The sequence below is a fragment of the Pseudophryne corroboree genome, chromosome 6 (assembly GCF_028390025.1).
Source record: "Pseudophryne corroboree isolate aPseCor3 chromosome 6, aPseCor3.hap2, whole genome shotgun sequence".
Classification (NCBI taxonomy): Eukaryota; Metazoa; Chordata; class Amphibia; order Anura; family Myobatrachidae; genus Pseudophryne; species Pseudophryne corroboree.
The window spans coordinates 352,017,039-352,450,497 of NC_086449.1; the positions used below are offsets into that span (position 1 = coordinate 352,017,039).

At 45.8% G+C, this 433,459-nt stretch overlaps 2 protein-coding genes across 3 annotated transcripts; one reads left to right on the top strand and one right to left on the bottom strand.

The window, feature by feature from the left end:
• Positions 1–48,959: 48,959 nt before the first annotated feature.
• TSPAN3 (tetraspanin 3) lies at positions 48,960–99,765 on the top strand. Its single transcript, XM_063926583.1, has 7 exons — positions 48,960–49,160; positions 73,963–74,154; positions 76,915–76,989; positions 77,418–77,519; positions 77,816–77,968; positions 95,967–96,050; positions 98,428–99,765. Exons 1-7 carry the CDS (start codon positions 49,098–49,100, stop codon positions 98,518–98,520), a joined length of 762 nt encoding a protein of 253 aa, XP_063782653.1. The 5' UTR covers positions 48,960–49,097; the 3' UTR covers positions 98,521–99,765.
• Positions 99,766–177,830: 78,065 nt separating this feature from the next.
• Positions 177,831–432,615, bottom strand: PSTPIP1 (proline-serine-threonine phosphatase interacting protein 1). 2 transcript variants are annotated; one of them, XM_063926584.1, is made up of 19 exons: positions 432,219–432,615; positions 431,279–431,366; positions 430,377–430,465; positions 355,863–356,070; positions 353,826–353,958; positions 237,399–237,499; positions 230,239–230,313; positions 224,089–224,123; positions 220,428–220,534; positions 218,183–218,245; positions 216,876–216,974; positions 198,813–198,858; positions 197,818–197,897; positions 197,637–197,735; positions 195,441–195,537; positions 194,043–194,136; positions 185,996–186,069; positions 185,802–185,911; positions 177,831–180,146 (listed from the first exon to the last, which is right to left on the bottom strand). In XM_063926584.1, the coding sequence occupies exons 5-19, from the start codon at positions 353,856–353,858 to the stop codon at positions 180,015–180,017; spliced, it is 1,245 nt and encodes a 414-aa protein (XP_063782654.1). In that variant the 5' UTR covers positions 353,859–353,958; positions 355,863–356,070; positions 430,377–430,465; positions 431,279–431,366; positions 432,219–432,615; the 3' UTR covers positions 177,831–180,014. The 2 variants fall into 2 exon arrangements, with proteins under 2 accessions (XP_063782654.1, XP_063782655.1); XM_063926585.1 differs by lacking the exons at positions 355,863–356,070; positions 430,377–430,465; positions 431,279–431,366; positions 432,219–432,615 and having other exon boundaries at positions 353,826–354,307.
• Positions 432,616–433,459: the final 844 nt, after the last annotated feature.

Consider the following 433,459-nt stretch of genomic DNA (forward strand, 5'->3'; position numbering starts at 1 on the left):
GTCTGTCTCTCTCCCTGTCTGTCTTCCTCCTCTCTCTCCCTGTCTGTCTCCCACATCTCTCTCTCCCTGTCTCTATTTCCCTTTCCCTGTCTGTGTCCCTGTGTCTCTCCCTTTCCATCTTTTTCCCTGGCTTCTCTCTCTCCCCATCTCTGTGTCCCTCTCCCTGTCTCTCTCTCTCTCTTCCTTTCCATGTCTGTGTTCCCATCTCTATCTCCCTCACCCTGTCTCTCTCCTTCTCCCTGTATCTGTCCCTGTCTCTGCATCTCTCTCCCTCGCTTCTCTCTCTACATGTCTCTCCCTGTCTCTCTCTACTGTCTCTCTCATCCCCTCCGTGTACCTGTCTCCCTGTGTCACAACTGAGGGCCTGAGCTGACGGGAGGCAGCCTCAGTTGTAGGGGTTGAGATGTAACGGAACCTGGGAGGTTGTATCAGACCCCTAGACATGTAAGTAACATGTAGAAGAACTGCCCGAAGGCGTGACCACGACAACCAGGGTAAAAGTCAATGATGTTTATTTATGACAAACTCCGTTACACAGCAGCAGTAAAAGAAAACATAAAAATCAGCAGAGGATAAATACAGTTCCTGGGTACTACAGGGTGGCAAGGGCCACAGGGCTCTGGTAGTGTGAGATAGTTCTTATAATCTTCTAGATGGAAAGTCCTTACCAGGCCCGACTGTAGCAATGGAGATAGCCCAGGATCGTACCAGCTGGTGTTCCAGGGAAAGCTGGGCTGCTGTGGATAAAACGGCTGCTGTGGGTACTGGCTGGAACCAGGCTGATGTTGGCACGGAGTGGATACTGGCTGGAACCAGTTAAATAATAAATGTAGTTTGAGAGCGATGGAATATGAAGTGATGTTTGGAGTTTGAGAGCGGTGAAATTATAATGCCGGTGATAAATGATAATCTGCAGAAAAGGGTACCGGCACTTTAAGAAGAGCTGACCTCTGCTGGAAGCTGGATGCTGAAAGCAGGTGGATCTGTAGCTGGAAGCAGATGAATCCAAATGGATAGGAGAGTCAGGCTACACCGCAGGTGGAATGCTGGTGCGGGTCTCTTTAGTGGAAGTGTGGAGATAGGAGCTGGAACCTGGAAAACAACCACAGGAGAGAGACAAACTGGAACTAGGTTTGACAACCAAAGCACTGACGCCTTCCTTGCTCAGGCACAGCATATTTATACCTGCAGCAAGGAAGGGATTGGCTAGGCAATTATGCAGATTAACAATGCAAACAGCAGATTGGTGGAAATGAACAGATGACAGAATCCAAGATGGCTGCGCCCATGCAGACACTTGGAGGGAAGTTTGGTTTGTAATCCATGTGGGAATTAAAACAGTAATGGCGGCGCCGGCCACAGGAGAGGAGGCAGGAATGTGGACATCAGCATAACAGATGGGATCCGGTCCTGGAACGCTGAGCCAGCCTTAGGAGGCATCTGAAGGGTAAGTAATGGCGTCCAGATACCCGGATCGTGACAGCACCCCCCCCCCCCTTTAGGAGTGGCCCCAGGACACTTCTTTGGCTTTTGAGTAAACTTGGAATGGAATCTCCGGACCAAGGCAGGAGCATGGACATCAGAAGCATTGGTCCATGAGCGTTCCTCAGGGCCATAACCCTTCCAGTCAATAAGATACTGTAGTTGACCGTAACGGTGACGTGAGTCCAGGATCTTGGCCACTTCATACTCAACGCCTCGTTGAGTTTGGACTTTCGGAGTTGGAGGAAGTGAGGAATGAAACCGATTCAGGATCAGCGGTTTCAACAGGGAAACATGGAATGTCCTGGGTATCTTTAAGAAGGGAGGTAACTGAAGTCTGTAAGCAACAGTATTGATGACTTGCTCAATTTTGAAAGGACCAATGTAGCGAGGTGCAAACTTCATACTGGGAACTCTTAACCTCAAATTCTTCGTGGACAACCATACCCGATCACCCACCTTGAGAGCAGGAACCGCTCTACGCCTCTTGTCCGCAAACTTCTTATACCTGAACGATGCCTTGAGCGGAGCTGCTCGTACACTCTTCCAGTTGTTTGCAAACTGATGCAAGGTGATATCCACTGCTGGAACAGAAGTTGCTGGGAGCGGTTGGAATTCAGGGACTTTAGGGTGGAATCCAAAGTTGGTGAAGAATGGTGTTGAAGAAGATGAGGAATGATACTGATTGTTATGACAGAACTCGGCCCAGGGAAGTAATTGAACCCAGTCATCTTGAGAGGAAGACACATAGATGCGGAGGAAGGCCTCCAAGTCCTGATTCACCCTCTCAGTTTGACCATTGGTCTGAGGATGGTAAGCCGTGGAAAACTTTAGTTTGACTTGGAGGACTTGACATAAACTTCGCCAGAATTTGGCTGTGAATTGAACTCCTCGATCTGAGATAATTTCTTCAGGAAGACCGTGAAGTCGGAAGATCTCTTGTATGAACACTTGAGCCAACTTGGAAGCTGACGGAAGACCGGTGAGAGGAATGAAGTGTGCCATCTTGGTGAACCGGTCAACTACCACCCAGATGGTATTGAACTTGTTGCACATGGGTAAGTCTGTAATGAAATCCATCGACAAATGGGTCCATGGTCGACGGGGAACGGATAGTGGAACCAGTTGCCCCGCAGGCGACTGGCGGGATACTTTATGTTGGGCACACTTTGGGCAAGATGCAATAAACTCCATGACGTCCTTTCTCAGAGTTGGCCACCAATAGGACCTAGAGATAAACTCCAGGGTTTTTTGAATACCTGTGTGTCCGGCAAAACGGGAAGCATGGGCCCAATGCATGAGCTTCTTCCTCAGTACCAGCTTCACAAAACTTTTCCCTAGTGGGGGCGTAGAGTCCATCCCTACCGTGGAGAATGCCAACGGATTAATAATAGGATGCTTGTCTGAAGACTCCGACTCATTTTCTTGCTCCCATGAGCGGGAAAGGGCATCGGCCTTGCGATTCTGAGAGCCCGGACAGAACTGGAGTTTAAAGTCGAACCTGGAAAAGAAAAGTGCCCATCTGGCATGACGAGGATTGAGACATTGTGCGCCTTTCAGATTGATAAAGCTAAAAGTTTATCGTATATAATACCCTTTATGAGGTCTAAGAACACTGTACGCTATTTATGTATGAAGTACCGTAAGGGAACGCTAGTTGCGTAACAATCGCTTTGCCGTGATCGAGACGCTCAAGCCAAGTTCACTCACGGCCAAGAGATCACAGGCAGGCACGTTATTGGCTGTTAACTAAAGTAATGATTCGCTATAACGTAGCGAACGCTCGGGACCACGAGGAGATCACCAGCGGAGCTGACGCTCACTATATTAAACCTTTGTATCTAAACCATAAACAGTGTATTGTGCAGTAAAACCTTAGTGTAATATTAGAGAGTAAATGCAACACAGTATAACCTTATTACCTTAAAAGCAGTTTGAGCGTCACCGACGCTCTGAGAATACTTAATACTATAAGAAACACACAGATACCGTGCTCAGGGTCCAACGCCTAAAATATATATTATGAATGCTATACTTGCAAAAGAGTTAAACACAATACAAGTCATACACTACAATATAACATAGACTACCTAACCAGATAACTACACAAGAAATACAATATAATACAATTTAAGGGAAAAAATGAGTGAGAAAGAGAAGGAGAGAGAGAAATTGAGAGAGATTGGCCCACAATAACAAGAAGATCAATATAGCTGCGGAGAAACACTTACGCACAAGGGGAAACGATCGCATGCGCCTCGATATCCAGCTCCCGATTATCAGCAATGAGAACCGTTGAAGAGAGTGAACTGGATATGGTCGGCCTGCCTATTTATGCCCCACACACAATACAATTCAATGGTCCCTACAATCTCATTGTTCATTGGACACAGGAATTCGGCTTCGCATTATAACAAAAGGTCATAGGTTGATTCATACAGGTGGGCTGTGACTATTTCCAACAGCTCAGGTGGGAGGGAAACTGGGTTTCCCGCCGCATGGGTAATAAAGTGCAAATAAAGTAAATGTTCATAAACTTCTTATGTCCATAACTATTCGCACGAGCGATTGATCTGCTTCAAACCAACACCGGAATATTTCTAATTAAATGTTCTTCCGATGGATACTAAACACCACTGTATTACTCCTGTCTGACCCTTCGTATCAAACAAAGAGGGATTTCTCTGTTCATGAACATTCTATATTAACCAAACTTTCAGAATCTATCAAAGGAACCATGATCTACAAAATACATTATTAGTGAAAATATGTAATGATTGAGTCGCACGCTACGATCGCATAAACTCTACCGTAAATACGCATACCATGCGCCTGCGGGTGCCCGCGACTGTGAGTATGCGCACGGACGGGAGAGCGTACGCATGCGCAGCACGGACCAGTATGAGGTGCAAATATGGCAGTGTGTGTAGAGATATTTTTCTGACTTTGACAGTCCACCCTTTGGCAGTCAATAATAACTGCCACCTTCTAAAACATTTCAAAAGGAGAAAAATATATGTCAGGGGTTAATTCATTTCCATGGTTGGGTAAGGGAGGAGTGAGGAGTAGGTGGGAAGAGGGTATGACCTAGTGAGATAGCAGAAGCATGTGTGTATGAGTCCATGTTTGGGGGGTCATGTATCATCGTGCCGTACGTGTTGTAAATCAAGCTTCGAGGTATTGCGAAGTATACATTTGAATTCCTTCTTATCCCGTGGTACGGGTCTGTGGATGGGCTGTCAAACTTTACCGAGCTCTTTTCGGTTTTGGTTGTAACAAAATGGGGAAGCACATTTTAGTTGATGATACATGAATAGGGGAGGTATGTGGTTGCTGATATCTGTGCCTGTATTTCCTATCGACTATGTGTGTTATTACCTGAGGGTTGTAGAGATGAAGATAAAGAACACTTATGGAAAATGCAGTGGTATTCTATGTCAGGTTAATGTACATCTGTCGGTTGAAGTTTTGTTCGGTATCAGTTGAAAGTCGTCTTCTTTGCGCTGTTTTGCCCATTAGGTGCGAGCAAAAAGCTTTGTCAATGCCAATAGATTTACAAAAAATGTTGGGCTAGCGTGAGTTTAAGAATTCTAGGGAAACTGGGGATCCATGGCAAAGTTCATCAAATGTCCGTATCTAAAGTGGTCAAAACTTCTTCTTTGGTCAATCCGTTGTCTGTATAGTGTCTTGTCAACTTCCTCGTCCAAGGGGGTCTTTTTATCTTGGAGAAAAACAGAAAAACAGGTGAAAGAAACGGACCGTAGAAATCGCATTTTCATCACATCATTGTTTCTACATTTGGGTCATAAATCAAGTCCAGGTTAATTACAGTTTCCTCACTCCTTAAACTCATTACCCTAGTACGATGATTGCACTTCATTAAAGCCTGACCGCATCTAAATATCAATCCAATCGATATGACAACACCTAAGATACATAGGAGAAACTTCCCAACATCCATTATGACTCCTTGAGCCCAGTCTCCTAAGCCAGAAAACCAATTTCGCGGGTTCAACCATGACACCCAACCAGTCAGCTCATTACCTACAGCAGCAAGAGTGAGATTGTGTCTCCTGCGAAATTCCCACTTCAATTGGAGAATATCGTCCATCTTTTGGTCTATGACCTCGACCGGATCCTCGGTGCTATTCGTAATATATGTGCAACATTTCACGCCGTATTGTGTTGCCAGTGTGACACAATATCCACCTGTCACTGCTGTGAGGTAATTAAGAACCATTCTATGCTGTACCAGTTCTGTTTTGTAAGCCTGAAGTTCTCTTCCAGTATACCTAAACGTGTCATCATACATTTCAGTGATATTATCTAACAAATTGGCGAGCGCAGAAATGTATTTATAATTCAGCACTCCTCTAGCGGTGCGGGTGAAATCTAACGCGATTAAGAATTGAATCCCGGTGGATTCACTTATCAGATCAGAGGCCGGATGCTCTGTCTTCTCTATCAGGTGCCTTTTAACAACGTGCTCGTAATGGGTGTGAGTATAAGGAGCTTGGGCACCACGGTGTATGTCTTTCATTTTGTCATGTGATACAGTCATTACTTCAGGCAGTACTTTTCCAATATAACACAATCCTTCAGAGTTTGGGGCAAGCCACTTGTACGCCTTTCTCCCGCATATGAAATATGCATCATCGGGGAGAACATATGGGACGGAGTAGGACATAACCATATTACACACCTTCCATGTGAAATCTCCTAACCCTAATTCTTCCATCTGCTTAGTACACGTATCAGGTTGTACGATATGTGCACAGTATCCTGGTGATACCTCTCCAACTTTAGTAATCCTATTTCCTAAGGTATACCTATACCGGAAAGATTTTCCTCTACTGGCTATGTGGCGTACAAGCTCTGTATCTGTAGGCATTCTATCTGCTCTATGCGAAAAGGTCATGGTGTGGTTACTCCATGACACTTCCCAATTTCCCGGCTTTCGGGGATTGGAGATGTTGAAACATAATAGGGACCTATCCACATGGTATTGGTGGAGCTTCAAACTAGGAGGGCTGGAGATATTAAACCTCCGGTCCACCGGTCTCCCACCATTTAACTCAAGTACCTCCTCTATCGTTAAAGGAAATGGTACTAGCCCTGATTTGCTATGACCCTGAGGTACTTGAGAGCATACCCAACAATCTGTTTTGTTTAACACATTACCCACTAAGGAGTGATAGTCACTCAATGGATGCCGGTCCATATGGATATTAAAACTGGATTGGCATTTCTTAATGCACCCATCCTCAATGAAATTGTTACAGAGCCTACAGATACAGTTTTCTTCAGCTAACAATCCTTCACAATTCCTTCTATGGTCAATGCTATCGGATCGTTTTCTGATACTCGCCTTTGCTTGTTGATTATGTTGTTCTCGGAAAACTACGCCTCCATCTCTGTCATCAGAACCCATTCCAGAACCTCTCTCGACCTCCATGGTACTCTCGCCGGAACAGACTGCTCTGGTCAACATCATGGTTAACAGGAAAATCCGGATCACAGTCTCTTGGGGTAAGTCCATCTTATAGGAGGAAACGGAGAAGAATGAGAAGGGGGAAAAAAAGAAATTTTAGGGAGAGGGGATGGGAAGTGGAGAAAAACAATAAAAGGGAGTGGGGAGTCGACAACAGCTCTTGGTCTTGAGATTTTCACGGCTCAGGTGCCGCCTCAGTCCTCCTGGAACAGACACTCCAGTGATACAACCTCTACCGTCTGTTCCTTATCACGGGACTTCTCTGGATCAGCAACCTTCTTGCAGTGGGATGAATGAACCCAAGTCTCTCTCTCAGCAACCTTCAATGCTGTAGTGCTAGTCAATAAGACCTGGTATGGTCCTTCCCATCTGTCAATAAGGCAACCTGTAGACACGACCTCACCTATCCCTCCGCTAGGGGCCTTTGTTACTAATCTCGTGGGTGGAGCTGTGCCTACTGTGGTCTCTGCTATGGTGGCTGCCAGAGAGAGCGCTGAAATTGTTGCCGATTCGTCTTCTTGCTCACACTCCTGAGGAAAGTTCAAAACAGGGTACAACTTGCACGGGTTAATACTTGCATTGGTTAATTGGTTAACATTATCTTTAACATTTATACAGTTGCTAAGTGTTTGTGTGTTACACCTTAGTGCGTCATTCTCCGCAACCAATTTCTCTCCTGATATGTATGGTGGCGGTGGGGCCGTGGCTATCAGTTTTCTGATTGAGCCAGATCCCGCCGCCTGAGCCAATCCTCTCTGTATGTCACCTTCCTGCTGCCACAACTGCAAATAATCATAATGCTTGATTCGTCTCTTTGTTGATTTAATGAGACATATCCTTCTCCTTAAATTCGTTAACACCTCTGTGCTGAAGCTACCTACTCTTGGGAATTTCTCCCCGTCATGTACTGTCATTCTCTCCCATTCATCACATAAAGCTTCTGTGTGACTTCCGTATTTCTCACACATTACATACCTTGCCGACCCAATTGGTCGGTTCACTGAATCAACCCGAACCGAGGTTGATCGCCCCCTACCTGAACAAGTGGCCCCCATAGTTCGAAGGTGTTGCTTTATTTAACCAACCCTTACGCAAACCAAATGTCCAAAATAGGCTGACGGTGGCGGTTTACCGAGTACCCCACTCACTCGCCCACGCCGACCAATACGACCTGATCACACCGATATGGTGCTGGCGTACTCGACCTAGGGCCCCTGCGACCTGAACCTCTATTTACTGGAACCTGTGAGGGTGCTCCGAAGAACACTTACTCTTTCCAGTAACTATTGGTTGCTGGATAGTTCCTGAGTGAGCAGCGAACTTCCCTTAAAATAAAAAAAAGTTACACAAATCACGTTAGAATGTACAAATAGCGTTTATGACCTTCGTACACAAATAGTACCGGTCAGGTTTACTAATGCACACAATTACGTGCGGTACAATCGTTTAGTACACAAGCAACTAATCTTATGTACTGAGCGACCAGTGGAATCGAAAATTACGGCTGCGAATTCCTTCAGCCAGAGCTTATATGGCCTATATGGGTGTTGCACCAACCCTTTCTTGGTGTTGTGCCTGTGGACTGTATAGCGGACTTCCTTGTCTGCTGTACCTGAACCTGTTGGTCTGCTATGACCTCCTGGTCTGTTACAGTATGACCTCCTGGTCTGCTACACTCTAATGCTCAAATTGTATATTTAACCAGGGATGCCTCCCTAGCCACCATGTACGTCACTTACACGCATGTACCTCACGAGTACTCGACTTTTCTTGTGGTTCAACCTGTAAAATTGTATACAACACACTCACTCACCACATGTACACTTTTGTTTCTATTTCTATATCTGCGCAGAAATGTCTCTTTAGACCAGATGTGTTACAAATTAGGAGAAGGATCTATTAATTTAAATTTGGAATTAAAAAAAATTTTGTGCGATTTATCGCCTGGCGTTATTTACCGCGTGGCGCTACTTATCGCGTTGAGAGGAGAGAAAAAAAAACTTGTGATTTGAGTTACGTGGGCGTACCCGTACGCTCCGTTGCGTAATATACGCTGCGTGCGTCGGCCCTTGGATTGCGTACGCAAGTCTCAGTCTTTTGTTAGAGACACGTGTACGCAAAGCAAAGATCCACCGTAACACAATTTATACGTTTATCAACTATAGAACTGGCAAACAGGAGAGTGACATACGAAAATACACCAATAAAAAGGAAATGCAGATATATATGTGTGCGTGCGTGTGTACGCAAGACAGAAAAATAAACAGTTTTAAAAAGACACTATTGTTTTGTTCTTACCTCCGGTTCCCGGATTCCTTCAGCACCCTTTACTAAGAGAAGCAGACGCTTATCCAAACAGCACTACGAGGAATATGATCTCCCGCCCTTTGCTGCTGGATAATGTCTGCTGAAATTACCTAGTGCAGATATGTGAAGGACAGGGCGAGCCCCCAATTGATAAAGCTAAAAGTTTATCGTATATAATACCCTTTATGAGGTCTAAGAACACTGTACGCTATTTATGTATGAAGTACCGCAAGGGAACGCTAGTTGCGTAACAATCGCTTTGCCGTGATCGAGACGCTCAAGCGTCACGTTCACTCACGGCCAAAAGATCACAGGCAGGCACGTTATTGGCTGTTAACTAAAGTAATGATTCGCTATAACGTAGCGAACGCTCGGGACCACGAGGAGATCACCAGCGGAGCTGACGCTCACTATATTAAACCTTTGTATCTAAACCATAAACAGTGTATTGTGCAGTAAAACCTTAGTGTAATATTAGAGAGTAAATGCAACACAGTATAACCTTATTACCTTAAAAGCAGTTTGAGCGTCACCGACGCTCTGAGAATACTTAATACTATAAGAAACACACAGATACCGTGCTCAGGGTCCAACGCCTAAAATATATATTATGAATGCTATACTTGCAAAAGAGTTAAACACAATACAAGTCATACACTACAATATAACATAGACTACCTAACCAGATAACTACACAAGAAATACAATATAATACAATTTAAGGGAAAAAATGAGTGAGAAAGAGAAGGAGAGAGAGAGAGAGAGAAATTGAGAGAGATTGGCCCACAATAACAAGAAGATCAATATAGCTGCGGAGAAACACTTACGCACAAGGGGAAACGATCGCATGCGCCTCGATATCCAGCTCCCGATTATCAGCAATGAGAACCGTTGAAGAGAGTGAACTGGATATGGTCGGCCTGCCTATTTATGCCCCACACACAATACAATTCAATGGTCCCTACAATCTCATTGTTCATTGGACACAGGAATTCGGCTTCGCATTATAACAAAAGGTCATAGGTTGATTCATACAGGTGGGCTGTGACTATTTCCAACAGCTCAGGTGGGAGGGAAACTGGGTTTCCCGCCGCATGGGTAATAAAGTGCAAATAAAGTAAATGTTCATAAACTTCTTATGTCCATAACTATTCGCACGAGCGATTGATCTGCTTCAAACCAACACCGGAATATTTCTAATTAAATGTTCTTCCGATGGATACTAAACACCACTGTATTACTCCTGTCTGACCCTTCGTATCAAACAAAGAGGGATTTCTCTGTTCATGAACATTCTATATTAACCAAACTTTCAGAATCTATCAAAGGAACCATGATCTACAAAATACATTATTAGTGAAAATATGTAATGATTGAGTCGCACGCTACGATCGCATAAACTCTACCGTAAATACGCATACCATGCGCCTGCGGGTGCCCGTGACTGTGAGTATGCGCACGTACGGGAGAGCGTACGCATGCGCAGCACGGACCAGTATGAGGTGCAAATATGGCAGTGTGTGTAGAGATATTTTTCTGACTTTGACAAGATATAAAAGATTCTTGTGGTCCGTAAGTATGGTGATTGAATGAGAAGCTCCCTCCAACAGATACCTCCACTCCTCTAGCGCGAGCTTGATGGCTAGCAACTCCTGGTCGCCAATGGCATAGTTGCGCTCAGCTGGGGAGAACTTCCGGGAGAAGAAACTGCAAGGGTGTAAATTACCATCTTTAGCCCTCTGAGACAACACCGCTCCCACTCCAACGGAGGAGGCATCCACCTCTAAGATGAAAGGAGAGTCGACGTCGGGCTGCCTCAGAACTGGTGCAGAGATGAACCGTTGTTTTAAAAGATGAAAAGCTTGCGTAGCTTCTTCAGACCACTTGGACGGGTTAGCACCCTTCTTAGTTAAAGCAGTAATAGGCGCCACAATGGTGGAAAAGTCTCGTATAAACTTTCTGTAATAATTGGCGAACCCTAAGAACCTCTGGACCCCTTTGAGGGTTAAGGGTATCGGCCAATTCTGGATTGCTTGTAGTTTCTCAGGATCCATCTCTAGTCCGGAACCGGACACAATGTAACCCAGAAACGGAATGGACTTGACTTCAAAGACGCATTTCTCTAATTTGCAATAGAGATGATTGACACGGAGACGGGACAGAACCTCTTTTACCCAAAAACGATGTTCCTCTAAATTGTTGGCAAAAATGAGGATATCATCTAAATAGACCACGACATGACGATATAAAATGTCTCTGAAGATCTCATTGACAAAATGCTGGAAGACAGCTGGAGCATTGCTCAATCCGAAGGGCATGACGAGGTACTCATAATGTCCGTCACGGGTGTTAAAGGCGGTCTTCCACTCGTCACCCTCACGGATCCGGATGAGATTGTATGCACCTCTCAAGTCCAGCTTTGTGAAGATGGTAGCTCCGCTAACTCTATCAAAGAGCTCAGTAATCAGGGGTAGTGGATAGCGGTTCTTGATGGTAATGTCGTTCAGACCTCTGTAGTCGATGCACGGCCGCAGACCACCATCTTTTTTCTTTACGAAAAAGAAGCCTGCGCCGGCTGGAGAAGAGGAAGGTCGAATGAACCCCTTTGCTAGGTTCTCTTTAATGTATTCCTCCATAGAATGCGTCTCAGGCAGAGACAACGGGTAAGTTCGGCCTCGAGGTGGAACCTTCCCTGGAACGAGATCAATCGGGCAGTCCCATTCTCTATGAGGAGGAAGGATATCAGCAGAAGCTTTACTGAACACATCCGTGAAATCTTGATATGGAGGAGGTGGAACATCAGACGACCTGGGGGAGGAAGAACAGACAGGCAATATTTTAAACAAACATGTCTCAGCACAGGAGGGACCCCATGCCAGAATCTGCGTAGTCGTCCAATCAATAGATGGATTGTGAAGACGGAGCCATGGAAGGCCCAGGACCACAGGATGTGTGGCTCTTGGAATCACTAAAAAAGAAATAAATTCGGAATGAAGAACTCCCACTCTCAGACGAACTGGTAGAGTCCTTAGGGAAATTGCATCAAAAATCTTGCTGCCATCCACGGCAGTTAAGGAGATGGATGAAGGAAGTCTCTCGGTGGGTAGGGACCACCGTTTAACATAGGCTTCGGTAATAAAGTTCCCAGCTGCTCCGGAATCAAGGAGGGCAATGACGTTCCGATAACGTTGAGCAACTTGAAGCGAGACTGGGAGATTACAATCATGAGGAGATGGAGAGGAGATCATTACTCCTAGCCGGCCCTCTCCTGGGCGAGCTAGGGTTTGGAGTTTTCCCGGACGTTCGGGACAGGCATTGATGGTGTGAGACGGAGCTGCACAGTAAAGACAAAGAGACTCAGAAAGACGTCTTCGGCGCTCAGCAGGAGTTAAACGGGAACGGCCAATTTGCATGGGCTCATCTTTAGATGGTGACAGTTGGCGAGGAGGAGGAGCAGAAGATTTTGGAGCAGATGATCTTCCACGCTCAGTTGCTCTCTCTCTGAAACGTAAATCAACTTTCGTGCAGAGTGAGATTAGCTCATCTAACTTGGAAGGTAAGTCTCTGGTAGCTAACTCATCTTTAATACGCTCAGATAAGCCATGCCAGAATGCAGCATACAGGGCCTCGTCGTTCCATGCCAGTTCGGATGCCAGGATCTGGAACTGTATAAGATATTGTCCTACAGTACGTGATCCCTGGCGTAAACGGAGAATCTCAGATGAAGCTGAAGTTACCCGGCCTGGCTCGTCGAAGATACGCCTGAATGTTGACATGAATGCAGTGTAGGAGGATAGCAGGGTGTCGGACCTCTCCCATAACGGTGATGCCCAATCAAGGGCTGAGCCACTGAGAAGAGAGATAATGTAGGCAATTTTTGTACGGTCACTGGGAAAATTGCCAGGTTGTAGCTCAAACTGAATCTCACACTGGTTGAGAAATCCCCTGCAGAATCTTGGAGATCCGTCAAATTTTGCTGGCGTTGGAAGATGAAGACGTGGAGCAGAAATGGGTAAGGTGGGTGGGGTTATAGCTGGAGTCACTGTGGTTGACGCACCGGACGCGTCTGATCCACGGAGGGTTGTCTGAATCCCATCCAGCCGAGTAGAGAGATCCTGGAGACAGCGGATGATGTGGCCCTGTGCAGCCTCCTGATGTTCAAGTCGGGCTGCCAGTTCTTGCATCGGCCTGGCCGCTTGATCCTGGTCTCCGGCTGGATTCATAAGGTCAGTGCTTACTGTCACAACTGAGGGCCTGAGCTGACGGGAGGCAGCCTCAGTTGTAGGGGTTGAGATGTAACGGAACCTGGGAGGTTGTATCAGACCCCTAGACATGTAAGTAACATGTAGAAGAACTGCCCGAAGGCGTGACCACGACAACCAGGGTAAAAGTCAATGATGTTTATTTATGACAAACTCAGTTACACAGCAGCAGTAAAAGAAAACATAAAAATCAGCAGAGGATAAATACAGTTCCTGGGTACTACAGGGTGGCAAGGGCCACAGGGCTCTGGTAGTGTGAGATAGTTCTTATAATCTTCTAGATGGAAAGTCCTTACCAGGCCCGACTGTAGCAATGGAGATAGCCCAGGATCGTACCAGCTGGTGTTCCAGGGAAAGCTGGGCTGCTGTGGATAAAACGGCTGCTGTGGGTACTGGCTGGAACCAGGCTGATGTTGGCACGGAGTGGATACTGGCTGGAACCAGTTAAATAATAAATGTAGTTTGAGAGCGATGGAATATGAAGTGATGTTTGGAGTTTGAGAGCGGTGAAATTATAATGCCGGTGATAAATGATAATCTGCAGAAAAGGGTACCGGCACTTTAAGAAGAGCTGACCTCTGCTGGAAGCTGGATGCTGAAAGCAGGTGGATCTGTAGCTGGAAGCAGATGAATCCAAATGGATAGGAGAGTCAGGCTACACCACAGGTGGAATGCTGGTGCGGGTCTCTTTAGTGGAAGTGTGGAGATAGGAGCTGGAACCTGGAAAACAACCACAGGAGAGAGACAAACTGGAACTAGGTTTGACAACCAAAGCACTGACGCCTTCCTTGCTCAGGCACAGCATATTTATACCTGCAGCAAGGAAGGGATTGGCTAGGCAATTATGCAGATTAACAATGCAAACAGCAGATTGGTGGAAATGAACAGATGACAGAATCCAAGATGGCTGCGCCCATGCAGACACTTGGAGGGAAGTTTGGTTTGTAATCCATGTGGGAATTAAAACAGTAATGGCGGCGCCGGCCACAGGAGAGGAGGCAGGAATGTGGACATCAGCATAACAGATGGGATCCGGTCCTGGAAAGCTGAGCCAGCCTTAGGAGGCATCTGAAGGGTAAGTAATGGCGTCCAGATACCCGGATCGTGACACCCTGTCTCTGCATCTATCTCTCTGTCTCTCTTCCCTCCCTCGCCCCTCTCTCCCCATCTCCGTCTCTCCCTCGCCTCTGTCCCTCCCTCATCTCTCTCTCTCCGTCTGTCTCTCCATCTGTCTCTCTCTTTCTCATCCATCTCTCTCTCATCTCCCTCTCTCCCTCGTATCTCTCTCCCTTGTCTCTCTACCTCATCTCTCTCTCCCTCTCCCTCCTCTCCCTCTGTCCCCCGTCTCTCTCTCTGTCTCTGCGTCTCTCTCCCTCTCCGCCTTACTTCTCTCTCTCCTTATCTCTGTCTCTCTCTCCATGTCTCTCCCTCATCTCTTTCTTTCTTTCCCAGTCTCTCTCTCCCTCCCTATCTCTGTGTCTCACACAGTAGGAAGGGGGACATGGCTCAGAAAAGGAGGAAGAGGGTAATATCACTCACACAGGAGAAGTGTGTGTGTGTGTGTGTGTGTGTGTGTGTGTGTGTGTGTGTGTCTGTGTGTGTGTGTGTGTGGGGGGGGGGGGATGGCTTACACAGGGGAAGGGGGTTATCACTCACACAGGGCAAGGAGTCAGTAAAAGACAAATAATTTTTTGCAAGGGGGGCACGACATTTTTCTTGCCTCTGGGCAATTGAGCTGAAGTTACGCCACTGCTTACCCTGCTGCCTTTCTCTCTCCCTGCCCCTATGTCCCTGCTGTCACTTTCCCTGTCCCTCTTTCACTCTTCCTGTCCCTATGTCCCTGCTGTCACTTTCCCTGTCCCTCTGTCACTCTCCCTGTTCCTATGTCCCTGCTATCATTTTCCCTGTCACTCTCCCTGACCCTATTTCCCTGCTGTCACTCTCCTTGAATTTTGTCCCATTCCATGTGGCATAATGTGAATTTTGGCTCATTCTGTGTGCTATAATGTAAATTTTGACTCATACCGTGTGGTATAATGTGAATTTCGTCTCATACCGTGTGCTATAATTTGAATTTCGTCTCATACTGTGTGGTATAATGTGAATTGCGGCTCATAGTGTGTGCTATAATGTGATTTTCGTCTCATGCTGTCTGGTATAATGTAAGTGGCATTACTGTGTGGCATAATGTATAGGGGCATTACTTTATGGCATATAGTGTTATAAGGGGCACTATTACTGTGTGGCATAATATGTATAAGGAGTACAACTATGTGGCAGGATGTGAATTGACTCTACTGTGTGGTTTAATGTAAATGGGCTCTATTGTGGTGTAATGTGAATAAGGGGCACTACTGTGTGATGTAACGTGATTAAGGGGCACTACTGTGTGTTGTAACGTGAATAAGGGCACTACTGTGTGACGCAACATCAATAAGAGCCACTACTGTAACGTAACGTGAATAAGGAGGGGGGGGGTAGGCTTAAGTTTTGCCTAGGGTGCCGAGCAACCTTCCACCGGCCCTGACCGTGCGGATGCCAATGCCAAAAGCATCACCACTTTCCAAGTGAGAAACTTCAACTCTATCTCTCAAAGAGGCTCAGACCAATCCGATTGAAGGAACTGCAACACCACATTAAGGTCCCATGGTGCCACTGGAGGCACAAAAGGAGGCTGGATGTGCAGAACGCCTTTCATGAAGGTCTGAACCTCTGGAAGAGAGGCCAATTGTTTTTGGAAAAGGCCAAAATGACAAGGCCAAAATCTGGACTTTGATTGACCCCAATCGGAGCCCCGCCTCCACACCAGCCTGCAGAAAATGGAGAAAACGTCCCAAGTGAAACTCTTCCGTAGGAGCCTTCTTGGATTCACACCAAGACATATACTTTCTCCAAATACAGTAGTAATGTTTCGACGTTACTCCTTTCCTGGCCTGAATAAGTGTGGGAATGACTTCTTTCGGAATACCCTTACGGGCTAGGATCCGGCGCTCAACAGCCTTGCCGTCAAACTTAGCCGCGGTAAGTCCTGATACATGCACGGCCCCTGCTGCAGCAGGTCCTCGCGAAGAGGAAGAGGCCGAGGATCTCCTATGAGCAACTCCTGAAGATCTGGGTACCAAGTCCTCCTTGGCCAGTCTGGGGCAATGAAGATTGCTCGAACCCTTGTTTTTCTTAGGATCCTGAGAACTTTTGGGATCAGCGGAAGTGGAGGGAAGACATACACTGACTGGAATACCCACTGGGTCACTAGCGCATCCACTGCTATTGCTTGAGGATCTCTCGACCTGGAACAATATTTCTGAAGCTTTTTGTTGAGACAAGATGCCATCATGTCTACTTGGGGAACTCCCCAAAGACTTGTCACCTCTGCGAAGACTTCTTGGTGGCGGCCCCACTCTCCTGGATGGAGATCGTGTCTGCTGAGGAAGTCTGCTTCCCATTTGTCCACTCCCGGAATGAAAATTGCTGACAGAGCTTTTGCATGCCTTTCTGCCCCGAGGAGGATCTTTGTCACCTCTGCCATTGCTGCTCTGCTTTTCGTTCCACCCTGCCTGTTTATGTACGCGACTGCTGTTACATTGTCCGACTGGATCTGCACGGGATGATCTTGAAGAAGATGTACCACTTGTCGGAGGCCGTTGTAAATGGCTCTCAATTCCAGCACATTTATGTGAAGGCAGGCTTCCTGACTTGACCATTTTCCTTGGAAGCTTCCCCCTGAGTGACAGCTCCCCAGCCTCGCAGACTTGCATCCGTGGTTACCAGGACCCAGTCCTGAATCCCGAATCTGCGTCCCTCTAGTAGGTGCGGACTGTGTAGCCACCACAGGAGTGAAATCCTGGCTTTTGACGACAGGACTATTTTCGGTGCATGTAAAGGTGGGATCCCGACCACTTGTCCAACAGGTCCCACTGGAATACTCTGGCATGGAACCTGCCAAACTGTATGGCCTCGTAGACCGCCACCATCTTCCCCAACAACCGAATGCACTGATGGATCGACACACTGGATGGTTTCAGTAATTGTTTTACCATTTTCTGGATTTCCAGATCCTTTTCCACCGGAGGAAATACTCTCTGAACTTCCGTGTACAGAATCATCCCGAGAAAAGACAGTCTTATTGTCGGTTCCAATTGTGACTTTGGATAATTTATGATCCAACCGTGTTGTTGGAGTATCGACAGGGAGAGCGTGATGTTTTGTAACAACTGCTCCCTGGATCTCGCCTTTATCAGAAGATCGTCCAGATAAGGAATTATATTGACTCCTTTTTGATGAAGGATGACCATCATCTCCGCCATCACCTTGGTGAATACCCTTGGCGCCGTGGAGAGACCGAAAGGTAACGTCTGGAACTGGTAATGGCAATCCTGAACCGCAAATCTCAGATAGGCCTGGTGAGGAGGATAAATGGGAACATGCAGGTAAGCATCCTTGATGTCTACCGACACCATGTAATCCCCCTCCTCCAGACTGGAAATCACTGCCCTGAGTGATTCCATCTTGAACTTGAACTGTTTCAAGTATAGATTCAAATTTTTTAGGTTCAGGATCGGTCTGACCGAGCCGTCCAGCTTCGGAACTACAAAGAGGCTTGAATAAAACCCCTCCCCTTGTTGCAGCAAAGGCACCAGGACTACGACCTTGTCCTGACATAATTTTTGGATTGCCGCTGTTACTGCTTCTCTTTCTGGAAGAGAAGCTGGCAAGGTTGATTTTAAAAATCGGCATGGGGAACGTCTTGAAACTCCAGCTTGTATCCCTGGGATACTATTTGCAATACCCAGGGATCCAGGCCAAACAGAATCCAACTTTGGCTGAACAGTTTGAGACGTGCCCCCATCTGAGCGGCCTCCCGCAAGGGAGTTCCAGCGTCATGCTGAAGATTTCGCAGAAGTAGGGGTAGACTTCTGCTCCTGGGAACCTGGAGCCGCTGTGGGCTTCTTTCCCCTTCCTCTTCCCCTTCCTGCAAAGAAGGGGGAACCTCTCGCTCTTTTGTATTTATTGGGCCGAAAGGACTGCATGTGTGATAGGTCTTTTTTGCCGGTGCAGGTGCAGAGGGCAAAGACGTTGACTTACCTGCTGTAGCCGCCGAGACTAATGCATCCAGAGCATCGCCAAATAAGGTCTCACCTTTATATGGGAGAGCCTCCATGTTTTTTTTGGAATCCGCATCCGCCTTTCACTGGCGAATCCACAATGCCCGCCTAGCTGATACCGCCATGGTAGCGGCTTGTGAACTCAAGAGTCCAATATCTTTCATCGCTTCTAGCATGTAGGCGGCAGCGTCTTTGATATACCCTAACTTAAGAAGTATCTCATCTTTATCAACCGTGTCAATTTCTGATGACACGCTGCCTGACCATTTTTAAATAGCGCGACTGACCCACGCGCAGGCAATAGTGGGTCTGAGCAGTGTACCATTGGCAACATAAATGGATTTCAATGTAGTTTCCATCTTACGATCAGCCGGCTCTTTTAGTGAAGCCGTGCCAGGTGCAGGGAGAAAACCTTCTTTGTCAACCTGAATAGTGCACTGTCTAACACAGGGGGAGATTCCCATTTTTTCCTGTCCTCTGCTGGGAAAGGGTAAGCTACCTGAATCCGCTTAGGAATATGAATTTTTTTCTCAGGATTCACCCACATCCCTGCAAAGAGAGCATTTATCTCGTGGGAAGGAGGGAACGTGACTTTGGATTTCTTTTCCTTACATAAATAAGCCTTCTCCTGAGGTACAGGCGAGGCTTCTGTAACTTCCAACACGTCCCTTATAGCCACAATCATATATTGTATATTTTTTGCCAATTTATGATCTATTTCTCTAGAGTCACTATCGTCGACACAAGAATCAGAGTCTGTGTCGGTATCAGTATTCACAAATGGTCTCTTATGTGACCCAGAGGGGCCGCCTGCAGAAGGAAGAACTGAGTCCTGAAAAATCACATCTTCCACATATTATCTCCAGCATTCAGCCTGAGATTCAGACTTATCTAACCTCCTGTTAATAAGATGCATACTGTCACGTATTTCTTTCACCCATGCAGGCTGTTGGTGTGCCGGCAGTGCCACCAGAGCCGGCCCTAACCAATATGATGCCGTAGGCAAGATTTTGGCTGGTGCCCCCTAGCACCGCCGCTAGTTCTGCATGAGATGCCTGGCATGAGTCAGCTGGCAGCTCTGCTAATGTCGGGCAACTTTTGTTTATGAAAATGCATATTGTTTGCAATACTATATGGCTGTACAAGCAGCTTCTGCTGATTAAAATGATATGCAGCATGCCTATATTATGTGTGCGACTGCAGCTGTATCTGCATACGAAATGCTACATTACAGTGATTTCCAGGAATACATGCAACGTAGCATTTCGTATGCAGATACAGCCGCAGTCACACACAGAATATAGGCATGCCACATATCATTTTAATCAGCAGGAGCTGCTGGTGCCCCTAAGCATACCAAATGCCCTAGGCATTTACCTAGTTTGCCTATGCCTAAGGCCGGCTCTGAGTGCCACCACATTACAACTCTGTGTTCCTAAAATGCCTTCCTCCGGGGAGGAACTCCCTGCTTCAGACATGCCTTACACGTGTACAGCACACACTCACAGACACACTGGGACTTATAAGGGGACAGACCCACAGCAAAATCTGTCAGAGGGACACAGTATAGGAGCAGCCAGTTCACAACCCCAGCGCCAGTATGTAATGTCTGTGAACACAGAATGCCCACAGACAACAGCGCTTTTTTTTAATTAAAATACTTTATTGGACATCTGCATAAAACATATATAGCAACATGTAGTAGAGACTCATAATAACAAGGAATCAACATGGTATATTACAGAATTAAACAACACTGGTTAGGCAAGGGCAATAAATGTTTCTCAACAATTTTTAAATTTCTAAAAAGGAGGTCGACCCACGGTAAGTGTTTCAAGAGTGTACCATGTAGTATGTGATATAGCTTGTCAAAGAGGGATCCTAATGACGTCATCCAGCGTATGTACATAAGGGAGCCAAATATCGAAGAACTTTTTTATTTTACTTTCTTTGTCAATCAACATTTCAAGCCACTCCATATGAAATAAGTATGATAATCTTGGTAAAAATAAATCCAGAGACAATGAATCAGTAGCTATCCATTGTGACAGGATAGTTTTTTTGCCAGCAGCCGCTATTTTAGTTAACAGCATGCGCTGGCCAAGTGACGGTTTAGGGGTATGAGACGTGCAGTGTATGTCCCAGATAGCCCAATCTGGAGAGGCTACCATAGCAATGTGTAGTTTGTCTTTAATAAAGGATTGTATTAAGCCCCAGAACTTACTGACCTCAGGACAACTCCATAAGCAGTGGTAGATATCTGCCTCAGGTGCACCACACTTAAAGCATTTAGAATCAGAAGCTGTGCCTATTTGGAATCGTAATTTCGGTGTAATGTAGGAACGATGTAGGATTTGGTAATTCATCTCAGCGTATGACGCCGATATGAGAATTTTGTTGATTCTATTAAACGCAGCAAGCATGGCAGAGGTAGTGATAGTCGGGAAATCTGACGACCATTTAGTCATTCCTGACTGGGTGTTCTCCCAGTCTATGGTTTTCTTGAGAAATGTATAAAGGAATGCTGTGGAGTGGTGCACCCTAGGTGTTGATTGTAAAATGGTATCTATGCTATTAGACTTGTCTTCCACTGTCATTGTGGCCAGTGATTTATTGAGACAGCTACGGATTTGAAAATATCCGAATAGTGGGATTGAGAGTTGTTGAGATCCCTCACAGAGGCTTGTGTACGTGCGCACCTGATAGGTATCTCGACAGATCAGCTGGTATGACAATCTGATACCCTGGGCTGACAAGGCTGCCAGCGTGGTTCGCACTGTTGTCCCACGGAAATCTGGATTGTGAGATAGGGGGAGGAAAGTTGTGTTGTAGCTAGAGATGCCCATCCTAGAACGTGCCTGTCTCCATGCCATGCAAGTAGATGTTAGTAAGATGTTGCTTTTTATCTGAGAAGGAAAAGAGGACGGACGTGTGTATAGTAAACTAACTAGTGGGGTCTCGGGACAGAAAGCCTGCTCTAAGCCGGTGTTGGCGAAGACCTCCGTCTCATGTAAATCAACAGCGTAACGATAATTTGCGGCTAGCATGTAACTTCTAAGGCAAGGTAAATTAATACCGCCTAATGTTTGCGATTGGCACAACTTAAATAGTGAAATTCTGGGGGTTTTATGTGCCCAGATGAATTCACTAAAGGCCCTGTTAAGAGTCTTCAAGTCTGCATCAGATAGCAGTAAAGGTAACATTTGAATAGGATATAGTAATCTCGGGAAGGTGATCATTTTGATCAATTGGCATCTTCCCAGGTAGGAGAGGGGTAGGTGTTTCCATGCCTGGAAGTCAGCTAAGGTGCGCGCAATGACTTGCGGAAAGTTATATCTATATAAATCAGCCGGGTTAATGGGTATTTGGAGCCCTAAATATGTGATTGTCTGGTTTGCCCAACGAAAGGGGAACTGGTCATTCCAATTGTGAGTCGCACGAGGGTGCAGGGCCTAAAGCCTCAGTTTTTAATTTGTTGACCTAAAACCCGGATATTGATTCAAAGGTCGTCAGTAGGGATAACAAACTGGGAAACGCAGCCTGGGGGTTCGAGACGTACAGTAATAAATCGTCAGCATAAGCCGTGACCTTAAGGTCATGGTTACCGACTTTAATCCCACTCCAGACAACAGCGCTTTTACACAGTAATTCACACTAGTAATGCACCACCAAATGCTTTGTGCCCCCCTTATTTGCACCCTGTACTTGTTGCCAGAAGTGGAGGAAAGGACCAGCATTGTCTCTGCAGCTGAGGAGAGAGAGGAGATGGCGCTGAGCAGTGTGCTGGTTGCCTGAGGAAGAAGCTCCGCCCCCGCAAATGGTGCATTTTTCACTCAGCAAGGTCTGTTAATATTTATACTGGCGGGGGTAGGGCTGTGCCAGTGGCATCTTATGCCCCCTTTGCGCCCGTTTAAGGTAATATTTTGCTGCCCAGGCCCCCCCCACGCCCTGCACCCTGCAGTGCTCTGTGTGTGTGGGCAGCAATGGCGCGCTGCGCTCCCGCCAGCCGCGCCGTACCTCAGCCGTCACTTTAGTTGCTAGAAGATCTATCTTCTCATACTCACCTGTCTTCAGACTTCTGGCTCTGCGAGGCGGGTGATGGCGTGCTGTGGGAGTGAGCATCTAGGCACAGCTAGCATTCAGTTCCCTTCAGGAGCTAATGGTGTCCTGTCAGCCAGAAGCAGAGCCATGAAACTCTTTAGGAAGTTGGTTCTGCTTCTGCCCCCTCAGTCCCACGAAGCAGGGAGTCTGTTGCCAGCAGTTCTCCCTGAAAATAAAAAACCTAATATATGTTTTTTTCAGAGAAATTCAGTAGAGCTCCTCAGTGTGCATCCAGTCTCCTGGGCACATTTCTAAAACTGAAGTCTGGAGGAGGGGCATAGAGGGAGGAGCCAGTTCACACCCATTGAAAAGTCTTAAGAGTGCCCATGGCTCCTGCGGAACCGTCTATACCCCATGGTCAATATGTGGACCCCAGCATCCTCTAGGACGTATGAGAAATAGAGACTACACTAAAGTCTATCTACAGAGCAGCAGGTGTATCGCAAAGGCCGGTCATAGCGGGTTGCTGGATGACCCATGCCATTCACACGTGGGTTTCTCAAATTCAGGAGGGCCTCTTCGGGAAAATGCTTCTGGTGACCCTCCTGAAACACATTCAGGACACTGCACGCGTCCTGTGTGACTCGCTCAAGGAGATGGGCAATATTAATGCTAGGACCTCTGCCATGGCAGTGTCGGCGCGCAGGGCCTTGTGGTTGCGTCAATGGATAGCAGACGCAGAGTCCAAGCACAGTGTGGAATCTCTCCCATTTTATGGGGAATGGCTTTTGGGGTTGAGTTGGATACGTGGATTTCTAAAGTTACTGCAGGGAAATCCACATTTCTCCCCTCTGGGGCCCCGCCGGCTAGGTGTTCCTACCCGGGGCCGTCTGTTCAGTCCTTTCGGTCTAACAGATAAGATCTAGGGCCAGAGGTGCCTCCAATGCAGCTAGAGGCACCAGAGGTAATACATGACGACCTGCGAACACCGGTTCTCAGGAACAGAGCACCAGTTCTGCTTCCACTAAGTCCTCAGCATGATGGTGCCCACCCACCCCGAGGGGATCTCGAGGTGGGAGCTTGACTGCGTCACTTCAGCCACATCAGGGAAAGCTCCTGCCAGGATACCTGGGTAAGGGACCTCATTTCTCAGGGCTACAAGCTGGAGTTCGACAGTGCTTCTCCCGAACGATATTTCAAATCAAGCTTGCCAGCTTTGGAGGATACGCAAGTTACGTTGGAAAAGGCCATCCAAAAGTTGGTCCAGTCCCACGTCCTTGTTCTGGTACCAACACAACAATGGAGAACGGGTTATTACTTCATCCTGTTTGTGGTACCGAAGCCCATTTTGAATCTAAAATCCTTGAACCCTTTTCTCAGGTGGAATCCTTGCGAGCAGTGATTGCGGGCCTGGAAGAACAGGAATTCATGGTTTCCCCTGATATCAACGACGCCTACCTTCACATTCCAATTTGGCCACCTCATCAGGCTTATCTGAGGTATGCCCTACTGGACGATCACTACCAGTTCCAGGCACTACCCTTTGGCCTGTCCACAGCTCCGAGGATATTCACGAAGGTAATGGCGGAGATGATGTTCTGCGTCCAGGGGGTCAATGTCTTCCCTTACCTGGACGATCTCCTGAAAAAGGCAAGATCCAGGAAGCTTTTATTGCTCTATATTGACTGCACTATCCAACTTCTGTCACACCATGGGTGGATTCTCAATTTACAGAAGTCCCACCTGGAGCCAACTCAGCGGCTCCTGTTCCTGGGGATGTTACTGGATACTGTGGCACAGAAGGTGTTCCTCCCGGAGGACAAGGAGAGAACACTTCAGGATATGGTCCGCATGGTACTCCAACCTGCTCGAGTATCCATCCATCTTTGGATAGATACTCGAGCAAGTGGTCTGGATCTCCTGAGCAAGTGGTCTGGATCACATCTAGAGATGCACCGGATGATACGTCTGTCACCTCAGGCCAGGATTTCCCTCCTGTGGTTGGCTGCAGTCCTCCAATCTCCTGGAGTTTCGGGATTCAGGATTGGATCCTCCTCACGACAGATGCAAGTCTGAGAGGATAGAAAGCTGTCACCTAAGGGGCTCAGTTCCAGGGCAGGTGGTCAGCCCATGAAGCCCTCCTTCCGATCAACATTCTGGAACTTCGGGCGATATACAATGCCCTGCTTTAGGCCTCTCCTCTACTCAAGGATCACACAATCCAAGTACAGTCGGATAACGCCACAGAAGTGTACATCAATCGGCAAGGAGGGACAAAAAGAAGAGCCTGCATGCAAGAGGTGTCAAGGATACTCCTCTGGGCGGAAAGAAATGCAAGAGTAATGTCAGCAATCTTCATTCCAGGAGTAGACAACTGGAAAGCCGACTTCCTGAGTCATCAAGATTTCCACCTGGTGGAGTGGGGGCTCCACCATCAGGTGTTTCAGCAGATCGTCTCCCAGTGGGGCTGCCCACAAATAGACATGTTGGCTTCTCGACTCAACAAGAAGCTTCACTGGTATTGCTCACGAACTAGGGACCCTCAGACGAGGGCAGTGGATGCACTGACGTCGCCTTGGCCTTACCGGCTGGTCTACCTGTTTCCTCCGATTCCATTGCTTCCAAGGGCGCTCAAATTAATCAGAAATCAAGGAGTCCAGGCAATTCTGATTACCCCAGATTGGCCTCGGAGGGTGTGGTATGCGGATCTTCTGGACATGTCCGCGAAGATCCTTGGCCTCTACCACTAAGAAGAGATCTTCTTCAACAAGGACCGTTCATCTACCTGGACTTACGGCGACTTCGTTTGACGGCATGGAGGTTGAGCGGAACATCCTAGCTCACAAGGGCCTTTCCCAAAGAGTCATTGCTACCATGGTTCTGGCCAGGAAACCTGTGACGTCAAAACACTATCATCATATCTGGAGGAGATATGTCTTTTGGTGCAAGGAATGCTCGTATCTGCTTGTGAAGTTCCACTTGAGACGTTCCTCTGTTTCCTGCAAGCTGGTGTGGATAAGGGCTTACGCCTGGGTTCCATTAAGGTCCAGATTTTGGCATTTTTCTTCCAGAAGAAATTGGCAGTATTGAATTTTCTTCCAGAAGAAATTGGCAGTATTGCCAGATGTGTAGACCTTCTTTGAAGGAGTACTTCACATTCAACCTCCTTTTGTGCCGCCCACGGCACCTGGAACTTGAATGTAGTGTTGGAATTTCTACAGTCCTCCTGGTTTGAACCTCTGATGACGGTAGAAGACAAGTACCTCACGTGGAAGATGGTGATGTTACTGGCCCTGGCTTCTGCTAGACGTGTCTCGGAATTGGGGGCCTTATCGTGTAAAAGTCCATACTTGGTCTTTTACGAGGACAGAGCTGAGCTCAGGACTAGGCAGCAGTTCCTGCCGAAGGTTGTCTCTGCATTCCACTTGAATCAACCTATTGTGGTTCCGTCAAGTTCTGGCACTACTGTTCCTCCGGTGGCATTGGATGCTGTGCGAGCCTTGAAGATCTATGTCAAGCGAACGGCTCGGATCAGAAAGATGGATTCCTTGTTTGTGCTCTATGAAGCACAGAAAAAGGGTTTTCCTGCTTCAAAGTATTCCATTGCTCGTTGGCTTAGACTTACTATCCAACAGGCCTATGTGTCGGCAGCCTTACCTGTTCCTAAGTCTCTGAAGGCCCACTCTACAAGATCAGTGGGCTCTTCCTGGGCGGCTGCCCGTGAAGTCTCGGCCTTGCAACTATGCCGAGCTGCTACCTGGTCAGGGAAGAACACTTTTGTAAAATTCTACAAAATTGATACCCTGGCCAAAGAGGATACCCAGTTTGGGCAGACGGTGCTGAAAAAGTCTCCGCACATTCCCGTCTGTTCTATAAGCTTTGGGACGTCCCCATCGTACTAAGGGGGTTATTCCGACCTGTTCGCACGCTGAAATTTTTCGCAGCGCAGCGATCAGGTCACTACTGCGCATGCGTATGCACTGCAATGCGCAGGCGCATCGTACGTATTTTTAAGAAGAACAAATCCTTAAAAACGATATTGGCCCCTAGTCAAATAAGAAGCCAAATATCTGATGTAGATAAAAAACACGAAAAAGGATGGTTAACAACAAAACCAAAAGGCTTTTACAAATGTGGGGCCAATAGATGTACCACCTGTTTATATACACGGAATAAAACCAAAATGGTAAACTTAGTGTCGGAGGAGAAATTTATTAATATTTCCAGTTTTATTAACTGTAATACATCGTGGGTTATATACTTATTGGAATGTGGGTGCAATCTTAAATATGTCGGTAGAACGACTAGGGCTTTGAAATCTAGATTCAAGGAACATGGTAGAAACATTATCAATGGTCTGACAAAACACAGTGTATCAAGGCATTTCTTATACCACCACAATAAAGATCCAAGTTCCCTGCGGTTGGTTGGATTAGAACATATTTCACAGACGAATCGGGGGGGAGACAGATTCACTAGATTATGTCGACAGGAGATCTTCTGGACCTTCCAGCTAAATTCGCTATATCCCAGCGGTCTCAATGAGGCATTGGAATTAAATGTAGTGCTATAATATTTTTAAAATTCATGAACTATACCACATGTTATAGCATAAAAATGGAAAGATAGATCAAAGCGCTCCAATAACACCCAAGTTTTTTATGTGTACACCGATGGGTGAAAAAATATAAATAAATAGCAGTACCGTGTTAGATAATAAGGGTATACAATTTTCAAGCTTTGCAATGGATTGTAACTCCTTCACCTATAAAAAGAGCTTTTTAAGGCTCATAAAAGGAGTAGAGAGAAAAAGTGCAATAGTGCAAATTATCTTCTTTACAACAAAAAATGTATTTGATCCATCACATTTATACCTAACAGAAGTAGTCACAGGCGTATAATTATCCTCATAGGCAACAACAGCAGCAGCAGTAAAGATGACCACAGATAGACGCTCCGCAGGTGTATATTTCGATAATAAGGTGTAACCTCTTCACACCTATATGAGCATAAATCGCTCATAGGAGGTATAAATGATAGAGAAGGTGCAATAGTGCAATTAACCTTTTAAAAGCATATACATTTATTTTAAAATATCACACTTACACCAAGACAGACGGTTAAAAACATATAGAAATGTATCTCCAATGGCTTCAGCAGCAGCTGGTAATAGGGTCCTGTATGCTCCAGATGGAAAATGGAACCAAGGATAAGGGCTCCGGAACCGTGATCCAGGTCAGCAACCCGATGCCAGCTACAGATGCAAGTCCACAAGAAATGATACAGCAGGGAGACACGTACGCTTAACGCGTTTCAGACAACCTTTGTCCTTCCTCAGAAGCGTAATTGCACTCTCCCCAAGGCTCCTACTTATACCCTAACTAATACAATATCAGCTGCTCTACATTTCCGCTAATCGGTACATTATCCTGGGCGCACATGCGCCGGAATGCTTGGACGGCCGGATCCAGTATGGCCGTGCGTTCCATTTCACCGGAAGTCTCCGCACTGAAACACTATGTCCGGTATCAGCTGTAATTATGCGTTCCAAAGCACCAGATCCAGTATGGCCGAGCGTTCCATTTCACCGGAAGCCTCCACATCGAGAACTTATGTCCGGAATCAGTTATACTTATGCGTTCCAAAACGCCGAGGATCGTTCTCTCCTCGGTATATTTACATTCCAGACTTTTAGCAGCTTTCATATATTATGGAATGGCATTTAAATTACAGATGTCAATACCTCAAAAAATAAAAACATTATCAAAAAACAGTATATAATAGCAATCTTAACGGCAGACATAAAAATAGCAGCACACATAAAAGATAAAAGACAGATCTAGCAGCATATAGGAATAACAAAAGACATAAAGAAGTGCACCCCTCAAATGGACATATGGGACTCAACCTAAAAAGCACTTCAACTCAAAGTCACCATTGAGACCATTAGGTCCAAGGGTCCCCAAGTGATGTATCCATCTCATCTCTGATTGGGATAATCTTTTCTCAATATTCCTATATGCTGCGGAGCATATTTATAATATTCGTAAGGGATTATTAACACATACTGTTTCTTCTCATTTTAAAACAACTCATAATGCAAATGAATGCAATATACGTAGTTTTTTTGGGATACAGCAGATCCAAACTAATTGGCGAACCAGGAATATTGAGAAAAGATTATCCCAATCAGAGATGAGATGGATACATCACTTGGGGACCCTTGGACCTAATGGTCTCAATGGTGACTTTGAGTTGAAGTGCTTTTTAGGTTGAGTCCCATATGTCCATTTGAGGGGTGCACTTCTTTATGTCTTTTGTTATTCCTATATGCTGCTAGATCTGTCTTTTATCTTTTATGTGTGCTGCTATTTTTATGTCTGCCGTTAAGATTGCTATTATATACTGTTTTTTGATAATGTTTTTATTTTTTGAGGTATTGACATCTGTAATTTAAATGCCATTCCATAATATATGAAAGCTGCTAAAAGTCTGGAATGTAAATATACTGAGGAGAGAACGATCCTCGGCGTTTTGGAACGCATAAGTATAACTGATTCCGGACATAAGTTCTCGATGTGGAGGCTTCCGGTGAAATGGAACGCTCGGCCATACTGGATCTGGCGCTTTGGAACGCATAATTACAGCTGATACCGGACATAGTGTTTCAGTGCGGAGACTTCCGGTGAAATGGAACGCACGGCCATACTGGATCCGGCCGTCCAAGCATTCCGGCGCATGTGCGCCCAGGATAATGTACCGATTAGCGGAAATGTAGAGCAGCTGATATTGTATTAGTTAGGGTATAAGTAGGAGCCTTGGGGAGAGTGCAATTACGCTTCTGAGGAAGGACAAAGGTTGTCTGAAACGCGTTAAGCGTACGTGTCTCCCTGCTGTATCATTCCTTGTGGACTTGCATCTGTAGCTGGCATCGGGTTGCTGACCTGGATCACGGTTTCCGGAGCCCTTATCCTTGGTTCCATTTTCCATCTGGAGCATACAGGACCCTATTACCAGCTGCTGCTGAAGCCATTGGAGATACATTTCTATATGTTTTTAACCGTCTGTCTTGGTGTAAGTGTGATATTTTAAAATAAATGTATATGCTTTTAAAAGGTTAATTGCACTATTGCACCTTCTCTATCATTTATACCTCCTATGAGCGATTTATGCTCATATAGGTGTGAAGAGGTTACACCTTATTATCGAAATATACACCTGCGGAGCGTCTATCTGTGGTCATCTTTACTGCTGCTGCTGTTGTTGCCTATGAGGATAATTATACGCCTGTGACTACTTCTGTTAGGTATAAATGTGATGGATCAAATACATTTTTTGTTGTAAAGAAGATAATTTGCACTATTGCACTTTTTCTCTCTACTCCTTTTATGAGCCTTAAAAAGCTCTTTTTATAGGTGAAGGAGTTACAATCCATTGCAAAGCTTGAAAATTGTATACCCTTATTATCTAACACGGTACTGCTATTTATTTATATTTTTTCACCCATTGGTGTGCACATATAAACTTGGGTGTTATTGGAGCGCTTTGATCTATCTTTCCATTTTTATGCTATATCTATTATATTTTGTGGTGCAAGGGGATATGCACTGTGATCTTTAGATTTTAGCTGCACCGATAACGTTTGCGCAGATCCTCAATATCTTACTATTTCTGGTATACCACATGTTAGCCAACTATGGGGGTAATTCCAAGTTGATCGCAGCAGGATTTTTGATAGCAATTGGGCAAAACCATGTGCACTGCAGGGGAGGCAGATATAACATGTGCAGAAAGAGTTAGATTTTGGTGGGTTATTTTGTTTCTGTGCAGGGTAAATAGGTGCTGCTTTATTTTTACACTGCAAATTAGATTGCAGATTGAACACACCACACCCAAATCTAACTCTCTCTCCACATGTTATATCTGCCTCCCCTGCAGTGACCATGGTTTTGCCCAATTGCTAACAAAAATCCTGCTGCGATCAACTTGGAATTACCCCCTATATTACAATTAATGTGGATATGTACAGTAATTGACTAGTGGCTGTTTGAATGGGAGTTCACTATAGTATCTCACCACAAGATGGCAATAGTGAGATAAAATACTATAGATTTTGTGGTGTATATGTATATTTTATGGTCTATTGATATATTTTGATTATGTTTTATTATGTTTTATTATATTTACATATATTGCACACTTAACGATATGACCATGTATTATGGTTAATGTGGAATAAGGAAAGATCCATCTTAAATTGTTCATATATCCGTAGGTATAAGTTCTCATCTTATACATACAAGTTAGATGTCATAAAATATGTGTAGCTATTTGTTGTCTTAGAGGCGTTTATCCACATAGATAAAAGACCAGTGATAATACCATATTATATGATAGATACAAAAAACGAATCTCTCCTATCAAGTAAATTTATTGAACTAAGGGCAATGATGCCATTCACAGGAGCCGATCACGTGATGTACTTCCTGCATCAAACTAAGGGAACGATGCGTTTCCGGCTTCTTGCGCCGATCACGTGGACGGAGCTGTCACGTGACCGGGCGCACAAGGAAATGCTATCAATGGAGCAGGACGAGTTGCTGATGTCCTGCGCCGGTCGCGTGGACGCCTGTAGTAATAGACGGGCGCTCATGTGACCGGGATTGACAGGAATTGGAGCCAATGGCTAATGAATATGCGGTTCACTCACAGGAAATTTATGTATGCGGACATGTGACCCATACATATAAACAGGAAGGACCTTTGGGTTTATTACTATATATCTTTAATTAGTGTTAACCAAAGTTACTTTTAAAGTTAATATACATTTGTCTCCTTTGAATATAAACATTTTAAACTGGATATGGTTTTGTTTTGTTATTTATTAAGATGTTTGAAATGGATTTCAGCTGTCAACAATGGGCAATTAGCACAGCCTTTAAAAAGGGCATTCACACAATGGGCACATACACCTTCATAAAGCTGTAGATACAGCGAAACGCTTTGGTTTTGAGGAGCCGTGCACCACTGAATTTATCATCTACACCTGGAATAAGCCTAGAAGTCCTTCAACCATCAGCAATTGGGAAATCTGCAGAAGTCCACAAAGGCGCAAGAGATCCAGCTTTCAATAGGACTGAATCTGGTCCGGAATCAAGCAAACAAAGGTCTGCCTTTATATTTATTTGGACGTTAATCTGCCAGCATTGAAAAACTGCACCCAGGACTGTGGCACATTTCCAGGGACTTTTTATCAGTGCATGATGTCCGGCTTCCTCGTGTGGTAACATACCAAACAAATCTGCTGTGCCTGCCCTGTTTGACACATTTTTAAATGAAAATTGTTTTATATATATGAATTCAATTGTCTATTTGTTGCAACAATTCTTTTTATAATAAATTGTGATTGTTTTTCCATATCCATTTTTTTAGCGCTGTATATACCCTTTTCCATTTGTTCTTCCAGGGACTAACTATCCCTTTAAACAGCAGCTTAAAGGTTAAGCATTTCTTCTTGACAGCGCCGGACTAATTACTTAGGTAATTTTGGTTCTTGCATCGTACGGGTACAAAGCGTATCGTTGCTGACCGTTTTCTGGGAGTGTTTGGAAAAACGCACACGTGTCCAAGCGTTTGCAGGCCGGGTGTCTGACGTCAATTCCGGGAACAGACAGGCTGAAGTGATCGCAAGGGCTGAGTAAGTTCAGACCTACTCAGAAACTGTTTTTGCAGAGCTCGGCTGCACAGGCTTGCAAAGCGAAAATACACTTCCCTATCAGCGGCGACTATCTGATCGCAGCGCTGCAAAAAGTAGCTAGCGAGCGATCAACATGGAATGACCCCCTAAGTCTCCCTAATATCCCTTATGGATGCTAGAGAAAATAGGATTTTAATTACCGCAAATCCGTTTTAGTAACTCGAAAATATGAGGTACAGACTCACTAGGATTGGAGGTATAGAGCAATACATCATCCGCAAATACTGTCAGTTTTATCACCCTTGTTTCCACAAGTATACCTTTAAAGGTCTCATCAGTATCTAAAATGCGCAGCTGTGGGTCAATCGCAAAAATAAATAATAAAGGTGATAGGGGACATCCCTGACGGGTGCCCCTATGCATCTCCAACGGTTTACTATTACTACCATTGATCATTAAATGAGTAACAGGAGATGTATATAAGTACTTTATTAAATTTATAAAGGGCAGACCAAACCCACGCCTTTGCAGAATTGAGAAAAGGTGTGGCCATAAAACTGTATCGAAAGTCCTAGCTGTATCAAGGCTTAACAAGATATTGTTATGGGACCGTGATCTAGAAGATTTCGCAACTGTAGTAAGTGCAGCTGTAAAGCCCAGTACACTTGGGCAGAGATGTGTGCTGAGCGATCTATATCAGACCGCTCAGCACACATCTCTCTCCCCGGCTCAGCACACAGCGCTATGTGTGCTGAGCGAGGGGGCGGACGGGGTGCTCCTTTCACCCAGCGGGTGAAATGAGTGATGTGCTAGATTGTGTTTGCATGCAGGCCAATCTAGCACCGGCGATAGTGATGCGCAAGACCACGCATCGCTATCACTGTAGGGGATACACACGGAGAAATCCATGCTTCATTTCTAAGCAATCTAGTCAGATTGCTTAGAATTTAAGCACGGAACTCTCTGTGTGTACCCCCCTTATTTCCCCAAACTGAATGCCTACCTTGAACAAATCCTAGCTGATGTGGCGTGACTAAATCAGGTACAATACTTTGCAATCTGTGAGGGACAAGATTTGCTTCTGTTTGTCCACGTATTTTATGATTGGCAGCCACCAGCACTGGTTGTGTCATAAATAAATTGAATTGGTTCTGGACCACCAATCAAAGGCACCCCTGCAAGTGCCCTGAAGCACCCCAGGGTGCCTAGGCACACAGTTTGAGAAAGCTAGCCAGAAGATTTTTCCCCATTGAACTTTGCCCAGTTCCTGTACAGAGAAGTATTTTCATTTCTTATCAGACATGACAAAAGGCATTAGCTAAAGAAAAAAAAGGTTCTGTTGTTACATGTGTTTAATGATCATTCATAGAAAAGTAAAGTAAACTAAGAAAAAGATTAAATACCAGACTGTAGGCCTGATTCATATTTGTAAGGAATTGCACAGCTGCAAGGAAGCGTCTGTGCAATTCCGTCTACTTAAATGCAAAGGCAGCAGGAGGCATCTCTAGGAGATTATGTTGCATCTGAGGACCGGAACTCGTATCTCCATCACAACCATTGGTCATTATTTGTGATGTTTGTAGGCACCAGGATCCAGGAGGTCTGCCTGGACAAGTCACGCCTTCAAAATGGGGACGATACCCCCTGTTTTGTAGAACAGTTCTGAGTGTCGCCCCATGCTACTCGCCAAACGCTGCAGCATGTCGATCATACTGCGTCTGACGGGGCTGCGAGCGACATCACAAGACAGTGACGTGCGGTGCGGTCAATGGCTGGGGAGGCACTGGCTTCTCCAGTACATCCCCAGCAGCACAATGTAGTGCCCCCCTGTAGTGCCAGTTACACAGTGACCCCCTGCTGTAGTGCTAGTTACACGTAGTGACCCCCCTGTAGTGCCAGTCACACATAGTGACCCCCGCTGTAGTGCCAGTTACACGTAGTGACCCCCCTGTATGGACAGTTACTCATGGTGACCCCCCCTGTCGTGCCAGTTACATGTAGTGACCCCCGTAGTGCCAGTTACACATGGTGACCCCTCCTATAGTGCCAGTTACACGTGGTGACCCCTCCTAAAGTGCCAGTTACACGTAGTGACCCCCCCGTAGTACCAGTTACACAGTGACCCCCCTGTAGTGCCAGTTACACATGGTGACCCCTCCTATAGTGCCAGTTACACGTGGTGACCCCTCCTATAGTGCCAGATACACGTAGTGACTCCCCTGTAGTGCCAGCTAAACGTAGTGATCCACCCCTCTAGTGCCAGTTACACGTAGTGACCCCCCCCGTAGTACCAGTTACACAGTGACTCCCCTGTAGTGCCAGTTACACATGGTGACCCCTCCTATAGTGCCAGTTACACGTGGTGACCCCTCCTATAGTGCCAGATACACGTAGTGACTCCCCCTGTAGTGCCAGCTAAACGTAGTGATCCACCCCTCTAGTGCCAGTTACACGTAGTGACTCCCCCTATAGTGCCAGTTACATGTAGTGACCCCCCCCCGTAGTGCCAGTTACACATGGTGACCCCCCCTGTAGTGCCAGTTACACGTGATGACCCCCCCTGTAGTGCCAGTTACATGTAGTGACCCCCTGTAGTGCCAGTTACACGTGATGACCCCCCCCCCCCTGTAGTGCCAGTTACATGTAGTGACCCCTGTCTTGGATGTGGGGATGAGCTACCCTTCCTGCCCACACTACTTCAAGTCACCAGCCCCTCTCACCTGAGTCCTGGCAGAGTCGCCGGCGGGACAGTGCAGGAGAGAGGCCCGGTGCTGCCTGAGAGGAGGAGGAGAGCGCCGGCCGCCGCTGCTCTGGACTTCCCAGCGCCACCTTCGTGCCCGCTGCCACATATTAGATGATGCTGCTGCTGTGCTTTGCTCTCCCCACTCCCTGCTGCTGTCAGCTGCGCCTGCGGAGTGAAAGAGATCAACAGGCACGGGTGGCACCGGCTACTACAGGCTCCTACTACCAGCAGCAGCAGGTGAGGAGTCAGCACCCATTGATTGGCAGCTCCGAGTCCTTTGTCCCGCCACCGCTTATGGGTGATTGGACCAGCGGATCCAGCAGTGGATCCGCTGTCCAATCACATGTGCCTTGGTGACAGAGGCATGCTTCCTGTTAACGAGGCACTTCTATAGGTGCCGCTTTTTTCAATTTTTTCAATGGGCTTTTACAGCCCTCTGCTTGGCCCCGCCCCCCTCTCTATCCCGTTCTCATTGTCTACGGGAGGCACTGCTATCAGTGCCTCCCAAACTACTTTAATAAATTACAATGATTACAATAATATAAAGAGAATACTTATGACACAGAAACAGAATATGTGTCATAAGTATCTTCTTTGTATTAGCTTAATCATTAATGACAGGGGAATGACAGGGGAGGCACTGCCTCCCCTGACTGCACGTCCCTGTCACAAGACCCATTCTGCACATGCGTAGAATGGGTCTTGCGCCTTCACAGACATCAGGTTTGTATACAAATATAAAATGAGGCCCTGTGTTCGCAGCAAAGCTGGGTATTATATTTCCATGAAAAGGAATTTAGGCCCTGTGTAGTTAAGTAAGGTTAATGATGTCAAATCGCAACCTTGTGTGTTTTAACTTGTTCTGGTTGAGTCTCCCATATCCAAAATTCCGAAATATGGAATATTGTGAGCACGACAGAGGTAGTGACACCCTCTTTTTTCTGATGGTTCAGTCAGTGTACACAAACTTTATTTAATGCACAAAATGATTACAAATGATTGTATAAATTACATTCAGGCTGTGTAGAAGGTGTTTATGAAACATAAATGTATTCTTTGTTTAGATTTGGGTCCCATCCCCAAGATATCTCATTATGGTATGCAAATATTCCAAAATACGGAAAAATTCAATATCCAAAATCCCTTTGGTTCCAAGCATTTGGATATGGGAGACTCAACAGCTACTTGAAAATTATTACTGCTGGATAAAATTATATAAAGCAAACAAATGAATAATGTAGCAACAACCCACAAAACAGAGAAAAGATAATAGAAGGCTGAGGTGGTCATACAATATGGCCATTTCATAAAATAACCCATATGTGACAATAATAAACATCTGTAGCTGTATATCTTTTGAGTTTTCAACATAGGTTGACAAATTATATCTCTTTCTCATAAATTTTAAAAACAAAATTATACAGACTTTTAAATGAATGAGGTGAGTTGACTTATCAATAGGTTTCCTATACAAAATGATGGTGGACTTGTCTTGTCCTGTACGTGACAGCTACGTTTTGTTTTATAGTGTGGGGTATAACGGCTACATTTCTTTTTTTTTTCTACCTAAAAAATAAGCCTAGTTAGGCACTACAGGTTGAGTATCCCTTATCCAAAATTCAAAATCCCACATTTTTGGGTCCCCTACTGAGATAATGACATACTGTATATATTATATAGTATGTGTATATATAAATATATTATATAGATATATAATATATTATACCTATATATGTGTCATTATCTCAATAGGGGAACAAAAAATGTGGGATTTTTAATTTTGGATAAGGGATACTCAACCTGTATATATTACCTCAATCTTTTTTTCAAAAAGAACTTCCTTTTGTTACATTTTAACAGAAATTAATATGTTAAAACTTGAAAAAATGTCCGGTATGTGACAGTGGAATGGCCCAATAACGGAGTCTGACAGTGTGGGGTTATCCTGTTACAGTGTAAAAGCAGCCCTTGCTTGGCCAGTGTGATGCAGTACTGTTTTTCAAAAATAGTGGAAATTGACTTTTTAATCCCAAATTTCAAAGTTTTATTCTATTATTTGAATAATACATAGATAAGGAATTGAACAATCTGTTGCATTGTACTGTGTGGAGCCCCACTTGTTATTATCCCTGTAGCCTTTATCACTTGATAAGAGCGGCTTATCACTTTTCAGTGTCACCAATACAATGGAAAGTTGTGTGCACATCTGCATGCATTGAGATAGTCAGACTGATTGTTAATGTTAAAGCAACTTCTTTCACTGTCCTTTTTTATTAGTTTGTCCAAAGCTGCAAGGAATATTGCCAACTATGGGCCCTTCCATATATTTCCATGTGCACAAATGCCATTTGTGTGAGGCAATGACGTCATAGAGAGGGAGGAAGCAGATTAAATGCATTTGTAACACAATCTCTGGTTTACTGAAACAGTGCTAGCATAGTGATGGTATAAATAATGCAACAGTACTAGGTGGCGCAGCCGTGCTTCCATAGTCAATTAGTCAATGGAGAAAGGGGTAGGACTGGTATTATCACTGGGAAGCATTGCTGGGTGCACAGTTCTAGTAAAATGCAGTAATACTGTGGGGGGGGGGGGGGGGGGGAACAGTGCTGGTGTTTTATTGGGTGTACTTCTGAGAATGTAGTGTTGGTATAGGTTACAGGAGCCATGTTGTGGGACAGTGCTGATATAATTAAGGGAAAAATACTGAGCACAGTGCTTTAGAATCACAGAGATGAAGGGGGATCCAATAAAAGGGAGCAGTTCTGATCAAATCACTGTGGACAGTGCTAGTATACTAAATATGGGATTGTGAGGTGTATTGCTAGCCTAATCATCCCCCTACTGCCTAACCCTTACCCTGCCCTCCTGCAGCTTAACCTCTGCTGATGGGCTGCGCAGAATGTCAGCGTTTCGCATTATGACATAACAAACAAGCCGACATTTTCAATAGTGACATTGTAATTGTCCACACTACTAATTCCCATATGGGAGCCCTGTGTAGTGCACTCACTATGTCAGCATTTTAGCATAAAAAGGAACGTACGAGGGGTACATACAAGGGCACCAAAAGGTTGGCAGGTACAGATTGCTGTTGCTTCTTCGGCAGGCTTGGGGAAGGGGGGGGGGGGCAGAGTAACCCCCCCTCATGAGGCAATTTTCAAATGAAATAATCAGGTGACACTGAAAATACATGATTGCCTTTCATAAATAATAGGACACTACTTCTTACATAAAATGTCAACGTTTTAATGTATTTGTTCTCATTCCCAGATAAGGATTTGGACAATCTCATGCATTGTACTTGGTGGAGATGCACTTATCTCTGTAGCCTTTTCTTACTTGATCAGTGTGACTTATTAACACTTTTCAGTATGTTCCAATACAATGAGATCTGTGTCTGTCTTGAGATAGTCAGACTCAAGCTGAAATGAAAGCAATTCTTGGATATAGGGGGTTATTCACAGTTGGTCGGATGTTTTGCAATCTTAGCAAAATCTGCAACCACTAAAATCACATGCAATCGCATGGTTAAGGGTCGCACACGCACACTATGGCCTATGGATGCGGCTGCATCGCTAGAATGCAGCGGATATGTCCATCTCTGAATAAGGCCCAATATGTATGACATGCAAGATTGTCTGTACATCTTCGTATACATTTAAAAATGTATTTATTTATTTATTTATTCATTCATCTATCTCATACAATTGTAAATGTATCTATTCTGTGAGGATGAAGATGATTTAGAAGATCACTTAGAAAAATGTGCCACCTTTTATCTTCCAAATTAAAATATAATTTCAAATATTAGGACAAAACTTAAGTCTATGGGGGTAATTCTGAGTTGATCGCAGCAGGAACTTTGTTAGCAGTTGGGCAAAACCATGTGCACTGCAGGGGAGGCAGATATAACATGTGCAGAGAGAGTTAGATTTGGTTGTGGTGTGTTCAATCTGCAATCTAAATTGCAGTGTAAAAATAAAGCAGACAGTATTTACCCTACACAGAAACAAAATAACCCACCAAAATCTAACTCTCCCTGCACATGTTATATTTGCCTTCCCTGCAGTGCACATGGGGGGTCATTCCGAGTTGGTCGCTCGGTTTTTTTTTTCCGCAACGGAGCGATTAGTCGCTAATGCGCATGCGCAATGTCCGCAGTGCGACTTCGCCAAGTAAATTTGATATGCAGTTAGGATTTTTACTCACGGCATTACAAGGTTTTTTTCTTCGTTCTGGTGATCGGAGTGTGATTGACAGGAAGTGGGTGTTTCTGGGCGGAAACAGGCCGTTTTATGGGTGTGTGCGAAAAAACGTTACAGTTTCTGGGAAAAACGCGGGAGTGGCTGGAGAAACGGAGGAGTGTCTGGGCGAACGCTGGGTGTGTTTGTGACGTCAAACCAGGAACGACAAGCACTGAACTGATCGCAGATGCCGAGTAAAGGCCAGTACTCACTGGCCGATGGCAGAGAGATGTGTGCTGAGCGAACCGCTCAGCACACATCTCTCCCGGCGCTCAGCACAGCGCGATCTGTGCTGAGCGCGCGGGGGGAGACGGGGGGGCCGCTCACTTCACCCAGCGGGTGAAGTGAGCGACCCGCTAGATTGGCCTGCATGCAGGCCAATCTAGCAGCAGCGATAGCGATGCGCGGGGCTGCGCATCGCTATCGCTGAGGGGGCTACACACGGAGCGATCGTGCTTAAAATCTAAGCAATCTAGTCAGATTGCTTAGATTTTAAGCAGCGATCGCTCCGTGAGTACCCCCCTTAAGTCTGGAGCTACTCAGAAACTGCTGAGAGGTGTGTGGTAGCAATTTAGTGAATCTTCCGTTCGCAATTTTAAGAAGCTAAGATTCACTCCCAGTAGGCGGGGCGGCTTAGCGTGTGTAAAGCTGCTAAAAGCAGCTTGCGTGCGAACAACTCGGAATGACCCCTATGCTAAAATGACCCCCATGCTAAAGCCCAACTGCTAAAAAATTTCCTGCTGCGATCAACTTGGAAATACCCCTTATATTCTAAAAAGAATAGTCACAAAAGATGTTCAAGAAAATAATTTCTTAACTACAAACAGAAAATACTTTGCAAAAGAAAGGTTACATAGAATTAAAGTTAAAAGACTCAATTATGGTTATTATGGCATTACTAACTTTATATTGCATTTTTGCAAATCCGTTAACCTGTCATTCAAACTTCGTTTGCCCAAACAGAGAAATACATTATAACAGAAAAACAGAGAAGAGTAACTTGCGCCTCAGTTGCTGCTTTGTACTAAACTCCCAAAGAGCACCACTCCTTATCTAACAATTATACACAAAAGAAAAAGTGGAGTAGTCCACAAGCGCTACTGTATCTAAGGGAGGTCTCTGGTTGAGTCCTGCCCAAATGTTCTTTCTGTCTGATAACAGACTTGTTGTTCCTTGGTCCTTGTAAATACTTTTTCCTTTCCCTCCTAAATGCGCACCTTTGGACTGACCTCCATTCAGTGCGGGATACCCATATAAAGGTTTCTTTTTATGTTTATTCTTCACAGCTTCTCAACCTCCCGTCAAACGGACATCATCCCGTCCCTTGCAGGGGACACTCACCTCTATTCAGTTCCCTATGTTCCTTAAAAGGTTTCTTTAGTCGTGGCACCGTCCTCCTTCTCTCGGAAGTCCGGATATTATTCACCTCATTAATTCATGAGACAGGAAACCAAAAAGGAACTGGGTGGTAATTTCTTTCCAAAATAGAATGTATTTATTCCAGTAAAAACAAATAATGAATTAAAACATCCAAAAAGTAAAACAAATAATAAAACAGCAATGGAGATCCCACTAGTCCTGTGTTTGTTCCGCCTTATACCCTCAGGGACCAATTGAAAAAATTCCTTAAAACAATGGGCCTTACTATAGGGTAAAAGCTTGAATAAGAACTTACAGGCAGGGATCCCCAGAATAAGCCAACGCGTTTCGGATATGCTATCCTTCCTCAGGGCATACTGCAGAACAAACACAGTGGCCTTTTTATACCCACTGGTCTCTTCCTGTGTATCCATGGACCAATCCCGATTAAGGGATGTCTAAAATACATATTATACCTCTCCTTGCAACTTTCTCTATTCTCTATACGTTAAATATGTAAATATATAACATCCGAATCTTTTCATTCTAAAAAATTACTTTAAAACATCAAGAAAAATTAAGATTCTTTCACAATTGGTTATAATGATACCCCGTACTGGAATAATTAGATTACAAGGCTTTCATAGGAACACATTTATATCATCCGGATTTTTAGTCCATATTTTCTTTTCATTCTCTGATAGTTCAAAAGTCCGTCTTTGATTTCCCCCGGAAGTGAGGCATCATAGTGTCACCGGGTATCGTGTCCCTCCATACAAGGCGCATACTGTTCGAGGTTCCACTTTGTGAATATCGTCTTTTCGGTCCGTTTGTTCGTGACCGGAAATGACGTCCATTCCGTTTCCGGTGGTTGGAACGCAAGTTCCGAATGTGGTGGAACGCACAGTCATTTTCCCTTTACGGGACGTATCGTCCTCAGCGCACATAGAATATAGAAAGAAAGTGATACAACAAGATTATTCCATAGAAGCAAACCATTTCCATCATTCATAACTCGGACACAATAAACCCTTATAGGTTATATGTCTTTTTTTGGATTTTATCTTAAATTCACAGGAAATTGTGTATATTCATTACCATGGAAACTGGAAAGGTTCCCTAAGACATTCATATAAGGACAGGAATGATTACATAGGATGTTACCCAAGACTCTCCTTCCCTAAGGCTGAATGTTTACATGTATTATAAAAACCATTTCATTTCGAACTCAATATTAAGCCCTCTCGGATTTAGGGTCTTCAAATCATAGATTAAGCGCATCTCAGCTTTTGCTAGCTGCACTTCCCCATCATTTGTTCTCCAGTTAGGGGTAACTGCTTTTATTCCACAGAAACTTACCAGATGTTCTATATTACATTCATGGTCTTTTTTAAAGTGAAGTGACACATTGTGGGTTTCTAGACCCTTTCTAATGTTTCTAATGTGCTCTGCCATGCGGGTTTTCAGCATGCGGGTTGTTCGCCCTACATACTGAGAGCCGCATGAGCACTCTAGCAAATATACGCAATTTTTTGTATTGCACGTGATGAAGTCGCCAATAATGTAACTCTTTTTGGTTTGGGTGGATTTATAATGGGTAATTTTATTTTCTTTGCTTCTGCATGTTCGACACATGATACATGCGCCGCATCTGTAAAATCCTTTTGAAATATTTCTTGTCATCATCTTAGGTGCAACTACTACACTTTTCACAATACTCTCTTTCAGATTTTTTGCTCTTCTATATACAAATGAATGTCTTAGGGAACCTTTCCAGTTTCCATGGTAATGAATATACACAATTTCCTGTGAATTTAAGATAAAATCCAAAAAAAAAGACATATAACCTATAAGGGTTTATTGTGTCCGAGTTATGAATGATGGAAATGGTTTGCTTCTATGGAATAATCTTGTTGTATCACTTTCTTTCTATATTCTATGTGCGTAAAGGGAAAATGACTGTGCGTTCCACCACATTCGGAACTTGCGTTCCAACCACCGGAAACGGATGGACGTCATTTCCGGTCACGAACAAACGGACCGAAAAGACGATATTCACAAAGTGGAACCTCGAACAGTATGCGCCTTGTATGGAGGGACACGATACCCGGTGACACTATGATGCCTCACTTCCGGGGGAAATCAAAGACGGACTTTTGAACTATCAGAGAATGAAAAGAAAATATGGACTAAAAATCCGGATGATATAAATGTGTTCCTATGAAAGCCTTGTAATCTAATTATTCCAGTACGGGGTATCATTATAACCAATTGTGAAAGAATCTTAATTTTTCTTGATGTTTTAAAGTAATTTTTTAGAATGAAAAGATTCGGATGTTATATATTTACATATTTAACGTATAGAGAATAGAGAAAGTTGCAAGGAGAGGTATAATATGTATTTTAGACATCCCTTAATCGGGATTGGTCCATGGATACACAGGAAGAGACCAGTGGGTATAAAAAGGCCACTGTGTTTGTTCTGCAGTATGCCCTGAGGAAGGATAGCATATCCGAAACGCGTTGGCTTATTCTGGGGATCCCTGCCTGTAAGTTCTTATTCAAGCTTTTACCCTATAGTAAGGCCCATTGTTTTAAGGAATTTTTTCAATTGGTCCCTGAGGGTATAAGGCGGAACAAACACAGGACTAGTGGGATCTCCATTGCTGTTTTATTATTTGTTTTACTTTTTGGATGTTTTAATTCATTATTTGTTTTTACTGGAATAAATACATTCTATTTTGGAAAGAAATTACCACCCAGTTCCTTTTTGGTTTCCTGTCTCATGAATTAATGAGGTGAATAATATCCGGACTTCCGAGAGAAGGAGGACGGTGCCACGACTAAAGAAACCTTTTAAGGAACATAGGGAACTGAATAGAGGTGAGTGTCCCCTGCAAGGGACGGGATGATGTCCGTTTGACGGGAGGTTGAGAAGCTGTGAAGAATAAACATAAAAAGAAACCTTTATATGGGTATCCCGCACTGAATGGAGGTCAGTCCAAAGGTGCGCATTTAGGAGGGAAAGGAAAAAGTATTTACAAGGACCAAGGAACAACAAGTCTGTTATCAGACAGAAAGAACATTTGGGCAGGACTCAACCAGAGACCTCCCTTAGATACAGTAGCGCTTGTGGACTACTCCACTTTTTCTTTTGTGTAGAGAAATACATTATGTATAAAATACATAATATATATTATCGTGGCTACAGCTCTGCTAAATGATCACTCTCAGTGCCACTAGGCGTGCGCGCGCCGAGCTGTGCCAAGCTGCAGCGTTTGCCCCTCCCATTCATGCGAATGGGGCATGTGCGTGTCTAAGACGTGCGTGTGCCCAATACATATATGTGGTCACGCCTATCAAGGCGTGACCACGGTAAGGTGTAGCCACGATGAGCATGGCTACATCTGTACAGTATCTTCCTGCAAACATGGCAACACATGTTTAAGGCATCAACCTGATTTTTTTACTGCATGTGTCCTGAAATCCTTACCCCAAACTTCACAGATCTCTTGACACCTGGAAACAAGGGTTCAATTTCCCCACCCCAGTTTCAGAAATATGCGCAGATAGGAAATACAGAGTTTGGGACCCTGTGGAATAAAAGAATCTAGCATATCTACAAAAATAAGCAACAAAAGTGGCTCAAAGAAGGGGCATTTAACCACTTAACTAGCGTGGTCTCAAGGGATGTGACCGCAGCCAACTGCCATCTCGATGCGTCCTCTGGCTTTTAAATAGGAGATCCACTTTACAAATATGCTAAATGGATTTCCTGACTCCCCAGCCTCAAGGCCTTGATGTCATGGTTTGTGACCACTGACATTACTGTCTGAATTGAGCCCTAGTATGTCGTGCAAGTGCCGAGATCAGCTATAGCAAGGGGAGTCCCCACTGACACATGCTGCGCTGCACCCTAAATGTAGGGGTGGTATAATGCCTCATGGGGGGGCAGAAAGTGCAATGCCTAACTTAAAGAAATTTGGGGGATGATGGGATTTTAAATTAGTAAAAAAAATTACACAGGTCATTGGGGGGGCGTGTGCAAAAACGTAACCTATTACACTGGAAGTGTTGGGGTTACACAACTGGGGATCTATTATGACTATGGAGGTAGGTGATTAATGCTAATGGAGTGCAATTGCCACTGAAGGGGGTGGGGGTCTATTGCCTACAGAAGTGGGAGGTAATTTTACAGTGGGGTCTGTGGTCACGGGGTTGCGCAGGACACTACTGGGCTTTTTTTTAAATTAAATATTTGAATTCATTTAAAAATTGTTTTTTAACTTAAATAAATAAAAAGGTACGTTTAGTTAAAAAATTTTTTGTCAGTTAAGCTTTTAATGTGTGCCAACAGTAGAGGCATGCTTGCACCATTGAGATAAGGTACAGACAGACACAAAGGCATGCACTGCATATAGGGGGGTACACACGGAGAGATACGTTCTTAAAATCTAGGCAATCTGACTAGATTGCTTAGATTTTAAGCATGGATCTCTCGTGTGTATGCCCCACAGCGATAGCGATGAGTGGCCCCGCGCGTCGCCATCGCCGGTGCTAGATTGGCCTGCATGCAAGCACAATCTAGAACATCGCTCATTTCAAATGAGTGGTCCCCCCTCGCTCAGCACACATCGCGCTGTGTGCTGAGCGGGGGGAGAGATGTGTGCTGAGCATTCTGTGACAAATCGCTCAGCACACATCTCTCCCCGTGTGTACAGGGGGGTACACACGGAGAGATCCGTGCTTAAATTCTAAGTAATCTGACTAGATTGCTTAGACTTTAAGCATGGATCCTCCGTGTGTATGCCCCACAGCGATAGCGATGCGCGGTCCCGCGCGTCGCTATAGCCGGTGCTAGATTGCCTGCAGGCACAATCTAGCAGGTCGCTCATGTCACTGCTTGGTGAAATAAGCGCCCCCCCCCCCCCCCCTCGCTCAGCACACATTGCGCTGTGCTGAGCAGGGGGAGAGATGTGCGTTGAGCTGTCACTGATTGATCGCTCAGCACACATCTCTCCCCGTGTGTATGGGCAGTACACACAGTATGGGCAGTACACATGGGGAGAGATGTGTGCTGAGCGATGTCACAGACCGCTCAGCACACATCTCTCCCCCCACTCAGCCCAGTGCGATGCGTGCTGAGCGAGGGGGGGGTTTGCTCATTCCACCCAGTAGGTGAAATGAGCGATGTGCTAGATTGTGTCTGCAGGCCAATCTAGCACCCGCGATAGCTGTCGCTGTGGGGCATGCACACAGAGAGATCAGGGCCGTACTGACGGGGAGATTTCCTCCAGAGATGTGTGCTGAGCGATCTAGCACAGACCACTCAGCACACATCTCCCCCCTCTCAGCACATGTGCTGAGCGAAGGGGAAGATGGACACGGGGGGCCGCTCATTTCACCCAGCAGTGAAATGAGTGACCTACTAGATTGTGCCTGCATGCAGGCAAATCTAGCACCGGCGATAGCGACACACAGGACCGTGCAACGCTGTTGCGGCACCCCTACACACGGAGCGATGTCAGATTGCTTAGAAATTAGCTGAACATCGCTCTGTGTGTACCCCCCTATCCGTGCTTAAAATCTAAGCAATCTAGTCAGATTGCTTGGATTTTAAGAATGGATCTCTCCCCCCTTACGTCTGTAAAAGTTGCATCAACAGCAGATGCCCATGGGGCTGGTGAAAATACACAGTGATGATAATGACAGTAGCTTGCACTGCCTAGCCACTCCTTGCTGGTTGTGAACTGATCTCTGAAACGGAAAGGTCAGTGGTTCCCAAACTTTTTGGAATCACGGCGACCTAGAGCATCAGAATTTTTTTCATGACAACTCCAGGATAAAAGCTTCTTATGGAGAAATTTAGAAAGAAATAGTAAATGAAGTAAATTGTGTTTAAAAGTCATCCATAAGTTTAATTGTGTGGTGAGGGACAAGATTTGCTTCTGTTTGTCCACATATTTTATGATTAGCAACCACCAGCACTGGTTTTGCCTATTACATTGACCATAAATAATTTTAATTGGTCCTGGACCACCAATCCAAGGCACCCCAGCAAGTGTGCCGAGGCCCCCCCGGAGTGCCTAGGCACACAGTTTGGGAACCACTGGGATAGGTGCTTTCTTCGTTCATGGCAAAATTAAAGTTTGTGGGGACTACAGGGCAACTAACTTGTAGGAGGCCATCCCAATTAAATTATCAATAAAATATGCAGACAATGTTATTAAAAAGTGTAATATATAAATGCTCTACATCACAAACATGTTAAACACACTCACACTGTAGGGCTCCAGTTCAGAGTGTATGGGTCGTTGGGTTGACCCAACTTAGGTCGACCACTAAAGGTCAACATGCATTAGGTCAACAAGGACACTAGGTCGCCATGGTCATTAGGTCAAAAGGTCGACATGAGTTTTTGAAAAAATGTTGGTGTCGTTTTCTTGGTAAAGTGACCGGGAACCCCAATTAGTGCACTGTGTCCCCTCGCATGGCAAGCGAACGCTCCGCTACGCTGCACTCGGCACAGGTTACCGTTCCCAACTGAAGTCCACGTGGATCGTAAAGTATAAATAAGTCCAAAAATTTAAGAAAAAAAAGTGAAAACTCATGTCAACCTTTTGACCTAGTACATGTCAACCTAATGGCCATGTTGACCTAATGAATGTCGACCTTTAGTGGTCGACCTAATGACTGTCGACCTAAGTTGTGTCGCCCTAACGACTGTATCCCCACACAGAAACCCTTAATCACATATGCCACAGCACACTGTGGTAATACACCTGTATAACTATGTGTGGGGACCCTGGGCACCTTATTGTTAATACGGCTCTGTCTTCCTTGCACATTGTATATAGATGTTTTTGTATGCTTGTTTGAACTTTTTCTTTTTTTCCTGAGATGAGCTGTACGGTGTGCCCACTGCCAGTGAGCTTTTATTTCAATAGTACACGCATATTTCACATGCTAAACAAACTGTTTAAAACATGATCGCATACCCTCCAGCTGGACCTTTTTGGCAGGTACAGTACCTTTTTTTTATGGTCTGTACCGATTTTTGGCTCTCCAAACTTCCATTGAAAGTATAGGAAAGGGCCCCCCTTTTCGAATTTGTACCGATTTGTATGTGTAAAATTATGGAGGGTATGTGATCGTCATACCTCCCAACTGTCCCGATTTTCGCGGGACAGTCCCGTTTTTTTAGGACTGTCCCACCCGTGGGCCGCAGTGTCCCACGGTGGGGGGGGGGGGGGGGGCAGTTGGGAGGCTCTGTCTCTCGCTGCCCTGCTTAGCAGAGCAGCGGTGAATAGACGCTGCCCGTCTATTCAGTGCAGACAGCTGGAGAGAGGGCATGCCAGCAGCTCATAGAGCGCTGGCTATGCCCCCTCACTGATGAAAAAGGGGACGTGGTTCACAATCACGGACCCTCCCACGAAGCCACACCCCCTTTCCCGTAGGCCATACCCCCTTTTGGGGCGCTGGCGCCCCGAGCTGTCCCTCTTTCAATTTCTTCAATGTTAGGAGGTATGGATCGTGATGAGTATGACCAGCATGTATGCCACCCACGCCAAGCTATGAGTATCTAATGATGGGTATGCCTCAGCATGTGTGTGGCATTTTTATTTTCTCATTAATTAGTATTGTTTACACAATAATAGTGGTTGCATCTATCTGCATACCCTCCAACTGTACCTTTTTGGCAGGTACAGTACCTTTTTTCTGTGGTCTGTACCGATTTTTGACTCTCCATTTTTCCATTGAAAGTATAGGAAAAGGGGCGTGGCCACACCCATATCCTAATTTGTACCGATTTTTATGTGTAAAATGTTGGAGGGCATGTATCTGTATCCGTGAGAGCCAGCTCTGTGGGGTCTTTGTCTCTGCAATATTAGCTTGACATTTTTCAGTCATATAGTATTGGAGGGTGGTGGGGTGGGCATATTTTGAGCACCCCTAATAATTTTAAAAACATTCCTATGCCTGTATGCCACACATAAGAAATAATGATGCTTTAAACCTTTTTTTGTTTAAAAGACTTTGAAAATGAAAAAGTGAATAAAAGAGTAATGTGCTATTACACTGCAATCCAGCGTATGTAACGTTGGTTGTGTCTTTGTTGCCTTCGTGCAAAGGACCTGGACGTGACAAAACGAGTGGGCAGGAGAGAACTGTAACGTTATGTGTGTGGTGCTGCCCTCATTTCTCCTCCCCTATTCAAAGATGGCTTGCTCGTATCAGTAGGTGGGCGGAAGAGGTGTCACGTTGCGGAGTTGCGTACGCTGCGGGAGGAGCCAGTTGCCTGGGAAGCCAGTGATGAGCCGGGAGCTGCGTCACACAGCTGGGAACGCCATATTGCGAGCGGAGAGATGGGGCAGTGCGGGGTGATCTCGTCCAAGACTGTGCTCGTCTTCCTCAACCTCATCTTCTGGGTGAGTGAGTACGGGCGGGTGCGCTCTGCTGAGCCGGCCGCTAGTAGTGTGTGTCATGTGACGTTACCCCGGCTGCGTGCGCTGCATGGGGCAGGCATCTCGGTGGGTGCTGCGGCGCGGGGTCAGGGCTGCGCTGCTGGATAGCGCAGTGTGGTTGGCAGTGAGAATGCCCCGTCCCCCTCCTCTGCTGCTGCTGTTGTGCCCTTGCAGCGCTATTATGCCCTTACTGTGCGGCTCCTTCTCTCCTCCCGGCGCTTTTGTGCTCAGTGCATCACTGATGGGAATTCCAGACGTTCTAGCTGGATCAGTTTCCCCCGGTGATGGGCACACTGACACCCTATCTCCTCCTTTCTCTCCTGGGGCGACACATTTGTGAAGCTGCTGTAATAGTTGCTTTGGAAGGGTCAGAGCCTTAGTGGTAGTGCATTGTGTACCTGCGGCATGTGATTATATATAGAGTGCTTTCCTCTGTGTCATCTTCTGATGTAAATGTCTCAGTCTTTTGTCTTTGAGATGAATTGGAAGTTAGCGAGAACATAGCACAGTGCGAGTATGCATGGCTGGCGGTGAATGCGCTGCTTTGTGTGAGTTTGGCTTGGACGTTCTGTAGTCTCAGTGTGTGCTCAGATGGGGAAGGCTGATATGGAAGCTGAGATGCTTCCAATGAACTAACCAGGTGATGCCGGAAAGAATGTACCAAAAGGATCATTGTTTTCCAAACGTCTAAAAGTTTTAATTTATTCTATGAGAAATTCCCAGCTAAGTATTTGCACCATCTGGTGCTTTGTACTTGTTGATTCAGGAGCGTTTTTGGTTTTATCACTTGTGGTCCAATACAATGGGGAGTTGTGTGCCTGTTTGTCTGCCTTGAGAGAGTTCTCATTGTTGAAATGAAAGGCGTATTTTGTTTTCTTTCTATCATTTTACTGTTTTGCCAAAGTTGCAAAAAATATTTATTGCACATATATCTTTCCATTTACATTTTAAAGGAGGTGAGAAAGTGTTTTAGGTCTAAAATGTATGGTCTAGATAGAAACGTGACTGACTATGCCACAGAAATAAGCGTAGCTGTTTACATTAACAGGAGCTGTCAGCCCCTACAAGAGTTGTTGCTCTGGCAAGTTTACTGTAGCTTTGTGTTTTACCGTTCCCTTTTCTTTTTTTTTTTTTTTTTCTTTTTTGTAGTTTTAATGCGGGCTGCAGTCATGTGCTGTTATGTTTTGGGAAAACTATTTTCATGCAACTCTAAATAGCTTATGGAAATTCTGAAGAGAAAGATTCCCTGTACTGGGCACACGCGGACAAGTATACTTTCTTAAAGTCAAATATCTGTAGCGATAGATGACCACAGATTCTAAAATATAACCTTTATTATTGTTACTAAAACATGAGCGAAATATGGTGCATGTGAATTGTGACTAATTGTGAATAAATTTAATAAAGTGAATTAAAAAGCTTAGCCACTGTAATGATGTGTTTCTTCACTGTCTCCAATGTTTTAAACAGTTTCAATATTAGTAACAACTAAAGTTGCCAAATGTCTTGCAATGATACATTTATATCTGGGAGTGAACAACTCCTTCATGTAGTTAAATACTACCACCACTATTCTAATTTTGACTGAGTGTTTTCAGTGTGCGCATCACTGACTACAATACACTGTATTTAGATGGTGGACCATGATATAATGTTGCCTTCTCTGAATAATAAATTAATTAATTTGCTGCTTGAGGGGATAATGTCCCTGTGCTTCTATCCTGAATAATTTTAAGATGCCTTATGTGTGTTGATTATTTCCTTGTACTGCCCTTATTGCTGTCTACCAGAAAGTTCTCAGCAGATGGGGCATAAATCCTATATCAGCATTGATTACATACAATATATTGTGGAATTTTTCATGCATTTACCATACATCTCCTGCTTTCTATGAGGTTCTGTTCAACACCTGTTATATACATGTGTGGTATGTTGAACGGTTTTGTCAGATAGCTGATATTTATTCTTAATACTGAAGCAGTTATTTTCACAACCACAATGCTCATTAGGTAATTACCCATATATATTATAATATCTCATTGTGTCACATATATCAAACAACATAAATTCATAGTAGGATAGTGAATTATTCAGTATTGTATACAGCACATATATTTTCTTTATTTCTAATAGCATATACTGTAGTGCATGTAGGTTCATCCACACTGTTACTGGGACCACTATATAACCCCTCAATATTTGACCGCTATTACATTGAACGTTGCTGGGCCGGCACACTGGGATCTTGTCCTTAGAGACCCCAGTGCAATAATATCATTGGCTCCCTCCTGTAGTGTGTGTCAGTGGGAAACAAGCTACAATGTAGCTGGGACCACAATGTGTCCCCTCAATGTTTGGCCGCTATTGTGTTAAATGTTACAGGGCCGGCACACTGGGATCTTGCACTTTAAAGTCCAAGTGCAGCAGCGCCCTCGATTCCCTCCCGCAGCGTGTATCGGCAGGAAGCCGCTGACCGCGGCTCTCCTGTATGAGACCACCCGCGTGGCTGGGTATGTAGTATAGCGGCCGTCTCCCGTGCAGTGAACACATAGGAGGACCCGCGGCAGCAGCAAATACTCTTAAGGCACAGAATTAATCTAAGCAAGCTAGGCAAAATTAATTGTACAATGGCTAAGCTGATTGTTTAAAAGGACACATAGTAAGTGCGTCCGATCCCTAACGATCGTTTCGCATTTGCTTAATCATAGTCCTATGATTAAGCAAATGCGAAACATTGTAGCTTGTTTCCCACTGACACACACTACAGGAGGGAGCCAATGATATTATTGCACTGGGGTCTCTAAGGACAAGATCCCAGTGTGCCGGCCCAGCAACGTTCAATGTAATAGCGGTCAAATATTGAGGGGTTATATAGTGGTCCCAGTAACAGTGTGGATGAACCTACATGCACTACAGTATATGCTATTGGAAATAAAGAAAATATATGTGCTGTATACAATACTGAATAATTCACTATCCTACTATGAATTTATGTTGTTTGATATATGTGACACAATGAGATATTATAATATATATGGGTAATTACCTAATGAGCATTGTGGTTGTGAAAATAACTGCTTCAGTATTAAGAATAAATATCAGCTATCTGACAAAACCGTTCAACATACCACACATGTATATAACAGGTGTTGAACAGAACCTCATAGAAAGCAGGAGATGTATGGTAAATGCATGAAAAATTCCACAATATATTGTATGTAATCAATGCTGATATAGGATTTATGCCCCATCTGCCTGAGAACTTTCTGGTAGACAGCAATAAGGGCAGTACAAGGAAATAATCAACACACATAAGGCATCTTAAAATTATTCAGGATAGAAGCACAGGGACATTATCCCCTCAAGCAGCAAATTAATTAATTTATTATTCAGAGAAGGCAACATTATATCATGGTCCACCATCTAAATACAGTGTATTGTAGTCAGTGATGCGCACACTGAAAACACTCAGTCAAAATTAGAATAGTGGTGGTAGTATTTAACTACATGAAGGAGTTGTTCACTCCCAGATATAAATGTATCATTGCAAGACATTTGGCAACTTTAGTTGTTACTAATATTGAAACTGTTTAAAACATTGGAGACAGTGAAGAAACACATCATTACAGTGGCTAAGCTTTTTAATTCACTTTATTAAATTTATTCACTATTAGTCACAATTCACATGCACCATATTTCGCTCATGTTTTAGTAACAATAATAAAGGTTATATTTTAGAATCTGTGGTCATCTATCGCTACAGATATTTGACTTTAAGAAAGTATACTTGTCCGCGTGTGCCCAGTACAGGGAATCTTTCTCTTCAGAATTTCCATATTTACGCTATCCCTTGGAGCACCTCCCAATAAATAAAAGGTACGCACCTAGACTATTGAGTATAAGGGAAAGGACATATATTTCATATATATTTAAAAAATATTAAACGCAAACAAGCGTCTGTGCGACTCACTCTTCACCTAGTAGTCTAAATAGCTTATGTCAGCTGGTATACACGCTGACATTGGTAATATAGTTGCATGCAGAATTAAATATAAACTGCATTTTATATGTCTGACTGCTTTTTTTTTTTTTTTTTTTTTTTTTTCTTTTTTCTAAAGCCCATTCTATGTTACACTATTTGCTGCTAAACCTTCCCTATTTTGGTGCTTAAAAAGTAATGGGAATTCGATTGAAGCAACAATTAAATTTAATCTGATGGGCACCCAAAAAACAATTGAATTGCCTCCTTAGTGCCTATTTATTGAAAAATATATAAATATACTTTGTTGCTGAGAGAATTTTTCTTTTCTCTGACGTCCTAGTGGATGCTGGGACTCCGTCAGGACCATGGGGAATAGCGGCTCCGCAGGAGACAGGACACAAAATTTAAAAGTTTGACCACTAGGTGGTGTGTACTGGCTCCTCCCCCTATGACCCTCCTCCAAGCCTCAGTTAGGTTTTTGTGCCCGTCCGAGCAGGGTGCAATCTAGGTGGCTCTCCTAAAGAGCTGCTTAGAAAAAGTTTGTTAGGTTTTTTATTTTCAGTGAGTCCTGCTGGCAACAGGCTCACTGCAACGAGGGACTTAGGGGAGAAGAAGTGAACTCACCTGCGTGCAGGATGGATTTGCTTCTTAGGCTACTGGACACTAGCTCCAGAGGGACGATCACAGGTACAGCCTGGATGGGTCACCGGAGCCGCGCCGCCGACCCCCTTGCAGATGCCGAATAGAGAAGAGGTCCGGAAACCGGCGGCAGAAGACGTCTCAGTCTTCATGAGGTAGCGCACAGCACTGCAGCTGTGCGCCATTGCTCTCCGCACACTTCACACCAGCGGTCACTGAGGGTGCAGGGCGCTGGGGGGGGCACCCTGGGCAGCAATGTAATATACCTATTCTGGCTAAAATATATCACATATAGCCCCTGGGGCTATATGGATGTATTTAACCCCTGCCAGGTTCCAAAAAAACCGGGAGAAGAAGCCCGCCGAAAAAGGGGCGGGGCCTATTCTCCTCAGCACACAGCGCCATTTTCCTGCCCAGCTCCGCTGCGAGGAAGGCTCCCAGGACTCTCCCCTGCACTGCACTACAGAAACAGGGTAAAAACAGAGAGGGGGGGGGCACTTATTGGCGATATTTATAATATTTGAGCTGCTATAAAGGGAACACACTTATTAAGGTTGTCCCTATATATATTTATAGCGCTTGGGTGTGTGCTGGCAAACTCTCCCTCTGTCTCCCCAAAGGGCTAGTGGGGTCCTGTCTTCTATCAGAGCATTCCCTGTGTGTCGGTACGTGTGTGTCGACATGTTTGAGGACGATGTTGGCGTGGAGGCGGAGCAATTGCCTGTAATGGTGATGTCACCCCCTAGGGAGTCGACACCAGAATGGATGGCTTTGTTTATGGAATTACGGGATAGTGTCAGCACGCTACAAAAGTCGGTTGACGACATGAGACAGCCGGCAAACCAGTTAGTACCTGTCCAGGCGTCTCAGACACCGTCAGGGGCTGTAAAACGCCCTTTACCTCAGTCGGTCGACACAGACCCAGACACTGACACTGAATCCAGTGTCGACGGTGAAGAAACAAACGTATTTTCCAGTGGGGCCACACGTTATATGTTCACGGCAATGAAGGAGGCTTTGCATATCTCTGATACTGCAAGTACCACAAAAAGGGGTATTATGTGGGGTGTGAAAAAACTACCGATAGTTTTTCCTGAATCAGAGGAACTGAATGAAGTGTGTGATGAAGCGTGGGTTACCCCAGATAGAAAACTGCTAATTTCAAAGAAGTTATTGGCATTATACCCTTTCCCGCCAGAGGTTAGGGCGCGCTGGGAAACACCTCCTAGGGTGGATAAGGCGCTCACACGCTTATCAAAGCAAGTGGCGTTACCGTCTCCTGATACGGCCGCCCTCAAGGATCCAGCTGATAGGAGGCTGGAGAATACATTAAAAAGTATATACACACATACGGGTGTTATACTGAGACCAGCAATCGCCTCAGCCTGGATGTGCAGTGCTGGCGTGGCTTGGTCGGAGTCACTGTCTGAAAATATTGATACCCTGGATAGGGACAGTATTTTACTGACTATAGAGCAGTTAAAGGATGCATTTCTTTATATGCGAGATGCACAGAGAGATATTTGCACTCTGGCATCAAGAGTAAGTGCGATGTCCATATCTGCCAGAAGAAGTTTATGGACGCGCCAGTGGTCAGGTGATGCGGATTCCAAACGACATATGGAAGTATTGCCGTATAAGGGGGAGGAATTATTTGGGGTCGGTCTATCGGATCTGGTGGCCACGGCAACGGCCGGAAAATCCACCTTTTTACCCCAGGTCACCTCCCAGCAGAAAAAGCCGCAGGCTTTTCAGCCGCAGTCCTTTCGTTCCTATAAGAACAAACGAGCAAAACGACATTCCTATTTTCACCGAGGCAAAGGAAAGGGTAAGAGACTACAACAAGCAGCTCCTTCCCAGGAGCAGAAGCCCTCCCCGGTTTCTACAAAGGCGTCAGCATGACGCTGGGACCTTACAAGCAGACTCAGGGGCGGTGGGGGGTCGCCTCAAACATTTCAGCGCACAGTGGGCTCACCCGCAGGTGGACCCCTGGATCCTGCAGGTAGTATCTCAGGGTTACAGGTTGGAATTCGAGAAGTCCCTTCCTCGCCGTCTGCTTTGCCAACGTCTCCCTCCGACAGGGCGACGGTATTGGAGGCCATTCACAAGCTGTATTCTCAGCAGGTGATAGTCAAGGTACCCCTCCTACAACAGGGACAGGGGTATTACTCCACGCTATTTGTGGTACCGAAGCCGGACGGCTCGGTAAGACTGATTCTAAATCTAAAATCTCTGAACCTGTACATACAAAAATTCAAGTTCAAGATGGAGTCACTCAGAGCAGTGATAGCGAATCTGGAAGAAGGGGATTTTATGGTGTCATTGGACATCAAGGATGCTTACCTTCATGTTCCAATTTGTCCTTCACACCAAGGGTACCTCAGGTTCGTGGTCCAAAACTGTCATTATCAGTTTCAGACGCTGCCGTTTGGATTGTCCACGGCACCCCGGGTCTTTACCAAGGTAATGGCCGAAATGATGATCCTTCTTCGAAGAGAAGGCGTCTTAATTATCCCTTACTTGGACGATCTCCTGATAAGGGCAAGATCCAGAGAACAGATGGAGGTCGGAGTAGCACTAACCCAAGTAGTGCTCCAACAACACGGGTGGATTCTGAATTTTCCAAAATCCCAACTGATCCCGACGACACGTCTGTTGTTCCTAGGGATGATTCTGGACACTGTTCAGAAAAAGGTATTTCTTCCGGAGGAGAAAGCCAGGGAGTTATCCGATCTAGTCAGGAACCTCCTAAAACCAGGAAAAGTATCTGTGCATCAATGCACAAGAGTCCTGGGAAAAATGGTAGCTTCTTACGAAGCGATTCCATTCGGCAGATTCCATGCACGAACTTTTCAGTGGGATCTGCTGGACAAATGGTCCGGATCGCATCTGCAGATGCATCAGCGGATAAAATTGTCCACAAGGACAAGAGTGTCTCTGCTATGGTGGTTGCAGAGTGCTCATCTGTTAGAGGGCCGCAGATTCGGCATACAGAACTGGGTCCTAGTGACCACGGATGCCAGCCTGAGAGGCTGGGGAGCGGTCACACAGGGAAGAAACTTCCAGGGCGTGTGGTCAAGCCTGGAGACGTCTCTTCACATAAATATACTGGAGCTAAGAGCAATCTACAATGCTCTAAGCCTGGCAAAACCTCTGCTTCAGGGTCAGCCGGTGTTGATTCAGTCGGACAACATCACGGCAGTCGCCCACGTAAACAGACAGGGCGGCACAAGAAGCAGGAGGGCAATGGCAGAAGCTGCAAGGATTCTCCGCTGGGCAGAAAATCATGTGTTAGCACTGTCAGCTGTGTTCATCCCGGGAGTGGACAACTGGGAAAGCAGACTTCCTCAGCAGACACGATCTGCACCCGGGAGAGTGGGGACTTCATCCAGAAGTCTTCCACATGATTGTGGTCCATTGGGAAAGACCAATGGTGGACATGATGGCGTCCCGCCTCAACAAAAAACTGGACAGGTATTGCGCCAGGTCAAGAGACCCTCAGGCAATAGCTGTAGACGCTCTGGTAACACCATGGGTGTACCAGTCAGTGTATGTGTTTCCTCCTCTGCCTCTCATACCAAAAGTACTGAGAATTATACGGCAAAGGGGAGTAAGAACGATACTCGTGGCTCCGGATTGGCCAAGAAGAACTTGGTACCCGGAACTTCAGGAGATGCTCACGGAAGATCCGTGGCCTCTACCTCTAAGACGGGACCTGCTTCAGCAGGGACCGTGTCTATTCCAAGACTTACCGCGGCTGCGTTTGACGGCATGGCGGTTGAACGCTGAATCCTAAGGGAAAAAGGCATTCCGGAAGAGGTCATCCCTACCCTGGTAAAAGCCAGGAAGGAGGTGACTGCACAACATTATCACCGCATTTGGAGAAAATATGTTGCGTGGTGTGAGGCCAGGAAGGCCCCGACGGAGGAATTTCAACTGGGTCGATTCCTACATTTCCTGCAAACAGGATTGTCTATGGGCCTCAAATTAGGGTCCATTAAGGTTCAAATTTCGGCCCTGTCGATTTTCTTCCAGAAAGAATTGGCTTCAGTTCCTGAAGTCCAGACTTTTGTAAAAGGAGTACTACATATACAGCCCCCGGTTGTGCCCCCAGTGGCACCGTGGGATCTTAATGTAGTTTTGGATTTTCTCAAATCCCATTGGTTTGAGCCACTCAAATCGGTGGATTTGAAATATCTTACATGGAAAGTAACCATGCTACTGGCCCTGGCTTCAGCCAGGAGAGTGTCAGAATTGGCGGCTTTATCGTATAAAAGCCCGTATCTGATTTTCCATTCGGACAGGGCAGAACTGCGGACGCGTCCTCACTTTCTGCCTAAGGTGGTTTCAGCGTTTCACCTGAACCAGCCTATTGTGGTGCCTGCGGCTACTAGCGATTTGGAGGATTCCAAGTTGCTGGACGTTGTCAGAGCATTGAAAATATATATTTCAAGGACGGCTGGAGTCAGAAAATCTGACTCGCTGTTTATACTGTATGCACCCAACAAGCTGGGTGCTCCTGCTTCTAAGCAGACGATTGCTCGTTGGATTTGTAGCACAATTCAACTTGCACATTCTGTGGCAGGCCTGCCACAGCCTAAATCTGTCAAGGCCCATTCCACAAGGAAGGTGGGCTCATCTTGGGCGGCTGCCCGAGGGGTCTCGGCATTACAACTCTGCCGAGCAGCTACGTGGTCAGGGGAGAACACGTTTGTAAAATTCTACAAATTTGATACCCTGGCTGAGGAGGACCTGGAGTTCTCTCATTCGGTGCTGCAGAGTCATCCGCACTCTCCCGCCCGTTTGGGAGCTTTGGTATAATCCCCATGGTCCTGACGGAGTCCCAGCATCCACTAGGACGTCAGAGAAAATAAGATTTTACTTACCGATAAATCTATTTCTCGTAGTCCGTAGTGGATGCTGGGCGCCCATCCCAAGTGCGGATTGTCTGCAATACTTGTACATAGTTATTGTTACAAAAAAATTGGGTTGTTATTGTTGTGAGCCGTCTGTTCAGAGGCTCCTACGTTTGTCATACTGTTAACTGGGTTCAGATCACAAGTTGTACGGTGTGATTGGTGTGGCTGGTATGAGTCTTACCCGGGATTCAAAATCCTTCCTTATTGTGTACGCTCGTCCGGGCACAGTATCCTAACTGAGGCTTGGAGGAGGGTCATAGGGGGAGGAGCCAGTACACACCACCTAGTGGTCAAACTTTTAAATTTTGTGCCCTGTCTCCTGCGGAGCCGCTATTCCCCATGGTCCTGACGGAGTCCCAGCATCCACTACGGACTACGAGAAATAGATTTATCGGTAAGTAAAATCTTATTTTTTCTAATTGAAGCATGTCCTAACGAGCTTAGCAGTAAATCGATAGCTAGCTCTAATCCTTTTCTGCCTGCTCTGACACTGCCCACACATGCCCAGGGCAATTCTACTGGCACATACGTGACACTTGTACAAATTTTAACATATCAATTTGTGTGAAAACGTAACACAAGGAATTATTATTTTCTTTTTAAAGATTGCTATAATAGAAAAGTGCCTAACTAGGCTTATTCTTTATGTAGAAATAAAAAAAAAAATCTCCATTATACCCAACATAATATCACAAAGCTTAGTTGTCAAGTATGGGACAAGATAAATCCACCAACATTTTGAAAAGGAAACTTTTAGATACACAGTTACAGATTTTTTTTTTTTTACTGTGTCACGTATGTATCAGTTTTTTACTCCTTTTAATAGAATGGCACTCCAGTATAATTTCCTGATAGCTGGGAGGGGAAGAGCATAGAGACTCCAGTATGGCTATTCTAATCCTTCTCCAGCACTGCTTACCCCATAGGGACCATGGCTAATGCCATCTGAAGATAGCATTAGCTAACCAGGCCTTAGCTTTTTCAGAGCTTGGTAAATGACAATAACCACAGTCCAAATTGAGATTAACGGGGCCTGCGGTGTCCAGCAGTTTTAGTCTTCTCTGTCTCCTGCATAAGGTATGTTTTTAATTCTAGCGATAGTTAATGGTTTTAACTATAATAAATAGGCCCTTATGGGTCATGTCAGATATGTCCTTTGAATGCTTGGGATTTAGATCTTATAAAGCAGTGTTGTGACTAGTCTTAAATAGCGCAATTGATTCAAATGAAGTTAAAATGCTCCTTTGTTGCCACACGGGAGGGATTACAATCACATAATAGTGTAGAAAGTATATTCAGAACTTTATGCACTTTATAGTGAATTTAGAAGTGTTCTCCCTTGATTGCAGTTTGTCATTACGAAAGGTATAGTTTGTCCATGTTTAAAGGGAGAGCTTCAAATCCCCGTTCCCTGTCACGCCCGCTGGCAGTATTTTAATGTTGCTGCGGATGGGCGTGACAAGTTCATTTCTGCTCGCTAGCCCCGGTGGTAGCGAGCTGAAATGCGCGTAAAGTGACCCGTTTGGGCACATTACTTTAGTCTGGTTTAGGTGCTTTGCATGCCTAAACCAGAGTGTAATGGGTGCAATAAGTGGGGTCATTCGAATATCTCCCGTCACTTTAGACGGGAGATCGGGGATGCGATAACATTTGATTTTTCCCCCCCCCCCATAATGTTGACATGCTTGGTATGTTGAAATTGACCATATCAACATGATTAAAGTGGTTACAAAATAACCCTGGTGGTCTAACGGGGACTTACCGGGTGCGACTGCTTCAGTGGTTATGTCCTAACCTCTTGTATACATTTTTAACATTCTGCGGGTGCTATCATTTTGACAATGTCGGCATTATGACTAAATCCCCATGTGATGTGAAGTGATTGAACATTATGGGGGGATTCAATTGTTTTTGAAGCCCCGTTGAATCCCTTCCCTTATGAGCACCGTCCTTTGTAGTAGGAAAAGTGCTGATACCAGTCAAGCCCCAAATTAATTGTACCGATAGATATACCTTAATGATATGCTTGGTAACTTGCATAACAGATTTATAAAGATAAGTATTTTACTCTAGATCTGGAAAAATTGTAGCTAAGATATGAATGACTGTTTAAATAGCAACTAAACTATTATGTTTTATTTTTTGATAATGATACTATTCTGGGTACAGTTAGTTTATTCACAAACTACAGGCAGGCATGATTGGACATCCAGGAGCATATTCAATTTGCTGTGCTGTTTAAACTGCGACTAATTACCACATTTCACAGGGAAATGCTGTTCAATTAAATAGCAGTTTTCCCACTCTGAAAATCCAGGGGTTAATGTGTGGGAACACTAATTCACCAGAAACTGTGGAATCTATGGGGTCAAGTCAATTTGCTGACAGTTGAAAGCTCCGGGTATTAGCTCATGGCGCTATTCAATACAGCGCCATGTGACATTTAATTGTCGGGATTCCCCTGGGGGGTGCGAGCAGAAATCTGATAAAAGTGCTGGCGCGAGGCTGATTCTGTCTTGATTCAGCATCGCGCTGGACAGTTAAGTCGGAGAATGCCCGTTCTCCTGACAAATTTAACTTGTTAAATCCTGGATAACGGCATTTGTCGACTTAACTTTTGAGCAGAATTGAATAGCGGAGGGAGCTAATTCCCGGTTCTATTCAACTGTCGGCAAATTGAATTGACCCCAATGGATTTTCCCCATGCGTTAACACCAGTGGTTCCTTTTCTCATGGACTTTCCTTGTAACTCCTAAAGCTTGCAAGGAAAAGTACACCCCCTGGTATTTACGCACAGGTTAATCCCTACTAATTGAATTGGCCCAACGCAGTAATTAGCTGCGGGCTAGACCTTGCAAGCTAATTAAATATGCAGAGGTAGGATTGGAAAAACAGGTCGTTCTTCAATGTTTTTCAGTGGATGTGAGGATCCAAATTTTGGGAAATCCCAAAACAAATAATTCTACTGTGTGGTCTGTAGAACATCTGTCTGTGGACACAGTGCCCCTTTTTTAGCTGGGAATAATTACCCTTCTTGTGTTTTCACTGCTGTTTTTATGTTTATATTTGGTGCCTCTAATAACTGATAATGGCTGAGGTTTTTGTTCCGTATATTATCAATAAAGTTATGAATCTGAATCTCCAGGACCCCACATTTTGTCAGTTTGATCTGTTACACTGTTTAAGTCCTAATTGTCCATAAACTGAAATGTGTATGTAAACAAAAATGTCAGCGGTGACTGTAAACTCCATTCAGCTGATCACCGTGCCGTACTATGTATGCATTCACATTCCAGTCACAAATAGTGCTGTGAGTGCCAAATGGTTGTGTGTGTGTGTGTGTGTACTGCCAGTGTATGGGACATCTGTAACACTACTGAAATTCTATTGGTTGCTTGTAAACAGTTTATATTAAATATTAATTTTTATTATTTTGTATTTGAACAAAAATAAGTGGAAGTGGGGATACAGAATAGAAATGGGAGGGAGAGGGGGGGGGGTACACACATATTTTTACATATACATAAGTATGCAGATAACATATAAAAACCAACATATTAGTAAAATCATGTAGATCTGAATCCATCCAACAGTAACTATAAATCTGTTCATCAAGTCAAGCGTCTACGTGTCATAAATGACGTCTAGGGGACGACGACTGTGCCAGTAGATGTTCCACGAAAGCCAGCGTAGAAGAGGACAAGACGGAGTGGAGGAGTAAGCAACCCCTGCGGTTTCAAACTCGTAGTGAGACTGTATAGCCTTTTCTATTGCAGTTATATGAGGGACCGCGGAGGAGCGCCACTGACGGGCAATTAGAAGTTTGGTGGAGATAAGTATATGATGCAGAACATATCGGTCGCCCGGCGATAAGTCGCCATTATAAAGGTGGAGGAAAACCAAATGTGGGTGCGGAGTTAGATGATGGCCTAATACAGAAGCTATTAGTTGAAATACCAAGTTCCAAAGATGGGCAAGTGCAGGGCATTCCCAGAAAATATGCAATAAAGTTCCAACATTACCGCAGTTGCACCAACATAAGTTAGATGTGGAGGGTTGCATTGCATGTAAGCGGGAAGGAGTAAAATATAAACGATGAAGGAGTTTATAAAATTATTCTATATGTGATATACATTTAGATACTTTAAAACAGGTTTGAAAGACCACCTCCCATTCCTCTTCTGAGATGGAGCATCTAAGATCAGTCTCCCATTTTAATTGGATAGGGGCTTTCTGTAATGGAAGGGGATTGGTAATATAGTTATACCACTTAGTAATGCCTCCCCTACCTTCTGTACTAAGGAGGTCCTGGATAAGCTTAGGAAATGAGAATATGTCCTGAGGGGAGCGTGAAGGCCAAAGGAGCCAGTGTCTGAGCTGCAAATATTTATAAAATTCCCTATGGGGTAATGAGAATCGTGCTTGTATTTGTGCGAATGTGAGCAGGGCGTCATTCGTCAGTACATCTTGAAGGGACAGGATCCCTTTGGACATCCAGGCATCGTATCGCAGATCAGGTATCAGGGAGGCTATGCCTGTTAACGAGAGAGTGGAGGAGGGGAGGGAGACACCATCCATTCTATCCACCACCTCTAGCCAAGCTTTCCGAGTAGATTGGGCCGTGAGAGATTTAGCGGTTAACAATTTGCCTTCACCTCTCGGAAGCAACAAAATATCCGTCAGGGGGAGTGGGGAGACAAGTCCTTGTTCGATTTGATCCCACAATTTATGGTCATCCTGAGAGTGCCAAGCTCCTATTTGTGCAAGTCTGCAAGCTAATTGATAGGAATGTATATCTGGGTAGGCCAAGCCCCCTCCCGTTTGGGTCGGGTCATAATTTTCCTGGCCAGTCTCGGTTTCTTACCCTTCCATACATAGGAGCTAAATATGGAATTAAATTTAGACAAAAGATAATTAGGTAAGAGAATAGGGATGGTCCGAAAGAGATACATAAGCTTGGGGAGAATCGTCATCTTCAGTGCAGCTATTCGCCCTAACCATGAAACATGTTGCATCATCCAGTCGGAGGCCAGTTTAGTAAATTTTCGTAATAGTGGGGGATAATTCGCTGAGATTAGATCATCCACCTTCGGGGTAATCTGAACCCCCAGATACTTGAGGCTTCTATCCTCCAAGGAATACGAATAAACAGCTTTCAATGCGGACAGTAAACAGTTTATATTTAAATTTAAAGCAATTACCAGATTGGGTTCATATGCCTTTGCCGATGTTCTTTGCCATAATGACAAACCAGGCCATTGAATAGCTCTAGTCACAGATTCAAGTCCTTCATCCTATATAATAAAAGGCTAACGCTGCTCCTTACCTCTACGGTGAGAATTAAAGTGTTGTTCCGTTCAGGCGCGCACAGCCGCCGGCGCTGACATGACTTATGATGTTCCATCATTTTGACGTGCTGGTAACTAGTAGTCAAGAACAGGCTACTATTCAATTGTTTTGGAGGTTGGCTGTAGCCGCGTAAAGCGGGGGGTGCAAGCTAAAATGGTGGTGCTGGCAGCCAATTGCACCCACATGGAGCTACAGTTGAATAGCTCAGTTGAACACTGTATGCTGGTTGCTGGCAAATAAAACATTTGAATAACCCCCATAGGTTTTGCAGTGCTATAGAGCGGTGTTTGGTCTGTTTTATTTCTTTTATTTATTAATTTGATATGTTGCTTGGTCTCCTAAAACTGGTAGGTTAGTTATTTTTATTGCCATCGCTACTAAGGCTTCTTCAGCTTACTCATAAGTCCGCTTAGGCTGGTATTTAATTCTAAACTTACCTCTCTGCCTCTATGATGACCTTTTTCTAAAATGTAGCTAATAAACCACATAGTCCAGCAGCGTTTGTTGCCTTATGGGAATTAATGCCGACAGTTGATTAGCGTCGGGAATTAGCTCCCGGCGCTATTGAAATCTGCTCCATGTGACACTTTTGTCAGGATTTCGTATCCCCCCTGGCGGCTACGACCAGAAATCCGACAAAAGTGCTGGCGCGCAGCCAGCGCAAGGCTGATTCTGTTGGGCATCGCGCCGAGCAGTTAAGTCGGAGAATGCCAGTTCTCCCGACAAATTAACCTGTTAAGTCTGGGAGAACGGGCATTTGCCAACTTAACTTGAGCAGAATTGAATAGCGGCGGGAGCTAATTCCCAGCGCTATTCAACTGTCGGCAAATTGAATTGACCCCATTGTTCTGAAATATGGTACTTTTGTGGTAAAATGTAATTTTCATAGCATTGCTGAATATATTAGTACTGCTCCATAGTCACAACTTTAGTGTAAGGCAGCTAATGCAGCTGCTGTGGTTTGCCCTATCAAGTTTATTGAATTCAGAAATAAGTGATTTTATAGTCCCATTTGCTCTGCAGTGTGTGATATTGTAGGTCATTAGGGGAAGTGCTACACAAGGGTGTAAAAATGGTCTTAAAGTCTTTTTAATGTTTTATTTTTGGCTCTTCAGCTGTTATCTGGGTTAGCACACGCCTACATGTCCTTTCTTACCGGTCAAAAATTAAAGCAATATTAAGATATGCTTGTCCTGTTCTTGCTGTATAGCTGCTTTGTATGTATTCAGTTGTCAGGGTTAGCTACATATTCCTTTATTTGAGTGTGTGTATGTATATGTGTGTGTGTATATGTATGTATGTATGTATATATATATATATATATATATATATATATATATATATATATATATATATATATATACATATATATATATACATATACATACATACATACATACATACATACATTCATTCATTCATTCATTCATTCATTCATTCATTTTACAAAGTGACATCCTTCAATTTCCATCTTTTTATTTCTCTGACGTCCTAGTGGATGCTGGGAACTCCGTAAGGACCATGGGGAATAGCGGGCTCCGAAGGAGGCTGGGCACTCTAGAAAGATTTATGACTACCTGGTGTGCACTGGTTCCTCCCACTATGACCCTCCTCCAAGCCTCAGTTAGATCTTGTGCCCGGCCGAGGTGAGATGCACACTAGGGGCTCTCCTGAGCCCTTAGAAAGAAAGTATAGATTTAGGTTTTTTATTTTCAGTGAGACCTGCTGGCAACAGGCTCACTGCAGCGAGGGACTAAGGGGAGAAGAAGCGAACTCTCCTGCTTGCAGCCGGATTTGGCTTCTTAGGCTACTGGACACCATTAGCTCCAGAGGGATCGACCGCAGGCCCAGTCCTTGGTGTTCGGTCCCGGAGCCGCGCCGCCGTCCCCCTTACAGAGCCAGAAGCAAGAAGAGGTCCGGAAAAACGGCGGCAGAAGACATCCGTCTTCACCAAGGTAGCGCACAGCACTGCAGCTGTGCGCCATTGCTCCTCATACACACTTCACACTCCGGTCACTGAGGGTGCAGGGCGCTTGGGGGGGGGCGCCCTGAGCAGCAATAAAAACACCTTGGCTGGCAAAAAATACCACAATATATAGCCCCAGAGGCTATATATGTGGTAAATACCCCTGCCAGAATCCAGAAAAAAGCGGGAGAATAGCTCCGCCCCTTTTCCGCGGCCTATCTCCCTCAGACACACTGGCGCCATTTTCTCTTCACAGTGCAACTGGAAGAAAGCTCCCCAGGCTCTCCCCTGTAGTTTTCAGGCTCAAAGGGTAAAAAAGAGAGGGGGGGCACTAAATTTAGGCGCAATATTGTATATACAAGCAGCTATGGGGGAAAACTCACTCAGTTATAGTGTTAATCCCCTCATTATATAGCGCTCTGGTGTGTGCTGGCATACTCTCTCTCTGTCTCCCCAAAGGGCGTTGTGGGTCCTGTCCTCAGTCAGAGCATTCCCTGTGTGTGTGCGGTGTGTCAGTACAGCTGTGTCGACATGTTTGAGGAGGAGGCTTATATAGTGACGGAGCAGATGCCGATAAATGTGATGTCGCCCCCTGTGGGGCCGACACCAGAGTGGATGGTTAGGTAAAAGGTTTTAACCGACAGTGTCAACTCCTTACATAAAAGGGTGGATGACGTAACAGCTGTGGGACAGCCGGCTTCTCAGCCCGTGTCTGCCCAGGCGTCTCATAGGCCACCAGGGGCTCAAAAACGCCCGCTCATTCAGATGGCAGACACAGATGTCGACACGGAGTCTGACTCCAGTGTCGACAAGGTTGAGACATATACACAATCCACTAGGAACATCCGTGACTTGATCCCGGCAATAAAAATAATGTGTTACACATTTCTGACATTAACCTCTAAAAATTGGGTTTTTATGTTTGGGGAGAAAAAGCAGGCAGTGTTTTGTTCCCCCATCAGATGAATGAATGAAGCAGTGATCGCGCTGAGCCAAAAAAAAAGTGGGTCCCAGGGACCCCTCACTTTTAAAAATTGGGGTCCTACCGGTCTTTTTCGGGGTCCCATCGGAATGAAGGTTCATATTAATCTTAAGCTTGTTTGGACACTACAAAAGTGTTGCAGGGTGGGGGGATGGGGTGACAATGCTGCTGGGCTGTGTAGCATGCAGGACACCCTGCACCAGATGTGTAACTAGGCATTTTGGTGCCCTTAGGAAAGTGAATTGGTGTTCCACCTCCTAGACTGGGAAGCACAGGCAGTGCGCGCCGAAGGCGCGTTGCAAAATTTTAGAGGCGTGGCTTCATGGGGAAGGGGCGTGACCACATAATAGTGCCAATTCACATTACACCACACAGTAGTGCCGCTTATACACATTGCACCAGGTAGAACCTCCTATGCACACTGCGCCAGGTATAGCACTTTATACATATTGCGCCAGAGAGCACGTTATACACTTTGCTCCAGGTACAACACATTATACACTTTGCTCCAGGTAGAGCACTTATACAAATTGCACCAGGTAGAGCACATTTTAAACATTGCACCAGGTAGAACAATTACACACATTGCACCAGGTAGAGCACGTTATACACATTGCACCAGGTAGAGCACGTTACACACATTGCGCCAGGTAGAGCACGTTACACACATTGCGCCAGGTAGAGCACGTTACACACATTGCGCCAGGTAGAGCACGTTACATTGCGCCAGGTAGAGAGAGCACGTTATACACAATGCACCAGGTAGAGCACGTTATACACATTGCGCCAGGTAGAGCACGTTACACACATTGCGCCAGGTAGAGCACGTTACACACATTGCGCCAGGTAGAGCACGTTACATTGCGCCAGGTAGAGAGAGCACGTTATACACAATGCACCAGGTAGAGCACGTTACACACAATGCGCCAGGTAGAGCACGTTACACACAATGCGCCAGGTAGAGCACGTTACACACAATGCGCCAGGTAGAGCACGTTACACACGATGCGCCAGGTAGAGCACGTTACACACGTTGTAGCCATCATCTCGGACTCCCAGTTGTCGTCCCCAGACATAGTGATTGCGGGTGTCAGTGGAGGGGGTGTCTACAGTGATCGTGGGTGTCAGTGGGGGAGGGTGGTGTCCACAGTGATTGCGCGGGAAGGGGGTGTCCATAGTCATCACAGGTGTCAGTGGAGGGGGGTGATCGTGGGTGTCAGGGAAGGGGGTGCCCACAGTCATCTCAGGTGTCAGTGGAGGGGGTGATCTTGGGTGTCAGCGAGGGAAGGGGGTGCCCACAGTCATCTCAGGTGTCAGTGGAGGGGGTGATCTTGGGTGTCAGCGAGGGAAGGGGGTGCCCACAGTCATCTCAGGTGTCAGTGGAGGGGGTGATCTTGGGTGTCAGCGAGGGAAGGGGGTGCCCACAGTCATCTCAGGTGTCAGTGGGGGTGCCGAGGGGAGGAGTGATGACTGACATGTAGTGCAGCAGCTGTGGTCCTCTTCCTGCTCTGGTGCTGCAGCGATGGCCACTGAGCCCAGTGTGGCAGATGTAGGAGTCCGCTCTAAACCCCCAACCCGCACATATAAAGCAGCCAGCTCTCCTCTCTCCCCACACAACACACAAACAGTCACCGGCACTCACTCCCCCCCTTCCCCGCAGCACATACATGGGCACCAGCTCTGACATCCCCTGCCGGAAGAGCACATATAGTCTCCGGCGCTCCTCCCCCTCCCTCCCTCCCTCCCCCCCCCCGTACATTATCACCAGCGCTCCCCCGCAGTACATACAATCAATAGTGCCCGTTCACCCCGCAGCACAGTAAGTCACCAGCGCTCCCCCCGCCGCAGCACAGTCAATCACCAGCGCTCCCCCCGCCGCACATACAATCACTAGTGCTGTTCACCCCGCAGCACAGTCAGTCACTAGCGCTCCCCCCGCCGCACATGCACATACCTGCCAGCCTCACTGGGAGTCTTGCATAATGTTCCAGGGAGCCGCGCGATCATGGCGGGACCCTGTGAAGGAAGTCACTGCACATTAACAGGAGAGGAGCGGTAAGGCTCCACCTCCTATTTAAATCCAGGAAACAGCAATCACTCTGATTTGCTGCTGCGGAGCGCGTCCCCGGGGACCCTCCCATTTTTGAAAACTGAGTCACCGGACTATAAAAGTGGGTAAAATACGCGCTATAGCGCGTTTTTGCGATCACTGATGAAGTGTGTGAAAAGCGTGGGTTCCCCCTGATAAGAAACTGGTAATTTCTAAAAAGTTACTGATGGCGTACCTTTTCCCGCCAGAGGATAAGTTACGCTGGGAGATATCCCCTAGGGTGGATAAGGCGCTCACACGGTTGTCAAAATAGGTGGCACTGCCGTTTTAGGAACGGCCACTTTGAAGGTACCTGTTGATAAAAAGCAGGAGGCTATCCTGAAGTCTGTATTTACACACTCAGGTACTAGACTGAAACCTGCAGAGCGTGCTGCTGCAGCATGGTGACCCTGTCAAACATACTAGTTTGCTAACATGAGAACATATTAAAGACGTCGTCTTTTATATATGAGGGATGCACAGAGGGATATTTTGCCGGCTGGCATCCAAAATGAATGTAATGTCCATTCTGTCAGGAGGGTATTAGAGACCTGTCACTGGACAGGTGATGCTGACCTTAAAAGGCGCATAGAGATTCTGCCTTATAAGGGTGAGGAATTATTTGGGACCTGGGACCTCGTATCCGCAGCAACAGCTGGGAAGAAATATTTTTACCTCAGTTTTCCTCACAGACTAAGAAAGCACTGTATTATCAGGTACAGTCCTTTCGGCTTCAGAAAAGCAAGCGGGTCAAAGGCGCTTCCTTTCTGTACAAAGACAAGGGAAGAGGGAAAAAGCTGCACCAGTCAGCCTGTTCCCAGAATCATAATTCTTCTCTCGCTTCCTCTGAGTCCACAGCATGACGCGGGGGCTCCACAGGTGTAGCCAGGTACGGTGGGGGGCCGTCTCAAAAGTTTCAGCGATCAGTGGGCTCGCTCACAGGTGGATCCCTGTTTCATTCAAGTAGTATTTCAGGGGTACAAGCTGGAATTCGAGATGTCTTCCCCCCGCCGTTTCCTCAAATATGCCTTGCCGACAACTCCCTCAGGCAGGGAGGCTGTGCTAGAGGCAATTAATAAGCTGTATTCCCAGCAGGTAATACTTAAGGTGCCCCTACTTCAACAAGGACGGGGTTACTATTCCACATGGTTGGGGTACCGAAACCGCATGGTTCGGTGTGACCCTTCTTTATATTTAAAATCCTTGAACACATGCATAAAAAATTCAAGTTCAAGATGGAATCGCTCAGGGCGGTTATTGCAAGCCTGGACGAGGGGGATTACATGGTTTCCCGGGACATCAAGGATGCTTACCTGCATGTCCCTATTTACTATCCTCGTCAGGAGTACCTCAGATTTGTGGTACAGGATTACCATTACCAAGTCCAGACTCTGCCGTTTGGACTGTACATGGCACCGAGGGTGTTACCAAGGTAATGGCCGGAATGATGATACTCCTTCGAAAAAGGGGAGTTTTAATTATCCCGTACTTGGACAATCTCCTTTATAAGGGCGAGGTCCAAGGAGCAGTTGCTAGTCGGGGTAGCACTATTTTGGAAAGTGCTACAACAGCACGGTTGGATTCTAAACAGTCCAGAGTCACAGCTGGTTCCTACGACACGTCTACTGTTCCTGGGGATGGTTCTGGACACAGACCAGAAATAAGTGTTTCTCCCGGTGGAGAAAGCCAAGGAGCTGTCATCTCTAGTCAGAGACCTCCTGAAGCCAAAACAGTTATCGGTGCATCATTGCACGCGAGTCCTGGGAAAAATGTTAGCTTCCTACGAAGCAATCCCATTCGGCAGGTTCCATGCAAGAACTTTTCAGGGGGACCTGTTGGACAAGTGGTCCGGGTCGCATCTTCAGATGCATTAGGCTGATAACCCTGTCTCCAAGGACCAGGGTATCTCTACTGTAGTGGCTGCAGAGTGCCCATCTTCAAGAGGGCCGCAGGTTCGACATACAGGACTAGGTCCTAGTGACCATGGATGCCAGCCTTTGAGGCTGGGGGGCAGTCACACAGGGAAGAAACTTCCAGGGACTTTGGTCAAGTCAGGTGACTTCCCTACATAAATATTCTGGAACAGAGGGCCATTTACAATGCCCTGAGTCAGGCAAGGCCTCTGCTTCAAAACCAGCCGGTCCTGATCCAATCAGGCAACATCACGGCAGTCGCCCATGTAAACCAACAGGGCGGCACAGGAAGCAGGATGGCGATGGCAGAAGCCACAAGGATTCTCCGATGGGCGGAAAATCATGTGTTAGCACTGTCAGCAGTGTTCATTCCCGGAGTGGACAACTGGGAAGCAGATCTTCTCAGCAGACACGACTTCCACCCGAGAGTGTGGGGACTTCATCCAGAAGTCTTCCAAAGAATTGTACACCATTGGGAAAGGCCACAGGTGGACATGAAGGCGTCCCGCCTCAACAAAAAGCTATAAAAGATATTGCGCCAGGTCAAGGGACCTTCAGGCGATAGCTGTGGACGCTCTGGTAACACCGTGGGTGTACCAGTTGTTTTATGTGTTCCCCCCTCTGCCTCTCATACCAAAGGTACTGAGAATAATAAGAAGGCGAGGAGTAAGAACGATACTCGTTGTTCCGGATTGGCCAAGAAGAGCCTGGTACCCAGAACTTCAAGAAATTATATCAGAGGACCCATGGCCTCTGCCGCTCAGACAGGACCTGCTGCAGCAGGGGCCCTGTCTGTTCCAAGACTTACCGCGGCTACGTTTTGATGGCATGGCGGTTGAACGCCGGATCCTAAAGGAAAAGGGCATTCCGGAGGAAGTCATTCCTACGCTGATTCAAGCCAGGAAAGATGTAACTGCAAAACATTATCACCGCATATGGCGGAAATATGTTGCTTGGTGTGAGGCCAAAAAAGGCCCCAACAGAGGAATTTCAACTAGGTCGATTTCTGCATTTCCTACAAGCAGGAGTGTCTATGGGCCTAAAATTAGGCTCCATTAAGATACAGATCTCGGCTCTGTCGATTTTCTTCCAGAAAGCATTAGCTTCAGTACCTGAAGTTCAGACATTGTAAAAGGAGTGCTGCATATTCAGCCCCCGGTTGTGCCTCCAGTGGCACCTTGGGATCTCAACGTGGTGTTGAGTTTCTTAAAATCACATTGGTTTGAACCACTAAAAACCGTGGATCTAAAATATCTCACGTTGAAAGTGGTCATGTTATTGGCCTTGGTTTCGGCCAGGCGTGTATCAGAATTGGCGGCTTTATCATATAAAAGTCCTTATCTGATTTTCCATATGGATAGGGCAGAATTGAGGACTCGTCCCAAGTTTCTCCCTAAGGTGGTATCAGCTTTTCACTTGAACCAACCTATTGTGGTGCCTGCGGCTACTAGGGACTTGGAGGATTCCAAGTTACTGGACGTAGTCAGGGCCTTGAAAAATTATGTTTCCAGGACGGCTAGAGTCAGAAAAATTGACTCGCTATTTATCCTGTATGCACCCAACAGGCTGGGTGCTCCTGCTTCTAAGCAGACTATCGCTCGCTGGATCTGTGACACGATTCAGCAGGCGCATTCTGCGGCTGGACTGCCGCATCTTAAATCAGTGAAAGCCCATTCCACAGGGAAGGTGGGCTCATCTTGGGCGGCTGCCCGAGGGGTCTCGGCTTTACAACTTTGCCAAGCTGTTACTTGGTCAGGGGCAAACACGTTTGCAAAATTCTACAAAATTGATACCCTGGCTGAGGAGGACCTGGAGTTCTCTCATTCGGTGCTGCAAAGTCACCCGCACTCTCCCGCCCGTTTGGGAGCTTTGGTATAATCCCCATGGTCCTTACGGAGTTCCCAGCATCCACTAGGACGTCAGAGAAAATAGATTTTACTCACCGGTAAATCTATTTCTCGTAGTCCGTAGTGGATGCTGGGCGCCCATCCCAAGTGCGGATTGTCTGCAATACTTGTATATAGTTATTGCCTAACTAAAGGGTTATTGTTGAGCCATCTGTTGAGAGGCTCAGTTATATTCATACTGTTAACTGGGTATAGTATCACGAGTTATACGGTGTGATTGGTGTGGCTGGTATGAGTCTTACCCGGGATTCAAAATCCTTCCTTATTATGTCAGCTCGTCCGGGCACAGTGTCCTAACTGAGGCTTGGAGGAGGGTCATAGTGGGAGGAGCCAGTGCACACCAGGTAGTCATAAATCTTTCTAGAGTGCCCAGCCTCCTTCGGAGCCCGCTATTCCCCATGGTCCTTACGGAGTTCCCAGCATCCACTACGGACTACGAGAAATAGATTTACCGGTGAGTAAAATCTTATTTTTTTGTAAAGCAACTTTTTACTAAAGCACGGGATACATATGGCAGACAGGATGCTGGCTGTCAACTATACTGACAGCGGCGTCCTGTCTGCCGGAATCCCGGCAGCAAGTTCCCTCGCAAGCTCGCTGCGCTCACCATGCATCGGACCCTGTGGCATGCATAGTGATCTACAGGTTCTATTCCCACTCTGTTGGTGGCATGGATCCACCAACCGAGTAGAAATACCGGGCCAGTCAGGATTCCAGCTTTTCAGTTTATCGGCGGGTGTCTGGATTCCAGCGTCGGTCTCCTGAACGCCGGGATCCCGACAGCTGGTAAACTGACTGCATCCTTATAGCACTATACTGATTCCATTCACACTGGAAATGCTTAGAACATGTCTGCATGTAGCTACTACAAATTACATATAAACTTGGGACAGGGGGGTGTTTTTTTTTTTTTTATGCTTTCTGCTTTCATGTTTAATGTTCCTCAAAGTCAGTGTTTGTTTATATTCATAGTTGTGTAATGGTCTTTTTCACATTGGTATAATTTTCTCTCCTCTGCAGGCTGCCGCAGGTATTCTGTGCTACGTGGGAGCCTACGTCTTTATCACATATGATGATTATGACCACTTTTTTGAAGATGTTTACACCCTGATACCTGGTGTGATAATAATAACTGCAGGAGCTCTCCTGTTCATTATAGGCTTGATTGGTTGTTGTGCCACAATCCGGGAAAGTCGATGTGGCCTTGTAACAGTAAGTGTTCATTACCAGATATTACACACATTACATATAAAATGACCTTTGTACAGTTACAATAGTCAAATTCAGAGACTCATTTAATCATTTTCTTTCATTAGAATTAGGCTTCCCATCATCCTCTTATTCTCTCAGATGGCGGGGCACATTTATCAATGACTTTTATCGTACACAGTGCGTTTTAAAACTCATTGAGTAGGATATATGGTGCTGCAGCCAATCCGCTTCTGTCATGTGTTTGCACCATATATCATACGCAACAAGTTTTAAAACTTCTTGCGTGTGATAGAACTTGTTGATAAATGATCCTCTTATATTGGACACTCGAGAATCTATTTAATATGACAAGAGAAACAGATTAATGTTCGTATCACAAGATGTGACTTAAACTGAAATAAACTTTTGACTGCAAGTGGACAGAACCAGTGCAAACCAGTTTCATCTGATTCCTTAGGCTGATCCATTTTATTTGTCCTGTGGGAAAACAAAAAATAAAAAAAACTTCCTTTCCCCAACTGATTTATACATCACTAATGTTTGAGAGCCCTTTTTTCACACTAGGAAGCAGTGCTTTCCAAAGGATTTTTTTTTTAATTTTTAAAAAAAATTTTTTATATGCTATCGAAACATATTTGTAAGCATTTATACTCTTTTGGTTCATGTATCAAGCTGGGAAGAGTGGAGAAGTTGCCCATGGCAACCAATCATCCCCTACCTATCATTTTACAGAAATGCTACCTCAAAGCAGATTTGTTGCTATGGGCAACTTGTCCGCTTCTCCACTGCTTTATATAGCAACCCGCTATTTTTACAATAGGTGTTCAGGCAAAACACATCTGTACCGATAGAATGAGATTCTTATCGGCGTATCCTTAGTGTTTCTACCTGTGATTGCTTATTAGAATTGCCATGTCTGCTGGAGCATGGATATATTGAATCAAACTTCTGTGGCTGCAAAGCTATGGATTGTTGATCCCTGTGATACACGTGTTGTACATACACAATGAGCGTTTATAATGCTTGATGAACTAATAATAGGACACCCTGCATTTCTGGACTGTCAGGTGTTGGAAAACTATCTGCACTTACAATTGGATTATTACAGGCATCAATTAACTGATTATTACAGTTGATTAAGGTGTGGTCCGTATACGTTGGAAACACTAGAATGTATGCTAATTGTGTAGTTCTATAGACCAATGTATGAGTCGTTTAAAGTATGTTTTGACTATTGATCCAGTGTATAAGTCCTATTGGGTAAGTGTGTAATGTGTGTCCCAGGACTGCATTTAATTTGTAATCCCTAAATGTGGCACCACTATAGGTGGACATAGAAGTCCTAGAACCTTTTCCATTAAATAATGCAAATGAAAAATTGCACTGACTCGGTATGAGTCTTCCATTCTTGTTTGATTAGTGTGCACATTTTAGTATATTCTTAACGATGCGTTTAGCAGCTTCAGTAAATATTGCTATTTTTACACTTTGAGGAAATTGCTATATATTTTATAATTGTACTGTATGTAGCATCCGCTAGTCCATACGTTTTTTGGTTTTAGCTTTATGCTTGTATGAAATATCTGTAAGAAATCTCTGGAAGACACCATTTCTTCTCCAGTGTTTCTCTATGAAGCCTTCTGGCCACTGATTAGACGTGCCTCCCAGATGGGTGTGGCTTATTAGGTCTACAGTCAATAGGTTGACCGCTAATGGTCAACATGCATTAGGTCGACAGGGTCAAAAGGTCAACACACACAAAAGTTCGACTATTTGTTATTTTTTGGGGTGTTTTGTCACTTGTCTGCCGCAAACAGGTTACTATTCCCAATTATAGTTCATGTGGATTGTAAAGTATGAAAAAGTTTTGGGGGGAAATAAAAACTTGTCGACTATTGTCATGTCAACCTTTCAACCCTGTCACCCTTTTCAGCGGTCTACCTTTTACATGTCGACCTTTTGACCCTGTCCTGCTAATGCATGTCTACCATTAGTGGTCGACCGATTGACTAGCCCTTTTTAGTGTAGATCTATAGAACGTATACCCTCTGAGACATGAAAAACAGGGTTTCAAGAAAACCAACTAGTTGCCTGTTTAAATAGCTGTTAAACTTTATGGTACATTATTAATTGGGGACTGCTCTGATGACTTAAAGGTAACATATCTGCATGTAATTAAACCTGCAGTTCATTTGCTAGCAAAGCCTTAATTCTTTCCTTCTAACCTAAGTGCTGTGTCTACAGCGGTAAAAAGGCTTAGTGGCATCTAAAGCTATCTAATGTGTTGCCCAGTTTTTGATGAGGAGATACGTTCTGCAGATGTGCATAATATAATATTTAAATATATTTTTTTTTAAAAAATACTTTTTAAAGTATATTTAATACATAAAAAAAAACAACAATGTTATGAATGGTTTTAAAGGGAAAAATCGTCCGTTAAGTGGTTTAAAGGCTTCAAATTAACGTGTCTGTATATTTTGGTATAATAATACAAGCTATAGCTAAACAGCAGATTATACAATTACTGCCCTAGACCATGTCATGCCTCATACAATCCTGCTTTACAATACATACATTCCCCTTCAATCCAACATTGAGTGGCAAATTTTGAACAAGACGAGAATCTATCGTGCACTCGTAAGCAGGGAATGATTGAGAAGAGATTACCTCAGTCTTCTCCTCCTAACCCATATAACCGTTATGTCACTGATGTTTAGGAATACATTACCCTGACTTTCTGATCTTCTCTTCTTTCCCCAGTTTGTGGTTATCTTGCTGTTGGTATTTGTGACTGAAGTTGTTGTGGTGGTCCTAGGGTACATCTACAGAGCCAAGGTAATGTATGCGGGCTGTGACCTGCTTATCCGCATGTATACTTGTTGTTTATCTGTAGATTTGCTTTTGTGACTTGTTTCACAACACTAGTTACCTGCATTTATTTCCATTTCTCTACTTCAGTCATGTTTTCTGAAGCTTAAAGCTAATTTACGAAGCGGAGGCTTTTCCAAGCTGCCAATTCTCAGCAGTATTGATTCCTACATTTAGACTATCAATGTCAGGCTTTGCATGTTCTTGTCATTTAGAATTTGTGTATTCCAGTTGAATGTCTTTAAGTATATTAAAGTGTGATTTCAGGATTTCCTGTCATACAAGGATGGTGTATGCACACCGTGTGCATACAACATTTACTGCTGTATTAATGTAAAATGTCTTTTCCTGCTGCTAAATAAACAATACACGTGTGGTTTTTTTGTGTTTGTTAGGTGGAAGATGAAGTTGATAAAAGCATTTCAAATGTATTCAACCAGTATAATGACCTTTCCCCTGACTCTGCAAGCCGAGCTATCGATTATGTTCAGAAGCAGGTAAATATATAGCCCACGGCCACTTCTTTATTTATTCCAAAGTAAAGATGAGGTCATATAAAGCGGCATTATTTATGTGGAGCTAAAAATGTCTACAAATGCATGTGGGGAAAGTAAGGTAAAGTCTTGGCACAGTAAATTAGGGGCAGACAACCTCTATCACGCCAAGGTTAAATAACATTTCTTAGAATGTCAACAAAGAAATATAAAATACTGCACACACTTTTAAATACAGTTCATGCCATTCACAAATGTTTGGTTATATGCGTATTAAAGGAGTTTTCATTTTTCACCAGCTTCACTGCTGCGGCATACACAACTATTCAGACTGGGAGAACACACCATGGTTTAACAGAACAAAAAAGAATAATGTTCCGATAAGTTGCTGCAGATATGACGCGTTTAACTGTACAGGCAGCCTGAACAGGCCTGAAGATCTTTACTACGAGGTAAGAAATCTCCTGCGCCAGGCAGCAGTCCTGTATTGGGTGATGGCTGTAGGTAATGCTTCCATGTGTTCACAGGACTTCATGAACTGAAAACCTACTTCTATATTATAACAGTGCAATGGGGAATCCCATATCTTGTGTTGGTAGAGTGTGGCTTTAGTGACCTATTTGCTGAGGATGTATGAAATGTCTGCTGATTTATGTTACACCACTAGGAAGCACACATTGCCTCTCTTCCCATCATTGCTGAGCATAATGCTTTGAATATGCTTGTGGAAAGTATGTTTCTGTTCCTCACTTCATGGCAGCCACACTATGGGTTAACGACCCATTCCCCTATCATAGACAGGAGGTTTTTTCTTCTAGTACCGCCCACCTTGGATATATAAGCGTGCCCCTCCTCTTCCTGTTTTTTTTTTTTTTTTTTTTTTTTTTACATTTATTTTATATACAGAAGTAGGTTTTTTATTTTGACAGAGTGCGGCAGTGCCGCTGTTATGGGGTAGGCTCATAAAGTATTGCTGGCGGTTACAGCCTTTAGGCATATCCCCCTGTACCTGTTTAGAGGCATGATGGAAATAGCGGCTGCCGGTATTTGTGCTGGTATGGCCGAGTACAGGTGAGATCTCTTCCCATCATAGCAGCTGGTTGACCTGGAAGCAGCGGTGAGCGGCGTCAAGGCCGGGAGCTCACTGCGTCAGTGCGGCTTTCGGGAGGTCACGTGTTCAATCCTGGAAGTCTGCGCGGCGCCAGTCTGCACATGTGCTGGATGGCTGGCTGAGTACAGGGAGGCAGTGAGCGGTGTCAGAGCCGGAATATCATAGTATTAGCGCGACTTCCGGGAGGTCAGGTGCTCAATCCTGGAAGTTTACGTGGTGCTTGTGCCCAGCGGGAGTCAAAGGGCTTTTTAAGAGGCTGAAGCGGGATGCATTTCAGCACTGTGTGTGTTCATGGCAGCAGAGTCAAGCAGCATGGATGAGCCTGTATCCCAGAGGTCTGATAAAGTCCAGCCGAGGTAAGTCCTCATAGAGAGCTGGTTATGTTTGTTCTTGCGGTTAGTTAGGTTAGTGATTAGGTTGATTTTTTGGGGTGTTTTTTTTTTTTTTTTTTTGTAATGTATTTTTCAGTGTGTCTGATCCAGGTAAAAAGAAGATACGCAAGAAAAGAATGTGTCTAGGAAATGCCCTGCATGTGATCAATTGTTCACTGGGGGTCAAGAGGATACTATGTGCAATGATTGTGTTAAAGAGCCTACACCTCCAGTTAAATCATCTGAGCAGCTGGCTGAGCTTATGGAGTGGATGAAAAAGTCCTCTGTGACCCAAGTTGAATTTGTGCAGAGATCTAAGTGTTCTAGGTCACAATCCAGTTTGGACTATGATTATGGACCATTTCCAGATTTATTGTCGCAGGAAGGTTGTGATGGGGACACCAGCGCAGAGTCTGGAGAAATTCAGGAAGATGATAGATTATTTCTGCTGCGGGGTACACTGGGCTCCACAAGTCTGGACAATGGGGTGTAGAGTAGGATCTTAATCCGAGGCACCAACAGACTCAAAGCTTTGACTGTTCCCAGAATGCACAGCACCGCCTCCTATATCACCCCGCCTCCCAGCACAGGAGCTCAGTTTGTCAGTTGGTGCTGCAGTAAGCAGGCACTTAACAGAGGGGCTGCTTCAAGCAGCCCTAAGAAAAGCTTTTTATGAGGTAAAAAGTGAAGACTTCAAGGGCAGCAGCGGTGGTAAATGTCTTGTGACATTCACTGCTGCAGCTCCTGCTCTCCCCAGCGGCGCTGTACACTCCCGAGCCCTGGTTGCCGGGTACCTATAGCGGAGGCTCCGGTTTTCTTCACGTTAGACACACACGGCTGGGGCTCTCCAGGATCACGTGGCCGCGCTTCGGGAGGTGGTAAGTGGGTCCCGCTCGCGTGACCCGGTCTTTATCGCGATCCGGCGCAGTCAGTGGGAGGCGGGCCGAGCGCGCTGGTGGTGGACACTGTAGCAGTACAGGCGATCCCGCTAGATCACCAGGGCATGGGCGCAGGTCGGGTTTTCTCTCTAAACCACTTCTTATATCGCCCACAGTACCCGGTGGTTTTGCCAGCAAGGGGGATAAGGCTTAGACATGAAGCCCCTCCCCCAGCCCCAGGGCGCCATTTCCCGCAAATGTTCCCGCCCTGGAGCTGCATCTCTGTCTTTTCCTCACTCCCTGTCAGTGTCTGCGGCGCCATTATCCCTCAGCTCACTGTGCCTGGGACTGCTTGGGCAAATCCTCCTATGTAAAGCCGCCTGGTTGTCAGCGCTGTGCCTTTACATGACACTTAAGTATTCTACCTGCCTTTTTAGACAGTGATAGCTAAGCGAGTGCATTTAGTCAGGGTTTTATAGTACAATTACCCTGTGATATACATCCAGTTCTTACTGTGTACTGTTATATCTACTGTTATATAGCTGTGTAAGCTAGTCCAGTATTATTGTCTTAATAACCTCTGCATTGTACAAACTGTGACCTTCTGTGTGTGCATTTGATAGCTGAGTGTTGTCCATCTCGTGTCTTTCACTCAACTTGCTATCCCTATATTCTATAACCTGAGGGGGCTTGGTGCGTCAGGTGTTATCTAATATAGGATTTCTCTAACGTCCTAGTGGATGCTGGGGACTCCGTCAGGACCATGGGGATAGCGGCTCCGCAGGAGACAGGGCACAAAAGCAAGCTTTTAGGATCACATGGTGTGTACTGGCTCCTCCCCCTATGACCCTCCTCCAAGCCTCAGTTAGGTTTTTGTGCCCGGCCGAGAAGGGTGCAATCTAGGTGGCTCTCTTAAAGAGTTACTTAGAAAAAGTTTTTAGGTTCTTTATTTTCAGTGAGTCCTGCTGGCAACAGGCTCACTGCATCGAGGGACTTAGGGGAGAGATTTTCAACTCACCTGCGTGCAGGATGGATTGGATTCTTAGGCTACTGGACATAGCTCCAGAGGGAGTCGGAACACAGGGCTCGCCCTGGGGTTCGTCCCGGAGCCGCGCCGCCGACCCCCCTTGCAGACGCTGAAGATGAAGAGGTCCGGAACCAGGCGGCAGAAGACTCTCAGTCTTCATCAGGTAGCGCACAGCACTGCAGCTGTGCGCCATTGTTGTCAGCACACTTCACACAGCGGTCACGGAGGGTGCAGGGCGCTGGGGGGGGGCGCCCTGGGCAGCAATGTATAATACCTGTATGGCGAAAAATACATCACATATAGCCCTTGAGGCTATATGGATGTATTTAACCCCTGCCAGATATCTAAAACTCCGGAGAAGAAGCCCGCCGAAAAGGGGGCGGGGCCTATTCTCCTCAGCACACAGCGCCATTTTCCCTCACAGAAAGGCTGGTGGGAAGGCTCCCATGCTCTCCCCTGCACTGCACTACAGAAACAGGGTTAAAACAGAGAGGGGGGGCACTGATTTGGCGATATGTATATATATTAAAATGCTATAAGGGAGGAACACTTATATAAAGGTTGTCCCTGGATAATTATAGCGTTTTGGTGTGTGCTGGCAAACTCTCCCTCTGTCTCCCCAAAGGGCTAGTGGGTCCTGTCCTCTATCAGAGCATTCCCTATGTGTGTGCTGTATGTCGGTACGTGTGTGTCGACATGTATGAGGAAAATATTGGTGAGGAGGCGGAGCAAATTGCCTGTAATGGTGATGTCACTCTCTAGGGAGTCGACACCGGAATGGATGGCTTATTTATGGAAATTACGTGACAATGTCAACACGCTGCAAGCCGGTTGACGACATGAGAGGGCCGGCGAACAAATTAGTATCTGTCCAGGCGTCTCAAACACCGTCAGGGGCTGTAAAATGCCCATTTACCTCAGTCGGTCGACACAGACCCAGACACGGACACTGATTTCAGTGTCGACGGTGAAGAAACAAACGTATTTTCTTTTAGGGCCACACGTTAAGGGCAATGAAGGAGGTGTTACATATTTCTGATACTCCAAGTACCACAAAAAAGGGTATTATGTGTGAGGTGAAAAAACTACCTGTAGTTTTTCCTGAATCAGATAAATTAAATGAAGTGTGTGATGATGCGTGGGTTTCCCCCGATAGAAAATTATTGGCGGTATACCCTTTCCCGCCAGAAGTTAAGGCGCGGTGGGAAACACCCCTCAGGGTGGATAAGGCGCTCACACGCTTATCAGAACAAGTGGCGGTACCATCTACGGATAGGGCCGTACTTAAGGAGCCAGCTGATAGGAGGCTGAAAAATATCCTAAAAAGTATACACACACATGCTGGTGTTATACTGCGACCAGCGATCGCCTCAGCCTGGATGTGCAGAGCTGAGGTGGCTTGGTCGGATTCCCTGACTAAAAATATTGATACCTTTGACAGGGACAGTATTTTATTGACTATAGAGCATTTAAAGGATGCATTTCTATATATGCGAGATGCGCAGAGGGATATTTGCACTCTGGCATCAAGAGTAAATGCGATGTCCATATCTGCAAGAAGATGTTTATGGACACGACAGTGGTCAGGTGATGCAGATTCCAAACGGCACAAAGATGTATTGCCGTATAAAGGGGAGGAGTTATTTGGGGTCGGTCCATGGGACCTGGTGGCCAGGGCAACTGCTGGAAAATCCACCGTTTTTTACCCTAAGTCACATCTCTGCAGAAAAAGACACCGTCTTTTCAGCCTCAGTCCTTTCGTCCCTATAAGAGTCATATCTGCCCAGGGATAGAGGAAAGGGAAGAAGACTGCAGCAGGCAGCCCATTCCCAGGAACAGAAGCCCTCCACCGCTTCTACCAAGTTCTCAGCATGACGCTGGGACCGTACAGGACCCCTGGATCCTACAAGTAGTATCCAAGGGGTACAGATTGGAATGTCGAGAGGTTTCCCCCCTCGCAGGTTCCTGTAGTCTGCTGTACCAATGTCTCCCTCCGACAGGGAGGCAGTATTGAAAACAATTCACAAGCTGTATTCCCAGCAGGTGATAATAAATTTACCCCTCCGACAACAAGGAAAGGGGTATTACTCCACACTATATGGTGGTACTGAAGGCTAGGTGAGACCTATTCTAAATCTGAAAAATTTGAACACTTACAAGGGTTCAAATCCAGATGGAGTCACTCAGAGCAGTGATAGCAAAGAACAAGGGGACTATATGGTGTCCCGGGACATCAGGGATGCTTACCTCCATGTCCCAAAATTTGCCTTTTCTCACCAAGGGTACCTCAGGTTCGTGGTACAGAACTGTCACTATCAGTTTCAAGACGATGCCGTTGGATTGTCCAAGGCACCCCGGGTCCTTACCAAGGTAATGACCGAAAGGAGGATTCGTCTTCAAAGAAAATGGACGACCTCCTGATAAGAACAAGGTCCAGAGAACAGTTGGAGGTCGGAGTAGCACTATCTCAAGTAGTTCTACGACAGCACGGGTGGATTCTAAATATTCCAAAACCGCAGTTGTTCCGACGACACGTCTGCTGGTCCTAGGGATGATTCTGGACACAGTCCAGAAAAAGGTGTTTCTCCCAGAGGAGAAAGCCAGGGAGTTATCCGAGCTAATCGGGATCCTCCTAAAACCAGGAAAAGTGTCAGTGCATCATTGCACAAGAGTCCTGGTAAAAAATGGTGGCTTATTACGAAGCGCTTCCATTCGGCAGATTTCACACAAGAACTCTTCAGTGGGATCTGCTGGACAAATGGTCCGGATCGCATCTTCAGATGCATCAGCGGATAACCCTATATCCAAGGACAAGGGTGTCTCTCCTGTGGTGATTACAGAGTGCTCATCTTCTAGAGGGCCGCAGATTCGGCATTCAGGATTGGATACTCGTGACCACGGAGGCCAGCCTGAGAGGCTGGGGAGCAGTCACACAAGGAGTGTGATCAAGTCTGGAGAATTCTCTCCACATAAATATACTGGAGCTAAGAGCAAATTTATAATGCTCTAAGCTTAGCAAGACCTCTGCTTCAAGGTCAGCCGGTATTGATCCAGTGGGATAACATCACGGCAGTCGCCCACGTAAACAGAAAGGGCGGCACAAGAAGCAGGAGGGCAGTGGCAAAACTGCAAGGATTTTTCGCTAGGCGGAAAATCATGTGATAGCACTGTCAGCAGTGTTCATTCCGGGAGTGGACGACTGGGAAGCAGACTTCCTCAGCAGGCACGACCTCCACCCGGGAGAGTGGGAACTTCATCGGGAAGTTTTCCGCATGATTGTGAACCGTTGGGAAAGACCAAAGGTGGACATGATGGCGTCCCGCCCGAACAAAAAAATGGGACAGGTATTGCGCCAGGTCACGAGACCTTCAGGCGATAGCTGTGGACGTCCTGGTAACACCGTGGGTGTAACAGTCGGTGTATGTGTTCCCTTCTCTGCTTCTCATAACCAAGGTATTGAGAATTATAAGACATAGAGGAGTAAGAACTATACTCGTGGCTCCGGATTGGCCAAGAGGGACTTGGTAACCGGAACTTCAAGAGATGCTCACAGAGGACTAATGGCCTCGGGAGCTAAGAAGGGATTTGCTTTCAGCAAGTACCATGTCTGTTCCAAGAGGAACCGTGGCATCGGCCTTTAAGAAAGGACCTGCTCCAGCAGGGACCTTGTCTGTTCCAAGACTTACCGCGACTGCGTTTGACGGCATGGCGGTTTGAACGCCGGATCCTAAGGGAAAAGGCATTCCGGAAGAGGTCATACCTACCCTGGTCAAAGCCAGGAAGGAGGTGACCGCACAACGTTATCACCACATGTGGTAAAAATATGTTGCGTGGGTGAGGCCAGGAAGGCCCCACGAAAAAATTTCAACTAGGTCGATTTCTGCACTTCCTGCAAACAGGAGTGTCTATGAGCCTCAAATTGGGGTCCATTAAGGTTCAAGTTTCGGCCCTATAGATTTTCTTCCAGAAAGAATTGGCTTCAGTTCCTGAAGTCCAGACGTTTGTCAAGGGAGTATTGCATATACAGCCCTTGTGTGCCTCCAGTGGCACCGTGGGATCTCAACGTAGTGTTGGGATTCCTCAAATCATATTGGTTTGAACCACTCAAATCTGTGGATTTGAAATATCTCACATGGAAAGTGACCATGCTGTTGGCCCTGGCCTCGGCCAGGCGATTGTCAAAATTGGCGGCTTTGTCTTACAAAAGCCCATATTTGATTTTCCATTCGGACAGGGCAGAACTGCGGACTCGTCCCCAGTTTCTTCCTAAGGTGGTGTCAGCGTTTCACCTGAAACAACCTATTGTGGTGCCTGCGGCTACTAGGGACTTGGAGGACTCCAAGTTGCTAGACGTTGTCAGGGCCCTGAAAATATATATATATAATTCCAGGACGGCTGGAGTCAGAAAGTCTGACTTGCTGTTTTATATTGTAGGCACCCAAAAAGCTGGGTGCTCCTGCTTCTAAGCAGACTTTTGCTCGTTGGATTTGTAGTACAATTCAGCTTGCACATTCTGTGGCAGGCCTGCCACAGCCAAAATCTGTAAATGCCCATTCCACAAGGAAGGTGGGCTCATCTTGGGCGGCTGCCCGAGGGGTCTCGGCTTTACAACTTTGCCGAGCAGCTACTTGGTCAGGGGCAAACACGTTTGCTAAATTCTACAAATTTGATACCCTGGCTGAGGAGGACCTGGAGTTCTCTCATTCGGTGCTGCAGAGTCATCCGCACTCTCCCGCCCGTTTGGGAGCTTTGGTATAATCCCCATGGTCCTGACGGAGTCCCCAGCATCCACTAGGACGTTAGAGAAAATAAGATTTTACTTACCGATAAATCTATTTCTCATAGTCCGTAGTGGATGCTGGGCGCCCATCCCAAGTGCGGATTGTCTGCATTACTTGTACATAGTTATTGTTACAAAAAAATCGGGTTATTATTGTTGTGAGCCATCTTTTTTAGAGGCTACTTCATTGTTATCATACTGTTAACTGGGTTCAAATCACAAGTTGTACGGTGTGATTGGTGTGGCTGGTATGAGTCTTACCCGGGATTCAAGATCCTTCCTTATTGTGTACGCTCGTCCGGGCACAGTACCTAACTGAGGCTTGGAGGAGGGTCATAGGGGGAGGAGCCAGTACACACCATGTGATCCTAAAAGCTTGCTTTTGTGCCCTGTCTCCTGCGGAGCCGCTATCCCCATGGTCCTGACGGAGTCCCCAGCATCCACTACGGACTATGAGAAATAGATTTATCGGTAAGTAAAATTTTATTTTTCACAAAGATATACTGTATTACGTATTTTTCTCTGTGATTTGGTCACCATATCTCTCCTTTTATCTCTGCTAGTGCTGACTACACTGCGCAGGGGTTTGGGATATTGTGCTGCTGATAATTGTACTGTTACCTTATACTGCAAGTTATATCATGTCTGCTTCTGAGGGTAACTGTTCTGGGGCGGAACACACTGCTGGTGTTGCTGAAGCCACAGGCACATATGAGGAGAATATAGCAGCTGTGGGCTCTGGTTCTGAGGGCTCCTTGCCCCCCAGTGGGACTGTGGCAACGGAGGCACATACTGACCCACCGTGGGACGCTTTTTCCACGCTTCTGCATACGCTAGTTCATAAACTAACACCACCTATGGGACCCCCAATGCCGGTACAACCGTATGTGGGCCCTGCAGCTAACCCGCCGTGGGCGGACGATTTATCTGCTCCATTAAAGAAGTTGAACCAGTCCTTGACTACTAAAGTCTGACCAATGCTCGCCTAAATCCAAGAGGTCCTCTAAGCGAGCGCTCGTCTCCTCACAATCCACTGCTGTCACTGACACCTCGTCTGATGAGGACAGCACTTACACTGACCCCACAGGTTCTGACTCCGATACGGCTGATGGGGAGGGTAGTTCACATGTGGATGTTCCTGACCTTTTGGAGGCTAATAAGTTAATTCTGCAGATTACGGATGATCCCGAGCCATCCGTGCCTCCTAAGAAACCAGATAGGTTCAAGCGTCAGAAGGTGGTTAAACAGGTTTTACCTCACTCTGATCACCTAGTGCAGGCATGTCCAAACTGCAGCCCTCCAGCTGTTGAGAAACTACACATCCCAGCATGCCCTGACACAGCTTCAGTATTCTCTGACATCAAAACTGTGTCAGGGCATGCTGGGATATGTAGTTTCACAACAGCTGGAGGGCCACAGTTTGGACATGCCTGACGTGGATATATGTCAGGAACCCTGGGAAAACCCAGGTACGGAGTTTGTGCCTCAAAAAAAGATGCTGGCTCGCTATCCCCTCGCGCCAGAGCTGTCTAAGAATTGGGAAACACCTCCTCCAGTGGACTCACATGTGGCTAGGATGGTGGTTTCCTCAGCTCTACCTGTCACTACCGTCACGTCTCTGAAAGAGCCTACGGATAAACGTGTGGAGGGTTGTCTAAAAGCGATTTATACCCTCACGGGTGCTGCACAAAGGCCTACTATTGCAGCTTCATAGGCTGCTGAGGCTATTGAAGCATGGGCCTTGGAGTTAGAAGCTGAAATCTCCTCTGACCATGCTAGACAATGCTTGTCATATATTGTCACAGCTTCTCGATATATTAAAGAGGCGGCTTCTGATGCCGGTATCCTGGCTGCCAAGGCCTCTACTACGTCAGTCCTGGCTCGCCGGATATTGTGGCTGAGATCCTGGTCTGTGGATCTGGACTGTAGAAAAACCCTGGAGGTACCCCCTTTCAAGCGAGATATTCTGTTTGGGGAGGACTTAAATAAGATAGTGGCTGACTTGGGTACTGCCAAAACTGCCTGTCTACCTAATACCGCTCCTTCTGTGTCGAAGGCTAAAGGTACGTCCTTTCGCCCCTTTCGTCATTCAGGTAAAGCAAAAGGTCAGGCGTACCATAAGCGGGCCCGCACTTCCAAACCTGATAAACTGAAGCCCAAAAGAGCCTGGGCTGCCCGTCAGCCAGCTGCCAAGACGATAAACCTGCCGAATGACCAGCTGCCAAGACCGATAAACCTGCTGAATGACCAGCTGCCAAGACCGATAAACCTGCCGCACGACGGGGCGGGCCTCCCTCTGGGAGATCCCAGGGTGGGGGGCCGGCTTCTAGGGTATACCCAGGAATGGTTGAAGACCACTTCAGATGCCTGGGTACGGGAAGTGGTCACTCGAGGTTACGCCATTGCTTTCAAAAACCGACCCCCTCATCGATTTTGCCAGACAGATGTCCCTTTGGACCGGACAAAGGCAAAAACTCTACACTCGGTGGTACAGACCCTCCTGGATACAGGAGTCGTAGTACAGGTGCCTCTTGCTCAGAGGGGCCGGGGGTACTATTCTCCGCTGTTTCTAGTCCCAAAACCAAATGGGTCCTCCCGGCCCATTCTCAACCTCAAGGCACTGAACTGAAGATTTCCAAGTTCCGTATGGAAACCCTTCGCTCTATAGTTCTAGCCTTGGAACCTGGGGACTACATGGTCTCCTTGGACATACAGGATGCTTACCTGCATATTCCTATAGCAGTGTCACATCAACAATACCTGAGGTTTGCTATTGGCAACATCCATTACCAGTTTCGGGCGTTATCTTTTGGTTTAACAACTGCTCCGCGAGTCTTCACCAAAGTTATGACGGTGGTACTCCGCCATCAAGGGGTCAGGATACTGCCGTATCTGGACGACTTGTTAATCCTGGCAAATTCCCCAGATCTTTTCCTGTGTCATCTGGATATGACGGTCCGGTTTCTACAAGCCCACGGGTGGCTCATCAACTGGAAGAAATCCTCCCTGGTCCCTGCTCAGAGCATGGTGCTCCTGGGAGCGCTATTGGACACTCACAACCAGCGGTTGTTCTTGTCTCAGGAGAAAGTCCTGAAGCTTCAGGACAGGATTCGTTGCTTCCTTTCTCGTCCGCAAGTGTCGATACATTCGGCGATGCAGGTGCTGGGCCTCATGGTGTCAGCATTCGACATGGTGGAGTATGCTCAATTCCATTCTCGCCCCCTCCAGAAGCTGATTCTAGCCAAGTGGGACGGCCTGCCTCACCGGATCAGGTCTCAAATGATCTCATTGACTCCGGAGGTCCGTCTGTCGCTGCTCTGGTGGCTCCAGGACCAACAGTTGTTCAGGGGCCGTCCCTTCTGGATATCCAACTGGGTCCTGTTGACGACAGATGCCAGTCTAAGAGGTTGGGGTGCGACCCTTACAGGGTCGGTGGACCAAGGAGGAATCTCTCCTCTCGATCACCATTCTGGAGTTGCGGGCGGTCTTCAATGCGTTGAACCTGGCCCAGCATTTAATTCAGAACCGTCCTGTTCAAGTACAGTCGGACAACGCCACCACAGTGGCTTACATAAATCATCAAGGTGGCACTCGAAGCCGTTTGGCAATGAAGGAAGCCTCACGGATTCTACAGTGGGCAGAACGCCATCTACCGGCAATATCGGCAATATTCATTCCGGGAGTCCTGAATTGGGAAGCGGACTTTCTCAGTCGTCGGGACGTGCATGCCGGCGAGTGGGGCCTCCATCCAGAAGCGTTTCAACTCTTTGTGGAAAGGTGGGGTCTTCCAGATGTGGATCTGATGGCGTCTCGACACAATCGCAAGGTTCCGGTCTTCGGAGCAAGGACGAGGGATCCTCAAGCAGCGTTCGTGGATGCGCTGGCGGTGCCGTGGAGGTTTCGGCTGCCGTACGTGTTCCCTCCGGTGTCACTCCTGCCCAGGGTAATTCGGAAGTTCAAGCAAGTAAAAGGAAATCCTGCTTCTCATAGCTCCGGCGTGGCCCAGACGGCACTGGTTCTCAGACCTGCAAGGCCTGTCGTCAGAGCGTCCACTTCTACTTCCACAACGCCCAGACCACCTCGTTCAGGGCCCTTGTGTCTACCAGGACCTAGCCCGGCTATCTTTGACGGCGTGGCTCTTGAAGCTTCCGTCTTGAGGGCTAAGGGCTTTTCTGAAGAGGTCATTAAAACTATGTTGCGGGCCCGGAAACCGGCTTCTGCTCGGATTTACCATAGGGTCTGGCATTCATACTTTTGTTTGGTACGCATCTAACAATTATGACGCTTCCAAGTTTAATACAGCCAAACTTTTGCCTTTTCTGCAGCAGGGCCTAGATTTAGGCCTGCGTCTGGCCTCCCTCAAGGTTCATATTTCTGCCTTGTCGGTGTGGTTTCAGAGAAAAATTGCGACTTTACCTGATGTTCATACTTTCACTCGGTGTGTTGCGTATCCAACCTCCCTATGTCCCGCCTGTGGCTCCTTGGGACTTGTCGGTGGTTTTGGAGGCGTTGCAGGAGCCTCCATTTGAACCTCTTGGTTCAGCTGACCTTAAGTGGCTTTCCCTTGAGGTGGTGTTCTTGCTGGCTATTGCCTCTGCTAGAAAAATGTCGAATCTGGGTGCCTTGTCTTGTAGTTCCCCATATCTGATTTTTCACCGTGACCGGGCGGTTCTTAGGACTCGTCCCGGATATTTACCTAATGTGGTTTCTTCGTTCCACCTTAATCAGGAGATTGTGGTTCCAGCCTTTGTCTCTCCTGATTTGTCTCCCAAAGAGCGGTCTTTGGATGTGGTACGGGCTCTCCGTATCTGTGAAGAGAACTGCTTCTATTCGAAAGTCTGATTCTCTTTGTTTTGTTTGGATTTCACAAACGTGGCTGGCCTGCTCACAAGCAGATCCTGGCCAGATGGATTAGAATGGTGATTGCACATGCTTATATGAAGGCTGGTCTGTCAGCTCCTGCTCACATTACGGCCCATTCTACTCGCTCTGTTGGACATTCTTGGGCGGCCCACCGTGGTGCGACCCTTGATCAATTGTGCAAGGCGGCTACGTGGTCCTCAGGGAACACGTTCATAAGGTTCTATGCCTTCGATACTGCAGCTTCCCAGGATGCTTCCTTTGGACGCCGGCTTCTTGTGCCCGCTACAGTGCGTCCCCTCCCATAAGGAACTGCTTTAGGACATCCCCATTGTCCAGACTTGTGGAGCCCAGTGTACCCCGCAGCAGAAAACGAGTTTTATGGTAAGAACTTACCTTTGTTAAAACTCTTTCTGCGAGGTACACTGGGCTCCACAAGGCACCCACCCTGACGCACTTAGCTTCTTTAAGTTGATACGGCATTAGCCGCTGACACTTCTCTTGTCGTGAGAGTGTGGTGTATGTGGCTACTAACCGTTGTCTCTTTTCCTGCTACTGCATTGGGCTGGTTAACTAAAACTGAGCTCCTGTGCTGGGAGGCAGGGGGATATAGGAAGCGGTGCTGTGCATTCTGGGAACGGTCAAAGCTTTGAGTCTGTTGGTGCCTCGGATCAAGATCCTACACTACACCCCATTGTCCAGACTTGTGGAGCCCAGTGTACCTCGCAGAAAGAGTTTTAACAAAGGTAAGTTCTTACCATAAAACTCGTTTTAATACTGAATTGGTTGACGTAATGTTAAAAAATATTTACAAGACAATGAAGTATAAGGAAACTGCTCAGTAGAGTGAGCAAGATCCCTTGTTTGAGGCCAGAACAAAGAAAGCTAGGTCCTTTCCTGTGCATAAGGTGGTGAAAGACATTAATCGTAAAGAGTGGCAGCAGCTGGATAAAAGAATTGGCAGGTTTAAGAGGATTAAGCGTATGTATCCGATTTGTTGATGAGGAATTTCTTACTTGGTGTAATATTCCTTAAGTAGACGCACCAGTGGCAGAAGTAACGACCAGAACTACAATACCTCTAGAGGATGGTGCTGTATTGAAGGATTCAATGGATAATAAGATGGAGAATGCTTTAAACAAATTGTATTTTTCTACATCCATTTCCTTGAAGTCTGGTGTGGCTATAGTTTCTGTGGCCAGGGCCTTGAGATTGTTCTGTTCTATTATGCAAACAGATGTACAAGACAACATTTCTAGAGATTACATTTTAAGAAACTTGAATATCATGCAGAGGGCAGTGGATTATCTTTGTGAAGCCTCGCTTGATGTTTTGGTGTTCTCAACTAAGTCTATGACCTCAGGTGTTATGACCAGAAGGGCTTTGTGGTTATGGTCATGGGCAGCGGATAACCATTCTAAGAACAGATTAGTTACGCTTCCTTATGAGGGATCCCTGCTGTTTGGAAACAAGCTAGAGACTATGGGGGTAACTCTGAGTTGATCGCAGCAGCAAGTTTGTTAGCAATTGGGCAAAACCATGTGCACTGCAGGGGGGGGGGGGGGGCGCAGATATAACATTTGCAGAGAGAGCTAGATTTGGGTGGATTATTTTGTTTCTGTGCAGGGTAAATACTGTCTGCTTTATTTTTACACTGCAATTTAGATTTCAGTTTGAATACACCCCACCCAAATCTAACTCTCTCTACACATGTTATATCTGCCCCTCCTGCAGTGCACATGGTTTTGCCCAACTGCTAACAAAATTGCTGCTGCGATCAACTCAGAATTAGGCCCAATGATTCAGAAGAAGTCGGATGGTAAATCAGTGAGATTGCCACAGGATAAGCGTGGCAGATATGCAAGTGCATCTTCAAGACAGCAATTTAGACAAGCCAGATCATATAGACCATGCCGTCCCTATGGGGATAGAATTGGACATCAGTATGTAGACTGGTATGGTTCTGGTATGACACGCCTGTCCTTTCATAGAGGATATAGGAGAGATAATCCGAGACAATGACGGTGCATGTCCCCTTACATCAACACCTGTAGGGGGCAGGATTTCAGAATTCAGTGCTCAGTGGGAGAAGAATGTCCGGGACAGATGGGTGCTGGATATTGTGTCGGGAGTTTACCGGCTGGAATTCATGAGAGTGCCAAGGAGGGAAAGATTTGTGGAATCGAGAACACCGTTCCTAAATCAAGAGATGATTGCTTTAACAAAGTCTGGAAGCACTGTGTTCTTAGAGAGAAAGACAGGCTTCTATTCTCATCTTTTCCTAGTAAAGAAGTCCTCCGGTGGTTTCAGAACGATACTGGATTTGAGGGATCTGAATCAAAGGATAAGGAGGAGGAAGTTTCATATGGAGACCCTAAACACAATTCTGTTGGGGATAAAAAAAAGATTCCTTGGCATCGATCTCAAGGATGCGTATTTACATATTCTGATCAGAAAGGAAGGCCGAAGATTTCTAAGGTTCAGCATAGGAGGAGAACACTTCCAATTCACATGATTCCGTTTGGTCTTACGTAAGTTCTGGTGACTCTGATAGTTGCCCCTTTCTCCCTGAGACAAGCTATTTGGGCCTATCTCAATGATCTACTTCTGGCAGGAGAATCGGGAAAAAATAATACAGGAAATGTTGGATCAAGCATTGACCTTTCTACAGATGCATGGTTGGTTGGTAAATTGGGGCAAGAGTCGACTGAAGCCAACGCAGGTTCTGCAGTTTCTGGGTGTCCGCATAGATACCTCTTCAGTATGTAGTCATGTTATCAGAAGACAGGCATATAAGGATTCGGGATCTGATCCTCTTCATTCAGAAACGGGACAAAGTACCGCTTCGTGTAACGTTGCGTCTGTTGGGAATGATCTCTTCCAGGATAGAAGTGATGCCGTGGGCGAGAAGGAGAATGAGGACATTACAGTGGGACACCCTAAAGTATTCAAGAGAAAAAAACTCCTTTGCACCATCAAATAAGGTTGACAAAAAAGACCAAAGAATCGCTGTCCTGGTGGAAGCTCACGCAAAATTCTGAGCAAAGAGTATCTTTACTGGAACCCCGGTATCTGGTTTTAACTACAGACGCAAGTCTGACAGGTTGAGGTGCTCATCTGCTGCAACAAAGTTATCAAGGAAAATGGTCATCAAGAGAGGCAGGATATTCGTCAAACCAACGCGAAATGAGAACGGTGTGGATGGCGATGTTCGAGTTTCAGGATCAACTTAGAGGAAATCCTCTGAAAGTCTTTTCAGACAACGCAGCTCTGGTGGCTTATTTAAATCACCAAGGAGGAACAAGAAGTCGAGCAATAATGTTGGAAATTTCGTATATCATGCAATGGGCATAGAAACACTTAAAATCTCTGACGGCTCTACATGTTTCTGGCAGGGACAATGTGTTGGCAGATTACCTAAGCCGAAATCAGATCCAGTCTGGAGAATGGGAGTTAAACGTGCAACCCGAGATAGATCTCATGGCCACCAATTTGAATACAAAGCTGCCTCGTTTCTTCTCAAGGTATTATCTCCCAATGTCAGAGGGAGTGGATGCTCTATCCCTAAAATAGGAGTTCAAGCTGGGATATGTGTTCCCTCCTTTTCCTCTAATAGCCAGAACATTGAAGAAGATCAGAGAAGGGAGGGTGGAGGTGATCATGGTAATCCCTTATTGGCCGAGAAGGACTTTGTTCCCAACAGTGCAGAGAATGTCTGTTGGGAGGATGTGGAGGCTGCCGGTGGTGCAGAAGCTGTTACATCAGGGCCCTTTGGAGTACCCAAATCCGCAGAGTCTTTGACTGATGGCGTGGAAATTGAGCGGAATTTACTGAGAAAGAAAGGTCTGTCTGAGTCGGTGGTTCATCTACTGTTGCAAGCCAGGAAGAAGGTTTCTTCGTACATTTAATATAGAGTATGGAGAACCTTTATCGTCTGGTTAAAAGATAGGTTTAATGTATTGAAGGCTGAAACAGCTCAAGTTTTGCAGTTTCTTCATGATGGTTTTGTCAAAGGTTTGTCGGTTTCAACTCTGAAAGTGCAGATATCGGCTCTGAGTATTTTGTTAGACAGAAAGTTATTTGAGGAAGATTTAATTAAGAAATTCTGTCAAGCGCAAGAAGAATAAGGCCAAGAATTAGATCAATAGTGCCACCCTGGGATCTAAATTTTAAATGCTGTGATGGAACATCCGTTCGAGCCATTACAAGAAGTATATATGAATTTTCTGACATGGAAAGTGTGTTTTCTTGTGGCTGTTACTTCAGCAAGGAGAGTTGCAAGTGCCTTGGGCAGAAGAGCCATACTTGAAGGTGTTATCTGATAGGATTGTTCTAAGGACAAACCCATCTTTCCTACCAAAGGTTGTGTCAACATTTAATGTTAATCAAGAGATCATCCTGCCATCGTTTTTTCCTCATCCGAAAAATGAGGCGGAGGAAAGATTACATACATTGTATCTTGTGAGAGCAATGACAATTTATTTGGAGAGAATCAAGGTTTTCAGTTAGGAGAGAAGTGTATTCCTAGTACCTGTTGAATCTCTGAAAGGGTGTACACCAACTAAACAAACCATTCTAATATGGATTAGAGAAGTAATCCCATTCGTGTACCAGAAAGATGGCCTGGAGGCTCCAGAGAATATCAAGGCACACTCGACTAGGGCAGTATCCGACTCGTGGGCTGGGAAGGCACAGGTGGTGGTTGAGGATATATTTGCAGCGGCTATGTGGTCATCTATACATACCTTCTCTAAACATTCTGCTTTGGATATTGTTAAAGCTCACTTTGGTAACCAGGTTTTGCAACAAGCCTTGGCATAATTAAATGTTAAGCATCAATTTTATGTCTGTGGTTGTTCCCTCCCGTAATTCTGCTTTGGTATATCCCATAGTGTGGCAGCCATGAAGTAAGGAAAAGAAAACAGCGAATTATATTTATGATAATGCCATTTCTTTGAAGTGCTTCATTGCAGCCCATTAATTACCCACCCTGTGGGGAGTGTTTTTTTTTTTCTTCTAGATAATGGCGGAGGCACTCAAAAAGACAGGGAATAAGAGGAGTGACACACTTGCATATCCAAGGTGGGCGGGTACTAGAAGAAAAAACCTCCTGTCTATGATAGGGGAATGGGTCGTTAACCCATAGTGTGGCTGCTATGAAGTACTTCAAAGAAATGGAATTATTGAAAGTATAAATAACTGTTTTTTAAATACCGACTTAACTACTTAGGTTTGTCTGTTTTTGCTCCTTTATGGGTTCATTTTCTTTATACTCTTAGGCCAATGCAGATTAAAGGGATTTTATTAAATACATTTAGAGACTGACTGATCATTTTGTCTTCTATAGCTCTGGAAATACTTTATGCTTGAATGACGTAAACACTTATTAGAAATATTTGTTATATTCTTGTGCTTCTCTCTAGGGTTGTGAAGTGCTGGTTGTTGAAAAACTGCAGGAAATAATGATGTATGTAATATGGGCGGCACTGGCATTTGCTGCAATACAGGTGAGACGTTACATGGTTTGATTATTCAAACAATATTGGGATATTTTATCCGTAAGATTGAGAATTATATGAGTGGACCCATGTATATATTATTGAGAAGCCAATAGATTACGTCTAAAAAATGCACAGTACTCAAGGCAGGTTTACATCTAGGATTTCAAGACTGTAGAAATTACTTTTTGTCTCTTTACAGTACTTTATGTCCTCCTTTAAGAACGTTAAACTTTTTTACAGTAACGTTTGGATGGCCTCACAATAGGGCGCCCCAAAATGCACAAAATACCATAGTGCTTTAGTATCATCCGATAATAAGACGGCATCCTTTTTAGAAATAAAATGTCTTAGTTATGGGTTTACAGCTACACCGTATTGGCAAACAATGGGATCTGGTCAGCATACCGGCGTTCGGAATACAGACACTGGTCAAAATGCTGACGTTGGGATCCCAACATGGATCAACATGTCAGCATCGGAATATCGACTGTCTGCATCCTGAACGTAAGTATGCTACATATGCTGTGGTTCCTTACGGTCAGGCCGTGTGGTGGCTATGTTTAAGCTGCAAGGGGACGGTTAGGGTTAGGCTGGGGAGGGGGGGGGGGGGGTTAGGGGTGGGGGTGAAGGGTTAGTCTACTTGCCTTCTAACTGTTGGGATCCTGCTCGTTGGGATGCCGATACTATCTTCAAAAAAATGGTAGATGGCTAATCCTATATTTGCAATTTTAATAAAAATAGGATGCAGTGCGTGGATTTTTTTTTATTTTATTTTTTATATTTTTTAAGATCACTATGTGCTTGGGAATTTGGTGTTTTTATTGTTGGTTTGATGTCCACTTTAGACAGTTTGGGATTAGCAGTAAAACACGTTTATTGGAACTCCAGCATCCAGACCACTCCTGTCATTCAGTTACACAGTCACTCCTTATCCATCCTGCTTAAGTGGCTGGCAGTGGAGGCAATATCTCTGATACCTAGAAAATACTAGCTAGTTAAGCACTGCTACCAGAGCCACATTTGGATTTAAACGTCAAAGGTTAGTTTGACAGCTGAGAGGAGATTGTGGTGAAATTGTTGGCTGTATCTGCTGAGTTGATTCCATAGAGACCCCAGTATACAGGCTACTGGCATCAAGTGGCAGCAGAATTATAATAGACCAGGGAATTTTGGATTCTTCTTAGTCATAATTGTCTCTGTCAAATAAGAGTATTACTCCTATGTTCTATGTTGTTGTCTGACAATTCCAGCCACTTAAATGAAAAACATTGATTGTTAAAAGCACATGAGTCAGACCATTACCACTGCAGGACCCTTTTTTCCTCTAACCAATATTAATTGTTAGCGAACATGGTGCGATTTGTTTGAGAACCTGCACAACTGGTTTGTGGTTATTTTAGTAAGGAATGTGCCATGTCACCTAAATAGACCCACTCACCCCTGCTCACTCTTCATATGAAAGATACTTAGCCGAGACCTGCATTGCATTATACAAAGTTGTGTAATGAAATGCAGGTCTTGTCTAAATATCTTTCATATGAAGAGGGAGCAGCGGTGATTGGGTCTATTTTCTTCTAATTCTTCCCAGAAAATTGTGTCTTGGAGGTTACATTTGTGTACTAAAACACTATATACAGTGGGTGTGTGTATATATACTTCTATCTTTCTACACACAGTATTAAAGCTGTCCACACAGAGGCGATCCTGCAGATCTGCTTCTGTATATGATCACTTTCCCATTTGGGGCAGTTTTGTGGCCACATTAGACAGATCTGGGTGTTCCTCTATGTGCTTGTCTAGTGGTCAGCTTACAGCTTAGACAGTTGGACAGTGACCAAATACAGGTTCTGTAATGGACTGATCCCTTAATTTTTGGGTACAACAAACCAGAATACTGGTAGTCATCGGCTATATCCATGTATGTGGCCAAATGTAATAGCCTGTGTTATTTGGGAAGTGGCGGGACTTCTGTTATTTAGCCGCAAAATGGAAGGCAACAATGTTATACTTTTGGTGGGGGGCGGGAGGGGGTTAGTTTTCTTTTTTTGTTTTGTTTTTTTACAAAAAAAACTAGTATCTAAAAAATAAAATGCTGCTTCTACTCTTGCGGCTAAAACTCAGAAATCTCAGCACTTTCCAAATCCGACAGCTTATTACATTTATCCCTTAGGGGTAGATTTACTAAATCTTCCAAAGAAAGACAATTGGCCACTTGTAATATTTTTCTAGAATTTTTTTTTTTTTCTATAGGAATTATCTATATTTGCATCTTTTTTCCCACATATTAATTTTGCTTGTTGGCATGGAATTGTACCCCCCCTCCCCCCCCCCCCCCCTACTTTCACTAAATTTTGTCTTTATATTTAACCCATTAATATTTCAGCTCCTGGGAATGCTGTGCGCCTGTATTGTGCTCTGCAGAAAAACTCGTGATCCTGCCTATGAACTCCTCATTACTGGTGGAACCTATGCATAAAAATCTCTAAGTCTCCTTGCCCCTTGTGCTTGGATCCTGCAGCCCTTGTTCCAGAGGAAGCCGCATTGGGATAAGACTTTCCAAGTAGTTTCTACAATGCTGATTCTCAGCTATGATCTGCGTTGGTCATCTGATCCTATGGACTGTTCTTTACCCTCAGCCTGTCACTTTAATAGTTTATTTTTTTATTTTATTTTTTGTGCTGATTTGTAGGTTTTAGAGTTAGCGACTGGTGTTTTGCGATAAGAGTGCTATTGGTGTAAATGCAGCACTGTGATTTTATATCCTTGCTCTAAGTCCACTGCTAGCAGAGACCCTTGCACCTCACTGAATGATGTCTAAGAACATGTTGCCCTGTGTTGCAGTTTTTGATCTTTTGGCTGTAAGAGGGATAATCTCTTGAAGTTTTACACTCCTGTATCCATGCAACACCAGCAGCCATCATTTTCTGGACTTCTGAATAATGTTTGTGTAAATTATTACCACTTGACCTCACAGCTATGATTTAGTCCCATATTTGGCAATGGTGTGTTGATATGTGTTGTCTGCTCCCAATTAAAATCTTATTCGGCTGTTTAATAAATACCAATGAGACTGAACACTGGATTCAAAGATGTTGCTTGTAGAGGATGCAATCAAAATACTTCTTTGTATCCTTTATAACAATTAGTAAAAGCTTTTACAGATGTTCTGTAAACCTTGACTTGGCATAATATTTTGTATCTTTAAAAATTATGTAGCATAGATAGGATGCATGTTTACATCCAGGAAGAGCGATCCGCAGATAAACCTGCCGTCAGTCGTACTTTCTAAATCTTTTCCAAAGTTGTAAAGAAAAATATTAATATGCACAGGCCGTTAACTTGTAATATCTGTGAAACAAACCTTTTGTCTTTTTAACTCCAATGACGCACAGAAGGCAGTTCTGCAATGCAATTACTGTTCCATTCTCACAGGAGACTGTATTATGCCTTCAGGCGGGAGCTTGGTCTTCCTCCCAAGCCCACACTTTATGTGGGTGGGTATCTGCTTGACATAGAATTTGCATAACACACTGTTGAACAACTATTCTGACGTTAAGAGTTTGCATTAAGATATTTTACGTAGAACATTATGTTTTGTCTATCCTAGAATAAAATATTAGCACCTTAGAGTGGTCTGTGTAAGTGTCTCAATTTAGAACAGATTCTGTGACTGGAACTGACCTGTAAATAGTAACTGATCAATAAAATCTTCATAAACCAACTGTTGCAAAAAATGTTTTCTTTCTTAACAGGAGAGATCAAGTTTGTGTGTGTGTGTGTACCTATATCTCACACTATATGGACAAAAGTATTTGGCCGCACCTGTTAATTATTGAATTCAAGTATTTGAATCCGAACCATTGCCACAGGTTCTGATTATTCAGAACCATTGCCATAGCACCTAGCTATGCAGTCTCCATTTGCAAACATGTCTGATACAAAATGGGTCGTTCTGAAGAGCTCTGTCAGTGATCGCGCAGAGCGGGAAAAAAAGTGGGTCGCAGGAACCCCTTACTTTAAAAAATTGGGGTCCTACTCCACTTTTTCTGTGTCCCAACACTATTTTATATAAATTTGAGTTCCCCCTATGTCCACCCCACATGCCCTACACAGATTGAGATTGAAATGCTGGCAGTCAAAATACAGACCGCGGCATCCCGATGTAAATAATCTCGATCTCCGGAATGCAAGTATACTTACCATGCCAGAATGGCCCACTAACCCTCCCTTCCAGCAGCCTAAACCTAACCCTCCCATCCCCACCTAACCCTCTCCGGGGGTGCCTTAACCTAACCCCCCTCTCCTCGCAGCCTAAACCTAACACACCCTTCCCCACAGCCTAAACCTAACCGTCCCCACCACAGCTTAAACCTAACCTTCCCCTGCAGCTTACCTATCATACCGGCCAGGATTGCTCACTGTAACAGAGTCCTCGTCACGATAACTGCGCTCCCCAGTGGCAACTGTAAGTCTTCTAGCAGCTCCCAGTCTGAGTAGCAGTGGCATCGGCGACAGTGGTATCCCTTGGACACAATCAGCACCCAGTGTCTGCCTATCCACGGTAGGGGACAGGGCCTTCTGGGAGTGTGCGGAACAATTGGGATTGGGAGACAGTCTCAGGATTCCTATTTGTGCAGAGCAACACATTGTGTCTTATGGGACCTACTCATTTTCCAACACCAGGTCCCTCGCTTTCTGTAGCGTCTATTTTGAGAACACTGGCATAGGTAGCTGTATAAATTATATAATTAAAAGGGATGTAGTTATCATCCCAGAGGTCGGGATCCTGTCTTCCAAAATGCCGGCAGGGGGCAAAAGGATTCTCCCACTCGTGGGTGTTTCATGATACCCATAGAGCAGGAATAGAACCTGTGGCGAGCCTGCAGCCTGGCGAAGGCAGTGAGCCCACAAGGGGCTTTGTTGCGCTTGTCATCCTGCCGGCTGGGATTCTGGTGTTGGTATGATGACCTCCCGGCCGTTGGTCAAGCATACCCAGCGCGATTAAAAAAACAGGTCAATTAATTACTAAATACACCTTTTTATTAAATAATACATTTTATATATGTAATGGAGTTATGGTGCTACTATGACAGGAGCCACAGACTGGATTTAGACACTACAAAAGTGTTGCGGGGAGGATGAGAGGGTGGGTGACAATGCTGCTGGGCTGTGTAGCATACAGGACACTCAGCACAGCCACTGGGATTCGATAATGTTGCCTGTAATTTTGTGCTGAGTGATCAGCTTCAGTGACACTCACTGTGCTGTCTGCCTCTGCTGGTAACTGCACTCAGCACATGATTTACAGCCAACTCTGAGGTATGCCTCTCAATGTGTCCCTTTCTGGCCTCCCTAAAGCGATATGATCAGCCACCGCAAGTCCAGCCACCTGCAACTCAGCCGCTCTCCGCCTCTCCTCCAACAGCACATATGCAGTCACTTGGCGCTCAGATCCAGGCTGCAGCACATACGCCGTCACACCCCGCCCCGTAACACATACAGACAGTGTACCAGGGCCCGTCCTCTTCATGCCCTTCAGTACATGCCTGACTGCAGTATGCCAACTGTGAAGTTTGGAGGAGGAGGGATAATGATACGGGGCTGTTTTTCAGGGTTTGGGCTAGGGCAGTTATCTCCAGTGAAGGGCAATCCTTTATGCGTCAGCATAACAGGACATTTTGGACAATGCTATCCTTCCAACTTTGTGGCAACAGTTTGGGGAAGGCACTTTTCTATTCCAACTTGACTGTGCCCCAGTGCACAATGCAAGGACTATAAAGACATTGTTTGATTTTGGTGTGGAAGAATTTGTGGGATGAACTGGAACAGAGATTGCGACCCAGGCCGCCTCGTCCAACATCAGTGCCTGAACTCATAAATGCTCCACAGAATGAATGGTGGTAGAAGAGTGGAAGTTGTTATAGCTGCAAAAGGGGGACCAACTCCATATTAAAGTATGTTTGAAAACAATGTCTTGGCAGTCCCTGCTGGTGTAATGGTCAGGTGTCCGAATACTTTTGTGGATATGGAAATTCATCTATGGTTCATCTTCATATATGGTTTGTTTTCATATTTTTTATTCTGTCTGTTTTTGTTTTTCAGACATTACTGCATGTATGTGTACAGCAGGGGTGGGGAACCTTTTGGCCCTCCAGCTGTTGTTGAACTACACATCCCAGCATGCCCTGCTACAGTTTTTCTATTTGGCCATGCTAAAACTATTGCAAGTATGCTGGGATGTGTAGTCCCAACAACAGCTGGAAGGCCAAGGGTTCCCCATACCTGGTGTACATCATGTGATGTTGCATATAGACCTAGACAACTTGGTATTAATACACCACTGCTGTTTTATCCATTCCTCCCCGACTCATCTGCAGTTACATAATAACCATAAGAAGATTAACCTTAAACCTGCCAGTAGTACTGGAGGTCAAATGTACTACTAGCAGGTTTAAGATTTCTGTTTGTATTAACATGTGACACTATCTCCAACATTACAAGCCACACACTTGGCACTTGCAATATTGGCTTATGTATCAAAAAGTATGCACTAACCTTTGGTTGGCTTATTATTAAAATATTTCAAGTAGAGCTTCTAGCTTAGCTCTGTGGCTTGGTGCCAGAGCTTAGCTCCCCCTACTGTGAAAACCTGACTATGCCACTGTAACATTCCCACCCAAGAACTCTTAACTGACATTAATAACTGTTAGACTGGCTAACTTACGTAGAGTGATGAAGAGCCGAAAATCGTTAAGTGTTCGGTGGCTTTTTGAACTATCTGGGGAACTGCTCGTGAAACCTGCACTTGATACAGACTGGTGAAATGGTTTTGGAGGAGAGAGGAACCCCATTCACCACATGTGTGGTGATATACATGTATTTTTATTTATATTGTGAGTGCGATATGTGAATAAAATCTGTTCCATTTTAAGACTGTTGCACTGTTTTGTCTCTCTGCTTTTGAGATGACTACACTGTGAAAGTTCAGTGCAAAAGTTCTGAAATCAGCTTGAAGAAAGAATTGTATGGAAAGAGTAAGCATCACACTCCTTATGAACATCTTGTAGGAGAAACTGTTTATTTGCGCCATTTCTGGGAATATATTTGTTTAGGCTTATTGGATACTGCCCAATGAATCCTATGGTAATAAATAAAACAGAGATGTTACTGATATTGAACCACCAGTCTCATAATTAGCAGTCACCATGACCAAACGGCATAAATGTTTAGTCTACACAAGGATCACTGATTCCTCCTGTCAAAGTCAGAAAAATATCTCTATGCACACTACCATATTTGCACCTCACACAGGTCCGTGCTGCGCATGCGTACGCTCTCCCGTACGTGCGCATACTCACAGTCGCGGGCACCCGCAGGCGCATGGTATGCGTATTTACGGTAGAGTTTATGTGGTTGTAGCATGCGACTCAATCGTAACATATTTTCAGTAATAATGTATTTTGTAGATCATGGTCCCTTTGATAGATTCTGAAAGTTTGGTTAATATAGAATGTTTATGAACAGAGGAATCCCTCTTTGTTTGATACGAAGGGTCAGACAGGAGTAATACAGTGGTGTTTAGTATCCATCGGAAGAATATTTAATTAGAAATATTCCGGTGTTGGTTTGAAGCAGATCAATCGCTCGTGCGAATAGTTATGGACATAAGAAGTTTATGAACATTTACTTTATTTGCACTTTATTACCCATGCGGCGGGAAACCCAGTTTCCCTCCCACCTGAGCAGTTGGAAATAGTCACAGCCCACCTGTATGAATCAACCTATGACCTTTTGTTATAATGCGAAGCCGAATTCCTGTGTCCAATGAACAATGAGATTGTAGGGACCATTGAATTGTATTGTGTGTGGGGCATAAATAGCAGGCCGACCATATCCAACTTCACTCTCTTCAACGGTTCTCATTGCTGATAATCGGGAGCTGGATATCGAGGCGCATGCGATCGTTCCCCTTGTGCGTAAGTTCTCTCCGTAATCATATTGTCTTACTGTGAGCCATTTCTCTCTCTCCCTCTCTTCTCTTTCTCTCGTATTTTTCCTTGATTAGACTTGAATTGTATTGTATTGTATTTCCTGTGTAGTTATCTGGTTAGTTGGTTTATGTTATATTGTAGTGTATGCTTTGTACTGTGATTCCTTTTGCAAGTATAATAGTCATAATACACATAATAGGTTTCGGACCCTAAGCCCAGGTATCTGTGTATTCTTTATAGTGTTAAGTACTCCCTGAGCATCGGTGACACTCAAGCAGCTTTGTAGTTAATCAGGTTACACAAGGTTGCACTTACACTTTGTCTCTACATTAAGGTTTGCTGTGTATTTCATTGCTAAAGGTATAGATATAAAGGTTTAACGTTGTGAGCGTCTGCATCGTTGGTGATCTCCTCGTGGTCCCGAGCGCTGCTACGCTATAGCGAATCATTACGATAAGTCAACAGCCAATAGTCTGCCTGCCTGCGATCACTTGGCCGTGAGTGAACGTGACGCCTGAGCGTCTCGATCACGGCTAAGCGATCGATACGCAACTTGCGTACCCTTACGGTACTTCTTACGTAGATAGCGTACATTGTTCTTAGACCTCATAAAGGGTTATATACACGATAAATATTTAGCTTTATCAATTGGCGGCTCGTCCTGTCCTTCACATATCTGCACTAGGTAGATCAGCAGACATTATCCCTCAGCAAAGGGCGGGAGGTTGTCTCGTAGTGCTGACGGGATAAGCGTCTGCTTCGCTTAGATAAAAGAGTGCTGAAGGAATCCGGGAACCGGAGGTAAGAACAAAACGCTAGTGTCTTTTAAAACTGTTTATTTTTCTGTCTTGCGTACACACGCACGCACACATATATATCTGCATTTCCGTTTCATTTTCGTATATCATTCTCCTGTCTGCCAGTTTTATAGTTGATAAAAAAAGTGCCAAAAGAGATTTGCTGTTATTTCATAGTTTAAGAGTAAAGGTAATATAGTTAAAAGATAGACAAACACACAGTTTTGCCTGGGAGATAAGGCGAAGTCAGTGTGTTGTGTGGTAGATGACCAGGGATCATCTACATTGATAAAAAATATAAATTGTGTTACGGTGGATCTTTGCTTTGCGTACACGTGTCCCTAACAAAAGACTTGTGTACGCAATCCAAAGGCGGACGCACGCAGCGTACATTACGCAACGGAGCGTCCGGTTACGCCCATGTAGCTCAAGTCACGATAAGTTGATTTTTAACGCAACGCGGTAAGTAACGCAAAGCGGTAAAGAGCGCCACAGGCGATAAATAACGCAAGTCTATTTTTGGAAATCCAAAATTTAAATTAACAGATCCTGCTCCTAATTGGTAACACAGCTGGGCTAAAGAAAAAATTTCTGCGCAGAAATAGAAATAGAAGCAAAAGTGTACATGTGATGAGTGAGTGTTTTTGTATTACATAAGTTTATATAACTTAAAGGTTGAACCACAAGAAAAGTCGAGTACTCGTGAGGTACACGCGTGTAAGTGACGTGCACGGTGGCTAGGGAGGCATCCTTGGTTAAACATAATATTTGAGCATTAGAGTATAGCGGACCAGTATAGAACAAGACCAGGAGGTCAGACCAGGAGGTCGTACAGAACAAGACCAGGAGGTCATAGTAGACCAGCAGGTCCAGGTACAGTAAACAGGGAAGTCCGCTATACAGTTCAGAGGCACAACACCAAGAGAAGGGTTGGTGCAAGACCCATATAGGCCGTACAAGCTCTGGCTGAAGGAATTCGCAGTCGTAAGTTTCGATTCCATTGGTCTTTCCGTACACAAGCTTAGTTGTTTGTGTACTGAACGACTGGACCGCACGTAATTGTGTACAGTAGTTAGTAATCTGACCTAGTACCATTAGAGTAAAGGGGTCACAAACGCTATTTGTACATTCTGACGTGATTTGTGTAATTTTTTATTTTTCAAGAAGGGAAGTTCGCTGGTCACTCAGGAACTATCTGACAAACCTCACCTTTACTGGAAAGAGTAAGTGTTCTGCGGATAACCCTCGCATGTTCCAGTAAACAACGGTTTTTATAGGTGCCCTGGGTCGAGTGCGCCAGCACCATATCGGTGTGATCAGGTCGCATTGGTCGGCGTGGGCGAGTGAGTGGGGTACTCGGTAAACCGCCACCGTCAGCCTATTGTGAACAATCTGGTTTTCTGTAAGGGTTCGCTGAAGACCTTGATATAGAGATCAGAGGTAGAGCAAGCAACGCCTGCAGAGTTATGGGGGCCAGTTGTTCAGGTAGGGGGCGATCAACCTCGGTTCGGGTTGATTCAGTGGTCCGACCAATTAGGTCGGCCAGGTATATCATGTGTGAGAAATATGGAAGTCACACAGAGGTTTTATGTGATGAATAGGAGAGAATGACGGTACAAGACCGGGAGAAATTCCCAAGAATAGGTAGCTTCAGCCCAGAGGTGTTACAAAATTTAAGGAGGAGGATATGTCTCATAAAATCAACAAAGAGACGAGTTCAGCATTATGATTATTTACAGTTGTGGCAACAGGAAGGTGAGATACAGAGAGGTTTGGCTCAGGCGGCGGGATCTGGCTCTAACAGAAAACTGATTGCCACGGCCCCGCCGCCACCATATATATCAGGAGAGAAGTTGATTACGGAGAAAGACGCACTAAAGTGTAACACAAAATCACTTAGTAACTGTGTAAATGTTAATGATAATGTTAACCCATTAACCCATGCAAGTATTAACCCGTGCAAGTTGTACCCTGTTTTGAACTTTCCTCAGGAGTGTGATCAAGAGGACGAAGCGACAACGATTTCAGCGCTCTCTCTAGCAGCCACCATAGCAGAGACCACAGTAGGCACAGCAACACCCACGAGATTAGTAAAGGCCCCTAGCGGAGGGATAGGTGAGGTCGTATCAACTGGTAAGTACGGCACCATGCATTATGCTGAGACTATTTCACCACAAGCTGTAGAATCTACACAGAATGAGGTTGTTAGAATTACTCCTGTTAGGGTAATAGCAGTTCCCAATGGGAAAACAGATGTATCAGGAGCCACTCCCATAAGGAACATTGCCATGTACAGCCCATTTTCCCGAATGGAATTAAGGACCATAGTGTCTGAATTCCCTGACCCTAGAAAAGATTTAGTTGCCAGCCAAAAATACATCACAGACTTAGGAAACACTTTAGAGCCCAATAATAAAGATTGGCAGATATTGCTAAAAGCTTGTTTACCCTCCAATGTCGACTCAGCTCAATTTTTAGCTGATTGTGGACTAGATCTGGATGTACCTCTTACAGATGTGTACAACAAAGATAACGTAAGAAGGATAAACTTACAGTTAAAGGAGCATTTCCCAGCAGTTGTTAAATGGAACAAAATATTTTCCATTAAACAAAAAGAGTCAGAAACAGCTGCAGAATATTTTCACCGGGCACTATTAGAAATGGCAAAGTACACTGGTATAGAGGACATTAGGACAAATCCAAACCATCGAGAAGTAGCAGTATCTGTACTAATGGATGGTTTGAAGGAAACATTAAAGGCAAGGGTACAGACCACGCAACCATGTTGGCGAGGTCTGTCAGTGTCCACTTTGAGAGAGGCTGCTATTGATCACGACCGAAACATCACCAGACACAGGGAGTCGCAGAGTGATAAGCTAATGTCAGTAAGTATACAGGCTCTGACCACAAAGCAGCCTGCGTATGTACCATCCAACCCTGTGGGTAAGTCAACTATGATAACATGTTATTCTTGTCAAAGACAGGGACACTATGCACGAGACTGTAGAGCAAAAAATTCGCAAAGATCATACCAACCCCCTAGACAACGACACGACACACGACATTGGGAGCAAGGTCCGCAGAAACGGAGTTATGAGCCACATACAGGGGAAACAAAAAGATATCCCCCAAACAGAGACTGGCATGCCTTTGGTAGTTCCCAACTATCTCCCTCACAAATAGTTGCTGCCAGCGGGATTCAGGGAGGTCACCATACCCAATAGGGGTGTGGCCATACCTGTAATCTGCAGCCAGTGAAATTGATTGCCAACCTTGAAAGTGAACCCGAGGTCGCAATTAATGTAGCTGGTAAAACTTTAAACTTTCTTGTAGACACAGGGGCGGCCAAGTCAGTGATAAATTCGACAGTGGGCATGAGAACCACTGGTAGGACAATTCCAGCCATGGGAGTAACAGGAGTAGTCCAGCACTACCCTGTTAGCAAACCAGCCGAGATTACAATAGGGCCTTTGCATACCAAGCATTCCTTTTTGCTGGCTGCATCGGCACCAACCAATCTCCTGGGAAGAGACTTACTGTGTAAAATGGGGTGCGTCATTTATTGTACTCCTGAAGGTGTATTCTTGGACATACCTGAGAAACACGCTCAGGAAGTGCGAGACATGTTAGACTCCCCATCAAAATTAATGTCACATACCATTATGACAAATAGGAATCCATCCCAAGTAGAAGAGATGACATCTCAGATACCAGAGTCACTTTGGACAAAAGACGGACAGGACACTGGATTAATGGCAAACGTAGCTCCAGTAGTTGTACAAGTAAAAGATGGTAGGATAGCTCCAAAAATCCCACAGTATCCTCTGAAGCCAGAGGTGGAGTTAGGAGTTTACCCAGTAATAGAGCGCTTGCTACAACAGGGCATTCTGGTAAGAACGTCCAGCACTGCCAATAGTCCCATCTTCCCTGTTAAGAAGAGTGGGGGGAGGGGTTACAGGCTAGTGCAGGATCTAAGGGGGATTAACAAAATAGTTGAGAGTCAGTTCCCCGTAGTGCCAAATCCAGCTGTCATCCTAATGCAAATCCCTCCCACTGCCAAATTTTTCACTGTTATTGACCTCTGCTCCGCTTTCTTTTCGGTACCTCTGCACCCTGACAGCCAATATTTGTTTGCATTCACATACAGAGGAGTCCAATACACGTGGACTCGATTGCCCCAAGGTTTCATAGATAGTCCAAGTATATTTTCTCAGGCTTTGCATGATTGTTTACAGTCTTTCCAACCAGACAGTGGATCAGTATTGATACAGTATGTGGACGATTTATTACTGTGTTCAGATTCACTGGAAGCATCTCTGAAGGATACGAAACAGCTCCTGTTTCATCTTTCAGACACCGGACACAAGGTGTCCAAAGACAAGTTGCAATTATGCCAAACTAAGGTAAAATATTTGGGACACTGTCTAACACAAGGACTGAGACACCTGACCGCTGATAGAATCCAAGCAATTAGAGACATGACCCTGCCACAAACCCAGCAACAGATCAGAACGTTTTTAGGAATGTGTGGGTATTGCCGTAATTGGATCCCAGGGTTTTCCATTTTAGCGTTACCTTTGCAGGAAATGGTCTCCTCGAACAAACCTGATAGGATTTCGCATACAGACGAGTCCGAAACAGCATTTGAGAGACTCAAACAGTGCCTAACGCAGGCACCAGCACTAGGTATGCCAGACTATGGGAAACCCTTTGAACTATACGGAACAAAGTGCTGGTTGCGCGGCAGGCGTACTAACCCAAAAACACGGTGATGCCAGCAGGCCAGTTGCATACTACAGCGCTCAGCTAGATACGGTAGCGCGATCCCTCCCCACATGCTTGCGAAGCGTTGCTGCGATAGCATTGCTAGTGACAAAAAGCGAAGATGTCGTGCTAGGCCACAACCTCACAATCCATACGCCACATGCGGTATCAGCCTTATTGAATTCTGCCCAAACCAGACACGTCTCATCAGCGAGGTTTACAAGATGGGAATTAGCACTAATGGCCCCCGTAAACATCACCATAAGGAGATGCAGTGCATTAAATCCTGCAACATATCTCCCAGGTGTGCCTGGTCAGGCACAAAGGGTGGAAGGTGAGAGTGCTGGGGAAGGAGGATTTAATACAAAGGAAGATACACATGATTGTATGGAATATTTGACCCAAAATTTTACCGCAAGGCCTGACATCAGTGACAACCCACTGGAAGATGCAGAACTCACGTTCTACACGGACGGTAGTTGTCACAGACAGTCAGACTCGGGAGACTTGTGTACTGGATACGCAGTCGTAGATGACCAAGACACCATAGAAGCGGAACCGCTAGGCCCACCTCACTCAGCCCAGGTTGCTGAACTGGTCGCCCTAACCAGAGCATGTGAATTGGCTAAGGGTAAGTCAGCCAATATCTACACCGATTCTAGATACGCATTCGGGGTAGTCCATGATTTCGGAGCCCTATGGCGCCTCAGAAATTTCATGACGGCAGCTGGTACACCGGTAGCGCATGCAGCTCACATAAAAAGGCTTCTAACAGCGATACAGGAACCCGACAGAGTGGCTGTTATCAAATGTAAAGCACACACATATAGCCAAGACCCGGTATCACTTGGTAACAGCCGAGCAGACGAAGCTGCTAAGTTAGCAGCTGCTACCCCCATACAGACAGACACCACACAACTGATGGTATTCAATACCATCAACACACAGAAGTTGTGTAAAATGCAAAATTTGTGTTCCACACAGGAAAAGGCAGTCTGGAAGGCAAAGGGATGTGGCCAAGAGTCCTCAGGACTCTGGACGGATGGACATGGTAAACCAGTGGCCCCCAGAGCATATCTTCCATGTCTGGCTGAAGCAGCTCACGGGCTGACTCATCTAGGCAAGGAAGGAATGTGCAAATTGGTAAGAGCCTATTGGTGCGCCCCAGGATTCTCCTCTCATGCGAGTAAAAGAGCAATGTCATGCCTTACCTGTCTGAGAAAGAATATTGGAAAGGCAATACCTACAGAACCATCCCATATCCCACCTGCCGGCGGCCCTTTCCAGGTAATACAAATTGACTTCATTCAATTACCCCCTTGTCGGAATTTGAAATATGTACTTGTTTGTATAGATGTTTTCTCGAATTGGGTCGAAGCATTTCCTGCAGCTACAAATACTGCTATGTTTACAGCTAAGAAAATTGTGCAGGAATTTGTATGTAGATATGGTATCCCTAGAATAATCGAAAGTGATAGGGGTACCCATTTTACAGGTGATGTCTTTCAAGGAATGTGTAAGTTGATGGGAATTGATAGCAAGCTGCACACTCCGTACCGTCCACAGGCGAGTGCGAAGGTCGAAAGAGTGAACAGCACTATTAAAAATAAATTGAGTAAAGTGATGGCAGAGACAGGATTGACATGGCCAGAAGCTTTACCCATTGTATTGTACAGTATCAGAACCACTCCCAGGTCCCCTCTTAATCTGTCCCCCTTTGAAATCTTATTTGGTCGACAACCGCATGTCATGATTAACCCTCAGGATGATTTGAAATGTAACAATGAAGTAACTGTAAAGTACTTGATTAACATGAGTAAACAGTTAAGGAATCAAAATGATAATCTAAAGTTGGTGATTCCTGATCTACCTGATAGTAATTGTCATGACATTGAACCTGGGGATTATGTAATGATACGAAATTTTCTACGCTCAGGTTGCCTTATTGACAGATGGGAAGGACCATACCAGGTCTTATTGACTAGCACTACAGCATTGAAGGTTGCTGAGAGAGAGACTTGGGTCCATTCATCCCACTGCAAGAAGGTTGCTGATCCAGAGAAGTCCCGTGATAAGGAACAGACGGTAGAGGTTGTATCACTGGAGTGTCTGTTCCAGGAGGACTGAGGCGGCACCTGAGCCTTGAAGACCGAGAGCTGTTGTCGACTCCCCACTCCCTTTTATTGTTTTTTTTCCACTTCCCATCCCCTCTCCCTCAAATGTATTTTTCCTCCTTCTCATTCTTCTTCGTCTCCTCCTCAAAGATGGACTTGCCCCAAGAGACTGTGATCCGGATTTTCCTGTTGACCATGATGTTGACCAGAGCAGTCTGTTCCGGCGAGAGTACCATGGAGGTCGATAGAGGTTCTGGAATGAGTTCTGATGATAAAGATGGAGGCGTAGTTTTCCAAGATCAACCTAACCAACTAGCAAAGGCGAGTATCAGAAAACGATCCGATAGCATTGACCATAGAAGAAATTGTGACGGATTGTTAGCTGAAGAAAATTGTATCTGTAGGCTCTGTAACAATGTCATTGAAGATGGGTGCATTAAGAAATGCCAATCCAGTTTTAATATCCATATGGACCGGCATCCATTGAGTGATTATCACTCCTTAGTGGGTAATGTATTAAACAAAACAGATTGTTGGGTATGCTCTCAAGTACCTCAGGGTCATAGCAAATCAGGGCTAGTACCATTTCCTTTAACGATAGGGGAGGTACTTGAGTTAAATGGTGGGAGACCGGTGGACCGGAGGTTTAATATCTCCAGCCCTCCTAGTTTGAAGCTCCACCAATACCACGTGGATAGGTCCCTATTATGTTTTAACATCTCCAATTCCAGAAAGCCGGGAAATTGGGAAGTATCATGGAGTAACCACACCATGACCTTTTCACATAGAGCAGATAGAATGCCTACAGATACAGAGCTTGTACGCCACATAGCCAGTAGAGGAAAATCTTTCCGGTATAGATACACCTTAGGAAATAGGATTACTAGAGTTGGAGAAGTATCACCAGGATACTGTGCACATATCGTACAACCTGATACGTGCATTAAGCAGATGGAAGAATTAGGGCTAGGAGATTTCACCTGGAAGGTGTGTAATATGGTAATGTCTTTCTCCGTCCCATATGTTCTCCCCGATGATGCATATTTCATATGCGGGAGAAAGGCGTACAAGTGGCTTGCCCCAAACTCTGAAGGATTGTGTTATATTGGAAGAGTATTGCCTGAAGTAATGACTGTAACCCATGATAAAATGAAAGACATACACCGTGGTGCCCAAGCTCCTTATACTCACACTCATTACGAGCACCTCGTTAAAAGACAACTGTCAGAAAGGTTAGAGCATCCGGCCTCTGATCTGATCCATGAATCCACCGGGATTCAGGTTCTGGTGGCGTTAGATTTCACTCGCACCGCTCGAGGAGTGATGAATTATAGATACATTTCCGCACTCGCCAATTTGTTAGATAATATCACTGAAATGTATGATGACACGTTTAGATACACTGGAAGAGAACTTCAAGCTTATAAAACAGAACTGGTACAGCATAGAATGGTTCTTAATTACCTCACAGCAGTGACAGGCGGATATTGTGTTACATTGGCAACACAGTACGGCGTGAAGTGTTGCACGTATATCACAAATAGCACCGAGGATCCGGTAGAGGTCATAGACCAAAAGATGGACGATATTCTCCAATTAAAGTGGGAATTTCGCCGAAAACACAATCTCACTCTTGCTGCTGTAGGTAATGAGCTGATTGGTTGGGTGTCATGGTTGAACCCGCGAAATTGGTTCTCGGGTTTAGGAGACTGGGCTCAAGGAGTCATAATGGATGTTGGGAAGTTTCTACTATGTATCTTAGGTGTCGTTATATCGATTGGATTGATATTTAGATGCGGGCAGGCTTTAATGAGGTGCAAACAAAGTACCAGAGTGATGAGTTTGAGGAGTGAGGAAACTGTAATTAACCTGGATTTGATTTACGACCCAACGATAGAAACAATGATGTGATGAAAATGCGATTTCTACGGTCCGTTTCTTTCACCTGTTTTTCTGGTTTTTCTCCAAGATAACAAGACCCCCTTGGACGAGGAAGTCGATGAGACGCTATACAGACAACGGATAGACCAAAGAAGAAGTTTTGACCACTTGAGATATGGACACTTGATGAACTTTGCCATGGATCCCCAGTTTCCCTAGAATTCTTAAAATTACGCTAGCCCAACATTTTTTGTAAATCTAATGGCATTGACAAAGCTTATTGCTCACGCTTAATGAGCAAAACAGCGCAAAGAAGACGACTTTCAACTGATACCGAACAAAACTTCAACCGACAGATGTACATTAACCTGACATAGAATACCACCGCATTTACCGTAATTATGTCTTTTCTTCATTTCTACAACCCTCAGGTAATGACACACATAGTATAGGGAATACAGGCACAGATATCAGCAATCACATATTCCCCCATTCATGTATCATCAACTAAAATGTGCTCCCCATTTTGTTCAAAATCCGAAAAGAGCTCGGTAAAGTTTGACAGCCCATCCACAGACCTGTACCACGGGATAAGAAGGAATTCAAATGTATACTTCGCAATACCTCGAAGCTTGATTTACAACACGTACGGCACGATGATACATGACCCCCCCAAACACGGATTCATACACACATGCTTCTGCTATCTCACTAGGTCATACCCTCTTCACACCTACTCCTCTCTCCTCCCTTACCCAACCATGGAAATGAATTAACCCCTAACATATATTTTTCTCCTTTTGAAATGTTTTCAGGAAGTGGCAGTTATTATTGACTGCCAAAGGGTGGACTGTCAAAGTCAGAAAAATATCTCTATGCACACTACCATATTTGCACCTCACACAGGTCCGTGCTGCGCATGCATACGCTCTCCCGTACGTGCGCATACTCACAGTCGCGGGCACCCGCAGGCGCATGGTATGCGTATTTACGGTAGAGTTTATGTGGTTGTAGCATGCGACTCAATCGTAACATATTTTCAGTAATAATGTATTTTGTAGATCATGGTCCCTTTGATAGATTCTGAAAGTTTGGTTAATATAGAATGTTTATGAACAGAGGAATCCCTCTTTGTTTGATACGAAGGGTCAGACAGGAGTAATACAGTGGTGTTTAGTATCCATCGGAAGAATATTTAATTATAAATATTCCGGTGTTGGTTTGAAGCAGATCAATCGCTCGTGCGAATAGTTATGGACATAAGAAGTTTATGAACATTTACTTTATTTGCACTTTATTACCCATGCGGCGGGAAACCCAGTTTCCCTCCCACCTGAGCAGTTGGAAATAGTCACAGCCCACCTGTATGAATCAACCTATGACCTTTTGTTATAATGCGAAGCCGAATTCCTGTGTCCAATGAACAATGAGATTGTAGGGACCATTGAATTGTATTGTGTGTGGGGCATAAATAGCAGGCCGACCATATCCAACTTCACTCTCTTCAACGGTTCTCATTGCTGATAATCGGGAGCTGGATATCGAGGCGCATGCGATCGTTCCCCTTGTGCGTAAGTTCTCTCCGTAATCATATTGTCTTACTGTGAGCCATTTCTCTCTCTCCCTCTCTTCTCTTTCTCTCGTATTTTTCCTTGATTAGACTTGAATTGTATTGTATTGTATTTCCTGTGTAGTTATCTGGTTAGTTGGTTTATGTTATATTGTAGTGTATGCTTTGTACTGTGATTCCTTTTGCAAGTATAATAGTCATAATACACATAATAGGTTTCGGACCCTAAGCCCAGGTATCTGTGTATTCTTTATAGTGTTAAGTACTCCCTGAGCATCGGTGACACTCAAGCAGCTTTGTAGTTAATCAGGTTACACAAGGTTGCACTTACACTTTGTCTCTACATTAAGGTTTGCTGTGTATTTCATTGCTAAAGGTATAGATATAAAGGTTTAACGTTGTGAGCGTCTGCATCGCTGGTGATCTCCTCGTGGTCCCGAGCGCTGCTACGCTATAGCGAATCATTACGATAAGTCAACAGCCAATAGTCTGCCTGCCTGCGATCACTTGGCCGTGAGTGAACGTGACGCCTGAGCGTCTCGATCACGGCTAAGCGATCGATACGCAACTTGCGTACCCTTACGGTACTTCTTACGTAGATAGCGTACATTGTTCTTAGACCTCATAAAGGGTTATATACACGATAAATATTTAGCTTTATCACTCCGAACACTAAATAGAAGTTACAAACGAGCATATGGAAGTGCCAACAAGGATAATGCCACCATTGATAATAAGATATAAAGCGTGCCATCATCGGGTGTTTTTGTTTTTGGTGGGTTTCTTTTTTTTTGTCCTTTTATGTAACTATTTTAAAAGTGATGATATGTATGACTTACTGGAATTGGGCTTGGATTCAGGCCACTTTAGAATACAAATACTGCATGTTACATTCTATAATTACCTTGTTATATCTGTACACGAGGAACAAGGTAGAGCTTACAAGAACTTTGTCACAAACCTTCCCACCTGGATGACAGATTGAGGCAGAACGTCTGTATCCGGGTCACCACCAATAGTGGTCCACACTCCGATCTAAGCACAAATGATCTGGAAGGATCATTGAAAAAGCATGTTGCATGCAAGCCAGGGAATCGGACAAAGTGGTCCAGCAACTTGCAGGGAACAGATCTGGCACTTGGCATAGACTGCAAATGAAGCTTGGGGGCTAACCAGTGATCCATTTTTGTGTGCTACAATAGAAATTAGAAAAGACCCTAAAGGGGCAGAGCGAAAATTTATAGAAGAGGGGTTATGGCCTATGTGAGACCTCCAGGACTGTGAAAAGAAGTAAGATTGTGTTGCTTGTGTTCACTGCCCTCCATGCCCCAAACATGTATCTGATGTTCTATGCATCCGTTTTGTTACATACTAAATATGAAAGGTACCAATCTCCTTAACTGTGGTGGTGTGGGTGGAATATTTAATCAATTCTGTAGATTAGCACGGCTCCTCACCTCCAGAAGTGGGCACATATGGAAATATCCAGAAAACCTGTCCTTCACTGCAGATTAACAGCTCTAGTGCACAGTGCCACCATGTCGTTCTCCAGCTGTTGTGGGTCTATTCAGCACCCTATTGTGTGTTATGGAATTTATACTGTAATTAATGCCAATGATTTCATATTTTCTATGGGATGCAGTTGGGATGTCAGCAATTGGAATTCCTGCGCGGAATCCCTCTACAAAGAGCGGCATAATATGGTGACAAAGGAAAATATACCCCATGTTCCAATTTTAACTCCTTGTGTTACCTAAGTCACACTCATTCGATGTACATTTCTCTACCCCTTCTATAGCTGCACATGTTGATATACAACACTTTTCTGTGAGAGCATTTTGTTTTCTTATTTCCATTCAATCACAACTGATTACTAAATGTAGGTGATATACTCAATAACCCTAGTCTGCCTATATGCCCTAAATTTACAAGGTCTCTTATTTCTGCTCAGGTACTTCAATCTGACCCCTGAACCCGTTATGGGCTGCTCATCACTACCAATTGTGCAAATACTCTGCACTGTATGTCATATTAGCCCCCAGGTCAGAAAGCTACTAGCCATGTTTGATTTTACAATAAGATGATCTTTTCCTTAGCACATGAATATTACTTTTGCGCAGACCGAATATAACAGCCAAGTGACAGAGGGGTCTATTTACTAAGACTTGGATGGAAATAAAGTGGACGGAGATACAGTACCAACCGACCAGCTCCTGTCATTATTCAATCCCAGCCTGTTACTTGGCAGTTAGATGCTGATTGGCTGGTGCTTTACAGGGGGGTACACACGGAGAGATCGGCGCGTTGCCATTGCTGACTCAAGATTTGGCATGCATGCCAAATCTAGTTAGATCGCTCATTTCACAGCTGGGTGAAATGAGTGCCCCTCCCCTCACTCAGCACATATCGCACTGTGTGCTGAGTGGTCTGTGATAGATCACTCAGCCCACATCGCACTGTGTGCTGAGTGGTCTGTGATAGATCGCTCAGCACACATCTCCCCCGTGTGTATGGGGCTTACCTCCATCCACTTTATCTCCATCCAAGACTTAAGGCGGGTACACACGGAGCAATGTTCACTTAATTTCTAAGCAATCTGACTAGATTGCTTAGAAATTAAGAACACATCGCTCCGTGTGTAGGGGTTCCAGCAACAGGGCATGCCAAATCTAGTGGATCGCTCATTTCACTGCTGGGTTCACCGCTCATTCCACCACACACAGGCGGATCCGGGATATGGGATTCAAATGTCGTATTCAACTTGTCAAGCTGCTCCTTAACAACAAACAACGTCAGAAGCATCTTACCTGGGCTAAAGAAAAAAGAGAATTTATGGGGCATTGCCAAGAGAAAGATGAGAGACATGAGAACGAACAATGCAGAATAGCTGAAGGCTGCTATTGAAGCATCCTGGTCTTCCATAACACCTCAGCAGTGCCACAGGCCGATAGAATCCATGCCACGCCGCATTGAGGCAGTAATTCATGCAAAAGGGGCACAAACCAAGTACTGAGTACATATGCATGATTATACTTTTCAGAGGGTTGACATTTCTGTATTTAAAATCTTTATTTTATTGATTTTATGTAATATTCTAATTTTCTGAGAATGTGTGCCTTACAGTTTACGATAACCCCAAATCCAATCATCAAAATTATAACAAATAAAGGCTTGAAATATCTCACTTTGCATGTAATGAGTCTATATAATATATTAGTTTCACCTTTTAAGTTGAGTTAGTTTTCTGACTTCCACCTGTAATGTTACATTTTCCAAAGCCTATGCCTAGGTACACACTATACAATTATCTGGCAGATTTAGCTGGTTGGAATGAAAATTTGGTAATAGCAATCAACCATTTGCTCCCAAAAACTGCAAATGGACAAAAACAGTTGTTCCTCCAAGTTGGTTAAATTTGTGTTTAATCAGTTTGCATGAACGACAGGTTTTGTTAGTTTTCCAGTGTTTGGGAGCAAATGGTCGATTGTCATTTGCTCCCATCCATTACCAAATTTCCATTCCAACCAGCTAAATCTGGCAGATTATCTGCCAGATAATTGTATAGTGTGTACCTAGCTTAAGTTTATTTACAGCAATCTGCAGTCCTTTTTGTTTGTCTGCTTTTAGAAGCTTGCTAGTAATTATGTCCATATACCTCTGGAAGGGGAAACTCACAAGAATAGAAAATTATTATATTAGTTTATATTATTTCTTCCTGAGAAATACTGGGGACTTTTTCTACCCAGTCTTGTTAAATAGTATTCTGTTGCCCTGCTAGTAGAGATGAGCGCCTGAAATTTTTCGGGTTTTGTGTTTTGGTTTTGGGTTCGGTTCCGCGGCCGTGTTTTGGGTTCGACCGCGTTTTGGCAAAACCTCACCGAATTTTTTTTGTCGGATTCGGGTGTGTTTTGGATTCGGGTGTTTTTTTCAAAAAACACTAAAAAACAGCTTAAATCATAGAATTTGGGGGTCATTTTGATCCCAAAGTATTATTAACCTCAAAAACCATAATTTACACTCATTTTCAGTCTATTCTGAATACCTCACACCTCACAATATTATTTTTAGTCCTAAAATTTGCACCGAGGTCGCTGTGTGAGTAAGATAAGCGACCCTAGTGGCCGACACAAACACCGGGCCCATCTAGGAGTGGCACTGCAGTGTCACGCAGGATGTCCCTTCCAAAAAACCCTCCCCAAACAGCACATGACGCAAAGAAAAAAAGAGGCGCAATGAGGTAGCTGTGTGAGTAAGATTAGCGACCCTAGTGGCCGACACAAACACCGGGCCCATCTAGGAGTGGCACTGCAGTGTCACGCAGGATGGCCCTTCCAAAAAACCCTCCCCAAACAGCACATGACGCAAAGAAAAAAAGAGGCGCAATGAGGTAGCTGTGTGAGTAAGATTAGCGACCCTAGTGGCCGACACAAACACCGGGCCCATCTAGGAGTGGCACTGCAGTGTCACGCAGGATGGCCCTTCCAAAAAACCCTCCCCAAACAGCACATGACGCAAAGAAAAAAAGAGGCGCAATGAGGTAGCTGTGTGAGTAAGATTAGCGACCCTAGTGGCCGACACAAACACCGGGCCCATCTAGGAGTGGCACTGCAGTGTCACGCAGGATGTCCCTTCCAAAAAACCCTCCCCAAACAGCACATGACGCAAAGAAAAAAAGAGGCGCAATGAGGTAGCTGTGTGAGTAAGATTAGCGACCCTAGTGGCCGACACAAACACCGGGCCCATCTAGGAGTGGCACTGCAGTGTCACGCAGGATGTCCCTTCCAAAAAACCCTCCCCAAACAGCACATGACGCAAAGAAAAAAAGAGGCGCAATGAGGTAGCTGACTGTGTGAGTAAGATTAGCGACCCTAGTGGCCGACACAAACACCGGGCCCATCTAGGAGTGGCACTGCAGTGTCACGCAGGATGTCCCTTCCAAAAAACCCTCCCCAAACAGCACATGACGCAAAGAAAAAAAGAGGCGCAATGAGGTAGCTGACTGTGTGAGTAAGATTAGCGACCCTAGTGGCCGACACAAACACCGGGCCCATCTAGGAGTGGCACTGCAGTGTCACGCAGGATGTCCCTTCCAAAAAACCCTCCCCAATCAGCACATGATGCAAAGAAAAAGAAAAGAAAAAAGAGGTGCAAGATGGAATTGTCCTTGGGCCCTCCCACCCACCCTTATGTTGTGTAAACAAAACAGGACATGCACACTTTAACCAACCCATCATTTCAGTGACAGGGTCTGCCACACGACTGTGACTGATATGACGGGTTGGTTTGGACCCCCCCCCAAAAAAGAAGCAATTAATCTCTCCTTGCACAAACTGGCTCTACAGAGGCAAGATGTCCACCTCATCTTCACCCTCCGATATATCACCGTGTACATCCCCCTCCTCACAGATTATCAATTCGTCCCCACTGGAATCCACCATCTCAGCTCCCTGTGTACTTTGTGGAGGCAATTGCTGCTGGTCAATGTCTCCGCGGAGGAATTGATTATAATTCATTTTAATGAACATCATCTTCTCCACATTTTCTGGATGTAACCTCGTACGCCGATTGCTGACAAGGTGAGCGGCGGCACTAAACACTCTTTCGGAGTACACACTTGTGGGAGGGCAACTTAGGTAGAATAAAGCCAGTTTGTGCAAGGGCCTCCAAATTGCCTCTTTTTCCTGCCAGTATAAGTACGGACTGTGTGACGTGCCTACTTGGATGCGGTCACTCATATAATCCTCCACCATTCTATCAATGTTGAGAGAATCATATGCAGTGACAGTAGACGACATGTCCGTAATCGTTGTCAGGTCCTTCAGTCCGGACCAGATGTCAGCATCAGCAGTCGCTCCAGACTGCCCTGCATCACCGCCAGCGGGTGGGCTCGGAATTCTGAGCCTTTTCCTCGCACCCCCAGTTGCGGGAGAATGTGAAGGAGGAGATGTTGACAGGTCGCGTTCCGCTTGACTTGACAATTTTGTCACCAGCAGGTCTTTCAACCCCAGCAGACCTGTGTCTGCCGGAAAGAGAGATCCAAGGTAGGCTTTAAATCTAGGATCGAGCACGGTGGCCAAAATGTAGTGCTCTGATTTCAACAGATTGACCACCCGTGAATCCTTGTTAAGCGAATTAAGGGCTGCATCCACAAGTCCCACATGCCTAGCGGAATCGCTCCCTTTTAGCTCCTTCTTCAATGCCTCCAGCTTCTTCTGCAAAAGCCTGATGAGGGGAATGACCTGACTCAGGCTGGCAGTGTCTGAACTGACTTCACGTGTGGCAAGTTCAAAGGGCATCAGAACCTTGCACAACGTTGAAATCATTCTCCACTGCACTTGAGACAGGTGCATTCCACCTACTATATCGTGCTCAATTGTATAGGCTTGAATGGCCTTTTGCTGCTCCTCCAACCTCTGAAGCATATAGAGGGTTGAATTCCACCTCGTTACCACTTCTTGCTTCAGATGATGGCAGGGCAGGTTCAGTAGTTTTTGGTGGTGCTCCAGTCTTCTGTACGTGGTGCCTGTACGCCGAAAGTGTCCCGCAATTTTTCTGGCCACCGACAGCATCTCTTGCACGCCCCTGTCGTTTTTTAAAAAATTCTGCACCACCAAATTCAAGGTATGTGCAAAACATGGGACGTGCTGGAATTTGCCCATATTTAATGCACACACAATATTACTGGCGTTGTCCGATGCCACAAATCCACAGGAGAGTCCAATTGGGGTAAGCCATTCCGCGATGATCTTCCTCAGTTGCCGTAAGAGGTTTTCAGCTGTGTGCGTATTCTGGAAAGCGGTGATACAAAGCGTAGCCTGCCTAGGAAAGAGTTGGCGTTTGCGAGATGCTGCTACTGGTGCCGCCGCTGCTGTTCTTGCGGCGGGAGTCCATACATCTACCCAGTGGGCTGTCACAGTCATATAGTCCTGACCCTGCCCTGCTCCACTTGTCCACATGTCCGTGGTTAAGTGGACATTGGGTACAACTGCATTTTTTAGGACACTGGTGAGTCTTTTTCTGACGTCCGTGTACATTCTCGGTATCGCCTGCCTAGAGAAGTGGAACCTAGATGGTATTTGGTAACGGGGGCACACTGCCTCAATAAATTGTCTAGTTCCCTGTGAACTAACGGCGGATACCGGACGCACGTCTAACACCAACATAGTTGTCAAGGACTCAGTTATCCGCTTTGCAGTAGGATGACTGCTGTGATATTTCATCTTCCTCGCAAAGGACTGTTGAACAGTCAATTGCTTACTGGAAGTAGTACAAGTGGGCTTACGACTTCCCCTCTGGGATGACCATCGACTCCCAGCGGCAACAACAGCAGCGCCAGCAGCAGTAGGCGTTACACGCAAGGATGCATCGGAGGAATCCCAGGCAGGAGAGGACTCGTCAGAATTGCCAGTGACATGGCCTGCAGGACTATTGGCATTCCTGGGGAAGGAGGAAATTGACACTGAGGGAGTTGGTGGGGTGGTTTGCGTGAGCTTGGTTACAAGAGGAAGGGATTTACTGGTCAGTGGACTGCTTCCGCTGTCACCCAAAGTTTTTGAACTTGTCACTGACTTATTATGAATGCGCTGCAGGTGACGTATAAGGGAGGATGTTCCGAGGTGGTTAACGTCCTTACCCCTACTTATTACAGCTTGACAAAGGGAACACACGGCTTGACACCTGTTGTCCGCATTTCTGGTGAAATACCTCCACACCGAAGAGCTGATTTTTTTGGTATTTTCACCTGGCATGTCAACGGCCATATTCCTCCCACGGACAACAGGTGTCTCCCCGGGTGCCTGACTTAAACAAACCACCTCACCATCAGAATCCTCCTGGTCAATTTCCTCCCCAGCGCCAGCAACACCCATATCCTCCTCATCCTGGTGTACTTCAACACTGACATCTTCAATCTGACTATCAGGAACTTGACTGCGGGTGCTCCTTCCAGCACTTGCAGGGGGCGTGCAAATGGTGGAAGGCGCATGCTCTTCACGTCCAGTGTTGGGAAGGTCAGGCATCGCAACCGACACAATTGGACTCTCCTTGTGGATTTGGGATTTCAAAGAACGCACAGTTCTTTGCGGTGCTTTTGCCAGCTTGAGTCTTTTCAGTTTTCTAGCGAGAGGCTGAGTGCTTCCATCCTCATGTGAAGCTGAACCACTAGCCATGAACATAGGCCAGGGCCTCAGCCGTTCCTTGCCACTCCGTGTGGTAAATGGCATATTGGCAAGTTTACGCTTCTCCTCCGACAATTTTATTTTAGGTTTTGGAGTCCTTTTTTTACTGATATTTGGTGTTTTGGTTTTGACATGCTCTGTACTATGCCATTGGGCATCGGCCTTGGCAGACGACGTTGCTGGCATTTCATCGTCTCGGCCATGACTAGTGGCAGCAGCTTCAGCACGAGGTGGAAGTGGATCTTGATCTTTCCCTAATTTTGGAACCTCAACATTTTTGTTCTCCATATTTTAATAGGCACAACTAAAAGGCACCTCAGGTAAACAATGGAGATGGATGGATTGGATACTAGTATACAATTATGGACGGGCTGACGAGTGCCGACACAGAGGTAGCCACAGCCGTGAACTACCGCACTGTACTGTGTCTGCTGCTAATATATAGACTGGTTGATAAAGAGATAGTATACTCGTAACTAGTATGTATGTATAAAGAAAGAAAAAAAAACCACGGTTAGGTGGTATATACAATTATGGACGGGCTGCCGAGTGCCGACACAGAGGTAGCCACAGCCGTGAACTACCGCACTGTACTGTGTCTGCTGCTAATATATAGACTGGTTGATAAAGAGATAGTATACTCGTAACTAGTATGTATGTATAAAGAAAGGAAAAAAAACCACGGTTAGGTGGTATATACAATTATGGACGGGCTGCCGAGTGCCGACACAGAGGTAGCCACAGCCGTGAACTACCGCACTGTACTGTGTCTGCTGCTAATATATAGACTGGTTGATAAAGAGATAGTATACTCGTAACTAGTATGTATGTATGTATAAAGAAAGAAAAAAAAACCACGGTTAGGTGGTATATACAATTATGGACGGGCTGCCGAGTGCCGACACAGAGGTAGCCACAGCCGTGAACTACCGCACTGTACTGTGTCTGCTGCTAATATAGACTGGTTGATAAAGAGATAGTATACTCGTAACTAGTATGTATGTATAAAGAAAGAAAAAAAAACCACGGTTAGGTGGTATATACAATTATGGACGGGCTGCCGAGTGCCGACACAGAGGTAGCCACAGCCGTGAACTACCGCACTGTACTGTGTCTGCTGCTAATATATAGACTGGTTGATAAAGAGATAGTATACTCGTAACTAGTATGTATGTATAAAGAAAGAAAAAAAAACCACGGTTAGGTGGTATATACAATTATGGACGGGCTGCCGAGTGCCGACACAGAGGTAGCCACAGCCGTGAACTACCGCACTGTACTGTGTCTGCTGCTAATATATAGACTGGTTGATAAAGAGATAGTATACTCGTAACTAGTATGTATGTATAAAGAAAGAAAAAAAAACCACGGTTAGGTGGTATATACAATTATGGACGGGCTGCCGAGTGCCGACACAGAGGTAGCCACAGCCGTGAACTACCGCACTGTACTGTGTCTGCTGCTAATATATAGACTGGTTGATAAAGAGATAGTATACTCGTAACTAGTATGTATGTATAAAGAAAGAAAAAAAAACCACGGTTAGGTGGTATATACAATTATGGACGGGCTGCCGAGTGCCGACACAGAGGTAGCCACAGCCGTGAACTACCGCACTGTACTGTGTCTGCTGCTAATATATAGACTGGTTGATAAAGAGATAGTATACTCGTAACTAGTATGTATGTATAAAGAAAAAAAAAACCACGGTTAGGTGGTATATACAATTATGGACGGGCTGCCGAGTGCCGACACAGAGGTAGCCACAGCCGTGAACTACCGCACTGTACTGTGTCTGCTGCTAATATATAGACTGGTTGATAAAGAGATAGTATACTCGTAACTAGTATGTATGTATAAAGAAAGAAAAAAAAACCACGGTTAGGTGGTATATACAATTATGGACGGGCTGCCGAGTGCCGACACAGAGGTAGCCACAGCCGTGAACTACCGCACTGTACTGTGTCTGCTGCTAATATAGACTGGTTGATAAAGAGATAGTATACTACTAATATTATATATACTGGTGGTCAGGTCACTGGTCACTAGTCACACTGGCAGTGGCACTCCTGCAGCAAAAGTGTGCACTGTTTAATTTTAATATAATATTATGTACTCCTGGCTCCTGCTATAACCTATAACTGGCACTGCAGTAGTGCTCCCCAGTCTCCCCCACAATTATAAGCTGTGTGAGCTGAGCAGTCAGACAGATATATAATATATATAGATGATGCAGCACACTGGCCTGAGCCTGAGCAGTGCACACAGATATGGTATGTGACTGACTGAGTCACTGTGTGTATTGCTTTTTTCAGGCAGAGAACGGATATATTAAATAAACTGCACTGTGTGTCTGGTGGTCACTCACTATATAATATATTATGTACTCCTGGCTCCTGCTATAACCTATAACTGGCACTGCAGTAGTGCTCCCCAGTCTCCCCCACAATTATAAGCTGTGTGAGCTGAGCAGTCAGACAGATATATATAATATTATATATAGATAATAGATGATGCAGCACACTGGCCTGAGCCTGAGCAGTGCACACAGATATGGTATGTGACTGAGTCACTGTGTGCTGTGTATCGCTTTTTTCAGGCAGAGAACGGATTATAAATAAAACTGGTGGTCACTGGTCACTATCAGCAAAACTCTGCACTGTACACTACTGAGTACTCCTAATGCTCCCCAAAATTAGTAAATCAAGTGTCTCTCTAATCTATTCTAAACGGAGAGGACGCCAGCCACGTCCTCTCCCTATCAATCTCAATGCACGTGTGAAAATGGCGGCGACGCGCGGCTCCTTATATAGAATCCGAGTCTCGCGATAGAATCCGAGCCTCGCGAGAATCCGACAGCGTCATGATGATGTTCGGGCGCGCTCGGGTTAACCGAGCAAGGCGGGAAGATCCGAGTCGCTCGGACCCGTGAAAAAAAACATGAAGTTCTGGCGGGTTCGGATTCAGAGAAACCGAACCCGCTCATCTCTACCTGCTAGCACAAGTCTGCTTGTATTCTTCTCCTCTAGCAATGAACATATGAGTCAATATGGAAGGAAAGTCTAAGCCCTTTACTCTGGTTTTCCCCAGGAGCAAGACTTTTTTTCCTTCTCTTTGTTCATACTAAACTCTATAAATAATCTGTGATAAAAACCAAACACATCCTCCACGTGTTCCCCTACCTATCCATCTAATGATACCCTACTCTCTGCCTTTACTAAAGTTATTCCAGACTTCAAGCTAAACTCATGGGCAGAAAATGGCTCATTGCTAAAGCTGGGGGCACACTGGGCGACCTCAGCTAGTTAGTAATCGGCGCTATATTGTTGATTGCTAATTAGGGGAGATCGCCTGTGCATGCACATTGAACAATATCGACGTATGATATCGTTCAGTGATGTCATCACCGCGCACGCCCTTAACATGCAGCTCAAAGATAAATGTTCGGTAGATCATAGATGAACGAGAACGACCTGTAGGTGTGCGTAACGTTCATTGTTCATCCATACACACTGGATGATATGAACTTTAAAAAAAAGATCTTTATCGTTCATATCTTCTAGTATGTCACCCAGTGTGTACGGAATCAAGATTGATGTTTAGCATGAAATAGGGGTGTTTCTAGAGAGGAGGCCTGTGGGCAGGCTCCGACTGTGCCCCCTTCTCTCTAGCCAGCAGAGCTGTGTAGACTCTGGGCACTAGGGTGCATAGGGGACCCTAGCGCTGTCCCAGAGTCTACAGCACATGTGCTGATCTCCGGGAAAATGGTGCGGCAGCCATTTTCCCAGTGATTTCAGCAACGCTGCTGCTGCGCCGTGGGACTCTGGAGGGTAAGTATTTCTATTAATGGGTGCAGGGTGTGCAGTGTGGGTCCCCATGGACCCCCAGGGGGCCATGTGCACCGCACACACTGCACCCATTATAAATACGCCAGTGGCATGAATGCCCTACAGTCAGTCCTTTTTTCTTTTGTAACAAGTGTTCAATCAATCTAAATGGGCTTCTATAAATAACTGAAGGTCAGACACTGGCTATCAACCCTACCCACAGAATGGGGGAGAATCCCAGCACCCACCCAATCGCTGTATACATCCTTTCTGTGGGCCTCTATTGCCAAAGACAATGTCTCCATGTATGCCTACAGCCCTAGCTTTCCACACCAATCTAATGGCAGTCAGGAGGTGGGAGTTCAAAATGGGCGGAATGGTCTGACGTACTCTCCTACATGCACTTGTTTGTATGGAATTGCACAGCTGCAGGGAAGCGACTGTTCAATTCCATACATAATCCATACATATTCATGCAGTATGAGACGGATGCCTCCTGCATGTATCTGCGAGAACCGAGTGCTGTGTCTCAGATTACTGTCATTCTTGCGATGTAAGCAGACTTCAGTTAATCTGCATTAGCGGAAGCTTACAAAGACTGATTTTAGGTTCCAGACAGCTGAGACCAGGAAGTCTGCATCTGATGACACAGATCCTGGGTCTGGCATGCCTACAACATGAGGGCGATGCCCCCATTTTGAAGATTGGTGCCAGCTGCCGCCTCCAAACGCAGCAACATGTCAGTCATGTTGCAGATAAGTGGGAACTACGAGCGATATTGTACATGCTCGGAACCACAAACATCAGATTTGAACGTACAACATTGGGTTTGCGTACAAATCCGAATCAGGCCATCTCTTTGAGATGCACATAATACATGCAAGTGTTTTACAAATAAATCCGCTGGTTACACTCCGTCCCCACCATACGGCTTCCCTCTACTTTGAAGCTATGCTGGTGCCAGTGTTCAGAGGAAATCTCTTTGCGGAGAGAGCTGTTCTCCCTCATCGCCTTTGTGTTTATTTGTTAAAAATAAACTTAATTCTTGTACGGTAAGTGCCCCAAGCTCTGAGACTGACTTTTAGGGGTGTGGAATAATAGATCAACAATGTCTAGGTAGACAGTAGGTTGACACCACATGGTCGACAGGGTCAAAAGATCAACAGATGAATGGTCGACAGTGCTTAATGGACGACATGTACAAAGGGGCGACATGTACAAAATGTTAACATGGAAATGGTTGACAAATTTTAATTTCATTTTAGCCCAAATCTTACCCTAGCCCAAACCTTCCCCTAGTGTCTAACCTTAAACCGTCCCCTAGCGCATAACCCTAATTGTCCCCTCTGGCAGTCTAAACCTCCCCCCTAGTGCCTAGACCTAAGCGTAACTAACCCTAAAAATGTGGGGGGGAAATGTGTCAACCATTTTCATGTTGACTATTTCCATGTCAACATTTTGAACATGTTGACAATTTGTACCTGTCGACCTTAAGCACTGTTAACCATTCATCTGTCAACCTTTTGTCACTGTCAACCATGTGGTGTCAACCTTTTAATTGTCAACCTAGATCTTATCAATCATGGGATACTCTTTATAGTTTGGGTGTGTCTTCTGGCAATTAATACCTATTATGCCATTAGCCAGGACATCACTACCGATCCAGTTAATCCTATTAAAACTCAATAACAAGGTTGTCATGAAACTTCTTTACTAGTTCAGGCCTGGCCAACCTGTGGCTCTCCAGCTTTTGGAAAACTACAAGTCCCAACATGCCTTGCCACCGTTTTGCTATAAGGGAATGTTAAAACTCTGGCAGGATTTGCTGGGATGTGTAGTTTCACAACAGCTGGAGAGCAACAGGTTGACCAGGCCTAGTCTAGTACTAATGCCTCCCAATCATTGATGCTAAATAAATGGGAAAATTAACCAGACTAACCCCCAGCTGGATGCTTTGATGCCGCTCTCATCACCCCAGTGTAGCTCCCCATATTTCACATTAAATATGCTACCAACTATCTCCTGATCTCTATACAGTATCATACAAGCCTCAGATACATTGTGTATACTGATATACTATACTAAAGGATCTCTAAACCCCAACATATTAGCTGTGAACTATCAGGGTTACAGGGACGTGCGGTGAGCTAAATTGTAATAATGGGTGGGGGTTTTTGGAATCTGCACTGGACCAGATTGTAAAAAAGATAAATGTCATACAATTTTTATACCATATAAGGCAAGAATGGTGACCAACATAAAGCTACCGACTGTGCCTTTGAGGCTTTTAAGGTAGAACGGGGTTGGCGGTGCTCCCGGACATTAGTTCAGAACAAACTATTAAAGGGTTGTTTTGCAGAGAAGCAAAAGAAGGACTGTTTTTGTGTCTCTCTGGGGCACACTTTGTTTAAATTGACTGATAGATGAATTTGTGAAAGTTAGACAATGTATATGCAAAGATAAAACTTAACTTTTAATTTTTTAAACAGACGAAAAAATTATAAAAAATGTTGCTGTATATATCAGCAAAATTGATTAAGACAAGTATTAAATACCAATAAGGTGATATGTTACTTACTGGATGTACCGTAGGTGGCAGAAAATTTGTCTGCACACCCACTGGATATTGAGCGAGTATTGATGTTCGACGTTTGTCAAAAGCGAACATTTGGAAATTCTTGTTATCTCCATCAACTTATGAATAAATATACACCTGTATATTCATAAGAGAGATTCAAGATAAACCGGCTTTTAAGAATCCGGACTCCTAATGGACTAGTCAGCTAAGGTAAGTATGCTGCAAAGATTGCTTGTGGTGGAATTTACTGATCGGCAGAAGGTATGTTCCTTAATACTACACTACCCAGTATTCCCAGAGGGTCACTAAATAGCTCAGGAGGCACTGACTAGTACCAGAGCCAGATTAACTCGCAATATATGAGTCAAAGGGTGCATCTGGGCATTATACACAGGTGCAGCAGTATAAACTCCTGGAAATTTGGTGAGTTTTGATCAGAGATGTGCGGAGAAGATAAGCAGGGGAGACACTGCCTCACCTGCCATAGACTTTTTACTCCAGAGTTTTGGCTATAAAAATTATTAGAATAATGCAAAGAAGATATTTCAAACATATTTTTTGTATTTTTCATATACTTTACGCAGTAAAAATTCTGGCACAAACGTAAGTATGATAGGAAAGGCTCTGCCTCACCTGCCTCACCCCACCGCACATCACTGCAGGGTTAACTACATGTTTTGGTGTTAAGCTGCCTTACATTGCAGCATGTTTAAAAGTGTAAAGTACAGTATGACCTTCCCAGTCCTATGTAAACCGTGAACGCTCCTGTCACATTTGACAGTGTCCTAAGGCATACTTACCTACTCTCCCGGAAGCTGCGGAGGCTCCCGTTTTTTGGGGTACCCCCGCACCCCCGGAAGAGTTGGCAGGTCTCCCGCATCCTGCTCGCACCCTAGTGATGTGAACAGGATGAAGAGATAACCTCCCGCATTCGCGGGTCCGTCGGGTGGAGAAGGGGTTAAAATGATGCTAATCGTGTCATTTTAGCCCCGCGAATCGCGGCATTTCCCGATACGGGGGCGGGGCTTCGTGATGTCACATCCCGGCCCCGCCCCCCGAAGGCACCTGCAGCGTCTCCTCTCCGGGCTTCTCCCGGAGAGGAGAAAAACAATGTAGGTAAGTATGTCCTAAGGGGATCTGATACAAGTCAAAATGCTGAGAATGTGTTTCTCTGACACACTGGCCCTGCCTTGTGTATGAATCCACCATTTCTGCAACAATGCTGCTGAGTCCTCTCATAATGACAGTCTGTTGCAGTGCAGAGGAATAGGAAGATATTGTGGGGAACATAGCGAAGTACAAGCATTCCATTTATTTCATGCACATGATTAGGTCAGTAGTACACATTCTTCACTGTATTCATGCTAAATAATGGCTGAACTTTTAATTATTATTATTTACACATTTTCTAAATGTAATATAACATTTATGAGGATGTTATTGGTTGCTTTTGCGGTAATCTCTAGAAATGTACAAAATCTTTCTTTATAGGATTCTGTTCTGTTGTATTATTTATAACCCTTTCTCTGCCCACTGGCCAAAAATGAGGATGTCTCAGAATAGTTGTTGATATAGCAGCACAGTGGTTAGCATTCCTGCTTCTTAGAATAAGAGCTATAGGTCTGAATCTGACCAGGGCTGTACCTGTGGAATTTACATGTTCTCATAGTGTTTTGGTGGGTTCCTCCTGGGTGCTCCAGTTTCTTCTACAGCCTAAAAACAGTCTTGTAGGTTAATTGGCTTCTGACAAAAATAAACCCTAATGCATACCTGCCAACTTTGGTTTCTCTAGACTCAGGACTCTGAATAGGGGGTGGAGGTGGAGGTGGAGTCTTGTGCCACCCCTGTTCACATCACTGTGGGGGCATGCACTCTCTGAGGTGCTCCCAGGATTTCCCTGCACTGTGTATAGATGCCATGCACATGCACACAGTCTAGTCTCCTGCTGCTCTGCTATGCTGAGCAGCAGTAACAGTGCTCCCCCCTGACTTTCCCCCATGCGGAACACGACAGCCCACTGGTGGGACAGCAGGAAAGTCACAGAAAAATGGGACTGTCCTGCTGAATGTGGGACTTTAGACTATAAGCTCCACTGGGGCAGGGACTGGTGTGAATGAGTAATAGTCTCTGTAATACACTGCATACTGCGGTGGTGCTACAAAAACAACAGATAAATCATTTTGCAACCAAATTTTCTTAACGTACCCTTACTGGGATATTACATTTGAGATCCCAGAAATAGGGATGCTCATGAATTAACTGTATGATGGGTAGTACAATCGGCGTACTTTTTTTTTTAAAATTTCATAGTTATTTTTATTGAATTTTTGTGTCTTTGAATACAAACAATAAGAAAACAATAACCAGCAAGCAATAAAACTTGACTACAATCGGCGTACTCCAACATCTAATTTTAATTTCAGTCTTTACCTCTGATTGTAAAAACTTGTTTTGATTGCTTGTATGTTATTATTAGAGATGAGTGGGTTCAGTTCTCAGAGAGGTGGGGTCAGTGTGTGCTCTGTACGGGTGCTCTTCCTGTCACTGTGGTGTCCCTGTGATGTTAGGGGTGCTGTTCTGGCTGTCCCTGGTGTTTCATGTGCTGTTAGGGGTGCTGCAGCTGTACATGGGTGTTGCTGTCCCGGCTGTCACTGTGTTGTACAAGGGGCAGGGGCACTGTCCTCCTGTATGCAGTGAAAATACAGCGGTGCTGGCCCTATCTTGTATGCTGTAAAAATTCAGGGGTGCAGTGAAAATAAATGTACACTGGCCCTGTCTTGTATGCTGTAAAAATTCAGGGGTGCAGTGAAAATAAATGTACACTGGCCCTGTCTTGTATGCTGTAAAAAGTCAGGGGTGCAGTGAAAATAAATGTACACTGGCCCTGTCTTGTATGCTGTAAAAAGTCAGGGGTGCAGTGAAAATAAATGTACACTGGCCCTGTCTTGTATGCTGTAAAAATTCAGGGGTGCAGTGAAAATAAATGTACACTGGCCCTGTCTTGTATGCTGTAAAAATTCAGGGGTGCAGTGAAAATAAATGTACACTGACTCTGTCTTGTATGCTGTAAAAATTCAGGGGTGCAGTGAAAATAAATGTACACTGGCTCTGTCTTGTATGCTGTAAAAATTCAGGGGTGCAGTGAAAATAAATGTACACTGGCCCTATCTTGTATGCTGTAAAAATTCAGGGGTGCAGTGAAAATAAATGTACACTGGCCCTGTCTTGTATGCTGTAAAAATTCAGGGGTGCAGTGAAAATAAATGTACACTGGCCCTGTCTTGTATGCTGTAAAAATTCAGGGGTGCAGTGAAAATAAATGTACACTGGCCCTATCTTGTATGCTGTAAAAATTCAGGGGTGCAGTGAAAATAAATGTACACTGGCCCTGTCTTGTATGCTGTAAAAATTTAGGGGTGCAGTGAAAATAAATGTACACTGGCCCTGTCTTGTATGCTGTAAAAATTCAGGGGTGCAGTGAAAATAAATGTACACTGACCCTGTCTTGTATGCTGTAAAAATTCAGGGGTGCAGTGAAAATAAATGTACACTGGCCCTATCTTGTATGCTGTAAAAATTCAGGGGTGCAGTGAAAATAAATGTACACTGGCCCTGTCTTGTATGCTGTAAAAATTCAGGGGTGCAGGGAAAATAAATGTACACTGGCCCTGTCTTGTATGCTGTAAAAAGTCAGGGGTGCAGTGAAAATAAATGTACACTGGCCCTGTCTTGCATGCTGTAAAAAGTCAGGGGTGCAGTGAAAATAAATGTACACTGGCCCTGTCTTGTACGCTGTAAAAATTCAGGGGTGCAGTGAAAATAAATGTACACTGACTCTGTCTTGTATGCTGTAAAAATTCAGGGGTGCAGTGAAAATAAATGTACACTGGCTCTGTCTTGTATGCTGTAAAAATTCAGGGGTGCAGTGAAAATAAATGTACAGTGGCCCTGTCTTGTATGCTGTAAAAATTCAGGGGTGCAGGGAAAATAAATGTACAGTGGCCCTGTCTTGTATGCTGTAAAAAGTCAGGGGTGCAGTGAAAATAAATGTACACTGGCCCTGTCTTGTATGCTGTAAAAATTCAGGGGTGCAGTGAAAATAAATGTACACTGACCCTGTCTTGTATGCTGTAAAAATTCAGGGGTGCAGTGAAAATAAATGTACACTGGCCCTGTCTTGTATGCTGTAAAAATTCAAGGGTGTAGTGAAAATAAATGTACACTGGCCCTGTCTTGTATGCTGTAAAAATTCAGGGGTGCAGTGAAAATAAATGTACACTGGCCCTGTCTTGTATGCTGTAAACATTCAGGGGTGCTGTTGTTAAACTAAAACTACACTGGTCCTGTATGCTGTAAAAGTTCAGGGGTGCTGTTGTTAAAATAAAAGTACACTGGTTCTGTATGCTGTAAAAAACACAGGGGTGCTGTTGTTAAAATAAAATCACACTGGCCCTGTCTTCTATACTGTAAAATTACAGGGGTGCTTTTTGTTAAAATAAAAGTACACTGGTCCTGTATGCTGTAAAAATACAGGAGTGCTGTTGTTAAAATAAAAGTACACCTGCCCTGTCTTGTATACTGTAAAATTACAGGGGTGCTGTTGATAAAATAAAATTACACTGACCCTATCTTGTATACTGTAAAATTACAGGGGTGCTGTTGTTAAAATAAAAAGTACACTGGCCCTGTATGCTGCAAAAATTACAGGGGTGCTGTTGTTAAAATAAAAGTACACTGGTCCTGTATGCTGTAAAAATACAGGGGTGCTGTGAAAATAAAGGGGCACTGTTTTGTGTGCTGCAATAATAAAGGGGTGCTGTCCTGTGAAATGGAGAACAAAAATTTGGAGGAAAAAATAGTGGAAGATCAGGAACCACTTCCAGTTCCTAGTATTAGTGCTGAAGCTGCTGCTGCCACCAGTCATGACATTAACAATGCAATTCCATCAACGTAGTCTGCTAAGGCCGATGCCCATTGTCATAGAGGGCATATAAAATCCAAGAAGCAAAAAATTAATAATCAGGGGGGGGAAAAAATTATCTGATGAGAAACGTAAAATTGGCAATATGCCATTGACGACACTGGCAAGGAAAGGCTAAAGCCTTGGCCTATGTTCATGACTGGTGGTTCAGCTTCTCACGAGGATGGAAGCCCTCCTCCCTCTCGAAAAATGTAAAAAAATTAAGCTTGTTAAAGCACAGGAAAAAACATCTGTGCGTTCAGAGATATCACAAATCCTCAAGGAGAGTCCAAGTATGTCCGCAGTTGCGATGTCTAGGCCTGACCTTTCCAAGACTGTATGGAAAGAGGAGGCTCCTACAACTATTTGCACGCCCCCCTGCAAATGCTGGGAGGAGCACCACCAGTCCAGTTGCTGATATTGAGATTGAAGATGTCACTGTAGAAGTACACCAGGATGATGAGGATATCGGTGTAGCTGGCGCTGAGGAGGAAGTTGACGATGAGGATTCTGATGGTGATGTGGTTTGTTTGAATAAGGCACCAGTGGAGACAGTTGTTGTCCATGGGATGAAAAAGGCCATTGTCATGCCTGGGCAAAATACCAAAAAAAAACCACCTCTTCGGTGTGGAATTATTTCTCCACAAATCTTGACAACAGGTGTCAAGCCATGTGTTGCCTTTGTCAATCCATAATAAGTAGGGGTAAGGACATTAACCACCTAGGAACATCCTCCCTTATATGTCACCTGTAGCGCATTCATCATAACTCATTTTCATGTTCAGAAACTTTGGGTAATAGCGTAAGCAGTCCACTGACAACTAAATCCCTTCTACCTGTTGTACCCAAGATCCTGCAATCCACACCACCAACTCCCTCAATGTCAATTTCCTCCTCAGTCAGTAACGTAAGTAGTCCTGCAGGCCATGTCACTGGCATGACTGACAAGTCCTCTCCTATCCGGGATTCCTCCGGGGGATCCTTCAGTGGTACGCCTACTGCTGCTGCCGCTGCTGTTGCTGCTGGGAGTCGATCGTCATCCCAGAGAGGAAGTCGGAAGACCACTTGTACTACTTCAGCTAAGCAATTAACTGCCCAATAGTCCTTTGCGAGGAAGATTAAATATAACAGCAGTCACCCTGTTGCAAAGCAGATTACTGAGGCCATAACAACTATGCTGGTGTTAGATGTGCGCCAGGTATCTGCCATTAGTATAGTGGGATTTAGACAGTTGATGGACATACTGGGGGAGATTCAAATGTTTGAAAAGTTAGTTGGTAGTCTGTTTTTTCCTATCTAATAGGAAAAAACAGACTCCCAACTGACTTTTCAAACATTTGAATTCCCCCCACTGTGTCTCTGGTACCAGATCCTGTCTAGATTCCACTTCACTAGGCAAGCGATTCCCGGACTATACAGGGTCATTAAGAAAAGTGTCCTCAGTGTCCTGAAAAATGCGGTTGTACCCACTGTCCACTTAACCACGAACATGTGGACTAGTGGAGCAGGGCAACTAAGGACTATATGACTGTGACAGCCCACTGGGTAGATGTATTGCCTTCAGCAGCAACAACAGCAGTGGCACCAGTAGAAGCAACTCACAAACGCCAACTCGTTCCTAGGCAGGCTACGCTGTGTATCACCGGTTTCCGTAAGAGGCACACCGCTGATATCCTCTTACGGAAACTGAGGGACATCATCGCACAATGGCTTATTCCACTTAGACTCTCCTTGGGATTTGTGATATCTGACAACGCCAGATACAATATTGTATGGGCATTACATCTGGGCAAATTCCAGCACGTCTCATGTTTGTTTGTTTTTAAATGACAGGGCCGAGCAGGAGATGCTGTCAGTGGCTGTCAGTGGCCAATAATATCGCGGGCCACTTTTGACATTCAGCGACTGCGTGCCAAAGACTGGAGCACCAGCAAACACTCCTTACCTGCCCTGCCATCACCTGAAGCAAGAGGTGGTAACGAGGTGGAATTCAACACTCTATATGCTTCAGAGGATGAAGGAGCAGTAAAAGGCAATTCAAGCCTGTACATCCACCTATGATATAGGCAAAGGAGGGGGAATGTACCTGACTCAAGCACAGTGGAGAATGATTTCCGTGCTGTGCAAGGTTCTCCAACCCTTCGAACTTGCCACACATGAAGTCATTTCAGACACTGCCAGCTTGAGTCAGGTCATTCCCCTCATCAGGCTTTTGCAGAAGCAGCTGGAAAAATTGAAGGAGGAGCTAAGACGGAGTGATTCCGCTAAGTATGTGGGACTTGTGGATGGAGCCCTTCATTCGCTTTGCCAGGATTCAAGGGTGGTCAATCTGTTGAAATCAGAGCACTACATTTTGGCCACCGTGCTCGATCCTAGGTTTAAAGCCTACGTTGTATCTCTCTTTCATGTGGACACAAGTCTGCAGAGGTGCAAAGACCTGCTGGTGAGAAAATTGTCAACTCAAGTGGAACGTGATCCATCAAAAGCTCCTCCTTCATTTTCTACCGCAACTGGGGCTGTGTGGAAAATAATAAAATTTCCTAACCCACCTGCTGGTGGTGATGCAGGGCAGTCAGGAGCAAGTGTTGACATCTGGTCTGGACTGAAGGAGCTTCCAACTATGACATGTCTACTGTCACTGCATATGATGCTGTCACCATTGAAAGAGGATTATATCAGTGACAGCATCCAAGTAGGCATGTCAGACAGTCCGTATGTATACTGGCAGGAAAAAGAGGCAATATGGAGGCCCTTGTACAAACTGGCTTTATTTTACCTAAGTTGCCCCCCCCCCCCCCCCCCCCCCCCTCCAGTGTTTACTCCGAAAGAGTGTTTAGTGCAGCTGGTAACCTTGTCAGCGATCGGTGTAGGAAGTTACTTCCACAAAATGTGGAGAAGATAATGTTCATCAAAATGAATTAGAAATTCCTCCAGGAAGACCTTTACCAGCAATTGCCTCCAGAAAGTACACAGGGACCTGTGATGGTGGATTCCAGTGGGGACGAATTAATACTCTGTGAGGATGAGGATGAGGACGGCATCTTGCCTCTGTAGAGCCAGTTTGTGCAAGGAAAGATTAACTGCTTCTTTTTTGGTGGGGGATTAATTGCTTCTTTTTTTGTGGGGGCCCAAACAAACCAACCATTTCAGCCACCGTTGTGTGGCAGACCCTGTCGCTGAAATTATTGGTTTGTTACAGTGTGCATGTCCTATTTATACAATATAAGGGTGGGTGGGAGGGAGGGCCCAAGGACAATTCCATCTTGCACCTCTTTTTTTTTTCTTTGCATTATGTGCTGTTTGGAGCCTAGTTTTGAAAACTGCTATTCTGTCTGCCACTACAGTGCCACTCCTAGATGTGCCAGGTGTTTGTGCTGCCCACTTGTGTCACTTAGCTTAGTCATACAGCCACCTTGGTGCAACCTTTTGGCCTAAAAACAATACTGTGAGGTGTTCAGAATAGACTGGAAATGAATGTTATTGAGGTTAATAATACTGTAGGATCAAAATTACCCCCAGATTCTGTGATTTTAGCTGTTTTTATGGTTTTTACAAAAAAACATCCAGATCCAAAACCCAAAAGGGTAGTTTTGGCAAAACCAATCCAGTTCCAAAACACGAACGGAGATTCAAAACCAAAACCCGAAAAGTGTCCGCCGCACATAGTTATTATAGAGTTAGGTACGGGTTACTGGCAGTCAGGATTCTGGCTGTCAGAATACCAACACTGACATCCTGACTCATATAATCTTAACACCTTTCTCAAACTAAACTAACCCTATCCCTTACCCTTCCTATAATTGCCTACCCTCCCTCATTCTGCAGGAGACTCATGATTGTATGTGGCATCTCCCGCTGCCCTGGATAGTTAAACAAACCCCCAGGTTTTCCCACTGTCCTGTCGGTCAGTGACGGAGGTAGGACATAACGAGAGTATGTCATATGCTTCAGGACCCTCACACCGGCACCAGCCATAAGCCCAAGCCAACCGATTCCCCCACCCCAGTCACGCACCACTTAACCAGGGAGAAGATAAGAGGAGCCAGTCCAGCAGCTGATACCAGAGCTGCTGCAGCTCCAACCCCATCAATGTGTTGGCTCTCTGTGTCCTGTGGCACCTGAAACTGTCCCACTGTACTGCAAAGTGGTGGAAAAAAATTCCTGAAAACACATGGTTTCAGTGAAATGTGTGTTTTTGCACGAAACAAAATACCACATAAGCCATGGCTCGTGCCAGCTTTTTGAGGACAATAGGATAGGCAGTGGTGAATCCATTAGCCACAAGAAAACATTGTGGCTAATTGGCTATCACCCCATGCTGGTAATAAAGATGAAAGAAAAGAGTCACATATGATAATGTTGTGTGCCACCAGACCACATTATTATTATGCCATGCTTATATCTCTCCTTACAAATAGCTGGGTACACACTATACGATTATGGGACAGATCAGATTAAATTTGTATGATCGGCCCAATAATTGCATAGTGTCTGTGCAGGACTGTTAGCTAATAAACTGCTTCAAGCGCTTCTACAATGGTCTCATTGTTGGTCGCATTGGGAGGTCGGGATTTATGCATACTTGCCTACCTGACCCTCTCCATGAGGGAGAAAATGCTCTGTTCCTGGTAGTGATGAGCGGGTTCGGTTCCTTAGAATCCGAACCCCCCCGAACTTCACCCATTTTACACGGTTCTGAGGCAGACTCGGATCCTCCCGCCTTGCTCGGTTAACCCGAGCGCGCCCGAACGTCATCATCCCGCTGTCGGATTCTTGGGAGATTCGTATTCTATATAAGGAGCCGCGCGTCGCCGCCATTTTCACTCGTGCATTGGAGATGACAGGGAGAGGACATGTGCAGCATTCTCTCAGTTGTGTTCAGTGTGCTGCAAATATCTGTGCTCAGTGTGCTGCAAATATCTGTGGTCAGTGTACTGAAAATATCTACGTTCTCTGCCTGAAAAACGCTCCATATCTGTGCTGCATTGTAGTATATAGTAGGAGGACAGTGCAGAATTTTGCTGACCAGTGACCACCAGTATTATATCAGTACGGTACAGTAGTCCACTGCTCTACCTACCTCTGTGTCGTCAAGTATACTGTCCATCCATACCTGTGGTGCATTTAAGTTTTGCGCAGTATATATATAGTAGGAGGACAGTGCATAATTTTGCTGGCCACCAGTATATAATATATAACAGTACGGTACAGTAGTCCACTGCTCTACCTACCTCTGTGTCGTTAATATACTATCCATCCATACCTGTGGTGCATTTAAGTTTTGCGCAGTATATATATAGTAGGAGGACAGTGCATAATTTTGCTGACCACCAGTATATAATATATAGCAGTACGGTACAGTAGTCCACTGCTCTACCTATCTCTGTGTCATCAAGTATACTATCCATCCATACCTGTGGTGCATTTAAGTTTTGCGCAGTATATATATAGTAGGAGGACAGTGCAGAATTTTGCTGACCACCAGTATATAATATATAGCAGTACGGTACAGTAGTCCACTGCTCTACCTACCTCTGTGTCGTCAAGTATACTATCCATCCATACCTGTGGTGCATTTAAATTTTGCGCAGTATATATATAGTAGGAGGACAGTGCATAATTTTGCTGACCACCAGTATATAATATATAGCAGTACGGTACAGTAGTCCACTGCTCTACCTACCTCTGTGTCATCAAGTATACTATCCATCCATACCTGTGGTGCATTTAAGTTTTGCGTAGTATATATATAGTAGGAGGACAGTGCATAATTTTGCTGACCACCAGTATATAATATATAGCAGTATGGTACAGTAGTCCACTGCTCTACCTACCTCTGTGTCGTCAAGTATACTATCCATCCATACCTGTGGTGCATTTAAGTTTTGCGCAGTATATATATAGTAGGACAGTGCATAATTTTGCTGACCACCAGTATATAATATATAGCAGTACGGTACAGTAGTCCACTGCTCTACCTACCTCTGTGTCGTCAAGTATACTATCCATCCATACCTGTGGTGCATTTAAGTTTTGCGCAGTATATATATAGTAGGAGGACAGTGCATAATTTTGCTGACCACCAGTATATAATATATAGCAGTACGGTACAGTAGTCCACTGCTCTACCTACCTCTGTGTCGTTAAGTATACTATCCATCCATACCTGTGGTGCATTTAAGTTTTGTGCAGTATATATATAGTAGGAGGACAGTGCATAATTTTGCTGACCACCAGTATATAATATGTAGCAGTACGGTACAGTAGTCCACTGCTCTACCTACCTCTGTGTCGTCAAGTATACTATCCATCCATACCTGTGGTGCATTTAAGTTTTGCGCAGTATATATATAGTAGGAGGACAGTGCAGAATTTTGCTGACCACCAGTATATAATATATAGCAATACGGTACAGTAGTCCACTGCTCTACCTACCTCTGTGTCGTCAAGTATACTATCCATCCATACCTGTGGTGCATTTAAGTTGTGCGCAATATATATAGTAGGAGGACAGTGCAGAATTGTGCTGATCACCAGTATATAATATATAGCAGTATGGTACAGTAGGCCACTGCTCTACCTCTGTGTCGTCAAGTATACTACAAAAGTTCAGTAAAATGACCCAAAAATCAAAATTAAAAGCGTCTGATGAGAAGCGTAAACTTGCCAATATGCCATTTACGACACGGAGTTGCAAGGAACGGCTGAGGCCCTGGCCTATGTTCATGGCTAGTGGTTCAGATTCACATGAGAATGGAAGCACTCATCCTCTCACTAGAAAACTGCAGTGCCACTCCTAGATGGGCCAGGTGTTTGTGTCAGCCACTTGTGTCGCTTAGCTAAGTCACACAGCTACCTCATTGCACCTCTTTTTTTCTTTGCATCATGTGCTGTTTGGGGACTATTTTTTAAATCTGCTATCCTGTCTGACACTGCAGTGCCACTCCTAGATGGGCCAGGTGTTTGTGTCGGCCACTTGGGTCGCTTAGCTTAGTCATCCAGCGACCTCGGTGCACCTCTTTTTTTCTTTGCATCATGTGCTGTTTGGGGACTATTTTTTGAAGTGCCATCCTGCCTGACACTGCAGTGCCACTCCTAGATGGGCCCGGTGTTTGTGTCGGCCACTTGGGTCGCTTAGCTTAGCCATCCAGCGACCTTGGTGCGCCTCTTTTTTTCTTTGCATCATGTGCTGTTTGGGGACTATTTTTTAAATCTGCCATCCTGTCTGACACTGCAGTGCCACTCCTAGATGGGCCAGGTGTTTGTGTCGGCCACTTGGGTCGCTTAGCTTAGTCATCCAGCGACCTCGGTGCAAATTTTAGGACTAAAAATAATATTGTGAGGTGTGAGGTGTTCAGAATAGACTGGAAATGAGTGGAAATTATGGTTATTGAGGTTAGTAATACTATGAGATCAAAATGACCCCCAAATTCTATGATTTAAGCTGTTTTTGAGGGGTTTTTGTAAAAAAACACCCGAATCCAAAACACACCCGAATCCGACAAAAAAATTTCAGGGAGGTTTTGCCAAAACGCGTCCGAATCCAAAACACGGCCACGGAACCGAATCCAAAACCAAAACACAAAACCCGAAAAATTTCCGGTGCACATCACTAGTTCCTGGACTTTCCTGGTAATGTATGATTGCCCTCACCTGTGGTGAAACACCTTTCTTATCAATTAACTAGCTCACCACAGGTGAGGGCAATCATACATTACCAGGAAAGTCCAGGAACAGAGCATTTTCTCTCTCATGGAGAGGGTCAGGTAGGCAAGTATGGATTTATGTCCTTTTTAACAATCCCAATCTCCAACCTCTCGATCCATTTGAAGAAAGCACAAACCTAGCTAAAATTAGCTCCATGTATACCAGATGCAGACATCAGATATCGCTCTGTCTGCTCTGAGCATTTATCTAATGTGCAGAGTTGATATGCAAGTGTGTACCCAGCTTCCCACAGAGTGTATGCTCGAACTCGCCTCCCCCAAAGCTTTCCCAGTACATAATACATAAGAATGTACTTATAAGTAGTGTATGTTGGATTCACTTACAAACCAGAACCTTATTTTTTAGTTAGCTGGTGGAGACAGCTTACTGCTATTTTCTTATACTGCATAGAGATGAGCGCCGGAAATTTTTCGGGTTTTGTGTTTTGGTTTTGGGTTCGGTTCCGCGGCCGTGTTTTGGGTTCGACCGCGTTTTGGCAAAACCTCACCGAATTTTTTTTGTCGGATTCGGGTGTGTTTTGGATTCGGGTGTTTTTTTCCAAAAAACCTAAAAAACAGCTTAAATCATAGAATTTGGGGGTCATTTTGATCCCAAAGTATTATTAACCTCAAAAACCATAATTTCCACTCATTTTCAGTCTATTCTGAATACCTCACACCTCACAATATTATTTTTAGTCCTAAAATTTGCACAGAGGTCGCTGGATGACTAAGCTAAGCGACCCTAGTGGCCGACACAAACACCTGGCCCATCTAGGAGTGGCACTGCAGTGTCACGCAGGATGGCCCTTCCAAAAAACACTCCCCAAACAGCACATGACGCAAAGAAAAAAAGAGGCGCAATGAGGTAGCTGTGTGAGTAAGATAAGCGACCCTAGTGGCCGACACAAACACCGGGCCCATCTAGGAGTGGCACTGCAGTGTCACGCAGGATGGCCCTTCCAAAAAAACACTTCCCAAACAGCACATGACGCAAAGAAAAAAAGAGGCGCAATGAGGTAGCTGTGTGAGTAAGATAAGCGACCCTAGTGGCCGACACAAACACCGGGCCCATCTAGGAGTGGCACTGCAGTGTCACGCAGGATGGCCCTTCCAAAAAACACTCCCCAAACAGCACATAACGCAAAGAAAAAAAGAGGCGCAATGAGGTAGCTGTGTGAGTAAGATAAGCGACCCTAGTGGCCGACACAAACACCGGGCCCATCTAGGAGTGGCACTGCAGTGTCACGCAGGATGGCCCTTCCAAAAAACACTCCCCAAACAGCACATGACGCAAAGAAAAAAAGAGGCGCAATGAGGTAGCTGTGTGAGTAAGATAAGCGACCCTAGTGGCCGACACAAACACCGGGCCCATCTAGGAGTGGCACTGCAGTGTCACGCAGGATGGCCCTTCCAAAAAACACTCCACAAACAGCACATGACGCAAAGAAAAAAAGAGGCGCAATGAGGTAGCTGTGTGAGTAAGATAAGCGACCCTAGTGGCCGACACAAACACCGGGCCCATCTAGGAGTGGCACTGCAGTGTCACGCAGGATGGCCCTTCCAAAAAACACTCCCCAAACAGCACATGACGCAAAGAAAAAAAGAGGAGCAATGAGGTAGCTGTGTGAGTAAGATAAGCGACCCTAGTGGCCGACACAAACACCGGGCCCATCTAGGAGTGGCACTGCAGTGTCACGCAGGATGGCCCTTCCAAAAAACACTCCACAAACAGCACATGACGCAAAGAAAAATTAAAGAAAAAAGAGGTGCAAGATGGAATTGTCCTTGGGCCCTCCCACCCACCCTTATGTTGTATAAACAGGACATGCACACTTTAACCAACCCATCATTTCAGTGACAGGGTCTGCCACACGACTGTGACTGAAATGACGGGATGGTTTGGACCCCCACCAAAAAAGAAGCAATTAATCTCTCCTTGCACAAACTGGCTCTACAGAGGCAAGATGTCCACCTCATCATCATTCTCCGATATATCACCGTGTACATCCCCCTCCTCACAGATTATCAATTCGTCCCCACTGGAATCCACCATCTCAGCTCCCTGTGTACTTTGTGGAGGCAATTGCTGCTGGTCAATGTCTCCACGGAGGAATTGATTATAATTCATTTTAATGAACATCATCTTCTCCACATTTTCTGGATGTAACCTCGTACGCCGATTGCTGACAAGGTGAGCGGCGGCACTAAACACTCTTTCGGAGTACACACTTGTGGGAGGGCAACTTAGGTAGAATAAAGCCAGTTTGTGCAAGGGCCTCCAAATTGCCTCTTTTTCCTGCCAGTATAAGTACGGACTGTGTGACGTGCCTACTTGGATGCGGTCACTCATATAATCCTCCACCATTCTTTCAATGGGGAGAGAATCATATGCAGTGACAGTAGACGACATGTCCGTAATCGTTGTCAGGTCCTTCAGTCCGGACCAGATGTCAGCATCAGCAGTCGCTCCAGACTGCCCTGCATCACCGCCAGCGGGTGGGCTCGGAATTCTGAGCCTTTTCCTCGCACCCCCAGTTGCGGGAGAATGTGAAGGAGGAGATGTTGACAGGTCGCGTTCCGCTTAACTTGACAATTTTCTCACCAGCAGGTCTTTCAACCCCAGCAGACTTGTGTCTGCCGGAAAGAGAGATCCAAGGTAGGCTTTAAATCTAGGATCGAGCACGGTGGCCAAAATGTAGTGCTCTGATTTCAACAGATTGACCACCCGTGAATCCTTGTTAAGCGAATTAAGGGCTCCATCCACAAGTCCCACATGCCTAGCGGAATCGCTCCGTGTTAGCTCCTCCTTCAATGTCTCCAGCTTCTTCTGCAAAAGCCTGATGAGGGGAATGACCTGACTCAGGCTGGCAGTGTCTGAACTGACTTCACGTGTGGCAAGTTCAAAGGGCAGCAGAACCTTGCACAACGTTGAAATCATTCTCCACTGCGCTTGAGACAGGTGCATTCCACCTCCTATATCGTGCTCAATTGTATAGGCTTGAATGGCCTTTTGCTGCTCCTCCAACCTCTGAAGCATATAGAGGGTTGAATTCCACCTCGTTACCACTTCTTGCTTCAGATGATGGCAGGGCAGGTTCAGTAGTTTTTGGTGGTGCTCCAGTCTTCTGTACGTGGTGCCTGTACGCCGAAAGTGTCCCGCAATTCTTCTGGCCACCGACAGCATCTCTTGCACGCCCCTGTCGTTTTTTAAAAAATTCTGCACCACCAAATTCAAGGTATGTGCAAAACATGGGACGTGCTGGAATTTGCCCATATTTAATGCACACACAATATTGCTGGCGTTGTCCGATGCCACAAATCCACAGGAGAGTCCAATTGGGGTAAGCCATTCCGCGATGATCTTCCTCAGTTGCCGTAAGAGGTTTTCAGCTGTGTGCGTATTCTGGAAACCGGTGATACAAAGCGTAGCCTGCCTAGGAAAGAGTTGGCGTTTGCGAGATGCTGCTACTGGTGCCGCCGCTGCTGTTCTTGCGGCGGGAGTCCATACATCTACCCAGTGGGCTGTCACAGTCATATAGTCCTGACCCTGCCCTGCTCCACTTGTCCACATGTCCGTGGTTAAGTGGACATTGGGTACAGCTGCATTTTTTAGGACACTGGTGACTCTTTTTCTGAGGTCTGTGTACATTTTCGGTATCGCCTGCCTAGAGAAATGGAACCTAGATGGTATTTGGTACCGGGGACACAGTACCTCCAACAAGTCTCTAGTTGGCTCTGCAGTAATGATGGATACCGGAACCACGTTTCTCACCACCCAGGATGCCAAGGCCTCAGTTATCCGCTTTGCAGTAGGATGACTGCTGTGATATTTCATCTTCCTCGCAAAGGACTGTTGGACAGTCAATTGCTTGGTGGAAGTAGTAAAAGTGGTCTTACGACTTCCCCTCTGGGATGACCATCGACTCCCAGCAGCAACAACAGCAGCGCCAGCAGCAGTAGGCGTTACACGCAAGGATGCATCGGAGGAATCCCAGGCAGGAGAGGAATCGTCAGAATTGCCAGTGACATGGCCTGCAGGACTATTGGCATTCCTGGGGAAGGAGGAAATTGACACTGAGGGAGTTGGTGGGGTGGTTTGCGTGAGCTTGGTTACAAGAGGAAGGTATTTACTGGTCAGTGGACTGCTTCCGCTGTCACCCAAAGTTTTTGAACTTGTCACTGACTTATTATGAATGCGCTGCAGGTGACGTATAAGGGAGGATGTTCCGAGGTGGTTAACGTCCTTACCCCTACTTATTAGAGCTTGACAAAGGCAACACACAGCTTGACACCTGTTGTCCGCATTTCTGGTGAAATACTTCCACACCGAAGAGCTGATTTTTTTGGTATTTTCACCAGGCATGTCAGTGGCCATATTCCTCCCACGGACAACAGGTGTCTCCCCGGGTGCCTGACTTAAACAAACCACCTCACCATCAGAATCCTCCTGGTCAATTTTCTCCCCAGCGCCAGCAACACCCATATCCTCCTCATCCTGGTGTACTTCAACACTGACATCTTCAATCTGACTATCAGGAACTGGACTGCGGGTGCTCCTTCCAGCACTTGCAGGGGGCGTGCAAATGGTGGAAGGCGCATGCTCTTCACGTCCAGTGTTGGGAAGGTCAGGCATCGCAACCGACACAATTGGAGTCGGACTCTCCTTGTGGATTTGGGATTTCGAAGAACGCACAGTTCTTTGCGGTGCTACTGCTTTTGCCAGCTTGAGTCTTTTCATTTTTCTAGCGAGAGGCTGAGTGCTTCCATCCTCATGTGAAGCTGAACCACTAGCCATGAACATAGGCCAGGGCCTCAGCCGTTCCTTGCCACTCCGTGTGGTAAATGGCATATTGGCAAGTTTACGCTTCTCCTCCGACAATTTTATTTTAGGTTTTGGAGTCCTTTTTTTTACTGATATTTGGTGTTTTGGATTTGACATGCTCTGTACTATGACATTGGGCATCGGCCTTGGCAGACGACGTTGCTGGCATTTCATCGTCTCGGCCATGACTAGTGGCAGCAGCTTCAGCACGAGGTGGAAGTGGATCTTGATCTTTCCCTAATTTTGGAACCTCAACATTTTTGTTCTCCATATTTTAATAGGCACAACTAAAAGGCACCTCAGGTAAACAATGGAGATGGATGGATACTAGTATACTTATGGATGGACTGCCGAGTGCCGACACAGAGGTAGCTACAGCCGTGGACTACCGTACTGTGTCTGCTGCTAATATAGACTGGATGATAATGATATGAAATCAATATATATATGTATATATAATATCACTAGTACTGCAGCCGGACAGGTAGATATATATTTATTAGGAAATGATGACTGATGACGGACCTGCTGGACACTGTCAGCTCAGCAGCACCGCAGACTGCTACAGTAAGCTACTATAGTAGTATGTATCAAGAAGAAAGAAAAAAAAAAACCACGGGTAGGTGGTATACAATTATGGATGGACTGCCGAGTGCCGACACAGAGGTAGCTACAGCCGTGGACTACCGTACTGTGTCTGCTGCTAATATAGACTGGATGATAATGATATGAAATCAATATATATATGTATATATAATATCACTAGTACTGCAGCCGGACAGGTAGATATATATTTATTAGGTAATGATGACTGATGACGGACCTGCTGGACACTGTCAGCTCAGCAGCACCGCAGACTGCTACAGTAAGCTACTATAGTAGTATGTATCAAGAAGAAAGAAAAAAAAAAACCACGGGTAGGTGGTATACAATTATGGATGGACTGCCGAGTGCCGACACAGAGGTAGCTACAGCCGTGGACTACCGTACTGTGTCTGCTGCTAATATAGACTGGATGATAATGATATGAAATCAATATATATATGTATATATAATATCACTAGTACTGCAGCCGGACAGGTAGATATATATTTATTAGGTAATGATGACTGATGACGGACCTGCTGGACACTGTCAGCTCAGCAGCACCGCAGACTGCTACAGTAAGCTACTATAGTAGTATGTATCAAGAAGAAAGAAAAAAAAACCACGGGTAGGTGGTATACAATTATGGATGGACTGCCGAGTGCCGACACAGAGGTAGCTACAGCCGTGGACTACCGTACTGTGTCTGCTGCTAATATAGACTGGATGATAATGATATGAAATCAATATATATATATATGTATATATAATATCACTAGTACTGCAGCCGGACAGGTAGATATATATTTATTAGGTAATGATGACTGATGACGGACCTGCTGGACACTGTCAGCTCAGCAGCACCGCAGACTGCTACAGTAAGCTACTATAGTAGTATGTATCAAGAAGAAAGAAAAAAAAAACCACGGGTAGGTGGTATACAATTATGGATGGACTGCCGAGTGCCGACACAGAGGTAGCTACAGCCATGGACTACCGTACTGTGTCTGCTGCTAATATAGACTGGATGATAATGATATGAAATCAATATATATATGTATATATAATATCACTAGTACTGCAGCCGGACAGGTAGATATATATTTATTAGGTAATGATGACTGATGACGGACCTGCTGGACACTGTCAGCTCAGCAGCACCGCAGACTGCTACAGTAAGCTACTATAGTAGTATGTATCAAGAAGAAAGAAAGAAAAAAACCACGGGTAGGTGGTATACAATTATGGATGGACTGCCGAGTGCCGACACAGAGGTAGCTACAGCCGTGGACTAACGTACTGTGTCTGCTGCTAATATAGACTGGATGATAATGATATGAAATCAATATATATATGTATATATAATATCACTAGTACTGCAGCCGGACAGGTAGATATATATTTATTAGGTAATGATGACTGATGACGGACCTGCTGGACACTGTCAGCTCAGCAGCACCGCAGACTGCTACAGTAAGCTACTATAGTAGTATGTATCAAGAAGAAAGAAAAAAAAACCCACGGGTAGGTGGTATACAATTATGGATGGACTGCCGAGTGCCGACACAGAGGTAGCTACAGCCGTGGACTACCGTACTGTGTCTGCTGCTAATATAGACTGGATAATAATGATATGAAATCAATATATATATGTATATATAATATCACTAGTACTGCAGCCGGACAGGTAGATATATATTTATTAGGTAATGATGACTGATGACGGACCTGCTGGACACTGTCAGCTCAGCAGCACCGCAGACTGCTACAGTAAGCTACTATAGTAGTATGTATCAAGAAGAAAGAAAAAAAAACCACGGGTAGGTGGTATACAATTATGGATGGACTGCCGAGTGCCGACACAGAGGTAGCTACAGCCGTGGACTACCGTACTGTGTCTGCTGCTAATATAGACTGGATGATAATGATATGAAATCAATATATATATGTATATATAATATCACTAGTACTGCAGCCGGACAGGTAGATATATATTTATTAGGTAATGATGACTGATGACGGACCTGCTGGACACTGTCAGCTCAGCAGCACCGCAGACTGCTACAGTAAGCTACTATAGTAGTATGTATCAAGAAGAGAAAAAAAAAAAACCACGGGTAGGTGGTATACAATTATGGATGGACTGCCGAGTGCCGACACAGAGGTAGCTACAGCCGTGGACTAACGTACTGTGTCTGCTGCTAATATAGACTGGATGATAATGATATGAAATCAATATATATATGTATATATAATATCACTAGTACTGCAGCCGGACAGGTATATATATTTATTATGTAATGACTGATGACGGACCTGCTGGACACTGTCAGCTCAGCAGCACCGCAGACTGCTACAGTAAGCTACTATAGTAGTATGTATAAAGAAGAAAGAAAAAAAAAAAACACGGGTAGGTGGTATACAATTATAATATATATATATTAATTATATACAATTATATATATATATATATATTAATTAAACTGGTGGTGATTATTAAACTGGTGGTCAGGTCACTGGTCACACTATCAGCAACTTGCAAGTAGTACTCCTAAGCATACAATCACAATATATATTATACTGGTGTGGCACTCTGGCAGCAAAAGTGTGCACTGTACGTTATATGTAGTATGTACTCCTGAGTCCTGCTCTCAGACTCTAACTGCTCCCCACTGTCAGTGTCTCCCCCACAAGTCAGATAATACAATACAGTCACACTATCTATCACTTCACTTCAGCAAGTACTAGTAGTAGTAGTACTCCTCCTAATGCTCCCCAAAATTAGTACTATGTCTCTCTCTAGTGAGACTGTCTCACTCTCTTCTCGAATCTCTATAAACGGAGAGGACGCCAGCCACGTCCTCTCCCTATGAATCTCAATGCACGTGTGAAAAATGGCGGCGACGCGCGGCTCCTTATATAGAATCCGAGCCTCGCGAGAATCCGACAGCGTGATGATGACGTTCGGGCGCGCTCGGGTTAACCGAGCAAGGCGGGAGGATCCGAGCCTGCTCGGCCCCGTGTAAAAAACCCTGAAGTTCGGGCGGGTTCGGATTCCGAGGAACCGAACCCGCTCATCTCTAATACTGCAGTGCAGTAAAATAAAGTGTATGACACAATCCATGAATTATACGTACATTCTTTTGTTTGCAGACTGTGGGTTGCACATCAAGCTGCTCTTGTAATGTGCATATTTGTTGTTTCTCTTGGAGGTTCCTCTTAATGCACCAAATGTGGGTCATAGGTCTCTGTTTTCCCAGGACAACCTGATTCATGCAGTTTCAAGACAGAACATCAAAGGTTAACCACGTGAATAGAACTGAACAATGGGCAGTAAGTTAGCAAAACAGTTGCCTTTAATAAAAGTAGAGATAACATGGGAATTTCTGTGCTGCACAAAATGTTATTTAAATCCGTAAAATAAATATTTTACAATTTCAAATAATAATAATTTTTACCACGTTAAATATCTTTGCATGTTTCATTTAATTGTTCTTCCAGTAATCAGTATGTGTTCCTCTTACTCCTGCTCCATGGCAGTTTACACAGTGGGATGAATCCAAACATCCTTTAGAGTCAGGGCAGAAAAGAAGACTGGGGTAATCTTCTGTGATGGGACATAGGGGGTCATTCCGAGTTGTTCGCTCATTGCCGATTTTTGCAACGGAGCGATTAAGGCGAAAATGCGCATGCGCATGGTACGCAGTGCGCATGTGCTAAGTATTTTAGCTCAAAACTTAGTAGATTTACTCACGTCCGAACAAAGAATTTCCATCGTTGAAGTGATCGGAGTGTGATTGACAGGAAGTGGGTGTTTCTGGGCAGAAACTGGCCGTTTTCTGGGAGTGTGCGGAAAAACGCAGGCGTGCCAGGATAATACGTGGGAGTGTCTGGAGAAACGGGGGAGTGGCTGGCCGAACGCAGGGCGTGTTTGTGACGTCAGGAGTAAGTCTCGAGCTACTCAGAAACTACTAAGAATTTTCTATTCGCAATTCTGCTAATCTTTCGTTCGCAATTCTGCTAAGCTATGATACACTCCCAGAGGGCGGCGGCCTAGCTTGTGCAATGCTGCTAAAATCTGCTAGCGAGCGAACAACTCGGAATGACCCCCATAGGTTGGATAGTATCCTTTCCTAAAGCCCTGCACTTATATTATTTCAGCCTATACATTTAGCATTGTTTATGTATTGGTTATAGGTGATTTCTCTGACAGATGTGGTCGAAATCGAAGGATTGTATGCACATTTAAGGTACCTTTCGATGCGATGCGCGGGCACGCCGGTCGAATATCGCGTCTCAAGATATTATGTGCTGCACTTAATATTTATCGAATCGGGGCGTGATCGCATGCTATTTTTGGTCACTTTCAATTTATCTCATCGCGATGTGCGATATGTGAAGACAAGAGACGACTTCCTGGCCACTCCTCTTCCTCTCACTGCGCACATGACTGGAGAGGAGGCTGGAAGCACGCTGCAGAGCTCTGCACTTATAAACCGCACAAGGTAGGCTATACCACAGGCCACCAATGATTATTCCCCTTTGCCAACACTGGTCACCCTCTATGCTGCTCTACCCACATTTATATAGGCCCCTGCCCAAAATGCTGTGCCACTGCAAGCCCCAGCCAGCCGCACCCTAAATGCCATTATACTGTGCCACTGACCACCAATGCTTATTATTGTTATTTAACACCACTGCCCACCGTTTCTGCTGCTCTACCCAGGATTATACAGGCCCCCTGCCCAAAATTCTGCACCACTGCAACCCACATCCCACCGTTATGCTGCTGCACCCTGCACACCAATGTATACTCATTACATATTTCAGATAACTCACACCAGTAACTGGAAAAAAAACTTTATTTAACCAGTATAGTTTACTTTTTTCATGTTTATTAATTTTCCTTTTTTTGCATTCTGTAGATGTCTTATGAGAACCGTGAGTTCCTCTCTGGCTTCATCAGCCTGTACCGTGAGGAGGAGTGTCTGTGGCTGACGTCCTCACCAGACTACAGCAATAAGCAGAAGAGGGAGGCTGCTTACACACGGATGGTGGACTACTCCAAGCCCACCTTCTCTGCTGCCTCGGTGGCCTGGGTCCGTAAGAAGATCGCAAATCTACGGACAGTCTTTGTGAAGGAGAATCGAGTGGAGAAGTCCAAGAGATCAGGGGCCAGCGCAGACAACATGTATGTTCCGCAGTTGTGGTACTTTAAGGATCTCAACTTCCTCCTCGAGAAAAGGTCTGCTAAGGAGTCCATGGTGGTGATGGCCGAGTTCGAGGAGGGAAGTCTGGACGAGGCCGAAAGGGTAAGTTGCCTTTTTTTTCCCTTGCAGTGCCGCGTATAGTTGCATCAGGTGGTCCCAAGGAGGAAATTGGCGCAGAAAAAAAAAAAATAGACTATCCACTAAATATGTTTCTCTTTACCCTACAGACACCTGAAGAAGACCTCAGCCGGACCCCTGCCCTCATCAACATCTCCCCTGAGGAACCTAACTCTCCGCCGCAACCTACTTGGAAGAGGAAGCCGCGCAAAACAAAATTTGTAGAGGACCCTCTCCTAGCGGAGGCACGTTCCCAACTGCTGCGTAAACCTGATGAGTTTGACGACTTAGCTGCGTATGTCAGCAAAACAATGCGGAAGGTTTCTGCGCAGCAGCAGGTCGAGTGCCAGCGCCTGGTGTCGCAGGTGTTGTACGAAACACTATCAGGGCATCTGACACCGGAGTGGAGAGTCCTCAGCCGTGAACCTAAAGCTCCTCAATTCCCATTGTCCTTTTGTTCGCAACCACCCACCTACCCTACATCTACTACTCCCCATCCAAGCTATCATTCCGGGTATCCGCAACCACAGGCCCAATCCAACTACCCTTCCTCCACTTTCCATCCTCCTCAAACCCCTCCTCATCGAATCATCCACCCTTCCCGTTTTCGCCAACCCCCAACCCCATTCACGCACCCTTCCCCCACTTTCCAATCTCCTCCTCAAACCTGCTACCCTTCCCAAGCCAGCCACACAGGATTGGCATGAAATACCTCCAATCAAAATGCCGACGTTCAAAATCCCGACACCAATTGACCAATGGTCAAAATCCCGACAAGGTCAAAATCCCGACATGGACAAAATACCGACATTTAAAATACCGTCAAGGGCAAAATACCGACATGTAAAATGCCGACACGTCAAAATACCGACATGCATTTTTTGTTGTTTTTTTGTGTGTATGTCAACATAAGTCAACATGGACACCATATAAAGTGTACCGCGTCCCCTCGCATGGCTCGCTGCGCTCGCCATGCTGCGCTCGGCACACTATTATATTCCCCCTCCAGGCCCACTGGGATGGTAAAGTATGAACAAGTCGGTTTCAATGAAAAAAGTCATGAAAAACTCATGTCGGTATTTTTGACGTGTCGGCATTTTACATGTCGGTATTTTGACCTGGTCGGTATTTTAAATGTCTGTATTTTGTCCATGTCGGGATTTTGACCATCGGTCAATTGGTGTCGGGATTTTGATTGGAGGTAAACTGACTGCATCCCAGCCACACATCCACCGTCTCCTCCGCAATTATGACCTCCTTGATGTCACAGGGGGGACAAGTGGACGAGGAGGAGGAGAAAAGTCTCTTTCCAATGTAGGGTGATTCTCAATTACTGGTGCCCTTGTTATACATACCAACAGATGTGGTGCAGTCTGATACTACGGTGAGTGTCAACGCTTTCAGGGAGACAATGCACACATGCTGCTAGGGACAGGTTGATGGTACCGGGGACCCTAGCTGCATGTGTGCATTGAGCCCCTAGCTGCGGTGCCACTCAACACCGCAGTATCAGAATGCATCACATCTGTTGGTATATATAACATTCCTGCTGCCCTAGTATATACGGTGATAGATCTGTTGCACTATGATATACTGCGTTTTAGTGGCGCCGCTTTTAGGTGGACAGTGCACACATGCAGCTTGGGTCCGGTTGATGGTGCCGGGGAGCCTGAAGCCGGTCCTACTTGCATGTGCGCATTATGCCCCTGAAAGCGCTGCCACTCTAAAAACAATGTATATCATACTGCACAGTATATCATACAGCACTTATATATTGCAACAGATGTGCTGCATTTTGATACTACGGCGTTGGGTGGTTGATGGAACCGGGGACCCATCAACCTGTACCAAGTTGCATGTGTGCATTGTGCCCCTGCCTGCGGTGCCACTCAACGTTGCAGTATCAAAATGCACCACAGCTGCTGCAATATATATAGCATTTTTTTTTTTTCATTTTATACATGTAATGATGCACATGTGGTGCATCATGAAAACTTAATATTTGCTGACATCTAGCCATGTCGGCCACATATGTCTTGAAATAAAAAGAACATATTTATTCAAAGCAATTTCATGTGCTTCATAATGAAAAGTTTATACTGTTTACAAAAGTTCAGCCATGTTGGCTACATATTTAAAAAAAAGGTATAGGCATTTTTATACTTTTCTCAAATGGTAATGCTGACCTTGCTATATATAGCAACATATGTGGTGCATTGTGATACTGCACCACTGAGTGGCACCACAGGCAGGGGCACAATGCACACATGCAACTTGGTGCAGGTTGATGGAACCGGGGACCCATCAACCTGCACCAAGTTGCATATGTGCATTGTGCCCGTGCCTGCGGTGCCACTCAACGGTGTAGTATCACAATGCACCACATCTGTTGCTATATATAGCATTTTGTTATCATGTCCGAATGCATAATGCATAATTAAACCTTTATTTTGTTGTTAAAAATCCATGTTGGCTGCTTATACAATTATGTCTGGAAATAAAAAGCATATATTTTTCTACACACACTCAGTTTGCCAAATAAAATATTTTGTTATACGACAAGCAATGTGTGGTATAATTTTCTTGCAGTACTTTGATAATAGCCTTGCAGGTTTCAGGTATGATGTGTCCCAAAGCCTGCGCAGAGGTACGGGTCCCATACTTCAGGTCCTCATAGGTTTATATCCCCCATATAAGCCAGCCCACTATTGAAATGTTTCTAAATCTGGCAGATAAATCTGGTGTGCTTTTGGGCAGCATGCGATGCGCTCGAATTCGATCATACGATACCAGTCGATTTCCTGTCGTAAGGGGCATGAGATAGATCTCAGGATTGTATGCGCATCGAATGCAGGACAAATGCACTTTTGATGAGATTTGTCTCAAGGTGAGCTTCAAGGGAAATCAGGCCCGATCTCGCGTCGAAAGAAGTCGTACAAGTGTATGGCCAGCATAAGGAAAGGACCACAAGATAAACCCTGATTTGTGCTCAATGTGACCAAAAGATACCTGATCATTTTTCAGGAATAATTTGCTGTAGCCATAGGTGTGCGCAGGGGGGGTGCCTGGTGCGCACATGCACCCCCTAATGTCTGGCACCCCAATCTCACATGTCTGATGCAGCGATCGCCGAGCAAGCTGATTACTGTCCCCTCTGCGCTGTACCCTGTCAGGACTGTATTACTGACCAGATGCCTGGATTAATCAAGGGTGCCACTGCCACCGGCTTTCAAACTCCCGGCTCCACCTCCATGTACAAAAACAGCGTGATGTGACGTGATTACGTTATGCTGCTCGTACGCCCACCCGCCACATGCCCACCTCTCCTTTTATGCTATGCCAACGCCAGCCACTGATGAGGATCAGCATGCAGCCAGTGTTCCTCTTAGGAAGACAAATTCAATATTGGCAGGCGGTCGGCAGCAACATTGACACGTCACTCATTTTTCCAGCAGCAGCAGCAGTACTAGTCTGCGACTGTCAGTGTCAGTGAGTGGCTGACTTGTAAGTAAGCTGCTGCAGCTTGCAGGGGAAAGAGAGGGGGAGCCAGACCGGGCTGAGGAGGAGCAGTGTAATTGCAGTTAGTGTCATCAGGGGTGTTTGTTTGAAGCACACCACAAAATCTGACAATGTATCTGCTTTATTTAGGATTGGTACAAGGGTGGATATTTTATATTGCATTGACCGTCAATAGATGGTGCTAGACACACCCCTCCGACAGTGCACCCCCTAATAAAATGGTCTGCGCACGCCTATGGCTGTAGCTGCATTGTTAATGAACAGATATAGCCTCCAGCTCACATTGTGGAGCTTATTAAATGGATGAAGATAGCACTTGCTGATACCGTTGAGCTTCCCAAGATTGTGTGAGATATGAAGATTGTAATAGAATATATTTGTAAGCACTGTCGGACTGGGGCATGAAGGGCCCACCAGGGGAATGTAGTGGTAGGGGCCCAGGTTTAGAGGTATGGCCAGCTACCCATTAGAGAGTGCATGGTCTAGGCCTTTTGATAAATATATATTATATATACCCGGGAATAAATCGGGTCCTCCCCCTGTTTGAATAGGGGTAATTACAGAAAACCTTGGCTTCGACCCGTGCACAGTGTCCCGGGTCTGAGCCGGATTAAAGCCAGGGATTTAAGTCTGAAAGGGGTATTAATAAGAAATATTGTCAGAGGTAAACAGGTGATGCAGGCGCACACAGAGATTTCAATGTATCTGCAATTAAAAAACTCAATGTCTCATTTAAATGAGTAAATATATTCAAAATAAAATGGATATTCTCCTTGCCATGGATCCAATAATGGGTATAATTATACAACTGTTTAGTTGGGTTCACTACGATATGCCGGCGGTCGGGCTCCCGGCGACCAGCATACCGGCGCCGGGAGCCCGACCGCCGGCTTACCGACAGTGTGGCGAGCGCAAATGAGCCCCTTGCGGGCTCGCTGCGCTCGCCACGCTACGGGCACGGTGGCGCGCGCCACACTATTTTATTCTCCCTCCAGGGGGGTCGTGGACCCCCATAAGGGAGAATAAGTGTCGGTATGCTGGCTGTCGGGATCCCGGCGCCGGTATACTGTGCGCCGGGATCCCAGCAGTCGGCATACAGAAGACCACCCGTTTAGTTCATATGTCCAAGTGTTTAACTCCTTAAGGGGTCTATTCATGAAGCAGTGAAAAGAGTGGAGAAGCGAGCCTGTGGAGAAGTTGCCCATGGCAACCAATCAGCGGCTCCGTACTATTGTATAGTATGCAAATTATAAATTATACTTTAATGCTGATTGGTTGCCATGGGCAACTTCTCCACTGGCTGTCTTCTACACCCTTTTCACTGCTTCATGAATAGACTCACACAGTGAAGTAGAGAAGCAGCATGTAAATACGCATTGTGGATATAAGACATTTAAGAATTGCTTTACCATGCAATCTGGGTGAGATTTTAGCACCCACATTTGCATTGCGGGATGCAATTCTTATGCCAGATGTATGACCAAGCAACTTCCGGGACAGGGACTCAGAAAGAAGCTTGTTCCTGTGATGTGCTCAGTGTGGTGCCAGGGCCCCTGCACATGTGCGGCCCTGCTGACCATCATGCGTGGCAGCCATTGTTGGGCAGAGTTCTGGGGGATTCCTCTCACAGCTAGTTATGCAATCTGTATCCCATAGGGTTTGTGGTCCAGGACCAATTAAAATATTTATGTTCAATGTAATAGGCAAAACCAGTGCTGGTGGCTTCCACTCATAACTGAACCTAAGGATGACACATAAACACAACTTACTTAATTGTTTTTCTGAATTTCTCAAGAAACTTTTGGCACGGGGTGCCATGAAAAAAATTATGATACTCTAGGGTGCCGTAACTCAAAAAAGTTTGGGAACCACTACCTTAATTATAACATTTTAGTTGTGCCCATTGACTTAGTGCATTGGCAGTTGCCAGAAAAAGACGATTGCTTTTTTTGGAGCACTTTTTTAACATGTGTTTTATCAATTGTTTCGATATGATTACCATTATTAAAACATAACTTTTAATACTTTTCCTTAAAATTAGTGGGATTAGAGAGATATAAATATATATACAATCCATATGACTATTGATAATAATTAATTAGTCACACCTGTTTTGTTTTGGATTCAATAAAACAGTTCTCATGCTGTAGCGGTTATAATAAAGATGTTTCACTGTTAAGCTAATTGGCCAACTATTACATTATGTTTCAGATCTGAATGGCCTGAGAGATTAAGTTGTATGACCCAGGTAATGATGCCTTAGATTTGAAGGATACATGAAATTTTGACACACACAGAAAATTCACCACAGAGACAAAGAGTGTCTTTTTCATTATGTTTTATTGAATCCAAAACAAAACAGGTGTGACTAATATTTATTTATTATCAATAGTCATATGGAGTGTATATACTGTATATTTCTTTTACTCTAACCCCACTTATTTTAAGGAAAAGTATTAAAAGTTATGTTTTAATAATGGTAATCATATCAAAACAATTGATAAAACACATGTTAAAAGAGTGCTCCAAAAAAAATCAATCGTCTTTTTCTGGCAACTGCCAATGCACTAAGTCAATGGGTTTAGCCAGGGCCATAACTAGGTGTGGGCGAGATGGGCATTGCACACAGTGCAATGCGCTGTGAGGCGGAAAAATCTCTGCATGCACCCGCGGGGCCACACCACACTACCGCCCGCCATCACTGCTGCAGCGCTGCCGAGGAGCACGGTGTGGTCTCCATGGTGCAGTCCTCTACATCCCCCTTCCTTCTCCTCAACCCACCCCAGACTGGGTTGTAGTGTGCACCACTCTCACCAGCATTTCTCAGTGGAGTGGAGGACAAGGACTGTGTCACCCGACACCGGCAGCAGCTGATCTTGCCTTCCCTTCAGCTGCGCTCAACGCTGGGCGTGACGTCATCATGCACGCCTACACAGCCTGATAAGGGAGCTGCAGCCGCAGAAGAGCCGGGGAAGGTATGGATGAAGCAGGGACCTGTGCACCAGCACCTGTCAGCGCTGCACTTCTCACTCCAGTCAGATTCACAGGAGCGCACACCACCACCACAGGGTAGGGACTTATTACAACCCCACCTCCCTCCTCCTTCCTCCCTGGTATGCCTCTCACATGCTCTCTCCATAGCTCTCCCCTCTATATGTTGCTCACCTCTATTCCAAGCTCTCCTCCCATGTTACTCTCACCTGCTCTCTCCCTAGCCCCCCCTGCGTACCTCTCACCTGCTCTCTCCCTAGCCCCCCCTGCGTACCTCTCACCTGCTCTCTCCCTAATCCTCCCCCGCGTTCCTCTCACCTGCTCTCTCCCTAGCCCCCCCCCCCCCCACGTTCCTCTTACCTGCTCTCTCACTAGCCCTCCTCCCGCGTTCCTCTCACCTGCTCTCTCCCTAGCCCTCCTCCCATGTTCCTCTCACCTGCTCTTTTCCTAGCCCCCCCCCCCCCCGTGTACCTCTCATCTGCTCCCTTCCTAATTGTCCCCCCACGTTCCTCTCACCTGCTCTTTTCCTAGCCCCCCCCCCGTGTACCTCTCATCTACTCCCTTCCTAATTGTCCCACATGTTCCTCTCACCTGCTTTCTCCCTAGCCTTCCTCCCGCATTCCTCTCACCTGCTCTCTTCCTAGCCCCCCCGCATTCCTCTCACCTGCTCTCTTCCTAGCCCCCCCGCATTCCTCTCACCTGCTCTCTTCCTAATCCTCCCCCAGCGTTCCTCTCACCTGATCTCTCCCTAGCCCCCCCCCCTGTGTTCCTCTCACCTGCTCTCTCCATAGCCCTCCCCCAGTGTACCTCTCATCTGCTTTCTCCCTAGTTCTCCCCCAGTGTGCCACTCTGCTGCTGTAATGTGTAAAAAAGAGGGACTCAGCCTGCCTAATGTGTAAAATGGGGAACTCTGCTGCCTAATGTGTAAAAACGGGGACTCTGCCTGCCTAATGTGTAAAAAGGGGACTCTGCCGCCGTAATGGTAAAAAGGGGACTCTGACTGCTGTAATGTGTAAAAAGGGGGACTCTACCTGCCGTAATGTGTAGGGAGCTCTACTTGACGTACTGTGTAAAAGGGGACTCTACCTGCCGTAATGTGTAAAAGAGGGCTCTACCTACCGTAATGTGTAAAAGAGGGCTCTACCTGCCGTAATGTGTAAAAGGGAGCTCTGCCTGCCGTAATGTGTAAAAAAGAGCTATGTGGCCACGCCCCTACCCTGTGACGCCATGCCCCTATATTTTTTGTGCATTCCAGCGGCGCGCTCTGGCCCTGATTTGTATAGGGTAGGGGGGGCGCCGGTGCTGTTTCTTGCATACAGCGCTAAAATGTCTAGTTACGGCACTAGGTTTAGCTCATGATTACTGGAGCACCTCCAGCACCACTGAAAAAGTAAGCCTAATTTAAAGGTGTAATGACACTAGCTGGTTTTCTATATAATCACCAAGCATTAACAACACTAATGTACGTCCAGTGCGGGATACAAACAGAACACTGTACCCCTAAATGTTAGTTGTGGAAAGATTTTTTGATGCCAGTGAGTAAGTGCTGTAACAGTGAGATCATCTCCAAGGATTGATGTCGTTATCCACAAGTCTGATGATCTTTGGTAATGGAAGGAAAAGAGGACTCTCAATGCTCAGACTCCTAATTGAGCTAAGGTGCTACATGTAAGAGCCTCCGAGTTTCCGGAGGTGCGGGACTTTGTGCAAGTCTGACCGTTTTTTTAAGCAGCATCCATTTACAGGTCAAAATGAGGTTGGTTTTGCCTTGTAAATGATTGCGTCTTAAAAAAAAATGGGCACACTTGCACAAAGTCTAACGCCTCTGCAAACTTGTAGACTATTACATTTAACCCAATGAATCTGTGAATGAATCCCATTATACATTATTTAAATTCTAAGAAGATCTTTACACTATAACATTCTCCTGTGTATTTTATTTAGGCATTTCTAATTATTTAAGCAGATGGATATTTTTTTTTTGTTGATTTTTAGGATTAGGCTTTGGGTTAGGGTTAGGCTAAAATAAACAAAAAAACATATGTTGACATTCTGATGTCGACAGTCTGTGCCAACATGTTAAATGTTGACATTCTGAACATGTCAACATTTTAACCATGACGACCTAAGTGTATGTCGTCATACTAGTTGTCAGCCAAATGCCCATGTCGACATTCTGACTGTCGACATTCAGAACCTGTTGACATTCTAAATGTCGACTAGTCATACCATAGAGAATATGTACCTCCAGTTCTACAAATAACATACTGCATATTCACAGACGCTGCTGAAACAATGGCTGCCATTTAGAAATGGGTTGATTTCAATTGCTACAGTACTTACAAAAGGGAACACACACATTTTGGAATACTGTAAAATTGCAGCCCACAAAAGTAACACTCCAGACTGCTCTGTGACCCCTCAGTACTGATGTGCGGGGCATACAGTTACAGGGACGTGCGGTGAACTAAATGGTTCAGGAGGCACTGTCTAACCCCAGAGCCAGAATTCCATGCAATATATGAGCCAAAGCATACATCTGGGCATTATACACAGGTGAATTAGTATAAACTCCTGGAAATTTGGTGAGTTTTGATCAAAGATGTGCTGAAAAGATAAGCACATGAGGCACTGCCTCCCCTGCCATAGACTTTTTACTCCAGAGTTTGGGCTATAAAAATTATTAGAATAATGCAAAGAAGATATTTCAAACAAATTATTAGTATTTTTCATATACTTTATTCAGTCAAAACTCTGGTTTAGACGTAAGTATGACAGAAAAGGCTCTGCCTCACCTGCCTCACCCGACCGCACGTCCAGTAGCGGATCTTGCCACGGGCAAGCAGGACTTTTGCCCGGGGCGCCGCCTTCCGGAGGGCGCTGGCGCCATCCGGAGGGCGCCGCACCGTGGCAAGATCCACCACTGCTGCCCGCTGTGTCCCCCGTCCGCCTCCGCTGCCCGCTGCCGTCCCCGTCCGCCTCCTGTGAAGGGAACTAGATGCTATGCGTCTAGTTTCCCTTCGTGGAGAGTAACTTTGCTGACTGACTCCCTGCACTGCAGAGGGGGTGGTAACCAGTGACGTGCGCAGGGCCGGTTCAAGGGCACTCTGCGCCCCGTGCATGAAAAGGGGCGTGTCCTAATACAGGGGGCGTGGTCAGTTACGCCCCCTGTACATTGCTAGCGCCGTTTGAATGCTGAGCGGTGCGCGATGACGTCATCGCGCACCGCTCAGCATTCAAGCGGCGCTAGCAATGTACAGGGGGTGTAACTGACCACGCCCCCTGTATTAGGACACGCCCCTTTTCCTGCACGGGGCGCAGAGCGCCCTTGAACCGGCCCTGCGCACGTCACTGGTTACCACCCCCTCTGCAGTGCAGGGAGTCAGTCGGCGGGCCCTTCTGCGCATGTGCCACAGGCTGACCTCCCGGAAGGCCACAGAGGCTGATGGGAGGTCAGGGGGGCGGAGCTAGTGCCAGGTGCGGACACCACGGTTCAGGTTACATCATCCTGATATGGCGCTCCTTCATGAATCGCACTTCACCATACTAAAGTATGGTGATGCGATTCAGCTGTGGAGCAGCATGGCCGCTGGAGAAGTAACCTGCTCCATGAACAGCATAAAGCAGAGAAAAGCCCTGTTTTCCACAAAACAGGGCTTTACTCTGCTTTATGAATAGGTATTTCCTAGAACCTAGATAGTCACCAGGAAAATATAGGCACTGCTCTTCCAGTAAAAGGTGAACGCGATAGCAACAAAACATATAGAACCTATGTCCCGAATAAAAAGTATTCCAGACTACAGAAAGTTGAAAGTAGAACATTTTTGTCTAACGACCCCCGTCTCCATCCTGATTCTTCTCTTCGTATCAAAAGCTTGTATGTTATCATTGTATTGTACTTTGGGAATATGTGCGTAACTTGTAATTCTAGTAAGTTATCTGTCCTTGATTACAACACAAAGACTCCAACTGCTTTGGTGCCTAATGTGTGCTGAAATATATCTTATCTTGGGGAGTTGACTTGTAATTTAATTATAGAATCAGTGGGGCATAAACAAAAACAAATGAAGAGTCTACAAATACAGACAAGCGTTAACTGTGAAACAGACTTGTAATATAGCAAAACAATACAAATGAAAGCCCTTTAGAGAATGTAAGTCTTGTTTTTTTTATACAAAAAAAAAAAGCTTACTTGTATCATAAATATAACTCTTTTAGGCCCTACACACTGGCGGATATGCCGCCGAGGTGGTACTCCCCCGTCACCCGGCCCCATAACCCTGCATGCTAATATGGACGAGACTGTCCATATTGGCATGCATGTATAAACGAGCCGGCACCATTGATGAACAAGCGCGGGGCCGTGCATCGTTCATCGTTGGTGCCTACACACTGAAAGATATGAACGATATCTCATTCATTAATGAACAAGATCGTTCATATCTTTCAGTGTAATCGCTAAGTGTGTAGGGCCCATTAGTGTTAGTCTTTATTCTTTATTCACAAATCTTAATTAATAGCTTTATCCAAAAGATGAACATTACTGTTTTGTATCTGTCAATATTTTATGGGATAGAATCTTGTTCTGCAGATCACTGGAGGAATTAATTAATTACGTGCAGATAAATAGTGCAGGAAATTTGTGGCCTGCAAAATTTAAATGATAAGTCTTTGGATAGTACAAATTTACAGGGTCAAAACCCAACTCTTCACTATAACTTACCCATCTGATGCTACTGTCTATGGGTGTTCTGCCAGCTATAGTCGTGCGGGTGATGTAAATGGCTCAGGAGGCACATTTACATGCAATATATGAGCCAAAGGGTTAATGTGGGCATAATACACAGGTGCAGCAGTATTAAACGCCTGGAAATTTGGTGAGTTTTGACAGGAGAAGTGCATAAAAGATAAGCACCTGCCATAGACTTTTTACTCTAGAGTTTTGACTATAAAATAATGAGACTAATGCAAAGAAGATAGTTCTAATATATTCTTTGTATTTTTTATATACTTTTTATAGTCAAACCCCTGGTGTATACGTTAGTATGACAGGAACGGCTCTGCCTCACCGCACTGCACGCCACTGCTACCAAGAGACCTCAGACCTGATGCAGGGACTACCACAGTCAATGTGGATGGTAATATTGCTTGGCAGCTAGCTGAATCTAACCACAACTTCAGTGGAGCTGATTAATGCCTCTCTTTGACCCAGAATGAGGTCTAGATATTGCACTATAATCAATGACTATAGTACCTGCAGGGTCAGACTGCCAATCTGGCACTTCTGGCCAGATGGGCCAGTCCGGTCACACAAAGAGCGTGGCTTTCTGAGTAACGCAGCTTTATATCTCTCGGCTCGGCCTCCCTCCCTTCCTCTGTCCCACCCGTGGCTGGTATACAGTGCGTGCCACAATGCCAGGACCCGCTGACTCGTGGCATGCCCTCGTGAGCCATGGCTGCATCCCCGATGTCTCTTATGAACTATACTGGATTTTAGCTATCATGGCTCTGGTGGTAATGGATATGTAGTAAGTCCTTGTAGAGCATACACCGTTTCTTTAGAACTCAGTAGATACCTACTGTATGTGTGGTAAAATATCACTAGTAATTAGAAATATTGGGGTAAATTTACCCGTGTTTGTCCGAGATTTTTTTTAAATTAAATACAGAATTTAGTATGCTCTCGTGTTTTGGAGGATCGTTTTTTCCAAAGGTGTATGCAATCGTATTTTACTGACATGTTTCAGGTGACAATCACCAAACACTCCTGTAAATGGCTTATTTTGAGTCCGATCTGTGTTTTTCAATTGCGTCCGCATTCCGTTCCATTTGCAAAATGTACATACACCATTGTGTACGTCGTTATTAAAGTGATGTCATTTCTTATGAAAAGTGTAACCTTTTCATTTTTGTTTAAGTGTTACCAAAGAAAGGTTTACATGAAAATGTTTTTTGATCCATGCCTACAAAACACATTGAGCTAAGTAAATTTTTAAGCATCCACAGGCAAGGTATTATTTTAAACAATGACATGGGTAATCCAAATAAACCTTCACATTTAAAAATAAATAAATAAAAAAAGGACCTGTATATACTGTATACAGTTTATTAAGTTAAAACTAAAATGAACATGTATGGTAATAGTATCCAAAATCATTGAGAACTGTTTTTTTTTTATATTGTTGTATTTTTTTCTTAAATACTAAGTATATTGGTTATGCTTAATGTTTTTTTTGTTAAATGAGAAATTTTCTGTTGTAAGTAATGAAATTATCATGGGTGATTTTGCAAACACGCTGCTGGTTAGCTGTTGCATTTGAAACTTCTATTTTGGGGCGAGTTTGAACAATTCATGGGTGTGTTTGCAAACACAAGTCTGTTGTCTGTCTTCTGTTGTTTTCTATGAAAAGTACTTCAAAGTTTAGCTGATAGTGTATTTGATCGAATTTGTGATTACTCCCGTATTTAGTCTTTGGTAAATTTGGTAAAATGTTTGCAAATTTGGACAAACACTGAGCTTAGTAATTTACCCCATAGAACCTTTAATGGCTACTGGGATTTGTATCTATTACACCTTACATTATTATGCACCTAATACCCCTTTTAAACTGCCTGAAATATCCCGGATTTTGCACGGGAGCGCGCAAAATCCCAGGACTGCAGGCGGTGTAAAAGGGTCCTTCTCCTAAACCCCGGGTCCATTTTCCCGGGAATCCAACCCGGCTTGCAAGCAGGGTTGTACACGGGTAAGAGCCAGGGTAGGAGGCGGTGTAAATGGGTAAGCCGGGTAAGCCGACCCGGCACCCATTAACAGCATGGCAAACCTCCCGTACCGCAATGTCCGGCAGGAGGTCGGGAGGCTGGGGGTCACGGCGCACACTGTCTATGCAGACAGCAGCGCCGTGCTGGTCGCCATGCAGCTGCTGAGGCTGGGGACATGGCACATGCTGTCTATGCAGACAGCAGCGCCATGTTTGGTGCCTGGGGGCAGCACAGCAGCTTCCAGATTGCTGGGCTTGCCCCCAGCATGACGCTCTGGATCACCGGTCTGCAGGATTTCCCGGCGCTTGGAGTTGACATCATCTCTAAGCACCAGCCCACAAGACCCTGCACCCGGGTGCAGTGTAAACGGTGCCGATCCGGGAATATCCCGATCGGCACTGCGGTATAAATAGGGGAAGTCCCGGGTCTGACCCAGCTTGGAACCATGTTCAAGTCCTGGGTCAGACACGGGAATTTGGTGTAAAAGTGGTATTACATTCCTATTCACAAAACTTTGGATCTCTGGGCAAAATATTATTTTAGTTTTGGGGCTGATTCATTGGTGAACAGTAATTACCACCGCTGAGTCTTTGTATGCAGCGGATGAAAGAAATTATGAATAGCCAAAGGAGGCTTCCTAAGTAACAAGATGCCACTGATGGAATCTCTGATCCGATGTTTAATCCAAATATGCAGTACATTGGATTAACTTTGTGAACATAGGACTCAGGTTTCTCAGAAAGTCCAACAGATGCAGACACTTGCTAAGTTCTGCGCGCCACAAAAAAAGGGTCATCATAGCCACATTTTCTGGCATGCTCGACGTCACAACTCCCAAACACCAGCATCATATCAGTCATGCAGCCACTTGTCACAAGACCAGATCTGCACATGTGCAGTGCGGCTCCTGTGCATGCGCAGATCTGAGATTTAGGTAACTAACAAATTTACGTAGATCTCGTAATCAGGCCCTTTGAACAAAATAATACAGGGTATATAAACTAACCATACACATCGGTGCTGCTTATTTCTCTAATAGCAAGTTGCATTTATCTAGGGGCACTGTGTTGTGCCTGCTGCTGTGTAAAGTTCATAGCTGTAGGCATTCGCCTTTCATACAAAACTGACACTCCCACTGTATCAACATTTACTTTAATGTGTCACATTCAGTGCATTCATCCTGCTCTGCGGCCGCGTCTGGCACAGGTAGAATCAACCTAATCACCTGCAGGGTTTGTTATTTATAAACTTGGACCGTCTAGTTTCTCATATGTGGCAGTCTGTAGACGTGTCACCCAGTTTCTTAATAACATTACATCTGTGTGTATATACTATATATATGGTAAAGACAATCTAGATTTGTGAATGTGTCATACCCGATCCTAGCTCTGTTGCTTTCCCTATAATATTTAAGAAGTAACCTTATGGGAGAAACATTTATATTGAGTACGCACTGGTATCGTAGTAAGACCATTTTTATGTGATCAACCTTTCCAATCAGGAACACTGCTGCTTCAGGCCATATTTGGGGTTTTATTCTGAATGGGCGAGGCCATGTTTTTAAATAAAATCTTTAGGATTATTAGTACTACATATTCCTACCTTTAATGCATCAGATGCAAGATTATGTTGAATAAATGCTGTTTCTCAGTTCCTTAATGAAAAAGGCAGATTTGGTCTAATTTATATGAAAGCCAGAAGACAGTCTTTGATAACTGCTAACATTTAGCCTGTAGGTTGTTAGGGTTCCCCCCTGTAAGACGAGCATGTCATCACCATATAACGTTACTCTCTCACCATAATACCCAACCTGAAAGCTCTCAATACCAAGGTCACCTCTAATAATTGCTGCAAGAGGTTCAGGGGCAGATGTATTAAGCCTGGAGAAGTGATAAAGCGGTGATAAAGCAGTGATAAGTACAAGGTGATAACACACCAGGCCATCAGCTTCTTACTGCCAATTTACATATTGGCGCTGATTGGCTAGTGCAGGGGCGGATCCAGAACAAAATGACAGGGGGGGCACTATGATGAGGAAGAGGGGGGTGTTACTAGTGCACGCCAAAGGTGCATGTTCTTGGAAAAGTGAGTGTGGCCTCTCAATACGGGCATAGCCTCTCAGCAAGGGGCGTGGCCTCAAAGGTAATGCCATATTCATATAATGGGGAGCAGGTGATGCCTTGGAAAGACAGAGGGTGACAGGAAAAAGAGGGTGATAGAGAGATAGTGACACAAGGTAGAGGAAGAGGGTGAGGCAATGGGTGACTGAGAGGCAATTGGTGACAGGGACAAGCAGAGTGTGACAGTGAGAGACAGTGGGTGACTTCAGGGAATGGATGACAGCGGGAGGCAGTGGGTGATGCCAGGAAATGGGTGGCAGGGGGAGGAAGTGAGTGATGCCTGGGGAAGACTGTGGGTGACAGAGGATGACGGGGTGTTGCAGTTGGTGACAGGAGAGAGGTGACGGGGAGAGATAGTGGGAGATGGAGAGGTACTGCAGTGAGTGACAGGAAAGGGTTATGGGAAAAGGCAGTGGGTGACAGGGAGAAGGTAATGGGGAGAAGCTGACAGGGATAAGAAGCGGGTGACAGGGAGATGCAGAGGTTGACGGGGAGAGGTTGATGCTTTGGAGAGACAGATGGTTATCTGGGCCCTATAAGCCTCTGGGATCCGTAGCGATGGACATACATGGTATAATTGCTAATTACACAGGACAGGTGCAGTAAGGTGTATTAATATAATGAGAGTCCTCACCAGTGAAGAGAGTGTTCTGTTAGCGGGAACGGCCTCTCCCCGTCCCATGTTGGAGGAGGTGTTCCCGGCTTTCCCCAACCAGAGCTGGACCTTCCAGGAGCAATGGCTGTCTGGGATGGCACAGGAAACAGGCCAGGTGCCATCCACAGCACCATATACCATATAACATCCCCAGTCCCGTAGCTACTTTGCCACTAGCTAAACCACATGCAAACTAGGTCACTGTTGAACAGCTAATAGAAATAACTAAGACAAACTATTGTATAACACTCTCTACTCCTGCTATCCCTTCTCCATCACTCAAGCAAGTAATTCACAGCCACTTTTAGTGATCACCAATGCCAGCCTGAATTAAGTGAATTTAAGCTGACCCTATATACATTGTCACCCTAGTTGCTTTACAATTTAACAAAAAAACAAAAAAAACCTGTAATTACTATATTTTACTGGTATGCCTTAATAATAAGGACATTGGGGGTTATTCAGAGTTAGTCGCAGATTTTGCTATTTTAGCAAAATCTGCAACCACTAAAATCGCATGCAGTGGGGGGCCGCCCAGCACATGGCAAAGTCGCCCAGCATGTTTGGTGCCGCCCCGCGATGGGATCACAATTCTATTTTGATCGCATTGCGAAAAGCTCAAATAGAGGTCGACCTCATGGCTGCGCAGGCAGGTGCACCGCCGCCATGCGATCTCAGGAAATGCAGGTGACATCATCGGCCCCGAAAATGGCCATGACACGCCTGCATTTCATGGTGCACTCCCCCCAACACTGTGTTACCGCCCCCAGAAGCCCGCCATCTGTCAATCATGATGCAAATGCATCCTTCCACACATGTAGATATATATAATACATATATTACATAGAACACATACACACAAACGCACACATAGAACACCACAAACATACATATATACAGTACACACACTCATAGAACACATCAATACATACATAGATCGATATACATACACAGAACACGTACACATAAATATACACATGGAACGCATACATATACACACATACACAATTACACACCACATACACTACACTTACATTTGGAAACTGCCCTGTCCTGAAGGAAGAGGATGCTGCAGTTGTCATTAATGCAGGGCTGGACAGGCATTAATTGTCATTAATGGCAGGGCATGTTTAAAAAATAAGCCACCTTGGCATAATTGGTCCAGCAACTGTAGCCCCGCCCCCTCTCGGCTAAATGCCGCGATTCGCGGGTCGGCGTTGAGGGGGAGGAGCCAATATGACTCAATTACATGAGAATCTGTTCATATTGGCTCCGCCCCTTCCCGACAGACCCGCGAATCGCGGCAAATAGCCGCGAGGGGGCGGGGCTACAATTGACGGCCGCCCAGACCAATGCTGAAAAAAAATGTGCGCCGTAGCTTTAAAGTGTGCTAGCACAATCCTGCTCCCCGCCTGAGCCGCTGGCAGAACATCTTGCTTGGTGCCGTCCCAGAACAGAGCGGCGGCTATTAATGGTTCAGGTCCCTTAATAGCGGTGTGCACCGCCGCTACTGTAGTCTCTCCCTCACCTCTCTCTCCCCGCCCGACAGGAGGGCTAAGAGGCTGACTCGCTCATCCTGGACACGGCCGGGCTTGCGGTTTAAATGAATGAACGACAGGGGGGGCACGTGCCTTTGTGCCACCCCCCTAAATCCGCCACTGGGCTAGTGCATTATCACCTTGCACTTATCACTGCTTTATTACTTCTCCGGGCTTAATACATCTGCCCCATAGTCATCAATGCAATCAGCCCTCACAATAAGTGGCCACCCTGGCTCGTGCTTCTACTCCCTGTGAATAATGGGATATGAATTCATAGTCGTCTGAATTTATATTTTTAAATCCAAATATAGCATTTGCACCTACTAAATAAATTGTGGATATGGAATATTTTCATTACCTCCCAGAAGTAATTCCTGCTGACAATATGATCACAAGATGCTTGCACCTTATTAACTAACAATCTAAGATTTGTGGTTGTTGTGTGATCTGGGATAAACCTTATCTGTTTTGAAGGAATCACCTTTCCCAGAGCCAGATTAATCCCAGAAACCAGATCTTTATGAAGATTTTAACATCTGTGTTCAAAACAGAAAAATACCTGTATAATTCACAAAGCCTAGGAGCTTTATCTTTATGTGGAATTACTCCTTGCCATGCTTCCCTTTAAGATATACTGACTTTTCTGTTCACATGCTTCAAAATGTAGTACTACCAAACTCCATTTATTCTTGTATGTTTTATATGATTCTATATGCAAACCATCTAAACCTGGGGATCCGGTCTGAAGATCGACAGTGTCTAGGTCGACAATGTTTAGGTCGACCACTATAGGTCGACAGTCACTAGGTCGACATGGATGGAAGGTCGACAGGGTTTCTAGGTCGACATGTGCTAAGTCGACAGGTCTAAAGGTCGACATGAGTTTTTCACATTTTTTTAAATTTTTTTCATTTTTTCATACTTAACGATCCACGTGGACTACGATTGGAACGGTAAAGTGTGCCGAGCAAAGCGGTAGCGGAGCGAAGGCACCATGCCCGAAGCATGGCGAGCGAAGCGAGCCATGTGAGGGGACGTGGTGCACTAATTTGGGATCCCGGTCACTCTACGAAGAAAACGACACAAAAAATAAATAAAATCCTCATGTCGACCTTTAGACCTGTCGACCTAGCACATGTCGACCTAGAAACCCTGTCGGCCTTCCATCCATGTCGACCTAGTGACTGTCGACCTATAGTGGTCGACCTAAACATTGTCGACCTAGACACTGTCGATTTGATGAACCACACCCCTAAACCTGCACATTTCCTATTGTGAAAAGAAAGAGTGACACTTCTTCAGTAATATATACCCTAGTAATAGTCTGTCATAAATTGTGGTGTTAATTTGCATTGATTTCTTCATGAGTTGTGGGTTTTGATACTGTTAAAGGCTTTGAGATTACTCAGTTTGCTACCTTACATACAGTATGTACAAATAGTAGACAAGAAATGTGAGTTTGAATGTTATTTTTAAATAAAACAATCTCTTGATGTTTGATCACTTGGTACTAGGGAATATTGTCTTTTTAATCCAATCTACTAAGTATATTTTGGTTTAGTATACAATCGTTATAATCATGTGTAATATATAATAATTTTCAGTGCCTGCTCATGTAAACTCCAAATGGAGTTTGTTGTTCTGCATTTATACTGTGAAATGATATACACAAACTAAATAAGCCCCTTGTGTGCACCTTAAACACATCCTAGATCATTCCCTGCGCTGTTTCTGCATCATCTTGTGCAACAGGTATTCCGATTCACTCCTCATCTTAACAATTTCTCTGGTGTGCAACCGTATCTGATTTATAGGAGACCAGCATAGGGAACCAGAATAGAGAATGATCTGAATTGCCTCTTGGAAGGTGGTATTCTATTGTCACTAGCGATGGTAGCAATGTTTGGGGCATTAAAAAAAATATGTAAGATAGTGATATAAGCATGAAGGAATGACAAGAAAACGTTCATGTGTTGGGTGCCGATGTCTTCAGATATAAGCTAGATGTGGATAACATTCTGACCAGACGTACAGTTGATAGAAAACATTTCCATTCCTTTGCTGAAATGGCAGATTCCACCACTGTGGTGTGTCCACATCAACATGTTACATTGCTGTGCCCCTTCTAATGCTGTGCCCCTCCTAATGCTGTGTCCCTTCTAATGCTGTGCGCATTCTAATGCTGTGCCCCTTCTAATGCTGTGCGCATTCTAATGCTGTGCCCCTTCTAATGCTGCGCGCATTCTAATGCTGTGCCCCTTCTAATGCTGCGTGCATTCTAATGCTGTGCCCCTTCTAATGCTGTGCGCATTCTAATGCTGTGCCCCTTCTAATGCTGTGCGCATTCTAATGCTGTGCCCCTTCTAATGCTGTGCGCATTCTAATGCTGTGCCCCTTCTAATGCTGTGTGCATTCTAATGCTGTGCCCCTTCTAATGCTGCACGCATTCTAATGCTGTGCCCCTTCTAATGCTGTCGGCATTCTAATGCTGTGCCCCTTCTAATGCTGTGCGCATTCTAATGCTGTGCCCCTTCTAATGCTGTGCCCCTTCTAATGCTGTGCGCATTCTAATGCTGTGCCCCTTCTAATGCTGTGCGCATTCTAATGCTGTGCCCCTTCTAATGCTGCGCGCATTCTAATGCTGTGCCCCTTCTAATGCTGCGCGCATTCTAATGTGGTGCCCCTTCTAATGCTGTGTGCATTCTAATGCTGTGCCCCTTCTAATGCTGTGCGCATTCTGTCCTGAATTCTGGGTCATAAAAGTTGGAAAATATGGATATGAGAACTAGGGAGCAGGTGCACCATACACCATTAAAATTATAACCACAATATTCGAGGTTCTTGGCATATATTGGCCAGTATATGAGCCTGCCCACCTACTTCACGGTGACTTCGTCAGACATGTCCCTAACACTATAGGGGTTCGCCTCCGGGGCGCACAGCACCCCCAAACTACCCCAGCCATACCACCCCAGAGTATCGCACAGATAAGGGATAGAAGTGAGAGATCAGTGCTAAGCAAATGAAAGAGGCTGCTGAGTGTGAGAAAGTGAGGTTAGCTGATCAGTGTTACAAGTGTAAAAAATATGTGAAAAATGCTTCATAAATATAAAATAAACACAGGGTGATATAGGTGTTAAAAATAAATGTTGGTTGGTGATGCCCCAAAGTGGTCCAGCCAGAGCAATCCAGGGAGCCCCACGCCCCAGAAGTTCACCCCCAAACTGACTTTCTATATAATTGAAAGGATCTTACCTATGGCTTTTGTGCAGTCAGCATGTGCTAGTTCACTGTTTAAAAGCCTGAGAGGCAGTGGGTGGGGTGCTAATCCAGAACGAGAGCGTCCTAAGCCCTCAGGTGTGTATTCACATACATAATATAGACTATATTGTGGAGAGGGGGCTTGGACTGCACACCCTAGCTTCTTATAATGGGATGTGCTACCTTGCTGGGACTTGGGGGGTCATTCCGAGTTGATCGCTAGCTGCATTTGTTCACAGCGCAGCGATCAGGCAAAAAAATGGCAGTTCTGCGCATGCGTATGCGATGTACGGGCACGAGCAATGTAGTTTTGCACAGGGTCTAGTGATGCATTTCAGTCGCACTGTTGGCCGCAGAGTGATTGACATGAAGTGGTCGTTTCTGGGTGGCAACTGACCGTTTTCAGGGAGCGTGCGGAAAAACGCAGGCGTGCCAGGAAAAACGCAGGCATGGCTGGGCGAACGCTGGGCAGGTTTGGACGTCAAATCCGGAACTGAATAGTCTGAAGTGATCGCAAGCGCTGAGTATGTTTTGAGCTACTCTGAAACTACACAAAAAATTTTTGTAGCCGCTCTGCGATCCAACCGTTCGCACTTCTGCTAAGCTAAAATACACTCCCAGTGGGCGGTGGCATAGCGTTTGCACGGCTGCTAAAAACTGCTAGCGAGCGATCAACTCGGAATGACCCCTTAGTACTGCAATACAGGAACAAGGGAGCCGGTGCACTATACACCATTAAAATTATAATAAACATAATATTCGAGGTTCTTGGCATATATTGGCCAGTCTATATTATGCGTGTGTGAAAATTTCTGTCGCACAGGCGTTCGCAAGGTGATTGACAGGAAGAGGACATTTGTGGGTGGTAATTGGCCATTTTTTGGGAGTGTCTGGGAAAACACAGGCGTTCCCAAGCATTTTCAGGGCGGGTGTGTGACGTCAACTCCGGACCCGATCAGCCTGATTTCTTTGCACTAGAGGAGTAAGTATTGAGCTACGCATAGACTGCGCACACTGCACAGAATGGGAAAAACATTCGATAGTGAGTGTGATGCAAATGGTTTTGCAGCTGTCCGCTGACTGAGGGGAATTTTTGCACAGCGTACACATGCATTCAAACACTTGCACAGGGCGAATTATCACTCCCCTCTGGGTGGCGACTATCGGATCGCAGGACGCTGTAATTAGCAGCACAGCAATCAGGTCTGAATTAAGTCTATGCAGAAAGAATTATTGTATCCTCTCTCTCTCTTTTACCCATATGACAAGCTGCAAAATAACATCTGGTTCTGTGAAGAACGTTGTGTGTTGGCCATCGATGATTCTGAGCTTTGTTCTGGTTTTGGTAGGACAGTTCTGCTTCTTGGGCACTGTTACACTGTCCAACATGCATTTGCAGTGTCCCATGGAGGGGAATGGTTAGGGGAGCAACCTGTTACCGCTGCTCTGCATAGTGCAGAGGGAATCTGGGCGCACACAGAGATACAGACAAAGCCGGGGAGAGCCAAGACAATTTTTAATGCGTGCAGAACAGGGGCTAACGCAGGATTTCTAGAAGGGGGGTTCCAAATGCAATCCACAACCCAACCCCCCCCCCCCCCCAACCCCCTGTGTTTCCCTTTGCAGAAGATTCCAACTCCCAGACAGATGTTAAGAGATATGAACATGGTTCCTAATATGTATACAGTATGTATGTGGAGTAGGGAATTGAGCTCCTATGTATAAAGATTAACCCATATTACTAAACTAGGCAGTTTTTACCAAAATGGTGGCTATGGGGTAACTTGAGCCTGTTTTATATTGAGAGCAATGAAGTGAGAGCAAGATTTCTCAGTGGAATCTTGGGGGGCAGTGGCAAAGAGAAACCCACTCTTGCATTCAAGGTAAATTATTTGACTTTTTTTTTTCCCACAAAGGGGGAGATTTATCAAATCTTGCAGAGAGATAAAGTCTAAAGTCGTTTTTCAAACACAGCCTGTAACATGGCAGTTAGAAGCTGATTGGTTAGTACTTTACCTCCCTCCACTTTATCTATTTTTTACGTTTTGGTAAATCTTCCCCAAAGTGATTTGCTGAAGAAGCTACTGTACCTCAACCTCAAAGGTCTGGTGGAATGGCAAGGAGGGAGCAACACTGTATATTTCCCTGCAACTTTGTTGAGTGGAATGTTGAATAGTTGTTGAAATGCCGAACAGATGATGAATGAAAATTGTTTCACTGTTGAAAGATAAGCTTTATTTGGTTGGTTTTATACTGTTTAAAGTTACCTTTAACCAGATGGTATTTCCCTTACTTATAATGATCTGGCTCAATTTACCCCCCCCCCAAAAAATTGTGGAAAAATACCACAGCGAGCCCTGTGATAATTAAGCAGCTGATTAGAAGCCCTTCAGGAGCTCTGACCACCGCTCCCCTGGTGTTGGTGAGTATAATCAGGGTTGAGGGGGGGACATCGTCAGTGGTACCAGCAGCGATGTCAGCCGGCGGCGCATGCGAAGCACATAATTGGGGTATTTAGCTGCTGAGTGGCTTTGCAGGGACAGAGCTTTTTTGCAAGCTCTGTTCCTGCATGCGATTATTGATACATCCATGCGATGTAATAAATAATCGCGTTGTGAATTGGGTCGATTTTATCACAGCACATCTGCGTCTTCAGACACGGATGGTGATAGACGCTAGAGCCCAGAGGAAGCTCTACCATAGAGCGAAATGCGCATTTGTTAGCCGTGTGCCGCCGATGCATGTCTAATGTTTAGCTCATAAATAACTTGCCTGCACTGTATACCCTAATACCGTTTCGCATATGGAGGAGACTCAGTTATAGGAAGCCCGGCTGTGCGTGCACACCAAAAATCTGCTAGTTGTCCACGTATCATCTTATGACGTATGGCTATGCTGAATAGCAGATAGCTGTAATAAGCAGTCAGCACACTTTGATTTTAAGCATAACTGTTAATAATTCCATAGACATTAATTGCTAATTTTCGTACACCTTATTATAGAACGCTATGCCTAAAAGCACAAGATCAGAGGCATTTGGAAGCACATGGGAATAATTAATATAACTGATATAAACGGACCTATATACCATTTGGGACGTACTTCTTCTGTTGTGGGATAATGTCAGTAATCATAAGTGTACTTTGATTTCAAGTATCACCGCTAATAAATAACTGCTGACTCTTGCAGATCCTATTACAGCTTGTGTGCATTAGCAATAAACAGCAGTCCCTGCAAGTAATCAGTGTGTTGAGTGCATATGATCTATGAGGAATTATAGAATGCTGTGCATAAAAGCACAGGATCAGAGGTGGATGGAAACACACTGGGACATTTAACATAACTGATATAAAAGGAATGATATACTATCTGGGACGTATTTTTCCTGGTGTGGGATAATGTCAGTAACTATATGTGTGTAATTATATATACCTGTACTACGCAGTTATATATACATGGATATAGATTGAAAACATCTGGGGTATAAATATCATGCACAGCTTAGAAGCCTGGTATGTGTAATGCCTGCACAATGTCCCTAGCATATAAATAAGGGCAGAGTGCTAAGAACTTGTATTGAAATACATATGGCAACATTTGTTGCCATTCTCTGCAGATAAGATTGAATTGACACATTATAAATACCAACACATATAATATGTGGAATGCTATTCGGGTATAGGTGCAGTTGTATATTGGATATAGAAATCCATGGCAAGGACAATAATACATTATTACCTATAGCGGATATACATATAAAGTATTGGGGCTATAAACATTTGTACTCATCATAAGAGTACATTGAATATATAAGAAATAATAGGCGGCACACGAATTGGTTTTAATTATATTTTATTTATACACAAGACAGAAATCTGTCTAATAAAGATTTTCTTTTCTTCACGTTTTTCTATTTCTATATTGTTTTTAAATATTTCGCTTTAGTATGATCGAATAATTAGGCCATAATAGTATCATAGGTGGAACATAAATTAGGAATATTCCACGTGGATATTGGTCATCTCTGTTTGAGAATATGTACTCAGTAACGAATCTATGAAATTATTAAATTATTTGTAAATGGGATGGAGTGCACCCCAAGAAACTGATCCCTGCTACAATTTTTCTTTTCTACGGATGGTGATAAATCAGCCCCTATTTTTAACCCGTTCATGCATTTGTTTTCAGCAACTGAGGTCCAATTTGGGCTCCGGTGTTTTAACAGTACCTGTTATTACTCTATATGTATGTTCTTTTCTGTGGTTTGTGTCTGCCTGGTTGCGCTTGTGTGAGTACACATACCTTTTACATACCCAATAAATGTTCCGTTTTACACAGAATTTCTGTTTCACTTATCTAGTCGAGTTCCTCACATAGAGATTACTTTCCTTCTTCTCTTTTACCTATAACACTTATCTTTCATAAGAATGCCTGCTGATGTTATTACTGATTGGCATATTTCTAGTATATAAAAGGTAGATTTGAACTTTCAACTTTATAATGTTAGATAGAGGTGATATACATAGAGTACAGATGCCACCTACTGTATAATCCCAGTATTGCAACTGAAGTGAGACATTTATTGTGATCTCTTTGGTGTATGAAGAAACATTGTGCCAGTCTTCCTGGTGAGAAGTGTGTCTTGAAAGTTATGCCTGACATGCCATGTAACACTTTACAGATCAGGCCCCCTTCCTGTCAACCTTCTTGCGGCTGGTTCGCTAGAACCTGAGCACAACCACTTGTACGGCTTTGTACCCGTACGTCGCGCGTGCGCATTGTGGGGCATACGCATGTGCATAAATGCCATTTTTTTGTCAGCGAGCAAGCAACTCGGAATGACCCCCTATTGGCCTAAGTCAGGTTGGATAGCAAATCACGATCCAACTGGAATTTTTGTGTTCGATGGTGGGCGCATGCACAGGAGGCAGGGAAACGGAGGGTGGCAGAATCCGAACAGGGGGCGTGGCGTGGGCATGGTTGGGGCAGCTGCATGATGTCACACGCTGCCGCTCTGATCAAAAAGATGGCGGCGGATCTCCTGCCGTCTCAGCCTTCCCTACTTTCTGCGACCGCACATTAAATGCATCGCAATCGCAATTAGTGCGTGGTCACGGGGAGATGGGCAGTGGTTAGCATGCTGAGCGGCCTTGGCCTGCGATGGGTGGACCACATACACCTACAGAAATTTGGGAAGAAGATTGTTGACTAAATTAATTGAACAGAACCAGTATACAGAACAAAAAATAAAATTTAGGCACAACGCAAATGTTTCTAATTAAATATGTTGAAATTTGCAATTATATTTAATGTTACACAACATTAAGAAACCTAGCAATGTGGATTTATAGTTTTCCTTTACACTGTTCAAAGTTTCTCTACTGTCAATATGAATACACATCTGTATGATGAATATGTGAATACTGCGCAGTGCCGCTGTAATACGGATTAGTGACAGTGACACGCTTCTTGCCATCAGCTTCTGTGTTAAATATTGATTACAAACATAAGTGGCAGCAGTGGCACAATTAACAACCCATCTAGGGGGCTACATAATGGGGGAGGGAGATTCAGAGGTGGACATAGTTGCAGCAATGGCGGGGTCATTTGGTGCAGCTGCTACTGCATCTTTATGGTAATGCTGTGGCTGATGGGCATCCTACTGAGATGCCCACTGGCTGCGTCGTGATTCCGCTGATGTGCTTACAAAGATGCACTATCGGCCGAACCATCGGACATTGCACCTGCCTATAGCAGATACAGAATGTCCCATTGTCACTGACTATGACAATTTGCGTCAGTGCAACACCGACACAGACGCAACTCGTAGCCACAACTCCAGTTACTAACCAGAAATACCCATCAAAATTGCAGGGATCTCCATGCAATTTGTATCTGCATCTCTGTGCGGTAACCACTGCGCTGCATGCACAGTACGGCCCGGATGCACGCCCCGTGGGAAATCCTCTGAATCACCCCCAATACGTCCTCCAATAATTCTAGCTTCGGATTCCGTAACTCAAAGCTTGCCAATGTAGGTTGCTGGCACCAGCCCTGTATGTCCATTACTCTCCACGGTCCACCAGCCATCTTCTCCTTCCTCTATTACCCGAACTGTGTCTCCAGCACTAATATCCAGCTCATCACTGTTCTGCAAGAATCAATCAGAAAGTGTTAAAGGGTACATGCACTGAATGAAGTCAATACTTGCATCAGAAGAAGATTGTTGCCTTATTTTGCAGACTACATTTCTGCATACAATCAGTGGTGACTATTTTGAACTTGCATCACCTGTGTACACCATACCTCCCAACTGTCCCGATTTTGGCGGGACAGTCCCGTTTTTCACGGTCTGTCCCGCTGTCCCACCCGCGGGTCGCAGTGTCCCGCGAGTGGGGGGGCAGTTGGGAGATCCCTTCCTGTCACTCGCACAGCGTCTATTCCTGGCAGAGAGGGACAGGGGGCATGGCCAGCAGCTCTCACAGTGCTGTCCATGCCCCCATAATGACGAAAACGGGGGCGTGGCTTGCGATCGTGGCACTTGTCTTGAGGTCACGCCCCCTTTCGTTAGGCCACACCCCCTAATTTTGGCGCGCGCAGATGGCCCTCTTTCAATTCAAGCAAAGTTGGGAGGTATGGTACACTGACCTACACCCGTACCCCTACATCTTAATGCTTAGATCAGGGGCTTCCCAACCTTGGCCCTCAAGGCACACTAAGGGCTATAACACACTAGCCGGTTTCTCCCGGATGGCAAAAGAACAGACAAACTATGTGCGGCTTTTTGCCATCCGGCAGAGTCTTTCACACACAACGGCTTTGAGCCGTGTGTAATGCTGTGAGCAGCACTGGCACATGGTGGTCTCCACTTTACACACTCCTCCAGACCCGATAACCATAAAGGAGGAGGAGTTGGACTTTTACTTTCACAATCTTTTGCATATACTGTTCTACCACAGGTTCCATCACTCACATTTACATCATTTGAAGTACATTCCATTAGGGTTTACTCTCCTTTCTCTCTGCGTGTTGCAGCTATCTACCGCCCACCTGGGCATCCAAAACAATTTTTGGAAGATTTTTCTGCCTGGCTCCCTCACTTCCTATCCTCTGACATCTCCACCATTATCATGGGTGATTTCAATATTGCTATTGATTGTCCAAAATCTGCTGCGCATGCCTCCAAACTACTCTCTCTAACCTCCTCTCTTGGCCTCTCCCAATGGACTGACTCCTCTACTCATCAGGCGGGCCACTGCCTTGATCTAGTATTCACCAGACTATGCTCCATCGCTGAACTCACTAACACTCCTTTCCCCCTCTCAGATCACAACCTTATCACCTGCATGCTTTCCTCTGTTAATTCAAACCCTGTGTTGCGGTAGTTCTCCAATCTTCCTCAAACTCGCAGAAATATTAACACAATTAATCTTCAAGAACTTTCCACTTCACTCCAACAACTGCTTTCACCTATTTCTGCATTCACCTCTCCTGAGATGGCTGTATCACACCTTAATGAGACTCTAGAACTAGCCCTTGATGAAGTGGCTCCAGCTACCCATCACACTCCACGTAGGCCTAGATGTCAACCATGGCACTCCAAATTAACAAGACAACTACAAAAACTCACACGAAAACTTGAACGTCAGTGGCGTAAATCTCGTATTTCAAGTGACTTCCTCACATATAAGACAGTCTACCATTCTTATAAAAATGCCCTGGACACTGCCAAACAAACATATTTCCAAACTCTTATCTCTGCTCAAGCCTCTAACCCCAAACGACTCTTTAATACATTTAAATCACGTCTGAATCCTCCCGCACCTACCCCACCAGCCACTATCAAGGCACAGGATCTTGCTTCCTACTTCAAGGAGAAGATTGCTAAGATCCGAGATGAAATGGTATGCTCTTCGGCAGCCAGTGACCTGCTCCGTTCTTTACCTGAACCCTCTGGCACTCTTTCTTCATTTGATCCCACAAATGAAGATGAAGTATCATCACTCTTCTCATCCTGCTTCTCTACTACCTCTCCTCTTGATCCTTTACCCTCACAAATAAGTAAAGCTCTGTCTCTGGTGCTCATGCCTACCTTAACTAACATCTGTAATCTCTCTCTCTCTACTGGTATTTTTCCTTCACTCTTCAAACATGCAGTGATTACTCCCATTTTAAAAAAACAAAATTCTGACCCTAATGCTCTCTCAAACTACCGCCCTATCTCTCAGCTCCCTTGTCTCTCTAAGCTACTTGAGAGACTTGCCTACACTCGACTCACACACTTTCTTAACTCATACACTTTGTTGGACCCACTTCAGTCAGGCTTCCGTTCCCAACATTCCACAGAGACGGCACTGACTAAAGTGGTTAATGATTTGGTCACTACGAAGTCTAAAGGCCACTACTCTCTACTTATTCTTCTAGACCTATCTGCTGCATTTGACACTGTAGACCACTCTCTTCTCATACAGACACTACAATCCCTAGGTCTTAAAGACACAGCCCTTTCTTGGTTCCTATCGTACCTATCTAATCGCTCCTTCAGTGTTCGCTTCTCTGAATCTACCTCCTCTTCGCTACCTCTTTCAGTTGGAGTACCGCAAGGCTCAGTCTTGGGTCCTCTGCTTTTCTCTATCTATACCTCATCTCTTGGTAAGCTAATCAGCTCTTTTGGTTTTCAGTATCATCTGTACGCAGATGATACTCAAATCTACCTATCCTCCCCTGACTTGTCCCTATCTGTACTGGACCGTGTCACTGAATGCCTTTCTGCCATCTCATCCTGGATGACATCTCGCCACCTCAAACTTAATATTTCAAAGACAGAGTTATTTATATTTCCACCGGCCAATAGTAGGTACCAACCTGATATCTCTATCACTGTTGAAAACTCGACTATCTACCCTACCCCACAAGCTCGCTGCCTAGGTGTCATCCTTGACTCTGATCTGTCCTTTGTTCCCCACATTCAATCTGTCTCAAGATCATGTTACATGCATCTAAAAAACATATCCAAAATACGACCATACCTTACACAAGACACTGCTAAAACTCTAATCCACGCTCTCATTATCTCCCGCATTGATTATTGCAATAGTCTCCTAACTGGTCTTCCCAAAACGAGACTCTCACCACTACAATCCATTCTGAATGCAGCGGCGAGGCTTATCTTCCTCGCTAGACGTTCATCGTCTGCAGATCCACTCTGTCAGTCCCTCCATTGGTTACCTGTACTCTACCGCATTCAATATAAAATACTTTTACTCACACACAAGGCCATTAACCAAACTACACCAACGTACATCACTTCGCTTATCACAAAATATCTCCCAACCCACAAAATATCTCCCAACCCGACCTCTTCGCTCTTCACAAGACCTGCGTCTCTCATCCACACTCATTACTCGCTCCCACTCACGACTGCAGGACTTTCATCGGGCTGCACCCACTCTGTGGAATGCCCTACCACGCACAATAAGACTCTCCTCTAGTCTCCAAACCTTCAAGCGTTCCCTCAAAACTCACCTCTTTAGGCAAGCGTATCAAATTCCTGAACCGCCCACATAACTTTCATAAACCTTCCTATCAAATTACATCCACTCTGTACAGTCCACACATATCCTCACATGTCTTTTCATTCTATGCAATAGATAGCACTTTTCCTTGTGTACATATGCCTATTTCCCTATAGATTGTAAGCTTGCGAGCAGGGCCTTCCTACCTCTATGACTGTTATCACCCAGTTTGTTATTGTTATTTCAAATTGTAAAGTGCAACGGAATTTGCTGCACTATATAAGAAACTGTTAATAAATAAATAATAAATTAGACACGGGTTGGAAAAAAAACATTGCATGTGAAAGCTCCCCTTCACACTCACAGTCCACTGGCTGCAAAGACGCACGGCCCCGGCCCGGCAGCCAGACCTTCCAGTGGATGCATGCGCACAGCATCTATTCCGGGCAGAGAGGGACAGGGTGCATGATCAGCAGCTCTCACAGCGCTGTTCATGCCCCCATAATGACGAAAACAGGGGTGTGGCTTGCGATCGCGGCACTTGCCATAAGGCGACGCCCCTTTCTGTTAGGCCACATCCCCTAAAATCAGGCGCGCGATGGTGTCCCTCCTCCGCTGATATCAAAGTTGGGAGGTATGTAATAGGCAAGTATGGAATTACCGCCACAGGCGTGTCGCTGAAAGCATCTGTGTCCAAAGACTTCCAGCTGCTCAAACAGGATACAGACCGAGAAACTGCACCTACCGTAGGGCTGGTGTAAGTTTTGATGGTGCCACAGAGGAGGAAATGTCCTTCCTCAAGATGCTGCAAGTGTGCGTCTTAGTTTTGCGAAAATGAGCCACAGCATTAGCCTGAGACACGTGTGCTGCTTCCTACTCAGAGTCAGACCCTTGATCGGTACAGCAAATATATTTATTTGGATGTATAACTGCAGTTAAACTGGTCCCCAATATTTTACATTTACTCAGAGCTTTCCCCATATCAGTTCTAATGTAAATAATTGCTAAACATCAAGTTCATACTGCTACTTAGGAAGGTAAGAGGACCCTTAATAAGAGAAACATATTCACATGCTCCAGGCTGAGAGATGTTGAACTTCTTATTCTAAAGGGGTAACGGGTGTGAAATGAAAAGTCGACATTCAGAATGTCGACAGATTCTAAATGTTGACAGCCAGGTCACCTGGGAGGTAGCAAGGGGGTGGCATAGCTGGTGGTGGTGTGTCTGTGTTTTGGCTGAAAGTGTCCAAAGACCCACAGTCACTGACACAGTAGGCCCTACTGACAGGGAAACTGCACCTGCCACAGGCAGTGGTGACTTTCCCATTAGGCACGTGAGGCATGTACCATGGGGCAGAACCTGTTTGGGGGCGGCACTTGGATGCTTGTGTTGGTACTGTCAGCACAAAAACTACCAGCAACTGCTAAATATTTCCTCTGTACTGTACCATGGGGGTCATTCCAAGTTGATCGCTAGCTGCTGTTCTTCGCAGCGATCAGGCTAAAAATCTGCATTTCTGCACATGCGTATGCCCCGCAATGCGCACACGCGTCGTACGGGTACAAAGCTCTTTGTGGTTGTGCTCAGGTTCTAGCGAAGATTTCGCACTGACGGCTGCAAGAAGATTGACAGGGAGGGGGCGTTTCTGGGTGTCAACTCACCGTTTTCAGGGAGTGTTTGCAAAAATGCAGGCGTGTCTGAAAAAACGCAGGCGTGGCTGGGCGTTCGCTGGGCGGGTGTATGACATCAAATCCGGGCACGAATAGGCTGAAGTGATTGCAAGCGCTGAGTAGGTTCAGAGCTACTCAGAAACTGTACAAACTGTTTTTGCTGAGCTCGGCTGCACATGCGTTCACACTTCTGCTAAGCTAAAATACACTCCCCAGTGGGCGGCGGCATAGCGTTTGCACGGCTGCTAAAACTAGCTAGCGAGTGATCAACTCGGAATGACCCCCGATATCCCATCTTGAATGTAGTGTAAATGGGTAAGACATACTGCTCCTGTAAGCTGTCCTACTTAGTAAATATATGGAATCAATTACAACGTCATAGTTAGTGGCTTTTTAAAAATTATTATATTAAATTGACTATCATCAAATAGGGGGCGGCAGTCACTGTTGTGTCTAGGGGCGCCTCACCCCTAAATCTGCCCCTGGCCGCAGGGCTGGTGTAAGTTTTGATGGTGTTATCGATGCACATAATGTTGACAAAAAAAATTCAACATTTTAATCATGTTAACATTGGAGCACTTGTAGATGGTTGTATTGTACATGACGCTCAGCTCCATTACCTGCCCACTGTAATCATACAGCACTGTGTACTCTTGGCATTCTGTGTCCAACTCATCGGATTCCGTCCTAGGAACTATGGGGATACTGGCATATTCTGAATCACCTGTCACTGAAAATGCCAGAACATACAGTCACATTCCACGTGAAACACGTATTGTTACTGTACAAATTCATTGCTACATGACCCTCTTACCTAGGGGCTTACTAGTGTTGAGGTCTTCCAGGTTCCTGATACTCCCACTGCAGCCATGCAGCAGATTAGTAATCCTAAAATAGCAAAAAGTACAAAGACAAAAAGGTGAGTATGGTGATGTGAGTCTGTATTGCCAAAGAAGGTTGGATGATCCAGAGTTATACAGCTGCTTCAGTCATTGACTCCTGGAAACATACATGCATTGCAGAGTAACATGGACTAATCCTATTTTATATATGTTCTCTCTATTTGACTGATTTATATAATAAGGAATACATTAAATGTCTGCATGCAGTGCTCACATTTGCAGATTTCCATTATTAGCTGTTTCTTTCCCATAATCCTTCCAGATGGTTATGTCAACCAACTGAGGAGTAATAATCTTCTTACAATACAATAGTTTAAGGCAATGGTTCCCAAAGTTATGAGGTGAGGGACAGGATTCACTCCTGTTTGTCCACATATTTTATGACTGGCAGCCACCAGCACTGATTTTGTTTGTTACATCGCCCATAAATAACCTTGCAAGTACCCCGAGGCACCCCAGGGTTGAGAACAACATTTTTAGTGCTAATGCATACTGCTTCACTGTGCCAATTTATACATACTGCTTCATTCTCCCTAGGTCTGGTGGAGGGGGGAAGGGGGGGGGGGGGGAAGGGGGCAGGCACACCGCATACACTGCACCCATATAGTATACTTACCCCTCCGGAGACCTGCGGCGGCGTCCCTGCAGTGTGAGGACAAATCATTGGAAAATGTCAGCCGCGCCCATTTCCGAGTGATTTGCGCATGCGCACTGGAGATGTCCTCAGGAACAAGTGCAGTCTGGCATTATGCCAGAGTCTATTAGCTGCTGGAGAGGTGGTGGCCCGTGACGGAGACTACACGCGGGTCCTCTCCTCTCTTAAAACGCCCCTGTACAGTACATTATGTCAGATAAACATATCACAATAACATTCTGAACATGATGAAAGATTGTTTTCCTATATCCAGCAGGCTTCCTGATTTTATGTTTGCTGGGGGACACTGACCAGGGTCTATGCAAGGACAATGCCTTTCATTGACCTGCACTGCAAATACATGGTCAAGTCACATTAGCATGACCACCAGCTAATAGCTAGTGTAAGCGCTGTGTGCAGCACGGACAGCAGCTAGACGGGCTGGGAGTGACTCAATAAGGTGCTGAGAGGTTGGCACAGGTATATTTTGACGGTGCAATGACGATAAAGAAAGATACCACCACACAAAAAGCGCACAAATTTTTCTGTGGACAGATCAATAGAAGTTGGATCTTCTCATCCGGGGTTCACATAAATCAGTAGTCCTCAATACCTCAAAACAAAAACATGTGCAGATATAGTGTAATACTGCAATTTTTCAATCAGTGAGTATCTGTGTTTAAGCAATTGCTCGTACCCCTTATGATGGTCTACATATGTGTAGACAATTCAAGCTTTTAAGGAGCGGATGAAACAAGATAGGCCAATCTGGTCTCCTTCAAAAGGACTTCTTTCAAATGGTTTCTCTTCCACAAACATAAAATCAAGAAGAAAAAATCTCCATGGTGTAAAACCTTAGGATGATTTGTTTAAAACACAAAGTGGGACAGGAGGTTCCTGCACCCACACAGTAAAAGGTCAAATACAATTGGAAACACAATCCAAAATACAGAAGCTGGGACTCCTACCAGATGGTGTTGTCCACTCTGAAAAGTAGACAATGCAAGCATGGATCAAGGGAGTATACAGGCGTCCCTGGGTCTCGACCTCCAGATCCTGGGTAGGGGTCCCTCTGTCTGGTCACCTTCCTTTCCAACGCGTTTCGATACGTAGTATCTTCCTCAAGGCATAAGGAAAGTGAGCACACAGCAGGCTATTTATACCCACCGGATGTTTGAGAAACCTTTCCCTAAAACTAGACATGGATCAACTAACGCTATCCCCTATACACATATAAAAAAACAGATTCCCAATATTCAATCCGTTTCATAAATTAGAGAAAGTCCACTGTAGTATGTGGTCGTCCCTCACGCATCTTCTTATCCGACGTTCACCTCTCACATCAATGGCACATGGTGCTCCACATTTTCCACATCGGTTATTCGCAATGGTGCCATTTGTCCAGTCATGGTACACCTTCACCACAGCAGCACCCGAACAGTTCACAAAAATACTGACACCCTTGAAAGCCGATAATCATCCCTTTTGCTACTCAGATAAATCTCCCCATTTACTCATTACAGCAACAAGTGATATGTGTGTAGACGGCCTATCACACACCTTATATTCCCACCAAGCCAGCGTGTGACGTACTTCATGGGCTACGCGCTGCCAGCGTCAAATGTAGGCAGTGGTCATAATAATGTGACTTGACCGTGTATAAATATGTCAAAATAATCAATCTTTGTGAAGGGATTTGGTTTTTTACAGATATATTTCTAAAAAATCTTAGTTTTGACTCTATATATCACAGATAATAGTTTATAGTATGTTTACAGTCCTTTGATTGAGTTAGTTCTTGAAGATGGAATATTACTGTACTAAGGGGGTGATTCAGACCTGATCGCTACTGTGCGTTTTTGCACACTGGGTTATCAGGTAGTAATTGCGCATGCATATGCACCGCAATGCGCACATGCGTCAGACAACAACAACAAAGGGCATCGTCGGTCAGCGACGGGATGGTGCGAAAAATCCGACCGCACGGGCGTTCGCAAGGTGATTGTCAGGAGGAAGCCTGTGGGTGGATACTCACCGTTTAATGGGAGTGTCCGGAAAAACGCAGCTGTACCCAAGCATTTCCAGGGAGGGTGTATGACGTCAGCTCCAGCCCCGATCAGCCTCTTCTCATCGCACTGGAGGAGTAAGTCCTGGATTGCGCACAGACTGCACAAAGTGAGTTTTTGCAGCTTGGCATACACATGGGATCGCAAACTTGCACTGCAAATTTACACTCCCCCTGGAGGCGGCGACTATCCGAACGCAGGACAGCAAAGCTAGCAGCCCAGCGATCAGGTCTGAATCACCTCCTAAGTACATAAGTAAATGCAACTATCTTCAACTTGAGAATTCAGCTATTACTGTCAAAATAACCATTAGAACAAGTATTTATCAAGACTCGTATGGCCTAACCGTGGTACAACATGAATATTGCTCAGCTACAATCAAATGACTATCACTATGCTAACATAGAATGGCTATTGATTTGTTAGACTGGAAAAACCATTACCCTTACACATGGATACTGTGGGGTATATTTACTAAGCTCCCGATTTTGACCGAGATGCCGTTTTTTCTTCAAAGTGTCATCTCGGTTAATCTCGGTAATTTACTAAACACTAATCACGGCAGTGATGAGGGCATTCGTAATTTTTTGCAAGTTCAGGTAAAAAATTACGAATGAATACACCATCGGTCAAAACGCGGCTGTTTAAGTATGAATCTCGGTCATTTACTAAGAAGTGCAAAGCCAAAAAAGAACAAACACTGCCGTGAAAAATTACAACTCGTAAAAAAGTGCTAAAAAAAAACAGACCTTTTTTTTTTATTCGTGATTGGATAGGCATGCACGGATCCATGAGATCCGTGCATGTATATCAGTGGGAAGGGGTGGGAAAGTGCTTATTTTTACAAAAAAAATTGCGTGGGGTCCCCCCTCCTAAGCATAACCAGCCTCGGGCTCTTTGAGCCGATCCTGGTTGCAGAAATATGGTGAAAAAAATGACAGGGGTTCCCCCATATTTAAGCAACCAGCATCGGGCTCTGCGCCTGGTCCTGGTCCCAAAAATACGGGGGAAAAAAAGAGTAGGGGTCCCCCGTATTTTTAAAACCAGCACCGGGCTCCACTAGCTGGACAGATAATGCCACAGCCGGGGGTCACTTTTATACAGCGCCCTGCGGCCGTGGCATCAAAAATCCAACTAGTCACCCCTGGCCGGGGTACCCTGGGGGAGTGGGAACCCCTTCAATCAAGGGGTCCCCCCCCCCCAGCCACCCAAGGGCCAGGGGTGAAGCCCGAGGCTGTCCCCCCCCATCCAATGGGCTGCGGATGGGAGGGCTGATAGCCTTTGTTGTAAAATAAAAGATATTGTTTTTAGTAGCAGTACTACAAGTCCCAGCAAGCCTCCCCCGCATGCTGGTACTTGGAGAACCACAAGTACCAGCATGCGGCGGAAAAACGGGCCCGCTGGTACCTGTAGTACTACCACTAAAAAAATACCCAAAAAAACACAAGACACACACACCGTGAAAGTATAATTTTATTACATACATACACACATACATACATACTTACCTTATGTTCTCACGCAGGTCGGTCCTCTTCTCCAGTAGAATCCAAGGGGTACCTGTTGAAAAAATTATACTCACGAGATCCAGGGGTCCAGGCTCCTCGGCAAATCCAGGGATAATCCACGTACTTGAATAAAACAAAAAAACGGTTGCCCGACCACGAACTGAAAGGTGACCCATGTTTGCACATGGGTCACCTTCCCACGAATGCCAGAAACCCACTTTGCCTTCTGGCTAAGTGGGTTTCTTCAGCCAATCAGGGAGTGCCACGTTGTAGCACCCTCCTGATCGGCTGTGTGCTCTTGTCCTCACTGACAGGCAGCACACGGCAGTGTTACAATGTAGCGCCTATGCGCTACATTGTAACCAATGATGGGAACTTTCTGCCCTGCGGTTGACCTAAAGTGACGTCACCGCTGAGCAGAAAGTTCCCATCATTGGTTACAATGTAGCGCATAGGCGCTACATTGTAACACTGCCGCGTGCTGCCTGTCACTCAGTACAGGAGCACACAGCTGATCAGGAGAGTGCTACAACGTGGCACTCCCTGATTGGCTGAAGAAACCCACTTAGCCAGAAGGCAAAGTGGGTTTCTGGCATTCGTGGGAAGGTGACCCATGTGCAAACATGGGTCACCTTTCAGTTCGTGGTCGGGCAACCGTTTTTTTGTTTTATTCAAGTACGTGGATTATCCCTGGATTTGCCGAGGAGCCTGGACCCCTGGATCTCGTGAGTAGAATTTCTTCAACAGGTACCCCTTGGATTCTACTGGAGAAGAGGACCGACCTGCGTGAGAACATAAGGTAAGTATGTATGTATGTGTGTATGTATGTAATAAAATTATACTTTCACGGTGTGTGTGTCTTGTGTTTTTTTGGGTATTTTTTTAGTGGTAGTACTACAGGTACCAGCGGGCCCGTTTTTCCGCCGCATGCTGGTACTTGTGGTTCTCCAAGTACCAGCATGCGGGGGAGGCTTGCTGGGACTTGTAGTACTGCTACTAAAAACAATATCTTTTATTTTACAACAAAGGCTATCAGCCCTCCCATCCGCAGCCCATTGGATGGGGGGGGACAGCCTCGGGCTTCACCCCTGGCCCTTGGGTGGCTGGGGGGGGGGGACCCCTTGATTGAAGGGGTCCCCACTCCCCCATGGTACCCCGGCCAGGGGTGACTAGTTGGATTTTTGATGCCACGGCCGCAGGGCACTATATAAAAGTGACCCCCGGCTGTGGCATTATCTGTCCAGCTAGTGGAGCCCGGTGCTGGTTTTAAAAATACGGGGGACCCCTACTCTTTTTTCCCCCCGTATTTTTGGGACCAGGACCAGGCGCAGAGCCCGATGCTGGTTGCTTAAATATGGGGGAACCCCTGTCATTTTTTTCCCATATTTCTGCAACCAGGATCGGCTCAAAGAGCCCGAGGCTGGTTATGCTTAGGAGGGGGGACCCCACGCATTTTTTGGGGGGATTTTACATTGTTTAATTAAAAATAAAAAATAAAAAGAACCCCAGCACGGATCACACAGATCCGGCCGAGATTGATTGTAAAAAAAAACGGCAGTGTTTTGCTAATCACTGCCGTAAAATTAGGAAAAAAAAAACGAATGACATCGACATCGGAAGAAAAGAAAAACACGAATACGACAGCTTAGTAAATCCATCGTAATAAATTCAAAAAGTTGCAGTTTTACACTCTCGATGTCATTCGTGATTGAACTTTGACCTATTTTCGGAAATTACGAATGTTAGTAAATATACCCCTGTATATGTGTTCTTCCTTTCAGCAAGTCTTGTCTTTTCTGCATTTTACCAGCAGATGGCAGTAACTGCCCCAGCAACTTGTACTCTGGAACTCTCCAACAGAAAAATAAATAAAAAAACATCCTTTTCAGGGTATGGTTGATGCTAGAATCAAGTGGCCTAAGGGACCTTTTATGTCAGGGGGAGGAGGCACGACACAAGGGGGAGGAGCTAGGCCAGCGGGATAGGTCCTCTACTATCCACGCCACCAACTATTACCTTTAGTAATCAGGTGGCGAGCGAAGCGGGCAACCTAGCCCGAAGCGTGGCGAGCGTACTTTTTGGGTACCCTGTTCCAGGGACGTGCGGTGAGCTAAATGGCTCAGGAGGCACTGGCTAACCCCAGAGCCAGAATTGCATGCAATATATGAGCCAAAGGGTACATCTGGGCATTATACACAGGTGCAGCAGTATAAACTCCTGGAAATTTGGTGAGATTTGATTAGAGATGTGTGTAAAGGATACAGAGGTGAGGCACTGCCTCACCTGCCATAGACTTTTTACTCCAGAGTTTGGGCTATAAAATTTTTTAGAATAATGCAAAGAAGATATTTCAAACAAATTATTAGTATTTTTCATATACTTTATTCAGACAAAATTCTGGTTTAAACGTAAGTATGACAGGAAAGGCTCTGCCTCACCTGCCTCACCCCACCGCACGTCACTGCCCTGTTCGGCCGTAGCTCCTCCCCCTGGTGACATGTCTCCTCTCCTAGTGATGTCAGAAGGTCCCTTCTCCCACTCCGATATAGAACCAACCTTTACCCTATAGCAGCCTATGGGCTGCTATTTCACAAAAAATATAGCTCTATGTGATCATGACGTAAAGTAATTAGCTTTAAAGATTGCCATAGAAACTTTATAGAAAACATCCAGCTAAGCAGCATTAAACATAACATGTAATATAAGTTATTCATTAAGGGGCGGATGCAGAGTTTAGCACAAGTCGGCTTGGCAAATTGATCTTGTGTGTTTTCATGCTGTGTTACTCCAGAGCCAAGCATACGTAAGTATTTTGCAATCTTCTGATAAAACTGCCATGTCATAGGTGGAAGAAACACATCTGTAACGCAGGTTGGATGCTGGAAGTTACTGTGCAGAGCAAAGTCGACTATAGCGGACTATGGCTCTCATTCCGAGTTGCTCACTCGCTAGCTATTTTTTGCAGAGCAGTGATCAGATAGTCGCCGCCTCTAGGGGAGTGTATTTTCGCTTTGCAGCCGAGCGGGAAGAAAATGTTTTTTTGCAGTTTCTGAGTAGCTCTGGACTTACTCAGCCATTGCGATCACTTCAGCCTGTCCGGTTCCGGAATTGACGTCAGACACCCGCCCTGCAAACGCCTGGACACGCCTGCGTTTTCCCTACCACTCCCAGAAAACGGTCAGTTGACACCCATAAACGCCCTCTTCCTGTCAATCTCCTTGCGATTGGTTGTGTGAATGGATTCGTCGATAGAAGCATTGCACAGCAACGATGCTGTTTGTACCCGTACGACACGTGTGCGCATTGCGGTGCATACACATGCGCAGTAGTAACCTGATCGCTGCGCTACGAAAAACGGCAGCGACCGATCAACTCGGAATGAGGGCCTATAGCGGCACAAGCTAAGTCCACCAGCTATCCACCAACATTTTTGTGGCTGCATCAGTAATGGGAACATTTGAGCTTGGATTGAGTACCCAATATGGAATCTGTGTAGTGGAAAATGTAAGTATGGGCAATGTAGAGTTCCATGCATCTCAGTCCCATCTCCACCTGTACCTGAAGAGGCGGGACTGGCAGGTAATTCACACATAGGCTCAGTGAGGGCATATGGATGCTATTGCTGGCTAGCGGAGTTGTGCATATACATAATTATGTCTGATTTCACATTCCTCTTTTTCAGCTGGGATACGGCTTACGTACTTATCATAAAGAGTCATATAAACTTCCCCTACAAAAATGAGCATCTCACCTTTTTATCATCTTATTACTGCCAGCGTGAAGACTGTGTCCATTACTGCTCCCTGGTCTATAATCATTACCATAGCTCTCATACAGTACAGGAGCTGTAAGCAGACAACACAGCAGTCACATCTGTATCCCCAAATATCTTTCAGAAAATGCACTCACTATAGTGTAATTATTCTAACTGTGCAAATAAATAAAACAATACAATAATAAACAAAAATATATAAATACACAGTAAAGTTGGCTTCTGTAGTCCAATTAGGAAAAGTGTCTAGCAATAGGTTTGTCAGCATGACATTCAGTCTGCTAGATATACTGTGGATGGCCCATTCTTTCACTACAATTCTGAGTAGTCTTGCCGATAAACATCAAATCAAAAGGGCAGACCATATGTCACTATCCATCGTGCAAATATAACATTGTGTAAGCTCAGATCCTACAGGCATATTTCTGCAGGAGGTAGGTCCATGACAGCAGTGATAATTACTAAACCTCTAAAACCGTTTTAACTACTCCAAGGAACAATATGACTCTCTGAACCAGGACTTCTCCCCAAGTTATTGAAACACTGGAATAAACATAATGGCCCTAAGGGTGTGTACACACGGTGAGATATTTCTTACAATTTTGACTATATAGTAAAAATCGTAAGAAAAGTTAGTGCAGATCGCAAGGTGAAAGTCACCTTGCGATCCCGATTCGATGCCGATGCGCAGCCCCGCACGGTCGGTATCGCAAGACTAGATAGACTGTGCAGGGAAGTCAATTTTGACTATCTCCATAGAAGAAAAGTCGGTTGGGTGTCTATATTTTCCTGTCTATTAGATAAAACAGACTCCCAACTTTTCAAACATTTGAATCTCCCCCATTATGTGCTTGCGATGCCGACCTAGCCCCTGTCACATAGTGAGAATTGGGCATAGCCCGAATCTCACCGTGTATATGGGCCTTAATTTGGGTGGGGTGTGTTCAAACTGAAATCTAAATTGCAGTGTAAAAATAAAGCAGCCAGTATTTACCCTGCACAGAAACAAAACACCCCACCCAAATCTAACTCTCTCTACACATGTTATATCTGTCCCCCCCCCCCCCCCTGCAGTGCACATGGTTTTGCCCAACTGCTAACAAATTTGCTGCTGCGATCAACTCTGAATTACTCCCAATGTCCTATATTTATGCTGTTATGCATTGAACACTGTGTTTATCTTTGATATGTGAAGCCCTCTGATATAATTCAGTAACATGCATTAACATACAAACGGTGTGAAGGTCATACGTGTTTGGCAATATTACTAAATGCATTTTGCATGGAAACAATCTAAGCGGCAGTAATACGCAACCATTATAAATATGTGCAGAAAGGATGGTTATGAGATTATAAATTACAGCAAATGTGATGTACCGGGAGGAGTTATTCCTGTGGTTTTAGCCTCAATGAACAGATTCATCTCTATGTCCACATCACACTTTTCCAGGCTCTGTCTGACAACATCCAGCATCTAGACAAGAACAAGTACCAGCAATTAGGCAGTGTGCGGAAAGACCACATCAGAGACCTGTCTCCCACCTCTTTACACCCACTGCCATTCATTAATATTTCCTGTTTTTCTCCTAAAATACTGCTTGGTTTACTCTCATTTCTAGCTAAATGTAATCATGAAAGGTAACGTGGTCCTCTTCTGTGTTATGTAGCTTTGTTTTGCATTGGCAAAGTGTGCCTCAGACAATGCTTTTCCACCTTTCAGTGCATCTGGTAGTCACAAAATGCATCCTATTAAAAGTATATGCAGGGGGTAGCATGGGGGGGAGCAGGTTGAGTTTGTGCTCCTGGCGCCTGACCCGGTTTTGGGATATCCACAACAGAATATAGTAGAGATGCCTCCATTCAGAACACATTAGCTGGCTATTAGGGGCAAATGGGACCATAGCGGCAGATGCCCCATGGACAGTCCCATTGTCAGAACCTTGGGCTGGCCGTTGGCATCCATCAGGCTATAGCATTGGGCATCTGATGCCTATTGCCATAATGATGTAGTGCGTGTCCATATTCTGTTACATAGGGAACCATGTAGCAATTGATATTTTCTACTTATATACTGAAAACACCCATTTTTGGGGTGTAAAAATGTAGCATGCATGAAGGAGGGATTGCAACAGATATATCCAATAGGTTTCTATGGCGGATGCAATGCTGTTAGATTTTACAAAGCTCACTAACTAACTGAAGCCCATTGTAGTCTATGGGTGACAGATTGCCAAATTAGCCGGTAGAGGGTTCCTCTGGAAACCTCCCCAGCAATGCTCACCATGCGTGGTCAGCAGGTTTACACATGCGCAGGAGTCCTGGCACTAAAGCGAGCACGTCACATGGACGTGCACCCCCTCCAGTTTCTGCTTCATACATCCGGGTGTAATAATTACATACTGCAGCGTGATTGTGGGAGCTTATATCGTGCCCATATCATATTACAAATGTGATTATTGATAAATGAGCCCCATAGGCTGGCATAGCCAGAGGCGACTCTCAGCAGCAGCACAAATGCTGCCACTCACACATTGTACATCTCTTCTGTCAAACCATACATATGAATGAGTCCTCCTCTGTCCTCCTCTGTTGGCTGGGCTCATTTTCACCACATCACACGGTAGGCAATATGACTGACTTTCCTTCCTACATCTGGTATTATGCACCTGCTGGAACCGCGTACAGCACAGTACATCAGCATAAGTGACCAGCAAGCAAAGAGGGTAAGACTATTCTTTCACTTCATGATTATGGGGCCCATTTATCATATAATATTTGCGGGTATGTCCCCAAAAACACCAGTTTTCTGGGGCTAGCCGCAAATATTATTTATCGTCCCAATGTAAGGAGGGGTCACATGCGATTCATCCATTTCCGATTGCAGCCGTATCCTCCATAGGTTTCTATGGAGGACTGCATGGGGGATGCAATGCTGCCTGATGTATCAATGGGGGTAATTCCAAGTTGATCGCAGCAGGAACTTTGTTAGCAGTTGGGCAAAACCATGTGCACTGCAGGGAAGGCAGATATAACATGTGTAGAGAGAGTTAGACTTGGGTGGGTTATTTTGTTTCTGTGCAGGGTAAATACTGGCTGCTTTATTTTTACACTGCAATTTATATTGCAGATTGAACACACCACAACCAAATCTAACTCTCTCTGCACATGTTATATCTGCCCCCCCCTGCAGTGCACATGGTTTTGTCCAACTGCTAACAAAGTTCCTGCTGCGATCAACTCGGAATTACCCCCAATATCGGGAATGCCATTGTGGTAGCCCATTGTAGCCTACTTCCCCAGGAACCCTGCAGCGGAAATGTCCCCTGTGCTTGGCAGTCACTATAACTACACATGCGCTGCAGCACAGGATACTCACTCGATGCATCACAAGAAAGGGCACTTAATTAATTTCAACTTAAATGAACACTACGCAGTCTGAGTACAGGATAAGATATGGACTCCACAAGCTCAGAGCTACTGGTAGCAGCAGGTCCCTTCAGAGTGGAAATGGCCATTTGCCCTTGCACATGACAAGGATTGCTTCTATAAATGCTCCCTTATGTTATTCGTTACCTCATCATCCTTCACACACTGCATAGAGAACTGGTTAGAATGAACCCAGAGCGAGTTGCGCAGTATAGTGATCCGGTCTATCTCCTGTTGTTGAAATGCCTGAAAAGCAGAATATATAATATTTGCCTGATGCATTCATATTAATCCAAACACATGCAAGTACCCTAGAAAGACTGAGTACCTCACAGGTGTTAATGTGCTCCAGCTCCCACTCAATGCGAGCTTTGTCCAGTAAACAAATGTTTTGCTTGTATAACTTGTCTAGGAAATAAGAAACACATTTGGTAATAGACTTACATGGGGAAAAAAATGTAGTGATTTCACAAATCCACTATATTGACAGTAGTGTGCATAGCGAATGGGGCTTACAGCCCTTCAAAAGATGCAATCATTTCTAAGGGCTCAGAATTCAGAGTGGTTGTAGAGTCGGTATCTGTTTGGATGGTCGACCATATTATGGTCGACAGTCATTAGGTCGACCACTATTGGTCGACATTGACATGGTCAACATGGACACATGGTCGACACATGAAAATGCTCAACACATGAAAGGTCGACACATGAAAAGGTCGACATGAGTTTTTCCAAAAGAAATTCTTTTGGGGAACTTTTCCATACTTTACGATCCACGTGGATTACAATTGGGAACGGTAATCTGTGCCGAGTGCAGCGGTAGCGGAGCGAGGCACCTTGCCCGAAGCGAGCCATGCGAGGGGACGCGGTGCACTAATTGGGGTTCCCCGTCACTTTACGCAGAAAACGACACCAAAAAAGTAAAAAAAACTCATGTTGACCTTTTCACGTGTCGACAATTTGTCCATGTCGACCATGCCAATGTCGACCAATAGTGGTCGACCAAATGACTGTCGACCATAACATGGTCGACCATTCATACCGATATCGTAGAGTCACACAGGATACATGGCCTGCTGCTGCTGTATTTGCCATGACTACTAAAGTTTCACAGTCTCCAATAGGCCACCATTTGTACATCATTTGTATTCAAAACATTCCCAACCCGTTGAACGCAGTACAGTACAATATAGTGCTGGTGAATCCAAGCCTTGATATAACTATGTTCAAATGGTCTATTTATTAAAGCAGATATGTATCATTTGCTACAAAGATAGAGGAGGAGGGGGCAGCAGCAGACCGACATTGCAGCACTTTCTGTACCTGCTTCAACAGCGGCATCCTTGTACTGCTTCAGCTTGTTCTGGCACTGTAATGTGAAAAAAGATTTAAGGTTTCTTTACTGAGTCACAGCATTTTGCTATTTTTTCTTACGTCCTAGAGGATGCTGGGGTCCACATTAGTACCATGGGGTATAGATGGGTCCACCAGGAGCCATTGGCACTTTAAGAGTTTGAGAGTGTGGGCTGCCTCCTCCCTCTATGCCCCTCCTACCAGACTCAGTTTAGAATATGTGCCCGGAGGAGCCGGTCACAGCTAGGGGAGCTCTCCAGAGTTTATCTAGTAAAGTTTATTTTAGAGTTTCTAATTTTACAGGGAGGCTGCTGGCAACAGTCTCCCTGCTTCTTGGGACTAAGGGGGGGTAGTAGTGTCCGCCCTACGGGGTCTGAGCCACTATCTCCGCTGACAGGACACTGAGCTACTGAGGGGATAGATCGTTCCCCGCCACAGGGGATCGCTCACCCCAGCAGCATGCCGCCACCCCCTTACAGAGCTGAAGGTCAGTGGCGAGTGAGTTACCGACCCCCCTAGCAAGCGGGGGTCCGGTGTGAAGATGGCGGCATCAGGGTAGGAGCGCAGTATTAACTGCGCTCCGGAGGTTCAGCGGTACATGGTGCGGCGCTGTGAGGGGCGCCCTGAGCCAGCGCCTACACCCTACACTGGTCACACAGCCTGTCAGGGTCCCGGGATCTCAACCAGCATAAATCCTCAGGCCAGTATAATCCTTGGAAGAGCGGGAAGACAGCACCATTTTTGGGGCGGAGCTTTCCTCAGAGCGGACCCAGCAGCGGTCAGCGCCATTTTCCTGCCTGCACAGCGCTGTCCAGGAAGAGCAAGTCCCTCCAAAGCAGCTCCAGTTATCTCTCACGGTACCAGGGGGTTGTAAAAGGGGGGGGGGGGGGGGGGGCTGCAAAACAACTGTGTAACCTATTAAGGAGCACAGCAATAGGGGGTCTCCCTTTATATTAAAAGCGCTGTGTGTAGGTTGGCTCCAATCTCTGTGTCTCCCTTGCCATTCTTGGGGGTGAAAATCTGTACTCCCCTATGTGTGTGTGGAGTGTCTGTGGTCTCCATTAAGCAATGTCCAGGGACTCTGTCATATGCTGCAGAGGATATGTCCTCTCAGGATGATCCCATTCTATGTAATCAGGATTGCACTGGTTTAGCACAGATTCCAGCAAGGGAGCCTGAGTGGTTATCCTCTGTCAAATCTATGATTTCTCAGATTTCAAATAGGGTTGCACAAAATGAATCTGCAACTCAGGCTTTACAAAACTTTATGGCAGTCTGGCCCAGTTCTGGTACATCAGGGCACCCCGCTGTATATTCACATAAATGTGCTCTTGCTCAGATCATGCAGGATGATACTGATACCCATTCTGATACTACAGACGGTGATGGGGATGTGTTGCGGGGGGCAGCATCTCTTGCAAAAGGGGTGCAGTTGATGATAGAGGCTATTAGGGATGTGTTGAATATTGCTGATTCCACACCCGAGCAGATTGAGGATGCTTACTTCACTGAAAATAAGAAAGCCTCGCTAACCTTCCCTGCGTCAAAGGAATTAAATGCTATATTTGAAAAGGCTTGGGAAAACCCGGATAAAAAATTCCAGATACCTAAAAGGGTTCTGGTAGCGTTTCCTTTCCCGGTAGAGGATAGGAAAAAATGGGAAAACCCGCCTATTGTTGACACGTCAGTATCCAGACTCTCAAAAAAGGTGGTTTTACCTGTTCCAGGATCTACCGCCTTGAAAGAGCCGGCTGATCGTAAAATTGATAATACGCTCAAATCCATGTACACGGCTTCTGGGGCAATACTACGTTCTACTATTGCCAGTGCTTGGATTGCCAAAGTGGTCAGCAGGGCTGTTTCTAGCCAATTTGGCTCCTAGTGCGAGATTTAAAAATGCGTCCCCCCATGACATAAAAAAAGTGCCCCCCCCCACACCTAGATAAAAAAAAAAACCTGTGCGCGCTCCCGACAAGGGGCGTGGCCTCATCTAAATGGGTGTGGCCTCATTTAAATGGGCATGGCCTCGTCTGAAAAGACTACCTGACAATCCAGTTTTTGACCCTGCTCCAATAGATCATGACCACCACAGGAAAAAAAAAATCTACCATATTAAGCCCCACACAGTAATGCCCCCTGCACCATATTATGCCACACACCGCAATGCCCTTGATACCTTAAATCCCCACACTACGGCAGGCAAGAGTCCCCATTTCACACATTACGGCAGGTGCACTGGCGTAACTACTGCCCCCGCAGACCCCGCCGTGGCGGGGGGGGCGACGCCACTTTGAGTGACTAGCTGTGGCTGTCAGCTAGGCTGACAGATAGATTGGCCAGCCAATTACATAGAGGTGAGGGAGGAGCGGTTTGTAGGGTGGGCGGCTTTATATATATCTCACTGTGACTGAGGGAGGGTCACTCGACTCAGGTCAGCTGTGTACGCCCCCTGCACGTGGGAAGACCGAGTGAGGAGGAGAGACTGCACTGGCGGGCGACGCTGGGAGTTTGTGCGGGGTCCTCCGTCCGAGTCCTGCTGCTGCGCTGCCGGAGGGTCTGGATTCGGAGCAGTGGAAGGAAGCCAGGAGTTTATTGCCGCGGCTGCCGCCATCCATGCCCATTGCCGCCCGCCCGCTCTCTTAGTAAGTGCGCGGCCGCGTCTGCATGCGGCTGTGTCACTGCGGCCTAGACTAGTCCGGTCCGTCCCGCCGCCCCGCCTGGGAAGACATCGCTGACGCTCCCGGCCGCCTGCCCATTTTCATTGCCTCCCACTCTCTTGGTAAGTGCGCGGCTGCGTGCGGCTGTCACTGCGGCCTAGTCCGCTCCATCCCGCCGCACCGCGCCACCTGGGAAGACATCGCCGCCGCTCCCAGCCGCCTGCCCATTGCCATTGCCGCCCTCTCTTGGTTAATGCGCGACTGCGTGCAGCTGTTAATCAGGGCAGGGCACTGGGCAGGGTGAGCTGCGCTGCCGCTCTCCACTCAGTTGTCTTGGTATGGTTACCAATAACTACAGCAGTTCTTAGCTGGGGAGGGGAGGCAGGGGGGTTAATTACCCAAATATTTATTTTTCATGAAGTTCTGTTTAAAACTGACACTCATTTAATCAAGATAGAGGCCACGCCACATAGATATTAAAGAGCATGAACAATACACACATTTAAATCTACTGTATTAGGGGCTGTGAGTGACTGACTTAAAGTCTCACAAGACTCACATGATGTCATACAGTGCTACAGTGCACTGCAGCACTGTGTGAGTGTGTGACATCATGTGAGACTCTCAGTCAGTCACAGCCCCTAATGCAGTAGATGTAAATGTACTGATAAATATTAAAAATCATGATGTGGCCTTTATCTCGATTAAATGAGTGAGTGTCGGACCTACAGTATATCACTGGGATGTCCTCGTCCAGATGACCTAGTTTCTCTGCGTATCCTGCAGTACGAGTGCGGCTTTTGGGAGACTCTCTAAACCAGTGCCTGGGGGCATATGTGGCACAGGAGGAGGGGGGCTTATGTGGCACTGGGGGGATATGTGGCACAGGGGGAGGGGGGCTTATGTGGCACTGGGGGCTTATGTGGCACTGGGGGGGTATATGTGTACCTGGCACATGGGGGGGGGGAGGGGGCTGTATTTGGCACTGGGGGCATGTGAGTACCTGGCACTGTGGGGGAATATCTGGCACTTGGGGTATATGTGGCACTGGGGGGGTATATGTGTACCTGACACATGGGGGGGCTATATTTGGCACTGGGGGCATGTGAGTACCTGGCACTGTGGGGGAATATCTGGCACTGGGGGCATATGTGGCACTGGGAGAGCACAGCCCTAGCAACAAGCACTACCCCCTAGCAACGAGCATGACACCCAGTGCATGAAACCCCTGGCAACGAGCATGACACCAAGTGCATGAAACCCCTGGCAACGAGCATGACACCCTGAGCATGAAAACCCCTGGCACCGTGCATGGAACCAAGAGCATGAAACCCCTGGCAACGAGCAGGTAATTTAAAAGTAATTAGAAGCCCTACTGTAGGACTTAATGTGTAATGGGCATTACGGTGTGTGGCATAATGTATCATAGACATTGCGGTGTGTGTCATAATGTGTCACAGGCATTACGGTGTGTGGCATACTATATCACGGGCATTGTGGTATGTGGTATAATGTCTCAGGGGCATTGCAGTGTGGCATAATGTATAACGGGCATTGTGGTGTGTGGCATAGGGTATAACGGGCATTGCAGTATGTGTCACAAGCATTACGGTGTATGGTATACTATATCACGGGCATTGTGATATGTGGTATAATGTCTCAGGGTCATTGCGGTGTGTGTCATAATGTGTCACAGACATTGTATGTGCTATAATGTATCAGGGGCATTGCAGTGTGTAGCATAATGTATAACGGGCATTGCGATTCCTGTCATAATGTGTCACAGGCATTACGGTGTGTGCATTATTGTGTGTGGCATAATGTCTAAGGGCCATTGCAGTATGTGGCATAATGTATACTGGGCATTACTATAAGGAGGAAAAATGACAAATAATGTAAAGGGCATGAATCAGGATTATTTTTCTTTCCTGTGGTGGCTAACGTCTGGGCGTGCAGATTGCAAAACTGGGGTATAAGGCAGTCTTTTCCTGCAATACCACGCCCCTTTACATGAAGCCACGCCCATTTCAACGAAGCCACCCCCTTTTTGACGGCGCGCGACTACGGCGCGCGCATATTTGTCCCTTTACTAGTGCCAATTATGGGGGGGGGGGGGGGGCGAAGAATTTTTTGGCTTGGGGGAGAAAAATTTCTAGTTACGCCACTGGGCAGGTGTCCCCATTTTACACATTGAGAGAGAGAGAGAATACTTACAGAGGCCATTACCGCTCTTCGGCCTGCCTCACCAGTCGCTCCTCGCGCCGGCCTTCTTCCTAACTTGGATCCCCCTCTGTACTCCGCTCGGGGGGGGTTTGCGGATTGACGGGGTTGCGTCGTGACGTAACGACGCAACCGTATCATTCTGTGAAACTCCACCCCCCGAGCGGGTTACTCGGGGAGAAATAGGAGGGGGAAGCAGGGAGCCACAGCTAGTGCCGCGGCGGGCGCCCAGTGCGGTTGCACTGCTCGCCTGCCCCAAGAAACGGCCCTGGTGGTCAGGCACGTTACTTAATGACATGGATACTATCGAGAAATGTCATGTTTAATTATTTTTACGTAACATTCAGGATTCGGCAGGATTTCTGGTAGAATCCATGAAAGACCTGGGTTCCATAGCTGCGGGAATTTCTTCCATGTCTGTATCAGCTCGTCGAGGACTGTGGTTGCGCCAGTGGTCTGCCGACGTGGAATCCAGGAGAGTGTGGAGACCCAACCCTACACGGGTCAGGCTTTCTTTGGGGAAGCGTTAGATGGCTGGTAAGTCACCCTTTCTTCCCTCAGCTACACCTGCTCTGAAGAAACCCTTTTCTTTAGCTACATCACAGCCCTTTCGGTTTCCCAAGCCCAGAAAGGCCAAGCCGTCCAACACCTTCTTTCAGGGAGGTCGGCCCAAGTACAAGAAATCTACGGCTGCAGGTTCTTCAGGTACACCAAAGTCCTCTGCATGACGGTGGACTGCACGCCCCGGAGGTGGGGCAGGTGGGAGCGAGACTCAGGCATGTCAGTCACGTCTGGGTGTCATCCAGCCTGGACCCCTAGGTGCAAGATATTGTGTCTCAGGGGTACAGGCTGGAGTTGCAAAATCTCCCTCCTCACTGATTTTTAAAATCAGGCTTGCCAGCTCTGCTGGCGGACAGGACTGTCCTGCAAGAAGCCATCCAGAAGTTGGTGGAGGCACAGGTCATTGTGCCAGTACCACCTCATATGCAAAACAAAGGTTACTATTCGAACCTTTTCATGGTACAGAAACCGGATAGTTCAGTCAGGCCCATTCTGAAAAATCACCAAACCCCTTTCTGAAGGAGTTCAACTTCAAAATGGAGTCTCTGAGGGCAGTGATATCAGGTCTAGAGGAGAGGGAATTCCTGGTATCCATGGATATCAAGGATGCGTACCTCCACATTCCGATTTGGCTGCCGCATCAAGCTTATCTTCAATTCGCACTGTTGGACTGTCATTTTCAGTTCCAGGCCCTGCCATTCGGCCTATCCACAGCACCGAGAGTATTCACCAAGGTGATGTCGGAAATGATGATTATCCTCCACAGACAGGGGGTGAACATAATTCCATATCTGGACGATCTGCTGATAAAAGCATCGTCCAAGGACCAAGCTGTTACGGTCCATAGCTCTCACGACCCAGCTTCTCAGGAAACATGGCTGGATCCTGAATCTTCCAAAATCACATTTGGAACCAACCAGGAGGTTGTCCTTTCTGGGAATGATCCTCGACACGGAAGTGTAGAGGGTGTTTCTTCCAGAGTAAAAAGCGTTGGCGATACAAACAATGGTCCGGGATGTTTTGAAGCCAACCCGGGTGTCGGTTCATCAGTGCATTTGCCTTCTGGGAAAGATGGTGGCCTCTTACGAGGCCCTGCAGTACGGGAGGTTTCACGCTCCAACTGGATCTCCTGGACAAGTGGTCAGGATCCCATCTACACATGCACCAGAGAATACGTCTGTCACCAAAGGCCAGGATTTCACTCCTCTGGTGACTGCAACTTCCTCACCTTCTGGAGGGCCGCAGGTTCGGGATTCAGGACTGGAGGACTGGATCCTTCTAACCACGGAGGCAAGTCTCCAGGGCTGGGGCGCAGTCACTTAAGGGGAAACCTTCCAAGGAAGGTGGTCAAGTCTGGAAGCCGGCCTGCCGATAAACATTCTGGAACTAAGAGCCATCTACAATGGTCTTCTTCAAGCGCCCATCTTCTGAGAAATCGGGCCATTCAAGTGCAGTCGAACAATGTGACAACAGTGGCTTACATAAACCGACAGGGCGGAACGAAGAGCAGAGCTGCAATGTCAGAGGTAACAAGAATCATCCTCTGGGCAGAAAAACGTGCGTTGGCGCTGTCGGCAATCTTCATTCCGGGAGTACACAACTGGGAAGCGGACTTCCTCAGCAGACACAATCTCCATCCGGAGGTGTTCAAGGAGGCAACAGATCTTTGGGGCGTACCCCAGATCGACATGATGGCCTCTCGTCTCAACAAGAAGCTTCGGCGGTATTGTTCCAGGTCGAGGGACGCGCAAGCAGTGGCGGTGGACGCCCTAGTGACTCCGTGGGTGTTCCAGTCGGTGTACGTGTTTCCTCCACTTCCATTCATCCCAAGAGTTCTAAAGCTCATAAGGAGAATAAGAGTTCAAGCGATCCTAATTGCTCCAGACTGGCTAAGAAGGGCTTGGTACGCAGATGTTCTGGATCTACTGCAAGAAGAGCCGAGGCCTCTTCCTCTTCGGGAGGACCTGCTGCAGCAGGGGCCGTTCGCCTATCAAGACTTACCGCGGCTACGTTTGACGGCATGGAGGTTGAACGCCTGATACTAGCTCGAAAGGGCATTCTGAACAAGGTTATGCCTACCCTGATACATGCTAGGAAAGGAGTAACGTCTAAACATTACCATCGAATTTGGAAAAAATATGTGTCTTGGTGTGAGTCCAAGAAATTTCCTGCGGTGGAGTTTCAACTGAGATGGTTTCTCCTCTTCCTACAAGCTGGTGTAGATATGGGCCTGAGGTTGGGATCTGTGAATGTATCGATTTCAGCCCTATCCATTTTCTTCCAAAACAATTGGCTGCCCTCCCTGAGGTTCAGACCTTTTTAAAGGGAGTTCTGCACATCCAACCTCCATTTGTACCGCCTAGGGCGCTTTGGGACCTTAACGTGGTGTTGCAGTTCCACCAATCGGACTGGTTCGAGCCTCTACAGGAGGTTGAGGTCAAATTTCTTACATGGAAGGCTGTCACGTTGTTGGCCTTAGCTTCTGCTAGACGTGTGTCGGAGTTTGGGACTTTGTCCTGTAAAAGCCAATACTTGATCTTCCACGAAGATAGAGCTGAGCTTCGGACACGTCAGCAGTTTCTTCCGAAGGTTGTGTCAGCATTTTATATCAACCAACCTACTGTGGTGCCAGTGGCTACTAACTCCTCAATTTCATCAAAGTCCTTGGATGTTGTAAGGGCTCTGAAAATCTATGTGAAGAGGACTGCTCGTCACAGAAAATCGGACTCTCTGTTTGTCCTGTATGATCCCAAGAAAATTGGTTGTCCTGCTTCTAAGCAGACGATCTTTCGCTGGATCAGGTTCACTATCCAGCATGCGTATTCTACAGCAGGATTGCCGTGTCCTACGTCTGTCAAGGCCCACTCTACTTGTAAGGTGGGGTCTTCCTGGGCAGCTGCCCGGGGTGTCTCGGCTTTACAACTTTGACGAGCTGCAACTTGGTCTGGGTCGAACACGTTTGCAAAGTTCTACAAGTTCGATACTTTGGCCTCTGATGATCTGAAGTTCAGTCAATCAGTTCTGCAGGAGCCTCCGCGCTCTCCCTCCCGTTCTGGGAGCTTTGGTACATCCCCATGGTACTAATGTGGACCCCAGCATCCTCTAGGATGTAAGAGAAAATAGGATTTTGGTTACCTACCGGTAAATCCTTTTCTCGTAGTCCGTAGAGGATGCTGGGCGCCCGCCCAGCGCTTCGTTTTCCTACTATCGTTATTTGGTTCAGTACAACTTCCTTTTAGTTGAGCACTGCATTGTTACTTGGTAAGTAATGTTTCAGCAGTTGCTGAGTTTTCAAGCTAAGTTAGCTTGATGTGCTTTGTATGTGTGAGCTGGTATGAATCTCACCACTATCTGTGTTAAATCCTTCTCTCAAAGATGTCCGTCTCCTCGGGCACAGTTTCTAGACTGAGTCTGGTAGGAGGGGCATAGAGGGAGGAGCCAGCCCACACTCTCAAACTCTAAAAGTGCCAATGGCTCCTGGTGGACCCGTCTATACCCCATGGTACTAATGTGGACCCCAGCATCCTCTACGGACTACGAGAAAAAGATTTACCGGTAGGTAACCAAAATCCTATTATTTGCGGGTGATGACAACAATAGACAGTGGTAGGTAGGTAGTCTGTAGTGGAACACTGAGAAATGTTTGTGATGCTTAAGGTCTTTACCAACAGCCTTGAGGCTGCTCCTGGTAGCTGTACAGGAAAGCTTCTTTTATATAAATAGATGATATTGTATTAATAAATTATAATAACTTCATTTTTTTGTGTACCTGTGACTTTAAATTTCAAATATGTGAGTCCATATGGGAGCCATAGCCATCTGTAGCAGAGCTGGAGCAGTGGGGGAGGAAAAGACAGCCAATGGGGAGAGGAGAGTTGCTGGCCTGGCAGCCCCACAGCAGACAGGGATAGGGAACACTGACCAGTGAGGAAGACCTCACTATGAAGTCCTTTTTATGTGTTTAACTAAAGATTACTAATAAAACATTACACAGCTCATGCACATTAGCAGCTGAGATAAGGGGACACAGATCACAGGAGTCCGGCAAGCTGTATTCTCTGCTGCTGGAAGTCCCACAAGGTTTTGCAGAGAGTCGACAGCAAAGGCTGATGAGCACAGACAGAAGTCATACTAGTGACAGCAGCCAATCACTTTCCTTGACTCAAAATTCTTTGGTGGTACCGTGGCTGCAGTGAAGAATCCAAATAATCTAAATATTTTATTTATTATGCAGGGCTGTGGCAGATAAGAGTTTCAAATGGGACTCTCCCGCAAGATCCGGAAGGGTAGGCATGTATGAAGTACTGGGCTCTGGTGTGCTGTGACAGGTCACAGAGGTCTTCCATGGCTATGTAAAAGACAAAGCCTGGGCCAAGTGCTTTTATGCACTTATGCGCTTTTATGCAACTCTTAGATGACAGTCCTTATAATACATACTTGCCTACTCTCCCGAAATCTGCGGGAGGCTCCCGTTTTTTGGGGTAGCCCCACGCACCCCCGGAAGAGTAGGCAGGTCTCCCGCATCCTGCTCGCACCCTAGTGATGCGGGCAGGATGAAGCGATACACTGCCGTATTCGGGATGTCCGTGGGGTGGGGTTAAAATGGCACGAATTGCGTCATTTTAGCACCGCCCCTTTCGCATGGACCCGCAAATCGGGGCTTAATGATGTCTCAGCCCGGCCCCGCCCCCTGAAGTCTCCTGCTGCGTCTCCTCTCCGGGCTTCTCCCGGAGAGGAGCTATTTAAAGTAGGCAACCCTGTTATAATATAGATCAGTGATTTTCAACCTTTTTAAACTCGTGGCACACTAATCAAGATTTTAAAATTGCCGAGGCACACCATCAGTTTTTTTAATCAAATATCTGCCCCTCATATTTCCACACACCTGCCCCCCCCCTTAGTAATTCCACACACCTGCCCCCCCTTAGTAATTCCACACACCAGCTCCCCCCTTAGTAATTCCACACACCTGCCCCCCCTTAGTAATTCCACACACCAGCTCCTCCCCTTAGTAATTCCACACACCTGCCCCTCTTAGTAATTCCACACACCAGCTCCCCCCCTTAGTAATTCCACACACCAGCTCCCCCCCTTAGTAATTCCACACACCTGCCCCCCTTAGTAATTCCACACACCAGCTCCACCCCTTAGTAATTCCACACACCAGCTCCCCCTTAGTAATTCCACACACCAGCTCCCCCCCTTAGTAATTCCACACACCTGCCCCCCTTAGTAATTCCACACACCTGCCCCCCCTTAGTAATTCCACACACCAGCTCCACCCCTTAGTAATTCCACACACCAGCTCCTCCCCTTAGTAATTCCACACACCTGCCCCCCTTAGTAATTCCACACACCAGCTCCTCCCCTTAGTAATTCCACACACCAGCTCCCCCCTTAGTAATTCCACACACCTGCCCCCCCTTAGTAATTCCACACACCAGCTCCCCCCTTAGTAATTCCACACACCTGCCCCCCCTTAGTAATTCCACACACCTGCCCCCCCCCCTTAGTAATTCCACACACCAGCTCCCCCCCTTAGTAATTCCACACACCAGCTCCCCCCTTAGTAATTCCACACACCAGCTCCCCCCCTTAGTAATTCCACACACCTGCCCCCCCTTAGTAATTCCACACACCAGCTCCCCCCCTTAGTAATTCCACACACCAGCTCCCCCCCTTAGTAATTCCACACACCTGCCCCCAGCACCCATAATAATTTGTCATGCTTTAATAACTAAATATCAGTGAGGAGCGCCGGGACCTCACCTCACCAGGCAGCACGGAGCAGCAGAGACTGAGTGGGCGGGCGACATGCGGTGCGTGACCTATGACTCACCATAGGTCACGGGCCGGCTGTCGGAACGAAAATGCAGTGCAGCGCTGGATGTGAACAGCCTGCCGGGCGGATGAGGTGGGGCTGTCTGGCAGGCGGCGGTGGCATGTCCTGCTGGCTGGCGGCAGCGGGTATGTGCGGCCGGTGCGGGCAGCGGTGTCAGGTCTTGCTGGCTGGCGGCAGCGGGTCTGTGCGGCGGGCGGCGGCACACCTAGCAACAGTGTGCCGCGGCACACCAGTTGAAAAAGGCTGATATAGATAGTACAGAATACATTATAGGTAAATTATATATACTAGTTATGGAGTTGTGGGTGAACTCACGGGTGTGGTTCCTTTTATCGACAGTGCCTAGGTCGACAATGTTTAGGTCGACCACTATAGGTCGACAGTCACTAGGTCGACATGGATGGAAGGTCGACAGGGTTTCTAGGTCGACATGTGCTAGGTCGACAGGTCTAAAGGTCGACATGAGGATTTTTTATTTTTTTTTGTGTAGTTTTCTTCGCAAAGTGACCGGGACCCCAAATTAGTGCATCGCGTCCCCTCGCATGGCTCGCTTCGCTCGCCATGCTTCGGGCATGGTGCCTTCGCTCTGCTACCGCTTCGCTCGGCACACTTTACCGTTCCAATCGTAGTCCACATGGATCGTTAAGTATGAAAAAAGCCACAAAAAAAAAAATGTGAAAAACTCATGTCGACCTTTAGACCTGTCGACCTAGCACATGTCGACCTAGAAACCCTGTCGACCTTCCATCTATGTCGACCTAGTGACTGTCGACCTATAGTGGTCGACCTAAACATTGTCGACCTAGGCACTGTCGATCTTCAGACCGGATCCCGAACTCACTATATACTTCTGAGTGACTCAGAAGTAAGAGTATGTGAGGTGAGAGTAGAGGAGGAAACAGTGTGGGTAGTTTATGTAAGACATCTTTTGTACAGAGTCAGTCAGTTTGTGGTTAAGTATACTCTCTGCCCACTTGTGCACAGGATTCATAGTAAAAGTGATATTGGACGGAATTAGTTATGTATATAATTGCTAAAGATGTTTACAGTGTCAGCCTATAATACAGCCTGGTCCTTTAAGCAGAGTTCAGTGTGGATGTGCAGTGTTTACTGTGGGTTTTCTTCAGCGGTAAGAGTCACGTGAGAGGAAGCCCAAGCTTTTCCATCAGGGTTGATCTTTAGCTTTATGACTCACAGTACAATACATACTTGAGGTTACAAAGCAACTACTGCTCAAACAAAATACATGGAACTAACATTGTTCTGATAAGCCCACTACACAAAGTCTATGGTATTAAAGGACGTCCCACTTCTGCCTTCATTTTAAGTTGGTTTACAAAATGAATGTCAGTTCTGTAATACAGAACAGGCAGAAGCAGAGCCGTAAGTAATATGGCTGTGGGCAGCAGACCCTGTGGCATAGACTGGCATCGTGAGGGGATAGTCAGCATCTCCTTGTTTGATGACTCTTTAATGCCATTTTAGAAAGATTTGTTAGGTTATTTAAAAACAGGAAATGGAGCATTTATTTGTGGAAATGGAAGGAGAACTAAAAGCTGTAGATGACGAATAGCCACAGACCACAGCGGCTTTGGGTGATGACACAGGGACTGGTTTAGAGGTGGACACAAATCATCGGTACTGTATGTTCAGTCAAGCAGATTTGAGAAGATATACTCATGGTGCAGGAGACATCCCATCACCGGCTTCTCACATATGCTGCATGTATCCAAATGCAGTATTGGATGAATGTTGGAAATATCAGTCAGATCATTGGACCTCTGAAGACGCAGTTGCTAGCTGCGACATGCTTCCAAGACGTTTTAATCACATGAAATGACCGCACCCGAAATGGTTGCAGCCTGTCAATCAAACTGCGTCTAACGGTGTCTAATATCATACTACTACAGCCATCAAATGAGCAGCACATGAGCATTGAGGCTCAGACACAAATGCAGACCAGAAACCATCGGGCCATAGATTGGTGCAGAAACAAGTGCATTCCCTACATGGCAAATGATGCAAATATGATTGTCAGTGAGGCAGGGGTGTGCTGCTGACAGTGATGTGCTGACTTCCTGTCAGTAGCAGGGACGGTTAATATATCCCTCACACTGTCCTAAACCCGCCCCGCCCCCCTCCCCCACCCCCCCACACAATATGGTCACAGTGCATGCCAGACGAGCCGCCCAAGCACCCCCCCACCATCGGGTACTCATCTCCTCCCGTGCTTTTTTCCGACTGCAACTGGGACGGGCTGCCGCTGCTCACGCTGCATACAGCCCATGGCAGAGCAGCTCCCGAGTCCCTTCATCATCGGAATGGACGTGATGTGTTATGTGCCACTGATGAGGGGTCTCTGAACCGCTCTGCGCTGTATGTAGCCTAAGCAGCTGCAGCTTGTCCCAATTGCAGGGTCAGATTACAATTGTGGGGGCCCCCTGTGTGTGGTGGCCCCGGGATGACTACTTCTATCACCACTCCTACTATCCGGCCCTGGTTAGTAGTCTCTCTGCAGTATTTACAGTTGGGGTTGCTTACTGATGGCTACGTGACAGTTGGAAGTGTGTTTCATAAATGGGTGTGCTGCCTGCATCAGTTTCAAAGGAGACACACATTAATATGCTGTTGGAAGAAACTGCACCTCACATTATGGCATTGACTCTACCACAGAAAGAACATAATACAAAATATTTTAATGCAGTATGAGGCTGATTCTATTTCAGTTGGGGGAAATGTCAGAACAAAAAACAGTTGTGCCTGGAATGTGAACAGCGGCAGCTGCAGGCACCAACCACACAGTGCAGGAGGGGGCCACATATCATACCTGTTATGCTGTATGTAATATATGTGCTGGCTGGTCCCGGGTATCAGCAGCACCATGCAGCACCCAGGACTCATCATAAGGCTAGAATCTCCTTCTAAGCCCACCCCCAGACTCCCATTGGCTAGTTTCACAAGAGTCTGGGGGCGTAACATGTATATTTTGTTATATGTGCTAAGCACTAAAAGGGGACGCTGACTGCCGTAATGTGTAAAAAGGTTGACGCAGTCTGCCGTAATGTGTAAAAAGGGGGACGCTGTCTGCCGTAATGTGTAAAAAGGGGGACGCTGTCTGCCGTAATGTGTAAAAAAGGGGGCGCTGTCTGCCGTAATGTGTAAAAAGGGGACGCTGTCTGACGTAATGTATAAAAAGAAGGCGCTGTCTGCTGTAATGTGTAAAAAAGGGAACGCTGACTGCCATAATGTGTAAAAAGGTTGATGCAGTCTGCCGTAATGTGTAAAAAGGGGGACGCTGACTCTCAGGTCAGGCCTTGCCTAGTTTCTTTAATTCAGCGTTCCTTAAGGTGTTGCCGAAGTCAGGTAGAGACCTGGAACTCCCGGAATCTTATAGACCCATCTCCCTCCTTAATACGGACTATAAGTTGTTTACCAAGATATTAGCTGACAGGTTGAAACTTGTATTGCCCTCTATTGTCCACCCAGATCAGTCGGGGGTTCATTTGGGGCCGTCAGGCGGTTGTGAATATCAGAAAAGTTTTAACTGTAATGCAGAGGTTACAGGATTCCTCAGATACGGGCACCAATGTTATCCTATCACTTGACGCCGAAAAGGCATTTGATATGGTGACTTGGGACCATTTATTTGATAACCTACATAGGTTCGGGGCCCCATCTGCCTTTGTAGAGGTGTTGGCCCGCTTGTACAAAGACCCTGCCACGCAGGTATTGGGAAATGGCTATATTTCTTCCCCCTTCTACATTCAGAGAGGCACCCGTCAGGGTTGCCCATTATCCACACTGCTGTTCGCTCTGGCCCTGGAGCCACTGGCGATAGCCCTCCATGACGCGTCTTCCTTTAGAGGAATTTCTGTGGGCAGGCTGGAGGGTAAAATATCACTGTTTGCTGATGATATGTTGCTGTTTATTGCTGACCCCAGCAGGTCAATAGGACCTATAGTTTCCATGATTGACAGCTTTGGATCCTTTGCGGGTTACAAGGTTAATCTTTCCAAATCAGAACTCATGCCTCTATCGGGAGATGCGTCTTTTTTCAATAGGCACCCGGTTTTGTCCCAGTTCCCTAGGACCCAGAGGGCTCTTAAGTATTTGGGGATAATGATCCCTACGTCACTGGAACTGTTATATGCAGTTAATGTTGCACCGGTCCTGACGGCTGTTCGGGTCCTCCTAGACGGGTGGGTTAATTTGCCTTTGTCCTTGATGGGTAGGGCCACGGTCCTTAAAAGCGTGGTGTTACTGAAACTCTCATATGTTTTGCAGATGCTGCCATTTAGCCTTACAAAAAAAGACTGTAAATCGGTAAATTCCATGTTCTCTAAATTTTTATGGGGAGGGAAAAAAACCTAGGATTTCTTATGCTAAACTTCAGTTGCCAAGGGCGGAGGGGGGGCTGGGAATCCCAGACTTGGAAGCGTTTAGTAGAGCAGTGATGTTCCATTATGTCACGGACTGGTTATGGCAGCGTTCCTGCTTTACCAATTACACATTGGAGGAGGAACTGTTTGCCCCCTTCTCTCCCAGCGCCCTCCTTCACACCCCAAAGAACAAACTGCCGGCATCACTTAAAACGAATATTATCCTTTCAGATACTCATGGAGCCTGGCACTATTCCAATTCTAAATTACATAGACACCCGACCTCCTCCCGATACACAACTTTCTGGGGGAACCCTTGCTTCAGCCTGGGGCTGGAAAATGCTAACTTTAAGCAGTGGCGGGAGCGGGGAATTTCGTCTATTAGAGATGTATTTGACCCTGGGGGACGACATATGCTGTCCTTTGAGGAATTGAGGTCCAGATATGGTATAGCAAATTCAAAGTTTTATATGTACCTGCAAGCCCAACATTTTGTCACTACTATGGTGGTCCCTATGCCCTCGCCAGACATACAGGATCCGATAGCCACTCTCCCCACTCTCACGAATGCCTCTGCTTATCGTCTATCATATTATTATGATCATTTACGGGTGGTGCAGGAGGAAAAGCTATGGAATCGCACGATTTCTAATTGGGCGGGGGATATACCAGATTTCCCGGCGCAATCAATCCTGCTGAAATCCTGTCAGTATACATTAAAATATTTACATTTGGCTCAGCTTCAGGAAGTGTATTTTAAGTTATTACACAGGGCTTATATATCCCCAGCTCAAAGAACACATATGATCCCGGATGGGACAAGTGAATGCTTAAAATGTCACGTGTCAAGGGCCTCCTTCTTTCACTGCTTCTGGGCATGTAGGAAGATTGCTACGTTTTGGAACAAAGTTATTGTATTCATTAATATAACTCTCTCATTGTGGGTAGCCAGAGACCCCATAGCTTGTTTATGCAACTGTTTTGAGGGTTGGCCTCTTGGCCCAGATAGGAAGCGAGTCACTCCCATTCTCACGGTCATTCTCACGGTGGCTAACAAAGTTATTCTGAATCATTGGACGAAAAAGTCGTCTCCCTCTTTAGGGGAATTAAAAAATGTGCTTTTACGGGTTCTCTTTTTCGAGCGCCAAGCCACCTTGCCAGACATTGAGAGGGGGGTTGCTCGCTTTTATCCGAAATGGGAGCCTTACATTGACAGCCTAGACATTGCAACACAGGGCCATATTGAAAGGCTCTTTGAAAATACCTCCTGGATTCTTTATAAACATGTGGATGCTAATTGATATAAGTGTACACTTTGCTGTTTTGAGGCTGATGAGGTCATAGGTTGTTTGTACTGTATGTACTCCGCGCGACTACGGAGTGAATTGTCTTGTCTTGTATCCCCCTTCCCCTTTCCCTTCTTGTTTTTCCCCTTATTATTATTTTATCATGTTTATAAGTGGGTGGTAATAGTTTACAGTTTAAAGTGTATGAATACAGGATATGCGGAATTAGGTGGCACAAGATGCAAGGCACTGAGATACCCGCAGTTCTGCTATTGCGAGGATGTACGTCTGTATTTATGCCTTACTTATAATTTTTCATTATGAATCACCACTGTATGTAACTCTTTACATTATGAAAATAAGAAAATAAAAACAGTTTAAAAAAAAAAAGAAGGGGAACGCTGTCTGCCGTAATGTGTAAAAAAGGGGGCGCTGTCTGCCGTAATGTGTAAAAAAGGGGGCGCTGTCTGCCGTAATGTGTAAAAAGGGGACGCTGTCTGCCGTAATGTATAAAAAGAAGGCGCTGTCTGCCGTAATGTATAAAAAGAAGGCGCTGTCTGCTGTAATGTGTATAAAGGAGACGCCGTCTGCCGTAATGTGTAAAAAGGGGACGCAGTCTGCCGTAATGTGTAAAATAAGGGGACTGGCTGCCGTAATGTGTAAAAAGGGGGATGCTGTCTGGCGTAATGTGTAAAAAGGGTGACTATCTGCTGTAATGTGTAAAAGGGGAATCTGCTTGCCGTAATGTGTAAGAGGGGCCGTACCTGGTGTAGTGGCGCTACTGTGCGGCGTAATTTGAATAATGGAGACTTCTATAATATGTAATATGAATTGGTATTATTTTGTGGCCACACCCCTTCCCCATGAAGCCACGCCCCTATATTTTAATGCACGCCATCTGCCCCTCTTTTACATAGGGGGGGGGGGGGAGGCGCCGATGCCCTATCTTGCACACAGCGCTAAAATGTCTAGTTACGGCACTACGCATGATGTGTTCCAGACACAAACATGCTTTTTTGCTTTACTTATAGACATGATTCAGGCCCTATGTACATAAAAAGGAGACGTGTGATACAGGTCTGGTTTACCTTGTCTACTTGTTTAGCATTTCCTGATATTGCCACAAGTTCAAAGCTCTGCTCAGCTTCCTCTGCATCTCTGCACTTCTGCTCATAATTTTTCTTTGACTAAATAGAAATTGAAAGAGGCAGTAATTATAAAATGTCTCATAAACAAGCCATATCTGCTTTTGTGTAAAGGATAATCCCCCCATACAGTATGTTGTGCTATTTCAAGTGTAAAACTTACATTTAATGCATTCATTACAGGTTGTTTTGTAAGCGCCTTTAGCAGGATTTTCTCCTGTCTAAGGCAGTGCTGCTCTGTGACACAAGGACCCTCATTCTGAGTTGTTCGCTCGCTAGCTGCTTTTAGCAGTATTGCACACGCTAGGCCGCCGCCCTCTGGGAGTGTATTTTAGCTCAGCAGAATTACGAACGAAAAATTAGCAGAACTGCTACTAAATAATTCTTTGCAGTTTCTGAGTAGCTCCAGACCTACTCCTAGATTGCGATCAGCTCAGTCCGTTTAGTTCCTGGTTTGACATCACAAACACGCCCTGCGTTCGGCCAGCCACTCCCCCGTTTCTCCAGACACTCCCGCGTTTTTCCCTGACACGCCTGCGTTTTTTAGCACACTCCCGGAAAACGCTCAGTTACCACCCAGAAACGCCCACTTCCTGTCAATCATTCACCGATCAGCAGTGCGACTGAAAAGCGCCGCAGGATCCACAGCAAATCTACTAAGTTTTAGTTAAATAACTAAGGGCATGCGCCCTGCGTGCCTTGCGCATGCGCATTTAGCAACAAATCGCAGCATAGCGAAAATCGGCAACGAGCGAACAACTCGGAATGACCACCAAGATTACTTAACACGTACACAAATCAAGGATTTTAGGACATATTGTCATTTGCTATACTATTAGTCTCATTTATCAACAAGTGATAAAACTCGCTGTGAATGATAAAACTCTTTGCGTTTGATAAACGGTGCTCCATCCAATCAGAACACCATTTACCACAGGCAACAAGTTTTAGCATTCACAATGAGTTTTATCATTTACAAGTTTTATCACTCATTGATAAATGGGCCCCCATATATGTGCTAGCAAAGAAAGCCCCATTAAGGACAATACAATATTTTCTGACTTTACAACAGAATCTCTAGTCTTACATATATCGATCGATCGATCGATCGATCAAGAGAGAGAGAGAGAGAGAGAGAGAGAGAGAGAGAGAGAGAGAGTGGGACCCTTTTACACAGCTAACAGAAACTTAATACAGCTCTTGTAGTAATGAATTGTAATTACTTAGATTAACACTTTATTAGAACTCACATCCATGGTCTTCTTGTACAAGGATACTTTATTCTTCTGCAGACGCTCCATGGCATACTCATACTGTGTAAGGACACAATAAAATATATCAGCCAAACCGTAACATTGCTATAGTGGTGCTAAAATGTAATACTACAATAAGGTTGTAACTCTTCTTAGTTATTGCAGTTAATAAAAGTCACTAATTGATGGCAGCCAGATCATGAAAATGCATCATGCTAAATAATTAGGACACTGGGACGTCACCAAAGCACTTCAAACTCAATATTCATAAGAGGAGAAATCCTATTGGACTGCTTGGCCGCATTCCCAAGATCACTAGTTCAGACTATGGAGGGGCTAAAACCACTGACTACAGATGGCACACAGGAACATGGCCTTGCCATAATGAAGGCAGAAAAAAAAGTTGTATTATTTATTTATCTATAATATATCCGTTTCATTTCAATGAATCCTCTTTATAAAACCATCCTCTTTTTAAACCTAAGGGTAAAGGAAAAGAGTATTACCTCTGACCCCCACACTCCTGTACACATAATAATGCCTAAGAATGAAGGGGTCTATGTACTAAGCCTTGGAGAGATAAAGTACCAGTCGATCAGCGCCCATGTTACAGGCTGGGTTTGAAAAATGACAGTTAGTTGCTGGTTGATTGGTACTTTATCTTCGTCAACTTTATCTATCTTCAGGGCTTAGTACACAGACGCTGACCCCAAAATTTATCTCCGCCCACTTTATCACTCTCCATTGCTTTGTACAGTAAATCTGTCCCTAAGATTTACTGCATAGACCCCTGTGTAGTAAAACTCTACTTGTTAGATGAGGTAATACAGCAACGATAGGAATAGTCGGAAAATGTTCCTCTTCAAACCTGACTTGGGTTGTAAGTACAATGGCAAGTACCCAAAAAAGTCCATCAATGCCTTTTATTTTTGCAGCATTTCAGGGCTGCAGCTGCATTTTGAATCACATGTAGCAAATGTACACAATTTGATGCTATTAGTTTGGTTTGGTTTGGTCTGGCCGTATTGATATACCGATGGACGGGATGCCAGCAGTCAGAATACCGACAGTGGCATCCCGACCATCAGAATACAGACAGCACCCCAAAAAGAACCGTAACTCCCTGCCCACTACCCTAACCCTCCCTTGTGGGTGCCTAACCCTCACCAGTGGTGCCTAACCCTCCCCAGTGGTGCCTAACCCTAACCCTCCCCGGTGGTGCCTAACCCTAACCCTACCCGGTGGTGCCTAACCCTAGCCCTCCCCGGTGATGCCTAATCCTAACCCTCCCCGGTGATGCCTAATCCTAACCCTCCCCGGTGATGCCTAACCCTAGCCCTCCCCGGTGATGCCTAATCCTAACCCTCCTTTACCAGCGTCCTAAACCTAACCCTCCCCGCTTAGTGCCTAACCCTAACCTTCTCTTGTAAGTACCTAACCCTAACCCCCCCTCCCCAGTACCTTACCACCACCTTCCTGTTCCTGCACTCTAACCCCCCTTCTAATGCCTAAACCTAACCTCCCACACCCCGCGGCAGAACGCAAGTCTCACTAAAAGAGCGTTCAGGATTCCTGGCATATGTATTTTGTTTGGATTTTGATGCTGGCATTATGCCGACGGTCAGGATTCCGGCGTTGGTATGTCGGGATCCTTGCAGCATTGTAACTGCATCCCGTCTGGCCAATATTTAAAGACATCTATTTTTACATACCTTTTTTCTGCAACTTACATAATTTATATATAAACTAGCTGATGTGCCCGGTTTTAACCAAGCAAAGGTTTGCTAGGCGGAACATTTTACCCCTTTTCACCCACTTAGGAGTCAAATTTAGAAAAATCCCTGCTTAGTGAGTGGCTGCAAATAACTGTCACAGTTTCCAGACCACCCAGCAGGTGCACAGGGAGAGTTCACCAACTGCCACAATTTCCAGAGCACAAGGGTGATGCATTGTTAAACGGCAAGCGGACGTTTTGCACCATAACTCCGAAACTAAACAACCAATTACAACACCATTTTTTTTCTGGAAATCTATGGACCAAGACCTTTAATTTGGCATATGATGTGCTCAAACAATGGCATCATAAAAATATGTCACTCATAAAAGTTGTCTTTCTGCTAGTAATATATAGAATACTATAATGATATTCTAGATGTGTATTTTAAAATGTGTATTCATAAAAAAAGTTATAATTTGTGAGTACTTTAAACTTATACTTTATATTCAGCTTTTTAACAGGCACCTTTTTCCTCAGTTCCTTCTGCCTCTCTCTGAAATCCTCCAAACTCTGCAGTTCCTCTCTCAGTGCTGTCGCCAGTTGGATGTGCGATTGACCTATACTCTCAATTTCTAAAATAAATTGGGGCACATATTGTAATAAAGGTATAAGGAAAGGGATACACATTATATAGCCATTCTTTATTATATTAAGCTAAGTGTTATAGGGCAAAAGTGCAGATTTTTGTATGCTTTTTCATGACATAAAGTGGCGACTTTGTAAAACACAAAAGCAAGTTGCTTTATAGTTAAAACAAATCACTACTTTTAATCACATGGCGTATTCACTGAAATATCTGTACTTTTTACAAATAACTTGATTTGGCCCATTGTCTCTAAATGTATTTATTTATTTAGACATTATATAGTGTGTATATATATATATATATATATATATAAATAAATGAGGCGACACTCGGAGACTTCATAACTTGCAAACGTTTCGGTAACGTTTCGGGGACATGCTCCCCTTCTTCAGACCAACACTCAAGTGAAACAAAATACAATATATATATATATATATGTATATATATATGTAAACAATGTTTCCGTGTCAAAGCTGCAGATTAACAACTGGCACCCAGAAAGACCTCCAATTTCACATAACACTGTCAGGTGCCTAATTTCCAAATTCCGAGAAACTGGGACTGTGGCTGACAAGTCACGGAGTGGCCGCCCAAAAAGTGCTACTGGTCCTTCTGGGTGCCGGTTGTTAAAATCTGCAGCTATGTCAAAGCCATCTTCAGTTACCTGCAACAAAAAAAGTGTTGTAACTTTTGAACCACACTTGCTATTTCAAATCTGTTTGCAGCAATAAACTCTAAGCACATTCTAATGTTGTTTGAGATGTTACAAGAACCCCTTTCCATTTGAAAAAACTGACTTAGATTCAAGATGGCCAATGTCAAGATGGCACCCATGTTCGGTACATACCCTAAAAGATAGCCTACCTCACCCATACCTTACTGGAGTATTCAGTTTTCCAGGTTCCTGCACAGTTTTTTAAACAAAAGGGTGTACTGCAACTTTTGAATCACCATGTATATATAAATGTCAATATAAAAAGTTGTTTTATTATATGCTAGTTACCAGTGTGTCAAGATGATTGAATAACATAACAGTAATGTCAGCACTGGCGAATATGCAGGCCTGAACGGAACACACCCGAGTTGCTTCATTGGTGGCCACTTAGTGGCTGCAGGTGCTCCAAGCACTTGCATTCCCCCCACAGAGGTGAGAAGCAGCATTAGCCTTTTATTATATAGGATTATTTAACATCAGGAACACACCACTGTAGAAAGATAAAGACCAATTCACTATATAAAACAAAATATAAAATATCTCTATTTTTTTTCTTAATTAGGGTCGGCATTAATCATGAGTAAACACAGGACCAGAACAAGTCTTCTGGAGAGACAGGCCACCTACTCCTTCGGCCTTACTTATCTTATCAGCACCACCCCATGGACGGATCTGGGGGAAGGAGATCAGTGTGCCCCCCCCCCCCCCCCATACCCCCATACCACTTTATACATGTCCAGTACCCTTGGCGGCTGTATAGTGGCACAGCGGCAGTGTGTGCTGGGCTTCAGAGGGTCAAGGGAGGCTGCTGCAACTGAGCAGCAACAATCTCCTCTCTGCCTGCATGATATCCCGCTGCTGCTGCAGCAGGGGGGAAGGGGGAGTATATGAGAGAGGGGGGCCCAGAGCTCTTGCCCGTGTGCCCCTCCTTAATCTGGCTCTGGCTGAATAGCTTTCAGCATCAGTCGTGGTGGGGTTCTGAACCTATTAATGTGACAGAATTTCTTAGTAACAAGTAATTTAAAAAAAGGGAACATAGCAATCAATTATGTTGCATTAAAGCAAACTTAGACAAAGTTCCTGTATTTTACTTCACCTTTCCTACCCTATAAAATTTCCACAATGCTGGATAATACATAAACACATAGTACAGTTTTCAACTGAATTTTTAAAATATGCATATTAGGCCAGATTCTAATTTGGAAGTAAAGCAAAAAAGCAAGTAACTTTTGTATATGGAATAAATATCGTTGCACTGCAAGGGGAGCAAATGCATTTGCCAGGGTAACTCATACTCAGGACTGTAGAGAGATTGGGTGATCCCTGGCAAAGTTGGAATTGTGGTCTAATTGGGGGTTGGTGGTGTGGCCTAATCTCAGAGGTATGGCCACACCCCCTTGTAATAAATTAAAGAAATAGTTTTTATGCGCCGTTGACCTACACAGGGGGGTGTGATCTGTCCCAGGGGCAGATCCAGGGGGGTGACGCATGATCAGCGTGATCGCTAACCCCCCTGCAGGAAGAGGAGACTGCTGCACTCAGTGGCAACAGTCTCCCTGGACCCCCCACAGCCTAGCACACAGTAGCGTGGGCTGGGCTGGGAAGAGAGACTACAGCTGGCTAACAGGTAAAAAAAAGAGGGGGGGGGGTGGAGGCAAGTGCAGACCTGGGCCCCTGCCGGGCCCCTCCAGCTTGGCCTGGCCAAGATAACTAGTAAGCTCCCTCTCACTCAGTGTCACTGATCATCCTTACCTACTCTTCTGGAAGTCTTGGGAGACTCCAAATTTTTTGGTCAGTCTACCACACCCCTGGAAGAGTGAGTATCTCTCCAGCATCCTGCCTACTTCCTAGTTAAGAGGACGAGATAGTGAGAAAATGCTGAAAATTGCAGGTCTGTATGGAGAGGCTAAAATGATGCAAACTGATATAATTTTAGCCCCGCACTTTCCCCAAGGACCCATGATTAGCGGAATTTACCATGACGAGGCAGGACCTAATGAACTGCCCAGCTGCTTCTACTCTCTGGGCTTTACCCGAAGAGGGGTATAAAAAAGTCGGTAAATATGGAGTAAATACTGGCTGCTATTATATGCAGCCCATACATTTTTGCGCTGCAATTTATTTTTCAGTTTTGACACACCCCACCCAAATCTCTGTCCCGCCTGCAGTGCAGCATAGTTTTTCCCAGGTGCACAGTTACTTGTTTTTTGTTTTGCTTTACTTCCACACCAGAATCAGGCCCATGTGTTTCAAATAAAATATGCTGTTAAAATATTACAGTATACCATACCATACCATACTTTCCTGCTGCACAAGGGCCTGTAATAAGGCAAGCGTGAGCTGGGTAACTCAGTGGCAGATTTTACTATAGTTCCGCCATTAAAATCCGCCACTTCAGTGAGCTCAGCTGAGCCAGTTGCAGTCTGTGACTGCACTGACTTCAGTGTGACTGCCAGTGACTTCCTACTGCAAGTGCTACCTGCCATCACCAAAGGACAGGCAGTCCTCCCTCTGGGACTGCCAGACCGGGCTGCTATTAGCAGAGAGCATGCTTCCAGTTTCATCAGCCCTAGCCGGTTTCTATGGGCTGCAGCTGATGCAGTCCATAGAAGCTGGTGTTTTGTGTATGCGCAGTCAAAACGCTGCTTGTGCATGTAAAAGTTCTGGTGCCTGCCAGATCCATTGCGCAGGTGCCGGGCCCCAGCTGTCTCCCCGCCTTATCGTCCTATTCTGGCATGGGTAGCGCAGCCCCACTATCCAAAACAGGTAGGAGCTGCTGCTGGCTAGGTTCATAGAAGTTTTAAGGAACAAAGTTTGATACTTACGTTCTTTCATAGTATCAAAGGACTCCCGCAGTTTACTGAAATAAGCATACATACAGGTAATTAAATAAAAAACAACCCATTGCTTTAAAAACAAATATCCTTAACATATATGAAAAACATAATGTATCCTATACCTACTGCATTCCTGTTTTACATGTACCAGACTTTCACTCTTACAGTTTATTTTGAAAGCAGCAACTAGATTAATCTCTCTGTAGCAGGAACCAATTTAAGGACTGCTCTGCCAGTTCTTACATTGGTTGCCTGTACTTACCAAATAAAATACTTCTAACATACAGGGCTTCACACCACTGATCACAAGCAATTGTGGCTGAAATCGTGAAGGACAGCTCTCCTGATAAGAGCTTTCCTTTGCATTATAAGGACTTCTGCAAGCCATGGGAAACACTGGGAAGGACCCTATTGGATCCCTCTCAGGTAACATTATGAAGAAAAGCCCATAGGCATCTATTAAGTAACATCATCTACATATGGCGTAGTCTACAGTATTTGGTCCAGGCTCAGGACAGTTTTGGAGGTTTAACCACATTTGTGACATTGATGGATCCCATCCATAAAGTCGTTATCAAAACCGCACTTAAAACATCTTCACTAGTCTCAGAAAACTCCCAGCTCGACACTTCCTCTCAGACTGAGCTTTGTTCCTCACTTTCCCACTAGTAATTACCTGCTCTCATTCCCAATTACTGGAACCTTTGCAGGATGTACACACCTGGAATTACCTCCCCTGTGAAAGTAACCGTCTTTCATAACCCAAGAAACTCCAGAACAGATTCGAGTGCAGACACTGTGTTGAAGATTGATGATAAGGAAGGACTCCCATACAATACACATTTACATGACTTTCTGGAGTCTTGGTGTTACATAAATAATACTCAGGGCCATCTCCAGGCCTACTAGCTCTCTGTGCAAGAAATTTTGGAGCGCCCTCCCCCAATCCAACTATATCCATAATTAATATATTTATTATTATTATTATTATTATAAACACAGACATTGGCCCCCACAGTAAAAAAAAAACATACATTGGTCCCCAGAGGAGGTAACCATACACATTGGCCCTGAAAGTAAAACAAAAACCCCACACACATTGGCACCCACATGAAAAAGACATACCCTTTGGCCTGCACAGGGAAAAAAACACGTACATTGACCCTCACAGGCAGGGCCGGTGCTAGGGTATTTGACGCCCTCCTGCAAACTATAAATTTACGCCCTCCCTCCAATACTTCATAATGGAACAGTGCGCTCCAAAGGCGCACGCTGCAAAAAAGGAGTGTGGTCTCATAAGGAAGGGGCATGGACACACAATAGTACCCCAAATTCAAATTACGCCATACAGTAGTGCAATCTTATTCACCTTACACCACACGTAGTGCCCGATTCACATTATACCACATAGTAGTGTCTCTTACACATAATGCCCACAGTAGTAGTGCCTCTTACACGTAATGCCCACAGTAATAGTGTCCCTTATACTTATAATGCCCACAGTAGTAGTGTTCCTTACAAATAATGCCCAGAGTAGTAGCGCTAATGCTCACAGTAGTAGCACCGCTTATATACATAATGCCCACAGTAGTAGAGCCACTTATATACATAATGCCCACAGTAGTAAAGCCACTTATATACCTAATGCCCACAGCAGTAGTGGCGCTTATATACATTACGCCCATAGTAGTAGTGCTGCTTATATACCTAATGCCCACAGTAGTAGTGCCGCTTATATATCCTAATGTCCTGAGTAGCAGCTCTGCTTATATACATAATGCCAATAGTAATAGTGCCACTTATGTACATAATGCTGACAGTAGTGCCGCTTATATACATTACGCCCATAGTAGTAGTGCCGCTTATATACGTCATGCCCATAGTAATAGTGCAGCTTATATACATTATGCCCATAGTAGTAATACCACTTATATGTTATGCCCACAGTAGTAGTGCCGCTTATACATTATCCTCACAGTAGTAGTGCCGCTTATACATTTTGCCCACAGTAGTAGTGCCGCTTGTACATTATGCCCACAGTAGTAGTGCCGCTTATACATTATGCCAATAGTACTAGTGCCGCTTATACATTATGCCCACAGTAGTAGTGCCGCTTGTACATTATGCCCACAGTAGTAGTGCCGTTTGTACATTATGCCAATAGTAGTAGTGCTGCATATACATTATGCCCACAGTAGTAGTGCTGCTTGTACATTTTGCCACATAGACACAGCACTGCACTTACATGATGCCCCCACTTCTGCTTCCGCCACCATCCGACAGCTCCTCAGCACCTCCCTGAGTTCTCCTATTACCCCTCCACAGTAGTACAGCCATCGCCTCCTCCCAGTCATGCGATGTGATGGAGCACTATCCCTGGCATTTCCCTCCATACTCTGAGCTGAGCGGAAGCCATTGGCAGGGTGAACAGGGATGAGCAAGCCCAGCAGCTTGCTGCTCAGGAAGACTGCTGCCGGCACCGCTGCCTGTCATATAGTTTGACAGGCACAGTGGCGGCTGGCAGTAAAATGGACAGCAGCAGGCTAGCAGTATATGGGGAAGAGTGCCTCTCATGCCCAGCGCCTACCTGCATTGCATAGCTTCGCTGAGCGGGTAGCGCTGGGCCTGCACACAAGAAAAAAAACACACACCCATTGGCACCACAGAAAAAAAATACACATTGGCCCCCACAGGAACAAAAAAAAAAAATCTACGCACACATTAGCCACAACAGGGGAAAAAAATTTACACATTGGCCCCAATACGGAAAAAAAACTATACATATTGGCCCTGATAGATTAAAAAAAAAAACATTGGCCCGGTAGGAAAAAACACACACATATTGGCCACTACAGGAAAAAAACACACACATTGGACACCAGAGGGTAAAACACACACACACACACACACACACACACACACACACGCACGCACGCACGCACGCACACACACATTGGGCCCTACAGGAAAATTAACACACACACATCGGCCCCACAGGAAAAAAGATACACATATTGGCCCCCACAGAATAAAAACACACGTTGGTCACCACAGCAAAAAAACAACACAAGCATTAGGCACCATCAGGGGAAAAAAACATACACATTGGCCCCCGATAGGAAAAAAATATTGCATTGGCCGTGATAGGAAAAAAAACATTGCATTGGCCGTGATTGGAAACCCCCCCCCCCCCCCAGAAACATTTGCCCCCACAGGAAAAATAAAACACACCAGCCTCCCACATAAGACTGAAAAGAAAGAGAGAGATACAAAGAGAGAGAGAAAGAGAAAGAGAGAGAGAGATATGAACAGCCCAGTGCTTGGTGTCACTTAGGCTTACCATACCATCCCTTTTTTAAACCAGGATGCTAATGGATAAGATAGGTTCTTTGGCTTATTAAAACCGAATGAAATTCACGCTTGAAGTCAGCCAGCCACAGAACCTGTGTAATTCATTAGTGTCCAAGTTTAAAGGGATAGTATTATAAGCCTACCCATAGGGTTAAAGTACATGTCATTATACATGGATGATACCCACCGGGAGAGTAACCATTGAACTTTCACATTTTCTGGTAAGCGGGGAAATTCCAGGGACATGCAGTCAGGGGAGGCAGAGCCTCGCCTGTCATATTTAAATTAAAATAATTGATTATAACACAGATCAGTGTAAATATCTGCTGAAGTTGCTGCGCTCCGCTGCACATACAGGGAGATAGAGAGGCAGCGAGAGCTCTGCCTCCCTTCGGCAATCATAAACTGTCCAGAGTTGGGAGCGGGGCCACACTTCAGGCAGTATCACTGCACTGAAAATAGTACTAGGGGGTCTATTCATAAAACATAGAAATGCACTGTTTTGTGGAAGACAGCGCTTTTCTCTACTTTGGGCTATTCACAAAACTCAAAGCTTCACTGCTCTCTGCCCGGCACATGGTGCTAGCTCCGCCCCTTGACCTCCCAGCAGCCACTGCAGCCTATTGGGACCTCAGCTGGTGGTGCATGCGCAGAAGGGACATGTCAGCTGATTCCACGCATCACAGAGGGGGCTAAAGGTGGCATCGCTGGAGCCCAGGATACCAGGTCGCATCGCTGGAAGGGTAAGTATGCATGACTTATCAAAGCTATATATTGCATCAAACTGATGCGATCTATAGTAATAAGTAACAATTCACTATGGGGAGGCACACCCGTTCGGCCACTCTGGTAGACCGGCCCCCATGACGGCTCTGATAATACTGATAAATAGTTTTCCTTCTTGGTTCTGCATAAGCTGACAATTCTCATATGACAAAGATTCAACAACAGTGAAATGCATCATTTTAAAGCCAATATTTATGCTAAGTGCACAATTAGAGAGAGTGCGTTATGCTACTTTTCCTCCTTGTCTAATTTTCTAGTGGAATTATTACAAGCATTAAGTTATGATGGAGGACCTACAACTTTCATTTGTTACCGGGTGCAGCTCTAGTCCCATCATTTTAGTCAAAATCTGTGTCTTCAACCCCATTTCCATCAGCAAAGACAACAATGCTTGATATTGAGGAGGACATTTTTATTTTGGAACTGCTACCTTGCATGCCAGGTCTTGCATGCTTTTCCAAAAATGATGCATGATGCTATGATGCATTTTGATATGTTGGAATAATGTGGCCCATATCTAATCCTGATAAACCCACCAACCAGAACAAAAAATGCTCCATCAAAAATGTCACCTTGGATCTTAGTATTACATTTAATCTAGATCCCTCGGCTTGGTTTTACTATTTTCAACTTAAGCACTGGGTGAATGGAATGGCCACTGGTTCCACTGTCTTCCAAGTTCCCCCAGAACATGTTTTGAGTTGATTGACTAGATTCTCCTCACGTGGTGCCATATCATTTTGGTACGGTTTACTGTCACCCCCAGACTCGACAGTTAAGTCTCCAGCTCAGCTTAACTGGGAGACTGACCTCCTTCACATCTTTACCCTCAGTGGGAATCTATCCACCTCTCCTCTTTCTCCTTATCCAAATGCACCAATCATGCTGAAATGTATTTTAAATTGTTACGAGATTGTACATCACTCCTTCTAAATTACATAGGATATTGCCTGCTTCTTTAAAAAGTTTGCCAGTGCCTTTGCCATTCTGATGGTACTATTTTCCATTTCTTTGGGAATGCGCCATCTTATGCCCTTTCTGGGTTAAAGTGTTTGCCCTTATACAAGATGTTATCAGTCTCACATTACCCCAGGATCCCTTTTTAGCCCTTCTGCATCTGTACCCTAGTATTGTCCCCAAATCCGCCCACTATGTCCATGGTCACATTCTAATATCTGTCAGAGCAACTATTGCTCAGCATTGGAAATCTCCCTACTCTCAGCCATATGAGAAAGTTATTTCCAAAACACAATTCCATTTTGAAATGGAGACTAGGGAAATTCCATATTCTACAACCCTCTCTTCCCCATTGTGAAATGGCTTCCATGGCATGAATATATCAAGAAGGGAAAGGGTGTTCCCTCCTACTGTACCTCACGCTTATCTTCACGGAGCCCTTCTCTGCCTTTCAATTTAAGGCCCGTATTCATAGGCCGATTTGAGGAGAGATGTGTGCTGAGAGATGTTCGCTCAGCACACATCTCTCCTCCCGCTCAGCACAGCGCGATGTGTGCTGAGCGAGCGGGGGGAGACGGGGGGGGCGGGCGCTCATTTCACCCATCGGGTGAAGTGAGCGACCTGCTAGATTGGCCTGCATGCAATCACTGTGGGGGGTACACACGGAGTCATCACTGCTTAAAATCTAAGCAATCTAGTCAGACTGCTTAGATTTTAAGCACCGATCGCTCCGTGAGTACCCCACTTCAGATGCTTGATTTATATTCTGCATTTTGTATTTTCCTCTGATGCCTTTGGATGTTCTGTCAACCCTATCCCACCCGTGTGCCTTCCCCCCTATTGTTACCCCCATTTCTTTTCTTTAACCCTACAATCTCAATAAAGATTTAATGTTGAAAAAAATTGTCACCTTGTCACACATATCTATGGTTTACAATATAGAAGTGGATAATTATGCTGCACCTCAAATTGCTTTGCTTCAGAAATACCACCATTGGCATTGTTATCTGATTTTTCTCAAAAATCATATCATCCAATTCTTACTTGATTTCTGTTTGTCCCCCAGCTTTTCTTGCAATTTGAACTAATTCCTTTCCATATTTTTCCTCTGCGATGGCCCTGGCAAAGAAAATTCATAGGTAATTTATTAAGTGACTGTATCAGTAATGAAAATGATACACAATTACAGAAGTCTTGAACAACAGAGACAATTATCCTGTGTAACAAAATGGTAAACCATATCTGAGTCATTACATATGACTAATTGTATGACATTTTTAAAAGGATACAGGGGCTTATTCAGGTTTGTTAGCAAACCAATAAAAAGATAGCAACTGGGCAACACCCTATTGCACTGCAGGTGGGGCAGATATAGTATGTGCAGAGAGATTTAGATTTGGGTTGGTTTCGTTTAAACTGAAATGGAAATTGCAGTGTAAAAATAAAGCAGCCAGTATTTACCCTGCACAGAAACATTATAACCCACCCAAATCTAAATTGTTTGGGGGCAGCACTGAGGGCTTATAACCAATCAATAAAAATAATACAATTAGGCAGGCAGGTGTCAGCAGTTACTGTTATGCTTAGGGGCGCCCTCACCCCTAAATCCACCCCTGATTATACTCAGATTATCTAAATTTAGGAAGATGATCTTAAAAAACAACTGTATCAATTAATACAAAGTTGTACTTACGTATATACTTATTTATAGTAATATGGTGACTGTATCAGGTGACTGCAAATACTGACATACAGATGCTTCTCACTTAATGACCGAGTTCCGTTCCTATGACTAGGTTGTTAAACGAATTGGCCATTAAGCAAGGAGCTGCATACTTAATACAGGTAATCATTTTTATTTATTCTGAATAAAGAATCTAAATGAAACTCCAACTTTATAACTTTGTTTTACTTTGTATAACTCTTACATACTGTATAGAACATAAAAATGAAATCGGCAAAAATCATAAAAATTATTAAAGTCTGTTTCCAGCTGGTTAGAAAGCTGGTCGTAAGTCCAAGCGGTTGTTAAACAGGTAGGTCGTTAAGTGGGGAGCATCTGTGTATAAAAAAACTGCAATTAGCATTGGTATCAGGTTGGAAGATAGACCGTAGATAGACAAGCAAAAGGTCGACACCAGATGATCAACAGTCAAAAGGTCGACAGGGTCAAAAGGTCGACATTTAAATGGTCAACATGGACTTTTGCATGATTTTTAGGGTTAGGTATCTGGATGGAAAATAGACCGTAGATAGACAGTCATTAGGTTGACAGTTAGATGGTCGACATGGACTTAGGTTGATAGGGTCAAAATGTTACATTTATTATTATTATTGTTATTATTGTTATTATTATTAACAGTTTCATATATAGCGCATCATATTCCGTTGCACTTTACAATTAAAACAATAGTAACAGAACAAACAGACTTAGATGTACTGTAGGAGTACCCTGTCACAAACTTACAATCTATAGGTAAATAGGCATTGATACACAAGGATAGGTGCTAAGTATTGCATAATGGTTCTGTCACATTACAAAGGATCTTAATGGGCTGTATGATCACACAAAAACGTTGGCTTGGGGGTCAGGAGGATATGAAAGTGAATAAACTCAAAATATGTGAGGTTATGTGTGGACTGTATAGAGGGGATGTATTTAGGGAGGATAGTTTATGAAGATTATGTGAGCGATTCTGGAATCTGATAAGCTTGTCTGAAGAGGCATGTTTTTTAGGGAATGCTTGAAGGATACTAGAGGAGAGTTTGTGGTAGGGCATTCCACATAGATAATGCGTTTGGATGATATACACAGATCTTGCGTAGAACATAGAGGTAGGGTAAGGAGATATTTTCAGATAAGCAAAAAGATGTATGTTGGTGTAGTATGGTTAATAGCCTTATGTTTAAGTAATAGTATTTAATATTGAATACGGTAGAATACTGGTAAGCAATAAAGGGACTGACAGAGTGGATCAGCAGATGATGAATGGTTGGTGGGGAAGATCATGATTTTTTAGGGTTAGGGCTAGACTTAGGGTTAGGGATAGGCACTTGGGGGAGAGTTAGGGTTTGGCTCCTGGAGGGGACGGTTAGGGTTAGGCACTTGGAGGAGGGTTAGGATTATGTTGAAGAAGGGGATGGTTAGGGTTGGTTAGGCACTAGGGGGAGGGGTATGGTTAATAACTAAGGGAGGGTTATGATTAGGCGCTAAGGGGAGGGTTAGGTTTAGGGTAAAAATAAAACAAAAAAACATGCATCCACCTTTTTGTGTTGACAATTTGCATGTCGACCTTTTGACCCCATCAACCTAAATCCTTGTCGACTTTTTAAGCCTGTGAACCTTTTGACCTTGTCGACCTATTGACTGTCAACCTTCTGGTGTCTAACTATTGACTGTCTATCTAGACCCTTTCGATCTTTTAATCCACAACCATTACTATTAAGACATCACATGTATAGTCCTTCAATAATTGGATAAAGAAACTTAACTTATATTAATCCACACTGGATAAAACGGGTTACATTTCACACAGGACCCAGGGAATCAGTGGCAATAACACTTTAATTGTAATTGCCGTACACAAAGTAGCAAATGTAATGGGTTATATAATGTGAAAATAAATGTGCATATCAATGAACAGATTGACTGTTATTATTACTACTAGTTAAAAGTCCAACAAAATGACGGACACCAGGACCAGATTATAGGAGGGGCGATCGCTAGTTACGCAGGAGCTGCAGGGTTTCTTGAACGCCTTCTGCTGACAGCCGGAGCTGAGCAGGTGTGTGTGCGTGTGTGTGTGTGTGTGTGTGTGTGTGTGTGTGTGTGTGTATATATTTTTAGGAGGAAGTGATGTCATCCTCCAGGGGGTATAAGTAGTAGCTCCAGAGTTCTTTCACAGAAATTCACTGAACTCTGAGAGGAACAAACCCACCCGTTGTAAGTATAATTTCATTGTTCCCATATACGGATGCCCAGTTTGCTGTAGCTTGAACCCTCGATATGAGGCTCTGTATATGGTTGTGTATCCACATTAAACCTCTATTCATTTTTATTAGTGTACACAAATTTTGATGTTACATCTACTGATATATGATACACCTGTCACCTTGTTTAAAAAAAAATTCACTGCATTATTTTTATTAATATGTTCATACAAAGCGTTAAATGTACCACACCTCTGTCCATGTACCACTGACTATACATAGATGCAGATTGATTCATCTTAATTCCTTCCATTTCTACTTATTTATACACAGGTCTAATTTAGACTATTTGTCTTGACACTGCACATAGTAAATGAACTCCCTCACACTATAGAGACTTGTCGCGCTGTAATATAACACTAGATACAGTCTGGTATGTACAGTATCTTTACTTCCTCCCACCGTCTATCTATCCACCTCCACCTCTAAGCCCAAATTAATATAATGTTTTATTTGTTAGGTTCTATACCCTCCAAAATTGGTACACTTAGTGGTGTATACGTTTCCACAAGTTACCCTCATCTTGCTTTTATTGGGCATCTGGTATGAACTGTTGTAAGGAATCATATGTGTTCTTTGGAAATTGTTACTATTCAAATACTTAGTTCTTCCATTCTACCATCTAGATTCTGTACCCCTGAGGAAGTCCCTTAAGGGACGAAACGCGTTGGATCTATCAGTTGTGTCGCATCTATGTTGTATGTTGAGTCCGTGTCAACAATGAGACACACAAAAACTGAATGTAAACTGGATAAATCCTAAAGCATTTCTCTGTGAAACTGTACAGATGCTCTATACGTTTTATCGTGTATTTTTATACTATTGTGAATACATTTTACATAAACAAAAGTAAGATTTTATTATTACATGTGATTTGAAATCATCTTTCAATGATTAATTGTAGATGGTCTAAATTGGAACATAACTATTAATTAGCGCCCTCAGATCTGTTTGTTATGTGTTTGATTTGAACCTTGGCTAACAGAAGGTTCTTCTAGAAGTGCTGCTTTAAATTCTCACTAAGCGCAATTGGGTAACCCCTCTGGATCCACTATTTGGGAGTCTTTGTGTTCCTTATTCGGTCGTCTGAGTGCTACCCTATGGTCCATATATTGGTTCCGACCTCCTGAAGGAGTGCAGCAACTGGAGGGCACCGACGCACATTGCTATTGCAGAAAAGGAGTGCTGGCCTGTACAGATTCTCATATATATGCTGTATATCTGTGTATATTTGTAATGCGCAGGCTATAATGATGCTGCCTTATATACACCAGTCCCCGTACAGCTCCCACCCAGTCTGTGGGTAGAGGACACCAGTAGCTACCAGTAGCTGGCAGGAAGGGTCTGGGCATGGCCTGTGATGGGTGTGGGAGGAGCGGGCACCGGTGCGCAGTATATATAAAGCAGCCGAGCCAGTTATCTGCCTCCTCCTTACCCTTATCATCTGCAGCCCCAGCACTTTTTACTGTCCTGTATTTGGGGAGAGAGCCGAATGCACCATTTAGGTATCACCTGTGACATCCTCTATCCTTCTGTGTTCTCTCATCAGTAAACAGCTCAGTCACAACTGTTATAATTAGGTGAGCACTGAATACAGTAGAAGCACATTGTGCTCCAGAGCATATTCTTTTAACCCTCTCATTGACCGCCCGTGTCCTTGTGATAAATCGGTTAACAGCAGAAGCTGGGCATATCTGTAAGGAGCACTTTTATCATAGTTTCTCTTATATTTCTGAATAGTGTTTGTATAATACATCACTGTTTTTATACTTGCTGACAATTTTTTTTTAACGTTACACTTTAAAGGGCGTTGGTTAAGCAACTTAAGTATTCATACTATTTATTATACTATGTATAATATATCACCATGGTTTTAAATCTAGGTCTCAGTGTGGGATCAGTACGAGATCCCGCCGAACGGGATCCCGGTGGTCGGAATACAGACACCGGGATCCCGATCAGCACAATCCCGACAGGGGGGCGAGTGCAATGCAGCCCCTTGCAGGCTTGCTGCGCTCAACATGCTGCGGGCACGGTGCCTCGCTACGCTCGGCACACTAATTTATTCTCCTTCTATGGGTGTCATGGACACCCACAGAGGGAGAATATGTCAGGATTGTGCTGGTCGGGATCCCGGTGTCAGTATTCCGACCATCGGGATCCCGTCCGGCGGGATCTTAACAGCATTCCTTCAGTGTCACCGGTACCAGTCTGGTTCTCAGTGTCACTGGTACCAGCCCGGTGTTCAGCGACTCCGATTCCAGGTCAATTCTCAGTGCCACCAGTTCCAGCCCGGTGTTCAGCTGCACTGGTATCAGTTCCAGCCCGGTGTTTAACACTTCTGATTCCAGTTCTCAGTGCCTTTAGTTCCAGCCTGTAGTTCAGTGGCGCTAGAACCAGCCCAGTGTTCAGTGCCTCCAGTAACAGTCCAGTTCATAGCGCCACTGGCCTCGGTTCAGTTTCCTGTGCCACCGGTCCCAGTTATTTTCCTAGAATCACTGGTTCAAGTTCTGCTCTCAGTGCCACTGGTTCCAGTCCAGTTTCCAAGTCAAGAATCTTTCAAGATATCCGTACCACAGGCTCTTCTATTGCTAAATATTGGATATGCCCTAGTCTTACATGCTACCTGTTACAGCATCGACTGCAGCTGTGCAAAGGGAAGCCAACTCTCTGCTTATCGCAGCCTGGTCTGACAGTCCCGGAGGAAGGAAACACTTTCTAATGGGACTGCCTATTTATGGTTGTGACTCACAGGTAGGACTTCCAGTAGGAAGCCACTGCCAGTCACAGTGAAGCCAGTTCAGTCACGGACTGCATCTGGTTTCACTGACACTATTTGGGGTGGTGGATTTTACCTGGGGGGGGGATGGGGGGGCTGCAGTAAAATCCACCACTGGTTGCTGAACAGTATTAACATTACGTAAGGTTCTGTTGCCATTTTGCTTTTTCTCTTTCTGCCATGTGTCTGTTCTGCCCCATATATTAGGTGCCCCATCACAGGACTCTCATACCTAAGGGTAAATTTACTAAGATGGGATTTCTATTTAAGATGGGATGTTGCCCATAGCAACCAATCAGATTGAACTTCTCATTTATCTAGCACCTTCGAGAAGATAATACCTGAAATCTGAACTCCCATCTTAGTAAATTTACCCCCTAGAGTAGGCAAAGTTCCTGGAGTATTATGTGATTTTAATTTGATGTGTGGTTTGGCCTTCAGTAAATTGCATAGTTTACAAATCATACATCAAAGCACATGAAAATTAAAAATATATTTAAAATAAAAAGTATTCACTTGATACAAATTTACACTGTTATAGTAAATAGATATTCTCTACCAAACAATGTTGCCTGTAAGCTGTATATTATTTACTGCTATTTATGTAATATCATATAAGTAAGCATTCACAGATAGCAAAGGCCGTATATTTGCAAAATAAACCATTAGTATCTATGACAGTGTAACTCTCAAAAATCAGGTTGCGCCCATGTCAATTATGAGGAAAGAGTATTTATTATAGCTGGGTTTCCAATCAGGAGACAACTTAATTTGATGAGGTTTTCTGATGGGAACTAGTGACACAAAGACATATATAAACCATAGGGTCACACTGAGAAACCACGCTGCCTTCTGTTGATTTCTGTAGCCAGCTCTTGATTTAGGGCCTAATTCAGACCTAATCGCACCTCTGCGAATTTGCAGTGGTTTGCGATTGGATAGATGCCGCCCAGACAGAGTGAAAAACCGCCCCGTGCAAGTCTGTGTACGCCGTGCGAAAGGCTTTGCAAACGCCGGTCAACTGCAAATCCGTTTGCAAATCTCTCACCATCAAATGTTTTTACAGTCTGTTCAGTTTGTGCATAGCCCAGGGCTAACTCCTACAGTGCGATCCAAACAGGCTGATCGGGCCGGAGCTGACGTCACACACCCTCCCTGAAAACGCTTGGGAACACCTGCATTTTTTCCGGACACTCCCAGAAAATGGGCAGTTACCACCCCCAAACGTCCACTTCCTATCAATCAGTCTGCGTTCGCCTAGCGATCAAAAAAGATGCTGAATTTTTCTGCAGTTTGGCCTCACGTCTGCGCATTACGATCCATACGCAGGCGCAGTCATTCGATAATCGTCCGCTGTGCAATTTCGCACAACAGCGATCAGGTCTGAATTAGGCCCTTAGAATGGACTATAGTAAAGTGTATTGCTGATTCTCACCTCTGCTTCAGAAGGTCCTCCACATCCTTACACATTTTCCTGCCATCTAGTAATCTCTGTAGGATAATGTCATATCCCGTATTCAGAATTAAATCTGTACACTATAAAAAAAATTAAAAGAGAGAGTGGTTACTGTAAGTGAAACAAGCTAACATGTAATAGCGTTCTTCATTTCAAACTCACCATGAATAGCTGCATTAGTTTGGAAATAGCCACAATTCATATATCCTGTTTGTGACCCATGCCTACTGGTGGTTACCCTCTGGCGTTGGGAAAAGGTCAGTTCACACCATGATATTTGTGTAACCATCACTAGCACTTGTGGTGGTAGGGATCAAGGGAGATTTTTCAATAAAGGAGTAAAAAGATGATAAGATCCATTGTAAGCACTAATACCATAATTTCTGACTCTCCAGGAATCTCCAGACTTCCAAAATGTCTAGTGATAGAGCCTGACAATAACCCTGAAGTGAAATGGGGGCAGAGATCAATGTTCTTATTACACTACTTATGTCATCACTACGCCCAGCACGGAGGAAACCATGGACAGAATAAACTTTATTTACAAGAGGAGGAGTAGATTTACAAAAGCTTCTAAAGCACACAAATGGTGGTATTACCCATAGCAACCAGAGGCTATAATTTTCTAGAATGCAATATAAAAATTATAGCAAGAATTGGTCATGGTTGCTACGAGCAACGCCTCCACTTTTCATTTTTAGAAACTTTATTAAATCTACTCCGAGATGTGCTGAAAAGAAATGTACACCACACCACTCTCCAGCTCATAGATGTAGTCATTACTTATTCATCTCCACAGTGTTTCTGTAACACATTGGATTTCCAAGCCCTGTTACCTCATGTGGCATTGCCGCTTACATAGAAATATAGACTTTGATGTCAGATAAAAACCTCTTGACCCATTTAGTCTGCATTATTTTTTTATCCTGGCCTTGGAGGCTCTCACTAGGGAGGCCAATCCCGGGATCCGGATCAGCGGGATCCCGTGATTTTGGCCCAAAAATGCCAGGATTTGAATCCCGGGATTGGAGCCTCCAATCCCGGGATTCAAGGGATTACATTGCGCATGTACGGGAGGGTGGGTGTAAGTAATACTACTTACTAATATTAGGCGGGCGGCAGCTATGGACAAGCTGAACGCGGCGGCACTTCAAATGTAGCGCCGGCCGCCAGCCAATCAGAGCTGGCGGACCAGCAGCCAATCAGGGAAGCTGCCGCAGCAGCGGCAGCCAATCGGGAGCGACTGATGTGGCCACTTCCCTGATTGGCTGCCGGTCCGCCAGCTCAGGTTGGCTGGCGGCCGGCGCTTCATTTGAAATGCCGCCGCGTTCAGTGTGTCCATGGCTACCGCGGCCGGCCGCCTAATAGTAAGTGTTATTACTTACACCCACCCTCCCTCCCATGCCGCTACCTACAGCCTTCCTCCCTCCCGCGCCGCTACCAACCCTCCCGCGCCGCTACCTACACCCGCCCTCCCGCACCGCTACCTACAGCCTCCCTACCTCCCGCACCGCTACCTACACCCTCCCTCCCGCACCGCTATCTACACCCTCCCTCCAGCGCAGCTCCCTACAACCTTCAATGATCCCTACTGCAATCCCGGGATCCCGGTATTGACCGTTTTTCAATCCCGAATCCCGGGATTGATAAATGACCCGGGATTGGCCTCCCTAGCTCTCACGTGCCACCGAAAACATCCCTGAGCCTAGTGTGTTTTCAAACAGAAAGGTGGTTGGCATGTTTACTGGTTCCTTTTTCATGTCAGCATGTTGCACGGGCGTCACCATCTTGATTCCTCTCAGCTGATACTCTATTCTCCAGACCAATGCTACAACAGTCTCACTCCTATGACTGATTCTGGCTCCCGCCACTGTAATTCCTGTTTGATTAACTCAAGTCTGGTAGTATCTGTTCCAGTATATGCTGTGCCAGGGCCATAACTGGGGGGGGGGGCTAAGGGGGCATGCGCCCCGGATGCAGGATTTGAGGTGGCGCCAAGGAAGTTACACAGGAGCAAGGTTTTTGTTTGTTTTTTTACTGGTAGTGTTGTGCTGCTCCAGTAAGACAGCAGACAGCTCCCGTTGCAAAGTCTCTGACCCACCTGTCTGCTCGCAGCTGGCTCCGACGCTGTGCAGGTGAACTCCAGTACCTGCGATCTCTCCTATGTTGGCTACTGTCTTAAACTCTCTTCTTTGCCATGCAGTGCTGCGACTAGCGTGCTGTGCACTGCACAAGCTAGAGAAGCACCCTGTGCTCCCAGTTAGCAGTATCAACCTCGCTTTGCCTCCCAGATAGAGTAGCTTATAGGGGTGTGTAGTGTAGTGATGTAGTGTACCATATAGAGTATGTAGTGTAGTAATGTATTGCAGTATATAGGGGCATGTAGTGCAGCATATAAGGGGATGTAGTGTAGTGATGTAGTGTAGCATATAGGGTATGTAGTGCAGTACATAGGGGCATGTAGTGCAGTGATGTAGTTCAGCGTGTAGGGGATGTAGTATATTCATGTAGTGCAGTGGATACGGGAATGTAGTGCAGTGATGTAGTTCAGCGTGTAGGGGATGTAGTATATTCATGTAGTGCAGTGGATACGGGAATGTAGTGCAGTGATGAAGTGTTATGATATAGTGCAATGTATGGGGACACACAGTGGAGCATGTAGTTGAACATGCTGGCAGGGCATGTGACGCATAGGGCATTTGAGGAACATAGGGTAATATTGTCCAATAGTATCTCCTTTTTTTAAAATTTTTGATAATCTGATTATTTTAGTCTGACATCGAAGGGGAGGGGAGGGCGCCAAATTACTGCCTTGCCTCGGGTGATGAAAATCATAGTTTCGGCACTGGCTGTGCACTCCAGAATGCAATCACCAGCGTTTATTCTGCACAGTACACTTCAGACCGCAATCACATGCATTCATTCTACACAGTGCACGTCAGAGTCAGACTGCAATCATCCGCATCATTCTATGCTGTGCACTCCAGACTGCAAACACAAGCATTCATTCTACACAGTGCACTTCAGTCTACAATCAGCAGAAACCTTTCTACACAGTGCACTCCACTCTGCAAGCTTCAGTATCCATTGCACACAGTGTACTACAGTCTGTTAGCACCAATATCCATTCCACATGGTACACGTCAGTCTGCAACTATCAGTACCTATTCATACTGTGCATTCATTACATACTCTCTGCAACAGTGTGTGACTCTCTCCTCTTGCAAGTGTCTACTTCAACTATATACAGTGCCTCTATACCAGTTCTCGCTCCATCTGAAACTGTGACCCTCATTCAGCTTCCTACGCATTTTTACAATAAACACACATGGCCACTTTTCGTCTGTCTGCGAATGCGCAATGTCTACAGCATGTGTGCACAGACTTCTGTATTGTGATCGCATCCCCGATCGATGCAATCGCAATTTGATTGACAGCGGCTGCCGTCAGAGGGGCATTGACACATTGCTCGTGGGACTTTGCATGCTGGGCAGCCTTGCCCTGAGCGAACTGAGAAGCAGATTCTGCTTTTTTACAGAATCTGCAACTCAACCTGAATAGGGTCCTGTGTGTGAGCTTGTAGCCCTTCCTCACTGTATATGATTCTATACATCACTATCCTTGGTACTTGGTCTTCTCCACCTTAAGAGGAGCCTCATCAGCTTCCTACAGTCTTAAAATTTGGGGGATTTTTGAAGCCCAGGGTGCATGCTCCAATTCACCTAGTGCAGTGAAATAACTGTGCTGGGGGCCTTGGGTTTTGGACCTTCTTCAAAAGAAGAAATTCCCAATTTCTCCTCATCCCCTCAGGAGCCAGAATACGTGAATGAGGTGAGGGAATCTTTTCGCCGAAGCTTGAAAGGAACCAAAATGCCTCTTATGGGGTGAGGGTCTTTGGGCTTCCTCCACCACAAGGCTCAGGGTTGCCCCTTTCTCTCCTAGGTTGGCTGAAGCTTTCAGGTGAGAAATGGATTATTCCGCTCTCCTGCAGAAGGAAAGAACCTCAGGAGACTTAGGGAGAGGGCGGACCATAAGGGTCTCGCCAAACCCCAACAAACTACAAGAATATACAATATTGATAGATAGGACTTCATACCGTATTTGCCTACCTTTGATGTCTCCTCTGCCAAAATGCCACAATTCGCAGGTCCGCAGGGAGCGGGCTGGGGTTAATGGCGCAAATGGTGTTCGATAGCCGAACTCCCTCTACACAGCGCTGCAATTCCATGTATAATGTCTTCATCCTACTCGCTTCACTAGGAAGCGGGCAGGGTGTGGGAGAACCGGCTACTCTTCCGTATGTGCAGGGAACTGCCCGAAAAATCGGAAGTAGGCAAGTATGCTTTATACACACAGCAAAGTCTACTGTCCTACTCTATATATGGATTACATCAGGTTGAAAAGTAAAAAGCATAAGCAATGCTCAGTAATAGCTTAGTGGCAGTAACCAATGCATTGCACAATTCCAGATCCATTGCATGTGAGCATTTCGCCATAAACATATTTCATATTTCCGTCCTTTAAACAGTCAGTGTAATTAAATCCTGCCTGCTCTTCCTCTTTATCTCTCTAATGTTGCCAGGATTAGTCATACTGTAAAAACATAACAGCATATTTTGTCAATGTGCTGTTTTTTGCATAGTAATGATGGTCCAGGTTACATTTTCTCATACTAAAAATAGAGATGTGCCGCGGGCACTTTTTGTGTTTTGGTTCTAATTCCATGCTCGTGTTTTGGTTTTGGGTTGGTTTTGCTAAAACCACCCTTTTGGTGTTTCGTTTTTGGATCTGGATGATTTTTGAAAAAACATAAAAACAGCTAAAATCACATAATTTGGGGGTAATTTTGATCCTATGGTATTATTAACCTCAATAACATTCATTTCCACTCATTTCCAGTCTATTCTGAACACCTCACAACTCACAATATTGTTTTTAGGCCAAAAGGTTGCACCGAGGTGGCTGTATGACTAAGTGACACAAGTGTGCGGCACAAACACCTGGCCCATCTAGGAGTGGCACTGCAGTGTCAGACAGGATGGCAGATTTAAAAAATAGGCCCCAAACAGCACATGATGCAAAGAAGAAAAAGAGGTGCACCGAGGTTGCTGTATGACTAGGCTAAGGGACACAAGTTTGCGGCACAAACACCTGGCCCATCTAGGAGTGGCACTGCAATGTCAGACAGGATGGCAGATTTAAAAAATAGGCCCCAAACAGCACATGATGCAAAGAAGAAAAAGAAGTGCACTGAGGTTGCTGTATGACTAAGCTAAGCGACACAACCACCTGGCCCATCTAGTAGTGGCATGCAGTGGCTGAATGTCGAAAGTGGCCCACAATATTTCAGTCCACTGACAGCATCTCCTGCACGCCCCTGTCATTTTTCAAAAATTCTGCAATTGGTGGACTTATACGGCAGCACCGCTGGACTAATACAGCAGTACCCCTGGACTTATACGGCAGTGTCAGACAGTATAGCACTTTAAAAAAACATGCCCCAAACAGCACATGATGCAAAGATGAAAAAGAGGTGCACCAAGGTTGCTGTATAACTAAGTGAAGCGACACAAGTGTGCGGCACAAACAACTGGCCCATCTAGGAGTGGCACTGCAGTGTCAGAAAGGAGGGCAGATATAAAAAAAGGCCCCAAACAGCACATCATGCAAAGATGAAAAAGAGGTGCAATGAGGTAGCTGTATGACTAAGCTAAGCGACACAAACAATTGGCCCATCTAGAAGTGGCACTGCAGTGTCAGACAGGACGGCAGATATAAAAAAAAAATAGTACCCAAACAGCACATCACGCCAAGAAGTAAAAGAGGGCAATGAGTAGCTGTATACTCATTGCCCACTAAGCTAAGCGACATCAGTGTGCGGCACAAACACCTGGCCCATCTAGGGTTGGCACTGCAGTCCCACTGCACTAATGGTGGATACCGGACACCAGCATAGTTGTTATGGCCCCAGTAATCCGCTTTGCAACAGGGTATATATATATATGGCAGTATCACTGGACTGGATTTATACGCCAGTACCACTGTAATTATACGGCAGGATCACTGGATTTATATGGCAGGATCACTTTAATTATACGGCAGGATCACTGGAATTATACGGCAGGATCACTGGAATTATACGGCAGGATCACTGGATTTATACGGCAGGATCACTGGAATTATACGGCAGGATCACTGGAATTATAAACCAGTATCACAGGAATTATACGGCAATATCACTGGAATTATACGGCAGTATCACAGGAATTATACGTCAATATCACAGGAATTATAAGGTAATATCACTGGAATTATACGCCAGTATTACTGGAATTATACGGCAATATCACTGGAATTATACGACAGTATCACAGGAATTATACAGCAATATCACTGGAATTATACGGCAGTATCACAGGAATTATACGGCAATATCACTGGAATTATACGGCAATATCACTGGAAATATACGCCAGTATCACGGGAATTATACAGCAATATCACAGGAATTATACGGCAATATCACTGGAATTGTACGGCAGCATCACAGGAATTATACGTCAGTGTGACAGGAATTATACGTCAGTGTCACAGGAATTATACGGCAATATCACTGGAATTATACGGCAGTATCACAGGAATTATACGGCAATATCACAGGAATTATACAGCAATATCACTGTAATTATAAGGCAGTACCACAGGGTTTATACACAAGTATCACAGGAATTATATGGCAATATCACTGGAATTATACGCCAGTATCACAGGAATTATACAGCAATATCACTGGAATTATACGCCAGTATCACGGGAATTATACGGCAGTAACACTGGATATATGGCAGCAGAGGACACCACCACTGTGACTGGTCACTGGACTGATGCTGCACAAGACACTACCCCTGGTCTGATGCAAGACAACACAGCAAAACTGTAAGGGACTTATACAGCACCACTGGGGACATATAGCAGCAGAGGACACCATCACTGTGACTGGCTGGACTGATGCAGCATAAGACACTACACTGGGTTGAGCAGCACAAGACAGCACTGGAATCACCACCCCACTTTCCCACCCACACATGGAGACACGTCCTCTCACTACACTCTCCGAGACTGGAGTGAAAATCCAAATCCCGCGAGAATCCGACAGCGGGATGATGACATTTTGCCACATTCTGGTTTCCGAGTCAGGCGGGAAAACCCAAGCCTGACTCGGATCCGGACTCGGGTATGGAGGTTCGGTAGGGTTCGGATCTCAGGGATCCGAACCCGCTCATCTCTAACTAAAAACAGGCTCTTAAAAATAACATGCTGAACTATAGCCTCTAACTCGCTCAAAAGCTCTATAAGAGGTCATCACTTTCAGTAATCTATAGTAGTGATGAGCGGGTTCGGTTCGTCGGAATCCGAACCCCCCCGAACTTCACCCATTTTACACGGTTCCGAGGCAGATTCGAATCTTCCCGCCTTGCTCGGTTAACCCGAGCGCGCCCGAACGTCATCATCCCGCTGTCGGATTCTCGCGAGATTCGGATTCTATATAAGGAGCCGAGCATCGCCGCCATTTTTCACTCGTGCATTGGAAATGATAGTGAGAGGACGTGGCTGGCGTCCTCTCAGTTTTATTCAGGTGGCTGCAAATATCTGTGCTCACTGCTTTATTGTGGGGACTGGGGAACAGCAGTATTATATAGGAGGAGTATAGTGCAGAGTTTTGCTGACCAGTGACCACCAGTATTATACGTTCTCTGCCTGAAAAATGCTCCATATCTGTTCTCAGTGTGCTGCATATATCTGTGCTCACACTGCTTTATTGTGGGGACTGGGGACCACCAGTATTATATAGGAGGAGTACAGTGCAGAGTTTTGCTGACCAGTGACCACCAGTATTATACGTTCTCTGCCTGAAAAACGCTCCATATCTGTGCTGCATTGTAGTATATAGTAGGAGTACAGTGCATAATTTTGCTGACCACCAGTATATAATATATAGCAGTACGGTACAGTAGGCCACTGCTCTACCTACCTCTGTATCGTCAAGTATACTATCCATCCATACCTGTGGTGCATTTCAGTTTTGCACAGTTTGCTGACCACCAGTATATAATATATAGCAGTACGGTACAGAAGGCCATTGCTCTACCTACCTCTGTGTCGTCAAGTATACTATCCATCCATACCTGTGGTGCATTTCAGTTTTGCACAGTTTGCTGACCACCAGTATATAATATATAGCAGTACGGTACAGTAGGCCACTGCTCTACCTACCTCTGTGTCGTCAAGTATTCTATCCATCCATACCTGTGGTGCATTTCAGTTGTGCGCAGTATATATAGTAGTAGGCCATTGCTATTGATACTGGCATATAATTCCACACATTAAAAAATGGAGAACAAAAATGTGGAGGGTAAAATAGGGAAAGGTCAAGATCCACTTCCACCTCGTGCTGAAGCTGCTGCCACTAGTCATGGCCGAGACGATAAAATGCCATCAACGTCGTCTGCCAAGGCCAATGCCCAATGTCATAGTAGAGAGCATGTAAAATAAAAAAAAACAAAAGTTCAGTAAAATGACCCAAAAATCAAAATTAAAAGCGTCTGAGGAGAAGCGTAAACTTGCCAATATGCCATTTACGACATGGAGTGGCAAGGAACGGCTGAGGCCCTGGCCTATGTTCATAGCTAGTGGTTCAGCTTCACATGAGGATGGAAGCACTCATCCTCTCGCTAGAAAACTGCAGTGCCACTCCTAGATGGGCCAGGTGTTTGTGTCGACCACTTGGGTCGCTTAGCTTAGTCACACAGCTACCTCATTGGGCCTCTTTTTTTCTTTGCATCATGTGTGTTATGATTCCAGCACTCTGGTCAGAGGAGATCTTATGGCAAGGACCGGAGCACTGGAACGGAATGCTGGGGAAGGGAGCAGGACAGGAAAATAGCCCCTGGCGCCCTAACTCTGTTGTCTCACCCGTGTTGTCAGAAATCCCCTGCGTGACTATGGTTTCTTGAGCCCTTGGCAGCCGCGTTTGAAGGGCGTATTATGTCTGCCCAACTCCGATGCCCCCCGGTCTTAATGAGAGACAAAGGGAAATCCGAGACAGGGTGATAACAAGAGGCCCTCTAACTAAACAACCAGGCCAGGGGCTAAGCTAACTCAAAACTATAATATGTGCGGAGAAACCGCCAGGGAAAAGGACAATCAAAATATCCACTTGTCCAATTCTCCTACCCGGCACCGCCGAGTACCAGAGAGGACTTGTGGAAGCGGAACCCTCCGCAAATGCTCCAAAAACAAAATATAAAAGGTAAAGCGGCTGAGCCGCAACACACAGCAGAGCCGCAACTCACGAACACCACTGGATATAAAACGGTGATCAGTCAGGACTCCAGGGAACCAAACGACCTCCTGGGATGAGATGACAACTCCCGAATACCGGACTTCTGAGGACTGGAATGACCGGATACAGCAGGACTGGAAACAGACTCTCAGCAAACAAAGGCAGCATGCAGGAAGCTATTACCGGCGTCTGTGAGAAGCCCTGGGAGTGTATTTAACAAGGAGTCCTCCAATCAGCTGCTAAAAGGCTGATTAGAATAAATGCCGTGCAGCTGCCTTGCTGCACGGCCAGAGAGCAGGTGAATATATTAATTCCTAAAGCCTAGCAACGGGGAACGCGGTCCGCCAGTGGCGTCCCCGTTGCTAGGGTCCGTGCGGCTCAGCGCGCCCGGCGTCTAGCGTTGCTAGGGAGCCGGCGGCTGTACGCGCACGGCTTCTCTAGTTGCTAGGTGCCGGGCCGCGCAGACAAGCGGACCCCGGCGCCTAACAGTACCCCCCCCCTTGAGGAGGGGTCAAGGAACCCCTAAAGCCAGGTTTCTGAGGAAATTCCCGAAAAAATGCCCTCTTGAGCCTCGGGGCATGAAGATCCTTATCCAGGACCCAAGACCTTTCCTCCGGACCATAGTCTTTCCAGTGAACTAGAAAATACAGCCGACCCCGGGACAATTTGGAATCGAGAACCTTCTCTACCAAGAACTCCTGTTGTCCCTGTACATCCACTGGAGATCTACCCTGAGAGATCTTCCGAGGAAATCTACTGGAAGAAACGTATTGTTTCAACAGGGAACAATGAAACGTATTTCCAATCCTGAGAGATCTTGGTAAACGTAACCGAAAGGCAACTGGGTTGACTCTTTTAATAATAAGAAATGGCCCAATAAATTTGGGTCCCAGTCTAGCCGAGGATTGTCGAAGCCTGATGTTGCGAGTCGACAACCACACCCTATCTCCCACCTTAAAAGTGCAAGGACGTCGGAGCCTGTCAGAAAATTTCTTCTCTCGAAAGGCCGCTTTTCTGAGAGCAAGGTGCACCTTTTTCCAAATGGCTCTGAGATGGGAGGTTAAGGTTAGCGAGGAGACTGAGGAATGATGAAAAAAAGAATTAGCTCTGGGGTGAAAACCAAAAACTGAAAAGAATGGAGACTCTTTAGTGGAGGAATGACAAGAATTATTGTAAGCAAATTCAGCCAACGGAAGAAACTCGGACCAATCATTCTGGAGTTTGGCTGAATACAAGCGCAAATATTGTTTCAATGATTGGTTAACTCGTTCGGTTTGCCCGTTGGATTGTGGGTGGTAACCGGATGTTAACGACAACTTCATCTTCAATGAGGCACAAAAACATTTCCAGAATTGTGCGATGAATTGTGGACCCCGATCAGAAACAATATCAGTAGGCAACCCATGAAGCCTGAATACATGGCGGAGAAACAAAACTGCCAACCCTTGGGCAGAAGGCAATCGGGGAAGAGCAATAAAATGAGCCATTTTACTAAAACGGTCCACTACCACCCATATGACTCGGAATCCGGCTGAAAGGGGAAGGTCAACCACAAAATCCATGGAAATATGAGACCATGGCCTGAGAGGAACATTTAAGGGCATAAGTTGCCCGATAGGCAAGGAACGGGGAACCTTATGCTGTGCACAAACCTGACATGAATAAACAAATTCCTTGACGTCTTTAGAAAGACCAGGCCACCATACTGAGCGAGAGACTAACTCCAATGTCTTAGAGACTCCTGGATGCCCTGAAACTTTGTTATCATGGAATTCCGTTAAAACAGTAGCTCTCAAAAACTCAGGGATGTAAAGACGACCAGCAGGAGTAATTCTAGGAGCTTGGTGTTGAAGCTGTTTTAACTGGATAAATAAATCTTATGTGAGGCCCGCCCAGATGACCGAAGATGGAAGTATGGGGGTAACAGGATTGTTATTGTGAACCGGAAGAAAGCTACGTGACAGGGCATCAGCCTTAGTATTCTTGGAACCAGGCCTGAAAGTGATTATAAATTTGAAACAAGTAAAAAATAATGCCCAACGTGCCTGCCGGGCATTAAGCCGCTTAGCCGATTCAATATATTGCAGGTTCTTATGGTCAGTCAATACCGAAATAGTATGTTTTGCTCCCTCCAGCCAATGCCTCCACTCCTCGAAAGCCCACTTTACCGCCAGTAACTCCCGATTACCAACGTCATAGTTGGATTCAGCGGAGGAGAATTTCCTGGACATAAAGGCACAAGGATGTAACTCCAGAGACTCCGGATCCTTTTGAGAAAGGATAGCCCCCACTCCAACCTCCGAGGCATCAACCTCCACCACAAAGGGCAATTCCGGATTAGGATGTCTGAGGACTGGAGCCGAGACAAAGGCTTGTTTCAAGGCCCGGAAGGACAACTCAGCTTCACGCGACCAGTTGGTAGGATCCGCTCCTTTCTTTGTCAGAGCTACAATGGGAGCAACCAGGTCAGAAAAAGAATGAATGAACCTCCTATAATAATTCGCAAACCCTAAAAAGCGCTGAATTGCTTTTAAATTGGTGGGTTGCGCCCAACTAAGGATGGCCTGGAGTTTCTTTGGTTCCATGGAAAATCCCTGAGGGGAAATTATGTACCCTAAAAAAGATACTTCCGTGACATGAAACTCACACTTCTCCAGCTTGGCATATAAATGATTCTCATGTAACTTTTGAAGAACCAGACGCACCTGGGTAACATGTTGTTCTATTGATTCAGAAAAAATCAGGATGTCGTCTAAGTAAACGACCACGAATTTCCCTAGGAAGTCACGGAGCACATCGTTAATGAGGTCTTGAAAAACTGCTGGAGCATTGGACAGACCAAACGGCATCACCAGGTATTCGTAGTGACCCGACTGAGTACTGAAGGCCGTCTTCCACTCATCTCCAGATTTAATTCGGATGAGGTTGTACGGAGCGTCAATTTTAGAAAAAATCACAGCAGAACGTAACTGATCAAAGAGTACAGAAATCAACGGCAAAGGATAGGTGTTTTTAACTGAGATCTTATTCAGGGCTCTAAAATCAATGCAAGGTCTAAGCGAGCCATCCTTTTTCTCCACAAAGAAGAAGCCTGCACTTAAAGGAGATTTTGATGGTCTAATAAATCCTTTCTCAAGGCTCTCCTTAACATAATCATTCATAGCCGCAGTTTCTGGCCCGGATAATGCATATAATCTTCCCTTTGGCAATGCGGCACCAGGAATTAACTCAATAGCACAATCATAAGGCCGATGGGGAGGCAGAATGTCCGCATTGCCCTTGGAGAAAACATCAGCAAATTCCTGGTATTCCACCGGAATGAGTTCTGGAATGATAGCTGCTACTCTGACTGGAAACGTGATACATTCCTTATCACAAAAAGTACCCCATTGTGAAATCTCCCCCGACCGCCAATCAATGGTGGGATTATGAAAGGCCAGCCAAGGGTGACCCAGAACAACTGGAACTGCTGGGCAATGTGTAAGATAGAACTCGATTTTCTCGGAATGTAGAGCTCCTACTGTAAGTAGTACAGGGGGTGTACGGAGAGAAATAATCCCATTGGACAGCGGACTCCCATCTAAGCCATGCATGGTGACACACCTACCCAAAGGTAACTGAGGAATGCCTAAGGCCTTAGCCCAAGTTAAATCCATAAAGTTTCCTGCAGCTCCACTGTCTACAAAAGCCGACACCGAAGAACTGAGGCTGCCAAAGGAAACTTTAACTGGGACTAAAAGGGAGTTATTCGAGGAGATAAGCTGCAGACCTAGGTGAACCCCCTCACAATTCACCTGGTCAAAGCGTTTCCCGACTTGTTCGGACAATTACGAGCAAAATGTCCCTTACCCCCACAGTACAGACAAAGACCAGAATTTTGCCTTCTGGCTCTTTCCTCAGGAGACAGCCAGGAGAGACCCATCTGCATGGGCTCCTCTACGTCTTCAGGAATGGAATATACACACGGACTTGACCTTACAGGTGCTCCTCTTTCAGCCCTCCGCTCTCTGAGACGACGATCAATCTTAATAGAAAGCTCCATGAGTTTATCGAGAGTCTCAGGAGCGGGGTACTGAAGGAGACTGTCCTTTATAGACTCTGATAAGCCGAGGCGAAACTGACTGCGCAGGGCTGGGTCATTCCAGCCACAGTCGTTCGACCAACGGCGAAACTCCGTACAATAAACCTCCGCAGGATTTCTACCTTGTTTGAGAGCGCGCAGCTGACTTTCAGCGGACGCCTCTCTATCAGGGTCATCATACAAGAGCCCTAAAGACTCAAAAAAAGCGTCAACTGACAACAATGCAGGATCCTCTGCTCTTAAACCAAATGCCCAGGTCTGAGGATCCCCCTGGAGTAAAGAAATAATAATCCCGACCCGCTGAGATTCAGTACCCGAGGAAGTCGGTCTTAAACGAAAATAAAGTTTACAGGATTCTTTAAAATTAAAAAACTCTTTTCTATCACCAGAAAAACGGTCAGGCAAATGCATCTTTGGTTCAGGGACTACCCTTGGGGAAGCTCGCAAAAGATCTTCCTGCGACTTCACCCGAAGAGAAAGATCCTGAACCATCTGAGTAAGTTCTTGAATCTGGCTGACTAAGAGCTGACCAGGATTTGTCCCTAAACCTGTTGGATTCATGAGGCCGATAAACTCTCACAAAACTGAATGAGAAAAAATTAAACCCCGTTTAATTTTAAGTTTTGGTATGGCCGGTAATAATGTTATGATTCCAGCACTCTGGTCAGAGGAGATCTTATGGCAAGGACCGGAGCACTGGAACGGAATGCTGGGAAAGGGAGCAGGACAGGAAAATAGCCCCTGGCGCCCTAACTCTGTTGTCTCACCCGTGTTGTCAGAAATCCCCTGCGAGACTATGGTTTCTTGAGCCCTTGGCAGCCGCATTTGAAGGGCGGATTATGTCTGCCCAACTCCGATGCCCCCCGGTCTTAATGAGAGACAAAGGGAAATCCGAGACAGGGTGATAACAAGAGGCCCTCTAACTAAACAACCAGGCCAGGGGCTAAGCTAACTCAAAACTATAATATGTGCGGAGAAACCGCCAGGGAAAAGGACAATCAAAATATCCACTTGTCCAATTCTCCTACCCGGCACCGCCGAGTACCAGAGAGGACTTGTGGAAGCGGAACCCTCCGCAAATGCTCCAAAAACAAAATATAAAAGGTAAAGCGGCTGAGCCGCAACACACGGCAGAGCCGCAACTCACGAACACCACTGGATATAAAACTGTGATCAGTCAGGACTCCAGGGAACCAAACGACCTCCTGGGATGAGATGACAACTCCCGAATACCGGACTTCTGAGGACTGGAATGACCGGATACAGCAGGATTGGAAACAGACTCTCAGCAAACAAAGGCAGCATGCAGGAAGCTATTACCGGCGTCTGTGAGAAGCCCTGGGAGTGTATTTAACAAGGAGTCCTCCAATCAGCTGCTAAAAGGCTGATTAGAATAAGAGCAGGTGAATATATTAATTCCTAAAGCCTAGCAACGGGGAACGCGGTCCGCCAATGGCGTCCCCGTTGCTAGGGTCCGTGTGGCTCAGCGCGCCCGGCGTCTAGCGTTGCTAGGGAGCCGGCGGCTGTACGCGCACGGCTTCTCTAGTTGCTAGGCGCCGGGCTGCGCAGACAAGCGGACCCCGGCGCCTAACAATGTGCTGTTTGGGGACTATTTTTTTGAAGTGCCATCCTGTCTGACACTGCAGTGCCACTCCTAGATGGGCCAGGTGTTTGTGTCGGCCACTTGGGTCGCTTAGCTTAGTCACACGGCTACCTCATTGCGCCTCTGTTTTTCTTTGCATCATGTACTGTTTGGGGACTATTTTTTTGAAGTGCCATCCTGTCTGACACTGCAGTGCCACTCCTAGATGGGCCAGGTGTTTGTGTCGGCCACTTGGGTCGCTTAGCTTAGTCACACAGCTACCTCATTGCGCCTCTTTTTTTCTTTGCATCATGTGCTGTTTGGGGACTATTTTTTTGAAGTGCCATCCTGTCTGACACTGCAGTGCCACTCCTAGATGGGCCAGGTGTTTGTGTTGGCCACTTGGGTCACTTAGCTTAGTCACACAGCTACCTCATTGCGCCTCTTTTTTTCTTTGCATCATGTGCTGTTTGGGGACTATTTTTTTGAAGTGCCATCCTGTCTGACACTGCAGTGCCACTCCTAGATGGGCCAGGTGTTTGTGTCGGCCACTTGGGTCGCTTAGCTTAGTCACACAGCTACCTCATTGCGCCTCTTTTTTTCTTTGCATCATGTGCTGTTTGGGGACTATTTTTTTGAAGTGCCATCCTGTCTGACACTGCAGTGCCACCCCTAGATGGGCCAGGTGTTTGTGTCGGCCACTTGGGTCGCTTAGCTTAGTCATCCAGCGACCTCGGTGCAAATTTTAGGACTAAAAATAATATTGTGAGGTGTGAGGTGTTCAAAATAGACTGGAAATGAGTTGAAATTATGGTTATTGAGGTTAATAATACTATGGGATCAAAATGTCCCCCAAATTCTATGATTTAAGCTGGTTTTGAGGGGTTTTTGTGCCGCAGGAGAGAGTACTATGGCTGCATAAAAGTGAAGGACCAAGACTCGCACAAAGATAGATAAGTATAAACCAGCTTAATTATTGTATAAGTGAGATTGCTTGTCTTCTACTTTTTATTTTTGCTGCTTTTTCTTTGAGAGTAACAGGGAGTTAGACCTTACAAACAATATGGGAGGGGCTGTGATTGGGGTGATTGGGGACCTCACTCAGTGCATGTCGTGCAAGATGTATGCACACCTGGAGCTACCGGCCCAGTGTGATTACATCTGCACGAGGTGTGTGCGAACTGTTGCCCTGGAAGCCCAGGTAACTGATCTAGAGCAAACCGTTACGCGACTGAGGGAGATTCACGATCTCGAGCGTAGTTTAGACAGAACGGTGGAGGAGTTGCGGGAGGGGTCACTGGTAGAAGAGGATGATGATCAGGTAGCCAGTTGGGTCACAGTTAGAAGGAAGAAAAAGAGGGGGAGGCTCGACATCTCCGAACTATCAAACCCGAACAAATTTGCCCGATTGGACGAGGAATTGGAGGATGATAGTGAAGAAATGACGGTGCCGGAGGAGACTGCTCCCTCTAGCATCCAGAGGAGCGGTCCCTCTGGAGCGGTTGGGATAAAAGATAGAGAGGTACCTAGTCAGATAGTGGTGGTAGGGGTTTCTATCATCAGGAAGGCAGATAGGGCAATCTGCTACCGGGACCGTGATCGCCGTACAGTCTGTTGTCTCCCGGGTGCTCGGGTATGGCACATCGCGGACCGGGTAGATAGATTGTTGGGAGGGGCTGGGAAAGACCCGATGGTCTTGGTGCACGTTGGCACCAATGACAAAGTTAGCGGAAGGTGGGATGTCCTTAAGAAAGACTATAGGGACTTAGGAAAGAAACTGAAGGCAAGGAAATCTAAGGTAATATTCTCGGAATTATTACCCGTGCCACGCGCTAGTCCAGGGAGGCAGAGGGAGATTAGGGAGGTAAATGTGTGGCTTAGGGATTGGTGCAGGAAAGAGGGGTTTGTGTTCCTGGAACACTGGGCGGACTTCTCAGTCAGGCGCCATCTCTTTTGTCGTGACGGATTGCACCTGACTGAGGAGGGGGCAGCGGTGCTGGGGGGAAGGATGGTTAGAAGGTTGGAGGAGATTTTAAACTAGGAGCCTGGGGGGAGGGTTTAGCTAGAAACTACGGGTCATGCAGTGAGAATAGTGGGGATGGCGGTAGTAAACGAAATGGGGGAGAAGTTGGGGGGAGGGTAAGAGCAGGCGGTAAGGTTACTAACATGGGTACTAAAAGGGATTTTACCAAAGCACTAACCAATGACGATTACAGGTCATCATTGCTACATTAGGTGAAAGATGTCCCTAACGCAAGGGAAAATACTTATCTTAGTTGTATGTATGTAAACGCCAGAAGCATTACTGGTAAAAAGGGTGAACTAGAAATACTTGCAGCAAGCAAACAGTATGATATTATAGGCATTACTGAAACTTGGTGGGATGAATCTCATGATTGGACAGTCAATCTAGAGGGCTATACACTGTTTAGGAGAGACAGACTAAATAAAAAGGGTGGAGGGGTGTGTCTTTACGTAAAGCCGTTTTTAAAACCTGATATACGGGAAGATATTCATGAGGGGACTGTAGACACTGTCGAGACATTATGGGTAGAAATTGCATGCGGGGAAAAAGGAATAAAAAAGTTAGTGTTAGGTGTATGCTATAGGCCACCTGGTATCAACGCATCTGATGAGGAATTGTTACTAAAGCAAATTGAAAGAGCAGCAGGAGTAGGAGACATAGTAGTGATGGGAGATTTTAACTATCCAGAGATAAACTGGAAAAACGATTCATGTAATACTGCTAGGGGCAATATGTTTTTAAACACACTTAATGATTACTACTTAGTCCAACTAATTGAGGAACCAACTAGGTACAATGCAATCTTAGACCTGGTATTAACAAACAATGGGGATTTGGTATCAGGTATTATAGTAGGGGAACCCATAAGAAACAGTGACCACAATATGGTCACATTCAATATTAGTTTCCATAAACAGCCCTATACTGGCTCATCTAGGACTCTAAATTTTAGCAAAGCAAATTTTGAAAAGATGAGGGTATTTTTCAGGTATATTGAATGGGAAGGTTTGTTTTTAGGAAAAACTACTACGGAGAAATGGGAGGTACTAAAATTCCTGCTAGCTAAAAATACACTCAAATTTATTCCTATGAGTAGCAAAAAAAGGAATAAAAATCATAAACCGATGTGGCTTAACAAAAAGATTAAGGAACTTATGGGCAAGAAAAGGCGAGCATTTAAAAAATACAAATCTGACGGGGAAGCAGAGTCATTTCAGCACTATAAGGAATGTAACAACATTTGCAAAAAGGAAATAAGAGCGGCTAAAGTAGAAACTGAAAAACTAGTAGCAAAGGAAAGCAAAGCGAATCCCAAAAAATTCTTTAAATACATTAATAGCAAGAGATTAAAGAAGGAGAGTATAGGCCCCTTAAAAGACAAGTTGGGAGTCTTAAGCAAAAATGATAATGACATAGCGGACACACTAAATTAGTTTTTTTCAACAGTATTCACTAGAGAGGACCCATTTCAGGGACTGACACACAATCTCAATAACAGAAGTCATACAGCTTGGCTGTATGACCGCAAAAAAATCAGCATGCAATATCTAATAAATATGATGAATTAATTTGGGGAGTGCCTTCTTCCAGATTTTCTTGGGATACAGTACAAAATAACGAGTTTTATGGTAAGAACTTACCTTTGTTAAAACTCTTTCTGCGAGGTACACTGGGCTCCACAAGGAAAGACATTGGGGGTGTAGAGTAGGATCTTGATCCGAGGCACCAACAGGCTCAAAAGCTTTGACTGTTCCCAGAATGTACAGTGCTGCCTCCTCTATAACCCCGCCTCCCAGCACAGGAGCTCAGTATTTAGTTAACCAGCCCAATGCAGTAGCAGGAAAAGAGACGACAACGGTTAGTAGCCACATACACCACACTCTCACGACAGGAGAAGTGTCAGCGGCTAATGCCATACCAACCCAAAGAAGCTAAGTGCGTCAGGGTGGGCGCCTTGTGGAGCCCAGTGTACCTCGCAGAAAAAGTTTTAACAAAGGTAAGTTCTTACCATAAAACTCGTTTTCTGCTGCGGGGTACATTGGGCTCCCTAAGGAAAGACATAGGGGATGTCCTAAAGCAGTTCCTTATGGGAGTGGACGCACTGTAGCGGGCACAAGAACCCGGCGTCCAAATGAAGCATCCTGGGAAGTGGCAGTATCGAAGGCATAGAACCTTATGAACGTGTTCACTGAGGACCACTTAGCCGCCTTGCACAATTGTTCAAGGGTCACACCACGGCGGGCCGCCCAAGAAGGTCCAACAGACCGAGTAGAATGGGCCGTAATGTGAGCATGAGCTGATAGACCAACCCTCACATAAGCATGTGCAATCACCATTCTAATCCATCTGGCCAAAGTTTGCTTGTGAGCAGGCCAGCCCGTTTGTGAAATCTAAACAACACAAAGAGAGAATCAGATTTCCTAATAGAAGCAGTTCTCTCCACATAGATACGAAGAGCCCGTACCACATCCAAAGACCGCTCTTTGGGAGACAGATCAGGAGAGACAAGGGCCGGAACCACAATCTCCTGATTAAGGTGGAACGAAGAAACCACCTTAAGCAAATAACCGGGACGAGTCCTAAGAACCGCCCAGTCACGGTGAAATATCAGATATGGGGAACTACAAGACAAGGCACCCAAATCTGACACTCTTCTAGCTGAAGCAATAGCCAGCAGAAACCCCACCTTAAGGGAAAGCCACTTAAGATCAGCTGAACCAAGAGGTTCAAACGGAGACTCTTGTAACGCCTCCAAAACCACCGACAAGTCCCAAGGAGCCGCAGGTGGGACATAGGGAGGTTGGATACGCAACACACCCTGGGTGAAGGTATGCACATCAGGTAAGGTCGCAATCTTTCTCTGAAACCACACAGACAAGGCAGATATTTGAACCTTGAGGTAGGCCAGACCCAGGCCTAAGTCCAGGCCCTGCTGAAGAAAGGCCAACAACTTGGCTATACTAAACTTGGAAGCATCATAATCGTTAGATGCGCACCAAACAAAGTAAGAATGCCAGACCCTATAGTAAATCCGAGCAGAAGCCGGTTTCCGGGCCGCAACATAGTTTGAATGACCGCCTCAGAAAACCCTTTAGCCCTCAAAACAGAAGCTTCAAGAGCCACGCCGTCAAAGACAGCCGGGCTAGGTCCTGGTAGACACAGGGGCCCTGAACGAGGAGGTCTGGGCGTTGTGGAAGTAGAATTGGACGTTCCGACGATAGGCCCTGCAGGTCTGAGAACCAGTGCCGTCTGGGCCACGCTGGAGCTATGAAAAGCAGAATTCCTCTTTCTTGCTTGAACTTCCGAATTACCCTGGGCAGGAGTGACACCGGAGGGAACACGTACGGCAGCCGAAACCTCCACGGCACCACCAGCGCATCCACGAATGCAGCTTGAGGATCCCTTGTCCTTGCTCCGAAGACCGGAACCTTGTGATTGTGTCGAGACGCCATCTGATCTACGTCTGGAAGGCACCACTTTTCCAATAGGAGTTGAAACACTTCTGGATGGAGGCCCCACTCACCGGCATGTACATCCTGACGACTGAGAAAGTCTGCTTCCCAATTCAGGACTCCCGGAATGAATATTGCCGATATGGCCGGTAGATGGCATTCCGCCCAATGTAAAATCCGTGAGACTTCCTTCATTGCCAAACGGCTTTGAGTGCCGCCTTGATGATTTATGTAAGCCACTGTGGTGGCGTTGTCCGACTGTACTTGAACAGGACGGTTCTGAATTAAATGCTGGGCCAGGTTCAACGCATTGAAGACCGCCCGCAATTCCAGAATGTTGATCGAGAGGAGAGATTCCTCCTTGGTCCACCGACCCTGAAGGGAGTGTTGCTCCAGCAACGCTCCCCAACCTCTGAGACAATCGTTGGACCTGGAGCCACCAGTGCAGCGACAGACGGACCTCCGGAGTCAATGAGATCATGTGAGACCTGATCCGGTGAGGCCGGCCGGCCCACTTGGCTAGAATCAGCCTCTGGAGGGGGCGAGAATGAAATTGAGCATACTCCACCATGTGGAATGCTGATACCATGAGGCCCAGCACCTGCATCGCCGAATGTATCGACACTTGCGGACGAGAAAGGAAGCAACAAATCCTGTCCTGAAGCTTCAGGACTTTCTCCTGAGACAAGAACAACCGCTGGTTGTGAGTGTCCAATAGCGCTCCCAGGTGCACCATGCTCTGAGCAGGGACCAGGGAGGATTTCTTCCAGTTGATGAGCCACCTGTGGGCTTGTAGAAACCGGACAGTCATATCCAGATGACGTAGGAGAATTTCTGGGGAATTTGCCAGGATTAACAAGTCAAAATATACACAAAGGTGCTGCGCTTGAAGTATGCTTAATTAATAAAGATAAAAATAATAAATATAAAGGTGTCTGCTTAAATCAATTTGCAACTCACGCGGAACTTGCCAATGAAATAAAACAAATTTAATAACACACACAAGATATAAAAAACAATAATAAAAGAAAATAGCTCGAGCACACTGATAGATGTTCTAAATAAATCACTGGATTATGAAAGTTAGAAACAATGTCACTTCAATGTTGCCACATAGACCTAATCTTGGTCTCTTTGTATCAAGTAAAACTGAATAGCAACAGTTAATACAGCCAGTTGGAGAACAAATGAATAAGGCTCCCGTCCTCTATGCTACTGGCGTCCCAGTGCAGAGGAAATGCCGCTGGTGATATTTACCCGACCTGCGGGAAGATGCAGTCTCGCAGCACAGGAGATACCGGAGCAGCTACCGTGTGTCCGCCGCTGGCACTGGCAGTGTGCAGGTGATTCAGTCCTGACAGGCGGGTATGGACGCTGCAGTGATATGCTGACCTGGCGTTCCGGTATACGTTCTCTGAGGCTGGTTTTCAAATTCAGTTACACCGCTGCGGGTGAGAGTGGCTGGCAACAATCAGTGCGTCAGTGGGCTGAGCATAGGAGTGACGTCAACGCGTTTCGTCCCGTATCTCGGGACTTCCTCAAGACGATTAACAAGTCATCCAGATACGGCAGTATCCTGACCCCTTGACGGCGGAGTACCACCGTCATCACCGCCATGACTTTGGTGAAGACTTGCGGACCCGTAGTTAAACCAAAAGGTAACGCCTGAAACTGTAATGGAGGTTGCCAATCGCAAACCTCAGGTATTGCTGATGTGACACTGATATAGGAATATGCAGGTAAGCATCCTGTATGTCCAGGGAGACCATGTAGTCCCCAGGTTCCAAGGCCAGAACTATAGAGGGAAGGGTTTCCATACGGAACTTGGAAACTTTCACAAACCTGTTCAATGCCTTGAGGTTGAGAATGGGCCGGGATGACCCATTCGGTTTCGGGACCAGAAACAGCGGAGAATAGTACCCCCGGCCCCTCTGAGCAAGAGGCACCTGTACTACGACTCCTGTATCCAGGAGGGTCTGTACCACCGAATGTAGAGTGTTTGCCTTTGCCTGGTCCAACGGGACGTCTGTCCGGCAAAATCGATGAGGTGGTCGGTTTTTGAAGGCTATGGCGTAACCTCGAGTGACGACTTCCCATACGCAGGCATCTGAAGGGGTCTTCAACCATTCCTGGGTATACCCTAGAAGCTGGCCCCCCAGCCTGGGATCCCCCAGGGGGAGGCCCGCCCCGTCATGCGGCAGGCTTATCGGTCTTGGCTGCTGGCTGACGGGCAGCCCAGGCTCTTTTGGGCTTCGGCTTACCAGGTTTGGAAGTACGGGCCTGCTTGTTGTACGCCTGACCTTTTGCTTTACCTGAAGGACGAAAGGGGCGAAAGGAAGTACCTTTAGCCTTCGACACAGAAGGAGCGGTACTTGGCAGACAGGCAGATTTGACAGTAGCCAAGTCAGCCACTATCTTATTTAAGTCCTCCCCAAACAGAATATCTCCCTTGAAAGGGAATACCTCCAGGGTTTTTCTAGAGTCCAGATCCACAGACCAGGATCTCAGCCACAATATCCGGCGAGCCAGGACTGATGTAGTAGAGGCCTTGGCTGCCAGGATACCGGCATCAGAAGCCGCCTCTTTAATATAGTGAGAAGCTGTGACAATATATGACAAGCATTGCCTAGCATGGTCAGAAGAGATTTCAGCTTCTAACTCTAGGGCCCATGCTTCAATAGCCTCTGCAGCCCATGTCGCTGCAATAGTGGGCCTTTGTGCAGCACCCGTGAGGGTGTAAATCGCTTTCAGACAACCCTCCACACGTTTATCCGTAGGCTCTTTCAGAGACGTGACGGTAGTGACAGGTAGAGCTGAGGAAACCACCATCCTAGCCACATGTGAGTCCACTGGAGGAGGCGTTTCCCAATTTTTAGACAGCTCTGGCGCGAGGGGATAGCGAGCCAGCATCTTCTTTTGAGGCACAAACTTCTTACCCGGGTTTCCCCAGGGTTCCTGACGTATATCCACTAGGTGGTCAGAGTGAGGTAAAACATGTTTAACCACCTTCTGACGCTTGAACCTATCTGGTTTCTTAGGAGGGTCGGATGGCTCGGGATCATCCGTAATCTGTAAAAATAACTTAATAGCCCCCAAAAGATCAGGAACATCCACATGTGAACTACCCTCCCCATCAGCAGTATCTGTGTCAGAATCTGTGGGGTCAGTGTAAGCGCCATCTTCATCAGACGAGGTGTCAGTGACAGCAGTGGATTGTGAGGAGATAAGAGCTCGCTTAGAGGGCCCCTTGGTCTTAGGCGAGCGAGAGTCAGACTTTTTAGTAGTCAAGGACTGGTTCAACTTCTTCAATTGAGCAGATAAATTATCCGCCCACGGCGGGTTAGCTGCGGGGACCACATACGGTTGCACCAGCATAGGAGGTCCCATAGGGGGTGTTAGTTTAGTAACTAGTGTATGTAGAAGCGTGGAGAAAGTAGCCCATGGTGGGTCATTATGTACCCCCATTGCCACAGTCCCACTGCGGGGCAAGGAGCCCCCAGAACCAGAGCCCACAGCTGCTGTAGTCTCCTCATAGTGATCTTTGGCGTCAGCAACACCGGCAGTGTGTTCAGCCCCAGAACCGTTACCTTCAGAAGCAGACATGATATAACTTTCAGTATCAGGTAACACAGTACAATTGGCAGCAGCACAATACCTCTTACCCAAACCCCTGCGCAGTGTAGTCAGCACAAGCAGAGATACAGGAGAGATATGGTGACTAAAATCACAGAGAAAAATACGTATTAGAGTATATCTTGTGAAAATCCTATATAATTATAAAACCTGACGCACCAAGCCCCCTCAGGTTATAGAATATAGGGATAGCAAGTTGAGTGAAAGACACGAAATGGAAACCACTCAGCAAGCTAATGCGCACACATATAGTCACAGGTAAACAATGCAGAGGTTATTACTAACAATAATACTGCACTGGCCCAGCTTATATAGCTATGTAGTCAATAGATATAACACTGCACAGTAAGAACTGGATGTATATCACAGGGTACTTGTACGAGAGAACCCTGACTAAATGCACTCTTTCTTAACTAACACTGTCTAATTGACATGTAGAATACTTAAGTGTCATGTAAAGTCACAGCGCTGACAACCAGGCGGCTTTACACAGGAGGATTTGCCCAAGCAGTCCCAGGAACAGTGTAGTTGAGAGAAATGGCGCCCAAACACTGACAGGGAGTGAGGGAGAGACAGATATGCAGCTCCAGGGCGGGAACATTTGCTGGAAATGGCGCCCTGGGGCTGGGGGAGGGGCTCTAGGTCTAAGCCTTATCCCCCTGCTGGCAAAACCACCGGGTACTGTGGGCTACCAGTAAAATGGTTTTAAGGGAAAACCTGACCTGCACCCATGCCCTGGTGATCTAGTGGAATCGCCTGTACTGCCACAGTGTCCACCGCCAGCGCGCGCGGGCCGCCTCCCACTGACTGCCTCCCACTGACCGCCTCCCACTGACCGCACCGGATCGCAATAAAGTACGGGTCCCGCGAGCGGGACCCACTCACCACCTCCCAAAGCGCGGCCACGCGATCCTGGAGAGCCCCCGTTGTGTGTGCCTGACTTTAGAAGAAAACCGGAGCCTCCTGCTGTAGTTACCCGGCAACCAAGGCTCGGGAGTGTACAGCGCCGCTGGGGAGAGACAGAGCTGCAGCAGTGAATGTCGCTAGACATGTACACACTGCTGCAACCCTTGAAGTCTTCACTTTTCTTCTCACAAAGCTATTCTTAGGGCTGACCAGAGAAGCCCCTCTGTTATGTGCCTGCTATCTGCGGCACCAACTACAAAACTAAGCTCCTGTGCAGGGAGGCGGGGTTATAGAGGAGGCGGCGCTGTGCATTCTGGGAACAGTCAAAGCTTTTGAGCCTGTTGGTGCCTCGGATCAAGATCCTACTCTACACCCCCAATGTCTTTCCTTGTGGAGCCCAGTGTACCCCGCAGCAGAAATGTATGGTAATAGTGGTTTGGTATTTTACCTGAAGGATCACCCCATTATTTGACTTCTCTGATGTGAGTGCCAAACTACACCTCACTAATATATATATATATATATATATATATATAATGGTAGTCCAGGTAATGGTACATAGGGGGTAATTCAGACCGGATCGCTGCTGTGCGTTTTCGCACAGCAGGTGATCAGATCTAAACTGCGCATGCACCACACTGCGCCGACGCGTCAGACGACTGCATTGGTGCCTAGTGACGAGATGGTGTGGAAAAAAAATGATTGCACGGGCAATCGCAAGGTGATTGACAGGAAGTGGCTGTTTGTGGGTGGAAACTGACCATTTTACAGGAGTGTCCGGAGAAATGCAGGAGGGACCAGGCATTTTGAGGGAGAGTGTCTGACGTCAGCTCCGGCCCCGATCAGCAGCATTACATCGCAGCGGCAGAGTAAGTCCTGGCCAGTGCAGCGACTGCACAAACTGATGTTTCTGCAGGTCTCCTACAAAAGTGAACGCACACCTACACACAACATATACCTTCCCCCTGTAGGCGGCGACTATCTGATCGCAGGGATGCAAAAAACGCACCCTAGCAATCAGGTCTGATTTACCCCAATAGTCCAAGATGGGGGATGGTTTATTTGTTTGCAGGCAAAAAATGTCAAAGTGCATATAATACTTATGTATACTGCCTAATCTGATGATGACCAGTAAAGGAGATCTGGGGCAACTGCATCATTGAGGACTCAGATGAAGTTTAAAAAAATCCTTTAGAACAGTGGATATTAATCATTTTCCACATGGGTACCCCCTGGCAGCGAACTTGTGTTATTAGCATCCAAAAAAACGCTTGCAAAGACAAACATTTGCAATGAGTATAATTAGAATTGGACAAACTGAATAGAATGAATTGTACATATAACTGTATACGGGGCCAGCAACAGAAATCTTGGGGCTGGTACAATGATATCTGTAGGGCCCCCTCCCCCAACCACCCTCGACATACAAATATACTGTACATATACAGGTATGTATATACATATAAATATATATATATATATATATACATACACAGATCCAAAGTCGGAAATAAACAGCACTCACGGGGTATTTTCTCAAGGACATGAATAGTTTCATCAAATTATTGATGGCTATTCAAATGGTACCGGATGGTACCCTTATGTGCTGTTTAGATGTGTGTAGCCTTTACACGTCGATCCCTCATAAAGATGGGTTGACGTCTATGAGGCTTTTCCTACATCAGTTCCTTGATACGTTTGTTTTTAATCATGACTTGTTTGTGCGACTCCTTGCATTTACATTGCTGAGAAATTATTTTCTTTATGACAGTCAATGCTTCTTGCAACTACGTGTTTGTGCCATGGGGTCGGCAGTGGCCCCGGCATACATGAACATTTTCATGTTAGGTATTAAAGACCATATGTTCCTTGATAGACCCGAGATAAGTCAAAATATTCTGGCATACACCCAGTACATAGATGATATTTTCATTCTATGGACCGGGGGTGCCGACACATTTGATCAATTGATGCTGGAGGTGAATCAGATGGATACCACGATTACATTTACCCATTTAGTATGGAGGTCATGCAGTATCTGGATGTAAAGGTCTTATTCACCAATGGACGTATTGAAACTGACATCTACTTTAAAGATGTCGATCGTAATATGTTCCTGTTGGCTGGCAGTCATCACTCTCCTACTCTGAAATGGGGTCTTCCCCTGTCGTAGATGATGAGGGTGGTGAGGATTAGAAGTGACAAGACTATAATATCTGAATGCTTAGATGTGTTGATTAGAACATTTACAGCTAGAGGTTATGATCGTGAAACACTCCAGTCACAGAAACAACGTGTACCTAGAATGACTAGATCGCAAGTGTTGGAACCATCTATCCGTGAAGACAGTAATGCTATTCCATGGGTGAGTACTTACTCGGTGGCCAGTCCAATTATCAAACAAGCCACTAAGGCACTTTGGTCCATAGTAAAATCAGACAAGGAACTAATGTGTTTCAATGACAGTAGACCTATGGCTGCATTTAAGCGAGGGTGTAATCTCAGAGATAGACTTGTAATAACAGATATCTCTGGTCATGGTATTCCTAAACCCCCGAATGTATATACTAAACCACCAGGTTGCTATAGCTGTCACAATTGTGTTACATGTCAATGCATAAATCCTTGTAGAAGCTTTAAACATCTTCATTCCAGTAAGATGTTTGACATCCGCCATGTACTTACATGTAAGATCACTCATGTAGTTTATGTAATCTGCTGTTCTTGTGGCATGTACTATGTGGGACAGACCACCCGCAAGTTTAGAGATCGCAAGGCTCTTCACCGCTCTAGCATTGATTTATCACTCTCTGGGAGGACCATCGATCAGCCAGTGGTGCGCCACTTTAAGGATGAAAGTCATCAGTTATCTGTACTCAGATATTTTATTATAGATCATATACCAGAATCTCCACGTGGTGGAGATCGTGGTAAGGCATTGCTTCTAGCTGAATCCAGATGGATCTTTAGACTTAACACCATGGTGACCCAGGGGCTGAATGAGATAATAAATTGGAACAGTATTATGTGATTTCCATACATTCGAATATTATGTTTGCTTGAGTTCAGGTTCTGATTCGTCTTTTTTGCTTCATAACAGGGTATACTATACTATTGCTGTTGGTGTATCTGTGTAATTTTTTTCCTGTATGCTGCTAAGGCATACAGGAACAAAATTAGAAAGCTACAGTGTGCTTTCTATATTGTGTATTTGTCTTCTTGCACATGTTTGTATGTTTTGTGTAATTTTTTATTCATTTACACTAATGTGGGGACTGCTGGGATTCAGCTCTGCTCTGTTGTTCTCATAGGGTGTACCGGAGTCCAGTTGCTATGGTGAGCCCCGGGTTGAAGAGCAAGTCATGGCGCTGCCATGGCAACGCCCGGAAGCCTGCTCCCGAAAATGCGTAATCTGTGGCGGACCTGGAGCTCCGGTGCGTCTGAGAGCAGGGAGCGGCGTGGCATCTACGGCTGGGGTATATCAATGGGTAAGTGTTGTACATATGTTTGTTCTGGTGCTCCGAAACATCAAAATATACCAGTGTGTTTTCTTTGAAATATACCCCGTGAGTGCCGTTTATTTCAGACTTTGGATCTGTATATATTCTGGCACCGGGGGAGGATGTCCATGAGATACTGAGTACCGACTGATTTGGAGGAATATATATATATATATACACACTGCTCAAAAAAATAAAGGGAACACTAAAATAACACATCCTAGATCTGAATGAATGAAATATTCTTATTAAATACTTTGTTCTTTACATAGTTGAATGTGCTGACAACAAAATCACACAAAAATTATCAATGGAAATCAAATTTATTAACCCATGGAGGTCTGGATTTGGAGTCACACTCAAAATTAAAGTGGAAAAACACACTACAGGCTGATCCAACTTTGATGTAATGTCCTTAAAACAAGTCAAAATGAGGCTCAGTAGTGTGTGTGGCCTCCACGTGCCTGTATGACCTCCCTACAATGCCTGGGTATGCTCCTGATGAGGTGGCGGATGGTCTCCTGAGGGATCTCCTCCCATACCTGGACTAAAGCATCCGCCAACTCCTGGACAGTCTGTGGTGCAACGTGGCGTTGGTGGATGGAGCGAGACATGATGTCCCAGATGTGCTCAATTGGATTTAGGTCTGGGGAACGGGCGGGCCAGTTCATAGCATCAATGCCTTCGTCTTGCAGGAACTGCTGACACACTCCAGCCACATGAGGTCTAGCATTGTCTTGCATTAGGAGGAACCCAGGGCCAACCGCACCAGCATATGGTCTCACAAGGGGTCTGAGGATCTCATCTCGGTACCTAATGGCAGTCAGGCTACCTCTGGCGAGCACATGGAGGGCTGTGCGGCCCCCCAAAGAAATGCCACCCCACACCATTACTGAACCACTGCCAAACCGGTAATGCTGGAGGATGTTGCAGGCAGCAGAACATTCTCCTTGGCGTCTCCAGACTCTGTCACGTCTGTCACATGTGCTTAGTGAGAACCTGCTTTCATCTGTGAAGAGCACAGGTTGCCAGTGGCGAATTTGCCAATCTTGGTGTTCTCTGGCAAATGCCAAACGTCCTGCAAGGTGTTGGGCTGTAAGCACAACCCCCACCTGTGGATGTCGGGCCCTCATACCACCCTCATGGAGTCTGTTTCTGATAGTTTGAGTAGACACATGCACATTTGTGGCTTGCTGGAGGTCATTTTGCAGGGCTCTGGCAGTGCTCCTCCTGTTCCTCCTTGCACAAAGGCAGAGGTAGCGGTTCTGCTGCTGGGTTGTTGCCCTCCTACGGCCTCCTCCACGTCTCCTGATGTACTGGCCTGCCTCCTGGTAGCGCCTCCATGCTCTGGACACTACGCTGACAGACACAGCAAACCTTCTTGCCACAGCTTGCATTGATGTGCCATCCTGGATGAGCTGCACTACCTGAGCCACTTGTGTGGATTGTAGACTCCGTCTCATGCTACCACTAGAGTGAAAGCACCGCCAGCTTTCAAAAGTGACCAAAACATCAGCCAGAAAGCATAGGAGCTGAGAAGTGGTCTGTGGTCACCACCTGCAGAACAACTCCTTTATTGGGGGTGTCTTGCTAATTGCCTATAATTCCCACCTGTTGTCTATTCCATTTGCACAACAGCATGTGAAATTGATTGTCAATCAGTGTTGCTTCCTAAGTGGGCAGATTGATTTCACAGAAGTGTGATTGACTTGGAGTTACATTGTGTTGTTTAAGTGTTTCCTTTATTTTTTTGAGCAGTGTATATATATATATATATATATATGTGTGTGTGTGTCGAAGTGGGCCGGAATGGTATTGCACCGGCACTTTGCCACCAACTCAGCAGTTTGTTTGTTTTTAACAGTAGTGTGCAGACTCGCTAAGCAGCAGGAGGATGGGGGAGTGGCCAGCCCTATATCATTAGGTGCCGGGCGCCCGCATGAAAAATGTGCCCAGTTTCTTCATCTAGCGCCACTGAAGCTCTCTGGGCGCACCTGTTTAGCTGCCGCCACTGGAGCATGACACTGCGACCTCCCTCTCCTCTACCCCCACCATGTCACTGCTATAAGAGAGCGGTGAGTGCTTTTTTACGGGGGGGGGGGGGGGTTACCTGGAGTAACGTGTGTCAAGGTGCTGTTCCTGGAGTAACGTGTGTCGAGGTGCTGTACCTGGAGTAACGTTTGAAAGGGGCTGTACCTAGCGTAACGTGTGCAAGGGGCTGTACCTGGCGCAACGTGTGCAAGGGGCTGTACCTGCCGTAACATGTGCAAGGGGCTATACCTGGCATAATGTGTGTAAGTGCCCATTGGCATAATGTGAATTTTGTCTCATTCCGTGGGAATTTTGGCTCATTCCGTGTGGTATAATGTGTAAGGGGCACCAGTACTGATAGTATGAGGGGTCCTACTATTTTGGTGCATAATGTGCATAAGGGGTATATAAAAATAGAGAATGTGTGGATTCGGGCGCAATAAAGTTATCAGCCCAATCCTAACCCTCCTATGATCTGCCCAAATCCAGATCACACAAAGAACAAATAGAAAACAGTAAGTGGAGGAAAGATCAAAGGCGCTATTTTACAAAAACTTGTATGTAAAGAAAAAAGTATACATCACATAGATTCTTCGCAGTCCTTTGTTAGTTTCTTTATATTGTTCCAGTAATTGCCGGGTGTTTACATGCAAAAACAAGAAATGAACACAGAATGTGTAGTGCTGTTTGTTATATAACCAATTTCACACTACACTTAAGACTACGCACCTTTTTAGAGGCCACGCCTCTTCAGGAGCACACGCGCCTTCGGCACGTGCATAATTACAACCTACACTTTTCCATACCCCCACTTCAAAATTTTCACTTCGATCACTGTATGTATATATATATATATATATATATATATATATATATACACACACTGTGACAGTCTATCTCCTATATATGCTCCCAGATCTGTCACTTTGTGATTATGTGGCTAACGCTGGGGGGAGTCAGCAATGGGCGGAGACAGCATCTGCAGGGAGATACACCAGTGCCAGCAGCAGACACAGGCACAGAGTGACAGATCAGGGAGAATATATAGGAGATAGGGAGGTGACCATGATACATGGCTGGCCAAGGGATGCTAGCTCATGTACCCCTACACCGCTGAGGCTGGCCGCCAAGGACGGACCTGTCACCAATGCACATGTAATAACCTCTTCTGCTGCCCTCTCTGCATCTCCGATTGCCTGGCGCTTCCCTTTGCTAACAGTCGACGTAGTTTCCCCTTCTCGCGATCTGCCTCCTCCCAACCACGGCCACTTTAATCTCTATGGCGCATGTGCATATCATACAAGAGCCCGTCATGCGCACGTATGGTCTGTGAGACGCCGGAGGGAGGTTGGGTAAGATGCGCATGCGCAAGCGACACCGCACAGCTCACAGTGACCGCGGCGGAGAGGAGCCACAACAGGACAATATACTGGACCTGGGAGCAAGGACCTGCGCCGGTAAGGAGGAGAAGAACTATTTCAACAGTATAAAAAGATTAGTGCGTCCCGCCCTATGGACGCTATACTCATCAAGTCACTGTTGCCAGAGTCTCAAACAATGAGTCTGAACCTCTAAGCACACTATTTGACTGTCCACACCCTGCTGCGCCTATTACCCATCTCCTCCACCACCCTCAACACTGACCCACACATCACTCACCCACACACCCCTACCCCACGCACCTCACACCGCGGCAACACCCTCACACCTGCCCCTCCACCAAACACCACCCCTACACCCTCTTCACCCCCGTCCGCAGCACCACTCCTGCCACCCCTTCCACAACACAAACAGTCACGCTCCCTACCCAAACCCCAGCCCTCCCAAATCCCCTGCCCCATCCCCAACAAACACCCACCCATCCCCAACGCCTCCTTAACCCCTACCCCGGCCGCAACACAAACTCAAACAACCCAACAACCGCAGCTCACGCGCAACCAACCCTCCCCCACCGTTTGTACCCCCGCACCCACCCCTCTGCATCTCCCTCGTATCCGCCACTCCCCCAACCACAGCACCTACTAGGTGATTCATTGTGCCCTGCATGCGCTGTTCACGCCATCGCAAGGGCCTACGTACCCAAGGGCGTGCAAGGGTTAAGGGGGGGCGTAGCCCCTTGCGATGGTGTGAAGAGCGCCCATAGGGCACGATTATCACCTAGTTTTATATATGTATATACAGTGCATCCGGCAAGTATTCACAGCACTTCACTTTTTCCACACTTTGTTATGTTACAGCTTTATTCCAAACTGGAATAAATTCATTTTCCCCAAAAAAATTCTACACACAATACCCCATAATGACAACGTGAAAAAAGTTTTTTTGAGATTTTATTAAAAATAAAAAACTAAGAAATCACATGTACATAAGTATTCACAGCCTTTGCTCAGTACTTTGTTGATGTACCTTTGGCAGCAATTACAGCCTCAAGTCTTTTTGAATATGATGCCACAAGCTTGGCACACCTATCTTTGGGCAGTTTCGCACATTCCTCTTTGCAGCACCTCTCAAGCTGCATCAGGTTGGATGGGAAGCGTTGGTGCACAGCCATTTTTTACTTCTCTCCAGAGATGTTCAATTGTATTTAAGTCTGGGCTCTGGCTGGGCCACTCAAGGACATTCACAGAGTTGTCCTGAAGCCACTCCTTTGATATCTTGGCTGTGTGCTTAGGGTCGTTGTCTTGCTGAAAGATGAACCGTCGCCCCAGTCTGAGGTCAAGAGCGCTCTGGAGCAGGTTTTCATCCAGGATGTCTCTGTACATTGCTACATTCATCTTTCCCTCTATCCTGTCTGGTCTCCCAGTTCCTGCCATTGAAAAACATCCCCACAGCATGATGCTGCCACCACCATGATTCACTGTAGGGACGGTATTGGCCTGGTGATGAGCGGTGCCTGGTTTCCTCCAAACATGACGCCTGGCATTCACGCCAAAGAGTTCAATCTTTGTCTCATCAGACCAGAAAATGTTGTTTCTCATGGTCTGAGAGTCCTTCAGGTACATTTTGGCAAACTCCAGGTGGGCTGCCATGTGCTTTTTACTAAGGAGTGGCTTCTGTCTGGCCACTCTACCAGACAGGTCTGATTGGTGGATTGCTGCAGAGATGGTTTTCTTTCTGTAAGGTTCTCCTCTCTCCACAGAGGAATGCTGTAGTTCTGACAGAGTGACCATCGGGTTCTTGGTCAACTCCATTACTGGGGCCCTTCTCCCCCGATTGCTCAGTTTAGACGGCCGGCCAGCTCTAGGAAGAGTCCTGGTGGTTTCCGAACTTCCATTTACAGATGATGGAGGCCACTGTGCTAATTGTGACCTTCAAAGCAGCAGATATTTTTCTGTACCCTTCCCCAGTTTTGTGCCTTGAGACAATCCTGTCTCGGAGGTCTACAGACAATTCCTTTAAATTCATGCTTGATTTGTGCTCAGACATGCACTGTCAAGTGTGGGAACTTATATAGACAGGTGTGTGCCTTTTCCAAATCATGTCCAATCAACTGAATTTACCATAGGTGGACTCCAATTAAATTGCAGGAACATCTCAAGGATGATCAATGGAAACAGGATGCACCTGAGCTCAATTTTGATCTTCATGGCAAAGGTTGTGAATACTTATGTACATGTGATTTCTTCGTTTTTTATTTTTAAGAAATTTGCAAAAATCTAAAAAAAATTTTTTTTCCACGTTGTCATTATGGGGTATTGTGTGTAGAATTTTGGGGAGAAAAATGAATTTATTGCATTTTGGAATAAGGCTGTAACTTAACAATATGTGCAAAAAGTGAAGCGCTAGGAATACGTTCCAGATGCAGTGTGTATGTATGTATATATACATGTATATGTAAATATATACATACACATATATACACACACACACACATATATATCATACTTGCCTACCTGACCCTCTCCGTGAGGGAGAAAATGCTCTGTTCCTGGACTTTCCTGGTAATGTATGATTGCCATCACCTGTGGTGAAACACCTTTCTTATCATTTAACTAGCTCACCACAGGTGATGGCAATCATACATTACCAGGAAAGTCCAGGAACAGAGTATTTTCTCCCTCATGGAGAGGGTCAGGTAGGCAAGTATGATATATATATATATATATATATATATATATACATACACACACACACACACACACACACTTGTGACAGATGATGGAGGGACTCGGGAGGCTGTGGACACACTTGCTGGGCTGGCTCAGAGCTGCTGCTCCTTGGCTCGGCAGTGGCGGAGGAAGGAGACAGGGAAGGGGCTTGCGTACAGCGCAGCATCAACGTCATGACCAGACCAAGTGACAGGGTAAGGCGCGGGGCCAGCGAGCGTTTTAGTGGCCTGCGTGTTAATTAGTTTAGTTAGTTGGTGAGTGAGCAGTATAAAAGTTGATAGATGTTGCAGACCCCTTTTTTGTGTCCCTGTACCACGGGGCCCCTCTGACCTTCGGGGCACCATACAAGTGTCCCCATTTGTCCCACCCTGTCGCCAGGCCTGACTGTATATATTTCTCACATATTACCATTTAGTAACAATTTAAAATCAACACTTAAACCATAGGCCACATACAGCATGATTTTTTAAATACAGGGATAGTCTTTTTCATTTTGTCATCAGGGTCCTACTGTGAAACATGTGAGAGACCCCTAGAACAAAGCTTTCTCCAGGGGGTATATTTACTAAGATCCCGAATTAATTAGAATCCATTCGAGTTCCATTTTTTTTCTAAGTGTGATCTCGGGAATTTACTAAATACAAATCTCAGCAGTGTTGGGGCTATTCGTATTGAAATACACTTCTGATCACACAAATATGAATGAATAGACCATCGGTCAAACTCAGCTGTTGTTTAATAGAACTCGTTAATTTACTAAGAATTTGTATTCTCAATCACTGCCGACAATAGTCAAACTCTGACGGGAAAGCATAGAATAAATAAATGGAGCTTTCAAATAGAACTGCTTTTTGCTGGCATGTTCAGATAGTCATGCACGGATCAGTGAGATTTGTGCATGCTTCTCTGTGTCAAAGGGTCAGAAATAGAATGAAGGTTAGCGCAGCTACATTCTGGCCTATGATGGGAACTTTGCGGTCTGCGGCTATCCGCAAAGTTAATTGGGGTCATCCACAAGAGTGACCCCAATTAACCTTGCGGTTAGCCGCAGACCGCAAAGTTCCCATTATAGGCTAGAATGGAGCTGCACTAAGCTCCATTCTAGCCGCTGCGCTTCGTACTGATTGACAGGGCAGGAGCGCTCAGCCAATCAGGAGAGCGCCATGACATGGCGCTCTCTGATTGGCTGCTGGGATCTCCAGTGAAGGAGTCACGGTGGGTCCCAGCATTCGGGGAAAGGGGTTCCATGTGTAAACATGGAACCCCTTTAGTGGCGTGGACCGGGATTTCATTTTTTTTTTTTTTTTTCAAGGCCGTGGATTACTTCAGGACAGAAGAGGACAGATCATCACTGGATTGTTTGCAAGTATGTTTTTTTATTTTTACAGGTACATGATTGGATTCTACTGGACAAGTGGACGTGATTAGTCGGTGTGGGATGTAGGTAAGTATGTATGAGTGTGTAAGTGTGTTTAAATAAATTTTTACTGTGACGGTGTGTGTGTCTTGTTTTTATTTGGGTATTTCTTTTGTTATAGAACTACAGGTACCAGTGGGCCTGTTATTTCCCCGAATGCTGGTACTTGTGGTTCTCCAAGCACCAGCAAGTGGGGGAGGCTTGCTGGGACTTGTAGTTCTAAAACAAAAGACAATATTGTTTTTTTTACACACTTATGGCTATCAGCCTGGCACCCACCGCCCAGGGGTGCTGGGGACAGCCTTGGGCTTCACCCCTGCCCCTTGGGTGCCTGGAGGGGGCCCCTTGATTCCACTCCTCCAGGGTACCCCGGCCAGGGGAGTCTAGTTGGGGGGGGGGGGTAACAGTGGCGCACGCAGGGGGGGTTTCTGAGTACCCAGAAACCCCCCCTGATGGATCAGATTCTTTTTTACAGAGATGGAGACAGCTGTGTCTCCGTCTCAAAATAAATGGCAGAGAGCTTTGACCAGCATGGACGGGAGAGCTGGGGAGTTGCTGCACATGCTCATCCCACAGCTGCTCCTTCATCCTCACAATCTGAAATGCAGGGGCTGCCAGGTAATTATGTTTGTGTATGTGGTATGCTATGTATGAGTTTGCAATGTGTATTATGTGTGTGGTGTATTATGTATGTGTGTGCAATGTGTGTGTGGTGTTCTATGTATATGTGTGTGTGTATGTATAGTATGTGTGTGTGTGTGTGTGTGTGTGTGTGTGTGTGTGTGTGTGTGTGTGGTATGCTATGTATGTGTGTGCAATGTGTGCTATGTATATGCGTGTGTGTGGTGTCCTATATATACAGTGTGTGGTGTATGATGTATACTCATGTGTATGTGTGTGTGCAATGTGTGTGGTGTGCCATATAATGTATATGTGTGTGTGCTATTTATGTGTATGTATGCAATGTGTGTGGTGAGCTACAGTATGTATGGTGTGCTATGTACACAGTATGTGTGTGTGCAATGTGTATGTGTGTGTGCGGTGTGCTACAATATGCATGTGTACGCAATGCAAGTGTGTGTGTGTGTGTGTGTGTGTGTGGTATGTATATGTGTGCAATACGGAAACTCCCCTCAGTAAATCCTGCGTTTGCCTCTGGGTAATGCCACGGCCACAGGGACCTACATAAATGTGTCCCCCAGCTGTGGCATTATGTCCCTGGCTAGTGGAGCCCGGTGCTGGTTTTATAAATACGGGGGACTACTACATCTTTTGTCCCCCGTATTTTTGGAACCAGGACCGGACGCAGAGCCCGGTGCTAAAAAGGTGTTGGTATGTCCTAATATGCGTAGGTGATAGCAGCCAGTAAAAATTGCTAATAGGAGAATTTCTCCACAATTCCTAAAATGTGAATATATTTGTGTACAGGCGGTAAGCAATTTCTACTCAGGCGCTAACTCCATAAGGCAGAGGATGTAAACGTTCCTTAGCTCTATATATCAAGGCGATGTCAAATCATGTAGTTCTCCTCTTTCCTCCTTACAGTAGTCGTCATACACTTCTTTTCAAAGGGATGTATCCCAGATGTATCGTCAATTATGGAAGATAATAGAAAAACCGCATAGCATAATACGTTTTAATTTTCACACACTAAGATTAAAAACAACACATGTTCCCCTCTGGAATCCTGAATGATAAAACCAAAACAATTACCAGATGGCAATTGACAAACAGCAGAATAAAATCACAATCCCCCTTTAAATGATGACACTCATAGGGCAGCTCGGGTAATAGTAGAATTGAATCAATTACCAGAAATAAAGAATTAGTTGGCAAAAATAAATCTCTGGGAGTAAGAAGAACGATATATCACCAGTCGGCGTTCCGGAACCTCTGACCCCTCCTGGTAAATGAAAACACCGCTGCTGCACCTCCACCAACGCGTATTAACCTTTTACCTGGGTCTTTTTCAAGGTAATGAGTGTACTGTGTTTTGCACCAGCTATTTAAATTCCCTTTGTCCAATCAAGAGCGCCCCTAATCCCTATAAAGTCTACTCAGCTGTGAATTCTGTTTGTCCAATCATTGCTGTCGACCACACTCACGTGATTGGACTCCCCCTCTCATCCCCATGGAGACCTTCCAACGCTCCTTTCGTCTAATGCCGCTAAACACACAAGCCTTCCGTCACATCCATATCCTGTTCGTAGTCTCCATGGTAACCGTTCCTAAGGTCCTGCCAGACGCTTACGCTATCATGGTCCCGTTGAATGCACAAGTCTTTATTCTCGCCTCCATCGCGTGTATGTCCTATTAATGTTCTCTATGGTAAACGTTCCTATGGTTCCGCTAGACGCATACAGCCACCTACAGGTCTTCGTCACGTCACTTCCTTATTATTGTTCTTACTATAGTCACGGCGGACATGCCCCGTGAGTTGCTTTAGATAGTCCAATCTGACTCCACACTTTGTGGTTTTGTCCTTTATATCCATTAAAGACCGGAGTCATATACAGTCCACCTTTTCCTCAATCATTATGCTGATACATTATGGTGTTGGGCAAGCCATGATGCATGTTTTTACATGCTTGCATGCTTGGTGTATTTTGCCTCCAAAAGAAAACAAAAAGCAAGTATAAGATAGAAAACTGCTTCCAGACCCCACAATCCAGTAAATCCTAAATATATATATATCTGTAGGTTTGTGATGTGTGATCTTTAAGAACAAGAAGATAGTGCACAGTTGACCCTATAGAGTGTAATTTGATATATGAACTAACTACAGAAACCACTTAAGTTCAAAGTCCGAATTGAGACCATGTGGTTTAAGTGTATTTAGTTCATAGATCACTTTCATTTCAGTCTTCGCTAGTTGTGTGCCCATGTCCTTCTGGCGACTGTGCCCTTCAATGAGTTTAATCCCTGCAAATCTTTTGATGTGATCAGTTGAGCAATTGTGTTTGCTCTTAAAATGACTAGACAGGGAATGCGTATCTAGACCTTTCCTAATGTTGCGGAGATGTTCCCCCAGACGAGTCTTTAAGGGTCTGGAGGTCCTACCCACATAAAAAAATTGCAAGAGCACTCTATTACACAGATGATGTTCCTACTATTGCAGGTAATGAACTCCTCAATTTTCTGTTCCACCCCATTAATCTAAATTTTTTCTATTTTTCTATGGTCACTTTTTGTGTTCCTACACTCTAGACACATGTCACAACGATGGAATCCTATGGTTCGAATGCTTCTCTTTATTTGTGTTCCAGAGTGCATACTCCTGACAAGTTTATTTCCTATATTGGCCGCCTTTTTATAGATGAAAACCGGTTCCTTTGGGATTATCTGTCCAATTTTCCCCCGTAATTTAAACAACCAGGACCGGCTCAAAGAGCCCGAGGCTGGTTATACATTTTTTTACTTTTAACACTTTACATACTATACATAATGAAGCCCTGCACGGATCTCACTGATCCGGCCGGGCTTCATTGTGTTATGTCCGGCAGTGTTTTACTAATCACTCCCGTAAAACACTGCCCGACAATACGAATGACATTGACAATGACATCGACATCGAAAAATTCTGTTGTAGATCGACCATAGCAGGTCCATTGGCAGTAGTGGCTCCCAATATCGGATTTCTAGGGAAATCACAGTTGTTTTGGTTGTCCCAGGCTTGTCACCAATGCGTTTCACTGCTTCAGCAGCTTTGTCAAGGAGCCACTACTACCATTGTAGGAGACGTCCTGGAATTTCTGCCAAAGGACCTGCTATGGTCCATCTACAACAGGACAGCACAAACATCAGCTGAATCCAGCATTAAGAGGACCTCCATTGCTTTAACAGGAGTGCTAACCTATTGGAGGACTAACCCTTTGCAAGGAACTGGTAATATGTGCAACTAACTATCTCCCTAGGACTGAGGCATCTTCTATGAATTGTTTCATAGCAGTGCTGTGCTTTGCCCTGGTTTTTAAATTCTGTTGCAACAGTATATATATATATATATATATATATATATAAATTCATTTATAATTATATGTTTTATAAAATATAATATGTAATGAACATTGTGACATTTATCTTACCCAGCTTATTAGCGCTGATTTTTTGTAACATAATCAACATATGTATAATGTATAATTCAAATGCACAGTCTGGAACCTGATCCTTAGAGCAGGAGGTGGGGCCCCGGGCAGTAGGGCCCACCGGTGGTTTCCCCTGTACCCCTGTGGGCCAGTCCAAGCCTGGGTGGATTTAATGTTATGATGTTTACATAGTGATAAAGGTAGTCTCAGATGGCGACATCCTCTGTTTATTTGTCAGGACAGCAAAACAGACAGCGTGCTTGTGCAGCTCCAATATTCAAAAATTAGTATGATCCTGTTTCTTACTGGACTAGGTAGCTGTACACCGGCTACTAACTGACGTTAGTCATACCCATCCCCACAATGCAACACACTCCACTCAAGCTCTCAGTTATTAAACACACAGCGGATTCCCCCACCTGTGTCTCTATCTCTTTCTAATTCATATCTCACAGTCTGTCAGGTAACACTAGGGGGTATATTTACTAAGGTGCAGGTTTTTAGAAGTGGAGATGTTGCCCATAGCAACCAGTCAGATTCTACCTACCATTTATCAAGCACCTTTTAGAAGATCATAGCTAGAATTTTACTGGTTGATATTGTCAAAGTCGAAAAATATTGCAGTACACACATCACGTACAAACTACACACAGATGGCCTCCGCGCGTGTACTTGTTTTGCGGTGCGTGCACATATCCGCAATTTGCGTATGGTCGCTCCCGCGGTCCTGCGCATTAGCGCGTGGTATGAGTATTTACGGTAAAGTTTGTGAACGCATGGAAAGCTATCAAAACACATTACATATTTAATCCACATAGTGCACAATGTACACATAGTCTCCCTGCACCACATCAGAAAGTAACAGCAGTTTAAATGGTAACAGAACAGAGGGATTTACCTTTACAGGATAGGAGGGGACAGAACAAGGTTATAAGGTGGTGTTTGGTATCCAGCTGTAGGGTATTTTAAGGGTAACATTCCGGTGTTGGTTTGAGGAAGATTGCATGTTCCTGCGGATAGTTATGTGCAGGAGCAGAATATAGATAAAAACTGTATTTACTGTACATTATGTATGCGGCAGGAATCCAGAGGAGACCACCCACAAGAGCAGTTGGAACAGACATCGCCCACCTATTCAAACCGACCTATGACCTCTCCTGTACTGTAAATGACCATCCCTGTGTCCAATGGACAAAGAGATTACAGTATCCATTGTGTTAAGTTTTGGATGAATTGTATAAAGACAGCCTGCTGCAGGCCTGGTCAGACACAAGACTCACAAAGTTATCTATTAGATGACCGAGGACCGGACCGGGTAGCGCGGCGAATCCAATCACGTATGTACCATTGAATGTAGCCATTATTCTGTTGTATTGTATTGTTTATATTGTAACCCCCTTTCAGCAATAATATGCTGTGGTGTCGGAACCCAGTGGGTTAACTACAGACTGGTGTCGTGTCTTTCTTTCCCTGCTAAGGTTTAAAGTGTAATAGCATCGCACTGCATTGCTGCATAAGGTTTAAAGTGTATTCATTGGGTGTGTACGCGCTGTGTGTACTTTGTACCGTCAGCGCGGCGTTTGTACGCAAAATCCGTACACGGTATGGGACTCTGTAGGCTAACAGCGTAAAAGGTGCGTAGAGTGTGTATTAAGTTTAGCGGACGCAGCGGCTCCATGGTAAAGTGTATTTAAAGTGTGTATAAGGTATAGCTTTTCATTCCTGTATATAAATCAGCATTATCAATTGGGGGCTCCGTCCGGTTTTCCACATACTCACAGCCTAACAGGTCACAGCAGATTTAATCTATCAGCAAAAGGGTGGACAGAAAGTATCCTACGTATCCTTTTCCTGGTCGATGGATACACTGAAAACCCTACTTATTTGCTGATTAGATGGCGTCTGCTCTGTATGGTTTGTAGAGATGCTGGTAGAACCCGTAAGGTAAACAGAAAAAAAGATATTTAAAAATCTGTGAATTTTTTTTGGCGCCAAAAGCGTACACAGCACCCATACTCTTTTTATACCCTCACATTGTTGCCATAACACTCAGATTGCTAGATTCATTTAGACCTGTGTGAAACCGGAGATATTTGTTGCTATATAGTTAAAACTAAAATAAATATTTAAGGAAGTAAGCGTAAAGCACAAACGCAGTCTGGCCTAGTTGTAAAGGTTTATACAGAAAGAAACTGTGTTGTGTATAGTGGGCAATAGTAGTTTTATTGCTCACATTTATAGAGTTGTATTATTTGTGCTATTGCGGAAGTACGGTTTTGTACACGTGTCTCAGACAAAGTACGGAACTGCACACTCGGCGTAAGAGACACGCATGGTCGCGTGTTTACGCAAATTGCGTAAGAGTATGGGCGCTAAGTACAAATTACACAATAGTTCGTTTAGTTTAAAGGTGGGACAGTAGCCATGCTACAATAGCACAAAACTACCCGGTTTCTAAAAAAAATTAGTATAAAAACAAAATTTAGTATAAATTATTTTATTTAAATTGCCTCCGGGGATAAAGCTGCCAACCTGAATGAATCCAAATTTTCTGTACAGAAAAACAAAGTATATTTGAGTGAGCGAACGTAAGAGTGAATGTATTGAACCCCGGAAGTCGGGTCCCGTGGTACATCAAGTAAGTAGAGGCTTGGTGGCGTGAGGCAGCTGACTCACGTTAATATAGATTGAAATACGCAAGTCGTGAGGTGATTTGCAAAGGAGCGTGATAGTGCATAGTAGTGCAAAGTATTGGAATTAAAAGGTTTTTGTATTACGCTCCGGGCTGAGGGTCGCAGTTTGTATATCGACCCGTGGTTGTACGGCAGATAGGTAACAAGTACCTATACGCTGTGCGATTGGACCGCGCATTTGTGGGTGCGATATATATAGCGCAACTGGATACCCCTTTACGAGCTTTTGCGTAAAATCGCTGTACCATTAGCGCTGTATAGAGCATACGCAAGTGTGATTTGTGTATAAGGTTATAGGGAGTTTTCGTTGGTCTCTCTCAGGAAAATCTCCAGCGGTGTATATTTACTGGAATAGGTAAATAATTTCTAAAAACTTCCAGTAAATATAGGTCAGATAGGGCCCTAGGTTGGGTACATTGCCTTCGCTATCGACAGTGTATGGTAGTACTGGCCAACGTGGGCGTGAGCGAGTGAAAGCGCTAGGTGTCTTTCACTGTTTATCTGCGGTGTGCATTGGGGATTGCGTTTATTGGCAAAAAGTCCGCGATGGGATCCAATTGCACAAGCAGTGGGCGTTCAGTAGCCAGGGTTCAGGCTGAAGAAGTGGGACCGAAAAGGTCAGATTTGCGACCGAGAGGGTCAGCAAGGTTTATTATGTGTGAAAAGTATGGTTCACGGGGCGTGGCCTGGACGGGCATGGAGTAGCACTTGCACTGTGCAGCTCTCCAGCCATTTCATCCTAAATATACATCCTGCATTCCCCCCCTGGGTCTGATACTGGGGCCATCGTTGAGTGAATATCTCCTGCCCCCCCTGGAACGGGTTTGAGCCTGCTGCCACTGTCTGCGGAGGTCCTGGAGCCTTGTGTGCCGGTGGGCCCTGACATATGCTGGGACTGCCGCCTCGTGCTATAACCGGAGGTCCGGCTTCTCCTCCCCGCCACCGCCCGCTGCGACTAGCAGATTACCTGGACGAAGAGGGCGCCGGGCTCTCCTCTGCCGCTCCGTCGATCTCCTGCAGTGTCCGGGGGGAGTCCTGTGTGGGGCTCCCTGCAACGCTCTGTCGCCACGGACTCGCGCCATACGGGGAACCGGAAGTGCGGCTCCCGCTATCCGCCGCCGCCCGCTGCAGCTGGCCGAGACACCCGTGCACGGACCGCGGGACTGTACTGTCTCCTAGCCGTGGGTGAAGTCCGGAGGGGAGCACACTGCTAGCTGCCTGCCCCAGCGACCTTCCTCTGGACCCCCTGCTGCTGTGTGTCCCCGTCCACGCTGGAACCAGGTACACGGGAAGCACATTACTTAGAGTGGGGAAGAATAACTCCTGCAGCTGCGGCTGTGCTGACGGGGAGTTCACTGGGCTGCATACACCCTTCCCTCCCTCCGCCTGTTTCCCTCCTCTGGCCCGCCAACCCGGCCCGAATCAATTGCGGCACGAGCTTCCCTGCTGTGTCTGGAGCCTGTTGCCGGGGGACTGATCCTATACGTCCTACAGAGTTGTCTGGGGGTGGCGGTCTCTCCATCCCTGCTCAGGCGGACACTTTGCATTATCCCTGTTGTCTATCTATACATATATATATATATACACTCTCGCACCCACTGGTCGGAGTATAGGGTGGTGGTGTGGGCCCCCCTCTTCGCCTGTATTTGCTTTGATATACCCTGCTAACCGGAGGGACTGTCACCGTGCTGTCCAAAATGGTGAAGGGTCGCCAGAATGGCGCGACTGCGGGAGCAATGGATAAGTTTGTTCGTGACCCTGGCCCGCAGCAACGGAGGGGGGAGAATGTAAGACCTGAGGCATCACCCCCATCCCCTGCGTACAGTTCCGCCTCTTCTGATCCTCCGGATGCCGCAATACAGAGAGTACTGGATGCGGTCACTGCCAGCGAGGCGCGTCTGGCTGATAAAATCGGGCAAGTACAATCTGATCTCTCCATTATTCATCAAGACCTTCAGAGGGTGAGAGAGAGATTGGGGGAGGCTGAGACCCGTATATCCAATGTCGAAGATTCTATCGGCCCGCTGGGTCGTCGCACTGACGCTTTGGAATCTCAGATGACAGATGTGCGCAAAAAGCTGACAGACATGGAGGGACGTCTGCGGCGCAATAACGTCCGTTTCATTGGTCTGCCCGAGAAGGAAGAGGGCTCAGCTCCCGAAGAGTTTCTCGTAAAATGGCTCCGGGATGCCTTTGGATCTGCGGAGTTTTCACCTTACTTCACTGTTGAACGGGCCCATAGAGTTCCGATGCGCCCGCTGCCTCCAGGGGCTCCACCCCGCACCTTTATTGCTAAGTTCCTCCACTTCCGTGATCGGGACACAGTTCTGAGGTTGGCTCGTACCAAAGGCCCGTTAAAGTGGAATGGGTCGCCTATATCAGTATTCCCGGATTTCGCGGTGGATGTGCAGAAGGATAGGGCTCAGTTCCTGCCGGTTAAGAGGAGGCTCCGTGAACTTGACCTGCCATATGCCATGCTTTTCCCGTCCAAGCTGCGAGTGGTGGCCGATGGGGAAACAAAGTTTTTCACAACTCCTCGTGAGGCCATGGTATGGCTGGACAGACGATTCCCGGCGAGGCGTGCCCTTGCAAATCCGTGAATCTCCGGCCTAGCCCTGATGCTGACTTTCTCCTGTGTTTTTTTTTTCATTTTATTTTATTACCTTCTTGGAATTTATTATAATTGCTTAGCATATGTCAGCTATTTATTGTGAAGCGATAAGATGCGGGGATGGTCGATGGCTGTCGATGTCCACTTGTTTCCGCTGTTCTGTTCCCAAGGTTTAGACAGGGTATATGATTACTCGCCAGCCTACTCTGATATCTCTGGTATGCTTTCGAACTTCCTTACCTCCTGTTTTTATCTTTTATTTTTTTGGGGGGGCGGGGGAGGGGGGTTATACTTTTGGCTTGCTATGTTTGGCCTTTTGATATTCGTGTATATTTTATTCTGGGTACGAATAGACCTAGGGGGTGGATCTCTATGATTTCCCCCCCATTTTTTCGGGGGGTGGTGGTTGGTGGCTGGAGACTACCTCTATTTTTCCCGAGAGTCATTATATTCTTGGCCCCGACTATGGTGTGTTTGCACTGGTTAATGGTGCTACGAAGTTTTGTTATTTGACTTTTTAGGTACTTGCATTTAGTTTTGGGATCCAAGTATGCTGCATGTTGGGGGTGGTATACAGGGAGGGGGGTGGGGGAAGGTTTTGGGTTGTATTTACCTTTTGTGTGGAAGGGTATGTTGTGAATGGACATGGTTTGTTGCTGTACTATTTAAATATTGGTGTCTGGTAACTGAATTTATGCATGGCGGAACTGGCTGGCCGCGAGGTGTTGCATTTATCTTACTTTTGATGCAATATGGCTGGGATTAGAGTGTTAACGTGGAATGTGCGAGGGCTTAACGATAAAGTTAAGAGGTCCCTGGTACTCCGACAGCTCAAAAATTATGCCGCTGATGTTGTCTGCCTTATGGAAACACATTTGGTGGGGAGTAAGATTCTTTCATTGAAAAGGCCATGGGTGGGATGGGCGTACCACTCCATGCATACTTCTGCCTCCCGTGGAGTTTCAGTCCTTATAAGGCGGACCGTCCCCTTTGTGCTAGAGTCTATGCAGACAGACCCATGGGGGAGATATGTGTTTTTGAAATGTAGACTATTCTATGTCCCTGTCCTCCTTATGGCTGTTTATGTGCCCCCTCCCTACTCCCCTGATGTTCTTAAGAAGGCTGCTGGGTTCATGGCCTCCTCCCCCGGGATTTCAGTTATCTGCCTCGGGGATTTCAATAACGTACTAGATGCGGCGATGGACAGGCTCTCTATGTCTCCGTCTGCTGCATGTCCTGGGAAGTCCACTTTTGCAAATGTGGTGTCGGGATTGGGCCTGGTCGATCCTTGGAGATTGAGACACCCGTCTCTTAAACAATACTCCTGTTTCTCTCACTCCCATTCTTCGTTCTCCAGGATTGACCTGGCCCTCCTCTCGAGCGACATGGTCCCCCGGGTTGGTAGTATTAGATATGAGACTAGGGGTATATCAGATCACTCCCCTTTGACCTTTACTTTAGACTTTAACTGCTCTAGGGGCCAAGCTGTATGGAAATTTAATCCATTTTGGCTTGTTCACATGGGGGACGGCTCTGACCTGGTGGCCGCATGGCGGGAATTCTTTGAATTAAACAGTACCGACACGGCTATTTCTACTCTATGGGACACGTTTAAGGCCTTTCTGCGGGGGAGTTTGATTAAACGGGTATCTAGCTTGAAGTTCTTCTACAAGCGACGGGAGGCGGTGCTGGAGGCCCAGAGTGTTGCTGCAGAATTGCAATACCTACAAGATTCTTTAGATAGCTCTAGGGTAGCCTGGTTATTGGCTCAGAGGGAATGGAGGGAGTACCTAATGGAGAAGACTCAGCATAGACTCCTTTTTTCATCCCATACTTTTTACGCTACCGGTGATAGGCCGGGGTCGTACCTGGCATCTTTGGCCCGGGGTGATAGACCTACTAGTGTGGTGGTTGAGATTGTGAACTCTGATGGCATATCTCTGACTCAGACTCCACAAATGGCGGCTGAATTTGTATCCTATTATAGCCGCCTGTATGAATCTAAACTGGAGTGTACTCAGTCACATCTAAGCGATTATTTAGACAATGTTTGTTTCCCCACCCTGTCCAGCGAGGCTTGTGACCTGTTGGAGGCACCTATCTCATCCGATGAAATTATGGCTGCTATTAAGGCCTCCCCTAGTAGTAAAGCCTCGGGCTTGGATGGTATACCTTCTGAGATCTATAGGCATCACCTGGATTTCTTTGTCCCCCGTCTACTCGAGTTGTATGGCCAAATCTTTGCGCAGGAGTCTCTCCCCCAGTCTATGGCGGAGGCAGTGATTGTGGTTATCCCTAAACCTGACAAGGATCTCAGGAGAGTTGAGTCCTATCGCCCTATATCCCTCCTACCCACTGATATAAAAATTTTGGCTAAGGTGCTGGCTGGCAGATTAAATACAGTCATTTCCCAAATTATACACCCAGATCAGACGGGATTTATGCCCAATAAATCGACCTCCATTAACCTTAGACGACTGTTTACCCATTTACAAATCCCCCGTAGGGACCCCACCTCCTCCATAGTTGTTTCGTTGGATGCCGCTAAGGCTTTCGATTCTGTGGAGTGGGCTTACCTGTGGGAAGTTATGCGTAGATTCGGTATAGGCCCGAACTTCATTAAATATGTTCGATAGATGTATTCCTCTCCTTCAGCGAGGGTGGCGGTTAATGGATTCGTATCTCATTCTTTTCCCTTATCTAGAGGTACACGACAGGGCTGCCCATTGTCCCCTACCCTGTTTGCTATGGCCATTGAACCCCTTGCGTGCCTCCTGAGGGCGGATGCGGGGATCTCTGGCTTTAAGGTGGGTGCCCGTGAGGACAGGGTGGCCTTATACGCCGATGATGTTTTGCTGTTTGTGGATCGCTATGCTGAGTCTTTGCCTAGGATTTTAGAAATTATTGTTGGGTTCGGGCGATACTCTGGGCTCCTGATTAATTGGGAGAAATCCTTTATTATCCCACTTCAGGGCGAGGTTCCTAATTCCCCGTTGGTAGCTCTCCCGCTGCGGTGGGTGGACTCCTTCAAATATCTGGGTATTTGGGTGTCTAATGATCCTCAAAAATTCCCCTCCCTAAATATTACCCCACAAATAACGTATCTCCGTAGTCGGGTGAAGGCATGGGGAAAACTACCTTTAACGGTCTCGGGAAGGGTTAATATGGTAAAAATGGTCTTCCAGCCTAAACTTCTATATGTCCTGCAGCACTCTCCCGTTTATATTCCGCAGAAGACTTTTAAACAAATAAATGGGTTGCTTTCCTCCCTGGTGTGGGCTAGTAAGCGGGCACGGTTGAAACTGGATACGCTGACCAGGTCACGGGAAATGGGGGGTTTGGCTCTCCCCAACTTCCGTTTTTATTATTACGCGGCGCAGTTGACGCATGTCTGGGAGTGGGTTACCGACCTCGATGCCCTGGCTTTGCACTCGCTGATGCTGCACCATGATTACCCTGGGGGCTCCCCGTTACAGCTACTCCTTTGTGGTAGTGTCAAAATGTCCACATTGCCACTGATTAAACAGTCCATCCTGATATGGAAACTGGTGCACTCTGTAATGCGAGGTCACGGTGTTGATCCTGATACCCCACTGGATAACGCTTACGGGCTGCCGGAACTGTGTCAACTTCAGGTCCGGGAGGTTTGGGGTAACTGGGGAGTGTACTCTTTAGGACACTTATATAGGGATGGGACCCTTACCTCATTCCAACAACTTCAACAGGCACATAATGTCCCCTCAGGGTTTTTTTTCCGATTCCTTCAGTTGAGACACGCTTTGGCTGCCCAGTTTCCAAATGGCCCTCCGGTCCTCGTTGACTCCCCGGTCAAATTAATGTTGCAGACGCTGGACTCGAGACACCTAGTTTCTAAAATATATGGTCGTATTCTCCAGATGCATCATACAGACCCTCTAACTGCTCTTCGGGGTAGGTGGGAGTCAGATGTGGGTATGTTATCAGACGATGCATGGAATACTGCTGTGGGAGCCCATCGGATCTCCACTTCCTCTGTTAGGTACCAGCAAATACAATTATACATTCTGCATAGAGTGTATATGACCCCGGTGAGGTTAGTACATATTGGGGGGACCCATAGCTCACGGTGCCCCAAGTGTGGAGCTGCGGGTGCCGACTTCTGGCATCTACTTTGGTTATGCCCTGGCGTGTCTCGGTTCTGGACGGCTGTTATACGCACCGTGTGTGATACGGGTGTTCCCTCTTCCATATGTACGCCTGCACTGTGTACACTGCTGATTGTGGATGAGGAGGCTTTAGATCCACCTTGCAGGCGATATGTTATTAATCTATGTGCCCTGGCTAGGGTCTGTATAGCCCGGCTGTGGCTGGCGGGTGAGGCCCCGACACTTAAGGCTTGGATAACCCTGGTCAATGAAACTGTCGCACACGAAAAATTTGTGTTCCTGGCGAGGAAGGTGGAGAGGAAATTGCTTACGATATGGGGCAGGTGGATGGATTCTAAATATTTCAAGGAGAAATAAAGTCTAGAGTTGTATCTCTCACTTTGTTTTATTCTGGGATTTTTGGGGGTGGATACCCTCGCGGCCGGCCTTGCTGGGTTGTATTGAGATGTACTGTGCTTGATCTGCTATACTTATGCTTATACTGGAAGGGATATGTTTGAGGTGTGTTACTCTCAGATGCTATTACTCTGTGACTACGTGACTTACGAGACATTATCCCCGCTGGATATACTATGTGCCTTATTTATGTACAGCTGTTTCTATGCATTCTGTGTATGTATGAAGTTTTACGTTTGTTTTCTGTGTGAAGTGTTGATGTAAATTTTGAAAACTCAAATAAAAACTATTGAATTTAAAAAAAAAAAGTATGGTTCACACACGGAGGCTTTTTGCAATGAATGGGTATGTATGACTAAAAAGATAGGGAACCATTCCCTAGGGTGGGCAGCTTTGAACCAGAGGTATTACAGAACTTAAGGATAAGGATATGTCTGATAAAAACCAAGAAACAAAGGATTAGACATACAAATTGTTTAAATTTATGGCAACAGGAGGGGGATATGCAAAGAAAATTAGCTCGCGCAGCAGGTTCCAAACCTAGCGGGAAAACAATGGCGACCGCACCACCACCACCATATATTGTGGGGGAGAAAGTGGCTACAGACAATGGTACATTGGTACAGGATAGGAGAGTAATTGATAAATGTACTAACGCTAACCCTTGCCAGTTGTATCCCATTTTAAGTTATCCCCAGGACTGCGAGCAGGAAGATGAGCCCAGCACGATATCGGCACTCTCTCTAGCAGCCACCATACAAGACACTCAGGTGGGCACGGCCCAACCAACAAGAGCAGTAGTTAGGCCCCCTAGCGGTGGGATAATAAGTGAGGTCGTGTCCACAGGTAAGTACGGTACCGTACATTATACAGAAACAATAGCACCTCACATTGTAGAATCAAACCAGAATGATGTAATTGAATTAAATCCTGTCAGGGTGATTGCAGTCCCCAATGGGAAGACTGACGCTCAGGGAATCACTCCCATCAGGAACATTGCCATGCATTGTCCTTGGTCCCGGGCAGAGTTAAGGTCAATTATGTCAGAATTTCCCGATCCCAGAAAAGATCTAGTCGCATGCCAGAGGTTCATTAAAGAGTTAGGTAATGCCAACGAACCCACGAACAAAGATTGGCGAATAGTGCTACGGGTATGTTTACCCTCAAATATTTACCCCGCAAAATTTATAACCGATTGTAAGTTAGACGCAGAAGTACCTCTCACTGATGAATACAATCAGGAGAATGTACGGCAAATCAATCTGCAATTAGGAGTATATTTCCCTACTGTTGTCAAATGGAATAAAATCTTTTCCATAAGACAAAAGGAAGGTGAAACGGCATCCGAATATTTCCATCGAGCACTGCAGGAAATGTCTAGATACACTGGGATCGAGGACACAAAAGATAATGTGCATCACAGGGAGGTAGCTGTTACTGTATTAATGGACGGGTTAAAGGAGGCATTAATAACAAGGGTACAGACCTCTCTACCAAACTGGAGAGGTATCTCGGTGGCTGCATTGAGTGAGTCCGCTGTCGAGCATGATAGGAACATCATTAAGCACAGGGAGTTACAGGGGGAAAGGCTGATGACAGTAAGTATAGACGCACTTACAAAAAAAGCCATATCAGCCGAAACCCCAGACCCCTGATGGTAAGTCACGTGTAGTAACATGCTATATTTGTCACAAGGTAGGACATTTTGCAAGGGACTGTAGGAATAAAGGTACACATAATGTATACCGACCCCCTAGACCAGGATATGAACCACACTACAATGCACATAATTGGGATCAGGGACCACCTAGGAGAAATTATGAGCCACATACAGGGGAAACAAGGAGGTACCCACCAAGAAGAGACTGGCAGGCCTCCGAAAATTCTCAGCTACCCGCCTCACATATTGTAGCTGCCAATGCGCTGTGGGAGGGTCTCCCCACACAATAGGGGTTGGGCCACACCTGTAGTCTGCAGCCAGTGAAGTTGATTGCTAGCCTTGGTAGCGAACCTGAGGTCACAGTTGATGTAGCTGGTGTACCATTACCTTTTCTTGTAGATACAGGGGCGGCCAGGTCAGTGTTAAATTCGACAGTAGGCATAAAAACCACAGGTAAAACAATTTCGGCAATGGGAGTAACAGGAACTGTGCAGCAATGGCCCTCATTCCGAGTTGTTCGCTCAGTAATTTTCTTCGCATCGCAGCGATTTTCCGCTAATTGCGCATGCGCAATGTTCGCACTGCGACTGCGCCAAGTAAATTTGCTAAGAAGTTTGGTATTTTACTCACGGCATTACGAGGTTTTTTCTACGTTCTGGTGATCGGAGTGTGATTGACAGGAAGTGGGTGTTTCTGGGCGGAAACTGGCCGTTTTATGGGTGTGTGTGAAAAAACGCTGCCGTTTCTGGGAAAAACGCGGGAGTGGCTGGAGAAACGGGGGAGTGTCTGGGCGAACGCTGGGTGTGTTTGTGACGTCAAACCAGGAACGACAAGCACTGAACTGATCGCACTGGAAGAGTAAGTCTCGAGCTACTCAGAAACTGCACAGAAAAATATTTTCGCAATATTGCGAATACTTCGTTCGCAATTCTGCTAAGCTAAGATACACTCCCAGAGGGCGGCGGCTTAGCGTGTGTAATGCTGCGAAAAGTGGCTAGCGAGCGAACAACTCGGAATGAGGGCCAATACCCTTTGAGTAGTCCTGCAGAGATTACGATAGGGACCTTGCAAACCAAACATTCTTTCCTGTTGGCTGCATCGGCTCCGACTAATCTACTTGGGAGAGATTTATTGTGTAAAATGCGGTGTGTCATATACTGTACTCCTGAGGGTGTCTTCTTGGATATACCTGGGAACCACGCTCAAGAAGTACAAGATATATTAGACACCCCTCAAAGGTTAATGTCGCATTCTACTGTTATAGACAAGTGTCCATCAAAGGTAGAGGAAATGATCTCACAAATACCGGGTTCCCTTTGAACCAAAGATGGACAAGACACTGGATTGATGGCAAATGTAGCTCCAGTAGTAGTGCAAGTAAAAGATGGTAGGATAGCTCCAAAAATCCCTCAGTATCCTCTGAAGCCAGAGGTAGAATTAGGAGTGTACCCCATCATAGAGCGGTTGCTACAACAGGGCATCCTAGTCAGGACGTCCAGCACTGCCAATAGTCCCATCTTCCCTGTGAAAAAAGTGGGGGGAGGGGTTACAGGCTAGTGCAGGATCTAAAGGGGATAAACAAGATAGTTGAGAGCCAATTCCCCGTAGTGCCCAATCCAGCTGTCATCCTCATGCAAATTCCCTCTACTGCAAAATTCTTCACTGTCATCGACCTCTGTTCTGCCTTCTTTTCTGTCCTTCTGCACCCTGGCAGCCAATATCTTTTTGCTTTTACATACAGAGGAGTACAGTACATCTGGACTCGTCTTCCCCAAGGTTTCATTGACAGCCCGAGTATTTTCTCCCAGGCCTTGCATAACTGTTTACAATCCTTTCAACCTGAGAGTGGATCAGTGCTAATACAATATGTCGATGACTTATTGTTGTGTTCTGACTCACTCGAATCGTCCTTGAAAGACACGAAACAGCTTCTGTTTCATCTTTCCCAAACGGGACACAAGGTTTCAAAGGATAAGTTGCAGTTGTGCCAGACCAGGGTAAAATATTTGGGACATTGCTTGACTCAAGGACTTAGACACCTCACCGCTGATAGAATACAAGCGATTCGCGATATGACTCTGCCACAAACACAGCAACAGATCCGCACTTTCCTTGGAATGTGTGGGTACTGTCGAAACTGGATTCCAGGGTTCTCTATACTGGCTTTACCTTTGCAAGAAACGGTCTCTTCGAACAAACCAGAATGGGTCTCACACACAGATGAGTCCGAACTGGCATTTGAGAGACTCAAACAGTGCCTATCACAGGCACCTGCATTAGGTATGCCAGATTATGAGAAGCCCTTTGAATTATACGGTACAGAAAGTGCAGGGTGAACGGCAGGAGTTTTAACCCAGAGACATGGTGATGCCAGCAGGCCGGTAGCTTACTACAGTGCACAGTTGGACACCGTAGCGCGGTCTCTCCCCACATGCTTGCGAAGTGTTGCAGCGATAGCTTTGCTAGTAAGTAAAAGCGAGGACGTAGTGTTAGGACACAACCTGACCATCCATACACCTCATGCAGTGTCAGCCTTACTGAACTCCTCCCAAACCAGACATGTCTCATCTGCTCGGTTTACAAAGTGGGAATTATCACTGATGGCCCCTGTAAACATCACCATTAAGAGATGCATCTCACTAAATCCTGCAACTTACTTGCCAAGTGTGCCTGGACAGGCACAAAGGGTGGAGGATGAGAATGATGGTGAAAGAGGATTTAGTGCAGACACTGATAAGCATGATTGTATGGAATACCTGAATCAGACTTTCACTGCGAGGCCTGACATCAGTGACAACCCACTGGAAGGAGTAGACTTTACCTTCTACACTGACGGTAGTTTCCACAGACAGACGGACTCAGGAGACCTGTGTACTGGATATGCAGTTGTAGACGACAGAGGTATCATAGAAGCTGAACCCCTGGGCCCACCGCACTCAACACAAGTTGCTGAGTTGGTCGCCCTAACCAGAGCGTGTGAATTGGCCAAGGGTAAGTCAGCTAATATATACACAGATTCTAGGTATGCCTTTGGAGTGGTGCATGATTTCAGGGCCCTATGGCGCCTCAGAAATTTCATGACGGCAGCTGGCACACCTGTAGCGCATGCGTCCCACATAAAAAGGCTTCTAACAGCGATACAGGAACCAGACAGAGTGGCTGTTATCAAGTGCAATGCACATACTTACAACCAAGACCCAATTTCACTTGGTAACAGCCGGGCAGACGAAGCTGTTAAATCAGCAGCCAGCACCCCCATACAAACGAACATCACACCACTGATGACATTTAACTCGATCAACACACAACAATTAATTGAAATGCAAGATTTGTGTTCTTTACAGGAAAAGGCAGTCTGGTGGTCAAAGGGATATGGCCAGGAATCCTCAGGACTGTGGACAGGTGGACAAGGTAAGCCAGTGGCCCCCAGAGCATATCTTCCAAGCCTAGCTGAGGCGGCTCACGGTCTGACTCATCTGGGTAAAGAGGGTATGTGTAAGCTGGTGAGAGCCTACTGGTGTGTGCCAGGATTCTCTTCTCATGCAGGTAAGAGAGCAATGACATGTTTTACTTGCTTGAGGAAGAATATTGGAAAGTCAATACCAACAGAGCCATCCCATATCCCTCCGACAGACGGACCTTTTCAGGTAATACAAATCTATTTACTACAGTTACCACCCTGTAGGAATTTAAAATATGTGTAAGTTTGTATTGATGTATTTTCCAACTGGGTAGAAGCATTCCCTGCTCCCACAAATACTGCTACGTTCACTGCAAAGAAAATTGTGCAGGAATTTTTGTGTAGATATGGTATCCCTAGAATAATTGAAAGTGATAGGGGTACCCATTTTACAGGTGAAGTCTTTCAGGTCATGTGCAAGCTGATGGGAATTAATAGCAAGCTGCATACTCCGTACCATCCACAGGCGAGTGCAAAGGTGGAGAGAGTGAATAGCACTATTAAGAACAAGCTGAGCAAATTAATGACTGAAACTGGATTGTCGTGGCCAGAAGCTTTGCCACTAGTGTTGTACAGCCTCAGAACCACTCCCAGGTCTCCCCTTAACCTATCACCCTTTGAAATTATTTTTGGTCGACAACCTCATGTAATGTTACAGACCCCCAGGATGATTTGAAATGTAATAATGAAGTGACTGTGAAATATTTGGTTGGGATGAGCCAGGAGCTGAGAAATCAACAAAGAAATTTAAAGCTGGTGATTCCTGACCTACCGAACAGTAATTGTCATGACATTGAACCTGGGGATTATGTGATGATTCGAAATTTCTTACGCTCAGGTTGCCTCATAGACAGGTGGGAAGGACCATATCAAGTCTTGTTAACCAGCACAACAGAATTGAAGGTCGCCGAAAGAGAGACTTGGATCCACTCGTCCCACTGCAAGAAGGTCGCTGACCCGGAGAGAACTCATGACAAAGAGCAGAGTGTAGAGAATCTCGTGTCTGTTCCAGGAAAGTTGAGAGGCAGGACTGTTGAAAGGCATCTGAGCACAGAGAGTAACAAGAGCTAGAACGGTTTTTGTACCACTTTTTTTTTCACCTCCCCTGCATTTTTCCTTTCTTTTCTCCTTCTTATTTTCCTCCTTTCCCCAAACGAAATGGATCGATCACAAGAGACTGCATTTCGGGTTCTGTTAGTAATTCTGGTTTTGATAAGGACAGTTTGTTTTGGTGAGGGTCCCAGAGAGGTCGAGCAGGGATCTGGAATGGGTTCTGATGGCAAGTATGAATTTGTAGGATCTCAGGATCAGCGCATCACTTTAGTAAAGGCTGGCATCAGTAAGCGCTCTGGTAGTCAGGGAGCTCGGAGGCACTGTGAGGGGTTATTGTCTGATGAATATTGTATTTGTAGGAATTGTGAGAATATAGTTGAGGATGGGTGCATCCAGAGATGTCAGTCCAACCTTAATATCGACATGGACCGTCATCCGGTGAGTGATTACCACTTACTAGTGGGTAAGGTCTTAAACCAGACAGAATGCTGGGTGTGCTCACAGGTACCTCAAGGTCAGAGCAAGTCAGGATTAGTACCGTACCCTTTAGCAATAGATGAGGTACTCGAATTACGGGGTGGGAGACTGGTGGACAAGAAATTCAATATTTCTAGGCCCCCTAGTTTGAAGCTCCACCAGTATCATATAGATAGGTCCTTATTGTGTTTTAATATTTCCAATTACCGAAAACCGGGAAATTGGGAAGTGACGTGGAATAACCAGACAATGACCTTTTCACACAGAGCTGATAGGATACCCATAGACTCTGAACTTGTACGCTAAATAGCCAACAGTGGGAGGTATTTTCGGTATAGGTATACTCGTGGAAGCAAGACCATGTGGGTTGGAAAAGTATCGGCAGGGTTATTGTGCTCATATCATCCAGCCCGATACTTGTACTGAGCAGATGGGAGAACTAGGGATTGGTTTCCTCACTTGGAAAGTTTGTAATATGGTGATGTTATATTTTGTCCTCTATGTTCTCCCAGATGATGCCTATTTCATATGTGGGAGGAAGGCGTACAAGTGGCTTGCCCCGAGCTCAGAGGGATTGTGCTATATTGGGAGAGTACTGCCATAGGTCATGACCATAACCCCTGATAAGATGAAAGACGTTCACCGCAGTGCTCAGGCTCCTTATACTCATACTCACTATGAACACATCATCAAGAGACACCTCATAGATAGGACAGAGCACGCAGCCTCTGATTTGATCAACGAATCCACCGGGATTCAATTCCTTCTTGCATTAGACATCACCCGTACTGCCAGAGGAATTATAAATTATAGGTATATCCATGCGCTAGCGAACTTGATAGATAATATCACTGAGATGTATGACGACACCTTCAGGTATACGGGAAGGGAGTTACAAGCTTACACGAAGGAACTGATTCAGCACAGGATGGTCCTTAATTATATCACAGCCGTGACAGGTGGGTACTGTGTTACTCTGGCAACTCAATATGGTGTGAAGTGCTGTACGTATATTACGAACAGCACTGACGACCTCACGGAGATCATCGATCAAAAGATGGACGATATCTTGCAGTTGAAGTGGGAGTTCAGGAGGAAGCACAACCTTACCTTAGCGACTGTGAGTAATGAACTGAACGGCTGGGTCTCATGGTTGAACCCACGAAATTGGTTCTCAGGTTTAGGAGAATGGGCTCAAAATGTTATTATGAGTGTAGGGAAGCTTCTCCTTTGTATCCTGGGAGTCGTCATAATTATTGGTTCGATATTTAGGTGTGTTTCGAATTTTGACGCAGCGCAAGCACGGCACAAAGTTGATAAGTCTAAGGAGCGAGGGCGCTGTTATAGCAGCAGATTTAATTTATGACCCATCCATAGAGACAGTGTTATGATAAGGATTGCAAATGAATTTCATGGCCTGTTTCTTTCACCCGTTTTTCTCTTGTTTCCCCCTCTGCCCAGATACATCCATCCGGAAAAGACATCAGCCCTACCCAAAATGTTTATGTGAATGTATTTTAGATATGTGTCTTATCTTCATCTCTGCAACCTCCAGTTAACAGCACACATAGCCGACAGGTGATATCCACATATACTGGCACTCACATATGTTCCCCCTCCATGTATCATCAACTAAATGTGCACCCCATTTGTTGGAACAAGAAGCCAAAAAGAGCTCGGTAGTGTTTGTTGGCCCATTTACAGACCCTTAGTACGGGATAAGAAGGATTTAATGTATACTTCGCAGTACCTCAAAGCTTATTTAGAACATATACGGCACGATGATACATGCCCCTCAGACATGGATTCATACATACATGCTTTTTACTATCCCACTAGGTCATACATTTCCCACCTACAACTCTCCCCGATCATCAAAGCTTCTGTAGATATTGTATAGATATTTTTCTGTTTAGTGATTAGATAGTGGCAGTTATTGGTGACACACAGATGGCCTCCACGCGTGTACATGTTCTGCTGTGCGTGCACATATCCGCAATTTGCGTATGGTCGCTCCCGCGGTCCTGCGCATTAGCGCGTGGTATGAGTATTTACGGTAGAGTTTGTGAACGCATGGAAAGCTATCAAAACACATTACATATTTAATCCAAATAGTGCACAATGTACACATAGTCTCCCTGCACCACATCAGAAAGTAACAGCAGTTTAAATGGTAACAGAACAAAGGGATTCACCTTTACAGGATAGGAGGGGACAGAACAAGGTTATAAGGTGGTGTTTGGTATCCAGCTGTAGGGTATTTTAAGGGTAACATTCCGGTGTTGGTTTGAGGAAGATCGCATGTTCCTGCGGATAGCTATGTGCAGGAGCAGAATATAGATAAAAACTGTATTTATTGTACATTATGTATGCGGCGGGAATCCAGAGGAGACCACCCACAAGAGCAGTTGGAACAGACATCGCCCACCTATTCAAACCGACCTATGACCTCTCCTGTACTGTATATGACCATCCCTGTGTCCAATGGACAAAGAGATTACAATATCCATTGTGTTAAGTTTTGGATTAATTGTATAAAGAGAGCCTGCTACAGGCCTGGTCAGACACAAGACTCACAAAGTTATCTATTAGATGACCGAGGACCGGACCGGGTAGCGCGGCGAATCCAATCACGTATGTACCATTGAATGTAGCCATTATTCTGTTGTATTGTATTATTTATATTGTAAACCCCTTTCAGCAATAATACGCTGTGGTGTCAGAACCCAGTGGTTTAACTACAGACTGGTGTTGTGTCTTTCTTTCCCTGCTAAGGTTTAAAGTGTAATAGCATCGCACTGCATTGCTGCATAAGGTTTAAAGTGTATTCATTGGGTGTGTACGCACTGTGAGTACTTTGTACCGTCAGCACGGCGTTTCTACGCAAAGTCCGTACATGGTACGGGACTCTGTACGCTAACAGCGTAAAAGGTGCGTAGAGTGTGTATTAAGTTAAGCGGCCGCAGCGGCTCCATGGTAAAGTGTATTTAAAGTGTGTATAAGGTATAGCTTTTCATTCCTGTATATAAATCAGCATTATCACTATGGTCTATATAATTATATAGATATATAATTATACTGGAGAACATTTTATCCGTCATAGAAAATGCTCAGATAACGAAAAAATTGTGTAATTAATTTTTTTAGCATCTGCTATGATAGCGCTTTTGCACATTTTTTTACAAATATTTGAGCTTCTAATTATGTATTTTCCAAGTTTTTTGTTCCTGCTCCAGTTTGAATCATACAATACGACTAATCGCAGTACGGGTGCAGTATGTCATGCCAGCGGCCGGGATCCCGACCGCCGGGATCCCGACCGCCGGCATGCCGGCAGCTGGGCGAGCACAAATGAGCACCTTGCGGGCTCACTGCGCTCGCCACACTGCAAGCTACGCGCGCCATGCTATTTATTCTCCCTCCATGGGGGTCGTGGACCCCCAAGAGGGAGAATAGTTGTCGGTATGCCGGGTGTCGGGATTCCAGTGCCGGTATACTGAGCACCGGGATCCCCACAGCCGGCACACTGAATACCACCCCGCAGTACAGTTGTACTAATCCTCTTCCCACGGAGCACAAACCTGTGGTTATATGGCTGGCTGATTTGGTTACAAAACTCAGTTCAACTGTAACAGTCAGAGCTTGACTGGCTTTTTTGAAAGAAAACTCACACAATAAGGCAATGTTAGTATATATGCTGGGTGTTAGTGCTTTATTAAAATAGCAAGCATGTGGTTAAACCCTAGTTTCAGGGTGGATGGAGCTTGAGGAAGTTGCATGCAAAACGTAAAATATCAATAACTAAAGGGCTGCATATTACAATATAACACTGCTGCATAATGACAAATGTAACTAGCAGTTTTAAGAAAAATGTACTCAGTACTGACTGGCATATTATATTCAGCAATGCCAATGACCATTATAATATACCAAGAAGCATGAGCTTAAAATAGGATACAGAAAGAATATATCAATGCCATAACTCCCAACTGTCTAAATTTTCGCTGGACAGTCCCATTTTTTTGGGACTGTCCCGCTGTTCCACCCACGGGCCACAGTGTCCCACGGTGGGGGGGCAGTTGGGAGGCTCTGTCACTCGCTGCCCTGCTTAGTAGAGCAGCGGTGAATAGACGCTGTGCGCATGCGCATAGTATGTATTCACAGGAGACAGAGGGAGAGAGGGCATGCCAGCAGCTCACAGAGCACTGGGCATGCCCTCTCAGTGACGAAAACGGGAGGCGTGACAGGCGGTTGTGGCATTTCCGTGAAGCCACACACCCTTTTCTGGAAACCACGCCCCCTTTCAGGCAGGCACATAAAGGTCCCTCTTTCCACATGATAAATGTTGGTAGGTATGCAATACCCATTTCACACATATGGCAAAAACCCTCTTTTTCCCTGTGAATGTGCATTGACTCGAGTTATTGCTACTGTATTTGTGAACAGAAACGGCTGGGTCGGAGTCCTGGGTCCCTGACCCTGTTCGATACCAGGGTATTTTCTGGGAGTGATCCAGGTCATCTGTACTGTGAATGCATCCAGGGCGAGTTTTTAGAACCTGGTTGTAAGAAAAGTGTCTCATTGGCTGTTTGGTGCATCTGCAGATAACATCACCTGCAGGCGCTCCAGACCACATGATTGGGGGACACATGAAGTAGAGTGGCAGCTGCACCTAAAACGCCAGTGCATGATTGCAGCAGACATAGTGGGCCAGCAGCAGCACCAGTGGGCTGAGGCAGAAGCACCAGTGCGCAAGTTGCAAACTTGCCAGGACATGGCCCTTTAATATGCAATGCACTCACATTTTTGATTACACATTACAAACCCACTTACCCTTTCTTTATCAGTTGGTGTTGTGACGCAGGCTGCGTCTCCAAAAAACAGCCATCATCATCGCAGCCGCTATTTCAGGATCTGATCTTGGAACTGAGTGATGTTGATTTATCACCTAATGAAGAACCAATAAGCACCTCTACCAAGATCCCTGAGATACTGCCAGAGGCTGCACAGTCCAGCAGAAGGTACAACCGGTGAAGCCTAAATTATGTTCCAACAGTAAGTTTACCTCTACCTGCCTTAGGGGGTCATACAGACCTGATCGCTCGCTAGCTGGTTTTTGCAGTCTTGCGTTCGCATAGTCGCCGCCCACTGGGGAGTGTATTTTAGCTGTGCAAGTGTGCGATCGCATGTGCAGCCGAGCGGTACAAAAAAACTTTGTGCAGTTTCTGAGTTGCCCAGAACTTACTTAGCCGCTGCGATCACTTCAGCCTGTCGGGGCCGGAATTGACGTCAGACACCCGTCCTGCAAACGCTTGGACACGCCTGCGTTTTTCCAACCAGTCCCTGAAAACAGCCAGTTGCCACCCACAAATGCCTTCTTCCTGTCAATCCTGCGATCGGCTGTGCAATGGATTCTTCGTAAAACACATCGCACAACAACGATCTGCTTTGTACCCTTGCGACATGCCTGCGCATTGCGGTGCATACGCCAGTGGCGTGCGGTGAGGTTAGTGGCTGGTGAGGCACTGCAGTCAAAATGTCATTGTGAGTACAGACGGTGACTCCTACCACCGCCAACTTAATCCCCGTTACTGCCGCTGCCCCTACCAACACTTCAACAGAAATAATCTATAATCTATGTGATCATAGTAGCGGTAGGTACTGGTTGGGAGTAGTAGTAAGGACAAACATCATTTCAGCGGGATCTAGTTGGCATCCCAAAGTACGAATGCCGGTCATCAAGAGACCAGTGCCAGAATCCTGAACATAAGTATGATGAGGAGGGTCAGGCTGCTAGGGGGAAGGGGAGAGGAGTAGGGTTAGGCTGTGGGAGGGGAGGTTAGGGTTAGGCTGCGGGAGGGGGAGGTTAGGGTTAGGCTGCGGGAGGGGGAGGTTAGGTTTAGGCTGTGGGAGGGCGAGGGTAGGGTCAGGCTGCGGGAGGGCGAGGGTAGGGTCAGGCTGTGGGAGGGGAGGTTAGGGTCAGGCTGCGGGAGGGGAGGTTAGGGTTAGGCTACGGGAGGGGAGGTTAGGGTCAGGCTGTGGGAGGGGAGGATAGGGTCAGGCTGCGGGAGGGGAGGTTAGGGTCAGGCTGCGGGAGGGGAGGTTAGGGTCAGGCTGTGGGAGAGGATGGGGAGGTTAGGGTCAGGCTGCGGGAGGGGAGGTTAGGGTTAGGCTGTGGGAGGGGAGGATAGGGTCAGGCTGCAGGAGGGGAGGATAGGGTCAGGCTGTGGGAGAGGATGGGGAGGTTAGGGTCAGGCTGCGGGAGGGGAGGTTAGGGTCAGGCTGTGGGAGGGGAGGGTTAGGGTCTGGCTGCAGAATGGGAGGGTTAGGCTACGGGGAGGGAGGGTTAGGCTGCGGGGCGTGGTTGGGTTAGGGTTAGGCCTTCGGGGGAGTTGGGGTTAGGCTGGGGGGGGGGGTAGGATTAGAGTTACACTACATTACCTTCTGGCTGCTGCTATCTGGAGTCCACCTTCAGCCTGAAGTCCTGGTACTTGCATGCACCAGCAGAGTCCCTCCAGGCACATCCCGCTATGGAGTCTCTGCAGCCGGAGGACTGTAAGTCTCCTCACCCATCCTGGTCTTCTTTAATGCTGCCTCTGGGAACCCTGCAGCGGCAGCTTGCTAAGCACCACATGGCATGCCCCGGCGCTGAAATCCGCCGCTGTCTACATTGTCCACGCCGCTGCCTGTCAGTTTGACAAGTGCAGCGGCAGTAACGTAGGTGGACCCAGCAGCACAGGGTAGCAGAGCGGGGACCTCTGGTGCAGGACTTCTCTCCCGCCGTATGATGCGCCCACCGCGTCCGCGGCTGTAAACTCCAGCGATGTATTATCGTCCGCCGCTGTAAGCTAGCGGTGAGGAGGGGGGGGGGGGGTCCGCGGGTGGGCGGCCAGCTAATGCTCGCATCAGCCAGCCAGCCCCGGGAGTTAGGTGCCCAATCACACCAGCCATAGTGAAAGGGGCGTGCTTTCGTATGGACTTAAAGCACGCCCCTGTCACAGAGGCACTGCTATTAGGTGCCGCATATGTGTCTTTTTTCAGTGGGCTTTTACTGCCCGATGTTTGGCCCCGCCCCCCATTTCCGGCCCTCCCTTAATGGCAGCCGGAGGCACCGAGAGCAGTGCCTCCAGAGAGTGAATTCTATTTTTTTTTTCCTACTACAAATGATTTAAATAATATAAAGGCAAAAGCAGATACTTATGACACAGAATCTGTGTCATAAGTATATTCTTTTATATTATTTTAATCATAAATGACAGGGGAGGGCCGGAAATGGCCTCCCCTGCTTCCCCTGACTGCACGTCCCTGGCATACGCATGCGCAGTTCTGACCTGATCGCAGCACTGTAAAAAACGTTAGCGAGTGATCAGGTCTGAATGACAGCCTTAGTGCTCACTAGACTTCGAATGTGTTTTATTATTCTAAAAAAAAATGCCATCACGGAAACCGTATTTATGTGTTGCAGCATAAAGCCAAGTGTGCAGGAGTGAGGAGGCCTCAAGCACAGATCAGCTAACATCACTGCTGTTTTATGTATGTACAATATGTGTGTGCTAAGGTATACTCTTTATTTTTATTTTCTAGTTTACAACATCTCGGCCAAAAAGAAAAAAAGATGCCGAAATGTAAGCAGAAGAAGAAACCAGCGGTGCAAGTGGGCGGTTACGGTGTACCGTTAAGAATTTAGCCACGGGAGTCTCTGCCTCGGCGCCTCCCCTTCCCAGCCTGCTGGGAGCATGATCGTGATGTAATCACGCTCCCGCGGCTGGCGCAACGGACGCCTACAGGACCATGGGGGCTGACTGGGTGGGTTGTGGCCGCCCACATCTCTCTCTCCTTGAGCAGAGCAGCGGCAACTTGCAGGGGTCACTCGGGGGGCATTAAGAGCACGGAGTAGGCTCCTGAGGTACAGTGTACTGCAGTATGTACATACTATTTTAACATAACAGTCACAGTGTCAGCGGCCTGGGCAGTGTATGCAATCACCAATGGGCATGGTGATTTCAAGTACAGCAGCACCAAAATAACTATCCTTCCTAATATATGTGTGTATATATGTGTGTATATGTGTGTGTGTGTGTGTGTGTGTGTGTGTGTGTGTGTGTGTGTATGTGTATACATATATATATATATATATATACATTGCTCAAAAAAATAAAGGGAACACTAAAATAACACATCCTAGATCTGAATGAATGAAATATTCTTATTAAATACTTTGTTCTTTACATAGTTGAATGTGCTCCTGATTGGCTGCCGGTCTACGAGCTCTGATTGGCTAACGTACCGGCGCCTCATTTGAGATACCCTCCGGACTTCACAAGCATTGAGGGGCAGGAGAGGCACACGCTGCGCTCTCCACCCCTCACACAGCAGACGCAGCGGTGAGCAGCGGGGGAGTGGGGGGGCACTCGGGGTCAATGTGTATCTAGCACTGTGGGGTAATATGTATCTGGCACTCTGGGGCAATGTGTGTCTGGCACTCTGGGGCAATGTGTATCTGACACTCTGGGGCAATGTGTATCTGGCATTCTGGGGCAATGTGTATCTTGCACTCTGGGGCAATGTGTATCTTGCACTCTGGGGTAATGTGTATCTGGCACTCTGGGGCAATGTGTATCTTGCACTCTGGGGTAATGTGTATCTGGCACTCTGGGGCAATGTGTATCTAGCACTCTGGGGCAATGTGTATCTGGCATTCTGGGGCAATGTGTATCTTGCACTCTGGGGTAATGTGTATCTGGCACTCTGGGGCAATGTGTATCTGGCACTCTGGGGTAATGTGTATCTGGCACTCTGGGGCAATGTGTATCTGGCACTCTGGGGCAATTTGTATCTGGCACTCTGGGGCAGTGTGTATCTGGCACTGTGGGGGCATATATGGAACTACATGGGGCATTTGTGTATCTGGCACAGTGGGGTATTTGTGCATCTGGCACAGTGGGGCATTTGTGCATCTGGCACCGTGGGGCATTTGTGCATCTGGCACCATGGGACATTTGTGTATCTGGCACTGTGGGGGCATATCAGGCACTGTAGGAGCATATCTGTCACGATGGGAGAGTATCTGGCACTGTGGGGGCATATGTGTCTCTGGCACTATCGGGGTCAAATGTGTATCTGGCCCCCCATATGTATATCATGCACCCATTTTCATTGGCCATGCCCCATGTGGCATTTGACATTGCATTTACCGGGAAGATTCCCGGGAGGCCGATGCGCAAGCGAGGCCACCTGTCTGCCATGTGTGGTTTTTTTTTGTTTGTTTTTTAAACATGCAGTTCCATGACAGGCAGCCAGGGTGTGCAGTGCGTCCGGGCTGTGTTAAATGACAGGCAGCCAGCGTAGAGAGTATTCTGAGGGCTGACTCTGAGGGACCGGGATGACTACAGTACAGAGGGTGGAGGTGGGCGGAGCTAAGTGGGCAGGACAGCCGGCTGGGCTGAGGAGTGGGACACAGGTGGAGCAGAGAGGGGGAGGGAAGCTGCATTAATCTGAAGACCGGGAGAACAAGGCTGATCAGAGGGGTACAGCTAGAGCTGATGATCGTGGCTGCAGCCTGCTTCTCACACACATGCACTGCCTGAGATTGTGAGTAAAGAAGCAGCTCGGGGCTGAGATCATCAGCACCAGAGGGCCCCTCTGTCAACCACGGGCACTAATCACTAGATTTAGGTTTTAGATGGGGGTTGTGTGCCCCTCCCTCACCAATCTAGCACAGGTAAGAGTTTCTCCTCTCCTCAGACTTCAAGCCCTGCAGAAAGGAGTGTACAACATGTTGCCCCGCCCCCAGGTCTTCTACAGCTCCTCTCGTCTCCATCTGCTTCCACGGGTTGGGCAGCACAGAGGGAGAAACTCAGAGATTCCCCAGCTGTGTCTCTAACCCCCCTCCCCTCCCCTCCCCCCACGGTTGATTCTATTTCGGAGTGGGAGAAGGGACCTTCTGACGTATCTAGGGGAGGAGACACGTCACCAGGGGGAGGAGCTACGGGCGAACAGGGTACCCGAAAAGTACCCTCGCGGGCTCGCTTCGCTCGCCGCGCTTCGGGCTCGGTGGCTCGCTTCGCTCGCCACCAGATTACTAAAGGTAATAGTTGGTGGCGTGGATAGTAGAGGAACTATCCCGCTGGCCTAGCTCCTCCCCCTTGTGTCGTAACTCCTCCCCCTTGCGGAAAAGGTCCCTTAGCCCACTTGATTCTAGCATCTACCCTCCCCCCACTGCCACCATGTGTGCCTCTACCAACTATGTCAGCTGCCTGTGTCTCTTGCATCCCTAAATGTGTGCCTCTGCCCATCTCCCTTCTGTACCTCAGCCCCCTTTCTCATATGCCTGTCCAATTTCCCATCTATACTTTTGCCACATTATCTATCTATGCCTCTGATATTCCCCACTCTGTACCCCTGCTCCCTTTTCATCATACCCCTGCCACCATCTGCAGAGGGACACTCTGCTTCTCCTCCATGTGTACAATCCATACCACCCCATGGCTGGTTGTGCAGACCAACAAAATCAACACAGTGTACAGTGCCACATCATTCATCAGGATGGCAGGTTAGCACAATTTTTCATTTTTTAATAATTGTATATTCCTATTTTAAGTGTGTGTTTGTTTGTTTGTTTGTTTGTATGTATGTGTGTGTGTGTGTGTGTGTGTGTGTGTGTATATATATATATATATATATAGTATAGTATAGTGTGTGTGTGTGTGTGTGTGTGTGTGTGTGTGTGTGTGTGTGTGTTGTACACCTAATAGGCACGGCTTGTGCTCCAGCTCCCACTACGCTTCAGGTGTGATGTGCAGGTGTGTGCCCCAGCGTCAGGAATGAAGATGACCAGGAACGGGGTGGTAAGTATAATGGGATTAGAGGGAATGGGGACAGAAGGAGGAGAGTACTAAGGTGAGCTACAGATGTGCGTGTACATACAATAGAGATGTATGCAATATGTGAAGGCATGATTGCATTTGTGGATGTCTGACAGGCATGCATAGGGAATGTGGGATGTCTGTGGACATGTAGGTAGATTTGGGGATATGTGATGAAGTCTGAGGAGCATCTGGAGCAGCCGTGGCCATCCCGCGTCTCTCGAGCCGCATGCGGCTCTTTATTGAGCTGCGGCTCCTGCCGCCCGCTCCCTGACACTGTACGTGCGACAGCAGAACCATCCTGATGGAGATAGCTTTATCTCCGTCTCTACACTTACAGAGGATGGCCGCCGCGGCCATTCGTGAGCAGGGCAGCCTCCCTGCTCCCCCTTCTCCACCCTTGCCTGGGAGAGATAACGTCTTGCCCCCAGTCCACCCACAGTGCCCTGCGCTGCGAAGAGCCGCAGCGTGGGGCGGGAAGCGAAGTGGGATGGAAGACGACAGCTGGCCGGTGGATGCGGCTGCAAACGTAAGTATAATGCACTCTTTCTCTCTCTCTCTCATTTTATAGAAGGGGACTCTGTCTGCTATAATGTGTAAAATAGGGACTCTTGCCTGCCGTAATGTGTAAAATGGGGACTCTTGCTTGCCGTAATGTGTAAAATGGGGACTCTTGCTTGCCTGCCGTAATGTGTAAAATGGGGACTCTTGCCTGTCGTACTGTGTAAAATGGGGACTCTTGCCTGTCGTACTGTGTAAAATGGGGACTCTTGCCTGCCGTAATGTGTAAAATGGGGACTCTTGCCTGCCGTACTGTGTAAAATGGGGACTCTTGCCTGTCGTAATGTGTAAAATGGGGGCTCTTGCCTGCCGTTATGTTTAAAATGGGGACTCTGCCTGCCGTAATGTGCAAAATGTTTCAGTGTTTCTCACCCCCAGTGTAACTAAAAATGGGGGTGTGACACATGGTCATGCTCCTACAAACGTCATACTGAAGGCGGGTGCACAAAAATGGGGCGTGGCCTCGTGTCAGTTATGATACCGGCTCTTTGGCTTGACTACAGACATTTTTCGGCTCTTTGCCTCTGAACTGGTTGGCCACCCCTGATCTGGAGTATGCCGGGACATAGCATGCACTCGTTCTGGGTACCAGTGCCTCATGGAACACCTCTGCATCCACTGGGGCAGCAGCAGGGGGTGAGGTGGTCGTGTGGAGCCCTGTCAGTTTCATTTGTACTGGGCCCCATCAAATCTGGTGGCAACCCTGGATGCAGGGGATGCCATTGTTATGTGGCCTGGACTGCTGCCAGGGCCCGACATGCCCTGCACCCATGTAATGCTCCCGAGCGGGAATAAGGAGAGGGAACATAAAAGGCAGTGATTGCACTTAAGCATGGCAGCAACATCACTAGATACTGATTGGTTCCCACAGAAAGTGCTCCGCAATAAGAAAATGTCCCATTCGCTTACTGTAATGCTGCCGCCTTAGTTCCGGAACTATTGTGCCCCTGAAGCTAAAGTTTTACTGGTGGACAGTTGGGTGCAGCGCTGCGGCTACATGAGCTAATTTCCTCCAGGGGCAGTGATTGCAGCATTTGTCTTGTGCTTGTTTCTCGTGCCCTGGTCTTCCCACTAAAAGACTATTTAGGTACAATTACTAATGAATATGGTTCTGGTACCTGCAGCTATTCCCCTTAATCAGTCACAAAGTGTTTGAAATTACATTTTACAAATATTGGGGCATTACACATACAGTATGTATGCCTTAGTTACACATTACTGGAGTAACGTAGGGTTCACGGAGGACTGCTCCAAGGAGGTGTAATAACTGACAGGACAGGGAGACTGCTTTTAAGTAGTGAGAGCCAGTGACATATTAACAGGGGGAACCTGTACTCACCGCTTTATATAGCACCCCCAATCCTTATCTCTGTCCTCTATCTCTTTCTCTACTTATTTTCCCCTTATCTCTTTTCCCTATCTCTGTCACTTTCTCTCACTCTCTATCTCACAGACACTCTTGTCACTTTGTTTTAATAAATGTTTCTGTCACCCATGTGTCACCCCCACCCTAGTGGTGAGGATAGACTGTAGTAACCAGCTAGTATATTCTCTGTGCAGCATCTGTGAGGTGTCACTGTGCCCCGCCAAGTTTTATTCAAAACATGCAGAAGTAGGCAGACAGTGTCCGCCTACTTCTGTGACATCACAAGTTGGAGAAAGTTGGCTGGTCTGATTACAAAGTTGTACCAAAAAAGAAGAAAAAGAGACTCTCGTTTTTTGGGGGCAGTCATTGAAAGATATTACATAAAATATAACTTTTATTGATTATCATTAAAAAAATGTTGCCACAAACAAAGACTAGGACATGAACATGTACACATAAATACCAGAATTCACAAAAAAACAAAAAACAACAAAAATACCATGCCTAAATTTATGCGTGGTATGAACACACCATGGGGAGATACACGTGACCTGGTCAGGGTCAATGTTATTGACCCTGACAATAGTTCCTGCAATAATAAGCATTGACAGTCTACCCTAACAAGAGGAGACAAATTGTAGGATGATATAGGGGGTAATTCCAAGTTGATCGCAGCAGGGAATTTTTTAGCAGTTGGGCAAAACCATGTGCACTGCAGGGGAGGCAGATATAACATGTGCAGAGAGAGTTAGATTTGGGTGGGTTATTTTGTTTCTGTGCAGGGTAAATACTGGCTGCTTTATTTTTACACTGCAATTTAGATTGCAGATTGAACACACCCCACCCAAATCTAACTCTCTCTGCACATGTTATATCTGCCTCCCCTGCAGTGCACATGGTTTTGCCCAACTGCTAACCATATTCCTGCTGCGATCAACTTGGAATTACCCCCATAGTCGGCTAAAACAAGAAGCGGTAGCCCTACAGATAGATTTACCATAAATTTCAGACTGTTGTAATGGATGCTACTGGCGTAGAATATAAGTAACATAACAGTGTTGATTAGTATGTGTCCAAACTTCATAGCACATACAATCTACCCATCGATTGCATATCATATGTTCCCTTAGAGAGGTAGTAGCGAAATATTCTAATAATTATTCAAGGTCTAGGATATAAATCCTAGGATATAAATCTCCATAATATGAGTAAAAACTGATCCTGTAATTGTCTTAGTGCAAATGCTATTGATTTTCTCAGTGCAGTGTACCAATTCTACTATTATTAGTAGAATTGGTAATTTCTTGGTAAAAAATGTCCACTATATATAACACCCTGATCCGCGTCTCAGGTATTGGCAGGTTATTGCTGATTGAATTTGTTGTCTGGGCAGAAATATCTGGTTCCGGTATGAATGGTCGACCATGTTATGGTCGACAGTCATTAGGTCGACCACTATTGGTCGACATTGACATGGTCGACACATACATGAAAATGGTCGACACATGAAAGGTCAACACATGAAAAGGTCGACATGAGTTTTTTAACTTTTTCGTGTCGTTTTTTGCGTAAAGTGACTGGGAACCCCAATTAGTGCACCGCGTCGCTTCGCTCGCCATGCTTCGGGCATGGTGCCTTCGCTCGGCACAGATTACCGTTCCAATCGTAGTCCACGTGGATCGTAAAGTATGGAAAAGTTCCCCAAAAGAAAAAAAAGTAAAAAAACTCATGTCGACCTTTTCATGCGTCGACCATTTTCATGTGTCGACCATGTGTCCATGTCGACCATGTCAATGTCGACCAATAGTGGTCGACCTAATGACTGTCGACCATAACATGGTCGACCATGTGAACGGATACCGAAATATCTAGTATGCCTCAAGAACACACTGTAGCAATAAATGCAGGGCCGGTTCAAGGGCGCTCTGCGCCCCGGGCAGGAAATGGGGCGTGGCCTAATACAGGGGGCGTGGTCAATTACGCCCCCTGTACATTAAAAGCGCCGCTTGAATGCTGAGCGGTGCGCGATGACGTCATCGCGCACCGCACAGCAAAAGGTCCTCTCAACGAAGGGAAACTAGACGCTATGAGTCTAGTTCCCTTCGTAGAGAGGACCTTTGCTGTGCGGTGCGCGATGACGTCATCGCGCACCGCTCAGCAAATTTACTCTCCAGGAAGGGAAACTAGACGCATAGCGTCTAGTTCCCTTCAGGAGGCGGACGGGGACGGGGATCGGGACGGCAGCGGAGGCGGACAGGGACACAGCGGGCAGCAGTGGCGGATCTTGCCACGATGCGGCGCCCTCCGGATGGCGCCAGCGCCCTCCGGAAGGCGGCGCCCCGGGCAAAAGTCCTGCTTGCCCGTGGTAAGATCCGCCACTGAATAAATGTATCAATCTTGCTCCTCATATGTAACCATCATATTGATATTCAGAAATCAGTATAACAGGGTATACATCTAACATATCCTCTAATACGTGTATGTAAAAAGATGGCTTAAAGAGGTAAGAAGCATATGAATGAGCGGGTACAAATTGCAGAAAAGGGGAAGAAAAGGCACTCCTATCATTGATGCAGTGGGGTGGCTTCTGTTTACTGTGTGACATGCATTAATACAGTAAATGAGCGTGTCCCATCTGCACCTAAGGGTTGGAAACAGAGAGAATGCTTCTGCTTTTGAAAAGATCACCCTCGGCACCCTGATGTAACAGCGCAGGGGGTCCTCTGAGTTCTCCTTATGACAATGAGAGAGCATCGAAAAAGATTTAAGAAACATAGTATCAAGATGAAAATAAAGAGCACCAATCCCCTTTTAAATGTATGCTGCTTCCTTGCATATGTGTATACATTGATGCCAGGTGAGCGGTATCTTCCTTATGCCTATAGTGCCTGGAAGAAAGTAGTTAGGTGACAGTGCTGGGACCCTAATGGTAGTAACGGTCCTGATGCCGCAAGGTATTGCAGGACCCGTTACCCACCATGCGGTCCCGCCGGCTGTCACTCGAAGTGAAAAGTACCTGAGAGTACGCGTGGATGTCAGGGTGTACGGCTCCGGCTGCACTGCACTGAGCCTCAGACAGCTGTTTCGCTATTTTTTTTTAATGATAATCAATAAAAGTTATATTTTATGTAATATCTTTCAATGAGTGCCCCCCAAAAAACGAGAGTCTCTTTTTCTTATTTTTTGGTACACTATTGCTTACTCTCAGGGGTGCACCTCCACATGAGTTATTGTTATAGTACCCTTCAGTGAAGGACGTAATTTCAAACTATTGTGGTTTTTCCAATTCATTCAGCGGTATATTATATCTCACCACCAGTGCTCAAGTTTCCCCCATCCCTTTCCTCCCCCCATATTAAAACTGATTACAAAGTTGGTTAGGTTTATGGAGTCACTGTTTGGGACACTAAGGTCAGCTGGATGGTTGGAGGGAAGTTTCTTTGGTACATGGCCAGCATTTGCCTTGCCTATCACCGATGTATCCAGGTATAGTGATGTACTGATCCCGCCTACTTTGTTGTTGGTACCACGTATAGTTGATTTGGTGACGCCCATGTGAGGCCACTTCCAGAAATTATTCGAGGGCCACTTTTAGTTCCCAATCCGTCCCTGGCCACACCCATATTTTGGCGCACGCGCACAGTACCTGTAAGACATTTTTTCTACTTGCATCACTGGAAGAAACCCATATGGAGCGTTTCCTTCAAAATGAACATGCCTTGCAATATTCTTTTGTGAGATAAGGGGAGGGTCTCTAGCTGCTTGTAATGAGATGTGCTACCTTGCTGAGATTTATAGTACTACACATAGAAAAAAGTGGATGCAAGTGCACTATGCAATCATTGCTTCTCAAAATTGTAATAAATATTACAATTAAATATCATACAAGAGGTTGTTAGCATAAATTTGCCCAAAGATATTGGCTTGTCCACCAATGTCCAGCTCACTTCATTATTGTGCAAGTCCCTAACATTTTAGGGGTTCACATCTGGGTTGCAGGGCACCCCCAAACCATCACAACCAAACACCCCCCCCCCCCCCCCCCCCCCTTCCCACGGCACCACACAAATGAAAGATACTTCACTGCTAACTTTCATTCATGTTGTGCCCTGAGGGGGTTTTGGCTGGGCTGGTATGGGCCAGTTACCACAGCATACAAATAGCAGAGGTCAGGGTACACAGGCAGTGGTCGGTACAGGTGGCATAAAAATATTAGAGTCAAGGTAAACAGACAGCATAAAGGTTTAAGAGCACAACAGCAGAAAATGAAGACATGGGATAACTAGAATGTGATGCTATAACAATCAGTGATCACCCCTGAAGCAGCCATTAAAAGTCTTCAATTGAATTAGCCATTTAAAGCAGCTGATACCAATTAGCATGTAGCATAAACAAGCCACGAAATCCATCCTCTCTCAAAAGGCTGCAATACTCTAAAGAAGCAGCAACAACATTTTTAATATTAGTCTGATAAACCATACTCCGTATTGGCGAACAAGCGCTTGGTTTGATGAGTAAGATGAAATGCTGCAACACAGGACTTGCTGCATTTGACCTATTACAGATTGTGGAGGAGTTCAGCTCGCCAAATGTGCCCTCTGAAATGGTCCTCATCAAGCTTTGATTTAGCTATTAATCGAGATGGAGTCTTTTGGAATCAGTCCGTCTGCTCTCTCCTGTGGATCACTAGAACAAAACATCATCACACAAGTGTCGTCCCTCCGCTCTTACCCACCCCACCATTTCTCTTTCCCTTTATATATGGGATAAAGCTAATGCTAACTGTAAGTTGGTCCTGTCTCCCGGGCTCCTTATTCTTATATATAATAACAAAGACTTTCCGCTGGGATGTACTCCCGCTGCCTTCAAGACATGGCTATCTGGGGGAATTAGGGGGTATATGCAATTCCGGGCGAATTGCGGCACTTTTTCTCCCGTTTTTAAATTCGACCGTCGAATTCTGGCCGGCGGGTGCCGGAATTCGACATATTCAATAAAAAACGGATTCGACAGTCCCGCTGTCGAAAAACAGACCAATTGACGGATTTTGATTCGATTTTTAAAAATGTTAAAAAAACGGTAAAAAACACGAAAAAAAATTGCGTGGGGTCCCCCCTCCTAAGCATAACCAGCCTCGGGCTCTTTGAGCCGGTCCTGGTTGCCAAAATACGGGGGGAAAATGACAGGGGATCCCCCGTATTTTAACAACCAGCACCGGGCTCTGTGCCTGGTCCTGGTGCAAAAAATACGGGGGACAAAAAGCGTAGGGGTCCCCCGTATTTTTTGTACCAGCACCGGGCTCCACTAGCTGGACAGATAATGCCACAGCCGGGGGACACTTTTATACCGCTCCCTGCGGCCGTGGCATTAAATATCCAACTAGTCACCCCTGGCCGGGGTACCCTGGAGGAGTGGGGACCCCTTCAATCAAGGGGTCCCCCCCAGCCACCCAAGGGCCAGGGGTGAAGCCCGAGGCTGTCCCCCCCATTTATGGGCTGCGGATGAGGGGCTGATAGCCTTGTTAAAAATGTGAGAATACTGTTTTTTGCTGAAGAACTACAAGTCCCAGCAAGCCTCCCCCACAAGCCGGTACTTGGAGAACCACAAGTACCAGCATGCGGGGGGAACGGGCCCGCTGGTACCTGTAGTTCTTCTGCAAAAAAAATACCCAAATAAAAACAGGACACACACACCTTGAAAGTAAAACTTTATTACATACATGCCGACACATACATACTTACCTATGTTGACACGCCGACTCTGTCCACATCTCCGTCTGTCGGCAGAATCCAGGGTACCTGCAAATAAAAATTATACTCACCTGATCCATTGTCCGGTTCTTTTATTGTAATCCACGTACTTGGCAAAACAAAAAAAACGCATACCCGATCCACACGGACTGAAAGGGGTCCCATGTTTACACATGGGACCCCTTTCCCCGAACAGAAGGTCCCCTCAGGCAATCAGGGAGCGCCACGTCCTGGCACTCTCCTTATTCCCTATGCGCGTCTGAGCTGGCAGACAGCGCATCGCACAGCACCTCCATTAGTTTCAATGGTGGGAACTTTGTGGTCAGCGGTGAGGTCACCCGCGGTCAGCGGCTGACCGCGGGTAACCCCACCGCTGACCGCAAAGTTCCCACCATTGAAACTAATGGAGGTGCTGTGCGATGCGCTGTCTGCCAGCTCAGACGCGCATAGGGAATAAGGAGAGTGCCAGGACGTGGCGCTCCCTGATTGCCTGAAGGGACCTTCTGTGACAGGAGTCACGGGGGGTCTCTGCATTTGGGGAAAGGGGTCCCATGTGTAAACATGGGACCCCTTTCAGTCCATGTGGATCGGGTATGCGTTTTTTTGTTTTGCCAAGTACGTGGATTTTTTTTGCAGTAGAACTACAGGTACCAGCGGGCCCGTTTTCCCCCGCATGCTGGTACTTGTGGTTCTCCAAGTACCAGCTTGCGGGGGAGGCTTGCTGGGACTTGTAGTTCTTCTGCAAAAACAATATTCTTTCATTTTTACACATGGCTATCAGCCCCCCATCCGCAGCCCTTGGATGGGGGAGACAGCCTCGGGCTTCACCCCTGGCCCTTGGGTGGCTGGGGGGGACCCCTTGATTGAAGGGGTCCCCACTCCTCCAGGGTACCCCGGCCAGGGGTGACTAGTTGGGTATTTAATGCCACGGCCGCAGGGAGCGGTATAAAAGTGTCCCCCGGCTGTGGCATTATCTGTCCAGCTAGTGGAGCCCGGTGCTGGTACAAAAAATACGGGGGACCCCTACTCTTTTTGTCCCCCGTATTTTTTGCACTAGGACCAGGCGCAGAGCCCGGTGCTGGTTGTTAAAATACGGGGGATCCCCTGTCATTTTCCCCCCCGTATTTTTGCAACCAGGACCGGCTCAAAGAGCCCGAGGCTGGTTTTGCTTAGGCGGGGGGACCCCACGAAATTTTTTTTTGGGTTTTTAACCCATTCCATTTAAAAAAAAAATATTTTAAAAAATATAGAAATAATACTTGTGCCTCCTAAATAGACAAACCAAGTACCTAATCCCTTCTAATATAAATAGATATGCTATTAGCAATAAAAAAACACACAAAAAAAAACATGTTTGTAACATTTTTTATTACATTCTGCCAGCAAAGTGAGGCAGATTGAAAATTACGAATTTACTGACGAAAAGCACTGTTGTCGAATTTACATTCTTCAATTGAATATACTTTTGTCGAAAAGCCGCATTTGTACCATTGCAGAAATGTCGAATTTGTCAAATGTCGAATTTCAAAAAGTCGAATTTTAAAAGTCCGTTTTTTTGACGAAAAGTACTGAATTGCATTGTCGAATATTTTTTTTCTGGCGAAAAAGTCCAGTTTTTCGTCATTTTCGGGAATTCGACCGCAATTGCATATACCCCTAGGTATCTAAAGGACCTCACTAGGGGCCCTATTTTCCCTCATTAACCGACGTGAAGGACAAATTCTCTATCCCAAACAGGTCCTTTTTTCTATTTTTGCAGATCTGACACTTTCATTCCTCTGTTAAGTCCAGACTCTAGACCTCTTACTACTTTTAAATCCCACTGTTTTAGGCAATCCTCTACAAAGGGGCTAATCTGCATTCTGTATGAGGAACTCCATTTACCAGGGTCTGCCGATAGAGAATCACATGAAAGGGCCAGGGAGAGAAACATTGGGAAACACTTGGTAGATGAGGACTGGGTGATATTAAGCTTAACCCTGCCTCCAGTTCCCTATGAGCTTGCATAAAGGAAAATGTCTGTAAGCTTTTGTACAGATAGTACCTTGTTCCTTCTAGGCTGCCCTAAACTATTCTACATCTGGAGAAGTGATTGCAGGTTATTGTCCTCTCTCCTTCAATTGGAGTTCCCCCTCTCTCCTCCATATCTCCTCCAGGCATTGAACTCCCCCCAGGCCCCAGCAACTAAGAATCAGAACAAGTTGATTTGGCACGTTGCCTCTGCGACTACTTATCAGATTGTCTTCGTCTGGCGCAAGCCCTCTCCTTCATCTATGCAGGACATCATTAACAGAATCTGGCATGTCTACCTAATGGAACATATGGCAAGTCTCTTGCACCCACCGCTTTCACCTTCTTCTTCTTCTTCTTTCTCATTCTACCATGTCTGATTTTTAAAAAGAACACCCTTACTTATGTGTCTCTATGCTTTTGCTTTCTTATTCTTCCTGACCTTTATCTGTTTTAGAGACGTGATATATTGTTGTTGAAGACTTTGCAGCTTATTTTTACTGATGTGTATTTACTTCTATCTCAATGGGCTAGATGCGTCATCGCTTGGAGAGTGATAAAATAGAGAAAGAAAAAGTGCCAGTCAATCAGGGCCTAACTGCCATGTCAAAGGCTGTGTTTGAAAAATGACAGTTAGGAGGTGATTGGTTGGTACTTTTTCACTGTCCATTTCATTACTTTCCAAGCGATGATGCATCTGGCCCAATGTCTTTAAAAAGAAAAAGCCCAGAATGAATGGAAAGCATATAAAGAACGGGAGCAGTGCCGTTTCTATCGGCGGGCGAGCCGTGCAACCGCACGGGGCGCCCGCCGCGGCACTTTGCAGGTCTTTTTCCTCCTTTTCCCCCTTCCCGAGTAATCCTGTTCGGGGGGCGGAGTTTTGCAAAATGAAGCGGTTGCGTCGTGACGTCACGACGCAATCGCGTCATTACGTGAAACTCCGCCCCCCGAACAGGAGTACAGATGACAAGAGGAGGGGATGCCCGCTGGAAGGAGGAGGCGGCCGGCGCGGGCCAAAGAGCTGGAAGAGCGTCTTCATACTGTATGTAAGTATTCTCTCTCTCTCCCCCCCCCCTCCCTCTCCCTTCCTCTCCCCCCACTTCACACTTGCCTACAATGCTGTGTAAAATGGGGACTCTTGCCTGCAATGCTGTGTAAAATGGGGACTCTTGCCTGCAATGCTGTGTAAAATGGGGACTCTTGCCTGCAATGCTGTGTAAAATGGGGACTCTTGCCTGCAATACTGTGTAAAAGGGGGACTATTGCCTGCAATACTGTGTAAAATGGGGACTCTTGCCTGCAGTACTGTGTAAAATGGGGACTATTGCCTGCTGTACTGTGTAAAATGGGGACTATTGCCTGCTGTACTGTGTAAAATGGGTACACGTGCCTGCCGCAATGTGTAAAATGGGGACTCGTGCCTGTATACTGTGTAAAATGGGGACTCTTGCCTGCCGTACTGTGTAAAATGGGGACTCGTGCCTGCCGTACTGTGTAAAATGGGGACTCTTGCCTGCCATACTGTGTAAAATGGGGACTCGTGCCTGCCGTACTGTATAAAATGGGGACTCGTGCCTGCCGTACTGTGTAAAATGGGGACTCGTGCCTGCCGTACTGTGTAAAATGGGGACTCGTGCCTGCCGTACTGTGTAAAATGGGGACTCGTGCCTGCCGTACTGTGTAAAATTGGGACTCGTGCCTGCCGTACTGTGTAAAATTGGGGCTCGTGCCTGCCGTACTGTGTAAAATGGGGACTCGTGCCTGCCGTACTGTGTAAAATGGGGACTCTTGCCTGCCATACTGTGTAAAATTGGGACTCGTGCCTGCCGTACTGTGTAAAATGGGGACTCGTGCCTGCCGTACTGTGTAAAATGGGGACTCGTGCCTGCCGTACTGTGTAAAATGGGGACTCTTGCCTGCCATACTGTGTAAAATGGGGACTCGTGCCTGCCATACTGTATAAAATGGGGACTCGTGCCTGCCGTACTGTATAAAATGGGGACTCGTGCCTGCCATACTGTATAAAATGGGGACTCGTGCCTGCCATACTGTATAAAATGGGGACTCGTGCCTGCCGTACTGTGTAAAATGGGGACACGTGCCTGCCGTACTGTGTAAAATGGGGACTCGTGCCTGCCGTACTGTATAAAATGGGGACTCTTGCCTGCCATACTGTGTAAAATGGGGACACGTGCCTGCCGTACTGTGTAAAATGGGGACTCGTGCCTGCCGTACTGTATAAAATGGGGACTCGTGCCTGCCGTACTGTGTAAAATGGGGACTCGTGCCTGCCGTACTGTGTAAAATGGGGACTCTTGCCTGCCATACTGTGTAAAATGGGGACTCGTGCCTGCCGTACTGTGTAAAATGGGGACTCTTGCCTGCCGTACTGTGTAAAATGGGGACACGTGCCTGCCGCAGTGTGTAAAATTGAGACTTTTTTTTTTCCTGTGGTGGGCGTGATGATATCAGATGAGGCCACGCCCATTGTAATGAGGCCACACACCCTTTCCGGGAGCGCGCGCGCCATCGACGCGCGCTTGCTTTTTCTTTTTCTCTCTATGGGGGGGGGGGGGGGGAGCGCTTATATATATTTTTTTAATGTCAACGGGTGGGGGGCGCATTTTGAAATCTTGCACTGGGAGCCAAATTGGCTAGAAACAGCCCTGAACGGGAGTACGACACGCACTAGGTGGGAGTCGTACTACGATATCCCCCCCGCCAGCCGACAGGCATGCGATAGATTGTACGGTGCTGTAACACTGTATGAACTATCATACCCCCTACAATTGCCGGCGGCAGGGATCGACTGATCATATGTGCAGCACATATGATCAGTTGATGCGATGTACGACCTGCGGGGCCACACATCGCATTGTATTTGAACCCAAATCATGCACGATGTGCATACGATGGGTCGAATGATGGGTCGATATTGTGTATGGCCAGCATAAGGTTATATAGTGAAACAAATGCGACACCCTCAATACAGTAACTGCAGTCAGCCCAGCAGAAAATGCCGTCATCTGTTTTTCCTAACATGTCCATCAGACCTCTGTACATTAGTTTTCCAAGTAGGGTTGTTGTATCTAAAGATACACATGATGGGTGTCCCAATCTTTGCACATTCAGATGCACAAATGTACAAAAAGGGTTGGTATCTATCTATACATCGGCGCCCGACATCCTGGCGGTCAGAATCCCAACCGCGGGATGCATCCCGTACAAAAGGGGAAGGGCTTTTGCAAGCATTAGCATAAGATCAGAGACACAACTGGCGCAAAAGATGCTAAAGGGGTCTCAGTAGCATGTGACTTAGACCTAGAGTGTCTAAGGTATGTACTATAGTCATAATAAGAGGATTTATGTCTTACTTTGGTAAATCCTTTTCTTTGAGTCCATAGGGGGCACAGGAGAAGCTCAATGCTGGGTATAGGCTGGGCTGGGAGCAGGCTGGCACCAAAAGAGTTTCTTAACCGATGATTTTTTCCCCCAAAAACCGCTCCGAAATTGTCATGTTAGGTGAAGAACATGAATTTAACCCTATCCAAAATGATTTTAGTAAAAAAAAAAGTTTTTCTTTAATGATTTCCCCCAAACATCGATGGAGAACATCGTGATCATCGGAACATCAGAAACATTGCGACCATCGCGGCTTTCATTTTAAAAGCCAGGACAGCATCCAGGTATACAGGGGGGGTCTAGGGGTTGCTTGGGTGGGTTAATTTACACTTCACCAGCGGCTGCTATTGTCTGCAGCCGCTGGGTGGGGGGTCCTGCCCTGCTGACCGATGGGGGAGAGTGCAGGGAGGCAGAGGAACCATCCAGTCCCTCTGACAGCAGCAGTGGAGGGAAGTTTCCCTTCCCTGCCGCTGCTAACACGGTTCATCTGACTGGTCGCATCCTGTGCGACAGGGCAGATAAAGCACTTGCAGGCGGGATCCGGACTGGAAGTCGACAGTAACTAGGTCGACAATGTCTAGGTCGACCACTATTGGTCGACAGTAACTAGGTCGACAGGGTGTCTAGGTCGACAGGGTCTTTAGGTCGACATGTTCTAGGTCGACAGGTCAAAAGGTCGACATGAGTTTTTCACAATTTTCTTCTTTTTTTGAACCTTTTCATACTTAATGATCCACGTGGACTACGATTGAACGGTAATCTGTGCCGAGCGAAGCGGTAGCGGAGCGAAGGCACCATGCCCGAAGCATGGCGAGCAAAGCGAGCCATGCGAGGGGACGCGGTGCACTAATTGGGGTTCCCGGTCACTCTACGAAGAAAACGACACCAAAATAACATTAAAAACTCATGTCGACCTTTTGACCTGTCGACCTAGAACATGTCGACCTAAAGACCCTGTCGACCTAGACACCCTGTCAACCTAGTTACTGTCGACCAATAGTGGTCGACCTAGACATTGTCGACCTAGTTACTGTCGACTTTCAATACCACACCCCTTGCAGGCATGGACGCATCTGATGCAACCTTGATTGCAAACCGGAGATACCGCTGGTGGTAGGGTCGAATGTAAATATGTAAATTTGCATCCTGGATATCCAGGGATTATTATTATCATCCTTTATTTATATGGCGCTACAAGGGTTCCGCAGCGCCCAATTACAGAGTACATATGCACATAATCAAAACAGGAAAACAGTGACTTACAGTTGAAGACAATATAGGACAAGAACAGGGTAACTAAGCATAACTACAGCAGTAGACGACATAGAGATAAGTTTCAAGGTGGCCAAAAAACTGCAGGATTTGGGCAGTTGAGGATTATTAAAGTAAGAAAAGGATAAGCACATTAGGGAAGAGGGCCCTACTCGTGAGAGTTTACATTCTAAAGGGGAGGGGCAGACAGACAGGGGATGCCATATAATCCCCAGGTTCCAGAGCCAAGATTATAGTTCTGAGAGATTCCATGTAGAATTTGGGGACCCGCAGGTAAACATCTAACTTCTTGAGGTTGAGTATGGGTCAATACGAAGCATCCGGCTTCTGAACCAAAAGTAGCGAAGTGTAAAAACTAGAGATGAGCGGGTTCGGTTCCTCTGAATCCGAACCCGCCCGAACTTCAGGTTTTTTACACGGGTCCGAGCAGGCTCGGATCTTCCCGCCTTGCTCGGCTAACCCGAGCGCGCCCGAACGTCATCATCACGCTGTCGGATTCTCGCGAGGCTCGGATTCTATCGCGAGACTCGGATTCTATATAAGGAGCCGCGCGTCGCCGCCATTTTCACACGTGCATTGAGAGTCATAGGGAGAGGACGTGGCTGGCGTCCTCTCCGTTTAGAGAAGAGAGAGACACAGTATTTTCGGGGAGCATTATTAGGAGGAGTACTACTGTATACTACTATACTACTTGCTGAAGTGATATTTATAGATTAGATAGTGTGACTGTAAGTGTATTATCTGACTTGTGGGGGAGACACTGACAGTGGGGAGCAGTTAGAGTCTGAGAGCAGGACTCAGGAGTACATATAACGTACAGTGCACACTTTTGCTGCCAGAGTCAGTGCCACACTGCCATTGTTGTGACCACACTGACCACCAGTATAATAATATATTTTGTGATTGTCTGCTTAGGCCTCGGAGTACTAGTTGCAAGTTGCAACGTGACCTGTCCTGAAGTGACCACCAGTTTAATAATCAATCACCACCAGTTTAATATATATATATATATATATATATATAATTGTATATAATATATATATATATATAATATTGTATACCACCTACCCGTGGTTTTTTTTTTTTTTCATTCTTCTTTATACATACTACTATAGTAGCTTACTGTAGCAGTCTGCGGTGCTGTGCTGACCTGACAGTGTCCAGCAGGTCCGTCATCAGTCATTACATAATAAATATATATAGTACCTGTCCGGCTGCAGTACTAGTGATATTATATTGATTTCATCTCATTATCAATAATTTATCATCCAGTCTAGACTCTATATTAGCAGCAGACACAGTACGTTAGTCCACGGCTGTAGCTACCTCTGTGTCGGCACTCGGCAGTCCATCCATAATTGTATACCACCTACCCGTGGTTTTTTTTTTTTCTTTCTTCTTTGTACATACTACTATAGAGTATAGTAGCTTACTGTAGCAGTCTGCGGTGCTGCTGAGCTGACAGTGTCCAGCAGGTCCGTCATCAGTCATCATTACCTAATAAATATATTATCTACCTGTCCGGCTGCAGTACTAGTGATATTATATATACATACATATATATATTGATTTCATCTCATTATCAATCATCCAGTCTATATTAGCAGCAGACACAGTACGTTAGTCCACGGCTGTAGCTACCTCTGTGTCGGCACTCAGCAGTCCATCCATAATTGTATACCACCTACCCGTGGTTTTTTTTTTTCTTTCTTCTTTGTACATACTACTATAGTATAGTAGCTTACTGTAGCAGTCAGCGGTGCTGCTGAGCTGACAGTGTCCAGCAGGTCCGTCATCAGTCATCATTACCTAATAAATATATTATCTACCTGTCCGGCTGCAGTACTAGTGATATTATATATACATACATATATATATTGATTTCATCTCATTATCAATCATCCAGTCTATATTAGCAGCAGACACAGTACGTTAGTCCACGGCTGTAGCTACCTCTGTGTCGGCACTCGGCAGTCCATCCATAATTGTATACCACCTACCCGTGTTTTTTTTTTTCTTTCTTCTTTGTACATACTACTATAGAGTATAGTAGCTTACTGTAGCAGTCTGCGGTGCTGCTGAGCTGACAGTGTCCAGCAGGTCCGTCATCAGTCATCATTACCTAATAAATATATTATCTACCTGTCCGGCTGCAGTACTAGTGATATTATATATACATACATATATATATTGATTTCATCTCATTATCAATCATCCAGTCTATATTAGCAGCAGACACAGTACGGTAGTCCACGGCTGTAGCTACCTCTGTGTCGGCTCTCGGCAGTCCATCCATAAGTATACTAGTATCCATCCATCTCCATTGTTTACCTGAGGTGCCTTTTAGTTGTGCCTATTAAAATATGGAGAACAAAAATGTTGAGGTTCCAAAATTAGGGAAAGATCAAGATCCACTTCCACCTCGTGCTGAAGCTGCTGCCACTAGTCATGGCCGAGACGATGAAATGCCAGCAACGTCGTCTGCCAAGGCCGATGCCCAATGTCATAGTACAGAGCATGTCAAATCCAAAACACCAAATATCAGTAAAAAAAGGACTCCAAAACCTAAAATAAAATTGTCGGAGGAGAAGCGTAAACTTGCCAATATGCCATTTACCACACGGAGTGGCAAGGAACGGCTGAGGCCCTGGCCTATGTTCATGGCTAGTGGTTCAGCTTCACATGAGGATGGAAGCACTCAGCCTCTCGCTAGAAAACTGAAAAGACTCAAGCTGGCAAAAGCACCGCAAAGAACTGTGCGTTCTTCGAAATCCCAAATCCACAAGGAGAGTCCAATTGTGTCGGTTGCGATGCCTGACCTTCCCAACACTGGACGTGAAGAGCATGCGCCTTCCACCATTTGCACGCCCCCTGCAAGTGCTGGAAGGAGCACCCGCAGTCCAGTTCCTGATAGTCAGATTGAAGATGTCAGTGTTGAAGTACACCAGGATGAGGAGGATATGGGTGTTGCTGGCGCTGGGGAGGAAATTGACCAGGAGGATTCTGATGGTGAGGTGGTTTGTTTAAGTCAGGCACCCGGGGAGACACCTGTTGTCCGTGGGAGGAATATGGCCGTTGACATGCCTGGTGAAAATACCAAAAAAATCAGCTCTTCAGTGTGGAGGTATTTCAACAGAAAAGCGGACAACAGGTGTCAAGCCGTGTGTTGCCTTTGTCAAGCTGTAATAAGTAGGGGTAAGGACGTTAACCACCTCGGAACATCCTCCCTTATACGTCACCTGCAGCGCATTCATAATAAGTCAGTGACAAGTTCAAAAACTTTGGGCGACAGCGGAAGCAGTCCACTGACCAGTAAATCCCTTCCTCTTGTAACCAAGCTCACGCAAACCACCCCACCAACTCCCTCAGTGTCAATTTCCTCCTTCCCCAGGAATGCCAATAGTCCTGCAGGCCATGTCACTGGCAATTCTGACGAGTCCTCTCCTGCCTTGGATTCCTCCGATGCATCCTTGCGTGTAACGCCTACTGCTGCAGGCGCTGCTGTTGTTGCTGCTGGGAGTCGATGGTCATCCCAGAGGGGAAGTCGTAAGCCCACTTGTACTACTTCCAGTAAGCAATTGACTGTCCAACAGTCCTTTGCGAGGAAGATGAAATATCACAGCAGTCATCCTGCTGCAAAGCGGATAACTGAGGCCTTGACAACTATGTTGGTGTTAGACGTGCGTCCGGTATCCGCCGTTAGTTCACAGGGAACTAGACAATTTATTGAGGCAGTGTGCCCCCGTTACCAAATACCATCTAGGTTCCACTTCTCTAGGCAGGCGATACCGAGAATGTACACGGACGTCAGAAAAAGACTCACCAGTGTCCCAGTGTCCTAAAAAATGCAGTTGTACCCAATGTCCACTTAACCACGGACATGTGGACAAGTGGAGCAGGGCAGGGTCAGGACTATATGACTGTGACAGCCCACTGGGTAGATGTATGGACTCCCGCCGCAAGAACAGCAGCGGCGGCACCAGTAGCAGCATCTCGCAAACGCCAACTCTTTCCTAGGCAGGCTACGCTTTGTATCACCGCTTTCCAGAATACGCACACAGCTGAAAACCTCTTACGGCAACTGAGGAAGATCATCGCGGAATGGCTTACCCCAATTGGACTCTCCTGTGGATTTGTGGCATCGGACAACGCCAGCAATATTGTGTGTGCATTAAATATGGGCAAATTCCAGCACGTCCCATGTTTTGCACATACCTTGAATTTGGTGGTGCAGAATTTTTTTAAAAACGACAGGGGCGTGCAAGAGATGCTGTCGGTGGCCAGAAGAATTGCGGGACACTTTCGGCGTACAGGCACCACGTACAGAAGACTGGAGCACCACCAAAAACTACTGAACCTGCCCTGCCATCATCTGAAGCAAGAAGTGGTAACGAGGTGGAATTCAACCCTCTATATGCTTCAGAGGTTGGAGGAGCAGCAAAAGGCCATTCAAGCCTATACAATTGAGCACGATATAGGAGGTGGAATGCACCTGTCTCAAGCGCAGTGGAGAATGATTTCAACGTTGTGCAAGGTTCTGATGCCCTTTGAACTTGCCACACGTGAAGTCAGTTCAGACACTGCCAGCCTGAGTCAGGTCATTCCCCTCATCAGGCTTTTGCAGAAGAAGCTGGAGACATTGAAGGAGGAGCTAACACGGAGCGATTCCGCTAGGCATGTGGGACTTGTGGATGGAGCCCTTAATTCGCTTAACAAGGATTCACGGGTGGTCAATCTGTTGAAATCAGAGCACTACATTTTGGCCACCGTGCTCGATCCTAGATTTAAAGCCTACCTTGGATCTCTCTTTCCGGCAGACACAAGTCTGCTGGGGTTGAAAGACCTGCTGGTGAGAAAATTGTCAAGTCAAGCGGAACGCGACCTGTCAACATCTCCTCCTTCACATTCTCCCGCAACTGGGGGTGCGAGGAAAAGGCTCAGAATTCCGAGCCCACCCGCTGGCGGTGATGCAGGGCAGTCTGGAGCGACTGCTGATGCTGACATCTGGTCCGGACTGAAGGACCTGACAACGATTACGGACATGTCGTCTACTGTCACTGCATATGATTCTCTCACCATTGAAAGAATGGTGGAGGATTATATGAGTGACCGCATCCAAGTAGGCACGTCACACAGTCCGTACTTATACTGGCAGGAAAAAGAGTCAATTTGGAGGCCCTTGCACAAACTGGCTTTATTCTACCTAAGTTGCCCTCCCACAAGTGTGTACTCCGAAAGAGTGTTTAGTGCCGCCGCTCACCTTGTCAGCAATCGGCGTACGAGGTTACATCCAGAAAATGTGGAGAAGATGATGTTCATTAAAATGAATTATAATCAATTCCTCCGTGGAGACATTGACCAGCAGCAATTGCCTCCACAAAGTACACAGGGAGCTGAGATGGTGGATTCCAGTGGGGACGAATTGATAATCTGTGAGGAGGGGGATGTACACGGTGATATATCGGAGGATGATGATGAGGTGGACATCTTGCCTCTGTAGAGCCAGTTTGTGCAAGGAGAGATTAATTGCTTCTTTTTTGGTGGGGGTCAAAACCAACCTGTCATTTCAGTCACAGTCGTGTGGCAGACCCTGTCACTGAAATGATGGGTTGGTTAAAGTGTGCATGTCCTGTTTATACAACATAAGGGTGGGTGGGAGGGCCCAAGGACAATTCCATCTTGCACCTCTTTTTTCTTTAATTTTTCTTTGCGTCATGTGCTGTTTGGGGAGGGTTTTTTGGAAGGGACATCCTGCGTGACACTGCAGTGCCACTCCTAGATGGGCCCGGTGTTTGTGTCGGCCACTAGGGTCGCTTATCTTACTCACACAGCTACCTCATTGCGCCTCTTTTTTTCTTTGCGTCATGTGCTGTTTGGGGAGGGTTTTTTGGAAGGGACATCCTGCGTGACACTGCAGTGACACTCCTAGATCTGCCCGGTGTTTGTGTCAGCCACTAGGGTCGCTTATCTTACTCACACAGCTACCTCATTGCGCCTCTTTTTTTCTTTGCGTCATGTGCTGTTTGGGGAGGGTTTTTTGGAAGTGACATCCTGCGTGACACTCCTAGATGGGCCCGGTGTTTGTGTCGGCCACTAGGGTCGCTTATCTTACTCACACAGCTACCTCATTGCGCCTCTTTTTTTCTTTGCGTCATGTGCTGTTTGGGGAGGGTTTTTTGGAAGGGACATCCTGCGTGACACTGCAGTGACACTCCTAGATGGGCCCGGTGTTTGTGTCGGCCACTAGGGTCGCTTATCTTACTCACACAGCTACCTCATTGCGCCTCTTTTTTTCTTTGCGTCATGTGCTGTTTGGGGAGGGTTTTTTGGAAGGGACATCCTGCGTGACACTGCAGTGACACTCCTAGATGGGCCTGGTGTTTGTGTCGGCCACTAGGGTCGCTTATCTTACTCACACAGCTACCTCATTGCGCCTCTTTTTTTCTTTGCGTCATGTGCTGTTTGGGGAGGGTTTTTTGGAAGGGACATCCTGCGTGACACTGCAGTGACACTCCTAGATGGGCCCGGTGTTTGTGTCGGCCACTAGGGTCGCTTATCTTACTCACACAGCTACCTCATTGCGCCTCTTTTTTTCTTTGCGTCATGTGCTGTTTGGGGAGGGTTTTTTGGAAGGGACATCCTGCGTGACACTGCAGTGACACTCCTAGATGGGCCCGGTGTTTGTGTCGGCCACTAGGGTCGCTTATCTTACTCACACAGCTACCTCATTGCGCCTCTTTTTTTCTTTGCGTCATGTGCTGTTTGGGGAGGGTTTTTTGGAAGGGACATCCTGCGTGACACTGCAGTGACACTCCTAGATGGGCCCGGTGTTTGTGTCGACCACTAGGGTCGCTTATCTTACTCACACAGCTACCTCATTGCGCCTCTTTTTTTCTTTGCGTCATGTGCTGTTTGGGGAGGGTTTTTTTGGAAGGGACATCCTGCGTGACACTGCAGTGACACTCCTAGATGGGCCCGGTGTTTGTGTCGGCCACTAGGGTCGCTTATCTTACTCACACAGCTACCTCATTGCGCCTCTTTTTTTCTTTGCGTCATGTGCTGTTTGGGGAGGGTTTTTTGGAAGGGACATCCTGCGTGACACTGCAGTGACACTCCTAGATGGGCCCGGTGTTTGTGTCGGCCACTAGGGTCGCTTATCTTACTCACACAGCTACCTCATTGCGCCTCTTTTTTTCTTTGCGTCATGTGCTGTTTGGGGAGGGTTTTTTGGAAGGGATATCCTGCGTGACACTGCAGTGACACTCCTAGATGGGCCCGGTGTTTGTGTCGGCCACTAGGGTCGCTTATCTTACTCACACAGCTACCTTATTGCGCCTCTTTTTTTCTCTGCGTCATGTGCTGTTTGGGGAGGGTTTTTTGGAAGGGACATCCTGCGTGACACTGCAGTGACACTCCTAGTTGGGCCCGGTGTTTGTGTCGGCCACTAGGGTCGCTTATCTTACTCACACAGCTACCTCATTGCGCCTCTTTTTTTCTTTGCGTCATGTGCTGTTTGGGGAGGGTTTTTTGGAAGGGACATCCTGCGTGACACTGCAGTGACACTCCTAGATGGGCCCGGTGTTTGTGTCGGCCACTAGGGTCGCTTATCTTACTCACACAGCTACCTCATTGCGCCTCTTTTTTTCTTTGCGTCATGTGCTGTTTGGGGAGGGTTTTTTGGAAGGGACATCCTGCGTGACACTGCAGTGACACTCCTAGATGGGCCCGGTGTTTGTGTCGGCCACTAGGGTCGCTTAGCTTAGTCATCCAGCGACCTAGGTGCAAATTTTAGGACTAAAAATAATATTGTGAGGTGTGAGGTATTCAGAATAGACTGAAAATGAGTGTAAATTATGGTTTTTGAGGTTAATAATACTTTGGGATCAAAATGACCCCCAAATTCTATGATTTAAGCTGTTTTTTAGTGTTTTTTGAAAAAAACACCCGAATCCAAAACACACCCGAATCCGACAAAAAAAATTCGGTGAGGTTTTGCCAAAACGCGGTCGAACCCAAAACACGGCCGCGGAACCGAACCCAAAACCAAAACACAAAACCCGAAAAATTTCCGGCGCTCATCTCTAGTAAAAACCTCATCCCCGTTGTTCTGTTGGTACTGGAACGATGACCTTGGCGACGAGAAGGGAGCTGACTGATTGTTGTAGCGCTGCTGCCTCTCTTGGGATCCCCCGGGAGCCCTGTCATGAAGAAACTTCTTGGAGGGCAGCACCAAAATGTCAGGGCATATCCATGAGTGACAAGTTTCCTGACCCAGGCATCCGTCTTGATGTCCAACCATCGTGGTGCAAAGAGAAGAGCACTCAGCCCCCACCCTGGGATCCTCCAGGGGGAGGACCGCCCTGTCACGCCGCTGGCTTGTCGGCGGGTTTGGTGGTTGGGCGTCTGGTAGCCCAAGGCTGTTTTGTGCGAGACTTGGAACCTTTCGCCAGGGCCTGGTAACGAAACAGGCGAAAGGAAGGTTTTAGGTGCAGCTGCTGACGGAAGGAAGGCAGTTTCAGCGGTCGCAACTGAGATTACAATGTCATTCAATTCCATGCCAAACAAGGTATCTGCTGCAAAAGGTAAAGTTTCCATAGCTTTATTGGAGGATGTGTCCGCTCTCCAAGTACGGAGCCATAAGGAGCGTCTGGCCGCAATCATTGAAGCTGAAACCTTAGATGAAAGGATATCTGTATCCAGGGTTGAACTCGCCAAGGTAGGTATTTGCCTTCTGAATATTCCCCACCAGGACCAACAGCTGTTTTCTACTAACAGGAGCTGGAAGCCGAGTGAAAAGGAGGTGCAGTGAGCTGGAACAACTGCAACTGCTAAGTGGAGTATAAGTGCCGCAGGAGAGAGTACTACGGCTGTATAAAAGTGAAGGACCAAGAACCGCACAAAGATAGATAAGTATAAGCCAGCTTAATTATTGTATAAGTGAGATTGTTTGTCTTCTACTTTTTATTTTTGCTGCTTTTTCTTTGAGAGTAACAGGGAGTCAGACCTTACAAACAATATGGGAGGGGCTGTGATTGGGGACCTCACTCAGTGCATGTCGTGCAAGCTGTATGCACACCTGGAGCTACCGGCCCAGTGTGATTACATCTGCACGAGGTGTGTGCGAACGGTTGCCCTGGAAGCCCAGGTAACTGATCTAGAGCAAACCGTTACGCGACTGAGGGAGATTCACAATCTCGAGCGAAGTTTAGACAGAACGGTGGAGGAGTTGCGGGAGGGGTCACTGGTAGAAGAGGATGATGATCAGGTAGCCAGCTGGGTCACAGTTAGAAGGAAGAAAAAGAGGGGGAGGCTCGACATCTCCGAACTATCAAACCTGAACAAATTTGCCCGACTGGACGAGGAATCGGAGGATAATAGTGAAGAAATGACGGTGCCGGAGGGGACTGCTCCCTCTAGCATCCAGAGGAGCGGTCCCTCTGGCGCGGTTGGGATAAAAGATAGTGAGGTACCTAGTCAGATGTGGTGGCAGGGGATTCTATAATCAGGAAGGCAGATAGGGCAATCTGCTACTGGGACCGTGATCGCCGTACAGTCTGTTGTCTCCCGGGTGCTTGGGCACGGCACATCGCGGACCGGGTAGATAGATTGTTGGGGGGGGCTGGGAAAGACCCGGCGGTCTTGGTGCACGTTGGCACCAATGACAAAGTTAGCAGAAGGTGGGATGTCCTTGGAAAGACTATAGGGACTTAGGAAAGAAACTGAAGGCAAGGACATCTAAGGTAATATTCTCGGAATTATTACCCGTGCCATGCGCTAGTCCAGGGAGGCAAAGGGAGATTAGGGAGGTAAATGTGTGGCTTAGGGATTGGTGCAGGAAAGAGGGGTTTGTGTTCCTGGAACACTGGGCGGACTTCTCAGTCAGGCGCCATCTCTTTTGTTGTGACGGATTGTACCTGACTGAGGAGGGGGCAGCGGTGCTGGGAGGAAGGATGGTTAGAAGGTTGGAGGAGATTTTAAACTAGGAGCCTGGGGGGAGGGTTTAGCTAGAAACTACGGGTCATGCAGTGAGAATAGTGGGGATGGCGGTAGTAAACGAAATGGGGGAGAAGTTGGGGGGAGGGTAAGAGCAGACGGTAAGGTTACTAACATGGGTACTAAAAGAGAGTTTACCAAAGCACTAACCAATGACGATCACAGGTCATCATTGCTACGTAAGGTGAAAGATGTCCCTAACGCAAGGGAAAATACTTATCTTAGTTGTATGTATATAAACGCCAGAGGCATTACTGGTAAAAAGGGTGAACTAGAAATACTTGCAGCAAGCAAACAGTATGATATTATAGGCATTACTGAAACTTGGTGGGATGAATCTCATGATTGGACAGTCAATCTAGAGGGCTATACACTGTTTAGGAGAGACAGACTAAATAAAAAGGGGGGAGGGGTGTGTCTTTACGTAAAGCCGTTTTTAAAACCTGATATACGGGAAGATATTCAGGAGGGGACTGTAGACACTGTCGAGACATTATGGGTAGAAATTGCATGCAGGGAAAAAGGAATAAAAAAGTTAGTATTGGGTGCAGGCTATAGGCCGTCTGGTATCAACGCATCTGATGAGGAATTGTTACTAAAGCAAATTGAAAGAGCAGCAGGAGTAGGAGACATAGTAGTGATGGGAGATTTTAACTATCCAGAGATAAACTGGAAAAACGATTCATGTGATACTGCTAGGGGCATTATGTTTTTAAACACACTTAATGATAACTACTTAGTTCAACTAATTGAGGAACCAACTAGGTACAATTAAATCTAAGACCTGGTATTAACAAACAATGGGGATTTGGTATCAGGTATTATAGTAGGGGAACCCATAGGAAACAGCGACCACAATATGGTCACATTCAATATCAGTTTCCATAAACAGCCCTATACTGGCTCAACTAGGACTCTAAACTTTAGCAAAGCAAATTTTTAAAAAGATGAGGGTATTTTTCAGGGATATTGAATGGGAAGGTTTGTTTTTAGGAAAAAATACTACGGAGAAATGGGAGGTACTAAAATTCCTGCTAGCTAAAAATACACTCAAATTTATTCCTACGAGCAGCAAAAAAAGGAATAAAAACTATAAATCGATTTGGCTTAACAAAAAGATAAAGGAATTTATGGGCAAAAAAAGGCGAGCATTTAAAAAATACAAATCTGACGGGGAAGCAGAGTCATTTCAGCACTATAAGGAATGTAACAAAATATGAAAAAAGGAAATAAGAGCGGCTAAAGTAGAAACTGAAAAACTAGTAGCAAAGGAAAGCAAAGCGAATCCCAAAAAATTATTTAAATACATTAATAGCAAGAGATTAAAGAAGGAGAGTATAGGCCCTTTAAAAGACAAGTTGGGAGTCTTAAGCAAAAATTCTAATGACATAGCGGACACACTAAATGAGTTTTTTTCAACAGTATTTACTAGAGAGCACCCAATTCAGGGACTAACACATAATCTCAATAATGAGAATATCCCACTGATAGGTACTTATTTAAGCGAGGAAGTAGTCTGTGACCGATTAAAACATTTAAAGATTAATAAGTCACCAGGTTCCGATGGTATTCACCCAAGGGTTCTAATGGAGCTTCACTCTGAACTTGCAAAACCGCTATTTTTGATCTTTAAGGATTCAGTAATATCAGGTATGGTTCCCAAAGACTGGCGTATAGCGGAAGTAGTGCCTATATTTAAAAAGGGAAGTAAAGCTGAACCAGGTAATTATAGACCAGTTAGTCTTACATCTATAGTGGGGAAATTATTGGATAGATAGTATTCAGAAGTTCCTTGAAGTCAATAAGGTCATTAAAAGGAATCAACATGGGTTTATGAAGGACAGATCCTGTCAAACCAACTTACTTGGCTTTTATGAAACAGTAAGCGCAAACCTAGATCAGGGTAAAGAGGTGGATGTAATCTTTTTAGATTTTGCCAAAGCGTTCGACACTGTACCACACATGAGACTTATCTACAAGCTACAAGAATCAGGGCTAGGAAGCACAATATGCACTTGGGTCAAAAACTGGTTAGATAACAGGGAGCAGCACGTTGTGGTTAATGGATCTTTTTCAACTTGGACTGAAGTGCTAAGTGGTGTGCCGCAAGGCTCAGTATTAGGACCGCTATTGTTCAATATTTTCATTAACGACCTAACAGAAGGTCTAGAGAGCATGGTGTCAATTTTTGCAGATGATACCAAATTGTTTAAAGTTATAAATGCAGAGGGGGATGCTGAGTCGCTTTAGAATGACTTAGTTAAATTAGAAGCTTGGGCAGCGAAATGGAGAATGCGCTTCAATACAGACAAGTGTAAGGTAATGCACTGTGGTAACAAGTACAAAAATAACACCTACCTACTAAATGGGGTAAAATTAGGGGATTCTGTACTGGAAAAGGACTTAGGTGTCCTCATAGATAGCAAACTAAGCAGTAGTACCCAAAGTAGGACTGCAGCAAAGAAGGCTAATAAGATATTAGCATGCATAAAATGGGGAATTGATGCTAGGGACGAGAGTATTATACTCCCGTTATATAAATCACTTGTGAGGCCACACCTTGAATACTGTGTACAATTCTGGGCACCTTACTACAAAAAGGATATCCTGGAGCTAGAAAAGGTTCAAAGGCGGGCGACCAAACTAATTAAGGGTATGGAGATGCTGGAATACGAGGAAAGGCTTGCAAGACTAGGCATGTTTACACTGGAAAAGAGGAGATTAAGAGGGGACATGATCAACATTTACAAATATATAAGGGGACAATATACAGATCTTGCGCAGGACCTGTTTTTGGTTAGATCAACACAGAGAACTCGTGGACACTCGCTCAGGTTAGATGAGAGGAGATTCCACACAATACGGCGTAAAGGCTTTTTTACGGTAAGGACGATACGTGTTTGGAATTCCCTGCCTGAGGGAGTTGTAATGGCCAACTCAGTCAACACCTTTAAGAATGGGTTAGATAAATTCCTAATGGATAAGGATATCCAGGGTTACGGGGCATAGTCACGCACTATGGTTATTATAAAAAAGAGGGGTTAATCGGAACGGCAGTCAGCAACTTCAGTCAAAATTTTATACAAAATAATCGTGCATAGGAGAACACAAATAGGTTGAACCCGATGGACAATTGTCTTTTTTTAACCTTCGATACTATGTTACTATGTTACTATGTTAGTCGACAGACCCTGGTGCAGTTGCTCTGTCCAACAAGCTACAGCCTTAGTTATCCAGGCCGAGGCCAATGCCGGCCTTGTAATTGCTCCTACATGTGTGTAAGCTGTTTTGAGGAACGTGTCTAACTTACGATCCGTGGAATCTTTGAGAGAAAAGGTATCTGTGCCACACAATGCTTGAAATAAAACAAGAAAAAGTGTGCCAAGATACTCAACTGTCCTATGGTAAACCAGTATGCAGGAGAAATAGTCTGAACCCGGCCACTGGAGCGGGGTACAGGGGAGAATGTGGCCAGACCTTTCTCTCTCAGCAACTCCCAGTCAGCATATGAGCTAAAATGTCTGCTCAGCGTTTTCTGGGAGGGACTGAGAGAGGAGGGAGGAGAAACAGCCCTGGGGCAGACCCTGAGCAAAGCTACCAGTGAGCCCAAGGAGTGGGGGTGGGATGGCAGGCTGGGCACCCTCCCCTTCAGATGATGGACCCCAGGGACCTTGCCCACCTGCCCTGCGGCTATTGCTCTGGTGGTCTCATCTGCTCTCCGTTCAGCGGAAGGGGATCGCCGCTCGTCGCAGCTCTCTGCACACAGGGAGCCAGTCAACTCACCCTCCAGATCTGGACGCGGCTGTCTCGTGGTAGAATACCCCGGCCCATTTACCGGCGCTGCCACCCGCGGACGCTGGGTGTAGGAGTCGTCATGATGGCCGCTAAGTTCGCCAGCATCCCGCTCTCTTCGCTGCGACTGCAGCGCTAACTAATCAAAAGAATGAAAAAAAGGTAACCTAGCTGTGTAGAAACAGCTCCTAGAGGTGCCGTGCTCCTGCTTTGGCACAAAAAAAAAACCTGGCGGGCCTGGGGACAGGGGCGGGGTGTAGAGGACAAGGGAGGCAAGGCCTGCTGGGTACTTTTAAGTAAGCCTTTTGGTGCCAGCCTGCTCCCAGCCCAGCCTATACCCAGCATTGAGCTTCTCCTGTGCCCACTAGTGGACGAAAAATAAATCCCATTTACTATGTCAACATTCATAATGTTGCTATCACAATGTCGACATTGAACATGTGAGCATATGCAGGATGTTGATATGTTCACAATATGAAATTATTAACTTGTGAAATGTTGATATTCTGAATGAACCAACAGCAGGGGGCTAGGGTTAATCTACAGGAGGGGAGGCTTAGGCATTAGGGGCTTGGTTTGGGTTAGGCCAGTGGTTCTCAACCTCGGTTCTCAAGTACCCCCAATAGTTCATGTTTTCCAGGTCTCCTCACAGGATTGCAAGTGAAATAATTTGCTCCACCTGTGGGTCTTTTACAATGTGTCAGTGAGTAATGAATACACCTGTTCAACTGCTAAGTGACCGATATTACATGCATTGTACAGCGTGGACGGGGCTACGATGGCACGTCATCAGGTTCCTTCGGGCCGCCCACTTGTAATCTGTAAGTGAGCAGCCGAGAGGGGGTGCAGGGGGCTGCGGGAGACTTGCATGGAGTGGCATCCGATTTTCAGAAGCCTTGCTGCCATTCCGGGAGGGTAGCCAAGGATGCAATAAAGTATGGGCTCTTCTACTACTAATACTACAATGCATTTTATAAATACAACGATACACAAACTCAGAGATTGACAAAAGGATTCAGGAAGCATTGGTCTTAAATCTTTTACCACACACATGAATGGAAATCGGGTTGCCGGGCAACAGCTGATGTGGTCTGGCCCGCCGCCGGAGACCAACGTACCGACATTCACAGTCACGTGGTTCCTTGGTGGTGTGCTTCTGCAGTCTGCGTAAGTGCTCCAGGAATGTTAGGGAAACTTCTGAATACCTGTAATTTCTTCCAAACTTCCAGGAGAACAGTGAACCCTCCTGGATTCCATCTTTCTCCCTGGTGGAGTTACCATGGCTTAAAGATATATTACAGCAATTAACTTGATTATAGGCTTAACCCCCACTGAACAATGCCATAAATCACCAACAGATAATGACATTGCACAGTGAAACCAGCTCCATGATGACACAAATAGTCCTGCCTCACTTCCAGCACCTGAAACTTGGACATCCCTTCAAGAGGGAAGGTAAAAAAAAACCAAGTCTATAAGAATGCTATTACCTTGCTTCATTTTTCTGGTGGTTTTGCTTGCAATGGCTGATAGCAGATATGAGGTTAGTTCAAGAAAATTGTTATTCATTGTTTTACTTAATTGCAGTGTGACTCATGCTCTTGAGCTTCAATGGCTGTAGGTGGCATCTGGACCTATTACATTTGAAAAGATTATGTGATTGTAAACAATGAAGAAAGATGTTTTTTATTTTTATCTCAGTGTTAAAGTCTAATCATGCACAAGTAGTAAGCTGTATGCCCAACTAACCCTCAATTTTCACAAAATAGGCAAACATACCGTATTCATTCCCAGCACCCCTTTAAGGTTGGCAACCTATTTAGTAAAGATGAGCGGGTTCGGTTTCTCTGAATCCGAACCCGCCAGAACTTCATGTTTTTTTTCACGGGTCCGAGCGACTCGGATCTTCCCGCCTTGCTCGGTTAACCCGAGCGCGCCCGAACGTCATCATGACGCTGTCGGATTCTCGCGAGGCTCGGATTCTATCGCGAGACTCGGATTCTATATAAGGAGCCGCGCGTCGCCGCCATTTTCACACGTGCATTGAGATTGATAGGGAGAGGACGTGGCTGGCGTCCTCTCCATTTAGATTATAAGAGACTGAGAGAGATTTACTGGAGCTGACTAGGAGGAGTACTGTTACTGTAGAAGTGTAGAGACTGAGTGGAGAGAGTTTACTAGTGAGGACAGTGCAGTTTACTTTATAATAGAGATGAGCGGATTCGGTTTTACTCGGTTTTACTCGGTTCTCAAAACGACATCTTATTGGCTCACGGATGTCACGTGTTTTGGATAGCCAATAAGATTCGGTTTTGAGAACCGAGTAAAACCGAGTAAAACCGAATCCGCTCATCTCTACTTTATAATCCGTTCTCTGCCTGAAAAAAGCGATACACAGCACACAGTGACTCAGTCACATACCATATCTGTGTGCACTGCTCAGGCTCAGGCCAGTGTGCTGCATCATCTATTATCTATATATAATATTATATATATCTGTCTGACTGCTCAGCTCACACAGCTTATAATTGTGGGGGAGACTGGGGAGCACTACTGCAGTGCCAGTTATAGGTTATAGCAGGAGCCAGGAGTACATAATATATTATATAGTGAGTGACCACCAGACACACAGTGCAGTTTATTTAATATATCCGTTCTCTGCCTGAAAAAAGCGATACACACAGTGACTCAGTCAGTCACATACCATATCTGTGTGCACTGCTCAGGCTCAGGCCAGTGTGCTGCATCATCTATTATCTATATATAATATTATATATATCTGTCTGACTGCTCAGCTCACACAGCTTATAATTGTGGGGGAGACTGGGGAGCACTACTGCAGTGCCAGTTATAGGTTATAGCAGGAGCCAGGAGTACATAATATATTATATAGTGAGTGACCACCAGACACACAGTGCAGTTTATTTAATATATCCGTTCTCTGCCTGAAAAAAGCGATACACACAGTGACTCAGTCAGTCACATACCATATCTGTGTGCACTGCTCAGGCTCAGGCCAGTGTGCTGCATCATCTATTATCTATATATAATATTATATATATCTGTCTGACTGCTCAGCTCACACAGCTTATAATTGTGGGGGAGACTGGGGAGCACTACTGCAGTGCCAGTTATAGGTTATAGCAGGAGCCAGGAGTACATAATATATTATATAGTGAGTGACCACCAGACACACAGTGCAGTTTATTTAATATATCCGTTCTCTGCCTGAAAAAAGCGATACACACAGTGACTCAGTCAGTCACATACCATATCTGAGTGCACTGCTCAGGCTCAGGCCAGTGTGCTGCATCATCTATTATCTATATATAATATTATATATATCTGTCTGACTGCTCAGCTCACACAGCTTATAATTGTGGGGGAGACTGGGGAGCACTACTGCAGTGCCAGTTATAGGTTATAGCAGGAGCCAGGAGTACATAATATATTATATAGTGAGTGACCACCAGACACACAGTGCAGTTTATTTAATATATCCGTTCTCTGCCTGAAAAAAGCGATACACACAGTGACTCAGTCAGTCACATACCATATCTGTGTGCACTGCTCAGGCTCAGGCCAGTGTGCTGCATCATCTATATATATTATGTATCTGTCTGACTGCTCAGCTCACACAGCTTATAATTGTGTGGGAGACTGGGGAGCACTACTGCAGTGCCAGTTATAGGTTATAGCAGGAGCCAGGAGTACATATTATATTAAAATTAAACAGTGCACACTTTTGCTGCAGGAGTGCCACTGCCAGTGTGACTGACCAGTGACCTGACCACACTGACCACCAGTATAGTTAGTAGTATACTTATATTGTGATTGCCTGAAAAAGTTAAACACTCGTCGTGTGACTTCACTTGTGTGTTTTTTTTTTTTTTTATTCTATAAAAATAAAACTCATTCTGCTGACAGACAGTGTCCAGCAGGTCCGTCATTATATAATATATAATATATACCTGTCCGGCTGCAGTAGTGATATATATATATTTTTTATATCATTTATCATCCAGTCGCAGCAGACACAGTACGGTAGTTCACGGCTGTGGCTACCTCTGTGTCTCTGCACTCGGCAGGCAGTCCGTCCATAATTGTAATACCACCTAACCGTGGATTTTTTTCATTCTTCTTTATACATACATAGTTACATAGACATCTTCTCTTTATCAACCAGTCTATATTAGCTGCAGACACAGTACAGTACGGTAGTTCACGGCTGTGGCTACCTCTGTGTCTGCACTCGGCAGGCAGTCCGTCCATAATTGTATACCACCTAACCGTGGTTTTTTTTTCATTCTTCTTTATACATACATAGTTACATAGACATCTTCTCTTTATCAACCAGTCTATATTAGCTGCAGACACAGTACAGTACGGTAGTTCACGGCTGTGGCTACCTCTGTGTCTGCACTCGGCAGGCAGTCCGTCCATAATTGTATACCACCTAACCGTGGATTTTTTTCAGTCTTCTTTATACATACATAGTTACATAGACATCTTCTCTTTATCAACCAGTCTATATTAGCTGCAGACACAGTACAGTACGGTAGTTCACGGCTGTGGCTACCTCTGTGTCTGCACTCGGCAGGCAGTCCGTCCATAATTGTATACCACCTAACCGTGGATTTTTTTCAGTCTTCTTTATACATACATAGTTACATAGACATCTTCTCTTTATCAACCAGTCTATATTAGCTGCAGACACAGTACAGTACGGTAGTTCACGGCTGTGGCTACCTCTGTGTCTGCAGTCGGCAGGCAGTCCATAATTGTATACTAGTATCCATCTCCATTGTTTACCTGAGGTGCCTTTTAGTTGTGCCTATTAAAATATGGAGAACAAAAATGTTGAGGTTCCAAAATTAGGGAAAGATCAAGATCCACTTCCACCTCGTGCTGAAGCTGCTGCCACTAGTCATGGCCGAGACGATGAAATGCCAGCAACGTCGTCTGCCAAGGCCGATGCCCAATGTCATAGTACAGAGCATGTCAAATCCAAAACACCAAATATCAGAAAAAAAAGGACTCCAAAACCTAAAATAAAATTGTCGGAGGAGAAGCGTAAACTTGCCAATATGCCATTTACCACACGGAGTGGCAAGGAACGGCTGAGGCCCTGGCCTATGTTCATGGCTAGTGGTTCAGCTTCACATGAGGATGGAAGCACTCAGCCTCTCGCTAGAAAAATGAAAAGACTCAAGCTGGCAAAAGCAGCACAGCAAAGAACTGTGCATTCTTCGAAATCCCAAATCCACAAGGAGAGTCCAATTGTGTCGGTTGCGATGCCTGACCTTCCCAACACTGGACGTGAAGAGCATGCGCCTTCCACCATTTGCACGCCCCCTGCAAGTGCTGGAAGGAGCACCCGCAGTCCAGTTCCTGATAGTCAGATTGAAGATGTCAGTGTTGAAGTACACCAGGATGAGGAGGATATGGGTGTTGCTGGCGCTGGGGAGGAAATTGACCAGGAGGATTCTGATGGTGAGGTGGTTTGTTTAAGTCAGGCACCCGGGGAGACACCTGTTGTCCGTGGGAGGAATATGGCCGTTGACATGCCAGGTGAAAATACCAAAAAAATCAGCTCTTCGGTGTGGAGGTATTTCACCAGAAATGCGGACAACAGGTGTCAAGCCGTGTGTTCCCTTTGTCAAGCTGTAATAAGTAGGGGTAAGGACGTTAACCACCTCGGAACATCCTCCCTTATACGTCACCTGCAGCGCATTCATAATAAGTCAGTGACAAGTTCAAAAACTTTGGGTGACAGCGGAAGCAGTCCACTGACCAGTAAATCCCTTCCTCTTGTAACCAAGCTCACGCAAACCACCCCACCAACTCCCTCAGTGTCAATTTCCTCCTTCCCCAGGAATGCCAATAGTCCTGCAGGCCATGTCACTGGCAATTCTGACGAGTCCTCTCCTGCCTGGGATTCCTCCGATGCATCCTTGCGTGTAATGCCTACTGCTGCTGGCGCTGCTGTTGTTGCCGCTGGGAGTCGATGGTCATCCCAGAGGGGAAGTCGTAAGCCCACTTGTACTACTTCCAGTAAGCAATTGACTGTTCAACAGTCCTTTGCGAGGAAGATGAAATATCACAGCAGTCATCCTACTGCAAAGCGGATAACTGAGGCCTTGACAACTATGTTGGTGTTAGACGTGCGTCCGGTATCCGCCGTTAGTTCACAGGGAACTAGACAATTTATTGAGGCAGTGTGCCCCCGTTACCAAATACCATCTAGGTTCCACTTCTCTAGGCAGGCGATACCGAGAATGTACACGGACGTCAGAAAAAGACTCACCAGTGTCCTAAAAAATGCAGTTGTACCCAATGTCCACTTAACCACGGACATGTGGACAAGTGGAGCAGGGCAGGGTCAGGACTATATGACTGTGACAGCCCACTGGGTAGATGTATGGACTCCCGCCGCAAGAACAGCAGCGGCGGCACCAGTAGCAGCATCTCGCAAACGCCAACTCTTTCCTAGGCAGGCTACGCTTTGTATCACCGCTTTCCAGAATACGCACACAGCTGAAAACCTCTTACGGCAACTGAGGAAGATCATCGCGGAATGGCTTACCCCAATTGGACTCTCCTGTGGATTTGTGGCATCGGACAACGCCAGCAATATTGTGTGTGCATTAAATATGGGCAAATTCCAGCACGTCCCATGTTTTGCACATACCTTGAATTTGGTGGTGCAGAATTTTTAAAAAAACGACAGGGGCGTGCAAGAGATGCTGTCGGTGGCCAGAAGAATTGCGGGACACTTTCGGCGTACAGGCACCACGTACAGAAGACTGGAGCACCACCAAAAACTACTGAACCTGCCCTGCCATCATCTGAAGCAAGAAGTGGTAACGAGGTGGAATTCAACCCTCTATATGCTTCAGAGGTTGGAGGAGCAGCAAAAGGCCATTCAAGCCTATACAATTGAGCACGATATAGGAGGTGGAATGCACCTGTCTCAAGTGCAGTGGAGAATGATTTCAACGTTGTGCAAGGTTCTGATGCCCTTTGAACTTGCCACACGTGAAGTCAGTTCAGACACTGCCAGCCTGAGTCAGGTCATTCCCCTCATCAGGCTTTTGCAGAAGAAGCTGGAGGCATTGAAGAAGGAGCTAAAAGGGAGCGATTCCGCTAGGCATGTGGGACTTGTGGATGCAGCCCTTAATTCGCTTAACAAGGATTCACGGGTGGTCAATCTGTTGAAATCAGAGCACTACATTTTGGCCACCGTGCTCGATCCTAGATTTAAAGCCTACCTTGGATCTCTCTTTCCGGCAGACACAAGTCTGCTGGGGTTGAAAGACCTGCTGGTGACAAAATTGTCAAGTCAAGCGGAACGCGACCTGTCAACATCTCCTCCTTCACATTCTCCCGCAACTGGGGGTGCGAGGAAAAGGCTCAGAATTCCGAGCCCACCCGCTGGCGGTGATGCAGGGCAGTCTGGAGCGACTGCTGATGCTGACATCTGGTCCGGACTGAAGGACCTGACAACGATTACGGACATGTCGTCTACTGTCACTGCATATGATTCTCTCAACATTGATAGAATGGTGGAGGATTATATGAGTGACCGCATCCAAGTAGGCACGTCACACAGTCCGTACTTATACTGGCAGGTCCAAACCAACCCGTCATATCAGTCACAGTCGTGTGGCAGACCCTGTCACTGAAATGATGGGTTGGTTAAAGTGTGCATGTCCTGTTTTGTTTATACAACATAAGGGTGGGTGGGAGGGCCCAAGGACAATTCCATCTTGCACCTCTTTTTTCTTTTCTTTTTCTTTGCATCATGTGCTGATTGGGGAGGGTTTTTTGGAAGGGACATCCTGCGTGACACTGCAGTGCCACTCCTAGATGGGCCCGGTGTTTGTGTCGGCCACTAGGGTCGCTAATCTTACTCACACAGTCAGCTACCTCATTGCGCCTCTTTTTTTCTTTGCGTCATGTGCTGTTTGGGGAGGGTTTTTTGGAAGGGACATCCTGCGTGACACTGCAGTGCCACTCCTAGATGGGCCCGGTGTTTGTGTCGGCCACTAGGGTCGCTTATCTTACTCACACAGCTACCTCATTGCGCCTCTTTTTTTCTTTGCGTCATGTGCTGTTTGGGGAGGGTTTTTTGGAAGGGACATCCTGCGTGACACTGCAGTGCCACTCCTAGATGGGCCCGGTGTTTGTGTCGGCCACTAGGGTCGCTAATCTTACTCACACAGCTACCTCATTGCGCCTCTTTTTTTCTTTGCGTCATGTGCTGTTTGGGGAGGGTTTTTTGGAAGGGCCATCCTGCGTGACACTGCAGTGCCACTCCTAGATGGGCCCGGTGTTTGTGTCGGCCACTAGGGTCGCTTATCTTACTCACACAGCGACCTCGGTGCAAATTTTAGGACTAAAAATAATATTGTGAGGTGTGAGGTATTCAGAATAGACTGAAAATGAGTGTAAATTATGGTTTTTGAGGTTAATAATACTTTGGGATCAAAATGACCCCCAAATTCTATGATTTAAGCTGTTTTTTAGTGTTTTTTGAAAAAAACACCCGAATCCAAAACACACCCGAATCCGACAAAAAAAATTCGGTGAGGTTTTGCCAAAACGCGTTCGAACCCAAAACACGGCCGCGGAACCGAACCCAAAACCAAAACACAAAACCCGAAAAATTTCAGGCGCTCATCTCTACTATTTAGCTGCCTCCATTACACAGCTCTTATCACAATATTTTATATCTGAGAACCATTTATGGCAGTTCTCGGTGGTGCATCTCACTGAGCCGCAGGGCTTAAAGTGGTCCTGGAGAGGTGGGGGAACTCATCCCCACTATCACCTGCGCGCCGTAGGTGCGCGCCACAGAAGGGGGTGTGGCCTCACTAAGAAGGGGCGTGGCCACACAATAGTACCCCCAATTAAAAATCAGCTCCATTACACCTAATTACATCACTGTTACTTTAACGTTAATGAAAAAACTGAGCCAGCCTAAAACTACACCTGCAACCTGGGAAGCATGTAACCCAATGCACAGCCAAGATGGGGGTAGGGGACCCCAGCTGGATACATACAGAGCAGTATCACTATATATACACAGCGAGGGGGTCTCACCCCCGGTACTCACAGAAAGATTCCGAACAGCAGTGCAACAACTCCGAGCTCCTGTAGCAGCACCCTCATCGTCCACTGCAGGGGCAAACACAGGATTTGGTAGGATGGGGGGCGTGTGTATGTGATCTATAAATAAAATGCCCCCGCACACACACTGGGACTGCAGACTGTACATACACACGCACACTGGGACTGCAGTCTGCCCCACCACACCATGACTGCAAATTACAAACACACACTGGGACCGCAGACTGTCCCCCCCACACACTCACATAGACACTTAAACTGCAGAATACATTACACACATGCTCACCCCCCCCCCCCCCACACACACACACACACATATACACAATGGGACTGCAAATTACACACACACACACACACATATGCTGGGACTGCAGATAGTACACACACACTCCCCCTCTCCCTCCTTCCCCAGGGACAGCAGCAGCTCACACACATCTGACCTGTGTAATAATGGGAGGCACTGGCAGCTGTGGACTGGAGCCGGAGTTCCTGCCGATAAGTAGTGCAGTGAGTGTCCCCTGCACTGCTTGGAAAATGAAAGGGCTGCACGGAGCTGTACCGCGGCAGCACAGATCACAGTTCAAGCTTGAGGCTTCTCTCACAAATAAATAAACAATAATCGGTGCACTGCGATGGGTCTGCCTGGCAGTCCTCCTGCATCGCAGTGCAATGATTATTGTTTATTTATTTGCTTGTTTGTGAGAGAAGCCTCAAGCTTGAACTGTGAAATGTGCTGTCCACCGGCATCATAGGGATGGGGACAGCCGGAGGCACTGCACTGGAGGGAGGCGGCTATCCGGGGACTGCACACTGCTAGACGCGGGAGAGAGGAGGGAGCACACCTCTGTCAGTGGGACGGAGGAGTAGCAGGGTGCGTCAGTGGGTCCCAGCTGTAGTGAGGTTTGACGTCAGCAGCCGTCAGCCATTCCTGCGGACCTGCTGCTGATCAAAAGAAGAGGCCGCTCTTTGAATCTGATTATGGCGCCGATTGTGCACCAATCACGGCTGGTGGACCGCCAGCCAATGAGAAGATGCCACTAGGCAGCTTCTCATTGGCTGGCGGTGCGCGAGCCATGATTGGCTCACAGGCTCACCCAGTTGGAAAAAAAAAAGCCTTGCTTTCTTTTTATTGGCAGCCGGTCCGCCCATGAGCCAGGATTGGCTGGCGGGTGCTGCAAGCTTCCAAGTGCACTGATCAGACGCTAGTGGTCGGACGGAGGCGGAACTGGTTCCGCCTTTAATTTGAAGTGACGGAACGCAGTTCCGCCCCGTTCCGGCCCACTTTAAGCACTGCTGAGCCGACAGCACTAACTGCACAGTACTGCAGCCCAAAACTGCATTTTGAAAGCCAATGATGTTTACCCAGCCTGGCTGCCTTGAATCCGCTCATAAACTGGGACAATACTAGATATGAGGGCACAATTTTCCTTATAAGTAAAGCAAACATATGCTTTGATTTAGTTGTACCCGAAGCACGAGTCTCCTGACTCTCTCCTATCTCATCCTGTCTCCTCCCATTCTACATCCTATGAGTAAAACACATACAATATAATACGCACAGAAAACCAAAATACACTACAAACACCGACACACATTACTCACACACAAATAAGACAAGGACCAATAAATGCAAGAAAAGATAAGAAAAATAAATAGAATGCAAGTTCTTCTTTCTGAGCAATTGATTGTGGATATCTGCAGGGCACACTCATAGCCAGTGGCAAACGTAGTATTTCTAAAGGGGAGTTTCCTAATGCAATCCACAATCTCCCATTCTGCAGAACATTGGAACAAGTCCAAGAGTATGGGGGTGCGGTAGAAGGACCTAGTAATGACCCTGGGCATTTATATGAACATTGGTCTTTTTATACACTGGATACTGTGTCTCTATGGAATACAGTATTAATAGTTAACACTATAAAATGTGTATAGTATAGACCAGAGATTTTCAACCTTTTACAATTCGCGGCACACTGAACAGGATTTAAATATTGCCAAGGCACACTCAAATATAATGGTGATGCATGGTGCAGTTGCATGTCCTAGGATGTCATGTCGCAGCTTCTCCATAGGTAACGCATGAGCCACATCTGAGAAAGCCAGAAGAGCCCATCACTGCCCAGGCCCAAAATTAGAACTGGCTCTGCAACCGCTAAACCCACCAGTTTTGATCGTTCCAGAGCCTCAGTAGCGGTAAAACACTGACGGGCCTGGCTCTGCTTCTATGGCGGCACACCTGGAGACTGATCAGGGCACACTAGTGTGCCACGGCACAGTGGTTGAAAAACACTGGTATAGACTGTATCAAACATATTTAAATAATTACTCCGAGTTCTCCGGTTTCCTCCCACAACCCCAAAATATACTGGTAGGTTAATTGGTTCCCAACAAAATTTACCCTAGTGAATGTGTCTGTGTGTACATGTGATAGGGAATCTAGATTGTAAGCTCCACTGGGGCAAGGACTGATGTGAATGAGCAAATATTCTCTGTAAAGTGCTATGGAATATGTGTGCGCTATATAAATAACTGGTAAAAAATACATAAATATAAATAAGAGGTAAGTAAAAGGTCAAACATACCATAATAAATACACAATCATAATAGAACAAGTATTGCACTTTCTAAGTACACATTCTCCCACCTCATGGTAGGGCTCCTGTCTCTTCTTCATATTAGCTACTCTCTGGTACAGAGTACTCATTGAAGACTCTGATCCACACACACACAGCAAACTTGGTAGAAGAAGTTGCTACCACAGAGCATGTGCAGCATCTTCAATCTGTCCCTTACACTGCATGATGTGGCGGCAGCTCTATTGATCGTATTATACACTATTGCTATTGTTGTCATAATTTGAGCCACTTGCCAAGAGGAAGGGGGTTTCCTGGCAATCATGCTGTTTTATGATCACTAGCCCCACCAAGTAGTATATGCACTATAGAGGCAGTATGTGTATCTGGCACTATGGGCGAACTTTATGTATCTGGCACTATGGGGACAGTGGGCTTGATTCAGGTTGGGACGCGTCGGGGATGCGACTACATTCTCACTCGGCATTCGCGGGCAGGCCGTGGGAAAAGGGGGGCGGGTTTGGGGTAGCCGCACGACATCACGTGCCTGCTGCCCACTATGATGCGAACGTCTCTGCCTAACTGTCAGGCATAGTCATTTGAGGGGAGGGACGGGGGCAGAGGAGACCGGCGTTGGGAAAAACGGGGGCATGTCGTCCCCGTTTTCCGGGAGTGGCGAGGCCAAGGACTGCGATGGTGTCATAGTTTCCTTGGTGTCACTAACCTCCCTGCGACTGCAAGTCTGAGTAAGGTCATTTATAAATACTGATATTTGAATATTAAATGAGTGTTTTCATTTTTGACTCTGAGGGGTAGTGATAGCTTTCACATCCCATCAGTTAGTAATTGGCTGTATATATTGTAATTTTGAGCTATTGGTTCTAATTGAAGTTGTTATTTGAACATTAACAATTTAAACAGGTAATGCAGAAGTGGAATTGTTGTCAGACAAAACTCCAAGGTAGTTCTGCTTCCTGTTCAGGGAAGATCACACCCAAAGAAGTGCTATAAAAAGTATAAGCTCCAGACACAAACACATATTACTAGAGCAGAGGTAGGCAACACTTGGCACTTGAGGCATATTTGTCTATTCTTCCAGAAGTTGCGAGAAACTCACGATTTTCTTCCTAGTGAGGTGGACAGGATGGGGAGATAATATGGGGAATCTTGGTTCTGTATGGAGGAGGCGGTGCAAAAATGACGCATATCACATCATTTTAGCCATGGGAGGCGTAGCCTAATAATGTTGTGAGCTGGCCCTGCTCCCTAAGCTGTAAGTAGCATCTCCTCTCTGGGCTTCTCCCGGAGTAGAGATAAAGAAAGTTGGTAACAAGTATGACTTGCGCCTATTTTTATTAACACTGACAAAGTCAGTCTCTCTAATAGGAGCTCTCTGCTACTCCCTTCCTCTTGCTCCATCTCCTTCCCTCACAGAGGAGACCTTTTTTGGAAGCTAGACCCTATCTAAACAGAAGAACCCAAGGGTGGTCTGCATACGCCTGGAAGCCTGGGCCTCTGCTGAGTGAACCCTGTCAGAGTCCTGCTCAAAAAAGTCCTCCGGGACTCGGAGCCTGTCACAAGAAGTTTATCTACCATGGGAACAGGTTCTCATAATTAGGAACATCCAGCATTTCCAACATCTGGCTGAGCTTTTGACAGTGTCAATCTGGATTTCCTTACAGACTGGCATGGGCCTCTCAAAAGTGGAGGTTAACATGCGACCCTGTTCACAAAATAAACATGCTACCTTGCTCACAAAATTAATTTACCGCAAATATTTTTGCTTGAGTAAAATGTATCTTACAGAAATGTCGGAATGGTAATGTGGGAATTTTTAACATCAATGTTACTTGTTCTGCTCTTATTGCCTTCATAAATCTGTATCTGCTAGGAAACACTGTGCCCAGGTAATTAGTTAAAATGATTTGGATCAGCTCCAAATTTTAAGTCGCAAAAACATTGCTGTAGTCTGTTTGAGCCCTGGTAGGAAGCGGACATCAAACTCTTGTTGATCACTAGTGGCAATTATGTGGTGCAAGCAAAGTGGTGTGAGCTGCAGGTTTTTGCAGTAGGAACCATAACGCTCACTCTTTTTAGATCTGTTGCCCTAAAGTCTTTAGCTGCTTTGTCTTTACCTTTGTGCTGTGTGCATAGTAATTAAATCATCTTGGCATTCTTCCTCAAAGAATAAATATATTAAATATGTTTCCAGATCATAAGGATTTAGAAGACATTCCTGTGGCATTGGCAACAAAAGGGCAAAATATTTCCAAATTCTTACCAACTAAGTAGATTAAAAAATGAAAGTTGCAATTCAAGTTTAATATCTATATAATAATTGTGTAAGGTCTGTCCCATCTCTCGTATGCATACAACGTCTCTTCGGTGGTTCCTACTGCTAGGGACACACAACAGACCTAGCACCACTGAAAAGGAGGACTCGACTGGCCACCAAGAATGGGGTACGTATGCGAGCAAGGGGGTGGAATAGATCGAGGGATGTATGGGACCTATGGCGGTGGGTATGCGGGTGGAGTATGTGGGGGGGGGAAGTGTAGCGGATGGGACAGAGCAGAGCACAGAGGGTGCGGGATGGAGTTAGGGGACAGGTGACAGGGCAGCGCAGCAGAACAGAATGAGGTGACCCAGCATACGCCAGGTGCCAGGTCCCTGTACTAGTATAGTATTATTGGTTTAGTTAACTAGAACTTGTCAGTGAAACCATGCCAGGACAAGTAAGGACAAATGTAATTTACAAGTTTCAAATGAGGAGAATAGAGGTCAAATAAAATCATATTCAACCTTACTAGCCCTTCAAAGCTATTCAGCTTGATGTGTTCTGTCCCCCTCTCTTATTTCCAGGGAGACATTTATTTGAAAAAAAAAACCCATAAAAATAAAAAATTATATATATATATATATATATATATATATATATCTATATATCAATGCATACAGGGTCCCTGGCACTCCGGTCTTACGTATATCTTGCTCCGGTGCCCTCCCCTCAGATCAGCATCTGTAGATATCTCCTTTCTTATGGGCGGCACTCAGAGACTTGTATCAAACGGATAAGTGAAAAAAAGACCCCACCATTTTATTGGTAACGTTTCGGGGTATAATCCCCTTCCTCAGACAACCAAATAGTGAATAATAGTGACATTTATAACAAAAACTAACCTGTGACCCTCCTGTGCAACCTCCGTGTGTGTCCCATGCTCCCGGCCGCCGTCCCGTAGTTTTTGTTATAAATGTCACTGTTATTCACTATTTGGTTGTCTGAGGAAGGGGATTATACCCCGAAACGTTACCAATAAAACGGCCCGGTGGGGTCTTTTTTTCACTTATCTGTTTGATACAAGTCTCTGAGTGCCGCCCATAAGAAAGGAGATATATATATATATATATATGTCATATCGTAGTATTGTTCAGACTTCAGGAAAAGTTAATCCCACTCAAACAGAACTGTTTGGAAGTTTAGAGAGAGCACATTTGGGATGTTTTAAAAGGCTGTCAAGCCTTTTACGGGCTCAGGAGGAGAGCATTTAGGGTTAATCATCTGTGTATGAACTTTGCCCAAAGAGGAAGTACGGGTTTCATTGCAAAATGATCTAATCAATCTCTGCTATAAAGAATCACAATCATCAAAATAAATGTGAGCAGTTCATGTAGTGTACAAGACACCAGCTTAAGCTCACTTGGTATGATTGCTCAATTAACCACTCTCAGGTTATAGGAAAGACCATCAGTTAATTACTGAGTACATGATGAAGGTTTCTTAGAGTTTTTAGAGAAGACCCTTAAAACAATACTCATAGTAATATTTCACAGTAACATGCCCCCAAAAACATATATGCTATGGGGGACAATGAACATGACTGTTGCCATTCCCAAGACATTTCCTTACTAGGTGCGTTACTAACAATCAACATTCATGTCACTTCTTGTAGGAGAACCATTAATCACTTCTTAATCACTCCATTGGCTTTCACAGTTCGTAATTGGTTCACTTACTATTACTCTTCTGGCACAATCTCCCCTCCCCTCCCAATACCTGTTGGGGTCCCAAAGCCTCTGTATTTGGTCATTTTCTTTTCTCACTCTAAACCTTTGCTTTGGGGGGAACTAAGTAATCCCTCATTCAGCTTTCAGTTCCACTACTATGCTGAGGACCTTGAAATCTACCTCTCCTACTCTGATCTCTTCCCTTCTATATGGCTGTTACTGTTAGAATTATTTTTTGTAATACTTGGGTACCAAAGTGAATTTCCAATTTATGAGGAGGGAAGGGGGGGGGGGGGTTGTAGGAGCACATTGAAATAAATATTTGTTTATTTTAACTATGTTACACAGAATTATTAGATGAAACTGAAAACAAAATACACTCTCTGCCATGATCTTCCCATAGCAAGTATTAGGCATTCAGTTCAGCTTAAAGAATTGGGGCAATAATGATGTATCCATAGCTCACAAGAAGATTCGTTTCAACTTAGGTCTAATAAAAACTGGGTGTTTTAACTCAGATTCAAGTTACACAGGATCTGTCAATGGTGATAAAAAGGGAACATCTCTATGGCATCCTCCTATTCAGGATTATAAAATAGTTGAGAATCTGCACAAATTGATTCAAAGGTGCTGCTAAAAACCGTATCTCTAAGTGCACACACCCCTTTACACTCACATTATACAATAGGAAGAAGTTAAAGAAGATACAGGCTTAAAGCGCTCCAATAAAAAGCCCAAGTTTACACACAAAACACCCAGTGGGTAAATAAAAAAAGGATAATACCGTAATTTAGGTATCTCACATATACAGACACTTTTCAAGACAATCAAAATCCAGCGTTGGTTTTTCTGGGGGTTTATATCAAGTAAACCCTTCGCGTATATATGAACCTCATAAAGAGATAAAGCAAAAAAGTGCAATAGTGCAGTTATCCTTTTTAAAACGCTTCTGAGGAAGAACTATGTAAGTCTGAAACGCGTTAAGCGCCTAATCTCCCCGTTTTTACTATCCTGTTGTGACTGCCATCTACACCTGGTGCTGAGTGTCTGTGCTGGATCCCGGTCTCCGAAACCATTATCCTAGGGTGCCATTGTCCATCTGGTGCCTCCCGGACTCTGCTTCCAGTTGCTGTATATGCCAATGAGGAAATTTCTATACGCTATTGTCTCGTCTGTTTGGTGTAAGTGCAATGTAAAAATAAACCTGTATGTTTTAAAAAGGATAACTGCACTATTGCACTTTTTTGCTTTATCTCTTTATGAGGTTCATATATATGCGAAGGGTTTACTTGATATAAACCCCCAGAAAAACCAACGCTGGATTTTGATTGTCTTGAAAAGTGTCTGTATATGAGATATACCTAAATTATGGTATTAACCTTTTTTTATTTACCCACTGGGTGTTTTGTGTGTAAACTTGGGCATTTTATTGGAGCGCTTTAAGCCTGTATCTTCTTTATCTTCATCCTCCTATTCAGGGAAATCCTTGATGACATCACAGGGTTTTGACCAGTATGGAAGAAGCTGCTTGTGCATTGAGCTGTAAACAGCTTACACTATGAACACTGTATGAAGCAATCAGTCACCCAGCAACCAAAAGTAAATCTTCTTGGCCATATTTGGGGAACCTTGGCTTGTCACTGACAGCTTGTTTCCTGATATGCGGCTTGACACACAAACAAGTGTCTGCCACACTGAGTGGAAAGATATCGACATTAGAATAATAGAAGACACAAACGTGCAGACAGTGACTCGTAGTGTTATTCTTTTACATAGTTAACAAATCAACAAATCGGATGAATTAACTTATTTAATTTATAGCTTACATAGTGCACCCAACAACTCTTTACATCAAACATATTTCAGAGGACTGCTTCATTCCAAGTACCAGTGGCACTAGTATTTCAAATAATGAATAAAGGCAGCATGATTGTCCTTTAAATAGCTATGATCAAGGTTGTCACAAGCGAAGTATGGTGATGGAAGGACATGAAATGTAGAGACACCTCTAATTATTACTAACCAGTATAATCATAAACATTCTAAATAACAATTAATATATGTGCTGAAGGGATGCGATTATGTGACCAGCGGGGTTACAATACCGACGCCGGAATCCCGACCCCTGCATATCCCGCCGGTCGGCATGCCGACCAACAGGGCCTATTCCCACTTGTGGGTGTCCACAACACCCATAGAATGGGAATATAACCTGTGGCGAGTGCAGCAAGCTACCCAGCCTGCAAAGGGCTTCGTTGAGCTTGTTCCCCTCCCCCCCCCCCCCCCCCCCCGCCAGCCATCTCACAGCTAGGGTTGCCACCTCATCCCTTTAATTCTGGACACATATTAATTACACAGGTTCCGTGGCTGATTAAAACCAGCTGAAATTGAGTCTATAAGTCAGCCAGCCACAAAACCTGTGTAATTAATGTGTCCAGAATTAAAGGGATGAGGTGGCAACCCTACTCCCAGCTGGGATCCCGGTATCGGTATTGTGACCGGTGGTCACACATACCCGACCCGTGCTGCAACCCTTAGCATAAATATGAAAACCAGGAGATGTAGCCACAGCTGCTACGAAAAAAATAAATGAATGTAAAATACTAAACGATACTAAGGGGGAATACATTACATGCGGTCATTTACAGGAAGTGAAACAGGTTGGTAGCCTTGGGCTTTAACACAAAGACTGTCTCTGGAAAGTAGGGTCAATTGGCACACACCAGTTGGATTTGTGCAAGTAATCTGTGTTTGATACAGGCAGAGCTATTATGTCCTCTACTACCATTTAATGGGGTGCAGAGGCTGTTGCTTCAAAACCTGTTATTTAAATGTTCTGTTCTACTCAGAAAGCCATCTTATGGGGGGGGGGTATTCAATTGTCCATGAAAAATATTTTGGGTGAAAAAATTGAGGTAGCCTCAGGTTTTAACATCCATGGCTATTCAACTGCACTCTCTTTTTTACCTGTCAGCCTTGTTAACATCCATTAAATTAGCGTGTTAATGGGCATTAACATGGGTTTACAGGTGTTAACACACAGGTTTCATGAAAAGTTCACAGGGTTGTGGCACCCATTAATTTGCTAGCTACCGGGAATTTTTTTTGAGACGCTGAGGCTGGTGAAAAAAAATCCCTGTTAACGCCTAGATTCAGGGCTAATTGGATAGCCTCGGGGGATCAATTAGCCTACAGTATTTTACTGCAGTTAATTAAATTCCCCCTATAGTTAAAAGATTTGTCTGGATTTTTTTGTTCTGGAAAGATCCCTGCAGATGCTCAATCTAAGATAGTGTAATTAGCACATATATAAAATATGCTATAATTATTCTAGAGGTCTGTATAATTCATGGTTTATAACATAAAATTAGGTGCAGGACAGGAAAAAAAACTAGAAAAGAAAGCTGCTGAATTTGCACTGCATGACCACAACTGTAAGGCTATATATTGCAGTCAAAAGTACAGTACAAGTACTCAAATCCATTAATGAAGGGAATTAAAATGTACACAGTTTGTTCCTTAATGCCACTTATGACAGAGATTTAGCAAAAATCTTGAGGAAATGAAAGTGGATTATTGGGTCTGAATACTAAGAGGTATACAGTATATATGGGCTAGCGTGAACCACACAATGCACAACAACCAAATAACACAGTTGTATGTGGATGCTTTTCAAAAGAAAGATCTGGTAATCTTGTCATGGTTGCTGGAAAGATGGATGGTGCACATTACAAATAACATCTGGCTAAAATCCTTAAAAAATGGGTTAGAATGAAGTACAGTAAATAGATGTCGATGACTACCCAAATCAGTGGCCACACCTAAATTCCATGGAAAATCTGTGATACAACCGCAAACTTCCTGCTACCACAGCTCCCCAATTAACCTGATCCATCCCCAGTCATTGTTTATGAGGTGTGTGCAAATTTGCTCTATAATAGAGATATACAGAAAATGATTATTGACTGTAATAACTGCCAGATATGACAAAGGGGGATACATACATATTAAGTTATCTTTCAGTTTTTAATCTCCATTACTTTATGGTTTATTATTCTATTTCTTTTTCTTTTTGTTGAAGATTAATATGAAAGTGTAACTTGCAAATAAAAAAAACACTGTCTATAATTTAAAATGGCCAGGCTGTAGGAATATGAAAGAACAGATGGGGGCTGAATATTTTAAGGTACTCCATACCTCATGCAGAGCTGCATGCGCAGCAGCCGCATCTGCGATTCTTCACACTGCTCATGTGTCTGATGCCGTCCAAGTGGAATATTGCATCTTTGTGGATCTGTTGAACTCATATCAACCAAATCTCCACATGAGCGTATATGGGGATAACTGGGTGGAAACGGGGCATTTGTAATTAGCACAAGATTCCAGTGGGCATGGATGTTGGTGTGTAGACAAGAATTGTGGCCTTTTAAGAGGTAAGCGTTCTCATACCTGCCGAAGCTTCAGATAGATCTTTTGCACGCAAGATAGAGCGGGTGTAATTGGTGCTGACAGTGATGTCAACTCTGAAAACAGGTGGCTATTGTCAAGCACGTAATGAATCTGCAGATGCGTTCGCTTTGCCTGTGGCTCTAAATCAGGCCTCTATGCCTATTAGTGATTAAGGTTTCTTTTAATATATTCTACAGAATGAGCCCACTTTCTCAAATATATCAATAAGTAAAATACATTTTAGAATGCTGCTTTAAATTGGTCTCTTAATCCAGATGTTCTCAAACAAGGTCCTCAAGGCACCCCAAAAGTTCGGGTTTTACGTTTATCCATGCTTGGCCACAGATAACTTGATTGGCACATCAGTCAATTTTATTTAACCATCTATTCTGAGCCATTGACATACCTAAAACATGGACCGTTGGGGTTTGTTGAGGACCATGTTTGAGAACCTCTGTCTTAATCATTGTCTCCAGTAATTATAGAATATGTTTATATATTTTTTAAGTAACAAAAGTGTATTTAATCAGTTCATATACTGTCATTGCAAACACTATTAAATAATCAAACACTTACCCAGAAAACATCTTTAAACTGTAACTGTGCCATTGTCCTGTCCTGTTACAGCAGAGTAAATCCTGTGGTTAATGTAGATAGTGCATTTCAGCTTGGACAGATGTCACCAGGTTTCAGGTCTTTGCAGGAGATACTGTGGTTATAAGGATGATTTATTGTAAGCCGCCCGGCCAAGCAAGTAAGATTTACTGCTGCTGATGTGCAAAAAACGGCCTGACAATATAGTCGCTCTGGGTTTCACAGAGAGAAAGAAGTGTGAGAAAAGTGCAAAATCTGCCAGAAGAGACAGATCATATATGTCCTAGTAGCAGCTCGGAATGTATCCTGAGATGTTATCCCCAGCTGTAAAGTGAATGCTGAGATCTTGGCTACAGCAGGTAAACTATACTGCCTTTATCAGGATGTTCCAGTTCTCTATAACTGTACAAAGAGCAGCACAGGAAGTTGTACATCTGACAAATGTCTTTGCAGATGAGGAAGGTCTATGCACTTCTCGGAAATTGTGCAAAGAAAAAGCCACTGAGGTATTGGCAACTGGCAAAGTTTCTAGGTTTCAATGCTTGAACTATCATGGACAGTGTCGGACTGGGGCATGAAGGCCCACCGGGGGAATGCTGCTGTGGGGGCCCATGCTTAAAGGTGTAGCCAGGTTCCAGTGGGGGCGTGGCCAGCCACCACAGATGTTTGGCTAACCATTACATGTTCTGTGCCCCTTGGTAAATATATAATAAACCAAATTATTGTGAAGTATAATGTAACATATGTATAATGCATATAATGCAGTTCACTAGGATAGTCTGGAACTTGATCCCTAGAGGAGGAAGAGGGCCCACAGGCAGTAGGGCCCACCGGTGGTTTCCCCTGTTCCCCTGTGGGCCAGTCCGACCCTGATCATGGACAAGAAACCTAAAAATAGGCTGAGTATTTTTTTAAGATACCAAATACATTTTTTAACCAGAGCTGGATTAACAGCAGGACAGCTGGGGCAGTTGCCCAGTGGTCTCCATACATAACAAAATTACCAGCTTGGGGCAATTTGGCATATGTGAATTGTCAACTTTTTGCCCTTTGGTAAATCTGCATCTACTGTATGTTTCAAATGCTGGGTACTCACCGTCATGACTTGATGGCGTACCCTCCGTTTTGTCAACAGAGTGGCTGATCCAGGTAGGCATATACACTTACTGATCAGATGCGCCAATATATCTGAAGATATATCTATCAGCCATCAGCTGTGCTTCACATCCGACACAATATATCTGTGAACTATATTGTTCCCTTCCCAGGCATATCGTCGCCTATAGCCTCCAAGCCGCTAGCAATATATCACTTAGTGTATACCCACTGTAAGTGGGCAGCAGTATGCTAGGTATAGTGGAAGCTAAGAGGATGCAAAGGTAATGCTATGCTTTAGGTATTAAAACAGATACATGTGCTAAATGCTAGCTGTAATATGAATTGCTACAGTTTACTGATCTAAGAATTAAGAGGGATGTTGAGGGGTCGGTAGTGTAAGCGCAGCACACTGACCAGGGGAGTAATCCCTTTCTCTGGAATTCTCTACCTCTCCCCCTCAGACTCTCCATCTCTCTACAAAACTTCAGACGGGCTCTCAAGACCCACTTCTTCACCAAACCCAGCCGCCTCTCATCCTAACCCTCTGTGGCCCACACTCACTTTCTACCCCATCTGTGTCACCCCTGTCTGTGTGCCCCTCCCCTTTAGAATTTAAGCTCTCACGAGCAGGGTCTTCTTCCCTCATGTGCTTTTATGTCTCTTACTTAACCTATCTTCTTTTCAATACTCCCTTTGACGGCACCAAATCCCTCAGTTTTCTGCAGCCCTGATACTTATTTCAGTGCTGTTTACTGAGGCAGCTCTGTTTATATACCCTGTACTTGTCCTATATTGTATTGAACTGTAAGTCACAATCTTCATGTTTTGCTTATTTGTTTTCTCTGTAAATGGTTGCTACGGATCCCGTGCGGCACCATATAAATATAGGATACTAGTAATAATAGCAATAATAATAATTACCTGTAGCTGCTGACTGTGAACAATTTCCGCATGTGCCGCCCGCTTCTGGAACGCCGTGTCCTCTGGCATCGTGGGATCGTTTTGTCATAGTGACGCGTGCCTCACATGAGGTGTCCGCAGCCGGACGTACAGGAGGCTTGGTGGTAACTAGGCAACAAGCGCTTGCTATAGATAGTGTCGGTGAGCCGGGGCGAGCAGCAGGGATGATCTGAAAATACATAGTACAAAATCAATCACATGGACATAGGATACAACAAATTGTAAAAAACATATATCGTTACAGTGAACTATGTGGTTAAAAGAATACAAATTTCTATAACATAAAGAGTCCCATAAAAAGACACAGGGCTAGATGCATCATCACTTGGAGAGTGATAAAATGGTAAGTGAAAAAGTACCAGCCAATCGGGTCCTAACTGCCATGTCACAGGCTGTGTTTGAAAAATGGCAGTAAGGAGCTGATTGGCTGACATTTTTTCACTCACCACTTTATCACTTTCCAAGCGACGATGCATCTGGCCCACACAAATCTAAAGGCCCACAGTAGATATAAGTCCCACTGCATATGTGTGTGTGTGTGTGTGTGTGTGTGTGTGTGTGTGTGTGTGTGTATGTGTGTGCGCGTGTGTGTGCATGTGTGTGTGTGTGTGTGTGTGTCTGTGTGTGTGCAGATCTTTAAATCCATGCCATGTGATCTTGTACAAGGCATTTATAATCCAATTCTTTACATTAGATGAAACTGTTAGCTCTTAATATTAGGCAAACCTAATTTATGTTAATAGGTTAATGATAACATGTTTACCTTTGTAGACACAATAGAGCTGCATCAGCTTGCATAATGTAAAATAAAATATGGAGAGTTGTACCCGGGGATGTAGCGAGTGTCCCCCCCCGGTGGAGCGCAAGTTCCGAGTGCCGGAAAAGTTAAAGGGTTTGCCGCCTAACAGCCAAGGAGTCTGCTTATTAATTAAAATATGCTTTATTATACCAAGCTCTTGCTTGTTTTAATTCAACTCTTTATATATCAACGTTTTTATATGAATATATGATATTGTAAACTTCAACACTCAATTTAATTCAATGGTATATATACCAAAAGAAATAATTAAAAACAGCTAAAAAAACAAGTCCATATATATATATATATATATATATATATATATGGTGTCTTGCTACACCATTCTCTTCCACTGCTGCTGCAGGACCTCTTTTTGCCCCGACTGCTGCAGCACCTCTCTCTGCCCTGGCTGCTGCAGCACTTCTTTCTACCTCGGCTGCTGCAGCACCTCTCTCTGCCTCGGCTGTTGCAGCACCCCTCTCTACCCCGGCTGCTGCAGCACCTCTCTCTGCATTAGAAGCTGCAGAGTAACATGTATGAGTGACTCCACTGTGGCATAACGTGTATAAAAGGCTCTACTGTGGTCTAACGTATATAAGCAACTCTACTGTGACATAACGTGTATAAGCAGCTCTACTGCGGAGTAATGTAAATAAGTTACTCTACTGTGGCATAACGTGTCTATGCGGCTCTACTGTGGTGTAATGTATATAAGTGACTCTACTGTGACATAATGTGTATAAGCGGCTCTACTGTGGAGTAACGTATATAAGCGGCTTTACTGTGGAGTAACATATATAAGAGACTATACTGTGTCATAACCTGTATAAATGGCTCTACTGTGGTGTAACGTATATAAGCGACTATACTGTGGCATAATATGTATAAGCGGCTCTACTGTGAAGTAACGTATATAAGCGGCTCTACTGTGGAGTAACGTATATAAGTAGCTCTACTGTGGAGTAACGTATATAAGTGACTATACTGTGACATAACGTGTATAAGCGGCTCTACTGCGGAGTAATGTATATAAGCGACTCTACTGTGGCATAACGTGTATATGCAGCTCTACTGTGGTGTAATGTATATAAGTAACTCTACTGTGGCATAATGTTGATAATGTCGATATTATCTTAGACCGCAAAGCTATACCTCTAGATACACTATTACCGTGGAGCCGCTATGGCCGCTAGACGGAATACACGTGCTACGCACTTTGTACGCTATTTGCGTACAAAGTCCTGCACGTGGTACGCACTTGGCGTACACACGCCGCGCTGAGTGTACAGAGTACACACAGCAAGCGCACACACAATTGATAACCTTTAAACCTTGTTAATGATACAATGTAATGATATGATCACACTTTAAACCCTTAACAGCAAAGTACTGCAACGATGTTATATCTTAAACCTTAAGTAGCGCTGACGGTATAAAGTACGCGCAGTGCGTACACCTTATCAATACTTATACACCTTATACAGATAAATACACTTTAAAGCCCTTGCAGGAAAGTGAAGACACCACACCGATTTGTAGTAGAAACCACAGGGTTCGAAGGCCACAGTGGATTAATTCCAAAAGGTAAACAGTACAATTTATGCACTACAGGCTAACAAGATAAATCTAAACAGAATAATGGCTACAGAGAATGTACATATGTGAGAATGTTCGCAAGCGCAACCCGGCCGGTCCTCCGCTGGTCATACAGATAGCGTTCAGAGTCTTCTGACCGGCCAGGCAACAATAGTCTTTTTATACACAACATGCATACACAATACAATGGTCACTGTAATCTCATTGTCCATTGGACACAGGGATGTGTCTTTACATTACAGAAGAGGTCATAGGTGGATTTGAATAGATGGGCGATGTCTTTCCCCAACTGCTCTTGTGGGTGGTATCCTCTGGATTCCCGCCGCATACATAATATACAGTAAACACAGTTAATGTTCATATTCTGCTTCTGCACATAACTATACGCTGGAACATGCGATCTTTCTCTAACCAACACCGGAATGTTACCCTCAAAATACCCTACAGCTGGATACTAGACATCACCTTCCAACCTTTATCTGACCCTTCCTATCATGCAAAGGCAAATCTCTTAGTCCAGGAACTGTTTAAACTATTAATACTCACTAACATGGTGCAAGGGAACTATGGGTACAAAATGCACTATTTGGGTTAAATATGTAATGTTCTAATAACCCGCTACGCGCTCACAAACTCTGCCATAAATACCCATACCACGCGCATGATCGCAGGAGCGATCCTACGCAAATTGCGGATATGTGCACGCACGGCGGACTGAGTGCACGAGCAGCGGGCATGTGCATGGGGTTAGTACAAGGCATATGCATTACAATATTTTTCGACTTTGACAATGTGTATAAGCGGCTCTACTGCGGAGTAACGTATATAAGCAGCTCTACTGTGGACTAACATATATAAGAGACTATACTGTGGCATAACTTGTATAAGCAGCTCTACTGTGGTGTAACATATATAAGCGACTATACTGTGGCATAACATGTATAAGTGGCTCTACTGTGGAGTAACGTATATAAGCGACTCTACTGTGGGATAACTTGTATAAGCAGCTCTACTGCAGTGTAACATATATAAGCGACTCTACTGTGGTGTAACATGTATAAGCGGCTCTACTGTGGCAAAATGTGTATAAGCGGCTCTACTGTGGCAAAATGTGTATAAGCGGCTCTACTGTGGTGTGTAAAGTGTATTAGGCGCTTCTCTGTGTGATATAAGAGGTACTACCGTGTGGTGTACTTTGAATAACGGACAATACTGTGTGGTGTAATGTGAATAGTGGACAGTACTGTGTGATGTAATCTGAAATGGTACTTTTCTGTTGCCACGCCCCTTCCCCATAAAGCAACGCCCCTATATTGTTGTTGCGCTTCTTTGGCATGCACTGTTCCTATTTTAAAGATGGGGGGCACCCAAAGGAAACTTTTGCCCTGAGCTCTACAAAGTCTAGAACCAGCCCTGTCACCAATTTAGGATTTTTAAATATTTTTTCTTTTCAAACGTAACATGCACCCATTTCAGTACAGGGGAGGGGGCGCCTAAACATACCCTTCCTCTGGGCACCATGACACCTAGCTACACCCCTGATCGTACCTGCTGTATTATAAAGAGTTTCTATGTTTTAATTAAGTCTAATAGCCAACGTGTATTTGGCAAGCCAACAAACATGTTCAAAAACATCGGTGTAAGTGTATGTGACATATGATGAATGTAAACCTGGTGCATATGTTACTTTGCCCACCTACACACATCTTTCAATAGTTGCAACTTGCATATGCTTGTAATTGTGTGTGCTTTTTTCAAAAAAATTAAAGCATTTTATTCCCGCAAATTGCATAACAATTGTGTCAAACTATTATTTATTTATTACCAGTTATTTATTCTGTATATTCCGCAGCGCTTTACAGATTATATTTGACCATTCACATCAGTCCCTGCCCCAGTGGAGTTTACAATCTATATTCCCTACCACATGTACATGCACACACATTCATACTAGGGTTCATTTTGTTGTGAGCCAATTCTACCCCATCTGTGTCACCCCTGTCTGTCTGTCCCTCCCCTTTAGAATGTAAGTTCTCACTAGTAGATTGAATAATGATAAATGAACTGTGTGTGGTGGTGTAAGTCATAAGGCCTGTATGGGACCTTGACCCATGTGACCATGTGTACTGTCCACCCTGCATCCATTGAGGATATATAGCTGCCTCTCAGGGTGTTGTGTCTACTCTCAGCAACCATGGGCTTCTCTTTGAAGCTGAGCAAAAGCTAAGAGATAAATGACTGTTCAAACATGGGAAATGCAACAAAAACACATCTCAGTGTTTCCATGAGGATGATGGAGACTAGTGAAGTCAAGGCAAGATCTAGAATACACAGAAATATCAGCTACGCCTAGGATACGTTAATGACCCAGAGTCAGTAAATAACTTCAGGTTATAGTGGCTGAAAATATAAACAAGACAATGACTCATGGGTTTAAGAGTTGTTGCATCACAACTGTGGAAACCATCGATACAGTGAATTGTGTCGAAGAGTTCGTCTGCCTGGTCCACCAATCATTCAGTGGGAGGTGTGATGCACATCCATTTCACAGCTGAGGTACTGTTCCTTACATCGCACGAAATGGACATCCAGCAACTGTGATACCAGGAACATTGTACATTTATACAACTGATTGTTTAAACTGAGCTAAGTTGTAGCATTGTGCATGGGAGTCATGATCATATTCTATCTGCTTGCCTAAATAATTACTAATTAAGCTGCACCTGCATTGGAGTACCTTATACAGTAACTCATCTTTTATCTCCTTGGATTTTCCATGTTGGAGATATGACAAGAGTAAATAACTTTCTATAACTATAAAAAAAAAACAGTTTTAAGTGATCTCACGTTGGCTGATGTGCAATTAAATTGCTGCTACTAATGTAGGTCATTCTGAGTTGATCGCTCGCTAGCAACTTTTGCAGCGATCAGATTAAAACGCTGCAAAACTGTGCATGCGTATGCACCGCAATGCGCAGGTGCTTTGTACAGGTACAAACAGGATCGTTGCTGTGCGATGGATTTAACGAAGAATCCATTCGCACAGCTGAGCGCAAGGTGATTGACAGAAAGAGGGCGTTTATGGGTGTCAACTGACCGTTTTCAGGGAGTGGTTGGAACAACGCAGGCGTGTCCAAGTGTTTGCAGGGCGGGTGTCTGACGTCAATTCCGGGACCGGACAGGCTGAAGTGATCGCAGTGGCTGAGTAAGTCCAGAGTTACTCAGAAACTGCAACAAACTTTTTTGTGCCGTCGGCTGCAAAAGCGTTCGCACACTTGCAAAGCGAAAATACACTCCCCCATAGGCGGCGACCATCTGATCGCAGCACAGCAAAAAGTTGCTAGCGAGCGATCAACTCGGAATGACCCCCCAAGTTTTATCAGTGAAACAGCTGTCTTTGGCTACTAACAACATTGCTTTTGGCAGCTTATATTACTAAGTAAAGCTTAGCTTGTTCACCTGTGCAATGGCACTCCCTGGTGGAAATGTAGTGGAATTGCAAGTTGTCACTGATGCCAACCATTCACTGTGCCAAATTGCTGGTGTCCCCCTATGCTGAGAGTCTGATTCAGAAAAGTATGCAAAGTCAATGTTCCATGGAACTGAGCGATTATCATCAGACTGCACATGTGCTGCATTCATATTGCGCATGCATCAAGGTGCTGCTGCGAACCCGCATGCAATAAGGATTCCTTTGCAAAGTGATTGAAAGTAATACCCCTTTTCCACTAGCTTTAAAAACACGGGTAAATGCGCGGGGGCGCGCATTTACCTGTGTTTTTTCCGAGTGGAATCAGCCCCCCCCTGCAGATTCCCGGATCAAGTGATCCGGGAATCCTACCCGGGTATCTTGCCGAGTTGAACACGCGTTCAACCCGGTAAGCTGTGTAGTGTGAACAGAAGCCGTGTCGATGCGACACAGCTCCCGTTCACAGTCAATGGTAGGGCGGCGCTGGGAGATCATGTGATCTCCCAGCGCCGCCCCTGCCGCGTCACTAGCAGCGTCACCAACCCGGCAATATGCCGGGTTGGTGAGCGCTGTGGGAAAGGGGGCTGTAGCACGGGTCGCAGCCGTGTCAGACTTCCGGCTGTGACCCGTGCTACAGGTGTAAAAGGGGTATCAGTGACCATTTGGGGGTGTTAAAATGCTGTTAGCGGGGAGTGGTTGTTTTCTAAAGGTGCATGGCCACGCCTCCTGTGATTAGGCCACACCTCTGAAAAGTACCTGGGCCCAGCCAGACTCCCTGCTGCCCTGTGTATGTGCCCTGTAGAGGAGATTGGCAAAGGCTGACAGTGGTGTTTCTAATTTGCCTGCCAGTCATAGGTGTGCGCAGATGCCGACACGGGGGTTCCACTCCGGACTTCCCCTCTCCGCCGCATTATGGTCTACTCTCCCCCTCCACATTCAGGACATAGACTGCTCACCCGGGCTGCCCAGGTGAGCAGTCTTATGTCTTATGTCCCAGAGCAAGGGGTGGAAGAGGTAGTCCAATATTCGACGGAGGGGGGAAGTCCAGAGCGGTACCCCTGTGTCGGCGTCTGCGCACGCCTATGCTGCCAGTACTACACCAAAAGCAATTATGGCCTTTTACAAAGTCTGCCTGTTTTCATTAACTAGTACCTGATCTCACTGCACAGGGAATGCTCGTGTAGTGTTGCACTCACCCAATGCTATAGCCGTAAAATCCACGCCGATGCACCCTCGCCCGCCCTTGTACCCTCTGATGGTGGCTCTGTGTAGGAGAGCTCCTAGGTAAAGTACTTTACATACAGAAAAAGATAACACTGTCCGAACAAGCTTGTAAATAAAAATGACTGGAGGATAGAGATGTGCACTTGAAATTTTTCGGGTTTTGTGTTTTGGTTTTGGGTTCGGTTCCGCGGCCGTGTTTTGGGTTCGACCGCGTTTTGGCAAAACCGCACCGAATTTTTTTTGTCGGATTCGGGTGTGTTTTGGATTCGGGTGTTTTTTTCAAAAAACCCTAAAAAACAGCTTAAATCATAGAATTTGGGGGTCATTTTGATCCCAAAGTATTATTAACCTCAATAACCATTATTTCCACTCATTTTCAGTCTATTCTGAATACCTCACACCTCACAATATTATTTTTAGTCCTAAAATTTGCACCGAGGTCGCTGGATGACTAAGCTAAGCGACCCTAGTGGCCGACACAAACACCGGGCCCATCTAGGAGTGGCACTGCAGTGTCACGCAGGATGGCCCTTCCAAAAAACACTCCCCAAACAGCACATGACGTAAAGAAAAAAAGAGGCGCAATGAGGTAGCTGTGTGAGTAAGATAAGCGACCCTAGTGGCCGACACAAACACCGGGCCCATCTAGGAGTGGCACTGCAGTGTCACGCAGGATGGCCCTTCCAAAAAACACTCCCCAAACAGCACATGACGCAAAGAAAAAAAGAGGCGCAATGAGGTAGCTGTGTGAGTAAGATAAGCGACCCTAGTGGCCGACACAAACACCGGGCCCATCTAGGAGTGGCACTGCAGTGTCACGCAGGATGTCCCTTCCAAAAAACCCTCCCCAAACAGCACATGACGCAAAGAAAAAAAGAGGCGCAATGAGGTAGATGTGTGAGTAAGATAAGCGACCCTAGTGGCCGACACAAACACCGGGCCCATCTAGGAGTGGCACTGCAGTGTCACGCAGGATGGCCCTTCCAAAAAACACTCCCCAAACAGCACATGACGCAAAGAAAAAAAGAGGCGCAATGAGGTAGCTGTGTGAGTAAGATAAGCGACCCTAGTGGCCGACACAAACACCGGGCCCATCTAGGAGTGGCACTGCAGTGTCACGCAGGATGGCCCTTCCAAAAAACACTCCCCAAACAGCACATGACGCAAAGAAAAAAAGAGGCGCAATGAGGTAGCTGTGTGAGTAAGATAAGCGACCCTAGTGGCCGACACAAACACCGGGCCCATCTAGGAGTGGCACTGCAGTGTCACGCAGGATGGCCCTTCCAAAAAACACTCCCCAAACAGCACATGACGCAAAGAAAAATTAAAGAAAAAAGAGGTGCAAGATGGAATTGTCCTTGGGCCCTCCCACCCACCCTTATGTTGTATAAACAGGACATGCACACTTTAACCAACCCATCATTTCAGTGACAGGGTCTGCCACACGACTGTGACTGAAATGACGGGTTGGTTTGGACCCCCACCAAAAAAGAAGCAATTAATCTCTCCTTGCACAAACTGGCTCTACAGAGGCAAGATGTCCACCTCATCATCATCCTCCGATATATCACCGTGTACATCCCCCTCCTCACAGATTATCAATTCGTCCCCACTGGAATCCACCATCTCAGCTCCCTGTGTACTTTGTGGAGGCAATTGCTGCTGGTCAATGTCTCCACGGAGGAATTGATTATAATTCATTTTAATGAACATCATCTTCTCCACATTTTCTGGAAGTAACCTCGTACGCCGATTGCTGACAAGGTGAGCGGCGGCACTAAACACTCTTTCGGAGTACACACTTGTGGGAGGGCAACTTAGGTAGAATAAAGCCAGTTTGTGCAAGGGCCTCCAAATTGCCTCTTTTTCCTGCCAGTATAAGTACGGACTGTGTGACGTGCCTACTTGGATGCGGTCACTCATATAATCCTCCACCATTCTTTCAATGGGGAGAGAATCATATGCAGTGACAGTAGACGACATGTCCGTAATCGTTGACAGGTCCTTCAGTCCGGACCAGATGTCAGCATCAGCAGTCGCTCCAGACTGCCCTGCATCACCGCCACCGGGTGGGCTCGGAATTCTGAGCCTTTTCCTCGCACCCCCAGTTGCGGGAGAATGTGAAGGAGGAGATGTTGACAGGTCGCGTTCCGCTTGACTTGACAATTTTCTCACCAGCAGGTCTTTGAACCCCAGCAGACTTGTGTCTGCCGGAAAGAGAGATCCAAGGTAGGTTTTAAATCTAGGATCGAGCACGGTGGCCAAAATGTAGTGCTCTGATTTCAACAGATTGACCACCCGTGAATCCTTGTTAAGCGAATTAAGGGCTCCATCCACAAGTCCCACATGCCTAGCGGAATCGCTCCGTGTTAGCTCCTCCTTCAATGTCTCCAGCTTCTTCTGCAAAAGCCTGATGAGGGGAATGACCTGACTCAGGCTGGCAGTGTCTGAACTGACTTCACGTGTGGCAAGTTCAAAGGGCAGCAGAACCTTGCACAACGTTGAAATCATTCTCCACTGCGCTTGAGACAGGTGCATTCCACCTCCTATATCGTGCTGAATTGTATAGACTTGAATGGCCTTTTGCTGCTCCTCCAACCTCTGAAGCATATATAGGGTTGAATTCCACCTCGTTACCACTTCTTGCTTCAGATGATGGCAGGGCAGGTTCAGGCGTTTTTGGTGTTGCTCCAGTCTTCTGTACGTGGTGCCTGTACGCCGAAAGTGTCCCGCAATTCTTCTGGCCACCGACAGCATCTCTTGCACGCCCCTGTCGTTTTTTAAAAAATTCTGCACCACCAAATTCAAGGTATGTGCAAAACATGGGACGTGCTGGAATTTGCCCAGATTTAATGCGCACACAATATTGCTGGCGTTGTCCGATGCCACAAATCCACAGGAGAGTCCAATTGGGGTAAGCCATTCCGCGATGATCTTCCTCAGTTGCCGTAAGAGGTTTTCAGCTGTGTGCGTATTCTGGAAACCGGTGATACAAAGCGTAGCCTGCCTAGGAAAGAGTTGGCGTTTGCGGGATGCTGCTACTGGTGCCGCCGCTGCTGTTCTTGCAGCGGGAGTCCATACATCTACCCAGTGGGCTGTCACAGTCATATAGTCCTGACCCTGCCCTGCTCCACTTGTCCACATGTCCGTGGTTAAGTGGACATTGGGTACAGCTGCATTTTTTAGGACACTGGTGACTCTTTTTCTGAGGTCTGTGTACATTTTCGGTATCGCCTGCCTAGAGAAATGGAACCTAGATGGTATTTGGTACCGGGGACACAGTACCTCCAACAAGTCTCTAGTTGGCTCTGCAGTAATGATGGATACCGGAACCACGTTTCTCACCACCCAGGATGCCAAGGCCTCAGTTATCCGCTTTGCAGCAGGATGACTGCTGTGATATTTCATCTTCCTCGCAAAGGACTGTTGGACAGTCAATTGCTTGGTGGAAGTAGTAAAAGTGGGCTTACGAGTACGACTTCCCCTCTGGGATGACCATCGACTCCCAGCAGCAACAACAGCAGCGCCAGCAGCAGTAGGCGTTACACGCAAGGATGCATCGGAGGAATCCCAGGCAGGACAGGACTCGTCAGAATTGCCAGTGACATGGCCTGCAGGACTATTGGCATTCCTGGGGAAGGAGGAAATTGACACTGAGGGAGTTGGTGGGGTGGTTTGCGTGAGCTTGGTTACAAGAGGAAGGGATTTACTGGTCAGTGGACTGCTTCTGCTGTCGCCCAAAGTTTTTGAACTTGTCACTGACTTATTATGAATGCGCTGCAGGTGACGTATAAGGGAGGATGTTCCGAGGTGGTTAACGTCCTTACCCCTACTTATTACAGCTTGACAAAGGCAACACACGGCTTGACAAATGTTGTCCGCATTTCTGTTGAAATACTTCCACACCGAAGAGCTGATTTTTTTGGTATTTTCACCAGGCATGTCAACGGCCATATTCCTCCCACGGACAACAGGTGTCTCCCCGGGTGCCTGACTTAAACAAACCACCTCACCATCAGAATCCTCCTTGTCAATTTCCTCCCCAGCGCCAGCAACACCCATATCCTCCTCATCCTGGTGTACTTCAACACTGACATCTTCAATCTGACTATCAGGAACTGGACTGCGGGTGCTCCTTCCAGCACTTGCAGGGGGCGTGCAAATGGTGGAAGGCGCATGCTCTTCACGTCCAGTGTTGGGAAGGTCAGGCATCGCAACCGACACAATTGGACTCTCCTTGTGGATTTGGGATTTCGAAGAACGCACAGTTCTTTGCGGTGCTTTTGCCAGCTTGAGTCTTTTCATTTTTCTAGCAAGAGGCTGAGTGCTTCCATCCTCATGTGAAGCTGAACCACTAGCCATGAACATAGGCCAGGGCCTCAGCCGTTCCTTGCCACTCCGTGTGGTAAATGGCATATTGGCAAGTTTACGCTTCTCCTCCGACAATTTTATTTTAGATTTTGGAGTCCTTTTTTTTACTGATATTTGGTGTTTTGGATTTTACATGCTCTGATCTTTCCCTAATTTTGGAACCTCAACATTTTTGTTCTCCATATTTTAATAGGCACAACTAAAAGGCACCTCAGGTAAACAATGGAGATGGATGGATACTAGTATACTTATGGATGGACTAGCGACTGCCGACACAGAGGTAGCTACAGCCGTGGACTACCGTACTGTGTCTGCTGCTAATATAGACTGGATGATAATGAGATGAAATCAATATATATATAATATCACTAGTACTGCAGCCGGACAGGCATATAATATATATTTATTATGTAATGACTGATGACGGACCTGCTGGACACTGTCAGCTCAGCAGCACCGCAGACTGCTACAGTAAGCTACTATAGTAGTATGTATAAAGAAGAAAAAAAAAAACCACGGGTAGGTGGTATACAATTATGGATGGACCAGCGACTGCCGACACAGAGGTAGCTACAGCCGTGGACTACCGTACTGTGTCTGCTGCTAATATAGACTGGATGATAATGAGATGAAATCAATATATATATAATATCACTAGTACTGCAGCCGGACAGGCATATAATATATATTTATTATGTAATGACTGATGACGGACCTGCTGGACACTGTCAGCTCAGCAGCACCGCAGACTGCTACAGTAAGCTACTATAGTAGTATGTATAAAGAAGAAAAAAAAAAAACCACGGGTAGGTGGTATACAATTATGGATGGACCAGCGACTGCCGACACAGAGGTAGCTACAGCCGTGGACTACCGTACTGTGTCTGCTGCTAATATAGACTGGATGATAATGAGATGAAATCAATATATATATATATATATAATATCACACTAGTACTGCAGCCGGACAGGTAGATATATTTATTATGTAATGACTGATGACGGACCTGCTGGACACTGTCAGCTCAGCAGCACCGCAGACTGCTACAGTAAGCTACTATAGTAGTATGTATAAAGAAGAAAGAAAAAAAAAAAAACACGGGTAGGTGGTATACAATTATGGATGGACCAGCGACTGCCGACACAGAGGTAGCTACAGCCGTGGACTACCGTACTGTGTCTGCTGCTAATATAGACTGGATGATAATGAGATGAAATCAATATATATATATATATAATATCACACTAGTACTGCAGCCGGACAGGTAGATATATTTATTATGTAATGACTGATGACGGACCTGCTGGACACTGTCAGCTCAGCAGCACCGCAGACTGCTACAGTAAGCTACTATAGTAGTATGTATAAAGAAGAAAGAAAAAAAAAACCACGGGTAGGTGGTATACAATTATGGATGGACCAGCGACTGCCGACACAGAGGTAGCTACAGCCGTGGACTACCGTACTGTGTCTGCTGCTAATATAGACTGGATGATAATGAGATGAAATCAATATATATATATAATATCACACTAGTACTGCAGCCGGACAGGTAGATATATTTATTATGTAATGACTGATGACGGACCTGCTGGACACTGTCAGCTCAGCAGCACCGCAGACTGCTACAGTAAGCTACTATAGTAGTATGTATAAAGAAGAAAGAAAAAAAAAAAACCACGGGTAGGTGGTATACAATTATGGATGGACCAGCGACTGCCGACACAGAGGTAGCTACAGCCGTGGACTACCGTACTGTGTCTGCTGCTAATATAGACTGGATGATAATGAGATGAAATCAATATATATATATATATATATATATATATAATATCACTAGTACTGCAGCCGGACAGGTATATAATATATATTTATTATGTAATGACTGATGACGGACCTGCTGGACACTGTCAGCTCAGCAGCACCGCAGACTGCTACAGTAAGCTACTATAGTAGTATGTATAAAGAAGAAGAAAGAAAAAAAAAAAAAACGGGTAGGTGGTATACAATATTATATATATATTATATACAATTATATATATATATTATATATATTAAACTGGTTGTGATTATTAAACTGGTGGTCAGGTCACTGGTCACACTATCAGCAACTTGCAAGTAGTACTCCTAAGCAGACAATCACAATATATATTATACTGGTGGTCAGTGTGGTCACAATGGCAGTGTGGCACTCTGGCAGCAAAAGTGTGCACTGTACGTTATATGTACTCCTGAGTCCTGCTCTCAGACTCTAACTGCTCCCCACTGTCAGTGTCTCCCCCACAAGTCAGATATACATTATACAGTCACACTATCTATCTATCTATCTATCTATCTATCTATCTATCTATCACTTCAGCAAGTAGTAGTACTCCTCCTAAAGTACTCCTCCTAATGCTCCCCAAAATTACTACTGTGTCTCTCTCTACTCTAGTCTCACTCTCTTCTCTATAAATGGAGAGGACGCCAGCCACGTCCTCTCCCTATGAATCTCAATGCACGTGTGAAAATGGCGGCGACGCGCGGCTCCTTATATAGAATCCGAGTCTCGCGATAGAATCCGAGCCTCGCGAGAATCCGACAGCGGGATGATGACGTTCGGGCGCGCTCGGGTTAACCGAGCAAGGCGGGAAGATCCGAGTCGCTCGGCCCCGTGTAAAAAAAACTGAAGTTCGGGCGGGTTCGGATTCCGAGGAACCGAACCCGCTCATCTCTACTGGAGGATTTAATAATATTTAGTACATTGTAAGCACAGCAATTAGCCTGCATCCATCTGATTTCTAAATGCACATATGCAGAAAAAAAAGTATCCTGTAAAGAATAAATAACATAGATATTTTACTTAACATTGTGTTATACTGATCCCCAGGAGCATGAAGGGCCCACCAGAGGAATGCCATTTTAGGGGCACACTCTTATAGATGTGGCCAGCCAACAGAGGGGGTGTGGCTAGACCCCACAGAGACTTGGCTTACCACTAGAGAATGCATGGTCTGGGCCCCTTGCAGAGGCAGAACTCTGGGAGGCAACGGAGTCATCTGCCGCCGGGCTCCTGCTCTGAAGGGGGGGCACCTCTCCTCCCATTCTGTGACACCATTGAATGAAGTTAACTGATATCTGCCCCTGTCTTTTCAGTGGCCGACTTCCTCACTGGTCCCTGCACCTTACAAATCACACCCTCTTTACTATACTGAATATACACATTTTACAAGTGTCATACCCAGGATTAGAACCCACAACCTGTTACACTGGAAGCAGACACCTTACTGATGAAGCTGTTTGCTCCTGTATAGGAAATATGAAAATTCAAACTATATGAAGATACATCTCTGACAATTACACGTAACGTCATATAGTTAGAATTCTCATGCTTCCTGTACAGGAGCAAATAACTCCATCAGTAAAGTGTCTGCTGTCAGTGTAACAGGTCATGGGTTCTAATCCTGGGTATGACTGCTAATAATTGTGTGATTTAAAATAAATGTATAAATACAGTATATACATTTTTTTCAGAACACTCCGCACGCATACACACACACACACACACACACACACACACACTTATTTATCTTAATATTGGAAATAGGGGGGCACCAATATTTATCTTGCCTCCGGGCATCTGGGACGAACTTACGCCACTGGCCCCTTGACATATTAATATATAGTAAATACTGCTAGTTAATGCCTGATAATGTACTACATTAACAACAGCAATGCACTGTAGAATATACACCATAGTCCTGTGCAGTATAATGTAACATAAGTATAATTCAAGCAGCGCTGTAACTAGGTGTGTGCTAGTGGTGCCTGGCACACAGCGCAGGTGCGCTGGAGGTGCAGGACCACCAGCACCACCCGCCTGGCTGCTCCGCCGCCGCTATCGCCGCTGCCGCACTAAGGTGTCCTGGCTGCGTCTCCCTGCCTGTTACCGGCTGGCCCCCAGCTGCATTTCCCGGCTACCTCTCACATAGGTAGCCGGGCAGCGCTACAGCTCCCCCTCCGCTCCTCCCGTGTGCTGGGAGAGATGACGTCTCTCCTAGCCCGCCCCCAGGCCATCCACAATGCCCTGCGCTGCAAAGAGAGCAGCGCAGGGCAGGAAGATGGAAGAGGTGTGGAGAGGAGAGGCGCATCTATCATGCCGGCTCGTCACAGGTGGTGAGTATAACACACGCACACACACTCTCTCTCTCTCTCTCTTTCTTTCTCTCTCTCTCTCTCTCTCTCTCTCTCCTTCCTTTCCCTCCCCACCCATAATGTGTAAAATGGGGGACTGCCTGCAGTAATATGTAAAAAGGGAGACTGCTTTCCATAATGTGTAAAAAGGGGGACTGCCTGCAGTAATATGTAAAAAGGGGGACTGCTTTCCATAATGTGTAAAGAGGGGGACTGCCTGCAGTAATATGTAAAAATGGGGACTGCCTGCCGTAATGCGTAAAAAAGGGGGACTGCCTGCTGTAATGCATAAAAAAGAGGGACTGCCTGTTGTAAAGCGTAAAAAAGGGGGAATGCCTGCCGTAATGTGTAAAATGGGGGACTGTCTAGCATAATGTGTAAAAAAGGGGGACTGTCTGCTGTAATGTGTAAAATTGGGGGACTGCCTGCCATAATGTGTAAAAAAGGGGGGACTGCCTGCCGTAATGTGTAAAAAAGGGGGACTGCCTGCCGTAATGTGTAAAAAAGGGGGACTTCCTGCTGAAATGTGTAAAAAAAGGTAACTTTGCTGCCATAATGTGTAAAAAAGGAGGACTCTGTTGCTGTATGTGTGAAAAAGGGTGACTTTGTTGTTGTAATGTGTAAATAGGGAACTGTGCTGCCGTAATGTGTAAGAAAGGGGGTCTCTGTTGCTGTAATGTGTGAAAAGGGGACTCTGCCTGCTTAATGTGTCCCCATGAAGCCACGCCTCTATTTTTTTCACTGGCCCTGCTTTGTATATGGGTGGGGGAGGGGGCGGGGCACGCCGATGCTGTTTCTTGCACAAAGCGCTAAAATGCCTAGTTACGGCACTGAATTCAAGTGCACAGTCTGGAGACTGGATGGGCCCACCGGGGGTTTCCCCTGTACTCATGTGGGCCAGTCCAACCCTGTTGATTCCAGAAAAGAAATCCAGAACAGTAGTTCAACACCTCCCTTGGCAATAATGGGCTGAGAAACCATCTAGACATATATTCACGTGTTGAGAATGGCATGCCGGCGGCTGGGATCCCGGCGGTCAGCATACCAACACCAGAATGCTGGCAGGGGGGCAAACGCAACGAAGCTGCGCTTGCCACAGGTTCTATTCCCACTCTATGGGTGAGTGTGGGAATAGAACCTGTTTGCCGGGATTCCAGCTGTAGGCATTGTCAGTGCTCAGGATTGCAGTGTCGGTATACTGACCGCTGGGATCCCAACTGCCGGCAATGTAACCGCATCACATATTCACAATTGACAAAACTTGTTTACCTTCAGATTATTCTCTGAAGATTAGAAAATAATTGTGAAGAATTCTATCAACTGTGCCACAAATATCTATGGGCAATTAATTACCAGAGAAATTAAAAGGCAGAAGATTTGATGTACAGACCACACTATTTTTCAGTAAGCAATATAATTGTGTTATACATTTACTGATGTCAAGAAGACAAGCAATAACCTTTAATTCACCAGAAAAGGACAACAAAACCTAATGGTAAATTGCTTTATACAAAAGTGCTGTTAATAAGTTACTAGCAGAAGACCTTTTCCTACATATACTGTACCGTATTTCTTGACAGTAACCTATAGAAGATGAAACAAGCCCATGTGGGATGTGAGTACCAATCAGAAGCCACAATTGCTAATGTATCACAGAGATTGCATCTTCTGAATAGTCCTAACGTTTACACACCCCTGTGCAGCTGTTTAACAGTATGAACCACCACTTTTATTTGATAGTGTGGCTTTACTTGTCAACCATATAACTAACAAATATCTAATGATTTTCAATGACTACAGTCTCAATACAAAGAACAATATAGAAGAATAGTAGGTCCGATTCAAAGGTGAAACAATACATGACAATCCATAAAAAGTTGTATGGCACATGCGGCGCCCCATGTTGTGTACGCACAAAGGCACAGTTGCGATTGATACTCATGGTATCAGAAATATTGTAATAAAGTTCAGGGCGTCCACGGACAGTGAGTGGGAGATGGCTAGTAAAGCACGCAAATATGGTCCGTTTCATGGACCTGTTATCACAGTCAGGGGTTAAAGTGAGCCAGAACGGGGCAGAACTGCGTTCCGTCAGTTCCACTTGGAAACGGAACGCAGTTCTGCCTTCTCCGGCTCACCTAACCTGATGTTAGCCCAGCGCCGCTGGAAGATGCTGGGCGCCTGCTGAGATTGTGTTACCAGCGGGCGCCCGGCTTCCTCTTTACAGCGGGCAGACGGAGGCAGGAGCTCACTACTGAGCTCCGGCTTCTGGCTCTGTCAGTGTACGCTATGGGAGAGACGTCATGACGTCTCTCCCATAGTGCCGAGGAGCGGATGCCGGATGGACTGCGGTGGTCGGATGCGGGAGCGGGGCTCGGTGAGTATAGTGGGGGGTTTTTCCCGTATGTGTAGAGGCGCATCTACTGGGGGGCTTTACTACTGGGGGCATTACTACTAGGGGTCTTTACTCCTGGGGGGGCTTTACTACTGGGGGCAAACTACAAGGGGGCAAACTACTGGAGGGCATTACTACTGGGGGTATAACTACAGGTGCATTACTGCTTGGGGGCAAACTACAGGGGGGATAAACTACTGGGGGCATAACTACAGGGGTTAAACTACTGGGGGAATTACTGCTTGGGGGCAATACTACTGGGGGCAAACTACAGGAGGGCATTACTACTGGGGTATAACTACAGGGGTATTACTACTTGGGGCAAACTACAGGGGGGCTAAACTACTGGGGGCATAACTACAGGGGTAAAACTACTTGGGGGCATTACTACTTGGGGGCATTACTACTGGGGGCTAAACTGGAAGGGGTCAAACTAAAAGGGGGCATAACTACAGGGGTATAACTACAGGGGATAAACTACAAGGGGGAAAACTACAGGGAGGCATTACGACTAGGGGCCATTACTACTGGGTGCTAAACTACAAGTGGGCAAACTACTGGAGCTAAACTACTGGGCGCATAACTACAGGGGTTAAACTACTTGGGACATTACTACGTGGGGGCATTACTACTGGGGGCTAAACTACAAGGGGGCATAACTACAGGGGCTAAACTAAACTACAAGGGGGCAAACTACAGGGTGGCATTACGACTGGGGGCATTACTACAAGTAGGAGAGCAGTGTGTGTGGGGAGAAGGTGCAGGGTGAGGGGTAGTGTAGGAGCGACCACAAGGTTTGAGGAACCTGGACATGTTAACATAAAAGCAGGAGCCCTCTAGGTTGAACCAGGCCCTAGGCGGGTGCCTGTTCCGCCTTGACCATAATCCAGCCCTGCTTGTAGTGGCTTTTTTGGGGTGACACATATTGTTTGTCCCCTCAAATTGTTACTGGATAATGATGAGAAAGTCCTGTATATAAAGGAGATAATGCAGGTTTGTTAGCAAAGCAAAAAAGCACACTAATGGGCAAAACCATGTTGAACTGCGGGTAGGCAGATGTAACATGTGCAGAGAGATTTAGATTATAGTTAAACACACCCCACTCAAATCTAAATCTTAACCTTATTATACCCGTTCCTACTTCAGACACACTAACAGAGACTTATACAGGGGCGGACTGGGATAGAAAACCAGCCCGAGAAATTTCTGGATGCAGCCCTGATGGAGGCAGAGTATGTTGAGGGGGTGGAGGCTGTTGAGCGGGGCAGAATCCCTTCTCATAGGGCCTAATTCTGAGATGGATATAGTTGCAGCTTTCCTTGGGTTCCTTTTGCAGCAATTGTGCCTGCAACTGTCAGTGTCTACAGATGCTGCAATCATGCTTTGTACGTCGCTCGCACCACTGACACTTGCAGAAGCCCTATGCTAGGTGCAGCTCATCCATCTGAGTATGCCCTCCAATGTGAGCAATTCAGTGCCTCTGTATGCATCCACTTTCAGCAATAGGCTCATGTCACTATGGGCCTAATTCAGACTTGATCACAGCAGAAAAGTGTGTTAGCTAATGGGCAAAACCATGTGCAGTTAAGGTGGGGCAGATATAACATTTGCAGAGAGTGTCAGATTTGGGTGGGTTATATTGTTTCTGTGCAGGGTAAATACTGGCTGCTTTATTTTTACACTGCAATTTAGATTTCAGTTTGAACACACCCCACTCAAATCTAACTCTGATTAGCCAGCCCCCTGTAACCGTCCAGGAGCGCCAACACATTTCTAATACACTTCTAAGGGTCACCACCAATTCTTGATACACAAGCAGCACACTCAGTGGCGTAAGTTCGTCACAGTTGCCCGGAGGCAAGATAAATATTGGTGCCCCCCTATTTCCAATATTAAGATAAATAAGTGTGTGTGTGTGTCTTTTATTTTAAATCACACATTTCTTAGCAATCATACCCAGGATTAGAACCCATGACCTGTTACACTAACAGCAGACACTTTACTGATGGAGCTTTTTGCTCCTGTAGAGGAAGCATGAGAATTCTGACTATATGAAATTATGTGTAATTGTCAGAGAAGTATTTTCATATAGTTAAAATTCCCATATTTCCTATACAGGAGCAAATAGCTCCATTAGTAAGGTGTCTGCTTCCAGTGTAATAGGTCGTGGTTTCTAATCCTGGGTATGACACTTGTAAAATGTGTATATTCAGTATAATAAAGAGGGTGTGATTTGTAAGGTGCAGGGACCAGTGAGGAAGTCGGCCACTGGAGAGATAGTGACAGCTGTCAATTAACTTAATTCAATGGTGTCACAGAATGGGAAGAGAGGTGCCCCCCTTCAGAGCAGGAGCCCGGTGGCAGATGACTCCGTTACCTCCCAGAGTTCTGCCTCTGAGCACACTATGGGAAGTGGGACAACAAAAACTGTGTTGTCATCATGTAGATCCATCCTGACTACCCCTAACATTCTTTCCATTGTGATGTCACTGGACTCATGAGGCCACAGCCATTCTCATGGAGGATGAAGGGAACAGACACAGTGCCAAAGGTCCACATGAAAATTATATATTATTATATATTGTGTGCCAATGAAGGAGGTGTGATTAGTGATATGGGGGCACAAGCAGCACTTTGAAGGGTCACACGTGGTGTAGCTGGTACCATGGAGCGCATAGCATGTAGTTAGTGCCAACCTTCAACCACCTAATTCTCGCTCCCCTTTTTCGCTTATATGAGAATATATGTACTGTGTGTGTGTGTGTGTGTGTGTGTGTATATATATATATATATATATATATATATATATATATATATATATAATAATATTTTACTTACCGGTAAATCTATTTCTCGTAGTCCGTAGTGGATGCTGGGGACTCCGTAAGGACCATGGGGAATAGACGGGCTCCGCAGGAGACATGGGCACTTTAAGAAAGAATTTAGATTCTGGTGTGCTCTGGCTACTCCCTCTATGTCCCTCCTCCAGACCTCAGTTAGAGAAACTGTGCCCGGAAGAGCTGACAGTACAAGGAAAATATTTTGGTAATCCAGGGCAAGATTCATACCAGCCACACCAATCACACCGTATAACTTGAGATAAACATACCCAGTCAACAGTATGAACAACAACAGAGCAACAGGTCAACCCTGATGCAACCATAACATAACCCTTATTTAAGCAATAACTATATACAAGCATTGCAGAAGAAGTCCGCACTTGGGACGGGCGCCCAGCATCCACTACGGACTACGAGAAATAGATTTACCGGTAAGTAAAATCTTATTTTCTCTAACGTCCTAGTGGATGCTGGGGACTCCGTAAGGACCATGGGGATTATATCAAAGCTCCCAAACGGGCGGGAGAGTGCGGATGACTCTGCAGCACCGATTGAGCAAACACAAGGTCCTCCTCGGCCAGGGTATCAAACTTGTAGAACTTTGCAAAAGTGTTTGAACCTGACCAAGTAGCCGCTCGGCAAAGTTGTAATGCCGAGACCCCTCGGGCAGCCGCCCAAGAAGAGCCCACCTTCCTAGTGGAATGGGCCTTAACTGATCTTGGCAGCGGAAATCCAGACCGCCGAATGAGCCTGCTGAATCGTGTTACAGATCCATCGAGCAATAGTCTGCTTTGAAGCAGGAGCACCAAGCTTGTTGGAAGCATACAGGATAAACAAAGACTCTGTTTTCCTGACCCTAGCCGTTCTGGCTACATAAACCTTCAAAGCCTTGACTACATCAAGCAACTCGGAATCCTCAAAGTCCGTAGTAGCCACAGGCACCACAATAGGTTGGTTTATATGAAAGGATGAAACCACTTTCGGCAGAAATTGTGGACGGGTCCGCAATTCTGCTCTATCCACATGGAAAACCAGATAGGGGCTTTTATGTGACAAAGCCGCCAACTCTGACTCACGCCTAGTGTGGGAACAGTGAAACAAATTTCCTTGGCGCAAAGCCGCCTGTACACTTCTGGTATCAAAATAAATGTCACCACATTTATAGAACACAGATATACAACAATAATTAGACACCAGACTGTGTCCTGGGCGCTTATAGGATAAATGATATAAGAAAAAAGATATATACAATACGTTCCTCTTAGAGATGGATGACCTCAGAATTAATTCACTCCTTATGCAAGTGTTGTGATCTTGTCCACAAGAATTGAGTCGAGGTTATCCGTACATGTGAAACAAAAAATAACATGCAATGTGTGATATTGCTAATAGTCCAGAAATAAGATAGTTGTAAAACAGGTAAGATGAACGGTGATCCACAATTGTCTCGCGTACCCCACTCACACTGAGTAATGTATAAATGTGCCCATAAAGGTATCTTTCAACGCAATAATGTCAGCAGCATCCAAGTGACTAAATATTAGGTGTGATGAATTAGTCATACATAGGCGTACCCAAGACTCACACAAGGGATGTCGAGTACATTCCTCAAAAGGTATCTTTAAGCTTTTTATTTTTCACAAAAAGTGAGGCGTACCCCAACTCACACTTGAACTTGCAGTTCTGTTCCTATCAAGGTTTCTTTATCCCTGAGTGATGTTGTCAGCAAACTCCAATGTTCAAGTTTGATGGCTCACAAGTATGCAGAGAAAAAGAATAACAGCAGACAGTGTGTAGTATTGTTTTAAGAAGAAATGTCCACAAATAATGAGGCACTGGTGATTGGTGGGAAACTGATAATTATTGCATATCTCACTCACATCAAAAAATAGATGGTGAGGTACCCATACAGATATTATCTATATGGGGACTCTCCCAAACCATAGGTGAGAAAAGTTTAATCCAGAAGAGATTAATACACAAGCGTACCCGAACTCACACAAGATGTATGACAGACGTTCCTCTAACGGTATCTTTCACACCTTAACCCTCAAATGTGGGCGTACCCAGACTCACGTTGAAGTGGTATGGAGGAATCCTATCAGGGTATCTTTGCCGGCTCGAGTGATTTATTATGTCTATATTGTCTTGGACAACTTCACCAGTCAGTGTGTGATGGCAGGAAGGATCTTTATAAAGTCTATTAATCACACTTAATGATGTGTGATAGTCCCAAAAAAATCCCAAATGCAAATGGGGCTTATAAAAACAGATACTTCTTTAATCCATTTCAACAGCACAAAAATTGAAGTTAAAATTTTTTTTCATATAATAACACACATAAAAAATATGAAAAAATAATTTCCTGTTTAAAAAAATATATATTGGCCTTTTTAAAAAAATTCAAAAATAGAAGAAATTGAAGAATAGGAATCTTGCTACTCACAGTCCAGATAATGTCGACGTGTTTCGGTCGTGTGACCTTTGTCAAGACATATCTGGACTGTGAGGAGACTAGGTATTTATGAGGCCACCAGCCTATCTGTGAGTAGCAGGAAGTGGAACAATCAATTAGTCCACTTCCTGTTCCTTAATGATCCCGATTATAATAATATATCCAAAATCAGAAACAAGTACATGAGGCACTATCTTACATGCAATATTGATAACATAATATACATAAAATGCACATTTTAAATGAGGAATGTCCGTTTCTGAACGATCGCGCTAAGTGGCGCATAGCCTTATGGGAATCGTAGTTTTCTTATTCCCATGAACAGTCCATATATGGAGTTTCCGCCGGAACCGGAAGCGGAAGTGACGTATCGGCCGCTCGGACCGACGGAGATTCCCAGTGCCTTCTGGAAGTTGTAGTTTGGAACTCCGGAGTCAGTCAAAGCTTAACAATAAAACAAAGTGGATTTAAGCAGGGAGGGAGGAGGTTATAAGTTATAAATCAGCACCATCTATATTTCTATATCATGGATAAATGCCCTGCGGTAATACAGAAGTTTTTTTATGAATAAAGATGACGTCAGTCAGAATGATAACAAGGCTGATTACAATGGCCTGTGGAAACCCCTCCTCTATCTAATCCTAACTCATCATCATAGTGGACATAAGATTATACCTGCTATATGGGACCAATTAGTAATGTTATAAAAATAGATATACCCAAATACCTAATTGTTTTAAAAACAATAGGCTGTATAGTCATGGGCCTAATCTTGTAAATGTATTATCACATTACAATATATAGTGAAGTGAACATTATCTGGACTGTGAGTAGCAAGATTCCTATTCTTCAATTTCTTCTATTTTTGAATTTTTTTAAAAAGGCCAATATATATTTTTTTAAACAGGAAATTATTTTTTCATATTTTTTATGTGTGTTATTATATGAAAAAAAATTTTAACTTCAATTTTTGTGCTGTTGAAATGGATTAAAGAAGTATCTGTTTTTATAAGCCCCATTTGCATTTGGGATTTTTTTGGGACTATCACACATCATTAAGTGTGATTAATAGACTTTATAAAGATCCTTCCTGCCATCACACACTGACTGGTGAAGTTGTCCAAGACAATATAGACATAATAAATCACTCGAGCCGGCAAAGATACCCTGATAGGATTCCTCCATACCACTTCAACGTGAGTCTGGGTACGCCCACATTTGAGGGTTAAGGTGTGAAAGATACCGTTAGAGGAACGTCTGTCATACATCTTGTGTGAGTTCGGGTACGCTTGTGTATTAATCTCTTCTGGATTAAACTTTTCTCACCTATGGTTTGGGAGAGTCCCCATATAGATAATATCTGTATGGGTACCTCACCATCTATTTTTTGATGTGAGTGAGATATGCAATAATTATCAGTTTCCCACCAATCACCAGTGCCTCATTATTTGTGGACATTTCTTCTTAAAACAATACTACACACTGTCTGCTGTTATTCTTTTTCTCTGCATACTTGTGAGCCATCAAACTTGAACATTGGAGTTTGCTGACAACATCACTCAGGGATAAAGAAACCTTGATAGGAACAGAACTGCAAGTTCAAGTGTGAGTTGGGGTACGCCTCACTTTTTGTGAAAAATAAAAAGCTTAAAGATACCTTTTGAGGAATGTACTCGACATCCCTTGTGTGAGTCTTGGGTACGCCTATGTATGACTAATTCATCACACCTAATGTTTAGTCACTTGGATGCTGCTGACATTATTGCGTTGAAAGATACCTTTATGGGCACATTTATACATTACTCAGTGTGAGTGGGGTACGCGAGACAATTGTGGATCACCGTTCATCTTACCTGTTTTACAACTATCTTATTTCTGGACTATTAGCAATATCACACATTGCATGTTATTTTTTTGTTTCACATGTACGGATAACCTCGACTCAATTCTTGTGGACAAGATCACAACACTTGCATAAGGAGTGAATTAATTCTGAGGTCATCCATCTCTAAGAGGAACGTATTGTATATATCTTTTTTCTTATATCATTTATCCTATAAGCGCCCAGGACACAGTCTGGTGTCTAATTATTGTTGTATATCTGACTCACGCCTTGCCGAAGCCAAGGCTAATAGCATGACCACCTTCCACGTGAGATATTTCAACTCCACCGTTTTGAGTGGTTCAAACCAGTGGGATTTCAGGAAACTCAACACCACGTTAAGATCCCAAGGTGCCACTGGAGGCACAAAAGGGGGCTGAATATGCAGCACTCCCTTTACAAACGTCTGAACTTCAGGTAGAGAAGTCAACTCCTTTTGAAAGAAAATGGATAGGGCCGAAATCTGGACCTTAATGGACCCCAATTTTAGGCCCAAATTCACTCCTGACCGTAGGAAGTGAAGGAAACGGCCCAGCTGGAATTCCTCCGTAGGGGCATTCCTGGCCTCACACCAAGCAACATATTTTCGCCATATACGGTGATAATGTTGAGCTGTCACGTCCTTCCTAGCCTTTATCAGCGTAGGAATGACCTCATCCGTAATGCCTTTCTCTGCTAGGATCCGGCGTTCAATCGCCATGCCGTCAAACGCAGCCGCGGTAAGTCTTGGAACAGACAGGGCCCCTGTTGCAACAAGTCCAGTCTTAGAGGAAGAGGCCACGGCCCTTCGTGACCAATCTGGAACATTGAGTATCGTTCTCACTCCTCTTTTTCTTATTATTCTCAGCACCTTGGGTATGCGAGGAAGAGGAGGAAATACATAGACCGACTGGAACACCCACGGTGTCACCAGGGCGTCTACAGCTATCGACTGAGGGTCTCTTGACCTGGCGCAATACCTCTGTAGTTTTTTGTTGAGGCGTGATGCCCTCATCTGTGTGAAGACTTCCTGATGAAGTCCCCACTCTCCCGGATGGAGGCCGTGTCTGCTGACAGTGCGCTTACGTGATTTTCCGCCCAGCGAAGAATTCTGGTGGCTTCCGCCATCGCTACCCTGCTCCTTGTGCCGCCTTGTCGGTTTACATGAGCCACTGCGGTGATGGTGTCTGACTGAATCAGAACCGGTTGGTCGTAGGGCGTTGTATATGGCCCTTAGTTCCAGGATGTTGATGTGAAGGCAAGTCTCCTGTCTTGACCACAGACCTTGGAAATTTCTTCCCTGTGTGACTGCTCCCCACCCTCGGAGGCTTGCATCCGTGGTCACCAGGACCCAGACCTGAATGCCGAATCTGCGGCCCTCGAGAAGGTGAGCATTCTGCAGCCACAACAGGAGAGACACCCTGGCCCTGGGGGATAGGGTGATTAACCGATGCATCTGAAGATGTGATCCGGACCACTTGTACAGTAAGTCCCATTGAAAAGTCCTCGCATGGAACCTGCCGAAGGGAATGTCCTCGTATGATGCCACCATCCTTCCCAGGACTCGAGTGCAGTGATGCACTGACACCTGTTTTGGTTTTAATAGGTTCCTGACCAGTGTCATGAGCTCCTGAGCTCTCTCTATCGGGAGATAAACCCTTTTCTGGTCTGTGTCTAGAATCATGCCTAGGAAAGGCAGACGAGCCGTAGGAACCAACTGCGACTTTGGAATATTTAGAATCCAGCCGTGTTGCCGTTACACTTCCAGAGAAAGTGCTACGCTGATCAGCAACTGCTCTCTTGATCCCGCCTGTATGAGGAGATCGTCCAATTATGGGATAATTGCGACCCCTTGCTTCCGCAGGAGCACCATAATTTCCGCCATTACCTTGGTAAATATTCTCGGTGCCGTGGAGAGACCATATGGCAACGTCTGAAATTGGTAATGACAATCCTGTACCACAAATCTGAGGTAAGCCTGATGAGGTGGATAAATGGGGACATGAAGGTATGCATCCTTTATGTCCAGAGACACCATAAAATCCCATCCTTCCAGGCTTGCGACGACCGCTCTCAGCGATTCCATCTTGAACTTGAACCTTTTCAAGTTTATGTTCAGGGATTTTAAATTCAATATGGGTCTGACCGAACCGTCCGGTTTCGGGACTACAACATGGTCGAATAATAACCCCCTCCTTGTTGAAGGAGAGGAACCTTGACCACCACCTGTGGAAGATACAATTTGTGAATTGCAGTTAACACTATTTCCCTCTCGTGGGGGGAAGCCGGCAGGGCCGTCGGTGAGGGGGCATCTCCTCGAAGTCCAGCTTGTATCCCTGAGACACAATATCTATTGCCCAGGGATCCAACAGGGAGTGAACCCACTTGTGGCTGAAATATCGAAGACGTGCCCCCACCGGGCCTAGCTCCGCCTGTGGAGCCCCAGCGACATGCGGTGGATTTTGTAGAGGCCGGGGAGGACTTCTGTTCCTGGGAACTAGCTGTGTTGTGCAGCTTCTTTCCTCTGCCCCTGCCTCTGGCAAGAAAGGACGCACCTCAGACTTTCTTGTTTCTTTGTGATCGAAAGGACTGCATTTGATAATGTCGTGCTTTCCTAGGCTGTGCTGGAATATAAGGCAAAATATCAGAATTACCAGCTATAGCTGTGGAGACCAGGTCCAAGATCCCTTCTCCACACAATGCTCAGCCTTGTAAGGTAAACCTTCCATATGTCTCTTAAGTCGGCATCACCTGTCCATTGCATGTTCCACAGGACACGTCAAGCAGAAATCGACTTAGCGTTGACTCTAGACCCAGTAGACCAATGTCTCTTTGGGCATGTTTTATATATATATCTAAGACAGCATCTTTTATATATATATATCTATATATATACAAATATATATACATACTAGGGTCTCAATCTCTGCTGATAAGGCATCAGTCCACGCTGCTACAGCGCTATAAACCCATGCCGACACAATCGGTCTGAGTAGTGTACCAGAAAGTGTGTAAATGGACTTCAAAGTACTTTTACTGCATGCTATCTGCAGGATCCCTGAGGATAGCTGTTAAGTCAGCGCTACCTTTTGGGCAAACGTGACACCCTAGGGGAAGATTCCCATCGTATCCTGGCCCTAATAGGGAAAGGATACTCCCTGAGAATTCTTTGTGGGAAACTGCAGTCTCTTGTCTGGAGATTCCCGCTCTTTTTCTTCATGAGAGGAGGGAAATTTACCTCAGCTTTCTTCCCCTTAAACATGTGTACCCTTGTGTCAGGGACAGATGAGTCATCAGTGATATGCAAAACATTTTTTTTTATTACAATAATCATATATTGAATACTTTCCTGCCATTTTGGCTGTAACTTTGCATTATCGTAGTCGACACTGGAGTCAGACTCTGTGTCGATATCAGTGTCTATTATTTTGGATAGTGAGCATTGAGAGACTCTGAAGGTCTCTGCGACATAGGGACAGACATGGGTAGATTCCCTGTCTGTTCTCTAATCTTTTGTGCAATAAATTTTCCTTAGCACTTAATTTCACATATCCAATCAGGTGTCTGCGTTGTCGACGGAGACACCACTCACACATTTGCTCCATCACCTCCTTAGGGGAGCCTTTTACCTCAGACAAGTCGACACACACGTACCGACACACCACACACTCAGGGAATGCTCATCTGAAGACAATTCCCCCACAAGGCCCTTTGGAGAGACAGAGAGAGAGTATTGCAGCACACACCCCAGCGCTATAAACCCAGGAATAACACAGTAACTTAATGTTAACCCAGTAGCTGCTGTTTATATTGATTTTTGTGCCTAATTATGTGCCCCCCCTCTCTTTTTACCCTTTTCTACCGTGTATCTGCAGGGGAGAGCCTGGGGAGCTTCCTCTTAGCGGAGCTGTGGAGAAAAAATGGCGCAGGTGAGTGCTGAGGAAGAAGCCCCGCCCCCTCGACGGCGGGCTTCTGTCCCGCTTAAATATACATTTTCTTGGCGGGGGCTCATACATATATACAGTGCCCAACTGTATATATGTGTACTTTTGCCAAAAGAGGTCCATATGCTGCCCAGGGCGCCCCTCCCCTGCGCCCTGCACCCTTACAGTGACCGCAGTAATAATATGTGAGGTGTGTGGGAGCAATGGCGCACAGCTGCAGTGCTGTGCGTTACCTCAGTGAAGAACGGAGTCTTCTGCCGCCGATTTCGAAGTCTTCTTGCTTCTCATACTCACCCGGCTTCTGTCTTCCGGCTCTGCGAGGGGGACGGCGGCGCGGCTCTGGGATCGGACGACGAGGGTGAGATCCTGTGTACGATCCCTCTGGAGCTAATGGCGTCCAGTAGCCTAAGAAGCAGGACCTAGCTGCAGAGAGTAGGGCTGCTTCTCTCCCCTCTGTCCCACGATGCAGGGAGTCTGTTGCGAGCAGAGCTCCCTGAAAATAAAAAACCTAACAAAATACTTTCTTATAGTAAGCTCAGGAGAGCTCACTGAACAGCACCCAGCTCGTCCGGGCACAGATTCAAACTGAGGTCTGGAGGAGGGACATAGAGGGAGGAGCAAGAGCACACCAGAATCTAAATTCTTTCTTAAAGTGCCCATGTCTCCTGCGGAGCCCGTCTATTCCCCATGGTCCTTACGGAGTCCCCAGCATCCACTAGGACGTTAGAGAAATATATATATATATATATATATATATATATAACAAGAAGGATGTAGCATAGCAGGCACTCACTAATATATCAGCCACCGGGGTGCCATCCCATAAATGTATACACAATTGTAGTCCACTGGTATAGAATAACCAAATAATTACCCCAGGCAGGGACCAAGCGGCACTCCACGGCTTTTTGAAAACAGCAGCTTATTTATTCAAAGTGCAAAAGGTGCATCATAGTGAGCATAATTCCATTCCAATTATGCTCACTATGATGCACCTTTTTGCACTTTGAATAAATAAGCTGCTGTTTTCAAAAAGCCGTGGAGTGCCGCCTGGTCCCTGCCTGGGGGAATTATTTGGTTATTCTATACCAGTGGACTACAATTGTGTATATATATAATAAGAATTTACTTACCGATAATTCTATTTCTCATAGTCCGTAGTGGATGCTGGGAACTCCGTAAGGACCATGGGGAATAGCGGCTCCGCAGGAGACTGGGCACAAAAGTAAAGCTTTAGGACTACCTGGTGTGCACTGGCTCCTCCCCCTATGACCCTCCTCCAAGCCTCAGTTAGGATACTGTGCCCGGACGAGCGTACACAATAAGGAAGGATTTATGAATCCCGGGTAAGACTCATACCAGCCACACCGATCACACCGTACAACCTGTGATCTGAATCCAGTTAACAGCATGATAACAGAGGAGCCTCTGGAAAGATGGCTCACAACCACAATAACCCGATTTTTGTAACAATAACTATGTACAAATATTGCAGACAATCCGCACTTGGGATGGGCGCCCAGCATCCACTACGGACTATGAGAAATAGAATTATCGGTAAGTAAATTCTTATTTTCTCTGACGTCCTAGTGGATGCTGGGAACTCCGTAAGGACCATGGGGATTATACCAAAGCTCCCAAACGGGCGGGAGAGTGCGGATGACTCTGCAGCACCGAATGAGAGAACTCCAGGTCCTCCTCAGCCAGGGTATCAAATTTGTAGAATTTAGCAAACGTGTTTGCCCCTGACCAAGTAGCTGCTCGGCAAAGTTGTAAAGCCGAGACCCCTCGGGCAGTCGCCCAAGATGAGCCCACTTTCCGTGTGGAATGGGCTTTTACAGATTTTGGCTGTGGCAGGCCTGCCACAGAATGTGCAAGCTGAATTGTGCTACAAATCCAACGAGCAATAGTCTGCTTAGAAGCAGGAGCACCCAGCTTGTTGGGTGCATACAGGATAAACAGCGAGTCAGATTTTCTGACTCCAGCCGTCCTGGAAACATATATTTTCAGGGCCCTGACTACGTCCAGCAACTTGGAGTCCTCCAAGTCCCTAGTAGCCGCAGGTACCACAATAGGCTGGTTCACGTGAAACGCTGAAAACAGCTTAGGGAGAAATTGAGGATGAGTCCTCAATTCCGCCCTGTCTGGAAGATCAGATAAGGGCCTTTACAGGATAAAGCCCCCAATTCTGACACGCGCCTGGCCGAGGCCAGGGCCAACAACATGACCACTTTCCATGTGAGATATTTTAACTCCACAGATTCAAGTGGTTCAAACCAATGTGACTTTAGGAACCCCAAAAACTACATTGAGATCCCAAGGTGCCACTGGAGGCACAAAAGGAGGCTGTATATGCAGTACCCCTTTTACAAAACGTCTGAACTTCAGGAACTGAAGTTAGTTCTTTCTGGAAGAAAATTGACAGGGCCGAAATTTGAACCTTAATGGACCCCAATTTTAGGCACATAGACACTCCTGTTTACAGGAAATGCAGGAATCGACCTAGTTGAACATTCCTCCATCGGGGCCTTACTGGCCTCGCACCCCGCAACATATTTTCGCCAAATGCGGTGATAATGCTTTGCGGTTACATCCTTCCTGGCTTGATCAGGGTAGGGATGACTTCATCCGGAATGCCTTTTTCCTTCAGGATCCGGCGTTCAACCGCCCTGCCGTTAAACGCAACCGCGGTAAGTCTTGGAATAGACAGGGTCCTTGCTGGAGCAGGTCCCTTCTTAGAGGTAGAGGCCACGGGTCCTCCGTGAGCATCTCTTGAAGTTCCGGGTACCAAGTCCTTCTTGGCCAATCCGGAGCCACGAGTATAGTTCTTACTCCCCTCCGTCTTACAATTCTCAGTACTTTTGGTATGAGAGGAAGAGGAGGGAACACATACACTGACTGGTACACCCACGGTGTTACCAGAGTGTCCACAGCTATTGCCTGAGGTTCCCTTGACCTGGCGCAATACCTGTCCAATTTTTTGTTTAGGCGGGACGCCATCATGTCCACCTTTGGTTTTTCCCAATGGTTTACAATCATGTGGAAGACTTCTGGGTGAAGTCCCCACTCTCCCGGGTGGAGGCCGTGCCTGCTGAGGAAGTCTGCTTCCCAGTTGTCCACTCCCGGAATGAATACTGCTGACAGTGCTATCCCATGATTTTCCGCCCAGCGAAGAATCCTTGCAGCTTCTGCCATTGACTGCTTCTTGTGCCACCCTGTCTGTTTACATGGGTGACTGCCGTGATGTTGTCCGACTGGATCAACACCGGCTGACCTTGAAGCAGAGGTCTTGCTAAGCTGAGAGCATTGTAAATGGCCCTTAGCTCCAGGATATTTACGTGAAATGATGTCTCCAGGCTTGACCATAAGCCCTGGAAATTTCTTCCCTGTGTGACTGCTCCCCAGCCTCGCAGGCTGGCATCCGTGGTCACCAGGACCCAGTCCTGAATGCCGACTCTGCGGCCCTCTAGAAGATGAGCACTCTGCAACCACCACAGGAGGGACACCCTTGTCCTTGGTGACCGGGTTATCCGCTGATGCATCTTAAGATGCGACCCGGACCATTTGTCCAGCAGGTCCCACTGGAAAGTTCTTGCGTGGAATCTGCCGAATGGCTTTTCTTCGTAGGAAGCTACCATTTTTCCCAGAACCCTTGTGCATTGATGCACTGAGACTTGGTTCGGTTTAAGGAGGTTCCTGACTAGCTCGGATAACTCCCTGGCTCTCTCCTTCGGGAGAAACACCTTTTTCTGAACTGTGTCCAGAATCATCCCTAGGAACAGAAGACGAGTCGTCGGAACCAGCTGCGATTTTGGAATATTGAGAATCCAAACGTGCTGTCGCAACACTACCTGAGATAGTGCTACACCGACCTCCAACTGTTCCCAGGATCTTACCCTTATCAGGAGATCTTCCAAGTAAGGGATAACTAAAACTCCCTTCCTTCGAAGGAGTATCATCATTCCGGCCATTACCTTGGTAAAGACCCGGGGTGCCGTGGACCATCCAAACGGCAGCGTCTGAAACTGATAGTGACAGTTCTGTACCACAAACCTGAGGTACCCTTGGTGAGAAGGGTAAATTTGGACATGAAGGTAAGCATCCTTGATGTCCCGAGACACCATGTAGTCCCCTTCTCTTGAATTTGAACCTCTGTATGTAAGTGTTCAAAGATTTTAGATTTAAAATCGGTCTCACTGAGCCGTCCGGCTTTGGTACCACAACCGTGTGGAGTAATACCCCTTTCCCTGTTGCAGGAGGGGTACCTTAATTATCACCTGCTGGGAATACAGCTTGTGAATGGCTTCCAACACTGCCTCCCTGTCTGCTTGTAAAGCCCCAGCGTCATGCTGAGGGCTTGGCAGAGGCGGGGGAGGGCTTCTGTTCCTGGGAACTGGCTGATTTCTGCAGCCGTTTCCCTCTCTGTCACGGGGCAGAAATGAGGAACCTTTTGCCCACGTGCCCTTATGGGAACGAAAGGACTGCGCCTGATAATACGGCGTCTTCTTATGTTGAGAGGCGACCTGGGGTAAAAACGTGGATTTCCCAGCTGTTGCCGTGGCCACCAGGTCTGAAAGACCGACCCCAAATAACTCCTCCCCTTTATAAGGCAATACTTCCATATGCCATTTGGAATCCGCATCACCTGACCACTGTCGCGTCCATAACCCTCTTCTGGCAGAAATGGACAGCGCACTTACTCTTGATGCCAGTCGGCAAATATCCCGCTGTGCATCACACATATATAGAAATGCATCTTTTAAATGCTCTACAGGCAATAATATACTGTCCCTATCCAGGGTATCAATATTTTCAGTCAGGGAATCCGACCACGCCAACCCAGCACTGCACATCCAGGCTGAGGCGATTGCTGGTCGCAGTATAACACCAGTATGTGTGTAAATACATTTTAGGATACCCTCCTGCTTTCTATCAGCAGGATCCTTAAGGGCGGCCATCTCAGGAGAGGGTAGAGCCCTTGTTTTGACAAGCGTGTGAGCGCTTTATCCCCCCTAGGGGGTGTTTCCCAACGCACCCTAACCTCTGGCGGGAAAGGATATATGCCAATAACTTTTTAGAAATTATCAGTTTTTTATCGGGGGAAACCCACGCTTCATCACACACCTCATTTAATTTCTCAGATTCAGGAAAACTACAGGTAGTTTTTCCTCACTGAACATAATACCCCTATTGGTGGTACTCGTATTATCAGAAATGTGTAAAACATTTTCCATTGCCTCAATCATGTAACGTGTGGCCCTACTGGAAGTCATATTTGTCTCTTCCCCGTCGACACTGGAGTCAGTATCCGTGTCGGCGTCTGTATTTGCCATCTGAGGTAACGGGCGCTTTAGAGCCCCTGACGGCCTATGAGACGTCTGGACAGGCACAAGCTGAGTAGCCGGCTGTCTCATGTCAATCACTGTCTTTTGTAAAGAGCTGACACTGTCATGTAATTCCTTCCAGCAGTTTATCCACTCAGGTGTCGACCCCCTAGGGGGTGACATTCCTATTACAGGCAATTTGCTCCGCCTCCACATCATTTTCCTCCTCATACATGTCGACACAAACGTACCGACACACAGCACACACACAGGGAATGCTCTGATAGAGGACAGGACCCCACTAGCCCTTTGGGGAGACAGAGGGAGAGTTTGCCAGCACACACCAGAGCGCTATATATATATACAGGGATAACCTTATATAAGTGTTTTTCCCCTTATAGCTGCTGTATTGTTTATACTGCGCCTAATTAGTGCCCCCCTCTCTTTTTTAACCCTTTCTGTAGTGTAGTGACTGCAGGGGAGAGCCAGGGAGCTTCCCTCCAACGGAGCTGTGAGGGAAAATGGCGCCAGTGTGCTGAGGAGATAGGCCCCGCCCCCTTCTCGGCGGCCTTTTCTCCCGTTTTTCAGTGTAATCTGGCAGGGGTTAAAATTCATCCATATAGCCCTGGGGGCTATATGTGATGTATTTTCGCCAGCCAAGGTGTTTTTATTGCTGCTCAGGGCGCCCCCCCCTAGCGCCCTGCACCCTCAGTGACCGAAGTGTGAAGTGTGCTGAGGAGCAATGGCGCACAGCTGCAGTGCTGTGCGCTACCTTGGTGAAGACAGGGTGTCTTCTGCCGCCGATTTTCCGGACCTCTTCTTGCTTCTGGCTCTGTAAGGGGGCCGGCGGCGCGGCTCTGGGACCGGACTCCATGGCTGGGCCTGTGTTTGATCCCTCTGGAGCTAATGGTGTCCAGTAGCCTAAGAAGCCCAATCCACTCTGCACGCAGGTGAGTTCGCTTCTTCTCCCCTTAGTCCCTCGATGCAGTGAGCCTGTAGCCAGCAGGTCTCACTGAAAATAAAAAACCTAAAACTAAACTTTTCACTAAGCAGCTCAGGAGAGCCCCTAGTGTGCACCCTTCTCGTTCGGGCACAAAAATCTAACTGAGGCTTGGAGGAGGGTCATAGGGGGAGGAGCCAGTGCACACCAGGTAGTCCTAAAGCTTTACTTTTGTGCCCAGTCTCCTGCGGAGCCGCTATTCCCCATGGTCCTTACGGAGTTCCCAGCATCCACTAGGACGTCAGAGAAATATATATATATATATATATATATATATATATACCAGGTTGTCTTCAAGACTCCAATGAGGATCTCAAATAGAGGGCACTCACCAATTCCTTTCCATAGATAAAAGGATTTATTGGAACATTGAAGTCATCACCACCACAGGAGACATCTGTTCAGCACGCCAGAAAACTGCATAGTGAATGCTGCCAGTATGCTATTTTCTGGTGTGCTGAACAGATGTCTCCTGTGGTGGTCTTGAAAAAGGCTCTGCGAAGCCGAAACGTCGACAAGTATGTGATGCCTTCAATGTTCCAATAAATCCTTTTATCTATGGAAATTAATTGGTGAGTGCCCTCTATTTGAGATCCTCATTGGGGTCTTGAAGACAACCCGGTATATGTGGAGGTCCTATATAGGCCTCCTTGAGGAGTACCCTACTGGTGACTGTGATATAGCTGGGAGTGCGGACATTTACAATGCAATATATATATATATATATATATATATATATATATATATATATATATATATAAATTTTGTAGTCAAAGGGCACTCAAATTTCATAATTAATATATGAAAGTTTATTATTTCCAAAAAAGACACTTTTTTAAAAAACCATATCAAATGGCAATGGTGAAGGAAAAATGCTTATATATCCATAAATTCTTAAGCAAAAAAAGCAAAAACGCTTCTCTCCAATCCAAGAGATTTTCATCATCAATGCAGCACTTTAGAAATATATGATAGAAAGTCAAACTTATCCGTTGTCGACCTCGGTCATTTAATGACCGTCAAAGACTCCAGCATCCACCATGGTGGATGGCAGTGGCAACGGGGTGATCTGTGCTTGGATGCAGGAGTCTTTGACGGTCATAAAATGTATTATCCTTTATTTATATAATCCAACGTTTCCGGGGCTGCACAGAGCTTTGTCTTCAGACATAAGTACCATTGGGATATTAGTGGCACCCAGGTGGTTGCTGTACTAGAACAGAAGTCCTTTAAGTGGACAACAGGGACAATTTGATTACAGAAAGACACTCATCTAAATACCGCTAGACATCATCAACACATGGGAACAATAAGCAATCGAAACCTGTGGTGCGTATCACAGGGGACCCAGACACAGAAGAAACAGGGAAAGCCTCACCTGAGTGCACCACATATCAGGCTATTGTAATCAAAAGGTGTCCGTAACCAAGGAACCCACCATACATCTAAAAATATTACAAAGTGACATACATAAAAAAAGAAAACAATGATTAAGGTTAATGATATACAAAATATATTATATCCATAGGCGTGCGCAGAACATTTTATGAGGGGGTGCACCGTCAGAGGGATGTGTCTAGCGCCACCTAAAGGCATTCCTTTCCAATCTATATGCACATTACCTATATGGTGGTTTCTCACAACGGGGAACCTCTGAAGAAATGTATACTCCCTGGTCAGACAGCATCTTCAGTCGGTATTCACTATTCAGGTAGGAAATCACATGGTCCTAAAAATGCCTGTTTGTGTAGGAATGTAACCAATGTCATGATCATAAAACAGAGGTTTAACCAGATTTATGCCCTTTGCGTCGCTCATCCACACCATCATCTCCTAGCCACACCATCATCTCCTGCGTGCGTCTCTCAGCCACACCATCATCTCCTGCGTGCATCTCTCAGCCACACCATCATCTCCTCTGCAATTTATTGTTTTGCTGCTAGCACTATCTTCAGAGGATCCATGTGCTATGGCCTAATTTCATAGGGGAGCCTGGAGCTGCACCTCCACCCCCATTGTTAACCCCACCCTGAGCAGACACTGTGACCTGGCAGTGACCCCACATCTGTAATACACTGCCTGATGCAACTCATCAAGCCCAGCCTCTCTGGATGGGAGTCATGGAAAACAGAAAACCTCCTCCCCATTCCCAGTGCAGAGCAGAGAGAGTCCCGACTTTTTGTCTCTCCCTGTGGGACAATGGCATGGCCCCTCCCCCATACACACACATACAGACATACAGAGAGAGGTGAGCTGATCAGTGACCCACTTACAAGCCAGCAGATGACACAGAAGCTCCTGGCTGGAATGGGGTTTCATGATGGTTGATGCGCCCCTGGGCTGCTGGTATGTGGAGGCGAGGCTGGCTGGGAAGAGGCACCTCACACACTAGAGGGAAATGTTCCATGAGTGACAAAGGCAGAGCCACGGAAGCCGCTTGCCTCACACTCACATGGGGGTCCATCTCTTCCACGGCAACAGTGCAGCACAGGAACACAACAGCTGAGCTGAGGACGTCCCTCACTCAGCTGTTCTGAGCACACAGCAACTTCATCGCCGCAGCGCCGGATTGAGCTGAGGCAACTGTAGTTGTCTAGCATTGGGGGGAGCACGGTCACTAAGGTACGCAAGGGGTGCCGGCCTACCGGTAATCCATCCCGGCGTACCAATCCACCCCTGGACTCATAGGAAGGTCACTTCAGTGAAAGCATATGTTTATAGAACAAATAACTGTATCAGAGTCTCGTACCAGTTGTTTACTTTACTATCTCACTAGAGGTCTGTTTAAATGGGTGTGATACGTAATACCGGTGGTTAGGATGCCGTTGGTCACATGACCGACTGCAGTATCCCGACTTTTAGAATACCAACAAGGGATGGGGTAATTAATTTACCCCTCCCTTGCCCCCTACCCTAACCCTAACCCACCTGGGGTGGCAGCTAGGGCTAAGATAGTGGGGATGGCAGCTACTATGGAATGATGCTACTGCAAGGTGATTGATAGCGGAGGGCGTCAGGGACATCAACGAGGTGTTTAGTGGGTGCGATCCGAACAATGCAGGTTTGTCTAGACCATTCTGGCAGGGGTCGTGCTCTAATGAATGCGTTTGCAAATAAATTGTGAATGCATTACGGGGCGGCACCATGCACATGATGGATGGCCTTGCCGTGTACTGGGTGGGGCTCCAGCGTGTTAGTAGATGGAAGCAAGATCTGCGCTCATCTCTGAATAACTCCCTTAATGTAAGAAAATATGAAGCTATAGCTGCAGAGGTGGCATTATGCAGAACATAAAAAGAAATGGGATGCACAGTAACGAATATACATACTGTACATAAAGGACAATTTAATTTAGGAAAAAAAATGTTAAGCAATTTTTGTGATATTTTTTATTTATTTTTTTGCCAGATTTTGGAAAAGGCATTTCTGTGGCCAAGGTATGCTCAGTGTTGGACTGGCCCACTGTGACATTGGGAATATCCACAGTAGGTCAAACGTGCCCTTCTTAATCTCTGTGTCTGCAAAGTAAATAGAAACCAAATGTGTTACTCTGCCTGGATTTGCCCCATTTCCCCTTTACCCTGCCAGAAGACAGCCTACTGTGGGTCCTTTACAAGTAACAGTTGCTATAGCAACCAATTTTTTTCATTGCAACACCGGGTTAGCCTGGCAGTTGGTCCATCTCTGGCTCACAGGAGCAGATGACAGCTGATGCACCCTTAAAATTGGGAGAGCACAGGATAGGGATACTCCTCCTCCCAGCCCCTCATAACAATGACAGATTCTGCACAGAAGAACCCCCTACACAGACGCTGGCACCTGGCTGGCAGATTTACCCTCCAACAAACACCGCAGATATGAGCGATCATAAGTAGTAAGAGCCCCTGTAAGTATAACAATTATTTTATTTGAATGTCCAAAATTATGTTTCTCTGACGTCCTAAGTGGATGCTGGGGACTCCGTCAGGACCATGGGGAATAGCGGCTCCGCAGGAGACAGGGCACAAAAGTAAAAGCTTTAGGATCAGGTGGTGTGCACTGGCTCCTCCCCCTATGACCCTCCTCCAATCCTCAGTTAGATTTTTGTGCCCGGCCGAGAAGGGTGCAATCTAGGTGGCTCTCCTAAAGAGCTGCTTAGAGTAAAAGTTTGTTAGGTTTTTTATTTTCAGTGAGTCCTGCTGGCAACAGGCTCACTGCTACGAGGGACTTAGGGGAGAGAAGTGAACTCACCTGCGTGCAGGATGGATTGGCTTCTTAGGCTACTGGACACCATTAGCTCCAGAGGGAGTCGGAACACAGGTCTCACCCTGGGGTTCGTCCCGGAGCCGCGCCGCCGACCCCCCTTGCAGATGCCGAAAAGTGAAGGTCCAGAAACGGCGGCAGAAGACTCTTCAGTCTTCATAAGGTAGCGCACAGCACTGCAGCTGTGCGCCATTGTTGTCAGCACACTTCATAGCAGCGGTCACTGAGGGTGCAGGGCGCTGGGGGGGGGGCGCCCTGGTCAGCAATGATAGTACCTTATTCTGGCTAAAAATACATCACATATAGCCCCTGGGGGCTATATGGATGTATTTAACCCCTGCCAGGTCTCAGAAAAACGGGAGAAGAAGCCCGCCGAAAAGGGGGCGGGGCCTATTCTCCTCAGCACACAGCGCCATTTTCCCTCACAGAAATGCTGGTGGGAAGGCTCCCAGGCTCTCCCCTGCACTGCACTACAGAAACAGGGTTAAAACAGAGAGGGGGGGCACTTATTTGGCGATATGTATATATATATTAAAATGCTATAAGGGAAAAACACTTATATAAAGGTTGTCCCTGTATAATTATAGCGTTTTTGGTGTGTGCTGGCAAACTCTCCCTCTGTCTCCCCAAAGGGCTAGTGGGGTCCTGTCCTCTATCAGAGCATTCCCTGTGTGTGTGCTGTGTGTCGGTACGTGTGTGTCGACATGTATGAGGACGATGTTGGTGAGGAGGCGGAGCAATTGCCTGAAATGGTGATGTCACTCTCTAGGGAGTCGACACCGGAATGGATGGCTTATTTAAGGAATTACGTGATAATGTCAACACGCTGCAAGGTCGGTTGACGACATGAGACGGCCGGCAAACAAATTAGTACCTGTCCAGGCGTCTCAAACACCGTCAGGGGCTGTAAAACGCTCATTTACCTCAGTCGGTCGACACAGACACGGACACTGACTCCAGTGTCGACGGTGAAGAAACAAACGTATTTTCCTTTAGGGCCACACGTTACATGTTAAGGGCAATGAAGGAGGTGTTACATATTTCTGATACTACAAGTACCACAAGAAGGGTATTATGTGGGGTGTGAAAAAACTACCTGTAGTTTTTCCTGAATCAGATAAATTAAATGAAGTGTGTGATGATGCGTGGGTTTCCCCCGATAGAAAATTATTGGCGGTATACCTTTTCCCGCCAGAAGTTAGGGCGCGTTGGGAAACACCCTTTAGGGTGGATAAGGCGCTCACACGCTTATCAAAACAAGTGGCGGTACCGTCTCCAGATAGGGCCGCCCTCAAGGAGCCAGCTGAGAGGCTGGAAAATATCCTAAAAAGGTATATACACACATACTGGTGTTATACTGCGACCAGCGATCGCCTCAGCCTGGATGTGCAGCGCTTGGGTGGCTTGGTCGGATTCCCTGACTGAAAATATTGATACCCTTGACAGGGACAGTATTTTATTGACTATAGAGCATTTAAAGGATGCATTTCTATATATGCGAGATGCACAGAGGGATATTTGCACTCTGGCATCAAGAGTAAGTGCGATGTCCGTATCTGCCAGAAGATGTTTATGGACACGACAGTGGTCAGGTGATGCAGATTCCAAACGGCACATGGAAGTATTGCTGTATAAAGGGGAGGAGTTATTTGGGGTCGGTCCATCGGACCTGGTGGCCTCGGCAACAGCTGGAAAATCCACCTTTTTTACCCCAAATCACATCTCAGCAGAAAAAGACACCGTCTTTTCAGCCTCAGTCCTTTCGTCCCCATAAGGGAAGCGGGCAAAAGGCCAGTCATATCTGCCCAGGGATAGAGGAAAGGGAAGAAGACTGCAGCAGGCAGCCCATTCCCAGGAACAGAAGCCCTCCACAGCTTCTGCCAAGTCCTCAGCATGACGCTGGGGCCGTACAAGCGGACTCAAGTGCGGTGGGGGGTCGTCTCAAGAGTTTCAGCGCGTAGTGGGCTCACTCGCAAGTGGACCCCTGGATCCTACAAGTAGTATCCCAGGGGTACAGACTGGAGATTCGAGACGTCTCCCCCTCGCAGGCTCCTGATGTCTGCTTTACCAACGTCTTCCTCCTACAGGGAGGCAGTATTGGAAACCATTCACAAGCTGTATTCCCAGCAGGTGATAATCAAAGTACCCCTCCTACAACAAGGAAAGGGGTATTATTCCACACTATATTGTGGTACTGAAGCCAGACGGCTCGGTGAGACCTATTCTAAATGGGAAATCTTTGAACACTTACATACAAAGGTTCAAATCAAGATGGAGTCACTCAGAGCAGTGATAGCGAACCAAAGAAGAAGGGGACTATATGGTGTCCCTGGACATCAAGGATGCTTACCTCCATGTCCCAAATTGCCCTTCTCACCAAGGGTACCTCAGGTTCGTGGTACGGAACTGTCACTATCAGTTTCAGACGCTGCCGTTTGGATTGTCCACGGCACCCCGGGTCTTTACCAAAGTAATGGCCGAAATGATGATTCTTCTTCAAAGAAAAGGCGTCTTAATTATCCCTTACTTGGACGATCTCCTGATAAGGGCAAGGTCCAGAGAACAGTTGGAAGTCGGAGTAACACTATCTCAAGTAGTTCTACGACAGCACGGGTGGATTCTAAATATCCAAAATCGCAGCCGTTTCCGACGACACGTCTGCTGTTCCTAGGGATGGTTCTGGACACAGTCCAGAAAAAGGTGTTTCTCCCGGAGGAGAAAGCCAGGGAGTTATCCGAGCTAGTCAGGAACCTCCTAAAACCAGGAAAAGTGTCAGTGCATCATTGCACAAGAGTCCTGGGAAAAATGGTGGCTTATTACGAAGCGATTCCATTCGGCAGATTCCACGCAAGAACTTTTCAGTGGGATCTGCTGGACAAATGGTCCGGATCGCATTTTCAGATGCATCAGCGGATAACCCTGTCTCCAGGGACAGGGGTGTCTCTCCTGTGGTGGTTACAGAGTGCTCATCTTCTAGAGGGCCGCAGATTCGGCATTCAGGATTGGATGCTGGTGACCACGGAGGCCAGCCTGAGAGGCTGGGGAGCAGTCACACAGGGAAAAAATTTCCAGGGAGTGTGATCAAGTCTGGAGATTTTTCTCCACATAAATATACTGGAGCTAAGGGCAATTTACAATGCTCTAAGCTTAGCAAGACCTCTGCTTCAAGGTCAGCCGGTATTGATCCAGTGGGACAACATCACGGCAGTCGCCCACGTAAACAGACAGGGCGGCACAAGAAGGGCAATGGCAGAAACTGCAAGGATTTTTCGCTGGGCGGAAAATCATGTGATAGCACTGTCAGCAGTGTTCATTCCGGGAGTGGACAACTGGGAAGCAGACTTCCTCAGCAGGCACAACCTCCACCCGGGAGAGTGGGGACTTCATCGGGAAGTCTTCCACATGATTGTGAACCGTTGGAAAAGACCAAAGGTGGACATGATGGCGTCCCGCCTGAACAAAAAACTGGACAAGTATTGCGCCAGGTCAAAAGACCCTCAGGCAATAGCTGTGGACGTTCTGGTAACACCGTGGGTGTACCAGTCGGTGTATGTCTTCCCTCCTCTGCTTCTCATACCCAAGGTATTGAGAATTATAAGACGTAGAGGAGTAAGAACTATACTCGTGGCTCCGGATTGGCCAAGAAGGACTTGGTACCCGGAACTTCAAGAGATGCTCACAGAGGACTCATGGCCTCTGCCGCTAAGAAGGGACTTGCTTCAGCAAGTACCATGTCTGTTCCAAGACTTACCGCGGCTGCGTTTGACGGCATGGCGGTTGAACGCCGGATCCTAAGGGAAAAAGGCATTCCGGAAGAGGTCATTCCTACCCTGGTCAAAGCCAGGAAGGAGGTGACCGCACAACATTATCACCACATGTGGCGAAAATATGTTGCGTGGTGTGAGGCCAGGAAGGCCCCACGAAGAAATTTCAACTCGGTCGATTCCTGCATTTCCTGCAAACAGGAGTGTCTATGGGCCTCAAATTGGGGTCCATTAAGGTTCAAATTTCGGCCCTGTCGATTTTCTTCCAGAAAGAATTGGCTTCAGTTCCTGAAGTCCAGAAGTTTGTCAAGGGAGTACTGCATATACAACCCCCTTTTGTGCCTCCAGTGGCACTGTGGGATCTCAACGTAGTTCTGGGATTCCTCAAATCACATTGGTTTAAACCGCTCAAATCTGTGGATTTGAAATATCTCACATGGAAAGTGACCATGATGTTGGCCCTGGCCTCGGCCAGGCGAGTGTCAGAATTGGCGGCTTTGTCTCACAAAAGCCCATATCTGATTGTCCATTCGGACAGGGCAGAGCTGCGGACTCGTCCCCAGTTTCTCCCTAAGGTGGTGTCAGCGTTTCACCTGAACCAGCTTATTGTGGTACCTGCGGCTACTAGGGACTTGGAGGACTCCAAGTTGCTAGATGTTGTCAGGGCCCTGAAAATATAGGTTTCCAGGACGGCTGGAGTCAGGAAAACTGACTTGCTGTTATCCTGTATGCACCCAACAAACTGGGTGCTCTTGCTTCTAAGCAGACGATTGCTAGTTGGATGTGTAGTACAATTCAGCTTGCACATTCTGTGGCAGGCCTGCCACAGCCAAAATATGTAAATGCCCATTCCACAAGGAAGGTGGGCTCATCTTGGGCGGCTGCCCGAGGGGTCTCGGCTTTACAACTTTGCCGAGCTGCTACTTGGTCAGGGGCACACCCTGGCTGAGGAGGACCTGGAGTTCTCTCACTCGGTGCTGCAGAGTCATCCGCACTCTCCCGCCCGTTTGGGAGCTTTGGTATAATCCCCATGGTCCTGACGGAGTCCCCAGCATCCACTTAGGACGTCAGAGAAAATAAGAATTTACTTACCGATAATTCTATTTCTCGTAGTCCGTAGTGGATGCTGGGCGCCCATCCCAAGTGCGGATTGTCTGCAATACTTGTACATAGTTATTGTTACAAAAATCGGGTTATTATTGTTGTGAGCCATCTTTTCAGAGGCTCCGCTGTTATCATGCTGTTAACTGGGTTCAGATCACAGGTTGTACAGTGTGATTGGTGTGGCTGGTATGAGTCTTACCCGGGATTCAAAATCCTTCCTTATTGTGTACGCTCGTCCGGGCACAGTATCCTAACTGAGGATTGAAGGAGGGTCATAGGGGGAGGAGCCAGTGCACACCACCTGATCCTAAAGCTTTTACTTTTGTGCCCTGTCTCCTGCGGAGCCGCTATTCCCCATGGTCCTGACGGAGTCCCCAGCATCCACTACGGACTACGAGAAATAGAATTATCGGTAAGTAAATTCTTATTTTTTTGTATGTCCGCTTTATGCCCATGTGATTTACTGTCATTTATTTTTTTATGATTTTGAATCATATTTAAAACCCTAGAGAGCGGTCAATTAATCATAGTGGAAAAGGCCCTCTTCCTAACAAAACTGAAACATTTTTGGTTTGTAGCATCCAGGGGGAGATTTAGCAAAGCACCAACCAATCAGCTCCAAAAACAGCCTGTAATATGGCAGTTAGTAGCTGATTGGCTGGTACTTTATGTCTTTTCACGCTATGATAAATCTCCCCCTTAAATTTGTATTTAACCAAATACTAAGTAGTGTACAGTATATATGGAGCCTTGAATTGATGGATTGCGCAAAGGATGGCTTCAAAAGAGAGCAATCATTAGCAGTAAAGCTAAGGGAGCGGAGCCAGGTAGCACAAGGATCAACTGTCATTTTCTTGCCCAGGACAGCAACAGAGATCATTATATGCGTTAAAAAAGACCAATATCAGATCGTCCCTTTAAGTACCAGATTTTTTTGTTTTCCTTTTTGAACATTCGTTTTTTGTTTCTTTTTAAAGGTATTTTTAACATCTATTTTCAAATCTCAGCAAAGTAAGAAGGGATTTAATACTGAATTATAGTCAGATTAGGATGTCATCTGTATCATTATTGTGCATAGAAGGGCAGATGTATAATGGCTTAGAGAGAGATAAACTACCGACCAATCAACTCCTGTCATTTTTTAATAAACAGGGGCAGCTGTATTACCCTGGAGAAGGGGTAAAGAAGTGATACAGCAGTGATAAGCGCAAGGTGATAACGCACCAGCCAATCATTACGGATTTGAAAAATGACAGGAGCTGACTGGCTGGTGCTTTATCACCTTGTACTTATCACTTCTTTATCCCTTCTCCAGGCTAAATACATCTGCCCCATAGCCTGTAACATGGCAGTTAGAAGCTGATTGATTGGTACTTTATCTTTCTCCAAGCCTTGATACAGCTCTCCCAGAGAGTGAATTGGCAGAAAACATATAATTTGAGGATGTTGTTGATGTGTTTGCAACTGTAAAATCCTAAAGAAAGCCATTGTAATTCTGAGCAAGTCCTACATGAATTAATATGCAGGGCCGGCTCTAGGCATGTTCGAATAGAGCGGCCGCGCAGGGCGCCACCCTTAATGGGCGCCACGCGCTGGCGCCGCCATATTCGATGCTGGAGCCGGCCCTGTGTGTGTGCTGCTGCAGCATTTGGCGGTCGCGCTGTGTATGCGCGCTGCGCGGCGCCGGTATCTAACGTCAGACGCCGGCGCCGCGCATAGCCCGCCTGCACAAGTGGCCGCCCGCCCGCCCGGACCCAGGCTCACTCGCCCGGCCTCCCGCCCGCCCGCCAGCGCTCCCACACAGGCGGACAGCAGTACTCCTCCCCAGCGCCGCAGGTATTTTTTTTTTTTGGGGGGGGGGGGGGGGGGGAGAACCGCACTGTGGGGGCATTTCTGGCACACAGGGGGCATTTTTGGTTATGTGGGGGCATTTCTGGCACTGTGGGGGCATTTCTGGCTCTGTGGGGGGCATTTCTGGCACTGTGGGGGGCATTTCTGGCACTGTGGGGGCATTGCATATCTGGCTCTGTGGGGGCATATTTGGCACTGTGGGGGCATATCAGGCACTGTGGGGACATATCTGGCCCTGTGGGGGCATATCTGGCCCTGTGGGGGCATATCTGGCACTGTGGGGGCATATCTGGCACTGTGGGGACATATCTGGCACTGTGGGGGCATTTCTGGCACTGTGGGGGCATTTATCTGGCTCTGTGGGGGCATTTATCTGGCACTGTGGGGGCATTTCTGGCACTGTGGGGGCATTTCTGGCACTGTGGGGGCATATCAGGCACTGTGGGGACATATCTGGCACTGTGGGGGCATATCTGGCACTGTGGGGGCATATCTGGCACTGTGGGGACATATCTGGCACTGTGGGGGCATTTCTGGCACTGTGGGGGCATTTCTGGCACTGTGGGGGCATTTATCTGGCTCTGTGGGGGCATTTATCTGGCACTGTGGGGGCATTTATCTGGCACTGTGGGGACATATCTGGCACTGTGGGGGCATATCTGGCACTGTGGGGGCATATCTGGCACTGTGGGGACATATCTGGCACTGTGGGGACATATCTGGCCCTGTGGGGACATATCTGGCACTGTGGGGACATATCTGGCACTGTGGGGGCATTTCTGGCACTGTGGGGGCATTTATCTGGCTCTGTGGGGGCATTTATCTGGCACTGTGGGGGCATTTATCTGGCACTGTGGGGGCATTTCTGGCACTGTGGGGGCATTTCTGGCACTGTGGGGGCATATCAGGCACTGTGGGGGCATATCAGGCACTGTGGGGGCATATCTGGCACTGTGGGGACATATCTGGCACTGTGGGGACATATCTGGCACTGTGGGGGCATTTCTGGCACTGTGGGGGCATTTATCTGGCTCTGTGGGGGCATTTATCTGGCTCTGTGGGGGCATTTATCTGGCACTGTGGGGGCATTTATGTATCAGGCACCGTGGGGGCATTTATGTATCAGGCACCGTGGGGGCATTTATGTATCAGGCACCGTGGGGGCATTTATGTATCTGTATCTGGCATCGTGGGGGCATTTATGTATCTGGCATCGTGGGGGCATTTATGTATCCTGCACCGTGGGGGCATTTATGTATCATGCACCGTGGGGGCATTTATGTATCAGGCACCGTGGGGACATTTATGTATCTGGCACCGTGGGGGCATTTATGTATCTGGCACCGTGGGGGCATTTATGTATGGCATTTATGTATCTGGCACCGTGGGGGCATTTATGTATCTGGCACCGTGGGGGCATTTCTTGCACTGTGGGGACATTTCTTGCACTGTGGGGGCATATCTTGCACTGTGAGGGCATTAATGTATGTGGCACTGTGGGGGCATATCTGCGCTGTGGGGGCATTTATCCATCTGGAACTGTGTGGCCATTTATGTAGCTGGCACTGCTGGGGGGCATGTCACGTGTAGCTGGCACTGCTGGGGGGCATGTCATGTGTAGCTGGCACTGCTGGGGGGCATATCATGTAGTGTTCCCGCTAGGCGTCTGTGGCTGGGCAGTGTGTCTCAGTGCTCTACCTGGCGCAATGTGTCTAACGTGCTCTTATAGGAGGTTCTACCTGGTGCAATGTGTATTAGCTGCACTACTGTGTGGTGTAATGTGAATTGCCACTATAATGTGGCTACGCACCTTCCCCACGAAGTGACTCCCCTAAATTTTTGCTGCGCGCCTTCGGCGCGCACTGTCCATGCTTTAGCGTGTGGAAATGGGAACAACAAGCATTACAGTATGTACATCATTTTGCCCACCTAACTTAAAAATGTGCCCTCCCTGTGATCAGCAACCTGCCCTAAAAAGTGAACACTAGCACGTGTAGCTGGCACTGCTGGAGGGCATGTCATGTGTAGCTGGCACTGCTGGGGGACGAGACTTTTTCAGGAGGCCACGCCCACTTTTCCAAGAGCGCGCGCGCCTTTGGCGCGCGCATGGGGGGGGAGGGGGGGGCACTTTTACATTTTCTCGCTCAGGGTGCTAGTAGGCCTGGAGCCGGCCCTGTTAATATGGACATACAGTCTCAGACCGATGCACATTCATTGTTATAGATTTTAAAGTTGTAATAACTATATACTGTGCTGTGTAATTAAGTATTGTATTTCTTGTGCATATTACATAATGAATCCTAAAATGTTAACCAAGCAGATTCGTTTTGTTTCTAAGGGCACTATTTAATTGTTATATCGCGTCCAATCTCCCGTCTAAAGTGACGGGAGATTGCGGGCCGATATTCAATTGATCTTTTTTATCACATATATCACATCCAAATAGGTCATGTTTAGCCACGTAAAGTGGCTAAACCTGAGCAAACTAATGGGCGCAATTTGAAAAGTCTCATTTGGGCGTACAAATTGGTCACTTTTCACGCATTTCAGCTTGCCACCCCGCAGGCGCAAGTTGAAATGTCAGCACTAGCAGTCATCTCGCCCGAACAAAGCAACACTTGAATTGCTCTGTTGGGCGCCATCTAGTGGCTTGCCATTGCAAAAACAATTGAATACTGCCCTGCATTGCGCGTACACGAAGTCCGAAATGCATTCGCAATGTGATCACAGGCCCAGCAAAGTGTGATCGCATAGTGAGTGCCAGCAAGTGTTCATTTGTGGGAGATTACATGGTGTTTATGGGGAGTGTTTGGGAAAACGCAGGTGCGACATGGTTGTTTTTCAGAGCGTGCATCTGACATCAGCTGCGATTGCTGTTATTAAATGCATGGCACCGCTGCAACTGCAGCTGCATATATCCTGCATATGCATGGGTCAACCGGAATTGTCGATAGTACTTGATTTCTGCGTATGCATTGCAATCAGGGCCGGACTGCCCATCTGGCACTTCTGACAAATGCTTGTGTAGATTTCCTCCGGTATTCAATCGTCTGCTTTAAGGGTTTCATACCATAAATGATTTTAAATCACAACACATCTCTCCCACTATCTGTGTGTATCCTGGGCCATTTTATAATTAAGGCTGGGCACACACTTGCCGATGTGCAGCCACTATATATCGTCCGAATCGGCGGATCGGATGATATATCATATACATTGCCAAGTGTATATACCCTGTATCGTTAATGATGCGCACTCCAGCGGGTTGATAACAGGGTACAATATCTTTCGTTTTCAACTTGAAATCTTAAGATATTGTACAAAACGGCATGCACCTGGATGTGGGTGGATGCCGTCACTGACGAGTCGCAAATTATATCGTTCAGTGTGTATGAACGATTTGTTTGCGGGGGTGATCTTGCACGATGTCACTGACATTGGCAAGTGTTTACCCAGCTTAAGTCTAAATGTATGATCAGGTGTCCAGTCCCGCAGATCTGTCCTATTTAATGTATATCTCATGGGTCACATCAGCACTGAAATACAGATGTATGGTCAGATGTCTAATTGCAACCAGCATATATCTGTTGATGGAAGCCAGATTTATGATCAGTGCTGATGCTCAAATCTATACTCTATGCTGATTATTACATCAAATTTGAGTACTATAGATTATATGGTTGTGTGATACACTTGTGACACACTGCCAGTATTTATTCACAGCGGATCTAAGGTAAACAATAAAATTAGATGTATAGTCTATGGTGCTGAAAAGACTACTGTGGATCTCCAATCTGGTACATTATAAGACACAATGCATTATAAGTGTTTCAGTGCTAGTGACTCATATGAGTCCCAAATAAACCAATTTGAGGCATTGGTATATTCTTAGCGGGTCTGTGTATAAAATATGCAATCTATAGTGCCAAACAGACCATTATAGGGTTCTGGTCTATTACACCATTAAATGCAATACATGATCATTAATTCAGTGCTGGTATATATATATATATATATATATATATATATATAGGTCCCATATAAGTGAAATTGGTCTGTAGATATACGTTACGGAACCATATGCTAACATTTCATACACATATATCTTCTGTTCACAATGTCTTCATTTTTTCTCACATTTATGAATGTATGTTTTTAAATATTTTGTTTAAAACAAAAAAATACAACCTTTTATCTTTTAACAAATAAAAGTTATATTTTACACAACTAATGCACCTACAATTACTAATAAAATTTGGATCTCCTATCTTCTGCGCTCCCCCAAAATGTAAATATAAAAAAGGAATGAACCTCTACTTATCTTAGAAGGCCGGTATTTTTTTCACACGTCCAACCTTCTTCTCATTAGATTTTATTACGAGTATTATTAGATGGTATTATTCCAATGGTCCAACAATAACCCATGCAAGAGAAAATAAAACACAATCTAGTGTAATACCGTCATACAAATCCCTTCATTGGATAAAAATACAACATAGATTCATAAGTTCGAATCTATAATAAGTGTGATCCACACATATGTATAAAATACAATTTCTTTAATACTAAAAGTTCCAATCATAAAATATGTTTCAGTCACATTAGTACATGACACATGTCCGCTTTTACATCCAATAATTTGTGAGGGTGGCTTCCTACCAGATTTGGGAATTTTGAAGTGCTTATATAAAAGCTGTGCAGATGTTTCAGCAATCCCAGGGAAAATCAGCTCCAATGGTCAGCACCCCGTCCTCTCCTCGTCTGGTATGTCCGTCACAAGTCCTCACCGTCAGCCAACGCGTTTCGATCAAATTCGCTGATCTTTATCAAGGCATATTCTGATGGCCTCCTCTTCCAGCTCTTTATACCCTTATAAATTGGTATTCCTAATTGCTGGGAGGAGCCACTCTCACTCACAATTAACGGTGTTTTTACATATATTCCATCATCAAATCCTAATCTAACATCCAAAAGCTACTCTATAAGGTGATACAATATCCCTTTATTTCATTACAAATGATGTTAACCAGCTAAAAATGAATAAAAACATAAAATATCAAGGACCGGAAGTGTCCTGTGTAAACAGGATCAACTTCCGTTTATCCTCTTCTAAAGGTCCCACATAACAGAAAGAAGGAGTCTGGTCCGTCCACCTAGGTGTCACATCCTGTCACGTGATCGTTCAGTCACGTGATCGCGACCGTCCGCAATAGTATAGCCCGTGTTACTTCCGGAAACACGTCCGGTCACGTGATACTCCACGGCCGGAAGTTCCTCGGCGGCCATTTTTAAGACTCCAAAAGGAATTTAACAGCACATCACTTATTCACTGGAATGATATCAATATAAAAGGGTGGAAGTGTATATACCGCCATGTTGCTTCCTGGAAAAAGAAATTTCCTTTATTTCTTATAACAAATGATTACATATAGTGAAAAAGATCATTCTTATCCAGAAAAAATTAAATACCCACAATTCATATTCCCCAGTTAATATGAAAAAATGGGCTAAAAAAGAATCAAATAATATTCTAACACAGTCCAATTCACTCAGGATCAAACCTAATTAAGGAACCATTTGACCTCAAAATCCTTGTTCAGGCCACCCGGGATTAGAGTTTTTAAAGAATATATATACTGCATTTCAGTTTTTGCTAGGGTTGCAGCTATATTATTACATCTCCAGTCCCCCTTTATTTGTTTTAATGCTCCAAATGTTTTTAACTGTTTAATATCCTGACCATGAATTTTCTTAAAATGGGATGAGAGTGCATGTGTCTCAACACCATTCCTTATATTACGTAGATGCTCTGTGAATCTTATTTTTAAATTTCTACTGGTCCTGCCGATATAAAATAAGTCACAACTACATCCCAAGTGGTAGATCACATTTCTTGAGGTGCAAGTTATGAACTCATTAATTTTGTTATTCTGTCCATTTATTTCAATTTCCGTACACTTTGCTGCACCTCTGACCTCTTTACACATACAACAAGACCCACACCTGAAAAAACCTTTTGAAAGAGTACGAATATTTGCTTTCGGAGGTGACATGGCACTCCTAACCAATTTATCTTTAATGTTTTTGGCTTTGCGATAAATGAATTTGGGTCTATCTGACAACAATTTTTCTAATAAAAGGTCACCTTTCAAAATCATCCAGTGATTCCTGAATATTCTTTCTATTTGTTTATGTTGGGTGTTATAACCCGTAATAAATGCCAAAGAGAGGTTCCTATTCCCATCCAATGTAGGTATCTTCTTTGATGGAAGTAATAATAATATAAGGAATGGTGTTGAGACACATGCACTCTCATCCCATTTTAAGAAAATTCATGGTCAGGATATTAAACAGTTAAAAACATTTGGAGCATTAAAACAAATAAAGGGGGGCTGGAGATGTAATAATATAGCTGCAACCCTAGCAAAAACTGAAATGCAGTATATATATTCTTTAAAAGCTCTAATCCCGGGCGGCCTGAACAAGGATTTTGAGGTCAAATGGTTCCTTAATTAGGTTTGATCCTGAGTGAATTGGACTGTGTTAGAATATTATTTGATTCTTTTTTAGCCCATTTTTTCATATTAACTGGGGAATATGAATTGTGGGTATTGAATTTTTTCTGGATAAGAATGATCTTTTTCACTATATGTAATCATTTGTTATAAGAAATAAAGGAAATTTCTTTTTCCAGGAAGCAACATGGCGATATATACACTTCCGCCCTTCTATATTGATATCATTCCAGTGAATAAGTGATGTGCTGTTAAATTCCTTTTGGAGTCTTAAAAATGGCCGCCGAGGAACTTCCGGCCGTGGAGTATCACGTGACCGGACGTGTTTCCGGAAGTAACACGGGCTATACTATTGCAGACGGTCGCGATCACGTGACTGAACGATCACGTGACAGGATGTGACACCTAGGTGGACGGACCAGACTCCTTCTTTCTGTTATGTGGAACCTTTAGAAGAGGATAAACGGAAGTTGATCCTGTTTACACAGGACACTTCCGGTCCTTGATATTTTATGTTTTTATTAATTTTTAGCTGGTTAACATCATTTGTAATGAAATAAAGGGATATTGTATCACCTTATAGAGTAGCTTTTGGATGTTAGATTAGGATTTGATGATGGAATATATGTAAAAACACCGTTAATTGTGAGTGAGAGTGGCTCCTCCCAGCAATTAGGAATACCAATTTATAAGGGTATAAAAAGCTGGAAGAGGAGGCCATCAGAATATGCCTTGATAAAGATCAGCGAATTTGATCGAAACGCGTTGGCTGACGGTGAGGACTTGTGACGGACATACCAGACGAGGAGAGGACGGGGTGCTGACCATTGGAGCTGATTTTCCCTGGGATTGCTGAAACATCTGCACAGCGTTTATATAAGTACTTCAAAATTCCCAAATCTGGTAGGAAGCCACCCTCACAAATTATTGGATGTAAAAGCCGACATGTGTCATGTACTAATGTGACTGAAACATATTTTATGATTGGAACTTTTAGTATTAAAGAAATTGTATTTTATACATATGTGTGGATCACACTTATTATAGATTCGAACTTATGAATCTATGTTGTATTTTTATCCAATGAAGGGATTTGTATGACGGTATTACACTAGATTGTGTTTTATTTTCTCTTGCATGGGTTATTGTTGGACCATTAGAATAATACCATCTAATAATACTCGTAATAAAATCTAATGAGAAGAAGGTTGGACGTGTGAAAAAAATACCGGCCTTCTAAGATAAGTAGAGGTTCATTCCTTTTTTATATTTACATATTGGGGGAGCGCAGGAGATAGGAGATCCAAATTTTATTAGTAATTGGATAACTTTATTGGGGTGAGGGTAACACCCTTTTTTTGGATTTCCATTCCCCTGCTGCTTGTAAGCGCTTTTTCATGCAGGTGTATTTCTGACCATTTTAATGCACCTGCAGTATAACAGATCTGTTTTTCTTCTCTTTCTCATCTCTGTATACATGATCTGTTGTAGCACCCCATCTGTTAATGCCAATTAAAAGCTATTAGAATTAGGGTATTCGACTCAATACAAAATGTTTATTTTCCTGTGCAACAGACATCTTTTCTCTTTTAGTACCTAGACAATATTTTACAAAGCTTATGGCCAAAAACATTTTATGGCCTTGGGCCAGCAATGGCTAAAGCCAGCCCTGCTCGAAGTGAAAGACACTGCAAGTGGCTTCTTATTTTGTGAGTTTATTACAAGGTTGTTCACATTAAATATATCATTCACCCTCAATTACCAGTAAGTTGCCGGGTTTTCAAAATGTTGTTACTTAAGCTCTTAGTTATCTACTCTCCTAGTTATACATATTACCAGGGGTGTTTTAACAGAAGAGGGGGCCCCTGCTGGAGTTTACTGCGCATGCGCAGATCTCTGGAAACATGGTGCCCACCATGTTCTGGAGACCAATTTCACTACGTTGCATGTGCGGCTGACCTTTTGGATGAGATTGTCGCCGCGGCTGCAGCGCCCAGTGCATGACTCCGGAAAGGAAAGTATTAATATGGGTGCAATATGTACAGTGTGGGCCCCAATGGACCCAGGGGCCTACACCCAGCATAGACATGAACAAACTGGGATTGTATTTTTATTGATAAATAATGTCATCTACAGTATGTGTATTTTTCTATGATACATTAAATTGCTTGTTCAATTTAAAAGAAAATTATTTTATTGATTCCACACAGAACTCTGGGGCTAATTCAAACCTGATCGCTGTTGTGTGATATCGCACAGCGGGCGATTATCAAATGACTGTGCATGCATATGGATCGTAATGCGCAGGCACAAGGCCAAACTGCAAACAAATTCAGCGTCCTTTTTTATCACTAGGTGAACGCAGGCTGATTGACAGGAAGCGGACGTTTGTGGGTGGTAACTGCCCGTTTTCTGGGAGTGTCAGGAAAAACACAGGCGTTCGCAAGCGTTTTAATGGAGTGTGTATGATGTCAGCTCCGGCCCCGATCTGCCAGATTCCATTGCACTGTAGGAGTAAGTCCTGGACTGCACAGACTGGAAAAATCATTTGATGGTGAGTGAGTTGCAAACGGATTTGCATCTGAACGGCGTTTGCAAAAACTTTTCGTAAGGCGTATGCAGACGTGCACGGGATGGGTTTTCACTCTGTCTGGGCGGCGACTATCCGATCGCAAACCTCTGCAAGTTCGCAGAGGTGCAATCAGGTCTGAATTAGGCCCTATAGCCTTAAATAATGAAGATTCTGTAATACATATTTTTACCTGTTCTCTTAACTTTCTATCCTCCCTTATGCAGGGATTATCCATTTATTGTCTCTGACTTGTCCTTAACTTATATTTCTGTATACAAATACTTTTAAAGAGGTTGTGCTACCTGTCTCACCCAGGGACGTGCAGTCAGGGGAGGCAATGCCTCCCCTGTCATTAATGATTACAGTAATACAAAGAAAATATCTTCTTTACATTATTCTAATCATTTTAAGGCGTTAAAGCAGTTTGGGAGGCACAGATAGCAGTGCCTCTCGCTGACAACGGTAATGGGGATAGAGAGGGGGAGGGGCTAAGCACTGGGCATTAAATGCCCATTGAAAAAAGCAGTGAAAGCGCACTTCTACGTGTGCCTCGTTAACAGGGATGGGCTTTCCTTGCCAGCGAGGCACATGTGATTGGACGGCGGATCCAGTGCTGGACCCGCTGTCCAATCACCCATAGGAGGCAGCGAAACAAGGCTCACCTCTCTTCATTCCCCCTGACTCCTCTCTCCTCCTGGGGCCTGGGTGATGTGAGCCTTTTTGACAGGAGCAGGGTGCGATTAGTGCTCTCAGGCACCCCCTAATGTTCAGCCCCCTCCTCATCAAGTGTGCCGAGCAGAGGGACCCGGCAGTCAGAGAGCTCTGCTTAACAGTGTCTGGCCGGCCCCTCCCACCAGGCTTAGAGGGGGCTGCATGTGTCAGCCCAGCCCAGCCCTCTTTTCCTGCTCCTCGGCTGCATAAACTCCCTGGCTGTCTCTGTCCCGGGCTGGCTTCCTGCTATTCACAGGACCAGTGGCATCAGAAGGCGGGTGCGAGGGGTGCAGCCTGCACCCAGGTGTCCCCCTCGGAAGGGGTGACACCAAAGTGCCAGCTCTTCTGTAGTGACAGGAGCCGAGTGCTGCAGTGAGATAATCTCCTGCAGCACTCGGCTCCTGTCACAGATAAGAGCCGGCACTGCAAGCTAACCAGTGTCCGGGGGCAGCCAGCATCTTCGGGGAAGCTGGACATGCCCCTGGAACGAAGGAGAAAAGGTCAGCGAGGCCACGCCCCCTTGTCAGATGCCCGCGGCTCCAGCGGCTGAGCGCGCGCGGGGGGGGGAATAATACAGAGTGCGCTCCGGGTGAAGCCTCTCTCTGCACAGGACTACACTAAAATGCCAGGTAGGGGCTGTGGTTGCTGTGGGGTAATATGGAGGAGGGAGGGGGATGATGTGTATAATGTCGCATGGGTGCCCTATGGGGGAGGGGCTTCTGTACAATGTAATATATTATGGATGTGGGGAGGGCTGTATATATTATAATATGCTTTTTTGGGGACTGTGTATAATGTACTATAGCATGGGTGTACTATGGGGGAGGGGGCTGTGTATAATGTTGCATGGGTGTGCTATGGGGAGGGGGGCTTGTGTACAATGTAATATACTATGGGAGTGGGTGTGCTATGGGGGAGGGGGGCTGGATATATTATAATATACTATGGATGTGCTATGGGGAGGGGAGGCTGTCTATAATGTAATGTAGTATGTGTGTGCTATGGGGAGAGGGGCTGTGTATAATGAAATATAGTATGGGTGTGCAATGCGGAGGGGGAGGCTGTGAATAATGTAAACAAACATGTGTGCTATAGTAAGGGGGGGCTGTGTATAATGTAATATAGTATGGGTGCATTATGGGGGGACTGTGCATAATATAATCTATGCTGTGTGTACTGGAGTGTGTGCTCCCCAGTTCGTTCAGTTAATTTTTCTTTATTTTTTTATTTTATTGCAGCTGCATGGACAAGGCTGCTGCGGTCAGCCCTCCCCCAAGCAGCTATGACTGATCTCAGTGGTGTACTGTAGCCGGCAGTAACAGTCAGGACCCGGCGTGGCTCTGTGGTATTCATTTTCAGCATCCTCAGCTGGCCTGCAGCCGTGAAGTGGATTGAGCAGCAGTGGCCAGGTGTTGGTGAACCTGTGTGCGGGCTCATACCATGTGGCATAATGTGAATTTTGGCTCATACCGTATGGCATAATGTGAATTTCAGCTCATACTGTGTGGCGTAATGTGAATTTTGGCTCATACCATGTGGCGTAATGTGAATTTTGGCTCATACCATGTGGCGTAATGTGAATTTTGGCTCATACCATGTGGCGTAATGTGAATTTTGGCTCATACCGTGTGGCGTAATGTGAATTTTGGCTCATACCGTGTGGCGTAATGTGAATTTTGGCTCATACCGTGTGGTGTAATGTGAATTTCGGCTCATATCTGTGGCGTAATGTGAATTTCAGCTCATACTGTGTGGCGTAATGTGAATTTCGGCTCATAACGTGTGGTGCAATATGAATTTCGGCTCATACCGTGTGGCATAATGTGAATTTCGGCTCATATCGTGTGACGTAATGTGAATTTCGGCTCATACTGTGTGGCATAATGTGAACAAGGGGCACTACTGTCAGTAGCTGGTGAGCATGGGGACATGTGTGACAAATGCTGGTGTCCTGCGGAGGAGGGGTCTGATGGTATAGGAAGAGGCAAATGTGGCTCTGATAGTACATGTGTAAATTTTAAACTTTACTTGTGTTATATTAAAACTCAAATGTTTGGCCCCCTAAATATCCCGTAGTTTTCAGAGTGGCCAGCTCAAAATCAGGGTGTAGGTGCTGGGGGTGCAAGGGGTGGGGTGTGTGTGGGAGGGGGGGAATGCATATACACTTATACCCACCACTCTCTAATTCCACCACTGGGTCAGGGATAGATTGGGGAAGTGTAAGCAGCGATAGGGTGCAGCAGCAGCTAGAACTCAGGGTTATCCATAGTGGACAGTCAGTACCGGCTGGTGGTTGCACCATTATGTTTCATTTTATTTCTCTGGGGTGTATTAAACAGTATTATATCTACTTTATTATTAGGAACTAGGGAGAAATTAGAGTAAACCATGTGATTTTACTGAGAGAATGTAAAATAGTGATAGACACGCCCCTGGGTGGTGCTAGATACACTCTTCCTGCGGTGCACCCCCTAATAAATTTAGCTGCGCACGCCCATGGCTGGGAATGCATTGTGCAGCGGAGGCCGGCGCTCTCCTCCTCCTCCTTTCAGGTAGCAGCTTCAGCAGCGTCAATGCCTGCTGCAGTCTCCCACCGAAGGCGCTACACACAGGCTGATGGGGATGTACTGGAGAAGCCAGTGTCTCCCCAGCCATTGAACTCAACGCACGTCACTGGTCTCACCATATATGGATTCAATAAAAATAACTAGAAAATAAGGGAGAGAACTATTGGTGCACACTGGGGACTTTTTACTGCTTGGCTCTGGTGATGGGATGTAGTTATGTGACCGGCGGTCATGAGACAGCCGATCACATTACCGATGGGTAAATCCTGCACCCCTTTAAATCCCGACAGTCAGCATGCCGACTAGACTATTCCCATTCGTGGAATGATTGCCATTTATATTTGTTTGCTGTAATGCGATAAGCCTGCCGGCGTTGGGATCTCTCTGGCAGGACCCAGACTTTAGTACATGTGTGAGCTGCCGTTCCGGTCTCCCTTCCTGGCTCTTACCAACAGCAGGTGGCGCCATGCAGTTTCAGCTGAGCCCTACTTTGTCTCTTTGACACTTTCTAATAAATATACAATTACCACACTACAGTGAACTCTTGGGAATATACAAATATACAATTACCACACTACAGTGAACTCTTGGGAATGAGGGTATAGAGCACCATAAGTATCTAATAGAAACAAAATAAATGGCAATCATATACTCTCATAATAATTTCCATGAAAAACTACAAACATAAAAATGATAGAGACAATAAATAACACTGTGACCAATGTTTTTAAATCACATTATTTCCTTACTAAATTCAATCTCTTTGAAACTATTTTATAATTTTTGCCTAATTGAATAATAAGAAAACTCTAGAAAATAAAACTATAATTAGAAAGAATTAAGAGTCATGTTTTATACAATATATAAATAATGTACATACCAGCAAAGCCAAGCAGTAAAAAGTCCCCGGTGTGCACAAATAGTCCTCACCATCTTTCTTTCTAGTTATTTTTATTGAATTCAATTGTTTGTTGTCAATTCCAACTCTGAGATTTAATGTTTAGGGGCCTGTTCATCATCAGGGGATGGTTGGCCTCCGATAATTAAGTATTTCAGAGTTCGTTGAATTGTAGATGGACAATTGGACCCCTATTGCATGGGCCTGTTATATAAAACATGCAGAACCAGTGTTTCCGCATGTGAGGAGACCCTATTGGTGATAATAAATATGTATAACTGATACTGTGAGCTTAGAAAGACTGTCTGTGTGTGTATATGTATTAATTTAACAGCATATTAATAGCATAACATACTATACTACACACATATTTTATAAATCAGTACTTAAGGTGTGCCGGTATGAGATGCTATAGGGGGGTACACACGGGGAGATGTGTGCTGAGCGATCTATAATAGGGGGTCATTCCGTGTTGTTCACTCGTTGCCGATTTTCGCAACGGAGTGATTAAGGCAAAAATGCGCATGTGCATGGTTCGCAGTGCGCATGCGGTTAGTATTTTAACACAAAACTTAGTAGATTTACTCACGCCCAAACGAAGATTTTTCATCGTTGAAGTGATCGTAGTGTGATTGACAGGAAGTGGGTGTTTCTGGGTGGAAACTGACCGTTTTCTGGGAGTGTGCGGAAAAACGCAGGCGTGCCAGGGAAAAACGCGGGAGTGTCTGGAGAAACGGGGGAGTGGCTGGCCGAACGCTGGGCGTGTGTGTGACGTCAAACCAGGAACTAAACGGACTGAGCTGATCGCAATCTGTGAGTAGGTCTGGAGCTACTCAGAAACTGCAAAGAATTATTTAGTAGCAGTTCTGCTAATCTTTCGTTCGCAATTCTGCTAAGCTAAGATACACTCCCAGAGGGTGGCGGCTTAGCGTGTGCACTGCTGCTAAAAGCAGCTAGCGAGCGAACAACTCGGAATCACCCCCATAGAACGCTCAGCACACATCTCTCCCCCCCGCTCAGCACACATCGCGATGTGTGCTAAGCGAGGAGGGGGTGCGACGCTCACTTCACCTAGTGGCAAAGTTCGGGATAAACTTGCGGTAATATCCCACCAGGCCTAAGAAGGCCCTGAGTTGGGTTCTCCTCTCAGGCCTTGGCCAGGCAGGAACCGCCTCCACCTTATTGACCTGAGGTTTGATTTGGCCCCGGCCCCATAGCCAGATTAAGGGGGGGATGCAGGGCATACTGTACCCCGGGCCCCCTTTGTCAGGGGGCCCCTCTGCCAGAGCACACTGACATCACTAGCTTTCCCTCTTAAGCAGCAGAACCTGGCAACGAGAATGCGAGCAGGGCAGTATGCAGTGCAGGCAGAGACACAGGAGTATCATGTTTCATGAGCTACTGACAGAGCTTTCTAACTAGAGGAGAGATAGAAGGGTGGAAAGAGCTGTAAGTGACACAGGGATCCCAGCTTCTCCTCTTCCCCGCCTGGGTGTCTGAGTTCTGTGTAAACTAAACCATTTGGGTCTAGAGATAGAGAGACACACAGAGAGTCCTCCTGAGTCCTGTCCCAGAGTGTAAGTAGAACAGAGGCTGCTGCTGCTATTCTTGCATGTGACAAGATAAATTATTTTATTTTTCTATGTGTATTTTAAAGTTGTCTTTGTTACACTACAAGAAAAGTTTATAAACTAGTTGTCTTTCAAAAAGGTGGCGCTATAAACAGTACCCAGGCATTATGAAACTATTAGTTTCAATCTAATATACACCATTGGTTTTCATTTAATATACACAATCCATACCTCCAACCATGACCCATTCCAGGAGGGACAAAATGCTCTCTACCTGGGCGTCCTTCTTAATTTATGATTGCTATCACCTGTGTTGAAATACTTTTCTTATCAATTAAATAGTTAAACACAGGTGACGTCAATCATAATATTAAGTGGGAAGTCCAGGTAGAGAGCATTTTGTCTCTCCTGGAATGGGACATGTTGGGTGGTATCCACAATTTAATATACATCCCCCAACTTCCATAGGGGTCACCCTGTCTTAAGTGCCCCGGGCACCCCCAAGGCTTAATCCGGCCCTGCCCGGCCCAACACGTACCCCAAGTACTTAGCCTCCGACATACCTATCGCACACTTCTCTGGGTTGGCAGTGAAGCCATGGAAGCGCAGAGTCTTTAACACGGATTCCACTTTGGCCAGATGAGACTCCCAGTCATCGCTGAAGATAACAATGTCATCTAGGTATGCGGCTGCATACTTTCGGTGGGGCTGGAGGAGCTTAATTATAGCCCGATGGAACATGGCCGGGGCCCTGTGAAGACCAAATGGCAAGACTTGATACCAGTGACGTGCGGTGCGGTCAATGGCTGGGGAGGCACTGGCTTCTCCAGTACATCCCCAGCAGCACAACGTAGTGCACCCCTGTAGTGCCAGTTACACATGGTGACCCCTCCTATAGTGCCAGTTACACATGGTGACCCCTCCTATAGTGCCAGCTACACGTGGTGACCCCTCCTATAGTGCCAGTTACACATAGTGACCCCTCCTGTAGTGCCTGTTACACATGGTGACCCCTCCTATAGTGCCAGCTACACATGGTGACCCCTCCTATAGTGTCAGCTACACATGGTGACCCCTCCTATAGTGCCAGTTACACGTAGGGAACCCCCCTGTAGTGCCAGTTACACATGGTGACCCCTCCTATAGTGCCAGCTACACATGGTGACCCCTCCTATAGTGTCAGCTACACATGGTGACCCCTCCTATAGTGCCAGTTACACGTAGGGAACCCCCCTGTAGTGCCAGTTACACATGGTGACCCCTCCTATAGTGCCAGTTACACATGGTGACCCCTCCTATAGTGCCAGCTACACGTGGTGACCCCTCCTATAGTGCCAGTTACTCGTAGGGAACCCCCCTGTAGTGCCAGTTACACATAGTGACCCCTCCTGTAGTGCCAGTTACACATGGTGACCCCTCCTATAGTGCCAGCTACACATGGTGACCCCTCCTATAGTGCCAGCTACACATGGTGACCCCTCCTATAGTGCCAGTTACATATAGTGACCCTTCCTATAGTGCCAGCTACACGTGGTGACCCCTCCTATAGTGCCAGTTACACATAGTGACCCTTCCTATAGTGCCAGCTACACGTGGTGACCCCTCCTATAGTGCCAGTTACACATAGTGACCCTTCCTGTAGTGCCAGCTACACGTGGTGACCCCTCCTATAGTGCCAGTTACACATAGTGACCCCTCCTGTAGTGCCAGTTACACATGGTGACCCCTCCTATAGTGCCAGCTACATATGGTGACCCCTCCTATAGTGCCAGTTACACATAGTGACCCCTCCTATAGTGCCAGCTACACATAGTGACCCCTCCTATAATGCCAGTTACACATAGTGACCCCTCCTGTAGTGCCAGTTACACGTGGTGACCCCTCCTATAGTGCCAGTTACAAATGGTGACCCCTCCTATAGTGCCAGTTACACATAGTGACCCCTCCTATAGTGCCAGCTACACATAGTGACCCCTCCTATAATGCCAGTTACACATAGTGACCCCTCCTGTAGTGCCAGCTACACACAGTGACCCCCCTGTAGTGCCAGTTACACGTGGTGACCCCTGTCTTGGATGTGGGGATGAGCTACCCTACCTGCCCACACTACTTCAAGTCACCAGCCCCTCTCACCTGCATCCTGGCAGAGTCACCGGCGGGACAGTGCAGGAGGGAGGCCGGTGCTGCTGCTGAGTGTGCTGCCTGAGGAGGAGGAGAGCGCCAGCCGCCGCTGCTCTGAGTTTCCCGGCGCCACCTCCGTGCCCGCTGCCACGTATTGGATGCTGCTGTGCTTTGCTCTCCCCGACGCTTTCAGCTGCGCCTGCACAGTAAAAGAGATCACCAGGCGCGGGCGCCGCCGGCTACTTCAGGCTCCCACTACCAACAGCAGCAGCAGATGAGGAGTCAGGACCCATTGATTGGCCGCTCCGAGTCCCTTGTCCCGCTGCCGCTTATAGATGATTGGATCCGCTGTCCAATCACAAGTGCATCGGTGACAGGGGCATGCTCACTGTCACCGAGGCACTTCTATAGGTGCCGCTTTTTTCAATTTTTTCAATGGGCTTTTACATTGGTAAAAGCCAATGCTTGGCCCCGCCCCCCTCTCATTGTCTATGGGAGGCACTGCTATCAGTGCCTCCCGAACTACTTTAATAAATTACAATGATTACAATAATATAAAGAGAATACTTATGACACAGAATCTGTGTCATAAGTATATTCTTTGTATTATCTTAATCATTAATGACAGGGGAATGACAGGGGAGGCACTGCCTCCCCTGACTGCACGTCCCTGCTTGATACTGAAACAGGCCATCGGGCATGGAAAAAGTAATTTTCACCTTGGCAGCCTCGGTGAGTGGAATCTGCCAATAGCCTTTAGTAAGGTCAAGAGTGGTCAAGTATTGGCATGGGGTATGCATCAAATTTAGATACTTTGTTCAACCTGCAGAAGTCGTTGCAGAACCGCAGTGCTCCGGATGGTTTGGGAACCAGCACTATGGGGTTATTTCACCCACTGGTGGACTCTTCAATAACTCCCAGGCGTAACATTTCCTCCACTTCCTTGCGTACTGCATCCCTCTTTGCCTCGGGTATCCAGTACAGCCGCAGATTGATCACTACCACCGGAGGAGTAACGATATCGTGCTCGATGATCGTAGTCCTCCCTGGAATCGCCGAAGAGACATCTAATTTCTCCTGACCATGTCTTGAGCTTGACGCGTCTTGACCTCGTTGAGAAATCTATCAATTGGGACCGTGCATGCCGAGATCTTGGCCACTCTTGCAGTCGCTGTCTCTGAGCTTTCCTTCCAAGGCTTCAGCAGATTTATATAATAGACCAGTGTAAGCTTTTGCTTTCCCGGTTGGCTCACACGATAAGTCACTGGTCCCACAGCCTCAAACACTGTATATGGCCCTTGCCAATGGGCATAAAGCTTGGCCTCCACTGCGGGTACCAGGACCAAGACCTTGTCTACAGGGTTAAAACTCAGTTTTTCAGCTGGGACATCATAATGACGTTTCTGTCTCGACTGAGCCATATGGTCCCTGACCAACTGAGCTATCTGCTGGAACCGCCCGTAGAGCTGGTGAACGAACTGTACTACATTTGGCTCTGGGGACGTCTGTTGTACCCATCCCTCCTTTAGGAGGTCCAGTATTCCCCGGGGCTATCTGCCGTACACCAGCTCAAAGGGGCCGAAGCCGGGAGGGCACAGACAAACCCTTGCGTCCGACACAGCTGTAGGCTGGTTGCCCTGATTTCCCTGCTCCGCACTCCATAGGCTCAGGTTGTTTGGTACAGTCCTTTCGGATGTGACCCTGTTTGGGCGCCACTTTGTAACAAGCGTCCTTCCACCAGACAAGACGCTGACACAGTTATGAAAGAAATGCAGACCGTTTACTTCCACAGCATAGTAAACAGACTTTTCATAGCAAGTTCAATGGGTACCTTAATTAGGCACCAGTTCTCAAACAGCATGTACACAATGTCAGGCTCCCTGTCTCTAACCCACTGGCCCAACCTCTATCGCCTGGCCACTTGTTGGTGTCAGGAGCCCTGAGCCCTTGCCCTAACAAGCTTTATAAAAGTGTGGCACAGGTGTGCCTGATTGCTGGGAGCGCTTGGTCCAGCCCTAAACCCAGGTCGCCTTAGCCCGGGGCACCAGAACTGTTGTGCCCTGTCCTGCTAACACCCGGGGTGGCATCCGGACTGGACTGCCACAATATATATATATATATTTTTATATCTACACACACACATATATATATATATATATATATATATATATATATATATACATATACACGTACATATATCGATAAGCCCTCCTACCGCCAAGAAGACGTGAATAGGGCATTAGGTGGTTGGAATCTCTTCTTGTGGCAGGGGGACATTTTTACAACTATGAAGGAAGAATGGCGCAGCAACGTTTGTATATTACCTGTTTGGAATGGTGTCGAAAGCGTTGCATGCGTCGTCGGCTGATGGACAGGAGGCGATGCTGCAAAAGAGGCAGGAGTTTCCACGTGGAGAAGAAGTGAGATGCCAAAGGCCAGATGGTGAGGGAGCTCATTTTTCGTGAAAGAGCTTTAACCGTCCCCCTTGATGTTCAAGCAAAGTTTTTTATTACTTGCTCAACATTGCACATGGCACAACAATTCAAACAAACAAGCATCTGTTTATTGATGCGGCGTGCGGTTCGATACATCTATCTACATACATATATATTACCACCAAGAAGAGGTGAAGAGGGCACTTGGTAAGTGGAACCTCTTCTTGGAGGCAGGGGACATTCTTACAACTATGAAGGAAGAATGGTGCATGCAACATTTCTATATTACCTGTTTGGAACGGCGTCGAAAGCGTTGCATGCTTCGTCGGCTGATTGACAGGAAATCGAGGAGACCTCCCAAGGATGAGCATCATGGTGGAAAAAGGTGCTGCGGGGCAGAAGGCGTAGATGGAAAAGAGGCAGGAGTTTCCGCGTGTAGAAGAAGTGTGACATATATATATATATATATATATATATATAAAATAAGATTTTAAACCTACCGGTAAATCTTTTTCTCGTAGTCCGTAGAGGATGCTGGGACTCCGTAAGGACCATGGGGATAGACGGGCTCCGCAGGAGACATGGGCACTTTAAGAAAGACTTTGACTCTGGGTGTGCACTGGCTCCTCCCTCTATGCCCCTCCTCCAGACCTCAGTTAGAGAAACTGTGCTCAGAGGAGATAGACAGTACGAGGAAAGGATTTTAGTTAATCCAAGGGCAAGATTCATACCAGCCACACCAATCACACCGTATAACTTGTGTTAAACTAACCAGTTAACAGTATGAAAAACAACATGGGCCCTCATTCCGAGTTGTTCGCTCGCAAGGCGAATGTAGCAGAGTTACACACGCTAAGCCGCCGCCTACTGGGAGTGAATCTTAGCTTCTTAAAATTGCGACCGACATACGCGCAATATTGCGATTACAAACGAGTTAGCAGTTTCTGAGTAGCTTCAGACTTACTCTGCCTGTGCGATCAGTTCAGTGCTTTTCGTTCCTGGCTGACGTCATAAACACACCCAGCGTTCGCCCAGGCACTCCCACCGTTTCTCCGGCCACTCCTGCGTTTTTTCCGGAAACGGTAGCGTTTCCATTCACACGCCCCTAAAACGCCGTGCATCCGCCCAGTAACACCCATTTCCTGTCAATCACAATGCGAACGTCGGAGCGATGAAAATGCCGTGAGTAAACTTACTTTCATCATAGTAAAGTTACTTGACGCAGTCGCAGTGCGAACATTGCGCATGCGCACTAAGAGAATTCTCACTGCGATGCGATGAAAAACTCCGAGCGAACAACTCGGAATGAGGGCCATAGTTTTGGTCCAAAACCGATGAAACTATAACATAACCCTTATTTAAGCAATAACTATATACAAGTCTTGCAGAAGTAGTCCGCACTTGGGACGGGCGCCCAGCATCCTCTACGGACTACGAGAAAAAGATTTACCGGTAGGTTTAAAATCTTATTTTCTCTAACGTCCTAGAGGATGCTGGGACTCCGTAAGGACCATGGGGATTATACCAAAGCTCCCAAACGGGCGGGAGAGTGCGGATGACTCTGCAGCACTGATTGAGCAAACATGAGGTCCTCCTCAGCCAGGGTATCAAACTTATAAAACTGCAAAGGTGTTTGACCCTGACCAAGTAGCAGCTCGGCACAGCTGTAGTGCCGAGACCCCTCGGGCAGCCGCCCAAGACGAGCCAACCTTCCTAGTGGAATGGTCCTTAACCGATTTTGGTAACAGCAATCCTGCTGAAGAATGCGCTTGCTGGATCGTATTACAGATCCAGCGAGCAATAGTCTGCTTTGAAGCAGGGCCGCCAGCCTTGTTGGCTGCATACAGGACAAACAGTGCTCCTGTTTTTCTGATCCTAGCCGTTCTGGCCACGTAAATTTTCAAAGCCCTGACCACATCAAGGGACTCGGAATCCTCCAAGTCACGAGTAGCCACAGGCACGACAATAGGTTGGTTCATATGAAAAACTGATACCACCTTAGGAAGGAATTGGGAACGAGTCCTCAATTCCGCCTTATCCATATAAAATACCTTAGGTAGGAATTGAGGACGGGTCCGCAATTCCGCTCTATCCATATGGAAAACCAGATAGGGGCTTTTATGTGATAAAGCCGTCAATTCCGAAACTCGCCTAGCCGTAGCCAAGGCTAACAACATGACCACCTTCCAAGTGAGATATTTTAACTCCACCATTTTGAGTGGTTCAAACCAATGCGACTTAAGGAAACTTAACACCACGTTAAGGTCCCAAGGCGCCACCGGAGGTACAAAAGGAGGCTGAATATGCAGTACTCCCTTTACAAAAGTCTATACTTCAGGTAGAGAGGCCAATTCCTTTTGAAAGAAAATGGATAAGGCTGAAATCTGAACTTTTATGGAGCCTAATTTTAGGCCCAAATTCACTCCAGTTTGCAGGAAGTGAAGGAGACGACCCAGATGGAATTCCTCCGTAGGAGCATTCCTGGCCTCACACCAAGAAACATATTTTCTCCATATTCGGTGATAATGTTTTGATGTCACGTCCTTCCTAGCCTTTATTAGTGTAGGAATGACCTCATCTGGAATACCTTTTTCCGCTAGGATCCGGCGTTCAACCGCCATGCCATCAAACGCAGCCGCGGTAAGTCTTGGAACAGACAGGGCCCCTGCTGCAGCAGGTCCTGTCTTAGAGGAAGAGGCCACGGATCTTCTGTGAGCAATTCCTGTAGATCCGGATACCAAGTCCTTCGTGGCCAATCTGGAACAATGAGGATTGTTTTCACTCTTCTTTGTCTTATTATTTCATGTGACCGCCGGTCAGCTGACCGACAGTCACATGACCTCCTCCACCAGCCCGACGGGTCACTGTCCCGATGGTCGGCATGCCAACCAACAGGGACTATTTCCACTCGTGGGTGTCCACGACACCCATAGAGTGGGAAGTCGCCACCGAGCCCGCAAGTGGCGAGCGCAGGGAGCCCGCAAGGGGCTTGCTGCACTCGCCCCTCCCCGCCGGGATCCCGGCGTCGGTATGCTGCCGGGATCCCGGCGTCGGTAAGCTGACCGGCAGTCAGGAGACCGCCGGTCAGCCGTACTACACCCTTCTCAACACCTTGGGTATAAGAGGAAGAGGAGGAAGCACATAGACCGACCGAAACACCCACGGTGTCACCAGGGCGTCCACAGCTATCGCCTGAGGATCTCTTGACCTGGCGCAATACCTTTTTAACTTTGTGTTGAGACGGGATGCCATCATGTCTATCTGGGGCAGTTCCCACCGACCTGCGATCTGCGCGAAGACTTCCTGATGAAGTCCCCACTCTCCCGGATGCAGGTCGTGTCTGCTGAGGAAGTCTGCTTCCCAGTTGTCCACTCCCGGAATGAACACTGCTGACAGTGCGCTTACATGATTTTCCGCCCAGCGAAGAATCCTGGTGGCTTCCGCCATTGCCACCCTGCTCCTTGTGCCGCCTTGGCGGTTTACATGAGCTACTGTGGTGACATTGTCCGACTGAATCAGAACTTGTTTGTCGCGAAGTAATGCCTCCGCTTGACTTAGGGCATTGTATATGGCCCTCAACTCCAGGATGTTAATGTGGAGACAAGTCTGTAGACTCGACCAAAGACCTTGGAAAGTTCTTCCCTGTGTGACTGCTCCCCAACCTCGGAGACTTGCGTCTGTGGTCACCAGGATCCAGTCCTGAATGCCGAACCTGCGACCCTCTAGGAGGTGAGCACTCTGCAGCCACCACAGGAGAGACACCCTTGCTCTGGGGGACAGGGTGATCCTCTGATGCATTTGTAGATGTGACCCGGACCACTTGTCCAGTAGGTCTCATTGGAAGGTCCTCGCATGGAACCTGCTGAAGGGAATGGCTTCGTACGATGCCACCATTTTCCCCAGGACTCGAGTGCAGTGATGCACTGACACCTGTTTTGGCTTCAATAGGTTCCTGACCAGAGTCATGAGTTCCTGAGCTTTTTCCATCGGAAGAAAAACCTTCTTCTGGTCTGTGTCCAGAATCAAGCCCAAGAAGGTCAGACGCGTCGTACGAACCAACTGTGACTTCGGGATATTGAGAATCCAGCCGTGTTGCTGTAACACCTTCAAAGACAGAGACACGCTGTCTAGTAACTTCTCCCGAGATCTCGCTTTTATGAGGAGATCGTCCAAGTATGGGATAATTGTGACCCCTCGCTTGCGCAGGAGCACCATCATTTCCGCCATTACCTTGGTGAAAATCCTCGGGGCCATTGAAAGCCCAAACGGCAACGTCTGAAATTGGTAATGACAATCTTGTATAGCAAATCTCAGGAACGCCTGATGAGGAGGAAATATTGGAACATGAAGGTATGCATCCTTTATGTCCAGGCTGGCGATAACCGACCTGAGCGATTCCATCTTGAATTTGAACCTTTTCAAGTATAGGTTCAGAGATTTTAAATTCAAAATGGGTCTGACCGAACAATCCGGTTTCGGAACCACAAACAGGGTTGAGTAATAACCCTTTCTTTGCTGCAGTAGAGGAACCTTGACCACTACCTGTTGAAGATACAATTTTTGTATTGCATTCAACACTAACTCCCTCTCTGAGGGAGCCGCAGGTAGAGCCGATTTGAAAAACCGGCGAGGAGGCACCTCTTCGAATTCCAGCTTTTATGCCTGAGAAACAATTTCTATTGCCCAAGGATCCACCTGTGAATGAACCCAGATGTGGCTGAAAAGTCGAAGACGTGCCCCCACTTGAGCGTACTCCCCCAGGGAAGCCCCAGCGTCATGCGGTGGATTTTGCAGAGGCAGGGGAGGACTTCTGTTCCTGGGAACTAGCTGTGTGCAGCTTTTTTCCTCTGCCCTTACCTCTGGCAAGAAAGGACGATCCTCGTACTCTTTTGCTTTTATTCGAACGAAAGGACTGCATTTGATAATGAGGCGCTTTCTTAGGCTGTGAGGGAACATAAGGCAAAAAATTAAATTTACCTGCCGTAGCTGTGGAGACGAGGTCCGAGAGGCCTTCTCCAAATAACTCCTCACCTTTGTAAGGCAAAGACTCCATATGCCTCTTTGAGTCGGCATCACCCGTCCACTGTCGGGTCCATAAGACTCGCCTAGCAGAAACAGACATAGCGTTTATTCTGGAACTTAGCAAACAAATGTCTCTTTGAGCCTCCCTCATATATAACGCAGCATCTTTTATATGCCCTAGGGTCATTAAAATGGTATCCTTATCTAGGGTCTCAATTTCCGTAGATAAAGAGTTTGTCCATGCTGCGACAGCACTACGGGGGTAATTCCAAGTTGATCGCAGCAGGAAATTTTTTAGCAGTTGGGCAAAACCATGTGCACCACAGGGGGGGCAGATATAACATGTGCAGAGGGAGTTAGATTTGGGTGGGGTGTGTTCAAACTGAAATCTAAATTACAGTGTAAAAATAAAGCAGCCAGTATTTACCCTGCACAGAAACAAAATAACCCACCCAAATCTAACTCTCTCTGCAAATGTTATATCTGCCCCCCTGCAGTGCACATGGTTTTGCCCAACTGCTAAAAAATTTCCTGCTGCGATCAACTTGGAATTACCCCCTACAAACCCAGGCCGACGCCATTGCCGGTCTAAGAATTGTACCTGAATGTGTGTAAATGGACTTCATGGTAACCTCCTGTCTGCGATCAGCAGCATCCTTGAGGGTAGCCGTATCTTGGGATGGCAGCGCTCTCTTCTTTGATAAACGTGTTAAAGCCTTGTCCACTTTAGGAGAAGACTCCCATCGTATCCTATCCGTTTGTGGGAAAGGATACGCCATAAGAATCCTTTTGGGAATCTGCAGCCTCTTGTCTGGAGATTCCCAAGCCTTTTCGCACAGCTCGCTCAGCTCATACGAGGATGGAAAAGTGACCTCAGGCTTTTTCTCTTTATACATGTGTACCCTCTTGTCAGGGACAGGGGGTAACTCTGTGATATGCAAAACATCTTTTATTGCAATAATCATATATCGAATGCCCTTAGCCACTTTTGGTTGTAATTTTGCCTCCTCATAGTCGACACTGGAGTCTGAATCCGTGTCGGTATCTGTGTCCATTATTTGGGACAATGTGCGCTTCTGAGACCCGGAAGGTCCCGGTGACACAGGGACAGGCATGGTCTGACTACCTGACTGTTCCCTAGCCTCAGCCTTGTCTAATCTCTTGTGTAATAAATTTACACTAGCCGACGGAGATCTGACATTCATACACTCCCCCTCCTCCTTAGGTGAGCCTTCCACTTCATACATGTCGACACACGCGTACCGACACACCCCACACACACAGGGAAGCTCTTATCTGAAGACAGTTCCCCACCAGGCCCTTTGGAGAGACAGAGTGAGAGTATGCCAGCACACATCCCAGCGCTATATAACCCAGGCAAAACACAGAATGTTTCCCCAGTAGCGCTGAAATAACACGTTTTTCGCCAATTATGTGCCCCCCCCTTTTGAAAAACCCACTGTCACCTCAGTAAGCAGGGGAGAGTCCGGGGAGCTTCCTCTCAGCGCTGTGCTGTGGAGAAAAATGGCGCTGGTGAGTGCTGAGGGAGAAGCCCCGCCCCCTCGGCGGCGGGCTTCTGTCCCGCTCAAATTATTCAAAAACATGGCGGGGGCTCTTTATATACATGTACAGTGCCCAGCTGTACATGTATATATATGTGTTTATGCCATAATAGAGGTTTATATTGCTGCCCAGGGCGCCCCCCCTGCGCCCTGCACCCTTACAGTGACCGGAGTGTGTGAGGTGTATGGGAGCAATGGCGCACAGCTGCAGTGCTGTGCGTTACCTCAGTGAAGACCACGAAGTCTTCTGCCGCCTTTGAAGCCTTCTTACTTCTCATACTCACCCGGCTTCTATCTTCTGGCTCTGCGAGGAGGACGGCGGCGCGGCTCTGGGACGAACTCCAGGGTGAGACCTGTGTTCCGACTCCCTCTGGAGCTAATGGTGTCCAGTAGCCTAAGAAACAGGACCTTGAAACTCAGAGAAGTAGGGCTGTTTCTCTCTCCTCAGTCCCACGATGCAGGGAGTCTGTTGCCAGCAGTGCTCCCTGAAAATAAAAAACCTAATTAAAATAGAATCTTTGATAACGCCCCTGTGGGAGGAGCGAAACGCGTCAGAGGTTTTGGATTTGGACCCTGTCCCCTGCTTGAATTGGACCCGTACTTTATATCATCTCTTAATCCTCCGTTGTCGCTAAGTATTATTGCCGGGAGGAAAGAAGCCGCCCAGCGGTGCCTGCAAACGGCATGTAGAGGTGTGGATCCGGGGAGCATAGAAGCCGCACATAATACATCAGGGCAGGTGCCAGTTCAGGTGCCGCTCTCCCTACAGCCAGAAACCACCATGGTAGTTACTGGGATCCTCGCTCTGCTGACTGCATAGCCTCACGTAAGATTCTGCTGGGAACGGCTCTCACACAGCCAAATGTGTTATATTGGATGGTTACATTTGTGAAAGAACTATGATATAAAGTAACAAATTGCGGATACTGAATCATTATACGGGTTCTACTGGCAGCTGCTACGAGTTAACCATTTACTTTTTATATGGACTGAGTCTTATATTTATAGAGACAGTCTATCTAATTCTGTGCATAGATTATGCTTAAGTCCACCTCCTTTTAGTGTAGAACGAAAAATATATATTTACTCTTTTATTCAAAGGTTATTAATGATATTAAGATCGGTCTTGCTTTTTATTGTGGTATTTCTTCATTTATGAATAAAAAATCTTTATTATACTAAATAAATAGAAGTTTTCATATTATTGTCAGCCATATCATATATATCTTCTAATTTGGCGCAGGAGAGTAATTATTTTTGTTTACTCCTTTAATGATATAAGGCGTCAGCTAACCCCTAAGTATTTGGCAGGGATAAGCTGCCTTGGATTGGATATGTAAAGAGGGAGATAGGGGTATCAGCGACCGACATTGTCTGATAAAATGTGATATAAATATGAAGAAACTTGCTGGATACGTAATCAAAATAACAGTATATTTATTTATACAATTTAAAAAATTATTGGGGTGGGTAAAAAAGCGAAGGATATATAATGCTAAATGAGACTGGGTAAAATATAGCTAAAACAACTAGATTAAATACATTCAATAAATCAATAAATAATTAAATATAGGATAAGAGAGTGCTGCTTATCTTAAAAATGGAGAGTCAATTGAGGTACACCTTTATATATGGTAAGCCCCCCCTACTGCCAAGAAGAGGGGAAGAGGGCATTAGGTGGGCGGAACCTCTTCTTGGGGGCAGGGGGACATTCTTACATTCGTGAAGGAAGATTGGCGCATGCAACGTTTGTATATTACCAGTTTGGAACGGCGTCGAAAGCATTGAATGCGTCCTCAGATGATGGACAGGAGGCGATGCTGGAAAAGATGCAGGAGTTTCCACGTGGACAAGAAGTGAGACACCAAAGTCCAGACGGCGAGGAAGCTCATTTTTCATAAAAGAGCTTTTACTGTCCTCCTTAATGCCCAGCAAAATGCGGTGTAGAGGCAAGCGAACTGCGAGAGGCAAGCTGACGAGGCCCAGCAGTGGAGAAACGCAGATGGGACCGGCCCTGTAACATATCCTCCTGTGCCCGCCAAGTATGTGCTGATCTGGTAAGGCTCCAGTGGAGCACAATTGTTTTACCTTTTGTGCGACTGCCTGTTTCTCACATCTTTCTGTTCCCTAGAGTCCTCCAAACAGCGTATCGGGACCGTTCACCAAATGTTAGCAGCCTGCGGAAGAAAGAAATATGGAGAGGTTATATGGGCACTCAGCTAAGGTAATTTAATTATTTCTGTTCATATCGTACACCTATAGCTAGCCACACAGGACAAGAATTACGCAATCTACTTTAATGTCAGTTATCTATTACTTCATCAACATTGCGCATGGCACAACAATTCAAACAGAAAAATAATCTGTTTATTTTTGCAGCGTGTGGTGCGATGCGCTATATATATCAGTCAATATATCCATCTACATATTTATATAGATCTAAATATGCATTTCTAGATTTATATATACAAATACATTGGTAAGGCCCTTACCACCAAGAATAGGTGAAGAGGACATTGGGTGGGCAGAACCTCTTCTTGTGGGTAGGGGGACATTCTTACACCTGTGAAGGAAGAATGGCGCATGCAACGTTTGTATATTACCTGTTTGAAATGGCGTCGAAAGCGTTGCATGTGTCGTCGGCTGATGGACAGGAGATCGAGGCGACCTCCCAAGGATGAGCATCGCAGCAGAACAAATGTGCTGAAGGGCAGAATGCATCGCTGGAAAAGAGGCAGGATATTCCGTGTGGAGAAGAAGCGTGACGCCAAACTCCAGACGATAAGGGAGCTTTTTTTTGTGAAAGAGCTTATACCGTCCCCCTTGATACCCAGGCAAAGTGCGGTGTAGAGGGAAGCGAATTGCGAGAGGCAAACTGACAAGGCACAGCAACGGAGACACATAGACGGGGCCGGCCCTGGTTGTCCCCTCCCGTTCCTGCCATGTATGTGCTGATCTGGTAAGGCTCCAGTGGAACACATTTGCCTCACCTTTGTGCGACTGCCTGTTTCTCACATCTTTTTGGTCTCTAGAGTCCTCCGAACAGCATATCGGGACTGTTCACCAAATCTTAGCGGCCTGTGGAAGAAAGAAATGCGGACATTGGGTGGGCGCAGGGCCGTTTCTTGGGGCAGGCGAGCAGTGCAACCGCACTGGGCGCCCGCCGCGGCACTAACTGTGGCTCCCTGCTTCCCCCTCCTATTTCTCCTCGAGTAACCCGCTCAGGGGGCAGAGTTTCATGGAATGACGCGGTTGCGTCGTTACGTCACGACGCAACCCCGTCACGACGCGAAACTCCCCCCCCCCCGAGCGGAGTACAGAGGGGGATCCAAGTTAGGAAGAGGGAAAGGCCGGTGCGAGGAGCGACTGGTGAGGCGGGCCGAAGAGCGGTAATCGCCTCTGAAAGTATTCTCTCTCTCTCTCTCAATGTGTAAAATGGGGACACTTGCCGTAATGTGTGAAATGGGGACTCTTGCCTGCCGCAGTGTGGGAATTTAATGTATTAAGGGCATTGCGGTGTGTGGCATAATATGGTGCAGGGGGAATTACTGTGTGGGGCTTAATATGGTAGAATTTTTTTTCCTGTGGTGGTCGTGATCTGTTGGAGCAGGGTCAAAAACTGGATTGTGAGGTAGTCTTTTCAGATGAGGCCATGCCCATTTAAATGAGGCCACACCCATTTAGATGAGGCCATGCCCCCTTGTCGGGTGCGCGCGCAAGTTGTTGTGTTTTTTATCTAGGTGTGTGGGGGGGGGGGGGCACATTTTTTTTATGTCACGGGGAGGGGGGGGGGGGGCGTATTTTTAAATCTCGCACTGGGAGCCAAATTGGCTAGAAACAGCCCTGGGTGGGCGGAACCTCTTGTTGGGGGCAGGGGGACATTCTTACAACCGTGAAGGAAGAATGGCACATGTAAAGTTTGTATATTACCTGTTTGGAATGGCGTCGAAAGTGTCGCATGCGTAGTCGGCTGATGGACAGGTGTTGATGCTGGAAAAGAGGCAGGAGTTTCCACGTGGAGAAGAAGTGAAACGCCAAAGTCCAGACGGCGAGGGAGCTCATTTTTCGAAAAAAAGCTTTTATTGTCTTCCTTGATGCCAAGCAAAGTGCAGTGTAAAGGCAAGGGTACTGCGAGATGCAAGCTGACGAGGCCCAGCAGCGGAGACACGCAGATGGGACCGGCCCTGTAACATATCCTCCTGTGCCCGCCAAGTATGTGCTGATCTGGTAAGGCTCCAGTGGAGCACAATTGTTTTACCTTTTGTGCGACTGCCTGTTTCTCACATCTTTCTGTTCCCTAGAGTCCTCCAAACAGCGTATCGGGACTGTTCACCAAATCTTAGCAGCTTGCGGAAGAAAGAAATATGGAGAGGTTATATGGGCACTCAGCTAAGGTAATATAATTATTATTTCTGTTCATATCGTACACCTATAGCTAGCCACACAGGACAAGTATTACGCAATCTACTTTAATGTTAGTTTTTATTACTTGCTCAACATTGCGCATGGCACAACAATTCAAACAGAAAATAAGATTTTACTTACCGATAAATCTATTTCTCGGAGTCCGTAGTGGATGCTGGGGTTCCTGAAAGGACCATGGGGAATAGCGGCTCCGCAGGAGACAGGGCACAAAAAGTAAAGCTTTTTCCGATCAGGTGGTGTGCACTGGCTCCTCCCCCTATGACCCTCCTCCAGACTCCAGTTAGGTACTGTGCCCGGACGAGCGTACACAATAAGGGAGGATTTTGAATCCCGGGTAAGACTCATACCAGCCACACCAATCACACCGTACAACTTGTGATCTAAACCCAGTTAACAGTATGATAACTAGAGATGAGCGCCTGAAATTTTTCGGGTTTTGTGTTTTGGTTTTGGGTTCGGTTCCGCGGCCGTGTTTTGGGTTCGAACGCGTTTTGGCAAAACCTCACCGAATTATTTTTGTCGGATTCGGGTGTGTTTTGGATTCGGGTGTTTTTTTCAAAAAACCCTAAAAAACAGCTTAAATCATAGAATTTGGGGGTAATTTTGATCCCAAAGTATTATTAACCTCAAAAAACATAATTTACACTCATTTTCAGCCTATTCTGAACACATCACACCTCACAATATTATTTTTAGTCCTAAAATTTGCACCGAGGTCGCTGTGTGAGTAAGATAAGCGACCCTAG

Excerpts from the sequence above, each read along its gene's own strand:
- PSTPIP1 (XM_063926584.1), bottom strand. The coding sequence starts at position 353,858 with ATGGCACAGTTACAGTTTAAAGATGTTTTCTGG. Across the intron at positions 195,538-197,636 it reads AGTGTGTGAAGGATGATGAG|ATGCTGGATGTTGTCAGACA; the intron begins GTAACGAATAAC and ends GTTCTTGTCTAG. Across the intron at positions 186,070-194,042 it reads AGTAATAAGATGATAAAAAG|GATTACTAATCTGCTGCATG; the intron begins GTGAGATGCTCA and ends TTGCTATTTTAG.
- TSPAN3 (XM_063926583.1), top strand. The coding sequence starts at position 49,098 with ATGGGGCAGTGCGGGGTGATCTCGTCCAAGACTGTGCTCGTCTTCCTC. Across the intron at positions 76,990-77,417 it reads GGTACATCTACAGAGCCAAG|GTGGAAGATGAAGTTGATAA; the intron begins GTAATGTATGCG and ends TGTGTTTGTTAG. Across the intron at positions 77,969-95,966 it reads CTGAAGATCTTTACTACGAG|GGTTGTGAAGTGCTGGTTGT; the intron begins GTAAGAAATCTC and ends GCTTCTCTCTAG.